This window comes from Saimiri boliviensis, chromosome 6 (genome assembly GCF_048565385.1).
Source record: "Saimiri boliviensis isolate mSaiBol1 chromosome 6, mSaiBol1.pri, whole genome shotgun sequence".
In the NCBI taxonomy this organism is placed as follows: Eukaryota; Metazoa; Chordata; class Mammalia; order Primates; family Cebidae; genus Saimiri; species Saimiri boliviensis.
In genome coordinates this window covers 109,848,083-110,424,798 of record NC_133454.1, presented here as the reverse complement: position 1 = coordinate 110,424,798, position 576,716 = coordinate 109,848,083, and the positions used below count along the sequence as shown (strand labels likewise).

Sequence of the window (576,716 nt, the reverse complement as noted above, 5' to 3'; positions counted from 1 at the left end):
ACAACCTCATGAAGTAGGCAGGCCAGGTAATGTTATCCCCACTTTATAAAGGAAATCAAGACTCTGATAAGAAAACTGATGTCCAAGTTTACACAATTAATAGGGGACCTTTGAACCTAGGCCTTCTGATTCCAGTTGCTCTGTGTTTATTCTAGTACAGCTTGATTTACCTGAAATAAATTAATTTGATTAAAGCTATTGTATTTTACTCTTTCTCTTTTGTCTCTAAACCAATAGTTAGGTCTTACAGGAATAAGCATAAGCAGAGATAGTTCTCCATTGGATAGATGCAACAGATAAGTGTAACACCTGGAGAGAGGAAGGGAAAAATTGTGTAAGTGGGCAGATAATGTATCCAGATTTTGCATATGAGGAGCCATCTTATGGTTTGCACAAATGGGGGGAAATAATTATATATACATTTGTACATCTTAAAACAAAAAACAGTTCATTTGATTTATGTAATCAGGGTAGGCCAAAAACTCACCAGTATAATGGCTGAGTCATTTGTCTTAGCAAGTATCTTGTTATTGGCAATCAATAATGCAGCCGTGATGACTGATGGCCTTGTTTTCTTGTGGTGCCTCAGCTGGGCTAAATTATTTATTTGACATATTGCCTCCTGGCAGATGTAAGGAAACTGATGGCAATAGGTTTGCATTGCTTGGATATATATCTGAGAAGGGGAAATGGGTGTTCTTTTCCTGTTTGTGATCTTTGGCCACTTTATATAGGTAAGGATATGTTTTGCAGAATTGTCATATCGTCAGCTACGTACATGGAGATGAATGAGGCTGTGAGGTTTTAAAAGTTTTACTCCTGGTTGTCCTAAAATGAAATAAACTTTATTACTGTCAGGATCATGATTCATTGGCTGACATATGACTTCTTTCCCAGCCACAATGAATATATGTGGACCTGGGACCCAGGGCTCTTTATATCACTCTGTATTGTGATTTTTCTGTTAGGATGTCTGTCTTTCTCAATAGATGGGGAGGTCCTTGAGGACAGAAACTGTGTCTTATTTATCTTTGTATTCCCTGTGCCTGGCATGGATTCTGAAACACTAGTCACTTAGTATTTGCTGATGAATAAAAGACAAGAATAAATGAATCAGGCAAATAACTCGTACTTTATTTGCCTTAGATCTAGAAGTTATTAAACTTATTTAATAAGATACTGCTTTAGAAAGAGGCATAGACTAGAAGTCACAACTTTTTAAAGAATCTGTTGCAATAGTCAGTGTTTAAACACTTTAAGCTTCAGTTTTCATTATACAAAATGATAAAAACAATGCTTTCTTCATAATGCTATTAGGAATTCAAATGTAATAATGAATTTGAAAGACTTCATTATTACATTTGAATTCCTAATAACATTAGGAAGCTCTAAATGACTAAGTAAGCTCTAAATGACTACATAAATTAGAATTTATGTGGGACGGTGTTTTTACCGATAAACTGGTTTTATCTTCTCTAACCCCAAAAAGACCTTGATTTGTGGCATTTACCAACTTCAATGATGTAAATACTCCTACAGTGGCTGATTTCAAGTTAACAATTGCTTAAAAATAAGTTTACAACATTTCTGAATATTTAACAACTGGCACTACTGGGTGAGAAGTGATTTGGTTTCGTTGAGCAAGATACGTGGTGCCCTTTAGTATCTGGTTGGCACGTGGAGGATATTTTGAGAGTGAAAAGACAATAGAACACTTCTGGTAGGGATAAATGGAGACTTCAATTTGTGCTAAGTGGAAGAATATGGCACTGCTATAATGATTATCTTAGTGATGGAGAGGTTTCCTGAAATTGTTTCATTGAGAATGTTGGAACACCAATATTAAGTGACTTATTCAACAAATAAATAACCATCTTAGGTAGACAGATTGTTATGGGTAGAAAAGCACTAAAAATGGAGAACATATTCATCTGGTAATTTGTGATCTGTGACTCAAGAAATAGATTTACAGGTATGGTTTGAATGATGCTGTCCCCTCCAAAATTCATGTTGAAACTTAATCCCCATTATTGTGGTGTTCAGAGGTGGGCTTTTGTGGGAGGTGACTAAATTATGAGGGTTTTGCCCTCACGAATGCATTAAGGCCTTTCTAAAAAGGAATTGCAGCAGTGGTTCTCTGTTTTATGTTCTTCTGCCATGTGAGGACACAGAATTCATCTCTTAAACATATTTTTTAAATTTTGCGGGTATGTAGTAGGTATATATATTTATGGAGTACATGGCTATTTAGCTATAGGCGTACAATGCATAATAGTCACAACAGGGTAAATGAGGTACCCATCACCTCAAGCATTTGTGTTTTGTGTTATAAACAATCCAAATATACTTTTAGTTATATTGAAATGTATAATTAAATTATTTTTGACTATAGTCACCCTTTCAGGCTTTCAAATATGGATCTTACTCATTCTTTCTATTTTTTGTATCCGTTAACCATCTCCAGTTTCTGCCTACCTTGCCACTACCCTTCCCAGCCTCTGGTAATCAACATTTTATTCTCTATTTCCATGAGTTCAATTGTTTTAATTTTTAGCTTCCACAAATAAGTGAGAACATGCAAAGTTTGTCTTTCTTTGCCTGACTTATTTCACTTAACATAACTTCCAATTGCATCAATGTCTTTGCAAATGACAGGATCTCATTCTTTTTTTTATGGCTGAATAGCACTCCATTGTGTATGTGACCACATTTTCTGCATCTATTCATCTGTTGATGGACATTTAAGTTGCTTCCAAATCTTGGCTATTGTAGATGGTGCTACAATATACATAGGAATGTAGATATCTCTTTGACATACTGATTTCCTTTCTTTTGGGTATATCCCTAGCAGTGGGATTACTGGATCCTATGGTAGCTCTATTTTTAGTTTCTAAAGGAACCTCCAAACCGTACTCCATAGTGGTTGTACTAATTTACATTCTCACCCACAGTGTGAGGGTTCCCTTTTCTCCGCATACTCATCAGCAGTCATTCTTGTCTGTCCTTAGGACATAAGCCATTTTAGCTTGGATGACATGATATTTTATTACAGTTTTTGTTTTCATTTCTCTGATGACCAATGATGTTACTCATCCTACATGTAAACCCCATGATAGACATTTTGTCTGAATGAAAAAGCAATCTTTGTGATTTTAAGCTACTAAATATTTTGTCATTGTTCATTACTGCAGCGTAATCTAACTTATTTTGACTGATACAAAAGGAGAAGAATCACAGTATGAAGAGGAGAGTAGACAAGAAGAGCTGACCAGCACACCCTATTCTGACTCCTTATGAAATATGAGGTGGGAAGATTGATAGGATTAGGTTAGCTTTTGTTCTGAACAGTACTCTGGGTCAGTTTGCTGCCAATTGGTTTGTTTTCCAAATCTCTCTTTTTTATTGTACTTTAGGTTCTGGGGTACATGTGTAGATCGTGCAGGATTGCTGCATAGCTACACACATGGCAATGTGGTTTGCTGCCTCTATCCCCCCATCACCTACATCTGACATTTCTCCCCAAGTTATCCCCCCCAGCCTTCCCACCCCCCACTGTCCCTCCCTTGGGCCCTCCACAACAGACCCCAGTATATGATGCTCCCCTCCCTGTGTCCATGTGTTCTCATTGTTCAACACCCACCTATGAATGAGAACATGCAGTGTTTGATTTTCTGTTCTTGTGTCAGTTTGCTGAGAATGGTAGTTTCCAGATTCATCCATGTACCTACAAAGGACACAAACTCATCATTTTTTATGGCTGTATAGTATTCCATGGTGTATATATGCCACATTTTCCTTGTCTGGTCTATCGTCGATGCGCATTTGGGTTGGTTCTAGGTCTTAGCTATTGTAAACAGTACCGCTATGAACATACATGTGCATATGTCTTTATAACAAAATGATTTAAAATAGGGTTAAGATTCTTACAGTAGTTCAATTCCCCTTTCAAATTCATACTCAAAATTTTGAATGCACATCTATTGCATGGTGTGTGGTATTCTTTCCCTGTGATTTTTTTTTTTTTTTTTTTTTTTTAATTTGATCTAGGCATAGTAATAGTCTGGTAGAGATTTCTGGACAGTTTGAACTAATGGGGAAAGCATTCATTGTTGCCTTGCCCTCTTCCCTTGGGAGTTTAACCTTAGGCTTAGAATTATAGTGATTGAATGTGAATGAGACTTGGGACTTTTTATTTACCTTTCCTGTTCAAATGAAATGAGTATGCATTGTACTGGGAAGGTAGACAGGGCTATTACCAGTGCAGCTGAGAACAATTAGTTCTTATTTACCTAACGCCCTTTCTTAATGTGCAATTGTAAAACTTTTCACAGGATGTTTTAAATGTAATCAATTTTTCATTGCTGTTCCTAATAATTCAAAGAGCCTGACATTTGCAATCAAGGCAACTATGGTCGATACCCATTTTCTCTTAGTTAAATAGGAATTTACCTCAGTGACACAAGTGGTGGCTTGTGGAACTGACTCTGTGTTTATTCTTCTGTGAGGGCTGCACCCAGATTTATGGGTTTGCAGGAGAAACTGTCAAGTATCACAGGGCCAGTTGAACTTATTGTATATATGGAGTCAGTCCCATCAGAATTCATAACCTGGCCCTACTGCCTTCAAGAAGTATGCACTTTGCAACTTGCTTCTCTGCATACTAAAATGAAAAAGAATTTCTTTCATAGAGTTGTGTTAGGATTAAATAAAATAATGCATTATTAATCAGGATGTATCACTCTTTATTGGCTACAAGTGACAAAAATCCAACCAAAACTAATGAAAGCTAAGAGGGAATTTAGGGGCTCATGTAAAAACACATATATAATTTTATTGATTCTAGAGATAGCTGAATTCAGGCACTCAAGTGTTGTTAAGATCCTTTCTCTGCGATTTGTATGGATGTGCGTTGGTCTCATTCTCTCTTTTTCAGATCCAAATTCTAAATTAGGGGAAACAGGTTTAGGGTTTGGGAAAGAAAAGGGCATTTCAAGGTTCATTTTGGGGAGAATAAACACAGAAAAAAAGGCAGCTTTAACTAGTTTTTCTACAGCTCTCCTGGGATTGCCTTTGTATTACTTCTCTAAGCATCTTTTCATTGTCTTCTAAACCAGGGATCTGCAAACTCTGGCCAGCCAGCATTCATATCTGGCCTGCTTCCCATTTTTCTATGTAAAGTTTTACTGGAATATAGTCAGACTTGCTAGTTTATGTAGTGTCTATGCTTTCATGTTATAATGGGATTGTTGATTAAATATGATAAAGACTATATAGCCTGAAAATCTAAAATGCTTATGATTGGCCATTTATAGAAAAAGTTTCTTGCTTTTTACAAAAGAAGATTTGAACTAGTAGTTTTCAAAGAGTCATGCTTAGCAAGTGCTATGCAAGAAAAGCAATTGGGAAAGCAGAAAAATATATTTTGGCTTGTATTATTTCTAATTTTCTTTCTAAAATATTTTGAGAATAAACTTTTATAATATTTCCTGTACATTGTGAGAGTATTTAGTGAACGCTTATAATATATGCATGTGTCTACAAAATATACACACACATACGCACACACACACAGAAGAGAGAGAGAAGCTCAAAGTTTTGTACCCCATTAGTCCATGTTAAAAAATTAAAGACTACCAGACTGAAAATTGTCACACTATATATTACGTTAGAACTTTGTGATGGCATCACTGTAAAACTATATCACTTGACTCCACTATTTTTCCCAACTCATTTCTATGTACGCCTTTGTCTCTCACCTCTGTATGATGAGGATGGTATGCTAAATTCAAATGTTCATGTAGAGATACATGTAAAATAATAAAAATGTAGCAGAAGAAAGAGCAAAGGAGGAAGCCTGGGTCTGTGATTATTGAAGCAAGGCACATTGTGGAAACATCAAAAGAATAAGCAATCAGATCTGCCTTATTTCCGAATTTTAAAAGAGAATGGTATTTCTATTCATCATTTATCTTGCCTGGGATTTGAACAAATACATGATTTCTGGCAGCCATTATTGATTATTCAATATTTATAGAAAATGACACATGTTCTGCCAAATATGATATTTAGGAAGTGAGATGAGTTCTATAAATCCAGAAGACTGGCGATTGTGCTACCAGGACAATTTATAAAATATGTTAAAGCTGATTAATAAGAAATAGAATGTCAATGAGTCTCTAAAATGAAACAATAAATGGACTAGGAGAAACCAGAGAGAGCACCTTTGGCTCAATACTGTTAAGGCTTGCTGGAGGCAGAGGATGGAAGCCTGGATCAACTCTTAAATCTCATAGAGAGAATTGGTTATGGAGTGTCTTATCCATTTTTTGTTGCTTATGATGGAATATCTGAAACCGGGTAATTTATTTTTAAGAGGGAATTTATTTCTTACAGTTTTTGAGGCTGAGAAGTCTCCGGTTTAGGGGCTGCGTTTGGTGAGAGCCTCCTTGCTGGTGTGGACTCTCTGCAGAGTCCCAAAATGGCACTGGGTATCACACGGTGAGAGAGGTTGACGCTGCTAACATGCTAGCTCAGGTCTCCTGCTCTTCCCATCAGGCCACCAGTTCTCCTCTCATGAATATGCATAAATCCATCAATCCAGGATTAATAAATTCCTGAGGGCAAAGTCCTCGTGATCCAATTACCTCTTAAAGGCTCCACCTGTCAATCCTGTCACATTGGGGATTAAGTTGCCATACGAATGTTCTAGGGAACATTCAAACCATTGCTTCAAACAATGTAGAGAACATTCAAATCATAGAATGGGGCAAAGAAGCCTTCCTTGGATGTGCAGTGGGTACATGAGTGGTTGGGGAGGTTTTTACTGGTGTTTTTTCCATCCATCTGGCTTCCTTTTTTTTTGTAGGTTTGCTGTTTGGATCTGTTGGATATTTCCCTCACTTAAAAAAATATGTTTGTGTGTGAGGGAGAAAAACGATTGCTATGTGGTGAAGGTTATTTAAGATACATGAACCCATCTGCATAAGGAGTTAAGAGAAAGAATGGAGATCTTAAATCTTTAAGATGAAACATTACTGGAGCCTCTTGGGGTGAACCAAAATCATACTGACCAAATATCTGGGACAGGAATTGGCCCCAAGTCTTCTATTATAAAATCGTGACACAAGATGAATGCATGAGGACAAGTAGGCAAGTAAAGTGGCTCCCGCACTGAATCTGTTGAAGGAGAAGTGGAAGGAGTAAGTCCATGTCTTTGCCATGGTCTTCCCTATCTTTCTTTGCCATTTTTTTTTTTAATGGAGTCTCACTTACTCCATTGCCCAGGCTGGAGTGCAGTGGTGTGACCTCTGCTTACCGCAACCTCCGCCTCCCATGTTCAAACAATCCTCCCACCTCAGCCTCCCAGGTAGCTGGGATTACAAGTGTGCGCCACCACACCCAGCTTATTTTTTCTGTCTTTTTTAGTAGAGATGAGGTTTCACCATGTAGGGCAGGCTGCTCTCGAACTCCTGACTTCAAGTGATCGGCCCACCTCTGCCTCCCAAAGTGCTGGGATTACAGGCATGAGCACCATTCCTAGCCAAAGGAATAGATCTTAAATGTTCTTACCATGCACAGACTTTTATGATTCTATCTTTCTAGTCTCCAAAATCTAGCATAGCAACAATACTTGAGTCAGGCATTTGAGGTTATTAATGGAAAGCAACTGTGTTTAGCTGTTCAGCTTCTGAGTGATGTGCTAAGCTGCTGCTGCTTTTTTTTTTTTTTTTTTTTTTTTTAAGACAGCTATCTCCTTCTGTCACCCAGGCTGGAGTGCAGCGGTGTGATCTCAGCTCACTGCAACCTCCACCTTTCAGATTCAAGCAATTCCTGCCTCAGCCTCTCAAGCAGCTGGAATTATAGGTGCACAACACCACAACCGTGTTTTTTTTTTTTTTTTTTAGTAGAGGCAGGTTTCACTATGTTGGCCAGGCTGGTCTCTAACTCCTGATCTCAAGTGATCCACCTGCGTTGGTCTCCCAAAGTGCTGGGATTACAGGTGAGCCACTGTGTCAGGCCTCTTTCTTCACCTTTTAATGGCAAATGTACTCTTAAGACATGGATAGAGAAGACTGTTTAGGAGTCAGGATACTAGAAACTGGTCTAATTTTAGTGTGTATCAGACTTGCCCTGAGTATTACAAGGAAGAAAATCTTTTTCCCATACTTTGAAGAACATCTGCATTCTCAGCAGAGGTGGATAAGTTGCAGGATCTGAGGTGGGGGATATGTCCTCCACTTCATTGCTTCAGATGAGACAGGCAGCTCGGAGCAACAAGCCGATGGCTCCCTCCCAAGCAATTTTCTAGAGTTGTGGGATGTGCTTGTCGCAAGGAGGTACCACTGAGCTGTGGCTCTGGAAGGCAGGCAAAATAAAACTTAATTCGTCTTTTTAAGGTGAGGTAATCTGGGACACTAAAAGGAGTGGAATGCTACTTTGGGAGAGATGACCTTTTTTTGCTTTTCTGGGTAGGCAGGGGCATGAGTTGAAGCTACAGTTGGCAGCCATTGTTTCTGAACAATTTGTGAAGTGGGAGCCTCCACCTACACGGTACTAAACCCTTGCTATGTGCCACACAATGCTGTGCTAGCATTCGGGGACATGGAGGTGAATTACTCATGCAATGCGTGGGTGATAGACTCACTCGAAATGCAGGGAGAACTAACGAGCTGAACCTGAGGCCTTGGGGCATGGTTAAGAAAGGCTTCCTGGAATAGAAATGTTGGGACAGATTCTGAGAAGGAGCTGAGAGGACTAGGGTTATGTCTAGGCATAAAGTCCACTTGAGAGAAAGAGTAGTGGTATAAGAAAGTAGCTTGACCTGGGGAACGGCTGGAGAGGCAGGCTCAGTAGCAGAGTAGCAGCAAATTGGATTCCTCGTGAAGTAGAAAAGATACAGACCATCGGATGAAAGACTTTGCCTGCAAAGCTAAGAAGTATGGATTTTTAGACAACATGCAGTGAGGAACCACTAAAAAGTTTTATAAAAGGAAAATATATGACATTTTCATTTCAGAAAACTAAGTTTGTGATGAGTTATGATGTATGGAAGGAGGGTTGATCTAGGTGCAGGATAATCATTTGACAAGTGGAGATCAGGATTTCTCATTTAAAAATCACACCCTTCCTTAACACTTATAAGATGATCTAAGCCTTGGTGAAATAATTTGTTTGCCTCTGCAGAGTAATATATGGGTTAAAAGGAAAAATTATGAACCCAGAGTTTCCAGGGCCACAACTTCCTCATTATTTAACTAACTGGACCAGTTGATTAACTTTCGTGTGTCCCAATTTTTCTATCCACAAAATGGGGCACATTTTAATGCCTATAGCATGGTATCATTGAGAGAACTGGATGATTTAATCCATTTGAGATTTTTGAAACAGTTCTTAGAATATTGTAACTCAACTACAAGCATTTGATATAATTTTTGTTTGGCACTGTGAGACCTGGGAGGGATGCAAAAATGAGTAAAACATCGTCCCAATTCTCAGACTAATAGGAATAAATAAAAATGATTCGGGGTGAAGAATAGCACTATAAAAGTATATTGGAGAGAAGGTAGTATAAGGCTTGTTAAGAGAACAATTTCCAGGATCAAAGAGTTGTGGGTTCAAATCCTGGCTCTGCTACTGGCAGTAGGTTAGAAATGTGACAAATTTAGGGGGTCTTATTTAATTATGTGGAAGGTGGGCTAATGCTGTGGTGAAGGATACAAATGCTAGATGTTATTATTTTTACCTTGATCATCATCATCATCATGATCACAGGTATTACAGAGGAGAGAAGTAGAGCTTTCTGGAGAAGTGACCATCTGGTTTGGCCCACTTGCCTACTTGGGCAGTTTCTCCCAGCAGGATCTGTGCCTCTGCCTGCATCTCTCTTCATATAGAGAAGATGATGAGGTTGGTGGCATGGAGTTTGTGCCTGAAGGGCCTCCCCAGGTTTCTTTCAACACTTTCCTCTGAGACAGGAGTGTGCACGATGCTTCCTGAGCCTGAAACACCACACCACGTTTCTCCAAGTTCTGCATTATTTAAGTACTCACGGCAGAATTCAGTCCAGGAGTTCCCCTGTGAATGACCTAATAGCTCTTTCTCCATGCCCTGCAATCCTCTTGTCACAGAAAGGGAAGAGGTGGGTTATAAGCTCAGGATGGCAACTTTGAGGGAGCTGTTGGTGACTAATTCTCCTGGCCTTCACGTGGATCTCACTGTGGCAGGTCCTTTGCATCGGGATTCACTGTCTCCTGAGGTGACTCTTGCCTATTATTTATTTATTTTGACAACTTTGAGGTTTAAGATTTTGCTAGTAGTCCCATATTTTTCAGAAAAAAATATTCTGGATTATAATTACTTTTTGCATGAGACATATCAGGTTGAATTCCATCATGAATGACTTCCCCTTTTACCTCACATATCCTCAGATGATTGGGATATCCAGATAATCTTCATCTGGCCAACTGGAATTGAGACTAAGCACTTGATGAGACATTTTAGAAAACGGAATACAAATTGAGTACCTCTGATTTACAGAGTGCATTTTTCAGCCCAGTTACACAAGTATCCAGTTATCAAGTTGACTTTTCTTGGATATTGCAAAGCTACTTCACACTTGAAATATCCACAATGAATCTTGATCAACCTTGAAACCTGGTCCTCTACTGCTATGCCTTATTTAGTGAATGGCACCACTGTCTATCCAGTTGTACAATCCAGAAACCTGGGATGAATTTTTATCCCCACTCTCTCCCTTACTTAAGACAGCATCATATGTGGATTTCACCTCCTACATGCCTCTTGGTTTCATCATCTTTGCTTCATTTGAACTTCATGAGTAGCTATCACTCTAGCTACTCATTATTTCATAATCTTCCCACAGTAAAAGGAACGATTATTTCCTTACACTTAGCTATTGCGATAGTTTCCTAAAGTTCCCTCTCCCTTAATGCTGCCCTTCTCCAATTCAGTCATTATTATTTGTCATAGGGGTCTTTAAAATATGCATATATTCTCACTAAAAATGGTAGGTGGCTTTTCATTGCTTTTAGGATGGAAAAAAAAAGTGAACATGGCTTACTCTGACCTTCGTGGTCTGGGCGCACCCTGCCTCACAGCCTTTGACATGCTCTCTCTGCGCTGCCACCGTCTCACTCTAGCCACACGCTTTTCAGTTCTTCCCATTGACATTCTTTCCCTCCTGATTCTCCTTCCAAGTATGTTACTCTTTCTGTTCTCTTCCCCAAGAAATACCGTTTCCTCCTCTATTGTCTAGCTAACAACTTCTTATTCTTCCATTTTCATCACACACTTAGGAAAAATCCCTGAAGTCCCTGAGTGAGTGAAAACTTCCTCGATGGACTAGCAGAGCACAGTGAATTTCTTGCTAGCATTTGTCAAAGTGGAAATTTTACATTTCCTTGCCTAAATATTTAATTCGTTTCAATTTTTTTTCTGCTAAACTTTAAGTTCCATGAGAGTAGGGCCATATTTCATCATAGCTTTTCCCACTCCTTGGCAAAGAGTAGCAGCTTAGTAGATATTTATTGAATGAATGAATTAAAGTCTCTTACTGATAGCTGACTCTGAATAACTGATGTATGAAGTAATATATAATTTACATGTGAGAGGGACAGAAGTCCCTTCATACTTTGAAAGAACACAGTGACATATCACTATAAGAATAATGAGGCAAGAAAGAAAAGCTGAAGTGGCTTAATTGAAAATGTACCACTAAAGGATAGCCTGAAGCAGTCTGGTTTGGTCAGGAAAACAGAGCCACTACAAATGTCTAAAAATAAAATTTAATATTGGCATGAACACATATGCAAATGTGGGAGAAGCTGGGGCATGAAGGCTATAACAAGAAGAATGAAGAAACTGTGATTAACAACTTCAGCCCAAAGTACTGGCATAGGTAGGATCAGGGGAACTTTCAAGGAAGTTTTGAGAAACAAGAGTCTGGCTACTACAAAGAGGGATCCCATGGCAAATCCTGCTGAGCTGCTGTGATTGCAAAGTGGGAGCTTCTGGGGAGGTCTGGACCACTGCCAAGTCTAGGAAATGTAACCAGACTGACTCTTATGATCTCTTAAGATTAATGGCTTCTGCTCATTTCTACTTTCCAAATCTCCTGTCAGTTTCTCTTGCTGGCAAACTTTCACATAAAATCATATGGGAAAGGGATTCTGGGAAATGTCCTGGAATAATGGTGGTGCTGATAAATTGGCACATCATGGAGCACAGTAAGGCTATGTCTTGCTTCCATTCCAGAGCTTTCTCTTGGCACATCATTTTGAACCAGAAATGCTAAAGGAAAATCCAGTCCTGGAGTCTACTTCAGAACTTGACATTTTTTTTTTTTTTTCCTGAGGTGTCATGGTTGTAGATAAAAAAATGTTTTAACAGGTATTGATTAATCTTCAGGTAGAATCAGGCTCGCTAGTCTTTGGGGTTGGTTTCCAAACCACTAAATAATATATATGATCTCATTCTACAAGGGCCCTTGGACAGCATATGAGCCTAACTGGCCTTGTCACTACATGCAAATGTTCAACTTCTTTGGGTTGTAACTTTCCCATCTCTAAAAGAAATGAATCACTTTCTCCATGGTACCATAACAGTAATAATAACCATAGTGTTTGTTTATAGAATGCTTATCATGATTATGTTCACTGATTTATGTACATTAACTCTGATCCGTACAATTACCCAGGAAGAATGAGGTACAGAAGCATATCTGGATTGTTAAGAGATTTAAATGAAGTTTTTGTAACATACCTAGTATGTTGCCTAAGACAAAATTGTCCTTCAAGTGACCTGCTATAAAAGTCATATGACTACTAAATGGCAATGTAGAGATTCAATATTTTGTTAATCATACAGATACAGTCCTCATAAATAAATGTTTATGAATAGATCAGTAAAAAAGAAAATTACCAAGACTTTATTTAGTCTTTGGGTTCTATTCATCTACCATTCACATCTCTGTACAAGGGTCAATCATGAGTAATAATGACAGCATAGAAACCATAGTGTTTGTGATTAATTTTTACTTTGTGTAATGTTTTCACAAATGCAATCTTGGTTGGCTAATAATTATTATCTTCATTTTATAGATGTGGAACATAAAACTCTTTGCTAATTAATGAAGAAAGAAGAACTTATATTTATTGGATGCCACAATGTAAAGGAAATTCTTAGTCCCTATTACATTTATGTGAATTTCCCCTTTTATAGGTACAAAGAGAGTCATAATTTAAATAAATATTAATAGTTACACAAGTTGCAAAGACATTCTAGTCTGGCAATTAAAACTCAAGTCTGTCTAGCCTCAAAGTTATTATTATTTCCATTTTATCCCATGCCTGAAGTCTCATAAGTAATTAAAAATGCAGCTTAAACTCGATGCTTGGACTCTTGACTTTTCCAAGCTGGTAATCTAATTAATAAGATATTTCTTATCAAATAACTCTAGTGATAGTATTATATAATCAATCATTAAAAAGAGTTAGAACTGCATTATGCTGATATTTTATTCAACATAGTTTTATAGAAAGAATGTCATTCAAATGATCAGGCATGTTTCCTTCAAAAAATATTAGATAACATCATTTTAGTTATTTCAGGTTTATTTTTGTTTAATTTTTTTGTTTCTTCTCAACAGGGCCTGTTGTGTTTTTGTGTTGCTGTATGTGCATATTCGCAGACATGTACACCCAATTGGGCTCTAGCTGAACAAAGAATTTTTATTTTGTATGCTGAGAGAGCTCTAGCTACAGTAGATTACAAAGCCTTTAGATGATGATTAACTCTTCTATCATGGAAACTGAGACTATTTTAGAAATCTCAGCCTCTGGAATGGACTCTGCAATTTCTTGTTATCTAAAAGGTTACTCACTCCAACTTTAAACTTGCTGAACAATTTACCTCAATAATATCTCTTGTTTCAGAGTTCCATAAATTAATTTTACATTATGTAAAGATCATTTTCCTTTGATCTAAATGCTGTCATAGTCTTGTATTACAGGACAAGGTTAATCAGATCACACCATTAGTTTTTTGTGGTATCATTTTCATTATTTCATATATCTTTATCTCATCACCTCTTATTAATTCCCCTTTTGAGAGTCTTTTAAATCATATGCCACATGCAGAATGTATTTTAAAATCTCTTTCAAAAGCGAAATTGCTCTGAGTTTAAAAATTGGCACAAACATGATTAATAATAGCTTCTCATGCTATAAAGAAATCTACCTTAAATATGAGCATACATACAATGGAACGAGCTAAAAGTCATAGCAGTTTACTTAGAAATAATCTTGAAGAATGTTTTATTATTTTTTAAAATGGGATTGGGTTCAAATAATGCTTTTGCATTTGGAAATGAGAGTGTTATTGGTGTCCAATGAGAACAATATTTGTTGAGGAATGAAGCTCATGCAGAGTCCCATATACTAAAAAGTGTCAGTGGAAGTGAAAGTAGAAGTGGGTGGTAGACTACAATTTGAACGTATTTGACAGAGAAGATATGGTAGTTTACAGGAGAATTGGATTGGCAAAAGGACCTTAAAGGAAATGAATGCCAGAAATGCTAACTTTTAAACAGGATAGTGGTATTTCCTGAATGAAGGGTTTTAATTATGGCTACATTGTCATTTATTGATTCACCTAAAGAGACTACCAAATACTTAAAAAAAAAAACTTTACATACCCCATGCCTAAATGCCTGCCTGCCTCCTTCTTTCCTTCCTTTCTTTTTTTATTTCTTCCTTCTTTCCTTCCTTGCTTGCTTCCTTCCTTTTCTCCTTTTGTCTTTCCTCCACTCTCTTTTTTCCTTCCTTCTTTTGTTCCTTGCCTACTTCCTTTTTTCTTCCTTCCTTCCTTGCCTCCTTTCTTCTTTCCTTTAATCCTTCCTTCCTTGCCACCTGTCTCACTCCCCTTTTAACTTTATCCCTTCCTTCTTTTCCTGCCTCTTTCCATCTTTCCTTCCTTGCCTCCTTCCTTTTCTCCCTCTCCTCCCCTTAATAATTTTTGTCAAGCACCCCCATGTCTCTGAAGAGTATTAATCTCTGATAGTGCATGGTAAGAAATAATTCATGTCCTTGATGAGTATAAAAACTGTAACAGTACGATGATCTGTCAACCTAAAACCACTTGTCTAAAGAATAAAAGAGGAAAGGGAAGCATGACTTGTTTTTGGTTATTTCAAGTGGCACCGCATTCATTTATAAATGCCCCAGGCAGGATCCTTAAAAACCTGTTCCAAAACATTGCTTGAGATAAGTATCAAGTTTACAGGTTTAAAGCTGTCAAATTTGTACAGGGCATGGAATTGGGGGAAGGAGACGTCCCCACCTATAATTTTCTGGTATCTCTCCAATACTCTGTGAATTTTCAGAGATTTCAGAGAGCGACTGCAAATGTATCTGTTTTTATCAGCATTATGTTGTCTAATTTATTCTTGCACAGAGAATTTTACCACCATTTCATCTATTTTAGCTACTATTTCTCTATTCAGTTTAAAGACAGACCATATCTTTATCAGAAAACAAATAAACAATTAAAAAATCTAAAAAATGGAAATCATAATAAAATTACAATAATTTAGATGCTTTTAAAAAATGCTTTCAAAACTTCATGAAGGTTTCAAGAATAGTTCAAAGAAATTTTTTTCCTAAACCATTTGAAAGGAAGTTGTTCCCATGATGCCTCAATACCCTCAAACACTTTCATGTGTAATCCTTACTAACAAAGACATTATGTTATATAATTCCAATGCAATTATCAACATCAGGAAATTAACCTGGATAATTAGTAGCACCAAATCCACAGACCTCATTAGAGTTTTTTCAATCATTTGAATAATGTTTTTATTCCCCTCCCCCAGGATTATTAAGGTATGATGGACAAGAAATTTGTATATATTTAAGGTGTACAAAGTAATGATTTGAAATATATATACATTGTGAAATGATTACCCCAATCAAGCTAATTAACATACCCATCACCTCACATGGTTACTCTTATTTCCCCTGTGGTGAGAATACTTACAATCTACTCTCAGCAATTTTAAGTGTAAATAAATTTTTATCAACTGTAGTCATGATGCAGTAGATTAGTTATCCAGAACTTACTCATTTTATAACTGAAAGTTTTTATCCTTTGACCAACATCTCACCAATTTCCCCATCTCCAAGGTCCTGATAGACAACGCTGTACTCTCTGCTTTGATTAGTTCAACTTTTTTATATCCCATGTATGGATGAGATCAAACAATAGTTCTCTTTCTCTGTATGTCTTATTTGTTTATCATAGTGTCCTCTAGGTTCATCCATGTTGTTGCAAATGACAGTATCTCCTTTCCTAAGACTAATGTTTCATTGCACGTACATATTCTACATTTACTTTTTGTGCGCTTGATTTTTATTTCACTGATTACCAGTATGTTTGAGCATCATAGTGTGTGTGTGTGTGTGTGTGTGTGTGTGTGTGTGTGTGTATCACCCAGTATGGCTGATATGTATTTATCAGCCATATGAATTTCTTGTTTTATGAATAATTCCTCATGCATTTTGCTTACCTTTTTAATCTTTTTGTTGCAATAACTTTTGGGATACACGTGGTTTTTGGTTACATGGATGAATCGTATAGTGGTAAAGTCTAAGATTTTAGTGCACCCATCACCCCAGTAGTGTACCTTGTACCTAAAGTGTAGTTTTTAAATCCCTTATCTCCCATTCTTCCCTCTTCTGAGTCTCCAGTGCCTATATACCACTCTGTATGTCCTTGCATACCCGTAACTTAGTACCCACTTATAAGTAAGAATATATGGTATTCAGTTTTTCATTCCTGAGTTACTTAAAACAATAGCCTCCAGCTCTATCCAAGTCACTGCAGAAGACATTATTTCATTCTTTTTTATAGCTGGGTAGTATTCCATAGTATATATGTGTCACATTTTCTTTATCCACTCACTGGTTGATGGATTGGTTCTATATATTTGTAATTTGTAATTGTGAACTGTGTTGTGATAAACACATGTGTGCAGGTGTCTTTTTTATGTAATAATTTCTTTTCCTTTGGGTAGACAACCAGTAGTGGAATTGGTGGATTGAATGGTAGATCTACTTCTAGTCATTCGAGACATTGAATGTACTGGTTTCCATAGATGTACTAATTTACCTTCCGACCAGCAGTGTATAAGCATTCCCTTTTTACCACATCCAGGCCAACAGCTATTGTTTTTTCACTTAACAATAGCCATTCTGGCTGAGGTAACATGGTATCTTATTGTGGTTTTAATATGAATTTCAGTGATGCTTATTGATGTTGAGCATTTTGTTTTTATTTCTATTGGCCATTTATATATCTTCTTTTGAGAAATGTCTATTCTTGCCCAGTTTTTGATGGGATTCTTTTTCTTTTCTTGCTTTGTTTTTTTAGTTTCTTATAAATTCTGGTTGTTTGTCCTTTGTCAGATGCAGTTTGCAAGTATTTTCTTTCAATCTATGGGTTGTCTGTTTACTCTGATGATTAATTGTTTAGCTGTGTGGAAAATTTATTAGTTTAATTAGGTCCTCTTTATTTATTTTGTTGATTACATTTGCTTTTGGGACCTTAGCCATAAATTCTTTGTGTAAGCCAATGTCCAGAAGTGATTTTCCCAGTTTTTCTTCTGGAATTTTTATGTTTTTGAGTCTTAGATTTAAGGCTCATCCATTTTGAGTTGATTTTTATAGATGATGAGAAATAGGGATCAAGTTTCATTCTTTTGCATGTGGCTATCCAGTTTTTGCAACACCATTTATTGCATAGGGTGCCCTTTCTCTGATGTATGTTTTCTTTATGTATTTATCTGTAGAGGGGCACTTAGGTTGTTTCTGTATCTTTGCTATTTGAATAATGCAGTGAACATGATCACATAGATATCTCTTTGAGATGCTAATTTTATTTTCTTTGAATATATGTCTAGAAGTAGGATTGCTGGATCATATAGTAGTTCTATTTTTAATTATTTTAGTATCTTCCATGCTGTTCTCCATAATGGCTGTATCAGTTCTTTTATAAGTGCTGTTAAAGACATACCCAAGACTGGGAAGAAAAAAAGGTTTAATGGACTTACAGTTCCACTGGGCTGAGGAGACCTTACAATCATGGCAAAGGGAAAGGAGAAGCAACTCATTTCTTACATGGATGGCATCAGGCAAAAAAAGAGCTTGTGCAGGGAAACTTTTTTTAAAAAAAACCCATCAGATTATTTCCTTACACCTTATACAACTCCAGTTGGAGTAAAGATTTGAATATAACAACTAGCATCATAAAAACCCTGGAAGAAAACATAAGCAACACCATTCAGGACATAGGCACAGGCAAGGACTTTATGACCCAAACACCAAAAGCAACAGCAACAAAAGCCAAAATAGACAAATGGGATCTAATTAAACTTAAGAGCTTCTGCACGGCAATAGAAAATCGTTAGAGTGAACCAGCAACCAACAGAATGGGAAAAAATTTTTGCAATCTACCCATTGGACAAAGGGCTAATACCAGAATCTACAAAGAACTAAAGCAGATTCACAAGAAAAAACAAACAAACCCATTCAAAAGTGGGCAAAGGAGACGAACCCATTCAAAAGTGGGCAAAGGAGATGTCTTCTTTTCAAAAGAAGACATTAATGTGACCAACAAACATGAAAAAATGCTCATTATGACTGTTCATTAGACAAATGCAAATGAAAACCACATTGAGAAACCATCTCGCACCAGTTAGAATGGGTGATCATTAAAAAATCTGGAGACAACAGATGCTGGAGAGGACGTGGAGAAATAGGAATGCTTTGACACTGTTTGTGGGAGTGTAAATTAGTTCAACCATTATGGAAGACAGTGTGGCAATTCCTGAAGGATTTAGAAATAGAAATTCCATTTGACCCAGCAATCCCGTTACTGGGTATATACCCAAAGGATTATAAATTGTTCTATTATAAAGACACATGCGCATGTATGTTCATTGTGGTGCTGTTTATGATAGCAAAGACCTGGAACCAACCCAAATGCCCATTAATGATAGACTGAACAAAGAAAATGTGGCACATACACACCATGGAATACTATGCAGCCATAAAAAATGATGAGTTAGTGTCTTTTATAGAGACATGGATGAATCTAGAAACCATCATTCTCAGCTAACTGACAGAAGAACAGAAAACCAAACACCACATGTTTTCACTCATAAGTGGATATTGAACAATGAGAACACTTGGGCACAGGGAAGGGAACAACACTCACTGGTCTAGGTGCAGGGGATGGAGGGAAGGGGAGGACAGGGACATTGGGGCACAGGGAGGATGCGGAAGGATAACACCGGGAGAAATGCCTGATGTAGGCAATGGGGGGTGGGGGAGGGGAAGACAGCAAACCACGTGGCATCTATGTACTTATGCAACAATCCTGCAGGATGCAGGATGCACACATGTACCCCATAGCCCAAGGTACAGTTAAATAAATAAATAAATAATAGAAAAATAAAACCATCACATCTCACTATTGTGAGAACACCATGAGAAAGACCCACCTCCATGGTTCAATTATCTTCCACTAGGTTCCTTCAATAACACATGGGAATCATGGGAGTTACAATTCAAGATGAGATTTGAGTGGCGACACAGCCAAAGCATATCAATGGCGATTCCAGTTTACACTATCACCCACAAAGTTACCTTGCCTTCACATCCTCACCGATGCTTATCTTTTTGTCTTTTTGATAATAGTCATTCTAACAGGTGTGAGGTAGTATATATTGTGGTTTTAATTTTCATTTCCCTGATGATTAATGATGTTGAGTGCATTCTTATACCCATCAGCCATTTGTATATCTTCTTTAGAGAAATGGCTATTTAGGTTCTAAGACCATTTGCTAGTTTATGTATGTATGTATATGGAGTATGTGCTCCTCATATGTTTTGAATATTAACCCCTACTGGTGTTAATACATTTCATAGGTTGCCTTTTCATTTTGTTAAATTTGTTCATTTGATGTGCAAAAGACTTTCAACTTGATGTAATCCTACTTGTGTATGTTTGCTTTTGTTGTCTATGCTTTTGAGTTTGTACCCAAAAATTCATTGCAAACACCAATGTCAGGGGCTTGTCCTATATGTTTTCTTCTAAATATTTTATAGCTTTAAGCTTTATGTTTAAGACTTTAATCTATTTTAAGTTGATTTATATGTATAATGTGAGATAAGGATTCAATTTTATTATTGTTTCATGTAGATATCACGCTTTCCCAGCATCTTTTATTAAAGAGCCTATCCATTCTCCATTGTGTATTCTTGGTGACTTTATAGAACATTAATGGACCATATATATGTGGATTCATTTATGGACTCTCCATTCTATTCCAGTGGTCTATGTATCTGTTTTTATGTCAGTACCATACTGTTTTGATTACAATAGCTTTTTTATGTAATGTGAAATTTAGAAGTGTGATGCCTCTAGCTTTTTTTTTTTCTTTCTTTTTTTTGATCAAGATTGTGCTGACATTTGGGATCTTCTATGGCTCCAAGTAAATTTTAGAAATATGTTTTATACTTCTGTAAAAAGTGTTTTTGGAATTTTGATAATGATTGAATTGAATCTGTAGCCACTTTGGTAATATGGATATTTCAGCTATATTAATTCTTCCTATCCATTCCATTTCATTTATTTGTGCCTCCTTCCATTTCTTTCACTAATTTTTTTTATTTTTCAGCATATAAATCTTTCACTTTTTTGGTTAAATTTATTCCTAAATATTTTACTCTTTTTGATGCTATTGTAAATGGGATTGTTTTATAATTTCTTTTTTGAATAATTTGTTGTTAGTGTATAGAAATGCCATTGATTTTGTATGTTAATTTTGTTTTCTGCAACTTTATTGAATTATTTTGGTTCTAGCAGGTTTTTTTGGTAGAATCTTTAGGATTTTCAATATATAATGTTGCTATCTGTGGAAACAATTTAGCGTCATCATCTCTGACTTGGATGCCTTTTATTTCTTCCTCTTGTCTAATTGCTCTGGTTGGGCTTCAAGTACTGTCTTGAATAGATATGGCAAGAATGGGCAGTGGGAATCATTGTCTACATTCTGATCTTAGAGGTAATGCTTTCAGCTTTTCACTTTTGAGTGTGATATTGGTTGTGTGCTTGTCGTATATGGCCTTTATTACATTGAGGTACATTCATTCTATACCTAATTTGTTGAGAGTTTTTATCCTGAAAGGATGTTGACTTTTATCAAATACATTTTTTTTCTGCATCTATTGAGATGATCATATGATTTTTACCCTTCATTCTGTATATGTGTAGTGTATTTTATAGACTTTTGTTTGTTGAACCATCCTTACATTCCAGGTGTGAATCCTGCTTGATTGTAGTGTATAATTCTTTTCATGTGCTTTGAATTTAGTTTGATAGTATTTTGCTGAGGAAATTCCATGTTAATCTATGTTCCTAAAGGCTATTGGCCTGTAATTTTATTTTTCTATAGTGTTCTTGTTTAACTTCAGAATCAGGGTAATGCTAGCTTCACAAAATGACTTTGAAAGTGTTTCCTTAACTTCGATTCTTTGAAAAAGTTTGAGAAGGATTAGTATCAAGTATCTTTTCTGACAACAGCAGTACAAAACTAGAAGTCAATAGCAGGATGAAAGCTAAAAAATTCATAAATAGGTAGAAATTAAATAACATTCTCCTGAACAACTGAGTCAAAAATAAAAAATCAAAAGAAAATAAAAAATGTCTTGAGATGAACAAAAGTGGAAATACAACATGCAAAATTTTATGGAATGCAGCAAAGTAGTTCTAAGATGAAAATTACAGAAACAAATGCTTATAGTAAGAAAGGAAAATCTCAAATATATAACATCAATTTATACCTGAAGAAACTAAAAAGGATGAACAAACAGCCTAAAAGTTAACAGAAGAAAGAAAATAACAAAAATCAGGTAAGAAATAAGTGAAATAGATATTATAAAAACAACAAAATCAACAAAACTATGAGTTTCTTTTATGAAAAGGGAAAAATAATGGATAACCTAGCTTGAAAAAAAGAGAGAACATTCAAAATTAGAAGTGAAAGAGGAAACATTACAACTGGTCTAACTATACAAAGAATTATAAGAGACTACTATTAACAATTACATGCATATAAATTCAATAACCTAGAAGAAATGAATAAATTCCTAAAAACATGCAACTTACCAAGACTAAGTCATGAAGAAATAGAACATCTGAACAGACCAATTACAAGTAAGTTTATTGAATCAGCAATCAAAAATATCTCCCAACAAAGCCTAGGACCAGATGACTTCACTGGTCCATTCTACCAAATATGTAGTGAATTATTACCAATAATGTCCTTTATTAAAAAAGGATCTGATCCAAAATCATGTGTTAAATTTATTTGTCATAGTTCTCTAATGTTTTTTAATGTGAAAGAAATTTTAAGTTTTTCATTGGCTTTTATAATCTTGATTTTTTTTTGGATTACAAGCCAGTTATTTTTTATGTTTCTCAGTGTGGAGTTTTCTTATGCTTAGTTGTGATTATGTTGATGTTATGCAGTTCTGGCAGAAGTATCAATGTGGCCTTTCATTCCACGACATCAGGTGGAACACAGTTTTAATTTGTCTAGTTACTAGTGATGTTAACTTTGATTACTTAATTAAGGTGTCATTTTTTCAGTTTCTTCTAAAGTAACATCTTTTCCATTGTATTAGAAAATATTTTTTAAAAGTATGCTATGGCTATGTAAGTATTTCATCTTGTTTCAAATTTCACCCACAGTCATGACATCTATTGATTTTTTTTTGTTTAAATTATTGCTATGATGGTTGCCAAATGATAATTTTCTAATTCTTACTCCTTCAACATTTATTAGCTGGTACCCTATTGTATATAAATGATTTCTCTTCTTTCCATTGGTTAATTTACTTATTTATATCAGGGTGGACCTATGGGTTCCTGTTATATTTAATTGGTTATCATCTAAGATTCTTCTTCGTATTATTATTCATTCTGATATCTAAATAGACTCAGGTTTGACCAGTTTGAGCTCCTTTTTGCAGACTTCTCTGTCCTTTTGACATACACCCATTGTTATTTGGTATTTCCTTACTTTCTGACATGAGATGTTTCAGGCTTATCTTCTTCTTTCCCTTCATTAGTTTGGGCTCAACCATTTTTCCATGGAGTTCTGTTTGCATTTAGTGAAGAAAGGTATTTAAAAACCAGGATGTGTGCACTACTGGTGCTCATGGCTATTGAGTTAATAGTCCTCCCAGCCTTCCTGGTAAACAGTACTAAGGCATATAAACACACACATATTTCAAATAAATATGTAGGTAAATACATATACATATATGTGTATATATATTTGCATATATGAATAGATTTATAATGTATACATATATTATTTATAAATATATACATGTATATATATTTATACATACATAAATATTTTATATGTACACATTTATATCTATATTTCTGTATCTATCTATATTGAAACCGTTAGTTTATATCTGTACCTCCAATTGTAATCTAACATCACATGATTCATTCTAGTTTTCTTCTTTCCTTACCTGCAATTCCCTTCTCTGAAAGTAAGAAGCTTGACTCATATGAACTTCAATATATTTACTTATTGGATCAATCCCCTCTATGTAATCAATCTGTCATCACTGCTTCTGTCCCTTTCTTTAGATACCACCCCATGTCACTTGAGCTCCTATACTCTACACTTGGTGATGGTTTGCTCACTCCTAGGTAGACACCATTTACAGTCTGCTTGGGCTCATCATCTTGCTCAGTCTTTGATACAGTGGGTCAGATTGTTACTGTCTTCTACCCCTGCCCAAGTGGATGGCCTCATCACCCCACCCCTGTCCAAGTGAATGGCTTCTGATAGCCTCTTCTGGGTTCCTGCCTCCTTGCTGCCATCACTACCACTGTTCCCCAACATAGAGACCTATGAAAGAAGGAGGGAAGGAAGAAAGGAAAGGATCCATTTTGATTGTCATTGGTGCCATCATCCTCTCAGTTTCTCAATCAAAAATGTTGGCATTGTTTTTAATTGTTTTCTTTCCCTCACATTCCAGAATTGAATTCATCACTGAAAATCTGTTGACATCCTTCATTTTATGCTTCCATGATAATTTAATCCAGCTTCATCTTTCTTCTAATTTATTTTTGTGACCTTCTTACTGGTCTCCTCACCCCACCTTTTGCCTTTCTACCATCAATTTTTCACAGAAGCAGAACAATGTTTCCAAAATGAAAATTATGTATGTCACTTAGGTTCTTACCTAAAATCTACCTACTTTGCTAGTCTGTTTTGTATTGCTATATATGAATACCTGAGACTGGGTAATTGACAAAGAAAAGAGAGGTTTATTTGACTCATGGTTCTGCAGGCTGTACAAGCATGGCACCTGCATCTGCTTGGCTTCTGGTGAGGCCTTAGTAAGCTTAAAATCATAATGGAAAACAAAGAGGGAGCCAGTATATCACATGGCAGGAGGGAGGAAGAGAGAGTGAGGAGGAGGTGACAGGCTCCTTTAACCAATCAGCTCTTTAATGAACTAACAGAGTGAGAATTCACCCATTGTCATGAGAAAGGCACTAAGCCATCCAAAGTGATCTGTCCTCAGGACCCCAGCACCTCCCACCAGGCCCCACCTCCAACATTAGGGATCACATTTCAATGTGCAATTTGGGGAGGATAAACAGCCAAACTCTATCACCTAGTGACTTCCTATTGCCCCAGAACTAAAATCCAAATTTCTTACCATAGACAATTCTTTAGGAACCAGCCCTGCCTACCTCTGTGACTTCATTTCATCAATTTCTACTTCTTACTCATTATGTTCCAGCTATGGTCTTAAACTCTTTGTGAGCTATGCCATGCCCAAGTCTACTTCCATAAGCTTTAGACTTGCCAATCATACTTTTATTTATTTATTTTTTAATCTTGGGATTTGTTTCTTTTTTCTTTAAGGTAGTAATTTAAACATCATTCTTCAGAAGGGTCTGCCTTGAACAACAATATCAAAATATCTCTCTTACTAGATAGTGACACACTGCAGTTGTGTCTGTAACTGCTAAATCCCCAAGGCCTAACAAAGTGCTTGACACAAAGTGGTGTATAATGAGCATTTGTTGAATTTTAAAAATATTATCTGCTATCATTACACTATCTTCCTCAAGTAGATGATCAGACATTATGTAAATCTAAAATAAATAAACACACATATAAAGTAAGTATGAGAAGTATTAACTGTCTTGTAGCATTCTAAATAAGCTCCGATATTTGAAAGCTTTATAAAAGGTAGCAGGCTGGTCTAATTATCAATGATGTGAAAAAGACTGGCATAAAGCTATACGAATATGAGAAAGACTGAATATGCAGTGAGGAGAAAAGTGAAAGATTCAAGGAAAATTCATGATTTTTTTCTGACTCGTATGAGTGACAGTTACTTCGATTATCACTAGAAATGCCACCAGATCATCAGCATCATTTTTTATTCCTCTCCAAAACTTCCCATTACCAGGAGAGAATAGATTTTGAGGCAGTCTCTGCAAAGCACACAAAGTTGTGAGTGCACACATGCATTAGGACAGAGAGTTCTCTATGTACCCGTAGGAACTGTATGCTGGATGTTCACTTGACACATTCTCTTATCTTTATCAGTGATTTTCTTCTGGAGAGTTTCTGACCCTAGGACCATATATATATATATATATATATATATATATATATATATGTATATATTTTCATTCATATGTATATATATACATGTATATATACATATGAATGAAAATAATTCATATATATATATAAAATTTAAAAACCTGCTTTCTAAAGTCTATGTTAAGTATCTGATTATATCCTATCTTTCATTTGTTTATTGTTCAACTTTGAAATTTTCATGGTGACCCACTATGTACCCAAATTCCTGTGATTTTTTTATTACCAATACTTTTCACAACTCAATCCAGATAGTCTTGCTGCCTCCTGTAATTTCTAAAAGATGGACTGGCCAATAATAAAGGGAATAGTTATTAGGGCTCCCCTTCTAAAAGAATGAGACTTGTAGGTTTCAGAAGAATTGATTTTTTAATTATATTTTATATATTTGCAAACTATGCCCATGGATATCAACTCAGTGATCAGAAACATACATAAATATACTATAAAACCTTTTTTCTGATTTTTTTCCTAGTAAACAAACCTTGAAAATTTGGTGAGAACCCCAGGTGTGTGTCATGTCATTCTAGGTTTGTGTTTCCTCAACTAGAAACACATTAGTGGTTTTTCCTGATGAATATTAGGTTCCACATCTATTTGACAAAGTTATTCTGAATTTGCTCTTGATTTGTAATGTTACTTTTTTTTTTTTTTTGCTTATGCACACAGGTAGATTCATTAATCATTTGCTTATCATTCTATAAGACACTTTACTAACTAAATATCTCCTTTGTTTTTATATAAACTATTCTAGGTTCATGAATGAAGAGATGAGTTGCCTAGTACATGCTGAGCTTAATATAAGTTAATCTCTTAACTAAGTTCAAAGGTGATTTCTTGACCTAGGCACACACTGTTTTTTGATTGGGAATAACAACATTTTGCCAAAGGAAATTTTTGAAAATAACATTGACTCTTGGGTGAAGAATATTTTGCAGAGGGGCCAGTGAGGAAGGAAAGTGGCCAGTTAGAAGGCTACTGCAATCATCCTGGTGAGAGATAATGGTTGTTTGGACTAGAGTGGTAGCAGTGGGAGTGAGAGAAGTAGACAGCGTAAAAAGATGCTTTAAAAGTGTTACTGATAGTGTTTGTTTATGGATTGAATATGGGTACTGAAGGAGAAAGAGAACATGATGAAATAAATTGTTAATTATCATTTGCAAAACAAAACAGACACACTTCTTTTCTCCTTTGTATATTATTCTAAGTTTAACTACTGATTTGCTCAGGCAACACTAGTTAGACATACAAAAAAGCAAGTGTTCTTAATAACCAGGTCTCTTTGGATAATGTAGGGGGTCAAGGAATCCTCTGATGTTGCATACAAAATCTTAAATTTATGCATATGCTTTTACTAAGAAGAAAGTCCACAGCATATATCATATTCTCAAAGAAGTATTTGAACAAAAACAGGTTAAAAGCCTCTATTGGTTCATAATCCCACAAAATTTTGTGTAGCAAATCACTCCAAGTCAGTGGCTTAAACTACTCTCATTTATTCTTACTCATTTGCTGGTATAAAGCGAGTGATTCTGCTGATCTCCACTGGTCTTGGCTGGACTCTGCTCCAAGACATAGATTCAGTTCAGATCTGCTCTTGTGTCATTCATCCTTCTGTGTCTAGTAAGCTACTTGAAGTATATTGTTTTTGTGGTGGTAGCAAAAGTACAAGAGTGAAATCCCAGCCCAGCAAGAACATTTCCAGTTTCTGCCTGTGTACTACTGCTGACATTCCATTGACCAAAGTAAGTCACAGGCAAATCCCAAAGACAAGGAATGAAGAGGTTCAATGCAGCATTAAGAGGGAGGAACTGCAAAGTCTCATGGCAGAGGTAACTGATATCTTTTTTGCTTATTCCTGATATGTTTATTTTCCTTTTCAAACTTGAACAAAACATCAAGTTGGCATTTTGTGGAGAATCAACATACCAATTTCTCCTACCCTCGTAGCACCTCCTGCCTGAACTTTTTACTTCAAGTTTTCCTCAACTATAGTCCCGATCTTTGGATGTGATCTGATGGAGACTTTTGTAGTCAACCCTCAAAGAGACAAAATTTCAATAAAACCAACACACACGCACAATCTGTAAAGAGTTTTTTCTACTCCTTGCAATAAAATTTCAGTTTTCCAGCTGCTAGTTATCCCCTGGAGCTAAAGAGTCTCAAAACTCGGAATATATTCTCTTTCTCTACAACTTCAACTAATTCAAAGCAGGAAATATTTTATCCTGTATTTTTTGAATCAAAACACAGTGAGATGATCTACATACAAATTCAGCTAGCAAATATACGCTTCTTTCTCCCTCTGCCAACAGTATTAAAACTCATCTGTGGAATCAAAAATTCCCTGTAATCACATCCAAGCAGACTTCAATCAAAACTCAGGCATATAAAAGCCTCTTAATTTCAGATGTATTTAAAGAACATCTTTCATTATCTGAATCTTTCTTGAAGAATAAACTTTGTGTCTTCTTGAAATTATCTCTTTTTGCAATTTTTAATCTTTTCCTCTTACCAGGGCAAAGATTGAAGCAATCAGTAATTACTGTCTTGAAAAATATTTAGCTGGATTTAATAAAAAGACCAAAACAGTAAAAGCTCCACATACTAATATGTCTTTTTTAAATTGAAGAAATGCTAGAGAATTCTGCGAAAATTGCTAAAATGCCACGGCAGTTCCATACTGACCCATCGAAGGACATGAAGGTTTGTGTATCATTATTTTAGTGACTGTGCTGATGGTTATAAAGATGATCAATAATTAATCTTGGATGTTTAAGGTATGTTTTTATTTGGTAGCCAGGGGACTTACCTAGATGACCTCTTTGCATCTCTTCCAATTTAGACCAAACAAAGTTGAGTTAATTAAATAGGATTTTATTTCTCCTTCAAGACTATCTGTGTTTAGGGAGAAAGGGAGTAAGCATATCTCTGCATATCGATTTCTTTCCTTGTAGTATGTGTGAAGGAGAAGCATCTTGCAAGATCTTTCCTTGGCCTTGGAATAAGTAGACAATCTAATTTTAAAGACACCAAAACATAGAAGAATTAATGTGCAACTCTGGTAGCCATTTGAATCCTGACTTCATGGCTTACTTACTCTGTGACCTTGGGTTAGTGGGTAAGCTGGTTTAATCTCAATTTCCTTCACACATTTTTATGAGGATCATGGAAAATCATGTATGGATAGTCCTTATCCCAACTCCTGGCACAAAGTAAGCATTGAAAAACATTGTTTAATTAGAAAGTGATGTATCCACCAGCTTCGTGTGTATGTTCACAAATAAGAGGTAATAAGAGCTATAAAATGAGTGAAATATTGATTTAACTTGTTGATCAAAAACACGTTTGAATGAACTATGCACAAAGGCTTATTCTACCTTCTGGTGACATGGAGCACCCCTATGAAATGGTGTTTTAAGGAAATACATCCTGGAAGCAACTTATCAGTATATGCTTGTTACTGGGGTCTAACTAAAGTATGGGAACACATAATCAAAGGGTAATCAGAGTCAGGTGTATTTGTTTTCTGTGATCTCCTAGAGGAGGAAAACTTAAAATCAGACTTTAAATAGGTGGAAAGGAACAAGGAGGCACACCCCTCTTTATTAGTTATCTTTTATTTACCTTTTATTTAGTAGGCTCTGTCCTGGGTGCACTGAAGAAATCAAAGGTGAAGAGACAAAGTCTCTGAGCAAGGAGGACTCTGCCCTAATGCATGTTTGCACTCACAACTTTGTGCTCTGCAGAGACTGCCTCAAAATCTATTCTCTCCTGGTAGTGGGAAGTTTTGGAAGATAATAAAAATGATGCTGATGATCTGTGTGGAAACATTTGGGGAAATATTTCAGAGGATGTTCTGAGGAATTTGTAAAAAAAAGAAAAAAAGTAGCAAATACAAGAGGGAACCCTACCAGATTCTTTGATTGTTTGTTTGTTTTTTGTAATAAGGGATGGAATGATGAAAATGATATTGCAGGATGCTTACTCCAACAAATATAACTGCAATAGACTAGACAAGGGAGAGAATGGGGTAATGTGAATATTTATGTCTATATCGGAAAGAATGTCATGCTAATTACACACCTGCTGTAGGTAGCATAGTTATTTTCTCCATTTGTGGAGTATGAGCAAGTTAATTGTTGCAGTGAATGAGACATAGAAGAATGGCCAGATCACAAGAGACACTATAAAAGGTGTTTTTAAAAATCTTGTTAACATTTTCCCAATATCTGAATTTATCATGGATTGTCTTTCTTCCCTTCAATTCTTACTTTAGTGACAAGACATTTAAAAAGGGAATAATTAGGACCCTAGCTCCAAGAAAATGATATCTAGTCAGTTTACCTATTTCTAGAAGAGTTCCTAGTTATAGCCAATCAGAAAAGCTAATATCTATGTATCTTAGGACCTTAAAATGATGTTTACTTTGTAGACACAGAGACTGGGTAGAAGTAAAAAGTGATTTACTATTATTCAAAGACATACTAGATTTGATATTTTCCAGTGACTTTCTCAGAAAGATATAAAAAGTGTTTTTTTTTTCATTTTGTAGTGGTATTCATAATAGGATATGAAATGCTATTTACAGTACCTCTGTTATAGAGTGTATATGTCTTCCCAACTTTCATATGCTGAAGCCTTAACCCTCAATATGACCATATTTGGAGATAAGACCTTTAAGGGTGTCATTAAGGTTAAAGGAGGTCATAAGGGCAGGATCGTAATCCAATTTCAATATGATTTGTGTCCTTAAAAAAAGAGAGAGAGAGAGACCAGGGATATGCATAGAGAAAAGGCTATTTGAGGATACAGCAAGAAGACAGCCATCTGCAAGCAAGGGAAAGAGACCTCAGGAGAAACAAAACCCTAGTGGCACCTTGATCTTGGACTTCCAGACTCTGAAAGTATGAGAAATAAATTTCTGAAGCTTAGATATCCAGTCTGTGGTATTTTGCTATGGCAACCTTTGGGAACTAATACAACCTCTATGTATAGAACATAAATATATTTAAATATAATAGGATGATGTCCATTTTTTCATTTTTCTTCAGTAAACAACCTCTGTTGAACAGGTACTGGGCAGTGTCTCTACAGTTTTAAGTGTTTTAAGTAGAGTTTTGTTTTGTGATTGTTACTCTTCAAGGACACATAGCTGGGAAGTAGCAAAGTTGGGATCTGGTCCCCAGTTTCACTTTACAAATATGATTATTCTTTTGAAAACTTTATGCTAGGTTCCACTGAATGGAATCTGAAGCACACACATTTTAACTCATCATCCTTATCATGGGACATCTGGAAATAGAATTATGACACTGCTCCTTTAATTCTCTTTCTTGAATTCAGACACTGTATTACTACCTCCTAGCAACACTGATCAACTGAAAACAGAGCATCTGGTTTTGCTGCAGGCAACAAGCACATCACTTTCCATGAACACACATATTATGAACTCATGGTTAGGAAAACCTTGCATCGTGTTTCAATTTAACGGCTATTACTTCTTGTTCAAAGGTCTTGCTGTGTGTTCCATTTTCCCTCCAAATGTCAGAGGGGAATGGGAAATTGAAGCGCCATAAAACACTTGGAAGCTTCATTTATTGCAGATTAATTACACAATCAAAGGGAAATAAGGAGCAGGTCTTCTGTTTTCAAACCCTGGGAAACTAGCATGTAGCAGAATGAACCAAATAGACACTTAGTGGTTGAGATTTTTTTCATGTGCAACAGAATCAAGTTCACAGGAGCAGAACTGAAATGTGTGAAACTTACAGTTTCATGAATAATGTAGATGAGGATAATGTAAAAGATTTGTTCACTAAATCCTGAACCTCTAGAATGAGGGCTTTTATGAAACTCTCCAGATGATGTGTAGCCAGTTTAGGAGCTGAAACATTAGGAAAACAGCTTAATTTAAATGCCTGGGTATGTCTAAAAGACACCCTTGATTTTCAGATGATCAACATTCCAATTGACTTAGTACCTGCACACAAAGCTGTTGCCTTCCCCTTAATACTATTTCAACTCTTCTCCCCTTCTCTCTTTTTCTCTCTCCCCCCACCCGCACAGCATAACCACAACATAACATAAATACTTTTTATATAACAAGTATGAACAGTAAGAGGGAAACTGCTTCTTCACCATTTTCTTTTCTGCTACTGGATCATGACTGAAAAAAACCTGGGGGCTCATTTCTGATAGAAGAGATCACTTATACTACATGTGGAATTGTTTCTGCACCACTGAACTCCTCACATGATTATCAAAACAATGACGACTTCATAATCAACTTGGAACTTCTTAACTTCTTGTTTATTTGGAAGACCCAGCATATGGTGGGTGCATGAGGAATTGGATGGAGGCTCCTAGACAGGCTCCTGTTTCTTTGGCGGCATTAAGGAAGCATTTGGAGAGATGGCAGGGGGGTGTCTCTTATGTTGAGGAATGCGCCAGAAAGGGTGGGTTACAAAATCCTCTAGGTCTATCATCATTTGCCTTTGTGCCATGCTTGCTGTGAGATTCAGTGGACATCCCAGTGACTTGTTTTCAGTCCACACTGTCTTTTTTTGTTTCTATCTCTCATGCTCTTGACTCCATGGGTATGATAGCTGGGTGCTTGGCAAATAGTTGTCCTTGGATTCATAAAAGGAAATTCTACCCAAAGAAGAGCCAAAAATCAGTCTATAAAAGATGGTACATTAGCATCTTGAGATGATTTCTTGGAAAAATAAATAGGATTTTTATTTCTGATAAAATGGATTTGTCACAGCTCCAAGAATTTGTGTGTGTGTGAATCCATACTTGTAAAAGACATCTGACCTGTATATTAGTTTTATAGGAATAGAAGTCTGCAGTTTATTCTGTTTTTAAGTAATGATAATAACTATAAATTGGGTGATTATAGCTTGTGGGTAAGTGATGCCTAGTGACTTCAGATTAGGCAGAAGATCAAGACATAGGCATATTCATAATGGTTCACTTGCTTGAAATGTCACTGGGAAGATGGTGAGAGCTACCAGTTCCTGACAATGTGCCAACCACCATGCTAAGCCCTCAATATTAAATAAATATTGAATATGCTCCCAAACTGTGCAAGGTATCATTATGCCTTGCCTAAGCTATGTTTTTTCTTCTTAGTCTGCTCAGACTGCCGTGACAATATACTATGGACTTGTTGGCTTAGACAACAGGTAGTTATCTTCTCACAGTTCTGGAGTCTGGAAGTCCAAGTTCAAAATGCCAGCATGGTTGGTTTCTGGTGAGGCCTCTCTTTCTCACTTGTAGATGACTGCCTTCTTGCTGTACGCTCACCTGGCTTTTCCACTGTATACATGCAGAGAAAGAGATCTCTCTGGTGCCTCTTATTTTCCTCATAAGGACACTCATCCATCAAATTAGAGCCCCATCCTTATGGCCTCATTTGCCCTTAAATATCTCTTCAAAGTAACCTTCTCCAGGTAGTCACATTGGAGGTTAGGGCTTCCACACACGAATTTTAAGGTAACAGATTTCAGTACATAACAGCTCCTATGTGGTAGAATAAGGATTAAAATGTAAAGTTATGCTTCAAGAATGGCATTGCTTATGGTGAGAAGGAAAACATGTCATTAGTCAACATCATGAGCTGTCATTATCATCCTCATCATCTTTATGCAAAACTAATGAACTGCACTGTATCTGCAGCCATCATTTTTTTCTAATGGCTCCATCTTTTCTTTGAGCTGTGCTTAGATCCCTTTTCTGAAATGATGTCACACAAATGTCAAAAGAAGCTAATGAATTGTGGCAACAGACTGAAAGGGGCTGCCTGTTAGTAGGAGGGCATTATGGGCTCCAGCTGTGCGCATCTCTCCTAATGACAGCAAACCTTTGATCCCGGAACTTACACACAGCCTGTTAGGATCCATAAATTCAATCTCGGGAATGGCTCAGGTTATTTTGGGGGTGTTCTGAAGGCTAAGGGTTATTTCTTCTTATCCTTGCATGGCTTTTGGTCAATTTCATTCTCTGTCTGCTCTTCCCTTACTTTTACATCACAATCCCCTCCCCGTCTCTTTCGGTATCAAGTGCAATTTGTAGTCTTGTCTGAAGCCACCGGCTCACTTCACAGATGGCGAATTGCAGTCGAGAGTAATGGGCCTATTCGGTTCAGCCCAGAGAGTATATTAGTGTCTGATAGCCTATAACTGCTGAACATTAGACATCGTTCACACTGCTTCAAGGCCATCTGTAGGGCCACCTCTCCCTCCCCTTCCTCACACTTCTCCATTCCTCTCTACCACTATCAGATCTGAATTATAGGAAAGTCATGAAGCCATTAGGAGTTAGCCCTGGGAATGTGGAATGATAAGTTTTTGTTACTGGTCTGGGTCAGTTTTATTCCAACTAACTGAGCAGACTGTTTGAGCACTTGAAAGATAAGTCAATGAAACACTAAAGCCAAGTGTAACTGCTAAGAGTACCTGGGTCTTCTCTTAGAGGGATGATCAGTCCCAAGTTCTCTAGGAGGCATCATTGCAAATAGAAAATCAGAAATCATGCAGCTGGTGGGGTGTGTTAACAAAGCATCTGAAGTATTAGTTACCATGTGTACAACATGGTGCTGGCAATACTGACGCTACTTTCTGGCTTTATCCTAATTAAATGAAGCAAGGTACGTGAATATGTCTAGCTTAATGCTTGGCTTGTAATGGTATAAATGATTGTCTTCCTTTTTCCATTCTTCACTCTCTTTTTCCTTTTTTCTATCTCTCCCTCTTTGTTTACTTTTTTCTTCCTTCTTTTTATCCTTCTTTCATTTACTTATTTTCCCTGCCTCCCTCCTACCCACCTTCCTCCCTCCCTCCCTTTCTTCTTCCTTTCTTCCACTTTTTCTTATCCACCTCTCTCACTTTTCTCATTTCTTGAGTAGCTGAATGTACTAGAGGATAACTAGTGGTAGGGAAAGGATTCTTTATAGTCAGTGCTGTATTTGAGGTGTGCTTGGACATTTTCAAATGCATCTTCCTCCTCAGTTTCACAGCTTTGACATGTCTTCTGAAGAAACATTGGGAATCTTTTGGAACATATTTTGAAATTTTACTTATTAAGGCTGCCATAGGGCTAGAAGCAGTGGCCCATGCCTGTAATCCTAGAACTTGGGAGGCCAAGGCAGGTTGATCACCTGAGGTCAGTTGTTCAAGACCAGCCTGACCAACATGGAGAAACCCTGTCTCTACTAAAAATGCAAAAAAAAAATTAGCTGGGCATAGTGGTGCATGTCTGTAGTCATAGCTACTCAGGAGGCTGAGGTAGGACAATCACTTGAACCCAGGAGGCGGAGGTTGCAGTGAGCTAAGATCACACTATTGCACTCTACCCTAGGCAACAAGAGTTAAACTCCATCTCAAAACAACAACGACAACAACAAAAACAAAAAACAGAAAAACAACTGTCATAGTATGACAGCTTTTCAATAATAGGAAAGCCCTGGACCAACCCTAATATGGATGGCTGCATTCCCACTCTCATCTTAGACTGAGAGGTTTCATCAGCATTGAGAGGGAATGAAGAAAGGGTAAGGGAAAGGACAGAAGTATCACCCAAGGCTAGAGGTTTCTCAGCGACAGGTAAGGGTGGCACAACTTGTCCACAAAGATTTTGAGAAGTATTACTCAAGAGAGGAAAGGAGAATACAGTAATTATCAAAATTAGACAGCTAGTCTTGGGACCATAAAATAATAAAGTTGTACAAACATATGGCATTATCTACTTCAGAGACTGGAATAAATTTTACCTCATCTGTTCTCATTTATTTTATTCAGAGGTAAAACTGACAAAGGCAATCTTGAGATTAGAACCCAGGTTTTGGTTTTCTGGCTTGCAATCTAGAGATTGCTTTTAAAAATATCCCACATGGACTCTGTTTAGGTGCCACTTTTTGGCTACAGTTCCAAGCTGGTTAGCATTTTCCCTCACCTCCTCACCTACCTGGGCCAATATCCTACATTTAATGGTAGAGTTTGAGGGGGCTGAATAAATATGAATAAATAGTAATTTTATTTCCCATCTGTATTTTGAGGTAACTGAAATATGAGACAATATAATAGGCAAATAAAGATGACCTCTCAACTTTGTCATTGACAAAGCTGATACTGAAGAGTGAGGTTCAGGTGGGAGGTGACACTGACCTGCCTAATATTGAATCTTTTCTCAGCAAACTAACACAAGAACAGACAACCACACACCACATGTCCTCACAAGTGGGAGTTGAACAATGAGAACATATGGACACAGGGAGGAAAACATTACACACTGGGGCCTATCGGGGGGTGGGAGGTTAAGGGAGAGATAGCATTAGGAGAAATGCCTAATGTGGATGATGGGTAGATGGGTACAGCAAACCACCATGACACGTGTGTACCTATGTACAAACCTGCACTTTCTGCACATGTATCTCAGAACTTAAAGTATAATTAAAAAAATCTCACCATGGATATTTCACTGTAAGGAAGAGAATGGAATGGAAATCAAGAGCATTATTTCAAAAAAAATATTGGGCCGGGTGCAGTGCCTCACGCTTGTTAATTTCAGAACTTTGGGAGGCCAAGGCAGATGGATCACAAGGTCAAGAGATCGAGACCATCCTGGCCAACATGGTGAAACCTTGTCTCTACTAAAAATACTAAAATTATCTTGGTGTAGTGACACACACCTGTGGTCTCAACTACTTGAGAGGCTAAGGCAGGAGAATCACTTGAACCCAGGAGGCAGAGGATGCAGTAAGCTGAGATTGCACCACTGTACTCCAGCCTAGCAACAGAGCAAGACTCTGTCTCAGAAAAAAAATTATTAACACAGAAACTAGAGGATTGAGGAATAAGTATCCTCCTACATACCTTCCTCCTACTGCTTCTGAGGGAAGATAACAATCAAACCCTAAGTCCAAATATATTGTCTGAAAAAGAATATGGTATTTATAACATGTCTAGATTTTAGAAATTCGAAGTAGCTGTTCTGCTTTACTTCTGAAAGTTCTCATTCTTTATCCAAAACTCACAGCAGAATCTGGGCCTTATAAAAAGACAATAAATTAATATGATAAAGTTTGCACTAATGAGCAACTTGGAGAGAGCCAAGAGAGAAACCCATGGTTATCAAAGGCTTACACTCTCTTTGAGTAACCTAGAAAGACAACAGCTTTCTGTAAATAATGTCTCTGCCTTTAGTTCTCTATCTGAAAGAGTGACCATATATAACTGATGACTTCAACTGGAATTGCAAGCTATTTAGACTCAGCAGTGGCCTGTGGATTCAAAGTTTAATATTTCTGCCTTACATTCTTCAAATATCTATATTTATTTGTTAAAAAGTCACTGATGGAATACTCTAGGACCTTTCATCATAGACTACTTTTCCCTGGTTGATTTTAGTTGTCTGCTTTTCTTTGTTCTTTCTTTTTCTTTCTTTTTTTTTTTTGATGCTGCCCATTGGGGAATTTTCTTTGTTTTCTTTTTTCTTTCTTTCTTTCTTTCTTTTTTTTTTTTTTTTTTTGAAATGGAGTTTTGCTCTATTGCTCAGGCTGGAGTGTAGTGGCATAATTTTGGCTCACTACAACCTCTGCCTCCCAGATTCAAGCAATTCTCATGTCTCAGCCTCCCAGGTAGCTGGGATTAAAGGCACCCACCACCATGTTCAACTAATTTTTGTTGTTGTTGTTGTATTTTTAATAGAGACAGGGTCTCACCATGTTGGCTAGGCTAGTCTCGAACCGCTGACCTCAAATTATCCACCTGCTTCAGCCTTCCAAAGGGCTGTGATTACAGGCATTAACCACCATGCCCAGCCTCCCATTGGGGAAGTTTGTGAGCACCAACATGCCTACATGAATGGCACAGGATGCAGTCAACTGCCCACAAAGAAAATCTGGGAGGAAACCTCCCAATACCTACATCTCCAAATTAAGATGGTGATCACAAGGGCACGGTGTGGGAAAAATTCTTTTTATTTTAAAATCATGATTTGTTTAGAATGTTCACTTAGAAGGTGAGTTGAGCAGTATGCCATCACTACCATTTCCTAAGATTCTATTAACCACAATGATGTTTATATTTATTTTGTATTATTAAGTAAAAAAAGTATTAAACATTTATTAAGTTGTGTCAGGACATCAAAGAACCATAAAAAAAGGAATCACAGAAAAGGAATACTTCACACCAATAGCCAAACAATGATAACTTTAGATCTAAACAGAGGAAAGAGTAGTGTTATGAAAAACCATCTGGTGAGATCTCATTTGAGTTTTGTACGTAGAAGAACCACACAAATTTACATCTTAGAGACAACAGCCTTCACAAATGTCAGGTCCTGTTGAGGTTGAAACCCAGTTGCTGTCATTTATTCTTCGACCCTCAGGTTTTGTGGTGAGCTCATCTCCTTGTTCTTAAATTTCCATAGTTCTTGTTATTGAGGTCTCCTCTGTAGGCCATGCCTAAACCCCATGGAATCCCTTTAGGAGAATGCATTTAAGCATTTCTAGCTCCAGACAGAGATCAAGGGCTCAGCTTCTTTGACCCTTTGCTTACTCTCTTCTGCCTTGCTTTTTTGTTTCTATCAATTAGCTTCCTGCATTCCTTGTTCTCCTATATGTGAGTCACTGGGCTTACCTAGGAATCTAGATCATTTATGCCTAAGGCTATTACTTGCCCCTTTATTTCTCTCATGACTGAAATCTTACCTTTCAGAGGTGCTCCTTGCATCTAGTCCTTCCGTATCTGCTGGACCTGAGTCCTCTAACGGGCTTATATTTACTTACCTTCTCCTCCAATGTGATCCTCCACCCATTTGCTTAGGAATTCTTCTGCTGGCCCTGAACTCAGGTTTCTTGTTTCCTGTATAGTTCATGAGTTGCATATGGATACAGACCAGTATTTTCAGAACAAACTCTGATTTGGAGGCTTATCTGTAGGAAGTTTATTAGAGAAGTTCTTGGAGAACGTAAAGGAAGCAAGATTGGACAGAGTTCAATTGTGGTTCATTCTCAAGGAGGTCTAAGCCAATTCCACAGAAGCTTTAGTGCTGGGAGAGCTCTTTGGAGTGATACTGAAAGTGGGCAGCAGGGCTGGGCCTTGATATGTCTGCACCTGCTGGTTGTTGCACTGAGGTTGTCCCTGGAGAGAATGCACAATCTTGGCAAGGAGGAATGCATCCTGAAGGGAGGTCAAGCAGTGCACACATCACTCACCACACAGTGTAACTCCAACATCTGAGATAAGATGAGGAAAGCCTGCTTTGTTACATGGTTCATTCAGCAGCTCACCTAGGTCATAAGTCTTCCCCTTGCTCTCCAAATCTCTCCTCAAAAAATATCATCAGTATGTTCTCTACAGTCTGTTTCTCTACATGCTGCTTAGAAGGCTGCTGCAGATGCCGAAACCATATGAATCTCTAACAATATTCAGTGGCAGAAGAGGAACTGATTTATCCCAAGAGTGTCTTGGTAAAAATGAGGAATACTTGATTTCAAATATTTTCAGTGGGCTTCTTTGCATTTCCTATTTTTTCAGAATTGAGTCACGGGCTTTTGCCAGCTGGTCACTGCAAAGGAGGTGAGGCTCCTATGTGAGGTTTTGTACACATTTGACTCACTCCTGGAACTAAAGGTGGGGCTACCTTTCTTTAAGCACATGAAAGGTGGATTCCCAGACAAAACTGGGGTTTTCCAAGAGGACAGAATAATAGTTACGTAAATAGTATAGCAGAGTAAAAAAAAAAAGTCTGCAATATTAAAAAATCTGTAATAATAATACCAACAATATTATATTCTGCCACAAAACAATTATCATTACCACTAGAACAGCTATTCTCATACTTGTACATGCATATGAATTGCCAAAAGAGTTTGTGAACATGCAGATTCTCATGCAGAAGTGCTGGGGTGGGGTCTGTGATTCTACAACTTGAAAAAGCTCTAATGGTTGCCAAGGCTGCTGGTCTGAGGACCACAATTAGAGCTGCAAGGTACTAACCTATCTATTATTTATTTAGTACTTAACTATGTTCCAGGTGCATTTTAAGCACTTGTATTAGGTTATCTCATTCAATTGTCATAATGATCCTGTAAAATGGGTACCATTATTATCTTTATTTTACTAATGAGAAAACGTAGGGAGGTTATACTATAGGAGGGATTCTAGACGTGTAATTCTTGTGTTTTGAGATGTCTGGCTCAAGGGATTCTGTACACTCCATAAAGCTTTTGGGGACTGCAAAGTAATATGTTTATGGCTCAGGACCTCCAAAAGATTGAAACCATATACTAGGGGATTTCTAAGATCCCATCTAGTTTGGAAATAAAAACTCTGATATCCATTTTCTTTTTGCAGGATTGTAGTCTCCAATATATTTTATAACACACTTTTAATAAAAGTGCTCAGATCAAAGTCCAAATTGAGAGCATAGGGCCTTGGTGTTTGTCATAATTTCTTGCCTTAATCTGAGAGAAAAAGATACGAATTATCATTAAGTGATGCTGCATGATCGGTAGGCAGGAACCAAGGTGAAAGGATCTAGGAGTGTAAGGTTTTGACACCTAGCTGATGAAGCCAAAGACTTCTCATGACATTTTTAGGGGACTGGCTTTTGGTGGGGACATGACGTTTTTAGGGGACTGGCTTTTGGCAAGACTTATAGCTGCCTGCCTCTTCTTATTCTCTCTTTTCGCTCCTCTCTCTCCCTCCTCTCCCTACCCTTCCCCTCCCTCCTCTCCCCTCTCCTCCCTCCTCCCTCCTTCCCTCCCCTTCCTCTTCTCCCCTCCTCTCCCTTCCCTCCTTCCCTCCCTTCTTCCTTCCTTCCTTCCTTCCTCAAGTTGCTCCAGGACTAAGAGACCTCAACTTGCTCCAAGACTAAGCTGCCTAGAATTCCATAGAGACATTTAAACAATAGAAAGGTCTGCAAAGAATTTGCTTCTGACATCATCCATCAGCCGAATAGGGCACATAACTCTTCTTTTGCCAAAGAAGGTAGGGCAGGGTCATTGTCTTGCTAGTTAGTGTTTTTGCCCAATCAGCTTCAATTAAGCTGTAGCTGGAATGAGTTTATTTCATTTGTGTGTTTAACTTTCCTAGCACAGCAGAGAACAGAAATAGGAAGCCAGCAATCATAGAGTTCAGACCTCTGCACAGGGCCAGCTTCACAAGGGTCCTGTGCTTAGTTTAGTACTCTGTTGTTGACATCTTGTAATTCTTAACAATGTTTGAACAAAGGATCTCACATCTTCCATTAACACTAGGCTCTTCAAATTACGTAGCTCTTTCTGCTCTAGTGATCTTCAATCCTTCATTCACATAGGATTCAGAGTGTTTTGCATATAGTTCCAAATCCTGGGGACACTACTCTCTTCTTGGAATGACAATATTGATTTTCAGTTGCTGTGTGAGAGATGGCAAGAAAAAAGATGCTGGGATTTGAATAGAGCCTGTGTTGTGATACTTTTAGTTAATAATCTGCAGGAAAATTTTGGGTAGAGATAAGAGACTGATATTTATGGAGCTTCTTCTTTGTTACCTGGCACTATATAACTGTTATGTTATTTAATCTTCTCAATAACTCTCCAAGGCAAGTATTTTATGGATGAGGCTAAGAAAGGCTAAGTAACATACTCAAGATCACACAACCAATAAATGACCAAGGTGGGAATTGATCTTAGATCAATCTGGCTTTCAATGCAGGAAAATACATTATCTTCTGAACACAGCTGGCCATTTAATAAACTTATTTTCTGTTGTTCTTAAGAGAAGTGAAAGGATAAAATGGAAAAGTACCATAGAGAATTGGGAAAAATACTTTTATAATCTTAAGTCTTAGAGAGAGAGAGAGAGAGAGAGAGAAAGAGAGAGAGAGAGAGATGGATGAAGAGGTCATGCCAGAAACTAAAAAGTGGATGTAATAAGATGTTAAAGTGAAAGCCTTATGGGTGTCTCATTCAAAGGGAGGTGCCAAATGCAGATGCATTTTTTAGAGAGGTAACCAAGAAATTGATTATGAAACACTCGAAGTCCTTATCCACAATAGAGGTTAGAAAACAAGGCAGAAATAGTAAAGATGGAGAGAAGCTTTGTAATGTGGAATTCTGGAATAAGATTTGGTATGCAACAAATCCCACCATGCACTTCGAAGGAGATGGTGGTAGGGAGGCTGGGTCCCTTCCGTGTAACTCAAACTTAATAACTAGTTTCAGTAGTCTGGGTTTAACAACTGTCCTCTTTGACTTGGAGGACATGGTGGCCTGTTTCTAAGAAATACTGGACAAATCTAAAGAGCCAGAGCCTGATCAGCCAGTTGCTTTGGAGTGGAGCAAAGGCGTGTTCCCGCAATATGGAAAAATTTCTCATCTTTCCAAGATATAGGGGAAAAAAGGAGTGAATATTTCCCATGGGCCAGAGGCAGGAGAGAGAACTAGAATTCAATACACATTGAGGCAACACAGACATGTGAACATTCTTCAGCTAATAGAAATTGATAATATCACCAGATTCATAGGAACTAACAAGGGAGAAGTCAACAGCTGAATTGAGATTTATTTGTCAAGATTAGGAAAGCTGCAAACAAGGACATCAGCAAGATGGCAGAATAGTAGGTCCCAGCTCATGACACCTTTTCCCCCCACAAATAACGATTTGGCAGCCATCCACTGATAAATGTGCCTTGGTGCGAGTGTTGGGGACCCAGTTAAGAGATTGCAAAATCCTGTTAGAGCGCATGACTGAAGAGGGGCACATTTAGAAGACAGATCCATAAGGCATGTTCACTGATCATTGTCCTGGCTATGGCCTGGAGAAACCCCATCCACCTGTAGACTCATCTGTAACCCCACTTGGCCATGGTCCTGACCCCAGCCCCATTTGACAAGAGACCCAGGAGAAGCCACTCCCATCTGTACCCCCAGTAACAGGCATGCTTATCTCAGACCTGACTACAGATCCAGAAGTAGCCCTGTGATCTTCTCAAGCCTTGCTCAACCATGGTCTAGGGCAGGCTTGCTCACTCAGAGATTTGGCTGCAGACGCGCTATCTATACGTCAGTGGTAGGCCCACTGACCTTGGACCCAACTGTAGACTCTGAAGCACCCCTGTGACCTGCTTCAAACCTGTTCTGTCATGGTACAGGGAGAATCCTGTCCACTCAAGGACTTGGCCAGAACCATACCCATCAGCATTCCAAGTAACAGACTTACTGACCACAGGCCTGTGGACTCAACCATAGATCCTAAAACAGCCCTGACTTGGCTCTAGCTTCTCTCCACTGTAGTTCTAGAGGCAGTCCTCTCTGACAGAGATCTGGTGGGAGACACACCAATCTGCAACCCTGGTAACAAGCCTGCCACCTGCAATCATGACTATGGACCTGGCCATGGCCTCATGATCTTTTTATTTTTTTAAATGTAACACCAAAAGCACAGGCAACAACAACAGAAAATAGACAAGTAGAGTTACGTTACATCAAATGAAAATTCTTCTGTGCAGTAAAGGGAACAACCAACCGAGTGAAAAGGCAACTAATGGATTGGAAGAAAATATTTGCAAACCATATATCTCATAAGACATTAATATCCCAAATATGTAAGTAACTCAAACAAGTTAGTAGAAAAAAATCAAATAACAAGATTAAAAATTTGCTAAGGACCTAAATATATGTTTCTCAAAAGAAGATAGAAATTCGGCTAAGAGATATATGTAATAATAATGTTCAGTAGCACTAATCATCAGGGAATGCAAATCAAAACCACAAAACATTTGAAATTGAGAGAGGGAATGAAAATATTAATTAGCTTGATTTAATCACATTGTATACGTCTAACAAAATATTGCAAAGTTTCCTATGAATATATGCAATCATGATATATCCATTAAAATAATATTATTGTTATTTATTTTGGTATTTCTATTTATCTTAACATTTATTTTTGGTTCAGGGGTACATCTACAGGCTTGTTACATAGTTAAACTCATGTTACAGGGTTTGTTGTACAGATTGTTTCATCACTCAGGTCGTAAGCTTAGTACCCAATAGTTATTTTTTTTAGTCTCCTTCTGCCCCTACCCTCTACCCTCAAGCAGGCCCCAGTGTCTGTTGTTCTTTTCTTTTTGTTCATGAGTCCTCATCTTTTAGCTCCACTTACAAAGTGAGAATGCGATATCTGGTTTTCTGTTTCTGCATAAGTTTGCTAGGGATGATGGCCTCTAGCTCCATGCATGTTCCCCTAAAACACATGATCCCATTCGTTTTTATGGCTACGTACTATTCCCTGGTGTCTATGTACCACATTTTCTTTATCCAATCTGTCATTGCTGGGTATTTAGTTTGACTCCATGTCTTTGCTATTGTGAATGGTGCTGCAATGGACATTTATGGTAAAATGATTTATATTCCTTAGGGTATATACCAAGTAATGGAATTGCTGGGTCAAATGATAGTTCTGTTTCTAGCTCTTTGAGGAATTGCCACACTGCTTTCCACAATGACTGAACTACTTTACACTCCCACCAACAGTGTATAAGCATTCTCTTCACTCCACAAGCTTGTCAGTATCTGTTATTTTTTGACTTCTTAAAAACAGACATTCTGACTCATGTGAGATAGTATCTCATTGTGGTTTTGATTTGCATTTCTCCAATGATTAGTGATGTTGATCTTTTTTTATATGTTTGTTGGCAGCATGTATATCTTCTTTTGAAAATTGTCTGTTCATGTCCTTTGCTCACTTAATATTATTTTAAAAAGGCCCCAATGAGATATCACCTTACACCTGCCACAGTGATTACCATAACAAAGATTAAAGATAAATATTGGGGAAGATGTGGAGAAAAGAGAACCCTTGTACAGTGTTGGTGGAAGTGTAAATTGGTCCAGCTATTATGGGAAACTCTTTCAAAGGCCCTTTGTAAATTGCAATACAAGTAACATATAATCCAGCAATCCCATTCTGGGAGTATATCCAAAGGAAACAAAGTCAGTATTTCAAAGATACATCTGCACTCCCATGTTCACTGAAGAATTATTCATAATAGCCAAAATATGAAAATGATCTAAATGTCTGTCATCAGACCAACCGATTAAGGAATGGTAGAGTATAATGGTGGTTGCCAGGGTGGGGAAGTAGGGAAAATGGGAAGATTTTGGTCAAAGGATACAAAGTGTTAGTTATGCAAGATGAGTAAATTCTGGAGATGTAATAAACAGTATGATGACTACAGTTAAAAATATCACTTTGTTTACTTGAAATTTGCTAAGAGGACAGACCTTAAGTCTTCTCACCATAAACAAAGAAAGCAAAGGTAATGATGTGAGGTGATGCCTATGTTAAATAGCTTGATTGTGATGAACATTTCACAATGTACACATATGTCAAATATTAAGTTGTATACCTTAAATCTACACAATTTTTGTTTGTCAATTATACACCATTAAACCTGAACAAAAGAAAGTTGCAGATAGGAAAGCGTCAGTGGTGAGTGGCATGTTTTTGCAAAACCAATGAAAGTACCTCTCAGATAAAGAGCCAGTTCTTTTTTTTATTATTATACTTTAAGTTCTGGGGTACATGTGCAGATCTTGCAGGATTGTTGCATAGGTACACACATGCCATGGTGGTTTGCTGCCTCCATCCCCCCATCACCTACTTCAGGCATTTCTTCCAATGTTATCCCTCCCCAACCTCCCAACTCCTGCTGTCCCTTCTCCAGCCCCCCACAACAGACCCTAGTGTGTGATGTTCCCCTCCCTGTGCTCATGTGTTTTCATTGTTCAACACCCACCTATGTGTGAGAATATGCAGTGTTTGGTTTTTCTGTTCTTGTGTCAGTTTGCTGAGAATGATGGTTTCCAGTTTCATCCATGTCCCTACAGAGGACGTGAACTTATCCTTTTTTATGGCTACATAGTATTCCATGGTGTATATGTACCACATTTTCTCTGTCCAGTCTATCATTTATGGGCATTTGGGTTGGTTCCAGGTCTTTTCTATTGCAAACAGTGTCATAATGAACATACGTGTGCATGTGTCTTTAAAATAGAACGATTTGTAATCCTTTGGGTATATACCCTGTAATGGGGTTGCTGGGCCAAATGAAATTTCTATTTCTAGATCCTTGAGGAATTGCCACACTGTCTTCCACAATGGTTGAACTAATTTACACTCCCACCAACAGTGTGATAGTGTTTCTATTTCTCCATATCCTCTCTAGCATCTGTTGTCTCCAGATTTTTAGCAATCACCATTCTAACATGAGATGGTATCTCAATGTGATTTTGATTTGCATTTCTCTAATGACTAGTGATAATGAGTATTTTTCATATGTTTGTTGGCCTCATAAATGTCTTCTTTTGAAAAGTGTCTGTTCATCTCCTTCTCCCACCTTTGAATGGTTTTTTTTTTTTTTTTTTTTTTTTTTTTTTCTTGTAAATCTGCTTCAGTTCTCTGTAGATTCTGGATATTAGCCCTTTGTCAGATGGGTAGATTGCCAATTTTTTTTTCCATCCTGTTGGTTGCCAGTTCACTCTAATGATTATTTCTTTGCTGTGCAGAAGCTCTTAAGTTTAATTAGATCCCATTTGTCTATTTTGGCTTTTGTTGCTGTTGCTGTTGCTTTTGGTGTTTCTGTCATGAAGTCCTTGCTTGTGCCTATGTTCTGAATGGTATTGCCTAGGTTTTCTTCTAGGGTTTTTATGGTTTTAGGTCTTATGTTTAGATCTTTAATCCACCTGGAGTTAATTTTAGTGTAAGGTGTAAGGAAAGATCTAAAATTGACACCCTGTCATCAAAATTGAAAGAGCTAGAGGAACAAGATTAAAAAAAAATTAAAAACTAGCAGAAGACAAGAAATAACTAAGATCATAGCAGAGCTGAAGGAGATATACGCAAAAAACCCTTCAAAAAATAAATAAATCCAGGAGCTGGTGTTTTGAAAAGATCAACAAAATAGACACACCACTAGCCAGACTAATAAAAAAGAAAAAAGAGAAGAATCAAAGAGATGTAATAAAAAACAATAAAGGGTATATCTCCATTGATTCCACAGAAATACAAAGTACCATGAGAGCATACTACAAACAACTGTATGTACATAAACCAGTAAATCTGGAAGAAATGGATAAATTCCTGGATACTTACAACCTCCCAAGACTAAACCGGGAAGAAGTTGAATTCCTGAATAGACCAATAACAAGGTCTGAAGTTGAGGCAGCAATTAACAGCCTGCTGACCAAAACAAGTCCAGGTCCAGATGGATTCACAGCTGAATTCTACCAGACATACAAAGAGGAGCTGATACCATTCCTTCTGAAACTATTCCAAACAATACAAAAAGAGGGAATCCTCCCTAACTCATTTTATGAGACCAATATCATCCTGATACCAAATTGTGGCAGAGACACAACCAAAAAAGAAAACATTAGGCTGATATCCATGATGAACATCGATGCAAAAATCTTCAATAAAACACTGACAAAGTGAATACAAGAGTTGGCTCTTATAAAAGCTTAGCCCTGCGAATACAGAGGAAACCACAAAAGTCCCTGTCAAATAAAAACTTTCTTGCCTTGTCTTCTCACCTCTCCTTGCTTCTCAGCACCAATCTTGAAAGAGACACTCTGCCCCAGAAGAGGAGAGTCTTCAACTTTCAAATAAATTTGTAATTTTGACTATTTGGTTGGATATTTTAATTTCTAGTCTGCCTAAGAAGGGTGAGAAATATCACAGTGTTTACCTGAGTTTACCCTTAGAAACAATATAAAAGCTTTTTTTCTCTCTGAGCACATTTAACTGGAAGAGAGCTACAAAATAAAATTGCTTTTTTGTTTACCTCCCATGACTTATACTTGTGGTTCATTCTGGCCAATAAGATCTGCTCTCTGATTATGGCAGGTGCTGAAGATGGTCAATACTAGGGAAATATCCAACAAGCAGGTAGGGGAGGTGTTTGGGAATTACGGTGAGGGCTATATATGGCAGCTTCACCAGGTAACTGTCAAGGAAGTTAATTTCTTAACTTAAGCGTTGGGTAGAGTAGAATGATGGTTCCCTGAGAACTCATATTTCTGGCTCTAGTCCCTTTTGGTAGCCCATCCAGATACCTCTTACTTGACTGTGCACCCATCCCTCCAGTTGTTGAAAATACTGGCCAAAAAAGGTTCATAACTGTATCCATTTTCTAAGGACTTTTCTTAGTTGACCTGTCTTTTTACTTATGAGTGTCTGGGAGATTAAGCCTACCTCCTAGATATGGTCCACAGCCAATGTTAACAAATATGGGGGTTCAAAACCCGATCATCTGGCCTCTAAATGAGACAACTTTCTGAGGTTATACATGTTCTAGAATGCCACCAAGAGATCAATCTAATTTGAGATCTCAGTAGTCATGTCTTTGCTTAGCTTCTTCCCCTGCTCTGCTCTGCTTTCATTTCTTTCTTACAATACACTTTTGAGAATATTCTCTCAATAAGTCATTTGCACAAAAATCCCACCTCAGCTGCTGCATCTAGGGAATCTGACATAAAACCAGGAATGACCCTAAAAAGGCAACTAAAAATTGGGATTCTGTAAATTAGTTCAACCATTGTGGAAGACAGTGTGGCAATTCCTCAAGAATCTAGAAATAGAAATTCCATTTGACTCAGCAATCCCATTACTGAGTATATACCCCAAGGATCATAAAACATTCCATTATAAAGACACATGCACATGTATGTTTATTGTGGCACTATTTATAATAGCAAATACTTGGAACCAACCCAAATGCTCATCAATGATAGACTGGATAAAGAAAATGTGGCATATATACACTATGGAATACTATGCAGTCATAAAGAAGGATGAGTTCATGTCCTCTGTAGGGACTTGGAAGAAGCTGGAAACCATCATTCTCAGCAAACTGACACAAGAACAAAAAATCAAATACCGCATGTTCTCACTCATAAGTGGGTGTTGAACAATGAGAACACATGGACACAGGGAGGGGAACATCACACACTGGGGTATGTTGGGGTGACTAGGAGAGAGATAGCAGTGGGTAGGGGTATTGGGGAGTAATAACATTAGGAGAAATATCTAATGTAGATGATGGGAGGATGGATGCAGCAAACCACCATGGCACATGTATACCTATGTAACAAACCTGTATGATCTGCACACGTACCCTAGAATTTAAAGTATAATTTTTAAAAAGATTTTAAAAAATGGGATTCTGGAGTTCTATCATTTGCTGGCTGAATGGTAATGAGGATCCCAGCACTGATGGTAGGTGGAGTATTGATGGTCCCTGCCATGATGCTGTAACAGTGAAATGGTTTATTCTTTCACCTGTGATTAACTGGAACTGACTACAGGTGGAAGGGGATACATATGTTTATATAATCTCACTGAAATATTATTGGAATAATAATTATAGGGACTGTGAACTTGGGTGGTGGTGCAAAGCACCGCTGACATGTGGAAGAGAGAAAATTACAAGTTCAGATCTAGTAATCGCCAACTGGAAGCAAAGTGTGAGTTTCAGAGGCCTCCTTTGAAGCTTTTAGAGAGATCTCACCTTTTGAAGCTGGAAGGTAGTATGAGCTGATAACTAGGATGCTTTGCTTTTTGAAAGCAGCATATTCCATGAATACTGCTTTTACCAATTTATTAGGTGACTGAGAAAGCTACTTATTTTGAATGAGGCTCAGAGCAAGAAAAGCTTCTACAGCAGGTCCAGACTGCTGCTTTTCCTCTTGAGCCATATGGTTCAGCTGATCCCATGTTACTAGAGGTATTTGTAGTGAGCAAAAGTGCCATGTGGTGTCTCTGGCAAGCCACAGTAGGAGAGTACAGCACAGATCCCTAAGGTTCTGGAGCAAGGCCATGCCATCTGCAAAAAAGAACCAAACATGATTCAAAAAATAGCTACTGGCGTGATGCTGAGCCATAGTAGAAACTGGTTTTGTGACCACTGGGCGTCAAGTAAGTATGTAGTCAGCATTGCTTATTGTGAACTACATGCTGTTAGAACCACCAAGCAGTAAGGCTTAGTGGACTTCACAGCAGTCTGTTTCAAGATGGTATTAGTACTTCTGGAATTAAGTCTGAGCAAGTTCAGAGAACACAAGTATGCTGGATGAATAGGTGACCATGACTCTCTTATCACTCACCATTGCTGCACTGATAATCTACCCTCAGTTCACACTGATAGCCTCATGGGGAATTTTTTACAATCAGCTAATGTAGGAGGAAACAAGCAAACAAAAAAACCATGCTTGGTTTATGCAGGACTCACCTCAGATATATTGGTGGAAGCCAAAAAATGCAGTGTAGCCACACTACAACCCAACTCATGAGTTTGGCCCTCTAAAATAATGGTAGACAGACATTCTTCCAGTGAGAAGAGTGAGAGTTTTAACTGGTTTTCTTGGTCATCTGTAAAGAAGTGTCCTGAGTTACACAGACTCAGGTGTAGTGATGAATTTCTTTATGAGTTGGTTAGGAGCCTGAAAGGAGCAAGACTGGAATATCTGTGACAAGGTCTTGAGGAGAGTCATGTGGATGGACCTGTGGGAACAGATTCAAAATATGGAAATGTTTGTATTGCATATTAATGCTCACCACAGAACATCAACTGCAAGAGTTTTCTAAAGTATCAAGTATATAGGATAACTTGGCCAGTTGATATTAGCCAGTCTGTCCCCAGCTAACCTTTGAATGCACAATGGACTAATAAAATGAAAAGCCACAGTGGCAGAGATGGAGGCTATGCAGGGTGATAGTCTGGACTTCCTTTTACCAAGGCTGCTCTAACTGGCACCATTGCTGAATGCCAACTTTTAAGTAACAGAGAATAACACTAAACCTTCCATATTGTACCTTCCCTGGAGGACACTCGTCATTCACTTGAAATGCAGTTGATTACACCAGACCCATACCATTCTGGAAAAGGTAACAGTTCATCCACATTTGAAATAAAAAATATATATATATATATATATATATATATATATATATATATATATATATTTGGTTTGGTTGTTTTGCCCAGGAGCACTTTATTTTGCTTAAACTTTTAAAAAAAATTTTAATAATTATTACTTTTAAATTCTAGGGTACATGTACAGGATGAGAAAGTTTGTTACATAGATAAATGTGTGCCGTGGTGGTTTGCTGGACCTATCAACCCCTCACCCAGGTATTAAGCCGACATGCATTAGCTCTTTTCCCTAATGCTCCCCCCTCCCAATCTCCCCCGACAGGCCCCAGTAAATGTTGTTCCCCTCCCTGTGTCCATGTGTTCTCGTTGTCCAGCTCAAACTTATAAGTGAGAACATGTGGTGTTTGGTTTTCTGTTCTTGCATTAGCTTGCTGAGAATAATGGCTTCCAGCTTCATCTCTGTTCCTGCAAAGGGCATGATCTTCCTTTTTAGGACTTCATAGTATTCCATGGTATATAAATACCACACGTTTACTTTAGCCAGCCTATCACTGATGGGCACTTGGGTTGATTCCATGTCTTTACTATCGTGAATAGTGCTTCAATAAACATATGCATGCATGTATCTTTATAATAGAATGATTTATATTCCTTTGGGTATATACCAAGTAATGGGATTGCTGGGTCAAATGGTATTTCTGGTTCTAAATCTTTGAGGAATCATCACACTGTCTTCCATAATGGTTGAACTAATTTACAACCCCACTGACAGTTTAAAAGCATTTGTTCCTATTTCTCTGCAACCTCACCAGAATTTGTTTCTTAACTTTTTAATAATTGCCATTCTGACTGGCATGAGGTGGTATCTCATCGCAGTTTTCTCTAATGATCAGTGATGTTGAGCTATTTTTCATACGTTTGTCAGCTTCATGTATGTCTTTTTTTGAGGAGAATCTGTTCATATCCTTTGCCCATTTTTAATGGAATTGTTAGTATTTTTCTTGTAAACTTTTTTCAGCTTCTTATAGATTCTGTGCAGAAATCACAAGAATTCCTACACAACAACAGCCAAGCAGAAACCCAAATCATGAATGAACTCTCATTCACAATTGCCACAAAAAGAATAAAATACTTAGGAATACAGCTAAAAGGGAATGTGAAGGACCTCTACAAGGAGAACTACAAACCACTGCTCAAAGAAATCAAAGAGGACACAAGCATATGGAAAAACATTTTATGCTCATGGGTAGTATCAATATTGTGAAAATGGCTACCACCCAAAGCAATTTAGAGATTCAATTCTATTCCCATTAAACTACCAATGATATTCATCACAGAATTAGAAAAAAACTACTTAAAAATTCATATGGAAACAAAAATGAGTTTGCATAGCCAACACAAGCCTAAGCAAAAAGAACAAAGCTGGAGGCATCACTAATCAATTTCAAACTATACTACAAGGTCACAGTAACTAAAACAGCATGTTACTGGGGGTACAAAAACAGGCACATAGACCAGTGGAACAGAATAGAGAACTCAGAAATAAACCTCACATCTACAGTGATCTGATCTTCAACAAACCCGACAAAAACAGGCAATGGGAAAAGAATTCCCTATTTAATGATGCTAGGAGAACTGGCTACCCATATGCAGAAAATTGAAACGGGATCTCTTCCTTATACCTTATACAAAAATTAACTCAAGATGGATTAAATACCTAAATGTAAAATTCAAAACTATAAAAACCCTAGAAGAAACTAGGAAATAAAATTCAGGACACAGGACTGGGCAAAGACTTTATGATGAAATTGTCAAAAGCAAAAATTGACAAATGGGATCTAATTAAACTAAAGAGCTTCTGCACAGCAAATGAAACTATCATCAGAGTGAACAGACAACCTACAGAATACGTGAAAAATTGCAATCTATTCATCTGACAAAGGGCTAATGAAATGAAACATTTTTTTTCAGGGATGGTTTGCCTTTTCCAGCAGCAGTGCTCTGTCAACATCACTTCCAACATAGGATTCTGTGTAACTCCTCCTTGAACCAAGGCACTTACTTTATAGCAATGAAGGTATATCAGTGAGCAAATGGCTGTTAATTCAGATCCAGTGGACCTCCTACATGCCAGACCTTCCTGAAGCTATTGCCCTAATAGGGCAGTGGAATAGCTCCTTGAAGGTACAGCTGTGATACCAGCTGGGAAAGGGCACCCTGCAAGGATGAGGCACTATCCTTCAGTGTGCAATGTATACTTCAAACCAATAGCTATTTCATGGGCGTGACCGCTATAGGTAGAATATTTGGTTTGAGAAATGGAAGTAGGAAAGTAAGTGTCTTATTCTCTATGACTATCCAGACCTGTTTGGGGGATTTTTGTTTCCAATGTTTACAGCTTCAAACTCTGCAGGTCAGGAATTACTGATTCTTAGAGGGGAGATGCTTCCAGCAGGAGACCCATTATGAATCTCACTAAACTTAAAATTATGGTTGTGGGTTGGTCACTTTCAGCTTCTCATGCCAATAGATCAGCAAACACAGAACAGAATCACCCAACTAGAGAGGGTAATAGACCCTGAAGGCTTCTGGGGAAGAATGTATTTGACATATTCATGGCGCTATCATGCCAACTTTTAACTTTAAATTGCCATATAAAGCAACCATGGTCTGATATGGGCATAATAAACAAGTGTGCAGATCTTTCAGAGATGAGGGTCTGGGTCTCCTATTCAGTCAAGCTAATGGCAGAGGTGATGGGGGATTTCTGTGTGGTCAATGATGATGAGTATTATTTAGTTCCAACCTTAGGGCCAACTGCAGTAACCGGGGCTGAAATTCATTCCTCTGACCTTCTACTCATACATTTCTCCAGAAATGTGACCAGCCAGAACACTGTAGAATATATGCCTGGATGGATTAGACTTCGTGTAAAATAAAAGTGGTTCTGAGTTTAGGCATGATGGCTCATGCCTGTAATCCCAGCATTTTGAGGGGCCTATATGGCAGATTGTTTGAGCCTAGGAGTTACATACAAGTCTGGGCAACTTGTCTCTATAAAAAATACAAAAATTAGCCAAGCATGATGATTGCACCTATAGTCCTAGCTACTTGGGGGACTGAGGTAGGAGGATCACCTGAGCCCAGGGAAGTGGAGGGTGCAGTGTGATGTGATTTTGCCACTGCACTCCAGCCTGATTAATAGAGTGAGACCCTGAGTCGAAAAAAAAAAAATAGTGGCTCACTCTGAGCAGCACAGATGTAGCAGAGTAGATTATTTGGGTCCCCCAACTAGGTCCCCTTTATTGACATGATATGGCATCTCCTTACTGTTGGGAATATTGGCTTCTAATGACTCACATAGCCATCCTTCTGTGAGAACTGCTCTCAGCCAATAGGATCATTTTGTATGTAAATACCTATGAAGTCTATCCAGTCCTTGGTGACACAGCAAGTCACCTAGGGAACAAAATTTAAGGAGGCACTGATTCTCAGAATTGTGTAAGTATACAGTCAGCTTCTGAGAGTGAACCCCTCCCTAACTTTTTCATCCTGTGTCCCTTTATTGCCTCATTCTAGTCCTTGCCTTGTTTGTAGTTCTGTATAGCAGGTGCTCAGAATCCGTGGACTGTTTGATAGAGCGATGCAATAGCCTGTCTGCCTTCCCTCAGAGTGGGACATCTCTGGGACACAATTCAAGCCTCAGATATCTCTGTAGGAGCAAGCTGAACCCATGTTTTACCTGAAACCATCTCTCTCTGTAGCTTCTTCTCCTGTTCTGCACATGTTTGCCTCATTTACTTACAGGTTCCTCTTGAGATGATTCCCTCAATCAGTCACTTCACGTAAAATATATATTTCAGACTTTGTAGCTTGTGAAGATGACATATAACCCACCAGTTTTGAGAGCAACAACAGGCTTCTAAGGCAAGATTAGAATTCCCTTGGAGTGAAGCATGCCATAGTCAGCTGTTGACCTTGAGTGAGATTCCTACATCTTTGAGTGGCAGTTTTCTGTCTGAAACACAAGATTAGCGATACCTTCCTTCGAAGGACTTAATCACACACACACACACACACACACACACACACACACACACACACACAGAGAGAGAGAGAGAACTGGGTCTGACACATAAGTGTTCAATAAATTATAGATCCTTTTATTAGATAGTATAATTAGTTTGTGCATGGCATTTTTTCTATGCTTCACATTTATTTACTCCCTTGAATAATTTTATTTAATTCGGAGGAACAAAATATCAGTTTTATTGCTGATTAGAATTAATTTGGAGAACACAGCTTAGATATACATCTACAGTCAAGCTTTCTATGAATTTGCCAAGATTTAAACTTAATCGCAAGTAATAGGCAATATTGGGCAACTGTAGGCAACTACGTCTCCAAGAAATAGAATATATACATACTTAGAAGATGACTTTCTATCTTTTGTGTAATTTATTTCTCTCTCCAACTATGTCATAAAATATAATTTTCTGCTTTTATCCTTGGGCTAGCCATGTATTCTAATCCAGATGTTGCAAACTAGAGACAGCTCTTACATCAACTGTGTGTTTAGCCTAGTGCCTGACACAGACAGTATGCCCAATAAAACTTACAGAATAAGTAATATTAAATGTAGAACTATTAAATCAATTCTTGCTGCTAATCACTGCGGCGTAAGCTAGCACATGATTATCTATATGAGAAACAACTCAATCACAAATAACTTCTTACAATTTGGAGCATTTTTTCTTTTATCTTTAAGCTAAATTCTTATTTTCTCTGACCCTGGCTTGCTTGCTCTTGCTCTATCTATCATCTGTCTATCTATCTATCTATCTATCTATCTATCTATCTATCTATCCATTCATCAATCTAATTTATTTATCTTCAGTCTGCAGTTATACTGACATTTTTTCTGTGCTTTTATGTCAGTTGCCATGGAAAATAAGTGACTATCCCATTCAAACTGTTCCCATGTGATTCTATGTATGCCTATTATATATTAGACTATTCTACACAGACTCTCTAAATTTTGTTAAACTCTGTTTAGCCACTTTTCAAAGATGCTATACAGACTCACTCAAGGCCTCACAACTGGTAAGAGGAAGAGTCAAGATTTCAGCTGTGGTCTGGAGAGCTGCAAAAATCTTAATACATTATTCAGAAATGTATTCTACAATAGGCAAATATGTGGTTTACTTTGGTTATTACTAACTCTCTCATCTCATTCTTAGTTTTCTGTGGTGAAATGACTGATAAGGAAAATACTTATTCCTTGATCCTCACATTTCTAAAGAGGGATGTTTGCTTCACCTCTTAATAAGGGACAATATTAAAAGGAATTCTCCAGTATTTTCTATCCCTATCTCAAGTTGTTCCTTTCTGTAGGAGGAGGTTTCTGTTTGTGTTTGTTTTTTTAGCTGATGGGTGATATGTGTAGAGCTTGTCATCCACTGGATAATCTTAAGAGTAGAATGGGTCATCTCTATATTCAAAGGCAAAGGGCTCTCTTTATCTCTCTCTCACTTATTTACCTGTTATTGACTTCATAATTCACATGATTTCTCTTGTAATTGGCTTCCATATGAATCAGTAAGAAGTGTTGGGAAATCTTTATTGATATCTTCGGTATCTTCCCTCATTTATAAAACAGAATAGTAAGACTTCATCAGAGCCTGGTTTTCCAGTTTCTCTGACTAGAACTAGCTGGTTAATTTACTGCATAAAGTTTTGGAGAGAGCAGGAGTCCCTATCAGACCCCCATTTTGAACTTATTAATAATGAGCAACATTTGATTCTCTGTATTCTCAATTAGTTAAACACTAGAGTCCCTCAAAAAACTTCAATAGAATTATTTTGTTGAAGAATTTACCAGTGAAGCTATTTAAACATGAAATTTTATTGTAGGAAGGTTTTACTTAATATTACAAATTAATTTCTTTAATAGATAGGATACCAATCTGATATCTGATATTTCTTGTGTCATTTTTGATAGATGATGTTTTTAAAAACAATTGTTAATATCAAGTAACTTTAAATAATTATTGGCACAGAGTTATCCACCTTACCCTTTTATATCTTTAAACGTCTGTAAGATATATTGTGATATCCTCTTATTCATATGTAAAATACAAATCATTGATTTTCAGCTCTTATTCTTTTCTAATACAGACATATAAAGCTATGAAATTCCCTTAACATGCTGCAGCCTGCAATTTGTACATGTCTTGTTTGTGTCATTGAGTTAATATATTTTCTAATTACTGGTGTGATTCCTTTTATAATTCCATGTATTGTATGAGAAGTATGTAGCTTAGTTTTCAAATATTTGAGTATTTTTTAGTTTTGGGTTTTGTTTATATTTATTCTGCTTGGGTTTCAGAGTGGGGTTAAAATATATGAATTGATGGTTTTCATGGATTTTATAAGATTCTTGACCACTGCCTTTCCAAACACTATTTTTTCCTTTTTATATTTGATTCCTTATCAAACTCCAATTGCATGTATACAAAAGTTTTTTTTTTTTCTATATCCCATATGTTTCTTTCTTTTCCTTCTGTTCTTTAATCTGGACATTTCCTGTGTGCCTTTTTAAAAATTTAATTAATCCACACTTCAGCTGTACCAAGCTATTATAAACTCCTAATTTTAACTATAGTGTTTTTTGTTTTTATAAACTCCATTTGATGTTTTTTCTGACTTTTGCTTCTCTGCCAAAATATTGATTGATTGATTGATTGATTGATTGAGACGGAGTCTTGCTCTGTCACCCAGGCTGGATTGCAGTGGCACAATCTTGGCTTACAGCAACCTCTGCTTCCTGGGTTCAAGCAATTCTCCTGTCTTAGCCTCTCGAGTAGATGGGACTACAAGTGTATGCCACCACACCCGGCTGATTTTTATATTTTTAATAGAGAAGGAGTTTCACCATGTTGGCCAGACTGGTCTCAAACGCCTGACCTCAAGTGATCCATCTGCCTTGACCTCCCAAATTGCTGGGAGTACAGGCATAAGCCACTGCACCTAGCCCTATTATTTTCTTCAATATATTAATTGTAATAATTTCAAAGTTAGTTTCTGATTAGCTCAACTATCTAAGTTGCCTAAATGTTTATTTCCATGTATATTTTTTTCTTAATACTGTTTTTTGTTATGAATGCATGAAAGCCAGAAAACTACATGAGAAAAACCCAAAATAATTATAATGAATGAAAGAAGCTACACTAAAATGAATGCCTACTATTTGATTCTATCTACGTAAGATTTTAGAAAACAAAACTAATCTCTAGTGACAGAAAGCAAACCGTTAGTTGCCTAGAAATGGGAAAGAAATCAATCTTTACACATTTGAAACATCTTAACAACAGAAGCTAATGAATATGATAGGACAAAGCAAGTTAGGATTGTGTCAGGAAAGGATTATTTTGGGAAATTACATTTAATCTGAAACCTAGTGTAAAAGAATATGTTAACCATGAAAAGTTGGGGAGGGAGGCTGGGTGTGGTGGCTCACGCCTGTAATTCTAGCACTTTGGGAGGCTGAGGCTGGCAAATCACTTGAGATCAGGAGTTCAAGACCAATCTGGCCAACATGGTGAAACACCATCTCTACTAAAAATACAAAAATTAACCTGATGTGGTGGTGTGCACCTACAGTCTCAGCTATGTGGGAGGCTGAGGCGGGATAATCACTTGAACCTGGGAAGCAAGCGGAAATTGCAGTGAGCCAAGATTGTGCCACTGTACTCCAGTCTGAAAAGAGGGGGAAGGAAGAAAATATGTTTCAGACAGCGGAAGATGTATATATTGTAACCTGGCATGAAGAGTAGAAAATCTCGATCAAAGGATGTGAGGAGATAATTATAAGAAATGAGGTAGGAGACAGTCAGTGGCTAGATCGCAGAAACTCTAATTGGTAGTAAGGTAATTAGAAGTACACCAGACTTTTAAGTATTTGGGAGTAGATGACATGATTTATTTTGCTTCTCAGAAATCAAGATGGTATGTAGACATAGTTTTAGATGGGAGTAAAATGAGAGACATGGAGGCAGTTAAATCTATGGTACACATTGTTACTGGCTTGGGTCAGGCCAGCAGCATGAATGTCAGGAAGAATTTTGACTAATTTAGATGTGAGGAGTGAAGGAAAGGAAATAGGAGGGATTCAGAATTTTTTTCTTGGATAATTACATTGGGGATGGCACCATTTACTAATATGATACAGTAATAGGAACATGGGTTTGAAGAGAAAATGTTAAAAATCCTTCAGACATGTACTGTTTGAGGTGCTTGTGTTATATCTAAGTGAATGTTTTCCGTGCAGAGTTGTATTTGCCAATTTGGAGCTAAGGACAGAGAAAGCCAGGAGATATGTAGAAGCCAATGAAAATCAAGAGGTAGTATATGGGAAACAGAAGGCTGAGGACTGAACTCTTAGGAACACCAGCAGTTATGCAGAGAAACAGGATATTAACAAGGCGCCATGGAAATTTAAAGCAAGGAGGATGTCAATAAGAAAATGTATCATCAGAGCTAATTATTAACAAGAAGTCAAGAAATTGGGCACTCTACGTACTTGCTTAAGTCTTGTATCCAATTTATATGCTATTCCCTCTGCCTCCTGTGTTCTTCCCTATTTCATTCTTTGTAAACTCCTGTTCCTCCTTCATATCAGTTCAAGGGTCCCCTCTTTTGGAAATTCTCCCTGGGTTTCACAGGCAGACTTTGGGGCATGCTTTCTAAGGCTTCCACTATGTTTTGATTCTGCTCATCAGCTTGCACTTTAATTATCTGTCCACAAGCTTATCTCCTAGCCAGAATGTGACTTTTGTTTTTATATTTCCAGAATCACTACATTTCAACTTTGGCTGAATCTCTAGTGCCTAAAGTAGTAATTTTATGGAAGACATTATAAAATTATTTGTTGAATGAGAAAAAAAAGATTTCAAAAATATAAGGGAATCTGAATTGCTAATGATGAGAAAAGGCAAGTGATGTTTCAGGACATAGCTATCACAGGGATTGTGCCACAAACTGGTTTAGGCAAATTGATGCATTTTTTTGAAATCAGCATCCTCATTAGTAAAATCAAGATGTTGTTTACTGATGATATGCTGTGTTCTATGGAGAGTTCTACTTCAGCAATTATTTCATTTCTGGATTTCAATAAATATTTTGATTTGAAAAAAAAGTATTTTTCCCTTTCTGTTTGTCTTGGGGCTTCCTCTGACTTAAAAAAAAATGGATATTATCTGAGTCTAGAAAGCACTGGATCTCAGTCTCTCTTTTGTGTCTTCATTACTTTTATTATCCATGAGAATTTGTGAGCATTGTGTGGTTAAGACTCACAGCCCTAGTGATGTCCTAAATACGTGTCAGCAGGTGTTGAAAGGCTGTGGATGAGAAAGTGCCATCACTTCCTGGGTAATTGGAACAAGGCAGAGGACACTGTGCTCAGTGATTTGACAAAGGATTAACCTGTCTCCTCTACTGTAAAGCAATAATGGGCTCATTTGTTACTCGTGGCACTGTCTGTCACCACATGACTGGAGTAACACACTTTCTTGCACACCTTCTCAGGATCCCTGACCAAATAGCTGAAAATGGAGATGTAAAGATGGGAAATTGATCTATTCACAGGACATACTTCAAAGTTCCTGGGTGTGTTTTGCTATAGCCATGAATATGAGTGCCAGCTCAGGTGATCAGAGGCTCGTTAAACTCTAGGGGTAGATATAGAAGATTAAATGGGAGCCCCAAAAGTCATGCTTCTCATTTCATATCCTCTTGTTATATGATTTTCATTGTAATTCATGTTTAGAAAATCCTTAAACATATTTACTTATAGGGTATTGGTAAAATAAGGCTACCAATAGAACAAATGCAGTATACATCATTTTTCTTAGTATCTGACTATGAAAACAGTTGATAACAGGTAGTTGATATATTCATGTTAATTGATTAAATATAAGAATATATGTATTTTTTGAGATGGAGTCTCACTCTGTTGCCCAGGGTGGAGTGCAGTATCACAATCTCGGCTCACTACAACCTCTGCCTCCTGGATTCAAGCGATTCTCCTGCCTCAGCCTCTCTAGTAGCTGGGACTACAGGTGCCTGCCGCCATACTCAGCTAATTTTTTAATTTTTAGTAGGTCATGTTAGCCAGGCTGATCTTGAAATCCTGGCCTGGTAAGTTAAATTTAAGCACTTACCTTTTTATTCTAAATAATACTATTTATTTTAAAATTTTAAATATTATATATTGTGTTTCAACTATGAAGGATGATGTCACCATCACCATCCACCCTCAATGTTTTTCTCTTAATATAGCGTGTGGCAAAATAACTATTGACTGTTGTTATTCCTATTACATAAGTATTGTTCACTGCTGACACTTCTTTTTTGTGCATAGCTATTTATGTTAGTTGGAGTTAATAAGTCCCTCATTTATTCATTCTCTTTTCTGTCTCTTTTAAAAACTCTTTATTCTCAAGCGCAATTTTCCCAACAAATTGTATAGTTTCATTAAATATTAATTAAACAAATTAAGAATCTGTGAGTTCCTTTTAACTTTTTTTCCCAAGCCCTCCTTCCTGGAGTCCTTTGACTTTCTGCTCTATCCCAAACTTGCTTTTTTTTTTTTGAGGCGGAGTTTCACTCTTGTTACCCAAGCTGGAGTGCAATGGCACGATCTCAGCTCACCACAACCTCCGCCTCCTGGGTTCAGGCAATTCTCCTGCCTCAACCTCCTGAGTAGCTGGGATTACAGGCATGTGCCAATGCCCAGCTAATTTTTTGTATTTTTAGTAGAGACGGGGTTTCACCATGTTGACCAGGGTGGTTTTGATCCCAAACTTGCTTTTTAAATCAGCTACACAGCACTTTTCCTGGGACTTCCCATCTCTTCCAACCAGAATTGCAAACACTGTTTTCAGAAGTTTCTTTCATGGTTTGCTCCCTTACTTTGGCAGAGAAAATGTCTGAGGATCTTCTTGGGGAAGAGTGAATGAATCATAAATTTTGTGAGCCATGGCTATTATTTAGGTATTTTTTCATCTGTATGTAAAGATGTGTACATTTCTTCTCAACTTTGCATTCAGCGACATTACATTAGCAACTTGAAATTGACCAGAATATATTTGCATCATGGAAGTCAGCAAACAGTATAATTTAGTGCTTTTGTTTGTTCGTTTTTCCAGGAGAGCGAGTTGCTAAACATTTACTAGCATGCCACTGCTGCTTCCTGTTACTCATGAGCTTTTCAGGGAATTGTTGAATTGATTTGTTTCTTGTCAGCATCCTTCTCTGCCTGCACTTGCTAACTGCCTTTCTCTGATCTGTTTATTACTCTTCCAATATCTCCCCATCTCCTAAAAATTGGTTATTTCTTGTTCATATATTTTTATCTCTCAATTATCGGTTGAATCTGGTTTGAAGAGAGGAAAGCAATGTATACACTTTTATATTCCACCATGTATATCCAGATATCCCATAGCCCACATTTAAATTGAAGAAAACTTCAATTTCATTTTTCAGGGCAGATAGCCTAGGTCAAAGATGATGTTGGCTTGAATCAGAAGGATGGCAGTGGGGATGGAGAGAGGTAGATTGACTTGAGAGTTTCTAAGAATAGGAATGAAGGAGGTTTCCAGAATGTCTCCTGAGTGTCTGAATGAATAGGTTAATGGGGTGCCATTTGTCACTTAATGATAAAATAAAATCTGAAGGTGGAACAAAGCAGGCCAGGAAAATCAAGAGTTTGAATGTGGATGTGTCAAATCTGAGATGTGTTTGGATTGTGCAGGTAAGCATAGATAGTTTGCAGTTAGCTACATGGACATGGAGCACAATAGAGAGATGCATTGCATTTCCAGCCTTCCAACCATGACTTATTTTTCTTTCAGGAAATCTGTTGGCTTTGTGTGGGTGGGTGCATATGTATTCTCATGACCATATGGGGGAAAGGATCTGCTGATCCTTGTGTAACTCATTATGGTCTCTTGGGGATGCTTAGTAAGTTCCATGAAGATGTCCTTTAATCCATCTGGCTGTTGGGCATCCTGATGGAGTCCAATGTTGAAGTCTGCTCTTAGTGAAACAGTCTTTTATCATGACATCATTAGGGCGCATACCTCTCCCTCAACCACTAGCTCTGGCTGGCATAGCAGATAGTCTAGATCTGGGCAGAATCTTGTATTCTTTTTGTGGGTAGAGACGTCACACTTTTAAGTTCCACTATGGGAATACTTCATGAATTCAGAAGGCAGTCACGTGAGAGGCCTCTAGACTGTTCACTCCGCTACCTTCTGTTTCCTCCACTGAAAGTGCCTAGGAATTTCTAGATACTATTTATGCTCGTGGATGCTGAGGGAGGCTAGTGGCACTATCTTTAATTATTTCTCTTAGAATTACCCCTTAGCTACTTTTTAGCCTAGCACTTAGATAATATCTTATTGGACATGGTATTTCTTAGAAGGAAACTGAAATTTTCCCAGTCCGTGGCCAGAGAATAAAGAAATGAGCTCATTGTTCTGCTCTTAGTGCAAATCTAATGGTTATTTAAAATAGCATTGTCTACCCATGGCTTTGACCCAGAATGGAGAGCTAGGGCACATGTGTCTCACCACTTCTCTTGCTTCCTTACTGCTGTCCTGTTCCTATCCAGAACCTGCTAGACTGGATTTGTTTTCTATTTTTTTGTCAGGTATTGAGATAAAAAACTTGTTCACATCATATACTCTGTATCTCTAATCCGTGACTTCTGGTAAGGCTCTACGTTCAGACCATAAGCTTTATTTTATGGAAAGGTAGTTCCTGCAGCTTGAAAATTCAAGTTTTTACTAATGCTACCTTTATGGACTAATAGATATGTGAGTGTTTTTTCATAACTAAAAGGTGAAGCAAGGATCTTCAAAATTCCTTCTACCCTATAGTAACATATCCTGTGCCCTTGCAAATTCTGAAATCTTGTCATTAGGAAGTGTGAGTCACCCTATCTCTGGTCTTCCAGACTCAGAGAATTCAGAAAATTGTTTTTTTTTGTAAGACTTCACCAGTGCACCATTCACTATTCAATTCCTTTCTTCTCACCCCTGTGTCCTCTTCAAATTTGCCAATTCCCTCTGAATTTGTAAAAATAAAAGGTCAGGAAAAATTAATCTAGTGATTTTTAATTTATTTGCTATCATGATCTTTGTCTGTTACAAAACAAAACAAACAAACAAACAAACAAAAAAAACAACAAAAAAAAAACAAGTACATGGAACCCAAAACTTAGAAGAGATGAGTGAAAATCTGCTGGGGTTCATGATAAAATAGAGTCCTGAGGCCAAGACAAATGGGCCTTCACCTCATCTATTCAGTTATCTCTATGATACCTAGAGTTTTGCAGTGCATACTCTGTGGATCCCTATGTCAACTTTTTCTGGATTTGTCATAGATATGACTTTCTCCCTTCATTTAAATCATTTTAAAAAATTAAGTAATAGCTTCTTAGGTCTTTAAGACTATCTGTGAACAAACTCCCTGTCTCATGTGTGAGAAAACTGAGACCCAAAGAAGTAATGTGATTTGATTGGATTTAGGTCATTTACATAGTATCAGATTTGGAACTGAAACTCTGATATTCTATTCTCTAAATTGATGCATTTTCCACTTCAATGACCTGCTATGAAACTCAGGGGGTTCTTGAAAAAGATCTGTTCTTTGTGATCACATGGAGGAAGCTATGTTTAGACTCTGGAAGAGGCATATTTGTGCCCTCTTGTCTCTTCACTAGCCTTGACACATTGTTCATTTAATTTGCTCAGTCTACAACTCCATTAGCTTCATCCTATGGTGGGGCTGGCCCATTTATCCCTGTTTAAAATTTAATCAGACGTTTCACTGCTCATCAACACTTTAACAGGACCATTTAGAGCCCCGAATCTACACACATCTCTGCTTAATTACTGTTAGCCGACAGATGCCACTTTCACTGTCCTCTCTTCCCTCTCTCCTTCAGTTGCACAGACTTAAAAGAGAAGCTTATTCTTTAAATAAACCTTCGAGCAGAAACACAGTCAGAGATAAATAGAGAGGCACCAGCCCTGGGTTTCTGCTTGATTGGAATCTAGTCGTTTGCAGAAGTGAAAGGCCGTATTTGGTACCTCATCAGCACTTGAGCCTGCTCTTGATTTTTTTCTTGTACAAAGTGAAAGGAGCATGGGAAGAAAGAGGGATGCGGAATAGGTGATGGGGCTCTTCTATCTGCCCTGCTTGCCATGCCTTTCTTAGGCTACTCTCTGCTCATGCTTGTTCCTTATTCAACTGTGAAATTGGAATCACAAGAGGAGTGTTGCATTTCCATTGCCAGCACTCCTCTCATGGTGGAGTACAGGGAGGAGAGACAGCTTTTGAAGCTGGAAAAAGATGTGACAGTTGACAAGCACTCTTGGCATGTAACAATAGGTTCAGTTTATTTGGTGTTATCAAATCCTAGTTGTCCTCAACCACCCGCTCTCCAACACATATAAATGCTGTTTCCACAGACACTCTAAATATTATTGCAGGTAGCTTCTGAGCATGAAAAATTCCTTTGAAATGACATGTTAATAGCTCATGGCCTTCCCATTGAAAACAGTCATAAAAAGAACAGGGTTGTGTTTAATGCCTTGAAGGTATGGAAGAATTTCAGATAACTAATTAGTATTCTTGGATTGAACAAGACAGGGTTTACACAGGCTGCTTCTAATCTACTGCATCAGTTATCTAGGGCCACAATAATGCTGCATAACAAACAATCATAAAATTTCAGTGGCATATAGCAATAAATGGGCTTGCGAGCTTCAGCTGTTCTGACTTGGCTCAAGTAATCTCAGCTGGGCTTGCCTATGTACCTGAAGTCAGATGCAGCTTCAGTGGGTAGTTTTGCTGTTTTTGGTTGGGCTTGCTCATGTCTGAAGGTCGCTAGATGATCAACTTGGCTAGGATGACTGGGACAACTTGACTCTGTTTCACATTTTCTTGCAGTCTAGCCCAGAGATATTTTCATGAAAATGGCAGAGGACAAGGGAGCAAATAGAAATGAACAAGCACTTTTTCCAACCTTTTCTTAAATTCTATTTAATGAAATATGTAATTCATGTTTGGCCAAGGTACATTATGTGGCCACGTTCAGAGTCAGAATGATAGGACATCTCTAGTTACATTTTTCATCATCAGCCTTATTATCTTTAGAGCTGGGGTCTGTCTCTGTCACCTAAGCTGGAATGCAGTGATGTGAGTATAGCTCACTGGAGTCCCCAGATTCTGGCTCAAGTGAGCCTCAGCCCCTCAAGTAGCTAAGGCTATAGGGATACATGATCATACCTCACTAAGTATATGGTACATGTTAGCCATGGAATATTATGCAGCCATAAAAAACAATGATTTTGTATCCTTCATAGGGACATGGATGAATCTGGAAACCATCATTCTCAGAAAACTGACACAAGAACAGAAAATCAAACACTGCATGTTCTCACTCATAGGTGGGTGTTGAACAAAGAACACGTGGACACAGGGAGGGGAGCATCACACAGTGCAGTCAGTTGGTGGGGACTAGGGGAGGGACATTGGGGGGGTGGGGAGAGTAGGGAGGGATAATGCAGGGAGAAATACCAGCTATGGGTGATGGGGGGAGGAAGGCAGCAAACCACATTGCCATGTATGTAACTGTTACACAACAATCCTGCATGATCCTAAAGTAAAAGAAAAAAAAAAAGAAAAAAAAATTTAGGGACTGGGCCTCATTATGTTGCCCAGGCTGCTCTCAAACTCCTGGCTTCATGTGATCCTCTATCCTCAGCCTCCGGAGTCTCTGGAATTATAGCCATGAGCTACTGTACCTGGCTTGTAAAATTACATAGGAATGCTTGTAGATAGAGGAAAGGGTAAATAATTAAGGTAAAGAAGACAATAAATCTAAAGGTGTAAGACTGAATGCTTCCTATGTAGTATTAAGAACAAGATAGAATATTCATTCGTACTGTTTGTATTGAACACTGTCCTGGGACATCTTGCCAGTGCAATAAGGCAAGAAAAAGATTTTTAAAAAGGTATACATATTAGAAAGGAAGAGGTAAATCTGTCTTTGTTAATAGGTGACATGATCAAATATTTAGAAAATCCTAGGGGATACACTAATGATATTGGAACTGATAAATTGATTTATCAAGGTCACAGAGTAAAAGATAAATATGCAAAAATTCATTGTGTGTATATATGCTACAACTGAAAAACTGAAATGAAATTAAATACAGAAGACTTAGATATAATTTTTTTGCTGTTGTTTTTGAGACAGAATATCACTCTTGTTGCCCAGGCTGGAGTGCAGTGGCATGATATTGGCTCACTGCAGCCTCCACCTTCCAGGTTCAAACAATTCTCCTGCCTCAGTTTCCTGAGTAGTTGGGATTACAGGTGCCCACTACCATGCCTAGCTAATTTTTGTATTTTTAGTAGAGATGGAGTTTCACCACGTTGGCCAGGCCATTCTCAAACTGCTCGCCTTGGCCTCCCAAAGTGCTGGGATTATGGGTGTGAGCCACTGTGCCCAGCCTAGATGTAAATTTTGATGTATAATGTCTTCATACTTTAAACTATAAGATACTGGAGAGATAAATTAAATATCTAAATAGATGGAGAGTTACATAATACTCTTGAGTTGAAAAACTCAGTATTATTAAGATAACAACTTCTTCAAAATTGTTCTCTAAATTTAATACAATCTGCATCAAAATTCCAGTAGAATTTTCTTTATAGTCTGACAAATTGATCCTAAAATGTATATGGAATTGCAAATGATCTAGAATATGCAAAACAGCTTTGAAAAAAACCAAGAAAGTTGGAGGCCTTATACTAGCTGATTTTAAAAGTAATTATAAAGATACAGTAATCAAGACCACATGGTTTTGACAGAATAGATTCACAAATCAGTGAAGCAGAATTGAGAATCCAAAAATAGAGCTGTATTTATATGGTCAACTGATTTCTGACAAAGATGTTTCATAGTCATTGTCTGGAAGTAGATGGGCCCCTTCCCAACTAATAAGTAGGATGTCAAAGATGATGGCACTTGACATACCAAGAGAATGTGAGAGGAAATGCATTAGGCACAAAGCATTCCCAAGGAGAGCAGGCCAGGCACAGGCAGGTCTACACTGGCTTGAATGAAGTTGAGAGAGTGGGATGAGCCTTTACACTGTTTAGGGGATGCCACTGGGGAAAAGTTTCCATGTGTTGGCTGGGGCTTTTTGAGGTTTAAATTTCCTACTGGCACCTGCTAAGATGTGGGATGGGAGGACAGGAAGGTGAATCTTGAAAGCTGTCATCATGTAAATATCAAAACTGGAATCAAACTCTTAATTATGGCTCTAGAAGTAATTCAGTGCAAAAATGATTATATTTTAATACATAATGAGATAACTGGATAGTCACATGAAAAAAGAAGAACCTTGGCCTTTTTATTACAATTTACAGAAAAATTGGTTAAAATGAATCATATAAAATTTCAGTTAAATAAAAATGTTACCTTTAGCAAGAAACCTCTTGTGCAACATGGTTAAGAACAGTGTTATTGTGTTCTTGAAAACTGCTAACAGAGTAGATTTTAAGTATTATCACCACGAAAAAGATAAATATGTGATAGAATGCATGTTAATTAGCTCCAATTAGCCATTTCAAAATGTATGCATATTTCAAAAACGTGTTGTATGTGGTAAATATATACAATTTTTACTTGTCAATTTAAAAAGTTTAAAAAATAGTTTGGATAAAATGTAAAAGATAAAACCATAACAATTCAAGAACAAAACAGCATAAAATCTTTGTTATCTTGAATTTGATAAGGTTTTCTTAGATTGTACACTAAAAGCACACATTATGAAAGAAAAAAGAAGAATGGACTTCACCAAAATTAGAAGTTTTGCTAATAGAAAGCTACTTTTAAGAAAATAAAAAAGCAAGCCACAGATTTGGAGAAAACACTTGCAAAAATATCTGACCAAGAAATTTGATGAAGAGTACAAATAGAAATCCTAAAGTTCAATAATAATTCATGTAACTCAATTGTTAAATGGGCAAAAGAACTTGAACAGATAATTCAGACACACACACACACACACACACACACACACACACACACACACAATGCAAATAGCAAGCAGTATATGAAAAGATGTTCAACAGCACTGGCCAAGAGGGAAATAAAAATTAAAACCACAGTCAACTACCCATTACATATCCACTGGAAAAACTAAAATTAAGGAGACTGAAAATTACAAGTATTGGCAAGGATGCGGAACAGCTGGACCGCTTATATACCACTAGTGGGAATAAAAAACATCATTTTGGAAAGTAGTTTGACAATTCCTACAAAGTTAAATGTGCCCTTACCAAATGACCTAACCACTCCTCTTGTAATGTTTACCTATGAGAAATGAAAACATATGTTTACATGAAGTGTTTGACAAGAGTGTTGATAGCAGCATTATTCAGAAGAATCCCAAATTGGAAAGAGCCCAACCCAAATAGCCCTGAACTGGAAAATACATACAAAGTTTTGGCATATCCATACTGTGGAATTTTTCTTAGTAATAAAATAGATCAAAATATTAATTTCATAATATAAAATTGATTAATCTCAAAAACATTATGCTAAGTGAAAGAAGACTGACATAAATACTGAGTATCATATGTGATTCCACTTATCAGAAATTCTAGAAAAGGTAAAACCAAAGTGACAGAGGATCATTGTTTCTCTGGGGTGTGGAAGGTGGAGATTGTCTGTAAAGAGGCATGAGGCAACTCTTTAGGGTAATGGAAGTGTTCTAAAACTTGATTGTGGTTGCAGTATGGTATACATTTGTCAATACTCATTAAGCTGGATACTTAAAAATTGGCCAGTTTTAAGGCTTCAAATTATACATCAATAAAGCTGACAAATACTTTTAAATTGGTAAAATTATTTTCTACCATAGGACCAGAGGACCCAATGTCCTTCATATGCCTTCTTATAGGTCTCAACATATCAGGAAATTTTACAGCTGTGATACCCTAGTACTTAAACTTGCAGAAGTGTGTCTAATGAGGCTTATGAAGATCCCCATGGTCCTATGTACATACAACCTGCCTCTTCCCTAAAGAGCTCTTGGTCAGACATTCTGCCACTACTTCAGGGCTTACATTTGGGTCACATATGTCTTATTGTAGGAATATCTAGTCACAATGAACCACAATCCTCTAGTGCTCTAGTGCCAAAAAAAAAATAAAAATAAAAAAATAAAAAATAAATCATCTACTGCCTGTGGATGGATCCCTCAGGAAACCAGAAGGATCAGAGATTATGAGGGTCAGAATAGCAGGTAAAATGACACATTCCTTTTCCTTGCTTTTCCCTATATTGCTATTTCTTGCCTTTTTTTTAAGTCAAGGGTAAACATGTTTATTGATAGGATTGCCTCTGTCTGTTGATTTATTTTTATTTTTTTAATTTTAATTTTTTTTTTTTTGCTCATAATCTACCTGATACGTAAATCTGCTTACTTGTGGCTTGAAAATGTTGACAACCTTAGAATCTGTACATTGAGATGCAGGATGGTGACTACATATTAACATTTATACTATAGATGGGGAGAGGGGAGAAATTTATTGATTTATGTCAAAAGCCTGATCATTTTTTCAGTGATTGGAGAATAATTCATTAGTAATTACTCATTTGACTGAATTTAAATGGCTATTTGTGAAGCCGCATGTATTAGTCTGTTTTCATGCTACTGATAAAGGCATACCCAAGACTGGGAAGAAAATAGGTTTAGTTGGACTTAATTCCCCAGTACCACGTGGCTGAGGAAGCCTCAGAATCACAGTGGAGAGCCAAAGGTATTTCTTTTTTTAAAATTTTTTTTTTTGAAATGGAGTTTCGCTCTGTCACCCAGGCTAGAGTGCAATGTCGCAATCTTGGCTCACTGCAACCTCTGCCTCCTGGGTTCAAGCGATTCTCCTGCCTCAGCCTCCTGAGTACCTGGGATTACAGACACCCACCATCATGCCCAGTTAATTTTTGTATTTTTAGTAGAGACGGGATTTTACCATGTTGGCCAGGCTGGTCTCAAGCTCCTGACCTCTGGTATCTGCCCACTAGGCTTCCCAAAGTGCTGGGATTACAGGCATGAACCATGGCGCCAGGCTTTAAGGTATTTTTTTACTTGATGGCAGCACCAAGAGAAAATTAAGAAGAAGCAAAAGCAGAAGACCTTGATAAGCCCATCAGATCTCCTGAGACTTATTCACCATCACGAGAATAGTACAGGAAAGACCAGCCTCCATGATTCAATTACCTCACAATTCAAGTTGTGACTTGGGCAGGAACACAGCCAAACCATATCACCACATTTTGTTACAGTTAAAACTTTAATGTCTCCAAATAGGTGTGGCTCAATCTATGTATCTTGCCTCCCAGACTGCTTGTCAAAGTGCATGTGCAGGCAATACTTAAAATGTGGTGCTTGAGAGTGGATGGGTTGTTGCAGAGGCAGGCTGATACCTACAGGTATGTATTGATTGATAAATACAGCCTCAAATAATATAGAATTTAACAAAGAGATCTTGGAGGTAATTTAGTCTTAACCTTCATTATGCACGTTGAGAAAATGAGGCACAGAGAAGTTAAGTGACTTGTCCAAGGTAATAAAGTATGTGAACTTGTATGTTTGGGACTGAAATTGAGGTTTTCTGAGTCTTCTGTTATTCTTACCACTATACTACTATACTATACTATACTTATTCAGACATTACTGAATGTAATACTGATTGGAGAGGAACTTTCAGTGAATGGGAATAGTGCTAGGGCCCTATATTTTAATGGCATGTGTTGATTCAACTCACTATTTGTGGTGTTCAAAGGAACCCACATCTGCAGGCTCACGGCATTACTCTAGTTGTTAAGAGTCAGAAAGTAACTGAGTGAGGATTAAAATAGTTCCTGGTAGTAAAACAGAATGACAGCCTCATAGAATTTGATTCTGTTTTCAATATTTTATAACAAGTTCCTTTTACTCCAAATGAATGGTGGTTCATGTGGTTCCAGGATGAATTTCTCTTATAAAGGTTCTTACTCTTTAAGAAATATAGACACAGCCATAAAAACAATTCGGTCTTTTGCCTCATTGACTTCTTTTTCAACTGGTAATAAATTGTTGGCTGAGGCTAGATAGGCACATAATAGGTAGTGGGAAAACCTTCCATCAATGGGAAGATTTATCTCTGAGTAGTCAGAGAAACATTCCTTTATGCAATAAATACTAGAGGCGGGAGATATGGGCCAAGAAGAAATGAATTGACTATAAAGAGGCATTTATCAGTATGTTGGTAAATATCAACCTTCAAAAAAGGAGCATTCCATAAACTACGATCAGTACTTACATTTTTGGCGTGCTACTTTTGCAGAATCTGCTTCATGCTTTAAGCATTGTTTCTTAAATTTGTTCTAGACATCCCTAGGGATTTTGCTCCAACATATTGCCTCTCTGTGTCTTGTGTTGAAGCCTTATTGCCATGTAGCATTTAGCTGTATTTTTGGTAATTTTATTTACTTTATGCATTTAGCAGAGTTTGATTTATTCCATTCTGGTACCTGTCTGGTTATTACTAATAGGGACAGAGAATTTTCAAGGTTACACTTAGTTAATCTTTTGGAAAATGCTAAAAGCACAGATGGGGCTCAGTAATTAGCTACTAATTACTTTTTGGAACTGGGTATTCTTCTCCTGCAAGACTCAACTTATTTTTCAAATGATAACTTTTAAGTGTTACCATTTTTTTTGTGAACTCTTCATTATAGATTTACAGGAGTCTTCCTTCTCTTGGGACTACAATTACTTATACATTTCTTTACATCATGGAGAGATTTTCTACAAAGTTGTGGAGAAGACCCCTAGTAGATAAGCATCTTTTGTATCATAACTCTAAAGGTTTGCTCATTATTCTGGAAGGGCAAGGACTGAAACTGGGCCTAACTAGTGGAATATAACTTCTTTTCGCTGACAGCTATATTTTGATTCATCATCCCTGTTAAACATTTTTGAACCAGAAATTTGGATTGTGGCATATCAGCTCATTTGTAGACTGCTTGCTAATCACCGTCTTAACTTTATATGAATAGAAATAATTTGAGGTTAGTGTACATGTGAGAGATTTAGACTGCAAAGTGCAAGCTATGAATTCATGACCCCATGCACCTACTGCAAAGCACTTTTGAATTTCATGATTAAAATTTAGTAAATTCCGATTTAATGTCTGATACTGCGTTGATATGGTGGGTGAAATACTTTGAATTAATTCAACAAGCATTTACTGGGTACCTTTTATATTTTTGAATTAGTAGATTAATGGAATTGAGGCAGAATCACTACATATCCAGAGCTAAAATTTACTGAGCACCTACTATGTACCTGTAAGTCTAGTTGGCACTTTGCATACAGTATTTCATCAAATCTTCAAAAAGGTCTTGAAGCAGCTATTGGTAATACTGAAAACTTAGAGAACTGAGACTCAAATAGGACAGGTAATTTGTCCTAGGTCACTCGCCTTATAGCAAAACTGAGAGTAGAGCCCACACTTGTGTGATTCCAGAGCCCCTGGTGGGAACCTAATTGTTGTGCAGCATCACAACTGAAGGGTTTGATGAGCCTCATTCTCCTCTGTAATTTCGCTCAGCGTTAGCATTAGGAACCCTGGATTTTGTTCTGTATTTATTTCCAGTAATTGACAACCTCCTTGCTAGTGTGTTTGTGCTCAAATGTTTGCTGAATTGATGCATGCCTGGGGAGGGATGCTGCTCCTCATGATTTTTGCACTGACCTTGAGTGGCTTCTCATTTCATTTCTTAAAACACAGATGATAATGCAGAGGCACTAAAAAGGACAAAGATGATCAAATAACCGAGTTAAAATGTGTGCTTCCCAAACACTAATAACACAGCATTTGAATGAAAGTGTTGAACATAACAGATTGTTTTTTTCCTCTTTGGAAGAGTACAATTATTCATGAAGTGAAGGACAAAGGCATTTTGCTGTATTTTTATGAAAGAGAAGCATATATCAGGGGGCATAATGAAATTTAATACAGTTTTGCCTTTCTATGCCAAACCTATCTTGCAACACACATTCTTAATGAAGGAAAAGATCAACAAGCCACAAACATGTTTTTTTTTTTTTTTTTTTTTTTTTTTCTGTGAGAGATAAAGCAATTAAAAAATACAAAAGCAAGAAAAGAAAAAGGCTCCAACAAACTGGAACAATTACAAGCATTATAAAAAATCAATAAAATCAAACCTACTCTTAAGGCAACAAGTCTATTCGAGCATTGTTACAGACTATCTGATTATTACAAAGAAATCTCAGTTTGGAAGATTACAGTGAAATTAAATAAAACCACAGATGTTAGGACTCACACAAAGGATGTGAGTCAGCTTTTATGCTTTGCAAGGATGTGACCTCATGAAATATATCCTTATGCAGAGAGAGATCTGCAGAGGGCACCAAATTAACGGAATCAGGGTAGAATAAACAAGCATTGATATTCACTTTCAATCAAGTTACTGGTTAGTCATTTCAGTCTTGTTCATCAGCCAATCATATTGAGTTACAATGGAAGGCACAGGATTGTGCTAGATAATGCAGAAAGTGCTCTTCAAAATCTCTGTCCTCCCCATTGATTTCAAAAACATACTCATCTCTCAAGAGTCATATCAATTGCTGCTTCTTCTGAGACGTTATTCTTGATTTTTTTTTAGGTGGAATGAATCACTCCCTTTTCCAGCTGGACAGCAGTTTATTTAGTTATAAGCTCCCCACTGCATATCTTATAGCTCTTAGTCATTGTGTTGTCATGGTTTCTCTATAGCTGTCTCTGCAGGTTAAGAACAATGTCTTATTGACAAAGTCAGCATAGAAGCAGGTGGTCAAAGAGCATTTTTTGAGGAATGAATAAAGGAACAAATCTAGATAATAAAAGAATGGTTGTCTTAAGCCAGCACCCACCTATGAAATGGGTTGATATCATTCATTCATTCAATGATTATTTACTAAAAACCCATCATATTCCAGGGACCTTGTTAAGCTTAAGGGATACAGAAATAAGACATGATCCCTATCTTAAATCAAGTAGAACTTGGTTTAGGAAATTTATAAACTTATTTAAAATACTTTACCATATGCCAAATTTAAGGTTGTGCATTTTCTTTACCACAATTTAAAAAAAAAGCTGGTTCCAAGTCTTTGCTATTGTGAACAGTGCCACAATAAATGCATCTTCTGCACATGTACCCCAGAACTTAAAATACAATAAATAAATTTTTAAGAAAGTTAAGTGCAAACATAAAGCACACAAAAAAACTGGCCTATTATCTTCAAAAGTGTCAAAGACAAGAAGAGCCTGAGAAACTGTTTCAGATTGAAAAAGGTGAAAAAGCTATGGGAACAAATGTAAAACCTGATACTGCAGCTGTATCCTTTTGCTATAAAGGAATTAACTGGAGCAATTGGGTTGAAGGATTACATGGTAGTAGCATATTAGAGTTAATATTATGATTTTGATGACTTTACTGGGTATATAGGAGAATATTCTTCTTGTAGAAAGTTTTTTTGGGCAGAATTAAAATATTACCAGACAGAAATCTTGATTTACATAAAGAATATTGGAAATGGTAAATATTAAATAAAAACAACAGCAATCTCTCCCATAGAACCTCACAATGATGTTTCTAATTTCAGTCACTTCAGTGACTTGATGTTGCCGGAAAAGAGAGTTGGTTTTGTTTGTTTGTTTGTTTGTTTCTTGAAGAATGTTACATTCTTTTAACATCCAACAAAATCATTATGTGTGCTGGAACAGACCACTAGTGAGAGATTTTCAAAGATGGATGCTCTCTAAGAGCCAGAGTGTGTCTTTGAATATCATAGTTTCTCCAATTTCTCAAAAGCCAAAACCAGTCACAAAGTTTGTGACTTTGTTCAAAAGACTTGTTCCCAGGAAAAATTATTGCACCATCTGGTAAGTCATGGGTAGGAAGGTGAACATTTTATACTTTTATTTTTAAAGATAGCTTTAAAAATACATGTTTATATAAGTATAAGGAAAAATGGATATTATAATAAGAATGCACAGAGAGAACTGCTTTAATATTTAATGTAGTCCTTCTATCTCTTATCACGCATATGTAACATGAATGAATTTTGCCCTACAACTATATGGGCAAGAAGCATGACATATTTTTGTTTCTCCAGGTGAAATTAAATGAGTCTTTGCAAACTTTTCTTTGCATTCCTTTCACTATCTTATTTTCCTAGGATTCCACAAGGAATCTAGAGATTTCAATGGTATCCCAAAATGAAGGGCCATCTTTAATTTATCATAGCTCCAACTGAAACATCCACTGATTAGGTGATGTGAACCTGTCTTCTCCATTCTGCTGTACTAAAGAGTTTTACCTGTGGCCCCAAAGCCACAGCTCTCAACATCATAGCTCTTCATGTGGAGAGTTTCCAAAATCTACAGTTCACCTGGACAGATGTCCTGTCACTTGGCCATTCTCTCCCATGAATCTCCTCCAAATCCCCAACCCTCTTCATTTGGCTTAGGATACCCCTTTGTGACTGGAGATCTCAGGGTTGTATTCTTCACCCTATACAGAGACGTTAGCTCTTTCCTTTTGTGAGCCTTGGCTTTTAACAACAAAACAGCTTAATTATCTTGTGGAGATCTCTGGATTTCAGGATTCTTCTCCCTGAGGACGAGTGTTATATATCTATTTCTTTCTGATTCTTCTGCAATAGTAAAAGTACCGCATATCTTAGTAAATTATCCTGCCGCAAATCTCATAACTTTGTATTTTATAGTATTTAATTCTTCCAGCTTAATTCAGTACGTATTTGTTGTGGGACAAACAACAAATATTCTATGTGGGACCCAACAATGAAGAAATTTTCTGCAGTTGAGAAATGCATCGTTTGGTGAAGACTGTAGTTCCTCATATGGCTATGCGAATCGTCTGTGGTCCATATGAGTGATGGTCTGTAAGTGACCATACTTCTGAGAAGGAGCCTCTCTTTTTCCTTTGATGTTTCTGTTTCTGTCTGCTGCTCCACACCCCCCAGCAGACACACATAAGCGCAGGTGCAAGTTACTAGCATCTGTGATTCTGCATAGGGAAGCAATTTAGCGATTCTTTAGACTTAGTGATGCCAAGAACCGCAGGTGTTTCTGAAACCTTCCTTTCAGTTGATTTCAACTCTTTTCTCTCTTATAGCAGGAGTGGGAGTCATTGGTGTCTGTAGATACCCGCTGGGTACGGAGACTAATTCCAGATGCTGCTATAATATGTGGCTCACCCAGGCAGAAATACCCCTCATTAAGACTGAATTCTGCCAGCAGCGATGCTTACTTGGCTTTTCCTACTGTGTGATAACTGAATACTGACTATGATTCTTCCAAGGAGCCACCCAATTCTAACATGAGAGCATCCCAGGAACAAATGTTTAATTGGGTCTTTATGAGAACAACAAAATAACGTGTTCAATGTGCTAACATTTGGAATGAGAATTCTATTAAGTACGTATGTATAATATAAATAGATGACATGTATTGAATGCTTATTATATACTAGGTATAGTGTTAAGTGTTCTTATATTAAATTAACCCACTTACTTCTCATCACCATTTGTTCTGTTGAACTTGGGCATAACCACTCGAAGCTTGGGCTTACTTATAAATCAAAGACAATAGTATCAACCTCATGAAGTGATGAGAATTAAGTGGGTTAATTTAATGTAAAAACACTTAACACTGTACCTAGTCATTCGTTATTTATAAGTAAGCCCAAGCTTCTAGTGATTATGCCCAAGGTCGACAGACAAATGGTTGACAGAACTAAATATTCTGGTCTCAGCTCCTATGTGCTTAAGCATGAGATTTTACTGTCTTGGAATATGTGCAAAACTTTAAATGATATTCAATGTGGTTCTGAATTTAAACTATAAGTTGCTTCCCTAGAGAAAGTGCCCATATCATTCTTGTCTTTACATCGTCTGCGTCAGAATTACTGGTACATTTTTTTAGAGTACTTTTTACAGTTTACAGAAAGCTTTTAGTTATTGTACTTCTGTTTGCTCTGAGTTACCTATCAGAACTATCCTTATTCACTGATAGCTATGAAAATTTGTTTCCTCATGTGCTAAATGCCTGCTACTAATTATTCATGATGGGGCCCATTAGCTTTTCTATAGCTGCTACAATAAATTACTGCAAACTTAGTGGCTTAAAACAACACAAATTTGTTAACTTACAGTTTCGGAGTTTAGGAGTCTGACTTTAGCCCAGGTTTTGCTGGGCTAAAATCAAGGTGTCAATAGTGCTGTGTTCCTTCTGGAGGTATTAGAGGAGAGGCCACTTTTCTGGTTCAGCTTCTAGAGGCTACCCATATTCCTTAGATAGTGACCCTCTTCCATCTAAAGTCGGCACCGGCTGGCTAAGTCTTTCTTATGTTATGTCACCCTGACACTGATTTTGCTGCCTCCCTCTTCCATTTTAAAGGACCCGTTTGATTAAATTGGGCGCAACTGGATAATCCAGGACAGTCTCTTTATGTTAGAATGAGCATCAACCTCAATTTTGTCAACAGCCTTAATTCTCCTCCCTTTAATAACAGTTTCACATGTTCTGAGGATTCACACATGAAATGCAGACATCTTTGGGGACCCATTATTCTGTCTGCACATGAAGAGATAGTTTACTTCCTTTTATTGGTGTTTAAGTTGCTCATCTCTGAACTCTGATTTAAAGGCTCTCTCCCTCTCTTCATTTTCTGCTGCCTTCTGATAACCTGAGAGATTATATTGCTTTTACTAAAGAGGAGAGAGACTTTTTTGATTGGGGGTGAACTAAAATTGCCTGTGTTGAGGAACACTGAGGGAACTCATAATGTGCCTCGTGTAACTCTAATACATTCTCCTTCTTGCCGAAGCACCTAGAAGTCACTTCGTTTCCTGTCTTACTGCTGCTCATCCAGTATGACATGAAGTAATTTATTCAAGGTTCTGGGATGGCTTAACTACATAGAGGCTAGGGCCTGGGGCTGTAGGGTTGGATAGGTAATTGACAACTCCAATTTTCAATGAATAGAGGGTCATTTTTGCACAGGCATTATTTGTAATAATTAACATTTTTAGCTTATGGAGCTTTAGGTAATCTGACCTAAACCACTCGTATGAGAGAACCAAATTACAGAAGATGAGATGACTTTTCCAAGGTGCTGTTGAAAACCACAATTACTTTTGCACCAATCTAATACTTTCAACCAATTGCAGAGTTGAAATTGGATTCACATGACTACTTTTCTACCTCACTACATTTCTCTCCCTTAAGCAGTGAGCCCTTTTACACTGGCCCAGGTGCCTTCAGTGACTTGCCAAGTGTCACAAGGCTCTAAGCTGTAAAAGGTTGGCATCTGTGACTCTTGCTTCTTGTCCTCTAGTGATTTTTGTTCTACAGAATGACAGATAGTAGAATGCAATACTCTTGGGGATGTGTTCCAACTCTGGATGAGGTGTTTCATGTATGTTAGTGAATAATGAGATCTCAGTAGCTCAATGGACAAGGGCCGGTGTTGGTGACAGAGGTACTGGGTAATAACAACTGCTATTTTGGAACACATTTTTCATGCCAGGCCAGGTATTTTATAAAATACCACATTACAGGTATTTTATCACTTAATCCTCAAAACAGCCTTATGCATCCATGTGGTAAATGTTACCGTTTGGGCCGGGCGCGGTGGCTCAAGCCTGTAATCCCAGCACTTTGGGAGGCCGAGGCGGGTGGATCACGAGGTCAAGAGATCGAGACCATCCTGGTCAACATGGTGAAACCCCGTCTCTACTAAAAATACAAAAAAATTAGCTGGGCATGGTGGCGCGTGCCTGTAATCCCAGCTACTCAGGAGGCTGAGGCAGGAGAATTGCCTGAACCCAGGAGGCGGAGGTTGCGGTGAGCCGAGATCGCGCCATTGCACTCCAGCCTGGGTAACAAGAGTGAAACTCCGTCTCAAAAAAAAAAAAAAAAAAAAAAAAAATGTTACCGTTTGTCAGCGTCTCATTATCTGGTTTTTCCAGGCACAAAGAAACCTATACTTGCGAGTCTCGTGGTGGAAAAAGGTTGCAGGCTCACAAGCCAATTTTGGCCAATGACACAGTTACAGAAGGGACACATTTCACTTCAAGCATTACATGGTCCTTCAGGCTCTCCCCTCCTCTGTAGCATTACAGAGACCCTGGTCCTTCTGGATGAAAGAATGGAAAGTGATTGGGAATGGTTGCACCCCCCGTCAACTGGGACATGCAGCTTGAGCAAGAAACACGCTTGTAGGGTGCAGCTCCAGAGCTTTTGGGATTGTAACCATACAACCTAGCATGAACCTTGTCCATGCTAATACAAGTAGGCGTTATTCTCGTTCGCCGATAGGAGCAGACAAGTAAATAGCATCCCTCTAGATAAAAACAGGAGTGGAACAAGTCCATGCCTGAGTAATTGCAGGGCCTGTACTATGAACCCACATCACTCCACTGTCTCCTAGCAGAAGAGAGGCTAGCAGAGAGGCTACCCAGCAGAAGGATAAGCTGCTGTTGAGCAAGCATTTGCACATTCGTTCAGCCACGTCTGGTAACTTTGGGGTCTTTTTCATTCTGAGTCTTCAGAGCTTCTTGCTTGTCTAAATTCCTTTGTTCCCTTCTTTATTCTGAGCCTGTGCCCTCGAATACCTTCAAACTCTTTAGAAAAATTAATCACATTTCTAGTTTTTTCCTCCACACTTCAGGGCACTTTTGCACGTGCCCTTGAATGATTTTCAACTTTAAATAAGTCCCCCGTCTCTGTAGTCCCTGAGACGTGTGTCTGCTTCTATCCTTTTTATGGAAGAAAACACTTTGTTCTAAACAAACAACAAACAGAGAGGGGGGAGCTAGTTGGGAAGGCAGCGAACAAAGAGAAACTGCTTAGCAGAGACAGGGAGCCACACAGATGCATCAGTTAAGATGGAGTACACACTGGGGTCCGTTGGGGGGAAATGGGGGAGGGACAGAGGGGTGGGGAGGTGGGAAGAGATGGCATAGGGAGAAATGACAGATACAGGTGAGGGGAAGGAATGCAGCAAATCACACTGCCATGTGTGTACCTATGCAACAATCTTGCATGTTCTTCACATGTACCCCAAAACCTAAAATGCAATAAAAAAAATAAATAAAAAGGATGGAGTACAGAAAAGAGGCATGAGCAACAAGACATCTAGAGACCTGATCATCTTAGACTCACTTTTCCAGGGGTGCCAACTTGAGCTGTGTTGTCACCCTTTACGCTGGGGAGGCCATGGTGGATGGGGCCTGGGGAGGGGGTAAGGAAGCTGTTCTGTGTTTGACTTAGTCCAAGGGAATGACTGTGGTTGAAAAAAAGTAATTGTTGAAAAACAGGTTGGGCTTTGTTTCCGTGCAGCAGGGCTCTTCTGGTTTCAGAACCAGACCCAGCTGCTTGCATAAGGCTTATGGCTGTAAGCCATAAGAAAGTAAGATGCTGCTTCAGTCAGTGATTTTAAATGCCGAGCACAGTACCTCATACGTACTGATATTTTAGCTGATAAAACTTGGAAGCAGGCAAGTTAAGTAAATAACATCCCTGTAGATAAGAACAGGGATGCAATAAATCCATGCCTGACTAATTGCAGAGCCTGTGCTATGGATCCACATCGCCACACTGTCTCCTGGTAGAAGATAGCCTAGCAGGAAGGCTGTCCAGCAGAAAGATAAGCTACTGTTGCAGAAGCATTTGCACATATGTTCAGCCATGTCTGGTGTTTTTGTTCTTGTTTTTTTTTTTTTTTTTTTTTTTTTTTTGAGTGGTAGAGGGGTTTGGGCCATAAGTGACAGGTCACAAAGTGAGAGGAGAGAGAGCTGCACTAGAGGAATTTTTAATCTTCATTTTCTCCCAGCCCCCTCTGGAGAAAACAGTCTTGGAAGGGTTATAAATGCTCAACAAGGTAACATGCTGCATTGGTAGCAGGCTTTTAGTATAGACCAGGAAGGCGGAATTAAATCCTGTGGGGGAGAGTTTCATGGGCAGCTATCAGGGAAGAAAATATAAGACTGTTCCTAACAGACCCATAAAAAAGGAAAGATTTTAAGTGTCACATAAATGGAATGAGTTTAAGCAAAAGCGAGGAGCATTGTAAAAGGGAATCAAACAACTGATAGGCAGAATTTCCTAAACTGTGACCTGTATTCTGTCTCCTTCAGAATCAGCTAGAATTTCATTGAAAATGCATATTTCTGGGCTCCACCTCAGACTTAGCATTTGAGAATGTCTTTGGGTAGAGGCTAAAATCTGAGTTCTCTCGGAAAATCTTTTATACTCTAAGAATCACTCTCAGAGAGTTACGGTAGGATCACTTACTGAAATATTTTTCAATTCTGAGACTTTTCCACTTAGGTTCTAGAACTGCTTTTGCTGTTGACAGGATATGCAACTTTTTGATTTCTTAATCAAAACATTTGATTTATTAGTTTCTTTATCTATCTGGATGATGTCTAATGCATTTAAGGACTTAAAAATTGATGTGTATTCCTGGACCCTACCCCTGAACATTCTGATTCAGTAAGCCTAGGGTCACTTATACAATCAGCCAGGCTTGGAAACTGTTGAACTAAACTATCTGTAAGAGTTTTCTAGCTTTAAAATTTTATGAGCTTGCATTATTTGAAGTTATCGAAAATATGCTATGACCAATCTTATCCATATCTTCTTCACCAGGATGTTTTAGGAGCTGGCTCCCTTTTATGAACCAAATTCAGATATTTTATTTAATTTTCAAAATCACAATTCCTTGTAAAATGGAATCAAACAACTGAGGTGGACATTTTCCAGGAATATATATGTTTTTCTCTAAAATGTAGTACCAAATTACTGTTGCATCAAAAGCAGTTCAAGTCAACATTGTTACAATAACCTACATTGTGATGTCCTCTTACAGGAAAGGGTGTTCTCTAATTGTCAGGGACTGAACTCTGAAACTAGCATGGCTCCTTGATGATCAGAATGATGATAGAAGACTGACTATTCTTTGTACTGTGTCTGTGGACAGCACTATGGGATTTTATGGAGTGGGGAAGTCTTTTGACCATTTTTAAAATTTCTTCTCCCAGAACAGGAATTAAGGGCCACAATACATTTTCATCACAATACTCTGCACCTTACTACCTGGGGCAAAAATTTTCCTAGTCTGAGGCTTTTATAGAAACTCACAAGTCAGGTAAACATGACTTCTATATATAGAGAAAACTTTAAAAGAGGAAATTGGTAAATAACGCATGTTTTTCTACATGTGGCAGATACATAGCCTGTATTTCGGAAGAGGCTCAGAGAATGTAGTGTATATTATCAGAAAAGGAAAAATTATCATGTGGTATTATTGAGGGTCTCTGGCTCCATAAAAAAAAATTCTCAAAGGTTCCCATCATACAGAATTAGAGGGTTTCTAACAATGTAATCTCACCACCATCAAAGTGAGTTATTAAATACAATTTAATATGCTGGTAGCTTTTTTTCTAAAGAAAGTGTGGATTGATGTCCACAAATGACCTCTGTCATTGTATATTATTTGACTTTTCATTTGATTTTTCCCTCTATTCACTAAATATTTACTGAGAATCTGCTACATGTGAAGTACCGTGCCTGGCATTGTCAAGAATTTTAAAGAGCATTGAACATTGACCTTAACTTTCCTTCAGAGCTTAAAATGTAGTAGCAGATTCAAGGCAAGTTCACATACAAAGCTGTGTGACAACACAAGATACAATATAAACAATATCCCGAGGCAGTATATGATTAACAGTCACATAAGTAGAACAGATGTGTGTCTGGATATACCTGTGTATCTTTCACCTGATGTCTCCTATTAAAGTAGAATTTGCTCTTCTCTTCTGTCTGTCCTTTGGCATTAGGTTCAACCCCAACAAAACCATCTTCAGAAAACATTGTTTTAATAGAAGGTGGCCTGAGGATCAAGCTTTCTTTTTCTGGCCCCTCAAGCCTATTTATCTGCCCACTTTGCTTGAAATTTCTGATGCTTGTATGTCAATTCATGCTGGCAAGCTTTTTGGTGTTTAGTCCCACAAATGTACCTTGAACATTAGTCAGGAATATTTTTTCTGCAAGACACAGAAACTTAATTTGAAGTAGATGTGGATAAATTTACAGTTTAAATTATATCAACACTCATCTCACTATCTCTCAGTTCTGCTTTTTCTTCATTGACTTTAAAAATTCATAAACTCTTGTCATGTGGTAGCAAAAAGGGCTCATTGCAGCCCTAAGCTTACATTTCTCTAGTGCCTTCATTTTAAAAGGTAAATGCTTGTTTTCCTCACACTTCCTGCAAATATCCTAGGGAGAGAGGTAACTACTCCTCCTTAACCAGCAACTATGATCTAGCAGATTGGTTTTGTGTTCACTTCTGGACTTGGAGGATGACAAGAACCCAGAGACATGCTGGGCTGGGAAAAATCAGTACATTGTCCTTACAATTTGCCCTTTGGAGTATGACAAACTAGATGCAATTTTAGAAATATGCTGATTGCTTTTCTTGCTGCATATTTTTGCTTACTTGAAAAGACAAATGCATTTTAGTAAATACAGGTCTGGCTGCAAATAACACTGTGCCCAACAGTGCCCTAAAAGGTAGCAAGGAAGAGAAAAGAATGATAACTCATTTTGTTAGATTGACAGAAGAGAACTTTACTCGAACACACTGAACTCCCATGATTGTTTGGGCTTGTCTTCTTTATTTCTTCTACATTAATACAAACCACCTTAACTCTATTATGCAATGTAAAACTGGCATGTGTTATCTTTTTATTATTATTTATAGCTGACAGAGGTTATTCACTCCATGGGAAAGAAAAATTCTGTCAAGGGAATCCTGCAATAATTAGTTTCAAAGGTATATGTGCACACAAATGGGGAAGGAAGTAATTAAAAGAAAATTTGCAGGTTGTCATCCAATACATTTGCTGTAGGATAAATATATTTGTTTTTAAATTCCATTGGAAATACATCAAAGCTATATTTTCTCTTGTAATTGAGTTTACTAACACCTGTCTCTGGGAATAGTCATAGGATCAGTTTATAATAGAGTGAGTTTTGTGTGTTTTATTATTTGAAATTTAGCTCAAGGACCAGAAATGAGTCGGTTGCCTTAGAAAAAAAATGATGAAAACTGTAACAACTTAATTGACTGAAAGAGAACCAGTGATTTTTTTAGGTTAATGATAGTGGAGAATCTTCTCCATCTATTTCCTTGGCTCCTAATGGAATGTCATTCTGGTATCCTCTGCAAATGGCTACCTGGAATATGAAAAAGTACTGTGGTTTTGGATGTAAGCCAGACATGGATTCAAATCTTGCTTCTATCATCAACTGGCCAAGTGGCCATGGCAAAGTCTTAGTTGTCTTACTTCTATAATGGAATTCAAATAGCTATTACATAAGGTTGATAATAACCCTAACTGAGATAATGTTCTTTAAGTCCTTGCTGGAGTGTCTGGGAAAACATAAACACTCAGTAAATGTTAGTCCTCTTTGCTTCACTTTTATGCATTTCCATTTATATGAAATTCTGTAACAGACAGAAAGAAACTAAGATGACAGATGTACCTGCAGAGATTTCCTAGGGAAGCACTGGATTGACTGCAAAGGGGGACAGGGGAACTCTGGGGTTGATAAAAATGCTCTGTATGTTGATTGGCATAATGCTTGCAGAGGTCAAAACACTTATTCAAACTCATCAAAGTGTTAATTTATACAAGTGCATTTTAGTGTTTATAAATTGTACTTTAGAAGGTAGAAAAGGGAATGCAGAAGGATATGTGTAATTATACAGTATGAGTCCAAAGGCACAAATTTCTGTCAACCTGCCTTCTGTATACTTGCCACATAAGTATAGAAAGAAGCATTTCCATCTGGGACCAACAGGGGCCTGTTCCTGGCCTGAGGCTATGGCGCCTTCCATGACATCCTTCTCCCGACCTGTGCTCTCATCCTACTGCTTCTCTCCCCTTTCTCCTTTCTCTTCTAACTTCTTCTGCCCTTCTTCCTCTCTTCCCCCATGAATATTTATTTTAACAGTTTAGGAAAACACATATATGCAAATGAAAAGCAGCAGGAAAAATACTCACTTATACTTCTCCATTTCTGCTTCTAGATATTCCATGATTTATACATTTCCCTCCACCGTAAATTTGAGATGATGCTGATTATACAATTTTGAAGCCTGCTGTTGACTTATCATAAGCATGTGTCTACTAAAATCCTTTCTAAATACTATTTAATTAGCAATACATCTCATTTTGCAGCATATAGTAATTTAGCTACTCATTCTGTAAACATGGATATTTAGATGGTGTTTCTGATTTGATTTTTTTTTTTTTTTTTGAGATGACGTTTCACTCTTGTTGCCCGAGCTGGAGTGCAATGGTGCGATCTTGGCCCACTGCAACCTCTGCCTCCCAGATTAAAGCAATTCTCCTGCCTCAGCCTCCCGAGTAGCTGGGATTACAGGTGCACACCACCACTCCTGGCTATTTTGTGTGTGTATGTATGTGTTTTTAGTAAAAATGAGGCTTCACCATGTTACACAGGCTGGTCTCGAACTCCTGGCCTCAGGTGGTCTCCCTGCCTCCACTTCCGAAAGTGCTGGGATTACAGGTGTAAGCCACTGGGCTTGGCCAATATTTTGATTTTTATAAACAACTGTGATGAGCATCTTTGTATATACATCTATTAAATGTATTTTCCATTTTAAAATCAGAGTTACACATGAACATAGAGTCAGATACTTGTGCAAGTCATATTTTATCAAAAAACAACAATAAAGTACTCTACCACATCACTCTCCCTTATTGTCACAAGTTTTCTCTTGCTGAAGGCAACATATTGCTTGTTTTGTTTTTAACTTTTAGAAACAGAGGGTCCATGTATAGGTTTGTTACATGGGAATATTGCACAATGCTGAGGTTTGGGGTATGGATCCCATTACCCAGATAGGAGGATAATATCCAAGAGGTAGTTTGTCAGTCCATGCCCCTTTCCCTTCCAGAAGTTGGCAGTGTGTATTGCTTCCATGTTTATGTCCACATGTGCCACTTTCTATTATCGTGGCTCTTTTTTTTATATTTGCTTTCCTATTTCTAATTAATGTGCTTATTTTGCCACTCATTAATTTTTAAATTTTGAATACAGTCTTTCAAATCTTCGTGATAAAAAATGAGACTGAATAATCTTTTACAGCGCTCCTCATCATGTACCACACATACACCCATCTATGCTTCATCCCTAAAGAGCTGTGAAGGTCTATGGCTCATCAAATATTACTTTGTCTTGCTTTGATAAGGCAGTTGTGACTAAGAGTAGGATTTGGACATTCATCATTTCTATGTTGAAATATTATCATAATATGATCTTAATGACACCTCAGTCTCATTATGACTTTTGACATGTGTGAATATATTTAAAGCTATTACTTATTGACAGATAAATCCATTTTTTTATGATGTTGAATGACCTCAGACTTTCCAATTAGCTTTCTGGAAAAAAGACAGAGTAGGCTCTCAAGGGGGTATCTTGTTGACTAGGCTTCAGTGTTGATAATAATCCCTATCAGTCAAGCTTCATTCAGAGAAGCTGAAAAAAGAGTGTGTGAGAGTGTTTGTGTGTGTGTGTTGCAGGTATCTGGCCTTATGCAATTGTGAAAACTATATAAAGCAGTGTCTGAAAGGCTATTATTATTGTGTCTGAATCTGGAAGGGAAGACAGAAAGAAAGGAGGGCAAGAACAAGCTGGAATCTTCAAGCATGAGTTGGAGCCCACAAAAACAAATTGAAACCTGTATTGTCCTTGTGCCTCATCTTGTAGGTGTGAATGTCCTGGAGAAGCTGGGGATTTCATTATGATGCTAAACACACACACCTGCCCAGGAAAGAGAGGAGCTGAAGGAAGACCCAGGAGAATTTAGAGCATTTGTGGGCCTAGCTACTACTTTGTGCCAATGAGGTGAGTCAGCAGATCCACCACAGTGTACATGAACTACAAAATGATTGCTAGTTCCCTGTTCTGGGACAAAGAGTTATTTCAGCCCAGAAGCCTGGTGCATTCTCGCCTCTTGGGTCGCATTATTGATGGATGCTTTTAATCACATTGTGGTGATCAGGCTAAATGAGTTTTGAAACCTGGTATTTTGGAGATTGGCCTTGTTACTAGATGTGTGACTTGTAAAGCCCCCCCTGCAACAAAAAGGGCTAAGAGATTCCTTGAGAAGAGAAAACCAAAAGTCAATAACAATATTAAGAATGCTGCTGGGCTCAGTGGCTCACACTTGTAATCCCAGCACTTTGGGAAGCTGAGGCGGGTGACCTCAAACTTGAGGTCAGCAGTTTGAGACCAGCCTAGCCAACATGGTGAAACCTCGTCTCCACTAAAAATACAAAACTTAGCTGGGCATGGTGGTGCACATCTGTAATTCCAGGTGCTTAGGAGGCTGAGGCAGGAGAATCACTTGAACCTAGGAGGTGGAGGTTGCAGTGTGCTACTGCACTCCAGCCTGGATGACATAGGGGGACTCCATTTCAAAAACAACAAAAAAATAATGCTGTGTTTTATAAGGGGAAAAGGAAAACACAATAGAAACATAATACTTAGTGATATGTATGTGCTGAAAAACCCATCCTGTGTTCTGTATACAGAGCAAAATCTGAACAGATGTCTGCTGTTTCCAGTCTACCCTCCAAATCTCCCCCAAGAATGTCCCTCGAAGATCTAAAGATAAAAATATCATTTGACCCAGAAATCCCATTACTGGGTACATACACAAAGAAATGTAAATGATTCTATTATAAAGATGCATGTGTATGTTCATTGCAGCACTATTCACAATAGCAAAGAAATAAAATTTACCTAAATGTCCATCAGTGATAGACTAGATAAAGAAAATATGGTACATATCCACCATCGAATACTATGCAGCCATAAAAAAAGAATGAGATTATGTCCGCAGGGACATGGATGGAGCTGGAGGCCACTATCCTTAGCAAACTAACATAGGAACAGAAAATCAAATACTTCATGTTCTCTCTTATAAGTAGGAGCTAAATGCTGAGAACACCTGGACACATAGAAGAGAATGACACACACTGGGGCCTTTTTTAGGGTAGAGGTTGGGAGGAGGGAGAGGATCAGAACAAAAGAACTAATGAGTAATAGGCTTAATACCTGGGTCCTGTTGAAATAATCTAAACAATAAACCCCCCATGACACAAGTTTACCTACGTAACAAACCTGCCTATGTACCTTGAACTTAAAATAATAGTTAAAAAAAAAAAAAGAATGTCCTTTGCACTTCCCCCATCCAACCAGAAATATAGAGGAAAGAGATTTGTGAAAATGTGTGTGGCTCAGCCTAGCCAAATTGACATTTTACAAAGCCATTGCATCATGTAATCAGGTATTTCTTTCTCTCTGAGAACACTGTTCTTCATAAGACTCTTTGACTCAGTCATTTGCTTCAAGACCACAAGCTGACATTGGTAGCCATACACATGTAGAATTGCTTTCAGATTCTGATAGTGACATGGAGAGGACTTCACTGTCCAGGGCTTCACTATCTTACTGCCAAGCTTTAAACTTGCAAAACCAATATAATCTAAGATAACCCATAATAGCAAGGTTTGTTGCCTCTGAAATGGCAAGGTTAATAAAATACTTTCAAAAATTGTCTTGAAACTCTTTTATTTTTGTTTGTTTGTCTTTTTTTAATAGCATTTTAGGTTTTGGGGTACATGTGAAGAACATGCAAGATTGTTACATAGGTACACACATGGCAGTGTGGCTTGCTGCCTTCCTTCCCCTCACCTGTATCTGTCATTTCTCCCCATGCTATCTCTTCCCACCTCCCCATCGCCCTGTCCCTCACCCATTTCCCCCCAATGGACCCCAGTGTGTAGTGCCCCCCTCCCTGTGTCCATGTGTTCTCATTGTTCAACACCCACCCATGAGTGAGAACATGTGGTGTTTGATTTTCTGCTCTTGTGTCAGTTTGCTGAGAATAACGGTTTCCAGGTTCATCTATGTCCCTACAAAGGACGCGAACTCATCATTTTTGATGGCTGTGTAATATTCCATGGTGTATATGTACCACATTTTCCCTATCCAGTCTATCATCGATGGGCATTTGGGTTGGTTCCAGGTCTTTGCTATTGTAAACAGTGCTACAATGAACATTCGTCTGCATGTGTCCTTATAGTAGAATGATTTATAATCCTTTGGATATATACCCAGTAATGGAATTGTTGGGTCAAATGGGATTTCTATTTTTAAGTCTTTGAGGAATCGCCACACTGTCTTCTACAATGGTTGAATTAATTTACACCACCACCAACAGTGTAAAAGTGTTCCTATTTCTCCACCTCCTCTCCTGCATCTGTTGTCTCCAGATTTTTTAATGATCGCCATTCTAACTGGTGTGAGATGGTATCTCAATGTGGTTTTGATTTGCATTTCTCTAATGACCAGTGATGATGAGCATTTTTTCATATGTTTGTTGGCCTCCTGTATGTCTTTTGTTGTAAAGTGTCTGTTTATATCCTTCACCCATTTTTGAATGGAGTTGTTTGTTTTTTTCTTGTAGATCTGTTTTAGTTCTTTGTAAATTGTGGATATCAGCCCCTTGTCAGATGGGTAGACTGCAAAAATTTTTTTCCATTCTGTTGGTTGCCGATTCACTCTACTGACTGTTTATTTTGCTGTGCAGAAGCTGTGGAGTTTGATTAGGTCCCATTTGTCTATTTTGGCTTTTGTTGCCATTGCTTTTGGCGTTTTGGTCGCGATGACCTTGCCTATGCCCATGTCCTGAATGGTCTTGCCTAGATTTTCTTCTAGGGTTGTTATGTTGTTAGGTCTGATGTTTAAGTCTTTAATCCATCTGGAGTTAATTTTGGTGTAAGGTGTTAGGAAGGGGTCCAGTTTCTGCCTTCTGCACATGACTAGCCTGTTTTCCCAACACCATTTATTAAACAGGGAATCCTTTCCCCATTGCTTGTTTTTGTCAGGTTTGTCGAAGATCGGATGGTTGTAGATGAGTTGTATTTCCTCTGAGGCCTCTGTTCTGTTCCGTTGGTCTATATCTCTGTTTTGGTACCAGTACCATGCTGTTTTGATTACTGTAGCCTTGTAGTATAGCTTGAAGTCCGGTAGTGTGATGCCTCCTGCTTTGTTCTTTTTGCTTAGAATTGACTTGTCTATGTGGAACTCTCCACCCCAAATCCACAGAATACACATTCTTCTCAGCACCACATCACACCTACTCTAAAATTGACCACATAATTGGCAATAAATCACTCCTCAGCAAATGCAAAAGAATGGAAATCATAACAAACAGTCTCTCAGACCACAGTGCAATCGAGTTAGAAATCAGAATGCAGAAACTAACTCAGAACCGCACAGCTTCATGGAAACTGAACAACTTGCTCTTGAATGTTGACTGGATAAACAATGAAATGAAGGCAGAAATAAAGATGTTCTTCGAAACCAATGAGAACAAAGACACAATATGCCAGCATCTCTGGGACACATTTAAAGCAGTCTCTAGAGGAAAATATATAGCAATGAGTGCCCACATGAGAAGAAAGGAGAGACCTAAAATTGACACCCTATCGTCAAAATTGAAAGAGCTAGAGGAACAAGATAAAAAAAACTCAAAACCTGGCAGAAGACAGGAAATAACTAAGATCAGAGCAGAACTGAAGGAAATAGAGACACAAAAAAACTCTTCAAAAAATCAATAAATCCAGGAGCTGTTTTTTCGAAAAGATCAACAAAATAGGCAGATCGCTAGCCAGATTAATAAAAAAGAAAAGAGAAAATAACCAAACTGATGCAATAAAAAATGATAAAGGGGATATCACCACAGATTCTACAGAAATCCAAACCATCATCAGAGATTATTACAAACAACTCTATGCACATAAACTAGTAAACCTGGAAGAAATGGTTAAATTCCTGGACATCTGCGTCCTCCCAAGCCTAAACCCAGAAGAAGCTGAAACCCTGAATAGACCAATTACAAGGTCTGTAGTCGAGGCAGCAATTAAGAGCCTACCACCCAAAAAAAGTCCAGGTCCAGATGGGTTAACAGCCGAATTCTACCAGACATACAACGAGGAGCTGCTACCATTCTTTCTGAAACTATTCCAGACAATCCAAAAAGAGGGAATCCTTCCCAAATCATTTTATGAGACAAACATCATCCTGATACCAAAACCCGGCAGAGACTCAACAAGAAAAGAAAATTTCAGGCCAATATCCATGATGAACATAGAAGCAAAAATCTTCAGTAAAATACTGGCAAACCGATTGCAACAGCATATCAAAAAAGCTCATCCACCATGATCAAGTAGGATTCATCCCAGGGATGCAAGGCTGGTTCAACATACGCAAGTCCATAAACATAATTCACCACATAAACAGAAACTCTTTTAACAAATGATAACATCCCATTAGACTTTGCCAAATAATGTAGTTATTTAGTGACCCTACTTGTAAATTGACCTTTATTGAGGGCTTATTATATGTCTGTTACTGTGTGAAGCTCTTTTATATGTAACATCACTGAGTTTTCATACCATATGAGAGACAGGTGACATCAATCTTATCTAAAAATGGGTTAACTGAGGTATTTCGTGGCTAAGTATCAGTCCCAATGCCTACATCTAATAACTGTTGGAAGGAGGACTGGAACCAAGAGTCTCAGATTTTGTTCCTTGGGATGTGAGCACATATTTTTCCCATGTGAATAAACTGATAAACCTTTGAATGATAAAGAAATTTAATGCACTATGTATTTTTTTTTCAAAACTGCCTTTTAAGATAATTAATTCAGTCAATTCCAGCTGGCAAGAACTTTTAAAAGAGTACATGTAGTAATCTTTTATTTATGAGCCAGAAGAGAAGATACATTTGCATCAATAGTTTCAATGAATCCCAACTTTTCTTCTGATATCTTGGCCAACATTGGGAACTATCAAACTATGATACGATATCAAACTATGATGGTTTATGTACCTTAGACTATCATCGTTTGATAATAAATTACATAGTTTGATAGTTACATAGTTTTTGTACGTTTATCAACTATGATAGGCTGCTATCACAATTTTATAACATTTCATTTTGCTATGCAAATACATAGATCCAGAAACATGACTTTAAATAAAGAATTGCAGTTGTTTTTGCTCTAGTCATTTATGGAGAGGAGCCTTGCCCTTACTACCCAAATATCATTCATCTGGGCCCTTCATTGATGCTTTTTCTTCATGGTAGCCATCATCAGGCCCCCCAATGGAGACTTCATCTCCAGATGGAGCCAAGTACAGTAGAGGCAGAGGCTTCAGGCAGGCAATGTAGGGTAAAGGACAGGATCTAAAGTTCTACAGATAATTAAATTCATTATCTGTGATAATTACACTCCTCTACTGATGAGCTGTGTGAACTCTTTCAGACTGCATAGCCTCTCTAAGTTTTCTGTTCATCCTTTAAAAGGGATTAATAATAGTCTCTACCTCATAAATTTGTTGTTGAAATTCAATGAGATAATGTATTAGAAATTCTTAATTTAATGGCTGATGAATGGTAGACACCCAATAAATGTCAGCCATGCTATTACATCATCATCGTCATCATCGTCATCATCATTGTTGGCACAAACTGGCAGAAAAACTGTCTTGAAGGAAGTGGGAGGTTCCCATCACTCTGATAGAGCTGGAGATTATGAAACAGCCGTTTGGAGAGTCTATGGAGACCCATTCGTAGAAAACACCCAGAGTGAGAAACAGGAGTTGTGAGTCTGCTTTATATCTTAGCCTTCTTATCTGTATGGGGAAAGACATTGAGCTGGTTGATTTAGAAGACATGAAGTACTGTGGTTATTTGCTCCTTAGTCATTAAGTAAATATATTATGCTGTTCAGTATGACGGGGTAAGTGCGGAATTCATTTATTTGTTCATTCAAAATGTATTCATGGATGCCCATTCTGGGTCTGTTACATACTATTTCAGAAACCATGGCACAACTTTCAATTAAAGAGATAAAAACTCCTGACCACATGGAGTTGGCATGAATGGGAAGAGACAGGTAACAGACCATAAAGAATGAAATATATGGTATGCCAAGTAGTGATAAGTATTATGAAGAAAAATAAACAAAAAAGCATAGAAAAGTTATAGGTAATTGTGGGAGGGCAAGATTGCAATTCAAATGGAATGGGCAGAGAAGTTCTCACAGAGGAGGTAATGTTTTAATCCAATAACTGAAGGAGGTGAAGATACAGGAAAAGAACATTTTGGGCAGAAGAGACAGCAAGTGCAAAGATTTGAAATGGGTCCTGATGGTCTTTTTCAATGAAGAGCAAAAATAAGCCACTCTGTTAGTGTGGAGTGAGCCAATGAGAGAATCACAGAAGATGAGGTCAGAGTTCATTCTGGTTGTGCACTGGGGGAAAGAGAGGAGATATACTATTTAAAGATATCTAAGCCACCCTAAAGGCTTTAGCTTTTAGTCTGAGTGAGATAGAAACCATTAGCAGGTTTGGAGCAGATGAGTTATATAAGTGGACTTCCTTTTAAAAGGGATTACTTCAGTTGCCATACTGGGAATAGAATATGGGGAGTAAAGTCAAAGATGAGGAGATCTGTTAGGCTAATCTGGGTAAGCAGGTTGGTGGCTTGAACAAGGGTCGTAGTGATGGAATGGCAAAATGTGATAGGTTTCTAGGTAGATTCTCGAGGACAATTGATCAAAATTTGTTGTTGGGTTGGATTTGGAGTGTGAGGGAAATGAATGAAATGAAGGTGACTTTGGCTTTTGCTCTAAGCCACTGGAAGGGTAGGGTTGGCATTTACTGTGATGGTCATATGAAAAGGAGCAGATGAAGGGTGGAAGATCACACGTTTGTATTAATAAATGGACAGGTAGAGAAATGGATATATAGATATGAATGCATCTATGTCAAATTTCAGAAGCCTATTAGCCATCTAAATGAAGATGTTGAATAGGTGGTAGGATACCTAAGTACAGAATTCATGAACTAGTAGACCAGGACTGGATAAATTCATTTGTGAGTCATCAGTATACAAATGGCATTTAAAACTATGAGATTAAATGAGATCACTAAAGAAGTAAATGTAGATAGAAAAGATTTGAAACTCCATGGATGAGACCTGGAATACTTCAAAATTTAGAGGGCAGATTGATAACGGGAAATTAGCAAAAAGTTTTGAGAGCCAGAGAGATAGGAGGAAAGCCAAGGGAGTGTGGAATCCTGGAAGTCAAGTGAAAAATGTGTTTCAAGGACCAGAAGCTGTCCATTGGATTTGTAAACATGAAGATCTTTGGTGATCTCCCCACTAAACAAACTGGAAGCAGATTTGATTTGAAAATTAAGCTGACCTTGCCCCTATTTTGTAGTAGAACTCTAGGTGAATACAATAAACTAAAGGCTTGGATACAGAAATAATAGGACATGGCATCTGAGGAAGTATCCAGCCATATTGGTTAAAGTAATAAGAAATTAGCCCAGGGGAGCTTGTTGATGAACAAAAGCTAAGAAGACTGCAGTGCTTGTATTGCATTCCATATCATGTCCTGGAGAGGCAATGACAGCTAAAAATAGGCTTGTTTCCCATGTGACTGATATTGAGGGATTTAAAAAAATTAACTATTCATATTCTCTTATTTAAAGGTATGGCCTATATGTGTAATTCTAGATAAGATACGTTTGAGTCTCATTTAAGGAGTTAAGATATCTCCCGTATGTCCTCTCAAAGCAGTTCCTTTTAGTACTCATAGCTTCAAACTGCTGTCTTGGTAATTGTGTTTATTAAATGAATTAGTGAGTGGAGAAAAATGTAGTCATTTATTTTGCCTCTGGGGCAATCTGCACTTTCAGTTTATTCTGCATATTCAACTTCGTGCAGCCTTACAACTTGAGACTTTTTGACAAAGCTAATTTGATCTTCCAAGGCTTCCTGTGATAGTGTCTATATTGCTTGGAGATGCTTATAAAAAAGAAAGGTTATCCTGCTTGCTGTCTGGGTATAACTGAGATACAGCTTCTTTCATTTCCCATCATAGGAAATGTCTGTGGTTTTTAATTACCTAAAGCCATTACAATATCCCCTCCCATCCCACCCCAGGGTTCCTGGCAATTTATGGCTATGATGTATGGGTTTCATTATTAGGAAACTACTGATAGAATTTTACCTTGGGTGTTCCCTGGAATTGAGTTATCTGCTGGGATATTGCTAAGATTAGATACCAAGGTGGAAGGATGTAATCATATTATTAGCAAGAGCATAGGGATTCTAAGATATTAGTGGAGCTGAAAAAGGCCTCTGATTATAGTAATCAGGCTGATCAGAAGCTTTCTAAACAGCTTTGTGTCCAGTTCTCTTTCTTCAATGTATATTTTACACCTACTATGAATGTCATATGTGATGTAAAATACATATTGACTGAAGGAAGATAATTTTACAACTACTATGAGTAAGTGTAAAATAGGTACCTTATTAACTGTAAAGGAATCACCTTGTGATTTATCCTGTGGTGCCTCTACAGCTCATTCACCCTTCAGAAGCAACGAATCAACCAGTTGAGAAAGAATGTATCACAATGTGTTTCACATGCTGGATCTTACAAGTTTGAAGACAAAAGTGTGGGATTTCTCTTTGCCATTACAAGCAATATGATTCTGAGCTAGATGTTTGTTCTTTCAGAGGGTGAGCCTCCTTATAAAATGGAAATGACATTTACCTCTGAGGGCATGAAACAAAAGTGCCTTGCACTCAATAGGCATTTTAATAAATGGCAGTATTTCCTCATAAAATATTTTATTTGTTCTTAATCCTACCTCAAGTACCAGACTCAACTGTAAATCACAACAAATATTTTCTACAAAATAAAATCTTCTTTCAAAGGGTTTGCCTTACAAGCCATCATATAAAAAATATGTGCTGTGAGCACTTGATCTGTGTAATACTCACTAACCTAAGTAAGAGAGGATCTGCTTAGGGAATAAGAGCGTTAATGACAGTCTGTTTTGTAGATTGAAGCTTTCCACTTAGCCCACACTTTGCCCCACAGCTCCTCTCTGAGAATATCTTTGGTCTTGGGTTTGTCTGTGGGGCACTGCAGAAAGGCATTCTCCGGGGCATCAAGCTAGTAGTCAAGTATTGCTCCTGTTCATGGGTGACTAATAGATGAGAAATTGGTGCGGACAGGACATTCTTGTCCACAGAATGTCTGGACACAGGCGCAGGCCTATCTGGCTGTTTAGGACACTGAGTAGTACTGGAGCACCCCAGCATACTTATCAGTGTCTTTGCTCTTGGAACACTTTTCCAGTCCTGGCCCTATGGGACTTTTTTTCTCTGCCTACCTCATTCACACTCCCTTAGATTCTCATGTATACTGCCTTTATCTCTTGAGATCAAAAGCTTCATACTCCCTGAAACTTCTCCCAATCTCTTACACAATTACACTCTCTCTTTCCCTCTCACAATAGCCCTTAATGGCCAACCAAGAAGTTCCTGCGTGTAAATCATTCCTAATCTCAAATTATCAGTCACAGAATAAATAGTCACCCTTTACTCCAGGATCAGTTTTAAAATAAATGTGCTTGGTACTAAATTAGAATTACCTAGAGAGACGTATGGGTAGATAGATAAATACAGGTGATATAGAAATATACATAGATATGTAAAAGAGTCTTATTAGGGGAATTGACTCATGTGATTGTGGAGGCTGAGAAGTCCTGTCACAAGCCATCTGCCAGCTGGAGACCTTGGGGTACTGATAGAGGGGCTCAGTCCACATCTGAAAGCCTCAAAAGCAGGAATGCCAATGGTATGACTGGTATCCCCTGAGAACTTGAGGGGCTGCTGTCATAAATCCCGAAGTCCCAAGGCTGGAAAGCCTGGATTTCTGATGACCAAGGGCAGGAGCAGGAGTGTGTCTGAGATCCAGGAGAGAGAGCAAGGGAATCCTTTTCTCTCCTTTTTTGTTCGCCTGGCCCCTGATGATTGATTGTGGGTGGATGCCCACCCACACCAGGGCAGATCTTCCCCACTCAGCCCACTGACTGTTGTAACAATCTGTTACGGAAACACCTTCGCAGACATATTCCCAGAAATAATGCTTCAGCAGTTCTCTAGGTATTCTTTAATCTGGTGAAGCTGACAACTAAAATTAACCATCCTATCTACCTTCCTACTTTGAGAGGAGGGAGTATTTTCATCCTATTTTGGGGGAGGATGGCCTTCGTCAACAGAATGTATCTAATGATTTCCTGTGATGCATCACAGACAAGCATAACCTTGGAGTTTTCATGTCAGAAAATAAGTTGCGCTTTCCTATCCTGCTGCATTTTCTATGATTTGATGGCCACTACAGAAAAACATTGCTGCAGAATAAACAGCTCTTGTGTATCTTGGCTTCCTTCCCTGTCTTTTACGGCAAGGGAGTTGACTCAGTGTATTCTTTAGCTTCAGTACTACCTAAAGAATAAGACGATCTGGGTTTTTAAAAATATATATTTGGTGAAAAATTTTTGGAAGGAATAGATTTTCCCTTAGGGAGATATCATTCGTATCTTCAGATGTTGGAAACATTGTAAAATAATGTAAGAGAGAGAATGACCTGTTGTTTTTCACTGAAGGTTGACCTGATTTTCTTTTCCCCACAGATGTATTGAGACATAATCCACATACCATAAAATACAATGATTTTTAGTATATTCACAGAATTGTGCAATCATCCCTAAAGTCAATTTTAGAACATTTTCACCACCTCCCCACCCCCAAAAAAATCCCCCTTACTCATTAGCATCACTTCTCATTTCCTCTCTTTCTCTAACTCTAGGCAACTATTAATGTACTTTCTGTTTCTGTAGATTTGCCTGTTTTGGACATTTCATATACATGGGATTTTACAATATGGGATCTTTTGTGATTGTCGTCTTTAACTTTGAATACTGTTGCTAAGGTTTATTCATGTCGCAACATATACCAATACTTCATTCTTTTTAGTGCTAATATATTATTCTATAGGTATACCACACTTCATTTATCCATTCATCAGTTTATGAATAATAAATTATTTCTAATTTTTAGCTATTGTAAATATTGCTGCTGAGAGCATTCGAACACAAGTTTTTGCATGCATATATGTTTTTATTTATGGTTGGATTATACTTAGGAGTAGAATTGGTGAGTCTATGTTCAGTCTTTTGAGACTGTCTCCCACTGTGGCTGCAGCATTTTATAGCCTTATGATGAGTGTATGAAGGCTCAGATCCTTCCAAATCCTCACCAACATAGTGCCATTTTTATTACAGTTATCCTAGTGGGTGTGAACTGATATCTAACTGGGGTTTTTATTTGTACTTTGCTGCCTGCAAATGATGTTGAGATCTTGTCATCTGTTTGTTTATTGGTAATTTGTATATCTTCTCTGAAGAAATATCCATTCAGCTCTTTTTCTAATTTATATATTGTATTTTATTATCAAAATATGAGAGTTCTTCATTCTATGTATAAGTCCCTTATCAGGTATATAATTCACAAATATTTTCTACCATTCTATGGATTATCTTTTCACTTATTTTTGGTATGTGTTTATTGGATATGTCCTCTGAAGGGCAAAGTTTTTTTTTATGTTAATAGAGTCCAACGTACCTCTTTTCTCTTTGATCATTTGTGCTTTGGCTATTATATCTGTAACAGCTTTGACTAACTCAAAGTCATGAAGAATTTCTCATATTTTCTTTTAAGGGTTTTGTAATTTTAGCTTTTTCCTGTAAAGTAAAAGTTAAATGCTTTTTATGTATTTATTATATGTATAACTTAAAAAACTTTAAAGTATGTATACACACACACCCCCCCACATTTTACCATAAGGTTTATTGGAAAGAACCTAACACTATAATAATAGGGGTATCTGATTTTTAAAAATGATGCATCCATATAGTAAAATATAATGCAGCCATTAAAAAAGATATTTTAGTAAATATAAGGCTTTATAAATATATCAATGAAAGTATAGTAGAAAAGAAGCACTTATTAATACTGCCAAATTCTTCCACATGAAATAATTTAGCTTTTAATGCATATATGCAACATCTGAAATAAAACAACTGTGGTTAATCTGAGAAGTGACTTAGGGATCATTTTGTTTTCTTTGTCATAAAACAAGCATGTAGTATTTGAAAAATAATTCTGAAACATATTAAAATGCTTCTTGTCATACAGTAAAAGAAAAACTTTCAAAGATTTCTAGGGTTGCAATAATAACCTTCACAGAAATAGAGTGCACAAATAAAATACATTTAAATTTATGGGTTTTGTTGTTGTTGTTGTTTTGTTTTGAGACAGAGTCTTACTCTTTCACCAGGCTGAACTGCAGTGGGGCAATCTTGGCTCGCTACAGCCTCCGCCTCCAGGACTCAAGCAATTCACCTGCCTCAGCCTCCGGAGTAGCTGGGACTACAGGCACATGCCACCACATCCAGCTATTTTTTTTTCTTTTTTTTTTGGTATTTTAGCAGGGAAGGATTTCACCAAGTTGGCCAGGATGGTCTCCATCTCCCGCCCTGGTGATCTGCCTGCCCAGGCCTCCCAAAGTGCTGGGATCACAGGCATGAGCCACCTCACCTAGATTTTATAATAATACTATTAATGAAAATCTCATTGATCATCTTTGTAAGTTACCACGAACCAAAACATTATTTTTAAAAATGATAAATAGGAAAAGAACCAAGCATTTATCATCATTTTCCATTAGAAATTATACTTGAGAGTAACTGAATAGTTACTGAATATTTATCAAACCATTGTACCTAATAAATAAAGAAGAGATGGCAGAATTAGAATACAACCATTTTGGAATCCCAGATGAAATCATGGATATAGGCAATGATCATCAAAGGTTGCTCAGATTATACAAAGAAAGGCAACCTACATTTTACACCCTCTGATGGAAATGCATGTGGCCTATGAAATATTCTTGACAAATGTCAATGCTGATTCTGAATGAGTCCCTAGAGCCAACTTTCAATATGTAGAAAATAGAGAGGACAGAAGAACATGGTAATTTACACCACCTTGACTTATTCAGATTCAGACATTGGAAAACTCTATAACACCTATCATCTAGCTTCTTTGCAAAAGTTAAAAAAAATAGAGGTTGGAGGGAGGAAGAAAAGTGTAATTTAAAAGTTACTTAAGGAATGTATCAATAATTCAGACCTTATGTAAATCCTGATTTGAATGAGTCACTGTAGAGTTACTCCAAGGGACAGACAGGCATATTTGAATATAGACTGTATATTTGATTTTTAAGGAATAATTCTTAATTTTTTATTAGGCATGATAACAGTATTATAGTTAATTTTTCTAAAAAGAACCCCTTACCATTTATATATACAACCTGAAATTTTAAAAAATAATATGATATCTGGGATTTCTTTCACAAAAATCTAGTGAGGGAGGAAGAAAATCTAGTGAGGAAGGAAGAGTTGAGAAGATAAGATTGCTCAGAAATTGATTTAAACTTATTGTTAAACCCAGATTCTATGTACATTAAGTTTTTGGGCACATAAAGACTTATTAAATGAGTCTTCTGCTTTTGTATACATTTTAATTTTTAAATAATACATATATATACACACATATATATTATATATTATATATATATATACACACATACATATATATATATATATACACACACACGCACATACTTTTTTTTTCTTCTGAATCAGGGTCTTGTTCTGTCATCCAGACTGGAGTACAGTGACATCACCATGGCTCACTGCAGCCTCAAACTTCTGGGCTCAAACAATCCTCCCATTTCAGCCTCCCGAGTAGCTGGGAATACAGGCACCTGCCACCATGCATAGATAATTTAAAATTTTTTTTTGTAGAGACAGGGCTCTCACTATATTGTCCAGGTTGGTTTCAAATTCCTGGCCTCATGAGATCCTCCTGTTTTGGTTAAAGTGCTGGGATTACAAGCATGATCCACTGTTCCCAGCAATAATAATTTTTTAATAATCAGGCTTGATTAGTGGTTCGGTTATATAAACTGGGGTGAAAGGGGGTAAGCACTGATCGTGGGGCTCAAATGAAGTTACCAGCCTTCACAAATATGCAGAGTTAGGTAGATGTTGGTGTTATGTGGTGGGAGAACAATTTCACCTCTTCATTTTCATTGGCTTTGGGAATTAGCCCCTAAGTCCTCCAGAAGGCAGAGGAAACTGACTTTGAACACATCTCTTTGCAAGGAGATTGACATTGATAGAAAATGTATCTTGGCATAGAATGTCATATCCTTGGCTAGGCTAGCCTGGGCTAAAGAGTCTGCTGTTATTCCTAAAACTTCTGGTCTTCCATGGGATCGTAGGTCTGACCCATTTAATTTCCTGACTTCCAGTTCTCCCACTTCTCCTGTCTTGGAGGTAGAAATCCTCGGAATCCCCTTCAGGAAAGTGCTGTTAGTCCTCTCAAGAACAGAGCTCACACTCAGGAAGTCAAGCCACATTAGGAATTAAACTAATTGAAAGCAAGCTCCTGGAGTACTGGTGAATTCACAACACTTCCTTGGCTGGCACAGGTGGCCTCTGTTTGTACAACAGGTGGTCCCTCTGAAATGGTATACTAACTGAGATTATAGAAATCTAATAATGTCTTAATTGTTTGTTGGAAGGAATTTAAAATTAATAGTCTTTTAATACATTTTAATGCAATCAATCAACCTACCCTCATTTTTCTCCTTTGTGAATCTGGACATGGGGTATGGTCCATCAGGAGTGTGTAAAAGGAATTGATATTTTGCCAGTGGCGTCTTAATACTATCAAGTCACAACAACCTTGACTCTTCGAGTTAGTAAAAAGAGCAAACTACAGACATTAACCTGGCTTTCAGGTAAAGTCTGGGGAGACAGGTGATGTAATGATAGGAAATGATTTTGAGCCAGATAGACTTGGGTCTTAATTGCTTTTCTACCTCTTATCAGTTATGTGAGTTTATAGGAAGGCTAATTCCCTTCTAATCTGGAAAAAAAAATGGATTTCACTGTCCTCACCTTTAAAGGAGTCTAATAATACATACCTTGGAAAATTGTTGTGAAAATTAATAATATTCTAAATATTTGGTGCTTGATAAGTGGTAGACTTCAAGGTCTCATAATATTTTGTAAATTTATAACAAAGTAAATTGGTAAGCTAATTGTTAATGTATTCATAACTGTTAAAGTCACTGTTACTGTAATGATACATTATTGTCACTAACTGTTAGACCTGAAAGGGATCTGAGAACTTACGGGGTTCAAGCCTCTGAATTTCCATTGAAGCTGACACCCAGAGTGATAAAGTTACTCAAGCAAAGTCACATAACTAGTTCAGATTTAGATTCAACCAGCATTTATTAACCAGCCACTTTTCTTATACATTGATATAACAAGAGTAATAAAAAACGTCTATGACTAGGAGTGAAGCATAAGGTTTTATGCTTTACTAGTATTACTGCTCACACCAGAACCCTTGGAAATAAGTTCTGTTATTATTTCCATTTTACATAGTGGGAAAGTAAAAGTGTGAAAATTTGGCATCTTTTCCAATGTCATGCACTAAGAGGCCAAAACCTAGGGCTATCTCCCGTCTAATCTTCTTTTCTTTATGGGCTGTTCTGTTTCTGAAGGTCTTTCTTCTGGGATGCTCATCAAATTATTCACCTGGTGGGAATTCTGAAAATATAATATGCACAGTGTAATGAGAGAAGCTCCCAGGTTCAGGACTCCTATTACTTGATTCAAATATCATTCAATTTGCCACTCAGTAGCTGTGTGACTTTTAGTCAGTTAACTAACCTCTCTGTGTCTAGGTTTGGATATAAACGTAAACTTTAAGCATAAATTCTCTTTGGAAACTTGAATGAGCTAACACATGAAAGACATCTTAAAATAGTACCTGACAAGTGGGAAGTGATCCATAATGGGCTACTGCTATAAATATTAACAGATAAAGAAGCTGAAGCTTAGAGAGGTGAGAAGTAGAGGTATTTGAATTCAGGTCATCTAATTCCAAGTCTGGCTTTCTCACCACTGTAGCAAATTGCTTTTCCAACTGCTTATCCCAAACTTAAATACAAATCTGTTTTCTCATCTATCAGGAAGTCTCAGGTCCTTTTGTCTAGGGGTGTCTTAATCCAGTTTGGAAACTCTTCCTATAGGTTCAGCTTTCAATGTCTTTTCCAGATGGGCAGAACTCTGAAATGAGAACCTTTCTCACTAGTTTATCCTGAGGAGGATGTACCCTGTTTTACATGAATTTTTCTCAAACCTGAGTCTTGGACACTTCCTGTAGCAGCAGCACTCTTTTTAAAAAAGCAGCTTAGTTGAAATAAAATTTAGATTCCGTAAAATTCACCCTTCTTCACTTGGTTTAAGTGTACAAGTGGAGGAATTTTAGTATATTTACAGAATTGTACAGCTGTTACTACAATCAAATTTTCTTTGTACGTCTGTAAGAACTTGCTTTATGAATATGGATGCTCCAATATTGGGTGCATATGTATTTAGGATAGTTAGCTCTTCTTGTTGCATTGATCACTTTACTATTATGTAATTCCCTTCTATGTCTTTTTTGATCTTTATTGGTTTAAAGTCTATTTTATCAGAGACTAGGATTGCAACCCCTGATTTTTTTTTCTTTCTATTTGCTTGGTAAATATTGCTTCATCCCTTTATTTTGAGCCTATGTGTATCTTTGCACATGAGATGGGTCTCCTGAATACAGCACATCAATGGATCTTGACTCTTTATTCAGTTGTCCAGTCTGTGTCTTTTAATTGGGGCATTTAATCCATTTACATTTAAGGTTAATATTGTTAGGTGTGAATTGCATCCTGTCATTATAATGCTAGCTGGTTGTTTTCCTGATTAGTTGATGTAGTTTCTTTATAGTGTTGATCGTCTTTACAATTTGGCATATTTTCACAGTGCCTGGTACTGGTTGTTCCTTTCCAAGTTTAGTGCTTCCTTTAGGAGCTCTTGTAAGGCAGACCTCTGGCAACAAAATCTCTCAGCATTTGCTTGTCTGAAAAGGATTTTATCTTTCCTTTGCTTATGAAGCTTAGTTTGGCTAGATATGAAATTCTGGGTGGAACATTCTTTTAAGAATGTTGAATGGCTGTCCTTAGCATTTTTTCTTTCATTTAAACCTTGGTGAATCTGATAATTATGTGTCTTGGTGTGGTTCTTCTCAAGGAGTGTCTTTGTGGTGTTCTCTGTGTTTCCTGAATTTGAATATTGGCCTGTCTTTCTAGGTTGGGGAAGTTCTCCTGAAGAGCGTTTTCTAACTTGGTTCCATTCTCCCTGTCACTTTCAGGTACATCAATCAATCATAGGTTTGGTCTTTTCACATAGTCCCATATTTCTTGGATGTTTCGTTCATTTCTTTTCATTCTTTTTTCTCTAATCTTGTCTTCATGCTTTATTTCATTAAGTTGATGTTCAATCACTGATATCCTTTCTTCTGCTTGATTGATTTGGCTATTGACACTTGTGTATGCTTCATGAAGTTCTCCTACTGTGTTTTTCACCTCCTTCAGGTCTATTTTCTTCTCTAAACTAATTATTCTAGTTAGCAATTCCTCTAACCTTTTTTCAAGGTTCTAAGCTTCTTTGCAGTGGGTTAGAACACACTCCTTTAGCTTGGAGGAGTTTGTTATTACCCACCTTCTGAAACCTGCTTCTGTCAATTCATCAAACTCATTTTCCATCTAGTTTTGTTCCCTTGCTGGGGAGGAGTTGTGTTCCTTCGGAGGAGAAGAGGTGTTGTGGGTTTAGAACATGTCTGTCACACTTAATGAGAAGACTTTTGTCCATTTACATTCACCTCCCATTTCCATCCCCAGCTCTATGCAACCACAATTTCTGTCTCTGTAGATTTACCTTTTCCGGATTTTTCATATACATGTATCATACAATATATATTCTTTTATCTTTCTTTCTTCAACAAGTATAATCTGTTTGAGGTCTACCCTGTTTTAGAGTATATTAGGACTTCTATTCTTTTTTCTGGCTTAATAGTATTGCAAGCCCCTGAGGTCTTGGCAAATTAACAATTTGAATGTGTTCCCCAAAGTTCATAGGTCAAAAGCTTAATCCTCAATGCAACGGTATTGAGAGATGGATCTTCTAAGAGGTGATTAGGTCATGTGGTCATGTGGACTCTTTCCTCATGAATAGATTAATGCCATTATTAGGGGAGTGGGTTAATTATTGTGGGAGTGGGTTTCTGGTGAAAGAGTGAGCTTGGCTCTCTCCATCCTCCTCTCACTCTTTTTCTTTCCTGCAATTCACAATCTCTTGCCCTTCCACCTTCTGCCAAGAATGACACAAGAAGACCCTTGCCAAATGTAAGCTCCTTGATCTTGAACTTCCCAGTAAGAACAGTAAGAAATAAATTTTGTTTATTAAATTAAAAATTTATAAAATACTGTATTTATATATAAACTGTATTTATATATAAATACTGTATTTATATATAAACAGTATTTATAAAATACTGTTTCTTGAACAGTAAGAAATAAATTTCTTTATACATTACCCAGTCTCAGGTATTCTGTTACAGTCACATAAAACAAATTAAGACATGTGACTATATTGCATTTTGATGGATATGTGGATTAAATCCACTTTTTGACTATTATGAATAATGCTGCCATGAACATTTATGTACAGATCTTTGTATGGACATCTCTTTTCCATTCGTGAAAGATGCCCATAAGTCAAATTGCTGTGCCATATGGTAACTCTGCACTTCACTTTTTAGAGAAACTGCTGAACAGTTTTCCAAAGCAGCAGCACCACGTTATATTACCACTAGCAGTGTATGATAGTTTTAATTTTTCTATGTTATTGATAACACTGGTATTGTTTGGTTCACAGACGGTTTCATGGGTGAGAAATGGTGGCAGAGTGGGCATTTTTACAAGGATTTTGATCTAAACTAGAATATAAATGGGTCTTAGCATCTTTATTTCTTCATCGTATTTTTAAAAAACTGCTTCAGACACTCAGGAGGGTTCAAGACCCACTTAGTCCAGTCAATCTCACTCCTAAGCAGGAATCCAATTACGTATTTGTACATGTGCCCCAGCTTGTGTGTGTCCATGGTAGGTGGTAGGTGCTCTATCAATTGGGGATCAGACAGCGTTTTTTCATGTTTTTTTTCTGTAAAATATTTACAGTATTCAGTAGATTTAAGTAAAGCATTAATATTAACTTATACAACTTATTTTTATGGTTCTTAATAACTAGATGCTTATTAGTAAAAACCCTTGAAATTAATGGCAGAATGAAACTCTATGAGACTATGCAACACTTACCTGTAAGAATTGAGGGGAAGAATGGGACTTTGGATAGGTTGATATCCCTTCTAGCAGGGAATAAGTCACATTTTGAGAGTCATTTTATCTTTCTCTAACATAGATAATATCATTATTAAATGATATTAAGGATTTTTTTTTCCAGGAAGTTAGGAATTACAAATTGAATGACCTAGATTTCTTCTTTATATTGTGTGCATGTATACCATACAAACCTGGCCTCCTTACCTCTGGAGAATCTCATAACTTTACCATCAATTCATCAAAGCTGCTTGATGCTATGTACCATGGGGCACAGAAGAAAAGTAAAAGATACAGCCCTACTCTTAGGCACTAACATTTTATGTGGAAAGACACAATCTAGGGCAGTAAATTGCAATTCTTTAAAATAAAGTGCCAAACTGAATACATTCTAGGAACACAAGGGTAGGCTCTGAGAGATGATGGTTAGAATTCCAAGGGACAGATTTATGGCCTAAGTAGGAAGTAACATAGACTTTTAAGATTTCTAGAATTCCTACTAATGTGGGACTGGAAAGAGCCCAAGATGTCCTAATATCTGGCTGAGCAGAGATCTCATATTCTGTTATAGGTCTGAAAATCGTAAACTTCTTGGCAATGGAGGGAAAGTATTTTGGTTAGAGGCAGTAGGTGGGTATGATGATCTATCTCTGTTATCTCTATTTTATTATCTCTATTCCTGTTTTGGGTAAAAGAAAGAGAAAGGAGAAGGTGTCTCATTTCAGGACACTTTGAGTTATAGATCACTTCTTTCTAGGGCTGAGCACCATTCCTTGGTGGAAGTTCAGCATACTTTCCCAATTATCTCTATCCCAGTTTCTTCATTATTTAAACCAAAAGAATGTTTTATTTTGGCACTATGACAGAAAATTTTGGATAATTACATTGATTGATTACAAAACTAGCCCAACCATAAACAAACACAAAAACTGACCTCTCACTTCTACATCTTCAATTTCTTCTATGGTCAAAAATGTACAAAACTATTCCTATTTGTTTTTTCAGAAAGTTTTCATTATTGGTTGGTTCCAATTCAATTGTGCCTAAAAGTAGGTTTTAGAAGAGGAAGATGAGTTCTGAAGTAGTTAAATTTACCCTGTTCTGTGCTGTCATTCTGCTGTCAATATAAACTTCCCTAAAATGTACTTATTTTTCTCATTGGTTGCCTAGGTCAAAGCATGAACTTTAAAATTTCAGCTGTGCAGTTGTCATAAACTCACCATAAAATCCGAAGCAGCTGTTTATTAATTTTATAAACTAGTCAAGAGTTTGTATTCTTTTAGACATAACTGAATTATACATCGTGTAATTATACCAAATTTGAAAATGAGAAAGGTGAATCTTAGCGAGAGGCAAATTCTTCCAATATCACACAGTTAGGGAGAGAGCCTAGATTCACATTGATGTCTTTTTGCTTGTAAATCCATTTTATCATAACATTTTGACTCATTTATTTCAATATTAAAATAATCTTGTAATAAAAAAATTGAATGTGCACTCCTGTATGTATGCATAGAAGAGCACTAGAAAATTAACAAAAATCATTTTCCAAATATTTGTAATATGTCCCTGAAGAAAGCCCACTATTGTGTTATTGGTAGTTGATTTGTACTTTTCATAAGCTTTGGCTTTATCTAAATTTCTATTGTCCAAAATGAATTGTAGAAAGGAAATTTATCAAAATATTAAGCTTAGTTATATATGGCCAGTAGGTTTATGGGGGTTTTAAAACTGATAGTTTTTTCTCTATTTTGCAATTTTGTTGTTTTTATTGTTCTGTATTTTAGTTGCTATTTATAAGCTATTATGCTGTGTATCTTATGGCTATTTCAGGAGTGCCTGGCACAGAGCTGGTGCTCAGGAGACACATGCGAACAAAATACTTGGATAACAACACAGAGTGAACTACGCTTTCTTCTGTACATTTGTCTTTGTTTAATCTGCTTTTAACATGAAGAAACTTTATTGTTATCATTATTTCACAGGGAGAGATGGCAGTTCAGAGTGGTGAGGTAGCCTGCCTGAAATCAAAGGGTAGTAAGAGCTGACATTTAAAATTATTTTGACACTAAAGCCTGTTTCTTTATCTTGATAATAGAGGTATTTATTTTTACATCAGAAACTTGGCATTTCTGAAAGTTTCCTATGGACTTTTCGGGAAGGTGGGAAATACTTATTGATACCAACTTGCACTGGTATTTGGTAAACTCTGCTGGGGGTAGTTTGGTCTTTACTTCAGTGGGTGCCTGGAAGCAGGTTTCTTTCCTGACCTACCATGAGAACAAGATACCAGATGTTGCTGTGGAAGGAGGGTGTTCAGAAAACTTCTGTGGAACTGGCACATGTCTATGTGGGTGAGTCTTACCTTCTCTGCCACTTTCTTAATTGCCAAACTGTGTCCAATTGTTTGTGAAAACTAAATAAGGAAGAGTTAAAAATTGCTGATAAGTTTTTCCATTCTTCAAACCAGCATTTGTCTGTAGCAGTGGAAGGCTGACAGAGCCAGCAGGCCTCCAGCTACTGCCTTCCTAATTGGTTGTGTTGTGTTCTGGGCTCTCACTGGCTTTTTCACCAAGGCATAAGAACAAGCCCCAGATGGTCGCTCCAAAACTAACCTTTGTGCTCCAGGCCTCAGCCCGTCCATCTGGCCTTTTATGCATATTAATAGATTCTTCACCTGAGCCCTAGAAATCAGAAATGGAAATGTACTTGTTTCCTTTGTCCCTGTGTTGCCAAGAGATAAATCATTGAAGACCAAGCAGTGTCTTTTTCCAAAGATAGCAATTCCTGGCTGCTTAGGATTGTGGTAACCCTCTTGTCTCACAGTGCTTAGCAGGACTCTGAAACAGATTCATTAGACCGTGCTTTACATTCCCTCATTCTCATTCTTTATTCAAACTGCTCTTAGTTTCTTCCTTGCTTGAGTGTCTTTTCACTATGATAATACTAAATCTTTTGAATTATTTGCTCGTTAGTGGGCACGTGCTACAGAAAAAATATTCGTGATAATAGTTTGCATCTACTGAGTACTACCAATCCTGTAAAAATACTTGTAAGGTATCCCCATTTTATAATTATGTGAGAGTAAATGACTTTCCCACTTACTACAAAGCATTCTCTCTCTCCTCTCTCTCCATATGTACATATATATATATATATATATATATATATATATATATATCCAAATACATATATATCTGACAGATCCAGTACATAAACTCTGTTTCATTATCAAACCATGCTTATTTTTTCTAACTATGCCACATTCACTCTTGATTTTTTTAAAAAAATCTTTTAAACCTAACTGTGGCTTGCAGCAAAGAGAATCACCTGGTCTACTGGAGAGAGCAGGGTAAGGTGGCACTGTGGACATATGCATCTTAATTCTTCTAACTATGCAATAAAATGCCAGTAAAACAAAAACTGTAAGAAAAGACTTGAGTTGACATGCAATCTACAGAAGAATTACATTGTGATCACACATTTATGATAAACAGTTTGAAGCATTTATCCAAATATATGAAAATAGACAAATTTTGGACTGAGAGCTCAGCTACATTAACCTGCTGGTGATGGAAGAACCATATATTAAGTATTAGTAAAATGTACTTGCTTTCCTGTTATTTTATATACAAATAAATATAATAGTAGTTACAATATTTTCTTTCCACATCCTGTTGATTTATCTTGTATATGCTTATATTGCTTGTATATTATTATTACCTCTAGGCTTAGGTAATCTGATTTTCCTCCACTAATAATCATATCCCTGCCTGATTGTCACCTAATTGCTGCAAAATCCTTGCCAGATCCAAGCAACTGAATAGCCATCCTCTGAAGACCCTGATGGATGCAGAGAGTGTGAGGTAGGGAAATGGTCTGGAGTAACATTAACTTCTTTCTAATACCTAGGGTGTCCCCATTTATTTCCAAGGACCATTTATTAAAAAGCACTTTCATTCTCTCTGAGCTTTCTTCAGGCTAAATGAAGACCACTGATTTGAAAACTAATCACATGCTCTCCTAGTTTGTCTCAAGAATATGCTGTATATGATGCAATGAATAAACACCCAAAGGAAAAGCATGATTTTTTTTGTAGGTTCATACAGCAGACCATAAAAAAACATATACTTGGCTAGCAGTAAAATCTATCAAAGTTTTTCAACAGCCCCATATTTTTTACATTCCTTCACTGCCACCAACAGCTGCCTCTACATATGTTCCTTGATTTTATGGGTGCATTACAACAGCATCAAAGCTGTTGTAACATTGCAGGCACGTTTTTATGGGGAGTGATTTCAGCATCATGCCATCCGGCTGGCCCACCCCAGCCTTCTGTTGCTGGAATGGAATGGCAAAGACATTTAATGAAGTAGATAAAGAGTAAGATAGAGAGTGAGCGGCCAAGGATGAATGCTGCCTTTCTTCCTTGCTAGGGAAAGGGGCTCCAAAATTACCTCCTTTAGCAGCTCATCAAGACAACCAGTGTCCCCAGAGATGTCCAGGAGGGCAAAGTGTTGCAGCATCCTCATTTTTGTGAGGAGATAGCACAGGAAGAAGCAATTTATAACCTTCATAATGACAGCATGTTGTGTGTATGTGGTTACTAATAGATGAGAGTGCTTATGTTCCAGTAGGCTGATCATAATGATTATATCATTATTATCATTGCATGTAATAATTATATAATTATGTCATTAATACTGAACATTTAGGCTTTATCTACAGGAATGAAGTATTTACAAGAGTTTTGCATTTAGGGGACCCAAGTTTTATTTTTCCTTAGATTTAGATAGCAGATGATCAGATGGTATGGGGGTGGCTTGTATTCATGTCCAGAAGGTCCTCAAATACCACCTCTTTCCCAAGACTTGTCTTTGCTGTCTGCACAGGGCATAGACTTGAACATGCCTAGTCTCTGCTTCATGATAAAGAAGTGCAAGGGTGGGCAGTAGAAGGAAGGGAGAATGCAAGTATGTGAGTGAGAAACAATATGATGATTTCCCTTTGGCATAGAATATAGGAACTCATGTTATCACATTGAAGACTCTGAACAAAGCCTCTTTTAAAAGAAGTGAAGGAGGCTCCATTATCATTATTGAGGAAGTTATATTTTATGTAAGGATTTCCAGAGCTGGGTTTCAGTCTGTACTTCCAATGAAGTGAAAGCCAATGTATTCAAAGTGATACTGTGTTTCAGTTGACCAGATGTTAACTAACCACCTTGAGCATGTTGAAGCAGTGCATTTCCATGCATCTCGGTTTTTTTTTTTTTTTTTTTTTTTTTTTTTTTAATGCAACTTCAGTTCTATGGTAAAAGTCACCTAGCAATTTGCTGACTTCTTGATACAAATAAATCCTGAATACCTTTGACAAAAGAAACACAGCATTTCTTTTTGCTTAAAACAAAACAAAACAAAACAAAACCTAACAAACAAAAAATCAAGTCAGAACTTAGCCAATGCCCCTTTATTCCATCTTACAAGTGGTAGAGCTGAGGTGTAGTGAGATGGAGAAGGGGATTAGTCATGGTACAAAGCAGAGTGGAGAACAGACCAGTAGTGAAATCTTCTGATGTCTTTTCCAGTGCTTGTTTTCAGAACTGCTTTTAACTTTAAGCTTAGAAGTCTGTGTCCTTAGCCTGAAAGCTGTCAATTCTTTATTTGGCTCTCATGCATTAAGAGAGTATTTTTTGAAAAGATGTGTTGGGGGGAGCATATTTTTCCAGGGTGAGTGATGGACTGACACTGAGCCCATGGTACTCCTCCTGCCATTACAGCTCATGAGCAGGGCCATACCTCTTGAAAGCTGTGCCCAAGCTAGATGCTCTGTGGTGTTCCATCTGTCTTTCCTTTGCACCATCCAGAACATTTGACATTCTTCCCAATGGTCTGAGCACTTTTTATCTGGCTTAATCCCTGTGAATTTCTCTGATGATGTTTTAACTGGAGAAATAACAGAATCACTGATCTCCTGTTTTGTCACAGTTACAACACTCTTTATTTCTTTATGAACATAAGAATACAAAGAAATCAGCCTGCACAGCAGCTCACACTTGTAATCCTAACACTTTGGTAGGCTGAGGCTGGAGGACCACTTGAGCCCAGGAGTTTGAGACTAACCTGGGCAACACAGGGAGACCTCGTCTCTACCAAAAAAAAAAAAATTTTTTTTTTAGCCAGATATTCAGGAGAGTGAGGTGGGAGGATGGCTTGGGCCTGAAAGATAGAGGCTGCAGTGAGCAGTGGTTGTGTCACTAGACTCTAGCCTCGGCAAGAGCGAGACTTGGTCTCAGTAATGCTAATAATAATAATAGTATTAAGAAATTAGAATCTATATTGTCATAACATTGTTTTTTAAAAATATAAAATCTTTAGTTTCCAGAGGAATCTTTTGAACTTTTCTTTTTATTTCATAAATTCATGTTCAACATCTTTTTCTAAATATATATATATATATATAATTTTTTTAAATTGCATTTTTGGTTTTGGGGTACATGTGAAGAACATGCAGGATTGTTGCATAGGTACATACATGACAATGTGGTTTGCTGCCTTCCTCCCCATCACCTATATCTGGCATTTCTCACCATATTATCCCTCCCCAACTCCCCACCCCCCGCTGTCCCTCCCCTAGTTCCCCCCTACAGACCTCAGTGTGTGATGCTCCCCTCCCAGTGTCCCTGTGTTCTCATTTTTCAACACATGCCTATGATTGAGAACATGTGGTGTTTGATTTTCTGCTCTTGTGTCAGTTTGCTGAGAATGATGTTTTCCAGGTTCCTCCATGTCTCTACAAAGGACACAAACTCATCGTTTTTTTATGGCTACATAGTATTCCATGGTGTATATGTGCCACATTTTCCCTGTCCAGTCTATCATCAATGGGCATTTGGGTTGGTTCCAAGTCTTTGCTATTGTAAACAGTGCTGCAATGAACATTCGTGTGACTGTGTCCTTATATATCCATGTTCAACATCTTTTTGTCATATGTTTATTCCTCTCACTTCCATCTCAGTAGACCTTACAATTAGGAGATTACCCTAGTTTGCATTTTCTAATAAGATTCCATGGAATGGAAAAATAAACTTTTGTAAGTTTCTAAAAATAAAGATAACTCAAAAAACAAGGTCTGTGCTAGACATTTGGCAAATAATATTTCGAATCTATACCATGCAATTTTCAAATTCAGTGTTATTTCCCATGTGACAAATGAGGAAAAGGATCCTTAGAATACCTGGATTTCTCCTACACATTTTCATAGATAAACAACAGCACAGCCAGGATTCCAACCCTTTCACCTACTTGAAACTCATTTTATTTTTACTGTATTGTGTGGCCAGGTTACATACTGAGCACATTCCCATTATTTCTCTCATTGAATATTCACATTAACTCTTTGAGACAGGTGTTTTCAGTCAATTTGACAGATAAGGAAACAGGCCCAGAGAGGTGAAGTCATCTGTTTTAGGTCACTCAGCTAATAACTGGCAGAACTGAGGTTCAAATTTATATTGTCCTGACTCCAAAATCCATGTTCTTCTTATCTGAACATCTGACTTGTAAGTGAAATGCAGTTATGGACCTATTTAATCAGATTGTCAACTCACAATGATTTATTTAAAAATGAAACCATGCTATTAGTATTTGTTTTAATTTCAAAGAATGTTAGTTATTCAGATTTTTTCAAGTTATGTGTCTGATCTCCCTGAGTGGTGGAAAATAAGTGAAGAACTAAGGAAAGATATGGGGTTTCAGAAGAAGTGGCAACCAAGAGCAGATGTGACTGAGATTTCCAATTTTTTTCCAGGGTCGCCATATGGCAAAAGGATTAGTTTTTGTTCTAAATGATGTACTAGATTAGAATTATGGCAGATGATGAATGTAAGCCACAGGGAAAATATTTTGGATGAGTATAAAGAAACGATTTCTAAAAGTCAGAGCTGTCAAAATATGGAATAGTCTGTCTTGGAATGTGACAATATTCAGGAGAGGCAGAGTTACCAATTGGCAGGGTTACTGTAGTAAAGATCTGATGACATTTAAGGCCCTTGAGATTGGATAATTTCCTGACGTGGCTTTGTATTCCTGTGTATTCAACACTGGATGCCTGCACGCTAATTCTGCAGTATCTGGAAAGTGTTCCCTACCAGTTGGCACAGGTGGCTTAGAAAAATAGAGAGCCTGAAAGGATGGATCTCTGTCTCAGTCTTCATCAACTATGGGAATGTCAATCTACAATGCAAAAGGATGAAGAAATTTCGTGCCAAATATCATCAACGAGCCTCTGTTGAAGTCCTAGACAAAGGAAGAAAGAATATACAATTTTCAGTGTTCCTCTTTCATTTGTGTTTTCTTTTGTCTTGGTGCCTCAATAATCAGAAGAGAGAGAGAAAGAAAACCACTGTTGTATCAGGCTGTTTGGAAAGGGCACAGATTAACTAAAAATCTCAAGTCTTGAGTACAGTTACCACTCACAGTATTGATCATTTTCTTGTTTGTTTGAAAGGCAGTAACAATGTTTATGATATGATAATAATTAGTGGGAAGTTATTATATTTTAGGTATTATTATTTGTGAAATCCTATGGGTAATCAAAATAAAGTGTGGAAAGCTTATACAATAAAATCACACAGCTGCTAAATGGCAGAGCTCGGGCTCAAATCACGTTCCATTTCATACCAAAGCACGTGTTCTTATTCTCTTTTTGTTGTTGATAATCTCCTTCATCTGTGATGAGTCTTAACTTTTATATCACATAGTTAATATTTTTCTCTATTGGTTGGTTGTATCTTTTTTGATGAGATGCCAAGAAGGAGGCACAGTAAGTCTGTTCTTTGTATGTTTTTCAACCATGTGGACTGTCCTTCTATAAATACGGCAGTGGAAAGAACACTAAACACTGACCTTGGTCTAGTTACATTATTCTCTTTCCACCTTAATTTCATTGAGTTTAAACTAAGAGAGTATGTTAGTTTGTGTTTCCTGAAAGCAGAGTCTGAAACAGGTATCAAGTGGTGGAAAGATTGCTGTTAGGAAGTAAATCTAGGAAGCAGATGTGAAGAAGTAAGGAAGAAAAGCCAATAAAAGATAACAATATTGAAGTCACTCTGGTAGGCAACAGGGTTCAATTCCTCTAGGACCCCTCAGGAGCATCCCAAATGTTTTTTTAGGATGGAAGATGGGACAATGGTACACTTGTCCATCTAGTCCTGCCTCCTTTTACTGAGTGTTGCCCTTGGGACCTCCACTCATGCTCAGAGAGTTGATCGTGGAGCAGAATATGGAAAAGCAAGGTACACACTTGATAGGCAATAGACAATGCAAAGGAAGCATAAAGTTTCACAGAACTGGCTACCATAGGTGCAACTGAAATCAACAGTGGCCTTAGCGAATATCATGTAGCACCAGTGAAATCTACCACACAGAATTAAAATGGATGTACCGTAAAATGTCTTTCAAAATAAAATGTATCAATCCATGCAATTTTGATCCAGAGTTATATGCAACCACTTAATTTAACTCCCTGTTTTTCAGTGGTGAAAATTAAGGTTCCAAAGAGAAATGATTTACCCAAACCACCCTGTGAGTTAATGGATGAGTGGAGCCTCACGCCTGAGTCCTCTAGGTCTGGCCCCTGTACCTCATGGTTCATTTCCTAGCTGATACTACTAATGCCTAATTCATGACCACTTTCTTTCTGTAGCCTGGAAATCCTAAAGATGGTTATCTCCAGTGGCTTAGTTAAGCCTTTGCAAATGTTATCCCAACAACATTGCCTTAACTATGTTCGTTAATTCTTCCTGAGACTCCAGAGTGAGGGGGATCGGGATTATAGTGAAGGCGGGGCAGGCAACTCCTTCTCCAGAACTGTGCGTGGCTCACATAGTTCAACTCTATTCCTTGTAATCCTTTCACATTGCCATTACCAGTTGCATTTGCATACATCTATTGTGCACAGCAAAGGCTCTGAGGGATTGCCAAGATCATGAAATTCAATAAGGATACTGAGTTCTGTCTTCTGAACTAAGGAGCTTGGTAATTAAAGCCGTATTTACAATGCAATAAAGGCAGAGCTAATTACTGGCAAATGAGATAGAGATGATGCTCTTTCCCAGTGAAACTTGACTGGAACCAGCCTTTGCTATAAATCCTCCAACTGTCTCTTTTGTTAATTATAATCTTCATAATCCCCTTCTTGGCAATACTTGCCTAATTTTTTGTTACTTAATAGCAAAGAATTAATGGAAACTGAGGTAGGAGTGATAGAGCTCCAGATGACTATTTGGGTCCCTGAATCAGTGACACATTAGTAAAGACCAGGGACTATTGATAATGACTTTAAGCCAAAATTAGGGCATTCTTTGGAATACACAGCAAGACCTGATGCTTCGCTAAGGTGCATGGGGATTTATGTTTGAAATCTGCTTCCAGACCACGTACAGGATTGACAAGTTAGAAGCTGCCTTTTCTATATCTTTGTCGTTAAAAATATGTCCTCAGTTTGGATCCTCTTTGCATGGTGCTGGGACTGATCAATGTTTTTTCAAGAGAGGCCTTATCACTATCCCTGGTCTCAAAATGCTTGAAGTAAGAGTTATTACTGCAGACAGGGGTCAGGACATTTTTCCTGCAAAGAGCCATGTAGTAAATATCTTAGGCTCTGTGAGGCCACATGTGATCCCCGTCAAATATTCTCCTTTTCCTCCTTTTGCTTTTTCCTCCTCTTCTTCACATTTTACTCCTCCTCCTCCTTCTCTTTTTTCATTTTCTCCTTTTCTTCCTTTGTCTTAATAACCCTTTAAAAATGCAGAAACCACTCTTAGCTTCTAGTTCATATGTAAACAGGCTATGGTTGAATTGGCCTGAACACCATAGTGTGGTGACACTTGCAATACATTGTATATTTGCACACTGTAAAATAAAAGACCCCGTTTGGTGCAGAACCAGATAATTAAGCAGTCATATCCTAACATCTATTTCTGTCAATGATTAAATTTGGAGTCAAAGATGTAGAGTGAGGGGAACATGCAAGAAATACAACTATGGGAAAATGATAAACAATTTCTTTATTAGTCTAGGCTGATTCCTAGTTTTTCTAATGTTGTATTTAAAAATCAAGAAATGTGTTTATCTACAACTTTAAGAACTATTGTATTATTTTCCCCCATTGACTCTCTTTCCCGCCATTATTTATCTTTGTGGCTAAATTCTTAGAGAATATCTAAGTAGTATTAATTTCAATATCTGAGACAACACTGGTTTTATTAACACATTTTGTGTGAGAGGAGTGCAATGGTTTGAGGAATTGAAGGACAGGAAAGGTGATTTGCCATCAGAGTTTAACCATAGGCTTGGGATCAAATGATAGTACTATGGCCCTGCTTCCCAATAGATGAATGGGAAGGATTTGACATTGACACTTGACATTGACATTGACACTTGACATTTTGTGGAGCAGGCTCACATATGTCTGGTTTCCCTTAATTAAAAGACAGACCAGCTCTCCAATCCACATCATGATAATGGCATTTCTCATACCCCCACACACATTACTAAATTCCACTACCAAAAACACTACCCAGGGGTGGGGTCGAGTCTATTTCTCCTGGTTGAGAATCACTGCATTATCTAGTTCTTAGGTGCTGGGGTTGCAATATAAAGGCGTACCTCATAGGTTATTGAGAATATGGCTGTAGGAAGGAGGCTCGGAAAGTTGCAGAGCTCTGTGCTAATGTCATAGCCCTCCTTTTTAGTTCTATCCTGTGTTACAGCTAGAAGATAATATTCTTGCTGCAATATTTCCCCAGGAGAAGAGTAGGGGTAATTTTTCTATGTCTGTGCACCCTATCATCCATGCTGTCTTGTAATAGGTGAGCAAGGTTTGAAAAATCACATCACTTGACAAAACCACTGGTGGCCTGTTCGCAGCTCAGTGCATTATGGCCTCAGTGCTGTACAGGTGGGAGAGCTGGCTGAACTCAAGCAGCTTACAGATGGATTTCTCAACGTGTGTGAAGAGTGAGTGGATTGCAGTATAATTATTTAAATAATTCTGGCTTCTTATTTCTGAAGTGAGATTGCATTCTCAGAGCAGAGCGAGTCACAGGTGGTCATTCTGGGGCATTCCAAAGTCCACATGTGCTTCTCTGTTTCCTGTTTATTAGGAGAGGGGAAATGTGGTGGTGCCATGAGCCTTCCATTCTCCTTCAATGATGGCTCAAGTTTGAGTGTTGTGAAAAGGAGATGGCTCTTAGGATTCAGTGCCAACAACAGGTTCTTATTTGAAAGTGGCACGGCATGATGTTTGGAAAGAGCATGTGTGTTAGCTCATGCTTCAGCATATGTTTAGATAAGTGTGTATTTAAATCTCTTGTCTTCCACTTGCTGGCAGAGGAATCACGGGCAAGTTACTCAAGTTCTCTGAAACTCAGGGATTATAATGTCTTCCTGGCAGGGTGAATGAGAAGAAGATTCATGATCGGTGCTCAGCACAAGGCCCAGGCTCTTGTAGCTGCCCCACATTCCACTGCTACTGTTATCAATAATAAATAAGATGAGCCTCTGCATAAAACCATCGTCAATTCACAATTCATTCTTGATTACTGTTAATCAGAGATGAGATGGGTATTCTATACATTCCTAGAAGTACAGAGTAAGGGTCCTTCTTTCTGTCAAGGCCAGCATCCTTTTGCATGTGACTTTAAGCACAGAGTTGTGTGAGGCAGTGCTGCATGATACAGGAGACAAACCTAATCCCACGTCTGCCTTGTCCAATGTTTATGTCTTTAGGGAAAGTTTTTCTTTTTTTTTATTTATTTTTATTTATTTTTTATTTTTATTTTTATTTTTTTTGCATTTTAGGTTTGCGGGTACATGTGAAGAACATGCAAGATTGTTGCATAGGTACACACATGGCAGTGTGGTTTGCTGCCTTCCTTCCCCTCACCTGTATCTGTCATTTCTCCCCATGCTAACTCTTCCCACCTCCCAATCCCTCCTACCTCCCCCATTTCCCCCCAATGAACCACAGTGTGTAGTGCTCCCCTCCCTGTGTCCAAGTGTTCTCATTGTTCAGCACCCGCCTATGAGTGAGAACATGTAGTGTTTGATTTTCTGCTCTTGTGTCAGTTTGCAGAGAATGATGGTTTCCAGGTTCATCCATGTCCCTACAAAGCACGCGAACTCATCGTTTTTGATACCTGTGTAATATTCCATGGTGTATATGTACCACATTTTCCCTATACAGTCTATCATCGTTGGGCATTTGGGTTGGTTCCACGTCTTTGCTATTGTAAACAGTGCTGCAATGAACATTCGTGTGCATGTGTCCTTATAGTAGAATGATTTATAATCCTTTGGATATATACCCAGTAATGGGATTGTTGGGTCAAATGTGATTTCTATTTTTAGGTCATTGAGGAATCGCCACACTGTCTTCCACAATGGTTGAATTAATTTACACTCCCACCAACAGTGTAAAAGTGTTCCTATTTCTCCACATCCTCTCCAGCATCTGTTGTCTCCAGATTTTTTAATGATCGCCATTCTAACTGGTGTGAGATGGTATCTCAATGTGGTTTTGATTTGCATTTCTCTAATGACCAGTGATGATGAGCATTTTTTCATATGTTTGTTGGCCTCCTCTGTGTCTTCTTTTGTAAAGTATCTGTTCATATCCTTTGCCCATTTTTGAATGGGCTTGTTTGTTTTTTTCTTATAGATCTGTTTTAGTTCTTTGTAAATCCTGGATATCAGCCCCTTGTCAGATGGGTAGACTGCAAAAATTTTTTCCCATTCTGTTGGTTGTTGATTTACTCTACTGACTGTTTCTTTTGCCATGCAGAAGCCGTGGAGTTTGATTAGGTCCCATTTGTCTATTTTGGCTTTTGTTGCCATTGCTTTTGGCATTTTGGTCATGAAGTCCTTGCCTATGCCTATGTCCTGAATGGTTTTGCCTAGATTTTCTTCTAGGGTTGTTATGTTGTTAGGTCTGATGTTTAAGCCTTTAATCCATCTGGAGTTAATTTTGGCGTAAGGTGTCAGGAAGGGGTCCTGTTTCTGCTTTCTGCACATGGCTAGCCAGTTTTCCCAACACCATTTATTAAACAGGGTATCCTTTCCCCATTGCTTGTTTTTGTCAGGTTTGTCGAAGATCAGATGGTTGTAAATATGTTGTATTTCCTCTGAGGCCTCTGTTCTGTTCCATTGGTCTGTATCTCTGTTTTGGTACCAGTACCATGCTGTTTTGATTACTGTAGCCTTGTCGTATAGTTTGAAATTTGGTAGTGTGATGCCTCCTGCTTTGTTCTTTTTGCTTAGATTTGACTTGGCTATGTGGGCTCTCTTTTGGTTCCATATGAAGTTTAAGGTGTTTTTTTCCAGTTCTGTGAAGAAGGTCATTGGTAGCTTGATGGGAATAGCATTGAATTTGTAGATTACTTTGGGCAGTATGGCCATTTTCACGATGTTGATTCTTCCTAACCATGAACATGGAATTTTTCTCCATCTGTTTGTGTCCTCTCTTATTTCGTTGAGCAGTGGCTTGTAGTTCTCCTTGAAGAGGTCCTTTACGTTCCTTGTTAGTTGTATTCCTAGGTATTTTATTCTCTTTGTGGCAGTTGCAAATGGCAGTTTGTTCTTGATTTGTCTCTCTTTAAGTCTGTTACTGGTGTATAGGAATGCTTGTGATTATTGCACGTTGATTTTGTATCCTGAGACTTTGCTGAAGTTGTTTATCAGTTTCAGGAGATTTTGGGCTGAGACAATGGGATCTTCTAGATATACAATCATTTCATCTGCAAATAGAGACAATTTGATTTCCTCCTTTCCAATTTGAATACCCTTTATTTCTTTTTCTTGCCTGATTGCTCTGGCTAGAACTTCCAGTACTATATTGAATAGGAGTGGTGAGAGAGTGCATCATTGTCTAGTGCCAGATTTCAAAGGGAGTGCTTCCAGTTTTTGCCCATTCAGTATGATATTGACTGTTGGTTTGTTGTAAATAGGTTTTATTATTTTGAGATACGTTCCATCAATACCTAGTTTATTGAGGGTTTTTAGCGTAAAGGGCTGTTGAATTTTGTCAAAGGCCTTCTCTGCATCAGTTGAGATAATCATGTGGTTTTTGTCTTTGGTTCTGTTTATGTGGTGAATTACGTTTATGGACTTGCGTATGTTGAAACAGCCTTGCGTCCCCGGGATGAATCCTACTTGATCATGTTGGATGAGCTTTTTGATATGCTGTTGCAATCGGTTTGCCAGTATTTTACTGAAGATTTTTACATCTATGTTCATCATGGGTATTGGCCAGAAGTTTTCTTTTCTTGTTGAGTCTCTGCCGGGTTTTGGTATCAGGATTATGTTTGTCTCATAAAATGATTTGGGAAGGATTCCCTCTTTTTGGATTGTCTGGAATAGTTTCAGAAGGAATGGTAGCAGCTCCTCTTTGTATGTCTGGTAGAATTCAGCTGTGGACCCATCTAGACCTGGGATTTTTTTGGGTGGTAGGCTCTTAATTGCTGCCTCGACTCCAGACCTTGTTATTGGTCTATTCAGGGTTTTGGCTTCTTCTGGGTTTAGGCTCGGGAGGATGCAGATGTCCAGGAATTTATCCATTTCTTCCAGGTTTACTAGTTTATGTGCATAGAGTTGTTTGTAATAATCTCTGATGATGGTTTGGATTTCTGTGGAATCTGTGGTAATATCCCCGTAATCGTTTTTTATTGCATCAATTTGGTTATCTTCTCTTTTCTTTTTTATTAATCTGGCTAGTGGTCTCTTTTGTTGATCTTTTCGAAAAACCAGCTCCTGGATTTATTGATTTTTTGAAGAGTTTTTTGTGTCTCTATTTCCTTCAGTTCTGCTCTGATCTTAGTTATTTCCTGTCTTCTACCAGGTTTTGAGTTTTTTTTGATCTTGCTCCTCTAGCTCTTTCAATTTTGATGATAGGGTGTCAATTTTAGATCTCTCCTTTCTTCTCATGTGGGCACTCATTGCTATATATTTTCCTCTAGAGACTGCTTTAAATGTGTCCCAAAGATTCTGGTATGTTGTGTCTTCGTTCTTGTTGGTTTTGAAGAACATCTTTATTTCTGCCTTCATTTCATTGTTTATCCAGTCAACATTCAAGAGCAAGTTGTTCAGTTTCCATGAAGCTGTGCGGTTCTGAGTTAGTTTCTGCATTCTGAGTTCTAACTCAATTGCACTGTGGTCTGAGAGACTGTTTGTTATGATTTCCATTCTTTTGCATTTGCTGAGGAGTGATTTATTGCCAATTACGTGGTCAATTTTAGAGTAGGTGTGATGTGGTGCTGAGAAGAATGTATGTTCTGTGGATTTGGGGTGGAGAGTTCTGTAAATGTCTATTAGGTTTGCTTGTTCCAGGTCTGAGTTCAGGTCCTGGATATCCTTGTTGATTTTCTGTCTGGTTGGTCTGTCTAATATTGACAATGGGGTGTTAAAGTCTCCCACTATTACTGTGTGGGAGTCTAAGTCTCTTTGTAAGTCATTAAGAACTTGCCTTATGTATCTGGATGCTCCTGTATTGGGTGCATATATATTTAGGATCATTAGCTCTTCTTGTTGCAGTGATCCTTTTACCATTATGTAATGTCCTTCTTTGTCTCTTTTGATCTTTGTTGCTTTAAAGTCTATTTTATCAGAGATGAGAATTGCAACTCCTGCTTTTTTTTTTGCTCTCCATTTGCTTTGTTGATATTCCTCCATCCCTTTATTTTGAACGTTTGTGTATCCTTGCATGTAAGATGGGTTTCCTGGATACAGCACACTGATGGGGTTTGGCTTTTTATCCAACTTGCCAGTCTGTGTCTTTTGATTGGGGCATTTAGTCCATTGACATTTAGGGATAGTATTGTTATGTGTGAATTTGATACCATCATTTTGATGCTACCTGGCTGTTTTGTTGGTTAGTTGATGCAGATTCTTGATTGTGTTGATGCTCTTTTACCATTTGGTGTGTTTTTGGAGTGGCTGGTTCTGGTTGTTTCTTTATATGTGTAGAGCCTCTTTCAAGAGTTCATGTAGAGCAGGTTTGGTGGTGATGAAATCTCTGAGTACTTGCTTGTTCGCAAAGGATTTTATTTTTCCTTCACTTATGAAGCTTAGTTTGGCTGGATAGGAGATTCTGGGTTGAAAGTTCTTTTCTTTAAGGATGTTGAATATTGGCCCCCAATCTCTTCTGGCTTGTAGGGTTTCTGCTGAGAGATCTGCTGTGAGTCTAATGGGCTTCCCTTTGTGGGTAACCCGACCTTTCTCTCTGGCTGCCCTTAGCATTTTCTCTTTCATTTCAACCCTGGTGAATCTGACAATTATGTGCCTTGGGGTTGCTCTTCTTGAGGAATATCTTTGTGGTGTTCTCTTTATTTCCTGGATTTGAATATTGGCCTGCCTTGCTAGGTTGGGGAAGTTTTCCTGGATAATATCCTGAAGAGTATTTTCTAGCTTGGATTCATTCTCTTCATCACATTCAGGTATACCTATCAGACGTAGATTAGGTCTTTTCACATAGTCCCACATTTCTTGAAGATTGTGTTCATTCCTTTTTGCGCTTTTTTCTCTGTTCTTGCCTTCTCTTTGTATTTCATTGACTTGATCTTCGACCTCTGATATCCTTTCTTCTGCTTGGTCAATTCGGCTGTTGAAGCTTGTGCATGCTTCACGAAGTTCTCATCTTGTGTTTTTCAGCTCCATCAATTCACTTATATTCCTCTCTATGTTGTCCATTCTCATTAGCATTTCGTCCAATCTTTTTTCAAGGTTCCTAGTTTCTTTGCATTGGGTTAGAACATGTTCTTTTAGCTCACTGTAGTTTCTTACTACCCACCTTCTGAAGTCTGATTCTGTCATTTCATCACCCTCCTTCTCCATCCGGTCTTGTTCCCTTGCTGGTGAGGAGTTGTGATCCCTTTTAGGAGGAGAGGTGTTCTGGTTTGAGGAGTTTTCATCCTTTTTTGCGCTGGTTTCTTCCCATTTTTGTGGGTTTATCCACCTGTTGTCTTTGTAGTTACTATCTTTCAGATTGGGTCTCTGAGTGAGCTTCCAGTTCGTGGATGCTGAAGTTACTTTTTTTTTTTTTTAAGCATTCCTTCTAACAGTCTGGCCCCTCTGCTGTAGGACTGCTGAGGTCCTCTCCAGGCCCTGCTTGCCTGGGGATCACCTGCAGCAGCTGCAGAACAGTAAGGGTTGCTGCCAGTTTCCTCTTCTGCTATCTTTGTCCCAGAAGGATGCTCACCAACTGTCAGTCCGTTCTCTCCTTTATGAGGTGAGTCTTTGGATCTATGGGGGTCAGGGAGCTACGTGAGGAGACAGTCTATCTTTTATTGGGGCTTAAGTCCTGAGCTGTGAGCTCCGTTGTTCATTCAGAGCTGCTGGGCAGGTATGTTTAGGTCTGCTGCAGCTGAACTCATAAACCACTTTTTGTTCCCAGGTGCTCTGTCCCGGGCAGTTAGGGCTTTATGAGTTTCCGTTGTGCTGCTGCCCTTGTTTTTTCTTTCAGGTCTGCCCCGCCCAGCTAGCGGCCCACCTGGCCACTGTCTGCCTGCAGAGGTTTTGCTGAGCTGCTGTGGGCTCCACCCAGCTGCCCTGTGCTCTTCCCTGCAGTCCTGTTTATATGGCCATAGTTAGAACTGCCTCGGCAACGTTGGCCTCCCCTCTGTTATGGCGGACTCTCTCTGTTGTGGCAGGTTGCCTCGGCAACGGCGGGTTGCCTTGGCAACGGCGACCTGCCTCCATAGTGGTGGAGAGTCTCAGTAATGGTGGACGCCCCTCCCCCACAGAGCCGGACCGTCCCGGGTTCAGCTGTGCTTGCTGTGAAACACTCAACCCAGAGAGTTTTCAATTACTGTTTTTGTTTTCCTTGTTGTTGGGGGTGGGGGGTGGGACCAACCGAGCCTGATCACCTGGCTCCCTGACTCAGAGTCTGTTTTTTATTTTTTAAGTTGAACGACTCAGTGTTCAGTCGCTTGTTGAAAAGGTGCCAGGATCTCCCGTTTGCTACTCACTGAGTCGGCTCAAACAGAGGAGCCGGTTCCTGGTGGATTTTTTGCCTAGGAATCTCCTGGCCTGGCTCGCTATTTCAGATGAATGGGCAACTCTGCCATCTCAGGGCTCCAATTGCCAGCTAAGAGGGCTCCCAGACCAGTGGCTTTTGTATGGAGAACCGCAGTAACAGGGTGTGGTCACAGCAGCGGAGTGGGCCGAATCAGCCCTGTGGGGATCAAAACAGTGGCACCGGCCGGAACAGCGGCGCTGGCAATCCCTCTGCCTGGGTATCTCCTGGGCTATGGGCAATAAAAATTCATCTGGAAATGCAGCGTCCACTCACCCTCTGCACTTTCACTGGGAGCTGAAGTCCTGAGCTGTTCTTAGGCGGCCATCTTACCCCACATTCTAGGGGACATTTTTCAATCCTAATAGGCCTTTCTCATTCTCTGTAAAATAAAGGTAACTAAACATATCTCCTGGGTTATTGTGAGGATTCAATGAGACAACAAATCACTGCCTGAAGCATCTAATACCTACTAGGGGCTCAGAACAAGCAGAATGTCTTTATTTTTGTGTTCAGAGTTTGTCCTTGGCAAGATTTGTAATAGACAAAGTCTTTGACTTGGTTTCCTTGCTTCTTTGTACTTTTTCCTTTAGTGTATTGAGCATTATGGTTTTGGAGGCACCGAAAAATAGTCCTTTCACATTCAGTGAAGGTAGTTTCTTAGTCTGCTTTCTCTTTCTATTTGGTGAACCTTGCGTCTCTTACCATTAAAGAGGTACTATATAATCCCTAAAACAGTGACTACACATCAGGGTCAGGTGTGCAAAGTGTCTGTGGACATTTGAAACTAAGACAGGGCCCCTGGCAGGCTCAGTCACAAGCAGGGGCTGGACTAGCTTGGAGCACATACATGGGGTGGTGATTATCCGGGCCTCAATAAGGCCACACAACAACCCACACTGAGATTGGCATAAGACAAACCCTGAACAGTAAGTCAAAACAGGTAAAGAAGCAAAGGCTGAAAGGACCTGTGAATTTCATCAAGCTAATTTGTAATGTTTCACAGGTCTACAATCCTTTATCTAAAACTCTTGGGGCAAACATGTTTTGTAGTTCAAAATTTTTCAGATCTTAGAAAGGTGCTAAAGACATACATGTAACACATATTATATAACACCCCAGCGAGGTCTGGGGCAGCACCACATTGCCAAACACCATTACTTTCTCAGTAAATATTCCCACTAATTAGAGTAAATTTAGATTAAAAATAGCCTTATGTCACTCCAGGTCAGATTTTTCCACTAAATGAGATCAAGTCAGGTTATATTTTGACACCAAATGAGTTAGGAAAATACTTTTGGTTTTCAGAAGTCTTTGTATTTTGGCATTGCTAATAATGAACTGTGAACCTGAATCAGAAAGCAGACAAATGCAAAATTATGGTCAAACAATTCTCACATTCTGTTATCCTTGTACCTAGAGTCAAGATAAAAACAATTCTCACATTCTGTTATCCTTGTACCTAGAGTTCATTTTTCTACCCAATAAAAGTTTATTGAGTGACATCAGCAGGTCAGGCAGGGGCTACAACAGTCGAACAACGCAGGAAAAAACCTCTCCCTTATAAATCTTCTGACACAGGGCCAGGCACATGGACACTTATCCTTCCACTTTCACTTCGCTTTCTATTTTAGATAAAGGAACTATTCATCTTTACCAACTTTCACCTTTTCTGTGAGCTTTCCTGGGCTGATCCAGGAAGAGAAAGTAGTTCTCTCCTCTATATGGTAGCATGTAGTACAATGTGATCTATTCTGTTTCCACCTTACTCCTCATTTAAACCGAGAACACCTGAGGAAAGGCAGTTTTAGAAGATTCCTAGCCTAGGGCTCTGTGCATAGCAGATGTTCAGCGAATGTTTGGTGAACAAACACCTTGTCCTCTGGATAATTTAAACACCTTCGAATTTCAATTTTATTGAATTCTATGGGAAAAAAACACCCCAGAATTTAGTCACTCCTGTTTTCTGACTGTCTGAGTTGTTACCTTTATTTCTGAATTATTAAGTTCAAACCAAGTCATCAAGTATATTGTTAGTGTCATACACCAGCAGTGAATCACCAGTAGTGATGGTAATTTTACCTTTTTCTCCTGTCTTAGCTTTACAACATTATTACCCTCTTGAACTATTAGATATTAAAATCATATTAATAATCAAGAACTGTATTAATCTGTCTAAAAGTTAAATAATGTAATAACACATTTGAAGGTTAGTGCCACCTATTGGTTGTAATTCACCAAGCACAAACTTAGCTCCTTGCCTCTCTAGATATAACAACAAACTGTATTGTTTTCTAGAAGATTAATTATCATTATGATATCTTGGAATATGCAATAAAATCAATGTAATTTGTATGACTAAGGCTTTTACATTATCAATTAAAGTTAAGAAGGTAGATATACGGGTTGTTTACTTTGGAATAAATGTCTTCATGCTTTCCGTACTTCCCTAATGTTTTATTTGGTTTGATTAGAAATAAGGGTCTGAGAAAGAGCTCAGATATGACATTTTGTGGTCTTACTTATTTGGCTGGGTATCTGATATGGTTTGGATTTGTGTCCCTGCCCAAATATTGCTGATTTGTAATCCCTGATGTTGGAGAATGGGCCTGGTGGGAGGTGATTGGATCATGGGAAGATTTCCCTCTTGCTTTTCTTGTGATAGTGAATGAGTTTACATGAGGTCTGGTTGTTTAAAAGTGTGTAGCACCTCTTCCTTCTTCCTCTCTTCCTCCTGCTCAGGACATGCAAGACATGCCTCCTTTCTCTTTGCCTTCTACCATGATTGTAAGTTTCCTGAGGCTTCCCCAGCCATGCTTCCTGTACCTCTTGTGAAAGCATGAGCCAATTAGACTTTGTTTCTTTATACATTATCCAGTCTCAGGTAGTTCTTTATAGCAGTGCAAGAATAGACAAATACAGCATCTTCAGGCACTTGGCCTCCAGGTACTTGGTTTCTCTATTCATAGTGAAAGATAAATGTCTTCTCCATTTTTCCCCAGATAGTACTGCCACATTGAATGTGATATTTCCTGTGAATTTCTTTTCAACTCTTGAAAAGACAGTTATGTCCATTCATGTGTAGATTGGAAAGAATTTGAGATCTTCTCTTATACTTATTGGCTCTCCTAACTTAGGGAAGAGCCTTCACTTTTCTATTTCCCAGTTTTCTTATCATTAACATTCTTCCCTTGCCTACCATGAAGCAGTGTTGAAATCACCTCTGCAAAAATTATAACTTAGAAAATTATGACATTGGTAGAGACTTAACCTAAGAAATTCCATCTTGCTTCTAACCTCCAGGGTTTTCTTGTTCATTCATGCGTGTAACACAAACTAACTTTGGGAGGAACTTAGTTTAGAGTATAACTTTGAAACAAAGATGCTAATAACCTTTCCTGAAACAAACTCCCTCCTTGCTTGGGGACCAAACTGCTTTTGTAAAACTAACAAATCAGCCACAAGATTAGAAATTATGGTGTAATAGATTTCACCATAATTTGAAGCTAGAGGCTACAAGATTCTAAACCTCCCCACTTGCTCTTGGGGATAACATTATGATTACAAATCCTAAAATGGATGCTTGAGATATTTTTCAGACCCTGCACTTGATGGATCAGCTGGTGCCACCCAGCTGTGTAAACTGGATTATCTGGTCTTGTGGGCCCCACCTAGGAACTGACTCAGCACAAGGAGACAGCTTTAATTCCCTGTGAGTTCATCTCTCACCTAACCAATCAGCATTCTCCACTCCCTGGTCCCCTACTGACCAAATTATCCGTAAAAACTCCCAATCTCTGAATTTTGAGGGAGACTGATTTGAGAAATAGTAAAACTCTAGTCTTCCACTCAGCTAGCTCTGCAGAAATTAAACATTTTCTCTACTGCAATTCCTCTGTCTTGATAAATCAGCTCTATCTGGGCAGCTGTCAAAAATAACTCTTTGGGTGGTTACACTGTTATGAAACACAAATGTTTGCAAAAGCACTTTGTGAAATATCAGTTGCTGTGTTATATAACACACACACACACACACACATTTAATGATAAGGTGAAATTATTCACATCAAAGGAGTTCATATTCATGTAACTGAGACTAGTGTCTATGTTAATTGGCACCAGTTCCCTCTTATGTATGAAGTGCTTCTGAGAGACCATGAAATCTGAAGACTGTGGAGCTTCTACAGGAATTCAAATAGATTTTAATAGTCCAGTGTGTACATATACATTAGGTTTTCAAGTCAAGCACCTAATTGAACAAAGACCAGATTAACACACTCTCTGGAACTGCTTTCTGCAGCATGAACTATAATAGGAGCCATTAGGAATTGATAATTGAATCTTGCTCTTTGTGAGTTCAGATAAGAATTTCTCACCCACTAAGAGGTAAAGGCAGGATTTGTCCTCTGAGTCTCTAAAAGCAACTAATCTAAAATTCTGAAAGTTTGATGTCAGACTAACAGATTGATCCAATGAAAAAAGAAATAACCAAATCTTTTTGAGTATCAAGTAAAGCAAAAAGAAAGAAATCCAATAGGGGGATAAGAGTTTGGAGGGGTATTTCCAGAGATTTAATGCTGTGAATGCTTAGAATCATCTTGAATTTCTCTCCTAAACTCCTGACTTTTAGAATTTGATAAATTATAGCACAGCATCTTAGATGGAAGCCTTTTTGTCTGTCAAGATTACGGTAAATTGGCTTAGTCTCCTGTGGCTGTAGAAGCTCTTCAAGATATTAATGAATCTGGGGGAGAAGTTTTATTCTCAGGATTTTGTCTGCTTCCTGTCTCTTCCATGAATACTACTCTGTACTTTCCTATCTTGACCCAGATATGAAATCACCCTTTCTCTTGAGTCACATAAAAGTTTCATTCAAGGAAATTTTGGGGGGTTCTTTTGCACATCTTATAGGCTCTACCGCAGACACAGTCAGGAAATGTAGAGAGCCACCAAAATCTGTGTTGTGTCAGTTTAGTGATGACTGGGGATGTCTAATTTTAGCCATGATCAACCAAACAAGAGAGAGAGAGAGAAACAAAAAAACCCCTTTCTGTTATCGAGTAAAGCAAACAAATAAAGTAATAGCTTGCCAAAAGAAGAAATTGCATGTGTTTTAAAAGGTGGAGTTAAAGCCAAGAAGGTTGTTTAGTCGGAGAGTGCTATGGTTTAAATATTTTCTCTCAAACTCATGTTGGAATTTTATAGCCATTGTAAGAGTATTAAGAGATGAAACCTTGAAGAGTGATTATGTCATAAAGGGTCTGCCCTCATGGAAAGTTAAATTATGGTGGAAATGAGTGAGTTATTATGAGGGTGGGTTCCTGATAAAAAGGGTTAGTTCAACCTGACTTTCTCTCTTTGTCTCAGATGCTATTTCATTTTGTGGTGCCTTTCCACCATGGGATAACTCTTTCCAGAGGCTACAGCCATGCTCTTGGACTTTCCAGCCCCCATGGGCCAAATAGATCTCTTTTTTAAAATAGATAAATTACCAAGTCTTTGGTGTTTTTTATAGTAGCAGAAAATGGACTAAGATAGATGGTGACAGATATACAAAGAGGTGCCATGAGCATCCCAGCTTGTCTTCATTTTCCTCTGCATTCACTTGCTTGCTCAATTGTTGATTCTGTTCACAACTCGGACTCCAAGCCCACCACCAGACCACTGTCTGTGGGCCCACTGAGGACGTTGATATTTGAAGTCAAGGGCTTCCTCCAGAAGTAGCAGGGTCTACAGACCTCTACATAGTTTGATCTTTGTGTTTCATTTCAAGAACTACACGTACTTGAACTCCACTCATCCATCCACATCAGTACTTCAGACAGACTTACTAAGGTTTCCCTAATCTTTTCAGTCGCCTTTCCAGACCTTCACTTCCTCAGCTATGCCACAATTGTCCAAATTCTAATTCCTACGTTAAATTCTGTTCCCATATCACTTATAGCATCTTGGCTGATGCACAGATACTGTAATCCTGGTTTTTCCTCCCCTGAGACCACTATGCTGTTATTTCTCCTCTCTTATTTTCCATTTTTATCTAAAGCACCACACAAATTGTTTCCTTTTTCTCTAATGATGAAATAAATTTGTTTCTGCATCAGAGCTTTAGCTTTTTACCCCAATGTGATGTCAAGGTATTGTCAATAGTTTAATTAATTTACTTCTTTAGAGGAATGTGAGCACTTACCTGTGCTTTTGTGTATTTGGAAGCAATCCGGGTACTACAATATTTGTGAGGAAAGAAGGGGTATTCTCTGTAGGTATGATTAAATGAAGGATCTTGAAATGGGAAGATCATCCTGGTTAAGTTAGGTGGGTCCTAAATGTCACCACATGCATCTTTCTAAGAGGGAAGTAGAGCAAGATTAGACCACCACACAGAAGAGAAGGAGGAAGCATAAGGATGGAAGTAGAGACTGGAAGCATGAAGACACAAGTCAGGGAATGTGGATGGCCACCAAAATCTGAGGGAGGCATGGAACCAGGTTTTCCTCTGGGTTCTCTGGAAGGAGTGTGGCTCTGCTGACATTATGCCCTGATTTCAGTTAATCAAAACTGATTCCCAGATTCTGGCCTCCAGAACTGTGAGAGAATAAAGTTATGCTGTTTTAAGCCACCAGATTTATACTAATTTATTACAATGGCCATCAAAATCTTACACACCACCCTAGTATTGTCCTCTGTGAGTCTACTGCTTGCTAATCATAGAGCCCATGTTGCTTGCCTTTGCCTCTGTGCCCTCACATATGAGGTTCTCCCTGGAGGGCTACCTCCTCCAAAGGTATCCATGTATGCAACTTCAATTTCCCCTTAAAAATTCAACTCAGACATTACTTCTTGGTGAATTCCTTACTGAATCTTGATCTGGCTTAGCATCTCCTCCTTTGCCTTCCAAGACCACCTTTATTTCTCTGCTAGAACACTTGTCATACTATACTTCGATTATGCTGAAGTTAACATCTCCATTGCCCCGACTAGAAAGCCTCTTAAAAGTAGGAATTATGTTCTCTATACTTCTAATTTCTAGCATTAGGAGGGCATATATTAAAAACACAGTAAATGTTTGGTGAATTAAAGAATATAAGAATAAATGAGATTGAATGAAGGAAGTGAAGGAAATAACTCACATTAATATTTTTGATACTTACAATTGGCTTCAGAAAAATGATTTTTTAGAGAGGTGTCTACTGTGAAGCTGAGAGATTTTCTGGAAATTGTAATTATTTCTGCTAACCAAGTCTTTTATTCACATGGACTGAGAGAGATGACTCAAGAATGAATTTGCTCCAAAGATTGACTCATTCTTTAATGTATTATTTCATTTGCCAAATACAAGTGCACATCTAATTTATCAAAGCCACTATTGGCAAAAGAGAAATGAGTAAAAAAAAGTCTTACCATCCAGGAGTTTATACAGTAAGGGAATATAGTCTATTCCTAGGTAATTATAATCAAATGCTACATGCTACAAGTGATGTAGTGGGTCATCAAAAAGAAAAGGAATTCCCTGTTGTAACAGATCAGGGAAGATCTTTGTAAAGGAGGTAGTTTTATAGCTGGGGTTTGAAAAAATGGACAAACAGAAAGTTGGAAACCAACTAGTGGGCAGAATAGCCTGAAAATTTATTTCATAAGTAAGGCATTTTCTGGAAATGGCAATTCCCTGAGTTATGAAGTTCATAGTAGGAGCATGGTCGAGGACAATATTAGAAAGCTAGGCTGTGTGTGAATGGCGGAAGATAGTGAGTGGTAAGTCAAGGGATTGGGATCTTACTCTGTAGGGTTATGGGACTCCTAAAAAGGCATTGATGAAATGAATATTCCCAAATCATGTTTCCAGGATTCTAATCTACTGGAAGGGGAAAATATACGTTAGAGTTGCAGAGATGGAAGCAAGGAACTCTCTAAAGAGTTCTTTAGATAAGGATAGAAATCTAGTGAAAGAACAAGTGAACAGAGAGAACAGGGGACAAATGAAAGGGATGGAGAGAAGTGATAAGGCTTTGTGCTTTGACACTGTGCATGAGGAAGATTTAGGAGCAAAGCTTACCCTGGCATTTTGATGGAATGAAATTAGTGATTATTAAAATCATAAAGAGAAATAAGGAAACAAAAGATAAGCATTAGGATAAAAAATATGATTGTATACATGATTGATAAAGTATCTATTAAACCTAGTAAAAATTCAAGGCAGTTCATTGAGAGAGATGACCATTAGAGCTGCTGTTTGGAATTATATGTATTAATCAGTCTTCTTATACTGCCTTCCAGAGGACTCATAATTGAACTCTATATTGGAAGCAGAACAACTGTGTCATAGTACTCACCCACCTTGACCAGGAAGCCCCCAAACCTATGTCAGGTTCTAGGCTATCTTGTGAAAACTAGGACACATATGGTTTTTTTGTTTTTTGTTTTAAAATGAAGTCTCGCTCTGTCACCCAGGTTGGAATGCAGTGGTGTGATCTCGACTCACTGCAACCTCTGCCTCCCAGGTTCAAGCAATTCTCCTGCCTCAGCCTCCCAGGTAGCTGGTACTACAGGTGCCCACTGCCATGCTGGGCTAATTCTTTGTGTTTTGGTAGAGTTGGGGTTTCACTGTGTTGCCCAGTCTGCTCTTGAACTCCTAAACTCAGGCAACCGACCTGCCTCAGCCTCCCAAAGTGCTAGGATTACAGGCATGAACCACGGTGCCGGGCTGGGTAAGGTTTAGGAAACATCGACCATCCCATTCTACCAAAGACCATAGTGGCTTTTCTACTGATAGAACAGAACAGAACTTTAAAATTCAGGATGGATCCTTAATACACTCAGAACATCCTCACCATGCAAACACTTTGGGTTTGCCCTCAAAACCCTCTGTTGATGCACTCTTGTCCTTTTTGGTTCATGAAATTTTGGCTCTTCCCTTTTGTCATGAAGTGGAACAATTCCCCAACTCTTCTCCCTGCCTCTCACCTTCTTTAACTTCCCTATGTATTATTTCACTTATGACACATTATCATTTGGCTCCTCTTGTCCTGCTGTACCAGCATTGAGTCTTAACAATCCCATTGTGTTTTTTTCTTGCTTTCATCTCTAACTAAATCCTTTCAAAAAAAAAAAAAAAACTTTTCAATCCCAGCACTTTAGGAGGCCAAGGCAAGAGGATCACCTGAGGTCAGGAGTTCGAGACCAGCCTGGCCAACATAGCAAAACTCCATCCATCTCTACTAATAATACAAAAATTAGCCAGGAGTGGTGGTGGGTGCTTGTAAACCCAGCTACTCAAGTGGCTGAGACAGGAGAATCACTTGAACTGTGGAGGTGGAGGTTGCAGTGACCCAAGATCATGCCACTGCACTCCAGCCTGGACAATAAGAGCGAAACTCCATCTCAAAAAAAAAAAAAAATACTATTTAAATATATTCAATATCCAGCTTCCAACTATACTATAATAATCATCAGAGAAACAAAGGCTAAGCATACAAGGTGACTAAATTGGTTAGGAAAGGAGTGTCAATATGTTTTATTTTACATGCTATCTCTGGAAAATGGAAATGGCATTTGGAGCACTGGGTTAAGAAGTATTTCTGTACTTGGTGGAAAGTGATAATTGATTAACAGTGCGTTCCTTGTGTACATGAAGACAGAGAGGTCACTCATGCAGGTATATGCCAGTCTTGTCTGAGATGGCTAAAGGTAGATGTCTGAAAATAAACCTTGGAGGGTTCTTTTTTTAAGAGATGTGATGATTAAACTTTACGTCAACTTAATGGATGGTGCCAGTTGTTTCACTAGTCTAGATGTTGTTGTTAAGGTATTTTGCAGAAGTAATTAACATCTACAATCAGTTAACTTTAAGTATAGGAGATTAACTTCGATAATTTGATTAGGACTTCTCCAATCAGTTGAAGGTCCTAAGAGCAAACAAGGAGGTATTCTGGAGAAGAAATTCCGTACCAAGAGAACATACAAATCCTGCCTGAGTTTCCAGCCTGCCAGCCTGCTACTGATTTAGACTTCCCAGTTCCCACAATTGCATGAAAAAAAAAAAATTCCTTAATGGATATACAACATGTGTTTGTGTGTGTGTCACACTTTTCCATCTTTATTTTTAAAATGTCATTATTATTATTATTACTTTGAAACTGGATCTCACACTGTCACCCAGGCTGGAGTAGAATAATGTAATCTTGGCTTATTACAACTTTGGCTTCCTAGGCTCAAGCAATCCTCCTGCCTCAGCCTCCCAAGTAGCTGGGACTGCAGGCACGCACCACTGTGCCTGGTTTGGTTTTTGTAGTTTTTGTAGAGAGAATAGGTAATTTTCCTTGGATAGCCTTGGCAATAAATACATTCTATGGAAAGAGCAATTAATCTGAGAAATAAGTAGAAATTATGGAAGTATAATGAAGATTTTTCTAGTTTGGATATCATTTTTAATCCAAGGAAACTGTGATAGTAAGAACTTGAAAACTGAGACTATCTCCTATTATTAACTTCATGCATTTCATCTTTGCTACTGTTTATACACAGAAATCATGCAGTAATTGCCCACAGAATGAATGCCTTACTGTTTAGGATGATTGTATTAGGCAGGCTAGTTGCAGTTTCCACTGCACTGTATTAAATTGAAATACCAGTAATACAAATATGCCTATAAACACAACCTCCTTTCAGCAACTCAAAAATACATGCACCAAATGTATAAACAAAGAAAGAAAGAAGTGAACATCTATTAGCGTACTAAGATTAGGTCACCATGTCCCTTAGAATGCAGCACAAATGTCTAGTGTTTAAAATGTAGCCTGTTGAAATGAACACGATTAGTTTATTTTGCATAGAAATGTAATATTGTTATGATTAATTATTTGTTTAATAACTATAAAAGTGTTTTGTATTGCAAGCAACATATAGTTTAACCAGTAAAGTAATTTATAAAAGGTTACTTGTAACTTATGGCTCTCCAGGAGGGTATGAAAAGCAGAGTTCGTGTCCTTTGTAGGGACATGGATGAACCTGGAAACCAACATTCTCAGCAAACTGACACAAGAGCAGAAAATCAAACACTGCATGTTCTCACTTATAGGTGGGTGTTGAACAATGAGAATACATGGACATGGGGAGGGGAGCACTACACACTGGGATCTGTTGAGGGGAAATAGGGGAGGAACAGCAGGGGTTGGGGAGTTGGGGAGAGATAGCATGGGGAGAGACGCCAGGTATAGGTGATGGGGAGGAAGGCAGCAAATCACACTGCCACATGTGTACCTATGCAACAATCTTACATGTTCTTCACATGTACCCCGAAACCTAAAATGCAATTAAAAAAATTAAAAAAAAAGAAAAGCAGACTCTTGAGCCACTAATTCAGGGACAATTCTTAGTTAACCCAAAGGGCCTTTGTGGGAGAGATGGTACCCCATTACCTCTTGGCCTTCCATGATACTCAGTTCTGGATATCAGGAGCTCTGCCACTGCTACCTGCATGAAACATGGTACCACCCCCATCACAGCTGCCAGACTGTCAGTTATCACCTGCTCAGAAGTGTGTGTGTGTAACCTTCAGAACCCATGTATGCTCCGTTACATGTGAGCGGTAGAGGCAGAGTCTAGATCATATATCTGTATCCTAGTAGCAGAGGTATCTGGTGATACAAGTTCTCTGGCCCTACCTTGGAATGGCAGGCTCCCTTAAAGTAGAAAATGATCACCGTATAAGAAAGTTTCAAAGCATATGGGTGCATGTTTACTACACAGAGGCAGTCCAGGTGGATGGTTATACACAGTATTAGAAGCTGTGAGTGCTTCAAATACTTGAAACATTTTCAAATCAAAGGACAAATTCACTCATCTATATGTTACAACTTTGTTATAACTTTATGAATTCAAGTTATTCATAATCCTCCCAGACTAGCATAAATTTGCATTTGTATTGTAATGAATGTGGAACAAAATGACCTAATTGATAAGAAATTTTTAGTATTGTATGATGCAGAAGACATACAAAGTGACATATAAAGTGACACTTTCTTTGTGAAGAAATTTATAAACTGTAATAGAGACTAGTACTGGATAGATTATGTTGGTTTGTAAGGAATTAATTTATAAGGAGTTTGAAAAAAAAAATGCATGCCTTAACAAGATACCCAAGGGGAAGGCCAAAATGACAGTTATTAGTATTGAATATATTTTATAGAGGAAAAGTTTAACTTTTTATAGTGAGGTCTATTGAAGAAAATAAAGATTTATCTCTAAGGATGTTTTAGGGTATACCAGAAAGTCAAGGAAAACTATGCAGTAGAAAAGAATACCTTTGTCACTAGTTTCTTTATTTTAAGGAGATTTAAAGTTCAGTTTTATAGGATGGCTTGAAGGCAAAGAGATCAGCAAAATCAGACTGTTTTATTCTAATTTATGCTAATTTTTTCTACCTAACCACAACTTTATGCTAATTTTCTTCTACATAACCTCTTAGACATTTTTCTTATTTCCTGGGAAAGTTTTGAAATATTAAATAAATGTTTCTTCATCCATCCTGATAATTCTATCCTCCTGAACTTTCTTATTCAAACATCTAGGACATCCTGGGCCACTGCCTCAGGGGAGGAAAGTGGCAAGCTGGAAAGAAAAAAAAAAAAAAATAGCTTGCCAACCTGTTCGTGGCTTTCATTTAAAGCCTAAATAGCTTAAGGTAATTGGGTGAGCTCTAAGCACAGACAAAGATGTTTAGAGTAATATGAAAGAGGAAAAGTGCGTTACCTCCCCTGCTGGCCCAGCATGTTTTGCAACCCCACCCCTTTATTACCATGACCTTCTTTTCTAGAATAGATTCACCTAAGCTGAACTTTAGGAAGCAGCAGTGTTTCCAGAAAATGCTGCCTGCCTAGTCCAACCCAATGAGATTCTTCCGAAGCCTCAGAGAATGCCCCAGAATGTCCCAGAATCTGAGATATTTCTCTAACACCAAACATTGCACCAAAGCAGCAAAGGCTCTGCAGGGTTCAAATAAATGGGAATGAAGCATGTATCTGTAGCTACCTATGTGTACTTAATGACCAAAGTTGAAACAGAATGAAGGACTTAGCACTAGATACCTATATGGAGGAGTGACTTGACAGAACAGAATTCTTGCCTTGACTGGTATAGCCTGCACAAACTTTATTACAACTTGGAAATTTCCTCAGCGAGAACGCAGGGAAAACATCAAATTGGCTGAGATTTCATGACGTTATCCAGATCCTGAAAGATAAAATAATGCTTCTGTAGAAAAAAATAAAATGTTTCTTTGTGTGTCTGAATTGTAGACTATGAAGCTATCTGCACTGAGAAATTAGAGAAAATGCTTTTATGTTCTTTGTTTTCTATTAGAATAAATTTAAATATGGTTATTTTGCTGAACACAAATGTATTTATTTTCCATTTATAGAATTAAAAATTCTATTTAATAATGATAACAATAAATAAATTTTCTTTATTCTTTATGCTTTACTGGTGTAGTATGTAATTTAGGAAATATTTATTCACATGAATGGGAACAAATTCAAAGGGAAGTGTTCTTCATGACAGTAGTAACTCCTTGTCACCTAATGTTTTAGGATCTCTTTTTGTCTCTTGCCGTTATTGGCCTCTTGTTTTCTGCTGTATTTTAATAATTTCATTTGACCAGGATCTAATAATTTCTTTTTGAATGTGAACAAGGGGAAATAAATAAATATAACCACATTTTCAAGTAGAAGAGTGTAGACTTTGAAGATATCAATGCATTAAACTATTTATATATTTGAGAGCTAGGTTTAAATGAAACCCATGAATAAGGTACAACTTGGTATTCTTATCTCATTAATTTTTGACTGTTCTTAATCCAGGTTTTTTTTTTTTTTTTTAATACAAGCTTAAGGGAAATATTTCTTTTGCCAGCTGGCATCTTTCATCTCAGCTCGGAAGACTTTCCAGGACTCACACATAATTCTATCTCTTGTTCTTTGGTAACTTAGAGTTCTACATAAACTCTCTCTCTCTCTCTCTCTCTCTCTCAATCCTTCTTTCAGTTGTTTTCTTCTCTATGTTTATTCTACCACAAAAACAAACACACAAACAGAAGGAAAACCCTCTGATTTTCTTCTTATAACTTGCTAGAGTAAAAGCTACATTTAATTTGAAAATCCTTCACTCTTATCATCCTACCTTTCTCTCATATCTTAATTGAGCAAGAAGAATAACAGGAAAATAAGAAAATTCCATATCACTGACTGCATGAAATACTGAGACCTAAAAAAAAAAAAAAAAAAGGAGCAAGTTTTCCTCTCCATAGAACTTGCTTGCTATAATATCTCTTCTATTATTGATCTTATAATAGCTTTTATAGATATTCAATTAATGAATGAGTTTGTATATACAGATGAATAATTGGGTTTACATTCAGTGAAGAATACATTTCTTCACTGAAGTTTGAGCTATAACACAATTATTTATCAACTTTTACAACTTTCTTTTAACCCAATCTCCTTTAAGTAAAGAAGCTTTCTGTTTCTGTCCAGGTTTGCCCTGCTTTTAAAAAACATACATAAATGTTTATTTACAGAAGTTCCATATCTACAAACCACTGTGCTATGCCATGTCTGAACGATAAACAAAATCTCTTCCTTCAAGGAGCCTACATTCTTGTAGAAAAGATAAGACTTATAGACATATAACAATGATAAAAGTAGCAAGTAATAAATACCACAAGAAAGGCGCAGATGAATTGCTATAGGTGTGAAAGGTTGGGGAGATTACAGAACACAAGCTTTTAACATAGATACAGAGTGTTCCCTTCAAAATGTAAATACTGTAAAATGGTGTATGTATTTGTTTTGGGTGTCTCTTGAATATATCTGACTACATTATTCTTCTCTTTGCTCTAGTTTCCTAAGGCAATTTACTGGTGACCTTATGTGATACAGAGTTTGTCTTTTCATTTGGGAAGGGCTTTGCCATACTGGCCCATGGCAATAGGGCCCAGAGATTATTGTTGTGCTGTGCCTGGAAGGTACCATTTTATTGGACCTGGGAAGTCTGAGGCTTGCCAGGACATAGAATGTTGTAACAAAAGGGATGGTTTTATGTGTAAGATATTCATTAAGCTTGATGAGAACAGGTGGGGAAATAACTTTTTGGTATATTGAACCACACAAATCTCTCTTCCAAATGCAACTACCTTAGGAGGGCATTCTTATAATCTAGTTGTAAAATTTTCTTTTCTGATTGATGTTCATCAACATTTTATAGTTTCTATTTGCTTGTTGAGTTTGGGGAACTAGAACAACGGTTGGCATTTAAAGACCTTGAATGCAGAGAGTATTTGAAACATACAGAAAGAAAGCCTTTCCCACAGGAAACAGATGGGATCATTTGTTCTAATGGGCCACGTGTTCTTGGCTGGCCTAAGTCCGAGTATGCTGACTCCCTGTGCCCATTTGATTTACACCAGAAAGGAATTTCTTTTCAAGCAGAAGCACTTTGGCACTGAAACTCAAGTTTGGCTTCTATGATTTGTACTTGTTATTTTAAAATTATTTCTATTGTACATAAGCAAAACTTTGCTTAAACCAGATAAATTAATAACAGGAATTTATTGCTTATGTAATTAAAGAGGTCAGAGTCAAACTTACTCAGATACAGATGCGGGACTCAAAAATTACCATCTATTAGTGGAATTTTCATCATCTCTCCATAAACCTTGCCCCTGTACTGGTTTCACTTGCAGGCGCCATATGGTGATTTCAGGTCTGACACAAAAGAGGGAGCTCCTGCTGTGTCCTGAGATGCACTTATTGGACCAAAGTGGGTCATATGTGCAAAATTCATGAACAGATCACAGTGGCAAGGAAATTCCTCTTGCTGATTGGCTCAGACTGTGATACCTTCCTTATCTGGGAACAGGAGTAGTGTCCCACCCCAAAGTTCAAAAGTGAAAATGAGAAAAGACTAGGGCGTGATCAGAGAAAAATAAATCCCATTTGCAGTATTCTGGAGGTCTTGCTACTTTTTAGCCTAGAATAGACGCTTGCCAATGGCAAGGAGGCCCAAGTAGCTATTAGAGTTATTAAGAACTACAAAAACCTCAAACCAAACTTGAGTTACAGGAGCAACTCTAAAAATGGAAAACGTGTATATGTATGTGTGCATGTATGTCTACACAGAGTGGGAGGAGATGAATATGCATACATATTTGATAGGAAAATCCTGAAAGGAGGTATGTACATATTTAAAGGGATATGTATGTATGCATGTATATATGTATGTGTTTATATATCTATCTGTAAATCATAGCAAGTTAGTTCTATGGAGAGGAAAACTTTCTTCTGTTTTTTAGATCTTAGTATTTTATGCAGTCCGTAATATCATGGAATTCTGTGATTTTTCTGTTACTTGCTCAATTAGGATATGAGAGAAAAGTAGTAAGATAAGAGTAAAGGATTTTCAAATTAAATGTAGCTTTTACCCTAGCAAGTTATAAAAAGAAAATCAGAGAGTTTGCCATTCGTTTGTGTGTTTGTTTTTGTGGTAGAATAAATAAATAAATAAATTTAAAGGGGTATAAATAAAATATAATAAAAGTCAGCCAATGGCAATAAGAATAATAACACTGCAGCTTAGTTCTGTACCTGAAACATCACCGTGTTTCAGGTACAGAACTAAATGATTTGCAGGCATTATCTAATTTGATCTATACAACAACTCTAACATTCATCAATTTACTTAAGAGATATTTGTCGAGCAAATGCTGTCTTCTAAGAAGTGGCATGAAAGGTGGATATTTTATTACAGGGAGAATTGTCCAAAAAGAGAAGTCACGAAGGGTAAAGGAACATAGAGTGGCCCATTCCAAGAATGAGATGGATTCCTTGAAAACAAACACCTGACTCCAGGTAGCTCCCTCCTGGTGGGTAGCAGGAATTGTGATAGAGGAGCAAGGTGTGCATACTTGTGGACCAAAAACTTAGTACCATGCTAGAGTTTTGCCCACAGAGGAAATAAAGGGAAATTGGGATTTGCATTTAAGATTAATGCCATGCTTTCTGCTAGTAAATGTGTTCCCCAAAATTCATGTATTGGAAACTTAATCCCCCATGCAGCAATGCTGGGAGGTGGGGCTTTTGGGGAGGTGTTTGTGGTCATGAAGTCTCTGTTCTCATGAATGGATTAATGCTACTATAAAAAAAGGGCTGGTCAAAGTGGGTTCACTATCTCCTGCCCTTCTGCCATGTGGGAATGTAACAAGAAGATCCTCATCAGATGCAAGAAACTTTATCTCAGGTTTCCCAGACATCAGTACTGTGAAAATAAATTTCTGTTCTTTACAAATTACCCAGTCTTGGATACTTTGTGATAGCAACACAAAGTGGACTGAGAGACGTTCTTTTAGCTAAAGCCTTGATCTGAGTTCTGTGTTCACTTCTGACATTAAGTTAAAGAAGAATGATCAGGATTTTTTTTTTCTTATCACTTTGGTTACTCTCCCTGTATCTTGCATAGTATGGTACTTGCTATTAATATTTAAGAGTGAGGGCACTGGTGTTTGAGAGATCTAAGTTCAAAACTCAGATCTGCCACTCAGTAGCCAAGTGATGTTGGTGAAATAACCCAACCTTTTCAAGGCTCAGTTTCCTTATCTGTAAATTGGCTTAGTGTTGTTCTTCATAGCATTTGTAAAATGCCTACAGTAGAGTATTATGCAGAAGCAATGTTGTTTAGCGGTGAATTGCACAGAACGAAGTCACCTTGGTGGGTTCAAAACCTGGATCTATCTCTTACTAGCTGAGTGAACTTGGATGATCTACTTAATTTTTCACTTCCTCAGTTTCCTTATCTGTAAAATGAGGATTAGAATTGGGACAGTTTCTATATTATCTTATTATTGTGAGGGTTACATGCATTAGTTTTTGTAAAGTGCTTAAAACAGAGCGGGACTCATAGTAAGCCCTATATCCATGTTTATTTTTAATATAGTCATAATTTCTTTTAGGCTGGTTGAGAGAACAAAAATAGTGTCTGTTTATTAAAAAGGACTTAGCATAATACTTCTATATACTAAGTGTTCTGTTAACTTATATTAAGGTTAAGGAACCGTAATATTAAACAGATTGACAGAAACATTGCAAGCTAGCAAGCACACTCCAGGATTCACCCTCGTTTTTGTTTAAAAATTAGAGATTTAACAGTTATCCTAGGGCAAAATCATTTCAGTAATAAGATATCCATGTAAAGACTTCCCTTTGTAGCTTCCCTAATTGTATCAGTTATTTCAGGGAATACTTTATACTCCTAAGAATAAATTGCTTCAGCCCTCTTGCCACTCTTTTTTAGTATCGATTGCTGGTTCTTCATCTTCTGTATTTTTTTCTCTCTGTCCCAGGCTTCCACTCCAAATGTTGAGGAGCCCTACTGTTCTATCCTGTGTCCCTTTACCTTCTCTTTCAGTTGAGTCTTCATAGATGAATTAATCCAGACCTATAACTTAAATATCATCTACTAAGTAAGCTAATATTCTCAAACCCTATCTCTAATTCTGACTTCCCAGAACTTCAAATGCTTACATGATATGAATATCTAATGGACAGGTCAAATTTAACATGTCATGCTCAAAACTGAATTCTTAGTTATGAGCTCGCTTTCTTCAACTTCATTTTTTAAGCATTATTTTAAGTTTAGGGTACGTGTGCAGGTTTGTTACATAGATAAACGTGTGCCATGGTGGTTTGCTCTACCTATTGACCCATCACCTAAGTATTAAGTCCAGTATGCATTAGCTGTTTTTCCTTATACTCTTTTTCCCCCACCCCCAACAGACCCCAGTATGTGTTGTTTCCCTCCCTATGTCCATGTGATCTCATTGTTCACAGTGAGACATGTGGTGTTTTCTGTTCTTTCATTAGTTTGCTAAGGATAAGGGATTCTAGCTCCATCCATTTTTCTCCAAAGGACATTATCTCATTCCTTTATATGGCTGTATAGTATTCCATGATATGTCTGTACCACATTTTCTTTAATCAGTCTATCATTGATGGGCATTTGAGTTTATTCCACGTCTTTGCTATTGGGAACAATGCTGTAATAAACATACACGTGCATGTATATTTATAATAGAATGATTTGTATTCCTTTGAGTATATACCCAGTAATACTCAAAGGTTTGAGTATTGCAGGGTCAAATGATATTTCTGGTTCTAAGTTTTTGAGGAATCACCACACTGTCTTCCACAATGGTTGAAGCAATCTACATTCCCACCAACAGTGGAAAAGCATTCCAGTTTCTCCACAGCCTCTCCATCATCTGTTGTTTCTTGACTTTTTAATAATAACCATTTTGACTGGCATGAGATGGTATCTCATTGTGGTTTTGATTTGCATTTCTCTAATGATCAGTGATGTTGAGCTTTTTCCATGTTTTTTGGCTGCATACATGTCTTCTTTTGAGAAGTGTCTGTTTATATGCTTTGCCCACTTTTTAATGGGGATGTTGGTTTTTTACTGTAAATTTGTTTAAGTTCCTTGTAGATTCTGGATATTAGACCTTTGTCAAATTGATAGTTTGCAAAATTTTTCTCCCATTCTGTAAGTTGTCTGTTCACTCTGATAATAGTTTCTTTTGCTGTGCAGAATTTCTATAGTTTAACTAGATCCCAATTGTCAATTTTTACTTTGGTTACAATTGCTTTTGACATTTTTATCATGAAATATTTACCCATGCCTTTGTCCTGAATGATATTGCCTAGATTTTCTTATTAGGTTTTTGTAGTTTTGGGTTTTAAATTTAAGATTTAATCTATCGTGAGTTAATTTTTGTATGAGGTGTAACGAAGGGGTCCAGTTTCAATTTTCTAAATGTGGCCAGTCAGTTTTCCCAGCACCATTTATTAAATAGGGAATCATTTCCCCATGGCTTGTTTTTTTCAGGTTTGTTGAAGATCAGATGGTTGTACATGGATTGTCTTATTTCTGAGTTCTCTAGAAAACCTTAACATCTCAGACCCCAAATTTCTTAAGTTGGTAAGCAACTTTGGCAAAGTCTCAGGTTACAAAATCAATGTGCAAAAGTCACAAACATTCCTGTACACCAACTCACCAGACAAGCAGAGAGTCAAAGCATGAATGAACTCCCATTCACAATTGCTACAAGGAGAATAAAATACATAGGAATACAGCTAATAAGGGAATGAAGGACTACTTCAAGGAGAAATACAAACCACTGTTCAAGGAAATCAGAGAGGATTCAACCAAATGGAAAAACATTTCATGGTCATGGATAGGAAGAATCAATATCATGAAAATGACCATACTCCACAAAGTAATTTAGAAATTCAGTGCTATTCCCATGAAACTATCACTGACATTCTTCACAGAATTAGAAAAAAAACTATGTTAAAATTCATATGCATCCAAAAAAGAACCTGTATAGCCAAAACAATTCTAAGCAAAAGGGAACAAAGCTGGAGGCCTCATGCTACCCAACTGCAAACCATGCTACAAGTAACCAAAACAGCATGGCACTTGTACAAAAACAGACACATAGATCAGCTTCATTTTAATCTTCTGAACTAATCATCCATTCAGGTATCCTAGATCAAATAAAAACCAGAAGCAAACCAAAAAAGGGAGTATAATTTATGTGATCTCTCTCTCCTTTATTATACATAATCCATCAGCAAGTTCTGTCAAATTTTTTTTTCACTAATTCACTCAAATAATTCATTTCTCTCCATCCCTCCTAGTACCATTTTTGTCTAAACCACCGTTATTTCCTTTGAAATATTGCAAGTGTCCAACTATCTAGTTTTCTTGCTTTTACGCCTATCTTCCTGCAATTCACCCTGCATATAATAGACCACATTGTGTTGCTTCTCTGTGTGAATCCCTCCTGTGGCTGCATATTGCATAATATTAGATCAGAATTCCTTATCCTGGTTTGCCTAAACTGTCTTCTCTTATTTTCTATAACTTCACTTTAAACTGCTCTCCCTTCGTTCATTCCATTTCATTCACATTAGCCTTTTTCTGACCCTAGAATACGTTAAGCTCATAGCTTGCTCATAGCTTTCTCACAGCCTTTGCCCTATATTCAACATATACCTGGAATGCTATTTTCCATAATCTTTGTTATTAACATTCAGATCTCAGTTTAGATGTGAGCTCTTCAAAGAGGACATCCTGATCACCCAACCTAAAGTAGCTACACAATTGCTTCCTAATATATTATTATTTTGTAATACTTTGCAGAATACTTTCTCATTTCCTAATTTATTTCTTTATTTTTTATCTGATTCACAGTGCTTCTTGGGGTGAGGGTGGCAGTGGTAGTGGTTTTGCCCCTGTAGGTAACATTTAACAACGTCTGGAAACATTTTGGTTATCAGAATGGGAGGAGGGCTAAACACCCGACAATGGTTACAGCAACTCCCTATGACAAGGGATTATATGCCCCCAAATGCCCATAGTGGTAGAGTTTGGGAAATTGCATCAGAATAAAACAACAGAAGAGCAGGTACTTCTCCTGTCTTATTCATGTTTTATACCCAGTGCCCAGAACAGTAGCAAGCATATACGGAACATTCAATAAACATACTGAAAAAAATAAATGCGTAAACATGAGATTTTTAAGACCTCAGTAGGGTCAAGAATTTTCTTCTAGACCGGATGCAGTGGCTCACGCTTGTAATCCCAGCACTTTGGGAGGCCGAGGTGGGCAGATCACGAAGTCAGGAGTTCAAGACCAGCCTGGCCAACATGGCAAAACCCTGTCTCTACTAAAAATACAAAAATTAGCTGGGCAGGGTGGTGTGTGCCTGTAATTGCAGCTATTTGGGAGGCTGAGGCAAAAGAATTGCTTGAACCAGGGAGTCCGAGGTAGCAATGAGCCTAGAGCATGATACTGCACTCCAGCGTGGTGACAGAGCAGGGCTCTGTCTCAAAAAATAATTTTTTCTTCTAATATATATTTCAGCAATTTTTTATCTCAAAAGCTTGATAAATATCATGACCTCAAAAAATCAAAATTGATGGGATTTGGCATTGGTGGGGTAAAAAATATAGGACTTGGGAAATAATGGTCATCAGAAACCCCTCCCCTACTGCAATTTAGAAATAAGGAATCTCTGCAAACAATATAAACCTAGGTTAAATTGTTCTCCTTTGAAAGACCTTTTCTCTCCTATGAAAGCAGCTTGCATGGAGATTATGAGTAAGGACTTCAAACCACACCTCCTCAGTTCAATTTCCTCTCTACCATTCCATAGCTATATGACCCTATAAAACTTCTTGAATTTCTTCATGCCTCAGTTTATAATTTTTAAAATGTATATAATAAATAAAAAACCTTCTCGGTGGAATTGTTTTTAACATTATATATGAGGTTGTACATGTAAAGTACTTAGAACAGAACTTAGCACTTAAATACTATATGAATCAAGTCTCTTCACATGTTAAAAGGAACTGGCTCTATTCTTGATATCTAGGAAATACTCTGGGAATCTTGACTACTCAGGGGAGACTTACCCAATGATGAAAATCAATGTTAGCTATAATAATCATTCATTGTAAAAACTGGTAAGCCAGGATTATAGTGATATTAGTATACATGCCATAAAATGATGATGATAAAGATGGGACCCTCAATCTAATAATCTCCATTCAAATTCCCTTGGACACAGGATTCAGATAAGCAAATGAAATTCCAGCTCTCACATACTCAGTCACAAGTTGAAAGCCCTGCATATAGGCTGGCTGTGGTAGCTCACGCCTGTAATCCCAGCACTTTGGGAAGCCAAGGCAGGTGAATCACTTGAGGTCAGGAGTTTGTGACCAAACTGGCCAACGTGGTGAAACCCCATCTCTAAAAATACAAAAATTAGCTGGGTGCGGTGGCGCATGCCTGTAGTCTCAGCTACTCTGGAGGCTGAGGCAGGAGAACCGCTTGAACTCCGAGGCAGAGGTTGCAGTGAGCAGAGATCGCACCACTGTACTCCAGCCTGAGCGACAGAGTGAGACTCTGCCTCAAAAAAAAAAAAAAAAAAAAAAAAAAAAGGAAAGAAAGAAAGGCTTGCATAGCTATCTGCCATCACAGCCACAAAGCTGTGCAGGGTTTCCCACTCCTGCTCTCTCTACTGTCACCTTCTTTGGTTGTAACTTGTTTTCCTCCTCTGCCTCTTGACAGAAAGTGAAAATCAACAGGAAATAATAGGTGGGAAATGGTTGTGTTCCTTGGAGGAATTTCTGAGATAAGCAGGAGGCCTTGTAGTTATTATATGACTAATGAATGCTGTTTTCCCTCACTGCACTCGAATGTGGGCAGTATTATTGAACCTGGCCTTGGTCAACTGTGGTACTGATTTCCTTTTGTGATTTCAGGTTCTCTTCTCAAGTAACCTTAACTAAAGATTTGAAATAAGAAAACCAATTCAAATTAGACAAAGTGTGCATTGAATTTCAGGCCCAGATTTTAAATGATGATTTTTGATAAAATCTTAGATTGGTTTTTATTTATTTATTATTTTTCTATATTCTGTATGCCTTTTGATTACTACTTACTACATTAAATAGAACATAAGTTATTTTCTATTTATTTACTGTACAGTGTCTTTTATTGCTGCTTCCTTAGTATGTGGCAAATGGTCTTTTTATAACAATTTCCTTTGCTATATAATGCACATACCATAAAATTCATCCATTCAAAGTGTATACTTAGATGCTTTTGGTATATTTAAAGAGTCAGGTAACCATCAGTCAATATAATTTTAGAAAATTTTAATCACCCTAAAAAGAAATATGCGTTATCAGTTATTCCTTCTCCTCCCTCCAAGCCTTAGGCAAGCACCATGCTACATTCTGTCTCCATAGCTTTTCTTATTCTGGACAGATAATATAAATCGGATAATGTAATAGGTGATCCTTGTGTCTGGCTTCTTTCACATAGCACGTTGTGAATCTGTTTTATCAAGATCTCAACTTTTAGATTGATCATGGAAAAACTCTGAAATCATTGCTAAGTTTTTTTTTTATTGCATTTTAGGTTTGGGGATACATGTGAAGAACATGCAAGATCGTTGCATAGGTACACACATGGCAGTGTGGTTTGCTGCCTTCCTTCCCCTCACCTGTATCTGTCATTTCTCCCCACGCATTGCTAAGTTTTTATTCTGTTTGGCTGAAAGGATGTCAGATGACGTTTTGAAGTCAACATTCTGAGGGCTCATTCTGGTGAATGTCAGGAAGGCCCTTACATAGGCACTACTACAGTATTTCCCCTGATTTCACCTCAGGTACTAGTGAAGATTTGTATGTTTATGGGCTCTTTTGAAGGTATTAAATTTGAGTCACAAGACACTAGTGACTTGGTAATAGGTTCAGTAGGGATTACAAACATTGCTTTTATCTTTTCTTCTCCCATATTCCTGTCCTCCTGTACAGAACTTTGTGGGTGCTGATGAGTCTCCCTATGACTCTGTGCAGTGAAGGCCATCTGCTTTGAGAACACTGGTGTCTGTCCAGGGATCCAGGGAGCTGTTCTCCTACAGGGCGCGCAAGCCAACTTCGGTCTGGTAGGGAGGCACAGGTCCCTATAATCTGCTTCACTTCTAAGCCATTGGCTTCTGACATTAATCTTCTGTATAGCACTTAATGTAGACAATATATCTGATGACCTTCTGTCAACAATCATTCCAGAAAGTCAGAGATTGATGTAAGAGTCACTCAGTAAATGCTTGAGAACAGAATACAACTCATGACATTCAAGCATCTATTGAGTAACCACTGGGTGTTTGGCCCAAATATGGGGTAGGTAAGCATGATAATGATAACTGTTACAACATTATATAAAATAAGATCTAAAAATAATAAATATTTTCTTTCTGCTAGGCACCATGCCAAGAACTTTAGATACCTTCCTTCTTTATTTATATGCAAAACTTCAATGATGATAGCAATATGGTACATTAACAGATACTGTACCCCACCTGGCAGTGTTCTAAAGATATTTCATGTATTACCTCATATAATATGTATATAATAAATCTAGGAAGTAGGCATTATTATTAATATCCCCATTTCACTGGTGAGGAAATTATGATGATTAAGCACACACACACTATAGGTATCTCAGCACTGTCTTCTAAAATGTCCAGTTTTAGGCCAGGCGTAGTGGCTCAAGCCTGTAATCCAGCACTTTGGGAGGCAGAGGCGGGTGGATTACCTGAGGTCAGGAGTTCAAGACTAGTCTGGCCAACATGATGAAAGCCCATCTATACTAAAACAAACAACAATTAGCCAGGCATGGTGGTATGTACCTGTAATCCCAGCTACTTTGGAAGCTGAGGCAGGAACATTGCTTGAGCCTTGGAGGAGGAGGTTGCATAAGCCAAGATTGCGCCACTGCACTCCAGCCTGGGCAAGAGTGAGACCCCATCTCAAAACAAAAGTAATACCAAAACGGACCAGTTTTCTTTTCTTTTGCATGTAGTAGGATTACATGCCTTGGCTCACTGGCGGTTGGATGAGCAACACATGGCCAATGACTAGCCAGAGCATTTAATTGCTGCTGCAATGGTCGGTAGTGTTCCCATCTTTTTCATTGTGACCTGAAATGTTCTAGAGTAGCAGCTATACCAGGCTGGCTTCTGGATGAAGGATAATGTAGAAGCAGAGCTCTTAGCCAATTTGGGTTGAACAGGTAGCATGAGTGGGAGAGAAATCTTCATTTATTTTAAGTCAATGAGGTTTTCTTTTTTGTTACTGCATCATAAGCTTCTCCATCCTGACTTCTATGCTCAGCTAGTAAGCGGTAGAGTAGTAACAAAACATGGGCAATCTGATCCTAGAGACTGAATTTCTATTATTCCTATTTTCTTCCTATGATATATGTACTTTATTTCTCCCAGATTTAAAGATAAGACAAGTACGGTTCTGAGAGCTTTTAATGCCAGCTCAATTTCTCAGAGTTAGTAAGTGACAAATCTGGGTCTATACTGGTTTATACTGCTAAACACTGTTTCATAATGTTTACCTAAATATAAGACATAGTTTCTGTTGTGGACTTTGCTGGGCAGTTTATGCTGTAACACAGTCAAATGCATTGCAATGTAAAAAAAAAAAAAGTAAAAAGGAATTACTTCTTGGCTGTGGGTATAAAATCTTTTACAGAAAAGGTTACAGATACAACATATATTGATAGATGTGATAGGCAGAGTTTTAACATAGACATAAAGATTGCTACTTCTTAGTGTATATAAACTAAGCCATCTCCTTCCCTTGAGTGTGAGTGAGACCTGAGAATATGATGGATGTCACTCCCCTGATTAAGTTTTATTATATGACAGATAATGAGGATGGCAGATTTTGTAGATATAATAATTCTATAACTTTGAGTTGATGAAAAGGGAGGCTATCTTAGACAGACTTGACTTAACCAGTGGAGAAATAGAGCTGACCAGGAAGAAAGTCTGGACTTCATGTCTAGATTCTGATGTTTAAGCACAAGTAGAAAGTAGAAAGCAACTAAGTACACCACTTTGTGGCACCCTTTCAGAGGTTCTATGACATATAGTCTTGATTCCACTGCAAAATAACTGCTGATTTTGCTTTCTCCCAAAAAGGGAATTATAGATTGTAGAGATGAATGACCATGCCCATATGACTTCTTTCCTCACCAAAGAGGCAGACCATGAGACAGAGTAGAAGGGAACTGTCAGACCTAAGACCGGATCATCACACCTCCACTTACCAGCTAATTGATCCTTTGCAAGTTTCTTTACTTAGCCTAATATTCCATGTGGGTAAAAGAGGCAATAATACAGGTCTTGGGGCTGTTGTAAACATTAAGTTAGGCAATATATGTAAAAAACTGTACATTGAGTAGGGACTCAATAATCAATTACTGTTTGTATTAATCTGTCCTCACACTGCCATGAAGACTTACCTGAGGCTGGGTAATTTATAAAGAAAAGAGGTTTAACTGACTCACAGTTTCTCATGGCTGGGGAGGCCTTAGGAAACTTACAATAATGGCAGAAGGTACCTCTTCACAGGACAGCAATAGAAAGAATGAGTGCCAGCAGGGGAAATGCCAGATGCTTATAAAACAATCAGGTCTCTTCAGAACTCACTCACTATCATGAGAACAGTATGGGGGAAGCTACCCCCATGATTTAATTACCTCTACCTAGTCCCACCCTTGATCTGTGGGGCTTATGGGGATTACAATTCCAGGTGAGATTCGGGTGGGGTCACAAAGCCAAACCATAACACTGTTGTCAAAGGCAGCGTAAAGTAGAGAAAGAGCTAAGGCTGAGGAGTGAGAAGACCACCAGACGTTGAACCTTAGCTTTCAGTCTATTAGCTACGTGACCATGAGCAAGTTTTACCTCTTTATCACTCTCTATTTACTCATCTATAAAAGGGGAATAATATTTTTCTTGAAGAGTTGATGTAAGAATTAAAAATAATATTTACATATCCCCCATTCCACTGTCTACTGTTATAGAAAGTAGTCAATAATTGATAACGTCGGCAATTTATTTATTGTTATCAAGGTGATCATGACCAGTGAGGCTTTCTCTAAGCTAGTGGCACAAAATGCCCACAAAATATGTCTTGCAGCTCAGAGTGATATTAATAATCCTACTCAAATACCTTAAGCCCTTAAGGTTGGGGTGCCATTCACTCCTCCACTCTGACACTCTGACTGATAGACCATACACAGAGAAATGTCAATATTGAGTTAACAAAGTAATAAAAAGCAAATCTCTCTCCAGTGTGGGACTTTTTGGTAAAAGCTGGCTGAAACAAGGTAAGACTAATACCCAAATTGGATGTTCATCTCACATGTTAGATTTACACAATGAATCTGCAAATTCAGGCATGCCCACAAAGAGTGTGAGCAAGAACAAGAGAAAGACAGAGATGAAACTGAGATAGAGAGGTATGGCTGAACATTGGCAAAAAGTGCAGCCCAAGTCCCCTCACCCAGCCTATTGCATTGGAGGAGTGAATGTTTCCTCATCTATGCAGCCGTAAGTAGAAATGATGTGTCAGGGAGGTCCAGCGCTTTAGGCATCCTGGATAGGAGCAAGACATAAAGAAAAATTGGCCATACTAGAATCCAGAAAGTAAAGAGGAAGGGTCTGGAGGGAGCCAGGATCTTTGCCCATGAACGCGTATGTTGACTGACCAATGTGGGTGATAAGGGCATGGCCCACTGGCTCCAATATGGAGCAACTCTGAAGGACATCCCAGTTCCAAAGCTCCCACGGGGTCTGCTGAAGTCTTTTGTTGTTACTGCATCTTTGTTCAACATCTCCCTCTCGCCAGTCCTGCTTTCTTCACTCCCCTACAGGTCTTGATGCTAAAAGCATTTTTAATAAGACTCCTGTGTAAACCTCCATCTGAGTCTGCTTCTCGGTTCAGGGGGTAATGGAGGAAACCTTCAGTAAGTCCTCCCTCACCCATTTTCAGTGAAAATTGAGGTTCATTTTCCTGAAATCCTCTAGCTCTTTTAGATGCTTCCTTCAAAGATGTGGTATATAGTTGCCTTGAAATTTCAATTTTTTTCCTTCCTCATTGCACTAGCAACTTTCCGAAAACACAGTCTTTGTCTTATCTGTTGCCATATATTCTACACTTCCGAGGTTTTTGCCTTGCATAGATAACAGACATCTGCTGAAATAATTAATTACATCCAGGCAATATGAATTATCAGCCCAGTGTCATCTCAAGAACTATACTTTAAAGCATCATTATGGAGCACATCTAGAAAAACATTTTATTTAAGGAAGTTAGTATGTTTACGCAGATTAAAACTAAGACTTTAAGCTTTATTTCCAGAGGTAAGGAGAAGAAGCTACAGTAGACGTGAATAGTGAAGCAAATGTTGAATAATAGGTGACTGCTGAATGTACAGCCTGGACTACTAAAGAGAAGACAGCAACTCAGATGTAGCCAAGTACTGCCTCTAGGATGTATTGCCACATCCTCCAATTTCTTCAACATAAGCTGGAAATTCAGACTTTACACACAAATTTCAAATCTCTCAAATATGTGCAGGCCAAGCAAATGTTTATAAATTGCCTTCAACCTGGGAGTCACAAGTCTGAAACTCCTGGGAAGATTAGTTTTTAAACACTTTTGGTTTTCTGAATTGTATGTATCTTTCCAAAAGAGTTGTATTTTATGAGAAAATGATGAACTGTATTCATTTGGAGGGTCATTTCTATCTACTGTTATGTAGTTACATTTCTCACTGAGAGGACTAGATGAAGATGGTTAGGTGCTACGCACAGCATTTGGACCATAATGTTCAGAATGTTTTAAGAGTTTCTGAAGAAAGGTACAATACAGCTGTGAGATAATTGTTGTTATTGTTTGCAATGCCTCTTTTTTCACCTTCAAGATAAGCTTGTGAAATGGCTGGCTAACAGTCTTGCTGTTCATTGAAAAAGGCAGCCAGATCATTTTGTGCCAGCATTATTGCATTTATATTTCAAGGATTCAAAAATAGAAAATCTGGACTCAAATCTAAATCTTTTCTTTTAGCATACAAAGAAATGTATCTCTTCTTTCTTCCATCTGATAACTCCTGACATCTGTGCAATAAATATAGATAAAAGCACAAGCACTAAATTTCTTTTGTTGCTTCCAACTCATAAAATAAGATTATTAGTTATGGGTAAGAAAAGAGTGTTGGCTGTGCACACAGGGCTACTTGAAGTTGGTATTGTAAATAAAGGAGGCACACATGTGTGTGTCTGTGTGTCATGTGTGTCTGTGTGTGTTTGTGAATCATCTAAGCTCAAAATATAAAGCGGTAGGGGTGGGTAGTAGGTGCAGAACTCCTTTGTGCAAATGCTGGCAAATTCAATGACCATTTGAGGAAAATGCTATGATTTCCTAGTATTTTAATGGTGGTGGAAAATTCAGCTCAAAGAGTTACATATTGTTTGCTAAGCAGTGAATCATTACATTAGTATCTGATTTATTTAACTTGGGACATTAGTGGGGCTAAGTAACTAAGAAACAAATAACTATCAATATTATAATTTACTGTGCTGAAATTGCCTGTGAAAAATGCTGAGAAAAGTCCCAATTTAAAGTATGCTTTTATGTGGAACAAAGTGAAAGAAACCGCATGAACTGACTAGCTTATGGGTTGTTAGCATTTATACAGAGTTAGATTATGGCGTGAACATCAGTCATAGATGCAGAATAGAGATGAGAGGTAAAGCGTAGTTTATCTTTTTAAAACAATTCTAATTATTTGTCTATTTGGACTAAGATATCTTTCTATAGTAAATAAAATCAGAGTCGGTTAAAAAACAAATTTAAAATATTATTATATAAAGGTGTTCTTAAACTTTATATCTTACTTTAAACATGGGGATTTAGTCTTAGTCAGTATTCTTTAAAAAAAATTCTTTATAAATAGCTTACAGGCATTAATTTAACTAACGGAGTTTTAACTTGTATAACGAAAGTATCAACTTGACTCTAACTAGTGGCCATGCTAAATGTTCTTTCTTGTTTCATATACAGTTTCACTGATATTGAAGAAAAGATTTATAAATGCCTGTAAAACGGACCTACAAATGTTATTTTAAAATAGTTTTTGCACCAAGCATTTTCTTTTTATGGGGTTTTCTTGGGTCACATCCTCCAATTTAGTAAGTGGAGAAACAGGCACAAGAAAAGAATATTTCAGAGTTGATGAGAAAAAAAAGTATTTCAGAGTTAATAAGAAATAGAACCCCTCCAATTTCAATGGCTCTTCATTCATACTAGACAACATCCTTTTTTCTCCATGGAACTTCTAAGCAACATTGATGGTTAAATGGTATTCTCATGACAGCACAAGCCTATCTCTCCCGTGAATACTTCACCAGGAAGTGAAGAGTGGGCAGATTTTATGTTATACCATCAGACTAGAGTCCTTGTCCAGTCTTCAGAGTTTTGTAGCAGCTCCACAGGAGAAATTGGGCCATTTAGTTTCAATTTTCCATGTTCCTGGCATTTTATGCTGGGCTTCTGTATGGACTTCAGTATGCGTCTCTGCCAGAAACTGACAATAAAGTACATGGCTTAGAGACCAACAGAAGACTTTCAGCTTCTGAAGGGCTTATGCACTTATGTCTGGGCTTTCTGTATCAAATGTCAATGAAAACATTCCGGTAGCAATTACCTCCGTGGACTTCTGCTAGAGGTTCCTGAATTCAAGGATCTTTGACTCTTGACTAGTGAATCTCATTCTTTTGGCACCCTTAAGCAACCTGGACTCTTGTTCAGACTTTCCCAGATCTCTCTTAGTGCTCATCTACTAAGAACTCATTTGACTCACTCCTAGTAATCAGCCAGGCACTATCGTGTTCACAGTGCTCAAACACCTCTCCCCAGGATCAGTGTCTCTAGAATAATATTATTCAAATTTTCTCTCACCAAAGTACCCTTAAATAAAGAGGAGAGTGAATATATATTTCTGTACAGTGTGGGGAAAGAAAATGGAGAAAATTTGTAGGCCAAGTTAAAAGATGATGCTAATAGCATGTAAGATATACCCCAAAGCTGAATTTTAAAAATTATTACAATGTACCTTATAAATTCACATCACAACTTAACATTTAAGCCTATAATGTATAATGCCAAATTATATAATACAGCACATAATTTTAATTTGACACTACTTAATAATATATTAATATAGAACACATAAATATGTACAATAATGCAATTCTTACCAGTTCCATATAAAATATTTGCCCTAAATATTTGAGTAAAAATTATTGTCCAGAATGTTGTAATAATTTTATCCATTTTTTTTACTGTTATTGCACACTCCTCCCAACTCATATCCACCACTACCCAGAGATATAAGGAATGTATGATGAAAAATATTGTCTTAACAGGACACTAGCTAGTTATCTGAATTGCCAGAAACACTTTCTCAGAGGCCTAAGATTTAAGATTTTTAGGCAGTTTTTAGTTTTAATATAGTAAATCTATTTCATGCCTTCCCTCTTTAAAAATATCTTTGAAGAATAGTAGAGAAAATGCACAATTAGGAGCATTGTCAAGTGTAATTTCTTTGGAAGTGAGCCACTTTACCTTTTAATAAACTGTATGGAGGTGAGAAATGCATGCAAAAAAAGAAAATAACTCTAAAAAATAATGGAATATAGTTAAATCAATATTGATTATTTAGAGTGAAAATGTTTTATGGGAGGCAGTAAAATCTTTTAGGATTCTAGGGGGAAAATGTGGGTGTAAAAGTGGAATAAATTACTATAGTTTAATCACTTGGTAAATAACTAAAATACTGTTGCTGGATTTATGGTGTCAGAGAGCAACCTCCTATGAAATATAGAACGTGTTAGTGATTCAGGTGTGATGGATTTTTAAAGGAACCGTGTAAGAACCATTGCTGTCTATACAGTTTGCGTTTAGCATTTCTCTTCATGAGTCTTCCCTACATGTGAGCCCATTTCTAAATGTCTTGTGTTTGTAAAACAATAAATTTGTATTTAAAGGAAGTCCAGTGGATTCTGAAGTATCTGTTTAAGACCCTTATTTACCTGTGCTACCCATACTGCTGATCGTTTTTATTGAAACCTTTTATGATTCTACTTTACTTTTCTCCTTTGCATCCAGACCCAGCATCTTGGCTGCAATCCCATGGCTGTATCAGACTCCAGTGTGTTTTGTGGTGATGGTTATAAATATAATTTTGTACAAGTTGACAAAAATCATTGATCTCCAGATATTTAACATATTCTAGCTCCCACTTGCTTTATAATGATAAAGCATTGATCTGGAGAAGTAGAAAAAGTGGGCTAGTAATAGAGCCTTTCATCAAAACTATGCACACTGGGAAAGCTAGACATTGACTCCAACAAAAAGTAAGACAACAAAAGCCAGGGCAACATCGTGAGACTCTGTCTCTTAAAAATAAAAATAGTAGGAGGGCATGATGACACACTTGTGATCCCAGCTCCTTTAGAGGCTGAGGGTGAAGGAACACTTGAGCCTAGGAGACTGAGGCTGCAGTGAGCCATCGTCGCACTACTGCACTCCCCTGTGGGTGGCACAGAGAGATCCTGTTTCAAAAAGATAAAAGCCAACATACAACAGATTTCCATTATCCCTCTCATCAAAATACTCTTCTACTCTTATAAGTTCTTTCATTACTGAACAATTCTGAAATTTTAAAAACATTTTCTTAACATTTTCATGATAATTTTTGCCTCCTCTGTCCCATTTTTCATAACTGACTAGAAAATAGTAAAATATTTTAAGCCTCACTAAATTGTAAGTAATCAATAAAATAATGTTTAAATTATGGATCATATTCATTATACATATTCAGATATTTATATTAAAATAACAAATAGAGAAAAGCACAAAATGTTAAGAGTATAATATACAGAAAAGTTAATATTGAATTACAACACAGCTGCTTTCTCATACTAAATTTAAAATCATTTTCTTGTTTTTAGTAAACTTTACATTTTTTTCTCATTTATGATCTTTCCTTTGCCAAATGACCTTCCATTGGATTGAACCACATGAGACTGCCAATATCTAAGTGCATCAGTCAGAGTTCAACCCAGAGAAAAAGAACCAACAGGAGATATAAATTTAAAGATATGTTGCAAGGAATTGGCGTATGTGATTGTGGGGGCTGGCTAGCAAGTCTGAAATCATAGGGCAGGCAGCCAGAAAGGGCAGGCTGGAACTTCCAGCACAGGCTGAAGCTGCTGTTCATAGGTGGAATTTCTTCTTCAGGGACTATTTAGCTCTGTTCATAAGGCCTTTCAACTGATTGAATGAGGACTATCCAAAATAGTATCCCTCATTTAAAGTCAATTGATTTTGGACTTCAGTCACACCTACCACACATCTTTGTAGGGCACCTACATTAGTGTTAGATGGAATAACTGGGGGTTGTAACCCTGTGAAGTTCACACATCCAAGGACCCTGATGTGAACCTTTCTGGACTACTAGAAAAAGCAACTAGACGTGGATTAACTGAATTGTTAAAGATGGCTTCCAAGATTCTTCCTATATCTTTATAACTTACTTATTTTAGGACTTAAAAAAAACTCTTTGAAATTACCTTGGACCCATTAATGGGAAGACATTTGATAGCTTCTTAGATTTGTCCCTGGTCCCTGAATCATATTAGAATGTTTATTATTATTCCACATGAAAACCCTTCAGTTATTTGAAAGCCTGTCTTTAGTTAGTCTTTTCTTCTAGACATGACCAGCTTCATTAATTGGGCCTCAAGGGAAACCTGTATGGGGGTGGCTAAGAACATGGCTTTTAAAGACAAATGAGAATTCAAAACCACTGTCTGTTCTCTGTCACATAAGTTACCTTGGACAAGCCACTTAACCTTCTCTAATTTTGATTTCTCACCTATACAGTAGAAATGTGAATACACACCTTATAAAGTTGTCATGAAGAGGAGGTGGTATCTTGGTCCGGATTTACACTAGAAACAGAGACTGAGACAAGGGTGTATGTGCAAATAGATTACTTTCAGAAGTGATCACAAGAAATTAGACTGTGAAGAATAAAACAAGGAAAGAGGAAATACTAGTTCAAGGTAAATTATTGTTCTCACACTTACTAAGGACAACTGGGAATTGATCCAAAAATTAGAGATCCTGCTAAGCAGCCCCTAGGATTTTCTGCTTCAAGGAAGAGGGTAGTGTTTATTCTCTCCCTCCTCTTACTGGACATAGGCTATTAACTCCTTCCCATTTCTTAGTTGCCTCAGGCATCTCACAGAGAAGTATTAGAGGAGATTTGTGTTGCTCGATAAGCCTGAGATGAGGTGCTATCAAGAGGTTGTACCTGCATGCAGGTGTTTGTTATGGTAAGGGCGAGAGTAAAAATATGAGAATAAGATAAAAGGGGGGGCCAAACTCGTGCTTGAATCAGATGAAGTAACATGTGCAAAGTGTTCAAAACGGTAGCTAGTATATAATAAGCACTAAATAAATGCCAGGATTTGAAAATACAGTAATAAAGAGGTTGATGGCAACAATAATAATGCTACTGATAAGTATAATAAGTGCCATGGTTTTTAGATCACCCTGTTTTTTGTTTCTGAAGATATGCTTGAGGTTATAAATCTCCTTAAAATGCATTGCTGAAAACCGAATTAAATACTACAGATTAGTATGATCAGTTCAAGGTTAAATAAGATTACCACTTTATTTCTTGTGACCATATGAATTCAAATTATTTTATTTATGTTTACTCTTTTGGCAATAACGTTACACTATATTTGTTACTTATTTTGAAGTTCAAGTAATCCTTAATCTTTTTTCTAATACAAATATATTTTAAATATATTCTGTAATTGTCTTCATTTTTGAACCTCTATTCAGGATTTTATGTTTATTTTAATATATATGGAAAATATTGTATAGTAAAACAATTATTGGCTTTGGATTTTGCCTTTGTCACACACTAGCTACCCAGTACTGGTCAAATAACTGAGCTTTTATAAGCCTTTGTTTCTTGATCTGTAAAATGAGAATAATACTGCCTGATTTCTTGGATTATTGATATACTAAATCATATCATCTGTATAAGGTATATAAATAAATATATACTAATTTTTATTTTCCTTTATTTGCTCTTTATAGTTCTGGCATACTATTTTAGCTTCACCAAGTCATTTTAAATTTTGATTTGTCATATAACTTATAAGTTATTAATTCCAAATTATTATTCACAATTTTGGTAAGCAAAATCTTTATGTTTTAATTGATTTTCAGGACATTTCTAAATCCAATATCTCCTTGTATCAGGGATGATATTCACTCAATTTGATATACATGAACTTTTTTGGGATGCCTCTATTCAGCCAGCTTTGGTTTCATGTTACTCTAAATTATCACATTTTTTCTATTTAATTCACAATAAAATCAGAATGGTGTCTATTAAATACATTACAGAAAGTCCAGTGCATTTTGCCTATAGAGTTTGTATGCCCTTTAGCTTTGGAACATAACAATAAAGCAAGCCATAATTTTGATTATTTCCTAATCTTGAACCAACCAAATCTCAATCTATATTTACATACACAAAACGACCCACTTTTTTTTTTCCTTTTTGAATAAACAGTATGCTGACTTGGCAGCACTCAAAAAAATAAATTTTTGACCCAATTTCTGAGAATTAGACTTCCCACAACAGGTAATTTTTTGAGGGAGGGTGGAGGATATGGTTTTATACATTGCTCTTTACACAGTCCTCAGAAACTTGAAGATCTAGCTATGCTTCTTGGATTAACAATCTAAGGTGCCAGCTTTGTTAAGGAAAACTTGGTGAAAATGTCAGTATGGGCAATGAAAAATAGCAGTTTAAAACTTCGCAATCTTAAAACAGATGTTAGAAAATGTCAACCCTGTAAACAATTGATTGCCAGCATCGAGTGTTGCCTGATGTACTTGACTCAGTACTTTTCCAGAATCATTAAGATTATGAAATTTGCAGAGAGTAAATCTATATTATTTACGGCAAAGGACACACCTGTATTATTCTTGCTTTTTTTCCCCCTGCCAAGTGCTGAGATAAATCAAGCCCCTTATACTCTGAGTCAATAGAAGCTTTATTGGCTTTCAATCATCAATTCTCACTGCAGCAGCTGGAAAAAAAAACAAAAAAAACAAAAACAGATCGTATCTGTTGTTAGAAAAACAAAGAACAGTCTCTCTTTTTTTTTTTTTTTTTTTTTTTTTTTTTTTTTTTGCTTTTTCTCCTGTGCAGCTTGAGGGCATTTAAAATCACCATGTCATAATGGAACCAGTGTGGGCCTAGCTAGAGATTGCTGAACAATGGCACTGAGGTAGAAGTTAAGGCAGTGAGGTCAACCGAGGAGGTTTATTGGATCCTCAGCATTTGCAGTTGTCAATAGCTACATCAGGACCAGGATTCCAACAGCTGTATGATGGAGCATCTTCAGGAGTTACCTGAAAGGGCAACAAACAAGTATAATGACTTGGCCATCCTTAGACCCACGATGATATAGTACTATTTGCCATTCTACTGTCTCTGTGATTGGTCCGTGGTGAGCCTTACTTTCCCTAAAATATGGATAGATTATCTCCAGACGTAAATAGAGAGAGGGCCAATAGAAATTATCTTTCTTTAAGGGATAGATTAAAAAAAAAAGGATCAATGAGTCCCAATAATAGTAATAATGCTTAATAATATTCAACATTGAATTTACTGACTTTTTAACTTATTATGAGTCTGTACCATATGAGAAGGGTGCAACTCTTATCTGCTTTCTACACATAGAGAAGCTAAGGCTTACGGAGGTAAGTAATTTGCCCCAGATGATAAGCTATTAGGTGGTGCATCGAGGACTTAGAATCAGATCTAACTGTAGTCCTTTTGTCTATACTGTGTTGCATAAAGCTAAGTGAAAGTGACTTTTCCAAACCACATGATCAACCATGAGAATTATTTTAGTCTCCTCAATGCATTTCGTTCTGTCTTGTATGTTCTGCCTTCTTTGCTTGCCTCCTGCCTTGTCAAAACATCCAAATCCCATTGGCTCTCAATGGCTCTCTGTTAGACCTACTTCTTCTAAGAAGCCTTCCCTTTGTCAGCAGTTTAGGTCATGCTACTTTTCTATGGGCACCTACAGAATCCCAGGCTTACCTCCAGTATAACCCTGATTACTTGGTGTTCTTCAAGCTAAATCTCCAGGGCTTAGCAGAACTCCTGGAACACACAGTGGATACTTTGAAAATGGTAGTCAAATGACATGACTTAGCAACATTATGACCAAATACTTCCTTTAATATGGGTTTCCTTCTCTATTTTGAGAATGCTATATATATACATATATATGTATGTATATATGCATATATACATGCATATTTGTTTTCATATATTATATGTGTGTATTTGAGATATGTATGTATATATGCATATATATGTATATATACATACATATTTGTTTTCGTATGTTATACATGTGTATTTGACCTTTATTTTCTATCTATTTTGTTCTTTTAGTGACTTTTGCTAATTTCATAAAAGGGAGTCAGATGCAAATGCAACTGAAATCTGGACCAAATTAGTTGTTTAATGATAGTAGACCACAACAAGAAAATTACCAAAGAAACCTCCTCTCCTTCTGTTTCAACTCTTAGCAAAAGCCTATCACCTTGTTGCTATTCTTTTCTTACCCCTTATCTTTCTCCTTTCTTGTGGCTGCCATTGCTAACTGAGCATGAAGATACATCCCTGATTAATTGATGTGTCAAATCAGACATCATCACACTGTATAATCTTGGTTACCATATTTTAATCAATTAATTACTTCAGTCAAAGATGCCAATGTTGGCACCCTTGCTACCACACCTGGTGAGCCAGGGCTGCATGAAATTTTGGGACATTGGCTAAGATCATTATCTAGAAACCCTGAGTAGATTGATGGTGTGCCAGGAAACATCAGTTGGAAATAGCTGTTATATCTTGTCACTCCTTAGTATACTGCTTTGATTATATTTCTATTGACATTAAACTGATTGGGAACTTTTTTTGGAGTAGAAGCTGAAATTTGTGAAATTTCATGATTGATGTGAGAAAAAATATTATATATATTTTATAAATATGCATGATTAAACCAATATATACCATAGGTGAAAAAAAGCTAACTTAAAACTTGCATTGATTTAATGATATTTACGAACTGCATAAGATATTTTTTCCCTATTGACAAAAACGCTTTCATGTATTCTGCTGTTTTTTTTACAGCACTCAAGAGTGTTCAGCTTTTAGATGTGTAATTATCATACCTAAAAGTAAGATACAACATCTGGAATGAGGAAAGGAGCAACAACAAACAGAAGTAGAAACTCATTTATTTCCAAGAAAAGGAAAGTACAATATTCACACCTGGGTGTGCAAATCAATATCTATTACATACCATTCAGAATGCTGGCAGCCCCTATTATAAGGATTGTATCAATGCATAAGATAACTCTGCCACAGCCTTTTGGTGTTATCGTTGACAGCTGTATGATGGAGTATCTTGCATCAAGGGCAAGGAAAACTTGGGTGCAAAAAGGCACTTTTAACAGAATTTTACTATAGATGTTTCAAGTCAAGTAATGAAATACAATCTCCTATCATCCAATCACTGTATCTGCTGCTGACAGAATAACTTCTGCCTTGGGAAACATGCTGCAAGAAACCACTTCTCTCCTTGTGTTTAGGGACCAATGATTGAATTAGGCTTGTAATGCAGGTAAGTTACAGGTAGCCAGATAAGAGTGTAAGTAATGATATTCATTCAGCGTATACATTGCTAAAGATTGGGGGCTTCTACCAGGAAAAGCAACTGCCAAGCTGCTTGTCTGGTTTTATTAAAAAATAGTTGTCAAACCCTGAAGGACATCTTTCCTTCCTTTTGTCAAAATAAGGCTGGATTCTTTCATAATCATATTCTACTTGTGTCTCTAGAAATAGCTGTTGTTTAATTATGTATTGCCTAAATATTATCTTGACAGCATAAATAATATATAGGCAATTGGTCTGGGGTATTTGTACAGTCTGAAAAGGTAATATTGATCAGAGCTTCCTAGACATAACTGCATCTGCGTGGCCCAGAGCTGGAGAACACAGTACAAGTTTTGTTACTTAATGAATTCCAAGGAAAGGACTAACTCCTTTCTCCTGCTTTCTTGCCATAGTCCAGACTAAATGTATGTCTATACACACACACGCACACACACACCATATGCACACACACATATGCGTACACACTCATATTTCTTGATTGTAAACAAAGTGTATGTTTATTGAGGAAACCTGGAAAATATAGAAAGCCACTTAAAAAATTAGAATCACCCATAATCTCATTACCCACATATAAACATTTTATGACTATAATTCAACATTCATTCATTTATCAAATATTTACTGAGCATCTACTGTACACAGTCAGTTTTCCATGTGCAGGAAATATATTAGTAGCCCAAATAGCAAAAATGTCTATCCTCTTGAAGATTACATTTCAATGGGAGTTAGTCAATAAACAAATAATTAAGTAAACTTTGCAGTGGTTAGAAACTATCCACTTGGATATTTCCACACTACTCTGTGTCCTAGCAATAGGGACTCTAAGGATGATCTCCTTTGGCCTCTGACTTCTGTTTGGGTTTGGAAAGTGGCAGGCACTGGCAGGAGATGAGAAGGTGGAAGGAGAGACACCAGGGTATTTATTGCTGTTGGGCTGTGGATTCATATGGCTTTGTTCCTTTTTACAGGCCACAGTTCCTACCTCTACAGTAACAGCTTTCTTGTTCTAATAACTGCTTTTTTCTCTTGCCCCTTCATTCCCAGAAAACATATTGGCTCTTCCATTATTGCTCATCCTGGAATGTTTTACAGTCTCTTGCTGGTTTTTCGTTTTGTCTGCTCACACCCTTGTACAGGATCCTTTCATAAAATTCATCTCAATTACTATACTCTCTGTGCCATCGTTTCTGTCCAGGACTTTATCCGATGCATTTAGTATGCTACAAAGTTGCAAATGCTAACTTAACATCTTGAATTGTAGCTTCCATAATTGCCATGTGTCCAGGAAGGGACCCGGTGAGAGGTCATTCAATCATGAGGGTGGGTCTTTCTTGCGCTGTCCTCATGATAGCGAATAAGTCTCAGGAGATTGGTTGGTTTTACAATGGGGAGCTCCCCTACACAAGCTCTCTTGCTGGTCATCATGTAAAGCATGTCTTTGCTCCTCCTTCACCTCCTGCCATGATTGTGAGGCTTTCCCAGCATTGCGGAACTGTGAGTCCATTAAACCTCTTTCCATTATAAATTGCCCAGTTACAGGTAGGTTTTTATTAGCAGTGTTAGAACAGCCAAACACAGCTAAGGAGAAAAAGAAACAAGGGAATGGGGTTTGAAGGTTTTGAAGACCTTGGGATTTTAGGTGAAGAGTTCAGAGTCTTCATAGAGAAAGTGAGTTTTGAGTGGGATCTGAAGGAAACAAGTAAATACAGTCTATGCACATTCACACAAACTGACACGGAAAACAACAGAGACAGAGAGTAAGGGAGGGGGAGAGAGAGGGAGATTGTTCATTCTAGGAATGATACATTGATATGTTACAAGAATAGAATCTGATTTTGGCACATCATGTTCTGTAAGTTGCCAATGTGGGAGCCTTTCCCCATGCCATCAAATACGCTTTTATTTTTCAATTGTAATGGCTGTAGGGAGCTTAGTTTTAAGATGATAACATACTTTATTTAATTGATCCCCTGCTTTTAGACAATTAGATTGACTTTACAACTCCATTATTATAAATAAACCCTGTTGATAGTTATTACTTTCTGAAAGCATTTTATCAATCTTCAGGGCCTACTGGGTCATCTTTCAGGAATTACTGTTTTGCTCTTTGAGAAAATGGTAGAATGGGCTTGGTTCTGGGGGCTGTTAGTGTCAGTCTTTGGGATAAATTCATCATTGGCGTGCAAGAGGGTAATTCTGCAGATGAGAGTGGGCTATATAATTACCATATTCAATAACAAGAAGCAACATCTGGAATAAGGGAAACTGTAACAAAGGGAGTAATACCTTTTTTGTTTCCTGAGCTGTATGCTTGTGTAGCAAAATGGAAGTAGAACATTCGTAACTGCAGCCTCCTTTCACCTGATGAGTCTTTGCCTCACCCACGAGGTTCCTGTTTTTCAAGCTGATCAGGAAATGAAGAATCCCTAGAAGTGCTAACTATGTTGTTTTTCTGCCTAAGCTCCTCCCTTTGGAGTGAGATACATGAAGCTTGTGTTTCCGTGCATGCAGACTCAAGTGATTGAGCTTGAGGATAGAAAGGTCTTCCTGCTGGCTGTATTTAGAGTCTGAGTGAAAGATGAGAGTGGCCTATTGATTTGCTTTACCTTGTTAGCCCTCCATGGGGTATCCTGTTCTCAGCCAATCTCAGATGACATGTGTCACCCACAGAATCAGATTCTCATAGAAACATACTTTTGTCAGGACCCTGAATCTCCTGCTTCTAATTTTTTCCTGAGATAGATTTTATTCTGTACTGATTTATTTCTATAAAATAACAAACTAAATGATATTTATAAAAAGTAATGCTTGACATATATTTAATAAATATTTGTTACAATTACATCTTTAGATATAATTATATAATTATAGCTATTATTGATGTCATTCTTCTTCCTTTTTCTTTCTCTCTCTTTCTCTATTTTAGTCAAGATCCCTCTCCTTAATGATATTATGCAGAAAGAGGCCTCAAAAAGTCATTTAAAAGTCAACCCAAAGTGAAGAGATAAACTCCTGTGTTTGCTCTAGCTTTTAAAAAGTTCTGTTTTCTTTTGTCTTTTTTTATATCTCAGACACACCTCCTGAGACTCCAAATGCCAGCATAAATATAAGCAGAAGTCACTAAGTTTCTCAGGCACTGACACAAAATGAATCAACAATGGCAGCCCTGTACTGCTCAGACTTGAAGGGGCCTTCATTGCTAAGCCAAGTTTGGCTCAGAGGTGTTTCTCTCTGAGGATATTTGCTATCTTTTTCCAACTGTGGAGTGAGTTATAATAACAGCTCTGGGGTACAAAACACAGGAAGAGTTCATGTAATCAAAGAAATCCCCTATTCTCATAAGTCATGTCTTATAAATATGATTATTGCCTATTCGCACATGAAGAATCTGGGGCTCACAGAAACTCAAAACCATACAGCTCTTGTGTTAGAACTAAACAGTTAATCTAAACATACAGCACATTCACCATGACCTCCATGTACGTGCATGGCCCATGTTACCTTGGGATGACCCTACAGGATATTGCAGGGCCGAACCCATCTTAAAAGCTATACAGCAAATCCAATAAGGTATGTGTTGGGATGCCCTAGTAGAATGATTTCAGAAAGTTTCTAATTCAGAATTTCTAGGTCTGCCTTTGACACAACAGAAAACTGAAAAAATAGAAGACGACCTATTGGAACATAATGTTCAGTGACTCTAGTTATAATACCATATGTTCTATTTTTCTCATGTTATTTTAGAGTGGTTCTTCAAAGACTAAAATAATGGACACATTCTGTCATGACACTAAATTATTGAAATATTCAGTTCCTTGAATATTTCAAGTATGTCTTTGCTGCTGGATCTTTCCACATAATTTCTATCCTTCTAGGCCATTCTTCATGTCCCCATTGCCTTTCCATGCAACCCCTTCCATATTTATGCTCACACATTTTGTTGGTTTCTTATCTGCATATCCTTCCCTTCTCATTCAGGTCACCACACTTGAGTGGAATGGATATTTCTCCTCAGTGTTCCCACCACTTTGCAAGTTTTACCCATTGTAGCTCTTAACCCTTAGTGCTGTAATTGTTTGTTTACTTGTCTATGTTTCCCACTGAACTGGAAATGATATAAAGGTAGAGATATTGTCCGTCACGTGGATACTGTATCCCTAGCATCTAACACAGGACTGCTACATGACAGGTGCTTCATAAATCCTTCCAAAATGAATGGATGGCTGAAAGCATGAAAGAATGAACAGAATAAATGAATCAATTCCTCTTGCAATTAAAGAATTCTTGTTAAACCTTTTGCACTCAGATCTACTACTCAGCTCACATCACTCACTGCTTGAGATATTTGACTGATGCATTTTAAGAATGATCATTTAAAAAGCTTAATATCCCTGCTCATACTACCAGTAGCCATGCTTTAGTGGACTGATATTAGGGGGTCTCTTATGTCCCTTCCTCATGATATCCCCAGTTGCTATCACCACACAGACTGGAATGGCCCAACATCAAAAATTTGGTTCAGATGTTGAGACTGATGACAAGACACATACCAAGAAATCATACAAAGCTTAATGACTCACAAATTGAGACTCTCTGAGGAGAGTGGAATGGTTCCCTGAGAAGGTCTAAAGTGGCTTGAGAATAAGAAAAAGAGGTTATCTTGAAGTTTTTGTGCTGTTTAGAGAGTGCAGCTGGGATGAGGATTCCTGTGCATGACCAGGGGCATGTATAGTTTGAAACTTCTGCTGATGTCAAATGGGAGGGTTCCCAGGCTTTCTTAACATCTTGACCCTATGTGGGGCACAAAGGGAAGTAGAGGAAGGCTTAAAAACTGTCATAAGTCAGGCATTTTAATACACATATCCTTGTGTAATTCCACCTTCTTGAGTACAAGTAGGATTTGTGACTTAATGCTAACTAAGAGATTATGACCAGGATAATGGATGGTCTCCAGTCAAACCACTGATATGATTATTTTACATTGAATAAGGCTCAGTATTTTCACCTTGAAGCTAGAGGTTGGATGAAATAAGTGGCCAGGTTGGAGAAGCCCACATTGGAAAGAACTATTTTTTGGCCTCTAGAAACTTTAAGTAGTCTCCAAAACCCATGGCAATCTCCAGCCAACAGACAAAAAGAATCCATGTCCCTGAATCCCCTGGCTACAAGGAAATTAATTTTTCCAACAACCTGAATGACCTTAAATGTGCATTCTTCTCCAGTCAAGGCTGCAGATGAGAACACAGCCCAACCACATCTTGATTGGCCTTGGCATACTGGGCATAAGACTCAGTGAAGCCATGCCCAGATTTATGAATCACAAAAATGGTGAGATAATAAATATGTGTGTTTTTTAAGCTTCTACGTTTGTGGTAACTTGTTATGTAGCAATACAAAACTAACATACATTCTGACTGGATAATCTGTCTGTCACACAGTTCCTTCATAATTGCCTTTCTGACTGATGTCACACTGTCACTATAAGTCCTTTCTAGATAGTTGCTTTTCAGAATCACTCAACGTCTTCACTACTGTGCCAGTCTGCTATGTGTGGTGAATTTTCAGACTTTTCCAGGCCTTCAAGACTGATAGATAACCCTGAATCATCCAACAAAGAAAATGGCACCTTAATAATGGCTTCTAATTTTTGAGAAATTTTATGGCTATCTTCTCAGAATAACTTTCATAAATTATACTGTTCAATCCTCACATTAAACTATAAAATGAGTAACATCATTTCCCCCATTGCACAGATAAGGAAATGGAGACTCGGAGACTTTGAGGAGCTTATGGAAAATAACCCACCTAATCAAGTTCATAGCTGGAGTTCATAACTAGATCCATGCTTATTATAAACACTATTTTTCTCCTGCGGGAGGGTTTTGGCAATTTATATCTCCTGCCGATGACAGTGCAACTTTACAACACTTTTACAATATGCTTTTTGTTCTTACCCCTTTTTCACCCCAGAACCAGTTATTCTATAGTAAATCTAGGTTTTTCATATTCAAGAGAGCTTAATGTCATGGCTAAAGCAGCAAAATTCAAGGACATGGATTTTGGTTTCCTTAAACCAGGGTCAGATCTGTTTTCATCATGATATACTGGAACTTCTGAATTATCACCTTATTAAAAAAAAAAAGGTGCTTTATTTCTGCCTTACAGTTTTCTTTGAGAATAGATCCTGTTCTCATGACTTTAGGTTATAGTATGTCCTGCTCAAAGAAAAATGTAAAGCAAAAGTGAACATAATTTTTATAAGAATTATTTAAAAAGACCAGCCAGCTGGGTGTGGTGGCTCACACTTGTAATCCCAGCACTTTGGGTGGCTGAGGCTCAAGGTCAGGAGTTTGAGACAAGCCTGGCCAACATAGTGAAACCCAGTCTCTACTAAAAATACAAAAATTAGCCAGGTGTGGTAGCGTGTGCCTGTAGTCCTAGCTACTAGGGCAGCTTAGTGGGGAGAATCGCTTGAACCTGGGAGGCAGAGGTTGCAGTGAGCTGCGGCAACACCATTGCACTCCAGCCTGGTGACAGAGTGAGACTCAATCTTAAAAAACAAAAGAGACCAACTAATACCAGAAAATCTGAGACCAGATTAATTTTTTCCAAGTGATACCTAATGTTAGCTTATGCCTGGGCTGGAGGTCTATAAGCCAGGCACAGAAAGACAAATCTCACATGTTTTCACTTATTTGCAGGATCTAAAAATCAAAACAATTGAACTCATGGATATTTATTAAGCAGTATTAATGCAGGAAGGGAATCTAGACCTCCTTTTGAGTCTCAGTGAAGCAGTACATTGCTTTTTTTTTTTTTTACCTGTTATGTAATTAATTAAGGTTTTAATTGTATTAGGTAAGGGGTGGATACTTTTTTTGTTAAAAGGTTTAAATGATTTGGGAAACATGAATTTATTCTTGTGATTAAACAGCTGTCTTTTTCAGTTGCCATTTGCTGCATGTTTCAGTGCTTTTCATCTCTAATAAATCACAGAGGCTGGGATCTGGTCCCTTGGCTGAGAACCGTGTCTGAAATGGATGTTGTAGGTGGCCTAATAAAGCTTTCAGCTTAGGAGTTCCATTTTTGACCATTGATCTGTGCCGTATATCTTCCTCTGAGTTAATATCCTTTTTCTGGCCTTGGCCTGAAGTTTACCTTGAACTCAAGGAGAATATATGGTTGTTCTCCAATATTCCTGGAAATGAGGCTCATGAAAGAAAGATGCTATTCCCATCCTAATAAAAGATAATAATAAGAAAATAATTCCATTGCAACAGACACTGCCTATCCCACCTAGATCCACTACATCTTCTATTTGCTCATCTACGTCCCCTTCCCGCGCCCCTCCTGCTTCCCACCTGTTTTCTGTTACTCTGCCCTTATGTTACTCCCGCTGTTTTGCCTGCAGGTGGATAGGACTAGAATAGAAAGTCCTATGATTTTTGCAGCTCCTTTTTTTCTACCACATCTGCTACGTTTTTTTAATTAAATGACTGAATAATACATAAGTATGAAAACTTATTTGCCTTCTCAACTTAAGGGTGAGTTGGGAGGTTTGGATGGATGGCAAACTGAGGTGCAATTTATACTTTAGTCTTCTCCCTAAGGATCAGGCTGAACCTGAAACTCTCCTTGTAAGTGCATCTTTGCTTGGCTCCTTCTCCTTCCCTGTCCTACTTCCCCACTCCCTTCTGGCTGTCTCCTGGGAGCACACACCTTTTTGCTTCTGAAAACCTCCACCTAAGACAGCTGCTCGTCTTTCACTGAGCCTACACTGCTGGTCAGTCACACTAAGTTACTTAATTCTCATGAAAATTCTTTGTAGTAAATGTGACAAATTAACGTAGGGAAGAACTAATTAATCAACTTTTCCAAATTGCTAGTAAATGTTGCAGCCTAGATTTAAACACTGATTCATGCAACCCTAGAACTTGTTCTCCGAACCATTGGCATATGCCTCTTAACAGTAAAAGACTGACATTTAGCGTCCAGAGTTTCATCAGAACATGGTAACCAAGGAACTGATTTGTGAATTGCAATAGTTGAATTCACACCACCCTTTTACTTAGCATGTGGATTTAGACAGTTTGCTTAATTTTTCTAAGTGTGGGTTTCTTCCTTCAAAAAAAAAAATGAGAAACTATTATCTGCCCTCCTTGTTCTCACTATTTAAAAATTATGATAGAATCAATGTGATGAAGGTTGGGATTGCTTTGTAATTGAAAAGTATTAGAGGAAAGAACTAAAATTTTGGATGTGGATTTAATGCTGGATTTAACAACTAACTAATAGAGTGGTCTTGGGCAAAATAGTTCACTGCTGTGTGCGATCTGCTTCTGTAAAACAGAAATAATCATGCTGTTTTCATGTAGATGCCAAGATTAGATGGAATAGGCTGCAGTAGTAAATTCTGTCATTGAAGTAGGTTGTGTCCTGTGTCTGGCACAAGGTAGTTACTTGATAAATGTTAGATGTGCCCATCTTCTTTGCTTGCCTTCTTCAAGTAGATGTTTGGACTCAGAAATAACCTGTAATTCTTTTTTTTTTTTTTTTTTTTCTGCAGCCACTTGCTCAGAGAGAGAGAAAGAGAGAGAGCGAGAGTACTCAAAAGTATATATTTTGATTAAGCTTTTCTTTGCTTTTATCAGTTAGTATACTTTCATTTTTACTATCTTTTTATGTATATTTGATGACCGATCAATGTCAGAAACCTTATGCAAATATCTTGTTTCTATTTTCTCCCTTGATCTCTACCCAGCTCTGCACGTTAATGAAGCTTATTTTTCTCTAAGTTCTTTTAATTTTAATTTTTTAAATCATACACTCAGAAAAGTGTGTGTGTGTGTGTGTGTGTGTGTGTGTGTGTGTGTGTTCTGCTCCCAGTGGCAAGTATTCTGGGCCAGGCTCACTTTTAGGTACTGAATATTTGGATATTCGTCCTCAGTGACTAAGGCTTGCTGTCTGGGAAGCATTGTAGACATTCAGATCAAGTGACTGGAAAGACCATTCAAGTTTCTCATTTACAAGTAGAAAAGTTGGGACAAGGCAAATAGCTTGTGCAAGACTAGTGTCCGGGACTTTTCACTTCAGATCCGATGCTTTTTCACCAGGCTTTCACTGAGACATGTGAGAGATATATAAGTCCTATAAAAATATTTAAAAATATTTTCAGTTGTTACTCAGAGTATATTTGTATAATTTGTGTTGTCTCTCCTCTTGGCAAGTGTTCAATCATAATACTCCTTTGATTCAGTTAAAATTCAGTCTTTTCGTAGCTCCGGACATCACCACCTTTGTAGAGATTAAACAAACTGAGAGAAGAAACTCAAATGGGCTTAAGATTTTACCTAGGTCTATAACTGGTTGCATAAACTTGAATGGTTGTTTCATCTCTCAGTTTCTTCGTCAGTTAATTCAGAATGATAACATCTATCTTGAAGAGTTATTAAGAGAATGAGATTTTATAATAACAACAAATGACTTAATCTAGAGATACATTTTTTTTTTTTTTTTTTTTTTTTTTTTTTTTTTTTTTTACTGACGTGGTTTTAGAACACTAAGAATACCAAACCTTCCTTTAAGTTGCAGAATAAATTTGGTTCTTTGTGGAGTAAGGATGCTTTTGATACATACCAGAAGAAGATGGGTTGTTTGGGGGAAGTTTTAAAGAGTACCCTAGACAAGTGTAAGATTGCTATGTATGTCTTTCTTAAGTAAATAATAATAAAAACACAGAATGGGCTGATTTACCTTGTAATGGTGGTATCAGAATGATGGAGGTCTCCCTTTCTGATCTCCCCACTTTCCGCAGGAGTACAGCTGATAGTAGAATTGATGTTTCCTTGGTTCTTTTAGTCCGAGAGCTGAGTGACTATCCTTTATTTTAAATGCCCATGGGGAAGGCTGTCCCTTGAAGAGTGTTGCTCCTGTTGATGTTTTCTTGGCTTTGTCACTGAGCCTTGGCACTCCACCACCCAAATGTACCCCAGTACAAAATAACTAGAGGAACCCACTACTTATTGAGAATCTGTACTGCATTGAGAATTGCCCTATATGCTTTATACACATGATTTTATTTAATATTACCACAGTTTTGGATTAGACATAATTATCTGCATTTAGCAGATGAGAAAATGAAAGACTCACAATATTTTCGGTAAAATACTGGACAATAAATATTGATGACTTTGCAGACCACACGAGGCCTCTGTCTCCACTGCTCAGCTCTGTGGATGTAGTACACAAGCAGCTGTAGACAATATGGAGACGAGTGAATGTGTCTGGGTTCCAATAAACTTCTATTTTCAAAAATAGTTGGTGGGCTGGAATTGAATTTCATAGGTTTAAGCCGACCCCTGCTTAAATAGTGACTACGAGGTAAACCAGTATGTGAAACCAGTTTTGTCTGCTTGTATTGCTTAATCTGTACTGTCTCCTTAACAAGTTTCAAGACGAGAAAGAAACCCAAATATATCCTGCAAGATGGTGGTTTCTCAGTTTCCAAGCTTTAAAGAGAAAATGGCTTATGGACTGGCATGACAGCTTCTTCAGAGGCAGTTCCTGGAATTAGAGGCTTTGTGTCTGGGAAGAAGTGGCTATGTGTCTCAGGCAGGCTTTGCAGGTTTGGCCCCATTAAGTGATAGCAAACACGATGCCAATAGGCCAGATGCACTTCGATTGTGCCTTGACATGTTCTGGCCTGGGCCATAGACATGCCGATGTTTTGGGTTTACACTGAAGATCCCGGAAGGACGTCTCTCAGAATTACTGTGAATCCATCTCTCAACAGGCAAGGAGCCTGACATTATTCAAGGGTGAAGAAGGCGCCTAAGCCAGGATTCAGATCAAGTAAAGAAGAATCTGGATGTGACCAATACTTCTTGGTAAAACCACACTCCATTGGCTTTGAAAAATAGCCCAATTATCTTCAATTTCAGCATGCAGAAAAACGATGCAGCTTTGTGACCTCATACCATAAATCCCACACACATAAACACTCCCTATTCAATTAGTTGTTGCTCTAAATTGCTCTCATCTAAGAGAAACGAATAGCCAGTTCTATCTGTCACCCAGGGGAAGCATAAAACAGTCAGAATAAGGCCTCTCTGCTGTCTCAGCCATTGGAAAAGAGAAAGGTTGGGTTTGTCGATTAGTGAATGTACCAGCTATCAGAGCATTTGTAATACAGCACAGCAAATTGATGGAAATAAGCCAGCCATTCATAGTTCATCAGCATGATCTCTCCGGTCACAAAGGGTGGGAGAACAGATCCTGAAATTCAAAATCAGGACCACTAGCTTCTGTTTTAAAGTATGACCTTGGGCAATTGTAGAGGGGAGAACTGGGGATCCAATGTCAGATTATTTGTTTTTAAGGTCTCGCGTTCAAAGTTATCAGCTGGGTGGCCTGGAGAAAGTTTCTTAATGTGACACAGATTGTTCTGTGTTCATGTAAACCCATCCTCTGCTCTTCCTAAGGAAACAGACTGCGTCATCCCGTGTCCTTTGCGGTTAGTTTGGCTGGGTGGCTGAGTACTGATTAATAGAATATAGGTGGAAAAAATGAAGCCATTCTGAGGCCTGGTCTGTAAAATCTTTCCTTTATTCTCTCTTCTACTTTCCTCAGCTGTAAGTCAAGTAGAGATGATTTTTCCAGGGACCCCAGAAGCCTAGAGACTGACAGAGGAGCCTTGATCCCTCCATAGAACAATGTCCATTTTTCCCTCCCTACTCCTCTCATCATCTTCAGCTTGCCAACTGGACTTTCTATAAATGGGTTAAGCCACGGAGATTCCTAGATTGACCTATGGTAGTAGTTAGTGTTTAGCATCACAGATAACAACAATGAGGCAAAGCAGCTTATTTTTCTGAGGCCTTATATTAATTAAAATAGGAATTAGACCATCACGAATGATCTCTTCTGACTTTCAAAATAGTAACTTTGTTAGATAAGTTCTATTACTTTTCCTAATTCAAGGTTGAAGCTGAGACCTACAGAGGTAAGGTAGCTTGTAATGGAGCTGTGACTCGCTAAAACATAAAGACGATAGTATCTGTCTCATCTATGCAAAATGCTATCATATGTGTCACGTAAGTTAAAATATGTAAAGGCTCCTGGAAGACTAAAAGCATGGTATAAGTACTCGATATTATTAATCTCTCTGAGCGTCAGTTTTTACAGCTATAATATTTGCTCTACTTAATCACTATCTTTAACATGGTAACATGAAATATGTATGTGTTCCATGGAGGCCAATGGTGGTGATAAAGATGCCTTGCTATGTAAATAGCATTTAGTGGGTAATAAGTGCATGATAGAGCAGGGAGCATGTGAGCATAAGTAGCATATGTAGAAGTAAGTAAGCATAAGCAGAAAGGTGAAGCCAGAAGAAGACACTTACAAGGATTCTTCTCTTGTCTCATTCTCTTCTCTACTCCCTTCAGCTACATATTTCCTTTGATCTGCAATTAGACATAATGGCACTAACTGCTGGGTGATGACACTAAATGACTCCATCATTTCTTGAGTGACTGATGTAATACTCAGTTCAGGTCTCAGGACCTCAGGGAATGGAAAAATCAACTTTTATGGCTTTTCCTTTTAAGAAAATATAGAAAATTGTTATACCACATACTGCTTGATACTAATGTTCCATTCTGATGTAATTCTCAGTCTAGGACAGATCTAAGGACATAAATAAATGGGAAAAGATACGTTTTATGGCTTTTCCTTTAGAAAAAAGAAAGACTAAAAATTATTATACCATATACTAATTGATTATGAAGTTTAATTCAAACTATATGGCAGATTAGTGAAGTACATTTTTAACATGTCTGCCATCCAAGTTCTAATACAAAAATCACAAGGTACAGGATTCTGGCATATCTTGGACTTGCAGAAATGCTTGGTTTAATTCGCAGTGTTATCCCATACGGTGTTAAGTTGCTAAATTGGTATTAGAAAATTTTTTACACACGTATACTCACTCATGTATGTGTGTACACACACACCATAATCTGGATCTGCCAGGCCATAATAAGATCTAGGAACTTTAAGGTCATATTTCTACAAGAGAGTTTTTTGGAACTGAAGGATGCTGCATATCAAGACAGTCCTACATGCTCCACATTATAAATCTAACCCCAGTGAAAGTAGCTGAAACAAAGATGCAGAGGACATATCTAGAAAAGGACATGGAAACCCAGTGAGGACCTTAAGAAGCAATACAGAGGATAACTCTGGAAATGTAGGTGGGAACAAGTTATAGCGTGTTAATATGAAGTTTAGAGGTTTTTTTGCTTGACAATGAGAATTCGCTTAATGTTTTTAAGCAGATAATACCATGATCAAAATACATTTTAAGTGATAAAATAATAGATGGGGTACTTCTTGCTGCTTGTGGATGGAGTAGAGTGCTATTTGGTGGATGAAAAGAGACTAAATGGTTGGCTTAGGCTATATTGGTGATCATTTATTTTTAAATTTCTATTAACATCTTATAGTTCTTGAGGGACTTAGATTTCAGCTCTTTGCATTAGCATTCTTCCAGTTTAACTGCAAGCATTTTGAAAATAAGGAATGTTCATTTTTTGTATCCTCCAAAGTATAGTAGAGAGTCTGGTTTAAAGTAGATTCTAAATAAATACAGAATGGATACAAAAATAGGTGAGTGAATGAATGGTATAATGAATGACTCCAATAGAGTAATCTAAACACCCAATACCTGAGAATTCTCAACATTGTTCAAATCTTGAGCATCACAGGGAGACAGCACGTTGTGTTGCAAATCTCAACTCTGTTACTTCATAAATATGTAGATTTGTAAAAGTTTCTCAAATTCGTGAGCCTCTAATTTTTATTTTTCCTGCTGAAATGGGGATAATAATTCTTACTTTGTCACAATGGTAGTGTGAAGATGAAAAGGATCACTGTATAAAGCACTTAGCTTGTTACTAGCACAAAGTGCAAACTCATTAAATGGTATAGCTTAGTATGTTTACAATAGCTTACTAATGATAGACAAGGCTGGAAATGGTCTCTTGCCTTTGTTCATTTATTTATTTATGCATTTAGTATCACTCAAAAATATTAATGTATGCCCATTATTAGCTACTGAAGCCACAAAAGTGGAAATAACTCGCATTCAAACAACTCTCCACATAATGGAGAATACTAATAAGTTAACAGGTATTTATGATACAATGAGATGAGCAAGTGCTGCTATAAGGAAATGTGTTTTGAGGATGCCATTTTTAAGCAAGCCTGGAGGATGAGGGAGATCATGGCTAGTTCAACACCTGTGAATAATTGATTTGACTATAGCTCCAAGTATAAGTAGGTGCTTTCATGAGGCTGGAGAAGTGAGCCAAATCATCATGGTAGACTTGCCAGTTCTTCACAACTTTGAGAAGGAAGTCCTAATTTTCCCACAGTTCATCATCTTTAAATTCAAATCTCTTTCAACTCAGGCTGGGTTCTTTAGGTCTTTTTCTGACTCTGCAGAGAAACCCGAGTCTTAGAAAATGCACTGGCTTCCCAGAGAGCCATGGCTGCCCTGGCTGGTAGATCACTTTTTGCTGGAAGCCAGGATGCCTCTTTGGGCTTGCCTTTTCAGCAGGAGAAAGGACCCAGCTGGGACTGACTTGAGTCAACTTGCGAAACTCATTTCACACATGTGCTTTCTGGGAACAGATTAAGAAGTCCCTCGCTGGTAGCGTTAAAAATCAGTATTTGTCAGTCTGTTTGAGTATGGAAGGTCTGATGCTGGCTGTGCAAAAAGAATCTGAATAGAGCAAAGGAATCAAAAGCATCAATTGGTTTCACTGAGCACCGAGTCTTTAAAAATTAAAGTTGTGTTTCTCCCCTCATCCAGTTTTTCTTTTCTTTTCTTCTTTCCTTTTTTATTTATCTGAACAAAACTATTGTGCTCTGTTATTAAAGAAATGGTTGCATTGCTTTGTTTCACTGTCTACCATTTAATCACTCATTTACAAATATTAGTTTTTCACCCATCAGTTTTTTGTGTTAGATTACACCCATAGATGTCAGCTATGGAGGTCATTACATCTCCATGATGAAACCATATGATCAATTTGGCATTATAAGGACTGTTTCCTTCTTTATACTTTCTTCATTTGAAGTGTGATCTAGCTGAGAAAACTGACATTTTTATTTGTTTGTTTGTTTTTACCGGAGTGAGTGAGGTAAGCAAAATGTGACTGGGCTAAAAGAAATGACTTCACCAGACTCACCTCACCCTCCTGAAAAGAGATGACAGATCAACACCAAATTAGGATACATCCAGTCTGATACTTGCTCTGAGAAATGGACATCACCCTTTGCTTGGCCACACCGGTACCTCTCTGACCACATTAGTGGTCTTTGCAAAGTCACATTGATTTTCAGAATGAATGCTGTCATTTATGTATGGTCACCCAGCTTCAGCATTGCAGAATATCCCTGAAATAAGGTCAGGGAAGCAAACACTTAGGCTTTTCATTTTGAATTATTTAGAAAGAAGAGGATGACTTCTGTCAAAAGCCCCTGATTTGGCTGAGACAAGCCAAAAGCAAATTGTATTTTTGAAGGTGATAATCAACCGATCTGATAAGAGCTACAGATGTATTTATCTGGTACTTGATCTGTGCTGGAGGCCTTACTTACTTTAGTTTATGTAATCTTCACCACCATCCAATGGAAAATGTCGTATTATCTTTCTTTTAGCAGATAATAAAAATGGTTCAGAGGGGGGGTCAGTGAATGGTCAATGATCACAAGTCAGTACATGGGGAGTTGGATTTAAATCTGGATTTATTAGATTCTTAAAATTGTGTTTGTTTTTCTGCATTCTTAGGCCAAAAGAGAATGGATTTGGCTTGCATTCGTCTATTCTGAGATTGGTGCTTCTCTCGTGTGTCTGAGGGAGTGCAAGTTTCAAGATCTTGAAGAGAAATGGCAAAAGGCTAGCAGGCTGCTGAAGAGAATATTGGGGTGTTTATTTACCTTTCCTCTAGTCTTCACAAACATTTTTGGAAAGAGTCCAGATCAAATAAATAAGCCAGGAATTTCTTCTCAGTGGTCAAATACGTAGTGTGAGGATCCTGGAATCTAACAGCAACTTGAGAGAATTAATACTTGGGTTTTGATCACAAGGATAGGCTTTGTGGCCCACACTTAAGATCCATTGCTGAATAAGCATTTTACTTGCTGAGTGTTTCTCTGGGGAGATTACTGGATGTTTCTTAGGTTCAGATTCTTGGTCTGTAAAATAGTCATACAACCTACTTTCCTTTTAGGTTTTTTTTTATGATTTAATGTGATAAGTAATGTAGGTGATTGGTTGTTTGTAAATGGCAACTATTATTATTAGCTTGGGGTCAGAACATTTGGGTTTCTGGTTCTTCTATTATCTTCCTCTTAAACCTTTGTCTGGTTACTTAATATTTATGGGTGCAATCTAATGCAAAACCAATGTGACAAACAAACAGACCTAAAGATAAAACAACCCCATAGAAAAGTGGGTGAAGGATATGAATAGACACTTCTCAAAAGAAGACATTTATGCAGCCAACAAACATTCAAAAAAATCTCATTATTACTGGTCATTAGAGAAATGCAAATCAAAACCACATTGAGATACCATCTTATGCCAGTAAGAATGGCAATCATTAAAAAATCTGGAGACAACAGGCTGGAGAGGATGTGGAGAAATGGGAACTCTTTTACACTGTGATGGGAGTGTAACTTAGTTAAATCATTGTGGAAGACAGTGTGGCAATTCCTCAAGGATCTACAAATAGAAATGCCATTTGACTCAGCAGTCCCATTACTGGGTATATACTCAAAAGATTGTAAATCATCCTATTATAAAGACACATGCACACGTATGTTTATTGTGGCACTCTTCACAGTAGCAAAGACTTGAAACCAACCCAAACACCCATCAATGATAGACTGGACACAGCAAATGTGACACATATACACCATGGAATACTATGCAGCCATTAAAAAGGTTGAGCTCATGTCCTTTGCAGGGACATGGATAAAGCTGGAAGCCATCCTTCTCAGCAAACTGACATAAGAACAGAAAAGCAAACACAGCATGTTCTCACTCATAAGTGGATATTGAACAATGAAAACCCTTGGACACAGAGAGGGGAACATCACAAACCAGGGCCTGTCCAGGGATGGGGGGCTAGGGGAGGGATAGTAGGGGGTGGGGGATAGGGGAGGGATAACATTAGGAGAAATATCTAATGTAGATGATGGGATGATGGATACAGGAAACCACCATGGAACATGCATATCTATGTAACAAACCTGCATGTTCTGCACATGTACTCCGGAACTTAAAGTATAATAAATAAATTTTTAAAAATTTAAAAAACCCATAAAATAAGGGGTTTCAATTAATTCTCAATATTTTTCCTACCAAGTATTTCTTCTTTTAGCCTCCCTCAATGACTTGAACTGCATTTATTAATACCTAATTTGTTTTCTTATTTTTGTTTTACTTGTCTGCAATACAGACAATAAGTATTAGGCCTACAATGGAAATACTAAATAGAAACAAAGCAGTAGGATATCTGGTTAATGAGTCCATCTTTTCATTAACAAAAGAGCCCTTGTTTTATGTAAATATTCAATTTCCAATCGCTATTTTTTGAATATATAAAATAATTCAAGGGTCCTCACTGATGCTTTCTTGTATCCCTGGAAATGTGAGAACTCCAGATTTGTCCACCACAGCGCTGGACCTTGTCTGAAGGGCCCTTCAGCTGTATTAGGTCTTCAAAACCCTTTGCCTGTCCTTAAATTTTAAGACTGTTTTCCCCTAGTTTTCTACATTTTCTTTCCTAATTTATGCAAAACCAATTCACCATTGCCAGAATTCATGTATTCTGATTTTTTACCCCCTTTTTGGTAATAGGTACGTTTAGGGCCAGGGCATCACACTGGATCCTTGCTAGTCAATGTGAGGTCTGTGCACCAACAGTGTTCATATTACTTGTCTCTGTGTTAGAAATGCTGAATTCCAGCCTCCACTTCAGGCCTTCTGAACCCAAATCTATAATTTAACAAAATCCCCAAGAGGTTTGTGTAGTCATTAAATTTGAGAAGCACTGGAGTAGGATGCAGATTAGGACTCAGTATGGAGCAATTCCCTAGTCAATTCAGTTCCTGATCTGTTACCTGGAACAAGCCATTCAGCTTTTGTGAGCTTCCATAACAGAAAAACAAAAGAATTTGCTTGTCTTACCTAGAGGTTTTGTTGTTAGTTGCAAGAAAATAATCAGCAATAAAATATCTCATAATGTTGTCAGCTGATCTATGACCCAAAAGTGCATATCATTTCATCGTTCTTAGATTTTTTTTTTTTTTAAGAAACAGAATGAACCATAAAATTAAATAAGTCCTCTTGTAAGTCAGAAAACTCTTAGAAGTCAAGTCAGTGCTCCTCTGCACTTCGCCTGGGAGCTGTGAATCCCTCCTCCTCTGCCCTGTCCATAATCAGTTGGAGTTATCTGTTTGCCATCTGCATCCCCATGAGATTTATGAGTTCCTTGAAACCATTGTCAAGTAGACCATGTTAGACCCACCTCTGCTTTCTCTCTTACTCTCCTGTGCTTCACCATCTTCTCCCAGTGCCTAGAACAGAGTGGACCCTCCATACATGCTTGTTGAGTGAACAAATAGATACAATAATACTTGACAACATCCCTCTGAAAAAAAAAATGCAGCCAGTGCAGTGAGTACCTGTACCACCTGCTTAATAGGGTTGTTAAGAGAATCAAATGAGCTTGGACACACAGTATCCCTATGTGAGCTGTAAAACACTGGATAAAATGAGAGAGCATTATTAGGCATATGTGGTCTGGCAGGGTCTTACAGATGGCAGTCACCTGTCATTATGAAAACTGTCTTTAAGCCAAAGCCAAAACAGTAGTGATTTCAGAGGCTCTTGGGGCAGTGAATTGTAAGCTTTTATCTCTGCTCTCTCCTAAAACCGAGTTTTCATTTATCATGTGTATTTGCTCTGGGGTGGCATATCTGCTGCTGTTCTTTTGTTGTCTGGAGTAGAGAGGCCACCTTGTTGAGCTGGCATGCATACCCTGCTTCCGGGAGCTGTGGGCATCCTTCCGGGGTATGGCATTTGGTTGGCAAGGGCTCTCATCCTGTCCTGTGCCATGTGCTTGCGGCATTTTCATGCTGTGTTGCTTCATTAGGGAGACTCACTCAGACTGTTTCACTACAAAACAATAAGGTCTGCAGTGGGATAGAACAGAGTTGAATAGACATTTATCTTTTCACATGGCAAATCAATGAGTAATTTTCTGGTTTGAATGCTATATTTAACACTCCGTCTGGGGGAAATTCTATCAACCATGTCTTATTCCAAGGTGGCTTTATTAAAAGACTGTAAAAAAAATCTTACTTAATATTCCTGGAATATACCTTTTTTCTTTGCTTAAACGTTTCCAGGGAGTAGTTATTCCTCATATCCTGGTCCCGATGCAGCATAACCTTCTTAGAAGTGGGTTCTGTATTGACAATGTGCCTTCATGTGGGGTAGTATTCTTTGAATGCCAGTGAGGTAGAAAGGCAGACAGGCTTTTTACTATAGCAAAATCAAAACCCAAGCTCTCTCGTCTACTGTGTGTCAAAGGCAAGGGTGTAAAAACGCTTCCATCTGGCAATTATTGGACTCCTGCCCACAGCAAAGCAGATAAATGAGTCAGGTGAGGGGCTGAGGCCATTAATGACCAGTGTTGTCCTGTCATCCGGAATAGAATAGTCCAGTTGCCTTGAATTTCATTCAACAACTGAGCCACTTACAATTTGTGACCTGAGAGACCAAGGTTCAATGTATGTCTTTATTTTCAACTTATATTCAAGCACCCCAAACCTGTATTCTTTCATCCAACCTCATCAATGTACAGATAAGGAAAAAAAAAAAGATGGGGGGGAGGAAGTCTCAGAGAGATCAAGGGACCTGTTCAAAGTCACACAGCTTGCATTAGCAGAGCTGAGATGATATCTTCTGCTGGTGAAATGAACCCGTTTTCCTCAGAGAGGGTTCATGGAGACTGGGAGGGCAGTGATGTTCATTGGCAGAACAAAAGGTTGAGGATAATTTGTAGCTGTGACCTTGAGAGGTCTACTTAGATATTCTTTAAGGCTTCCCCTCTGAATTATTCTCATTTACGCAATGGTAATAGCAGCACATACACAGGTTTTAGTGTGTATTAAATGAGATCATATTTGTAAACTCCTAGGGCACTGCAGAAACAGAAGTATAGAGACTCCTAACAGACCCTTCCATTTCTAACATATTAGAGTTTTGAGCTGTACAAATACTGTGTTCTCACGCACCATGTATCAGAAAGCATCTTGAAAAATGTACGACTGGAAAAATATAACCATATGACATTAAAAAGTTCTCCTTATATTGAGGTTAGAAATATTTTTAACACTGATTTTAGAAAAAAACAGCTCGTAGAAACCCTTAAACACTGTTTTCAAAGAAAGGTCTAATGCAATGCAGCAGATCTCTCTGACTGGGTAGACTTCTAAGCTTGGGTAAGCTGTTGTTTTGTTTTCTCTAGGGGCAAATGGGTCGTTCATGAAATCTCATGGGAATCCGTTATTCGTGATATTCTCACGTTGGCACTAGCTTAACATCATGCAGGATAACAAGCTGTAGCATAACCCATAACAAACACCGAGGAAGGCAGCTCTGTGCCACAAAAACCAATGTCCTACTTTTCTGGCTGGTGCAAAAACCATTGGTGTAACGTTGATCTCATTTCAGGGCAGTTTCCCCATCTCAGCAACTCCCTCAATGCAGTTCTCACAGTTAGCTGTAGGTGGCGATGTTGCACCGAGAACCTTGTCCACAGAGGCTGTGGCAGGCAGAAGAGCATCCAGCTGTGGCCTGCTGAGGCTCAACTCTGAAAATCCTATTTTAAGTTCCTCTGGTTGGTCATAACCCAGCAGTTCCCCTTCTGGGTCCCCTGCTTACCAATCATTCTCCCCAGCTACAATCCGACAAGGAGTGTTGTCTCCCCTACCTCTTCTCTACTTTCCTTTACAGTGGCCTGTGATTCATGGCAGCACTAGTGAACGATTGAGAGGGAGAAGGTACTTGCCTAATGCAACAGCAGAGAGATTAAATGCAACCGGGTGCTGAACCTCTTTAGCAAGAGCATTCTTGCAAATTTGTTTTCCCTTCCTCCTACAGGGGCCCCGCTCCTCAGCGTGGAGACAGGCACAGTGACTTCATTAATCAAGCGCTTTGCAGGGGCCGATGAATTTTAACAGCAAATTGTCACTTACAATCCTTTGCTGTCTCATGTATCCCTGAGCACTGCTTATTTCATCGTCACCAATTAATCAAGGCAGCCACAAAGCCACCCTGGAGTTTATTAGCAGAAAACATATTGTCTCTTCCTCAGAAACCACCTTTTTCTATTACATCAAAAGTGAAAAGTACCTTTGCTTTAGTTTTCTGGTTGAGAGATACCCAAGTCATAGTCACACTTCTATAGTTTTCAAGATGATTATTAACAAGATTTTCCCAAATCTTACTATATGTCCTTTCTGTAAAGACTCTGGAAGATTGACAGAAAGAGACTTGAGACAAGATACTTTTTAAACTACAGTGGTTCTCAAACCTGACTGCATATTAGAATTATTTAGAGAGCTTTTTAAAAACACACTTCTAGACTGCATTAAATGCAAGTGATTACAGAATTTCTGGGGCTCTTGCCTGGGTGTGGATAAAGTGTTCTCATGCAATTTGCATCCTGGATTGGTAGCTGGTGCAAAACAATCTTGCTCACCTGAAGATGGTATGCTCATGTTGCAAATGAGGGACTTTTATCTGTATGGAGTTTTGGGGATGCTTCAATGATTTTGCCTGTATCTCTCCTTACTGACTTTCTGCAAGACAAAACAGCTTTGGTAGCCAGATATTTGCATAATGCATTTCTTCCATTCTTGCATTCATTCATTCATCACTCATTCATTCATTTCAATAAACATTTATTTGCTATTTTCCTCTGAGCCAGATTAAATCTCTGCCATCATGATTCTTAATATTGAGCAAATACTTAAACAAATTACATTGCATTAAAGTTATGATGAAGGCTATAAAGGAGAAACACAGGGTTCCATGAGACCATTTGATACAGACTGAATCTTGCCTGTGAGTCAGAAAAGGCTCCCCTAGGAAATGACATTTACAGGGAAACCTGAGAGTTCATAGGGATCAGCCTGGTAAGAGGGATGATGGAAAGAGGGAGTAAGAGAAAGAATAATCTGTGCAAAAGCCTGGTAGGAAAATGGCTAATTGTAGGTATCAGAAGAAGGTCTAGGGGGAGAATCATAGAGTTTGAGGATGTAGGGGTGAAGACGGTGTAGTACCTGTGTTCTTCATCCTATGGGTCATGGCTGGTATTCCTATAATAAAAGTCAAGTTAACAAGAGAAAAGTAGAACATATTTAATTAATCAAGAGTGTATAGCCATGCAGAAATGTGATTGGACATAAAGGGAATGATAGAATAGCAAGAGACTGAGTGGGGAAACCTAGTAAGGCCTATCTGTTTGAATTCTTCTTGGTCTTTTTTTGACATTTCTTCCTCCCAGTTATAGGGCTGAACCCCTTCTGGAATGAGGGTCTTATCACCTACTTTCAGACAACGTAAGCCAAAATATTTCTTTATGACCAGGGGAAGATTAGAGCAATGTTTCTAGGTTTCATGGCTAGCTTTGGAGGAGAAGGATTTTGGTTTCTAAGACCCACTTGGGGAAGAGGGATTCTAGTTTCTATGGCTTGCCTTAGGAATGGAAGGAAAGCAGGAGTAAGGGCAGGAGGTGAGAAAGAGACATTGCTCCTGATGACCTCCTAATGTTTTTCAGTTCAAAGTACTCAGTGTGCAAGGAACCATACTTTGGGGTATTATTTCCTGAGCCTCAGCAAGGCTAAGGGGTAGGTAAGAAAGGATTTCATGGGACTTCATAGGTCATTTTTGGGACCTTATTTAGAAGTTAAAGAGAAGCTTTTGCATAATTTTTTATAAAAAGATAAATGCTTAGAATAGCGCTTTGAAAGATACTTAGGAGAAAAAAATTCCAGAATGGCAAAGTAAAGACTTTCAAAAATCTACTCCTTTATAAAAACAACAGTGGCAAGAATTATTGAAGGCAAACTTTTGCAGAAATCTGTAAATGAACTAAAAGCCTGCAAATATTTGAGGACTGTTTAAGAAAAATGGCTGGAGAGTACTGACAATAGTGAGGATGTGGGGTTTTGACTTATCCTGTTCCAATCTCCTAATCCCCAGGTACCCAGCAGTGCAGAAAACTAGCAGGCTTATAACGATGGCAGCCAAAATGTTCAGATGCCAAACAGTTACTAGAGGGGTCAGAAAAGGTTGGATGTTTCTCAGAAAGCCCTATCCCCAGGGAATTGTCACTTTTTCACCCATCTGACAACTCCCTAGAAAAGCTTTTTACAAGGCTTGCATTTGTTCAATTTCAGAGATCATTCAGGGAGAAAAGTCCTTTTCCCAGGGCATTTGATGAGGATCATTAGCCAATTGTTTAACTTTACAAATGCCTAAGGTGGGGATGCCAGTTGAGGCAAATAAGAGACTGACCAAAAACTTTAAAGGAAAACCTGGGAAATGGGTTGCTTCCAGGGGGCATTGGAAAGCTCTGACGTATTCCTAGAAATTTCAAAGGCATACGCATATATAGGACTTTGTACATAACTTCTGGTTGCTGTGAGGCCTCTGAATTAAAACAATAGCAACAGCAACAAAAACCTGAGAAGACGTTAATCTTTCACCTCTTGCTGAACTTGAGGATCTCTGTAAGCAGGAAGTAAACATCAGAGTATTGACCTTGTGCTCCACCACACACACAGTCCCATAGCAAAGGATGGGAGACTTACGGGTTAAAGACTTTAAAGAACATCTCTGTCTGATCATTAGCTAACCACTGAGCTAACCAAGCAGAGAAGCCAGACTAAAGCATAACAAAGAATATAGAGTTTACAGAATTGGATAAAATAATTCCTTAAACAAGCACTAGGAGCAGCAACAACAATATCAATAGCAATAGCGAACAGCAGTAATAAAAAACTGGTTTGTGGGAGCAGGTCTGATTTTCCGGAGTTGCCACAGATATTATTCAAAATACCCAGCTTAAAGAAAACAAATTTAATAGATATGTGAAGAAACAGGAAAGTGTGGCCTATACACAAGGAAATAAAAAGCAGACAATAGAAATTGTCCCTGAAGAAATTCAGATGTTTTATGTGCTACAATGAATTTAAGTCATCTATTATAAATGTGTTCGAAGAATAAAACAATCTGAACACATAAAGTGTAAGAAATGCTTCTCTAACTAGAGAATATCCATAAATAGATAGGGACAATAAAAAGAGCCAGACAGAATTTCTGGAGTGAAAAATATAATCACTGAGAGAAAAAAAAAAAAAAAACAAAGTTACTAGGGGGTTAAACAGCACATTTGAGCTCATCAAAGAAAGAATCAGTGAACTTGAAGATATAACAGTTGAGATTATGCATTCTGAAGATCTGAGAGAAAACAGAATGGAGAAAAACAAAGTTCCCCAGAGCTGTGTGAGACACCATCACTCATACTGACATATATATATATATACACACACACACACACACATATATATGGATATTTTTTTATATATATATATGTGTGTCAGATATATTTATATAACTGATATTTATATATATAACTGATATATTTATATTATATATATATATATATATATATATATATATATATATGAATACAGTAGTTTGTCCTTATCCACAGAGATACATTCTGAGACTCCAAGTAGAGGCTTGAAATCACAGATAGTACCAAAATCCCATTTACAGTGTGCTATTTTTTTTGTATAGTAGAAAATGTATACCTTTTCACTGAAATGGAGCACGTTATGGCTTCTCTTTGGCATATCTGAATGGTCAGCATTACTATTCTTGCATTTTGGGGCCAGTATTAAGTAAAATAATGGTTACTTGTGCACAGGTACTGTGATATTATGACGGTCTATCTGGTAACTTAGATGACTTCTGAGTGACTAATGCGTGGGCAGCATATAAAGTGTGGATACGCTGGACAAAAGAATGATTTACATCCTAGGGAGGGCAGAGTGGGATGGCACAAAATCTCACCATGCTACACAGAATAGCACACAGTGTAACATGTACAAATTCTTTATTGCTGGAATTCTTCATGTAATATTTTTAGACTATAGTGGACCATGGTAACTGAAATTGCCAAAAGCAAAACCCAGATAATGGGGGATTGTGTCAATTGTAAAAGGAGAAAAGAAAGACACAGGACATTTAGAATAAAATATTTGAAGAAATAATGGCAAAAAACGTTGTACATTTTATTAAAAATTAATTTACACATTCAAGGAGTTCAGTGATTTCTAAGTAAGATACACTCAGAACCACACTTAGGCTCATCACACTAAAATTGTTGGAAGCCAGAAACAAGGAGGGAATCTTAGGTAGCAGGAGAAATTAACTTATGGCATGCAAGGGATCCCCAGTAAGATTAACGACTAGCTTTTCATCAGAAACCATAAAGGCCAAAAAGCAGTAAAATGATATGTTCAAAGTGCTGAACAAAAAAGAATGCCAACCATAAATTCTATATACATGAAAACTGTCCTTCAAAAATGAAAGTGAAGACATTCCCAGATGACAGAATTTGATGCTAGTAGACCTGTCCTATAGGAAATACTAGAAGCAGTCCTTCTGACTAAAATAAAAAGATATTAGACACTAACAAATCTGCATGAAGAAATAACATACACTGGTAATGGTGACTACAAAAGGTAAATATAAATGACAGTATGAATGTGTTTTTCTTTTAAAGTATTCTCTGTATATAATTAATTTAAAAATTAATAGAATAAAGCGGTAACTGATATATTTACAACATCCATTAAACACAAAAGAAGGAAGTCATGGAAGAATTGGAGAACAGAAAAGATATAAGATATAGAGAAAATAAATTGTAAAATACTAGAGATAAATTTTAAATTATCAATGATTATATTAAATGTAAATAGATCAAAATTCCAATCAAAATAAAGAAATTCGAAAAAATGAAGAAAAAGCAAAGAAAAAGGAAAAGAAAATGCTGTGATTTAACTGTACTTTTTACAAAAGACACATTTTACATTCAAACACACAAGTAGTTGAACATAATGTGATAGAAAAAGATGTTTTATCACAGCAACCAAAAGAGAGCTATGTGGCTATAATAATATAAAATGGACAACATTACAAAATTATTACTAATGACAAAGAAGTATATTGTATAATGGCAAAAGGTGAACCCATCAGAAAAACATAAGTATTTACAAATATGTATGTTTCCAATACAAACAGCCTCAAAATACAAGAAGCAACAACTGACAGAATTGAAGGGAGAGACAAAAATTGCTTTTCTGAAAAGGTCAAGAAAGTTGAAAAAACTTCAGCTATACACACTGAAAAACTGAAGTAGTTGGAGACATAAATACCACACTTTTTATAATGGATGTAACAACAACTAGGCAAAAGATCAACAAGGAAATAGAAGATTTCTAAGAACTATAACTGGAGGAAGAGCCAAGATGGCCAACTAGACCCAGCTAGGAAGAGGAACTCCCACTGAGACACCAGACATTCAAAGGCATTGAAAGTGGATGGAGAGAGGATACAGACCCTGGACTGAAGGGGGAGGATGCTGGGAACCCTGCATGGGGCTTTCAAGCATCAAAACTCATTCCTGGCTTCTAGCAGCTCCTAGGGATGGAGTGAGTTAAATAGGTGAGAAGTGATCCACTCTCACCATGAATCTCCAGAATCCTAGATGTAGGAGACCCCATTACACTCACAGATAATTGAGCTGGCAGGGAGAACTGCTTGGAGAGGTGGCAGGGACAGGACTCCAGCCTGTGTGGAACTCAGAGGGTCTGGTGTGGGAATGGCTACAGCAGAGTATGAACAGGGACACCCATCCCCCAAGGTTTGCCACACTCCTGTAAGAGGCTTTTGTCTTTGTTGACTGTCAGACCTGGACAGAATAGGGCTGTTTTTCCTGTGAGATGGAGTCAGTCTCATCTGCATGAATGCCAGACTCTCCTGGGGTCCTGCCTGGCTGTGTCCCCTTGTAACACATCATGGGATGCCCAACTGAGGTGCTTGCTGGTAGCCACCACCATAGCTCTTTGGCCAACAGATCCAGCCTAACCATCAGAGAGCTGTAGCAGATGGGCCCTTGCCAATGTGTGCCCATCGGCAACTCTCCCCTCACTGCTTTGCCAGTATATGTGGCTGTATGGACTTTACCACTCCATTGCCACTGGCACATTTGAATGTACCTAGCCACACTGCTGTATAGACATCACATACATTCATGAACCCCACTGCCTTGCCCCCACTGGTATACATGCACAATACTATGCTACCACTGCTGGCATACACATGCAGACATCACTGCCCTGACCCTGCTTATGTGCATGCAAGACACCATGCCACTGCTGCTGCTGGCATGGTCTGTACATTCATGGACGTTGCCATATTGTCCCTATCAGTGTGACTGCATGTGTGTGGACAATGATGCTCCACCTTCACTGGCATTTGCACATGAGAATGGACCCTGCTGGAACTGCCCCACTGAAGTGCTTTCACTGGAATCCCCCCATCAGAGTGCTGTTGCCAGTGGACTGGGAACACATTAGCCCCCTCCAGTAAAGTAGGTACTTTACCTCAAGAAGCCAAAGAACAAAGTCTTGAGCCTAGTACCAGCCTCTTAGGGTTACTGCACACAGCCCAGGTGTCCTGAGTTGAGGGTTGTTCCCTTGAAATCATCTAGAAATGAAGCCAATTGGCTGACCCAACTTATACCACAGTCCACCCTCAAGAGCATCAAAGAATATAAAAGCAAAACACCCTATCCAAAGGGCAGCAACTTTAAAGATTAAAGGAACATCAACCTCCACAAATGAGAAAGAAATAAGGCAAGAACAATGGCAACCCAAAAAAGAGAATGTCTTAACTATAAATGACTGTACTAGCTCTTTCGCAGTGGTTCTTAATCAGGCTAAAATGGCTGAAATCAAAGACATAAAATTCAGAATTGGGATAGCAAAGAAGATCATTAAGATTTAGTAGAAAGTCAAAGATCAACCCAAGGAACCTAAGGAATTCAATAAAATGATACAGGAACTAAGAGATGAAATATCCATTATAAGAAAAAAACCAAACTAATTTTATAGGATCAATATTTTAAAAATGGACATACTTCCCAAAGCAATCTATATATTCAGCGCAATTCCAATGAAACCGTCGATGGCATTCTTCACAGAATTAGGGGAAAAAAAGTATTCTAAATTTCATATGGAACCAAAAAAGCCCAAATAGCTAAAGGAATTTCAATCAAAAGGAACAAAGCTGGAGGCATCAAATTTCCTGACTTTATACGACAAAACTACAGTAACCAAAACAGCATGGTGCTCGTACAAAGACAGACAGACAGACCAATGGAACATTTTAGAAAACCTAGCAATAAAGTGAGATAGATAGATTAAGAATAAAAAGGTCTGTTCCATTGGTGTATGTCAGTGAATTAGGTAACTTAAAGGGATAAATTACCATGAAGTTCCACACTGTCAAATCTGACTCAAGCAGATATATAAAATCTGAGTAGATTATAAAAAGTAAATAGACTAATTTAGTTAAAAAAAAATCTACAACAAAAAGCCCAGACTAAGGTGGCTTCATTGGTAAATTCTACTCAATATTTGAAGAATTAAAACCAGTTGTTCGCACACTATTTGAAAAATGGAAGAAAACACTTTGAAACTCACTCTGTGAGATCAATATTACCTTAATACCAAAACATGACAAAGACATCACAAAAGGGAAACAATAGATCAATATCTCTTATAAATAGAAATGCAAAAATCTTCAAAAAATTCTGGAAAACCAAATCAAGCAATATACAGAAATGATTTTATACCACAACCAAGTGGGGTTTAAACCAATAATAAAAGATAGGTTGAACATCTGAAAATTAACAGATTTAATACACCATATTAGAAAAGTGAAAAAAAAAACTATGTGATCATATAAATATATACAGCAAAGATATTTAACAATGTCTAATAGCCTTTTATTGAAAAAAATAAACAACTAGGTTGAGAAGGGAATTTTTTCAACCTAAAAGCAACTACTAAATATCCACAGCTAACATTATACATAACAGTAAAAGACTGGATGTTCTAGTCAGAGCAGTTAACAAGAAAATAAGGCAAAAGACACCCAAACTAAAAAGAAAGAAATACAATTATTTTATTCACAGATGACATGATGTTGTATACAGAAAATCCTAAGAAGTCCACTAAAATTTTATTAAGAATAATAAATGAGTCCAAAAGTTGGAATATTCAGTATCAACGTATAAAAATCAATTGCAAGTCTGTATATTAGTTATTAAAAATCTAAATATGAAATTAAGAAAATATTTCTCTTTACCATGGCTTCAAAAAGAATAAAATACTTAACAGTATTTTATTTTGAAAGAATTCAAAAAAATGTTCTCTGAAACTTACAAAAATATGTTGAAATTAAATATGAATGAAATGAATAGGTATCCCATGATCATGGATTAGAAGAATTAATGCTAATAAGATGACAATAGTCTCCAATTGATCTATATTTTGAATATAGTCTCTATTACAATTTTAACTAGCATTAAGGAAAAAAATTAAGCTGACCCTAAAATTCACAAGAAAATGTCACTCCTGTGCTCAAAGTTTAAAGTATAAGCCAAACTGTTTATCTTAGTTTTCTATACATCTGCTAACTTTCTGACTTCATTACTTGTCATTCTTCCTTGTGGTCATTAACTTCTCTATAAAAACTTCAGGTATAACTCTATTCCAGGACACATACTTTCCAGAACTGTTTTGCCTTAGAGATCTGCTTAGCCCATTTATTCATTATCTTTTGTTAAATGCCACTTTCTCAAAGAGGTCTATTCAAACTACCTTATTTAAGAATGGACTTTCCTTGCCCTCCGCACACCAGACTCTCTTTATTTTCCTTATTTTGCTTAACTTCTCATTTTTTTCCCAAAATGCTTATAATAATTAAACATGCTGTCAGTTTTTCTCATTTATTATGTTTATTGCTTGCTTTTAATGTCTGTCTGCCAGATGATAAACTCCCTTGGGGGAAAAATAAAAACAAAAAAACTTCTGCTTGATTTGGTTTGCTTCTCATTCTATCCCAAGTAATGACTAAAATAATATCTGCCACAGAATAGGTGCTTAATCAGTGTTTGTTGAATGGATATATAAATAAGCCTATGTCCCAACATTAGTATTTATCAAAAAAGATAATAAAATATTCTTGATCTCTTTGGGAATATATAACTAAATATTGATCCAAACAAACTTAAAGAGTTGGACTGTTTTTTTAACATACAAAAAAATAGCATCTGTAAAAGTATCCAAACACTTCCTCGGATAAAGACAAAACCAAACCAACTATAATTAATTCTGCAAAATCTTTCCCTCTTTACAAGTTTTTACAGTGTTATATTAAACTAGTTTTGCACAATTATTTTCTTTAATATTTTTCTTTTTGTTTTTGTATAGAGTGTCAGGTTTCTTTGTTATAATTTTATCCTGTGCAGCTTAGATTCTCTTCATCTTAAAATTACGGTTTCTCATCTTCCTGTTCTTTCATTTTCATATAGAATTTTCTCTGCACACTGCCTGAGCTTTCTTCTCTGATGATACTAGTTCTAGACTCTGCCCTATCCCCTGTCCATATCAGGTTATTCCAGGCTAGTATGGTTTAGATAACATATGTAACCAAACTCTAGCTTAGATTCTTGGGGGTATTCCAAAGAAAATGAAACATAAAATTTATAACTGTTAATATTTTCTTAACTACAAGTGATAGTAACTTGTGCTGGCCATTATACTGAGAAGAGTAAATAATCAGTTGATTTTATTGGGTAGTGCTTGGCATTAGAAACATCTTTACTAGGGACTCAAATACTTCCATCAGGATCCTCTTTCTCTTATTTTTACCTTTCTTGAGAGGTTTGCTTTATTCACTTTCCCTGCAGTTGTGCTTTATTCACATGGTAGGAAACCTAGTTATCCACAACTCACAAATTTTATATTTTATGGTTTTATCACTGAAGGTGGACTATTCTTATAGTCTTTTTGGCCCCAATACTATATATATCTAGAATCAGGGTTTCATCATCTTAGCTGGGGTCTTCTGCTCACCTCTGTGAAAAATGTGGTGGGATCATATTTTCCAAAAATTGCTACTTCCATGAAAACCAACTAGATGGAAACTTGTGTTTCCCATCAAAGCAGGTGCTGTTTATGTAGATCGATATAGTGTCTACAGGAAACCTATAATCACAGAGTTTGTGTTCACAGAGAAAGATCAAATGATTATTGAGAGAAATGTGTCTTTATAGGAGTGTTTATAATCAATAGAACTGCATAGAAGGCTTACAAAAAAAAGAATGGAGTAGCTATGGGCTTATGACATCAATCTGAAGAATTTTGAGAAGTTAATATTAAACCAGTAATCATATAAAGCTGAGTTTTATAAAGAGAAAGGGACAGAGAATCATCTATTCCAGTGATTTCCATAACAGTATCTGGGATTTTTGGAATCCTGTAAATAGGGGGAGAGTTTTCCCTGGACTATTTCCTTTTTTTCTTTTTGATCATATTTTCATTATATTACATGCCTCTTCCACTGTAAAAAAATAAAAAAAAGCAACAACATTACCAACAAAACTCTATTTGCTACAACTACTGATATAGAATAAAGCTCTGTGTAAACAAAATGCATAATCTTCCACTCCCTATTTTCATTTTCTCCCCTGATCATAGAAAGATAGATATATGTATAGAGACACATGAGGGTTGTTTCTTTTCACAAACAGCATCATATCTTACAGGCTACTTTGAAACTCGAATTTCATTCTCAGTACTATGCCATGGCTATCCCTTCAAGTCAGTAACTATAACTCTGCAACATTATTTCAAGCAGCAATATAGTTTTTCACAGTAGAACTGTACCAAAATTTATTTAATTATTCATTTATTGATGTTATTCAGATTCTTTTCAGTTTTTCAACTTGGCAAACAAGAATCCTATAAATTCCCTTTATACTATGGCTTGGAAACATACTTTTATTTCAGTAAGATAGAGTCCTAAAACTGTTATTTCTGTATCAAAGGTTATATCTGTTTTACATTTTAATGAATATCACCAGATACCTTTAAAAAGAGCTTGTGTAAATTCACTTTAGCAATATATGAGAGTGCTTCATTTCTCCACGTTCTCAGAGATGTAATATTGTGTTTCTTTTTAAGTGTGGAAATGCAATTTCATTATTACCTTCCTTTACTCTGATGATTGTTGCAGTTGATTATATTCTTACATGTCTATTGCCAATAGATATTTTTTGTGATTTCGAATTTATATTCTTTTTCATCAATTAATTTGTCATTTATTCTGACCAATTTGGATATTATATTATGATAATTATTTCTCTATATGTTGCAAATTTTCTCTAGCCTACTGATATGGTTTGGCTGAGTCCCCACCCAAATCTCACCTTGAATTGTAATCCCCATAATATGTGTTTAGGGAGAGAGCTGGTGTGAGGTGATTGGGTTTTGGGGTGGTTTCCCCAATGCTGTTCTTTTGATAGTGAGTTCTCATGAGACCTGATTTTTTGTTTGTTTGTTTTGTTTTGTTGAGATGAAGTCTTGCTCTGCTGCCCAGGCCATAGTGCAGTGGCATGATTTCGGCTCATGGCATCCTCCACTGCCCAGGTTCAAGCAATTCCCCTGTCTCTGTCTACTGAGTAGCTGGGACTACAGGCAGACGCCACCACACTGGCTAATTTTTTTTGTATTTTAATAGAGACTGGGTTTCACCATGCAGGCCATGATGGTCTTGATCTCCTTACCTCATGATCTGCCTACCTCAGCCTCTCAAAGTGCTGGGATTACAGGCGTGAGCCACTGCACCTGGCCAACCTTATAGTTTTATAAAGGATTCTTCTCCCTTCCTACTCATTCTTCTCTCTCCTTACACCATGTAAGAAGGTCCAAGATTGCTTCCACTTTGCCTCCATGACTGTAAGTTTCCTGAGGACTCGCCAGCCATTTAGAACTGTGAGTCAATTAAACCTCCTTTCTTTATAAATTACCCATTCTTGGGCAGCTCTTTATAGCAGTGTGAAAACTGACCAGCACAATAAATTGGTACCATAGAGTGGGGTACTGCTATAAAGATATCCAAAAATGTGGAAATGACTTTAGAACTTGGTAACAGGCAGAAATTGGGACAGTTTGGAGGGTGCAGAAGACAGGAAGATGTGGAAACGTTTGCAGCTTCTTAGAGACTTGTTGAATGGTTTTGACCAAAACGCTGATATTGATGTGAACAATGAAGTCTAGGCCAAGGTGGTCCCAGATGGAGATGAGGAAATTATTAGGAACTGGAGCAAAGGTCATTCTTGCAATGCTTTAGCAAAGAGACAGGTGGCATTTCACCCCTGTCCTAGAGATCTATGAACCTTGAACTTGAGAAAAATGATCTGAAATTGGAACTTATGTTTAAAAGGAATGCAGAACATGAAAGTTTGAAAAATTCGCAGCCCGACAATGTGATAGTAAAACACATTTCCTGGGGAAAATTTGAGCTCCCTGCAGAAATTTGCCTAAGTAATAAGGAGCTTAATGTTAACTACCAAGACAATGAGAAAAGTGTCTCCAGGGCACATGAAAGACCATGGCAACCCCTTCCACATAGACCCAGAAGCCCTGAAGGGCAAAATGGTTTTGTGAGCTGGCCACAGGGTCCTGCTGCTGCTCTATGCAGCCTTGGGAGTTGGCACCCTGTGTTCTGGCCTTGGATAAAGGGGCCATTGTACAGCTTAGATTATTGCTTCAGAGGGTCCAAGCCCCAAAGCCTTCATGGCTTTCATGTGGTGTTGTGCCTGTGGGTTCACAGAAGTCAAAAATTGTGGTTTGGGAACCTCCACCTAGATTTCAAAGAATGTATGGAAAGGCCTGAATGTCCAGAGAGGTTTGCTGCAGGAATGGAACCCTCATGGAGAATTTCTGCTAAAGCAGTGTAAAAGGTAAATGTGGGGTTGAAACTCCCACACAGAGTCCCCACTGGGGCACTACCTAGTGGAGCTGTGAGAAGAAGGTTGCTGTACTCCAGACCCCAGAATGTGAGATCCACCAACAGCTTGCACTGGGTAACTGGAAAAGCTGCAGGAATGAGCCGGGAGGGAGACTGTACCCTGCAAAGCCACCTGGGGCAGAGCTGCCCAAAACTGTGGGAACCCACTTCTTGCATCAGTGTGACCTAGATTTGAGATGTGGAGGTGAGGAAGATTATTTAGGAGCCTTAAGATTTAATGACTACCTCTGTGGATTTCAGACTTGCAAGGGGTCTGTAGCTCCTTTCGTTTGGCCAATTTCTCCCATTTGGAATGGGAGCATTTACTGAATTCCTGTACCCCCACTGAATCTTGGAAGGAACTAAATGGCTTTGATTTTATAGGCTCATAAGGTGATCAGAATAAATGACAAATTAATAGACAGAATTTACTTGTCTCAGATGAGATTTTGGACTAGGACTTTTGAGTTAATGCTGGAATGAGTTAAGATTGAGTGATTGTTGGGAAGGCATGATTGGTTTTGAAAACTTGACATGTCTCAGATGAGACTTTGGACTTGTCTTTGGGTTAATACTGGAATGAATTAAGATTTTGGAGGACTGTTGGGAAGGCATGATAGACTTTGAAATGTGAGGACATTAGTTTTGCAAGGGGCCAGGAGCAGAATGATATGGTTTGGCTCTGTCCCCACCCAAATCTCATCTTGAGTTATAATCCCTGTAATCCCCACATGTCTGTGAAGAGACCCGATAGGATGTGATTGGAAGAGTTTTTCCATGCTGTTCTCCTCATAGTGAGTGAGTTCTCATGAGATCTGATGGTTTTATAATGGGATCTTCCCCCTTCATTACTCACTCTTCTGTCTGGTGACATCATGTGAGAATGTCTAAGCTTGCTTCCCCTTTACCTTCTGTCATGAATGTAAGTTTCCTGAGGCCTCCCTAGCCACTTGGAACTACGAGTCAATTAAACCTCTTTTCTTTATAAATTACCCAGTCCTGGGAGGTTTTTATAGCAGTGTGAAAACGGACTAATACACCTACTATATGTACATATGATTTTTTGTTACTGTTGTTAAACACACACATGCATACACAGAAACACACACACACACACAGTTATTTTGTATGTATATATGTGTTCTTTTCCGTTGTAACATTTAAGTTTTTGTAGTTTAAAAAAAGTAAGAAAGGGCTGGACACAGTGGCTCACACCTGTAATCCCAGCACTTTGGGAGGCTAAGGCAGGTGGATCATGAAGTCAAGAGATAGAGACCATCCTGGCCAACATAAGAAAACCCCTTCTCTACTAAAAAAAAATACAAAAAATAGCTGGGTGTGGTGGCGCATACCTATAGTCCCAGCTACTGGGGAAGGCTGAGGCAGGAGAATTGCTTGAACCTGGGAGGAGGAGGTTGCAGTGAGCTGAGATTGCACTACTGGACTCCAGCCTGGTACCTGGTGACAGAGCAAGACTCTGTCTCAAAAAAAAAGTGGGAAAAAGAAAACCCAATTTAGCTTATCAGAAGCTCTCATTTCAAGAGTACATGTACAATTTAGATTAATAAAACATATAAAATGAAATTATTTAATAAAGTTTTCTTAGCAGTTTCCATTTTTCAAAATACAGAGATTCAACAGCAGCTGTCCCTGGCCTAAAAGTGTTTGGAAATTGCTACTCCAATACAAGTAACTCATTTTATGGTAGACACCAAAAGTCAGAATAGTGAAATTGTTTGTATCTGTTTCTCCTGTTGAAAATAAGAAGATTTGATGCATCTGTAAAGTAAGTTAAAATATTTCCTGGAAAATACATTTAATAAGAAGAGAATGAAATTGACTACCTGTACTTGCCACTGACTTCTGCCTGGTTATGTGCTCCTTTCCTCTGACTGCTGCATTATTTTCCAGAAAAGGGCTAGTCCAACAAAGTAGCAGTGGGGAGTTTCTCCTTTATCGGTCCTTAGGCATATACTTAGGGGTATAAATTTACCATAACCAGATAGGAACCACCTTAAGAGCAAATAAGTCTTCTAGTAATATACACTCATTCTCCACTGTTATCATCAAGGTGATGGAGCCCCATGATTCAACAATGACATTACAGTAAAGAGAAAGACTACATAAGGAGAACCAATAAGCTCACTTGAAAGCACATGTAGGATTTTTGGCAACAGGGACATGACTGTTATAAGGATGGTCCAGAAGAAGGGAGGACCCCTCATGAACAGTAGTCGTGAAGTGGGAGGGATAAGCTGTAAATCCCAGTCCTCAAGGCACTTGATGCTTAGCTACAGTTATTCAGTAACAGCACAACTGTACTAATAAACAGAGTATTTCAGAAACTTCTTTGCTCCTGTCCCTTTTGGCAAGCATATCTCTGTCAAAAAGTCAACAGAGCCCTGTTCCCTTGTCAGCACTTTGAATATGTGAGTTAAGATTCCAAGAATTGCTCATCTTCCATTGCAGGTGTAGGCACAATGTTGCATATCTCAGTGGAACAGCCTAAGATTGGAAGTCAGTAGGAAGCTGGGCTTGACATAGGATCTAAACATCTCAAATATCAGCCCAACCTCCAATCTCATAAGTAGCTGGAGTTTGCTCAAGATATCACTTGTATTGTGCGCTAGTTTCCTTTAATGTGTCTTTTCCTAGAGATGACCTGCTTGATGTACTCACGCAAACTTGAGGATTTATTTCCAAAAGTGGTCCATGGAGTCCAGCATTTTTCATGCTGAGGGATCGTTTCACTTTAAACCACTTTAAGTAGTTGGTGAATAATGTTGAACTTGTGGTTGCTTGTCAGAATCCAAGTTAGTTAAGATGTCAAGAAAATGTAATCTGATAATTCAATTTTTTTACTATCAAGAGTTATATGTCTCTCAAGTTTGTCTCTATCTCTTCATGGTTTCAAGAATCTCTATTTTGGGGCTTCTGCTTATCTCTTACCTGAGTCATTGCAATGGCTTCCTCATGTCCTCCTGATTTTCTACCTTACCTCCCTATTATTTTCTCCAAAGTGCAGGCAGATCAATCCTTCTAAAAGGTAAACTTTATCATGCTTCAAGAATCTCCAACTTACAAGTTTAATACAACTTGGACGCTTTGGAATTGCATTCTGTACTAAAGATTCCAACTTCACTTTTGGATGTTTGACTGCTTAACCGGGTTTAGGGTTCATCTCGCTATTTTCCCCTCCTCCTTATATCTGGACAAGTTTTTTAAAAAAATTTTTGGTGTTTGTGCCTTTGGCAATGAGAGATTCAAACTATGTAAGCCCCTGTCCATGTGCCAAAATACTCACTGTGGTTCTGCATGTTTCCATAATAAAATTCTCAAGCCAGTATCTTTTACATTACCTTTCAAGCCATTTTCAGACTATGTTGGGAAGCCCTTCCTGTCATCCCCCAAAAGTCTCATTATGAAATTAATATCATAATAATTAACATTTTAATATCCTTTTGGTGAAGATGTGATATCATCAGTCCTAACATCCAAATATTGGTTGTGGTCCCATCCTATTTATTACTATAGCCATGAAATACACCAGGCTTTTCTATCTAGTGCTTACTTACATATCCATTCTCACTAATCCTGCATATGTTTATTGATGACCTACTATATGCTATATACTTTCTAGGCATTTGATAAATGGTGGTGACAACATGATGGTCCCTGTTCTTAGAGCTCATATGCTAGCACAGTGAAACAAATAATTAGTAAGCAAAGTAATATATAAATTTATATGGTGAAAATTGTTTAAAGAAAGAAAACAGTGTGATGTGGCATAATCTGGGCAAACAGAATTCGATTGAATTGTTATAGAAGGATCCATTGAGAAGGTGACCTGAGACTTGAGCACTGTCAGCAAGAAGTTCCCACCTATGCAAATGTTTAGGATAAAGTCATTCCAGGCAAGGAGCATAATAAGTATAAAGTCCCTGTGTGGGACAGAAGGGACTCGTGTCTTAGGAATAGAATCAAGACCAGTAATGCTGAGCATGGAGAATAATTGAGAGAAAAACACTAGGTAAGGACTGGAGAGGGTAGGTAGGTACTAGATCGTAGGACCTGGTAGGTCATGCCAAGAAATTATAAATTTTAATCTAAGTAGTTCAGCAGATAGCCAATGAAAGCTTTAAACATTATCTGATTTGCTATTTAATACTCCTAAATGCTGGGGGAAAATAAATTGCAATTAGTAAGAGTGAATGCATAAAGAACAATTATTGGATTTAGGAAAATCGTTTCAGATAAGGGATAATGGCAGCATGGATGACAGTAATAGCATTGGGGAAGAGAAGTGGATGGACTTTGAGTATATATTTTGGAAATAAGAAGATTTACTCTTTTATTGAATGAGGGTGACATGCACCCTTTCTTCGGACACATGAAACATTTTATAGATCCTGAACACTCTATGATCTACACTTGCTGTTTCACATAAATGTAACTCTCCTCTGCTAGGAATCCTTCCTGCCCGACCCTATTGTGTTGGGCTCACACAGAATCCTGTAAATACTTTTTATCACAACACTTATCAGGACATATTGTAATTGTTGTTGCTCTGCCTAAGTAGGAAGTTAACGCAGTGATGAACACAGTGCTTGACACAGTGTTGGCATGTAATAAATCTCTGTTGAATAAATAACCAAAAGCATGCCTTATGTGACTCTGCAATGGAAGGGTATAAATAAGGGTTTTGTGCCTTGCAGCAGTCCTAGCATTTAAAGAATACTGCCAAAGGTCAGGGACCCATCAGGAGGACTCCTTTTAATTACATCAGGAACTCTCAAGAAGAATGATCAGAATATTTTAAATGGTAATGATCTGGAAAATGGAAAGGGACTCACAAATTAGAAAATGAAAATAGTAACCTCAGATGCAACAAAATTAGCTTAAAAGGCAAGCTAACTGGAGGGAGGAAAACAAGCCAGCCCTAGAGAAAATATTAAATTCACCTGACTACAGGTCAGGTTCTGTTACTTAATACATTCATCTTGCAGATTTTTTTCATTTTTGAAAAATAATTTTTAAGCCCTGACTGGTGCTCTGTTTTTTAAGGTGTATTTCATACTGTAGAGCCTTATAGGAAAAAAATTAAATAGTATGGCAGTGGAAAGTTACATAAAACTGAGATTTCTGATTCAGGTCTTGTCTTTCCCTTGCTCTGTTGAGTAAGTGAGTCTCTAATTCTCAATTTCCTCTACATTAAAAATAATGATCTAAAAGTAGTACTTTACACTCTTTCCAACTCTAATATTCTAAAAGTTCTGTGACATTCATTGTTACAGGATTTCTCTTACTGGTTTAGTGATAACATGTTAAGGAGAAGGGAGCCATAATTTCCACTTAAAGATAAACAAATTAAGTGTAAATATAGTGAGTATAGAGATGTAATCATTGGAATACCGGTGTGCTTTGCATAAAGAAGTTTCCTTGAATTTATGGTTAACACTTTTACAGTTTACAAAGTACATCCACATTATTTATTAACAAACCCACTGGCTACTCTACAATATTGGTGCAATCAGTTCCACTTTAGAAAGAGGTACACTAAGGCTAACAAATATCATATCATGAAGTTACAAAACTTGCATAGAGCATAGCCAAGGTCTGAATCCAGATCTTCTGGCTCCTACTCTGGAGTTCTTTCCTTACTGCAGGAATACCTCTATAAATAAGATTTTATATGCAATACATTATAAAGTCTCTGATCATTCTATAATGTAGGTCATAATAGTTCCCATTGTTCAATGAGAAAACCAAAAACTCTGAGGATTTAAATAACTTGACCAAGGTCTCAGATGTATAAAGTGACTGAGTTGAGATTCCATCCAAGATTTAATTTCAAAGACCATGCTAAAGGACCATATTCCCAAGTGCTGTGGGATATGTGTGCCAAATGCTTGTGAAAAATTACATAAAACATTAAATAGAATTGGCCTGGTAGAAACAATAGAGTAAAAATCATAAGGTAAATGGTAAACTAACAATTTTTCTTGGGATGATTTGGATGAAGCCATTTTGGGCACATGTTTGACATGGAATCACGCTTATTTATCTCTACATGTCTACAGGCAGATATATATAAATCTAAATTAGTGATACATAAAAGTATTGGCTATGACATGATAATATATAATGTTTTATATTTAGAGAATGCATCATTCCTCTTAGGAAAAATCTGTAGATATATATGATTATGAAATATGATGATGATCCTCAGTCTAATGTTTTTCATATCCTAATGCTTCATTGCTAATGGTCTATCACATTCCTATAAATAGTCCATGAACTATGTCCCTGAACTCTGTAGGTGTTATTGTTATACCTCATTTTTCTTTTCTGCTATGTATCAAAAAGTACGTTATTAAAATTGATTGCTAGTGATTTGTTAATTCTGTTAATTAAGCACTGTATGATTTAGGAGCATCTTCTCTAGGCCAAGTGACTTCTATACGATTTAATCATGTTATATGTCAGTTTTTTTTTTTTTTTTAAATCAGTGCTAGCATTTTGTTTGAAGGCTTATTACTCCAAAATATTTGTACCATTATTCCTATTTTTGATGGCAACGTGCTTTTAAAGAAAAAGGGCAGTTTCAGGAGGCTGAGGCAGGAGAATTGCCTGAACCCAGGAGGCGGAGGTTGCAGTGAGCCCGGATCGTGCCATTGCACTCCAGCCTGGGTAACAAGAGTGAAACTCCATCTCAAAAAAAGAAAAGAAAAGAAAAGAAAAGAAAAAGGGCAGTTTAGAAACAGATTTCATCTGTTAGTGATCCTTCCTTTTTTGATTGTATCAAGGAACTCATTTATCTTTTTATGTTTTGGTTCCTTCTTCGGCTTTTCCAATCACGTTGTTGCATTTTGCTGCTTTCGGAGGCCTTTTGTCTTGTCTTTAGGCCCTAATGGATTCAGGTTATGAAGCCACTTTTTCTGTATACTTACTTCATCTCTCTCATCAAATCTTGAGATATCCCTAAACAACAACAAAGAAAGACTGTGTAGATGAAAGAAATAATTTTCTATTTTTGCGTTTGAATTAGATTCTCAAAAGTCTGTCACCCATATAAAGTTTAAAGTTCTTGTACTTCCTTTTTCCCACTAATAAAATACACGAGATTTCAAGCAAATGATAGTTGACATAATGAAGGAGAAAAATAGAAAATAGTATTCCCTATATTTTCTTTTGAATTAGATTTATACATATGTTTTATAACTGAAAATATTATTTAAAGAAGAAATTCTATTTAAAATAAATTTTACTTAATAAATAATGACATATTATTAAATGTAATTTAATGTTAAATAATATTATTAAAATGTCATTTATTCTTTAGATTATTTCTTCATTAATCTAATCCAAAAGCAACAATAGGGAATATTATTACTATATTATTATCATATAATAAATAATATTATAAGTAATAGATAATATAGAATAAGTATATATAGTATAAATATATATTATATTAATACATTATGTTATATTATAAATAATATTAATGAATATTAACAAATACATAATATATAATCTTAAAATTATTTTGAAACATTCTTAATCAATGCCATTTATTTTTAAAAAGATATTATCTAAATGTAACAAATATTTAAAGAATAAATGTTGTTGATTATTTAGGAATAAATAATAATTAAATAATAAATTATATTTAAAGAATAAATGCCATTGATGAAGCAATTAGTGTTTACCCTGAACTTTAGATAAGGAGTAGAATACTGCTTCCAAACAATGAAGAATTTAATAGGAAATATAGGTCATGTATGTAGAACTTGAGAAACATATTCTGTGGAATTTTGGGGAAATTGTAGGCTTTGCTATAATTTTCCTATAATATCCAGTCAAGTTATATTTAATCAGAGATATCTGGATTAAAATAATGGATTAATCAAATGGCATCCCCCTAATCTTGAAAAAATGTCCTATTTAACTCAGTCCCTTTCCAATGATGTTAATGACAAAAGGTTGCTGTGAGGATAAAATGAATTACTCATATGAAAATGTCAACTAGCACAGACCTGATGAAAGACTTCCGACATTTTCTTCTTAAATGTTGGTTATCAAATTCTTTTTTTTTTTTTTTATTGCATTTTAGGTTTTGGGGTACATGTGATGAACATGCAAGATTGTTGCATAGGTACACACATGGCAGTGTGGTTTGCTGCCTTCCGTCCCCTCACCTGTATCTGTCATTTCTCCCCATGCTATCTCTTCCCACCTCCCCACCCCCCGCCCCTCCCCCATTTCCCCCCAACAGACCCCAGTGTGTAGTGCTCCCCTCCCTGTGTCCATGTGTTCTCATTGTTCAACACCCGCCTATGAGCGAGAATATACGGTGTTTGATTTTCTGCTCTTGTGTCAGTTTGCTGAGAATGATGGTTTCCAGGTTCATCCATGTCCCTATAAAGGACGTGAACTCATCGTTTTTGATGGCTGCATAATATTCCATGGTGTATATGTACCACATTTTCCCTATCCAGTCTATCATCGTTGGGCATTTGGGTTGGTTCCAGGTCTTTGCTATTGTAAACAGTGCTGCAATGAACATTCGTGTGCACGTGTCCTTGTAGTAGAATGATTTATAATCCTTTGGATATATACCCAGTAATGGGATTGCTGGGTCAAATGGGATTTCTATTTTTAGGTCCTTGAGGAATCGCCACACTGTCTTCCACAATGGTTGAATTAATTTACATTCCCACCAACAGTGTAAAAGTGTTCCTATTTCTCCACATCCTCTCCAGCATCTGTTGTTTCCCGATTTTTTAATGATCGCCATTCTAACTGGTGTGAGATGGTATCTCAATGTGGTTTTGATTTGCATTTCTCTGATGACCAGTGATGATGAGCATTTTTTCATATGTTTGTTGGCCTCCTGTATGTCTTCTTTGGTAAAGTATCTGTTCATATCCTTTGCCCATTTTTGAATGGGCTTGTTTGTTTTTTTCTTGTAGATCTGCTTTAGTTCTTTGTAAATTCTGGATATCAGCCCCTTGTCAGATGGGTAGACTGCAAAAATTTTTTCCCATTCTGTTGGTTGCCGATTCACTCTACTGACTGTTTCTTTTGCCGTGCAGAAGCTGTGGAGTTTGATTAGGTCCCATTTGTCTATTTTGGCTTTTGTTGCCATTGCTTTTGGCGTTTTGGTCATGAAGTCCTTGCCTACACCTATGTCCTGAATGGTTTTGCCTAGATTTTCTTCTAAGGTTTTTATGGTATTAGGTCTGATGTTTAAGTCTTTAATCCATCTGGAGTTAATTTTGGTGTAAGGTGTCAGGAAGGGGTCCTGTTTCTGCTTTCTGCACATGGCTAGCCAGTTTTCCCAACACCATTTATTAAACAGGGAGTCCTTTCCCCATTGCTTGTTTTTGTCAGGTTTGTCGAAGATCAGATGGTTGTGGGTATGTTGTATTTCCTGTGAGGCCTCTGTTCTGTTCCATTGGTCTATATCTCTGTTTTGGTACCAGTACCATGCTGTTTTGATTACTGTAGCCTTGTAGTATAGTTTGAAGTCCGGTAGTGTGATGCCTCCCGCTTTGTTCTTTTTGCTTAGAATTGACTTGGCTATGCGGGCTCTCTTTTGGTTCCATATGAAGTTTAAGGTGTTTTTTTCCAGTTCTGTGAAGAAGGTCATTGGTAGCTTGATGGGAATAGCGTTGAATCTGTAAATTACTTTGGGCAGTATGGCCATTTTCACGATGTTGATTCTTCCTAACCATGAACATGGAATGTTTCTCCATCTGTTTGTATCCTCTCTTATTTCGTTGAGCAATGGCTTGTAGTTCTCCTTGAAGAGGTCCTTTACATTCCTTGTTAGTTGTATTCCTAGGTACTTTATTCTTTTTGTAGCAATTGTGAATGGCAGTTCGTTCTTGATTTGGCTCTCTTGAAGTCTATTACTGGTGTATAGGAATGCTTGTGATTTTTACATGTTGATTTTGTATCCTGAGACTTTGCTGAAGTTGTTTATCAGTTTCAGGAGATTTTGGGCTGAGATGATGGGGTCTTCCAGATATACAATCATGTCATCTGCAAATAGAGACAATTTGATTTCCTCCTTTCCAATTTGGATACCCTTTATTTCTTTTTCTTGCCTGATTGCTCTGGCTAGAACTTCCAGTACTATATTGAATAGGAGTGGTGAGAGAGGGCATCCTTGTCTAGTGCCAGATTTCAAAGGGAATGCTTCCAGTTTTTGCCCATTCAGTATGATATTGGCTGTTGGTTTGTCGTAAATAGCTTTTATTGTTTTGAGATACGTTCCGTCAATACCTAGTTTATTGAGGGTTTTTAGCCTAAAGGGTTGTTGAATTTTGTCAAAAGCCTTCTCTGCATCAATCGAGATAATCATGTGGTTTTTGTCTTTGGTTCTGTTTATGTGGTGAATTACGTTTATGGACTTGCGTATGTTGAACCAGCCTTGCATCCCCGGGATGAATCCTACTTGATCATGGTGGATGAGCTTTTTGATATGCTGTTGCAATCGGTTTGCCAGTATTTTATTGAAGATTTTTGCATCTATGTTCATCATGGATATTGGCCTGAAATTTTCTTTTCTTGTTGAGTCTCTGCCGGGTTTTGGTATCAGGATGATGTTTGTCTCGTAAAATGATTTGGGAAGGATTCCCTCTTTTTGGATTGTCTGGAATAGTTTCAGAAGGAATGGTATCAGCTCCTCCTTGTATGTCTGGTAGAATTCAGCTGTGAACCCATCTGGACCTGGGCTTTTTTTGGGTGGTAGGCTCTTTATTGCTGCCTCGACTTCAGACCATGTTATTGGTCTATTCAGGGTTTCGGCTTCTTCCAGGTTTAGGCTTGGGAGGTTGCAGGTGTCCAGGAATTTATCCATTTCTTCCAGGTTTACTAGTTTATGTGCATAGAGTTGTTTGTAATAATCTCTGATGATGGTTTGGATTTCTGTGGAATCTGTGGTGATATCCCCTTTATCGTTTTTTATTGCATCAATTTGGTTATTCTCTCTTTTCTTTTTTATTAATCTGGCTAGTGGTCTGTCTATTTTGTTGATCTTTTCAAAAAACCAGCTCCTGGATTTATTGATTTTTTGAAGAGTTTTTTTGCATCTCTATTTCCTTCAGTTCTGCTCTGATCTTAGTTATTTCCTGTCTTCTGCTAGGTTTTGAGTTTTTTTGATCTTGCTCCTCTAGCTCTTTCAATTTTGATGATAGGGTGTCAATTTTCGATCTCTCCTTTCTTCTCATGTGGGCACTCATTGCTATATATTTTCCTCTAGAGACTGCTTTAAATGTGTCCCAGAGATTCTGGTATGTTGTGTCTTCGTTCTCATTGGTTTCAAAGAACATCTTTATTTCTGCCTTCATTTCATTGTTTATCCAGTCAACATTCAAGAGCAAGTTGTTCAGTTTTCATGAAGCTGTGTGGTTCTGAGTTAGTTTCTGCATTCTGAGTTCTAACTCGATTGCACTGTGGTCTGAGAGACTGTTTGTTATGATTTCTGTTCTTTTGCATTTGCTGAGGAGTGGTTTATTGCCAATTATGTGGTCAATTTTAGAGTAGGTGTGATGTGGTGCTGAGAAGAATGTATATTCTGTGGATTTGGGGTGGAGAGTTCTGTAAATGTCTATTAGGTTTGCTCGTTCCAGGTCTGTGTTCAGGTCCTGGATATCCTTGTTGATTTTCTGTCTGGTTGATCTGTCTAATATTGACAATGGGGTGTTAAAGTCTCCCACTATTATTGTGTGGGAGTCTAAGTCTCTTTGTAAGTCATTAAGAACTTGCCTTATGTATCTGGGTGCTCCTGTATTGGGTGCATATATATTTAGGATCGTTAGCTCTTCTTGTTGCAGTGATCCTTTTACCATTATGTAATGTCCTTCTTTGTCTCTTTTGATCTTTGTTGCTTTAAAGTCTATTTTATCAGAGATGAGAATTGCATCTCCTGCCTTTTTTTGCTCTCCATTTGCTTGGTAGATCTTCCTCCATCCCTTTATTTTGAGCCTTTGTGTATCCTTGCATGTAAGATGGGTTTCCTGGATACAGCACACTGATGGGTTTTGGCTTTTTATCCAATTTGCCAGTCTGTGTCTTTTGATTGGGGCATTTAGTCCATTGACATTTAGGGATAGTATTGTTATGTGTGAATTTGATGCTGTCATTTTGATGCTACCTGGCTGTTTTGTTGGTTAGTTGATGCAGATTCTTGATTGTGTTGCTGCTTTTTTACCATTTGGTGTGTTTTTGGAGTGGCTGGTACTGGTTGTTCCTTTATATGTGTAGAGCCTCTTTCAGGAGTTCTTGTAGAGCAGGTTTGGTGGTGATGAATCTCTGAGTGCTTGCTTGTTCACAAAGGATTTTATTTTTCCTTCACTTATGAAGCTGAGTTTGGCTGGATAGGAGATTCTGGGTTGAAAGTTCTTTTCTTTAAGGATGTTGAATATTGGCCCCCAGTCTCTTCTGGCTTGTAGGGTTTCTGCTGAGAGATCTGCTGTGAGTCTAATGGGCTTCCCTTTGTGGGTAACCCGACCTTTCTCTCTGGCTGCCCTTAGCATTTTCTCTTTCATTTCAACCCTGGTGAATCTGACGATTATGTGCCTTGGGGGTGCTCTTCTTGAGGAATATCTTTGTGGTGTTCTCTGTATTTCCTGGATTTGAATATTGGCCTGCCTTGCTAGGTTGGGGAAGTTTTCCTGGATAATATCCTGAAGAGTATTTTCCAGCTTGGATTCATTCTCTTCATCACATTCAGGTACACCTATCAGACGTAGATTAGGTCTTTTCACATAGTCCCACATTTCTTGAAGATTTTGTTCATTCCTTTTTGCGCTTTTTTCTCTGTTCTTGCCTTCTCTTTTTATTTCATTGAGTTGGTCTTCGACCTCTGATATCCTTTCTTCTGCTTGGTCAATTCGGCTGTTGAAGCTTGTGCATGCTTCACGAAGTTCTCGTGTTGCGTTTTTCAGCTCCATCAATTCACTTATTCTCCTCTCTATGCTGTCCATTCTCGTCAGCAGTTCGTCCAATCTTTTTTCAAGGTTCCTATTTTCTTTGCGATGGGTTAGAACATGTTCTTTTAGCTCATTGTAGTTTCTTACTACCCATCTTCTGAAGTCTGATTCTGTCATTTCATCACCCTCCTTCTCCATCCGGTCTGGTTCCCTTGCTGGTGAGGAGTTGTGATCACTTTTAGGAGGAGAGGTGTTCTGGTTTCGGGAGTTTTCATCCTTTTTACACTGGTTTCTACCCATTTTTGTGGGTTTATCCACCTGTTGTCTGTCTCTGTCCCAGGGAGTTGGAGCTTTATGAGTTTCCGTTGCACTACTGCCTTTTTTGATTTTTTTTTTTTTCAGGTCGGACCCGCCCAGCTAGCAGCACGCCTAGCCTCTGCCTGCCCGCAGGGGCTTTGCTGAGCTGCTGTGGGCTCCGCCCAGCTGCCCTGAGCTCTTCCCTGTAGTCCTTTTTGTATGGGCGTAGTTAGAACTGTCTGGGCAATGGTGGCCCCGCGTCTGTTATGGCGGACTCTCTCTGTTGTGGCAGGTTGCCTCGGCAACTGCGGGTTGCCTCGGCAACGGCAGCCTGCCTCCGTAGCGGTGGAGAGTCTCAGTAATGGTGGAAGCCCCTCCCCCACGGAGCCGGACCGTCCCGGTTCAGCTGTGCTTGGTTTGAAGGGCTCAAACCAGAGGGTTTCCAATTACTGTTTTTGTTTTCGTTGTTGTTGGGGGTGGAGGGGTGGGACCAACCGAGCCTGATCACCTGGCACCCTGACTCATAGTCTTTTCTTTTAAGTTGAACGACCCCGCGTTCCGGTCGCTTGTTGAAAAGGCGCCGGGATCTCCCGTGCTGCGACTCATGGAGTTGGCTCGAACCGCGGCGCCGGCTCCTGGCGGATTTTTTGCCTAGGAATCTCCTGGCCTGACTCGCTATTTCAGATGAATGGGCTATTCTGCCGTCTCAAGGCTCTGCTCGCCAGCTAAGAGGGCTCCCAGACCAGTGGCTTTTTTACGGAGAACGGCAGCAACAGGGAGTGGGCACAGCAGCCGCGCGGGCGGAATCAGCCCCGCGGGGGCCAAAACAGCCGCACCGGCTGGGACTGCGACGCTGGCGACCCCTCTGCCTGGGTATCTCCTGGTCTGTGGGCAATAAGAGTTCGTCTGGAAATGCGGCGTCCACTCACCCTCTGCACTTTCACTGGGAGCTGAAGTCCTGAGCTGTTCTTAGGCGGCCATCTTGAAAGTCGGATCTGGTTATCAAATTCTTAACCTACTAGCTAAGTGGTTTTCCCTCCAGAAGACTTTCTCTTAATGTGCTGTCTGGATGGGGATTCCTCCTCATGACTCTCTCTATGGAAATTGAGGGAAGCTTGGTGTTTCCTCTAAATATTCATGGAATGAGTGAGGGACCTAAGCTTGACCAAACAGCCTAGTGAACTCAATGGAGGAAAAGTTTAGAGTTTAGACTGATTACAGAGACAGTACTGCTATATGAAACTCTTTTTATGGCATAATGACAGAATGTCTTGTCCTGAAAAAAATCAATACTATGAAAATTCCCAAAGGTTCAGTATCTTCCTATAGCTTGGATTAATAAGCCCAATTTATGATTTGTACAAAGGACCTCTATAGTATGGAGGGGCTCTGATGCCTTGGTAAATCACTTAACATCTATTTTTTCTTCAAGAGGGAATAATAGTACATTTTATATTGATGTTGTTATGAAGTTCAAATGAAAAAACAAGGATGAATGTATTCTGTATAGGCCTATATAGAATGTGTCTCAATGCTCATTTTGGTGGTATGGAAATGAGGGTTTAAGCACTGAAAGGATTAATAGTGTACATCCTATATACTTGTAGTAGGCTTATTGAACATGACAAACCTAAAAATAAGGTGATTATCTGAAAATATGAAAAACAATGGTTGATTTTTGTCTTGGAGTATAAAAATATATGTAGAAAGAATAAAAGTAGAATGATGTATTTCCCAAGACAAGCATGAATAACAGATAAAGCTAAAAGAAAAGGTGGCTTTGTGATTTTTATGATACCAAATACTATCATACGGTTAGTATGTTTCATTTAAATATTTATTCTTTCTCCCTGAATGAAAAAAACCACTTAATACCCTTTCCAATGGCTTGGCCCATTTCCTGAAGCTTACCACAGTGTTTTGTTCGTAGTAGGTATTCTTTACTAGATGTACTTTTCCCAGGCTGAGTTTTCCCTTATAGGTAAATCTGTCCATCGGTGGAACACCACATTTCACACCAAACTAGAGAGAAACAACAACAAGAAAATGCTTACTGCCTGATTTTCTTCCCAATAATTAGGAAAGATGCTAATAAAATCTTTTAATTTTAAAGGGTAACAAGTACTGACCACAAATGTGCTCTGTGTCTCTACCTGTCCTGAGAGGAATGACACCTAGTTTTGTGTAGATGGTGGTGTCCGAAATCTCAACTGTTCAAAATTTGGGGGAAAATTAGAAGGTGCTCAGCAGATTTGATTCTGCAGGACCCAAATGTAGGCTTAATGGAAGCTGGTGAATGAAATCTCGAGGTGTCAAAGTTATGCCATAGACAATGGTGAGATTAGTAATTTACCCCTCTTTAAAGCCACTTTCATTTCACCATTGGATGTATTCACAACAATAGCTTTACATTCCAGTGGTAATCAGTAATGGCATTTATAAGTACTCCTGTGGATGTTCCTGAGCAGTTAGCTTCATGTGTCTGCATTGTGTGTTTGTCTGTATACACACAAATTATTTATGAAAATATGTACTTTATTCTGATGAACAGATTCATAGCTCCCATTCGATTCTCAAAGGTCTGTCACTCATATAAAGTTAAAACCTGTTGAACTTCCTTGTTTTTTTCCCACTAATAAAATACATGGATTTCAAGTAAATGATATTGGACATAATGAAGAAGAAAGCCTTGAATAAATTCGAAATATTTTAAACAGCGGATATTTTAACTATTCCTCATAAATGTCCTCAAAACTGATTGCTAGTTAACATTGCGTTGCTAACCAGGTTGAAAGTTTTTGCTCTAGTAAGCTACACAGACTCAGAAAACCATGGGCTGTCAACTCACAACAGAAAGTAGGCTCTCAGAATTCATTTAGAACAGTGATTTTCTAGTTTCTTTTCTGTAAAAAACACAATGCAACCCTTTCCTCAAATAAAATATCATGCACACAAAAAAAATCCCAGTCTATAACATGCACACCTACAAAACTGCTTTGATTAAAGTTGGATGTGAATTTACATTATTCCTGTTCACCCTCCTCTTCATTTCTGTCACAGAGCAGAGAGCTGCCAAAAGGTTTATTTCCTCATTTTTTGCATGATCTGTTATAGTTATTTCAGTATTTTGTTAGTGGCTTATCAAAACATGAATTTTGCCATGTAGTGTCTTATGAGGAAGTTAGAAACTAGAGGTCTTAGGTGACTTTTTCCTCTTTTCCTCGTGTTAATCTGAATATTCTCACTATTAGCCGTGGAGTCAGATAGATCTGGGATGGAATCAAGGCTCCGTCATTTATTCACTGTGTGATCATACGCAAGTCCCAGAACTACTTTACGCTTCACTTTCCTGTGTGAGAATTGAGGTTAAAATTAAAGTAATTAGGGTGATGATAACAACACTGATGATGGAGATGATAGTGATAATGATGGTAATGTATACCCACACTGTGATATTTAAATGAAATAATTCTCCTGAAAGGATATTTTCTTAATTTCCTTAATTCATTTTTGATAATCATGCCTCTAACTAAAAGAAATGTTAAATAAAAATATAATTCTACTAATTTTAAGGGGATATTATGATGATTTTGATCCTATTCAAATGAATACAATTTTTAAAGATAGGAAAAATATATGTTACATAATGAGAACAGTTCACATAAATAATAAACATCTATTTGAAAGTATTATATTAAGATAGCTTATTTCTTTATTCACTGAAGGTGTATGGGAAAGATGGATAGGGTGAATGAGGGTGCGAAGAGTTTTCTTTAGAAATGCAGTCTATTTAAATCATTTCCTTCAATAAGTTTTCAGTGTTTTGGGGATTATGATTATCTTGCCTTCAAGCTAAACTGAATAAATTGATAGCATAGAAAAACTCTTTTATGCCAAAATAAATGCCACAACATTAATATTGTGAAGCACAGGGACATGGCATACATGCAAGGCAAACTGAAGAGTCTTAGACCATGTTATTTTGTTACCTCCCTTGGCATCTATGTGTAAAGCAAAATGATCGAAGTCCATTCAAAATGTAACTCAGTTCAGTTTATTTATTTATTTATTTATTTTTGAGACGGAGTTTCGCTTGTTACCCAGGCTGGAGTGCAATGGCGCGATCTCAGCTCGCCGCAACCTCTGCCTCCTGGGTTCAGGCAATTCTCCTGCCTCAGCCTCCTGAGTAGCTGGGACTACAGGCACGCGCCACCATGCCCAGCTAATTTTTTGTATTTTTAGTAGAGACGGGGTTTCACCATGTTGACCAGGATGGTCTCGATCTCTTGACCTCGTGATCCACCCGCCTCAGCCTCCCAAAGTGCTGGGATTACAGGCTTGAGCCACCGCGCCCGGCTTTAGTTTATTTTTTATGATGTTATGTAACTGAAAAATTTAATGAATATGTCTTTGCCTGCAACTATCATGTTGAAATATGACCACCTTTTTTTGGCAGCAGGGAGAGCCTCACTCTGTCACCAGGCTGCAGTACAGTGGTACCATCTCATCTCACTGCAATCTCTGCCTCCTGGGTTCAAGCATTTCTCCTGCCTCAGCCTCCCTAGTAGTGGATTACAGGTGCATACTGCCATGCCTGGCTAATTTTTGTATTTTTAGTAGAGATGGGGTTTCACCATGTTGGCCAGGCTAGTCTTGAACTCTTGACCTTAAGTGACCTGCCCATCTCGGGCTCTCAAAGTACTGAGATTGCAGGTGTGAGCCTGTGAGCCACCATGCCTGGCCTGATCCTGTATACTATATTTATTTAATTTGTTTTGGGAAGAAAAAAAAAATCATCATATTGAAAGCAAGAAAAGTCAATATCCAAACAACAGCATGGTTTTCAAAATGGAGCTTATTCTGTAACCAACTATTTGTTAAATATAATGCAATCTGTATTTAACATAGTTTCAGATACCAGAGTAGATACTTAATTATAATCGATCTCTCTTCTTCAATACCTCTTCCCTTTTTCATTTTCTTCTGTATTCCTTCCCTCTCTGGAGACTATATTTAAAACTCCAACTACATAGAACACCTCAGGAAAGAGCTGAGGTGATTTTTACCACCTGCAAAACAATGTCTCAAAGCCATGCAAAACAATTTCTCTCCTTCATCTTTGTAAAAATTCAGATCTGAATCTAAGGTATGGCATTTTCCTGAGAAAATGTAAATATGGCATAGTCATGTCATGCTGTTTTCCAGCGTCCCTGTGGGTTATTGTGATAAACATACTATTTTTAAAATGAAGAAGCCCAGTGAGACAAAATGAGCTATCCAGGTTTACAAAAAGCTGGATCCCAACCATGTTGCTGCCTGTCCTATGTTACCTTGCTTCCTCAGGCATGCTTTTCTCAGAGGGAGTGCATTGGAAGTTCACACAAACATCTCTTTCTCTATTCTCAGCCTCAAAAAATAAGTCAAGCCTACTAGAAGCATCTGTCCGATAGTTTTCCTTTAGAAACTCACAGTTTGTTGCTTGGCTGACATTTTAGTTGAGAGAATGTATTCTCTTCCTGGGTCCACAACAGGGCATAGTTTCAGAGGCAAGAACTTTCGAGCGCATACCTCCACCCATGTCTCCATCTGGGAGACTAGAGGTCTTTGAAACTTTCACATGTGGGAAAAAAATCAAAGATCAATCACTCTAGCGGTAGTTTAAATGAACTCCTTTCATAGGACAGAAAATTTGAATGGGGCGGGAATATCTCCCAGGTTAAAAGTCCCCTTCTCCCACATCTGGGCAGACTCCATTTCTGGATCCCCTTCCATGACATCATGGGAGCTGCTCTTTCTCTCTATTTCTTTCTCCTTTTTCTCTCTCTGCCTAAATAAATCACTTTCTGCAAAACTCTTTGGGGTCCAGTATTTACTCATGAGCCCACCACACCTGGTGGGATCCTCTCCCCTATTCTTGGGTGAGTGATGGACCAAGAACCTGGAAGAACACATTCTGTCGGGAAGCTGAGCCTCCCCTACATCCCGGAACCCGGTCTCATAGTGATAGTGTGTTCACAGACTCATGTAAGAAAGTATCCACAGCTAAGAGACTCCCACTTTTTGCTAGCCCAGTATATTTGAGGGCACATCTACTTCTAATAATGGCATATTGTTGATATTATATTGGTGATGGTAGACAAGGGATTCCTGAAGGACCAAGGAATTGTAGTTTGAAACATGTTGCAACAGCCATGGGTATGTGTTTTACAATTTCCACCTTGAGTGAGCATAATTGATTAAAGGACCCAAGCTGTGCAATCTGAAATCCATCAATGTGTTTGAGTCAAGAATATGCTTCCCATGGGTTGAGAAATTGGAGTAATGTTTTAAAATTAATAATGTTTAACATTCTACCTCTGATTGCATTAACAGATAAGACTAGAAAATAGCCACGTAACTATTTTCTTTGTTTCAGGAATGTTACTGAAAATATAGGCCATGATTCATATACGTGTGAGACTCCAAGAGAGAAATCTGATTCAAGAAAAACAAGGAAAGCTAATTAGAAGGAACAAGTAAGTGAGGCAAGTTTCCTTATCTGAAAATAAATATTTCTTTTTAATTTATGAATTTTGTAATTAGCCATGTTTCATTCTTTTTTAGTTTTCTGCTATGAAATTTGAAACCAAATATATAGCCCTCTTCTTACAAAGGTGTTTGTTTTCTTCAGTTTATTGTTTTCAGGATCTACTTCAGGAGACTTTTACTCACCTTTAACAAGTGCTGTGGTGGGCTTTAAACATGAGAATTTCTTTGAACACAGAGCTATCAGTACCATGAATATACTATAAAGTTATCTTACTGGTTTTGAATTTGCTGCATTCTAAGTCAGGGGAGATTTCATTAGTGAAAAGTTTCTCAAGCTTATGTTAATAGTAATATGAATTGCACAGATTAATTCCCATACCTATGAGAATATTTTAGTTCAGTAAATGAGGAATCACCCATTCTATAGGCTAGAAATTTAATATTATGATTAGTTTAGCTTAAGACGGTGGGACATTTAATAGTTTTTTTTTTTTTTTTTTTTCTGACATTAAACATTTATTAGCACTTTTTCACAACAAGCACATGATTAATTTAAAAGTATCTTTATGGGCCAGGTGCTATGTGGCTCATCTCTGTAATCCCAACACTTTGGGAGGCTGAGGTGGGAGGACTGCTTGAGGTTAGAAGTTTGAGAGTAGCCTGGACCAAATAAACCCCATCTCTCTAAAAAAATTTTTTTTAAGCCGGGCGCGGTGGCTCAAGCCTGTAATCCCAGCACTTTGGGAGGCCGAGGCGGGTGGATCAGAAGGTCGAGAGATCGAGACCAACCTGGTCAACATGGTGAAACCCCGTCTCTACTAAAAATACAAAAAATTAGCTGGGCATGGTGGCGCGTGTTAATACATTTGTCAAATGAAATGTTTCTCTTTTTGTGTTAGGTAAGAAACTCCAAGTATTTGGATTAAGACTTAACTTCTAGCAGAAAGATAAAATGGGGCACAATATTATTATAGAATTGGTAAACATTAGACTAAGAGACAAAGATATTAAATCTAGAAGAGGTAGCTATCCCACAAAAAATCAAATAAGGAAATCAGTGATCATAACTTACTAGTAAATGTAGTCAAACTATTTAGCAGTTAATATCAGTCCTGGAATGATATAAATAATAATTGTATTGAGGTTCTCAACACTTTTGCCCTCCTCAAGATACGGCCTAGGACACTTAAGAAATAAATGAAATGATAAAAGCCAACAAAATTATATAAATAAACATATATACAATACATATATAAAACTCTTAACCAAGATTCTCTTTGAAATTATGAAAAAAATCAGTTAATGATGATATATTTCTCATTGTTCCTACTATTCAAATCCACCTGTGATATAATTGTAAATGTTAAATAATATCCAACAACATGCTGACATGCTGAAATCTACCTACTTGAAACTCACAAGTGAATTAGAATTTAAGATAGAATGATTCTTCCTTCTTTTCTTGATTTCCTCTGACAACCTGGAGCTTCCTATAAGTACCAAGTAGCAGCAGACATTAACAAAGCTCACTCTTAGAAACTTGAGTACAAGAGTAGGTCAAAGTATCTCCTCAATAGATCTATGTTTCAGATTGGTTACCTCCAAGGTCCTCACCCATTGTTGGAGATTCCATTTAAATAAAAGTGGTTAGAAGTAGGACTTGGTCTTAGATCATCACTTCTCCAATAGTTGACTCATTTTCGGAATGCTTACAAGCCACTTAACACCTTCATGCATCTTCACATGAAACCAAAGAGACTGGAGAAGCTGATAGCGATTCCTAGATGGGGTTGGGAAATTGGCCTCCTGAATTTGTTGCCTTGGATATGCTTACCTGCTATAGAAATACAAAAGAAAAGCTATTATGAGTTCAGGAAGTAAACATATATCTGCATCTCAACCAAAACTTTAGAGAATGGAGTGGGTGATATCTGTTTTCTCTTTTTTTCGTACTTTCAGATCTGGGGTTAATGTACAGAACATACAGGTTTGTTATATAGGCATACATGTGCCATGGTGGTTTGCTGCACCCATCAACCCATCATTTACCTTAGGTATTTCTCCTAATGCTATCCTTCACCCAGCCCTCTGCCCCTGACAGGCCCCAGTGTGTGATGTTCGCCTCCCTGTGTTCATGTGTTCTCATTGTTCAACTCCCACTTGTGAGTGAGAACATGAGGTGTTTGGTTTTCTGTTCTTGTGTTAGTTTGCTGAGAATAATGGTTTCCAGCTTCATCCATGTCTCTGAAAAGAACATGAATGCATTCTTTTTTATGGCTGCTTAGTATTCCATGGTGTATAGTTGCCACATTTTCTTTATCTAGTCTATCATTGATGAGCATTTGGTTTGATTCCAAGTCTTTGCTATTGTGGGCAGTGCCACAATAAACATTTGTGTGCATGTGTCTTTATAACAGAATGATTTATAATCCTTTGGGCATATACCCAGTAATGGGATTGCTGGGTCAAATGGTATTTCTAGTTCTAGATCCTTGAGGAATCGTGACACTGTCTTCCACAGTGGTTGAACTAATTTACACTCCCACCAATAGTGTAAAAGCATTCCTATTTCTCTACATCCTCTCCAGCATCTGCTGTTTCCTGTCTTCTTATTTTTGGATGGTATCTTGTAAATTTGTGAACATCTTTTATGCATTGGGTATTTCACTTTTATGCATTTTTTTTACAGTAGTACCCCTTTGACTTTACTTTTTGTGGTTTCAGTTATCTGTTGTCAACCACAGTTCAAAAACAGGTGAGTAGAGTATAATAAGATATTTTGATACAGAGAGATCAAGAGAGACAACATTCACAAAACTTTTATTACAGTATATTACAATTGTTCTATTTTATTATTAGCTATTGTTGTTAATTTATTTCTGTGCCTAATTCATAAATTAAACTTTATCATAAGCATCTATGTATAGGAAAAAACATAGTATATATAGTGTTCATTACTACCCATGGTCTTAGGCATCTTATGAGGGTCTTGGAGCACATTTACCATGGATAAGTGGGGACTACTGTACTTATCTCCTTAGGATCATCTTTTCATCCTTTTTACTGTATTTAAAATGCATTAAAAATGTAGCTGATGGTTGATTGCCAGGTGATCTTTGAAATCTTGTCATTTAAAGGACCACTGACTGCCTGAATAACACATTCAAACTTGAGTTACATTTCAAGGAGAACCTTATCTGGTATATTGGTCTGTTTTCACCCTGCTGATAAAGACATACATGAAACTGGAAATGAAAAGATATTTAATTGGATTTATAGCTCCACCTGGCTAGGGAGGCCTCAGAAGCATGGCTGGAGGTGAAAGACACTTCTTACATGGTGGTGGCAAGAGAAAATTGAGGAAGAAGCAGAAGCAGAGACTCTTGATAAACCCATCAGATCTCATGAGACTTGTTCACTATCATGAGAAGAGCATGGGAAAGACCAGCCCCCATAATTCAATTATGTTCCCTTGGGTCCCTCCCTAAACACATGGGGATTATGGGAGACACAAATCAAGTTGAGATTTGGGTGGGGACACAGCCAAGCCATATCATCTGGAATGGGACTACTACCATTATCCAAGCATCACTGCCTTTCTCTTTTTAACACTCCTGTATAGGGATCTCACTTTGAGTTATTCTCCTTTGAAATTTTGAACTGTCAGAAGAATGAATACATATCTATGGACCTCCATACGATGATAGACAGTTGTCATCCAAGTATCTTATATTCACTGTAGTCTTAATCTCAAAAAAAAGAGTAATGGGTAATTTTCACTCCCAGGAATTCTTCCATTATTACTGTCATCTTCCCTGAAAGATAAATTTATCTCAAGAATTACCATACAACCTAGAGTGATTTTATTGTTTTAGCTTTGTCTGCTGATATTTTTACCCATCTTGGGAGTACCTCTATGACTACTCTACATTAACCATTTAAATTCCACTGGAATAGGTAAGATTTTACTCTGAGGGTAACCTGATTTAGATTTCTCTCCTGGGAAATCCTTTCTTATTATGGGAGTGACCATCAGTGCCATAACTCCCAAAGATCATTACATTTCAATTTATTAAGGAGGAGTTATTAAAAGATGTAGTCAGAGTTTTTCTACCTGACTTCCTAAATCTGTAAAGTAGCAAAGAGGTTTGGAAAATAGAATGATTACAGCTGAACACTGAGTTAGTTCAGGGAAAGGAAGAGAGGTTCAAATTTCTGAAAGGTCAAATAGAGGTGTAGGGGGTGGGGCAGGGAGTAAAAACACAAACTCAATGCAAAACTAAACCACAGCTTTTCTTTTATGTAATATCAATGTGATTTTAATCTTAGACACATTATTCTCCTACATTATAATTTTGAGCAGGTACATTCCTTTACCCTCCCTTCCACACCTTCTATAAGTTTCGAGAACTTGAGTTCAAGGAGAGGTGGGGTTGATGTCTCTATTCCTTCATTTCCACATATTACCTGGACTTCATATGCAAATTTGATTGTGCCTTCCTCTGCAGTCTTCCAATATTGCATCTTCCACATTTCTTCTCTCACGTCTGCCAAAATAAAGTTTCTGTAGTTTCTACCTTACTATGGATTTATATTGTCATCTTTTGCAAAAGAATGTCAGAACTATATGGGCCACTTTAAATATATTTTTTGTTGTACCTGAAGAAGAAACTTGAAGAGAAAACCAACTGTATTTAAGGCTTTTCAACTTTTTCACTTTTATCAGTTCATGTTATGTAAAAAAAGAATAAATGGCACTTCAATTATGCTCTCAAATGATACTAAATTGGGAATGTTGCAACCTACAGGAATGAGGGAGAAATGACACAACAGGGACTAAAGAGGTTTAGCTATGTGGGTGGATGAAACCAAGAGCACACAAATCACCCCAGAAAAAGTTCCAAGTAATTTTAAACTGCCCTGTGCTTATAGGCATATGTATACATGTGGGATTATGTGTGCAGATGTTCTGTTACACTCCTTCCGTTTGAACACATAATTTCATTAGAGAAAAGCAAGCTGAGATTGACTATCATAATCTAGGGTATCTACTGTTTCCTCTTTGTAGTGTTTTGGCCTTGGGAAATGCTTGTATACATAAGTTCTTTTTAAAATTTATTAGAAATGAGGAGATTGTGACCAGGAGTGATGGCTCATGTCTTTAACCCCCACTTTGAGAAGCTGAGGAGGGCAGATCACCTGAGGTTAGGAGTTTGCAACTAGTTTGGCTAACATGGTAAAACTCTGTCTCTACTAAAAATACAAAAATTAGCCAGGCAGGTTGGCAGGCACTGTTAGTCCCAGCTGCTTGGGATGCTGAGGTAGGAGAATCACTTCAACTCGGGAGGCGGAGGTTGCAGTGAACAGGGATCGTGCCACTGCACTTCAACCTGGATGACAGAGCAAGACTCCATCTCAGAAAAAAAAAAGGGAGGGGATTTATAGGAGCCCTCCAGCCATTAAAATTACATTAATAAGTATTTGAGTCATTGATTTTATGGCAACTGAAGCATAAAAACCATAGCCATTTGAAAATAAGTAGAAAATTAACTGAATTATCTCTGGTGATATTCTTATTATTCAAAGATTGCTCTTTATGACTTGCGTACATCATCTCAGTTTTTTAAAAAAATCAGAAATTGGCTTTGCACACTGAAGCCACACTGATGATTTAACTACCAGGTGCACATATATTTTGGAATCATGACACTAATGGATTGGAGGACTTTCTTGGGGATTACTTGGAAGACATAGGTACTAACACCAATAGCCACAAGTTGACTCAAGGTTTATCTATTCATTTGTAGGAAATATAGCTGTGCCTTGGGAAAACTGGATCATTATTACGGTAAAAAGTAGGAAGTACCAAGAGGCCCACTACTTGAAACTAACACTAGTTAAGTGATTAGAAACAGAATTTTTAGGACAGTACATTCACTAAAGGCTGACTCACCTGTTCCAGGAAGATGCCACCCACAACATCCTCAATATTTTCATCTGCCTCTGAGTCACAGTCTGGGAGGTTAGGACAGATTAACTAGGAATCAGGAGACTATAGTTCTAGTCCCAAACCTGTAGTCACAAATAATAACATCGTGGACAGTCATTCCTTCCCATCACTTCCTTTCCCCCAAGTTTCAGCCTTCACATTTGGAGAAAGAAAGGAATTAGTCTAGAGTAGCAGTAAGCTCCAGCCTCTTGGGGTCCATGGTTACAGGAAGAAACATTTGTAGACATATGTGATGTAAGATGCTTGAGGTTTTGCCATTGGGGGAGTAGAAAAACAGGAGTTTTTCTACTGGATATAGAACAGTCAGCAAGAAGAATGAATTTCAGGATGAGAGTAGCCCATTTGATAGAGAAAAGAATGACTAATGTGACAAAGTCCTTTGGTTTTTATGTTTATTCAGTCATTTACTGCCATTTATTAGCATTATGATTTGCTTGAACGATTATCTTCCCAACTGCTGCATGAATATTTTACTATTTTTGTTATAATGATTAGTTTGAAAAAGAAACATCAGAAATACAGCTGCTCTATTCCAGGCAGTTGGAAAATAGGTTAGCAGAATTCAATAGCACAGAGGTAAAGGAAGAAGATGAATAAGTACCCATTAGAGTGGGTGCTTAGGAGATCAATGGCAGCTGTCAAATACAGTTTTTTTTAAATACCTCAGAATTTCAGTTGACTCTTAATTTATCTTCACAAACACATAGTATATAAAATAATGTTCTAGGAATATCATGTATAATGCAATCATTTACTAGATTTTTTAAAGTAATTTTTTTCTTTAGCTTTTTTAGATTTATATAAAAACTGATCAGAAAGCACAGGTAGTTCTAATATAGCCCCTCCCCAATACTGCCTACTATTAATATCTTGTGTTATACAGTTTTAATCAGGTAATACAATTTGAATTTTAAGAAAGTAAGTAGTGAATGGATATGATGATACTTAAGAGACAAGAATAAACGGCAATCAGATCAAAGAGGAAATGGGAACCAGATAGAAAAACAGGTAAAACAGTTTTTCTTTTGATGGTGGTATTTGTATTGGCTTTTTTCTTCCTTTTTTATTCTGGTTTTGGGTAATAGGATTTGTACATCTGTTTAAAACTAAAGAGAAATAGCCAGGGCATAAGGCTAAGACAAAGATGAAACAGAAAACAAAACAAAAATGAGAATAAACATTAAAGAGATGAGAGTAGTTGATGCAGATGTTATGGGAGAAGGATTTTCTTAGGAAATGAACAGAAATACTTGGAAACCTCCCTCTGAGATTCTAGAGGTGGGTAGGAGATATGGAGTGAAAATGAAATTATTTAGTTGGAGAAAGAAGGTGAATTGAAGGTCTACTGCTGTAAAGAAATTCCTGAGACTGAGTAATTTCTGAAGAAAAAGAGGTTTAATGGACTCACAGTTCCACATGGCTGGGGAGCCCTCAAAATCATGGCAGAAGGTGAAGGCGAAGCAAAGCCACATCTTATATGGTGGCAGGCAAGAAAGCACCTGCAGGGGAACTGCCTTTTATAAAACCATCAAATCTCATGACACTTACTCAGTATCACAAGAACAGCATGGAAAAAACCTACCCCTGTCATTCAATTATCTCCCACTGGATTATGGGAGCTACAACTCAAGATGAGATTTTGTTGGGGACACAGCAAAATCATATCATTCTACCCCAGCCCCTCCTAAATCTTATGTCCTCACATTCAAAACCAATAATATATTCCCAACAGTTCCCCAAAGTCTTAACTTATTTCTATGTTAACTCAAAGGTCCACAGTCCAAAGTCTCATCTGAGGCAAGTAAAATCCCTTCTGCCTAGGAACCTGTAAAATCAAAAGCAAGTTAGTTGCTTCCAAGATACAATGGGAGTAAAGGCATTGGGTAAATATACCCATTCCAAATGGAAGAAGTTAGCCAAAACAAAGAGGCTACAGGCCCCCTGCAAGTCTAAACTTGCCTCAACAGGGCAATCAAATCTTAAAGCTCCAAAATAATCTCCTTTGTCTTCATGTCTCACATACAGGTCAGGCTGATGTATGCAGTGTTCCCACAATCTTGGGAAGCTCCACCTTTGTGGCTTTATAGGGTACAGCCTCTCTCCTGGCTGCTTTCACAGGCTGGTATTGAGTGTCTGTGCCTTTTCCAGGTGCAATGTGCAAAGTGTCAGTGCATCAATGATTCTGGGGTCTGGAGAACAGTGGTCCTCTTCTTGCAGCTCCACTAGGCAGTGCCCCAGTGGGCACACTGTGTGGGGGCTCCAATCCTACATGTCCCTTCCACACTGCCCTACCAGAGATTTTTCATGAGAGCTCTGTTTCTGCAACTCACCTCTGCCTGGACATCCAGGCATTTCCATACGTCCTCTGAAATCTAGGCAGAGATTCCCACACCTCAATTCTTGTCTTCTGTGCACCCGCAGGCCTAACACCATGTGGAAGCTGCCGAGGACTGGAGCTTTCATGCTTTGAAGCAATGGCCTGAGCTGTTCATTGGCCCCTTTTGGCCAAGTCTGGGATGCAGGGCATCAAGTCTAGAGACTGCACAAAGCAGCAGGCTCTGGAGCCTGGCCCACAAAACCATTTTCTCCTTCTAGGCCTTCTGGCTTGTGATGGGAGGGGCTGCTGTGAAAACCTCTGACATACCCTGGAGACACTTTCCTCATTGTCTTTATGATTAACATTTGTCTCCTTGTTACTTATGCAAATTTTTGCAGCCTGCTTGAATTTCTTCTCAGAAAATGGGTTTTACTTTTGTATTGCATCATCAAGCAGCAAGTTCTCCAGACTTCTATGCTCTGCATCCCTTTTAAATGTCAGTTCCAGTTGCAAACCATATCTTTGTGAATGCTTATAACTGAAGGCTTTTAACAGAACCCAAGTCATATCCTGAACACTTTGCTGCTTAAACATTTCTTCCACCAGATATCCTAAGTCACCTCCCATAAGTTCAAATCTCTAGCGCAGGTGCAAAATGCTGCCAGTCTCTTTGTAACAGAAGAGTGACCTTTACTCCAGTTCCCAAAAAATTCCTCATCTTCTAAGACTACCTCAGCCTGGACCTCATTGTCCATCACTATCAGCATTTTGGTCAAAGCCATTCAACAACTCTCTAGGAAATTCTAAACGTTCCCACATCTTCCTGTCTTCTGAGCCCTCTAAGTCTCTAGGAAGTTCCAGACTTTCCCACATTCTCCTGTCTTCTTTTGAGCCCTCCAAACTGTCTAACCTTTGCATGTTACCCAGTTCCAAAATCACATCCACATTTTTGGGTACCCTTATAGCAGTACCCTACTTTACTGGCACCAATTTACTATGTTAGTCCATTTTCATACTGCTATGAAGAAATGCCCAAGACTAAGTAATTCATAAAGAAAAGGAGGTTTAATGGACTCAGTTCCACATGGCTGTGGAGACCTCACAATTATGGCAGAAAGCAAAGAAGGAGCAAAGGCACATCTTACATGGCAGCAGGCAAGAGAATGTGTGCAGGGGAACTGCCCTTTATAAAACCATCAGATCTTGTGAAATACATTCACTAGCAAGAGAACAGCATGAGAGAAAAAAACAAACAAACAAACAAAAAAAAACACCCCCATGATTCAATTACCTCCCACTTGGTACATCCCATGACATGTGGAGATTATGGGAGCTGATTCAAGATAAGATTAGAGTGAACACACAGCCAAACCATATCAAAGGTGTTTAACTCTGTGGGTCTTATTTTTTGGGCATGGTGTGACTAAGGATGTGAGGCTGAGGAAGGGTGGATGTGGTTGGAAAGAAAATGTTTACCTGAGGACAAGGGCCAGTTGAAGGAAATATGCTGGGTGGGCTGCTGTATTCAAAGGGAGGCGGTGAGAGGTTCTGGTACACCAGAAAATGGGAGCCTCCCTTCTGAGCTATGTGTGCAAATAGGACTGTGTATGCTGTTAAGTCCATGGGTCTTCTGATAAGAAATAGTTTGGGTTTGTTCTTTCTCTTCCTAAATATATGGTCTGGTGGAAACCCTACTTAGAAGGGGCTACCAATTTCCTCTAGGGAAAGGGATGACAAATGGCGATTGCTGTTTCTTACCGGCTGAGGAATCTCAACTTCTGTCATTTAGGGTTAGCAGGGATCTTCAGGATTGAGGTCTTTGCAGGTCTCCAAGCCTGATGGTTTCAGTAGGTGTAGTTTGTATCACTCACAGGCTGAGAGCATGGGAAAGTGAACCAGGCTTTCTTTGTATGTTGTTAACCCTTCACACAGAAGTAGGTTCTTATTGTTATTCATTCCCTGAGGGTTCAGTTCCTTATCTCAGGCATTATGAGTTGTTTTGTTTTTAGTCCCTTTACATTTTTTCACCTGGGCAGTCTGTCTTGAAGTTGTTCCAGACTCCAGAGGCTTTCGGACATACTGAGTTCCTCTCATCCATTGTTCTTCCTTCCTTCCTTCCTTCCTTCCTTCCTTCCCTCCCTCCCTCCTTCCTTCCTTACTTCCTTCTGTCCTTCCTTCCTTTCCTTTTTTCCTTCTTTCTTTCTTTAGGGTAGAGTGGCATGATCTCAGCTAACTGTAAACTCTGTCTCCTGGGTTCAAGTAATTCTCCTGTCAGCCTCCCGAGTAGCTGGGATTAGACTCCCACCACAATGCTTGACATTTTGTATTTTATTAGAGATGGGGTTTCACCATGTTGACCAGGCTGGTCTCAAACTCCTGACCTCAAGTGATCTGCCCACCTCAGCCTCTCAAAGTGCTGGGATTATAAGTTTGAGCCGCCACTTCTGTCCTCTCTTACCCATTTTCATAGCATGTCCCTGACTTCTGGTTCTCTGTGTCTATGACAATTCCCTTTTGTTTCTTTCTCTCCATTTTCCTTTCCCTCCTCCTTAGAACATTGCTCTGGAACCTCTCATTTGGTGAATAAAGAGTGGTGAAGAAATGCATCTTTATTGACTTACTAGTCTGTCACATTTTTCAAAGCTGGTGTAAGGTAGGAGAATGTGTTGATGATGGTGATGGGTATTTGTATTGGCTACATATTACATTTGAGGTATATCTTTTAATTTCTATAATAGCAACACATCTTGATTCTATAAAGTAATAATATTTTTGTTTCTATTTCACATATGAGGAAACCTTGATTCAAAGAAATAGAATAAATTTTTCAAGGTCACACTTTTTTGTTTGCAAGTATTGGTACCCATCTCCAATCAGCCTAAGAAATTGGGAGCATATTTGCTCACATTACTGAAATGCCCATTAGTGGTCCTGTCTGCAGCACAAGGTGGATGCCGATGCTTAAATATTGTAACACAAATTTAGTTTTCATCCATATCTTGGTCTGTTTCTTTCTGTGTTGGCTTTATTTTAAAGAGGACTCCCCCATTATATTGTCTGCCATAACTACTTTAGCTCTAGGATTGTATTACATGTGCAGCATTCAATTAGTAGTAAAGAAAAAGTACTTCAACCTCTTTAGTTTCAGACAAGATGTTGGGATGGGCTCTCACTGGCCAGGCTTTGGTTATGTGCCCATCCATGAGCCAATCTCTGTGGCATAAGTACTGCAGTGCTGAGGCTGCCATGTTAGGCCTTAGATATACACCTGCCTCTGAAGTCCAGCCCTGGGGAAAAGTCACCTTCACATAAAATATAAAGAATATGTCTCCCTTGCTACCCGCTCCAGGACCATTTACAGAAAGAAGAATTGAAAGTGAGATTATGTATGGACAATGAAAAAATAATACATTTCAACATTCTCTACTCCCAGCCAGTTGGTGGGAAATTCAAGATTTGGACACAGATTATCTGTCCCTTGATTCGGCACTATTCTGAGAAAGACCTGTGCTAGTTGATTCACAGAATTTATACTCATTTAATATTCATCATTACACCTGGGAGTGAATATTATTTACCCCATATTGTAGGTAAGGAAATCAAGCATGCAAGACAAGCGAGCTTGTCTATTTACAGTGTTTCTAAGTGACCAACCTAGGAAATAAACTTAATGACTTTTTGGTTTTATTTTTGGATTCCTTTCACCCAGTCATGGACATCAAAATGAGTATCATCTGAATGGTTTTGAATGTCAGCAGGAGACAGGGGATGTGGTCTATATTAATCAATTTTGCTCTTTTAAAACAACCATAGTATCTAAGTAGCTTACCAAACAAATATTTAATTTCATTGCATGTGGTTTATTGGTCAGCTGCAGCAGTTCTGCTTTTGGTTGGGGGTGGAATTCAGGTCTGTTCTACCTGTTGCATTTTCGAGCCCAGGCTAGAGTAGCAGAAGCTATCCAGGGGAAGCTCTTTTCAGTCTGTTTTTTTCTTTTCTTTTCTTTCTTTCTTTTCTTTTTGAGATGGAGTCTCACTCTGTTGTCAGACTGAAGTGCAGTGTCATGATCTCGGCTCACTGCAACCTCCACTTCCTGGGTTCTAGCAATTCTCCTGCCTCAGCCTCCAGAATAGCTGGGACTACAGACGTACACCACCACGCCCAGCTAATTTTTGTGTTTTTAGTAGAGACAAGGTTTTGTCATGTTGGCCAGGATAGTCTTGATCTCTTGACCTCGTGATCCACCCACCTCGGCCTCCCAAAGTGCTGGGATTCCAGGCATGAGCCACCGCGTCCAGCCTCTTTTAACAGTCTTGACATTCCTTTCCGGAATGTCAGAAGAAAAGACCAATTAAGAGAGCACATTTCAAGTTTCTGCTCACATCCTATCCACTAACCTTTCACTGGTTGAAGCAAGACATGTGGCTGAGTTCTGCAGCAAAGGACTAGAGAAGTACACTTTATCCACAGTGGGATGAGGGAGGTGAATAGTTTCTAAGTCAAGATGTCATGAGGTATTCTGAAGAAACTTCAGGCGTCCCCAAACTACAGCCCATGGCCCGCATGCGGCCCCCTGAGGCCATTTATCCGCCCCCGCTGCACTTCAGGAAGGGGCACCTCTTTCATTGGTGGTCAGTGAGAGGAGCACAGTATGTGGCGGCCCTCCAACGGTCTGAGGGACAGTGAACTGGCCCCCTGTGTAAAAAGTTTGGGGACGCCTGAAGATCAAAGGTCCTCAATTCACATTTGTATCATTTACTATTTTTTAAAAACAAAACTTGGCCAGGCGCAGTGGCTCACTCCTATAATCCTAGCACTTTGGGAGGCTGAGGTGGGTGGATCACTTGAGGCCAGGAGTTTGATACCATCCTGACCAACACGGTGAAACCCTGTCTCTACTAAAAAATACAAAATATTAGCTGGGATGGTGGCACACCTGTAGTCCTAGCTACTTGGGAGGCTGAGGCAGGGGAATCATTTGAATCCAGGAGGCAGAAGTTGCAGTGAGCCAAGATCATGCCACTGCACTCAAACCTTCTGACAGACTGAGGCTCCATCTCAAAAACAACAACAAACTTATAGGAAGAAGCATCATCAATCAATAGACCTAGAAACATAGAGATTATAAATTGAACTTAATTAAGGAGGTGTTGGTAGTGGGATTGACACCATATTAATGGTAAACCTAGGAAATAGTACTGTTTCTAACCATCATTGAAAGTTGGCTGAAATACCTTTACATATTATTGTCTGGCATGAATATAATCATCACAGTTCCTTCTAGTGTATTTTGGGAGGGCAATCCATTAAGCTTTGGAGCAATATTGTAAGCTAAAATTGAAAGAGATGGGCAACTCTAGAGTGAAAAATGGCTGTGACCATTTGACAGCTAGAAAGTTAAATGCAACTGTTTGTTGAGGTGGAAAATAATATCTACAGGAGTCTTTTTACGCCAGCATCAGTTCAGGACATTGGAGCTTCATACATAAATTGTGTTTTACTGATTTTATTCATGGCCGATAGTTTGAATTCATTCTGTTCTAAATTCTCTCTACTCACAAAGAACTACAACCTGATTTTTATACCAGCAATTCTTCTCCATCAGACCTCAACTCCAAGGCAAGTGAGTAAGGGGTAATTCTGCTGTTATTTGTGTTTAAGAAAGAGTAATATTGTTTCTGTAATTGAAACTGCAGACTCTATTATTAGGAGAAAAAAGAGTCATAATTTCAGGTAGAATTGAAATTGGTGAGTTGGTTTGATTTTTGCAAGTGAGAGATGTTGAATACATTCAATTTTTTGTTCAGTAAGAAGAAACATTTTCGTATACCCAGTATGGTGATATGTACCGGAGAGGAGAAAAGGTAGACAAAATAGAAGGTATGATTTCTACCCAGTGTGGAGAGAAAGTATAACCAAAGGAAAGAAATCTGAAGTATGAATCAACGTTCCTAGATTTTACTATTAACTAGCATTTGGCCTTTGAAGGAACAATTAATCCTTTTTAGGATATAGCTATCTTATCTTGAAAATAAGACAGTTTACATTTACTCCAGTGGCAGTTCTGATTGGAAAGGTAAAAAACATGCGAACACTTCATGCATTTAACAGTTAGATGTGGAGTACCTAGTACTAGTGACAGGTTTTGTTCTCAGTTGTAGAGGAGGAAAACCTCCTGACCCTAGAGAGCTTACCTTCTGGTGGAAAGATAGCCAATAGACAAATAAACAAATAATTACATAGTTTAATTTCAAATATTAATCAATGTAGAAAAAATAAAGCAGAGTATGGAAAAAGAGAGTGACTGGGTAGAATAATTATTTTTAGATATAATAATCCAAAAAGTTGTATATGAGGTGATAACATTGGGAATCTGAATTAAGTTACTGGGTTAATTTTACAATGATTTGGGTAAAATTATCCCTCTAGGAAATATAATGCAACTGAGGTGGGAGGGTGTTTTTTATGTTTAAAGAAGAGCCAAAACAATAGATTATTTCATTTTTAAGAGCCTGGCTGTATCTTTAAAGCAGTTAATTATGTTGCCCCATTTGTCCCTCACCTCTCTTTTGCTTTCCATATCAAACTTCATGTTTACACAAAAATCACGTGACAGTGAAAAACACATATCTAAATTGTTTTGCAAAATTTGTATATTATGAAATGGAATAGCATAAACTGTATTCTGTGGCATGACAGAAAAATGTGTTGAATTAATCAGAGAAGAAGGTAAACTGGATAATTTCTAGGATCAGGTTTTTGTTTCATTTTTCTTCTCTCATTAGTCACAAATTCCAGATATTTTACCTTCTGAATTTCTTATATTTATTCTTTATTTCCATTCCAATGCTGACTCTTGGAGTCAAGTGGACAGTATCAGAGACCATTGATATGGCACTATCCTTTAATGAAAAGTTAATCTGATTATATAATTCCACTTATAAATATATATATACACACATACATATATAATTTAAATATATGTTCAATATTATATATTAAATAATATCTTGTATATTAAATAATTACATAAATAATTAATATTATATGTTATATAATTAATTAATTATATATGAAGATATTAATATCTTAATTATATTAAGAAAATATTTAATATATAGATATACATAATATATATGTTTATATATAACATATTACGTATTTTTTATATATATATATATATGTACACACACACACTAAACCTATATGTATATGTTTAGATGCTTCCCTATAGGCCTCAGAAGAAAAGAGAATTCAAACTATCGTAGTATAGAAGGACTGTTGTGATTTACCTCTACTCACTTCGTCAGCCTGTTCTACCTCCAGACTTTACCCCTTTTCCTAATTCTGCAGCCACACCAAACTACTGGCTATTTTCCAGAATGTCGTGCTCCCCCATATCTTCATCTATGCCCTCTATCCTTCTGTCTCACTTCCTCCATGTGTGAGTTAGGGTGTGTCTCTGCCAGAGTTTATTCCTTAATCTCACATTCTGTTTCTATAGCACATAACATGTTGCCTTTGATTGCCTTTGATGCTCCACTAGACTGTGAGTTCCCTGAGAATTAGGACTATGTTATTACTCTCTGTAATTCTGGCATTCTACTGTATGCCTGGTGCATGTTCAATACTTGTTTTGAGGAATACTGATTACAGTACTTAATAATTGGATTATTTAATTTTTAAGAGTCTGGCTGTATCTTTAAAGCAGTTAATTATGTTGCCCCATGTGTTTCTCAACTCTCTCTTTTGCTTTCCATATCAAACTTCATGTTTACACAAAATTTACATGACAGTGAAAAACACATATCTCATGCTAAAAGAAGAAGACACGCATACCATGTGAAAGCATACTAGTCTTTGCCAGGAACATACTGAAAAAATTAATATTTTTAAGATTTAAACTCTACACAGTAATATCTCTTTAGTGGTCATTCTAATTTCATTAGCAATTCCCAACCCATTTTCCTCCAAGAATTAATAAAATCTTTGCTTTTGTATTTTTTATTTCTGGTTGATTTTCATAAAATGTGTCAGGATTATTTTCTTACTAAAATAAACAGGCTTAGATTAAGTTAGATTAAGAAAAATCTGGCTGGGTCTGTGGTTTATCCCTGAAATCCTAGTGTTTTGGGAAGCTGAGGCAGTTCAATCGCTGGAGCTCAAGAGTTCCAGGTTGCAATGAGCTGTTATCACATCATTTTGCTCCAGCCTGGGTGACAGAGTAAGACCTTGTCTCAGATAGATAGATAGGCAGATAGAACGATGATAGATAGATAGATAGATAGATAGATAGATAGATAGATAGATAGACAGATAGACAGATAGATGGATAGATCTGGTTATTTACTGTATTCACTCTTGGCCTTTTTTAGATTTATTTCCCACTTCTTTGATCATTGAGTATTTTTTTTTTCCAAAACATGAAAAAGAAGGAAATTAAGAGACAGTTTTGTAAGTCCTTTCTACTGCTCTTCACAACCAGTCAGGTCAGTATTATCTCCATTTTATATTTGAGAAAAATGAAGTTCAAAGAAATTAAGTGATTTGTATGAGCAGATGTTGAAGAAAGAAGTAGGACTGAATCCCAGTCTGATAGACAGTAAAATAATATTCTTTTTTCTCTACCGTATCCCCTTAAAAAGGTATGATCTAAGTAAAAGATCTATAGGTACTGATGAACAGTACCACATAAAAGTGAACAGATACACACACACAAAATTAACTTCTTCTAAATAGCAGAAATAGCTTATTTAGAAAGTCTTTAAAATGATTAAGCAGGCTTTGTGGTATTAGAGTATGGGCAAAGGTACTAAGAACTTCCCCTTGAGCACCCCTAATTCCACTGACTTATATGAACTAATATTTACAACAAAAGTCACATCCAGAAGCATGGTGTAATACAGGAAGAGTAAAATTAATAACTGATTTTAAAATGGTCTTTTCCAATTCATTGTTTGATATTCTTATAAGAAGAGCATATGGCTATCCTTGTTCCTTCCTGGCTCATTCACAGTGGTCAGTGTCCATCATCATTGCCAGTAATTCAGTTTTGGATATGAATATTGTTAATGAATATCCTAATAACTAACATTCATTGAGCTCTTACAGTGTTCCTGGAAGTGTCTTATGTTCTTGATTTATATATATGATCATATTTAAAATTCAGTGTATTCCTTTAAGATAGATGCTTTTATTATAGCCATCTTCTAAAAAAAATAATTAAGGGAAAAATTAACTAACTTCTCCCAGGTTGTGCCTGCTGAAATGTCACAATGCAAGATTTTAATCCAGGCCCTTTGACTATGAAGCCTGTTCTCTCACTTGTTTATTTTTTGTTCTTGCAAATGCTTTTAGCCCGGAGTCAGAAAACCTAGCTTTAGTCTTAGATTTGGTACTGCCAAGATGTGTGAGTTCAGGCAAATCACTTTCCCTTCCTGAACCTGTTTATCATTTGTTAAGGAAAGTGAATGATGAGAAGAATGAATTCTAAAGTATCTTGCAACTGAGAAATTAAATGATTAAAATATCAGAAGCAGAAGCTCATTAACTCACAGTAGGACATAATAATTTTCCAAGTTCATCCTGGCATAGACGTCAGCATTTGCTGCACCATAATAGTTTTCAAATTAATTTTTATTTTTACTTAATATTTAACCTATGCTCTGTACTATCATTTCCCATTGAATTTCTCAGTTTCTGATATTTTATTAACTCCAAATTAAGATGCACAGCATAAAGTGTGAAGATGCATATATAGCAACCACAGGACAGGAAGTTTGAAATGAGATCTGTTCTTGTAAAGTAAGCCTTCTATTCCACATTTTACCAATGAAGAAACCGCATCGTAGAAGCACAGAGGATGGATAATTTGATCACTTATATTGATTGCTCAAGGCCTGGACTTGACAAGTTCTAGGAATAAGTGTGCTTATTTTTTGGAGCTCTAAATTCAACAGCACCTTCCCTTGTGCCTTGGGCTAAAGGTGATTATTATCTTATAATGTATTGTAAATCCAAGATGATCATAATGGCTTGAAAGGTGCTCGGGTGAAATATGTTTTTTTTTTTTTTTTTTTTTTCTGAAATATCAGAATCTTTAGATATAGCTCCAGTTTCTTGAGCACTGTTTTTTCTCAACTCTGCTGAGGTACTGTATTTGTCAGCTATCTAACTTTTCTGCTCCCAGCTTGGACCAAAATTAGTGAAAATGAAAAAGGCATGTCTGAGTCTGTGGATGCAGATACTAATTTCTCCAGTAACACAGACTACACCTGATCCTGTGTTTAGATGAACTAAAATATTATTGGCTTCTTTGTCTTATTTCTCTTCCCGTTCTTTTCCACCATCTTAACACTAGGATCAACAAGGATTGCTTGTATGGACCCTATTCTTTCACTAGTTTTCGTGGCATTCCTCTATCGATATTCATTAATTTTTCACCATAAAACTGAAAGATAAGTTGTATATTTCTCATGTTGTAGATTAGGAAACTGATTCTGAGATAGATTAAGAAATTTATCTAAGAACATACAGCTAGCTAGCCAGGGAAAAATATACCAATTTCCTTATGGTTGATAAGCATATGGTGTTGTTATGATGCTACATTACCTAGAAACTGAAAAATCCTCTTATCAGCATAACAATATTAATCTTTTAGGTGTATCTTTCTTCACAGGCAATGCCTCTACTTCTGTGTCTGTAATATATTTTATACATCTTTACTGAGTGATTATCACCTATAATAATGGGCATATATATTACCTCTAATAAAGCTCAAGAAACAACATTTTATAAAGTGAACACATATATTTAGCTAACATTTATTACATCAATATATTGAAAATGACCAGTATCCTTTACAGCCATGACCCTTCCCTGAAGTAATGTCAATTCTCACTTCTGTCACCAAAATTCAGCACTACCAATTTTCAAACTTGAAATACATGGAAACATACAATGTGCACTCTTTTGTGCCAGTCTTCTTCATTTCTTTGCTTAGACTTGAATTCCCTTCTGATATCATATCTCATCTGCTTGAGGAACTCTCTTTAATTTTTTTTTTTTTTGGTAGCACAGGTGTGTCAGGGTTCCCTAAGATCATCCTTGGTTCAATGATTTGCTAGATGGGCTCACAGAACTCAGAAAAGCTATCATACTCATGGTTATTTATTACAGGCAAATGATATAGATTAAATCAGCGAAGGTAAAAGACACATAACACAGACTCTAGGAGAGACGAGGTGAAAACTTCCAGTTGTTCTCTCCCAGTGCAGTCTCTTCTAATGCACAGGGCTTAATTTTCCCAGCAATGATGCCACCCCTTCAGAGAGTACTTCCCTGACTGCTGTTTGAAAATGGATAGCTTTTTCTTTCCCTGCTTAATAACACATCCCTACTTTCACTTGTCTTTTCTTCATAGCAAATGTTGCCATCTGATATGATAAATTTATTTCTCTAAAGCATCTTGAATGCAATATGCAATCCTGGGTTTTGTCTCTTTCACAAGCATCTGAAGTGACTGACAATGCTCTGCACATTAAAAAAAATTCATTGAATGAGTTAATAAATTATTCCTTATTTCTTATGCATCAGATAGTTATGAAAATACCTGCCTTAGAAATCTCATGTTTACTTTTCTGAGTGCTAAATGAAATATTATCTGTGTTGTGTGTATTTGTCATTTTAAAAAATGCTCTTACTATATTTGGGAAAATGTTTGATTTATGAGTCTTAGTGGTATAAAAAGAGCTACTTACTGCTCTTGAAAGTGAAAGACTCAAATATTCATTTTTCCAACCCCCTTAGTAAACACTGTTCTTATTTGGTTGAGACCAAGGGGTTCCCTGAATTGTGGGACTTTTATTGCTAAAATAGGGACATCCCCACTAAACTGAGACAGTGAATCATTATAATAGAAGTTAGGCATAAGCATGTGACCTATGTGTGGCCAATCATATGTGACATCCTCAGAATTTGACTGTCTGGTTAGCTCTGTGAAGAAGTCAGTGACTTGATTTCAGCCACATCAGGAATACTGAGGTCTACAGGCTGTGCTGGTCCTAGCAGTTGTGTCTAGTGTCCAGCAAAAGTGGTGTTCTGACCAAATGTAACTGATTGCTCATTCTACTTGAAGTAAGTAAGCCATGCAGCTCCCTAATATGCTTCCAATAACCTTCTATTTTTTGTTAAATTAGTCATGGGGTGTTTCTGTTTCTTATAGGCAAGAACATTCTGATACACTCTTGATGGACTCTTCAAACAGTTTTGAAGAAAGTTGTAAAAAATGTAAAAGCATTGATTATCATTTTTTATGAGTGCAAAGCAGAGCTCGGCTGAACATCTAGATAGTCAGTGGAAAACACCTGCAAATAAGAAGGGGTTTTGCTGAAGCAGATATTGTATGTGATTTAGAGTCCGATTACAGCAAGTTGCAGACTGTGCTGGAAAATTACTTTATATTCAGGTTGTTATACCTGTTGTGTTCAATTCAAATATGTTTCCATGGCATAATAGTAGAGATTAGTTTAGTTTCCTTACAACATGAAGAAAGTAGTAGCTGATCATATATGAACCAGTTTAGAAGAAAATCAAATATATTTTAAATGGTAAGGGAGCCAGAAGCATAACCATTAGGATTGGCTAATATTAGGCATCTCTGTCTGTAGTGAGAACAGGTTTCCTATAGAATTTTCTTCAGATGGGAGTTCTTCCTGCTATGCAATTTTACTTTTTCTGCTTTGTTATAAAGAAAGACTTGAGGAACATTTTAGGGGGGAATTTAAAAGGGTGTGTTTATCACTTAGTTTTTGATATGTAATGAGAAACCACCTAAGCTCATGATGTACAGCAAAAAAGTGTTTATTGTACTTGTGTATGTGTTCATTGCAGATTAAAAGGTGGTCGTGTTCTGCTGATCTTGGATGATCCCTGCTTGGATTACTCAAGTAACCCAGTTTTGTTCTACATGTCTCTCATCCTCCAACAGGCGTGCCAAGGATATTCTTACAGTGATGGTAGAAATGTAGAAGAACAAATAAACATAACTATGCTTTCTTGAAGCCCCAACTTGAAACTGACACCTAGTCAATTTCACCTTATTATCAAATCACATCCCTAAGCTCCAAATCAAGAGGCAACCCAGGTCATCCTGTGCACAGTGAGGAGGCACTGAACAGCTACATGACAAAGGGTATAGACCCAGGGAGGAATGAAGAGTTTGGGTCATCAATGCCATCCACCATAATGTGTGTTATATCATCTTGGGCATATAAAACTGAATTATGCTAAAAAGTGAGTTAAACAGGTGAAGGTAAATGTTATATCATTGCCTAACAGTTCCAAGGCTGTATTAACCTGCCTCTCTTACATACGTTCTCTTGAATTCTTTCTGTTTAGGTTACTGAAGCCATAACCAACCAGACTGTCAGGTCCTGGACCACACTCTATCATCCTTATTTGTTTATTTCTCTTTCTTTCCTTCCTTCCTTTTATCTGACCATAAAATAAAATATTGATTTAATGCTCTGTGTAAATCATCTTGTTAGCGACTGGGGACACAGTGGTGCAAAAAGATCAACATGATCTCTCCCTCACAAGCCTTAAATTCCAGTGATAAAGAAAGGCATTAATAAGTAATATACATAATTCCATTTTCATTGGAATTCCTTCCATGTTTTTTCTTACTTCACTCTAGTTTCCAATCATTGTATTACTGCTTCAACACAGTAAATATAGTCTGTGATGGGCTTTTACACTTACAGTTTCTGTTTGGAATGCTCTTCCTCCAGGTTTCTGTATGTATCACCCCTAAATAATGCCTCAAGCCTCTGCTGTAATGTCATAGAGAGTTAAGAAGGCATGGAGGTATTCTCTGAACACCCATCTAAGATAATACACTTCCAGTCTCTTAGCTCCCCTAATCCCTGCTTTAGCAGTCTCTTTATAGAGATTGCATGTGTGTGCATTCATGCTTCTGTTTGTTTGCTTATCATCTTTCCCTACCACCCTGCCCAGAAGATAAACTCTATAAGAGCAGGGACTTAAGTTGCTTCGTGCCCTGATGTTTTGTGTACTTATGATGGTGAGTAGCATGTAGTGGTTGTCAGTACTTTTTAATGTCTTATGCTCATGTAACATTATTACTAAACAATTCATTCCTTTTTTTATCCATATTCAGTGTCCATGGACACTGAATCTGCGTGGTGCCTACCATGATGATTCATTTTCCTTAAGGTTTCATGGATTTTTAAGAACTAGATGAGAAGTGATTTCCCAGATTGGGTGCAGGGTCTTGGCTCCCACATTCAACTTTAATAGCTATAGATGTCAGAACATGATGACAGATCTGTATTAAATCATTGATTTAGCGAGGGTAAAACTTTATCCTTCTGGTTCAGTTTGAACCAAACCTCCTGCTAACATGGAGTAGGGAAAGAGCATTGTGTAGATTCTTCAGGTTTCTAAACACTTACAGTGAGCCAGACACTCTGCTAAGTACTAACTGAGGCAATTTAATTTTCACAACAGCAGTGTAAATTATGTACTACCAGGAGTCTACTTACAGATGAAGAAATGAAAGTGCAGAGGGTTAACCAGTTTGTTTAGAGTCAAAGAGCTCTTAGATAGTGCAGTTTTTGTTCAAGTACAGACACGAAGCCCTGCCAGAGCCAGAATTCTAACCAAGATGTTAGCTGACCTCTTTATGTCCATAAAAAAGAAATCCAATCTACTTTAACATGGTTAAAGCTTATTGAATTTGTGGAATAAAAACAAAACAATCAAACAAAAAACAGTTCATTGACAAATGGGCTATTGTCCTTCCAAGTCAGCATTTCTGTATGTGTTCTCTTGGTTAGTACTCACAACAATCCTGTGATGTTGATGCAATTATTACCTGAAAGAATATGAAATTCAGATGCAAAATAATCAAGTCACCTAGACAAATTCAGTCAGAAAAAAATAAGGGCACAGGGATTCACATGCAGGGAGCTGGGCTCCCTGTCTTATTCTTACACACTCCTGCTTCCATTGTCCTGTCCATCAGGGAGGGAGGAAGCAAATAGTATCAGAGTCATTCAAACTGGGTCCAAGGGAAAAAATATCAAAGTAGAGGGACAGGGGATGCTCTGAACAAGCATATTATTTAGAATCAGGCAGACCTAGGTTTTTACTGTGATTCTGTTATGAATTTTGTCAACTTAATAATTTAATTTTGGGGGGCTTCAACCACACAAGCTATAAAATAGGGATAATAATTTCTACCTGGCAGTATTTTTGAGATTATATAAAACATTGAAAAAGATCACGAGTTAAAATAGTTTGTAAAATATATTTTTTAAGATGCATCTTTTGTTTCTGCTATTATTACTATTGTGAGGTTTAATATATTGCCAAGTCCACAAATTATATGTGGGTATCTACACTCATTTACCCTGCATAGTTTTTTGGGCAAACCATACTTTGTTTTGCTTTTCAGTATTAATCTGTCCATAATACTCACTAAATATGCTGCTACTAATCTCAGTTTGGTTTCAATAATGCCTCAGCCTCCAGGTTTTACACTATTTTATACTCTTTGTAGAACTTCCATCTTCTAGTTCGTGTTAATGTATGCTATTCTCTAATTATCATCTGGAGGCAAGAGATGGGCCATTGTAGGTGTCTAGAGATAAAAAATTAAGAGCATTTTAAAATTGGGGTAGTCTGATTCAGTCACATGAGAGAAAAGGCCTGGGTCCAAAGATGGCCTTGAAAATGGTGCTAGGCTGTTAGAATAGAAACTCATGAAATGTGGGAACTACAGAACCAGGAGAATGAGCAGTCAGATGCAAGATGGTCCTAAAGAGGTACCAGGGTTCTAGGCAATGAAGGATGAAAACAACATCTAGGGGAGACATAGTCTCCTGTTTGGTTGTGTTTGGTTTTAGGATAGAAGGATTATATTTAGGGCAGCTTTACATGAACTTTGTGGTGCTTGACTGGTTCCTGCTAGCAGCTTTAAATGGAAAATTTGAATTTTAAGAGAAAGCAAGCCTCAAGGTAAAGCCATGACTTGCGAGGGTTTCATTTCAGCAAGAGGAAGCACATGTCACTAGAGGTCAGCCTTCCCAACAGTCCTGAAATCCCACCCATGAGTGGTCGGCTGTTTGGCCTGTAGGTGCCAACTCTTAGAATTGTAGACGCTTTCTAAATTTCCAAGTAAACATTGAGTGTGCCTGGATGCTCAAGCAGAAAATTGAAATACCTTTGGGTCCAGTTAGAGCCTTTGCTAGTGTTCAGCTGCCTTATTTTTGCTGAAACAAACTCAAAATCTTAGAGAATTGGCCCATCTGCTCAGCTATATTCAGGCTAAAGACCTTTGCATCTGATTCCTAATGAGATGAACTCATCCTACCAAATCAACTGGAATGTGAGAGGTGAGAGCTTCCTGAAATGTGAATGGCTTCCTCACTTTTATGATGTTCATTAGGAGCTTCTGTAAGTCACTGGGGCATCCAAATTCGTTTTTAATGATGAACTCCAATAACAAAACCTCTAAGAGTGGGTGGTAAGGGAATGGAATGAAACCGTAGGATTCCTGCCTGACATCTCCACATAGTCCATCATTTGCAAGGTATTTAAATAGGAAGGATCTGTGTGAAAACAAAATGGAAAATGTGAGGCTGGTGGGTATAGTGTCCATTTGAGACTAGATATGCAGAAGAGAGAAAGATTGGTTCTATGTGCATAATTTATGTGACCCTGGGCAAATACTTAACTTTCTTGGATTTCATTTCTTTAGGTATAAAATGGGAATTATGACATCATAACATGTTTGAAATGATTGATTGCTCTAAATGTATGTGGAGTGGTTGGCACATTTTACGGTACTGAATATGTGCTTAATGTATGTTGCTGATTATTGCTATTCCTGACTTTTGAGGTTTTTTTTAACTTTTTTATTTTACAAGTTTACCTTAATTCATTGACTTGATTCTCTCTCTTCTCCCCTTCCATTTCCCTCGCATATATCATATCAAAAAAGAGACTGAATCTTTCTCCATCATGAAATACATTTCAGTACTGTGGTACAAATCAGCATATTTTAGCATATGTATAAATGTTAACTAATTCCTCAATCTGATGAAAACTTGTGTTTTGGGACTACATCTTAGGACAGGAATTCTGACCTACATCTGAGAAACGTGAATCATGGTTTTCAGCAGTGGAAGGAATTTTTGTATGAATCACGCCAGTGAACAGATTCTTCATCACCCAAACTGCACGAATGCATGATGATACACCTTCTTTTGCCTAGACATGTTTTTCTCTGGGAAATTTAGGAAAAGAGAATCAGATTTTACATATTTTTCTTCTTCCTTTTCAATAACAAATACGTTTTCTGGTTACCATTACTTTAGCTCTGTCCTTTGGTTAACATGAAATTAAACTGTCAGGAAGATGAAGGTCACTTTAACATTTTCCTAGATGGCACAAAAGACCTAAAAAAATATCTGCCTGTCCTTTCTTCTCTTTGATGAGTCACTGTAAGACTCTTACGGGAGAGTGCTGGTCTTTGAAGTCATGAAGAACTGGGTTCTAGTCTTACCACTTAGAAGTCATGTGGCTTTGAGCAAATTGTGTAACCTTTTATGTCTAGGGCTGTCATCTGTAAAGACAAAATAATAATACTTATGTCTGAGTGTTGAGCTGAGGAGGGCCTGACACAGAGTAATTAAATAATTCTCAGCTTCCCATGAGCCCAAATATTTGCATATTCTAAAAGATCTACAGGTAGTTCTCTTATTCACCCAAGATTAAGAACCTGTAGATTGGATGTAACTCTTAATAACATTAATTCCTTTTTGCTTTACTTCCATTTAGGCTAAAAAGAATCCAGTTTATATTTCACACTAAAGTATCATTTATTCATATAAAATCTTTATTTCAAAATTAGGACATGACTTAAAGGTCACTAGTTCAACATCTACATGTGTGATTTACTTTGAAAACTTTCCTGACAAGTAATTATTCAGCTTTTTCTTTAAACAGTTTCAGTGGTTGAAAATCTACTGCACTATTAGAATCATTCTTATTTTTCTCTATTTTATAATTTAGGCAGAAGTCCTTTCTTAGAAACTCAGGAAAAGTTTAATCTCACTTTGGCAGGTTAACTTTCATATATTCGAAGATGGCTGTAAGGCCCCTTTGAGTCATTTCTTGTTCATGGTTAGTAACCCAAAAACAATTTCCAAACTGGCTGACCATCGGACCTCCGAAAAACTTATAAAACATAGAGCTTTCTGTTTCTGTTGACTCAGCCTCATCACAGTAGATCCCTGGAGTCAGTACTTTCAAACAAGTTCTTTAGATGATTCTGTGAATATAGGAATCTTTGCTTACTAGGGGTCCTCAACAGGAGGAAGTTTTCACTGCAAGATGCATTTGGCAATGTTTGAAGACATTTTTGGTTGAGACAACTGGGAAAGAGGAGCTACTGACATATAGTGAGTAGAAGCCAGGAATGCTGCTAAATATTTAAGAATGCATGACTATCATAACAAAAAACTATCTAAACCAGAGTGTCAGTGGTGCTGAGGCTGAGAAACTCTTATTATATACTCTATCCTACATAACTCTGAGTCTCTGTACCATCATGGTTGACTTCTTAGCCACTGTGTAGATGGTTCTTAAATTTAACTCAGAGAAAGGACTGAACACAATAAATACCTGACATCTTTAAAAGAGGAAGTGAAGAAGCAATGTGTCTTATTACAGGATAATTCATTAATAGAAGAATTTCAGGTGTTCTTGGGGACAACATTGAGAAACGAGATTCTTCCAGATGCCATTAAATATTATATGATTTCATTTCAGCACACATGTTCATGATCTAGGATGCCCATGGGTACTAGAGAGCTTATTGAAACTCTTGGTACAAAGCTTTTTCTCTTCTTTGTTTGCTTATTTGTTTTTGGCTCTCCCTTGAGAAACAAGCAAAGGGATTTTTCATACTTGAGTATGAGGATTTTCTTTTTTTTTGCTATTTGATATGTTTTTTTTTAATTGCATTTTAGGTTTGGGGGTACATGTGAAGAATATGCAAGATTGTTGCATAGGTACACACATGTCAGTGTGGTTTGCTGCCTTCCGTCCCCTCACCTGTATCTGTTATTTCTCCCCATGCTATCTCTTCCCACCTCCCCACCCCCACCCCTCCCCCATTTCCCCCCAACAGACCCCAGTGTGTAGTGCTCCCCTCCCTGTGTCCATGTGTTCTCATTGTTCAACACCCGCCTATGAGTGAGAATATATGGTGTTTGATTTTCTGCTCTTGTATCAGTTTGCTGAGAATGATGGTTTCCAGGTTCATCCATGTCCCTACAAAGGACGTGAACTCATTGTTTTTGATGGCTGCGTAATATTCCATGGTGTATATGTACCACATTTTCCCTATCCAGTCTATCATCGTTGGGCATTTGGGTTGGTTCCAGGTCTTTGCTATTGTAAACAGTGCTGCAATGAACATTCGTGTGCACGTGTCCTTGTAGTAGAATGATTTATAATCCTTTGGATATATACCCAGTAATGGGATTGCTGGGTCAAATGGGATTTCTATTTTTAGGTCCTTGAGGAATCGCCATACTGTCTTCCACAATGGTTGAATTAATTTACATTCCCACCAACAGTGTAAAAGTGTTCCTATTTCTCCACATCCTCTCCAGCATCTGTTGTTTCCAGATTTTTTAATGAACGCCATTCTAACTGGTGTGAGATGGTATTTCAATGTGGTTTTAATTTGTATTTCTCTGATGACCAGTGATGATGAGCATTTTTTCATATGTTTGTTGGCCTCCTGTATGTCTTCTTTTGTAAAGTATCTGTTCATATCCTTCGCCCATTTTTGAATGGGCTTGTTTGTTTTTTTCTTGTAGATCTGCTTTAGTTCTTTGTAAATTCTGGATATCAGCCCGTTGTCAGATGGGTAGACTGCAAAATTTTTTTCCCATTCTGTTGGTTGCCGATTCACTCTACTGACTGTTTCTTTTGCCGTGCAGAAGCTGTAGAGTTTGATTAGGTCCCATTTGTCTATTTTGGCTTTTGTTGCCATTGCTTTTGGTGTTTTGGTCATGAAGTCCTTGCCTACACCTATGTCCTGAATGGTTTTCCTTGATTTTCTTCTAGGGTTTTTATGGTGTTAGGTCTGATGTTTAAGTCTTTAATCCATCTGGAGTTAATTTTGGTGTAAGGTGTCAGGAAGTGGTTCTGTTTCTGCTTTCTGCACATGGCTATGCAGTTTTCCCAACACCGTTTATTAAACAGGGAATCCTTTCCCCATTGCTTGTTTTTGTCTGGTTTGTCGAAGATCAGATGGTTGTGGGTATGTTGTATTTCCTCTGAGGCCTCTGTTCTGTTCCATTGGTCTATATTTCTGTTTTGGTACCAGTACCATGCTGTTTTGATTACTGTAGCCTTGTAGTATAGTTTGAAGTCCGGTAGTGTGATGCCTCCTGCTTTGTTCTTTTTGCTTAGAATTGACTTGGCTATGCGGGCTCTCTTTTGGTTCCATATGAAGTTTAAGGTGTTTTTTTCCAGTTCTGTGAAGAAGGTCATTGGTAGCTTGATGGGAATAGCATTGAATCTGTAAATTACTTTGGGCAGTATGGCCATTTTCACGATGTTGATTCTTCCTAACCATGAACATGTAATGTTTCTCCATCTGTTTGTATCCCCTCTTATTTCGTTGAGCAATGGCTTGTAGTTCTCCTTGAAGAGGTCCTTTACGTTCCTTGTTAGTTGTATTCCTAGGTATTTTATTCTCTTTGTAGCAATTGTGAATGGCAGTTCGTTCTTGATTTGGCTCTCTTTAAGTCTATTACTGGTGTATAGGAATGCTTGTGATTTTTGCACGTTGATTTTGTATCCTGAGACTTTGCTGAAATTGTTTATCAGTTTCAGGAGATTTGGGGCTGAGATGATGCTCTACAAGAACTCCTGAAAGAGGCTTTACACATATAAAGGAACAACCAGTACCAGCCACTCCAAAAACACACCAAATGGTAAAAGAGCATCAACACAATCAAGAAGCTGCATCAACTAACCAACAAAACAACAAAGTAGCATCAAAATGACAGTATCAAATTCACACATAACAATACTATCCCTAAATGTAAATGGACTAAATGCCCCAATCAAAAGACACAGACTGGAAAATTGGATAAAAAGCCAAAACCCATCAGTGTGCTGTATCCAGGAAACCCATCTTACATGCAAGGATACACAAAGGCTCAAAATAAAGGGATGGAGGAAGATCTACCAAGCAAATGGAGAGCAAAAAAAAGCAGCAGTTGCAATTCTCATCTCTGATAAAATAGACTTTAACACAACAAGGATCAAAAGAGACAAAGAAGGACATTACATAATGGTAAAAGGATCACTGCAACAAGAAGAGCTAACGATCCTAAATATATACGCACCCAATACAGGAGCACCCAGATACATAAGGCAAGTTCTTAATGACTTACAAAGAGACTTAGACTCCCACACAATAATAGTGGGAGACTTTAACACCCCATTGTCAATATTAGACAGATCAACCAGACAGAAAATCAACAAGGATATCCAGGACCTGAACTCAGACCTGGATTTTCTTGATCTAAGTAACTTGCAATCACCCCCTAATGTAAATGAATCTTTGAGAATTTAGAGACCATTTTTTCTCCCTTTATAAAAGTTGACACTCTGGAAATTATTGCTTCTCAATGAACTTCCAAAACAATAATTTAAAAACAAAAGTTAAACAATTCTTTGTTGTTCCAGCCTATATCTATCTTCCTCTTGAACATCGAAACTTATCGTGAGATTTGGTGGGGGAGGTTCAGATAATCACTTACTTAAGAGAAAGATAAACTGTAGGATTGAGAGATTGAATACACACACACACACACACACACACACATACATATGTGTGTGTGTATATATATATATATATGTATAAAACAATGGTCAGACTATGTATGAAATAGAGCCATGACCTACAATCTGTCACAATTAGCCCAGAAAATTAACCTGTCATCTAGAGTAACCAGCCCAGAAAGCTATTCAGACTTGTAGAAAGTCAGAGAACTATCTGTAGCAGCACATGCAGGAAACCAGATAGTACCCTTGTAACAATTGGCCTAAAATGATCCAGACTTGATTAATAACTAAGGTTCCCTAACTTTGTTCTTACTTCTGACTTTGGACCAACCAGAAAAAAAAATATGTAGCTAGATACATTTCCAACTAGTCATGTGGAATGTCATGCTTCCAGTTAGTCTGCCTACAGTTTCCCCATACTAATAGCCTCCAATTCCCTTTTTCTGCAACACTTTCCTATTCCTCTGACTGTCTTTGAGTATCTTCAGAACACAAGTAATGATGATTAACTCCCTTGACATAGAAAGATCTGGATGAAAAGCTTTTGGTTGTTCTCAGTTTGTTGGTCTTCATTTATATTTATATTTAATATTGAATGCAAATACAATATTAAATATATTTAATATATATAATATATTCTTCTGAATGAGCACTCATTAATTTATTTAATGCTCATACAAGGTTAGAGCATGCTAACATTCGACCCAGCTAAAGGATGAAGAAATGAAGCCTTACCATAGTTAAGAAAATTACCTGGCTTCTAACTTCTGGTTTTGCATCATGTTTGTGGCTTCATAATTACTCCTCCAATTTCAGACTTGAGATTATTTTCTCTAATGATCTTAGATTCTTCTCCTCAATGCTGTTCCTGCTAGCTATGGCCCTGACACAGCCCAAGCTTGCTCTGGCAAACTTGAGTAACAACATTCCACCACAGCTAGTTCCTGAGGACAGTGGGAGGGGTGTGTGTGCTTTATAGGTTTGCTTTCTTCTCAAGGGAAAGATGAAACCTCCTAAATCTAAAAATCCACACCCTGGGGCATCATATTCATTATTTGCTTCCTTGAAGCCACCTGGAAGCCACCTGGAAAAAGGTGACTTGTTTAGTGAGCCTATTACCGTCCTGCCTGAAGTTACGGCGTAAGCTCTGCAGAGCACACATTTCACGGCTTCACTTCTGTCACTCTCTACCCGCAATCATTTTGTTGAACTTTTTTTTTTTTGGCCTGTCACAGTAAAACTCCTAAATTAAGTGTGCAATTGAGAAGCTTGATATGGAACAGAGAGAAAATGAGTAGAAGTGAGTGTCAGAGAGGAAGGGTAAAGATCTTGGCAGCCAGCAAGCAGTGAGAGTGAATCAAAGTAGAAATCAAAATTAAGAAGTGTCCTGGAATGTCAGCCAAACAGGTAATGGGGCCAAAATAAATGGAAAAAGACTTTAAAAGAGTGACTCCAAGCTGTGGCTCTTGAGAGGAAATTTCCTTTTTATACTTTATAATGATATGGAAATGGATCTATTTAGTGAGACTCAAGCTGAGGAAGAGAAGCAAAATGAGGAACTTTCTTAAAGATCACAAGTCCTTCAGCTTATAGTCAGCACCAAGGTGCTCTTCAAACTCATTACCATGCAGCAATCTTGCCCTTTAATATTTTTTTTTCCAGCGCTGATGGCTAAACTTGACCTTTCATGTAAGCATCTGTGAAACTGCCAGGACTCTGCTGTTGTTGACTAAAGGAATGACAAAGATGAGATTCAAAAAAAAAACAGATGTACCTTTAATCATTTTGCATTTTACAAGCTCACACAATAAAATCGGTGATCAGTCTTCAGAGAAAGTACATCTTGGAAAGAGGGACTGTGTTAAGAAGTAAATATCACTGGTTTTATGGGACTCCAACTCCTGCTACAACCTGGTTCTAGAATCAGCCTCAAAGACAAGACTTTGCAAAGTACCTACTAGTAGGCTCTGCAAAAGAAAGTCACATAGTCTAATAAAATTCAGATGCTAGGCCGGGCATGCTGGCTCATGCCTGTAATCCCAGCATTTTGGGAGGCAGAGGCTGGTGGTTCACGAGGTCAGGAGATAGAGACCATTCTGGCTAACACAGTGAAACCCTGTCTCTACTAAATATACAAAAAATTAGCCAGGCATGGTGGTGTGTGCCTGTAGTCCCAGCTACTTGGGAGGCTGAGGCAGGAGAATTGCTTGAACCCATGAGGCGGAAGTTGCAGTGAGCCAAGATCATGCCATTGCACTCCAGCCTGGGTGACAGAGCGAGACTCCAACTTAAAAAAAAAAAAAGTCAGGTGCTGAGGTGCTGTCTTGGGGAATTTTGTCCTTCATTCCAGTTCAATGGATTTGAGAAAGCCAGCTGTATAGCATTTAAATGAGAAGTCCAAAGACATAGTGACTGCCCTGCTGTTGAAAGTTTGCCCTCTGTGTTTTGACCCTAGCTCCAACTCTCTTACCATTTAATGATTGAGAATGTCAAGTCTTCCTTCCATATAGAAAGGTCATGAAGTTGACATATCATCCTGAAGAACATTTTGAGACCAGTGAATGATTTGAATAATACAAATTACTCTCCTAGAAAATGAGATAAAGAAAAAAAATCAACTTAGAAATAATTTCAGTCTAGAAATAATAGCAAGTAACACATTCTGTTTAGTATTAATAATAACTCCTATGTATTTAACATTCACTGTAGGCCAGATACAAGGGCAAACACCATATATTCATTATTTAAATGGATATTTCTGTGTGTTTATCTAGTTAATCATTTAGAATCTTTTGTTCAGTGGTTTGAAATCTCATGAGCAGGGACTAGAAAGCTTACTGGTATGAGCAAGAAAATTATGTAACCAGGAGTAGAGTGAAAGGTGTCTTAAGTCTGTTTTGTGCTGCTATAATAGAATACCACAGCCTAGGCAATTTATAAAGAACATAAATTTATACTCTCAACAATTCTTGAGGCTTGGAAGTCAAAAATCAAGGCACTAGAATATAATGAGGACCTTCTCACTGCATTCTCACATCACAGAAGACACACACACAAGAGAGAGTGAACTCAGTCCTGTGATCCCTTTTTATAGCTTACTAATACCATCATGAAGATGGCTCTCTCATGACCTAAACATCTTGCATGAAGTCACAACTTTCAACATTTTTGTACTGGAGATTGTTTCCAGTATGTGACCTGGCACGGTGGCTCATGCCTGTAATCCCAGTACTTTGGGAGGTCGAGGTAGGTGGGTCACCTGAGGTCAGGAGTTTGAGACCAGCCTGGACAACATGAAGAAACCTCATCTCTACTAAAAATAGAAAAATGAGCCAGGCATGGTGGTGCATGCCTGTAATTCCAGCTACTCAGGAGGCTTAGGAAGGAGAATCACTTACACGTGGGAGACGGAAGTTGCAGGGAGCTGAGATCGTGCCACTGCATTCCAGCCTGGGTGACAAAGCTAGACTCTGTCTCAAAAAATGAAAAAAAAAGTCTTTAACATGTGAATTTTGGGGGATAAATTTTGACGATAGCAAAAAGAACAGATTTGAAACCTGAAGATTTGAGCTCTAAGCAGTTGCAACTATTTTACTAATTACATTCTACTAGTTTACTTCCGAGAAGCAAGGAGAAAAGTCATATGAATAAGCACCTGTAAAAATGCTTTTGAAACTTGAAAGGCTAAAGATACATAAGAGTAAATATTAAGAAATTAGCTGTTAATTTAATTGGCTTCTTACTGGCTTACTCTTTTCCCTTTGTATATTGAGAATTGAGAGTAAAAATTATGACTGTTGATCTGTTATTTTCTTCTTGAATTTTTATCAGCTTTTGCTGGATGTATTTTTAAGTTATGTCATTAATACTTAATCATTCCTTCTTGTTGTATTCTGGTATTTACTGATATATTCTATTTCTGGGCAGCTCCACTCATTATACAATTTTTTTTTACCTCTGTTATCTCTCTATATTTTTGTTTTTATTTTGATGAAAATGAAATCAAGTGCTATTTTAAGTAACAGCAAATATCTGGAAGACTAAAAGGAAGCTCGCAGAATCAAAGAAGCTCTAAATGACTATATTTAGGAAAGTTTAGAATAAAAATATCTAAGATTTAAGTGTCAGAAATTGCAGGGTACCAATCATTAGGAAATATTAATACCAAATCATTTTCATCTTTGTGTCACTCTTCACATGATTTAAATTCTAGAGGGAAAGGATTTTATTTCCCTAGATAAGTAAAATGTCCACTTGTTAACAAAAGAAAGCAAAGGAGTCCTTGGTTAACAGTTCCAGAATACTGCATGCAAATAGAAAATGGTACATTCTTATAAGAAAGGTGGTTTGCTATTAACAGAAGAAACAGAAATGGATATTGAAGAGGCCAAAATTAACAAAAATCTGGAACTACTAAACATAACTTACCCATCTCAAATGAAATTTCATTATGTAAATCATGTCAAATTTTAAACATCCTAGCTTTTGTCATCAAAAATTCATCATTGTATGAAGGAAGGATGTTTTAAATATTTTTCATGAATATCTATTTTCATTTTAAAATATTTTTAGCTTGCATATAAGTTGTAGACATTGTGGTAGATTAAAGATCAATACTAATTCTTATCTATTTCTCCCACTGAGAGAGAGAATTATTTCCCTCTCATTGAATCTGAGCTGGCCTTAAAAACTTGTTTGACCAATAGAAGATGTAAAAAAGGGCATTCTGGAACATCTGAGGCTTGATCATGAGAAATCTTGGAGCCCCCACCAGTCTTTTGGAATATCTTCTATTGGGGCTTCTAAGAAATTTTGTCTATACTGAGTCCTCTGTGCTTCAAGAAGCTCACACTACACTATGAGCTCTGAAGGATAAGTCACTGTGTGGATTTGGAAGTACAAGTTGAATAGCACTGAGTTAGCCAGACATGTTCATGAAGAGCCTTCATGGAAGTAAATCCTCCATTTCCAGTTGCCTTCATTGGTGCCACATGGCCTAAAGACAAACTACTCAGTTAAGCTCTTCCAAAATCTCCTACCCATCAATGAAAATAATGTTTTGTTTGTATAAGCCTCTTAACTTTGGGGTAGTTCATCATGCAACAAAAAATACACAAAACAGGCACCAAAGATTTAAGAAAAATATCTGTTTGAGAAAATTTTAAATTGTTAATATTTTATTTCTAAACTTTTTTAAGAAAAATATGATTAAATCTGGATGAGCTCTTAGAACAGGCATCACCAAACTACGGCCCACGGACCGCATACGGCCCCCTGAGGCCATTTATCCGGCCCCCCGCCACACTTCAGGAAGGGGCACCTCTTTCATTGGTGGTCAGTGAGAGGAGTATAGTATGTGGTGGCCCTCCAACGGTCTGAGGGACAGTGAACTGGCCCCCTGTGTAAAAAGTTTGCGGACGCCTGTCTTAGAACAATACTGTAACTTTTTAAATCTCATTTGTAATTTTTAGAATCTTCATGATTTCTAAAGTTCCTTATGTTTATGATTGAACAGAAAATTCAAGGAAATTCCCTAATATCCAATGACACAGAGAAATCATCAGCCTATGGTTGATTAGATAATTGCCTTAATGAAGAGATTTTACATCCTCATGAGTAGAAGAAAAATGGAAAGAAGCTGGAGAAAAAGTAAAAACAAACAAACAAAAACAAAACAAAAACAAAACAAAATCAAGAACAATCCAATACTCTCAATACTGAAAGGCAGTTTCTTCTCTTTTCTAATGATGAATTTCTTTAGAGAGGTGAAACATTTATGTTGCCTCTGTGATCTTGTTAATGAAAACTCTGCTTGGCATTTGAATAAAGATTCTCCTATGGAACTATAGCTATGTTTATATTTGGCATGACAATATAGTTAAAAGTTAAAATTTCATTTTATTAAAAAGTAAGTAGGAATTACCACTATCCTGCAAATAGAATAACACCAAATGCATTTGACTTAAACTGCAGAAAACACAGGGTCTATAAATGTTCTCTTTATTAGGCCTTTCAAATGGAATATCCTGAAGAAAATAAACAGCAATTGTAAGATTGTAAAGAGAAATTACCATTTTGCTTGAAAGAAATGGCAATTAGCAATGATGACAATGTGATTTATACTAATTGAGATTAAGTCAGACAAAATGGCAACATTAGTAATCATTTGAAGTGCTGTATTACTCATTATACTGTGCTTTGTAAACATCTCTCTTGAAATTAAAAAGTAATTAGTAGCATTTTAGTCATTTAATTCAGTCTAATTAGGATTTTCAAAAAATCTACAGACCTGCTGTTGAAAGCCTTTCCCGTTTTGAATTGAGAAAACACATTTCTTTTTTAAAAAATCAACTTCCAGTGCTCTTTGTTTCTTGATCTTAAGTCTCCATAAAAAGAGGAAAATGGTATAATTAGATACAATAGGTAGGAATTTACTTGAATTAGGGTAAATTTGAAAATTCATCCATCATAATTCAAGGAGGATGCATTTTAATCTATTTTCTTTTTATTTTGGTGCGAAAATGGAAAGCCTGTTTTGTTAGTTGCTAAAAAGAATGAAATAAAGATATTTTTACTGATCTAGCGTACCCACATCTTCAGAATATGTCTCTAACAAAAACCAAAAAGCTTTAGCTAGCGTTGTTATTTGGATGGCATTTTGGAATACAGAAAATTAAGTTTATCTCCAGAACTTTATGACTGGTGATAACATGTGCTTTAATGTACTTGATGAAAGATGAGTCTCAAAACAAGAGAGACTGCCCTTTACTCTACCAAATGCTGTAGCAGAATTACGCCCTTGCAGGCTGAATTTTCTTTTGCATTTTGCATGGCAGTGTAATGAAGAAGGTTTTAGAAATATACAAATTACTACCAACTTGGTGGCTTAAAACAACACAAATCTGTTACAGGTATTGATCGACTTACGACCTATGCAACTTACAACCCTTTGACTTTACCACCACAATCACTAGCCACAACTGCTCTGCGTCTGGCAGCGCAAACATTGCCCAGCTGGGCGTACCACAGTGTGGACCAGCTTCTGGCAGCACTACCATCTCCACGTGCACCATTTCAACTGTTATCTCAGACTCGGTACAGCAAACTCAACTTACGACCAAATCGTGTTACGATCACTTTGTCGGAACCAATCGTGGTCGTACGTCAAGCACTAGCTGTATCTGAAAATTCTAGTGGTCAGAAGTTCTATGTGGGTATCACTGAGCTAAAATCAAAGTGTAGACGTGACTGTTTTTTTTTTTTTTACAAAGACTGCAATGAAGAATCTGTTTTCTTGTCTTTTGTGGCCTGCAGAGGTTACGTGCAGTCCTTGGCTCCTGGCTTCTTTTTTTTTTCTTCAAAGGTACCAATTTTATCATCCTGAGCTGTACTTTCATTGTCATATGCACTCTTCTGACTCTCACTCCCCCATTTCCTCTTTCATTTATTTGAAGTCTTACAACACTGAGCTTGCCAGGATACTCCAGGATAATCGCTCCCATTTCAAGTTGATTAGTCATCTTCATTCCATCAGCAACCTTAATTTCCCCTTGCCATATATCATAACATATTTACAGGCTTCAGGTATTCAGCTGTGGATATCTTTGGGGGCAATTATGCTGCCTACCACAGTAGGACATGAGAATTATTACATAGTAATGACACTGGGAAATGCAGGGACTTCTAGTTCCTGTGCATACTAAATCCATGCCTGCATATCTTAGAGTTTTCCAAGAATGCTCTTTATATCCTTTAAAACAATGGCAAATAAGAAACAATAAACAATTTTAACAGATGTACTTGGACCTTCAAACCAGTATTGCAATAAAGTGGGCTGAGTTATGGGGAAATATCCCCTTTTCCTTCATTAACTAGTCCTAAGTAGCTTCAGATGGAAGCATTCTTCTGTGTCATCAATTACCTATCACCTAACCTAACTTGCAGTTAATATTTTTTGCACTTATCTTATTCATTCATTTATTCCACAAATACTCATTGAGCACCTATTATGTGTCAGGCACTGCTCTACATTCTGGAGACATGACAGTGAATAAAACAGACAAAATAAATCTTGTTCTCAGAAGCTTATAATCTAGTGTGTGCATGGGGATTGCAGAAGACACACAATAAAACAGAGATCATTTAAGTATAAAATTAGATGGTGGCAAATGCTATGGAGATAAAAGAAGCAGGAAGCAGGGATGAAAACCTCACAGAGAGATTCTGATCGTTTTTAATGATGTACTCAGGAAAGTCATCACTGAGAAGCTGACTTGTGAGCAAAGACCATAAGGAGGTGCTGATTTTGTGGGTATATAGGGAAAGAGTCTGGCAGAGAGAAGAGCAAATACAAGGGTTCTGATGATAGCTCTTGCATCATATGTTTCACATAGAAGCCAGTATTGATCGAGTAGAATGAGCTAGAGGAAGACTTATGGAAGACGAAGGAAAAAAAAAAAAGGTGTTTAGAACATGTCAGGTACTGTAAGGACTTTAGCTTTTAGTCCAAGTGAAACGCGAATCAGAAGGTAGAGGAGTGAAGACATTATCAGTCTGTCCGAAAGATCATTTTGGCTGGTATGGCTGTGGAACCTAAAAACAAAAGTGGGGAAATGAGCTGGAGAGATAGTGCTGGCTTTGGCCAGTTTAAAACAAGGGTGGGGCAGCCATGTGAGCCTAAGTTGGAGCTTTATATCGTTCTTCATCCACCTGTAAAAGGAGCCAGCCAAATCAATGCCCTGGAATCTGCTCAATTTCAATCAGTATTTTTACTCTCTGAGGCTTGATTAAAAGAGAAGAGGGACAGGTAGGGAAGGAAGACTAACACAAAGCAATTTCCCATGACAAGTTTCTAGAATTTATTTGCATGTTTTCCCAGTGCAACCTGCCTAACCTCGGTTGCATTCCTGAGGACCAGATCTTCAGATGTACCTGCACGTGAATGTGCAAGGTTAATTGACATTCTTTACAAATGAGGGAAAGGTCTAGGAGGTCAGAGAAGAACAGGACTTTAAAAATCCAAAGCTTTGCATTCTTATTCTGGTGTATTCACTTTTTCTTTTGTAAAATTTTTGGCAAACCCTATCTCTCGCCACATGGAATCTTGTATTTTTCAAACATAGTTTCAACACCACCTGTAATTTCCTTTGCTTTTCTAAAACCTTGACTCCTCCATCAAGAGGTGAGGTCTGATTTCCCTCTTCTTATAAGTGAGTGGTCTTGTGACTTTATGCAACCCACAGAATGCGGTTGAAGTTGAAATCAGCCCAGTTATCCCACAGAACTAATGTTGATAGTTTCTTTGAATAAACATAGAAATTGACCTTCTCAGTCTTGACACTTGAGAAAGTCACACGTTTTATCTTCTTCCTTTCTCAGGAAACTAACCATCAGGCTTCCCAGATAGTATCAAGGAAGTAAAACTTACAAAATCTTGGCATCTGGGCAATGGGATGCCAGAGCCCTCATCCATCATGACTGTTCAAATAAGCACCAGCTTTTTGTTGGTGAACTTCTCTTTCTTATCTCTCCCTAATTCCTGTTTTCCCACACATTTACATTTCTTCCCTAGTGTAGAAACCCCTAATTTTAGTCACTTAGGGAAGTGAAATGTGAGTCTGATCTCCCATATCCTCAACTGCAGCACCTGGTTAAAGCCTTCTTCCCTGGCAATACTCATTGTCTCAGTGATTTGCTTTCTGTGCAGTGAACAGCAGGGCTTAGACCAAACCTCTGGCATTTTAGTAACAAAATGATGCTGTGCAACTTTCAAGGATAAATCATTAAAAATGCTGCAACTTCTACCCAGATATCTGAAACTCTGGACTGCATGTGAGAAGCCCCACACTCCTGAGGCTGCCCGGCTCTGGAGGAAATCAGGTCACACAGAGGGGACACAGAGGCAATAGAGCCCATGGACCAGCTCTGGGCCTAGCTGACAGCCAGCATCACCCTTGAGCCATGCTGATGAACACGTCCCCAGATGACTCTTCCCTCTGAGTCATCCCTTGCCTTTGAGTCTTCCCAATTGAAGACAATGTGGAGAACAGACAAGATTTTCTTTCTATACCTTTTCCAAAATTCCAGTACTAACAATGGGTGAACTTAATCAAGTGGTTGTTTTACATCACTACTTTTTAGGGTGTTTAATGCAAAAATAGTAGCTGGCATATTCAGTGTTCTCATATGTAAAATAAGGATAATTTTACTTACCTGTTGTCCATTGAAGTCTCTATAAGTAGACTAAATTGCTTTACACAATAAAGTTTTTTCTTAAAAAGGCAAATGTAAGGATTGTTAAGTGCTCATGAGGAATATCTTAGAAACACTTTAACGCATTTTACATTTATAGTTGTCCCTCAGTATGTATGAAGAATTGGTTCTAGGTCTCCACTGAGCTTACTAAAGTTTACAGATGCTGAAGTCTCTTATATAAAATAGTACTACACCTGGTCCTCTGTGTCTCTGGGTTCTACATCTGTGCATAGAAAAGGCTGACACTATTAACTGTTTTAATCTTCACCACAATCCTGTGAGGTAACTACTATTATTAAGCCTTCTTTACAAATGAATAAATTAGGATATACATTAATAAATAAGTAATATTCTCGAGATCTTATACCTGGAAAGTAGATGTGCTTAGATTCGAACCCAGGCAATGTGGCCCCAGAGTCTGGTCTTACAACATCTAGGAGGTATAAGAGGGTAAAAATGATTTGTCAGAATATTACACTGGGTTAAAGTTTTACCTATGTCCTTAGCATGTTGCTTGCTGTCACTACAATTCTCAGGGCCTAGTTTCTACATTCTCTTAATTGTCACTATGACCATTTGAACCTCTGATCTTACTGGATTTTGGTTAAGAATCAAATGAAGTAAGGCAGTGACACTTCCCTGAAGTTTGTATAATTAATGTGGGTGTTCCTTTCATCACCATTTGGGGAAACTTGGCATTAGTTATAACTGGAAACAAAATTTGGATCTTTGAAATTCAGCTTTCAATCTGGAACGTTATGTCTCCTGCTCTTCTGAAGAACAAACCAAGTCTTGTTGAAGATCTAGGCTATGACAATTTCTGTTAGTTTCTTTGCACTAGCAATGGCTTTAGCAACATGACTTCCTGTGTGTGGAGTGAAGAGGTGGACCTCTTCTGATTCTGTTCTGCAGGTAGAGTGGGCCTCTGACTTTATGCTTTTAACACAAGCCAAGATATCCATTCGATGTTTGGACTGTGAGACAGAGGCCTGGACTACACTGTCCTGTGAACAACACAAGTTCTGATTCTTCTTACTTACTTCTTAAAGTTTGTCCTACAAGTGCTACTTGGTTCTTGTGTTTCTTTCCTTCTTATTCTACAATGCTACAGTTTTAGAGATGTTTTTATATTGTTTATTAATACTGAAAACATATACAGTGTTCTTGGTTTAATCCTAAATACTCTCAGTATATTATACGAGTGCCACCAGTTTTAAACATTCGGTGGAGGGCTAGGTATGTTTCCTGTCCCTTAAAACCTACCAGAAAACTAGGCAGGATATCAAGACATAGTCAGGATTCTCATGTGAGAACACCGAACAACAGCCTTAATAACTTGTAGTTCCTATAGGAGGGTGCACAGGATGGGTAATGCAATTTTCACTGCATTCTTTATTGTTTGGGTTTTAATAAGACTATGGTTGTTAGTTTTAATTAGATATCAATTTTATTAACTCCACTGTTGTAACAGGATAGCTAAAATGAATATATTCTGTAAACATTAACTTCTATGAGTGTGCTATTCCCAAAATAAATTAAGGCTAATCTATTGACTTCAGTTAGTGAGTATTAGAAATGAGAGAAAGGACGGAGATAGAGAGAATTAGAGAGAATTGTAGGTACCGGGGAGTGGAGGAGCATAAAGGCAATTTAACCCAGTTAATTGGATTTTAAAGACCATAAGGAGAGAGACTGGAGCCTTGGGGAGAGAAGGGATATAATCATTGCAACAGTAAAGAACGCAGACACTTTAGATGTAGCTCATATTGCCAGGAAGGAAAAGGGCTTGGAGGTGCTTCAGCAAAGGAGTAATGTGATTTGAATGGTACACATGGGGCATGCAAATGGAGTTTTGAGGTGGTTGAAGAAAACTAGGAGACTTCAGGGTGGTTGAGAAGGAAGGGAAGGAAGCACACTGGTCTCCACAGAGTCTTTAAGGGACACAATGGTCAATTGTTTCTTTCTTTTTTTTTTCCTGGGACCATTATCTAATAATCAACTGCAGTAAAAGTCTATGAACCCACTTGCACTGCCAATTATATTGGCAGCATAAAATAGAGGAAAAACCACGGGATTTACTGTCAGAAGGACATGGGTTAAAATTCTGCCCCATCCTTTAGTACATGCATGACATGGGTGAGGTATAAACTTCTTTGAATGCAGATTTTTTTAATTGTGAAAAGTACTCTATACAATGTGGCATGGTTGGGTGTGTTAAATAATGCATCACGTTGCAAGCACCACAAGACCCACAATGTGAACCATGTGTAATCTTACAGCTATCAGATATTTGCTTATGTCAACTTTTTATCATATATTGTGTCTGTACATCTGCATGTGCTACCAGAATATGCTCTTTAAGTTCCTCTCCACTGTCTTTTTTTTTTTTTTTGAGACAGTCTCTCTCTGTTGGCCAGGCTGGAGTGTAGTGGCACGACTTCAGCTCATTGCAACCCCTATTATCCCAGGCTCAAGCAATTCTCCTGCCTCAGCTTCCCGGCTAATTTTTGTATTTTTAGTAGAGATGGGGTTTCACCATTTTGGCCAACCTGGTCTCGAACCCCTGACCTCAGGTAATCTGCCCATCTTGGCCCCCCAAAGGGCTGGGATTACAGGCATGAGCCACAGCGCCCAGCCTCATCTGGACTATCATGCCATGAGATACTTGATTTCAGACACTGGAGAATAAAGCAGGTGTTTCAACCTTGGCACTTTTGATGTTTGGGGCTAAATCGTTCTTTAATGTTGGGGGCCTGCCGGTGCATTGTGGGATGTTTAGCAGCATTCCTGGCCTGTCTCAGCCCCCAGAGAAACTGGAACTACAGGTTCATGCCACCGTGCTCAGCTAATTTTTCTTAATTTTTAGAAGAGAAGGGATCTTTCTATGTTGTGCAGGTTGGTCTCCAACTCCTTGCCTGAAGAAATCCTCTCACCTTGGCCTCCAAAATGCACTGGGGTTGCAGGTGTGAGCCACTGTGCCCAGCCAAAATGTACAATTTTAAAAATTAATGCTAGTCGTCCCACTGAATTGCAAGCTTCCAAAGGACAAGAGCCTCTCATTTTACCCTCTGCTGTTTCTCAAAATCCTATATAGTAGCTCTCAGTAAAAATGTGCTGAAGGAAGAAGAGTCTACCTAACAAAGTGAATTCATCAATAAGAAATGTATACACAGTTTTAAATATATACATATATACAGAGCCTTTAACCTGACTTGGGGGGAGGATGGGGAAAACCAGAGAAGCATCCCAAAGATGAAAGTAACTCACCTAAGTCTTGGCAACTGAATAAAACTCAATGATGCATTAAAATCAGTCACAATTATTTGTATGAGTCATCATTAAATCCTGAAGAACTGGGAACTTCAAATGGACTGGGAAGATTGTACAGCTCTACTACACCTTTAGTTCAGTTGCGGGTTCTTTAATATTTTTATATTATGTTCTTTAGGAATAAGCCAAGGCACTGTTTCCAATTCTCCCTTAAGTCTCACTAATGCGGTAAGAAGCGAACATCACTGTGGTCTTAACAAGGAGACTTGGGGTCTAGCAAGGTTAGGAGCTGCTCTTGGTTCACCCACAACTCTTCAGTTCATCACCGCCAACACGATGCTGAAACTGGTCTCTTGGACAATATCAATAGTACCATTGTATTGTATTTCCTGATGTTAAGATCCTATTAAAAAATTAAAGAATGAAACTGTAAAAAACCTATAACAATATGATAAAACCTCACCATAATCTCACCTTCATAGTAAACTACTGTTAATGGATTTCAATCAAGATTTTCAAAGTATTTAATTATTTTTAGATATCTAATATATTATTTCAAATAATATCATGTCAAAATATCATGTTATGTTCTATCACCCACATTTATTTTTCTTTGATTTTGTGTTTTTTATTGATTTTTAAAAGAATGTGCATGCTTCTAATAAAAATTTGGAACTAAAAAAGTTTAAAAGGCAGAAAGTGACTAAGTTCTGCTCCCCCATACCCCAAAAGTAACAATTGACCAAGATTTTGGTTTGTAACTTTTAAAATAATTTTACAAACACATATATCCAGTTTTACTCTATTATAAATATTGCTTCAATAAGAATATTTTACTCAATACTTATATATTTATATAAGCCTATATTTGAAATAGATCACTGAAATTGAAGTTGCTACTGCAAATAACATACCCATGTACATTTTGATATTGGTAAATTATCTTGAAAACTATCATATCAATTTGTGTGCTTACCATCTCTTTATATGAGTGCCTTTTCCCCTTTCTAAATGGTTCCTCATTGTTATTTTAACTTATATAATATTTATTTTTCAGTGAAGGTAAGGATCTTATATTTCTGTTGTATTCCATCTTCTACAAATCTATGGTTTTATAGATTTGATTTTTACAATTTTTCTTATCTTGTAGAAATGATTTAATGCAATGCCTCTAATGATGCTAAACTTTTTCATAAAAATTGGAAAAAGCTTCTCACATCTTTTCATTTTGCTTTCATATTTTAATGGCCTATGGTTTTATTATTTTACATAAAAACATTTAAATATTTTTCTATATAGACTAAATAGTTTTCTGTACAGTCTCTAGGCTTAATGTCACACTAAGATTGACCATATCTACCTTGAGATCCTCTAGTATTTTATTCTAGTATTTTTAATGCTTTATTTTTTAAAAATCTCATATCTCAATGGACTTATTTGTGGTGTGGTAAATAATACAAATAACTGGATAATTTTAGTCAAATATTATGTTATGTCTAAATGTAATCCACACTAACCCCATTTGTTGCTTTTTCATTTCATTATATTTCCAAACTTTAAAATTACTCTACTTTAAAAGATTATTTTAAAAACTGTTATAGAAGCACTAGTTTACTACGCTTCTCCTACAACATTTTCAGGATACTTCCAAAAATTCTTTGTAGTACAGGTATAAGGAGGCAGGTTTAATGAGGCAGGTAGAATCGGGACATAAAGTTGAAAGTTTATTGCTTTTCTTAAAATGATTCTTTTGATTGAATAGGAGAGGATACATTTGGCTGCAAACATTTGGTTTACTCCCATGTGATATTAATGGATTCCTTCAAGTCATATGATGTAAGACATTCCTGTATGGTGTTTAATAGTAGAAAACTTACCTGCAGGTCACAGGGGAAAAGGGACAGCACAAACCAGCAGTTTGGCACCCGGTCTGAAGTTTGGCTTACAGTAATTGAAAATGGGCTTTGTAAGAGTTGCATGATGGAGAACCACATTTCAGAATTATGTTGTCAGGCTGGAGTGGGATGGGAAAATCGGCCAAGGTTTGTTTAGTAGGACAGCGTAGGTAGCTTTCTTTGTATTGGACAAGGCAGAATTAGTGGACCCAATAAGAGGTCAAGCCAGAGCAAAGTAGGCAGTCCAGATGGGTAAACTTGGATTCAAAGTTGGATTCAAAATACTTTAGATTGATTGATGAAATAATGCTGTGCTTTGGCAGGATTTACTTGGAAGTACTAGGGAAATATTTGCAAGCATTTTTCCTAAAAACAAAACAAAACAAAACAAAACAAAACAAAACAAAACAAAACAAAACAACAACAACAAAACTGTGTGAACTCCCTTAAAGGCACAGCTTGTTTTACAGAGAGTAGGCTTTTAATACATGATTGCAAGAATATGGACCAGGGAACCACAAGGGAATTCCACCTGAAGCCATGCCCTATCCTTGTCCAATTTGAAAACTGATGTGCTGGTTTTCCTCCGCTTATGTCTTACACATAATTTTGAGTATCTGAACCAATGTCAGCCCCTTGCTCTACTCAATGGACTGACCCCTGAGTATTTTATATCTCTAATCTCCCATTGACCCGATTTCAAGTGCATTTTATGCCCCTGATGGAACCAATGGACTTAGATTGCTAGAGGCTCTGGAGAATCAATGGTTATATGAGCAGTGACTGCTTCATCTCAGCTATTGTTGAATGATTCTTGTTTGTGCTTCAAGTTTTGCAAACCTCTTTGGGATCCCTCTGGGCTGAGGAGAGCTAGAGTAACATAAGATATCGCTGACAATAGCAATAACCTTTTATTTATCAAACACCTCGCTTCCAGGGAGCTCAAAGTCGTTTATGGATGTTAGTTCATGAATCCTTCTGATATCCCTGGGAGGCCAGGAGCAAATACACTGCCATCCTAGAGTGTCAGGCAGAGAAAGTGAAAAAGAGAAAAGGTGGAGCACACAGCAGTCTTCATTGAGGGATGAGTGTGACTCCTAGTAGAGATATAATATGTTTTGATGGGCAATGCAAAAGCTCTCTTCAGCAATATAATTTCATCAATAATAATTATGATAGCTAATACTGACTGGATGTTTATCAAGTACCAAGTACTTTTTAACACACCTTGCTTGTATTCACAAATTGAATCCTCTGAATATTCTGATGGGATTACTATCATTTTATTTCCATTTTATGGATGTGAAAAATTATGTGAAGAGGAGTTAAGTGACTTGTTCACTGTTACAAAATTAGGAAGTTGCAAACAAATAATAAAACCAAAGTAGTTTACCTCTAAATCCCAGACACTTAACTGCTCCATTATAGTGTGGAAATTGTGCTATATTAAGCTCTGAGATAAATCTAATTGGCGATATGCTCCTTTGTGTTACATATACCATTACCTATAAGTCTTTCAGAATACACGTATACCTAAGATAGTGAAATTTTCAGTAAATACTGATAATGCTTACTGCAAAAAGCATTCCTCCTGAAATACTTAAGTGGAAGAGGCAGTGGCTATGATCTTGAGCACCTTCTACATCAAGTGATGGTATTTGCAGATATTCAAAGGCAGGTATGGGGAGAAGAGGTAACTAAAATGATTGCATACTTGTTATGTTCTAAGCACGAAGCCAGACACTACATGTAGATTTTCTCATTTAATATTTCCAACAAGTCTTTGAGGTAGGTAGTAGTACCCTGATTTTGCTAATGAAAAAATGGTGACTTAGGCCACACAGGATAAATAGCAGAGGTCAGAGTAAGACCTGGGACTCCCTGACACTGAAACATTTTCTCTTACCAATGGTATAAGTCTCAGAAGTGAAAAGTGTAGAAAGGAGAGAGCTCAGGTTGGAACCCTAGGTGAAGTCAGCATTTAGTTCTTGAGAAGGTAAAAGAAGAAGAGTGGGAAGGAGAGTGGTTGGGGAGGCAGAAAGAGAAGTAACATACAGCAGAGCTTTGGAGAGAAAGGAAATAATTTCGGCATAGGTGTGGTTAATGATGCTCAATGATAAGTTTAGGAACCTAAGAAGGAAGGAATGTCCTTTTGCCAGGTAATTGGTCACTGCTTGCTTCAACAAATTGGTAGAATGGTTGGAGTAAGTCAGGTTGCAATGGATTTTATGCAGAACCAGGATGGAGGAAACAGATTAAGCAATTCTAGAAAAAAAGATGTTCTTTACACACATTGTTTCTGATTTTTGCAATGGTCCTTTGCGGCTCTGTTATAATCACCATATTTCATTTTTTCAACATCTGGATTCAGTGGGTACATGTATGTACTGGGGTATATTGTATGATGCTGAAGTTTGGAGCATGAAAGATCCTATTACTCAGGTACTGAGCATAAAACTCAACAGTTTTTTTTTAACCCTTGCCCTTCTCCCTCCCTCCCACCTCTAGTAACCCCTAGTGTCTACTGATGCCATCTTTATGTGTACCCAGTACTTAGCTCCCTCTTATAAGTGATAACATGCAATATTAGGTTTTCTGTGTTAATCCACTTAGGATAATGGCCTCCAGCTACAACCATGTTGCTGCAAAGGACATCATTTTCCTTTTTAAAGTGGCTGCATAGGATTTCATGATGTACATATACCACATTTTCTTTAATGTATCCACCATATATGGCACCTAGGTTGATTCCATGTCTTAGCTGTTGTGAATAATGCTGTGATGAACATTTGAGTGTGTGTATCTTTTTGGTAGAAGAATTTATTTTCTTTTGGATATATATTCTGTAATGGGATTGCTGGGTCGAATGGTAGTTCTGTTTTGAGTTCTTTGAGAAATCTCCGAAGTAATTTCCATATTGGCTAAACTAATTTACGTTCTCATCCACAGTATATAAATGTTCCCTTGTCTCTACAGCCTCACCAACATTTGTTGCTCTTTGGCTTTTTGCTATTAAACACTCTGTCTACTGTATCAGCGTATTTCTGATGAGGAAACAGAGGGCCAAAAGTGGAAGTCGTTAGTCTGAGATAATGTAGTTACTCTGGAGTAAAGTCAGGATCCAAATTTAGGTTTTAAAGATTCCAAAGCCCACATCTTTTTTTTAGCTGCTTCTTCCAGAAAGTGTAGACTATTCTTTGGTGCAGCCAGCCTTTGCTATGCTACTTTATTGTTCACTGATATTTACTACCCATTTTTATAAGAAGATTATACTTCCCTCTCCCATTGATATCAGATGTGTCCATATAATTTGCTTTGGCCAATTAATGTGAATGAGAGTGACATGATACTGCTGAGTAACACCTTTAAGATTCAAGTCATGGGTGTCTCTGCTCTTTTTAGCCTCTGCCACAAGAGCAGCAATGTTCCAGATAAAAACTGCTTAGTCAATGTGGCTTCCAGGGTAAAAACAATGGGAAGTAGGGTACAGCCAATCTGTGATGGACTCATAGATGAGACATAAACTATTGAGTTAAAATTGGAAATACTTATATCTTGGGGTTATTTGCTACTACAGAGAAATACTTATATTTTGGTGTTATTTCTTACTACAACTTTGTCTATCTTGACATTTATTCTCCATGACTGGAAAGAAGGAAAAGAGTGGAAGCCAGAGGTGAAGACAATTATAATGCAATTGATGTACATCTGTCACCCAGTCATTGTCAGATCGACAAGGCAGAATATCAAGAGTTCAAACTTAACATCTCAAGAAAAAAAAATGTCCCTAGTTTGATAAAATACCCAACAACAGAAGAATAGAGTTGAGAATACCTCCAGGATAATTCCAGGCTTTTAAAAAATATTACTCTGATGAATAAGAGAGATACTCTCATCTCATATTAAATATGCTGTTGAAAGTGATTTATTTTGAAAAGAAATAGTCCCTAAGCAATCTCAGAAACTCAACCGCAAATGCATATTTAATGTGCCCATTTTTAAAACAATACACTTGACAGAAGAAGGCACCTGCAGCCTAGACTTTTGAAGGTTGAAGATAGGAAAGAAGCACTTCATCTTGATTATAAAACAAAACAAATGAAACGACAGCAAAAATAAAACACAAATCTCTCTCTCTCTCTGTGTGTGTGTGTGTGTGTGTGTGTGTGTGTGTGTGTGTGTGTATGTGTGTGTGTGTGAAGAGGGTAGGCTTGTGAGATGTTAACTTAAGCATTATAATATCTCTGCCAGGATTTAAAAAAAAATTAATGGCTATTTTTAACTAGAAAGATCACGAATTGCCTTGGCAAAATTCAATGCTCTAGAGACCTCTACAAGACAATAATTTCTCTACATAGAGACCAAGCCACTTCTTCAGAAGACTGTGTCAATCCTACCTTGTTATGTATTTGCTGTCTTCTTGGGATTATTGGTGAAGAGATCATTGTGACCCTAATAACTTCCAATTAGCACTCCTCATGTGCCAGCTACCTCCTTGAAGTACTTTCACATGCATTTTCTTAGCTGACTCTCATGATATCCTTAGCAGGCAGCCCACAGATTCTGCGTAATAGTTTCCCTAACTATTTTGCAAAACTCATTCCATGCCACACTGTCATATGCAGTGCACTGCAGTCTTCTTTTAGCTCCTTGAAAACTTTTTCCACACTTAAGGAATTTGCCAATTAATTTCCTCTACCTAAAATTCCTTCTCCCATAAAATCCTTCTCAACTTTTGGGTCCCAGCTTAAAGATTCACTTGCCAGAGATGTTACTCTTCACCATTCTAAGGTAGATACCTTCCTTTCTTAGACTAGCTTGGGCCCTTATGTGTATACTTCATAGCTAGCATACTCATCACAATTTGTAGTTATTACATTTGTCTATTTACTTGAATCTTGTCTGTTTCCCCAGTGAGAGCATAAACTCAAGGAGGGAATGAATTATTCTGACTCCCTTCCTCCTAAAACAGTACTGGGGATATAGACATATTAAATTATTACTTGCTGTATAAATGGGGTAGTTATTGTTGTCTTTTCTTTATGTGTGAAAATACTGAGGCTCAGAGAAGAAAATCAAGTTGTCCAAGGTGACTCAGCTAATTAGAGGTAAAGGATCTGAACTCAGGCCTCTCCAACTCTGAATCCATGCCCTTGGTGATGGGCATACTTGCAGTTCATTTATTTGTTTATTTATCAAGTACATAAACATTGCTGCTGGGTGCTAAGAATATAATGATAAGCAGAAGTCAACAAGTAAACAAAAATAATAGGGTCCTACCCTCAGAAGGCTTATATTCTAGCTAAAATAGACTGGCATTAATAAATGAATCAGGAAAGTGAATCTTAAAAATGGAACTATAATAAATACTATGGAAGAGAAGAATATGGTAGTACAATTTAGGAATTTGATCTTATTTGCAGAGGGGGACTCTGGAAAACATCCCCTAAGTATCACAAGCAAGTGAAAGTTTGAAGTAGGTGTTTAGTATAAGACGACAAGGAAGAACACTGACGGCAGAAGGAAAAGAGCTTCCCAAAGTCCTATAAGAAGAAGCAGCCTACATGAAGGAATCATCAGCCTGGCTGCCCATAGATAGAACCATGGGATAGCAAGAGCATCACGGAGAATGTGACCCTTAGGCTTCAAACAGAGACTGTCCGAATCTTTCTAGGTTCAGCATCTAAAACAGTGGTTCTCAAGCTGTCGTTCAGGAATTCCTTGGAGTCTATGCATTTATTTTTTACGGTAGATCAGAAGATCAAAAATATTTTCTTGATAATCCTGAGGCATTATTTGCCTTTTCACCGTCTTTCTTTCATAAAGGTACAGAGGTGATTTTCCAGAAGTAACATAATATGTGTTATTGCAACATCTTTTGTAAGAAGGCAGATGTGAGAATCATATTGAAGTCTATTAATTTAGACACTGTAGGAGTTTGCAAAACTAAAACAAGTCACTTTTCTTACTACTTTGTTTTGAAAAATATACTAATTTCATAACTATATTATTTATATAAATATGTAATCGGTTTATTATTGTTATTTTAAATGAATTTACACATAAATACACATTTTTCAGCTTTAATTTATAATACAGTAAATGTAGACAGATAAAATGCACACTAGCAAAAGATTTTGGGGGATCCTCAATAAATTTTAGGACTACAAAGGAGTCCTGAAGGTACAGAGTTTGAAAACTAGACGTAAAATTCACTGTATTGACATGAGACCATGTATAATATTTATCTTGATGAAGGAATTTTAACCACTAAGAGTAGTGAATAATTAAGCATCTATCACTGAGAGTTAGTCAGGAACGTTTGAGTAATACAGGGCATGTCCTTACCCAAAGTGGATTCTTGGTGAAACAAATAATATATGACAGGCGCTCAGTGAATACATTTATTTGTACTTGATCTTATTACTTAATGGGTGAGTTGAAGATGTTGAAAGCATTTTTGGTGCATGAAATTGTATGATGGCTGTGCCTAAATTCATGCCTTGTACATAAACTATTCTGAAGACATAATTCCTGAATAAATAATAAAGCTTCATGAATACTATAAATTACATGGTTTAAAAAGTTACAGGATTGAGTTAATCTGAGAGAGTATACAAAACTTGATAATGGGAGGTTTTTATGCCTTTACCAAAGAGGTATCAGATCCTTCTATTTACATAATACAAACAGGAGTGGATTCAGTCCTCAGTCTTTAGCAACAAAACGTGAATTATAATCTGTCTAATATTTACAATCACACGAGGAGTTATATTCACTTTAATTTCTTGGTAGCTTATTACCAAAGGAAAATAATATATTTATGCAAATATATATACAGACATACCCTCTTCAGGGATATTTAATTTTCTTTTCCAGACTTCTGGAATTAGCAGGATACTGTTAGATTTTAATGAGTAGTTCTGAAGTTAGATAAGACTTCTTGGTAGTAGTTTTAATACTTTTTAAGCTAGGGATAAAGAAATAGAAATCAAAATGCCTGACAGAGAGATGGAGGAAAATGATGTTTAAGGACCGAAGGAAAGATCTCTGAAGTTTAGGGACAGCATCACAGAATTAAGCAAAGGAGGTAAACTATGTCCTTGAAAATACTTGCCTGTAAGTATCTGGATCTCCATGCTTCCCGTCACACTCTTCCCTCTCACCATGAGAACCCATGACTCACATGCACATTGCATTTTTCAGTACTGATATTTCAAAGCCTGGCTCAAATATGCCAACTATGCTAGAATGCCATCTTCATTTTTAATTCTTCAACTTCTACCAGGTAACATTGGCCATTTGTCCTTTAGTATTTCTCCTGCAAATTACCTGTTTAGTACTCTCAGTATTCTTTCATTCTGTTACACACGTGATGTGTTCCAACAAACCGTGTTAAGCAATTCTCAACATGTTGATCGTACCCTTTCTTCTTGTACTCCTGAAATGATACCAGAATGTAAACTGGTACAAGTAATATAATTTTGGATAAAACATGTATTTCCAGCACCTAAGCAGTAGCAAAAACTTAACAAGTCAATCAAAGTTTATTGAGTGAATGAATGTATGAGTGTCTGTGGAAATATACAACTGAAGCCTGGCTCTGTTACTTAGTTGTTATATAGCTTGAGTAAGTGAAGTATATTCCTCTATATTTTGGTTTCCATCTCCATAAAATTGATACAACAATGTCTTTTTCCCTGTCTACTTCTCCAAGCTGTTTCAAGATTTAATGTTCTCAAAGGTCCTTTTTCAATTCTAAAGTACTATGTGATCATAAAACTTGTTAAAAGAAGTCCTTTCTTCTTATTGTCATATAAACAGTGCATAACCAGGTACTTCCTGGTTAGGAACTGATTACTGCTTTGACACTTTTTCACTGTTGGGACTTGGTTGAGAAGACGGGTTACTTGGGCCGTCTGCTGGGACAGGGAAGTAGCTGAGTTATTCAGAAACTTTCATAGTAAGGGGTGTTTGCCTGTGACACGGTGTTACTCACCTTTCACCAAAGAAGCAAGTGCCATTGATTAAATGTCCTCTGCTGCAGAATCGGTGACCAAGAAAGACTTTGCTGACTCACCGCTGGCCATGTACCAAAGCAACAGGACGTAATTGAAGAGAAGTGATTTCCATAAATCGCCTTAGAGGATTTTAGGACACTTACTGATAAGACATGATGTGCTGGGATACTTGCTTCTTTCCTTATGTAATAATGATTAAAACAGCAGGAAAGGACCCTGGGCATAGTCCCTGCAGACAGTGAACACCCAAGTCCAATAATCACTTGAAATGTACACAGTGCCATCCAATAAAAGAAACGCTGAGGGCAGCTGAGAAAAAATGTGTCCAGTGTTGTTTCATGAAGAGCAGGTTCCTCTCTCCTTCATCCTTTTTTTCTTTTTTTTTCTCCTGTTGGAATTGTCAGGCTTTGTAGGATCCTGACTAACTAGCGCACCACAAACTTTCATTGTTTCCCAGGAATACATATACAATGCAAATGGAGCTCACTTGCTCCTCATTGATTGAGTTAATCATCCTGTGTTACAGTGTTGTCAGATACCGTTTCTCCTGTATCTTTCTTGTGCATGTTGTGTTTGTTTCTGCTGTTTTTCTGAGGCACGTCTCACATATATGGGCTCTCATACATTCCTGTGTAACCCTTTCAGAGGGTTCGCTGAGACTGCTGTGCTCTCTCAAGATGTACCTCGAGCCTCGTAACTTTAGGGAAGTTTGATCACTTCTTGATCAAAGACATTAATGCATGCAGGATAAATGGTGTGGTTACCAATATCCTAAAGTTGTGATATGTTTTGTTATAAGAGATAGAAACACAGTTGAAACTGCATTGACCATTACAGGATATTCATTGGCTCACCTATCTAAAAAGTGAATTGGCACATAAGCTTCATCTAGGCAGGACTGCATCTGCATAATATTAGCAGCACACCCTCTCTCCATATAGCATAAAAGCTCTCTCACAAATATTGGGCAGGATGGCTCCAGATGCCTCAGACTCACATTTTATCAGGTTAGTTACCCAGTGAGAAATGTCTTTCTCAGCAAATACCGCAGACACCTCAGCTCCTGTGGAAGACTTACATGGGTTGGATCATATGTTTATTCGGGAACCAATTATCGTTATACAATACTCTGATTGGTCAAGCCTGGTTTTGTTCTCACTCCTGTGGGGTTCATCTCCAGTTTAACATTAAAGAAAAAACTTCCCAGTGGATGCAGAGAACCGATTACCAGAAAATAAGATGCATTCTGAATAGATTAAACATAACAGGTGTCCTTAACATATGGTCAAAGCAAAATATGCCATAAACATATGCAGCAAAATTATACCCAGCATTTAAAAACATATTTATAAGTCTGTAGTCAGACTATCTTCTGAAAGTGTCATAATGTCAAAATAATAAGTTAGAAAGACAAAACACACAGTAAATTTATTTCAAAGGCAGACAAGAGAGTATGTCTTTAAAATGGTCTTTTCCTGAGTTAGATGATATTTTTGTTCCACATTTTAAAATGAGATCTGAAAAGGGAAGGAATTCAGTCATTGTTGCACTAGCGTCCTCTCTCCTGCGTCTCATTTCCCAGTCTTTTTATCCTTGTCGCCCTTACTCCCTGGGATTATCATTATTAATATTTCTAGCTATATCATTTTTCTTACTTTCATTTATCTGCAAAGACCATTAGCAGAGGAAACGACTGGTCTAGCGCAGCTACCACTGGGTTAACCCCATATGTTTGTCATCTTCTAGTAAGCTAGCTTAGGCAGAGGTGCAAGAAATTGGAACTGTGGGCTAGGTGCGGTGGCCCACACCTGTAATCCCAGCACTTTGGGAGGCCGAGGTGGGTGGATCACAAGGTCAAGACATCGAGACCATCCTGGTCAACATGGTGAAACCTCGTCTCTACTAAAAATACAAAAATTAGCTGGGCATCATGGCGTGAACCTGGAATTCCAGCTACTCGGGAGGCTGAGGCAGGAGAATGACTTAAACCAGGGAGTAGGAGGTTGCAGTGAGCCGAGATCATGCCACTGCACTCCAACCTGGGCAACAAGAGTAAAACTCTGTCTCCAAAAAAAAAAAAAAGGGGAAAAGAAAGAAAATGGAACTGTGCCATGCAAGGCCTCTTGAGGCCTAGTCTCAGAACTGGCAGCCTGGCACTGTTTCAATTTTGTCACATGGTACTAGCCAAAGCAAAGCCTCAAACCTAATCCAGACTTAAGAGACAAAGAAATATTATAGTTTGCATGGATTAACTTCAAAGTCATATTTAAAGGATGAAAAAAACACAGAGGGATAAAAATTATCACAGGTTCCCCCAAAACACCTGCCTTGTCCATGCAGTCTCTTCATGTCTAAGTTTTGTTTAGATATTTTATTTAGACACTACACTAAGTTTTATTTTTTATTAAAAGTGCTTTATTACATTTATGATTTTACAAAGTTATAATAAAAATGAGGGATGGGGAAAAGTCTTGATATTCAAGAATGAACTCTGTTTTATTTTTTCCCTAACATAACTGATTTAAGGGAAGGAATCAATTATTCAATATCCAATCAGTTTATTCATAATCAAGTGTGATTTTCAATGGCTTGTTTTTATTGAATCCCTTCAGTTATTTATAAAATTACAGCTGCTAAAGTTCAATCTTTCTTCAATCTCATTTCTTTGTGAAAACATATTTGTAATCTATTTCAAGTCAATGTCTTTGCCTAATATTCTTCCACTGCTCTGTCATCTTAGAAACAATAACTGGTACAATTCTGTTGTCTCTCCTCACAGTGTGTATCCACCTCTGACTGAGCAAACCCTGCTGGAAAACAAAACAACAAAATCATGCTGGTGAGTACCAGTGGGATGTTTTGGCCTTCGATCTCTTCTGCACTTTGATGTTGCTGTGTGATCCTTGTAAGTTCCCCTAGTTACTCACTTAGTAATTGTCTCCTGAGGGCTTGCTGTCTGAGCAACACTCTGCTAGAATGCTATTGGGAACACAGAAATTAACAAAAAGCAGTTTTTCCTTTTGAAGACATTGTTGTCTAGTCTAGTGAGTAAGAAGAATGTAAGCAAATACATGGACATATGTAAAGCAATGATAGCAGCAGATTAAAAAGGAATGGTAGAAGTTAACTTAAGAACTTCTTAAAGAGGATTTGTCACAAACATAAAAATCAGGGAAGATTGCCCAGGAGAAGCACCATCACCACTGTGTCCATTTTCCATTATGGCTACCTCAGACATCTTCCTGTGCTCTTAGTAGAGAGTCTCACCTTACACCTTTTAAGGAAAACAAAACACAAGAAGAAAACTAGTACTATAAAACCCACAAACTTACCTGAATTTGCATTCGGTATATTCTCTTTTCATGCTATTGATATTGGAAAAAAAAAAAAGGTCCTTTTTCTTTTTTATATCCAATCTTGTTCAGTTCTCCCACTCATGTCACATTTGTCTTGTGATCTTTATTTTCTTCTTTATTTTTAAGTTTAATTGATATTCAATATACTGTACCTTTAAATAGCAAAATGAGATGTTTCGACCTGTGAAATCTTCACCGTAATCAAAATAGAGAACATATCTATCACCCTTAATAGTTTCCTTGAACCTCTGTGTGACTTCTCTTTTCTTCCTCTCCCTGCATTTCACTTCTTCCATGCTAATGTTTCAAGGCAATCATAGATGTACTTTCTATCACTTTATATTAGTTTACATTTTCTGGAATTTTATATAAATGAAACATATGATATGAATTCTTCTTTGTTTTGGTTTTGTTTTGTTTTGTTGGAGACAGGGTCTTGCTCTGTCGTTCAGGCTGAAGTACAGTGGCACAATAATAGTTTACTATAGTCTCCAACTCCTGAGCTCAAGAGATCCTTCCATCTCAGACTCCCAGGTAACCGGGGCTATAGGCACACACCACCATGTCCGGCTAATTTTTATTTTTTGTAATGATGGGATCTCACTATGTTGCCTAGGCTGGTCTGGAACTTCTGGACTCAAATGATCCTCTCATCTCGGCCTCCCAAAGTGCTGGGGTTACAGGCATGAGCCACTGTGTCCAGCCTGAAATCTTCTTTAGTTGACTCCTATCACTTAGTAGGTAATTTATCAGTGTTGCGTTGAATATTTACACCTAAGTTTTTGCATAGATATAAGCTTTCTTTTCATTTGGAAAATACCTAGGGAAGTCATGGCCAGATTAGACAGTAGGTGTTTGTGTAATTTTTAAAGAAACTGCCAAACTGTTTGTCAAAGTAGTTGTACCATTTTGTATTTCCATTGGTAATACATGAAAGTTTAAATTTCTCTACACCCTTGCCAATAGTTGGTATGCTCCTGTTTTCAATTTCATATCTTTCTGATAGATTTATAATTGTATTTCACGGTGGTTTTAATTTTTACTTTCCTAATGATTAATAATGTTGAATGTCTTTTCTTGAGCTTATTTGCCATCCATCCATCTTCCATAATGAAGTAAGTGTCTGTTCAATATTTTACCTAGTTTTGAAAATGTGAGTATTTGATTTCTTAAGTTTTGAATGTTCTTTATATATTATAGATATATTTAAAAAATCACATTTTTGCCTTACGAAGATTTTCTCCTAGTCTATAGCTTATATTTCTATTCTCTTATCAGCATATTTTGTATAGTAAGTATTTTCAATTTTGATGAAGACCAATTTACCTTTTTTTGTTTTCTAACTGTGCTTCTGATACTTTATCCCAGAAATCTTTGCTTAACCCAAAGTCACAAAGATATTTGCTTATGTTCTCTTTTAGAAACTTTACAGTTTTGTATATTACATTTATGTTCATAATCCATTTGAATTAACTTTTGGATAAGGTAAGAAGTATAGATCAAATTTCCTTTTTAGTCTGTTTTCCTTTCTTCCTTCCTTCTCTTGTTTTCTTTTATATATTGTTACCCAATTGTTAAGACACAATTTATTGAAAATACAAGCCTGTTTTTACTAAACAGGTTTTGCATTAAACTTTTGGACATGCCCAAATGACTATATGATGACCAAAGGCTTATAACCAGCCAGTAGTTGAGCTTAGCGTTTTGAGAGAAGAGAGAATACATGTTTCGGAAATTGTATTATACAGATGGTAATTGAATATATGAGAACATAAGATATAATTAAAGAGAAATATATGCAATGAGAAAAGGAGAGGGGATAAAAGAGTGAGAAGAGCAAACAGAAAGGAAAAAAGGAATTAAGAAACCATTTTTTGTCAACTTGCAAATTTTTATTTTTCTGCAATAGAAAAACTAATGGATATTTTTTCTATTTTTGAGTTAACTTTTGTATTTTCCTAAAGTTGTAAATTCTCATGCTTTGTAAGAAATAATATTAAGAGATTCCATGTACATTTAATCCAGATTTTGTCAGTCAAAACATACTGCAGACCTATAGTACAACATCACACACAGAACACTGATAATGATACAGTCAAAATACAGAACACGTCTATCACCACGAGGATCCCTCACGTCGTCCTTTTACAGCCACACCTACACCACCCACTTTCTCCCACTTTCCCCATCTCCACCCACTCCTTAACCCCTGGCACATATTAATCTGTTTGTATTTCTGGAAAAAAGAAAATTCTGTATTTTCTGGAAAAAAAGAAAATCATAGAAATACACACAGATATATAACAGAAATACAAACTGTTATATAAATAGAATTATACTGCGTGTAAGTTTTGGGATTGGCATTTTTCACTCAGTATAACTCTCAAGAGATTCACCTAGGTTGTTCATATCAATAGTTTCTTCATTTTTTACTGTAGAATAATATTCGATGATATGGATGTATCACAGTTGGTTTAGCCTTTCAGCCATTGATGGATGCCTGGGTTGTTTCCAAATTTGGGGTGTTACGAATAAAACATTTTAACACTTTTACCTACAGGTTTTGTGTAACGTAAATTTCAATTTTTCCGGGATACATGCTCGGGTACGCATTGCTAGATTGTATTATAGTTGCAGGTTTAGATTTTTTAAGAATTAAGAAGCCTTGCTTATTTTAAAGAAAGGAAGGGAGGAAAAGAGGTCTTAAGAGTTAGATGATATTTACTGCAATAATATTGATGGAACAATACTTTCTCAAATGTTTGTACTGTTTTATAGATGGGAGGCAATTTCAGTTTAATTTTTGCTAACATTTCTACCACTTTTTGAAGTCTAGATAATCAGCAAAACAATAATCAAGCTCTGACTTGCAGTACTTGTCAATCTCCATAGTGTGAATACTCCTGTCGCGTCCTATTTCAGGCTACCAACATGATACCAATGAGCATGAAGTTAGGAGGAGATTCTCATAGCACACTCTTGTCTAGTATTTCACCATATTAATGCAATAGAATTAACTTTAAGAACATAGATAATAGTAAAATACAGTAAGATAATTAGAAAGTGATTATATTATTTGGTGCCTTCATTTATTTAACTGTAAATTTACATATAACTTAATTTTTAATTAAGTTATATTCTCTTTTTGACAACAATTTTGACTTAAAAGATTCCACAAACTTGAGCAAGCAGGCCTCAGGAACCAGTATAAATTGGCTTCAGAAAACCACTTAATGTTTCTCAACTCTTGTGCCCCACTAATTATTTTCCATCTTTTCTATGTGTTCTGGTACAATTACCTCAGTATGCTATACTTCATTTATGTACCAGCTTAGCTCTTAAAAATGGACTGCTCTTTCCCTAGGCAATCATATATATATATATATTTTAATTGTACTTTAGGTTCTGGGGTACATGTGCAGATCATGCAGGATTGTTGCATAGGTACATACATGACAAGGTAGTTTGCTGCCTTCATCCCCCATCAACTATATCTGGCATTTCTCCCTTCGTTATCCCTCCTCACCTTCCCCAGTCCCACTGTTCCTCCCCTCCACCCCCACTACTGACTGCAGTGTGAGATGCTCCCCTCCCTGTGTCCATGTGTTCTAATTGTTTAACACCCACCTATGAGTGATAACATATAGTGTTTGGTTTTCTGTTCTTGTGTCAGTTTGATGAGAATGATGGTTTCCAGATTCATCCATGTCGCTATGAAGGACACAAACTCATCGTTTTTTATGGCTGCATAGTATTCCATGGCATATATGTGCCACATTTTCTTTATCCAGTCTTTCAATGATGGACATTTGTGTTGGTCCAGGTCTTTGCTATTATAAACAGTGCCACAGTTAGAATATCGATTGTTAAAAAATCTGGAGACAACAGATGCTGGAGAGGATATGGAGAAATAGGAACACTTTTACACTGTTGGTGGGAGTGTAAATTAGTTCAACCATTGTGGAAGACAGTGTGGTGATTACTCAAGGACCTAGAAAGGTAACTAGTATATTTTAATATTCTATTTTTAATGGTTATATAACGAAAACTTATCTGCTATAAAAATCTGGATATATGAGAAGGAATATAAAAATCACCAATATCTATCACCTCTATAATCATAAAATTTCAAAAGCACATTGGAGTTTTATTTTATACCTAGTCTTTGCTTCAGAGAACCAAATTATAAGTTTATCTTTGATCATTTACTTCTTATCCTAAAACTGTATATGTATAAATATATATGCATATATGCACATATATAATATATATACTTATTTATACATGTATATATGTAAATGTGTATATAAATATGTGTGTGTGTATATATATTTGTATGTATTTGGCTGAGGCAGATACTGTTATCTATTTCCACATATTTCTTTCCAATAGTACTAAGATTAAATTTGCAGCAGCAATATGCCATCTCTAGGTGCTGGAATATTTAATCTACACCAGCTATGACAATTCTGTTCTCCATTTTGCCAGTTTCTCTTGTGACTAGGGTGGCTGAGTGACTCATAATGGTTCAATGAGTCAAACGGGTAGGAAGGGAGATGTTTTTCAAGGAAAGCTTTTACTTTCTGGATAAAAGTTGATAGGTGTATAAAATAAATGCAATTTCTCCATTTTCCTGCCTTAAACATGGATGTCTGGAGTGGCCCCAGGCACTTAGTGAAGATGAAGTGACAAGCATAGAGGGGAAGGCAAATAGAATTTCAGAGATGCCATTGCTGACATCTTTACCCTACTGAATTGAAGCCAAAGCTTTCTATCTCCAGACTTCTTTTTAAGAGAGAAGAAAATATCTTATATATTTAATCCGCTGTGAATAAAATATTTTGGCCTGAGATACCTGCCTTCCTGTTGCCTGCCTTCCCTTTCGTAACCCAGATTCCAGACCTACTGAGCAAGGCTGTTTAACATTGACTTCCCTACGTCTGCATTTCTGCTTACATCAGCCTGCCTGGCAAGGATGTGCTTTCTCCTTGATCACCTAGCTTTCAGGACAAGATAAAGTATAATTTTTCTATGTAACTATTTTGACTCTATTCAATCCTCTGTCCTATAGGATCGAAAATGCTTTCGCCTTTTGTCTTTATTGTTCCTTGTAGATTTCTCTATTGCAGGGTCCATGGCTCCCGTAGGCTTTGTTTATATGTACATATGTATGTATTTGTTTATATGTGCATCTCTCTGAACTTTCACTAGCATAATACTGCCTCACCCCACCCCCTGCTTTTGCATTATTGCTCTCCTAAAAACCCTTTTTCCATTTCACCTAGTTGCCCCCTTCTTTCCCACTAAGTTTTTTTTTTTTTTTTTTTTAGATGGAGTTTCGCTCTTGTTACCCAGGCTGGAGTGCAATGGTGTGATCTCGGCTCACTGCAACCTCCACCTCTTGAGTTCAGGCAATTCTCCTGCCTCAGCCTCCTGAGTAGATGGGATTACAGGCACGCACCACCATGTCCAGCTAATTTTTTGTATTTTTAGTAGAGACGGGGTTTCACCATGTTGACCAGGATGGTCTCGATCTCTTGACCTTGTGATCCACCTGCCTTGGCCTCCCACTAAATTTTAATACCATCAATATACTTCATAACTATTTATACATTGTGTGCCTAGCTGTACTTAAACATAACAAAGTAAGATGTCTCTATTTCCAGAAGAACTCATTTTTGCCCACTTCTGGCCATATTACTTCTGTTTATACAATGCCTTACTCATAGTAAGCATTTTGTAGACAATTGTTGAATTTAAAAGGTATTTTTGACTTTCCAAAACTTAGCACAAAAGGTATGTCTGCATAAGGTAAACAGAAGAAAGTACAAGGAAAGTTCTTAATTCATTTTTACAGCCTATTTCTAAGTTGTCATTGTTTTTTTCTTCTATTCATATAGGGGGCTGTTTTCCTGGTTAGTATTCTTTCTGTTGAGAATTGTAAATAGCCGATCTTCAAATGGTTAAAGCAAAAGGAATATTGTTGACTTATGGGATGGGAAAGATTGGGTATGATTTCTATCTGAGATCCACCTTGATCCAGAGCCTCAAAAAGTATCACCAGGCCGGGCGCGGTGGCTCAAGCCTGTAATCCCAGCACTTTGGGAGGCCGAGGCGGGTGGATCACAAGGTCGAGAGATCGAGACCAACCTGGTCAACATGGTGAAACCCCGTCTCTACTAAAAATACAAAAAATTAGCTGGGCATGGTGGCGCGTGCCTATAATCCCAGCTACTCAGGAGGCTGAGGCAGGAGAATTGCTTGAACCCAGGAGGCAGAGGTTGTGGTGAGCCGAGATCGCGCCATTGCACTCCAGCCTGGGTAACAAGAGCGAAACTCCGTCTCAAAAAAAAAAAAAAAAAAAAAAGTATCACCAATATTTTATATTCTGTCTTCTGAGTCTGCTCTCTTCTCCTACTTTATTCTCTGACTTGCCCTTCCTGGCTATAAAATGGCCTCCACTGGCTACTGGGTTCCATTCTTGTAGATTTCTCTTCCAGAGACAGAATTTTAAGTCTTCGCCCTACAGGCACAACTTGTTTTCCATTTCATTTCATTGTTGGGGGCACGTGCTAATTCCCAGGACTAACCTCCATAAACTGGAAGTGCAAACACTGCACCAAGTTTCATCACTACATGGTAAAGCAGGGATGGGGATTGAGGACTGCGGGGAAAGAGAGTTGAATGAAAAGAATAGGCTGTCAAGTATGAGTTGCAACCTGTAGAGGCAATGAAACAGAAAAATAAAAAACTGGGTTATTTCAATGGGCAGTGTTATGGCCTGAATCATATTTCTCAAAATTCCTGCTGAAGTGCTAACCCCCAGTACCTCAAAATGTGACTATATGTGGAGATAGGTTTAAAGAGGGGAATGAGATTATTTTACTTCATTATGAGTAGTGTGTCCTTATAAAAAGAGGAGATTAGGACATGTGCACACCCAGACTGAAGGATGATCCTGTGAAGAGACAGCAAGAAGACGACTACCTACAAGGCAAGGAGAGAGTCCTCATAAGAAATCAACCCAGGCAACATTTTAATCTTGGACTTCTAGCCTGCAGAATTGAGAGAAACAACCTTTCTGTTTAAGCTACCCAGTCAGTGGTACTTTGTTATGAAAGCTCTAGAAAACTCGTCCAGGCTGAGTACTTTCAGAAAGGGGAGCCAGCCAGCATACCCACTGACTGCAAAATTAATTTTGCTCTTTAGCATCTGTGAAATGAGAAGACATTACTGGTGGTTCAGAGGTGCTCTTGGCTAAGGGAGGTTATTGCACTGGGATGTCTTCTCTCAATTTTTGCTTCAAGGTACTCTCACTGCAAAGTTAAATTGGCATTTAAGGCCTTTTCTGAGGTGAGTTGTTACGTGAATTTTGACACCTCAATCCACTTAAATTGGGTCCCTTAATGCAGTTAGAAAAGTAGAGATTATTCTGGGTCAGCTTTTCTTTTATGATCCCCCAAAGGTTGAATTGAGTGCTTTAAAGAGTAGGTACAACTTCCAGGTTTAAGGGCAAGGCCAGGAGTCTAACAGCTGAGAAGGGATTCAGGGATTCTCTCTTCCTTAACACTCAAAGCAGAAGTGGAACACAGAGACTCTCTCAAAGGACTAGAAATTATCTTTTATGTTGGTTTTCTTTATCGTGCATGTTTAATTGAAATCTGCATTTGTAAGCCTCCCTTTTGAATGTTTTCTTTAGAAAGTGTGGCTGGTGGTTAAAGGCACTGCATGTAAGAGGCCTTGCTTTATGACCTCACTGGACGTTAGCCCGTTGCGCAACTGGTAAAGTCAGTTGCTTTAACTCTGTATTCCTCTTTATTCATCTGTAAAATTGAGACTCTAACATGACTCACCTCACAGAACTTCTGTGAGGATTAAGTTCAACAATGCTCGGAAAGTATCCAGCGTAATTCTGGGTTTCTATAAAGAGATCTATGATGCTTTTGTACTGGGCTAGTATTAAATGGTAATTAATAAAAGTAGCATAGAACACCAAAGACCATTGTGATCATAGTGGGGAAGAGAACATGACTTTATTATTATTATTATTTGACAAGTACTATTCAAGAAGAAACTGGGAGAAGGATACTCATCAAACAGATTTACAGCTAGGACTATGTCTAATTATCATAAGTGTAAAACAGGCACCTGCTATTATTTCAAGTACTGAGCAAAATGATGCTAAAATAGGCCTGTGCTTGATGTATCTTTCACTTGTTTTAAATTGTTTGCTGGTTATGTATTTTTGGAAGGCCAATTTCTTAATTAGTTTCTCTGAAATTTGAAAAGGATTTTCTCTGGTCTCTCTAATCTGCTCTAACCTTGCTTCAATCTATTCTGTGTTGCAGTATTATGTTAAAATTTCAGTCATCTTTCCTGCCGGTTTTCAGGTCTGGAACAACTTCTGACTATACTTGCTCGCTTTTTTATTTGGCTTTTCAGTGCTCACAGGGAAAACTTTGTTTAATGTCATTGTGTTTTGGTCTTAAATAATATATAAAAGCAGAATAAAAAATTGAATTTAGTAACTGTAGTCTAAGTAAAACTTTAGGGGATATATGAAATATTATTTACTTGGACAAAATTGCCTGAGATTTTGCATTAATATATGTATTTTATGTCAGCTATTTCAATTAAGGTTTTCTTTTACATTTTAAATTTGTATAGTAATTTTATTTATTTGTAGTTTTTTGAGATGGAGTCTAACTCTGTCACCCAGTCTGGAGTGCAATAGTGTGAGCTCAGCTCACTGCAACCTCCACCTTTCTGGTTCAAGCGGTTTTCCTACCTCAGCCTCTCGAGTAACTGGGATTACAGGAGTCTGCCACCTTGTCTGGCTAATTTCTTTGTATTTTTAGTAGAGACAGGGTTTCACCACATTGGCCAGGCTGGTTTTGATCTCCTGATCTCAAGTGATCCACCTGCCTCGGCCTCTCAAAGTGTTGAGATTACAGGCGTGAGCCACTGTGCCTGGACAGCAATTTTAAACAAAGGGATCACATCACATACTATGAACACAGAAAGAGATATATATGTTGTTTCCTAAGTAATTGTACATCTCTCTATTTGTATATATGTATGCATCTACAATTACATATGTATAGAAAAGATGTATGTATTTATGTACATATACAGTGTGCTAAGTACACAATGTACACACATATACAGTGTGCTAAGTACACAATGGGAACTCAGTGTATCTTTAGTAAACATGATACACATCTTGAGGTATATATCTCTGCTGTGTGTGACAGGTAGCTAGTTGATATTGAATGCAAATTATACTGAAATTGAACAGAATCCTTCTGGAATGAGTAAATATAATCAAGAATACTCTTGGTACAAAAGAGTAGAAAGACAGCCATGGTATCATGGAAACAACGAGTTACCAGTTATTATTTATGGATTGTAGTGGTCATGAGTTATGAAAAATAACAATAAAAATTTTTCATGTGTGGTTTACAGACTTCTAAACTTTGAAAATATAAGGTGGAGGATTGTCCAGATATCATCTAATACATGCTGTTGATGATGAACAATTTACTACATGTAAAAGTGAATATCTGGGAGAGAAACTGAAGTGTAAAGTGGCAGACATTAGCTTCCTACCAGTTATTGTATAAAAATGTTTTTGAAGAGTCTTGCTTTTCCAGACCTCAGTCAGATCATCTATCTAAAACAATGCCAGGGAAAAGAGGGTTCTCTGGGTGATATGTAAGAACCTTTCTCCACTGATGTCTTTGCATTGCCATGGACATGTGACACAGGTCATGTGGTTGGGAGATGGTGAAAGAGTGAGGAGAGGAAGGAGGCATTAGGATGAGGTGGATACATTAGTGTGGTCATATGGAGAGCAGACAGATTGCAGAGTCTAGCATAGCTAGGTGTGAATCCTAGCTTTGCGTATTAGGAGTGATCACTTGATTTCTTCAGTTACACTCTCCTTATCTATAACTGGGCTGTTGGCAGGATTCTCACCTCATTCCAACTGCAGCAGCCATGGCATCCCTTAGTGGAGGTGAACAGTTCACGTGGTGAAGATGTGTATTCTCTAAGACCACTAGGAGGAAAATAAAGAACAATAGGAACCACAACTGACCTCACAGATAATTTCATATTATTTTGGCAATTTCATTATATTTCTGGCCACCAACTAATTTTTCCTGAGAAAGATAAGAGGGTATGGACTTGCTCCTTCCACCACCCCTTCTTTTGATGCTGGAATACATTGATTAATTTCATCAAATTTTGCACTGTGAACATGTAAAAATCTCGTTATATAATTTATCTACTCCATTCATAGCTTGCAGAAGATCAAATGCATGTCTTATCCATCTCATATTAAACTTCTCTAGCATGTTGCCATGTATATAAAGATGCTCAATAAATTTTGTATTGAATAATCTGTTGGATGAAGGTGAAAAAAGGGCACATGAAACCTTACAAAAGTATTTATTTTAAAGACAGATTAAGTACAGATTATCCTCCATTTTTTTATTTCCTCAGTCAGATATTCTGTAGTGTATGTTGTAAGTGCTTTTTTAATGTATTCATGCAACAAACATAGATTCCCTGCTTCTGTTTTCTACATTGAAATTTTCAAAGCATTCTAATAATAAATCCTGTGAAAGGTTTTGACCATAATGGCTTTTCAAAGCTTCCACACAAAGAATTTCAGTTAAGACCAGGGCATAAATAAGACCTCAGTGCTGAAGCAGAGGAAGGCCCTGTATATCTAAACCCATTAAATGAATCATTTATTTTGCTACTCATCTGTCATGTTTTGAAGGTCACATAACAATGCTTATTTCTTATGGCCCATCGACAAGCTGTAGAATCAGAGGCTGAACCAAGTCCTTGAGTCAAATACTTGAGATGGGTAATTGTATTTCCAGGACTAATACCTGCAGTTATGTTTACTGGGTAAAATCGAATCTCACGCCCTGGCAGGGCACAGCGTGCCTGCAAGGGCATGAAAAAGATTTCTCCACATCCCATCCAGCTTCGAAATAGTTATGTTATATTGAAATTTCTGGAACATGGTCAGCTTAATTTTGTCTGCGCTAATACATGGTCAGGAGATTTGTTTACAAGTGGAGGTGACATACATAATAGTCTGGACAGCGTGTGTCTAAAGCAGGTGGATCTGGGTTTGAAATTCGGTTTGACAGATTATCTGCTGTCTGTCATTAGACAAGTTGCTTAACCTCTCTGGACCTCATTTTTCTTAACTATAAATGGAGACTGATACCTATCTTATAAGGTTACTATAAAGATTTAATGATTTAGCACATATAAAGTGATTTCTACCATGTCTGACATGTAGCAAATACTCACTGTTATGTTAATATTCATCATTCTCCTGTTCTTTCTTATGGCTGAAGTCACTTATGGTTAGAATCCTCCCCTGGGCTATGCAGAAGAGCCCCTGGCAATTCTGGTAAAACCAGCTCTTCACACTGCTGTATGTTCTATTTATTCTTTTCACATTTCTGTTAAACTTTATTAAGTTATAACTTACATATATAGTAAAGCACACAAATCTTATGTATATAGCTCAGTGAATTTTAACATGTAATACATGTGTGGAACCACCACCCTGATTAATATATAGGATATTTCCAACCCCCAGGAAGTTCCATTGTGCCTGTGTTCTAGTTGATTATAACCAGGACTAGCTGCATAAATTCACCTCCCAGTCCAAAATGAAAATGTGGGGCTCTTTGTTCAAAAAGTGTTAGGAATTTGAACGCATTGAGAGCAGAGCTTTAAACTAAGCACAACGCCTTTCTTTCTGATTGTGGGGCAACTATGAATCCTACCCCAATTACATTTCCCTTCCACCAGGTTAATTTTTGTTTCAGTTTCTTTTGTGATCAGTTACATTCATGAACATCACGTAGATGGAACCATACAGTACTTACTCATTCATGTTTGTGTTTTCTATCTTTCAACATGGAATCTGTGAGATTCATCCAGGCTATTGCATGTTTTATGTTGTGTAGATCCTGTTGTGAAAATACATAATCCAAATTATCTAATCTCCTGTTGATGGATATTTGAAATGTTTCCAGTTATACATAAAGCTGCTTATATATGTCTTTGGGTGGATATTTGCAGTTATTTCTTTTGGACATATACTTTGGAATAAAATTGATGAGTATGGGCAAAACACTTTATGTGAAATCAGGAAAACGCAATGAAAACCACAATGAGATTCAATTAAACACCAACCAAAATGACTAAAATTCAAGAGACTGGAAATTCCATATGCTGGTGAAAATGTGGAAGAACAAAAACTCTCATACTTGGAGGGAATAAAAATTGGCTCAGTTGCTTTAGTTTAATGCATACCTGCTTTATGGCCCAGCCTCTCCACTCCTAGATATCTGTTTATGTTTACCTTCTGAAGCCATTTAAAGGAAACATTAAGAATCAGGTTGAGCTGGGTGTGGTGGCTCACGCCTGTAATCCCAGCACTTTGGGAGGCCGAGGTGGGTGGATCACGAGGTCAAGAGATCAAGACCATCCTGGTCAACATGGTGAAACCCCGTCTCTACTAAAAATACAAAACATTAGCTGGGCATGGTGGCACGTGCCTGTAATCCCAGCTACTCAGGAGGCTGAGGCAGGAGAATTGCTTGAACCCAGGAGGCGGAGGTTGCGGTGAGCCGAGATCGTGCCATTGCACTCCAGCCTGGGTAACAAGAGCGAAACTCCGTCTAAAAAAAAAAAAAAAAAAAAAAAAAAAAAAAAAAAAAAAAAAAAAGAAAAAAAAATTGTATAGATTTCAACCTGATTCTTAATTTATTAATATGCTGCAGTGGCCATTTCAAATAAGACTTAAGCAACCATACCTAAGTTCTTGGTCATGAAAGCTAGGTCCCAACATTATATTTTAATATATGCTGCAACTTTGCATCTGTTTTCCTGCTTGTAGGTAAGAGATCAGTCAAGACAAAGGAGGCCTGATGAGATAGCAAAAGATTATCATTAAGAACTGCCTTTCCTTTCCTACTTTTGTAGCTTCTTGGTGAAGAAAAGCAGAAGTAAGACACACAGGCACTTGGTGTTCTGTGAAGTGAAGATTTACAGGCCTCAGGTTCCCTGTAAGATGGGAGTACTAGCTGATTTATAGGCAGTGTTCAGAAAGAGCCTCATCACAAATGTGACATTCTTATAGCAGCAGGCTCAGCCTTACCCTTTTCCCTAGCTCATTGGTTTCCAAACATTGGCCCCCTCATCATGTAATCTAAAGTCTTGGGGAAATTTTAGAAAATTCATATTCTTTGGCATTATCCCTTTAAGACTCTGATTCTGCAGATCTGGGTTAGGACCTGAAACCGGTGTTTTTCAAGAAACTCTTCGAATGACTCAGTAATAGAGCATGTCATAGCAACAACTGTTAGAACTACAGAATTTCATTGAGCCTCAGCCTATTCAGCTGGAGTATAGATACCTGATTGAGCTTTTGCTGACTCCCTCCCTAGAGGGTTATACCGTTTCTTAAATCTCTGCAAACAAAAACAAAAAATAAATTCAGAATAGACTGAAGTCACCATTTACCTAACAAAAGTATAACCTGGGACTTTGGCCATCCACTTTGGCAGGACCTGCTGTGACTCTGGCTATCTACTTTGGCAGAACCTGATAATTGCATGGATCCATCTAGAATAATAAATGTCTAAACTCTTAAGCTAATCACAATGCTCTTTGGTCCTCTCAGTTGCCTTTGACAGAGTCAGTCTCAGTAGCTGAGCCAGGTAGCAATCAAGACAACTTGTTGAATATTTACTATGGGCTAGCCACTCTGCACATACCTTACCTTATTTAATCCTTAAAACAAGTTTTAAGGATTTTGTGAGTTTAATAATATGATTATGCTTATTTAAATAACTTGCCTATCTAAAGTCCTAGTAAATAGTGAGGGCACTGTAATTCTATAAAACTTTTTAAGTCTAGAGTATATTTGAGGTTACTAGGGGAAAACCAGGATTTGAGCACAAATCTTTCTGATTTTGTAGATGACAGTTCACATCTACACCCAGACTCCTTTGCTTCTTTGCCCAAACACATTGTTGAGGTAACAACATGTATTGTATTAGAATGTGGCTTTTATTTGTCATATTATAAATGTTGGACTTGAGAGTTTTAGGATTCCAAAGAATTTTCACTCCCTGCTATAGAAACTAACTTGTTTTATTCTGAGGGATGGAGAAGTGCAAGGAGGTCAGGGGATAATGAAGCCCCTTTTCAGGATGTACATAAATCAGATTGCTCTTCTTAGTTATGTTTTCCTGATGCCCACAGCAGGTTGACCTAAATAAACAGATAATTTACTCAGGCTGTTACAGACATTCCTACCCATTTGCTGATCCTTTTATTAAATGAAACAGGCCTTTTTATTCCTTTTCTGATACTGCTTGTTAATAGAATAATCTTAAAGCTATTAGCATTTAAAGAGGAATTAGACAAAGATGTCCTAAATTGTCCCTTCTCCTGTCTCTTGGTAATCAGGGGACCCTTGCTTTGGCTAATTTGCCTGCAATGAATGTTAAATGCATTGATTTCTATCAAGCACATCATGGAAGGGAAGCATTTGTGAAAGTCATTTCAGTTGCAGACTTAGGGTTACCTGCACCTTAGTATTCAACCCCAAAAAACAGTGACTGGGAACATTCCAGGAATTAAACACATGTGTGTGCGTGTGCATGCACACACACAGACGCAATAACATGAGAAGGTCTTCTACATTTCTTGAAATGCCCCTGCTTCAGCCACAAACCCACACAGTTTAGCTTATTTCCATGGAAACCAAGCAGAGGAGAAAAGTGTAACATCTCTTCCCTGTTTCTTTCACCATACCCCCATCCCCCACCCCTGGAAAGTTTACAATAACTGTGCCTCATGACATAGCATAAGGAGTAAGTGGTTTGATCTAAAAACACACACTTGGGTTTAAATCCTGACTCAGACCTATTTGAGAAGTGGGATCTTAGGAAAATTATCCCCGAACTTTAAATTTGCATATATTTAATATGAACAAATGTCATTAACATATTCTTTGTATCATAGGGTTTTGAAATGCTTTGCATACTACCTAGGACAGGGTAAAATCAACAAACATTGAATGTTAATAATAACGAAGACTGAAATAAGAGTTCTGGAATGTGACATCAAAAAATAGCAAGATTCTTGTCAGTTAAATGTAAAATTTCTCAGAGATGAGAAGAGAGTGTTTTTCTATTTTGTTTAGAGGGACAGTATGATATAGCATTTTAGCTGGAAAAAGTTGAGCTCTGGAGACAGTAAAGACCTAAGCTTGAATGCATGCTCTATCTCTGATTCAGGCACATTTCTTAAGCTCTTGGAAGTTCAATAATCTATAAGACAGGGGTGGTTGCACTCCAAGTGATATAGGCGTAGATTCTGTAAGAAAATGTTTATCAGTGACTGAGCACATTCATCATGTTCAGCATTATATAATTTCAATCTGCTTTTCCTTTTCTGGGACCAGGTATCAATTCTTCTTGTACTGACAGAGTTGAAGAGAGAATGGATAATGGAGGGTGAGGGGCAAATAGTCAGTGGAGCTGTGTGGGAAGGAGGGTGGCAGGAAAGCAATCAATGTAGGAAACGAATGTGAGGCTACATTTCACTTTAAAATTCAAGTTTCTCTTACTCCTGCAAACAACCCTGAAATCCTACTGAGATTATGATTTCCCAGTACTTAAGAAACACTAAATGGATTTTCAAGAAAAAACAGCCAACACACACACTCAAAAACATAGACACTCTTTTGGAGTGATTTCCCTGTTTCTTGCCAGTTCATGTTGATTCATAGAGAAAGATGTATGAATTCTGTACTGTCTTCTAATTTGCTCCCATGTTTTTCCTGCCCATGGGAGAGTTGCAAGAGCGCTAAGAGAGAGATTAGAATGACATATACATGTGTTTTTTCTGAAGTTAAGAAAGCATCTTTTCTGATCAAATCAGTGACAAATCTGGGCCCTCCACCTACAGACTGTGTTTAAGCCTCTAGCCAGGCGAAGCCAGCCACTGGGGGGTTCTTTCTCCATGTCCGACTCAGATTCCTGCACTTCCCCAGCCTTCTCAACTCTCTAACCACTGCTTAGGACACCGTGGGATTCAGAGCCCTCCTGCTGCAGCTTCAGGGCTGGCTGCAGATCTTCCCTAACTCCGCTCATCATTTGAGTCGCCTGTGTGTCTCCCTCACAATACAGCACCTGCACAAGCAGTGCCCTTGTCACCATGACAACCAGCACAGGCCGAGGATTAGGCAGGCTGCGCAGAAGAAGGTCATGTTCCCATTCTCCTGCTGGTGGTGCTGCCGACATAGGATCCTTCCCACAGCCACCTTGATGCTGGCTGCCTAGGGGGCCTTTCTCTTCCACTTCTGTAATGGGGGTGGAGGGGAGTGCCTAGGGCTGGAGCTGAAAGCTAAGCGAAATTCCAGAAGGAACTCAGGTGTTGGAGGGAGAGGTTCCAAGTCTCCGGGGAAGCAGAGGGTGGCCTTTCTTTTCCTGTTAGCACTGTCTGAGCTTCAGTCTTTTAACAGATGAAGTGCTCTCTTTGTGAGCAGGAAGAAAAGAGGAAAAAAGAAATTCAATCAATAATTTATTGAGGCTTCCTGATGCTTAACAAGCCACTTGTCTCACAGGCCTCCACCTCCCAACCACCAGCATAAAATGAACAGGTTTCAGCAATAAAGCAGAGTAAAAAAGGCAGAAACTGGGGAAGAACAAAAACGGGTTGGAATTCCAGCTTTACTACTTGAAAGCTTTGTCAACTCCTGACTTCCTTGAGGTTCTCAATTCAGACACTAATCACTGATCAGAAAATCAGTCCCTCATTCATCATGAGTGTAAAAAGAAGTCAACAAGCATAGTATGCCAGGGATATCTATGACCTGGATGGACAAGAAATTGTAACTTCCATTATGTTACTATGAACATAGAAGTACCATTAGGATAAGATTAGGATTTTGAATCTCTTTCATCTGGAAGTAGTGGTAATTGACAGAAAACCTTTAACCAGGATGTGGAAGCAGTTGGTAGTTTGAATACTCTCCACACCGTATTTCTTTAAGTATGCTTCCTGAAACTGTAGCATCAGCATCACCTGGGAGCTTATTAGAGAGCAAATTCTTTGATACCACTGCAGATCTAGTGAATCAGATCTCTGGGGGTAGGGCCCAGCAATGTGTGTTTTTAACAGTGTCCTGCTTAAGTTTGGAAACTGAGTGCTCTAATGGAAGCAGAAGACCGTTAGACAAGATGTAGAGCTTCTGGAGAACAGAGAACATGTTATGTGTATTTTTATGTCTCTGGTGCTGAGAAGAATGGAAAACTGAGAAACACTCTACAAATGGCACCATGAGAAAATAGAGTAGTAGTGTTTGAGGGAGGTTCTTTGTGGACGGATTTAAGGTTTCTTGTCTCATTTGGGGATAGAGAAGTACTTGGAACACAGAGAGGTCAGGACAAGACGACGAAGAGTGTAGAGACCTGAGGTCTGAAGCAGTGGCAGAGATGATCACTATTGCCATCATCATTATTTTAACATTATCATCACCATCATCATCTTCGTCATCATCATCGTCATCACCTAGTGTCAGCATCATGTCCACAAGACCAGGCAGAACTTGTCACACTTCATTAGATTTCAGCACAAGATGTATATTAACTGACTATATTCCAGGCTGACCAGATGAACAAAGACACATATCCAAAACTACAAACTCCATAAGTCACCTTTAATGAAGACCATTTAGTAACAGATATCACCTTTCCTAAATCAAGACAATGTGAAAACTTCTTGATAGCATGATTCTTTTTCTCTGGTTCTATCCTAGATCTGTTTTAATGGGAGACGAAAAGAGAGCAAAAAGAGAAAGGGACGCTGCACATCAGAATATTTGTCCAAAGTGGCTAGGCAGTTATAAAATAACAATACTTGAAGTTGATAAAAATGAAAATAAAGAAGCAATCAGTAAATACTCATGTTGAAACAAGGTAGAATAATTTTCTTTCTCTAAGCAGATGGTTGAGTTTGGTCAGAGTTCTGGTTAGAGACAATTAAGAGGTCCTTTTTTAATATATGAATCATAGAACGTAAGTGTCACATTTTCCTTTCCTTTATTGCCTGAGCACAGCATGTTTAACTCAACTTTTCTTTAGAGGTGTGGAAGGTGGGACCCTGTGTCACATCAAAAGACATCGTTTCACATCTATTTGAGAAATAAAGGGATATTTCTCAAATAGAAAGATATTCTGAATTCTGGAGAGTCCAAATACGACAATGGCTTATCCATTTCTCTATTTCCTACTTCTATGAGAGTGTTGGTATCAATAAATTTGGTTGAATGAATATAGGAATGTGTTAGAAGTATGCTGATTGGGCATCTCCTTTGAGATGGCCGTAATGGGTAAGACTTCCTAGAAGATAAAGTATGTGATGCTATTCCTATCACCACAACCAGAGTGATCCTTTTAACATATAAGTCAGATGGCATTCTTCCTCTGCCCCAAACTCTTCATTGGCTCTTCACTTTCTAAGGGTAAAATAATCAAGATCCTAATAGTAGCATTGTGGCTCCACTGACCTGGTGTCTTGCCATCATCTGCATTCACTTGGCTTCAGACTCACTAGCTTTCTTGCTGTTCTTGAAACAGATCGGGCATGCTTTTGTCTTAAGGCCTTTGCTGAACCAATTATCATCTCTGCTTGAGTATTCACCTCCTAGATACATGCATAGCTACTTCTCCCACCTATTTTAAACTTTTATAAAGGCCAGATTTTCAGAGGGGCATACTCTTCCCACCTTATTTAACACTAGACAACCCCCCTATTTCACCCCAGTGGAGATACCACACTTGATTTCTCTTATCTGCTCTATTTTCCCCTATAGCACTTACCAACTTCTAACACACTGTATAATCTATAGATTATAATGTTTACTGTTTCTATTGTCTCTATCTTTGGAAATGAATGCAACACAAAGGCAGAGATTATATTTGCCTGTTTTGTTTAAAATATTTCAATTCACTCTAATAGTATCTGGCACAGAGTAGATACTCAAGCAGATGCTGAATGAGTTGAGTGACTGAGTGAAAGGTGGATAGGGTGACTATGTAATGAATCTTTTAAAGGCATCTTTTGAAATGGAGTTAGTAATTAGTTCGTACAAGACTGTGAATATTTTTTAAAAAATGAATTATTCACTGAAGATATGCAACTGAAACATTAGGTATCTTGACCCTCATTCCTAAAGAAAATATTTTTCTTTGTAGAAAAAATAGAAGTCAACTTAGTTACTTCCACCGGTAATTGGCTAGCAGGAATTCTGATTGTGAGTTCACATTCACTTCTCAAATGCGTTGCAAGCTGTCATTGGGATTCCGGAAAAGGTTTACCTATAAAAGCCAGTTAATAAAGAAATTTCCCAGTGAAATCCTCACTGGAGACCACAAAGTCTCTAAGAGCTCATTAAATCTTTATGCATGCAATGTTTCTTAACTGCCTGGGTCACTTTGCTGCCAAGATACATCATGAAGGGAAAGTGATAAATCTCATAGATTTTTTTTTTTTTTTCTGTCTCACCCCAAGTCTCAAGTTAGAAAGATTGTCACCATGCAGTGTTGATCTACATGGGCTTGGCTGAGAGGCAACAATGGAATGTTCAAAAGAAACTACAGTGGCTCTTCTCACTTGGAGTCTTTCTGAGATGTGAACACTGAGAACCTTGGGTCCTTGGGATACTTTTATTGCTAAAGAAACGGAATTCCTTTTAAGTGGGGTTACATTGAAAAGAGGAACAGGGTTGGGGAGCCATTGTTATGCCCTCCTAGACCAAATGCGCACAGCTTTCAAGTTAAAACTTTACATCAGAAAATCTAAAAGATATCTCTATAGACCTTTGTGTTAGAAACTCTCTATGATACGTGAATCAGTGGGATCCTTTGGAACCTATGTTCCTTGTGCCCACATGAAACAGGCCAGGCTCCCCTGGGGAAAAAAGAAGAGTAAACTCCTTATGCATTTGGTGGAGTTGTGGACGCGGTGGAGAGAGGGAGCATTAACTCAGAAGACTAAGTCAAATTCAGGCATAGAATGTAAGGTATGACTCAAGAGAGAGAGAAGAGCTGTTTCTAATTAATATGTTAGTTATTCAGATATTTGATTTCTTACAGAAAAATCTACTTGTAATTTTTCAGTATCACTTTTTAACTATATATATAGACTGAGGTTTAATTTTATTAAAGCATTTTTTGCAATAAACTTGTGTATTCCAAAATTCAAAATACCCAAAAGAGAAAGGGAAAACATTGCAATCACAAACATAGGTTATCTTGGTAAGGCCCCAAACGGAATAGCTTTATCAGATAAGTGCTTAACGGTCTTTTTGTTTGTTTTCTTACATTTTGTTTAGACATTCTGACGTTAAGAAGACTTACCGGATAATAATTTTGTGACCTACAATTGCTTGCTGCCAAAGTGTGAATAAAGGATATTCCTTCTTGGACACTTATTATATGTCAGAATGTTTGCTACGTGATAATGACTTTATTTCACCAAATCTCCATGGCTATGAAAAAAAAATCTTAATTTGATATAAGGGAAAACTGACACTTGCAGAATATGAATTATTTGTTCAAGATCTCACAGTTTCCAATGGAAGCAAAAGTCAACTGTTTTTTGACTACTAAATGCATGCTCATTAACTTCTACATGAATACACTCTCCAATGAGAAAATAATCTTATTTCCTGTCAGTAGAATCTGATTCAGTCTACTTTATTCTACTTTAACTGGGAAAATAGCATAAACAGTTAAAAAGGAAAAGCATTTCTAATGCTAACAATTTAAAATAATAAAGTCACATTTACATTATATTTAGACAAATATATTTTTGCATGGCTATAATAATCAGCATAAATATAGTTTTAAACCATTTTTCAAATTCCATGTTATACATATTTACATGCTATTGCAAAATTGTAAGATAGTGTTGGTGCATTTTTAATTTTTTAAATTTTTATTTAGGTTCAGGGATACATGTGCAGGTTTGTTATACATAAATAGCATGTCATGAGGGTTTGATGTGCAGATTATTTCATCACCCATGTAATAGGCTTAGGTAGTTTTATGATCCTCACCCTCCTCCCACCTTCCACCCTCAAGTTGGCCCCAGTGTTTACTGTTCCCTTGTGTCCATATATCCTCAAAATTTAGCTCCCCCTTCTAAGTGAGAACATCCAGTATTTGGTTTTCTGTTCCTGTGTTAGTTCACTTAGGATAATGGTCTCCAGCTTCATTTATGTTGCTGCAAAGAACATGATCTTTTTCTCTTTTATGGCTATGTAGTGTTCCATGGTATATAGATACCACATTTTCTTTATCCATTCTACTACTGATTGGGTATTTAGGTGGATTCTATGTCTTTGCTACTGTCAATAGTGCTGCAATGAACAAATGCATGCATGTTTTCATAGTAGAATGATTTATATACCTTTCGATATATACACAGTAACAGGATTCCTGAGCTGAGTAATGTTTTAAGTTCTAGAAATTACTTACCTGGTTGCCACAATGACTGAAATAATTTATATTGCCACCAGCAGTGTATACCTGTTCCCTTTTCTCCCCAGTTTCGCCAGCATGTTATTTTTTGACTTTTTAATAATAGCTAATCTGACTTTTGTGAAATGTTCTCTTTGTGGTTTTGATTTGTATTTGTCTAATGATTAGTGATGTTGGATATTTTTCTATATGCTTGTTAGCCATGTGTACAACTTGTTTTGAAAAGTGTCTGTTCATGTCCTTTGCCTAATATTTAGTGGGGTTGTTTGGTTTTTGCTTGCAAGTTTGTTGAAATTCCTTATAGAGTCTGGATATTAGACCTTTGTTGGATCCATAGTTTGCAAACAGTTTCTCCCATTCTGTGGATTGTTTTTATCCTGCTGATAGTTTCTTTCACTGTGCAGAAGATTTTCAGTTTAATTAGGTCCATTTCTCCATTTCTGTTTCTGTTGAAATTGCTTTTAGAGTCTCTGCCATAAAATCTTTGCCAGTTCCTATGTACAAAATGATATTTACTGTGATATCTTCTAAAGTTCTTATAGTTTTAAGTTTTACGTTTAAGTTTTTAATTCATTGTGAGGTGTTTTTTTTTTTTTTTTTTTTGTATATGGTGTAAGGAAGAGGTCCAGTTTCAATCTTCTGCATATGGCTAGCTGGTTATCACAGCACCATTTGTTGAACAGGGAGTCCTTTCTTCCTTGCTTGCTTTTGTCAGCATTATAGAAAATCAGGTAGTTGTAGGTGTGTGGCATTATTTTGGGGCTCTCTACTGGTTCCATTGGTCTATGTGTTTGTTTGACCTGTACCATGCTGTTTCTTTTTTTACTGTGGCCTTGTAGTATAGTTTGACGTCAGATAATTTGATGCTTTGAGCTTTGTTCTTTTGCTTAGGATTGTCTTGGCTCTTCAGGCTCTGTATTAGGGTTCTCTAAAGAGAGGGAATTAATGGGATAGAGATATATATGAAGGGGAGTTTATTAAGGAGTAGTGACTCACACAATCATAAGGTGAAGTCCCAGAATAGGCCATCTGCAAGTAAGCAGCAAGGAAGCCTAACAACCTCAGTGCTCTGTTTCAGATCCTGTGCTTACCTCATCTCTCCTGCAACCCATGGTCCATGAGAGCCCTGCCAGATGGTGGGGTGCTGTGGGTAGTTGATGCAAATCTGAACAGTGGCTACCACCAGGAGTGGCAAGTTGTCACAGGGACCTGGGCAGGAGTTGGGACTAGCCAGAGGAATGGGCCGTCCCACAGAGGGAGGCAGAGTTGAAAGCAGGGAAACAGATCATAAGGCCTGGCAGGCCCCACCTCCACAGAACTCAGACTGAAGCCCTTGCTAGAGAGCTTGGCAGCAAATGCACAAGCTTGACCCCAACCATGAACATCCAGCTAGGGAAGAAGAGATGCCATTGGGAAGATGGGGCCAATCTCACCTGCAAACAAACTCCAGGGAAGGACCACCCACCCAACAACCTGACTGAACCCGAGAGAGCCCAGCAACGCCCTCTACAGGCCAAAAAAGATACAGCTCCAACCTCAGAAAAAAAGTCCACTAAGAGACTCCTCTTGAAATTACCAACTTCAAAGATTAAAGGGAGATAAATCCACAAAGCTGGGGAAAAAACAGTGCAAAAAGGCCGAAACCATCAAAGAACAGAACATCTCTGCTCCTCCCAGGGATCACAACTCCTTATCATGAAGGGAACAAAAAAAGACAGAGAATGAATCTAACAAATTGACAGAAACAGGCCTCAGAAGGTAGGTAATAACAACCTTCTCTGAGTTAAAAGACCATGTTCTAACCCAGTGCAAAGAAAGTAAGAACTTTGATAAAAGGTTAGATGAAATGCTAACTAGAATAACCAGCTTAGAAAAGAACATAAACGACTTGATGGAGCTGAAAAACACAGCATGAGAACTTCGCGAGGCATACACAAGTTTCAACAGCTGAATTGATCAAGCCAAAGAAAGGATATCAGAGATAGAAGACCAAATCAATGAAATAAAATGAGAAGGCAAGATTAGAGAAAAAAGAGTGAACAAAAATGAACAAAGCCTTCAAGAACTATGGGATTATGTGAAAAAACCTAATCTATGCTTGATTGGCATACCTGAATGTGATGGGGAGAATGAATCCAAATTGGAAAACACTCTTCAAGACATTATCCAAGAGAACTTTCCCAACCTAACAAGGCAGTTGAATATTCATATCCAGGAAATACAGAGAACACCACAAAGATATTCCTCAAGAAGAGCAACCCCAAGGCACATAGTTGTCAGATTCACCAGGGTTCAAATGAAGGAAAAAATCCTAAGGGCAGCCAGAGAAAAAGGTTGAGTCACAAAGGAAAGGCCATCAGACTCATAGTGGATCTCTCAGCAGAAACCCTGCAAGCTAGAAGGGAGTGAGGGCTAATATTCGACATCCTTAAAGAAAAGAACTTTCAACTCAGAATTTCATATCTGATCAAATTAAGCTTCATAAGTGAAAGAGAAATAAAATCCTTTAAGGACAAGCAATTGCTGAGAGATTTCATCACTAGAAAACCTGCCTTACAGGAGCTACTGAAGGAAGCACTAAACATGGAAAGGAACAACCAGTACCAGCCACTGCAAAAATGAACCAAATGGTAAAGAGTAATGATGCAATGAAGGAGCCACATAAATTAACAGGCAAAACAACCAGCCAGTAACAAAATGGCAGGATCAAATTCAAACATAACACTATTAATGTTGAATGTAAATGGCTTAAATGCCCCAATCAAGACACAGACTGGCAAACTGGATAAAAAGTCAATACCCATCGGAGTGCTGTATTCATTAGACCCATCTCACATGTAAAGACTCACATAGACTCAAAGGGACAGAAGAAGATTTACCAAGCAAATGGAGAGCAAAAAAAAAAGCAGGGGTAGCAATCTTAGTCTCTGATAAAATGAACTTTAAACCAACAAAGATCAAAAGAGACAAAGAAGAGCATTATATAATGGTAAAAGGATCAATGCAACAAGAAGAGCTAACTATCCTAAATATATATATACCCAATACAGGAACAGCCAGATACATAGAGCAAATTCTTTTTTTTTTTTTTTTTTTTTTTTTTTGAGACAGAGTTTTGCTCTTGTTACCCAGGCTGGAGTGCAATGGCGCGATCTCGGCTCACCGCAACCTCCGCCTCCTGGGTTCAAGCAATTCTCCTGCCTCAGCCTCCTGAGTAGCTGGGATTACAGGCAAGTGCCACCATGCCCAGCTAATTTTTTGTATTTTTAGTAGAGACGGGGTTTCACCATGTTGACCAGGATGGTCTTGATCTCTCGACCTCGTGATCCACCCGCCTCGGCCTCCCAAAGTGCTGGGATTACAGGCTTGAGCCACCGCGCCCGGCTTATAGAGCAAATTCTTAAAGACTTACAAAGAGACTTAGACTCCCACACAATAATAGTGGGAGACTTTAACACTCCACTGACAATATTGGACAGATTAAGGAGAAAGTCAACAAGGATATCCAGAACTTGAATGCAGATTTGGACAAAGTGGGCCTAATAGACATTTACAGGACACTCCACCCCAAATCCACAGAATACACATTCTTCTCAGCATCACATTGCACTTACTCCAAAATTGACTGCATAATTGGAAGTAAATCACTCCTCAGCAAATGCAAAAGAACGAAAATTATAACAAACAGTCTCTCAGACCACAGCACAATCAAATTAGAACTCAGGATTAAGAAAAGCACTCAAAACCACACAATCACATGGAAACTAAACAACTTGATCCTGAATGACAAATGGATAAACAATGAAATGAAGGCAGAAATAAAAATGTTCTTTGAAACCAACAAGAATGAAGATACTATATACCAGATCCTATGAGACACATGTAAAGCAATATCTAGAGGGAAATTTATAGCAGTAAATGCCCACACGAGAAAGAAAGAAAGAACTAAAATTGACACCCTATTGTCACAATTGAAAGAGCTAGAGAGGCAAGATCAAAAACACTCAAAAGCAAGCAGAAAACAAGAATAACTAAGGTCAGAGCAGAACTGAAGGAGATAGAGACAGAAAAAAACCCTTCAAAAATCAATAAATCCAGGAGCTGATTTTTTTTTTAAAGATCAACGAAATAGACCACTACCTAGACTAATAAAAAAGAAGAGAGAGAAAAATTGAATAGAAGCAATAAAAAACATAAAGGGGAGATCGCCACCAATTTCTCAGAAATACAAACTACCATCAGCTATTACTACAAACAACTCTATGCACACAAACCAGTAAATCTGGAAGAAATGGATAAATTCCTGGACACTTGCCCACTCCCAAGACTAAGCCAAGAAGAAGTTGAAACCTCGAATAGACCAATAACAAAGTCTGAAGTCAAGGCAGCAATTAATAGCCTACTGACCAAAAAAAGTCCAGGTCCAGACCAGTTCAGAGCTGAATTCTACCACATCTACAAAGAGGAGCTGGTACCATTCCTGTTGAAACTATTCCAAACAATACAAAAAGAGGGAATCCTCCCTACTCTATCTATGAGACCAACATCATCATGATGCCAAAATCTGGCAGAGACAAAACTAAAAAAGAAAACTACAGGCCGGTATCCATGATGAACATTGATGCAAAAATCTTCAATAAAATACTGGCAAACCAATTGCAACAGCACATTGAAAAACTTATCCACCACGATCTAGTAGGCTTCATCCCAATGACGCAAGGCTGGTTCAACACACACAAGTCTATGAATATAATCGCCACATAAAGAGAATCAAAGGCAAAAAACACATGATTATCTCAATAGATGCAGAGAAGGCCTTCAACAAAATTCAACAGCCCTTTATGCTAAAAACTCTCAATAAACTAGATATCGATGGAACGTATCTCAAAACAATAAAAGCTATTTATGACAAACCCACAGCCAGTATCGTACTGAATGGGCAAAAATTAGAAGCATTCCCTTTAAAAACTGGCACTAGAAAAGGATATCCTCTGTCACCACTCCTATTCAGTATAGTATTGGAATTTCTAGCCAGAGCAATTGTTCCTATTTGCAGATGACCTGATTGTATATTTAGAAGAACCCATCGTCTCAACCCAAAACTTCCTTAAGCTGATAAGCAACTTGGGCAAAGTCTCAGGATACAAAGTTACTGTGCAGAAATCACAAGCATTTCTATACACCAATAACAGACAAACAGAGAGCCAAATCATGAGCAAACTTCCATTTACAATTGCTACAAAGAGAATAAAATACCTAGAAATACATCTAGCAAAGGAGGTAAAAGATCTCTTCAAGGAGAACTACAAACCACTGTTCAAGGAAATAAGAGAGGACACAAATAGATGGAAAAATATTCTATGCTCATGGTTAGGAAGAGTCAACATTGTGAAAATGACCATACTGCCCAAAGTAATTTATAGATTCAATGCTATCCCCATCAAGCTACCATTGGCCTTCTTCACAGAACTGGAAAAAAAACACTTTAAACCTCATATGGAACCAAAAAAGAGCCCACACAGTCAAGGCAATCCTAAACAAAACAAAACAAAAACAAACAAACAAACAAAAAAGCTGGAGGCATCACACTACCTGACTTTAAACTATGCTATAAGGCTACAGTGATCAAAACAGCATAGTACTGGTACCAAAACAGAAATATAGACCAATGAAACAGAACAGAGGCCTCAGAAGCAATGCTACACATCTATAACCATCTGATCTTTGACAAACCTCACAAAAACAAGCAATGGGGAAAGGATTCCCTGTTTAATAAATGGTGTTGGGAAAAGTGGCTAGCCATATGCAGGAAGCTGAAACTGTACCCCTTCCTTACACCTTATACAAAAATTTACTTCAGATGGATTAAAGATTTAAACGTAAGAACTAACACAGTAAAAATCCTAGAAGAAAACCTAGGCAAAACCATTCAGGACATAGGCATAGGCAAGGACTTCATGACTAAAACTCCAAAAACAATGGCAACAAAAGCCAAAATAGACAATTGGGACCTAATTAAACTTAAGAGCTTCAGCACAGCAAAAGAAGCAATCATTAGAGTAAACTGGCAACCAACAGAATGGTAGGTTTTTTTTTGCAATCTACCCATCTGACAAAGGGCTAATATCCAGAATCTACAAAGAACTAAAACAGATTTACAAGAAAAAAAACAAACCCATTCAAAAGTAGGCAAAGGATATGAACAGACACTTTTCAAAAGAAGACATTTATGAGACCAACAAACATAGGAAAAAATGCTTATCATCATTGGTCATTAGAGAAATGCAAATCAAAAACACACTGAGATATCATCTCACACCAGTTAGAATGGAGATGATTAAAAAATTTGGAGGCAACAGATGCTGAAGAGGATGTGGAGGAAAAGGAACACTTTTACATTGTTGGTGGGAGTGCAAATTAGTTCAACCATTGTGGAAGACAATGTGGCAATTCCTCAAGGATCTAGAAATAGAAATTCCATTTGACCCAGCAATCCCATTACTGGGTATATACCCAAAGGATTATAAATTGTTCCATCATAAAGACACATGCACACATATGTTCATTGCAGCCCTGTTTACAATAGCAAAGACCTGGAACCAACTCAAATGCCCATCGATGATAGACTGGATTAAAAAAATGTGGCATATATACACTATGGAATACTTTGCAGCCATAAAAAACAATGAGTTCATGTCCTTTGTAGAGACATGGATGAAACTAGAAACCATCATTCTTGTAAACTGACACAAGAACTGAAAACCAAACACTGCATGTTCTCACTCATAGGTGGGTGATGAACAATGAGAACACTTGGACACAGGGAGGGGCACAACACTCACAGGGCTAGGTATAGGGGTGGAGGGGTGGGTGGGGGAACAGCAGAGTGGGGAGGATGGGGAGGGATAACACAGGGAGAAATGCCTGATGTAGGCGACGGTGGGGGTGGGGATGAAGACAGCAAACCACCATGGCATGTGAGTACCTATGCAACAATCTTGCAGGATGTAGGTTGTGCCCATGTACCTCAGAGCCCAAATACAATAAAAAAATAAAAAATAAATAAAAAATAAATAAAATAAAATGAAAAAGAACAGCATGGGGGAAACAGCCCCCATGATCCAATTACCTACTCTTTGTCCTTTCCTTGACACATGGGGATTATGGGGAGTACAATTCAAGATGAGATTTTGGGTGGGATACAGCCAAACCATATCGTCAGATAATGGAGGTTTGGGGCCAAGACTATGAGGTTTTCTAGAGATAGAATAATTTTATCTGCAAACAGGAATAGTTTGACTTCCTGTCCTCCTATTCGTATGCCTTTTATTTCTTTCTCCTGCTTGATTGCTCTGGCAGGGACTCAGCACTGTGTTGAACAGGAAGGGTGACAGAGACCACAGGTATCTTGTTATAGTTTTCAAAGGTAATGCTTCCAGCATTTTTCTACTTAGTATAATGCTGGCTGTGGTTTTGTCATAGATGGTTGTTATCATGTCGAAGTATGTTCCTTCATTGTCTAGTTTATTGAAAGTTTTAAAGATGAAGTTGAGGACTAAGCCCTGATTACTTTATCTTGCCTAAATTCCTGTCTAAGGGGTCTGGGGATTCATACCCTGCAAATCATAAATTCTCATCAGATGAGTTTTACTTAATCCTATGTATCATGACTTACTTTTCAACCTGACTCTGGCATAACATTACGAGATGAGGAAGAAACTCAAAATATTTTACACCAAAACATGTTTTTTTTTTTTTTACCATATCTTGAAATGGCCCTGAAAGCAGTCCTTTGTTGGGGAAAATTTGCATCTGTAAAGAATCTCTATTAACATAGCTAGATATTCTTCTTCCCAATTTTAAAGAGATTAACCAGATATCTAGCACCTTTTAAAGATCTGAATTGGAAATTTTTGTCATCTATTGTCTTTAAGAGCAGCCACTATAAGACTTAAAAGAATCTTGGTCTCCACAATCTTTTATCTTAACCTGAATATTTTCTTTCTACCAATCCCAGGTCTTTAGACAAACTAAGGCAAATGCCAACCAGAATAATTTTTAAATGTACCTATATCTTGGAAGCTACCCCACTTTGAGTTATCCTGCCTTTCTGGACCCAACCAACGTATCTCTCCAATGTATTTGATTGGTGTCTTTTGATATATTTGATTGACGCTTTCCTAAAATGTATAAAACCAAGCTGCACCTCGACTGCCTTAAGCACATATTCTCAGGACCTCCTGAGGGCTGTGTCATGGGCCATGGTCACTCATATTTGCCTCAGAATAAACCTTTTCAAATATTTTACAGAGTTTGACTCTTTTTGTTAACAAAGGGATATTGTATTTTATCAAAAATTTCTGCATCTTTTTGTTTTGAGAAAGTTTCTCTCTGTCATCCATGTTGGAGTGTAGTGGTGTTGCTGGTGGCTCACTGCAGCCTTGACCTCCTAGCAAGTGATCCTCCCACCTAGTTCTCCCGAGTAGCATGTAGCTGGGAGTATAGGTGCATGCCACCATGCCTGGCTAATTTTTTGTATTTTTTGTAGAGATGAGGTTTTGCCATATTGCCCAGGATGGTCTTGAATTCCTGGCTCAAGCAGTCTGCTCACCTTGGCCTCCCAAGGTGCTGGGATTACAGGCATGAGCCATGCACTCAGACTCTTTTCTGCATCTATTGAGATAGTCATGTTGTTTTTGTTTTAGCTCTGTTTTTGTGATGAATTACATTTGTTGATTTGCATGTGTTAAACTAGCCTTGCATCCCAGAGATAAAGACTAATTGGCCGAGGTGGATAAACTTTTTGATGTCCTGCTGGATTTAATTTGCCAGTATTTTGTTGAGGAATTTTGCATTGATATTTAAGGATATTGACCTGAAGTCTTTTTTGTTGTTATGTCTCTGCCAGGTGTTGGTATCAGGATGATGCTGGCCTTATAGAATGAGCTGGGGAGGAGTCCCTCCCCACTCAATGTTTAGAAATAGTTTACATAGGAATGGTATCAAGTCTTCTTTATGTATTTGCTAGAATTTGACTGTGAATGTGTCTGGTCATGGGCCTTTTCTGGTTTGTAGACTTTTTCTTATTGGTTCAATTTCAGAACTCATTGTTGGTCAATTCAGGGATTTAATTTCTTCTTGGATCAGTCTTGAGAGGTTGTATGTGTCCAGGAATTCATCCATTTCTTCTAGGTTCTCAAGTTTATGAGCATAGACGTGTTCATAGTAGTCTCTGAGTGATTTTTATATTTCTGTGGGGTCAGGGGTAACATACCCTTTGTTATTTCTGATTGTATATTTGCATTTTCTCCTGTTTTTTTCTTTATTAGTCTAGCAGTGATCTATCTTACTAATTTTTTTCAAACACCCAGATAACTGCTGGATATATTATATTTCAAATTTTTGGTTTTACATCTCAACTATTTTCAGTTCTGCTCTGATTTTGGTTATTTCTTGTCTTATGCTAGCTTTGGGGTTGGTTTGCTATTATTTCTCTGGTTATTCTAGACGTGTCATTTGGTTGTTAATTTAAGATCTTTCTAATTTTTAAAAATGAACATTTAATGCTGCAAACTTCCCTCTTAACACCATTTTAACTGTGTCCCAGATATTTGACATGTTGTATTCTTGTTCCCATTAGTTTCAAATAATTTATTTCTGCCTTAGTTTAATTATTTATCCAAAAGTTAGTCTGGACCAAATTGTTTAATATCCATGCAATTATATGGTTTTGAGCAATTTTGTTAGCGCCAATCTTTATTTTTATTGCATTACAGATAAAAAATGTGGTTGTTATGATTTCATTTTTTTAATTTTGAATTTTCTAAGGATTGTTTATATCTGATTGTTTAGTCTATTTTAGAGTAGGTGCAATGTGAAGATGAGAAGAATGTATATTCTGTTGCCTTTGGGTGAAGTGTTCTGCAGAAGTCTATTTAAGTCCATTTGATCAAGGGTTGATTTCAGGTCTTGAATATCTGTTAGTTTTCTGCTTTGATGATGTCTCTAATATTGTCAGTATGTTGAAGTCTCTCACTATTATTGTGTACAAATCTAAGTTTCTTTCTAGGTCTCTAAGACCTTGCATTATGAATCTGTATGTTCCTGTAATGAGTACATATAAGTTTAGGATAGTTTGGTCTTGTCTAACTGAGCCTTTTACCATTGTGTAATGCCCTTCTTTGCCTTTTATTGATCTTTGTTGGTTAAAAGTCTCTTTTGTCTGAAATTAGAATAGCAACTGTAAGGGTTATTGCCGAGTTTAGAATGAGGAAACAGACCAGCGTAAGAAAATTAAATGCCAATTTATTCAACTCCCAGGCGAGATTCCATGGTCCCAGGGGAAGGGGCCAGGGAAGTCACTCCAACTTCCTTGGGCATGGTGTTTTTATGGCTAGGAGGAAGGAGCAACAGCTGGGAGCTCTGATTGACTCCAGGGGAGCAGGATTGAGACGGGATGGGCCGCTATTGGTTGGCAGGTTGTTGGGTGGGTTTTCCCATGGGAGAGCTGGCCACGAGCCTTGCATCAGCTGGAGCCTTCCAGGGGAGCCATGAGGCAGAGCTAAGTACCGAGTGCAAAGCCTGCTACTGGGTGCAGAGGTGGGTGTGTCCAACCTCCCAGGGAGGCAACCAGCCTTACAGCAACCACTGCTTTTCCTGTTTTCTTGCTAGAATTTTTCTCCAATCTATACTGTGAGTCTATCTGTATCATTGCATGTGAGGTGTGTCTCTTGAAGACCGTACATTTGGGTTTTGCTTTCTTATTCAACTTGTCACTCTGTGCCCTTTAATTTGAGCATTTAGCTTTACATTTACATTCAACATTAGTATTAATATGAGTGGATTTATTCTTGTCATCATTTGGTGAGCTGGTTATTATGCAGGCCTCTTTGTGTGGTCCTTTCCAATGTCACTGGTCTATGTACTTGTGTTTTGGTAGTGGCTGGTCATGTTCTTTCCTTTCCATGCTTAGCACTCCCTTCAAGACTTCTCATAAGGCAAGTCTGGTGATGATGACTGCTTAAGCATTTACTTGTCTAAAACAGGTCCTATTTCTCTTTTTCTTATGAAACTAAGTTTGGCTGGATATGAAATTCTAGTTTGAAAATTCTTTTCTTTAGGAATGCTGAATATAGACCCTATTCTCTTCTGGCTTATGAAAGATCCACTGTTTGCCTGATGGAGTCCCCTTACTACTTTTCTCTAGCTGTTTAACATATTTTCTTTCTTTCAACCTTGGAGAATCCTCAATGTGTCTTGAGGATTGTCTTCTACAGTATTTTGCATGGGTTCTCTGCATTTCTTGAATTTGAATATTGGCCTCTCTAGAGAGATTAGGGAAATTTTTATGGACAATATACTGAAATGTGTTTTCAAGTTTCTTGCTTTCTCTTCCTGTTTTTCAGGCATACCAATGCATCTAGATTTGTCTCTTTACATACTCTCATTTTTCTGGAGGTTTTGTTCATTCTTATTTATTGTTTTGTCTTTATTTTTGTCTGACTAAGTAATTTCAGTAAGCTGGTCTTCTATAATAGCTCTGAGATTCTATCCTCAGCTTGTTCAACTTGACTGTTAATACCTGTAACTGTACTCTGAAATTCTTGAAGTGAGCTTTTCAGCTCTACTAGTTAGGTTTGGTTATTTCTTAATATGACCATTTCATCTTTTATCTCCTGTACTGTTATATCAAATTACTTAGAATCCTTGGATTGGGTTTCAACTTTCTCCTGAATATTGATGATCTTTGTTCCTGTCAATATAATCAAAAGAAGACACATGAGCTTTCTGAGTTGCCAATGATCTTGTGCTGGCTCTTTCTCATCCGTGTGGGCAATTGATCTTCCTTCAATTTTTGAAGTTGCTGTCCTTTGGATATTTATTTTATGTGTTTGACTTTATCTTATTTTATGTCCTTAGGGGTTTGATTGTGGTATAAGGTGGGCTCAGTTGACTGACTTCATTTCTGGTAAATTTCTGGGGGAGTCACGGCTCAGCTCAGGACTTCTAGGATTCATGCTTTAACTCTGGAAGTTGGTATTGGGCTCCTGGCTTTGTTCACTGGCCCCACAAGGTTGAGAACACGCCACATTGGAGGGGCTGAAGTATCTAGACCACTGGTCACAAGGCTCCAAAGTGTGGTACCAACCAAAGTGATTTGTCCAGTGTTGTATTCAAGTTCTGTGCTCATTCACATGTGTAGCAGCAGCACTTAGGGGTATACACTCACTGGCTTGGATGGGGGTACTGGTGGGCTGGACCTGCTGGTATCCGTGTGGGCACTGGCAGTGCTGGTGGTGGCAGTACAGGCCCCTAGGAGGCACCCCAGTTGGGCATCCAAGGCTGCACTGCAAGCAGGCACAGCAAGGCTGGGGTCCTGGGAGAGACCAGCAGACAGAAAGATGACTGGCCCTATCTCACAGAGAAGTTCATTCTACTCTGTTCATGTCCATAAATTCCTCTGTGGTTTGTCTCCTGGGGGGCATGGCAAGCCTTAGGGGTGGTATGCCTGGCCATTCCCCAGAGATGTCTGGCACCAAACCTTCTGGGTTGTGCATAGGCTGAAGTTCTGCTCTCCCTGTCAGCTCACGTGTCCATGGGGGTTGTGGGGTCTCCTGCTGTGAGGATTCCAGAGGTCCGTGGTGAGAGCTGGTTGCTCCTTGTCTGCTTGTCACCCTTTTCCCAGGATTTGCTGGGGGCTAGAAAGTTCTGATGCACAGTTGCCCCATGTAGGGTTTCTAGCTTCTTCCCACTTCCACCCAGCATCTGTGTCCTCCCTCCATCCACTCTCAATGTCCTCCTTCCAAAGAGCTGCTCAGAGCGTGCCAGTCTTCCCAGTGTCCTGGTCACCCAGTGGCAGATATTCCTCCTACCTGTGTCTGGTTGACCATCTTGCCTCCATTCAGGATTCTTAAGATAGTTTAAATATCTGTATAACATTCCAATTAGTGCCTATACCATAGTGTTGGACATTTTAATTATTTCTCATATTGGTATAACTGATAACAGAGTCAACATTTTAACTGAAAGGGAAAAAACAGTCTAAATAACTAGGACAATTTCTGAGAATGGCATTACTGATTTATCTTTATTTCTTTTGACATGCATTGATATATTGCTTTTCAAAATGATAGATCCATATGGCAATTGCACCAAAAATTGCTTTGCCACCACCTCACTGTCACTAGCACTTGTGATCTATTTTAAAAGTTTATCTGTGCAATAGCAATGAAATGTAACATCATTGTTTTAATTTGTATATATTTTTCTGCAAGTCTGAACACTCTTCCATGTTTATTTAGAATTTTTGTTTTCTCTTTTTATGATGCAAATCAGGGACATCACTTAAATATCTAATTTTATCACTTCTAGTATTCACAAAACATATATATGTATCTCAATCCACCTAACTTACCATATGTATTTACGTACTTTTATAAATATCTCTGTGTGTATTTCACCTTCAGGTTAAAGAAAATAATTGAAGAACACATAAAATTCGAATGATTCTTTTTTCTGAGGGATACCAACATTTCTAGTGACTTCAGCATTTCCTACTGAGAAATTAAAATTTATTTATTTTAAAAAAATACTTCATTTTAATTTTTATGGATACATTTACTTTCCTTCAACTCCTGCTTCCAATACCTCAATAAAACACTCTCCTCAGTCAAATTAAGAAACTGTGAAAGCAATTATGGTTAATGATCTCAGACTGGTGACACCTCTGGAAAGAAGATGATAGATGCAATGCCTTGTGCACTAATGGTGCCTACACTTGTGCCATGCTTTGGCCCCTGAGACAGAGTGCTAAGATTAAGTCCAAGATCTTAGTGCTGGCTTATGGGCTGACTAGTATACAACATAAAGAATAAATTCTGAACGATGCTCACAGCAGCTTCCATCCAGAGACCCACTTTTTTAGTTTAGGCATTTTTTGATCTCATAAATTTACATGAAATGGTGACCAGAGAAAGAATTTATAAAACTTATTCTCAAAGGAAAAATGGTAGGACACATCTACTTGGTTGAAGGGTTTCTGCAACAGAAGCAAGTATGAATGATTCTAGAGGGGTTAAAAGGCTTGCAAGGGGTTAAAGGACTTGTACCAAGACAGACTAAATTCAGATTTTCATATTGCTTGGTAAGAACGACTCTATGCTTGGCGGTACATCAGAAGTTCTGACCAGCAAATGGGCAGCAAAAGGTCATGATATTTGGCAGAAGTGATGAGAATGAGAACACGTGGTACTCGTCTTTTCTTTTTCCTTCATGGTTAAAACCCTTTTTGATTTAAATTAGAAATTGAATACCTACACTACGATAGGCATTCCAGAATCATAAGATGGGCTGAGAACTTACCTAATTCCCTTTAAAAATCAGTTCCTTAACTTGGCATTCATTCATTAATCAGAGAAGTGGGACAAAACAGGACACGAAAGAAAATTTAAACTTACATTGTAAGTCTTAAGCTCTTTGCATCTCATTTAGTCCGTGTCTTTGGACTAGATATACATCTGAGACTAGGTGTTTTATTTATGAAATAAAGCATGGGATCAAATCACTAGGTTTTCTTCCACTAGTCATATTCTGTGATTCTTTGGTAACAGATACATCAAACACCGACTTCTGGCTCAACACCCTTCTGGTTCATGAGGAAAACAGTTTTAAAGTGTAAGACATATTCTTCACTCTGCTGAAACCTTCCACCTTGTGACCTGCCCACCCACCCCAAATAACACGAGCAAGTAAGAGTGCAGGCCCCCAAAGGAAAGGAATGATTCATACAGTGGCAGTGTCCTGAGGGTGTTCTGATAGGTGGGCAGTATACAGTGTGTAGAAGCTGCAGAGAGAATATGATGGGCTTGAAGCCACACATACCTGTGTTCTAGACCCTGCCTCCGCACCTGCTCTCTGTGCTGTTTCCTTTATGTGACTGGACTTCCAGGGTTTAGTTTGCTTATCTGTCAGATGGGAAAAGCAGTAATTAACTTAGATAATTAATTGTTCTAATAGTGAGAGATGGTGTGTGCAGCGGGTCACTAGTTCCTGATGGTTAGTAGAAACTAAAACAAAAAAAAGAGGTAAACAACATGCAGAAAAGGAAAAAGATGGAGAAGAGGAGACACGTGGGTAGTATAAGCAAGGAGTTAGTGTTGGAAATTAGATACCTTTTTTGCATGTATAGTAAAGAAGTTAGTAAGATGTAATGTAATTTTATATCATCTACATCATAAAGATTAACATTCTAGTGGGACAAAAAAGAGGAGTGGAAATACATAATTTTTGGTAACAGATACATCAAACACCTTCTTCTGGTTCAACACCCATCTGGCTGAATACATCTCAATTCTATTGTATGTTGAGAATTTATAGGAAGAAGACCTGAATTATTCTGATGTCTTAGAAAGTGATGCCATAAGGAAGTGATCTCTGTGCTGAAATCTTGAAAGGTACTATATAGGAACTGATTAATTGAAAGGAACAACACGCACCAAGGCCTTGAGGTGGGAAGGGGAGTGGCGTATCTGAGCAAGTGAAGGGTTGATATAACTGGAGAAAGGAAAGACGTAACAATGGCAGGCACCAGAGGATCCAGAGAAGTGGGCGGGGCCTTGGAGGCCACAGTAAGCATTTGGCCTTTATCCTAAGATTGATGGGAAGCCGCTTTTGACTTTAGGCATAGCAGAGACATGATTTTATAGTTTCATATGTAATTATTATGTGTTTAAAATTAATAGATTCAATTCAATGTAGAATAACCAAATAATTTCTTTCTGGACATATAGGTGACTTGTGTGTGTCAAGCCATACTATCTTTTTTTTTTTTAATTTTATTTTACTTTATGTTCTGGGTTACATGTGCTGACCGTGCAGGTTTGTTACATAGGTATATATGTGCCATTGTAGTTTGCTGCACCTGTCAACCTGTCATGAAGATTTTAAGCCCAAACACCAAATGTATCCAGGGCAAAATATCTTTTACAATGATTTTTTTTTTTAACTGTTCACGTACTGTGCTGAGTTCAAAAACACCTAAAACAATAAAGGAGTTTCCTTAAGATGTAAATATTTTTGGCTTGTGCTAAAACTTAAAGGTTAATGAAGTCATCCCCTTTAAAAGGCTAGGCTTGAAAGGACTGTTTGCTTGTCAAATGAGTTTTTTCCTTTGACAGGTACTTGGTTATCCTTTCAACAAACACAAGTAAAAAGCCAGCATTATGCACTACGGAGCTAGAGATAGAGCCATGAACAAAAGGGGTATCTCTTCTACTCTAATGAAGCTTTTTCTTTTCTTTTTCAAATCACTATCAAAAGCCTTTCACTCTGATATTAAATCCTGCACCTATCCTGGCAGGCTTTCAAACTTATATTTTATACTGACCTTCATACTTTTATTCTTGTATTCATCTGTCATCTTCTTATCAATTCTCCATGAAAGTAGAGGCAATAGAAAGTAAAGACTAAGAACACGGATTAGTAGTGAAGCAGATGGGAGTTCAAATTCTAGCTCAGCTATGTTTAGCACTTTTGTGCTAAGTACTTTACCAACGTCGTTTTGAATCAAAAATACCTCTATGTGATGAGTGTTATTTTCATTTGCAGAGGAAAAAAAGAAAGCTCAGAGAAAGAAGTAAAGATATTTTCCAAACGTCACACACCTAACTCTAAAGTATAAGACAGTGCTACTTAAGATTAGCAACTTATTTTTTCATAATGAATAAAATATATTTCTTATTTTCCTGACTCAGATATTTTGCAAACCTCTCGAGGCAGGCCATCACTAGGCCTCTAACTACTTTGCCTTATTAAAAACCAACAGGCTGCTGTTGAAAGAGTTGCCTGGCCAGAGAAAACGTTTTCTCTTGTTTCTTAATGAAAAATCAAGTCTGCTGATTAAAACAAAGTAATAGTTTCAAAAGCTTCCCCTTGACAGAACATTTGCTTTCTCATTTCCTAATGAATTACTCTCCAAAGAAAGTCATTACATTTCAAGGTACAAGGCTCCCTAGAGACCTTCCCCACTCCCACCATTCACTTGCTAACATGTTCATCATTTAGAGACCCATAAACCTTGCCAAATTCCCTGAGTTGGTCTCACTGAATCTACTGCTTACCCTCTTTGTTTCATATTATCATCAAAATAGGTCTTTCCCAGATCAACAAAAAAGGAAACTCTCTCTCTTACATACACATATGAAACATTTTGCTTATGAGGTAGAGTGATATAATAATAATATTATTATTATTACTATTACTATTATTATAATTACAGTTTAGTCAGAGGTCTTGACTGATTGGGGTATAAACACAGAAGTTTTATTTGTTCTGATAAGAACTCTCAACCATGCTCAATTTATTTTGCTTTCCCACAGAGGAGCTGGTGCCTTTCATGTTATGTCTAGATTCCTAGGATTTTTGTCTCTTTAGGTTATTAAACCCGTTTTATTTTAGTTCTTAGGTTCAACTTTTTCATAATAAAATGTCAAACTTCTTTCTGATAGAAAGGTCTTTTTCACCTTCCCTACATTGCAGCAGCTCCCCTCCTTCTTCCATTTTACCTACAGAACATGGCTAAGCCAGGAGGGATGAGGCATGAGGATCTGCTCTCCCTCATACATCACTCTTTCACTACGGTAACCTCTTGGCTGTTGGCATGACAGGAAAAGACCAAGGAAAATAAGGAAATTGGGCTTTTCCCGGGCTTCCTGAGACTGCTTTCCTACCTTGCTGATTATTGGCTGGGTGTGGACTGGTGGTGGTTTTAAAAATGCTCATACTGATGGAGGCTCATATCCATGTAGTCTCACCAGACATTAGATCCCTTGTGAGGCTCAGCCCCTAAGTCTCAATAGTGATGTCATGTCATCTTCTTCTGCTGTGTACGTCTCTGAGCCCCCCACCCCATGGTCCCCCAAAAGTCTGGACTCCCCATCTCTCCTTTCCCTGTGACCTCACTTCTGGTAGCTTTGGCACTAGTAGGGTCTGTCTTCTATACTTGTTTATTCCTCATGTCATTCCTCCTTGAGGCTCTTTTCCCTGCCCTAGGAGCATCGGGCAGGTAGTCAGACTGCCAGAGTCCTAGATATCTTCCTGGAATATAAATGCCACTCCTGTTCTGTGTTGTTAGAATCCTAGGGTAGCCAAAACAAAGTACCTCAACTGGGTAGCTTAAAACAGCTGAAATTTATGTCGCAGTTCTCGAGGCTTGACTTGAACAGTCCAATCAAGCCCAAAACCAAGGTGTTGGCAGAGCCACACTCTATCTGAGACTCTGAGTAGAATCCTTCCACGCCTCTTCCTGGCTTCCGGTCATGGCTGTCACTCCTTGTCACTCCTTGGCCTGCAGCTGCATCACTCCAATCTCTGCTTCTGTGTTCACATGGTGTATTAGGGTTCTTTTAGAGGGACAGAACTAATAGGAGATAGATACATAAAGGGAAGTTTATTAAGTATTTATATATTATTTATATATATTTATGAAGTATTAAATATATATTTAATAATATATCAAATATATTATTTATATTATAAATATTATAAGTATTATTAAGTATTTATATATTATTTTATTAAGCATTTATATATAAGTTAAGTATTTATATATTAAGTATTTATATGTTTATTAAGTATTTATATATTATTTATATATTTATTGTTTATATATATATGAGATATATATATAAAGGGAAGTTTATCAAGTATTTACATATTATTTATATATATTTATGAAGTATTAAATATATATTTAATAATATATATATCAAATATTATATTATTTATAATATAAATATTATTATATTTATAAGTATTAAGTATTTATATAAATTATTTATATAATATAATTTTATTAAGTATTTATACATTATTTTAAGTATTTATATATTAATTATTTATATATTTATATAAGTTTATTAAGTATATATTATTTATATATATTTATTGTTTATACATGTATGATATATATATCATATTTATGTATATATATCTCATATATATATATATATATATACACATATAACTTCCTTTTAGATATATAGAAAGGGAAGTTTATTAAGTATTGACTTACCTCATCAGAAGGTCCCACAGTAGGCTGTCTGCAGGTGGAGGAGCAAGGAGAGCCAGTCTGAGTTTTAAAACTGAAGAACTTGGAGTCTGATGTTTGAGGGCAGGAAGCATCCAGCATGACAGAAAGATGTAGACTGGGAGGGTAGGCCTGTCTCTCCCTTTCATGTTTTTCTGACCACTTTGTATTCTCTGGAAGCTGATTAGGTTGTGGCCACCAGATTAAGGGTGGATCTGCCTTCCCCAGCCCACTGACTCAAAGGTTAATCTCCACTCCCACAGACACACCCAGGATCAATACTTTGTATCGTTTAATCCAGTTAAGTTGACACTCAGTATTAACCATCACACATGGCTTTTTCCCTGTGTCTCACCGTGGTTTCCTTTTAAGGACATATTGAATTTAGGGCTCACTCTACTTTAATACAATCTCATCTAACTTACCTAATTACATCTGCAATGACTTATTTGCAAATAAGATCACATTCTGAGACACTCGAGGTTAGGATGTCAACATGTCTCTTGTGGGCAACACAATTTAACCCATAATATCCTTCCTTCTAAGCACTCTCACATTCGACAAGTGATTTCTTTGGCTTTAAGAAGGAGAACTAGATACATGATCCCATCCTCCTTCAGCTGGAATGTGAGGAGAAGAGATAAAATGTCTCATGAGTGTTGCATTATTCAAAATTAGTAACTCCCTCCTCCCACACAAGAGCTCTCTTTATATAATTTAATTTGTTTTAAAATTTCATTTTTACTTTATTTGTTTTTTATTTTTGAGACAGAGTCTCTCTCTGTCACCCAGGCTGGAGTGCAGGGGCGTGATCTTGGCTCACTGCAACCTCCGCCTCCCAGGTTCAAGTGATTATCCTGCCTCGGCCTCCCAAATAGCTGGGACTACAGGTATGTGCCACCACACCCAGCTAATTTTTGTATTTTTAGTAGAGCCGGGATTTCACTGTGTTAGCCCGGATGGGCTCCATCTCCTGACCTCGTGATCTACCCACCTCGGCCTCCCAAAGTGCTGGAATTACAGTTGTGAGCCACCACACCAAGCCTCATTTCATTTTTTTTAACAGTACTGGAGGGAGGGGAGTTAGAAGACAGCTAGGTTTACTGGAGTACTGCTTTTCTGAAAGACATGAGGTGAAGTAGTCAGCCCAAGAGCTAGCAGGTTTGAATTTATAATATTCTCTCTTGATCACTTTTGTTCTCAGCTGTGGGCTTTAGTTACCAATTCGGGTAAACAGAAAAATACGATCTAATACCTCATAGTATCTTGTTTCATTAGTAATACTGATGCTAATAATAATGCCAATAATAAATAATGGTAATTTTGCTCACTAGCTTTTTTACAGGCAATTAGGTCTGGCCTAACATTAATCCTTTGTATATACTGTCATGTTTAATGTTTTAAATGAAAGTATTTATTTTCTTTATTTTTAAGCATTTTAATTTTGAACTTCTTTTAGCTTTGTAGAAAAGTTAAAAAAATATGGAATTTCCATCTGTCTCTCATCCCATTTCCCTTAATGTTAATATCTTACATAAGTTTATCATACTTACCAGGACCAGGAAATTAACCTTGTATAAAAACTTTTAAATAAATTATAAAGTTTATTCATCTTTCACTAGTTTTTGCACTGATGTCCTGTTTCCCTCCCAGATTCCTATCCACCTATCCAGAATCCCACATTGCATTTAGTAGTTGTTTCTTTTTACTTTCCTTGAGTCTCTAACAGTTCCGTAGTCTTTCCTCAATTTCATTTTTTCGTATGTCCTTGACACTTTTGAGGAATATCAATGACATTTTTTGTGTGTGTCAAAGGTCCCTGAGTTTAGGTTTATCTGATGTATGCTGATGACTTGACAGATGAATGATATGTCAAAAATACTTCAGAAATGATGCTGTATTTCTTCTCAGTGCATCCTATCCTTGGGTTCACGATGTTAATATGTGTTATTAAAAGTAATGTTGACCTCAGTCACTTGATAAAGGTGGTTTTGCTAGGTTTCACCATTGTGAAGTTATCATTTCCTTTATAATTCATAAATGATGTGGTGAGATACTTTGAGACCATTTTCACCCTGTTTCTCCTCAAACTTTGCTTACTAATTTTAGCAAGTATCACGGATCTTCTCTGCCACAGTCGTTACTGTGGTGTTTACCTAATGGTTACTTTTTATTTTCTTCTTCTCTTCTACATTTATTAATTGGAATTGAAGTGCAAGGAAGTGTTGTTCTTTCTACCCCATTTATTGATTTACTTATTTATTAAATCAACCTGGACTTGAAATTTTTTTATAATTTATGTTGTGATTCAATGCAATCAGTATATTGTTGCTCAGATTGTTCCAGCTTTGACATATAGATGGACATATATGTATGATTTAATAAATATACATGTATTTTCCAGCTATTTTCTGTGACAGGGCCTAGAATCAATGGTACCCCAGTACCAAGCAGTGCATCTAGTCCCTGGTTCTTGGTTTATAAATGCGATTTTTCAGTAAAAGAAACCAGAGCTCCTTGGAAAAAATAGTAGAAAAGAGTAGATAGCAAGCCTGGGACAGAAAATGCAAGATAAATCTGATTAAGATGTGTTTAAAATGAGGTGGAGGCTTGTTGAAAGAACACATTAGCTAACCTGGAAAAGCTCTAACTGGTCATGTTTAACTTTGTAACCAAACTGTCATCCCTGTTACATAGGTGAGGAAAATGTAGTACAGAACTGTTAAGTAACTTTCTTGAGGTCACACATTTGATAAGTATCAGAACAAGCACAAAAATTAAGGAGTATTTGTTTTTGTTGGTGTTGATTTTACTCCAAAGCTCATCCTTTTAACCAAGCTGCAATACTTTCTCCCAAGCAGAGATACTTAAGTAAATTCACGTCAGCTCCAATTTTACCTAATAAAGTATGTCTATAATTCTCTCCTCATATAATAGGACACGTTTTCTGCCTCCATATACAATCATGGATTCTGAATTACTGCATTTTTCTTGCAGTCTAATTGTAGAAAGTTCCAGTAAGTTCAGTGTCTTCTTGGGATGAGAAAATGTATTGAGTAACCAGATTTATAATAAATTTTAGACAAACTTCTGAGCAACAACCTTAGATATGAAAGCAGATTTCCCTTTAGCTTTGATTTCATCTTCTAAATTTTTGTCTATAGTCTTGGTATTTGAAGGACATATTAGCTTAATATCCTTGCTTTGCACTTTTTTAAATTGCAAATTGCCTTGCTTAATATGATTCTTTTTAAAAAACTTTGTTTTCTATACAATTCTGTTTTCTTGTTATTTTATTTATTTTTTCTTGGTGCCATGAGGACTTTCTTCTCTACCTTTAAAATCCAACAGTTTTACTAGATTATATCTCAGAATTAATCATGCTTGGTCAGTTTTATCCAGTATGTTGTAAACGCCTTTTAATGGGTAAATTCAGGTCTTCTTGTATTTTCAAAAACATTTCCTTGGATATTTCTTTCATTGTTACGATTTTTTCCCAACATAAGAAATTGCATGTAAGTTGGATTTTCTTTGCTTACTTTTTATTCTAACCACTTTCTACTTGACATTTTTTACAACTTCACCTAATTTTCATTCACCTGGTTATTTGTGTGTTTCGCTTCAATTATTTTCTGTAAATATTTTCCATTATTTTAATTTGACTTTCTTTTGAAAAAATAGTTTTAGATTACAGGAAAATGAAAAAGATTTTACAGAGATCCCATATTGTACACATCCAATTTTTAAAATTATTTACATATTACATTCGTTTGGTAAATTTGCTGGAATTAATAAGCCAATATTGACACACATATTATTATTAACTTATGCCTTATGTAGATTTTCTTAGTTTTTCCTAAAATCGTTTTTCTGTTTATAGCACACTCTCCAGGATACCACATTATATATAGTTGTCATTTGTCCTAGGCTATGAGAGTTTCTCAGATTTTTCTTATTTTTGATGATGACAGCTTTAAAAAGTATTATTTACGTACTTTGTAGAACGACCTTCTATTGGAATTTGCCTAGTGTTTTCTTCATGGTCAGATGAGAATTGTGGGTTTTTGCAAGGAAGACCACGGAGCTAAAGTACTAGTTTTATGATGGCATAATGAAAGTACATATTATCAGAATGTTTTGTCACAGCTGATGATTACCTTGAAAACAGACAGTGTTTGCCAGATGTCTCCATCGTGAGGTCACTCTTTTTCTCCTTTCTCCATTGTGAGACTACTCTTTATACCATAGTCTTTGGATGAAATTCACTACGTATTTCTCATCCTTAAAGAGTTCAGGATTTGAGGGCTGGGTGCAGTGGCTCACGCCTGTAATCCCAGCACTTTGGGAGGCCGAGATGGGCAGATTGCTTGAGTCCAGGAATTCAAGACCAGCCTGGGCAACATGGTGAAACTCTGTCTTTACAAAAAATACAAAAATTAGCAAGATATGGTGGCACATGCCTGTAGTCCCACCTATTTGAGAGGCTTAGGCAGGAGATACTAGGTTGAACTCAGGATGCTAGGTTGCAGTGAGCCAAGATCATACCATTGCACTTCAGCTTAGGTGGCAGACTGAGACTCTGTCTCAGAAAAAAAAAAAAAAAAAAAAGACTTCAGGATTTGATCTTACTCCTTGAGGGTAGACTAAGTGTAGAGATTATTTGGTATTTTTCTGCACAGGAAATTTGTCTCTTTTTTAAAAAAAAATATGCAATCATTTGCTTATGTTACTATGGGATATTTATTTTATATTATGAGTTATAATCCATGGCTGTTTTGTTGGTCAAACTTTTCTAGCCATGACCATTGGTAGCTCTTTAAGTTGGCACTTGTGTCCCTTGAAAATACCTCCACCAAAATAGGCTTGAGATCAGTTCAGATATTAGTATCATGAAGAGAGCAGAGTAGGAGATACTCGCCTTCATCCTCTCACAAACAAAACACAAATATAGACAGCTATCCACAAACAAAAATAGCCCAAAGAGGGCTCAAAAGCTCATTAAAGAATCTTTAGCAATACAGTGTAAGAAAAAATAAAACATGGAGAATATCAACATAGAAAGGATCACAGACAAGAGAGATGCCAAAAGATGAGTAGGAATGAAGAAGAAAGTGGGAGGCTATTATCATCAGCCACATAGAAGGAACCACTGTGGTCCCCAGTGGCCTGCTCCACAGAAGATACTGGCATCTTCTATCACTGATGTGTCCAACAGCCATTTCTACTGAGGAACTCCAGAAAGGATGATGTGGTTGCATATCTTTGCTACACCCAAAAAGTGGCTGAAGTTGAGCCCCTATGGGAAAGGAGCCACTATCCCTTCTAACCTATGCATGCCATGATACTGGATTCACAGTCACCCTGCTAATGCTACAATCCAAACCTATTTTATTTTATTTTATTAAATTTTCCTTTTTTTCATTCTTCGCAGGGAACCTCTTTTGTTTGTAATAAAAGAGTGCATGGCTGCACTGGGATGACTCACATCCCAGATACCACAGCCATCATGATTGCAAGCTTGTTTGCATTCTAAATCCTGAGGTCAAGCTTTCAGTGGATATGTCTGCGATCTAGACGCTGGCTAAGCTAAACAATGAGTTTGATCCTGGAAACACTGTAACTCTGCACACACCCTTGCTCCCATTCTTGGCTCCCTGGGTGCTTCACTAACATTGATGTATCACATATATTTCCAATGCAGCAGTAGGGTCCTGCTCCTATGACACCAGTGTTATTACCCCAGACCCCAGAGCTGTAGACTACCCAGACATGCCTGTGCTTCAGACCTCAGCTGTGTTGCATTTTTATGGGCATCATTCTTCATCAATCAGGTACTGCCACTACAAATAAGCCTACAAGCCCAATCCAGTGCCAAGAGCAATCCCCTTAGCCACAGGTTTCCCCGTGGAATAAAAAGAAATTGCTAGAAGTTTAGCACCATTGTCACTGAAGACCTCAACAATACTCACCATCACTGTAAACATCCACAGCATTGGTGGCTGAGGATCCCTGAAATCTTTGTGGACACTAACATTAGCTGACAGAACTACAGAAACAGTGTATCCTTGGTGGTGCTAGAACTACTACATCCAACCCAACAAATGCCCTCTTACTTGCCCACCACCCAGAGGGTGAAGTTATTCCTTCCACAATCAAAATAGTCTGTAAAGTCTGGAAGAAACAACTGCTCCAGAAAATGCACATACACCAATGAAGACAGTGAGAGATATGAACACCAAAGAGACGTAACACCATCAAAAGAACAAAATATTTTTCCAGTAGCTGAGCCCAAAGAAATAGAGATACACAAACTGCCTGGAAAAAATTCAAAATAATTGCTTAAGAAAGCTCAGGAGACTTGAAGAAAATATAGAGGAACAATTCAACAAAATTAGAAAAACAATAAATAAATTAAAAATTTAATGAGATTAAAATTGTATTAAAAAATCAAATTCTGGAGCTAAGAGTTACAAATGAAATATGTAATAGAGAGTGTCAACAGCAAAATTTATTGAGCAGGAGAAATAATCTGTGAACTCAAAGACATTTTATTTGAAAATAGACAGTCAGAGGATAAAAAATTAAAAGGAGTAAATAAAGCTTACAAGATTTATGGGACAGACAACATCAAAAGTGCTAACTTCTAAATTATAAAAGTTCAAGAGGAGAGGAGAGAGATAAAGAGGTAGAAAGCTTAGTTTAATAAATAATAGCAGAAAGCTTTCCAAATCTGGGCAATGATATAAATATTTGTATTACTCAATTTTCACACTGTATAAAAAACTTCCCAAGAGTGGGTAATTTATACAGAAAAGAAGTTTAACTGACTCACAGTTCAGCATGGCTGGGGAGGCCTCAGGAAACTTACAATTGTGGTGGAAGGTGAAAGGGAAGCAAGGCACCTTCTTTACAAGGGGGCAGGGAGAGGAATGGAAGCAGGAGGGACTACCAGACTTTTAGAACCATCAGATACTGTGAGAACTCACTCACTATCATAAGAATAGCAATGTGAAAACTGCCCCCATGATCCAATTGCCTCCACCTGATCTCTCCCTTGACATGTGGACATTATGGGGATTTTAATTTATGATAAGATTTGGGTGGGGACACAAAGCCTAATCATTCAATATCCAAGCACAAGACAGTCAAATATCACCAATAAAATTCAATTTAACCAAAGCTACAATAAGACATACTAAAATCAAACTGTCAAAAGACAAATAGTGTCCTGAAAGCAACAAGAGAGAAAAACAAAAAACATATAAAGGAATTTCAATAAGGCTAACAGTGAATTTCTAAGCCAAAATCTTACAGACCGGGAGAGAGTGAGATGATATATTCACAGCACTGAAGACAAAAGCTGTACTCAGAATACTGTACCCAGTGCAGCTGTTCTTCAGAAATAGAAACATCAAGATTTTACCAGAAAAAAAGCTGAGAGAGTTTATCATTACCAGACCTATCTTTGAAGAAATACTAAAAAAACTTTACAAGCTGAAAGCAAAAGATGCTAATTAGTAACATAACATAAAAGCATAACATTCAATGGTAAAAGTAGTAAACAGTCACATTTTGAAAAGTAAGTACTACTGTCATGGTGGCATGTAAATTACTCATATCCTTAGTATGAAGAATGAAAGACAAAATTACTGAAAATCTTAATAGCTAAAATAGTTTGTTAAAAATTACACAGTGTAAAATATGTAAATTGCATCATCTAAAACATAAAATGTGCATGGTAGAGAAAAGGGGTTTTTAAAAATGTGATCAAATTAAGATATTATCAGCTTAAAATAGTCTATTATAAACTAGATGATTTATATAAGATGTTTTATGTTTTATATGACTGCAAGGCAAAATCCTCTAATATGCACATGAAAGATAAAAAGTAAGGAATTAAAGCATCTCAGAAGAGAAAATCATCTACTAACAAAGGAAGACAGCGAGAAAGGAAAAAATGAGCAATAGATCTGCAAAACAATTTAAAACTTAATAAAATGGCAGTAGTAAATCCTTACCTACCAATACTTCTTTTGAATGTAAATGGATTGTGTTTTTCAATCAGAAGACATAGAGTGGCTGAATACAACTTTTAAAGTTATCAACTATATGCTGCCTAAAAGAGACTTACTTCACATTTAAGGACATCTAGTGATTAATAATGTAAGGACAAAAAAATATATACCCAGGCTGAAAATGAAAACCAAAGAGACCAGGAGTAGTAATAGTTATATCAAATAATATGAACTTTAAATTAAAAAAAAAACCTGTATAATAAGACAATGAAGGTCTTTATATGATGATAAATAAATTGATTCACTAAGGAGATATAACAATTGTAAGTATATACACAACCAACTCTGATAACCTAAATATATAAAAAATACAAATAGATTTGTAGAGAGAGATTGACTGCAATACGATAAGAGTAGTAACTTAAATATCTGAATTCAACAAAGGACACACAACCTAGTAAGAAAATCAATAAGAAAGCATAGTATTGGAACTATACTTTAAACCAGAAGAACCTAAATGATATATCCCACCCAAGAGAACAGAATACACATTGTTCTGAAACACACTCTTGAATAGATCATATCTTAGTCCCCAAAACACATGTGAACAAATTTAAGACTGAAATAATATAAAGTGTCCTGTCTGATCACAAGGTATAAAACTAGAAATCAATGATAAAAGCAATTTGGAAAAATTCCCAAGTGTGTGGAAATTAAACAAGATCTCTTAAACAAATGAATGAAAGATAAATTAAAAGGGAAATTAGAACATTTTGGGGCAAATGAAAATAGAAATGTAGCATTCTAAAATTTTGTGTTGCAGCAAAAGCAGTTCCAACAGGGAAGTTTATACCAACAAATGCCTATATTATTAAAAGAAGAGGAAAATCCAAAACAAAAAGTTCAAAGTTAGTAGAATAAAGAAAATAATGAAAATCAGGGCATGAATAAATGAAATGGAACCTATAAAAATAGAAAAGATCTAAGAGTGGCTTTTTGAAAAGATAAGAAATCAAAGCTTTAGATAGACTAAGAACAAAAGAAGAAAAGACATAACTAAAATCAGAAGTGAAAGAGAATACATTACAGTTGATACCATGAAAATACAAAGGACTGTAAGAAACTACTATGAACAATTTTATGCCAACAAATCAAATAACCTAGAAGAAACAGATAAATTCCCAGACACATGCAACTTACCAAGACTAAATCATGAAAAAATAGAAAATCTTGAGCAGACCAAAAATGGGTAAGATTGAATTAGTGATAAAAAACATTCTCTCATTAAAGAAAAGCTTAGAACTTGATGGCTTCACAGCTGAGTTCTACCAAGTATTTAAATAAGAAATAACGCCAATTCTTATTAAATTCTTCCAACACATTAAAGAGAAGGGAATACTTTCAAACTCATTTTACAAGGCCAGCATTACCCTGATACCAAAGCCAGGCAAGACATTCTGAGAAAAGAATATTATATGTCAATATCCCTGATGAATATAAGTGCAAACATCCTCAACAAAATACTAGTTCAGCAAACTGGACTCAACAGAATATTAAAGGGTTCATTCACCATGATCAGTTGGATTCAGGGATGATTTAACATAAATCAATAAAAATGATACATCATATCAACAGAATGATCCTTTCAATAGATGCAGAAAAGGCATTCAATATCCTTTCATTATAAAAATTCTTGATAAATTATGTATAGATGAAATACACTGCAATGTAATAAAGGTCATGTATGACAAGGTCAGAGCTGACATTATACTTGGGTGAAAAGTTAAATGCTTTTTCTCTAAGATCAAGAAGAAAACAAGGATTTCAACTTTTGCTGCTTCTATTCAATGTAGTATTGGAAGTCCTTGGAAGGACAAATAGGTAAGATAAAGATGTAAAAGGCATTAATGTTGGAAAGGAAGAGGCTAAATTGTCTGTTTGCTGATAGCATAAAGATATATAGAATACCTAAAGACTCAACCTAATAAATTTAGAATAATAAACAAATTCAGGAAAACTGCAGAGTACAAAAATCAACATTTAAAAATCAGGAACATTTCCACACAGTAACAATGAACTCTCTGAAAAAATCTTAAGAAAGTCATTCCATTTATCATGGCTACAAAGTACAAAATAGTTATAAATTTAACCAAGGAGATTCATTTATAAAATATTCATACTACACAAAGAGATTTACAGATTCAATAGGATTAAAAATACAATTAAAAATTAAATTGAAAACAGTAGACAAAACAATTGTTAATAGAAGAATAATTCTACAATTTGTATGGAGCTGCAAAACACATTATGTATTAGTCCATTAGACCGTTTTTTTCTCTCCAAGAAAGACATACCCCAGACTGGGAAATTTGCAAAAGAAAGAGGTTTATTGAACCTATAGTTTCACATGACTGGGAAGTTTCACAATTGTAGCAGAAGTTGAAAGGCAAGGAGGGGCAAGTCACGTCTTACATGGATGGCAGCAGGCAAAGAGAGAGCTTGTGCAAAACAACTTTAATTTTTAAAATAATCAGATGTCATGAGACTCATTCACTATTAGGAGAACAGCCCAGGAAAAACCCACTCCCATAATTCAATCAGCTCCCACCAAGCTCTTCCCACGACACATGGCAATTTTGGCAGTTACAATTCAAAATGAGATTTGGGTAGGGACACAGCCAAACCATATCATTCTACTCCTGGCCCCTCCCAAATCTCATGTCCTCACATTTCAAAACAAATCATCTTTCCAACAGTCCCCCAAAGTCTTAACTTATTTTAGCATTATGTCTACAGTCCACAGTCCACTGTCTCATTTGAGACAAGGCAAGTCCCTTCCTGTAAATCCAAAAACAAGTTAGTTACTTCCTAGATACAATGGAGTACAGTCATTGGGTATATACAGCTATTCCAAATAGGAGAAATTGGCCAAAACAAGGGGGCTACAGGCCCATGCAAGTCCTAAATCCAGTGGGGAAATCAAATGTTAAAGCTCTGAACATCTCCTTCAACTTCATGTCTCTTGAGGCTTCCATCCTCTGGAGTCATGGCTCAGCCTGTACCTTTGTCCCTTTTAGTCACAGCTGGAGCAGCTGAGACACAAGGCATTTAGTCTCAGCTGGAGCAGCTGAGACACAGTTGCTAGGCTGCACACAGCACAGGGACCCTGAGCCCCACCTAAGAAACCATATTTTCCTCCAGTTTACACTGATGCAAGAGTTGGGTTCCCATGGTCTTGGGAAGCTCCAACCATGTGGCTTTGCAAGGTACAGCCTTCCTCCCAGTTGATAGCACAGGCTGGTGTTGAATGTCTGCAGCTTTTCCAGGCACACAGTGCAAGCTGTTAGTGGAGCTATCATTCTGGGGTCTGGAGGATGGTGACCCTCTTCTCAGAGCTCCACTAGGAAGTGGCCCAGTAGGTGCTCTGTGTGGGGTCTCCAACCTCACATTTTCTTTCTGTACTGCCCTCGCAGAGGTTTTCCATGAGAGCCCTGCTCCTGTAGTAAACATCTGCCAGGACATCCTGGCATTTCCAGACATCTTGTGAAATCTAGGCAGAAGTTCTCAAACTTTGATTCTTGACTTCTGTGCACCTGAAAGCTTGACACCACATAGAGGTTGCCAAGGGTTGGGGCTTGCACCTTCTGGAACCATGGCCCAAGCTATACCTTGGTCCCTTTTAGTCACAACTGGAGTGGCTGGGACACTGGGCACTAAGTCCCTAGGCTGCACACAGTACGTGGGTCCTGGGTCCAACCCAAGAAACCATATTTTCCTCCTAGCCCTCCTGGCTTGTGATGGGAAGGGCTGCCTGAGAACCTCTGACATGCCCTGCAGATATTTTCCCCATTGTCTTGGAATTAACATTTGGTTCCTCATTACTTATGTAAATTTCTGCAGCAAGCTTGAATTTCTTGTCAGAAAATGAGATTTTCTTTTCTATCACATTGTCATGCTGCAAATTTTCCAAACTTTTATGCTCAGCTTCCCTTATAAAGCTAATGCTTATAACAGCACACAAGCCACCTCTTGAATGCTTTGCTGCTTAGGAATTTCTTTGGCCAGATACCCTAAATCACCTCTCTCAAGTTCAAAGTTCCACAAATCTCTAGGGCAGTGGCAAAATGCTGCCAGTCTCTTTACTACAACATAACAAGAGTCACCTTTGCTCCAGTTCCCAACAAGTTTCTCATCTCCATCTGAGACCACCTCAGCCTGGACCTTATTATTTATATCACTATCAGCATTATTTGTTCTGAGATGGAGTTTTGCTCTCATTGCCTAGGCTTGAGTACAATGGCGCAATCTTGGCTCATTGCAACCTCCACCTTCTATGTTCAAGCAATTCTCCTGCCTCAGCTTTCCAAGTAGCTGGGATTACAGACACCCACCACCATGCCTGGCTAATTTTTTTGTATTTTTAGTAGAGACAGAGTTTCGCCCTATTGGCCAGGCTGGTCTTGAGCTCCTAACCTCAGGTGATCCACCTGCCTTGACCTCCCAAAGTACTGAGATTACAAGTGTAAGCCACTGTGCCCAGCCAGTATCAGCATTTTTGTTAAAGCCATTCAAGTGTCAAAAAAGTTCCAAACTTTCTCACATTTCCCTGTCTTCTTCTGAGTCCTCCAAACTGTTTCAACCTCTGCCTATTATCTGGTTACAAAGTTGCTTTCACATTTTTGGTTATTTTCTTAGCAACATTCCTGTGTGCTGGTACCAATTTACTCTATTAGTCTGTTTTCATGCTGCTGATAAAGGCATAACCAAGACTGGGCAATTTACAAAATAGTTTATTGGACTTACAGTTCCATGTGGCTGGGTAGGCCTCACAATTATAGCAGAAGGTGAAAGGCAAGGAAAAGCAAGTTATGTCTTACATGGATGGCAGCAGTCAAAGAGAGAGCTTGTGCAGAAATGTGCCCTTTTTAAAAGTCATCAGATCTCAGGAGACTCACATACTATCAGGAGAACAGCCCAGGAAAGACCTGCTCCATAATTCAATCATTTTCCACCAGGTTCCTCCCATGACATATGGGAATTGTGGGTGTTACAATTCAAGATGAGATTGGGGTGGAGACACAGCCAAACCGTATCACCTTGTACAGCAAAAGCAAACTTGAGCAAAACGAACAAAGCTGGAGACATCATGCTGCCTGATATGCAAATCTACAGCAAAGCAAAATTAATGAAAATAGTATCATGGTAGTATAAAAAGCACATGGATCTATCAAAGAGAATAGAAAGCCCCAAAATAAATCTATGCATTTACAACCAATTGATTTTTGACAAAGATTCCAATGACACACTTTTAGGAAAGGAAAATATTCAATAAATGGTCCTGGGAAAACTTGATATTCACATATAGAAAAATGAAATTAGAACTTCATCTCACACCATATACAAAAATCAACTCAAAATGTATCAGATACAAAATGTATCAGCAGTCCTAGAACTGTAAAAAAATATTAGGGGAAAACATAGAGACATATGTTCATTGGTCTGAGCAATTATTTCTTGGGTATGACCCCAAAAACACAGGCAATAAAATTAAAATTAGACAAATGGGATTATATCAAAGAAAAACGCTTCTGCAAAATAAAATAAACAATCAACAGAGTAAAGAACCTTATGGAGGGGAAGAAAATATTTGCAAACCATGTATTTGATGAAATGTTTATACCTGTCTTATATGTGGAACTCAAACAACTTAGCGGTAAGAAAACACAGCTTGATTAAAAGATGGACAAAGGACCTGGACAGACATTTCTCAAAAGACATACAAATGGCCAACAGATATATCAAGGAAGGTTCAACATCATTAATCACCAGGGAAATGCAAATTAAAACCATGTTGTGATATTGCCTCACATTTCTTAGAATGCCTGTCTTCAAAAAGACAAAGGATAGGAAGTATTGGTGAAGATTTAGAGAAAAGGGAAAATTGGTACACTGTTGGTGAGAATATAAATTAGCACAGCCATATGGGGAACATTATGCAGGTTTTCCAAAAAGTTAGAAACAGAACTATTATATGATCCAGCAATCCCACTATATATACCCAGGTATATATCCAAATGATATAAAATCAATATGTCAAAGAGATATCTGCCTTCCTATGTTCATTGCAACATTATTCACAATAATGAAGATATGGAATCAACTTAAGTGTCCATTGTCTGATGAACGAGTAAAGAAAATGTGTTATATATACACAAAGAAATATTACTCAGCCTCAAAAAAATAAAGAGGTCTCATCATTTGCAATAATGTGGATAAACCTGGAGAACTTTATGTTAAGTGAAATAAGTGAAGCACAGAAAGACAAAAACTGCATTGATCTCATATATATGTGGAATCTAAAAAAGTCAAATCAAAGAAACAGAGCAAAACAAAGGTTATCAGAATGGTGGTGGGTGCGTGAAATTATGTGGGAGATTTGGTCAAATAACACAAAGTTTCCATCAGGAATAATTTCAAGAGATCTATTGTACATCACGGTTACTACAGTTTATAACACTATATTGTATACTTGAAAATTGATCAGATATTAGTATTCTCACCACACACAGACACACACACACACACACACACACGCACACACACACACAAATGTATGTTAGCAACTTATATGCTAATTAGCTTGATTTAGTATTCTGCATTATAGATATATATCAATACATCTTGTCATATACCATAAATATTTATGTAATTTTTATCAATTAAAAATTAATTAAATATATGAGGTTTTTGTTTTTATTTTTAACATTTTTAATACCTATTAAAACTACAAGATACTCCAGGATTTTCCTATGTATTTTGTGTCCTGTATCTTGAATAAATGAGTTTCCCAGGGAGCTCTGGTTTCTTTATTTAGAGAATGGTATCAGAAAACATGATCTAATTGCTAGGCAGGTTGTTGTGATTGGGTATCACTGAATCAAGGCCACCTGAGTTGACAGTGAAAGGAACTATGTTTGAATATACATATATCTAAAAACATTTTTATATGCAATCTTCTTTATTTACCGTATTAAGCTCAACATGAGTTCCTGTTGAAGCTTATTGCTCTGATCCTTTGCCACATGAATCATTCTAGCTTGCTCTCCTTGCGTAGAAACTTTCATTCAACAATAAGAAACCCAGATTTTATAATTCACCATATATTTGTTTAGTGGTTCAATTTTAGTGTAGAAGCACAGCAGCATTGATACTGCTAACACATATTCTCACGGCAAACAACCTTCCACTTGGAAACAGTGCTTACGTGCAGTTTTTTTGATCTTTAGTATTAAAGGCTTCACTTGTTTCCAAAGTTAGTTTGGTTGGCACTTTTTCCATCTGCCCCCTCAATGAGTTTGTTTCACATATTTGTAATATCATTACAAATGATATCATTTGTAATATCAAGTATTTGTAATATTATTAGATTCTTTTGCCACATGCTGCATTTCGTCTTGTGATCTCTGGTTCTCCTAAATGATTTTCACTTAATTTACATACATTAAAGTTGAATCTTTGTGCCATAAAATTCTATGGGTTTTGACAAATGTATAATGTCATGTGTTTAGCATTACAGTATCATATAGAATTGTTTATTTGTCAATAAATATCCCCTGTTTGATTTATTAAATATTCCTTTCTTCCTTTCCTCAGACCCTAGAAAACCACTAATCTTACTTTCTTCACAGTTTTGTCTTATTCGGAATGTCATAAATTATATTGGAATTATAAGATATATAGCACTTTCACGCTATCTTTTTTCATTAAGAAATGTGAATGTTTGTCAGTCCTTTGTAATTTGATAGTTCATTTTCAAAATCAATGAATTATATTCTATTGTATGGATGTACCACAGCTTGTTAATTAATTCTCCTTTAGAAGGACATCTTGGTTCCTTCCTGTTTTGGCAATTTTGAATAAAGTTGCTATAAACATCCACATGCAGGTTTCTGTGAGGACATAAGTTTTTAAATCAGTTGGGTAAATACCTACAAGTGAGATTGAAGGGCATATTGATTACTTCCCATTTTTGGCAATTATAAATAAAACTTCTATAAACATTCTTGTTCAGGTTTTTGTGTGGACATAAGTTTTCAATTTATTTAGGTAAATACTGGCGTGCAGCTGCTGACTCGTATGGTAAGACTATGTTTAGCTTTGGAGGAAACTGCCAAACTGTCTTTCAAAGTGGCCGTACTATTTTGCATTCCAACTAGCAATGAGCAAGACTTTGTTGCTCCGCATTCTTGCCAGCATTTGGTGTTGTCAGTGTATTTCTGACTCAGTTTGTCCTCACATTTCCAAATGCTTGTTTGAGGATTTTTAATTTACTTTTGAGCATAGTGCTATAGTACTTTCAGCTTCAAGATTGTTTTGGGGGAGCAGAGGAAGGAAGATATTTCACCAGTTAATACACTCTTATTCGTATGTTCCGTTTTTATTTCTGTGGTTTTTGTTCATATGGTCAGATTTTTTTGTTATTCCTATTTATTTTCTGAACAAGTGTCTAGGTCTAGTTCAAGAATCCCCTCTATTCACTTGTACCTTCTTTTGTGTGGTTTCTTTCCTGGATGAGGTTGGTGGTACAGGTGCAGGGCAGAACAGAGGGTAGGTTCTCTCTTTCTCTGTCACACACATACACACACACACGAGAGAGAGAGAGAGAGAGAGAGAGAGAGAGAGAGAGAGAGAAAGGGTTTAAGATTATTCATTCCATTTGCCACCTCCCTTATACACAAACACAGAGTCAGACATAGCCATATAATCACATAGTCAGTCACAAATCACACAAGGCCTTATTTCTTCCTTGTTTCTGTAAGATCCTTAATTCCTTCTACTGTTAAAAAAAATCCCGTTACAACCTCATATTAGACTTTTGCTTTATTACTTGATTTTTGTCTGTGTTTTTTCTGTGTCTTCCGCATGCCACCTTTCTTCATAAATTTGCTTATTCTCTACCCCATTCTCCAGATTTGAAACAGTGGGCAGAAGCTCTATTAAGATTTTTTCATCTACTTAACATTTAACTTAAAGGTGGTGCTGTTTTTGAAAAAAAATATTTTGGTAATGGTAAAGACATATTCTTTTCATTCATGTTGTGAATTTTGGAGGGAGGATATGGGGGGAATCTGAAATCAGGCAGTTACAATTATCTTTAAACCCTTAGTTTGACTTACAAGCAGAGCTTTCAAAACCTCTGAAGTTATAGGACCTGAATGCTGTTAAGAAGATAATACTGTAAGCTTTTGAAGCCTGAGGCTGCAAGTCCTATGTTCCAGTATTATACTCAGAAAAGTGAAACATTTGAAAAGATAGATGATTAGATGAATGGATGAATAGGCCAAAGTATATGGATAGATGCATTGTTATAATATTTATCGGAGGCAGTGGGATGATGGAAAACTTTTCCAGCATTATGGAGGATTAGCTGGCCCTATCCATTGTCTAAACAGAAGGGCATTAGAACGCAAGAAATTTTCTGTGGAAAAGATCCCGATTCAAGGTGTTTCTCTGTCTATTCAATGCAGTCAAATTAGATTGTCAATTATTGCCAACAGTCTTAGTTTGGGCTGCTATAACAGATGATCATAGACTGGGGGTAGGGAGGTTAAACAATAAAAATTTCTCACCTTTCCAGAGGTTGTTCCCTATTTCTTTTAGAGAAGGTAGAATTTTTGAAATATCCGTCTCTTTGTATGGGTGTTGTGCAGTGAGTCCAAGGTGCCAGCGAACCTGCTAGCTAGTGAGGAGATTCTTCCTGGTTTGCATGGGCATCCTCTCCTTGGATCCTCACATCCCAGAGAGCAGAGATTAAGAGAGAGAGAACAAGGTCTCATGTATCTTCTTCTAAGGGCACTAAGCCCATTTAAGAGGGCTCCACTCTCATGAACTAATTACATCCCAGAGGTGCCACCTCCTAATACCATCATATTAGGCGTTAGAATTTTAACATGAATTTGGGGGAAACACAAACATTCAGTTCATAATACCACCAGAAACAACAACGACAACAAAATAGCAGCAAGTCAAAGAATGAAGCTTATGATATTCCTAGGGAAAGCAGCATTTTTGAAGCCTCCATCTCTTTGTCAGTAAAACAATAAAGGTGTTGAATCTCACCTGCGTCCCAGCTGTGGAGGAGATTCATACCTTGTCTAAAAGTTTCTGGGACCAGTAAATTGGCAGACAGTCTTTGTATCACCAGTAAGTAGAGAAGAGAGCCTGAGAGAGAAGGGGAAAAGTGTGTGGGGTGTGTGTGTGTGGGTGTGTGTGTGTGTGTGTGTGTCTGTGTGTGTGTGTGTGACAGAGAGAGATTCAGACAGAGAGAGAGGAGAGAGAGACCCCTTGGCAAGGACACAGATGTTTTCCCTGGGTAGAAAGTACACTGTAGAAGGCAGAGTGCTAAAAGTACATTGAGAGTTCCCTAAATGAGCAGCTATTCCCAAACAATGGAAGTTAGGCAGAAAATGGGGTGGACTATTCCCTGACGAACGAAGTTTACCTATGAAACAAACCAGTACCCCTGAACTTAAAATAAAAGCTAAAAAAAATGAATAGCTCTCTACAGCAGTTTAAAAAGCAAAACAAAACAAAACAAAACAAAAAAATAAGCTGTTTGATCTCTTTCCATTTCAATCAATTCAGCAAGAAGTAACTCCTCTATTACCTGACTACCCATAGCTGTGACCTTGCCGAAGTCAGCTCTCCTGCCTGTATTGGGTGTCTCGGAGGAGTCCTTTTTTTATGTACACATGCATGTTTTTTGTGTGCTTAATATGTGCTAGGCATTATTTAAGAAACTATGCATGTGTTTTTATTTTAAAATACCCATGATGATGCTATCAGGTAAGCACAATAGTTTTTCTGACATTAGGGAAGAGAAACTGAGGCATGAAAAGATTAAATAACTTGCTTGTCATATAGCTGCAAGTGGTAAGAAGTAAGAGTCAAATGTAGAAAGTTTGAGTCCAGAACATATTCTTTATTAATAACTTAAACTCGTAATTTTTGTGGTCTGTTCTACTGTTTCCAAGCAGAATCATTAGTAAACATCTAATTGTGGTGATAATCTGATTGCTTCTAAAATGAAAATTGTTTCTGCTTGTGCCTATTTCTTTAAATTCTCTCCCTCTCTCTCTCTCTCACATACACACACATACCACCGCCACCACCACCACCACCACTGCTGCCACGACCACTGCCAGCACCAAATTCTTTGAACTTTGGAAAAGAAGACTAAGTCTTTTAGTGCTTAATCCTTCTGTGCTCAGTGAACTGTCTTTCACACTGGATTTATTTTTTCTTTAAAAATGGCACAGCTTAAAGATCCTGATTGCCATTCATTTAAGAGTACTCACCGGAATAAGAATTATCCCATCCAAGGCCACTATGTATTAGCACTGTGCATCCTTGGGTGAATTTTTTAAGCTTTCCAAGTTTCAATTTCCTTTTCCTTAAGAAGTAATGCTACCCACCTGAAAGGTTATGAAGATTATATAAGGTGCTGCACATAAACTCTAAAGACTTTTGTAAATGGATGGTGCGACCGATAGCTAATTTGTCTTCTGTTCTCGGTATCATGTCTTCATCTCTCCCTGAAAAATGAGATTTCCCTTGGCATTTCATCCTCTGCCAATACTCTGGATTTTAAGCAGCTAACCCAAGTTTCTCATATAGTAACTGCATCAAAGAAATGAGAAATACGTATTTGAAATTGGAGAAAAATTAGGCCAAGAGTTACTCGGGGAAACTGGAAGAAGGAAAAGTTCTAATTCATAGTCTAAACTTGCTTTCTTTAGATTTTAATGGTCACTTTTTTCTCTCAGTGCTTTTCTTTTATCTTATTATTATAATGTTTTCACCTCGAGTCAGGACTAAAGAGGGGAAAAATGAAAACAAAAATTTACCTCTCAGTTTAGCAAAATCTTCTTTCGTCAGTTTTCAGGTTCCTAGTTGTATGTTTATATAGAGAGTATAAAATGGTAAGAATTGAAAATTCTACAGGTCTTTACTGTTTTAGAATACTTATGTTCACTATTCAATATAAGTCTTCTCAATAATTTGTTTTAAGATAAATCAAGTAGATGGAACCATTCCTATTTTACAGATAAGGAAAAAAGAGACTCAATCTTGAGAAGATAAATCACTGGCCAAGAGTTCTCAGCTGGCTAAAGAAAGCAATAGACTAAAAGGAAAAAGATCCTCAAGGATAAATTAATATTCAACTGTCTTTTACCTGTGTTGCTATTTACTGCTTGATGAGAACGATTCAATTAAGAGTTTCTGGCCAGGAGTGGTGGCTCACATCTGTAATTTCAGCACTTTGAGAGGCTGAGGTAGGCAGATCACTTAAGGCCAGAAGTTCAAGTCCAACCTGGCCAACCTAGCAAAACCCTGTCTGTACTAAAAATATAAAAATTAGCCATGTGTGGTGGTGCAGGTCTGTAATCCCAGCTATTTGGGAGACTGAGGCACAAGAATCCCTTGAACCCAGGAGGCAGCGGCTTCAGTGAACCAAGATTGCACCACTGCATCCCAGCCTGGGCAACAGAGCGAGATTTCATCTCAAGAAAAAAAAAAGAAAGAAAGAAAAGAGGTTTCAAACTTTGATGAGAGAAAAGATAGCACATGAAATCCACCATTTGTTTGTTGCCCTAGAAAACACAGCATTCAAAAGACTTGTCATTTTTTACCCTGGCTGGCTAAAACTTTAAAGGCCCATGTGAGATAGTATTTTACTTGGTAAATGATAGGTGTGGGCCCCAAAAAGCTGATCAAAGTACCCTGGGGTGAAGAGAATCCTATAGAAAGGAAGCAATTTTTATTATGTGATGGATAATCGTTATCATAGACTTCATTATGTAACAGAGACGATTTCAGGATTTCAGAATAATCTCTGATTTGTGAAATTCTGATAGGGCACATTCTATTTTGCTAATATCTGGAGAGATTATAAATCATAGTGACTATAATGAATGGTGATAGAAGATAATTAGATTTGACAGTTAATTAGTATATTGTGTTGGTTCTACACAGCCCTAAAAATCATTATACATGGCCCCCTACCACCATCATGAATGCTTTTGCTGATGTATATCGACAGTGCTCTAGCCTAAAACACTGACACTCCACAAAAAAAGGTGGTGTGCCCTAACTGTTAGGGTCATTCACCAAAAACTCCATGAGGATGATGCATTTTGTATGACTCTGACAGAAGGAAAATGTAAAGATTGAGATGTTGGGGTATTTCCAGGGAAAGCTGCCTGGTTGAACTTCAAGAAATTTGATAGTCTAATATTACTTTAGAAGTAGAAGTCTTATCAAGGTCCCTCACCTTTGTAAATTCAGGAATTTGAACTTGTCAGCCTGGCTGATTTCAGTGGATTTAGGGAGATTGATTCATGCTGAAAAGCTCACAAGAGACTAAAGACCAAAATGAAAACAATGTGTTAATTTTTTGATAAATAATACTTGGTTTCATCTCTTTGTTGGAAAATAATCATAGGTTAGTTAACAAGTATAAATTTATAATAAAAATTAATTTTAAGATGATAACATTTAATATTATAATTGTTTTCTGTGATATACATTTTTGAGGAAGAAGATATCAGTTAATTAATTTAAAACCTTTCCTTTTGATCAGAGTTTGAGTGGGTATTTTAAAAACGTAGTTATTTCCCAACCAATTGGCCCAACACTGTCCGTCCCTCGGGTATCAGAAATTCTAGTGCAGGGCACTTTTAAATGTGGATTGTTTAAAGAAGCTCTCCAGGTCCGACCAAGAGGGTGGATCACACCCTAGTGAAAAGAAAAATTAAATTTCCATCAGGTTTTAAAAACATGTAGAGGAGTGTTTTAATTAGACTTAAAGAATGGTTCATTTCTTGACGCTAACATTTTCCAACCTTCTTCCCCATGTTTGGGTAATTGATTAAAATACCTCCATTTACCAAAAAACAAAACAAAACAAAACAAAACAAAAAACCGTGGCTATTTCCCCTCCCCCTCAAACCTAACAGTATATGCTCAATCCCCTTTAGTTTGATTTAGCATAAAATCTGGACTTGGTCTGAGAATTTTTCTTTTTATTTAGGGTCATTGTATATCATTGTGATAATGTATCTTAGACTGATTTAATAGTTTATCTCTGAGAGGTTATACTTCTTTTCTCTTAAAAAATATTTCAAGAGCATTTCATTACATTTTCATGCAAAGCCCAGAAAACTTAGGGACAGTTGGAATCAACAAAAGTGGTTGGAAAAGCTGAAAGCATCCCCAGTGGTTCCTAGTAAGTCTAATATGAAACCTAATGGCATGAGTGAGGACTTGCAGGTCCGCACTCACTATTGAATGATGTAAGTGAAGTTTACCTGAACAAGTAAAAGTATAGTAAAGAGTTATGCAAATCAATTAGTTGGATTCCAGGGAAAGATGGATTGGAGGTAAGCAGTTGCAGAGATTCTAGAATAAAATACCAGGGTAAAATTCATCCTTGAAAGCAGAACCACTGTCAATCCTTACATAGGGAGGAATGAAATACTCTTAATTCAGTTCTGGAATATGCACTGAGTGTCACTCTGTCTTTAGCCCCCTTCTGGGTCCTGGGGACACAAATATGTATGTTAAAAGGTAGCTTCCTGCCCTACTATCTAGAGGGGAAGACAGACATCAAATAATTCTAAAGAATTCATTAAATAATCCTAAATGGCAAAGTGCTGTAAAATAGTTTGGGGTTTCATGGGAGGGTGTCATCACAGAATTAAACAGAATCTGTGAGGGGTTGAGTTCAGAAGCAACTTTCTAATTTAAAAAAAGGATGCATTTGCTTATAATAATGTATCCACAGTTATCAGCAGGGGATTAGAATGCCTAAAAAGTGAAGTCAGATATGAGTTGCTTATTGTGAGCACAGCAGATCTGAAGTTCCTTTTTAACATAAGATTTTTAACTGCAGTAGCATAAGCCAGTGTCCTTGGGAAAGCTTTTCTGAGACTCAGTGAATGTTCAGAGGTGTCTGAATGATAACTGGTCTCCCTGGGATTCCAAACTCTTTCTAACTTGAGTGCATTTAATCAATGACCCTGCATGTCATAAATTCCAAAGCCCTATTTTGAGACTTTTCTGCTTTTATAAGTGTAGGTATGTGCAGGAATGTGGGAGGCTGAGCATTAATGAACTGTACCTGGAAACTGAATAAAACTGAGTGCGGCACACACAGCAGGTGAGACCGATATCCTTTTTGCAGAATCATTCATTCTGCAAATTGCCATCCATGTCAAAATGGACAGCCAAGATTGGGGTAGCATTCTAGAGAGAATGATGTTAACAAGCTATTTCCTCTCCTTTCTGCTGAGATTTGAAATGTCACCAGAGCCCTGAGATGCAATAGAGGATTTTAATGTACATTCAGGTGTATGATTCTTTCTATTATCATTCTGGTTATTATTTTCATTATTCACATCCTATTAGCTTTTCACCTTGAGCTAATGTGACATTTCAGTGGTATGGAAAATCAATGAAGCAAAAATTTCTCATGCTACCACAAACAATTACTGTTGATTTAAGTACAAAGAATAAATACCACATGGATGATGTGGATAAAGAGATTAAAATGCACACACATACATACCATCCATTATTGAGAATCTTTTAAGTGGTTTTCAAAATTAGTGTTTTCTGCTGGGAAGAAAAGATTCCCTTATTGAATGACCATAACCTGAACTGAAACTTGCTTTCAGCATAATTAGCTATGTCCTCACTTCTGATAATGATACCAAACTTTGAATTTAATTAGACTCTAATTGCTGTTTTAAATTGTCTCTTACCTCAGACTTTGCTTTCTTTGCCATCTCATTCTATTTTTTTCTGTTTTTATATTCATGCCAGTATAGAGATTACAATACATAATAAGTTACTCACAAAACTTTTAACAAACAGGATGGCCTGAAAAAGGAAGCACAGTGTTTTTCAAGAAGCTTCTTTTAACATGGATTGGTTGTGAGAGAAAATGGCTATTTTTCAAGTACATTTTCAGCTTCTCCTGGGAAACAGCTAGCCCGTAGTTACTTTCAGTTGTGTGTGGCCATGTGGCTGAGTCTTGGCTAATGAAATGTGGATAGAAATGATTTTGTCCCACAAAACTTTTCATGGGATCCTCTGTTCTCCTTCTTCCCCTGTCTGCTGGCTGGATGTTGATGTCCAGGTGACTTTGAAGGTCAGGTGCAGTTGCCAAGCCTCATTTGAGTTTCTTCATCGCCATCCTACCTACAGGATTTTCATTATGTGAATGAGAAACAGTCTTCTAAAGGGTTAAGCTGTAGAGTTTCATGGTACTTCTGTTACAGCAGCTAACATTACTCTGTCTAAAACATTTGGCAATGTCTCCCATGGCTATTGGCTAACGTTGTTGTATACTGATAGATCAGTCAGGGTTCTTAAGAAAAATAGACCTAAGGGTGTGTGTGTGTGTGTTTATGCATATGCATGTGTGTGTGTGTGTGTGTGTGTGTGTGTGTGTGTGTGTGTGTATTTTTCATGAATTGGCTTATGTAATTGTAGAGACTGTCAAGACCAAAATTCATAGGGTAGTCCCACAGGCTGGAAACTCTCATGCAGGAGGAGTTGATGCTTGCAGTCAGTCTTGAGACAGAATTTCTTTTTCCTCAGTGAATCCTTGGTTTTGCTCTTAAGGCCTTTTGACTAATTGGATGAGAACCTCTTGTATAATTGATGTAGGCTCCTTTACTTAAAGTCAACTGATTGCAAATGTTAACTGTATCTGCAAATACTTTCATAGAAACTCTTAGATTAGTGTTTGAATAACTTGGGCTATAGTCTGACCATGATGACATGTTAAACTCATCATCATGACCTGATTAAGAAAGCCTTCTTCACTTAAGTTTAGATATTTATATTCTTGATAGTTATATTAGAGCTTTTTACTGGTGTAATAGAAATGCCTAAATGAAAGCTTTTCAGGAAACACATCATTTTTCTGTTAGAGAAATCCTGAACCTATAAATTCCAAGAATCACTAAAGAAAGTCCAACCAGACACAATAAATGAGAGAATAAAGCAGAGCTGAAGAATAACAATGGTGGAGTCTATGTAAAACTGGAATAGGTAGTCAAATTCAGAAGTTCCACAAAATTATGCAGGGAAAAAACAAAACTATCTGTGGGTTAGGTATGGCTACTTTGTAACCTCTAAATTTGTATGTATCTTTCCCCACCCACAAATATTAACACCATTGGAATCTGGTAAGTGCATTGCGGTTGGTGATTCAAGTGACCTGCGGCAGCCTCTGACCCAGAGACATGGAAAATATGGAAAAAGAAGAGGTAAGGAGAGTCTACCCTCCACATGGAAGTTGTAATTTGAGTGAGGGTAAAATGCAGTGTGAGATGGTGGGAGCACATATATGATTTCTATGGCCTCTGTCTTATGAATCACAAAAGGCAATAATGTCAAATCGAGTATACAAAACAACAAACCTTGTTTGACTAGACAGGTACGGAATTAGAGTGACACAGGACTGCTTTCAAGTGCCTGCTGAGTTCCCAGTTTGCTTTGTAACCTTGAACAAATATCGAATCATTTTGGACTTTAGTTTTCTTGTCTGTCAATTAAGGGGATTAAATTCCAAAATCCCTGAAGTACCCTGTAGCTCTTACATTTGTTGATTCTGTGATATGTCTCCTCTGAGTCGGGGTGCATGTTTCTACTCATTTTCTTGTTGTAGCAAAGTATTTAAAAGTCCTTTAGAATGCAGCCACCCTTTAAAAATACATATCAGGATTAGTAACAGCATCTGCTAATATTAAATATTTACCGAGTGCACTTAAGTGACTAGCTTTTCATGTACCACATCATGTGATCATCAACATATTTCAGTAGGTGCCAAAGACTGGAACTGAGAGGCACAGGTTACATTAATCGTTGAGTTCACAGCTAAGACATGGCAGTGCCAGTGTTCACAGTCAGGCATTGCGACTCTGGGATACTTGTGCTGTCCCAGGTAGCTTTGTCATCTGTGACCCGGGACGTGCATGCAGTTTTTATCTATACATCACAGCTCCCTCCTCAACAATCAGTGTTCACACCGCCTCCCCTGGTCTCCTTATTTCCGTCTCCATACCCCTGCAAAGATCCCACCTGCCTTGGCCCTTGGTTAGTAATGATGGCCAGCGTGCTTCCCACTTGCAAATAGCTTTTCACTTTGGCTATTTCCCAGTGGGTCAATATGAAATGCGCAGTTTGTCAGGGCAGCAAAGGAGCAGCACATGGGTAGAAGTTGGGGAACAGGCCAGCGTTCACTCTCCCCTTTCCCGAGACTTGTTTGCAGTTGGTTAGGCAATTTAGAGAATAAGAGAAGATTTGAAATGAAACACAGTAAAATAGAAAAGCAGAGAGATTGCTTCTGAAAGGTGGTTAAATTGCCTGGGTCAGTGTCCCCTATGGAAAAGCTAATGGCATCTTCCCTGAGAAAGGCTGTTCTCCTTCTTGCAATAAAATAAGATCTTTTAGGACCATAAACAGGCCTCTTCTGCCCTACAAAGATTACCCGCTCCCCTCTTCTCTCTTCATTTATTGTCAGATAATTGCCCTACTAGGGCTCCTCTAGCTGTGGTGCTACACTGATGGAGTGATGACTTCATTTATTCCCTTTTATCCAATGTTTTTCACAAATGGACTCTTTAGGCTTGTTCCTTATTATTGCTAAGCTCTCTATCCCAGAACTCTAGGGCTTTCCCTATAGCAAATCATTATCAGAGAGGCTCTCTGTTATTCCAGGTATAAAAGGTTGAAAATAAAACCCAAATATCCAGATTTTACAAATTTCCATGGTAATCCTTTTATTCTTCCAATTCACAGTAGTCTAAATCTGCACTCCACTTGATTGCAAGACATTAGATGCCTTTACCAAGTTTCTTTCTTCAAATACTTCGGAGAATTCTGGGGAGTGCCTACATGTGGCAAAGACTCTGTCCTGAGTAGCACTGCCCACCTCAGTCACACTAGGATTTGTGAGTTACCGTTTCCACAGTTTGAAATGTAGGCCCTTCTCATCTTTGCATGTGCATAAGTTTTCTGCTGCTGCTGTAACGAATTACCATGGACTTCACGGCTTCAAACAGCATGCATTTATTATCTTACAATTCCGTAGATGAGAAGTCAAGTACAGATCGTACTAAACTAAAATCAGATGCCAGCAGGGCTGCATTCCTTTCTGGGGACTCTACGTCCATTTCCTGTCCATTAGGTTTGTTGCCAGAATTTAGTTCTTTGCTGCTGTAAGGTAGATGTCCCATGTTCTTGCTGTGAGCCCAGAGCCATTCCAAGCTTCTGGAGGCCACCATTCTTCTTGGCTCCTAACTTCTTTCCTCCATTTTTAAAAGCAAATAATGGTGGGTCTAGAACTTGTCACATCACATCTGTCTGATCTACTTTTCCTCTACCACTTCTGAAGACTCAGTGATTAGACTGGGTCCATGTGGATCATTGAAGACAATCACCCCCATCTCAAGGTCTTCAACTTTAATAACATTAGCAAATTCCCTTTTGCCATGTAAGGTAACGTATGAATGGGTTCTGGCGATGAGAATGTGGATATCATTGTTGAAGCCATTATTCTATTTTCCATAGTGTGAGGAGCCTTTATATTATCCAGACATCAGCACAAATGGCCCCCTCTCAGAGGGACCTTCCTTGATCATAGAACATGTTGTTTTCACTTATTATTGATTTAATTTCACTTATTGTTGATTTAATAAGTGTAAGTAATGATTATTACTTACACTTATTCCAACTAAAGTGGAAAGTCCCTGAGGTGGGAACTTGCTCACTGCTATATTCCAAAAATCTGAGTAGTGAATGATGCAAAATAGCTACTCAATAAATGTTTGTTGAATGAATAAAAGCCAGAATGAATAGAAATGCTCTTGAGCCTATACTGATTTAGTGCATTACAGTTTAAACCTTCACATTCTCCTTAAATATTTGCCCTTTCCATGGTGGTTGATAAAATTTCAACTATCTTCATCAAAACAACTCACTCTACCTGAAGAACGATGTCTCTAAGTTATCAGATCTGGGAAAATGACAAAGAAGACATCAGCAGAATGTATAGACTGGGTTTCATTCTTACCTATCAGGCTCCCTGCAGACATGGGATGAGAATGTGCCTCTGAGCATCTCCTGCCATCAGTAAATCTCCATGCCCAGTCTTCTGTGAGTAACAACAGCTAGCTCATTCGTATCTCCCAAGAATTTGCATGTTTGTTGAAGAACTTAATAGTTTAACACATTTTTAGAAAAGAAACACATTTTTCCTAAAAAAATAAAATTATGCTGTATATCTAACTATCCATTATCTCAGATTTCTTCTTTACTTTTTGCTTTGCTTTACTATTGCATAAGCAAACAAATAAAATCTCTCCTATTCCTATAACAAAATGGAAGTGTTGCCCCAAAGTAAAATCAAGACATTGTCATTTAAAAAGCAGAAAAAAAAATACATCTAGCTACACATCAGTATCTACTTCCAAATACACACATACACAGAGACACACACACAGACACACATACATCCACACACATGCACCTGTGTGCGTGCACACGCACACACAGACACACACACACACACACACACACACACACACACACACAGACTTCTAGTCAGAATTTTAAAATCTCAGGCCGAAACTCAGCCAGTGCATATGTTTACAGGAACATTGATGGAGTAGCAAAAAAATAGAAAGCCTGTCCTGTGCTGGGTACTTTCTATAATATGTCATTTAATCTTTTCTTGAGCTTAGTAGTTAGATATTATTAATTCTGTGTTATATATGATTATATTGTCTGGGAGACATAAATCAACATGTCAGAAGACAACTTGATGTGCCAAAATTTGGAAACCTAATGCCAAAATCAGTGCTCTTTTTAGGATTTTCCAGTGCTCTAAATCTGTCATCTATTCTGGTTTCTTTTAGGTCACTCTGTGATCTATTTCTACTCATAACATTTCTGATGCAAAGCATGCAGGGTTATTTCTCCCTGATGCCAATGAATTTTCTGACTTTCCAGACACCAAGTGAGTGTCTTACAATTCAATTCAATTCTGACACTAACTCAATTTAACACAGACCCCACAGTTTAAAGACTGTTCCTACTTCTGATGCCATTTGAAGTATTGAGTGCCCAGGGTAGCCACGCTTCTGTCCAGCTAGGCTGCAAAATTGGAGAATCCCATGATGCCCTTCTTTGGTTTAATAATTTGGTACAATGGTTGATAGAACTCAGGAAAACACTTCATTTACTGTTGCTGATTTATTGTAAAGGATGTTTGTATCAGTCTATCCTCACATTGCTAATAAAGACATACCAGAGACTGGGTACTTTATAAAGAAATGAGGTTTACTTGACTGACAATTCCACATGGCTGAGAAGGCCTCAAAATCATAGCAGAAAGTGAAGAGAAGCAAAGTCACATCTCACATGGAGGCAGGCAAGAGAGTGCATTCAGGGGAACTGCCCTTTATACAAGCATCAGATCTCATGAGACTCATTCACTATCACAAGAAACGGGAAAACCTACCCCTGTGATTCAACCAGTTCCCACTGGGTCCCTCCCATGGCACATGGGAATCATGGGAGCCACAATTCAAGATGAGATTTGGCTTGGAACACAGCCAAACCACATCAGTATTGTAAAGGATACTAATGAATAGCCAGAAGAAGAGTTACATATGGTGTGGTCTAGAGAAGTCCTAAGCAGAGTAGCTTCTTGCCGAAGCACAGGAATTGAATGTGCCACCTCCCAGTGTGGGTTTATCAACCCAAAAACTTTCTGAACTCCATCCTTTACAAGTTTTTTGGAAGCTCCCTAATGGAAACATGATTGATTAAATCATTGGCCATTGATGATTGGACACAGTCCTCAGCCCCTTTCCCCTCCTGCAGATCAGGGGCAGGCTGAATGTTTCAACCTTCTAACCACGTTGTTATTTCCTCTTACAATTAGCCCAATCTAAAAACTATATAGGGGCCCACCAAGACTCAAGTTGTCAGTGTAAAATCACGTATGTTAGAAAGGACCTTATTATTAATAATATAAGATGCTCCTATTACCCCTATCACTCAGAAAACTACAAGATTTTAGAAGCTTCATGCAAAGAATTGAGGATGAAGACAAAATATGTATATTTCTTATTGTATCACAATATGAAAGAAACCTATTATCTTATTTTTTCCTGCACACGTATTACCCATAAAAGCATGTTTTCTTAGGCCTATCATTCTAGAAGAATACAGATAGTCTCTGACTTAAGCTGGTTTGACTTACTATTTTTTGACTTTATGATGATATGGAAACAATACCTATTCAGTAGAAACTGTCCTTCAGGTACCCATCTAATCATTCTATTTTTCACTTTCTGTACAATATTCGATAAGTTACCTCAGCTATTCAGTTTGTTATAAAATGGACTTTGTGTTATGTGATTTTTCTCTATTGTAGGCTAAGGCAAATGTTCTGAGTATGTTTAAAGTAGGCTAAGCTAAGCTATAATGTTCAGTAGTTTAGATATATTCAATGCCTTTTTAGTTTATATTTTCATTTTACCATGGGTTTATTGAAATGTAACCTCACTGTAAATTGAGAAACATCCATACTCTAATGCTCAAAAATATTTATTTGTCCTATCCCAAAGCATTGGTTCCTTTAAAAGTTTGATCTCACCAAATAATCTCTGAGACAAAGTCCAACTACAAAGCACTGTGGCACAAGGGGGACATTGTAGAACTTGAATTCAAACCCCGACTCTGCAAATTTTTGGTAGTAAGATTGTGGACTAGATATGGTGCAGGAAAGCCTTTGGGAAAAGGAGTTTCCTCCTGAAACTAACTTTATCTAATCTCTACTATGAGCTCCGGACTGCATCTAACATACTATTTTAGTCATTATGTCATTCAATTTCATTAAAATTCTCTGAGCATCTGTTTCTTTATCCTTAGAATAGGATTGAAAATTATAGTGCCTTCCTGGCTAGTGATTGGCAGCAGAGGTGGCATCAATGTGATGTCATTAATATTAAAACAATTTTTCAGCTCAAATTCCTGTGCAAGCATTAGCAAAATCCAAAGTTAAATGATAAAAATATTAACCTGGTTTAAGTACAAAGACATTTAAATCTTGCATAACTAGAAATCCAACAGGGCAAGCTCCAGGTGTGGAAGACAGACTTTAGAATGTCATCAAGGAGCTGGATTCTTACTGTCTTTGCAATCTATTATGCTGGGTATTGGTTTGATCGAAGGCTGGTTTTCTTTATGATGTTAAAATAATTTGCTGAAGAATCTGTGATCAAGAAATTGTTTTTTCATGTCTAGCCAGGGAGAAAGAGACATACTTCTCTGCTGGTAACTGTATGTACATAGTTTCCCTAAGTTTGATTAGGCCAATTTATGTCTCTAAAGTATTGCTGGATGAGAAAGCATTACTATAAAAATACCATTTGCTGATTACCTCAGAGTTACTAGAGTTTGAGCCACTTCACTCTAGTCTCATGGAAAAAAGGGGTCATCTGCAGAAAACAGCAATTTTATTTGGAAGAACACAAACAAATTTTGGGTAGGCAGCAAACAGGTCCATTCACATGGTGAATCTCTGCCTCCTCTTCCACATTTCTGTGCTTCTTCCTCCCAAAGGGCAAACTAGTCCTTAATATGGTTGACTGGAATCCAGGATATTCACTGAGTTGCTTTACTTTTTCATAGCTAGGAAGACTGACCTTGATAACAGATCAGAGTCTCAACTTTTGTTTTAATTTCAACCTCAACTCTGTTAGATTATTTATAAAGGAAGTTTCTTCCTGTCTTTGCGTACATGTTCCTTGCAATGTGTTTTGCTGCGCCTTTGATTAAGTGGTAGAATTTATTTCTCCATACTGTGAATCTGGGCTTTCCTCGGAGGTTGCTTAAACCAATAAACTGCGCCAGGGCCAGTGCTGTGAAGCTTCTAGTCTAACTCTAAAAAGTCATTGCAGCTTTTGTTCTTGCTTACCACCCCAAGTCTGCCACATAAAAAAGCCTGGGCTAATCTCTGTGAGGCTGAGACACCACATGGAATGAGAACTCAAGCCAACAACTGGCATGAACACATGTATCATGGCTATTTCAAGCCACTATGTTTGGGATGGTTTATTATATGAACATAGACCATTGTTATGTAATCTATGGGTCTGGGTATGTAAGAAAAAGGGGCTATTACTATACATACTTATATTAAGGCATAAAGTATATTATATATAAAATGTTTGCTTATATTTTAAGAAGATAAGCAATTATATATTTTATGTGTTTATTTACAGGATTAGAAAAGGAGTAGAGCAGAGGGGATGGAGATAGACTAAACTTTTTTTATTTGTTGATTTGAATATAGAGTCGTGTAGATATTATATATAGTTACACAACAAAATAAAAACTTACATTCTAAAAATAAAAACTAAAAACAAATTTACTTTCATTTCTATTCAAAGTAGCTTAAAATAAAATGAGATGACTGAACATCACTGCAGAAAAAATTAACTGTGAAAAACAAACTATAAGTAAACACTTAGACTCTGTATGATAGGAAAAAATGATTATTCCCATCTACCGTTTTGATGCACTGTATTCTTTTCAATCCAATTCAATCCAAATGTCTAGCACAGAATTTTTTCTTATACTGCATCTGCCTTCAAATCAGAATGACTTTGTGAGAAGCATCTCAGAACGCTAATATTGAATGTTCTGTTTGAAATCTTAGTATTTTTAAATCATTCCATAATTTACAGAAGTAAGAAAAACAGAGAAGTAGAAAATAACATGATTAGAAATTTTACCAAGAATTTAAATATAGCAAATCACTTTACATTAACTGTATTTTGGCACACAAACATCATGAACAACATAAGAATGATGTCCCATAGCCTTTTAGCAAAAAGGGATGGTCTTCTAGATCCTTGTAACCAAATATGAAGTACTATTGAATGTCTATTACCCATTTTTGTTTTAGAAATGTAGTATTTACTCATAAATTCTTGAGTCTGAGAAATTTAGCATATCATCATCTGAAGACTCATAGTCTGAAATTTCACTTATGCAATCAATTTCACTATCAGTTTCTATGCATTCATCTGATTCATCTAATAATTGTAAAACACATTTCTTCATCAATTTTCTTTTTCTGTTATGGGAAAAAAGAGAATTCAGTATTCAATTTAGTATTCAACTGCATTTATTGGAAGCTAAAAGCAGACTAAATGAGTTCTCTAGTCATCTTGTAAAATGTCTTGAAAGATGATGTAATACCTTGGGCAATCATTAGGAAAACTGAAGGCTGATGTAATATCAATGATTTAGTCATTATTGCATCATCTTTCTAGTCAAGGCCATCATTTTTAAAAGTTTTTAATTGTATAATTGAGGATAATTATCAATATGAGTAGTGATAAAATGATTACTAGACTGATGAAATATAAAAATGTTGTAAGATATAGGAAAAATAAGATTACTGGTATAGAGCAGTAGGATCTAACATTAAAAATAACATCTATAGTATCTAACAATGTATCCTAGATTTATAGAAGAGTCTAACGGATGTGTATAATAATTGCAAAATAAAATGAGTTGTATTCTATTTTTTAAAGCAGATTTCCTTTCTCTTTACTTTTTAGTGGATTATTTCCAAGAACTTGTTGATTGAATGAATTCTTGGATGAACAATGTACATCTCAGTCTTCATTCCTCTACTTAATATTTATTTCCTCCTTTGTTTATAATTAAATATATTTTACAAGGAAGAAGTTTGACAAAGGGAAATTGGATGAGAGTTTTATTGGATACAAATATCTAGCAAAGGATTTTTTTCTTAGACTACATCTGCCTTCAGATCAGAATGACTGTGAGAAACATCTCAGAACCCTAATATTAAATGTTCTCTTTGAAATACTCCCATTATTTACCTTTGAAAAACTGAAACCAGCATTAGTTTATAAGAAGGTAGATTAAAAACTCAGAGTTTTATTTCCTTTTATCCAAGCACTAAAGTAGAATAGCCATGCACTTAGCAGAGGCAGACTCAGCTATGTGGGACTAATTAAGAAAAGCAATTATTTATTTTTCTTCATTAAAAAACACACATATATATGTGAATATCCTCCTTGAAGACGGCAGAGTTTCTAGGAATTTTTTTACTTGAATGAGAAGTGGTAGAGTTTAATTTCTTAGAGCAGCTATTCTAGATTGGTTTCATGTTTAATGGAATGAGCTGATTGAGTGCAAGTGGAGAACTGAATATCTCTAGCCCAAGAGTCATTATGGACATATTGGATAGAGACCTTGGTAAATTAGATGTGAAGCTAAAAGCAAACTTAAAATGAATTCTAATCTCATTCAACATAGAAAGGACATTCATGTTGAGCCAAACTCTGATACAAAGAAAACATTGAAACAAAAATCTCTTTCCTTAAGAGATGACTTCTCAATGATGATAAAAAGACATTCATAAAAATGAAAGTGACGGGATGTGACAATGGTTGATGTACACACCAAATTCTATGGTATTCCATATATTGAATGAATCACCTTGGACTAAGTAAACAGGGTATAGCTTCAGAGAAAAGTTCTTATTTTTTCGGGAATTCAAGGACACCAAGGAGTTTGCAAGGTACCGCAAAATATTTCTATGCAGAAGGGATAGAAAAATGAAAAACACAAAGGCTTAGGGTGTACCAGACATTTGGAGAAAGGTGGGATCTCTAAAATGAGATATGTGAAACAAATGTGATCATTTAGTAGGAACAAGGGGTGTCTAAATTAGTGCTCTTGGATCTGTGCCTTGTGTCTCTATTCTCAACAACTGTTTCTGAACAAATTCATTTGGGAGGCAGCCAGAGGGCAGTACTGATATCCGAGTGAGCTGGTAGTTGGAAAGGAATAAACAACATACGTGGTAGAGGTCGTTAATAGCATCCAACACAACCACACAGTACCTCAATTCATTATTTGGAATGGAATCCAGTTACTTCCTGTTTGACTTGCTCTTTCACATGCAAAATGGTGATCAGGGGCCATTCTTAAAACTCTCTGATTATTAACAAGATATTTATTGGAATAATAGTACAAAGACTCCTTGGATGAGCTTGCTACATGGTGCTCTATTGTTGATAATCCCCAGTTGTCCATGTAAACCTTTGGAACTGTAATGTGAGTGAAAGGGTACAAAACCCAACACAAATGTTCTGGATATGAACATGGGGTTGAGACATTTTATTTAGAATCAGCAAGTAGCAGTAGTGTTCACAGCAAGAAAGGAGGGAGATATAATTATTGCCATAATCGAATGAATATCTTGCTAGTGTGAAATGTAGACCTTAGAATTTTGGCTGCAAGGAGATGTTTCTGACCAGTAATTTCTGACCACAATTGGAGATACACCAGGCTGTTGGTAATGAACATTTTTATTGTGATTAGCTACTATACTTCGATATATACCAAGCTCCCAATGCATTTTTCTCAATACATCTTTAAGTAAATGAAAACATTTATGTACCTTATACAGGTACTTTTCATAACAGATTTTATATTCTGTGAAGTCAAGAAACTTGTGCAGTAATTGCAAAACATGGCTGCAAATTTCTCCCAGCCCAGGATGCACACCGCTTTGCAATATGATTTTGCTGCCCTCTCAAAGAGTAGATGGAGGCTGTTTCTTCAGCTGCTTGATTCTAGGCTTGCCTTCTAACTTCCTTTGATTAATAGAATGCCATTGATGTAACAGTTTAAGAGTTCTGAATTTAGGTCTTAAAAGGCTTTGTAGCATCTGCTCTCACTCTCCTAGAACTTAAACCAGAAGCTTATGCTAACTTCCTTAAGGATGATCGATCAGATGTAGACAGAGCCAGTATGTAAGTGAGGTCATTTTAGTATATCCAGCCCCCATCCAGGTGCCAGCTGGTTGCTACCACATGAGTAGTTCTGTGAGGGCTCCACTGAGAAATGACCCACCTGTATTAAGCCCAAATTGCTGACTCACATATTCATGAGTAAATGAAATCATTGCCTTAAGCTGTGAAATGTGAGGGGTGGTTTGTTACTCAGCAATATACAACTAATATAACTTGTTTCTGTTATTTACTGCTGTATTTGTAAAGCCTAGTTCATTGCTTGGCACACAATTAGTCCTTGTCAATTTTTTTGTTTATAGACTGAAAAGTTTACTTCTTATGAGAGTCATATGAGGTAAATATTTTTATTTCCATTTTGTAAATAAGGAAGAAGGTTAGAGTAGAATAACTGGTCTACATTAGAATGCCAACAGGAAACAGATTGCATGCACAAGTTAGACTTAAGTTAACTTGAGAAGAATTCAAGTCAACACTCAAGTTAACTTGGTAAGAATTTAGTATTACGACTATTTACAAAGGTGTGAATTGGGAGTTAAATTATCTGAGGATTATAACATGAAATATCATTGTTACTACCCCCAGGCCTGAAGAACAGAGAGAAAACAGCAGTTACCAGAGAGGGGGTGGTGGGGGGAGAGAACTTGCTAGAGAGGTTGCCTGATAGGAATTAATAACATCGATGGAAGTATTCCCATAGGAAGACACAGAAATAAATGCCACCTCTCACTCTCCTCCTGTCCTCTGATTTCTTGTTGATGCATCTTCTTGGACAAATATAAACAGAAGTAGAGATCTGAAGAGGTCACGTGGGCAGTCTCCTAGGCACAGAATGGAGTTAAGTATGGAAAGTGGATCCAGAGAGGAATATGGCAGATATGCGTCACTGTGCTCCTAAATTGTTGTCTAACAGGAATCTTGGTAGGTGGTAACCACAAAGATTCTATGCAGCATGCATTTTACTACTTGAGTTTAGATATCAGATTCTTAGACTATGAGAACTGATCTCTTAACACTTCTCTAAAAGTTTCGCAAGAATAATTGTCTGTAACTGTCTAAAACCTGTGGGACTTGCAACAGGGGTATGGCTCGCTTACTGGGCCTCTGCACTCAAACCACGTGTGGGAGGGGAAGCACAGAGGCGAGTGGGTGCCAGGGCCCAGGTGAGTGCTTTTGGCTCCAGCCCTGCAGTGGTGTCTAGGGGTGTGTTACAGCTAATGCTCTTTTAGCGGTTGCTGTCCATGGATGGCAAAGTTTTAACTCACTCAGTGGAGGGTAAGGGTGACAGCATATTACGCTCTGCCCTCTTGGTACCTGGGTCCTTATCTGGGATGCAGGAAGAATCAGGTCACACAGACTTGAAGGTTGTTGAAGGCAGAGGTTTTATTGATTGATGACAATGGCTCTCAGTGGAATAGGAAGCTGGAAAGGGAATGGAGTGGGAAGATAATCTTGCCCTAGGGTTTGGCTGAGCTGGTTGAAATCTTTCCAACCATCCAGGTGCCTCTTCAACATTCAGATGCTCCTCTTTTCTCCTTCTCTGCCATGCCACTCTGCTCCTCTGTCAGTGGAGTTTGAGGTTTTATGGGCAGGAGGGTAGACGTGACAGGCCCATAATGTTGGAAATGTTAGAATGTTGGAGAAGCAACATTCGGGCAGGAATACAGGGATGTGGAGGTCTCATTTATGGCTGGGCCCAGGCTCATGGATGGGGCCTTTGCTGGTAGAACTGCACTCTTCTACCCAGTATTTCCCTGCCTCCTGCCCATATCAATTCCTTGCTCATTAGCAACTTGATTATTCCCTAAGTGGGGCAGAAAGGTGGAAGGTGCTCAACGGAGTGAGAAAGCCATCCTACTCAAAACACGTTTTTGTAGTTGTTGTGTGCCTGGTGTCCTGAAGAAGACTGTTGCTTGTGATTGAATAATATTTTCCTTGATAATTTGATTCTATTTTGAATAGGCCAAATGCCATTTGTTTCTTTCTTGTGAATGATGATAGAAGGGTAGTTGCTTCCAGGTTGCAGAGGGAAGCAAGGGGAAAGAGACAATTGTGATGCTCTTTGCTTCCTTTGTGGTTGTCAGTTTTATTTCATAAAATGAAAATAGATGCAGAATGGGTTTTGATCAAGAAAATAACTTGGCCAGGCCAGGCAAGGTGGCTCACACCTGTAATCCCAGCACTTTGGGAGGCTGAGGTGGGCAGATCACTTGAGATCAAGAGTTCAAGACCAGCCTGGCCAATATGGTGAAACCCTGTGCCTACTAAAAATAAAATAAAATGAATTAGCTAGGTGTGGTGGCTGGTGCCTTTAATCCCAGCTACTTAAGAGCATGAGGCAGGAGAGAATCTCTTGAGCCTGGGAGGTGGAGATTGCAGTGATCTGAGATTGTGCCACTGCCTTCCAGCCTGGGTGAGAGTGAGACTCCATCAGAAAAGAAAAGAAGAAAGGAAAAAGGGAAAGGGAAGGAACTTGGACATACAAGCATACAGAAAATTTTCCAATTTCCGGTCAGTAAATGTGGGCAATATGGTGCAGTGAAGAGAGGGCTTGGCTTGGGAATCTAGTCATAAGCTACTTGCTTAGAAGTATGTCATGAAGATACAATTATTTAATCTTTCAATGGTTCTAGTTTCTCATCTACTGAAATATCAAAATTATGACAAACCCATTTACCCTCTTAACTCAGAGGGTAGGGTGTTGTAACAAACACATAATAGCATTTTTATTTATGGTATGCTAAAAGGTATAAGCCCTGTTTCTTGTATTTTTCTTCTCAACAAATGCAAATATTTTCTACTCCCTGGAATAATCAAAGCAAACAAAGGCATGGCTTTGTTTCATTGAACAAATCTAGTTACCCCGGTAGCCTGCCTCCTGAACTCTGTCTCTGAAAGCTGTGCTGTGTGAGGAAAAGTGACAAGTTGGCTACAAAGAACCTTCCTCTTGGGCGGCATTCCTTTGTGCTGGCTGTCCTAGAAAGCAAAGGGCTGCACCAGGGGTAGCCCTCAGGGACCCAACCCAGAACAGTAATGTTTGATTCATAGAGTTCCTCTGCTTGAATAATCAGATGGGGGAGAGGAGCCTGGCCTGGGTCACAAGATTTATGAAATGCAAAATTCACCAGTGGCCTCTGTCTCTTTGTTCCTTTCTGGTGATAGGTTAAGAGATCAGGTTAAAAGAAATAGAAAAAAAGAAGAGAGTAGTAGGCAAGTTAGGCAGTAATTTATCATGCTTCTGGCCTAAATCCAGATGGATATTTGTACACAGCTCGGTGTCTGCAGTGAGAAGAGAAGCCATATGGGAGTAGGGAGAAGCGTTAAGGTAGGACCAGTCAGCGTGGCAGAGACACCACATGGGCATGGCTTCAAGAGGCATTATGTAAGGAAGAAAGTGACTTGTTGTATTTCTGTCCATTTTGTCTTAGTCTTTCTAATGTAATTAAGATAAATGGATGGAGGTAGAACCGCCTTTAATTCTATTACAGAGGGCCAAAATAGAAAAAAAAAATATTATAGGAGTTGTGTCAAATATATCAAGGGAATCTTTTAGTTTGCTTTTATTCTGGTTAAATACAATGCCTAAACTTATTACACGTGCCTCAGAGAACCCAGTGAAATAAGCTGTTGCACTTACTGATGTTTCAGGCATACTCTCAGGTCAGTACATTCTACTGTTTGCTGTTTACCTATTTCTTCATTCTGCATCTTGTCTCATCCTAATTCTATATATGTGTGTGTGCACTCGCATGTGTGTGTGTGTTTACGTGTGTTGGTGGTGGCATGTGGTTTCCTGATATTTGAAAGCTGGCTTTCCCATAGAAACATGGAATCATCTCACCTCCTATCTTTCACATTCTCTGTAGCCTCGGGATAGATTTCCCACTTTTTCTCTAGTTCTGTGAATTCCAATCCCTGATCATGGCTGATTTAATGGTATGGTGGCATGACACAATTCTGATTCCATTTATGCAAGATGTAAGACACATTTAACTTCTGAAACGATTATGACTTATTTTTGTATGGATGGTTTCAGATTTATTTACCTTATTTTAAAAAACAGTTCAGAGCATGTCTTAATCAGACTAGGCTTCTGTATCAGAATACCATATACTTGGTGGCTTTAACAACAGAAATTTATTTCTCACAAGTTCTGGAGTCTGGAAGTTTAAGATCATGGTGCCAACAGATGTGGTGTCTGGTGAGTGCCTGATTCTTGGCTTGCAGATGGCCATTTTCTCACTGTATCCCCACATGGAGGAGAGCAGAGAGATAAGAAGCAAGCTCTTGTGTACATTTTAATAGGGGTACTAATCCCATTCATGATGGCTCCACTCTCATGACCTAATTACCTCCCAAAGTTTCCACCTGCTAATAGCATCACATTGGGGTTTAGGATTTCAGCACATGAATTTTTAAGGGACTCAAATTTTCAGTTTATGGTTATACTTTTTCCTTTGCATGAGGAAAAAATGTAGGTGTGATATACTTGTTTGGGATAATGTGGTTATAAGAAATTGGCCTTCTGTATATTTCACTTAAGACTTCATAGACCTCAGCTTGGGGAAGATTCTTACTGTTTCTTCAGTAAAATGATTATAGAAGGATAATAAAAGAGCAACAACAGCTACTTGTTTAATAAGCATTTACTAGGTAGGTCAGGCACTTAGTTTGTCTGTGTACGTACAGGTGTTAATGTATGTCTGCGTTTGTATGTATGTGTGTAATTTGTGTAATTCTCCAAAAGAATAACTCAGAAATTTATTTAGAAAATAGCAAAAAAATAATACTAACAAAAGAGAGCTTGATCATATATAGATTGTCTCAATAATGAAAAGCAAAGGCAGGACTGATGAATATTTTAGTTGTGAAATGCTTGTGATGTGCCTGAGGCTGTGTGATAGTGACAAGTAGATTTCTTCATAGCAGTGAGAGAACGGATTAATACAATCAATTAGTACTGCAGAGAGTGGGGTACTGCTATGAAGATACCTGAAAATGTGAAAGCAGCTTTGGAACTAGGTAAGAGGCAGAGGTTGAAACAGTTTGAAGAGCTGAGAAAAATATAGGAAGATGTGGAAAAATTTGGAACTTCTTAGAGACTTGTTGAATGGCTTTGACCAAAGTGCGTATAGTGATATGGACAATGAAGTGTCCAAGCTAAGATAGTCTCAGATGGAGATGAAGAACTTTTTGGGAACCAGAGCAAAGGTGACTCTTGCTATGTTTCAGCAGAGAGACTGGTGGCATGTTGCCCATTCCCTAGAGACCTGTGGAATTTGAATTTGAGGGAGATAATTTAGGATATAAAGAAATTTGTAAGCAGCAAAATATTCAAGATGTGAATGGGGTGCTCTTAAAAACATTCAATTTTATGCATTCACAAAGAGATGGTTTGAATTTGGAACTGTTGTTTGGGAGGCAGAGCATACAAGTTTGGAAAATTTGGAGGCTGATGATGAGATCGAAAAGAAAAACCTGTTTTCTGAGGAGAACTTCAAGCCACCTGCAGAAATTTGCATATGTAATGAGGAACCAAATGTTTTTTACCAAGACAATTGATAAAATGTCTCCAGGGCATGTCAGAGACCTCCACAGCAACTCCTCCCATCACAGGCCCAGAATACTAAGAGAAAAATATGGTTTCATGGGCCAGGCCCAGGGCCTTGCTGCTTTGTGCCATCTTGGGGCTTGGTGCTCTGCATCCCAGCCATGTCTAAAAGTGGCCAACATATGGCTCAGGTTATTTCTTCAGAGGGTGCAAACCCCAAACCTTGGTAGCTTACACATGGTATTGGACCCATGGCTGCACAGAAGTCAAGAATTGAGGTTTGGGAACCTCCATCTAGATTTCAGAGGACGTATGTAAATGCCTGGATGTCCAGGCAGAAGTTTGCTGCAGGAGCAGAGACATCATGAAGAACCTCTGCTAGAGCAGTGTGAAAGGGAAATGTGGAGTCACAGATACCTTAGAGAGTTCCCACTGGGGAACTACCTAGTGGAGCTGTGAGAAGAGGGTCACCATCCTGCAGACCCAAGAATGGTAGAGCCATGGAAAGAGTGCATCTTGTGCCTGGAAAAGCCACAGACACTCAATGCCAGTCCATGAAAGCAGCCAGGAGTGAGACTGTATCCTGCAAAACCACAGAGGCAGAGCTGACCAAAGCCATGGGAGCTCACCTCTTGCATCAACATGATCTGATCTGGAATTGAGATGTGGAGTCAGTGGAGATCCCTTTGAAGCTTTAAAATTTGCCCTGCTGGATTTCAGACTTGCATGGGACTCATAGCCCTTTTATTATGGCCAATTTCTCCCATTTGGCATGGGTGTATTTACCCAATTTTAAATAGGAAGAAACTAACTTGCTTTCAATTTCACAGACTCATAGGTGAAAAGCACTTGCCTGTTCTCAGATGAGACTTTGGACTTGAACTTTTGAGTTAATGCTGGAATGAATTAAGACTTTGAGGTACTGATGTGAAGCAATGATTGGTTTTGAAATATAAAAATGACATGAAATTTGGGAAGAGCCAGGGGAAGAAAGATATTGTTAGGCTTCATGTCCCCACCCAAACCTCATCTTGAATTGTAATCCCCATAATCCCCACATGTCAAGGCACGACCAGGTGGAGGCTATTAAATCATAGGGGTGGTTTCCCCCGTGCTGTTCTCATGATAGTGAATTCTCACAAGATCTGATGATTTTATAACCCTGCTTTTACTCACTCAATGCTGCTGCTCCATGAAGAACGTGCCTGCTTCTCCTTTGCCTTCCAGTATGATTGTAAGTTTCCTAAGGCTTCCCTAGGAAGGCAGAACTGTGAGTCAGTTAAACCTCTTTCTTTTATAAATTACCCAGGCTTGGGTATTTCTTCATAGCAGTGTGTGAGCAGACTAATACAGATAGAGTAGATAGATAGATAGATAGATAGATAGATAGATAGATAGATAGATGATAGATATCTGGTTATGGTCATCAATAACCCATTCCTGAAAGTCAGATATTCTGCAGGAAAACAACAACTGGGAACTATTTTTTCCTTATTTTAAATGGGAAAAATATGTTACACATCAAGTCAAAATCTATAGCTATTTTCTTAAAATTTAACTAAAAAAAGCCCTACTATATATATGCCTCAAACTCTACTGTTAGGGTATAAGATACTGAAAACATCACTTTTTGGTCACCAATGAATTAATAATACTAAAATTGGCTTTTTTTGTGTGCAGTAGCATCTTCTATTGTAATTTTCTCCTTCACTTGATTCTTTCTCCACAATTTTCTCTAAAAAAATTAACTTTTGTGGGGAAGTCATTGAATAACATTTGAAAAAAAATGTGTTAAGCATAAAAGGCACTATGGAAATTCATTCAGGGCAAGATCACCATGGAAGAAAATGGTCCATACTGTGTATGACACAGTGATGTCTTTCTTAGCATCAGCAACATTGAGAAACACATCTCATTTGTTGGTGGTTAGAGTGCTTTTCAAAAAGTCTGCTTATGTTTCTGACATTCAGTCAGTTGTATCTGGAACGTAACTTATAACCTTTACAGCACATTCTCTTTGTATTGTATACTATTTTTTCACATGTATTTAGAATTGAGAAAGTAGATAAAATTTTTCCCAGGTATTCTATGGAGAAAATGGTGCATCTAGAGATCAGTGAATTCTAAAAGTTAGGCATTAAAAAATAGCAAGTATTCTATAAGAAAAAAAAATCAATGGAGAGAGTTTTGCACACTATGCCTTTATAATGGGATACAGTTTTCAGAACTGTAGTAAAGATTATTGTAATGGAATATTTCATGGTGGACACGGAGAATATAGATGAATGTTGTGCTTATTTATTTTTATTTTTGAGATGGAGTCTCACACTGTTTCACATGCTGTTTGTGCTTATTTAGGCAACTCAGCTCAAGTAAAACAGAAGAAGGGAAAGGAGTACTTAATATCAGACTAAAAAAGAAAAATCCATTTAGAATCACCTTGTATCATTAGAGTATGTACACGCCATTGGCATTTAGATGTGTTAGACTCATCTCGTTATACATATTCTAATGGTTGCCCTCTAGTATAGGAACTGCTGGTGGTTTTCTATTTACTAGCAACTTTTTAATTTTAAATACATATTTGTTTAAATTAAGTAAAATAATCTAACTGAGATGAGAATAAGACAAAGACTCAGATATTATATAAAGAACTAAAGTTTAGTAGCCATTGGAGTCATCTCTCACTAACTACTATGTGAACTTGATTGGGCTATTTAACCTTTTTTAGTCTTATTTTCCTATCTATAAAATGAGGATAATTATACTCACCCTAAGTTGATTTTTAAACATGTCTATTAATTGAGTTTTCTCTAAATGCAGACAATGAGACAAGGTTTTGAGTGTGATCACTGGAAATGCAAGTGGGAGTGTTAAAATATGCTGGGGAACTAAACAAAACTATGTATGTGGGTTCAGGGCAAATGGGGCATAATTGTTCTGGAAACCCCTCAAGAAACCACATGAGCATATTACAGAAACATCTCAACAAAGGATGGGAGGTTGGCACACTTTTGCAGATTATTCTATTCCCCAGGAATTTTAATTCTTTCCCCACTTTGAGTTTGCACCCTCATACATCTGAGCAATCTGCACATGGTCCCATTAAAAAATCTCTAGTGAGAGATGCCTAGAGATGCATACACTCGAGGAAGGGTACTGTCATTATTCCAGAAACTGCTTATTACAGATTCAAACAAACTCATAGTTGGGATGAGAGGATCGGGCAGTAACATCAACAGTGTCTAATTTAGGCACTTGCAGAATTCCTATCTTCTTGTACCCCCTATTGATTCCACACTCTCAGTGAAGCATAAATATGGTGGCCAAACACAAAATATTCTTTAAAAGTCTTTAAATATGGATAGTTGTGGTAAATACTAAACTTCCCCCTACTGCACCTAGTCCTGAGGCCATAATTTATATTCATCAAGTTTTTCCATTATCATCAAGTCTATATTCCCCTCACCTATGGCCAGTATTTTCACTAACCTGATTTGCTCTCCTGGTGGCATGGCCTAAACCTCCACTTTTGAACATTTGCTCCCCTGATTACAATGTTTTCATCAGGCTTTGATTGCCATTGCCACATTTTCATTTATAGCTACCACTGGTCATAGAAACATCAAGAACCTCCCCAGAGAATACTATAAATTATAGTCATATTTCTCCATATTCCCATTATGTATCAGTTAATTATGCTATTCATGCAAGTAAAGTTTGATTATCTTTTGGAGGTATAGTACCTTTACTGCTCTGTTGACATGAGGAGTCTAACCAGAAATCAGTATTAGTTTTTGATTCAGTAAACTCTTAATCTACCTCCTGATTAAGATATCACCAACCTGGGCAAGTGACCATTAATCCAGCAAAAACTACCTTTGTGGTTCTGTTAGTTTCCTAGGGATGCTGTAATAAAGCACCACAAAATGGTTGGTTAACAGCCAAAAGAATTTATTCTATCATAGTGATGGAAGCTAGAAAATAAAATTAAGGTTTTGTAAGGGCTACGCTGTCTTGAAGTCTTTAGGAGACAGTCTGTTCCATGCCTTTCTCTTAGCTTCTGGTGTTGCTAGCAGTCCTAGGCATGTTCTGGCTTGTAGCTGTATAATGCCAATCACTGTGTCTCTTGTCACATCATGTTCTAATGACTTCCTCTTAACTTAATTACGGCTGTAACAACAACAAAAAAGACATCCTTTCAAAATAAAGCTATATTCCCAGATACTGGGGCTTATGACTTCAGCAGATCTTTTCTGGAGACATAATTTCAGGTGGTATAACTTTTCCAAGTTAGTCACTGAGAATGACAATGAAATAGGCCAATACTACTTCTACTTCTTTTTTTTTTTTTTCCTTTGAGACGGAGTTTCACTCTTGCTGCCCAGGATGTACTGCAATAGCATAATCTCGGCTCATCACAACCTCTGCCTTCCATGTTCAAGTGATTCTCTTGCCTCAGCCTCTTGAGTAGCTGGGATTACAGGCATGCACCACCACACCCAGCTAATTTTGTATTTTTAGTAGAGATGGGTTTTCTCCATGTTGGTCAGGCTGGTCTTGAACTCCTGAACTCAGGTGATACACCCACCTTGGTCTCCCAAAGTGTTGGTATTACAGGCATGAGCCACCATGCTCTGACACCACTTCTACTTCTTAATGGTTATGGGTCAAAGCATATGCTGCATTCTAGTTGTATCAGGCCATTCTTGCATTTCTATAAATACCTGAGACTAGATAATTTATAATGAAAAGAAGTTTAATTGGCTCACCATTGTGCAGGCTATACAGGAAGCATCACGCTAACAACTGCTTGGCTTCTTGGGAGGCCTTAGGAAACTTACAATCGTGGTGGAAGCCAAGGAAGGAACAGGGATGTCATACTGTCAGAACAGGAACAGGAGAGAGAGGGCAAGGATGGAGGTGTTGCACACTTTTAAACAACAAGATCTGGTGAGATTTCACTCACTAACACAAGAACAGCAACAAGAGGATGGTGCTACATCATTCATGAGAAATCCACTACCATAATCTAATCACCTCCAACCAGGCCCCATCTCCAATATTGGGATTACAATTTGACATGAGATTTGGGCAGGGACACAGATCCAAACCACATCACTGGTGCTTCAGCCCTTCAGGGCATTACTTCGAGATGATTCCTTAGCTGAGTCTTTAAGAAGGCATTCAGAAGAGGTCCTTTACATACGTTGTTAGATGTATTCATAGGTATTTTATTCTCTTTGCAGCAATTGTGAATGGCAGTTCGTTCCTGATTTGGCTTTCTTTAAGTCTTTTATTGGGGTATGGGAATGCTTGTGATTTTTGCACATTGATTTTGTATCCTGAGACTTTGCTGAAGTTGCTTATCAGTTTAAGGAGATTTTGGACTGAGACAATAGGGTCTTCTAAATATACAATAATGTCGTCTGGAAATAGAGACAATTTGACTTCTCCCTTTCCTAATTGAATACCCTTTATTTCCTCTCCTTGCCTGATTGCTCTGGCTAAAACTTCCAATACTATATTGAATAGAAGTGTTGAGAGAGGGCATCCTTGTCTAGTGCCAGATTTCAAAGGGAATGCTTCCAGTTTTTGCCCATTCAGTATGATATTGGCTGTGTGTTTGTTGTAAATAGTTTTTATTATTTTGAGATATATTCCATCAATACCTAGTTTATTGAGAGTTTTTAGCGTAAAGGGCTGTTGAATTTTGTCAAAGGCCTTCTCTGCATCTATTGAGATAATCATGTGGTTTTTGTCTTTGGTTCTGTTTATGTGGTGAATTACATTTATAGACTTGCATATGTTGAACCAGACTTGCACCCCTGGGATGAAGCCTACTTGATCATGATGGATAAGCTTTTTGATGTGCTGTTGCAATCGGTTTGCAAGTATTTTATTGAAGATATTTGAGTCTATGTTCATCATGGATATTGGCCTGAAGTTTTCTTTTCTTGTTGAGGCTCTACCAGGTTTTGGTATCAGGATGATGTTGGTCTCATAAAAAGATTTGGGGAGGATTCCCTCTTTTTGGATTGTTTGGAATAGTTTCAGAAGGAGTGTTACCAGCTCCTCTTTGTATGTGTGGTAGAATTCAGCTGTGAACCCATCTGGACCTGGGCTTCTCTTGGTTGGTAAGCTATTAATTGCTACCTCACCTTCAGCCCTTGTTATTGATCTATTCAGGGTTTTGATTTCTTCCTGGTTTAGGTTTAGGAGGGTGTAAGTGTCCAGGAATTTATCCATTTCTTCCAGGGAGAACTACAAACCACTTCTCAACAAAATAAGTGAGGACACAAACAAGTGGAGAAACATTCCATGCTCATGGTTAGGAAGAATCAATATCATGAAAATGGCCATACTGCCCAAAGTAATTTGTAGATTCAACACTATCCCCATCAAGCTACCAATGACTGTCTTCACAGAACTGAAAAAAACTTTAAACTTCATATGGAACCAAAAGAGAGCCCACATAGCCAAGTCAATTTTAAACCAAAAGAAGAAACCTGGAGGCATCATGCTACCCGACTTCAAACTATACTACAAGGCCACAGTAATCAAAACAGCATGGTACTGGTACCAAAACAGAGATATAGATCAATGGAACAGAACAGAGGCCTTGGAGGCAACGCCACACATCTGCAACCATCTGATCTTTGACAAACCTGACAAAAACAAGAAATGGGGAAAGGATTCCCTGTTTAATAAATGGTGTTGGGAAAACTGGCTAGCCATGTGCAGAAAGCAGAAACTGGACCCCTTCCTGACACCTTACACTAAAATTAACTCCAGATGGATTAAAGACTTAAACATAAGACCTAACACCATAAAAACCCTAGAAGAAAACATAGGCAAAATCATTCAGGACATAGACATAGGCAAGGACTTCATGACTAAAACACCAAAAGCATTGGCAACAAAAGTCAAAATAGACAAATGGGACCTAATTAAACTCCAGAGGTTCTGCACAGCAAAAGAAACAATCGTTAGAGTGAATCAGCAACCAACAGAATGGGAAAAAAGTTTCTGCAATCTAGCCATCTGACAAAAGACTTATATCCAAAATCTACAAAGAACTAAAACAGATTTACAAGAAAAAAAAAAAAAAAAGCAAACAAACCCATTCAAAAGTGGGCAAAGGATATGAACAGACACTTTTAAAAAGAAGACATATATGAGGCCCACAAACATATAAAAATTGCTTATCATCACTGGTCATTAGAGAAATGCAAATCAAAACCATGTTGAGATACCATCTCATGCCAGTTAGAATGGTGATCATTAAAAAATCTGGAAACAGCAGATGCTAGAGAGGATGTGGAGAAATAGAAACACTTTTATACTGTTGGTGGGAGTGTAAATTAGTTCAACCATTGTGGAAGACAGTGTGGGGATTCCTCAATGACCTAGAAATAGAAATTCCATTTGACCCAGCAATCCCATTACTTGGTATATATCCAAATGATTATAAATTGTTCTATTGTAAGAACACATACACAGGGATGTTCATTGCAGCACTGTTTACAATAGCAAAGACTTGGAACCAACCTAAATGCCCTTTGATGATAGACTGGACAGGGAAGATGTGGCACATATGCACCATGGAATACTATGCAGCCATAAAAATGATGAGTTTGTGTCCTTTGTAGGGACATGGATGAACCTGGAAACCATCATTCTCAGCAAACTGACACAGGAACAGAGAATCAAGCACTGCATGTTCTCGCTCATAGGCGGGTGTTGAAAAGTGAGTACACATGGACACAGGGAGTGGAGCATCACACACTGAGGCCTGTGGAGGGGGCGACTAGGGAAGGGACAGTGGTGGGTAGGGAGTTGGGGACGGATAACATGGGGAGAAATGCCAGATATAGGTGATGGGGATGGAGGCAGCAAACCACATTGCCATGTATGTACCTATGCAACAATCCTGCATGTTCTTTACATATACACCAGAACCTAAAGTGCAATAAAATATATTAAAGGAAAAAAAAAAAGAAGTCATTCAGAGATACAACCAATAAAACAGTGTTCAAGTAATGCTGTGTATCTCAGGATCTATACCTCTGTGGCCATGTGCCTTTATGATGCCTTTTTAATCATAAAATTGTCACATTAGTCTGAAACAATGTTAGGTGATACCAGTAATTTAAGTACTCTGAGTTTTTGGATGATGCTGCTGTCCCAGGAAATGTGGACAAAGAAGGAAAGCTCAGGTATGAAATAAATAGTAATTCCTCTAGAACTGCAGCTCCAGGATTCGTGGAACCCAAGTAAACAAATTTGATAAGAGTCTGGTTGCTCTCCCGGGATAAAAGACCGTTCCGTGTTTTTGCGACTGACAGGCCAACAGCAAGTTCTGTATCAACCTCATTGGGAGGAAGATCATGCTAATGGATCAAAAAAGAGTCTCCATTCTTCTTGTCACGGTCACTTTATTTGTCCTTATGCAAAGATTAGGGTGTTCCTGGAAAGAGGCTGGCTAACTAACTCTGGATAAGCCATCTTTTCTTCAGTGCCTCATCTGAGGTTGATGCTTTCTGATGGGCTTTGAAACAAGATATGTTCTGCACAACCTATACTTACTTCCAAAAGCGTATCCACATTAACTTTTCCCAAATTTTATTGCATCCCATCTTCTTGTTTTGCTCACTCCAGAGTCCTCTCTATCATATGAGCCATTGTTTCATACCCAATTGTTCATGTATACCTAACTTAGACCACATCTTCTATATCAGGGGTCAGTTTAGGTAATATTGCAGACTTTTCAGGCCAAATCGCTTTTTGTTGCAACTATTCAACTCTGTTACTGTAGTGTGAAAGCAGCTTTAGACAATATGGAAACAAATGGGTGTGATTATATTCCAATAAAACAATTTAAAAGATTGGCAGTTGACTAATTTGGCCCTTGGGCCATTGTTTGCTGATCTATCTGAAGAAGTTGACCAAATTTAGCACTTAATGGTCTACAAATTGGGATGATTTTCTCTCAGTAGAGCTCCTGAACGAGGCTGTAAAATAACTAGTTTATTTTTGCTCACAGTGGTATTTCAAGCTTGTATTAGCTGGTCTCAGTAGATTTCCACAGATTCATAGCGTAATGTCAGGGAAAGGTGCTGATACAGCATAGGTAGGTGATAATGGCATGTAGATTCATTTTGTCTCTAACAGTATTAATGCCAAATTTACTATTTCTATCATATGATAGATTGCTTTTGTGTTCCTGCATTAATCTGACTTCATAAATTGGTAATTCTGAAAATGCTCACCATATGGCAGGTAGCTACATTTTCTTAGCTATTTTATTTTCCAGGCTTTATCTCTCGTGTGTGTGTGTGTGTGTGTGTGTGTGTGTGTATTTTTCCCCTTTGGGAACCACTCTGCCTCTGAAATCCAAAACGGTTCAACTAGCACTATGCATCTTCCTTGTAGATAGTGGCAGAAGAAACAAAACACAGTAACTTTTGCATTACTTTGGAAGCAATGTTCTAGCATATTTTCAGCAATATTACCTGTTGTAGTATGGTTTCTGCTGCTATATCAGAATATTACAGACTGTATAATTTATAAAGAGTGGAAATGTATTTGGTTCATGATTCTGGAGTATGGGAAGTCCAAGAGCATGGTACCAGCATCTGAGAAGACAGAAGCAGATGTACAAAACAGAGAGAAAATAGGGCCCAAACTTGTCCTTCCATCAGGAGCCCACATTTACAATAACCAACCCACTCTTATGATAATGACATTAATTCATTCTTGAGTGCAGAACACTTATGATCTAATTACTTCTTAAAGGTCCCACCTCTCAACACTGTTGCACTGAGGATTAAGTTTACAACACATGAACTTTTGAGTGATACAGTAAGGCCATAGGAATTCTCTTTCTTTTTTTTTTTTTTTTGAGACTGAGTCTGACTGTATTGCCAGGCTGGAGTGCAGTGGTGTGATCCCAGCTCACTGCAACTTCCATTTTCCGGTTTCAAGCAAATCTCTTGCCTCAGTCTCCTGAGTAGCTGGGACTACAGGCACACACCACCATGCCAGGCTAATTTTTTGTACTTACAGTAGAGACAGGGCTTCACCATGTTGGCCAGAATGGTCTTGATCTCTTGACCTCGTGATCTGCCCACCTCGGCCTCCCAAAGTGCTGGCATTACAGGCTTGAGCCACCGCACCTGGTCAGGCAATAGGAATCCTAAAAGTTTAACAGTCCCTTGGATCTGTGTAAGATTTGTATTCTACATGCTTACATGCATGTGTCATTAACAGGGCACTCTTAGCCATTTTTTGTATTTGCCATTTTTTTCTTTACTGGGTTCAAATACTATGATATTTCAGATTAAGTTCTCAAGAAAGGGGATTCTGAGATTGAAATTAGTGTGCAGGAGGTTTATTAGGAAATGCTCTTTGGAACAATGGCATAGATAGGAAATGAAGAAGGCTGATTGGTCAGAAGATGATGAGCCGTGACGTAGTTTAAGATGTCATGAGACTCTACAGCTGAAATGAAACTTAGTCTTTAGAACTCTCCCCAGATGAGATGAGTTGGTTAGGCCTTCACACTCCAACACTGGTCTGTCATTGGAAATAGGCCACCTCAGGAACAGACATAAATCAGGCCCTTGTGCTTTCCTTAGCAGGGGCAATCTGCAAGGGTACTGAGAACTGAGGGTAATTTGTTGGCAGCACTTTAGACACTGAAAAAAAAACAACCTCATTCCTGCAATGAGATTTGGTCCATTTTTACAGAAACCTTATTAATACAGAGTACCCAGTATGATGTTCTTCAGACTATCAAAGAAACCCAAGTGCCTTTGGACATTAAGAGAGAGCTGAACAGTTAACATAGTCATTGTGCAAGGGAGTAAATGTGAAATGCTGATTTTCCAAGTGAATGAAAGCTGCCTTTGATCCTCGTTCCTGTTGGGGATTGAAAATAACACATTTGTCAGATCTATGAACCCATACCTAGTGCCAGAGCTTATGTTGTTCTATTAAAGATATTATATCCAACAGAGTAGATGTGACTGGGGGTACCATTCAGGTTTTTTAGAATGATGGTGGCCTTAATATGCTACGATTCATATATTTTTTGCAGAAGCCATTCCAATGAATCAAATGAGGACATATTAGAAACCCCCAATGCCTAATCAAATATTTTCAGGTAGAACTAATCTCTGCAAGTTCACCTATGCTGCATATTGCTTCTGATTTACTCACTTACCAGTAAAGCAGTTTCAGAGGCTTTCACTGGGCTCTTCCCCCCAGTTTCAGTACACAAGTACTAAATTAAAAAATCGTGAAGTTCTATGGGCTCATTGGACTTACTGTGAGATAGACCTGAGGCAGCGTTTTATGTGTCATCTGGGATCTATAGATCTTTACTCTAACAGGGAGTTATGCTAGCATTGCAGATCTCCTGGTTGTCACTTATCAAATCAGCCCATTTTAGACAACCCTAAAATGATTTTTTAAAATTCCCTCTACCTCAGTGTACATTTACACTGCAGAATGGCCACAGGACCCCTTGGGCGATCTTTGGGAGAATATTTTATATGTATGCCTGTGGTGTCATTGCAAAGTCCTCCTTCAAGAAAACCCAGATTTTCTTCAGTAGATGAATTCTGGGTTTCAGAATGGCACAGATCTGGAAACTTGGTGAGAGATCACAATTTTCACTCTTGTGACTGACATAAACTTCTGTTTGCCAGCCCTTGAAATAAATCCAGAAATTCGTTGTTGACTGTTCCTCTATTCATCTCTAGGAATCCCATAGCTCATTAGTTACTGCAACAATTCCCTGAGTTCCAAGGTCTACTTGTTTCCAGTTTTACTGCTTAATATAGTAATTATATTCTCCTTGTCTCAGAAGGCCAAGTGCCATTATCCTACCTCTGTTCTCCCAGAGTCCTGCCATCCCCGGTGATACCAGTGAACTCAGATACATAACAGCACCTTCTGTAATTAATCCTGTATGCACAGGACAGTCAACACTTCTGCGCCTGTCAGTGAAGCTATTACTCTTCTCTCTACTAGTGTATCCTTATTGTTTTAATAAAAGAAGTTATCTCTGAACCCTCCAAAGGAACGTTATCAGTTGATCTTTTATTTCACACAATCAACCAATTTTAATATGTACCTCCCTGATTTCTTCCTAAATTCCATATCAATGTTTTTGGCATGTAAACCCCATTGACTTCATGTCACTCTCCTATTTAAACAATGGGAGCCATCCTTTTTAATGTTCGAACCAGCTCCAATTGTCCTTGCCAGAATATTGAACCACAGTCATGGGAGACTACTCCCATATTAATAAGCTCCTCCATCCAGCCTCATAGTCTACACCTTCAAGACCCACTCCCACAAGTGTCTCACTAGTCCTACCGGTACATGCTTTCTGAAACCTGCAGTTCTTTGGATACATAAAAAAATGTGCTACCAAAGCAAGACTTTAATTATCTGTGTTATTCTGAGGGCTGATTCTAGTTATCAGTATAGAAGCAATGAAAGAAAGCACGAATTGATAAGGAGAAAGTCATGCATCGTTTTATAAGACATACACCTTATCCTAAGCTATTGGATGGTCCTAATTGGACTTTCATGTTAGCACAGGAGAGCTGCCAGTGTACTGTCTTATTTTTAGCTCTGCTATACTTACGATTAAATTCTTGGCCAGACATGCCAGTTATAGAGAATGGAGAACTCTTTAAATTCTGACACAGATACCTCCTGGTTTTCATAGAGTACCTGAAGTGAATAGTTGATTGACCTATTCTTACCATTGTTTTTCTTCAATGTTCTAGGAAAGTTAAAGTTGGTTTAGTTATAAATAAATAAGTAAATAAATAAATAAATAAATAAATAAACGTGTGTATTTACCGTTTCCCCAATATCATTCAAAAATTAGAGGTATTGCACAAACCAATATATCGCTTTCTACCTGTACATAATCCTTAATTAACCAAAAATGGGAGTTTTAGTAGTCATGATATCACAGCTTTCCAGAAACCACCACCCCACTTTCTACCAGAAATGGGGTCCGTTGGCTAAATAGTGACTCAGTCCCAGGATATCTTCCTAAGAATCTGCTTTTAAGAACCTCCTTAATACCATGAATCAAAGTCTGAGTTCCTCTAAAAGCAGACTCTGAAGTAAGGACATGGGCATATACAGTTTATGTCTGAGATGATGCTAAGAAGCGTACATGCGAGAGTGGAGTAAGTGAGAGAAGCAAAGAAGTCAATCCAATAAAACGTGTTTATGTGTAGATGTGTTTGTTATCTTATTTGTTATCTACTGTCGTGTAACAGATTACCCCAATACTTAGTACTTTAAAACAGCGATCAATGTTTGTCCTATTCACATACGGTTCTCATTTGAGCTTGGATTGGGTGGTTCTGGATGGTTTTGACTCTGAGGTTCTCATGAATTTGAATCAAGATGTGTGCCAGAGATAGTCATCTGAAGGATTGACTAGGGATGGTGGATATTATTCCAGGGTAGCTTAGCCACATGATTGGTATGCTGATGCTGGCTTTTGGGAAGGAGTTCTTCATCATATGTACCTCTCCACAGGGCTGATTAGATAATTTCATTACATGGCAATTGGCTTTCCCCAGAACAAGTGATACAAGAGAGGCTAATGATGAAGCCTGGATGTCTTTTACGACATATGCTCGGAAGTCACACAGTGTCACTTTATTAGTATCCTGTTGACTACACAGATCAGCCCTAATTAATATGAGAGGAGAATATAGAACATATTTACCAAGAACCAAGGGTCATTAGGAGCCATCAAGGCTAGCTGACACAGTGAGTTATCCCTACAGGAAACGATGATGCCTACATTTTACAGGGGAATTTTGAGAAACCATGTCTCATATGTCAGTCCCAAGATTGCTGGAGTGCTGGGATGCTGGGGTGTTTACTTACAATCTCCCGTGTTTGTTGATTAGCTGCCCCTGCGGGTTTAACTTGCCCACATTTCTGGGCTGCTGTCAGATGCAGCAGAGAGACTTCACAGGCAAGGAGGCACATGATTCTGAGGTGGGAAGATATCAGCATATTAAAAATTATCTACCAAAGGCTTCAGGAAAATATAGCCATAGGCTTAAGGGATTTGACATGAGGCATCAACAGCAGCAGGGAAAATAAATGTGACATACCTGGAACCCAAAAACAAAAAGAGAGGCTCACTGCACTCTGCCTTCTGGGTTCAAGTTATTTTGCTGTTATCATTGTTACAATTGATTTTTATTTATTGCAGCTTCATTCTATAAAGTTACCATGAACATTCGTGAACATTGACTTAGCAAATACTGAACCATTGCTCCTAGGGTATATACAGAGTTAGGGTCCTGCAAGCTTTAGCTCACGTTTCTATCAACTGGTCAATGCATAACAATGCCTTATATGTTTCTCTATTGAAAGACACTCTGTTTAAATTTACTGTTGACTCACTATCCTCGGACTAATGGCCTACAGCTCTATAGCTCATGCCTTTTTAATGAATGAAGCTTTTTAGCACACACATACATTCTCCGTAAAGTGTTACACAGCCTTCTTTCACTTAGGTACACTAGTCAGTAATTAAGCACTATGCTTAATTAACCAAAAGCGAGAGTTTTTAGTAATCATGATATCATAGCAAGGGGGCCATCTTAAACAATATAATCACCCCCAACAAGGACAAAGATGTAAAACACAAAGGACTAAGTCGGCAATGGAAAGGACACAGTGTCCGTGTGAAAGTTGAAACCACAGGACAGAGCAGCACCTTGCTGGAGCTCAGCTGGAAACACGTCTTGGGCTTTTCTGTGCTTTTTTGCCACTCTGTACATGTTCCTGAATGCTCATGAAATCACTGTGAGTAGTGACTTGGGAGTTACAAATACAATTCAGAGAGCAGGAGAATTTGCCAATATGGACTCAGTGAATAATGAGGACCAACTGTAATATTAGGTACTTTAGCATGTTAGACATATTTAGAAGGCCCTAGCCATAAAGACATTTTATAAAAAGGCTGTGGCTATATAGATATTTTATAAAAGTATTTATTAATTGCTTACTATAAGTGAGTCACTCTTCTAAATGCCTTATCTGTATTCTATTCTTGAAACTTTGTAAAGTAAATTGTATTTTACATTCATTTCCAGATGTGGCAACTGAGGCAGAATGAAGTTAAGTAATTGGAATAAGTCACACATCATGAACGAAAAGCCAGATTTTAAATATGGACAATAAAGCATCACACTGGTGTAGCAGGTGCTGCAGTGGCCACTTTGTGCTGCCAACTGATTGTCAACAACTGAGAAGTCCCTTTCCAGGAAGTACTATACAGAAAAAAAAAAAAGACACCTTGCCTAAGGTTATGCAGCCTTCCCAGAGGCTGTTTGTATTCAATGACCGGTCACGGTAAAGATACAAAGGCTCAATCCTCTTACCTCAATAGAGAAAATCGCTGAAGTTTCCGGAGCCCCTGCTCCTTATGTGATCAGCTGAGGCCTCAGCTGCAAACACTTCTGAGTTCAACTTCTCTCTGCCCCATTCATCTTCTTTCCTCGCTTCCTTGTAGGTATTGTTTTTGAGACGACTCCCTAAGAAATGACCGTCAGTGTCCATTTCCTGGGGAGCCAATCAATGACGGTACAAACGGAGAACACATCGTATTCCACTTACTACCTTCTTGGGTAGATGGTTTGCTTATTTTATAAAAACAAAATTTAAAACTATCCTCAAAATTAGGATGTCCTTTTCTGTTCAGACACATTCAAATGTTTTTCAACATTTAAAATAGATTTTCATATCTGCAGATCTTACAGAATGTGCTGGGATGCTTCATAAATTCTAGTGACTTTTATGATTCTGTGTCGCAGGTCTCTCAAATCCAGCATAGCATCAATACTTAGGTCAGGCATTTGAGGTTGACTAATGGAAGACAATTGTGTTTAGCTGTCCAGCTTCTGAATGATCTGTGCAAAGCTGCCATTTTTTTTGGGGGGGGGCGGGGGGGACACTGTCTTGGTCTGTTGCCCAGGCTGGAGTGCGGTGGCATAATTTTTTCCCACTGCAACCTCTGCCTCCTGGGTTCAAGTTATTTTCCTGCCTGAGCTCCTGAACAGCTGGAACTACGGGCATGTACCACCATGCCTGTCTAATTATTGTGTTTTCAGTAGAGACAGGGTTTTACCATGTTGGCCAGGCTGACCTTGAACTCCTGTCCTCAAGTAATCCAACTGCCTCAGCCTCCCAAAGTGCTGGGATTACAGGCCTGAACCAGCAATCCCAGCCAAAGCTGCCTCTTCCCTCACAAGAGGTAGTCAACTTCTGCAATGTAACCTCTTTCTGTTTATTCAGTAAATTTACGTCCTTTGTCAGGCAATCTCTACTATTTCTCTTAGGAGGGATTTTTTTCAGTGTATTTATCCACTATGACTTTAGCAGTGAAAAGCCAAATTCAATACCCCAAGCAAAAGCCCTGTGCATAGAAGAGCTTCCCCTGACCAGGTACAGTGGCTTAGGCCTGTAATCTCAGCACTTTGAGAGGTGGAGACAGGTGGATCCCTTGAGGTCAGGAGTCCAAGACTAGTCTGGTGAACATGATGAAATCCTGTGTCTACTAAAAATACAAAAAATTAGCCAAGCATGGTGGCAGGTACCTGTAATCCTAGCTACTCAGGAGGCTGAGGCAGGAGAATTGCTTGAACCCAGGAGGTGGAGGTTGCAATGAGCTGAGATTGCCCCATTGCACTCCAACCTGAGCAGTGGAGTGAGACTTTGTCTCAAAAAAAAAAAAAAAAAAAAAGTGCTTGCCCTGCCACTGATAACTAACTGTCCCTCACTGAGAGAATTTGATCAAGATCTGGGTAATGACCTTTATGATGTACACTTAAAGTTTTATTTGAAGTGTTAGCTAAGAGAAGTCCAAGTCTACTATAGTCATCACTTGTGTGGCTCCCACCAGGGTGATATCCCAGAAACTATTTTACTCTCCTTTCAGATGCCTGATGTGTGGACATGTTCTCATCATCTCCTCAGTAGCTGTTCCCAGGGGGTTAGAGTCACCTACCAGAATATGATAGATGAAAGACTTCTTTATTTACCACCACTAGAATATGAGGATTATTCTTGCCTTGAGATAATTTGAAACATAAGAATGGATTACTATTATAGAAAGATTTCTAGACTCTGCTTTCTTCCATTTTTGGTCATTAAAGAGCAGTTTCTCTCTTTAGTAACACTTCCCATTTTCACACACATTTTTATTAGTTTAAGCAAGTGATGCTTTATTATCCCAAGTTTTATGACACATCAATAAGTATTTCTGTTTAATGCTCTAGCCCTATTATCAGCTACTGCTTTAAGGAAGCTCTCTGTTCTATCTAAGCAGCTATTTTTAGAGATAAACTCTTCCTAAGCTATATGAACAATTTCTGTCATTCATCAATATTTTATTTTACTGCCACTGTTAACATTTAGTGTTTTATTGTTCTGGGATAATATCCAGAAAAGGGTCAAAGGACATGTTGATTTTTCATGCCACCCACATGCATGCCAAACATTGTAAGAATAATTGCAAACCCAATGGGAAAATTGTTAGCATATTCATAGTAAGATTTTACAAGAGCATAAAACTTTGATAAAGTATTTCTGTTTAAGGTATTAAGCAATAGGAGAGCTAAGTGGGATAGGAACAATGAGCCACCGAAGGGTTTGATGTTTTATTTATTTGTTTTCTCTTTGCATGTATTTGTGTGTGTGTGTGTGTGTGTGTGTGTGTGTGTGTGTGTGTGCATTTTCTCACTGTTTTAGATTTAATAATAGACCATGGGGTCCTTGATTAATAAGGTTTCCAGATGAATTCTGAATATCCCATCATGATTATTATTGAAACATACAAATGATGCCAAATAAAGATCCTTAGTAGCTTAGATCTGAAACAGATTTATGAATTCACCTTTGCATTTTAAAAGGGCACAAAACTAAATTTCAGAGAGTCTTTAGGCAATCTACAGAATATCACACTGTGGCAAAGCCAGGACAAAAAACATGTTTCTAATTCAAGGATTTCTAAGTCAACGGTTTGTCCTGCTATGTCACCATTTTGTGTAAAGAGAAAGATAGAAATTCTCAGCCCTTCTAGTGTATGACCTCTCTGAAACACTCTAGGGAAAAAGAATGCTAGGACAAAATTCCCTAGCATAATCATGAAACCTCTAGACATGGAGTTTCTGAAATGTAGTATTAGTTTTATCTTGGGCTTTCTCAGGTGATTTATCTGATAGTATAAATTGTTTTTGCATGATTATATCTGTACTTATCTTCCTGGTATGCATTATATATTAACTAATCCTAAACCTGAGAGGATCTGGTATCTGGTAACACAAGATACTTACTCTCTAGTTATTTCTCAGGGAAGATAACCTTGAATTATCTGTCATCTATTACTTATCAAAAATTAAGTTAAGAAAAATTTTGTAGAGAGTTGAATAATCCTATCTCTCTCTGTTTATGTGTGTGTGTTTGTGTGTGTACATATTCTTTGTTTATTATTCTGTAGTACATCCATGAAAAGGGTAACTACCTTCTGTGACATAATGTGTTTATCTTTATTTTAACCATTCTGAAATAATATATTTTCTTCAACAAATATTTACCAAACACCCTCAATATCCCTGTACTGTGTTAAGTGGTGAAAATATCTATTGGAAAATTAAGCAAAATCCTTTTAGGAAGAGGGTAAGACATATTACCCCCACAAAAATAATAATAATAACAGCACAAATAAATAATGTAAAAATATTAAATTGTATATTTTTGAAGATAATGAAGTGAGCAATGTTTTTATGAAAAAGGTCTCTGACTACTGTATGTGGTATGTGCATTTCTACGGATAGAAGGAAGATAACTTATCATGTTAGTCCAGATGTTACAGGACAAGGATAAGCCATATCTAAAGATGGCAGAGATGGCTAGGAACCATTCATTGATCCCAGGATTAAAGAGAGGCAGTGGCCAAATGGAAACTTTGGATTGTTCTCTATGCGGAGAGGTTGAGAGTTTCACATATTTGGAAGAAAGATTGAATCAGGTATTTGTGGACTAGAAGGCTGAATGGTGGCAGATAATGGCTAGATTCCATCAATCCTATTTCTTTTTCAAAGGAATGCTAGAAGACTAGATTTCCCCAACTCCTTTGAAGTTAGATAGGGGTCATTTGATTAGTTATGGCAAAATAAATCTGGGCAGATATGATACAGGCTATTTCTAGACCTGAATTCTCAAACAACTGAAAACATCTTGGTCCATTCTGTATCTTTTCAGTTTTGTGGATGGAAAAAGGAAATCCAAAGTGACGAAAACAGATGATTAAAAAGCAAACAAAACAAGTAAACAGGATCTATGAGTCACCACTTAATAGGAAAGCTACGAGAAAACATTTTCACCTTTTACAGCTGAGTATGGCATAAGTGAGAAATAAACTTTATATTGTGTTGAGTCACTGAGAATTTCAATAGTTATTCAGGAGCTGTCAGGTTTGACCTTGAGCAGAAGTAAATTGGTATGATAAAAACATTTCTGCAAATATATGGTACCAGCTTAATAGTAGAAAAACAAGAAGGAAGATGTAATAGTGGAAACTTGGAAAAAGGCAACTCATGTAAGAGCAAAATATTTAGGAACTGTCACCTCTGCTAACATTTTTGGGGTAGTTTACTTGTCTAAAGTAGCAAGCCTAGTGGAAAAGATTTGAAAATAATTACATAATTAACATGTAGTTAAAAATTCTTGAGTGCCATAATCTAATTCAGCTTTCTATTTTACCAAAGTGTTTTATGGTGAAGATGCAGTAGAGTTTTAGGGTTAGCATCCCTTTTTATGTCAAGAGCACATCAAGTTAACAGTCATTAAACAGCAAGGAAATCACAGCTTAAAACTTACAGGGTTATTGGGTCATGAACTGATTAGAAAAATGCAAAGCTCACGTTACTAAGTTTTAAGGAAAAACATGTATCGTTGACCATTAAAATACATTTAAACTGAGTGTGTCCCCTTGTATACGGATTTTATTCTGCCTCCACTACTCCTAACACAGTGAAACCAACCCCTTCTTTCCCCTCCTCCTCCTCAGCCTACACAACTTGAAGTCACTGGGGAAAAAGACTTTTATGATGATCCATTCCCACTTAATAAATAATGAATATACTTTCTCTTCTTTATGATTTTCTTAACATATTCTTTTCCTTAGTTTCTTTTATCATAACAATATAGTATATAACATATAAACCATACAAAATATGTATTAATTGACTATGTTACTCATGAAGCTTCTGGTTAATAATAGACTATTAGTTAAGTTTTTGGTGAGATAAAAGTTGTGTGTGACTGCATATGGGTTGATGCCCCTAACCCCTGCATTGCTCAATGATGAATTGTGTTGCCAGAGGAACCTCAAAACCTGAAGTGATCCTTCTGACAACACTAAACATCTCTTATGCCATTCTAGCTATTAAACAACTTCAGTGCTAATCTTTGTACAGTCAAGAGGCAGCCTTCAAGGAATTCACACTAACCAATGCTCATTTCCAATATGGCCTTGTAGGATAACGGGAAAGAGAGCTCTTCCAAAAGGAAGACCTTGAGGTCATGGGAAGCTATGGACTAATATCTTCCAAAGAACAAAGCTAGTTCATGGAATCTCCTTTACTTCCCAGACGAGATAATTCTCAGTGCCTGGCCCACTGGATTTTAAATGGCCTGTGACTGTGATGTGTCTCCCATTCTCCTCCTACAGTTTTCTTTCAAAATGGGAGTATCTGATGTGGATATCCTTTTCTCTGACACTGTATATTGAAATGAAACATACATTTTATTGATACGACAAAAAGCCACAAGTGGACTTGATGTAGAGGACTGGGAATCACCTGGAGAGCTTGACTTTGAGCTAGAAACACTGACCAGATAGTAATTTGGGCTTTCGTTCTTAAAAATAGAGAATGTGTTCTATGTGGCTGAGAAAGATTGAGATGGATAATTTGTCTACCAGAGGTTGAGTTGTGGCAAATACTTACCAGTTTCATTTCCTGTTTCTGGAACCCCCAAAAGTCTATATTTCCAAGGGACACTATTTCAGTGAGGTTGGTGTCATATGATTGAGCTATGGCTGATGAGATGGATATAAGGAGAAATGATTTTTGGCTGAAGTGAGTAAGTATATGGTATGTCTTCCTCTCAATTCTTTTTTCTCTATTTGCTGACTGAATGGTGCCAATATGATCGCTCTCTCTCTCTGTTTTTTATTTTTTTGGATGGAGTTTCACTCTTGTTGCCCATGCTGGAGTGCAATGATGTAATCTCAGCTTACTGCAACCTCTGCCTCCCAGCTCCAAGTGATTCTCCTGCCTCAGCCTACCTAGTAGCTGGCATTACAGACATGTACCACCATGCCTGGCTAATTTTGTATTTTTAGTAGAGACAAGATTTCTCCATGTTGGTCAGGCTGGTCTCGAACTCCCAACTTCAGGTGATCTGCCTGCCTCGGCTTCCCAAAGTACTGGGATTACAGGCCTGAGCCACTAAGTCTGGCTGGTGCCCAGATTATCTTAAGGCCAAAAGATGGTAGAAAAATTACAAATAAGTAACTAGTTGGAGGAAAACCATGTCACTTCTCGTTAGACTGCTTAATGAGTGAGAAACAAACTTTTGTGTCACACCCTAAAGCTTCAGAATTTTTTTGTTAACCATGGTTTACTTCCCTCTTTCCTTACTAAGATGGGGGATTAATGCTCCATGAATGTCAAGGCCTAAAGAGAAAACAAAAACAAAAACAAAAACAGCTCCTATCTCAAACCTAAAATCTATGGACTTAAAGAAAAGATATAACTATCACGGAAACTATATCTTCAGTTATAATGTTTTCATGAAGGCAAGAACATGAAAAGAAAACAAAGAGGTTAAAGATAAAAATGAGCTTGTTCATCATATTACGGAGTAATGTTTCAAGATAGAAGAGTGAAAAGTTTAGAAAGGTAGGCATTTGCTGGTTAGAATCAAGGAAATATAGAGCATCTTTATGATAGCAGTCCCATGGACCAGAAGGCCACGGGGGTTTGGGAGGACTTGGAAAACAGGAATCAAAGGACTTCTTGTAAGCTCAGTCGAGAGTAGTTGATCTAATTAAACAGTATGAGTACTGGGCCTCATTGCTGGTAGAATTGTGTTGCTCCCTCTGGGGTGGAGCTGTTTATTTTTCAATTTCCCTGAAACCCAAAGTGGTGGCAGTCTTTGCAGCTGTGTTGTTTGGGTGGCAGCAGTTGATAACAGTGACAATTATTTTGATCCTTCTATTTTCTTTTCCTCAATTATGGAATTGGCTGCTCCTAATCCTCCTCCAGAGGCTTTCCAAAAGGTTTCATTGAAACGGTCATCAGTTTCTTGAAGTATCTTCAGGCCAATTATATACTGTGTTAGAATGTCATTAGAGATTCTTGATTCTGACAGCTATTTCCTGGAGATGTTGTTTGTAGTATTCTGAAACTGGAGGATTTTTGAAAGGAGACTATATTCTTATCAAGTTTGTTTTGCTCTGAAGACTTTAATCTTGATTTCCTTTTGGCTCTATAAACTCCTGTTTCTCTGTGAAGTTTGAGAATGGCATTGTTTACAGCATTGCACAGTGCTCTTGTTATGAAGGACTGACGTAGACAGTGTCTCTGATCTTTATATCAGTAAAAAGTATTTTTCCTGGAAAATGGAATTGTCATAATGCTTTCATGGATAAGATAAATTGGTGTATCGTGTTTACCTCATGGGTTTGGTGGTAAACATGATACACGTATTATGATATCATATAAAACAAAAGCTTTTGTGCAAAACTATGGTTCATCTCTTACATGATAAATATTTTTGGTACTAGCTCAATCTCAGGTTCATATATCTTTTTTAACTTTTATTTTTCATTGTCTTGCTTTCGTCAGCTTTATTTTTTTTAAATGCTCTTTGAATACCTCAGTACAAATTTTAAAGCTCTTATTGAGATTATGGCATTAGAAAGAATGCAAGAGACAAATAGCAAGCAAGAAAGAAATAGAATAAGAAACAAAAAGAAGGATACTTAGTTTCAGTCTTCTGTCCATGTTCTCTCAGACTCTGTAGTTTTAGTGGGACCTGGCTAACTTCCAGCAGCTAGTGTCTACATCTGGGCTGAGGTTGTTTCCTGAAGGTTCAGATGGCCATGATGCACATGCACATGGGAGGAAGTGCCAGGAAATTCACTCCCCCTGTGAATAATCAGAAGTCTCTACCAGGGACTGTCAGGTTGGTATTTAAATATTCCAGCTCCCTCACTACTCAGTTGGGATAATTATGAGTTGTTTTGCATCATTTCCTGTTTTGCATCATTTCCCAGTTTATCCACTGGACTGACCTCTGATCACTCACTTGTTATTAAGCGACCTTTCTTCCAGGTATCACTTCTCCATTCTTGTATCTCTGTTCCCTTCACTGCCCTAAGAAACCCTCATGTCATGTCTACCCCTAGGCAGATCTAACAAAGAGAAAGAAGCAGGAAGAAGAGAGAGAGACAGACAGATTAGAAGGAAAGGGAGGAGAGAGAGGGATAAAGAGAACATGCTTATTTTATGAATAATATATATTTATATTTGGTACTTGAAGGATCCTCACTTGTACATTTTAAACTAACTACAAGAGTATAATTTGAATGCTTGTTACTCAAAGAAAGGATGAATGTTTGAGATGATAGATATCTCATTTATCCCGATATGACTATTGCACATTGTATGCCTGTATCAAAATATCTAATGTACCCTACAAATATATATATATATATATATATATATATGTACTTCGCACCCACAAAAATTAAAAATTAAAAATATCACATAGATGTATTCATTTATTTTTCAAGTAACAAAACACTGAATTAGATGCTGTAAGAAACACAAAAGTATGCCAGACACTTTAAAACCATTAGAAATGGGTGACATATGTGCATCTAAAAACCTACTCAAGAAAACAGCACTGTTTGTAATATCACAGAAGTGGAAACAAGCCCTACAGAAGAATGGGTAGACATGAAGTACATTCATACAATAAACGTACTACAGTAATGAGACTATAGAAACTAAAAGTACATGAAGCAATCTAGAATTTCTTCAAATTCTCATAAATGTTAATTAGAGCCAAATAAACATAAAATGGTACATTCATTTGATCCCATTTATATAAAGCTTAAAAACAGGCAATAATATGACAAACGACTGTAGTTTTTCTTGACAGGGTAGGGACTAAAAAGAAACATGAGGTGGCTTTTTGTGTTCTGCTAATTTATTATTTCATGATGGAGGTGCTAGCTACATGGGCCAGTTAGCATTGTGAATATGTATTTACAATCCCAAGCTGTATACTTGGAATTTATGTACTTTCTATAGATATGATGTATTAAGATGTATCTATGTATATAGATATAAATCAGACTTATGTGTGTGCTAAGCTGTATACTTGGGATTTATGTACTTTCTATAGATATAATATTAAGATGTGTCTATGTATATAGATATAAATCAGACTTTTGTGCGTGCTAAAAGAACTAAGGCATATGAACAGATACCTTTAATTTCATGTTGAGAATATTAAGACCTATAATACAGATAAAGAATTCTGAAATAATGATGAGAGAGAACTGCTCTTACACATGGAAAGAATCAGAGATGCTTAATGCCAGTAATGATACATGCTACAATCTGCCTGAAAGGGTAAGTGAGGACTTGCATTAATGTGAAGATTGGCACAGCCTAGGTAACAGTGAGGAGAAATGTGCTGCCATGTTCTACAAAGTTCCCGTGTGGTCTGGGTTCTAGGAATTCTGGAAGATAAGCTAGGAGAGAAGTTGTTTATGGATGCTGGGAGCCTTCCAACATTAGGATGAAGAGTTTGGATCCTTTTATTGGGCGCCAGTGATTTTCAGCACAGTTGACATGATCAGAATCATACGTAGAATGTCAAGGCAGTAAGATATAGAACAGGTTGGTGTGAGGGAATACTGGATGAAGGCTGCCAGAAAGGACATATGGAAAGTGTGTAATCCACTATACTTGACAGGTGGTTTACATGACAACAGGTAACAAAATCTGAACCTGTATTTTTATGGTTGAATGATGGGGTCTGGAGACAAGAAAGTTATGTGACCCTATTTGGGGAAGTTTGAGTTTGAGTGATCAGCAGTTCTTTACACACACACACACACACACACACACACACATATAATTGCGTTTTAGGTTTTAGGGTACATGTGAAGAACATGCAAGATTGTTGCATAGGTACATACATGGCAATGTGGTTTGCTGCCTTCCTCTCCATCACCTATATCTGGCATTTCTCCCCATGTTATCCCTCCTCAACTCCCCACCCCCCACTATCCCTCCCCTGGTTCCCCGCCGCAGACCCCAGTGGGAGATGCTCCCCTCCCTGTGTCCATGTGTTCTCGTTGTTCGACACCCGCCTGTGAGTGAGAACATGCGGTGTGTGATTTTCTGTTCTTGGGTCAGTTTGCTGAGAATGATAGTTTCCAGGTTCATCCATGTCCCGCAAGTTCTTAATATATTCAGCAAGTACTTTGTAAACACAGGAGAGGAGCTCACGAGAAAGGCTGGGACTATAGATTTGGATTTGGGAGTCACTTCCAAAAATGTGAGTGGAGTAATCAGAGATCAAAGCAAAGAAAAAACAAGCATGGTGCTGCCTCTTTGTAAATTCACGTTTTATAAAGAATCAAAGACAAATTACTGGAAATATAACTAAGAGTACAATGATAGCAACAGCAGTAATACTGTGTACATTTATTTTTCTGTTGGGGGTAGATTTTGTCCTGTTAATCAGTATATCTCCAATCCCTTCACAGTTTCTGAAACAGGCTGTTATTGATAAATAGGTTTTTAAAACTAATTCATCATATTTGCACAGTGCTTTACCGTTTTTAAGTTTCATTGTCAATATTCTTAGCATCTCAACAATTTTGTCATTTATGCCATAAGAATATTATTTAACATCTTAGATTTTTATACTTACAAAGATTTTTCTTTTGTATATAGCAAGAGGAAATCATATTTTCTTCACATACTTTCCTGTAGTTAATGAACAACCTCCTTCCATTTATCCTGTGTCTAGTATAAATCTGATCTTTTCAAAGTGGTCATCACAGGGGAAACGTTGAGAGAGAAGGAGAAGGAGAAGCATAGCTGGCCTTACTTCAAAGAACGTGTGTTTGGCCACAAGGCAGAAAGACATCTGTTACAAATCAGTGCCAGAATGCTGTTTGCACTTCCACGGTTGTGTTAAAGAGGCCCCTGCACAGTGTTACAGTGCAGATGTCTCAGAATAAAATAGCTGCAATTATATGAACTTCAGAGGGAAATTGTGAGGGGTCAATAGGGTGATACCTATAAATACAAAGTGCAAACTGCCAGCACCCAGGAGCGGTGATGCAAATGCTAGTTTTCTCATCACCATTAGCAAGTTCATCAGTCACCTAGGTGACAGAAGTTAACCCTTTCTAAAAATATTCCAGGTAATTCCCTTAATGGAGAAACATAATGTTACCTTCAGCCTGCAGACATCGGGCCCTAATTGGACCATAGTTTTAATGTTAATAGTTCTCCACCTTCCTTGCATTGGTAATAGGCACGGTGCAGACCTTTACACCTGTGTTTGTTAGGATCTCAAAGACAGACATGCTTCCTGAGCAGAAGTCTGTTCTCTTAAATGCCAAACCCACGAGAAAAGTGTCGATAGTATGCATCTGATAATTTGATGACAAACATACCACAATAAACACTGGTTATATTCCAAAGTCTTATTAGAAATATTATAGTGATCTTGCTCTATTCTACTTTTTAAGCCATTGAAATGAGTTTTACATACTTAGCCTTACAATCTTCTTGCATTACAACACATAAATTGAGTAAATATCATGAGACTCTTCTAATTTTCACATTCATACAAACTAAAATGATTTTTATGAAGAAGGCACAACTTTGATGTTATGAATTATGCTCATCTCTCTAGTTTACCCTTTTGCATTCTCTTAGCCATCACTGAAGATGGTTTGCTTTTCACTGAAGAAGATTGCTCTCCCTCTAGACTGCCACTTATTCTGCATGGCTGCCCTCTATCCTAACTGACAAAGATACAGATAGATGAATAGATGGATACATAGATGCATGTGATAGGTAATATACAGAAGTATATTATTTTCCTAGTTTTTAATTTGCTAAACAAAAACATAAAATCAATTCTTAGATCTATTAAATTTATGTAGGATATTATTTGCAAAACAATCTCTGAAGTTTATAGGACACATATTATTCATATTTGACAAGTAAAATGCTGAGGTTTATCGACTTTGTTTTTGTTGCAAGCAAAATAAATTTACCTAAATGAAAAAATTGAATTTATTAGACAGTCGTAGAGAGGCATTATAAAAGAAATGATAGAAAAGTTGAAAATGCAAGCTCATAAAATAACTTAGAATGTCTCAGTCTAATACTCATCTCAAGAGCAGTCCTGAAGTGAATGATTTCTTACTGTTTTAAGTCTGCTTTGTTTATCCATCAAGATTCAAATTCTATGGAGACTGATCTTTTGGTCATGTTTGGGTGATGTATCTGCTAATTCCACAGATGTGTTCTTGACATATTGATTATGGTCCCACCAGACTGTGTCAAGTAAGAGAAAGAGAATCCTTCCAAGAGGATTGGAAGGATTGGAAGTAGATGCTAGGGAGTCACAAAGCCAGAATTGGTCCTCTGGGCCTATTTCCTAGATTTGCTCTTTTCAATTCAAATACCTTTGCTGTGATAGGAATAGATTTTTGCTCCCTGCAATCAGCATCTATAATAGTTACAGACATACTGACAGCCAGTTGAAACATCCTGAGATGTGAGCTACAGAGTTAGAACTGTTTTAGAATTATGTCGGGATGCATGCACCCTACTTTCTCAGTCAGCTTCACTGCCAATTCCTGAATACTTTTTCATGTTTGTCAAGATCAATCTAATTGCTCTGGGTGGTTCCATTCTAGATGTAATAAAATATAAGATAATTGGTAAAAGTAATAATACCACTGTCATGGGTAAGGATAATTTATACATAAATAATAAGCAGTATTCTAACAAGGTAATACTTTCTCCACTTTTAATTAGTGTGGAATGTGAATTATAACCTCTGTGAAGGAGTGAATCAATTAAATTCTTTGCAGAAGGAGAAAAAGCAGTCTGAAAAATTTCAACACAAATAGGTAATAAGTTTTCCATATTAAAGTTAAGTCTTATTATCTAAACATCAATCATGGTTACTACTCTTGATTTCTGCAGCAAGAGGACAAGGCAAATGTAAAGAAAAAAAAAGCATAAAAAATGAAAAATAAGGAAATATGGAAGATTTAATAAATTGTAAGTTTCTGGCAGGGATCTTTATAGCACATTATCTATTTCATCATAACTGCCAATAAAGTTTTGTAAGCCAAAACAGATAAATTGTCAATACACACATTACTCTGAAGCTACCTAAATTACTCAGTAATTTGTTAAATAGGTTTGTTTGTTCTAAGGATTGATGGTCAGAGTACATATACTAAATTTATTTATTGAGTACTTATCCAGTTGCTTAGAACCATAGATGTTGTAATAGAATGGTAAAACAACATGGCTTTGAAGTAACATATTTGGGTTCATATTTGGTCCCTGGCACATATAAGCTTGGAGAATTTTGTTAAGCTCTGGACCCTAATGAAATCCTCAGTAAAGTAATGATGATAATACCTTTCTCATAGTCTTACTGAAAAAGAAAACAATGATGTGAAATTTCTCATGCGTATTAGGCAATTGCAAACATTTGTGCAAATGTGCTCATGGTATCATAAGGAAAACAAACATTTTTAAGGGCATAGCAATAATTTAAGTTCTAACTGGAAAGTAAAATAACACAAAGAATTGGTCAAGCCAGCTTCAAAAAAATTCAAAACCCTGTTTAATGTAAAGCTTCACTAACAATTTTAAGACTAGAAGTCATCATAAAGTGCAGGGAAAATTGGAAACCTACGGCATCAACCTGGTTTCCCAGGTTCTTGTTTGCTCCTTCAGAGGCACTGTAACCCAGAGGAACATGAGATTCTTAAGTACTAGGTGTGGTTTGATAACTTACATAGAGGATATTTATCTCAGACATGAAATATTTCCATGTGATACCCAGGTAAATAGCTTACATGACACTGTCCAAGAAAACATCTCATGATCTGTAGATTCTAGATTTTTTTTTTTACAATAAGTAATCTGAGACCAGGTGTATCCTTTTGAAAGCATCCATAGGTAAGAACTCTCCTGCTAGCATATGCCATTGGTGTGTTCATCAAAAGGACTCTTGCTAGAGGCTAGACATGTCAACGATGACTACCTTCTTTCTTTTGGAGATGGGGGATGGCAGACCTGCTTCTTAACACTTTATTTTCTCAAAAGCATTAGACAATAAAATATGACAATTAAAAGGAGTGTAAATATACGCATGTTAGGTATAATCTAACTCTGCACCTTGTAGCTTATTTCTTGCAACTTTATCCTCAATCCCATATTGATAATGGCAAACACAGACTGCTCTCAGAACACATTATGTACTCATCACTGTATTCTGGTTCCCAAAACAGGGTCTGACACCTATAGGATGCCGAAGTAATGATTTTTTTTTTTTTTTTTTTTGAGACAGGGTCTTGCTCTGTCACCCAGAATGGAATGCAGTGGCATGATCTTGGTTCACTGCAGCCTCAACGTCCTGGACTAAAGTGATCTTCCCACTTCAGCCTCTCAAGAAGCTGGGACTACAGGAACACATGACCATGCCTGGCTAAATTTTCAGTTACTTGTAGAGAGAGGGTCTCACTGTTTTGCTCAGGCTGGTCTCAAATTCCTGGGCTCAAGTGATCTTCCTGCCTCAGGTTCTCAAAATACTAATATTACAGGTCTGAGCCACCACACTCAGCCTTATTTATTTATTTATATTAATTTTCATTTTTATTATAAAGGATACTTATGCAGGTTTGTCATATGTGTAAACTGTGTGATGCTGAGGCTTGCAATCCCAATGATCCCATCACTCCAGAAGTAAGCATAGTACCCAACAGGTATTTCTTCATCCATGTACCCTTCCCTCCCTCCCTGTCTAATGGTCTGCAGTATCTATTGTTTCCATCTTTACATTCATGTGTACTCAGTGTTTAGCTCCCACTTTTAAGTGAGAACATGTGGTATTTGGTTTTCTCTTTTGGCATTAGGCTCTTTAAGATAATGGCCTCCAGCTCTATCCATGTTTCTGCAAAGAACAAGACTTCATTCTGTTCTATGGCTGCATAATATTCCATGGTGTATATGTACCACAGTTTCTTTATACAATCCATTGTTGATGAGCACCTAGGTTGATTACATTTCCTTGTTGTCATGAATAATGTTGCAATGAACATATAGATGCAAGTGTCTTTTTGATAGAATCAATTATTTTTCTTTGTGTATATATCCAGTAGTGGAACTGATGGGACAAATGGTAGTTCTATTTGAAGTTATTTGAGAAATCTTCAAACTGCTTTTCACTGTCCCTGAACTAGTTTGCATTCCTACCAATAGGTTATTATAGGCATTCCCCTTTCTCCATAGCCTTGCCAACATTTGTTGTTTTTAAATTTTTAATAATCACCATTCTGACTGATGCAAGATGATATCTCATTGTGTTTTATGTTTGCATTTCTCTGCTGATTTGTAATGCAGACTATTTTTCATGTTTGTTGACTGCTTACATATCTTCTTTTGAGAAGTGCCTGTTCCTATCCTTTACCCATTTTAATTGGATTTTGTTTGTTTGATTTTTGCTCATTGATTTAGTTTTAAGTTCCTTGTAGGTTCGGAATATTAGACTTTTGTCAAATGAATAGTATGAAAATACATTTTCCCATTGTGCAAGGTGTCTGTTTACTCTGTTGGTAATTTGTTTTTCTATGTGCCAGCTATTTAGAGTAATTAAATCCCACTTGCACATTTTTGTTTTAGTTGCAATTGCTATTAAAGATTTAGCCATAAATTATTTGCCAAAGTGTATGTCAAGAAGGGTATTTCTAGCTTTTCTTCTAGGATTTATATAGTTTGAGGCCTTACATTTAAATCTTCAATCCATCTCAAGTTAATTTTCATATATCATGAGAGATAGGCATCTAGTTTCATCTTCCGCATATGGTTAGTCAGTTATCCCGGCACCATTTATTGAGTAGGGAGTCCTTTTTCCTTTGCTTACGTTTGTTGGTTTTCTCAAAAATCAGATTGTTGTAGGTGTGGGTTTATTTCTGAGCTCTCTATTCTGTTCCACTAGTCTGTGTGTCTGTTTTTGTGCCAGGACCATGCTGTTTTAATTACTGTAGGCTTTTAGTATAGTTTGAAGGTTGGGTAATGTGACACCTGCAGCTTTTTTCTTTTTGCTTAGGGTTGCTTTGGCTATTTGAGGCCTTTTTTGGTTCCAAATGTATTCAATATACATACATGTACCCCAGAACTTAAAGTATAATAAATTTAAAAGAAGAAAAATCATGCAAATATATCAATTGTTGTAGAAAAAACACTTGACAAAATCCAATACTCATTCATAAAAATTCTCAGAAAGCTAAGAATACAGAGGAATTTATCCAACTTGATAAAGAACATCTGGAAAAACTCTACAGCTGATATCATACTTAATTGTAAGTAACAGAAATGCTTTCTATGATCAGCAACCAGCAAAGATGTGCCGTCTAACAACTTTTATTCAACATTATAATGGAAGCGTTAACTAATGCAACAAGAAGAAGAAATTGAAAGGATATAGATTAAGAAAAATATATAATTTTGTAGATTACATTATTTTTTACATAGAAATTCTGACAGAACTGTAAAAAAATGTTAGAAAGATTAAGCAGTAATAATGTCACAGAATGTAAAATTAATGTACCACATTCAATTGATTTTTGTATGCCAGCAATACAAAAAAATAGAAATCATAAAAAATCATTTATAATAGTGCCAAAATAATAAAATACTTAGGTATAAAACTATACCAATATGTACAGGATCCCAATGGGAAAAAACACTATCTCTGTTGAAAGATATAAAAAATGATATCAGTAAATGTTGAGGATTTTATATACATGGATTGAAATATAGCCAATGTTAAGATTTCAAAGTTTGGCCAGGTGCAGTGGCTCATCTCTATAATCCCAGCACCTTGAGAAGCCAAAATAAGTGGATCACTTGAGGCCAGGAGTTTGATACCAGCCTGAGCAATATTGAGAAACCCCATCTCCATTAAAAATACAAAAATTATCTGGGAGTGGTGGTGCATGCCTATAATCCCAGGTACTTGGGAAGCTGACATATGAGAATCACTTTTTTTTTCTTTCTTTCTTTTTTTTTTAAGGCCAGCAAGCATACTGCTTCTTAATTCAATAAAAACCTGACTTTTAGATTACTCCATTTGAACAAGATATCAATAAATATCAATAATAGAGAAATGGTGTTATAAAACAATTACTATTAAATGCTGCAGTATTTAGTGACTTCTAGATAGTTATTATAAATATTTAAACACAAAAATAACATGTTTCACCTAAGAACTAAGGATATAAAACGTGTCTGGTTATAGAAAAACTGAGAAAGTAAAAAAGATGATAAGTCCCTCCCATCCCTCCCTGATATTAGAATGATTAATGTATACTAATTAGGATGGTAGAGAATATAATTTTAATAATTGTTGGAAAATACTTTTAAAAGAATTATAGTCTTTCAAATTACAATAGGAAAAGGAAAATAAAATGTAGTCACTTCCATACCAAAATTAAGGAAAAGGAACAAAAAGAAATAGAATTTATATCTGACAATAAATGTAAACATTCTTAAACTCTGAAATACCTGGTTTTTCACACTCACACAAACACAAATATGCACATACCCTGTATGCACTATATGAGATACACACACACTCGCACTGTATGCACTATATAAGAGATATACACACACTCACACGGTATGCACTATATAAGAGATACATACACATACACACACTCACTCACACTGTATGCACTATATAAGAGATAAACCTAAAGTAAAATATTGAAAGTTTTTAAAATTTCTTATATAAAAATATCAACCAGTCATCAAAAGACTATAAGAAAGTGGATAAGAACATATAAGAAAGTGGATAAGAACAGATTATTAACAGATAAGAGCATATAAGAAAGTGGATAAGAACAGACTATTCTTAGAAAAGAAGATGCAAATTGTTAATTAACACAAAATAATGTTCATCTTCAAGTAGTTACAAAAATGCAAATTTAAGCTATAACGAGGCATAATTTTCCCTTCTCAAGATTCATAAAAATGATAAAGACTGATGACATCTGATGCGGATAAAAATGTAACAGAATGGGCTTCTTTATTTGATGGTAGAAGCACAAATTATTTTTAAAATACTTATTCCATTTTATTCAGTAAGTTTCACTTTCAGGAACTAAGTCTACAGAAATGCAAGCATTAATATGAAATAATAAACACATACACACAAATATTCATACAAAGATGTCTGTTATAGAATTGTTGGTAGGAGCAAATATTTGATGAGTCATCAATAAGAGAAGCATTGAATAATTTGTGGAATACACTTAATGTGGAATGTTATGCAGTTATAAAAAATCATTCTATTATATGTGACCTAGAATGATGGTCATGATATAAAGCAAAGTGAGAATGATACAAAAGTTTAAGTGTAATGTGTACATTATGGTCCTGTTTTTTAATAAAATGAAAAAGGAAAATACCTTCATAAAACCCTATGTATGCATGTTGTATTTGTGTGCTTTCTATGCTTGCAGACCTAACATGCATAGGCATAGGATACTGAGCTGAAAAAGAGGTCCCATGTATTCTCTGTTCCCACAGACAAATTCCCCCACTATCAACAGCTGCTCCCATAGTGGTACATTTGTTATAATCATTGATTATACATATCATTGTCACCCAAAGTCCATAGGTTAGACTAAGATGCACTCTTGGTGTTGTACACTCTTGGGTTTTGACAGATGTTTTCCATCCAAATTATATTACACAATAGTTTCACTGCTCTAAAAACTTTACTATTCATTCTTTGTTCCTCTCTTATTCATCCCCTTGCTCCTTCTTAAATCCTGACAACCACTAATCTTTTTACTGTCTCCAGTTTTACTTTTTCCAGGATGTTACGTAATTGGACTTAAGCCTGAGAGGCAGAGGTTACAGTAAAGCAAAATTGTGCCACTGCACTCCAGCCTGGGTGACAGTGTGAGACTTTGTCTCAAAAAGATTTTAAATCTTGCACCTTGACCTGTAGATTGAGTGCAATTCCTGTTAATATTTTACCAAGCTATTTTGTGGATAACAACCAAATGATTCTAAAATTTATTTTAAAAGCCAAGCCTCAGAATGGCCAATGAATACTAAAGAAGAAGAAATAGAAGGACTTATGGTAGCCAAATTCTAGATTAACTAGAATTTAAGATACAATTATTAAGCCAACATAGTATTAGTAAAAGAACAATCATATATTTAAAAAAAAAACGAATAGAGAGGCTAGAAATTAACCCATATAAAATTAGTCAATTGATCTTTGATAAAGAAGCAAAAACAATTCTTGAAGAAAGGATCCTCTTTTCAGCAAATGGTGTGGTAGCAATTGGATGTCCTTATGCAAAAGGATGAATGTAGAAATAGAACTTATACCTTTCATAAATATTAACTGAAAATGGGCATCATAGACTTTAAAATACAAAACTAAAAATTTTTATAAGAAAACAAAGGAGAAAATCTAGATGACCTTCGATTTGGTACAACCTCAAAAGTACAATCTATGAATGAAAAATTTATAACTTGAAATGTGTTAATATTAAAACTTTTGCTCTGTAAGAAAACACTGTTAAGATAATGAAAAGCAAGCCACAAAGTTGGAGAAATTATTTGAAAAACATATCTGATATAGCATTTGTGTTAAAAATATACAAAGAAGTCTTAAACTTCAAGAATAAGAAAGTAAACTGCAATTAAAAATGAGCAACAGATCTGAACAGAAGCCTCTCAAAAGAAGATATCCAGTGGTAAATAAGCATATTAAAATATGTTTGATATCATAATTCATTTGAGAATTTCAAATTAAAATACAAAGGAGATACCACTACACATTTATTAGAATGGCTAAAATCCTAAGCAGGGGAAGCACCAAATATGCACCAGGATGTGGAGAAACAGAAACTCTAATTTTTGCTGATGGGAATGCAAGAGGATACAACTATAGTAAGACAACTATGCACAATGGTTAGGCAGTTTCTTGCAATGCTAAAGATTGTCTTAAGTCCTAGCAATTTTGCTCCTAGGTATTCACCTCTTTAAGTAAAAAACGTATCTACACACAAGCACAAAACTCTGCATGTGAATGTTTGCTGCAGCTTTTATGTAATTGCCTAAAACTAAAAGCAGCCAGAAGTTTTTCAGTGGGGAAGTGTCTGTTCACATCCTTTACCCACTTTTTAATGGGGTGTTTTTTTGTTTGTTTGTTTGTTTGTTTGTTTGTTTGTTTTTTGCTTAAGTTCCTTGTAGACTCTGGGTATTAGATATTTGGCAAAAACATAGATTGTAAAAATTTTCCCCCATTCTTTAGGTTGTTGGTTCACTCTGATAATAGTTTCTTTTGCTGTGCAGAAGCTCTTTAGTTTAGCTATATACCATTTATCAATTTTTGCTTTTGTTGCAATTGCTTTTGGCATTTTCATCATAAAATCTTTGCCTGTACCTATGTCCTGAATGATATTGCCTAGATTTTCTTTTAGGGATTTTATCGTTTTGGGCTTTACATTTAAGGCTTTAATTCATCTTGAGTTACTTTCTGTATAAGGTGTAAGGAAACGATCCAGTTTCGATTTTCTGCATATGGCTAGCCAGTTTTCCCAGCACCATTTATTAAGGAATCCTTTCCCCATTGCTTGTTTTCATCAGCTTTGTGGTTTTACTTCTGAGTTCTTTATTCTGTTCCATTGGTCTATGTTTTTGTACCAGTATCATGCTGTTTTGGTTAGCCTTGTAGTATAGTTTGAAGTTGGATAGTGTGATGCCTCCAGCTTTGTTCTTTTTCCTTAGAATTGTCTTGGCTATTTGGGCTCTTTTTTGGTTCCACATAAATTTTTTTTTTAAAAAATTTAATTCTGTAAAGAATGTCAATGGTAGTTTTATGAGAATAGCATTGACTTTATCAATTACTTTGGGAAGTATGGCCATTTTAACAATATTGATTCTTTCTATCCATAATCATAAAATGTTTTTCCATTTGTTTGTATCCTTTCTGATTTCTTGGAGCAGTGGTTTATACCTCTCCCGGAAGAGGTCCTTCACTTGTTAGCAGTATTCCTAGGTATTTTATTCTTTTTGTAGCAATTATGAATAGGAGTTCACTCATGATTTAGGTATCTGCTTGCCTGTTGTTGGCAAGCAGAGAAATGCTATAGAAATGTGTATAGAAATGCTAGCGATTTTTGCGTGTTGATTTTGTGTCCTGAGACTGCTGAAGTTGCTTATCAGCTTAAGAAGCTTTTGGACTGAGATGATGGAGTGTTCTAGATACATGCTCATGTCATCTGCAAACAAAGATAAATTTAACTTCCTCTCTTGCTATTTAAACATACATTCTTTCTTTCTCTTGCCTGATTGCCCTGGCCAGAACTTCTAATACTATGTTGAGTAGGTGTGGTGAGAGGGGGCATCCTTGTCTTGCAATGTTTTTCAAGGGGATTGCTTCTAGCTTTTGCTCATTCAGTATTATACTGGCTGTGAATTTGTCATATATGCCTCTTATTATCTTAAGATATATTTCTTTAATACTTACTTTATTGAGAGTTTTTAATGTGAAGTAATACTGAATTTTATTGAAGACTTTTTTGAATCTATTGAGGAAATCATGTGGTTTTTGTCATTGATTCTGTTAATGTGATAAATCACATTTATTGATATGTGTGTGTTGAATCACCCTTGCTTTCTGGGAATGAAGACAACTTGATTGTGGTGAGTAAACTTTTTGATGTGCTACTGGATTTAGTTTTCCAGTATTCTGTTGAGGATTTTTGTACTGAAATTTATTATAAGATATTGGCTCACATGATTATGGACGTTGAGAATTCCCACAATCTGCTGTATATAAGCTCAAGACCCAGGAAAGCCAGTGGTGTAAATTCCAGTTAGGCTCTGAAAGCTTTAGAATCAGGAGTGTCAATGGTGTAAGTCCCAGTCTAAGGACAGGGGAAAACCAACATCTTACCTCAGTGAGTCTGGCAAAAAAGGAAAATTAAATTTTTTTCCCCATTTTCTTTTTGAGCTCTCAAGAGGTTGGGTGATGCCCAACCACACTGGAGGTGGCAATCTGCTTGACACTGTACTGCAATTCAAATGCTAATGTCTTCCGGAAGCACCCTTTCAGACACACACAGAAACAGCTGGGGACTGTGGCCCTGCCAAACTGACATAGAAAATTAAACAGTATGACCTGTGATAACAAAGGCTAAAGGAATTGTACATGGTTACTGTACTGTGGCTGATAAAGATATTTTCCTTGGGTATAGAGGTTAAGAATTCTGATATTTCTCTATATGTATACTGGAATTGAACAATTAAGTAAATAGATGGTGAATGGTGAGAGCCAGGATTCTCACTGTTGGAGTGGGAATTTGCACACAAGAAGAGGAAGCTAGAATAACACATATGTTAATAGGTCAGATCTAGAGACATTGCTAAAAACTCATGTTCACCTTCATATAAATATGTATAGTTAGATATAGAAATATTTATAAATATGTATGTATACATGTGGTAGTATAACATGCATTTATTTTCACGGTCTGCTGAGGTGGGTCCTAAAAGAAATCACACCTCAGTAGCAATGATCATTTCTTGAACACAGGTCTTGTTTCTAACGCTAGGCACCAGTAAAAGGACCAGGGCTTGTTAGAGAAATATCTGTTTACAGTCTGAACCTCGAGCATCTTGTAGTGCAAGAAAATGCAGAAGTGCTTAAAGAAACAAACAAACAAACAAAAAACACATTGAAATGTGTCAACAAATCTGTGCAGAATAATTCTAAATAAATTACGTAGGTTCTCAGCACTCGGGAAGAGGGAACTAAATCCCAACTCTAAATATAGACCGTGTACAGTGACTTTTTTCCAAAGATTACAGTATGGGAAAGGGGAAAACTAATGTAACTTTATGGTGCACACAAACGACAACACTACTTCCAGATGATCAAAGTCAACATTAACAGTCATAAAACATGCTGATAGTATGTACCCTTGCAATGGTAAAAATGAGTAAATGAAAATACATACAATATCGAAGTCCCTGATAGCATTAGCGAGCCAATAAATTTGTCTTTATCTGTGTATCTCAGAATTTTTCATTTTTCTAATGGGTGTGTGTGTGTGTGTGTGTATATATATATATATATATATATACACACACAATTGGATGTGTATATATATATATATATACATATATATATATATATATATAATTGTGTATATATATATATACACACAATTGGATATATATGCACAATTGGATGTTTTGCCACGTGTTATTTTTAGTTAGCACATTATAATTACACATGTTTAAGGGATACAATTGGATGTTTTGACACATGTATGTTACAGAATGATCAAATAAGCATATTTATCACCTCATGTATTTATCATTTTTTTTTGTGATGAGAACATTCAAAAGCTTCTCTTCTGGCTATTTTGTAATGTAGCATAACTTACTGTTAACCATCATTGCCATACTGTAGAACAGAACACCAGAACTTCTTCTTCTTATCTAATCGTAACTTCATTTAAATTCACTAAACTCTTCCCACCCTCCTTTCTCCTTCCTCTAAGTCTCTAGTAACCACTATTTTACTCTCCGCTCTTATGATTAACTATTTTTAGAATTTTTGTTAGGTTCAGCATATGAATGAGATCCTGTGGTGTTTGTCTTTTTGTGTCTGGCTTATTTCACTTAACATGATGTCATCCAGGTCCATCAATATTGTCTCAATTGACAAGATTCCATTTTATATGACTGAATAGAATTTAATTGTGTATACCATATTTTCTTCATCCATTCATCTGTTGCTGAACGTTTGTGTTGATTCCATATCTTGGCTATTATAAATAGTGCAAATAATGCAAATAGTGCTGTAATTTGACATACTATTTTCATTTTCTTTTCTTATATTCCCAGTAATGTGATTGTTGGATTATGTAGTAGTTCTATTTTTAATTTTTTGAGCAACTTGAATACTTTTTTCCCTATACTGCCTATACTAATGTACAATTCCACCAATATACTATATTAAAAAAGAGAGAGAGGTGAAAACTATATGATTCTTTAATAAACACAGAAAAATTATTTGACAAAATTTTACATTCCTTTTTAAGGTTTATATCTCAAAACCACAAAGGCCATATATCACAAACTCAACCGCTAACATTATACTGAATGGGGAAAAGCAGAAGGTTTTTCCTGGAAGATCAGGAGTATTTATGTGTGTATATATTTACATGAGAAAAAAAAGTTCTACTAGACTGGATTAAGTCACTATTTATTTCATTGAATTTTCTTTTACTTGTGTCTTAAGATAATACTTTAAAAGTCCAATTTTTTTTGCTTTTTATGAGCATCATATTGAAAAATGTAAGCTGCAAATGATCATTTTTGAAAATTTTTAAAGCACAATTTTAATACCTGTCTTCCTCTGCCATAAAATTTTTATTACTCTTCTTTTTTTTTCTTTTTACTAGAAATATTATCTGCAGAAAAGAGGCTCATTTTCTCCTTCATCACTAAGAAATAGGTTCTGTGAGTGCATCCATTTCTCTGATTTTTGTTGTTGTTCAGTAGCTATCAAAGAGTAAATGTGCAATAAATACTTGATAAAGAGTGCCTCACTATATTGTCTTCATTTGTCTTTTAAATTCTTCACTTTACTTGCAGAGATACTAATTGAAATCATGAAAGGGGTTGGATTATGTTAAAACAGATTTTTGGTGTATGTCTACACACTAGGTTAAATGAAAAACAAAGTGGGTAAAATGGGAAGAGATAGTATCAAAGTTGTGAGCAAACTCAGATGATGTCGTGACATGACATTCAAAAGAGGTCCAAATTTCAAAGATAAAGTTCTCAGTAATTAATATTTCAGAGAGCAGTGAGGAGCAAGCTGCTGGATTTGTTGATGTGGAATACAGTGATACAATTTTGAAAGCAAGAGTGTTTGGTAGGAAATTGAAGCAGTTGGTAAAGATTTTTCTTATGACTTTATGGTTGTGTATATATGTAGAAGGTCAGATAGGCTGTGCTTAATGTATCTCCTGCCACATGATAAAGGTTGTTGCTGTTGCATGTATAACAATTATATTTCAGAATCTTTTATTTATAGTTTAAGTTTAAAAGGGAGAAAGTGCAAATTACTGTTTAAGTAGCTTTTGTGATCCTCCACAGCCTTAAGCATATTGCTGAATACACATCAAAATATTAATAAATGCCATTTATTTAACTTTTTTTATTGCATTTTAGGTTTTGGGGTACATGTGATGAACATGCAAGATTGTTGCATAGGTACACACATGGCAGTGTGGTTTGCTGCCTTCCGTCCCCTCACCTGTATCTGTCATTTCTCCCCATGCTATCTCTTCCCACCTCCCCACCCCCCCATCCCTCCCCCATTTCCCCCCAATGGACCCCAGTGTGTAGTGCTCCCCTCCCTGTGTCCATGTGTTCTCATTGTTCAACACTTGCCTATGAGCGAGAATATACGGTGTTTGATTTTCTGCTCGTGTCAGTTTGCTGAGAATGATGGTTTCCAGGTTCATCCATATCCCTACAAAGGACGTGAATTCATCGTTTTTGATGGCTGCGTAATATTCCATGGTGTATATGTACCACATTTTCCCTATCCAGTCTATCATCGTTGGGCATTTGGGTTGGTTCCAGGTCTTTGCTATTGTAAACAGTGCTGCAATGAACATTCGTGTGCACGTGTCCTTGTAGTAGAATGATTTATAATCCTTTGGATATATATCCAGTAATGGGATTGCTGGGTCAAATGGGATTTCTATTTTTAGGTCCTTGAGGAATCGCCGCACTGTCTTCCACAATGGTTGAATTAATTTACATTCCCACCAACAGTGTAAAAGTGTTCCTATTTCTCCACATCCTCTCCAGCATCTGTTGTTTCCAGATTTTTTAATGATCGTCATTCTAACTGGTGTGAGATGGTATCTCGATGTGGTTTTGATTTGCATTTCTCTGATGACCAGTGATGATGAGCATTTTTTCATATGTTTGTTGGCCTCCTGTATGTCTTCTTTTGTAAAGTATCTGTTCATATCCTTCGCCCATTTTTGAATGGGCTTGTTTGTTTTTTTCTTGTAGATCTGCTTTAGTTCTTTGTAAATTCTGGATATCAGCCCGTTGTCAGATGGGTAGGCTGCAAAAATTTTTTCCCATTCTGTTGGTTGCCGATTCACTCTACTGACTGTTTCTTTTGCCTTGCAGAAGCTGTGGAGTTTGATTAGGTCCCATTTGTCTAGTTTGGCTTTTGTTGCCATTGCTTTTGGCATTTTGGTCATGAAGTCCTTGCCTACGCCTATGTCCTGAATGGTTTTGCCTAGATTTTCTTCTAAGGTTTTTATGGTATTAGGTCTGATGTTTAAGTCTTTAATCCATCTGGAGTTAATTTTGGTGTAAGGTGTCAGGAAGGGGTCCTGTTTCTGCTTTCTGCACATGGCTAGCCAGTTTTCCCAACACCATTTATTAAACAGGGTATCCTTTCCCCATTGCTTGTTTTTGTCAGGTTTGTCGAAGATCAGATGGTTGTGGGTATGGTGTATTTCCCCTGAGGCCTCTGTTCTGTTCCATTGGTCTATATCTCTGTTTTGGTACCAGTACCATGCTGTTTTGATTACTGTAGCCTTGTAGTATAGTTTGAAGTCCGGTAGTGTGATGCCTCCTGCTTTGTTCTTTTTGCTTAGAATTGACTTGGCTATGTGGGCTCTCTTTTGGTTCCATATGAAGTTTAAGGTGTTTTTTTCCAGTTCTGTGAAGAAGGTCATTGGTAGCTTGATGGGAATAGCGTTGAATCTGTAAATTACTTTGGGCAGTATGGCCATTTTCACGATGTTGATTCTTCCTAACCATGAACATGGAATGTTTCTCCATCTGTTTGTATCCTCTCTTATTTCATTGAGCAATGGCTTGTAGTTCTCCTTGAAGAGGTCCTTTACGTTCCTTGTTAGTTGTATTCCTTGGTACTTTATTCTCTTTGTAGCAATTGTCTGAATTTTATTAGACTATGTGACTTTCTTTTGCAGAGCCTACTAGTAGGTACTTTGCAAAGTCTTGTCTTTGAGGCTGATTCTAGAACCAGGTTGTAGCAGGAGTTGGAGTCCCATAAAACCAGTGATATTTACTTCTTAACACAGTCCCTCTTTCCAAGATGTACTTTCTCTGAAGACTGATCACCGATTTTATTGTGTGAGCTTGTAAAATGCAAAATGATTAAAGGTACATCTGTTTTTTTTTTTGAATCTCATCTTTGTCATTCCTTTAGTCAACAACAGCAGAGTCCTGGCAGTTTCACAGATGCTTACATGAAAGGTCAAGTTTAGCCATCAGCGCTGGAAAAAAAAATATTAAAGGGCAAGATTGCTGCATGGTAATGAGTTTGAAGAGCACCTTGGTGCTGACTATAAGCTGAAGGACTTGTGATCTTTAAGAAAGTTCCTCATTTTGCTTCTCTTCCTCAGCTTGAGTCTCACTAAATAGATCCATTTCCATATCATTATAAAGTATAAAAAGGAAATTTCCTCTCAAGAGCCACAGCTTGGAGTCACTCTTTTAAAGTCTTTTTCCATTTATTTTGGCCCCATTACCTGTTTGGCTGACATTCCAGGACACTTCTTAATTTTGATTTCTACTTTGATTCACTCTCACTGCTTGCTGGCTGCCAAGATCTTTACCCTTCCTCTCTGACACTCACTTCTACTCATTTTCTCTCTGTTCCATATCAAGCTTCTCAATTGCACACTTAATTTAGGAGTTTTACTGTGACAGGCCAAAAAAAAAGTTCAACAAAATGATTGCGGGTAGAGAGTGACAGAAGTGAAGCCGTGAAATGTGTGCTCTGCAGAGCTTACGCCGTAACTTCAGGCAGGACGGTAATAGGCTCACTAAACAAGTCACCTTTTTCCAGGTGGCTTCCAGGTGGCTTCAAGGAAGCAAATAATGAATATGATGCCCCAGGGTGTGGATTTTTAGATTTAGGAGGTTTCATCTTTCCCTTGAGAAGAAAGCAAACCTATAAAGCACACACACCCCTCCCACTGTCCTCAGGAACTAGCTGTGGTGGAATGTTGTTACTCAAGTTTGCCAGAGCAAGCTTGGGCTGTGTCAGGGCCATAGCTAGCAGGAACAGCATTGAAGAGAAGAATCTAAGATCATTAGAGAAAATAATCTCAAGTCTGAAATTGGAGGAGTAATTATGAAGCCACAAACATGATGCAAAACCAGAAGTTAGAAGCCAGGTAATTTTCTTAACTATGGTAAGGCTTCATTTCTTCATCCTTTAGCTGGGTCGAATGTTAGCATGCTCTAACCTTGTATGAGCATTAAATAAATTAATGAGTGCTCATTCAGAAGAATATATTATATATATTAAATATATTTAATATTGTATTTGCATTCAATATTAAATATAAATATAAATGAAGACCAACAAACTGAGAACAACCAAAAGCTTTTCATCCAGATCTTTCTATGTCAAGGGAGTTAATCATCATTACTTGTGTTCTGAAGATACTCAAAGACAGTCAGAGGAATAGGAAAGTGTTGCAGAAAAAGGGAATTGGAGGCTATTAGTATGGGGAAACTGTAGGCAGACTAACTGGAAGCATGACATTCCACATGACTAGTTGGAAATGTATCTAGCTACATATTTTTTTTTCTGGTTGGTCCAAAGTCAGAAGTAAGAACAAAGTTAGGGAACCTTAGTTATTAATCAAGTCTGGATCATTTTAGGCCAATTGTTACAAGGGTACTATCTGGTTTCCTGCATGTGCTGCTACAGATAGTTCTCTGACTTTCTACAAGTCTGAATAGCTTTCTGGGCTGGTTACTCTAGATGACAGGTTAATTTTCTGGGCTAATTGTGACAGATTGTAGGTCATGGCTCTATTTCATACATAGTCTGACCATTGTTTTATACATATATACATATATATATATATATATATATATATATATATATACACACACATATGTGTGTGTGTGTGTGTGTGTGTGTGTGTGTGTGTGTATTCAATCTCTCAATCCTACAGTTTATCTTTCTCTTAAGTAAGTGATTATCTGAACCTCCCCCACCAAATCTCACGATAAGTTTCGATGTTCAAGAGGAAGATAGATATAGGCTGGAACAACAAAGAATTGTTTAACTTTTGTTTTTAAATTATTGTTTTGGAAGTTCATTGAGAAGCAATAATTTCCAGAGTGTCAACTTTTATAAAGGGAGAAAAAATGGTCTCTAAATTCTCAAAGATTCATTTACATTAGGGGGTGATTGCAAGTTACTTAGATCAAGAAAATCCAGGTCTGAGTTCAGGTCCTGGATATCCTTGTTGATTTTCTGTCTGGTTGATCTGTCTAATATTGACAATGGGGTGTTAAAGTCTCCCACTATTATTGTGTGGGACTCTAAGTCTCTTTGTAAGTCATTAAGAACTTGCCTTATGTATCTGGGTGCTCCTGTATTGGGAGCGTATATATTTAGGATCGTTAGCTCTTCTTGTTGCAGTGACCCTTTTACCATTATGTAATGTCCTTCTTTGTCTCTTTTGATCTTTGTTGCTTTAAAGTCTATTTTATCAGAGATGAGAATTGCAACTCCTGCCTTTTTTTGCTCTCCATTTGCTTGTTAGATCTTCCTCCATCCCTTTATTTTGAGCCTTTGTGTATCCTTGCATGTAAGATGGGTTTCCTGGATACAGCACACTGATGGGTTTTGGCTTTTTATCCAATTTTCCAGTCTGTGTCTTTTGATTGGGGCATTTAGTCCATTGACATTTAGGGATAGTATTGTTATGTGTGAATTTGATGCTGTCATTTTGATGCTACCTGGCTGTTTTGTTGGTTAGTTGATGCAGATTCTTGATTGTGTTGATGTTCTTTTACCATTTGGTGTGTTTTTGGAGTGGCTGGTACTGGTTGTTCCTTCATATGTGTAGAGCCTCTTTCAGGAGTTCTTGTAGAGCAGCTTTGGTGGTGATGAAATCTCTGAGTGCTTGCTTGTTCACAAAGGATTTTATTTTTCCTTCACTTATGAAGCTGAGTTTGGCTGGATAGGAGATTCTGGGTTGAAAGTTCTTTTCTTTAAGGATGTTGAATATTGGCCCCCAGTCTCTTCTGGCTTGTAGGGTTTCTGCTGAGAGATCTGCTGTGAGTCTAATGGGCTTCCCTTTGTGGGTAACCCGACCTTTCTCTCTGGCTGCCCTTAGCATTTTCTCTTTCATTTCAACCCTGGTGAATCTGACGATTATGTGCCTTGGCGTTGCTCTTCTTGAGGAATATCTTTGTGGTGTTCTCTGTATTTCCTGTATTTGAATATTGGTCTGCCTTGCTAGGTTGGGGAAGTTTTCCTGGATAATATCCTGAAGAGTATTTTCCAGCTTGGATTCATTCTCTTCATCACATTCAGGTACACCTATCAGATGTAGATTAGGTCTTTTCACATAGTCCCACATTTCTTGAAGATTTTGTTCATTCCTTTTTGTGCTTTTTTCTCTGTTCTTGCCTTCTCTTTTTATTTCATTGAGTTGATCTTCAACCTCTGATATCCTTTCTTCTGCTTGGTCAATTCGGCTGTTGAAGCTTGTGCATGCTTCACGAAGTTCTCATGATGCGTTTTTCAGCTCCATCAATTCACTTATACTCCTCTCTATGCTGTCCATTCTCGTCAGCAGTTCGTCCAATCTTTTTTCAAGGTTCCTATTTTCTTTGCATTCGGTTAGAACATGTTCTTTTAGCTCACCGTAGTTTCTTACTACCCACCTTCTGAAGTCTGATTCTGTCATTTCATCACCCTCCTTCTCCATCCGGTCTGGTTCCCTTGCTGGTGAGGAGTTGTGATCCCTTTTAGGAGGAGAGGTGTTCTGGTTTCCGGAGTTTTCATCCTTTTTGCGCTGGTTTGTTCCCATTTTTGTGGGTTTATCCACTTGTTGTCTGTCTCTGTCCCAGGGAGTTGGAGCTTTATGAGTTTCCGTTGCACTACTGCCTTTTTTGATTTTTCTTTCAGGTCTGACCCACCCAGCTTGCAGCACGCCTAGCCACTGCCTGCCGCAGGGGCTTTGCTGAGCTGCTGTGGGCTCTGCCCAGCTGCCCTGAGCTCTTCCCTGTAGTCCTTTTTATATGGGCGTAGTTAGAACTCTCTCGGCAATGGTGGCCCCGCCTCTGTTATGGCGGACTCTCTCTGTTGTGGCAGGTTCCCTCAGCAACAGTGGGTTGCCTCGGCAATGGCAGCCTGCATCCGTAGCGGTGGAGAGTCTCAGTAATGGTGGAAGCCCCTCCCCCACGGAGCTGGACCATCCCGGTTCAGCTGTGCTTGGTTTGAAGGGCTCAACCCACAGGGTTTCCAATTACTGATTTTGTTTTCGTTGTTGTTGGGGGTGGAGGGGTGGGACCAACTGAGCCTGATCACCTGGTTCCCTGACTCAGAGTCTTTTCTTTTAAGTTGAACGACCCCGCGTTCCAGTCGCTTGTTGAAAAGGCGCCGGGATCTCCCGTGCTGTGACTCAGGGAGTCAGCTCGAACTGTGGCGCCGGCTCCTGGCGGATTTTTTGCCTAGGAATCTCCTGGCCTGACTCGCTATTTCAGATGAATGGGCTATTCTGCCGTCTCAGGGCTCTGCTCGCCAGCTAAGAGGGCTCCCAGACCAGTGGCTTTTGTATGGAGAACCGCAGCAACAGGGAGTGGTCACAGCAGCCGCGCGGGCGGAATCAGCCCCGCGGGGGCCAAAACAGCTGCACTGGCTGGGACTGCGACGCTGGCGACCCCTCTGCCTGGGTATCTCCTGGTCTGTGGGCAATAAGAGTTCATCTGGAAATGCGGCGTCCACTCACCCTCTGCACTTTCACTGGGAGCTGAAGTCCTGAGCTGTTCTTAGGCGGCCATCTTCCCAGCATTCCTCTCCATTTATTTAACTTATATTAATGGTTCTATGTTCCAATTCCCTTTTTCTTAACATTCATGATAGCCTTGCAAAACAATAGAAAGTTATAATGATTAACTTATACTTAAAATGTATTGTAAGTTTGATGCTTGTAGTCAGTAAATGGTTAGAAAAATACCTGCAATATTTTGGAAATAACAAACAGTAACACAAAACTCATTTGTGAATATCTGTATAATTTTCAGAGTACCTTAACTTCCATTCCTTTAACAAACTTCACAGCAACCTCACAAGAAATCATGATAGGATATCATTATTTTCAGAAATGCTTATAAAATGTACGATTAGGCTTAGGTTTAAATAACTCTCTTTGCCATTGACTGTTTGTGTGACCATAGTCAATTCACTTAATCATTTCTGGCTTCAGTTTCTTAAATGTAAAATAAAGTTGTGTCTACTTCATATACTTATTGAGACTAATTAGATAATCAAGTTCTCAAAAATATTTTCTTTCCATCTTCCTTTCCATTACTTTGCTATGCACAAGCAGACACAGCCATAAACCAGTTCTGCATTAGTTACAAAAAAGAAAAAGAAACAATTAGAATATGTGTCTGACAAGTATTATGGCTGAGATTAAACTCAGTCCTTTGGATGCACAAAAGCTTTTTCTTGTAGCTTGAGACATACTAATATTTGGAAGTGCTAAACTTTGGTGTGTTCTTTATTGGTTACATAGTGCACTTGATTTTGAAGTTTCTAAATTTATTCAAGAATATTTTAATTATAATTGTGCTGAAATTTAAATGTGAAGTTTAAGTCTCTCTAAAGGTAAATTTCCATTCCCTTAATAATAGCATTGAGAAATTACTTAGAAGTTCCTTTTATTCCAAAATCTCAGAAATTGAGTTCACTAATGAGAATGTATTCTCAGCCTTAATGTAGTAATTCCCAGTGGAGAGCTTCACATTTTTAATTATTTAATGATGTCATTTAAATATTATCTGTCCCCTATGAATATTTCATGTTCATCAAAAATTCCCTGAGAAAGTAAAAATAACCTGCAAATTTGTTAAAGAAGACAGTATCAATAATAGTATCCAAATGGTATTTCTTTGCCTTTGACATGCGGGATAGTTTTTAATCCACTGGTTTCAATCAATCATCTAAATTTTTTTAAGAGTACATAGACTAAGGGCATATGAACCAAAACAGTCTTGGAAACAGGGTATTAATAATAAACCAGAACTAGAAATAAGCTCTGTCTCAGATGTTATTCAGGAATGTGGAAGAATCTCTAAAAGTGAAAGTTGAACCATCTTTATTGATATAGCAGTTTGACCAACATGGGTTATGGACTGAATTCTGTGCCCCCCAAATTCATATGTTGAAGCCCTAACCCCCAGTTTGACTCTATTTGGACCAGGGACTTTAAATAACTAATTATGGTGAAATGAAGTCATAAGAGTGGGAACTTAATTCATTATGATGAGTGTTCTTACAAGAAGAGGAAGGGAACCAAGGATGTGCACACAGAAAAATGGCCATGTGAGGACCCTACAAGAGGCAGCACAAGTAGGACAAGGAGAGAGACCTCAGAAAAAACAAACCCTGCCAACACCTTGATTCTGGATTCCAGGCTGTAGAACTCTAAGAAAATAACTTTCTGTTGTTTAAACCACAAGCCACATTATCTGATGTCTTGCTATGGCAGCCCTAGCCAACTAATACATTAGGAGGCATCATGATCTATGGAATACTAAGAACAAAAGTTCAAAGTTAGACAATCATGGGAATTAGAGTTAAATACTATGAATTGCCATATATAGAACAACTAGATGTCAAGTGATTGAGACAGGTATCTTTCCAAATCAAACCTCTAATGTTGGCATAATTAGCTTCAGTATCAGATAAAAAATGAAAATTTGGAGGAATTAAGTAAGTTCCTCAATTTAAAGTAATAAAAATAATTAATTGAGAAATAGAACCTAGGTTTTTTTTTTTTAAACTTAAAGTGATGACCTTGCAATTTGTCATAATGTGCTTTTTAAAAGTGACATAGTTTCTGCTTTCAAAGGCTAATTTAATGTTAAGTCTAAACATCCAATCTGAAGAGAATAAATGGAAAGGGAAATAAATTCAGTTTAATGATTCTAAGTTTGATTATTCACATGGCCCCATGTAGCCTTATTGGTGCCATTTCCTAGTGCTCTAGTGGCCAATGTGAGAGTGGGGATGGGGATCAAGGCCTCTCTTCCTTCTGATAAGTTTCTGAACTGATATCCTGAAGTTGAAGTGACACACACTACTCATGTAACCCGTCGGCCAGGAGCATGTATTCTCCTCTACACTCCATCATTCAGCTTCCAAGTGATAACCTTGCAAAACAGGAAGCCTGAAATTTTCAATCAGTTCTGCTTATGGCAGGTGACTACACCAGTCAAGTCAGAGAAAAGCATTAGAGGGCCTATATTTTTTTCCGAGATCCATTCCACATAAAAAAATCTTGCTTTGCTAGGTTGGCAAAATTGTGTGTGGATCAATTAAATCAGAGCCCTTTTGAGAGGAAAAACATCAGCAAAGAACAAGTTACTGGGAAAACAGAACAATGAGGCTTTTCCTGGCATATAAGGACCTTTAATTGTTACTCATACAGAGAGCATGCATTTAAAGGTAATGAAAATTGAGGAAAGGCACCCGTTTATTTATTTATTTATTTATTTTTGAGATGGAGTTTCGCTCTTGTTACCCAGGCTGGAGTGCAATGGCGCGATCTTGGCTCACCGCAACCTCCGCCTCCTGGGTTCAGGCAATTCTCCTGCCTCAGCCTCCTGAGTAGCTGGGATTACAGGCATGCACCACCATGCCCAGCTAATTTTTGTATTTTTAGTAGAGACGGAGTTTCACCATGTTGACCAGGATGGTCTTGGTCTCTTGACCTTAGGATCCACCCCCCTCGGCCTCCCAAAGTGCTGGGATATTTTTTATCTTAATTGAGGTATAATTGACAAATACAAAATTGCACATATTTCAGGTGTACAGCATAATGTTTTGTTATACATGTATGTTGTGAAATAATTACATCAGTCGAGTAAATAGCATATCCATGCCCTCACATGTTTACCACTTTTTTGGTGTGTGTTGAGAACATTTAAAATCTACTCAGAAAATTTCAAGAGTACAATGCAGTATTAACTACAGATACCAGGGTGTGCATTATTTTACATATATATATATATATTTATTGTGTGTGACTGAAACTTTGCACCTTTGAGCAACATCTTCCCATTTTCCCCAGCACCCACTCCCTGACAAGCATCATTCTACTCTGTGCTTCTATGAGTTCAACATACACACATAAGTGAGATCACCCAGTATTTGTCTATCTGCGCCTGACTATTCACTTAACGTAATGTTCTTCAAAGTGCACCTATGTTTTTAAAAATGACAAAGTGTTCTTATTTTTTAAGGCTGAAATAAATTCCATTATATATATTAATATAATGAATGGATAAAGAAAATGCTATATATATATATGTGATAGATATATTCCATTTTATATATATATATCTATATATATGCATATATAGATATATTTTTTTGGTGTGTGTTTTGATATGTGATATAGTCCATTATATCTATCACATATATATGATATATATATATATATATTCCATTATATGTATCACATTTTCTATATATTACATATATAACATTTTATATATATATATTCCTTTATGTATATATCTCTCTCTCACATTTTCTTTATTCATTCATCAATGGACACTCAGCTTGATTCTATATTACATCTTGAATAATGCTGCAATGTCTTAAGAAAACAGATATCTCTCTGAGATTCTGATTTCATTTCCCTTGGATACATACCCAGAAGTGGAATTTCTGGGTCATGTGATAGAGTCTATTTTTAGTTTTTCATTTTTGTTTATTTTTTGAGACAAAGTTTTGCTCTGTCACCTAGACAGGAGTACAGTGACATGATCATAGCTCACTGAAACTCAACCTTCCAGGCTCGAGCAATCTTCCCACCTCAGCCTCCCTAGTAGCTGCGACTATAGGCATGCACCATCATGCCCAGCTTTTTTATTTTTTTCTTTTGTATATTTTTTTAGAGATAAGATTTCGCCATGTTACCCAGGCTGGTCTTGAACTCTCAAGCTCAAGCAATCCACCTGCCCCTATCCCCAAATTGCTGGGATTACAGGTGTGAACCATTCTATTTTTAACTTTTTGAAAAAATTCCATACCTTTCTCATAATAGCTATATCAGGTTACGTTTTTCCCAACAGTGTGTCAGGGTTTCCCTTTCACCACATACTCCCCACATTTGTTTCTCTCTTTTTAAATTAAAGCTATCAACAGTTGTGAGATGATGTCTTATTGTGGTTTTGATTTGCACTTCCCTGATAATTAGTGATGCTGAGCATTTTTTTTTGTATACATGTTGGGCATTTGCATAACTTCTTTGGAGAAATGTTCTATTATGTTTATCAGATTTACTGTTTTCTTATAAATTTGTCTCTTTATGATCTAGTCGTTGTTGAAAGTGTCCTTGATTACTGATGTATTGATGGCTATTATTTTCTATTTCTTTCTTTCTTTCTTTCTTTCTTTTTTTTTTTAAGAGACGTAGTCTTGCTCTGTTGCCCAGGTTGGAGTACAGTAGCGGGATCTTGGCTCACTGCAACCTCCACCTCCTGGGTTCAGGCAATTCTCCTGCCTCAGACTACCAAGTAGCTGGGACTATGCCTGGCTAATTAGTTTGTATTTTAGTAGAGACAGGGTTTCACTGTGTTTCCCAAGCTGGTCTTGAACTCCTGAACTCAGGCAATCCACCCTCCTCGGCCTCTCAAAGTGTTAGGACTATAGACATGAGCCACTGTGCCCAGCCTCTATTTCTTTTAAAATTTACTTTATATATTTAGGCGCTCCAATATTGAGGGCATGTATTTATTTACAGTTGTTATATTCACTTGATGAATTGCTCCCTCTGCGATTATATAATGACCCTCTGTCTTTTATGACACTTTTTGACTAACAATTTGTTTTGTCTGATACAAATATAGTCTCCTTTGTTCACTATATGCAGAGTAAACTATATGCATTGTTCACTATATGCATATCCCTTTTGTTTACTATATGCATAGAAAAAGTATTTTCTATCTCTTTGCTTTTACCCTGTGTGTATGCTAAAAACTGAAGTGAATCTCTTAAAGGAAGCATATGAATCTTATTCTTTTAAATCCATTCAGCAATGCTGATATAGTTTGGATATTTATCTCTGTCATAATCTCATATCGAAATGTAATCCCCAATGTTGGATGTGAGCCCTGGTGGGAGGTGACTGTGTTATGGGGGAGGATCCCTCATGAATGGCTTGGAACATCCCCTTGGTGATAAGTAAGCTCTCACTCTTAGTTCCCACAAGACTTGGTCATTTACAAGTGTGGTACCTCCCCCAGTACACTCTCTCTTTTGCTCTCATTTTACCATGTGATCTGCTTCCTCCTCCATTGCCTTCCTGAAGCCTCCCCAGAAGCAGATGCAGTGCTTCCTATATAGCCTGCAGAACCATAAGCCAACTAAATTTCAATTTTCTTATAAATTTATAATAAACACCCAGTCTCAGATATTTTCTTACAGAGTACAACAACAGCCTAATACAAATTTTGTGTCTTTTGTTAGAGGAATTTAATCCATTTAAAGTAATTATTGATAAATAAGGCTCTATTCTTGCGAATCTGGTAAACATTCAATGTTTTCTAGGTTCTTTTTTTTTCCTTTTTGTTCCCTTGTTGTTTTCATTTGTGATTGATGATTTTCTGTAGTCATAGGCTATGATTCCAAATTCCTTTTTCTTGCATGTTATCAACTACGGGTTTTTTTCTTATGGGTTTTCATGGGACTTACATAAAGCATTTGATAACAGTCAATTTTAAGCTGATAATAGCTTCATTTTAATCACATACAAAACTCTACACTCTGACTTTTCTTCTCCCTACATTTTGTTATTTATATCATCATTTATATTTTTATATATTCATTAACAAATTATTTTAGCTATAATTATTTTTAATAATTTTGTCTTCTGACTCTTACAGTAGAGTTAAAATGGACTTAAACACCACCGTTATAGTATTAGAGTGTTCTGACTTTGACTATACTTTTTATCTTTACAGTTAGTTTTATACTCTCGTGTTTTCATATTGTTAATTTTTGTCCTTTTATTTCAACTTGAAGAACTCTCATTAGTATTTCATGTAAGATAGGTCTAGTGATAATAAACTTCTACGGCTTGGGTGTGTCTGGAAAAATGCATCCTCTGCTTTATTTCTGAAGGGCAGGTTTGATGCATATTACTATATGCATCTTGATTGGCAGTATTTTTTTTTCTTTTAGTACTTTGAATATATTATACCTTTCTCTCCAAAACTGAAAAGTTTTTGCTGAGAAATATTTGTATGCTTTCACGGAGGTTCCTTTGTATAACAAATCACTTTTTTTCTTTTTGCCTTCAAAATTATTTCTTTTCCTTAGACTTTAGAAAATTTGATTATAGTATGTCTTGAGTATCTTTTTATTTTTAGTCCATTTAGGGTTCTTTGCATATATTTTATCTGGATGTTTTTTTCTCTCTCCCGATTTTAGAATTTTTCAAGTATTATTGTTTTTATAAAGAAGCTATCTGCCCTTTTCACGTTTTCTGCTTCTTTAGGAATTCACCTCACATAAGTTGGTTTGCTTGATGGTGTTCTATCATTCCCACAGGATTTTTTCACTCTATTATTTTTTCTTTTGTTCTGTTGATTGGATAATTTCAAATAAACTGACTTTAAGATTCTTCTGCTTGAGCAAGTCTGCTCTTTAAGCTCTAAATTGAATTTTTTAGTTCAGTTATCCTTTTCCTCCACTTTAGAATTTCTGTTTAGTTCTTTATTATTGTTTATGTCTCATTGTTAAACTTCTCATTTTGTTCACCTATTGTTTTCCTCACTTTGTTTGGTGTTCTAGCTGTATTTTCTTGTAGCATACTGGGTTTCTTCAAGATAATTATCTTGAATTCTTTGTCAGGTGGTTTGTAGATTTCTCACTATTTAGGGTTGGTTAGTGTGCTTCATTTTGCGTTTTTTGATGATGTCCTGTTTTTGGTTCTTGTAGCCATGTTTTGGTGTGTGTACATTTGAAGAAGTAACCACTTTTTGTTGCTTTTATAACCCTTCTCAGTGGGAAAATCCATTCAATTGTCAAATATCAAGGGATTCTGGGTAGGCCAGTTTGCAGAGTTAATGGAAGAGCATGCCACTGGAATTCTTGAGTGGGATGGCCTGGAACTTGAATGCTTGGAGGTGGGCCTGGAACTTGAATTTATGGCTTTGATTCTGAGTCCACAGGGGCTGGCTTAAAGCCTGAGTCCATTGGAGTTGACCTTGTGACTGGGTAAGTGGGGGCATGCTGAGAATTGGAGTGGACACAGAGTCTGGGTCTGTAATGGTGGGTTCAGAGCATGGTGGTATGGGAGCCAGCCTGCTTGTGGGGCAGCCCTGGTGCTTGGGTTCATGGAGACTGCCCTAGTGCTAAGTGACACCAGGAAACTAGGTGTGCATAATCCAAACTGGACCCTGGGATCATGCAGATTGGCCTAGGTCTGGGGTTCACTTGTGTGGGAGTTCTGGGACCTACCATAATGCTGACTTCACTCTCCATCCCCATGTGTAAATTAATCTCTTCATACCATGCTGTATAGACGTGGGGGAGGGGAAACACGGGAAACACAGGTAACACAGGTAAAGCTGTCCTTTCAACTCCGATCAATACGTCTTTTCTGATTTTTGTGCTTTTTTCAGGTGCTGTAATCTTATCTACATTCCCTAGTCCTTGTGAAGATATTTTTGTGGATGGATGTCCAAAGTGATGTTTCTATGAGGGGATGAGTGCTTGAAATGCTTATTTTGTGTTTTTGCTAATGTTTTCACCTTGCTATTAAGTGATGGTGCTGATGTTTGAACATGGGAAGTCTACTTTTAAAACTGTAATATTGCTTTGTGTGTTTCAAAAATATGTATTTTAATAGCAACAAAGTATGCTTGTCCTTTTGCCATTATGCTTTCATTTTCAAGTTTGCATTATGTTTTAGAGAATTACCTAGTTTGATACTTCAATTCTAATTTTATCCTTTTATGCTAACTCAGTATTCCATTGTATAACAATCACGATTTAAAAAATTTATCTTCTATGATATAATATACAGTTTATAAATTGTTTTCATTTAATGAATATCATAGATACTACATTATCATAGATACTACATATTATTACTTATATTTTTTGAGATGTGTGAGTTTCCCTAGAAGAGAAATTATCACTTACTCATGCATGCTTAAGGGTGTAAAATTAGCAGAAATAATATTATCTTATTCATAGGGTTGTCATGTGCAATCTTTCATCTATCTACCTATCTATCTATCTATCTATCTATCTATCTATCAATCGTTTCTCAGAGAAGGCTTGGAATATAGTGAGGACTTAATAAATGCTATGCTAAAATTATTATTATAAGTAATTTATTTTCCACTTATATTTTAGTCTCAGCTTATATTTTATAGAAAAACTTTGATTTTCATTAAAATTATTAAAATTATGGATAATTTAGGAGAATCACCATCTTCCTGATATACTCATCTACCTTGCTTATATTTTCTGATGTGTCTTTCAATGAAGTTTAGTGTATTCTAAATAAATTTTTTTGCACATAATCATTTTAGATTTATTTCTAAAGTGATGATATTTTCTTTTGCTATTTTAAATGAACTTTTGTCATTTATTAGAAAAATATTTAAACCAAAGTTGAAAAATTTTTTACACATGAACACCTGCATACTGCCACCCAAAAATACCATCGATATTTTCCTACACTGGCTTTATCACAGATCCAACTATTAATCCCTGTACCTATGCCTATATTGATCAACTTATCTTGTTTTATTGCTAAATAATACACTTATTTAGCATTTATATTATTAACTAGTTCAACATCTGTTTACAAATTTGTAGCTGTAAAATTTACATATAATAAAATGCACAAATTTTAGATGTATATTCACTAAATGTTGACAACTTAATATGTGTGTGTGAACTAGATATTTATCAAGATATCTTAGAACATTACCATCAACCCAGAAAACCCCTTCATGCCCATGCATTACCGTGACCCCCACAGCACAGCTGCCACTCTTGACTTCTTTCCACTATAGTTTTTGCTGTTGAAAATCCCTCTGTGCAACCAAACTGTCTGCAATGACGGAAATGTTTTATAAGTGTGCTCTCTAATACAGTAGCTACTAGCCGCATGTGAATATTCAGCACTTGAAAGGTGGCCGATAATTCTGAGTAGTTGAATTATAAATTACATTTAGTAAAAATTTAAATTTAGTTAGTCACATGTTGCTACTGTCAAAAACTGTGGAAAGTCTGAAATTTTTACCAATACTGTCAAGCTAACAATTTAACCTGCCACAGTTTCAGGTATGCTACTTTGAGACACATGATTCCTGAGTTAGAGTAAAAGATTTTTATTATTCAATGCACAAGTATCATTAACATCTTATTTGTATTATTTGGTTCCCTTTGTTCCCAAATGTGCAGAAATGCAGGAGACTATAGACAATAGGCTCCCAAGAGCCAATGTATTCTGTATAAATATCAAAGACAGTATGTAGTCCTTAGTGTAAGGTTTTTTCCATTCAGTATAATAATATGAGATAGATTTTTGGTATTTGGTGTGTATTAGTATTGTCTGAAGTCTTCTCTTTCTTTTGTAAAGCTTCATATTATTCCATTGTATAAGTATACGAAACTTTTTAAAAATGCATTTTCCCATATATGGACACTTGAGCTATTTCTACTTTTGGCTTATTAGGAATAAATCTGTTTTAAACATTCTTGTCCAGTTTTTTTTTAAGGACATATTTTTATATATTTTGGGTAGAGGCATATGTGCAGAATTTCTGGGTCACAGAATTAATATGTACATAGCTTTATAAGAACTTGCAGGACAACTTCTTCCAAAGTAGTTTCCTCATTTTATATCTGCACCAACTGTTTATAAGACTTCATGTTACTCCATATCATTTCCAGCTTTTGGTTTTGTCAGTCTTTTAAATTTAGAAATTCTGATAGGTATATAGTAGTATCACATTATGGCTTTAATTGCATTTCCCAGGAGTCTAAGGATGTTGAGATCTTTTTCATTTATTTGTATTTTTCTTGTGAAATACTTACTTAAGTATGTTGTCTATTTCTGAGTAGTTTGTCTTTTAATTTTGAGTCATAGGAGATATTTCCAGATATCAGATTTAGTGAAACATATATTTTGCAAATATATTCTCCCAGTATGTGGCTTGCCTATTCATTTTCTTAATGATGCCTTAGATGGAAAATGTTTATTTTTTGATGAAATCTAATTTATCAATTTGTTATTTTATGGTTATTGCTTTAAGTGTCCTATTTTTGCCTAGTCCCAAGTTGTGAAGACATTTTCTTCTGTTTTATTTTAAAAGCTTCATGTTATTGATTTTACATGTGGATCTTTTATCCATCTCTAATTCATTTTTGTATACATTTATTCATCCCTATTTATGGTTTTGCTTTCTATGGTTTTGGTTAGACAGGGTAAATTGTGGTCTGCAAATATTACACACAATAAGGTATTTTGAGGAGAGGGGCTCTTTAACATAACTACTCTGAGCCAGTGTTTCTGTATATAATTGTACTTAAATAATAGGTTTGTTAAAAGGATTAAATTGATTAATATTTGGAAAGCATGTAGGATAATTAACAGCAAATAATAAGTCTAAATCATTATTTGTTAAACAGAGTAGAAGCAAAATTGTGCCCTATTCATTCTTTTTTTTCCCCCAAAGCCTAGCATACAATAGGTGCTCATTAACTAATTTTAAAAATTTCTTATGTGAAAAGCTTTGTTTAGGAAGTAAACAAATTATCTGTCCATCCATTCATCCTTTTATTCACTCATTCATATGGCATGTATTAAGCACATGCCTGTATCAGATAACATATGTGAAGGCAGGATGCACACAGCCTACAACACACCAAAGCAAAGTAAGTGTAAAGGACACAAAACAAAATAGACACATCACATGCTCAAATTAATGAGGAAAATATTATTTAGGGAAATCAAAAATTTGAAGGTCACAACAAATGGTACACATTGTGAATGAGACAGATGTTCTGATGGAACCAGAATAGGACTGGTTTGTGGATAGAACTGTTGATGTTAATATAGATGAGAATAGAAAACTCACATAATATCTTTTCTGTTAAAAATGTTGATAACTTCCATGATAGAATAAGAAAGTAGAATTCTCAGCTGAGCCTGTATTTGTGCCTGTCTCTGTTTCTGTCTGCCTCTGTTCTCTGGCTTTGGGTCTATCTTTTGGATCTATCTTCTTACCCTCTCTTTCTCTCTGCCTCATTCTCTCTTTCTGCCATTCTCTTATTTTCTTTCATTCTTTCTCTCATCTCCTCTGTTGTAATTCATGTTCATACATTACCTATGCTGAGGAAATAGAGTGTCTTACACCAAATATCTTTTTCTTGTTTGCAATTTAGAAGAAAACAGGAAGTAGAGAACGGGATCAGGAAGGACTTTGTTAATTCCTTTTTGATTACGTGCTGAAGACAGTTCAACCTGTAACCTGTTTGGCATCAGTTCAACTTGTAACCTGTTTGGCCTGCTTCTAACCATTTTGTTTTCAATTAGTATTCTACCTAACCAACAAAGTCAGAAACTTTAAATGCATTAGTTATCACTAATCTAATTAAAATGCAGCTTATAATTACATCAGGAAATCAACTGCTTCTCCTCTCTCTGAGGTACTTAGAAACAAGTGGAAAACTACTGAAAAGTGAATTATTGGGAAAGCTAAAGATTATCAGGAAAGACAAAGGGTTGGGGGTTCTGCTTTGTAAATAGAAAATAAAACAATTAATAATGTATATGTTGGCCTTCTTTCTTCCTTTCTCCTCTATTCTCTTCTCCACTCTATTCCTTCTTCATCTACCATACTCAACTCTTTCACCTCATCTCTCAAAATGTTATTATATGTTTGAAAACCTATTTAGTTTGTTTCTAAAGAGGCTCTGAAAGAGTATAAACTCTATCAATTAAAAATATGCCATCTTGGCATTTTTTTCCAAAATTTTATGTTGTCTGAAATAGATAAATTTTGATGTGAATGGTTCATGGTACTTCCACTCATTGATACAGTTATAAGTTAAGACATATATTATCTCTTTTAATATTTGCAATAGGGCCGGGCGCGGTGGCTCAAGCCTGTAATCCCAGCACTTTGGGAGGCCGAGGCGGGTGGATCATGAGGTCAAGAGATCGAGACCATCCTGGTCAACATGGTGAAATCCCGTCTCTACTAAAAATACAAAAAATTAGCTGGGCATGGTGGCATGTGCCTGTAATCCCAGCTACTCAGGAGGCTGAGGCAGGAGAATTGCCTGAACTCAGGAGGCGGAGGTTGCGGTGAGCCAAGATTGCACCATTGCACTCCAGCCTGGGTAACAAGAGTGAAACTCCATCTCAAAAAAAAAAAAAAAAAAAAATTGGCAATAACCCAAAATGATGATTGCATGGTTTATTCTCATCTTTCAGTTATACAAATTGTGTCATGGAGAAGTTAAATTACTTGTCAGAGACTATACAGCCTATAAAGGTGGAACTTGGTAGTTTAAATCTATTGCCTATAGTTGTTATCACTTCTTTATGTTAAACATCATCTGAATATTATGCAATTTATAAGGTCCATTTTAGAAAATGATGAAGTAACAAGCCCCCTCTCAAATTTGCAATAAGAAAGACACTTTTCATATATTAAACTCTGTCTGAAATATAATTTATCAGTTTGCTTCTTAAGACTGGTAATCCTAACCTCTTAGATATGGGTGAATGAATTCCTTACTAAGCCCAGATATGTGAGAGGTCATATGAGTATTAGACTATGAGGTCTAAAATAACGTGAGTAATTTATTCCTCTTGTTAGTATTTGACCCACATTTTACAATAAAGTGTCTGTGTGCATGTGTGTTTTCTTTTGAGAGGTGGATTGAGAAAAATTATGACTAATGGTTCAAAGTGTGACCTTTGGAATAAACCTGTGTTAACTAAGACAGTATTAAACATTACATCTTGATCAAGTTACTTACCCATTTAGGTCTCAGATTCTTAATTTGAAAATGGGAGAAATAATAGTCCTATTATATTGCATTCTTATGAAATTAAATATACATAAACATATTGAGGTCCTTGTCACATTACAATCAATCTTAAGAAGTGACTGCTTTTCTTCCTGTATCACTTTATTGCCGGATTTATTTATTTCATGAGAAGAAAGGATAACAAGATATCTTCTCACAGCAATAAAAGATCATCATGCTGAAGGTATATGTATCTTTTAGTTACACTGAAATCAATAATGTTAGTAACGTCTTCAGATTGTCAGAAATTGGTTGCCAGAAATTAGCAGTTCTTCACAAAGTGTGTTTCAAAACTTGGATGCCAAGATTTGGAAGATAATCAGAGGTCTGGTCATGTTTATTTTTGAGTAAGAAAGAAAAGTAAAGTACTGCAGGGGAGAAAAGACTTCTCACCAATTGTGAGGTTCAGGACTGAAACATTTATAACAAAGACAGATTAACCAGAGAAAAGCACACCCATTTATTTAATGTAAGTTTTATGTGACATGGGAATATTTTAAAAAATGAAGACTCAATGAACAGAAAAGTCTCTATTTTTATGGTCAGTCATACAGAAGTATGAGCAAGGCCTGTTTATTCTAATTCTTGGTGTTCTTGTTCCACATTCCTTTTCTCCAGGTGTTGAGAAGTCCTCTCTGGAATGATAATCTCATGACTTACTTTAGAGGAAGGTCAGAGAATTCTTCCATGGCTTTCTTCAAGGGAGAAGGCTAGAGGTCAGAGAGAATTTTCTGCCTCTGCTATTTCATAAAATGCATCGTATTTTGGGGTAGTATGTTCTGAGTTCCACCACTTTAGACTAACACACACAGCATTTCAAGGTGGTTCCCACTAATGCAGCATAATATTCTACTTGAGGAGCCATAATACAGTCTTCCCAAGTCTTTCCTCCAGATGTCTCCTGAACTTCCACCCCTGTCTATACCCACCTATGCACAGATTATGTAAACATGTTAATATGAAGGATATATTTCCTCTATTTGGCTAAATAACACTTAATTTCTGACTATAAAACTGTATTAAATTGTATCTAGTGAGTTTACTCATTCACTAGCATGTTTGTGATATACAGAATAAAATTTTCAAAAAAATTATTCATAAACCCACCATCCAGAATTTTTTCCATTGTGGAAGCAAACAAAGACCACCCAAATGAGAACAAAAAAATACTACTTATTCAAAACTTGCTATGGCAATGGAGGTGGTCACTATCACTTGAGTTTAGAGACCAAAAAGCAGGCATAGGAGTGGGACAACTTCACAGTCAAAAGAAAAGAAGCCTTTAGATATGCTCTGATTGTAAGCTGTAAGTCTGGAAAAGCTTTATTAGTCTTATGTTGGAAGTAGGAGCAAACGTTAGAGAAGCTGTCAGTCATTAATCAAGTTGCAGTCACTGGGGCCCTCTCATTACAGGGGCTATCATTTGGCTTTCTGGATTTCTTGTTAAGAGACAGTAGTTTGACTTCTTACAAGTATTTCTTGTAGGTAGTAGGCTAGCTTCTCAGGCTGGTTATTGTAGATAATGGGTTGATTTCCTGGGCAGATTAATACCAACTGTGGGTCAGAGTTTTATTTTTTATATAGGTTGGTGCAAAAGTCATTACTTTTAATGGCAAAAACTGCAGTGAATTTTGCACCATCCTATATAACCTGATCATTGTCTATTCATAGATCAGTCTCTCACCATGTTTAGCAGTGTGTTTTCTTTCCAAGTTCCTCAGTCCCACCACTAAGACATGTTTATTGGTTGAAAAAACTGATACAAATTTTTACAGGCAGGAAAGTGTGTATTAACCAGTAAGTGCCCAGTTCTCCCAAGAATAATATCCATGGTTCCATTTACTGCATATGGAGAGAACATGTTATGTGGTAGGTACTGATGAGTGCAATAAGTTGATGATGACACGGTTTTCTATTCCAGAGAAACTAAACTTTTGTACAAGTAGTCACAAGGTGGGTCTAGATGTCCTGTTTACTTAACCATTTCCCATGAATGGTGTCAAGTACTTAGAGCTGAAGTAATTATATGTTAATTCATATTCTTTGACCCATGTAACCATAGAGAGTCATTATGCAAACGGAAAAATACCGGTCTAAAATGTGTAAAGCTCTAAGCTAAACAAGTGTCTAATAAATGAAAGTAATTCTGTATTTCTGACTGAAGTAATTAGCTGTCTGAAAAGTCTGTAATTAGTATATCATTTAAATTTAGAATTAATATTGCAGACATTAAATTAGTGCTTATTTCAGATGAATTTTAGTGGCTAAATCAAATGCAATTGAATGCAGTTGGATATTCTCAATGCACTATATTGTTTTTATTAATGAAAATTAATTTAAACTTGGATTGCATAATTTGCCTGTGTATACAAGGCTAAATTAATAATTGCTATTAAATACTAACTCAAGAAGCATCGCAAATGCAAAATTTTTAGTGAATTTCATTTATACAGTCACCAAATGAAGCATTCATGTATTTTAAATATGTATAAATATTTCCAGCATTTATGACCTGTTATATGTGGAGATTATTCATATTTACTTTTAGTTACTGATGACATTAATTTCCTGGAAGTTGATTTTTCTAACATAAAAGTGTTTGGAATTCTGCCCTAGTCTAAGAAGTCAGTGAATCCTGAATTGACTTATTTGCTTTGTGGATTTTATAATGTTAAGGTAATTTTTCCCCACAGTTTACTAAACTGGAACTAAATTGTGAGTGTGTATGTGTGTGTGCACACTCACGCAAGTCACTGCATATATTTGGTTTATACTTCATGATGACAAATTATTTTACAACCCATAAAAGGTCACGTATAATTTAGTTATATTAATAAAAGCCTTTGATTAACTTTGGAATCAGGCCGTACTGGAAACCAAGACATTGACTTCACCTTTTGTTAAAATTTCTATCTTTAACAAACTGAAGAGATTTTTTAAGGATCTTGACTCTGTAGAGAGATTAAAAATATACATACAATTTTGTTGAGAGAAATCTAAATCTATCAAGGAAAACTCAATTCCTTAAAGAGTTTCATTAAACATGTACGATTACTTTCCTCAGCAAACTAACAATATTCATATAGAACCATTATAGATTTTATGTTGTTATCAAAACCTTCTCATTAAGGTGATATGGTGGAAATCTGCGTCTGGAATGGCTCATGATTGTAAATTTGTCTTAGTCCTGATCTCTCATTTATATCTGAACCGTGTCTTGGTTCTAAATCGTCCTTTGATACCTTTTTCACCACTCTTTCCCAGTCCCAAATGAGACAACCTTTACTAATACCAATGCTAGTATGTTAATTTCATGTTATTCATTGTCTCCCTCTGTAATATTTCAAAGCTGAGATATTTTGGTATAGGAATAATGAACTACATTTTCTTTAGTTACTTTGCTGTTTATGTTATTTGCTACTACAATGATTTATATAAATGTTACCTCTTTTTTCCAGTTGTTAACATTTCTTTTTATAGCTTCGGCAACTGCTTAGGGAGTCCTTGTCTCTGAGCTCTGCAATGGATGGCCATCATAGTATAGCTGCTCACTTTATGGAAACAAACAATTTATTTTCTAAATGCTAGTAATTTTTTAATCACTTAAAAGTGCTACATAGATTACTTTTTTTGTGTTATCAGATTGTAGTCACCCCTAGGGTTAATACCTAGAGTTTACCTATCTTCTAATTAACTTGAGCTTTGTGGCACAATAATCTTATATATATATTTATGCATATTGACAAACTAACTCGTTAAATGGCCATTTTCTACTGAAGTAGAGTAACTTATGGGAATATCATTTTTCAAAGATTAAGTTAGAAGAAATTAAAGAGCTCTAAAATTTGTTGAGTCCTTATGGTTTTACAGACACTGTGTTAACTTATACAATTTTACATATTTTTAGAACAAACCTATAGGGTTAACTGTCATTGAATTCATTCTGCAAGTGAAAACAACAGCAGCTTAGAGAAGTAAAAATTGATCACGGTTTCCCAGATTTTACATTATAGAACATTATAGAGTAAAGATGAATATCCCAAACTGACTAATCCCAAAGCTTATGATCTCTCCAAAACATTACATTATGGATAAGGGCAGGATTATTGAGTCTCATTGTTGTAAATACCTTGAAGGAAAGGGACGTGGGAGTTTAGAAAGACAGTTTCCAGTGTTATCAAATCACAGGCTTAGAAGGGGATTTTGGAGGTCATTCCTTTCACTTCTAGTAGGCCCTCAGTAAATGACCTGAAATGGCAGAACATGAATCCTATTTATACATATCTCTTGAAAGGGGATTTGATGGCATCTTCTTGGCAATATATCCCATTGTGAGAAATCCTCTGTTTTATCAAATCTGCAATTAATCTGTCAACAGAATTCTGTTAAGTGCTGACTGTACGCCAGACTCTATAATACGCAGTACCTCTAATATCTATCTTCAAAAATAATTTAGCACAATTAGGCTTACAAGGCAAACAAATACAGTGAGAACTAGCGATTCAGTATAAATTCTAAGTCTCAAATAAACAATAAATGATTTCAGAGGATGAAGAGGTACCTGTGGAGTAGATGAATCCTAGGGGAATTTTGGAAATGAGGATTTAAAATGAGATTTAAGAGAGACACATGAATTTCTTTCTGCAAATTCAAAGGTAATTCCTTTGAACATAAGACACAGTCTGCCACGCATAACAATAGTTGGTAGGATAGTAATCATTGGCCACTGGAATGTCTTTTCCTAGACTGTGGGTCTCTGATACCTGCCTGAGTTTAACTTCTGGAACTACTGTTACTATGCTGGAAACTAGTTACTTAAGCACTCTGTGTTTCAGTTTCCTTTTCTGTAAAACTGGGCCTGTATAACACCTTTCTGGTATTGATGTTGTAAAGATTAAATGAGTTATTACATGCGAAGTGTTTACAAAAGTACTTACTGAGTGTTTATGGCACATGGCAAGAGCTCAGTTAATGTTGATGATGATCATCATTACTAGGAGAGAGGAGGAGGAAGAAGAGAACAAGAAAAGGACGAGGAAGAAGAGGAGGAAAAGGAGAGTGAGGAAGGAGATTCTAGCATCTATTAGAATGCTGTACAGTTAAGCACTGCCATCTCTTCCTTATGACCAGTGGGGTCTATACCTGTTTCAAACATCTCTACCCTAGCATCACTTGTCTGGGTGAAAGCAGAGCAGAGTTCACTATATAAATCCTTAATTGATGTAGTGGAGAATTGCACTGCAGTCTCTTTAACTTTCTTATGTGCCGTATTAGTCAACATCCATGGGTCTCCGCTGCCTGATTTTTATTCGATCATCTGAAAGATGTTTCTGAATCTGAATCCATCATCTTATCTATGCCAGCTTCTTTCCTAGGGACTCTCACATGGATTGCTGTCAAATAAACATTTTGATTCCTATTCATTACCAAGATGTGCTGCTTAAAACCCCAGTGTGGCACTCTATAGATTTAGCTTCCACTAAACCAGACTATCCTGTTCAGTTCTCCAGACTGGGATGTTATTTTATACCATGCCCTAGAGATTGCAATCTTTAACTTAGATTTTATTATACGTTTGAACCGGATGGATGGGGTCAACTCTGTGGTCAAAGCTGGTCTTTCTCTGCCCTTTCCAATGACCCTTACTTAATCCTTTTAGCATAGGATCAGCATTATTGGCAAAGTGTCTGGCTTGTAGTAAAATTGATACTTATTCCTTACCCTCTTAAGATTTGTCTATATTTTGAGTGGTGATTATTAGGCCACAAAAGTCCTCGTGTCAAACAAAATTATGTAGAGGTGACACATCTATCATTGTATGACAAGTAGAATAAGTATGTTGAGTTATGATAAGATATTACTTCAGAGTTAAAGTATCTTGTTAGGTAGGTTTACAAAGGAGAATATTCCCATAGAGTGAAGGTCAACAATTGTGAGTCTTGCTCAAGCAGTAAGTACTAACCTTTCGCTTTTACCTAGTTTCGCATTCACATTTTCTTGTCATAGAAAAGGGAATGTGTCGACATTTTGCATTGCTTTCAGATGGGTTACAGACCTCTTATATGATTTGGACAAAAAAATATAATTTTCTCTTTACTTATATACAACATGGTATTTATGTAACTCAGATCCAAAATTATTGGAAATACTCTTATATATTTGGAATTCAGCAGTACCAATTGGTGTTGCTGTCAAGAAACTGTTAGAAGGTTCACAAGGAGAAAATGAGGATATAAATCATACGACCATGAACAAACATCTTCGTCCTAGGAGGACATGTTTCACTTGTAATCTGCCTCCTCCCACCTAGCCCTTGATATCCTCTTTGGGTATTACAGAATGTGAGTTTTTGTGGTAATGGAAATTGATGGATGTAAAAGGACTGTTAAATTAGGAGAAAACTGTGATATGCTTTGAGTTTGTGTGTGTGTGTGTGTGTGTGTGTGTGTGTGTATAATATGGCACATTTGAATATGTGAGCTCTCTTGCAGCCTGCACCTAAGATGACTGCTAATATATAAAGTCGTCATTACTTCTCACTGATGCTAAAGTCACTGTTCTCTATTTTCTTTTTGCCTGATGGAGCTCTGTTTTTTGCACATTGTTGTAGTATTCTAGGGAAATTTGAATATAATTGGGAAGTTAAATAATAGCTTAGGAAGTTGAAATAGTGCTCTCTTTTATGATCATTTGTTAATCGGATCTTATTTTTCTCAAAAAAAGTTGCTAATACCCTTTTGCTTCACATTACTTTTCCAGAAGCAGACTCCATAGTTAGGATTTGTGACCACTGATTTATTTAACAAAAAAATCATACACTCAGGACAAAGCTTTAAGATACTAGAGTAAGCTGGGTAAGGAAGAAAATCTTAAGTTCTGGTCTCAAATGGATCCTGAAGGGGAGTTCTGGAATGTAAATCACTCTGTTTCCTAACTCCAGAATTTTTCCTAACTCAAGAAGAGCTGAGCTCCATAAGTTTACATCCATCAGTCATTGTCTGTGGGGTGCCTCAGGGGGACTTCACCTCCTAGCCCTTTTTGGCAAATGGTACCAGTAGCACAAGAGTAGATTCTTACAGAGCACTACAGCAACACCCCAGTGGATGTGAAGCACACACAGAATCCTGCCAAGGGAAGAAAAGGCACAGAAAAGAAACTGAAAGAATTGCTAGAGGCTTATAGGTGTTTCTCTGCTGTTGATACATAAAACCAGGGAGCCTGCCACAGTATCTGAGGGAGACAATGTATAATAAAAGTTTAAAAGAGGAAGGATTCTGGTCTCTGGGGTCCTTCATTACTAGCTGGCATTTCCATGTATTGGTTTAGAAGACTGCCATTGCTAAAAATAATGTTAGGAAAAAAGAAGATTCCTTTGTCTCAGTAGTTGGTGGAAAGGTAGTTGAGGTTCAACAGTCTTCCTGCAAAAACACCTCTCAAGTCAGCTCCAGATTCTGATTCACCTCCTTTATTCAATTTTCACAGGCCTCATTTTCTGTAATCATGAATAGTTTAGTTTGCTTGTTTATGTGAATAATGACTGTCCTCAGGGGAAATTGGGTAAAGAAAGGAAAAGTTCACTTAAGAGAATGGCTTTTTCTACTCTCCAACTATAGTTTTCATTCTCCTTTTATTGAACAAATATTCATTGCTTGTTATTAGTTCCAGGACCAATGCTTAGGGCAAAATATACAAAGATGAATAAGACTTGATCTTTGGCCTAACGAAGCTTATTGGCAAAAACAGACAGTTTAAGAAATTGTTACAGCAGGGTTTCCTCATCTGTAATGTGGAAATATTAATTACCCACTTTATTACTCTATTAGTTATCTATTTTTGCATAATAAATTGCCCTAAAACTCTCCCACAGTTTCTGTGGATCAGGAATTTATACAGGGCACAGCAGGGATGCTCCATGGTTTCTGTGGTCTCAGTTGCAGAACTCCAAGGCAGAGAGGCTCATTGGTACACACACGCCTGGAAACTGGCATTGTTTGCTTGCTGGGGGCTCAGCGGGAGCTGTTGGCTGAAATATTCACATGTGGCCTCTTCATGCGGCCTGGGCTTCCTCACAGCCTGGTGGCTGGGTTCCAAGAGTTAGCATCCCAAATGAGAGATAACTATCTTACAGTGCTGACTGTGGAGATTAAATGACTTAACAAAAATGCTACCATCATTATCAGGCACATAGCTATTATTATTTAATAGAAATATTAATAGTAAATGTATGTACAGATTATGTTAGTAATAATATTTTATAGAGACCCAGGGTAAAGTAATTCGAATGCATCCTTACAAGGAAATATTTATCACCCCTTTTGGACACTATCCAAGCAAATCAGTTGTTTATTTGGAAGCTGCATTCCTATTCTTTGCTATTAGTCCATAGGCTTCAGTGAGAGATTGAAGCTGACATTTTAAAATTTGAACAGTATAATCCAAAGGGTCATGATAATTTTTGACTTGCAGTGATAGAAGTCTGCCAGAAAGGACAATCAAGAGCTCTGTCATAATCAGAGAAACAAGATAATTTGGGGAGACTTGGAGTTATGTCTCCAAGTGCTAATGTGATTGGATCATAAGCATGCACTAATGCTTTCACTTGATAGCAGTTTTTAGTTTTATTTATGATGATCATTTTATTCTTTTTTGAAATGAAGATATTCCATTATGGAAGGATATATGCATAATTCTTTAATAGGAGGTTTGTATATGTAGTAGTGGTAAAGAGAAGTATAGTCAGAAAAGGGAAGAGGGAAGTTAGAAGAGATACCATTTGATATCATCTATTAAACTTTAGGTGCATATTATGAATGAATTTAAATGACCAATCCCTTTCCAAAGAACTCTTAGAGTGACTGACTATATCTCCTTTACTGTTTTCTAAAAGGCAGTACAGTTTATAGTGATTCTATGAGAAAACCACTTTTCTCCTGAAAACAATCTGAAGTCATCACGATGTCTTTTTATCTGTTTAATATGTTATGCTAATATTCATCTTAGTGATTGTCTTCTTTCAGAGTACAGATTAGATCCCAAATTCCCTTAAAATGTCATTCACTTCATCTTCCACTATGTCTTATTACCCCTCCTGGTGCCCAATACTCAAGCTGTGTTCAACTTCTTACAGGTCCTACATAAACCAAGTAATTTGACACTTATGTACCTGTATATATATACATGTTGTTCCTTTTTGTTGGAAAGACTCCTCTCTATTTTCCACATTTCAAAATGATTTTCTCCTTTTTTTTTGAAAATCTCTTCCTTTTCTTGTCTCTACCCAGAATTTCTCACTTCCTCCTTTGAGCTCCCATCACATTGAGCCTGTACTACCATTCTTGTAGGGCACATGCTCTTTTACTATGGCCTGCTTTTGGTAAGGTCTCTTCTCCTCCTTGGGTACTGCCTTCCTCTGGAGCAGGGACTGTTTTGTACTCATGTTTATTTCTTTAGTGTCTGTGACTTGGCCTTGTGCATGGTAGATAAAATGCCTAGTGAATGAATAACTTGAATTTATAAACAACTGTACTCAAGCCTGGTGTGAAATCTACTTCGTTCTCCATCATGCAATCTTACTTCCACACTATGCTTTTGGAGTTTTGGGAGTTTTTTCTGTTTTTCATTTATCTACTACTGTGTGACAGAATGCCCCAAAACTCAGTGGCTTAAAGCAGAAACAGTAATTTCTTTATTTATCTCTGACGGTTTTGGGGATTTAATGAGCTCAGCCAGGTGGTTGTTAATTAGCATCATGCAGTTAGCAGATGATGGCTTGGTCAGAAATCATCATGAAAACTTCTTTACTCACCTGCTTAGCAATTGTAACTGGCTGTTATCTGAGATCTCAGCTGGGGCTGTTGGAACACCTACATAACATTGTTTTCAAACATAATGTAGAGAGTTAGTCAAAGCAGTTAAAAGTCATCTACTTATTCTTAAATCATGCCTACACAGGCCTGTGAGGGTTTGATTGTGTGGTTCCTTCTACGCGAAAGTAATTCTCATTTCTCTCATTTCTCCTCTATCTAGTTATAAATACACTCATCCTTTAATTTTAGTTTTCCTGGTCAATCATTCATGACTCTTTTAATCTTCTTTTCTTTTTTTTTTTTTTTTTTTTTTACTCAGAATCTTATGTATGAGAAAGGATATAGGACAAAATCCAACAGATTTTTATGACAAAATGCTCAACAAACTAGGAGTAGAGAGAATTTTCTCAACCTGATAAAAGTCATTTATGAAAAATCAACAGCCACCATCATACTCAATGGTTAAAGACTGAAAGCTCTCCCCCTAACATCAGGAGCAAGAAAAGTTAGAATGCTAACTTTGATCCTTCTGTTTAACACTGTACTGGAAGTTGTACATGGAGGAATTGGCAAAAACAAATAAATGATGTCCAAATTAAAAAGGAAGAGGTAAACTATCTCTATTTACAAATGACATAATCCCATGCATAGAAAATTCACAGTGGATAGCACTTCACACCTAGGAGAATTTTAAAAATGAAAAAAAAAGTGTTGGCAAGGATAGGGTGGAATTACAACAGTTGTACATCGCTGGTGGTAGTGTAACATGATATCCTCTGTAAAACATGGTTCAGCAATCGTCTCAAAAATTAAACATAATTATCATGTGATACAGCAATTTCAGTCCAGGTAGTTATATATACCCTCCCCAAACTGAAAGCAAGTAATTTCACATCAATGTTCATAACACTGCTATTTGTAATAACCAAAGGTAGAAAAACCCAAATGTTTCTCAATGGATAAATACACAAAATATGTTTTTTATATTTTTATACCTATATAGAAATATAAATTATATATGCATTTTATATGTATGTACATGCTTTATATATATATATATATATATAAATGTGTCTATGTGTATATCTATATCTATAAAATGGAATATTATTATTCACTTTTTAAAAGATAAAAGTAATACAAGTAAAGAAGAAGCCAGACTCAAAATATCATATATTGTAGTTACATAAAATATTGATAACAGGTAACTTTATATAGACAGAAAAGAGAGGTTAGGTGCTGTATCAGTTCATTTTCATGCTGCTGTTAAAGACATACCTGAGACTGGGCAATTTACAAAAGAATTGGGTTTAATTGGACTTACAGTTCCATGTGGCTGATGATGCCTCACAAACGTGGTGGAAGACAAGAAAGAACAGGTCACTTCTTACATGGATGGCAGCAGGCAAAGAGACAGGTTTTTGGCATGTTGTTCAGGCTGGTCTCGAACTCTGGCCTCAAGTGATCTGCCTGTCTTGGCCTCCCCATGTTCTGTGATTACAGGCTTTAGCTACCACACCTGACCAAAACATGGTTCTTCAAGATAGCAATAACATACAAAAAAAAATTAAAAAATGACTGCTTTTTCCTGGAGTCTTTGCCCTCTGGCTCTCTGCCGATAACCCTGTAAACCTTACCCTGTGAGAAACTTGAGCCGCTATGTACTACTACATATGCCATGTCTCACATTGTCTCTTTCTGAATAGCATGGCCATGTAATGTGTTATCTCTGCTGAGATAATTTTAAGAATAAAGGGACTTTCTTATTAATTACACTTGGACAATAGACATAAATCTGGACTATTCTGGGCAAACTGGAATATGAGGTCTTCTGGTTTTGAAGACATGAACAAGGATTGTATCAAGGTTTTTATTAATCCAATTACACAAAAGCCAGTAGAGTTCTGTATTTATGACTCTCATAGGGAGGCAGTCGAGTCCAAGTTTAATACCTGAATCATAGGCTTTGATACAAAAGGCTTGTGATTCCTGCTGCATTGTCAGGAATTCCAAAAGTTTGCCGTTGGTCAAAACCAGGCTCAGTATCCAGGTTACTGGCAGCAAGAATGTCCTATTGAGTGTAATGTTGCACACTGAATGTAGATTTTTTTTTTCACAGATGATCTCATCCACTTTACTTCACTTTTATGTCCAGAGCTGCTTAGACTGATTTCTCTAAAGTGCACAGGCATTTTCATGCTGAGGATAAAGGGTGAGATATAGGTATTTAGAAAGGAAAAAAGTATGTACTGAATTGGGGATGAGGGGGACTAAAAAGTCACTCATAGAGGCTTATGTTATATAATGTATAAGGTGATATGCCTCAAAATGACATGCACAGTCTTAAGCAAAATAGCTCCCCGTCTACTAGTCTCACTTCCTTATCTCTAAAAATAGGAAACTCTAGCTACGAGTCTTTGCTAAGCACCAAAGGAGATCATGTACAGAGGTAGAATTGGGTGTAGTGCTGATTATTTTACAATCAGATCAATCAGATTGGGCTGGATAAAAGATTCTCTCTGCCATTCATAAAGTATGTTACTTTATATACATTATCTCACTAATATTAGATTAAAGTCTTCCTTCTTCCTTCTTTACATAGTGATGGCTGCTAAAAAGGGTTGGGTAACAATTTCTTAAAGTTTATATAGCAGAACAAATGTCTGAGAATAGGTAAGAGAAAGAGTTGGGGGAAAAATAATAGACGAGTGAGAGGTATTTGTTATCTAGATATTAATACATTATCAAACCTTCTGATAGTCAATGTTAGTGGAGGAATAGATCAACATATCACTGGAATCTGAAATATAAATCATATGTGTGTGTATATAAGACAGTAGTATGTGTAAAATTAAGAGTTGACAGTAGTATATGTAAAATTAAGAGTCAAATAAGTTAAAAGATGCAGCATTTAGTAAATGGTGATGACGTACTGGATAAAAACAAAATGCAACATCGATTGCAATGTATACAAAATAAATTCCAAAAGAATAAAAAATTAAAAGAAGGAAAATAAGAGCAACAAAAAACTTGCAAGATCTGGTAGAAATTAACCAAATATGCATACTCTAGAGTAATAAGATTAAAGATAAAGATGAAAAATAGAATAATTTAATGAGGAAAATTTTTCATGTATAAAGACAGTAGTCAAAGATTTGGAACAAATGTATTTCTGATAACAAAAATATTTTACCTATCATATACAAATAGTTCCTATTAACTGACAAAAAGCCCAATAGAAAAATAGATAAAATATATTGGTAGGAAAATCCTAAAAATATCTAATGCTGTATAAATGTAGAAGAGGTATTTAAAAATCAGTTAAGATAAGCTTACATAAAAAATCATATCTATTTCAGTTATGATTAAAAAAAGAATATTTTCATACTTTGCTAAAATAAGTTAGAATATTTTTTATCCTTCAGAAAATCAAACTGGCAAAGTCTATCAAATTTTATGTTTCATACGTGTCTTAGTCAATTTGTGCTGTTAGAACACCATACACTGGGTCACTTATAAAGACCATAAATTTATTTTCTCACATTTCTGGTGGCTGGGAAGTCCCACATCAGTGTATGAATACCAGCAGGTCTGGTTGTCTGGTAAGGGCTCATTTTCTGCTTCCAAGTTGCTGCTTTGATCCTCTGGAAGGTAGGAACACTGTCTTTGCATGGCAAAATGCAGAAGTGCAAACAATAGCCTAATGCCATATGAGCTTATAACGGTCTTAATCCCATGAATGAAGATGAACCACCATGACCACCATGCTTTTAATATTACCACATTGGCAAAATTAGGCACCAGCTTTTAATATTACCACATCGTTAATACCTGATTTTGGAAGACACACATTCAAACCATAGCAGAACACATCTTGACCCAACAATACTATTTCTGCAAATCTATCACAAACAAATCTGCAGTATGCAAAGACACATTTATAAACATATTTATGATACCATTGTTTATAGTGGAAACAAGGCAATAATATTAATGTCTATCAATAGAGGAATGCAGTAAGGAATTTACTGGGAAACATTATTTAGCCAATAAAATAATAGCCGGGCGCGGTGGCTCAAGCCTGTAATCCCAGCACTTCGGGAGGCCGAGGCGGGTGGATCACGAGGTCGAGAGATCGAGACCATCCTGGTCAACATGGTGAAACCCCGTCTCTACTAAAAATACAAAAAACTAGCTGGGCGTGGTGGCGTGTGCCTGTAATCCCAGCTACTCAGGAGGCTGAGTCAGGAGAATTGCCTGAGCCCAGGAGGCGGAGGTTGCGGTGAGTCGAGATCGCGCCATTGCACTCCAGCCTGTGTAACAAGAGCGAAACTCCGTCTCAAAAAAAAAAAAAAAAAAAAAAAAATAATAATAATAATAATAATAATATCACTTAGATTTAGAGAAACTTCCACAAGATACCACTGAGTGAGAAAAACAATGTAATATTAAATGATACAAACTATGATTCTATTTTCATAAAATAGATAAAAAATTTGTATGTTTGCATGTGTTTATGTACTATATTTTATTGAACCTAAGGTATCACTGATTGCAAAACCCACTATAATTTCATATAAGAAAACATGCTGAGATTAAACTATAACAGAAGGCCTTTTTGAGGGGTTGAAGGGGGACAGAGTCCTGCTTTGTTACCCAGGTTGGAGTGCAGTGGTGCAATCATGGCTCACTGCAGACTTGATTTCCCAGGCTCAGGTAATCCTCCCATTTCAGCTTCTCGAGTAGCTTGGACCACAGGCATGCACCAGCATGCCCATCTAATTTTTGTATTTTTTGTAGAGAAGGGATTTCGCCATATTGCTCAGGCTGGTCTTGAGCTAGAAGGCTTTTTTATAACTTAGAAAATTAATTGCCATTTAAAGTGCTCCGAAATAAACAAATCTACAGCGTGGAAAGATATATTTTATAAGAATATTTATTATACAATTGTTTATAGTGGAAACAAAGCACAAATAAAGTGAATGGCTATCAATAGGGGATTCCACTAAGCATCAATGCTTATCTTATGTAACGTTATACCTAAAAAGGAACATGTAAACAGAATAAATTGGTCAAATTTCATTAAAACATTCATATCCACCACAGGACTTCTGTCATAGATATTTTAAGTTTCTATAGATTGTATTCTTCTGAAATCAAAGATCGCTGATATTTCTCTTTTTTTTTTGAGACTGAGTCTCGCCCTGTTATCCAGGCTGGAGTGCAGTGGCGCATTCTCGGCTCACTGCAACCTCTGCATCCCGGTTTCAAGCGATTCTCCTGCCTCAGCCTCCCAAGTTCTGGGATTACAGCCGTGAGCCACTGTGCCCAGCCCACTCATGTTTCTTAAATGAGAACTCCAGCTTTGTCTGTAGGGTTTAAAGATGTACAGGCATATGATTCTAACATATGATCATTAAAAAAAAAAAAACTATGGTAGAATATACATTATGCTGTTAACATGCAGTATCTATTATGGAGATAGTATATCCAAAAGAAAAAAACATATTGCACTTAAAACACACAGTCACAATATGTATAATATGATTACATTTTTGCATGACTCTGATTCTGTATTTGTGTATTCATAGATACAGACTTTTAAAACATATTCTTATGCAAGGAAGGAAAGAGAGTCGGTGAATGACTTCATATTTCTATTGTGAAGGTTGCTGGAGTTCAGAAAACATTTAAAAGAGTTAAATAAGAATGCATAGGCTGGGCACGATGGCTCAAGCCTGTAATCCCAGCACTTTGGGAGGCCGAGGCAGGTGGATCACAAGGTCAAGAGATCGAGACCATCCAGGTCAACATGGTGAAACCCCGTCTCTACTAAAAATACAAAAAATTAGCTGGGCATGGTGGCACGTGTCTGTAGTCCCAGCTACTCAAGAGGCTGAGGCAGAAGAATTGCCTGAACCCAGGAGGTGGAGGTTGCGGTGAGCCGAGATCACACCATCGCACTCCAGCCTGGGTAACAAGAGCGAAACTCCGCCTCAAAAAAAAAAAAAAAAAAAAAAAAAGAATGCATATGAGATAGTTATGATAATCATTAATGTTATTATAGTGTATGACAAGTAAGATAAAGGTTATCGTATTGCATATTGTTTTCCTTTCCTTCTTAGATACTATTCCAATCCTACACCATTTCTCATAGGATTGCAAGAGAACATTGCTGGTATTCAAAATTTGTTGACTGAATGATGAATAACAGAAGTTAACTGAAATTAACCTTTCCTATGGTAAACTTTGTAAAACATCAGTCTTTCAGGATATTCAGTGGAAAAATGGTTCCATGAGTTTAGCTTGAGAACAACTCTAATATTACAAATTTTTCTGAAGATTCAGATTGATTTATGGAATCTGCAGTAAAAGATTGTGTCCTACCAGTTGTTTTCTAAAACACTTGAAAGAAAGTGTGTTACGTGTGTAAAACGTATCATCCTCTAGAATTTGTGCTCTATAGAGCAAAGAGAAAGTGGTTTTGAGACATAGGTTTTGATTACTAACAGGAGCTGGAAAGGTGTATGCACATGACCATACATCTCTAGTGTAGCCAGCTATAATTTCTTTTGATATTTTAGCACAATGATTAGGACGGAATTAGTGTACATTCCTAAAAAGCAGCTTTTTCTTCTTTGTTTCATCTGGACATAGGGAACATGGTAATTGAAAGAAATGGAGACAACGATGTCAGTAATAAGGTATGCATGTATTTATACCCCTGCTACAAAGCCCCAACATGGATTTCTGCTTTCAGTTTTACTACTTGTACCAAGACTCAGAGATCCATTTGGTAATACTGGGAAGAGTGAATTGTATTGCAGACCCTGTACGAATGATCCTCTCAGGACACATCTTCAGTGGTTTTGAAGTCTTGACCTTTTAAAATCCAATTAAGCTCTATTGAAAAGAAAGAATAGTCTAATCATCCTTTGTAATAAAGAATGAAAAGTTTCTAGAGAGAAGGTAGAGGAAGCACTGGGAACTTTTCACGAATGGGCATGTCTTAATTCAGGGGTTTCCCTCCATTGGAAGCCATCAAGCTCTCCTGACTGAGATAAGGAGTAGAAGGCACCACTTTGCTTTTGAATTGAGGAGAAGATAATGGAGGCCACATTGGACATAACTATCAGGGAGCCTTAGGTGGATAGCTCTGGTGAGGATGAAAACTGTAGTGGGAGTACTGAGCAGATTTTCATGCACTCAGCATCAAATGATTGACATCATTTTTCTTCAGTGTTCAGGAGGTCTGATCTAAAATCTAAAAAGACTGACTTTTGACTTTTTTTTTTTTTTTTTTTTTTTTTTTTTTTTTTTTTTTTTTTTTTTTTTTGTGACAGAGTGCAGTGGTGCGATCTTGGCTCACTGCAACCTCTGCTTCCCGGGTTCAAGCAATTCTCCTGCCTCAGCCTCCTGAGTAGCTGGGATTACAGGTGCATGCCACCACACTCGGCTTTTTACTTTTACAGTAGTAGAAATGGGGTTTCCCATGTTGGCCAGGCTGGTCTCCAACTTCTGACTTCAGGTAATCTGCTGACCTCGGCCTCTAAAAGTGCTGGGATTACAGGTGTGAGCCCCCATTCCTGGCCAAAGATTGATTTCTAATGGAAATGATGTGGCAGGGAGAGAAACAAAAACAATAACAAAACAGAAAAACAATTACAGTCTAGGACTTTTCCTGTTTTGTCCTAGGAGTAGAATCCATTGTTTGCATAAATCTGTGGGTTTTTTGTTTGTTTTTGTGGTTTGTTTCCTCAACAGCAGTGGTGAGAATTCCAGTCCCCTCTAAAAGAACAATACTGAACCTGCTACTGTTCCAGTTGAGGTTTTGACCTTTTAATAATCAGCTTTAGTAATAAAGGGGATGAGATATTCTTCTATTCCATCTACAGTGTAGTACTTCATACAGAAGTGGTTCTCATAGTGGTTATAGACTGAAATGACCAGGCAAATGGATTAAAATCCAGACTCCTCAGGCTTTTTTTCTCTCCTACAAATGCTGACTCAATAAACGGTAGAATCTCTATTTTTTTTACTTTATTTTTATTTAATTAATTTTATTTTGAGAAAGAGTCTCACTCTGTCACCAAGGCTGGAGAGTAGTGCCTTAATCTCACTGCAACTTCTGCCTCCTGGTCTTAAGGGACCCTTGTGCCTTAGCTTTCTGAATATCTGGGATTACAGGCACGCACCACCACATCCTGCTTATTTTTGTGTTTCTAATAGAGATGGGGTTTCACCATGTTGCCCAGGCTGGTCTTGAACTCCTGAACTCAGGCAATTCACCCACCTCAGCATCCCAAAGTGCTGGGATTACAGGCAAGAACCACAGCGACTGGCCAGAATCTTCATTTTTTTTTTTGTAATTATGTATATATAAATAAATATAAATATAAATAAATAAATATATATATGTGTGTATATATATTTCATTGCACTTTAGGTTCTGGAGTACATGTGCAGAACATGCAGGATTGTTGCATAAGTACATACAGATACATGGCAATGTGGTTTGCGGCCACCATCACCCTGTCACCTATATCTGGCATTTCTCCCCATGTTATCCCTCCTCAAATTCCCTACCCCACACTGTCCCTCCTCTATTGTACCCCAACAGACCTCAGTGTGTGATGCTTCCCTCCCTGTGTCATTGTTCAACACCCACTTTTAAGTGAGAACTTGCGGTGTTTGAATTTCTGTTCTTGTGCCAGTTTGCTGAGAATGATGGTTTCCAGATTTATCCATGTCCCTACAAAGGACATAAACTCATCGTTTTTTATGGCTGCATAGTATACCATGGTGTGTATGTGCCACATTTTCCCTGTCCAGTCTGTCACGAATGGGCATTTGGGTTGGTGCCAGGTCTTTGCTATTGTAAGCAGTGTGGCAATGAACATACGTGTGTACGTGTCCTTATAATAGAACAATTTATAATCCTTTGGATATATAGCCAGTAATAGAGTTGCTGGGTCAAATGGAATTTCTATTTCTAGGTCCTTGAGGAATTGCCACACTGGATTCCATAATGGTTGAACTAATTTACACTCCCACCAACAGTGTAAAAGTGTTCTGTTTCTCCACATCCTCTCCAGCATCTATTGTCTCCAGATTTTTAAATTATCGCCATTCTAACTGGCATGAAATGGTATCTCAGTGTGGTTTTGATTTGCATTTCTCCAGTGACCAGTGATGATAGCATTTTTTCATATGTTTGTTGGCTTCATATATGCCTCCTTTTGAAAATTGTCTGTTAATATCCTTTGCCCACTTTTGAATGGGTTTGTTAGTTTTTTTTTCTTGAAAATCTGTTTTAGGTCTTTGTAGATTCTGGATATTAGCTCTTTGTCAGATGGGTAGATTGCAAAAATTTTTTTCCCATTCTGTTGGTTGCCTGTTCACCCTAATAATTGTTTCTTTTGTTGTGCAGAAGCTCTGGAGTTTAATTAGATCTCATTTGTCTATTTTGACTTTTGTTGCCAATGCCTTTGGTATATTAGTCATGAAGTCCTTGCCCATGCCTATGTCCTGAATGGTTTTGCCTAGGTTTTATTCTAGGGTATTTATGGTGTTAGGGCTTGTGTTTAAGTCTTTAATCCATCTGGAGTTCATTTTAGTGTAAGGTGTCAGGAAGGGATTAAGTTTCTGCTTTCTGCACATGGCTAGCCAATTTTCCCAACACCATTTATTAAACAGGGAATCTTTTCCCCATTGCTTGTTTATGTCAGGTTTATCAAAGATCAGATGGATGCAGATGTGTGGTGTTGCCTCTGAGGCCTCTGTTCTGTTCCATTGTTCTATATCTCTGTTTTGGTACCAGTACCAAGCTGTTTTTATTACTGTAGCCTTGTAGTATAGTTTGAAGTCAGGTAGTGTGATGCCTCCAGCATTGTTCTTTTTGCTTAGGATTGTCTTGACCATGCAGGCTCTCTTCTGTTCCATATGAAGTTTAAGGTGTTTATTTCTAGTTCTGTGAAGAGGTCCATAGGTAGCTTGATGGGGATAGTGTTGAATCTATAAATTACTTTGGGTAGTATGGCCATTTTCACAATATTGATTCTTCCTAACCATGAGCATGGGATGTTTTTCCATCTGTTTGTGTCCTCCCTTATTTCCTTGAGAAGTGATTTGTACTTCTCCTTGAGGGGTCCTTTATATATTTTATTAGTTGTATTCCTAGGTATTTTATTCTCTTTGTAGCAATTGTAAATGGTAGTTCATTCTTTATTTGGCTCTCTTTAAGTCTGTTATTGGCATAATAAACTAGGTATCAGTGGAATGTATCTCAAAATAATCAAAGTTATTTACAACAAACCCACAGTGAATATCATACTGAATGGGGAAAAACTGGAAGCATTCCCTTTAAAATCTGGCACTAGGCAAGGATGCCCTCTCTCACCACTCCTATTCAATATAGTATTGGAAGTTCTAACCAGAGCAGTCAGGCAGGAAAAAGAAATAAAGGATGTTCAATTAGGAAATGAGGAAGTCAAATTGTGTCTATGTTAAGGTAACATGATTGTATATTTAGAAGACCCCATCATCTCAGCCCCAAATCTCCTGAAACTGATAAGCAACTTCAGCAATGCCTCAGGATACAAAATCAATGTGCAGAAATCAGAATCTTCATTCTTAACAAGATTCCACAACGAGGATGAAGTAGTCAATCACGGGGCTGAATTTGGAAAAAACAGTTGCTTCGGTTTGGATTTGTGTCCCCACCCAAATCTCATGTTGAACTGTAATTCCCAATGTTGGAGGAGAGGTCTAATGGAAGGCGATCAGATCATGAGGGCAGATTTCCCCTTTGCTGTTTTTGTGATAAGAAGGGAGTTCATATGAGTTCTGGTTGTTTAAAAATGTGTAGCACCTTCCTTTCTCTCTTTTTCTTCTTCTCCGGCCATGTGAGACTTGCCTGCTTTCCCTTGACCTTCCACCATGATTGTAAGTTTCCTGAGGCCTCCCCAACCATGCTTTCTATACAGCCTGTGGAACTATGAGTCAATTAAACCTCTTCTCCTTTATAAATTACTCAGTCTCAGGCAGTTCTTTATAGCAATGTGAGAACAGACTAACACAACAGCTCTAGGCCATTAATTGTCTGAAATGGGGATACAAATGCAACATGATGATTTGTCATAATTACTTTTGTAAGCCTTATGGTGTTAAATCTCAGAGTTGTAAACAAGTTATGGAATCCTATGTTTCCTGAAATGAGTAATTACCATTATCATATGTAATATTAGACTATATTCAACCTTAAAATTATCATGTTTTCTAGAGAGTATAAAATTATCTATGAAACCAGTCTAAGTTGAAATTATTAAGAAGCAATTAATAAGTAATTAGTTGTTTATCTTCAATATGCCTGGACTGGGAGGCATCCAATTTAGTGAAATAATTAGACTTTGAAATCAAAAAGGCTTGAGTTCATGTTATGACTCCAACACTTCCTACATATGCGATCATAGCCAAATTACTTCACCTCCTTAAATTTGGTTTGCAGACTTGTAAAATGGAGAAGACAAAATCTACCTACAGAGGACGCTATGAGGGTTGTATAAAACTAAATGATGCCACCAATGCCAAGAAATGGAATCTTTGTTGTTTACTACTGAGCCCCTACCCCAAGCACCATGCTGAACATGTAATAGGGGCTAAAGACGACCACCTTCTAATTAACGTAATTTAGAGGTAGAAGACTGCACTCTGAGCCATCAAAACAGCATCAATTTCACTCAGTAATTAAATGTTTTATCCTTCTCTGACTTTAATATACCATAAACAAAATTTTTTTAAAAATCTCTGTATGTGCTCTGTTAAATGCTCACACATTTATCCATGGAGCATAAACATAGTCAAGTAAACGTTAAACTGTAAACTTCTGTAACACGAAAGAGAATCATGTCACTCATGTTTTCAGCTTAATGTGTGTGTTTTTCTGCTTAAGAGTGAAATGGGAATTGAAATGAAAATTACCAAAAGAAGATCAATGCTTCTTCCTCTTTATCCCCAGTCTCTATAAATCACTGTTCAATATATACATTTCAATTGAACAGTGGTGTGTATATATATACATATATAATATATATGAATATATATTATACATTATATAAATGAATATATATTATATATTATATATACATTATATAATATATAATTACATATAATGTAATTATGTGTACATTATATAATGTATAATTATATAATATATATTACATATACATATTTAATATATATGTAATATGTACATTAATATACATTATGTAATATATATAATATATATGCAATACATATATATAATGTATACTACACACACACACACACACACACACACACACACACACACACAAATAAATACTTCAGGGTAATACCATGCTTTAGTAGTTTGGATCAGAAGGCTAACAGAAAATAATTAAAAGAATTGTGGGGGATGGAGGCAGCAAACCACCTTGCCATGTATGTACCTATGCAATAATCCTGCATGATCTACACATGTACCCCAGAACGTAAAGTACAAGAAAAAAAAATCAAAAATCAAAATAATCAACAAACAAACAAAAAAGAATTGCTTCCCTTGCTTTTTTCTGCTGTGGAAATGGATATATCAATATGACTAAAATATTAGGGAAATCCCAGAGAAGAGAAAACATTGACAGGTTCAATTAAAAACTGATGAGTTAAAGCAAACTGAGTTAACATTAGAATAACACAGATAGCATTATTTTATGTAAACATAAGTAGATAAGGAAACTAAGTCCCAATGAGATAAGGTGATAACGTGATTTACTCAAATGACATAACTAAAACAAAACTAAACAAAAAAATCTAGGTGTCAGAGTGTAGTTATCTATACCAGGAATTTATTGGAATCTCAAACTGAACCTTCTAGATCTACATGGTGGCTACCTGAGAGGTAGCTCTCTCTCAAAATTGGAGCCCTGGCTTATGGAGGAAAGAGTTTGGATTTTTGAGTCAGACCTGGGTCCCAGGACTCACTGCCACATTCACCAACTATAGGATATTGGCTAAGTATTCCAGCCAGTTTGAATACCAGCTTCTTCAACTAGAAAATGGGGCTAACAATATTTCATAGATGTGTTGGGCAGATTAAATAAGCTAACATATGTATTTTACTATTTTTCTGAGACACAGTAGTAGGTATACAGAAAAGAAATAGCATTTTTAAATTAAAAGTTCTTTAGGCTTAACAAAACCATGCCATTTAGCAACAAATCCTTCCAATTAGGCTTACTGAGAAGCCTACAGTTAGAATGCTAGAGACCATTTACCCTGAAATTTAAAAACATCATCTATTTCCAAAAGGATGAGCAATTCCTCATTCCCAAACTTCCATTCAGCTGCCCATTATCTGTTGCTTTGTAGGGCCACAGCCCCACAGGGTGGTGGGGTATCCCCTATTGCTGTGCTGAGTCACAGAATCTGAGAAATAAAGAGATGACACAAAAGGACTGGAAAAGAGCAGCTGGGCTCGGGAGCCACGCCACCTATGAGTGGAGACAGGTGAGGCCCCGAACATCCAGAGCATCTATTTATTAGGTACAAGGCAAGGGGAAGGATGGTGAGTGAGGTCATCTGTAGGCTTAATGATAGGGCATACATAATTACATGAGTAGCAAGCAAGGGGGCTATCCTATTAGGTCCCCTAGTCAGAGAGGTGGGCCATACACAGTAGGGGACTGTGCCATGCACAGTGGTAGAGGGTGGTGTACCAAAAGTGGGTCCATCCCCATTAGGTCACGGGCAAGGAGTTGAGCTGTGTCTGACAAGTGCTGTGCGCAACGCTTCTTATCTGGGGGCTGGAGACTTCAAAGGATTCCTATAGAGGGATGCTGTAAACCAATGAAGTGGGAGCTGACAGAGTGTACTCTTCTCTAAGATATTTTATAGGAGGATGATTTGAGCCAGCCCAGTAGCAAGAAAAAGCTGACAGGGTGTACAGCCACCATGGCATGATTACACCAGAGGGGTTTTTCTCCCTCTGTGGTTCGCTGGATCTCAGGCCTGAGAATTACTTCCAAAAGAGCTGGATGCAAGGTACTGCCACTCCTTTTCAGGAGGAATAACTCTTGCTCAAAGCTGGCCATGCAGCGGATACTGACTGCTGCCGTCTAGGCCCTGACATGCCATATAGTGTGTGCCCTTTCAGCCAGGGGCCCTACTGCCTGGGTCACTGGTTCTTGCCCTGGCCTGGCCTTTTTTCCCATGTACCTGTTTCTGTTCTGTGACTGTTCTAGGCATTCCCCCTACTACAAACTACTATGTGATTATATGGAAAGATTATATAAATCAGCACTAAATGTGTGGGTACAGCTCCAACTACAATCCATTATATGAATATATAGAAAGACTATATAAAACAAAGTATGGTTATATATGTAAGCTAGATATAAGATTATATGGAATTAAGTATGATTATATATGTAAGCTAGATATAAGTAAGCAGTAAGTTATACTTCAAGTACTAATTGTGCCTGGGGTCTGCATAGCTCTTCTTCCTAGGTACCCATGTGGGGGTTACCCATACTGATTAACATATTCCCTGAGTGCCAGAGCCCATCTAATCTCCCTCATTTTACTGCTGCTTACACCCATGATTCCCAAAGTATGTGCTGAGGCACACTGACGTGCTACACCAAATTGACAGGGGCACATCAGGACATTGTAACTTGTTAGGAAAACCAAGTGATAGTACATTTCCATCAGGCACAGGGTGAATTGTTAGTTTCCTTTACATTCATTTCAATGCCGTCATATCTTTGGGAAGCTGGGTTTTCAGCAGTTGCTGGGATAAAGATGAAAGCCCATGTTTCAGTGTGAAACAGGAAATGAGGAGGGCAGTGTCTGACGTGATTGCAAGCTTTGAAAAGGTGAGCAGTGCCCCATACATGAATACTTCCCATTAGCAAGCACTGCTTGTGGTCATTTAAGAAAGAAGAACATTAATTTTTCTTGGAAATTATATGCCTTTTTTTTTGGAGAGCTATAAGTTGTTAGGAAACAAATATTTATTAAGTTGTTTGGATAAAACTACCTAATACATGAAATATTTATGTATTTAACATGATTCTTCAAGTATAATTTGTGACCTACCTGTTATATGTAAATTTTCAGTACCACAAAAGAAGTACCACTCATATATAAATTTTCTTGGCAAGGCAATTTACTTCCATAGAAGGATGCATCTCACAGATGGAGCAATGGCAAGTGAACACCAGAACAAGGGAGGAGAAGGGGTTCTTATCCCTGATACAGGTAGCCCTTACTGCTGTGCCATTCCCCTATTGGCTAGGGTTGGACCGTACAGTCTAAGCTAATTCCACTTGGCTATTTTAAACAGAGCAAGTCTATGAGCCAGAATGGTAGTGTGAGCAGTTTGGCAGGAACAGGATACTAAAGGATACTAATGGAACAGGATACTAAAGGTGACTCAGGTTAAAGCAGGTTATCAGGGGAACAGATGTGAACTACTGATTCGAAGTGGTGGGAAAGTTGTTTACTAAAACTAGGGGTAAGGGAGTGAACCAGGAAGTTAAACTTTACAATGGAGAATAAAGAACAGAGGAGCTGAACATGCTGATACATTGGTTCTTTGGAGACGATCTCAGAACTCGTTGTACTTAACAATTTACAGGCTAAAACCTTTGAAGAGGAATTTAATATATCCTTTATATCCACACCAAAATCACCTGGAAAACTTATAAATACTTCTAAAACTTAATTTCTGAAATCTACTTTATAAATGAATTATCTAGCTTTGAGCAGTGGCAGTATCGTAGCCAATGAGGTTTATCTGATATGTGATTATTGCTAATTGAAAACTTTTCCCAATACCTCACCATGGCGACTTGAAATATAGTCAGCATTGGCAATTTTTGGTAGTCTCTAGGGAGACGGAATAAAAAAATTATAAACAAATAAATAAATAATCTAGTTAATTCTTCTGTAAGTTAAAATTAAAAAACCACTCACCTAAATTTACATTTTTGTTCAGCATTCTAGGTTACAGCTTATTTACTTTTCAGCCAAAACTCTTTTCCTTGAAATATCTGTTTGCATTTTTAGACCTCAATACCACCTACAGCTGAAGAAATGCCATCGGGCCCCTTCTCACTTTTTGTCTTTAAAGCAATAGGAGCCACAGAAAAATAGCCATGAGGCTAAGGGCTGGAAGTCTAGTCCTCCCTGTTATCGTTGTTTATGGGAACAGCCAGGTAGTATTGATTTGTCACCTGGTGATGTTAATTACCAGTGAAGCATTCAAATGGTTACTCTTTTTCTCAGCTCTCAGCTTGATTCCTGAAGTTTCAGCAGGAGCCGGGAAGCATTTAATGGAAAGTTAATCAGCCAAATTCCCCCAGTTCAGAAGGTACTCTCTGGCCCTGGCCCATGCTTGGAACACCGGGGGTGTCCATGTAAGGTGGGGAAGCAATTATTTACTGAATGCTTCCCAGAGGGCCCAAAAGAGGTAATGACCCTCAACAGGGGCCTTCTGGAGTCCCTTGGAGCCACTTATTTACCACAGAGAGAATGTCCTGACTCATTATGCTTTTAAAGATTTGTTTATTTTTGTCAAGGAGAGAAGCAAATAAGCAAAGAGATGCTTGCTTCTGAGATGCCAACAAGGAGGAATTTTGTTTGTTTTTTAAGTAGGAGCATCCTATCTGTATTAGAGGATAGTGTGAGAGAGACTCCGGGAATCTAGATTTGATTTGCATGTTAACTTTTCTGCTTTCAATCAATAACTGCTTAATAAAGTCTCTGGCTAAGCATTCTGAAATTGATTTTCTAAGATAATTTGCATTTAATAATTTGAAGTGCTTTGCACAACAGCCAGTATTTAGGGGGAAGAAACAGAAGGTGGTGTGATTGCCATACGGAGAAGACTTAAGCTTAGCTTGTGTTGTGAATAATGGAGGTCTCTGTTGGAGATGACAGTCTTCACAGGTCTGGATCATCAGGCCACTAGGAGACGGTTTCACATGGTGAGAAAGGTAAAGCTCTGAGTACTACCTGGTTTTGGAATTCCCTTCTGTTCTAGGACACATCATTTTCCCTCCATTAACCTTAGGATCTTGTATCTATAAATTAGATATAATAATATCCACCACACAAGCTGTTGATTCTTTTCTGAATATTCCAAAATACATCCCTATCTCCTGTCACAGATGATTTACCTTCTTTATTGTGAACCACCATTATTTCTTACTGAGGAATGCTTTCTGTCTGGTCCTCACTTACTTCTTACAATTGTACCCCTCCTCAATCCATTTTCAATGCTATAATTGAATATAATTCTGTGAAAATTATATATATATATATATATATATATATATATATATATATATATTTGTACTTCCCTGGCTCAAAAGCTTGTAATAGTTCTTCTGGACATTAGGATGATGGGACAGTTGTGGGTCCAGTCCCTGCCAGCCTAATCTTGCATAGCTCCTCACATAAGCTTGACCTTCCAGACCCATTAACATTCTGTGTCTTTCTCAGGTGTGCCAAACAAACATCTAAGACAAGCGTCCACCTTAGCTGTTTTCTCTTTCTGGAAATCTGATCTACTGCTTGTCATCTGAGTATTTGCTTCTCATTATTTTTGTTTCAGAATAAAATTACTTCTTTCAAAAATTTTATCTTGTTCATGGAGATTTTAAGTGTTCTTTCATGGACTCCTGTATTCTTTTACAGAGAGTTTCTCAATATAATTTCTACATTAGACCTCCCCAGGCAGCACTGTAATTGTCTTTCTTACACTCTGTCAGGTCTGGGACCAGCTCTGTATTGTGTTTAATAAAAGACAGATTTGGTTAGAACTTTTATCTGTAAATAGGGGCTACATTTCAGTAAGATTGTTGTATGAAATAAATAAGTTACTAAATGAAACATATCTGGAACAGACACTCAATAAATTTGTTTCCCATATATACTTGCAATATGGGTTATCAGCTTATCTTTGAGCAATTCATTCATTCATTCAACAAATGTCTGAAGTGCCAGCATTTATTATGTACTGTTTCAGGCCGTGGAGACACAGAAACAAGAAAACAGACCCTTCTTTGAAGAGAAGTATGTAATAGTAGAATGTGTATGCGCCAGGAGTTTGATTCTTTATGGCTGATTTTGTCGAGTTGTATGAACTACCTTTTGGCACTGAGGAAGCTGCAGTTCACAGTTAAATATGGTCCTGAAATGAAAATATCTACATTATCAGATATGTTGGATCTTCCTGAAAACCCTTTGGACCATGTCTTACCAAATCAATGAGTACAATCAAAATTGGGCTGAGAAAATGTGTGAGTTCTGTCAGGAGAACTGGCCTATCTATCAAGGGCCCAGGCATCCTGATGGACTCTCTTGTGTTGGGTATGTTATGCACTGCATATTTGTGTCCTCCCAAAATTCATATATTGAAATCCTAACCCCCAGTGTGCTGGTATTAGGAGGTGGTGACTCTGGGAGTTAATTCATCAATGAAGGTGGAGCACTAATGAATTAGAGTAGGCCCTTATAAGAAGAGACAGGAGAAGTTGCTGTTTGTCTCTGCTCTCTGCCACGTGAGGCCACATTGAGAAGACGGGCATTTGCAAACCAGGAAGACGGCCTGCAACTGACGCCAGATCTGCCAGCACCTTTATCTTGGACTTCCAGCCTCCACAACTATGGGAAATACATTTCTGTTGTTTAAACTACCCAGTCTGTGACAATTTGTTAAAGCAGCTCAAAGGATACCTTGAGAAATACAAGAAGGAAAAGGAAAACAGAGAAGCTATTCTGTTCTTTGGAGGACCACGATTGCTTGTCTGGACCCAGAAAACATTTCCCATCCCACCCTTCCAGGCGGGTAATGCTCACTGATTTTCTTCCTTCAATTCACATTCAGAGAATGGAATTATCACTTAATCCACAAGGATTAATAACCCCTGAGTACTAATTACTGTGAAGGGGGCCAGAGATAACTGGCGAATAAGACCACATAGTCTTTTTTTTTTCCTTCATAAAGCTTTCAGTTCAACACAAGACTCTAACATTTAAAAAAATAATTTATATAATGTATATTTAACTACAACTGTCATAAATGTGGTGGCGGAAAACTGCAAGGTGCTAAGAAAAAAAACAAAACACGTAATCACAGTCTCGTGTTCTGTGTAAAAGAAAGGCTAATGTGCTTATTTGGGGAACCTCATTTAAGAGGTGAAAGTAAATGTTGAAAAACATTACTCTGGCAACAGAAGTGTTAGAGACCAGAAGACTGTGCAGTAGAGATATTACAGGCAATGGTTCATAAACTAGAAAAAGCCGGAAGCATTTGGGAAACAAAAAGAAATAAGGCCAGGGTGTCATAAGGATAGAGACAAATTAGGAAATTGGTTCAGATGAGGCCAGCAGGAAAGGCAGGAGTCAGCTCAGGCTGAACTAGGTCACGTTCATTTATTTAGGCAGTGTGCTAAATGTTTTACAGACACTACCCAATTTAATTATTATAGCACCTTGTACATATTAATATCATTCTCTGACAGTTGAAAGAATCAAAATTGGGACAGCTAATGTGACTTGTCTGAGGTCTTTCCGCTAGGAACTGAAAGACTGGAATTCAAATCAGGGCTTACCTGACTGTGAAATCTATAATAATAATAATTATTAAACTGTATTACACTGCCTCCATGCATATCAGACATTAATGATTTTCACTTGCTCTCAATTTAGCTCCCAGAAGCCAAGGAAAGAACATTCCTTCTCCATTCTTCTATCTCACAGACCTCTGCTTTCTCTTCCTTTACTTTATGTGTGTTAGAAGGGACTGCTCTAGAAATGTACAGGAGGGGTGTGTTTCCTCTGCCATGGAATTGAATGTCTAGTGCTCCTGAGCCCTAGTGTTCAAGGACAGCGTGAGCATTTCACAAGGACAGCAGTCCCTGCCACCCCTAGTGACGTTGCCATCATTTTGGGATTGCAAATTCACGTTATGTCTCCCAGAAATGGAGTGACTTTGTGTTTTAACACCTCACTGAGGACATTCCATCCGCATTTCTTTTATATATTCAAATAGTTTTCTTTTTCAGAGTTCAAGACTTCAGCAGAAAAAAATCACCTCATTAAAGGAAAATTGTGCCTTATCCCCACTACTCTAAGACGCAACCAACTCCCTGGTCACAGCCATGTTTCCTTTTTTTCTGTAAGTACAGGATCCAAAATTTATGCAAATTAAAAAAGCTGCATCTAGAATAATAATTTCTGTAGGCTCAGCAAGACTATTCTTCAGTGCATTTGTGTTTGAAATTGCAGTCAAACTGAGTGAATGAAAGCCCCCCTTCCCTCTGACACAGCCGCTGCAGATTGTGAATTATGGCTGAATACCAAAGTGTTATTTAATGTAGCTTGGAAGAAAAGGTGTGAATGATCACCCATTACCACTCTATACCCAGAGATCAGTCTCCAAGTTCAAGCCTTTTCTCTTAGCCATGCCAGAAAAAAATTACACAGGCCGCTACTAGCTTTTATAACTCCCTTAGGCAATGCTGGAGCGATAAACATGATGAGAAAGAAGTCTTGCCATGTGTATCTAACAGCGCCACGGAGAGTGGCTAGCTCAGTGCTGCCTCAGCACTCGGCTCATGTTAAAGGTTTAACACATTACCTGGTTGTCTCTTTGGGTATCTCATTCTAGGCAGGAGCAGACTGTGTGTGCGTGGTTATTAGTCTCCAGATACATCCTGTTATGCAACTGAGCTCTCCTGCTGTCACTCTGAGGGGAAAAGAAAGCTTTGCACTGGGGAAAAGAAAGCTTTGCACTAAGTTCAAATGCCAGTGATGTGGGCTCATTTCCATGGTCTCTGAGCAAGGTGTTCTCCATAGGCTAAGATTGACATATCCTCCAGCCTCAGATTCACTGTCTATGAGGTTCCCATCTCCAAGTTGTTAAGATCTTCAATTGAATCATCTGCAATCGTCTGTGATGCCTACCAGTACCACGTGGCCTCACCACCATAGCTGATTGGTCCATAAACGGACCTTTGCCCCAAATAAAGTCAGTCTGCAGGTTCATGGAGGTGAGCTGTATTGAAAGCTCTGCCCAACTGGTCCAGTGGACACTGATGGATCAATCCTCTTCCTGAAGGAATTATATCTTGAAATATATGAAGATAGTTTCGAGATTGGTAGAAGGGCCAGAAGTAGATATGCGAAGATACATAATGAACAGCTTACTTAGGATAATACAGAGCACCAAAGTGTGCATTAGGAAACTCTTTCTATGCAGGTAAAGAAGAGCCAGTGAAGTCTATATATATTTATATAGACTATCTTATATATATATATATATATAAAATATATATATTACATATAATATATATTATAATATAATATAATATGTAATATAATTTATAAATAATATAAATAATTTAAAACATAATATATATTATATATATATATATTTATATATAAAATACAGACTGACCTTTCAGTTGCTAAGCTAGGCTTGTATCTCTTTAACTTTTTACTATACAGCTTTTCCTGTTTATTATTTTTATAATTCGGATTATGTGTCTTTTCTTGTGATTTTCTTGTGCTTTTATGGGCTTATAGCTGTGTGACCATCTTCATTTTTATGATGCCTGGAAGCACAGCTAAGGTCCTATCTTAATTATTTCTGCAAGATGCCTGCAGTAATTTTGCTGTAAAGTATTTGTTACCATTCAGTAAATATCCATTGCTTGGGTAACCCGAGTAACTCTTAAATTTTTGCAACCAAAACAATCTAATTAACTCCAGAAAAAGTAAGTGAGAAGATGTAGCCAAACGTAACATACCTAGCACAATGCTTTCGCCAAATGGTCTTTGGTATGGAATTTCAGTGTGATTTTTTTTCACATAGGACCCATGTTTTCTTCCTTGTAATAGCACTCTATTGTATGTGTGTGTGGTGGGGCGGGGGCGAAGAAAATAATCTCTCCCCACTACAAGAAGGTAAGTGACTCTACTGGCAAATAGGATTTCTCTACTCTTATATATTTCTTTTCTTTTTTTTTTTCTTTTGAGATGGAGTCTCGCTCTGTCACCAGGCTGGAGTACAATTATGCAATCTTGGCTCACTGCACCTCCAACTCCCTGGTTCAAGTGATTCCCCTCACCTCAGCCTCCCAAGTAGATTGTAGTCACGTGCCACAACTCCCGGCTAATTTTTGCCTTTTTTTTGGTAGAGACAGAGTTTCACCATGCTGGCCAGGATGGTCTCAATCTCCTGACCTCATGATCCGCCCATCTCAGCCTCCCAAAGTGCAGGGATTATAGGCATGAGCCACCGTGCCCAGCCACACTTACAATTTCTAATGAATCAAGGGATTGAACAAAGCTTGGCACTGAGAAAGACAAACACACAGCTGCAAGAAAATCATTATGTGAAACAAAACGTTATAGCAGAATGATCCCTTACTTAGGAGTAGGACATGTATGGTGGGGGGATTAGTAGTTCTAGATCCAGCTTGGATTCCTTCTTGTCTCTGCGACTCATCTCACATGGACAGGTCTCTGGTATAAAGGAAAATCTCTCTAATTATGGGACCTAGAAGCTCTTCTGTGAGAATGCCCTGTAAGAAAAGAGGAAGTGTGAAACAAAATTATCTTCATACTGATGGGGAGGGAGAAGAGCCCTAGAGGCTTAGAAGAGATAGGTAGTAGCCAAAAAAAAGTAGGGGACCTGGAGAATTTTGCAATATATGATCATAAACTGACACCTTTAGACAGTAGAGGAGTAGAGTAATGTGGGAGGGAGGGTGTCATAGACAGAAAAATATCACCCAAAGTTATCAGAACCTAATGGCTAGAAACTGTAAATTCTGCTTTATATGTAAAAAGGGTATTTTTTTGAGGTTCTTCAAAAAGTTAAATGTAGAACTATTACGATTATTCAACAACCTCACTTCTAGGTATATAGCCAAAGGAGATACCATTAGTATGTCCAAGAGATATCTGCACTATCATGCTTATTGCAATGCTATTTATAGTAGCCAAAATATATAATCAACCTAAGTATCTAACAGATCAATGGACAAATAAAATGTTGTATATATACTCAGTGGAATACTATTAAGCCATAAAAAATATCCTGTATTTGCAGCAACGTGGATGAACTGGAGGGTATTATTTTAAGTGAAATAACCTAGGTACATAAAGACAAATATAGCATGATCTTGTTCGTATGTGAAATCTGAAGAAGCTGCTCTCATTGAAGTAGAGTAGAACAGTGGTTATCAGAGACTGGGGAGGACAGGGGAAAAGAGGGAATAAAAAGAGATTGGTCAAAAAATACAAGGTTCCAGCGAGAAAGGAGGAATAAGTTTTGGTGTTTCATTGGACAGTAGTGTGACCATAGTTTGTGATTATAGTGTATTGTGTATTTAAAAATATCTAGAAGAGAAGACTTTGAATGTTTTCCCAGTAAAGAAATGATTAATGTATGAGGCAATGGATATCTTAAACACTCTGGTTTTTATACAATGTATTCATGTATTAAAACATCACACTATACCTTATACGTATATACAGTTATTGCATGTCAATTAAAACCAATTTTTCAAAAAGGCACATGAAAAGGTCTTTGATTACTTGGTATGCATATCTGGGTTGATAGGAAAAATGAGACCTAGTGTTAGAGAGATCAGTTGGATGGCAATAGTTTGTTTACAGTAATGTATTGTACATTTCAAAATAGCTAGAAGAGAATAATTTGAATGTTTCTAGCATAAAGACAAACATTTAATGTAATGGATATCTCCAGTGTACTGATTTGATCTTTACCGATGATATGAATGTATTAAATATCACATGTATCCCAAAACTATATGTATCTGTTATGCGTTAACTATCGTTCTGATTTTCACTTTTATTTTAACCTCATGGGTATACTTGCAGGTTACATAGGTAAACTTGTGTCATATGGGTTTGTTGTACAGATAATTTCGTCACCCAGGTATTATGTCTCGTACCCATTACTTGGTTTTCCTGATCCTCTTCCTCCTCCCATCCTCCAGCCTCTGATAGGTTCAGTGTGTGTTGGAGCTGGATGGCTTCCAGCTCCATCCTATCCTGGCAAAGGACATGATCTCATTCTTTGTTATGGCTGCATAGTATTCCATGTGTACATGTGTCACATTTTCTTTATCCAGTCTATCATTGATGGGTATTTAGGTTGATTCCATGTCTTTACTATTGTAAATAGTGTTGCAATGAACATATGCATGTGTTTTTATAACAGAAAAATTTTTAAAGAAGGAATCTTTGAAGATACCATTAGGTTAAGCACCTTGAGTTAGGGTGATTATCTTGGATCATCCAGGATGACATTAAATGCAATCTTAAGTGTAGAGGAAAATGCAACGTGATGACAGAGTCAGAGATTGCAGTGAAGCAGCCACTGACAAATCCACGGACAGCCACTAGAAGCTGAAAGAGGCAGAAACAGTTCTCCCCTAGCACCTCTGAGCAAGTGCAGTCCTCGTTGCTCTGTGTAAAGACATGAAATCAACCTAATACATTGACACGACACAGTGAAACTGATTTTGGATTTCTGATGTCCAGAACGATGAAAAAATAAATTTATGTTGTTGTAAGCCACTAATTTTATTAGAATTTGTTACATAATTATGTAACAGGTAATTACGTAAACCAAATACGCAGATTACATACATCTGTTCTGCAGAAACATAGCACAGCAACTCTAGGAAACTACTAAATCAGAGAGGAACAACCAGAAAGACAGAGAGAATGGGCAGTAGACACTAACGCTAAAGGTTCAAGTTTCGATTCATCCAGGGGACTTTATGCAGCAAAGAGACCTTGGCTTAGATAAACAGAATGGTACAAACTTTTTAATTCTTAGTCTTAGCTGAGATTTCTATTAGTCAAGCAAATATAGCTTTGAGCATAAATATGTGGGGACTTTCTATAAATAAGGTAACAGATAAAGTACTTTGAGCAATGATGGAACAGTGGTTACTATTCTTATGTCACCTTCCTCAATTTGGGAGCTGTTTTTTTTTTTTTTTCTTGTTTTTGTTTTAATGATGAGTTCATTGGTATACAAAATATTTGTTGATTAGGAAGCAGCTAAAAAAAAAAAGTAACTTTATGGAGGCTTTTCTAGTGGTTCCTGGCATTTCCTGTGTTAAATGAATAGGATTTCTGAAGGTGAAGCCTGTTTAAATGTGCCTAGCTTTTTCCCTCCATGCTGCTCTCCAAGGCTGCTACACTTTGCTCTGAAGTCTGTGGTTGGCTACTCCTTCGCACTCTTTCTGACTCAGCTTAAAACATGCCTCTTCAGATTGGTGACTCAATCTAAATTAGGACTTTCTTATTCAACTGTGTAACTGAACTATGTTCTGCTCCTTCAGCATTAGAACAATAGGACCGTGTGCATTTATAGATGAGGCTATTTGCTTGCTGTCTGTCCTCCCTCTGCTAGGTGCATTGTATGACTCATTCCTCTCTAGTGCATCAATAGAAGTGTCATTGGTGATGGGACTTTTCTGGTGCTTTGGAATCCCAGAGATTTATAAAGGAAAGCCAAGGTTTTCATACACTCAGACGTAAGCCTTCACATTTTTATTAATTATCTTGCAACATTACTCATTTGTAGTCTCGTTTATTATGGAAACAGAATACGATATTTTGGAAGTTAGGGACTATAATTTCGTCCATCCTCTACAGCTACTCTCTTCAACCCTCAGCTTGCTGGGTTTATGACAGGGGTTCCCTATGACTTATCCTTTCAATTCTTACCCCAAGGCAGTCACCCCAAAATCTGTTTTGGACCCGACTTTTAATGAGAAAAGCTCTGTAAAGTCATATTACTGGCAGAAATGTCCCTTTCCCACAGTAAAGACTGCTTTCTACATTGCTAAGCAAGAGAGTCCTTAGCATTTTTGGTGCCTAAAAAAAAAGTGGCTGGCACAGATAAAGAGATCTGTAAATGACTACAAAAAAAGAAAATCACATCTCACGTTTATATACAACTTCCCAGTTTGCAAACGACTTCTAAAATCCATTTCTCACTTAAACCTTAGAAGAGGCAGGTTCGTAAGGCATTTATTCTCTTGCCCTCCTGGCATTTAAATGTGCTGCTGATTGCCCTGCTTCTCTTTTCCTGTAGATAGCCTTGCACTCTAGCTTGTGGGATATGTGTCAGATTCATAGTCTTTTACAGTTAGAAGGAGCCTAAATTAATGCAATTCCCTCTTTTTACACAAAAGGAGGGTAGGTGACTTGGAGAAGAAGAGTTAGTTCATGGCAAAAACAAAACTGGAGACATGCTTTTATCTTATGCTGCCTCTCTAACATCTTGTTATCCTCATAACAATATCCTGTAGACATTTATCAGTAAATATCGTTGAAGACAACATGTCTTTCTTCCAGCTGGGTCCAAAACTTAAAAAAACATGTGATTTCCAAATTCAGGCCCTTTTAACCTCATCATTCCATCTCTCCAAACTATGATCTTCGGTGTTTATTTCTGCCTTCTTATAAACTCTTCTCTTCCCAAGTAACTTATAAAATTTTTGAAACTGTACTCATAATTAATGATTGTTTGTCATTATTATATCAAGAGATTGAGTTCAAAGGGATATATTAGGGGTGGTGAAGGTGGAAAGAGGACACAGCCCAGCTAGTATAATCAATATAAATCGTGACAGCTACTGATATAGCCAATGTCTCAATAATATCACGCACATTCTGTTCCTGCTGTGGATGAAGATACCTAAATAAAATATATGATCTGTCTTGAAAAATACCTTCTAATTTACAAAATGAATTATTTTCCCTTACTTTTTAAAAAGTATGACCTATTATAATATATCTGACTGAACCACAGCTTCCCCAGCTGGAAATCCTCAGAAAATTTAGCAAAGATTTTTCTAAGCCTAGAGAGTAATAAAAGGATGGTTATTGGGTTTGAGGAAGCCTACCTAAGTGTGGTTAAAGAAAACCCTATTACTACCTCCTAAGGCAAAATTCTGGGCTAAAAATTAAAATTAAATTTAAATGCTGACTTTTTAGCTCCCTTTGAACCTATCAATTTATTGGATCTATAGCTATCTCTCCTTTTCTTTACCCACAAAATGGACTGAATAATAACTATCTTGGAAAGCTGCTGAGAGTATTAAATAAGATGAATAAAGAGATTGTAGCATGATGTACAGAATATAATGAATGATTAAGAAAAGTGACTCACCCTCCCTTCTCCTAGTATATTTCCTATGCTTCCTCTTTCTCCCTTTTGTGATTTTTTTTTTAATCAGATCTGATATCTGACTTATATGGGCAATGAAGAGAGAAATTTCATATTATTAAGCTAAGATTTTTTTTCTTTTTTTTTTTTTTTTTTTTTTTTTGAGACGGAGTTTCACTCTTGTTACCCAGGCTGGAGTGCAATGGCGCGATCTCGGCTCACCGCAACCTCCGCCTTCTGGGTTCAGGCAATTCTCCTGCCTCAGCCTCCTGAGTAGCTGGGATTACAGGCACATGCCACCATGCCCAGCTAATTTTTTGTATTTTTAGTAGAGATGGAGTTTCACCATGTTGACCAGGATGGTCTCAATCTCTTGACCTCATGATCCACCCGCCTCGGCCTCCAAAAGTGCTGGGATTACAGGCTTGAGCCACCGAGCCTGGCTGTGATTTTTTAAAAATGGTTTGGAGGCCAGACGCAATGGCTCAAGCCTGCAATCCCAGCACTTTGGGAGGCCGAGGCAGGTTAATCACGAGGTCAAGAGATCGAGACCATCCTGGCCAACATGGTGAGACCCATCTCTACTAAAAATACAAAAAATTAGCCTGGTGTGGTGCATGCCTGTGGTCCCAGCTACTTGGGAGACTGAGGCAGAAGAATTGCTTGAAACCAGAAAACAGAAGTTGCAGTGAGCTGGGATCGTGCCACTGCACTCCAGCCCAGCAATAGAGCGAGACTCCATCTCAAAAAAAAAAAAAAAAAAAAAAAATTGGAAAATAGTAATGTATCTGCCTGGGGCGGGGGGGGGACTCCCAGCATGACTGCTGAGATGCAGAAAGAATCAGAATCATTAAAGCACCACACACACAGCCTAGGGAGGCAGAAGGCAAAGGCTTTTTTGCAGGCTTTTGGCTTCTGTTTAAAGTTGTAGAGACAGCTATTCCCCAGTGAACCCTCAAGCCAGGAAATTAGGGGATGCTCTGTGAAGTGATCTTCTCTCATTCCTGCTCTAATGTACTGATGCCTTCTCAATACCTAGAAGACGTATTCTCAGCAGGTGAACAGGAATTTTCATGCATTTCAACCACAGGAATAAACGGATATCCAAAAGTCACTAAACGTGTGAGGAAGAGCAACACCAAAGAAAAAACATGCAATGACCAGAAGTAAAGTTCAAGGTAACCATAAATAAACAATGGAAAACTCTACCTTTAATTAAATTATTTATCTTTAGAAGAGCTCAAGGCATATGAAACAATAACGGACTTCTATGAATAAGAAGTAGCCAAAATATTGTAAATTAAAAATAAGGATGTCAAAGTTTAAAAGAGAAACAATAGGCTGACAGTAGAATGGGTACAACTGCAGAGCACTAGAAAATGATAAATTGGTTCTGAGAGCATTTGAGGAATGCTTAGAACACAGAAAGCAGAAGGGATCTGGCTAATGGCACAACAAAGATGTGTAGACAACCCATATCTTGTATCATGTTTGGGACGAGATGACTTGGAGATAAAAGCAGCTTTGCCTGGATTCCCCTTTGATAACCACCATGGATACACTTAAGCAGAAATTCACTCTGAGAAACTAGCTTCCTATGCAGAATGTGAAGCTCTCCAATGGATCACACCTAGAGTTGATATTGAAACTAGAGAGACCAAGTACCCAGCCTAAGGAAACGCCTGGACACTCAAAACAAAACTAGCAAAGGAAGGAAAATGGGAATTAGTCAGCTGACCATGGACTACCTTGGTTAAGAGTCTCTAAAGTGAGAGCATCCTTAACAACCTCAGAGTAGATTTATGTGACAATTTCAATAATACAAGAAAATTGGCGTACTAATGTATTTTAAACACCCTTTTATTTTTCTTAAAATAATTGGGCATAAACAGGGCCAAATGTAGAAACAAATACAAACAAATTACAAAATATAGTAATTACCTAAGCCACATACTCTCACTGGAAGTTCATGAAAGAGAACAGGCAAAGAATTCTGCCAATTTGACAAGTTGCTGGTCATTGCTGGTGGTGGTACAAATTAGTGGGGGCCTTATTTTGAGGGTCAACCAAGAAGGCACAGAATGCATAAAATCAAAGACACATACAAAGAATGTGCCTTGCAGTCATATTGCAAACAGCTTACTGACTATCATTAGGGAATTATTAAAGTGACAGTAAACAAGTAAACATACACAGCAGGGGTGGTGTTTCTAATTAGTTAAGTCCAGGTCTATATGGACTATGGAACAATATTCTCTATTTGCACCCTCTTTTCCTACTCCAAGGAGTGCAAGTCTGCCATCCTTCCATTTAGAGGGGCTTACAGTTGTCTAGGGTGTTGAAGACTTTTTCACTGGTGAGGAGTTATGAGCAATTCACAATTCATTTTCTTTCTAATCATCTGAATCCTTCTGCCTGGCTCTTGGGTCTGTGACCTCTTGCGTCTTTTTCTCAGTGATGTAAGGGGAGAAGACAAGGGGCCCTGAGGATTCCACTGAAAGATCAGAAGGAATAAAATCACACAGAAAATGTATGAATCAATAGTTCAAAGTATAGCTTAGCCATGATATTAAATGCAGATATAATGTGAGAAAGTAGTAATAGTCCATTTTATTTTTTATTTGTATTTATTTATTTATTTATTTATTTATTTATTTATTTATTTATTTTTTGAGACGGAGTTTCGCTCCTGTTACCCAGGCTGGAGTGCAATGGCGCGATCTTGGCTCACCGCAGCCTCCGCTTCCTGGGTTCAGACAATTCTCCTGCCTCAGCCTCCTGAGTAGCTGGGATTACGGGCACGTGCCACCATGCCCAGCTAATTTTTTGTATTTTTAGTAGAGACGGGGTTTCACCATGTTGACCAGGATGGTCTCGATCTCTTGACCTTGTGATCCACCTGCCTCAGCCTCCCAAAGTGCTGGGATTACAGGCTTGAGCCACCGCGCCCGGCCTATCCATTTTATTTTTTAAGAAATTATTGCCTATATCTAAGTGCTGCTGAGACTCATGCATGTATTTTCTCTCCAGCAACTTTAATGAATTACTATTAATAGGAAATATATTGGATCTCAGTGTACAAACACTACTGTCTGCAAATACAGCTTTATCAATTTCATTCTTTGCAAGGTCTGTTAAACTGTGCCTATTCCTCTTTAGTATATAATACAAATCCTGCCGTTTCACAACTCAGTATAATTTTGGAGTTTCACTCATAACTTCTTTTTTTTTTTTTTTTTTTTTTTTTCTGAGACGGAATTTTCGCTCTTGTTACCCAGGCTGGAGTGCAATGGCGCGATCTCGGCTCACTGCAACCTCCGCCTCCTGGGTTCAGGCAATTCTCCTGCCTCAGCCTCCTGAGTAGCTGGGATTACAGGCACGTGCCACCATGCCCAGGTAATTTTTGTATTTTTAGTAGAAACAGGGTTTCACCATGGTGACCAGGTTGGTCTCGATCTCTTGACCTCGTGATTCACCCACCTTGTCCTCCCAAAGTGCTGGGATTACAGGCTTGAGCCACCGCGCCCGGTCATAACCTCTTTTCTTTCCCGAAACCTCTCACAAACCCCTTACCTACTTGTTCTTAGCTGATGACCTTCCTTCCTATTTCTTTGAGAAAGTAGAGGCCATCTGACTGGAGTTCCCTTGTTTTACCTTCATCACACCTACAAATGCACCTACATCTGTATCCATATTTTCTCATTAAAATGACAGACCTCTGCATCTCTCAAAGGTCAATAAATCCATTAGTATACTGGATCTCAGTGTGTTTTCTTTGAGCAAGTAATTTGCCTCTGCAGAAAATTTATTTATTCATATTCTCTTTCACTGTTTTATTTCTCCTTGCCCTCCTCTCTCTCCATGAATTACTACCACCAACAGAACAACATTTCTAGTACCATTCCTCTTGAAAACAAAGCAAAACCTTATCTGAGGACCTATCTTGCCTTTATTTTTGCCTTTTATCTGCCCTTTACAGTGAAATTCATTGGAATAATTGTTTACTCTGAGTTTTCTCCACTTCCCTTCTTATTCACTTTTTTTTTTTTTTTTTTTTTTTTTTTTTTTTGAGACGGAGTTTCTCTCTTGTTACCCAGGCTGGAGTGCAATGGCGCGATCTCAGCTCACCGCAACCTCGGCCTCCTGGGTTCAGGCAATTCTCCTGCCTCAGCCTCCTGAGTAGCTGGGATTACAGGCACGCATCACCATGCCCAGCTAATTTTTTGTATTTTTAGTAGAGATTCGGTTTCACCATGTTGACCACGATGGTCTCGATCTCTTGACCTCGTGATCCACCCGCCTCGGCCTCCCAAAGTGCTGGGATTACCAGCTTGAGCCACCACGCCCGGCCCCTTATTCACTCTTTAACCCATTTCATTCTGGCCCCCTCTCCCACTATTCTACCAAACTCATGTCACAGCCACCAATGACCTGGATGTTATCAAGGCTAAGTAACAATCCTCAGTCTTAGACTTAATTTACACATCAGTGTATTCAGCATGCTTTATCTTTTTGAAACAATTTTCATTTCGGTTTTACTAACACTTTTGTTGAAACTCTTACTTTTGTTTACTCCATCTTCCCTACTCAATCTAAGTGTTTAGAGCACCAGGGCCAAGTTTGGGAACCTCCTCTTTCTCTTTCTCTGTCATATCTATTTGGATGTTTGAATTGTTTCCTGTGGTTTTAAATACTACTTATTTTTGGCTGGGTGCACTGGCTCATGCCTGTAATCCCAACACTTGGTGAGGCTAAGGTGGGTGGATCACTTGAGGTCAGAAGTTTGAGAACAACCTGGCCAACATGGCAAAATCCTGTCTACTAAAAATGTAAATAAAATTAGCTGGGCACGGTGGCATACACCTGGAATCCTAGCTACTGAGGATGCACTGCATTCATGCCATTGCACTCCAGCCTGAGAGACAGAGGAACATTCCATCTCAAAAACAAAAACAAAAACAAAAACAAAAAACAAAAAACAAAACAAAAAACCCACTAATTTTTTAGTGACCCCCAAATGCCTCACCTCATGTTACAACTTCTCCCCTGAGTTTGTTTATTCATGTTCATGTATTCAACTGTCTTCCTGCTTTTATTGAAACTTTGATCTGTAGCCCCTGTTTCTCCAAAAAAACATAAAAACATACTCTGTCTTATATATTATCAAACAATATAATTATTTCTCCAGTTGCTTAAGCCAAAAATGTAATAGTCTTGATTCTTTCCTTCCAAAAAATTTGCAAGCTCTATCAGTTCTGTCTTCAAAACATCTCAAATCTATCCACTTTCTCCCAACTCCATCTCCACTCCCCACACCAAGGCACAATCACGTTAAGCATAAACTGCTATAGTACTGATTTTTAAATACCGATTTTTCTGCTTCTACTCTTGACTCTGCTCAATTCCATTTGTTACATAGCAGAGGACTCTTTAAAAAAATGGAAATCGTATTCTGCCATCTTCCTGCTTAAACCTTACCACTACTTTCCACTGCACTTAGAATAAAATCCAATCTATCATCAATACTTGGTTTCTGTTTGTCCCTCTGGTCTCACTGTGCTCTGCCATTCCTTTGCTCACCCATTCAACATCCTGTTTCCTTTGCGGTGGTTCTACGCTCTTTTCAGCTTTAATATATCCGCTTTCATCAATTTCCTAATGCTTATCTCCAGGCTCTCCTTGCAGCTGGATGTCCTCTATTCTTCAGGTTTTAGCTGAAATGTCACTTTATCAAGGCTCATTCCTTGACCACTCTATCTAAGAGCTTTCTTTCCCTTCATGTTTTTATTTACTTTGTGTATTTATTTATTTTCCCTACTCCACACGTATATCTAGAATGTAAGCTCCCCAAAAGTAAGCCCTTCTATGTTTACAAAAACTCATTATATTTTGACCACACATTTAGTAAATAAAATGGTATAGACATTAACATACTTATTGAATTAATGAACATATTGAAATAGGTTATTCTGACATGTTTTTTAAATATCTTACTATTTATTCTCCTTATAATATGTGTATCTTTTTATTTAAAATAATTTTGAACTTTAAAAAATACCTTTCTGGAAGGAATCGAGATGTTATTAATTTCTTGAATTCTTGGCATCTCCTAACCACAGTATGTCTTAAGTAAACAGATTTCTTAATATCTAAGCATCCTTCATTTTCAACTTCTACATTATTTGTTTAGATTGTGTCAATATTTTAATTCTGTGTACTGTTCTTTTTGGTGATATTCTATTTAAGGTTTGCATATAGAAACAATGAGATTATTTATAGCCAATACTTTGTAGTTTCTTATAATCGTCTTTCTAGAGCAGCAGTTCTCCACTGGGTGGAATTTTGTCTTCCAGGTGACATTGGATAATGTTTAGAAAAATGTGTATGTTGTCCTAAACTAGTGGAGAAAGGTATTACTAGCAACCAATAGGTAGAGGATGCACCTAAACATCTCCAATGCACAGGACAAATGCCCATAATAAAACATTATCTGACCCTAAATGTTATGAGAAATAGTCCTCTAGAAGTTGGAACATCTGCAGACTTTGCCCTCTACATCTGTGTGGGGTGTAAAAGTCTCCAGCCCTGGTAGATACCCAGGTGTGGCCCAAAAATATTTCTTGACAGAAACATCAACTGGGAAGTATAGCAAAAAGTTAAAGCCTCAAGACAGGAATTAATGTGACTTCAGATCTCCAGATCTGCATCTGAGCCAACTGAATACAGTTTGCAGGTCTATATCGAGGATATACAGTTTATTTTTAGCATGTTCCATATCTGTTAAAATAACCTAAGAGAGATACTGCTGAAGACTATAGCCTCTGATTAGTTTCTCCTCTTTTCTTCCCCAAACTTTTCTACTTGAAAACTCTTAATTTTATCTAGGCAATGCAGCAAATAAAATACCAGTATAGTTCTAGCATATTAAATATATTATATTCATTTGCTTTGGTTAGCTACTTATTTTATAATTAAGCTCTGTTGTAATATCTTTAAAATATTGATTAATTGATATCAATATCACTCTGAAGAGCTACTACCATAATATCAATTTAATCTGGGAGGAACCTGAGGCAAAAGGGCTAAGGTGACCTGCCCAAAGTCTTACAACTTGGTAGAACACCAGTGCAATGTGGCTCAAGATTTTATACTTATCATCACTCTGCTATACCATTCTAAGAAAAAATCTAATTGAGCTAATAGAACAAAAACTAAACTCATTATCGTGGGGGTGTAGGAGGAGAAATTGTTTGGTTATTATTGCTTTTGCTCTTCTTTTTTTTTACTGCATTTTAGATTTGGGGGTACATGTGAAGAATATGCAAGATTGTTGCATAGGTACACACATGGCAGTGTGGTATGCTGCCTTCCTTCCCCTCACCTGTATTTGTCATTTCTCTCTATGGTACCTCTTCCTACCTCCCTGTCCCTCCCCCATTTTCCCCCAACGGACCCCAGCGTGTAGTGCTCCCCTCCCTGTGTCCATGTGTTCTCATTGTTCAACACCTGCCTATAAGTGAGAACATGCAGTGTTTGATTTTCTGCTCTTGTGTCAGTTTGCTGAGAATGATGGTTTCCAGGTTCATCCATGTCCCTACAAAGGACGCAAACTCATCATTTTCAATGGCTGCGTAATATTCCATGGTGTATATGTACCACATTTTCCCTATCCAGTCTATCGTCGATGGGCATTTGGGTTGGTTCCAGGTCTTTGCTATGGTAAACAGTGCTGCAATGAACATCCGTGTGCATGTGTCCTTATAGTAGAATGATTTATAATCTTTGGATATATACCCAGTAATGGGATTGCTGGGTCAAACAGCATTGCTATTTTTAGGTCATTGAGAAATCGCCACACTGTCTTCCACAATGGTTGAATTAATTTACACTCCCACCAACAGTGTAAAAGTGTTCCTATTTCTCCACATCCTCTCCAGCATCTGTTGTCTCCAGATTTTTTAATGATCGCCATTCTAACTAGTGTGAGATGGTATCTCAATGTGGTTTTGATTTGCATTTCTCTAATGACCAGTGATGATGAGCATTTTTTCATATGTTTGTTGGCCTCCTGTATGTCTTCTTTTGTAAAGTGTCTGTTCATATCCTTCACCCATTTCTGAATGGGCTTGTTTGTTTTTTTCTTATAGATCTGTTTTAGTTCTTTGTAAATTCTGGATATCAGCCCCTTGTCAGATGGGTAGACTGCAAAAATTTTTTCCCATTCTGTTGGTTGCCGATTCACTCTACTGACTGTTTCTTTTGCCATACAGAAGCTGTGGAGTTTGATTAGGTCCCATTTGTCTATTTTGGCTTTTGTTGCTATTGCTTTTGGCATTTTGGTCATGAAGTCCTTGCCTACGCCTATGTCCTGAATGGTTTTGCCTAGATTTTCTTCTAGGGTTTTTATGGTGTTAGGTCTGATGTTTAAGTCTTTAATCCATCTGGAGTTAATTTTGGTGTAAGGTGTCAGGAAGGGGTCCTGTTTCTGCTTTCTGCACATGGCTAGCCAGTTTTCCCAACACCATTTATTAAACAGGGAACCCTTTCCCCATTGCTTGTTTTTGTCAGGTTTGTTGAAGATCGGATGGTTGTAGATATGTTGTATTTCCTGTGAGGCCTCTGTTCTGTTCCATTGGTCTATATCTCTGTTTTGGTACCAGTACCATGCTGTTTTGATTACTGTAGCCTTGTAGTATAGTTTGAAGTCTGGTAGTGTGATGCCTCCTGCTTTGTTCTTTTTGCTTAGAATTGACTTGGCTATGCGGGCTCTCTTTTGGTTCCATATGAGGTTTAAGGTGGTTTTTTCCAGTTCTGTGAAGAAGGTCATTGGTAGCTTGATGGGAATAGCATTGAATTTGTAGATTACTTTGGGCAGTATGGCCATTTTCACGATGTTGATCCTTCCTAACCATGAACATGGAATGTTTCTCCGTTTGTGTCCTCTCTTATTTCGTTGAGCAGTGGCTTGTAGTTCTCCTTGAAGAGGTCCTTTACATTCCTTGTTAGTTGTATTGCTAGGTATTTTATTCTCTTTGTGGCAATTGCGAATGGCAGTTTGTTCTTGATTTGGCTCTCTTTAAGTCTGTTACTGGTGTATAGGAATGCTTGTGATTTTTGCACGTTGATTTTGTATCCTGAGACTTTGCTGAAGTTGTTTATCAGTTTCAGGAGATTTTGGGCTGAGATGATGGGGTCTTCTAGATATACAATCATGTCATCTGCAAATAGAGACAATTTGATTTCCTCCTTTCTGATTTGAATACCCATTATTTCCTTTTCTTGCCTGATTACTCTGGCTAGAACTTCCAGTACTATATTGAATAGGAGTGGTGAGAAAGGGCATCCTTGTCTAGTGCCAGATTTCAAAGAGAATGCTTCCAGTTTTTGCCCGTTCATTATGATATTGGCTGTTGGTTTGTCGTAAATAGCCTTTATTATTTTGAGATACATTCCGTCAATACCTAGTTTATTGAGGGTTTCTAGCATAAAATGCTGTTGAATTTTGTCAAAGGCCTTTTCTACATCAATTGAGATAATCATGTGGTTTTTGTCTTTGGTTCTGTTTATGTGGTAAATTACGTTTATGGACTTGCGTATGTTGAACCAGCCTTGCATCCCTGGGATGAATCCTACTTGATCATGGTGGATGAGCTTTTTGATATGCTGTTGCAATCGGCTTGCCAGTATTTTATTGAAGATGTTTGCATCTATGTTCATCATGGATATTGGCCTGAAGTTTTCTTTTCTTGTTGAGTCTCTGCCGGGTTTTGGTATCAGGATGATGTTTGTCTCATAAAATGATTTGGGAAGGATTCCCTCTTTTTGGATTGTCTGGAATAGTTTCAGAAGAATTGGTTGCAGCTCCTCTTTGTATGTCTGGTAGAATTCGGCTGTGAACCCATCTGGACCTGGGCTTTTTTTAGGTGGTAGGCTCTTAATTGCTGCATCAACTTCTAACATTATTATTGGTCTATTCAGGGTTTCGGCTTCTTCTGGGTTTAGGCTTGGGAGGATGCAAGTGTCCAGGAATTTATCCATTTCTTCCAGGTTTACTAGTTTATGTGCATAGAGTTGTTTGTAATAATCTCTGATGATGGTTTGGATTTCTGTGGAATCTCTGGTGATATCCCCTTTATCATTTTTTATTGCATCAATTTGGTTATTCTCACTTTTCTTTTTTATTAATCTGGCTAGTGGTCTATTTTGTTGATCTTTTCAAAAAACCAGCTCCTGGATTTGTTGATTTTTTGAAGAGTTTTTTTGTGTCTCTATTTCCTTCAGTTGTGCTCTGATCTTGGTTATTTCCTGTATTCTGCTAGGTTTTGAGTTTTTTTTTAATCTTGCTCCTCTAGCTCTTTCAATTTTGATGATAGGGTGTCAATTTTAGATCTCTCCTTTCTTCTCATGTGGGCACTCATTGCTATATATTTTCCTCTAGAGACTGCTTTAAATGTGTCCCAGAGATTCTGGTATGTTGTGTCTTCATTCTCATTGGTTTCGAAGAACATCTTTATTTCTGCCTTCATTTCATTGTTTATCCAGTCAACATTCAAGAGCAAGTTGTTCAGTTTCCATGAAGCTGTGCAGTTCTGAGTTAGTTTCTGCATTCTGAGTTCTAACTCAATTGCACTGTGGTCTGAGAGACTGTTATGATTTCTGTTCTTTTGCATTTGCTGAGGTGTGATTTATTGCAAATTATGCGGTCGATTTTAGAGTAGGTGTGATGTGGTGCTGAGAAGAATGTATATTCTGTGGATTTGGGGTGGAGAATTCTGTAAATGTCTATTAGGTTTGCTTGTTCCAGGTCTGAGTTCAGGTCCTGGATATTCTTGTTGATTTTCTGTCTGGTTGATCTGTCTAATATTAACAATGGGGTGTTAAAGCCTCCCACTATTATTTTGTGGGAGTCTAAGTCTCTTTGTAAGTCATTAAGAACTTGCCTTATGTATCTGTGTGCTCCTGTATTGGGTGCATATATATTTAGGATCGTTAGCTCTTCTTATTGCAGTGATCCTTTTCCCATTATGTAATGTCCTTCTTTGTCTCTTTTGATCTTTGTTGCTTTAAAGTCTATTTTATCAGAGATGAGAATTGCAACTCCTGCTTTTTTTTTGCTCTCCATTTGCTTGGTAGATCTTCCTCCATCCCTTTATTTTGAACCTTTGTGTATCCTTGCATGTAAGATGGGTTTCCTGGATACAGCACACTGATGGGTTTTGGCTTTTTATCCAATTTGCCAGTCTGTGTCTTTTGATTGGGGCATTTAGTCCATTGACATTTAGGGATAGTATTGTTATGTGTGAATTTGATACTGTCATTTTGATGCTACCTGGCTGTTTTGTTGGTTAGTTGATGCAGATTCTTGATTGTGTTGATGCTCTTTGACCATTTGGTATGTTTTTGGAGTGGCTGGTACTGGTCGTTCCATTAAATGTGTAGAGTCTCTTTCAGGAGTTCTTGTAGAGCACGTTTGGTGGTGATGAAATCTCTGAGTACTTCCTTGTTTGCAAAGGATTTTATTTTTCCTTCACTTATGAAGCTTAGTTTGGCTGGATAGGAGATTCTGGGTTGAAAGTTCTTTTCTTTAAGGATGTTGAATATTGGCCCCCAATCTCTTCTGGCTTGTAGGGTTTCTGCTGAGAGATCTGCTGTGAGTCTAATGGGCTTCCCTTTGTGGGTAACCCAACCTTTCTCTCTTGCTGCCCTTAGCATTTTCTCTTTCATTTCAACCCTGGTGAATCTGATGATTATGTGCCTTGGGGTTGCTCTTCTTGAGGAATATCTTTGTGGTGTTCTCTGTATTTCCTGGATTTGAATATTGGCCTGTGTTGCTAGGTTCGGGAAGTTTTCCTGGATAATATCCTGAGGAGTATTTTCCAGCTTGGATTCATTCTCTGCATCACATTCAGGTACACCTATCAAATGTAGATTAGGTCTTTTCACATAGTCCCACATTTCTTGAAGATTTTGTTCATTCCTTTTTTGTGCTTTTTTCTCTGTTCTTGCCTTCTCTTTTTATTTCATTGAGTCCTCTGATATCCTTTCTTCTGCTTGGTCAATTCGGCTGTTGAAGCTTGTGCATGCTCCACGAAGTTCTCGTGTTGTGTTTTTCAGCTCCATCAATTCACTTATATTCCTCTCTATGCTGTTCATTCTCGTTAGCATTTTGTCCATCTTTTTTCAAGGTTCCTGGTTTCTTTGCATTGGGTTAGAACATGTTCTTTTAGTTCACTGTAGTTTCTTACTACTCACCTTCTGAAGTCTGATTCTGTCATTTCATCACCCTCCTTCTCTATCCGGTGTGGTTCCCTTGCTGGTGAGGAGTTGTGATCCCTTTTAGGAGGAGAGGTGTTCTGGTTTCGGGAGTTTTCATCCTTTCTGCACTGGTTTCTTCCCATTTTTGTGGGTTTATCCACCTGTTGTCTTTGTAGTTACTGTCTTTCAGATTGGGTCTCTGAGTGAGCTTCTAGTTAGTGGATGCTGAAGTTACTTCTTCTTCTTTTTTTTTTTTAAGCTTTCCTTCTAACAGTCTGGCCCCTTTGCTGTAGGACTGCTGAGGTCCTCTCCAGGCCCTGCTTGCCTGGGGATCACCTGCAGCAGCTGCAGAACAGTAAAGGTCGCTACCAATTTCCTCTTCCTCTATCTTTGTCCCAGAAGGATGCTCGCCAACTGTCAGTCCGTTCTCTCCTTTATGAGGTGAGTCTTTGGATCTATGGGGGTCAGGCAGCTACTTGAGGAAACAGTCTATCTTTTATTGGGGCTTAAGTACTGAGCTGTGAGCTCCGTTGTTCATTCATAGCTGCTGGGCAGGTACGTTTAGGTCTGCTCCAGCTGAACTCATAAACCACTTTTTATTCCCAGGTGCTCTGTCCCAGGGAGTTACAGCTTCATGAGTTTCCATTGTGCTGCTGCACTTGTTTTCAATTTCAGGTCTGCCCCACCCAGCTATCAGCCCACCTGGCCACTGTCTGCCTGCAGAGGCTTTGCTGAGCTGCTGTGGGCTCCTCCCAGCTGCCCTGTGCTCTTCCCTGCAGTCCTGTTTATATGTTAGTAGTTAGAACTGCCTCGGCTATGGTGGCTCCGCCTCTGTTATGGCGGACTCTCTCTGTTGTGGCAGGTTGCCTCGGTGACGGCGGGTTGCCTTGTTGATGGCGGCCTGCCTCCATAGCGGTGGAGAGTCTCAGTAATGGTGGACACCCCTCCACCACAGAGCCGGACCGTCCCGGATTCAGCTGTACTTGCTGTGAAACACTCAACCCAGGGCGTTTTCAATCACTGTTTTTGTTTTACTTGTTGCGGGGTGGGGTGGTGGGACCAACCGAGCCTGATCACCTGGCTCCCTGACTCAGATTCTCTTTTTATATTTTTTAAGTTGAACGACCCAGCGTTCCAGTTGCTTGTTAAAAAGGCGCCGAGATCTCCCATGCTGCGACTCACTGAGTCGGCTCAAACTGCGGCGCCAGCTCCTGGCAGATTTTTTGCCTAGGAATCTCCTGGCCTGGCTCGCTATTTCAGATGAATGGGCAACTCTGCCATCTCAGGGCTCCAATCACCAGCTAAGAGGGCTCCCAGACTAGTGGCTTTTGTACGGAGAACCTCCACAACGGGGCGTGGTCACAGCAGCCCCGCAGGGGCCAAAACAGCTGCACTGGCTGGGACTGCGGCGCTGGCAACCCCTCTGCCTGGGTATCTCCTGGTCTGTGAGCAATAAAAATTCGTCTGGAAATGCGGCGTCCACTCACCCTCTGCACTTTCACTGGGAGCTGAAGTCCTGAGCTGTTCTTAGGCGGCCATCTTCCCAGCAGTCCCCTGATTGCTTTGCTGTTCTATGTATTTTCCCCATATTCAAATGCTGATTTGAAGAAAAATTTACTAAGTACTCAATGTTTTAGGAAGATAAAATAATTAGGGGAAAAAATTTAAAAATTGAAAAAATCTACCTATTCTCTCAATATTTAAATGTGAAATATGAATATTGTTTTCTTCTTTAAGCCACAAAGCAGTTCAGCTGCAGAGCCATTGCTATCAGTACTCAGAAAGACAATAAGAGCTACTATTTGCCACTTGAAAATTCTGGTATCTGTCCTCTCTTATGCCTGCCAACTACACTATATGCATTCATTTAAATTGCACATGTGGTCCTAAATATTTGGGAAGTCATTTTTATGTCCAGTTTAGAGACAAGGAATCTGAGACTGTAAGAGGTAAATTGACTTGCCTACAGTCCTGCAGTGGTAAAGCAGGACTTAGTCCTGGTGTTCCCATCCCTTGCAAAGCCCCTGATGCTTTTCCTAACAGCAGCCTTTATACAAATTTTGTATTCAAAACATGGTTTGTGACACCAACACTTAACTCTGCTAAGGAAAGCATTAGTTTCCCCCCAGGAACAGTGAACACTGAACAAACAGGAAAGATACTTCGAGTAAGGGCGAGTCTAATGAGTGATATTCACAAACAACAATGTAAGCGAGCTTGAGTTAGGAATGAGTTTTATTAGAGGAAGACCGTATTCTAAAAGCATCCTCTCCTCCTGTAATTGCAAGACCTTTCTGTATTTCATTATCCATTTCCTGGGATTGAATGGAGCCAGTATACAATCTTAATTTTATGTAATTGCTGTCAGTATTGATTTAGCATCCTACTAAAGCGGAACGAAATTCATTGCTGAGTGACCCCACATTTTTTTAAAAAAGGCAAACAAGGGGTAGTATTGATTGCTAATGAGCTTGGTATCAGTTTTGCAAGTCTAGTTTTGATTTCAGGTGTCTTGATATCTGCTAGCAGTCATTGTTTCTTTTCTTAAGGTAATGATTCAAAGACTTTTAATTTTATGTATGTATGTATGTGTGTATTTATTTATTTTGAGATGGTGTCTCACTCTGTCACCCAGTCTGGAGTCCGGTGGTGTGATCTTGGTTCACTGCAACCTCTGCCTCCTGGGTTCAAGCAATTCTCCTGCCTCAGATTATCAATTTATGTAGAGTAGCTGGGACTACAGGAACATGCCACCATGCCTGGCTAATTTTTTGTATTTTTAGTAGAGATGGTGTTTCACCATGTTAGCCAGGATGGTCTTGATCTCCTGACCTCATGATCTGACTGCCTTGGCCTCCAAAAGTGCTGGGATTACAGGCCTGAGCCACTGTGTTTGGCCTGTTCAAATATTTAAATGTTCAATTTCTGGGACTTTGGGACTTACTGTAAAATTAGGTAAGATTGACAACAACAACAAAAGCAACCCTTTCTATTGAAATTTGTACAGTTTTTCTCGTTCATTTCTGCTTTTCATCTGCCAAAGGGTCAATAAAGTCCTAGAAAAGATACTGGGAATCAGATTGATGCTCAAAGTGAGTCCCTGGCAGTTGGAGATTGATTAGGCTAGAAGACCAAAATTCAAAGCCAAATTAATCTAAGACAGATTACGAGACAGATAGAGAAATGAAAGAGAAGATGAGAAAGAAAGGTAGCCTAGAAATAAGAGAAACTAGGATTCAGGCAAGAACAGAAATGAGATATGCAAAAGCTTTCTTTGAAAGTTGCAGGGCAGGTGAATGGCTTTACTGCATTGCTATAAAGGTACAAATGGAGACAGGCACTCTTTAGAGAGGTTTAGTTTGAGAATAAGATCTTCAAACTCCACTCCCGATGAAATACAACTAGCCTTAAATTCCACCCCACCCACCACCACCCCTACAGAAAGAGAAAAAAGAAAAAGAAAATATCTATATAAAAAGCATTAGCCATGGAAAGGACTTAATCTTGAAAATGAAAGCAACAAACTTGTTAAATGTAGACAGACACTAAGCTGCTTACAACAATATTTGCTCACATTATATGTATCTAATATAAGATGTTATTTGTTCATTGTTTATTATGTCCTCCATGCTCTCACAAGAAGCTTAGCATTGATTTTTTTTCTTAATTTTGGTGGCTTAAATTTGAAAATTTAACTTTGCATTAAAGGGTTTTTTTTATTTAATTAAAGAATGTATTCTGGAGCTTGATTACAAATTAAAATCCAACATTTGCTTAACGTGCATGGGTTTACAATTACAGGAAAAATTTTTTTACACTTCATGATTTAGTGGCTGTTTAACTTTGTACTTAATATAGTAATTAATATATGTTGCTGCATTTAATTTTCTGTTTTTTTTTCTTCTTTTTTAATAAAAAGGTAAAGAATGTTTTACTGTTTTTTTAAGGAAATTTACCTGCTTAACTTCATTACTCTGCCTGATGGTCTAATGGCCGCATCTGAGTTATCCACCAAACTGATGTTTACACATTCAATGTCATCTGTTCTCTTTCTAGGCTAATTATGTCACACCATTGGTGTTGGTTTATATCATACTTATTTGATAGGCCTAAATTTTTAAATAACCTTGATGACACTGGGCTACGTTATGCTTATATAGAAATGTAATATACAAAACTATTGTCCTCAAGTAGCTTATCTTTAGTAGGAGAGGCAGATAAGTAAAATAAGTCTTCAGAAAACCATGTAATGTGTTACAAGAAAGGCATGTGTTGTACCACAATTAGATGCCATCAGTTTGCATCCTACCCCTTCATGAGATTTATCAGCCTCTTTTTTTTAGATTTGTAACACAAATTTTCAGCTATTTATTACTTGGGTTCCCATACCAGTCAATTGTATTACAAAAGCAAAATTGGTTAACAATTCATGTATCTGTAATTTTATCTAATAACAGAATAAAATACAAAGGCATATGGCCTATAACTAATCCAACATATTTAAACTCAGCCTGTGGGTTCAAATGTTAAACCAATGTTTGGATAAAGAGCAAATAGTCGCAGCAGCAGATGCTGCTGGGGAAACCTCTATGTGACAGAATCAGTTCATAAAGAGGGGAAGTCTCTACAATGGAGAGTGTTTTATTATAATACAGCATAAAAATCTAGGCGTAAGAATAAGTTTCTAAAACATTTTGTTGTTGGGGAGAGTGTCCAAAATTTATTCATTACTTTGCAAATTAGCGTATTGATATGTGTATAAACTGTATCAACTAGAATAATACCTGCCTTGTACCTGTTTCTCACCTAGTCAAGTAATTTTCTCCCTGGAAGTCAGCCAGGCTTATGGGAAAAGCTATTTGTCTAAATTTCAACCTCAGAGCAGGATACAGACCATGTAAATAGCCTCTGAACATTTTAATCTGATATAATGGGCAATATGTTAATAATGTGTAAGTGGTTGAACATTTTTCTCAAACAAAACAACAACAAAAAGAAATAAATTTAAATGCTCTTTGTAACACATTCTAAGCCTACAAACATTTTTAATAGAAAGAAAATTTTGAAAAACTTACCAAAAGGTGTTTTTCCAGGTGGGTTATAAAGATATGTAATTGAGAGGAGGAATAAGTTCATAATATTATTATGCCATGGATGAAATATTATATTTTTGGTTCTGAAGAAAGATAATCCTAGTTATGCTAGTTACAATAAAAATAATAAAAAGCAGCCTCAAGATCTAAAGAGATAATACTAGTGAGATAAATTAACCAATCATTTAATGGTATACTATACAGCAATTTTTATTGATATTTTATAAGTTTGTAGCCACGTGTTAATTTTTAAATGATAAATAAAAATGAATTAATCAATAGTGTATACATGGTATATTTGCAACCATATAAAAATACAAAAGGAAAAGAAATATGTGAAAATGTAGTATAAAACAAAATACACAAAATATTAACTTGTACACTTACAATTCATTCATCATTTTAGTCATTTATACACACACTCATTTAGATGATGTTTATAAAAGTCCTTTATGCTATGGAAGATAGATATTAAAATTACAGCAAAAAGAAGAAGACAAAGCTTGCAGTTATGAAGCACACTATTGGCTAATCCTAATTATGAATTATAGGTAGATTGTTTTTAATTTTTAATTTTTGTTTGTATATAACATGTCTATATATTTATTGGGTATGTCAATATTTTGATACAGGCATACAATGTGTAATAATCACATCATGGTAAATGGGCAATCCATCACCTCAAGCGTTTATCCTTTGTGTTACAAATACTCCAATTATACTCTTTTGTTAAATTGTATGTTTAAATTATTATTTACTATAATCGCCCTGATGTGCTATTAAGTACTCAATCTTATTCATTCTTTTCAACTATCATTTGTACCCATTAGCAACCTCCATTTCCCCCCATCTCACCACTACCCCTTCCAGCCTCTGGGAAGCATCATTCTACTTTCTGTCTCAATGATTTCAGCTGTTTTAATTTTTAGCTTCCACAAATAAGCAAGAACATGCAAAGTTGGTCTTTCTCACCCTGATTTATTTCACTTAAGGTAATGGTCTCCAGTTCTAGTTCCATTTATGGTTTTTTCTAATGAAAGGATCTTGATCCTTCTTTGTGTCTGAATAGTACTCCATTGTGTATATACTACATTTTTTAAAAAAATTATTATACTTTAAGTTCTGGAATACATGTGCAGAACATGCAGGTTTGTTACCTAAGTACACATGTGCCATGGTGGTTTGCTGCACCCATCAACCCATTATCTACATTAGGTATCTCTCCTAATGCTATCTCTCCCCTAGCCCCCAACCCTCTGACAGGCCCTGGTGTATTATGCTCCCCTCCCTGTGTCTATGTGTTCCCATTGTTCAACTACCACTTTTGAGTGAGAACATGCAGTGTTTGGTTTTCTGTTCCTGTGTTAGTTTGCTGAGAATGATGGTTTCTAGCTTTATCCATGTCCCTGCAAAGGACATGAACTCATCCCTTTTGATGGCTGCATAGTATTCCATGGTGTATATGTGCCATATTTTCTTTATCCAGTCTATCACTGATGGGCATTTGGGTTGGTTCCAAGTCTTTGCTATTGTGAATAGAGCTGCAGTAAACATACATGTGCATGTGTCTTTATAGTAGAATGATTTATAATCCTTTGGGGATATATCCAGTAATGGATTTGCTGGGTCAAATGATTTTTCTAGTCTAGATCCTTGAAGAATCACCACACTGTTTTTCATAATGGTTGAACTAATTTACACTCCCACCAACAGTGTAAAAGCATTCCTATTTCTCCACATCCTCTCCAGCATCTCTTGTCTCCTGATTTTTTAGTAATCATCATTGTAACTGGCATAAGATAGTATATGCCACATTTTCTTTATTCATTCGACTGTTGAAAGACACTTAGTTTACTTCCAAATCTTTGCTATTGTGAATGATGCTGCAATAAACATAAGAGGGCATATATTACTTTGCTATACTGGTTTCCTTTCTTTTGTGTATATACCTAGCAGTGGGATTAATGGATCATTCCTCAACCCAATTTTTAGTTTTTTTGAGAAAACTCCAAACAGTTCTCCACAGTGATTGTGCTGATTTACATTCCCAGCTCAGTGTTTGAGGGTTCTCTTCTTCATATCCTCACCAGCATTTGTTATTGCCTGTCTTTTTGATAAAAGCCATTTTAACTAGGGTGAGATAATATGTCATTTGAGTTTTGATCTACATTTCTCTGATGATCAAGGATATGGAGCACTTTTTCATATACCTGTTTGCCACTTGTATGTGTTCTTTTGAAAAATGTCTATTCAGATCTTTTTGCCCATTTTAAAAATCAGAGCATTAGATTTTTTCCTACAGAGTTATCTGAACTATTTCCATATTCTGGTTATTAATATTTTGTCAGATATATAGTTTGTAAATATTTTCTCCTCTTCTATGAGTTGTCTCTTCACTCTGTTGATTGTTTCCTTTGCTGTGCAGGCTTTTAACTGGATGTGATATCATTTGTCCATTTTTGGTTTGGTTACCTTGCCTGTGGGGTATTACCCAAGAAATCTTTTTTCCACTCTTAGATATTTTACCTGATGTTTTCTTGCATTAGTTTCCTATTAGTTGGTGTAGAAGCAATCACAGTTTTTGCAATTACTTTTAGTTGCCCCCCCCCCAAAAAAAGGCTATTACTTTTGCACCAACCTAATAGTTTGCAGTCTTAGATTTAAGTCTGTAATCCATTTTTATTTGATTTTTGTATATGGCAAGAGATAGGGTTCTAGTTTTATTCTTCTGCTTATGGGTATCCAGTTTTCCCAGTATCATTAATTGAAGGAGACTGTTCCTTCCTCAATATATGTTATTGGCACCTTTGTTGAAAATGAGTTCACTGTAGATCTATGGATTTGTTTCTGGGTTCTCTATTCTGTTCCATGGCTCTATGTACCCGTTTTTATACCAGTTTTTATGCTGTTTTGGTTTCTATAGCTCTGTATTATAATTTAAAGTCAGGTAATGTGATTCTTCCAGTTTTGTTGTTTTTGCTTAGGATAGTTTTGGCTATTCTGGGTCTTTTGTGATTCTATATAACTTTTAGAATTTTTTGTTTTCTGTGAGGAATGTCATTTGTATTTTGATATGGATTGAACTGAACTTGTAGATTATTTTGGGTAATATGGACTTTTTTTGTAGCTATTCCTGCTAAAAATTTTTTTTATTGCATTTTACATTTTGGGGTACATGTGAAGAACGTGCAAGATTTTTGCATAGGTACACACATGGCAATGTGATTTGCTGCCTTCCTCCCCATCACCTATATCTGGCATTTCTCCCCATGCTATCTCTCCCCAGCTCCCCACCCCTACTATCCCTCCCCTATTCCCCACCCCCCCCAGCAGACCCCAGTGTGTGATGCTTCCCTCCCTGGGTTCATGAGTTGTTGAATATGGACATTTTAACAATATTGATTATTCCAATCCATGAACATGCAGTATCTTTTCACTTTTTTGTGCCCTCTTCAAATACTTGCATGTTTTATAGTTTTAATTGTAGAGAATTTTTCATTACTTTGTTTAATTTAATTCTTAGATATTTAATTTTATTTGTAGCTATTGTGAATTACATTATATTCTTGATTTATTTTTCAGATTATTGACTGTTGGCATATAGAACTACTACTGCTTTTTGTATGTCAATTTTATATCCTGCAACTTTACAGAATCTGTTCTAATAGTTCAGTTCTAGTAGTTTTTGGTGTAGTTTTTAGTTTTTTTCAAAATATAAGATTATGTCATCTGCAAACAAGGATGATTTGACCTCTTCCTTTACAGTTTGAATGTCGTTTAGTTTTTCTCTTGTCTGATTGCTGTAGCAAGGACTTCCAGTATTATGTTGAATAAGAGTGGTGGAAGTGGGCAAACTCATTGTGTTCCAGATCTTAGAAGAAAGGCTTTTAGCTTTACCGATTCAGTATGATACTAGCTATGGATCTGTCGTATGTGGCTTTTATTGTGTTGAACTATGTTCCTTCTATACCCAGTTTTTGGGAAATTTTTTTATAATGAAAGGATATTATTTTTTTTTCAAATATTTTTTCAGCAATTGAAATGATCATATGGTTTTTGTCCTTCATTAAGTTGTTATGATGTATCACCTTGATTGATTAACATATGTCAGCTCATCCTTGAATCCCTGGGAAAAATCCCACTTGGTCATGATGAATGATCTTGTTAATGTGTTGTTGCATTTGTTTTGCTAGTATTTTATATATATATATATATATATATATATATATATATATATATACTTTAAACTCTGGGGTATATGTGCAGATTTTTACATAGATATGAACAAGCCATGGTAGTTTGCTGCATCCACCCCCCTCTGTCATCTACATTAGGTATTTCTCCTAATGTTATCTCTCAGCAATCTCCCCACCCCTAGCTCCCCACCCCACAACAGGCCCCGGTATGTGATGTTCCCCCGCTGTGTCCATGTGTTCTCATTGTTTAACACTCACCCATAAGTGAGAACATGCAGTGTTTGGATTTCTTTTCCTGTGTCAGTTTGCTGAGAATGATGGTTTCCAGCTTCATCCATGTCCCGGCAAAAGACATAAATTCATCTTTTTATGGCTTCCTAATATTCCATGGTGTATATATGCCACATTTTCTTCATCCAGTCAGTCACTGATGGGCATTTGAGTTGATTCCAAGTCTTTACTATTGTAAACAGTGCTGCAATGAACATATGTGTGCATATGTCTTTATAATAGAAAGATTTATAATCCTTTGGGTATATACCCAGTAATGAGATTACTGGGTCAAATGGTATTTCTATTTCTAGATTCTTGAGGAATCACCACGCTATCTTCCACAGTGGCTGTACTAATTTACATTCCCACTATTGTCTCCAGATTTTTTAATGATTGCCATTCTAACTGGCATGAGATGATATCTCAGTGTGGTTTTGATATGCATTTTTCTAATGACCAGGGATGATGAGACTTTTTTCATATGTTTTTTGGCTGCATAAATGTCTTCTTTTGATTTTTGCTAGTATTTTACTGAGGATTTTTGCATCAATAATCAACAGATATTGACCTGTAAGTTTTTTTTTTTTAATTCTTTTTTTGATGTGTCTTGTCTGGTTTTGGTATCATGGTGCTAGTATCCTGATATAATGAATTTGGAAGTATTCTTTCTGCCTCTGTGTTTCAGAATAGTTTGAGTAGAATTTGTATTAATTCTTCATGGAATATTTGGAAACATTCATCAGTGAAGCCTTCAGTTCCTGGTCTTTTCTTTGAGAGGAGATTTTTTTGTTATGGCTTCTACCTCATTACTTGTTATTGATCTTTTCAGGTTTTGGATTTCTTCATGTTTCAATATTGGTAGGTTGTATGGGTCTAGGAATTTATCCACTTTTTCTAGATTTTCAATTTATTGGCATGTCGTTGCTCATAGTATTTTCTAATGGTTCTTTGAATACATGCAGTATCAGTTGTAATGTCTCTTTTCATCTCTGATTTTATTTATTTGGGTCTTCTGCCTTTTTTTCTTTGATAATCTGGCTTTGTTTATCTTTTCAAAAGACCAACTTTTGTTTTCGTTATCATTTGTATTGTTTCCTTCATTTTAGTTTCACTTATTTCTGTTCTGTTCTTTATCATTTGTTTTCTACTAACTTTAGGTTTGTTATACTGTCACTTTTTCTGTTATTTAAGAGGCATCGTTAGGTTATTTATTTAAAGTTTTTCTTCTTGTTTTAAGCAGGCACTTATAGCTATCAACTTCTTCCTTAGTACCCTTTTCATTGTATTCCATAGATTTTGGTATGTCATGTTTCCATTAACATTGGTTTCAGGAAATTTCAAAATTTTCTGCCAGGCGCGGTGGCTCAAGCCTGTAATCCCAGCACTTTGGGAGGCGGAGGCGGGTGGATCACGAGGTCAAGAGATCGAGACCATCCTGATCAACATGGTGAAACCCCGTCTCTACTAAAAATACAAAAAACTAGCTGGGTGTGGTGGCACGTGCCTGTAATCCCAGCTACTTAGGAGGCTGAGGCAGGAGAATTGCCTGAGCCCAGGAGGCGGAGGTTGCGGTGAGCCAAGATCGCACCATTGCACTCCAGCCTGGGTAACAAGAGCAAAACTCTGTCTCAAAAAAAAAAAAAAAAAAAAAAATTTCTTCCTAATTTCTTCATTGATCCACTGGTCATTCAAGAGCATACTGCTTAGTTTTTGTGCATTTGTATAGTTTCCAAAATTCCTTATTGATTTCTAGTTTTATTACATTGTCATCAGAGAAGACACTTGATGATTATTCAATTTTTTAAATGTTTTAAGGTTTGTTTTGTGACCTAACACATAATCTAACATTGAGAATAATCCATGTGCTGAGAAGAATGTGTATTATGCATCTGTTGGATGGAATGTTCTGCAAATATCTATCAGATCCATTTGTTCTATATTCTATAGTATGATGCTTCTTTGTTGATTTTTTTGTCTGAGTGATTTGTTCAGAGCTGAAAGTGAGTGTTGGAGTCTCCAGGTATTATTGTATTCAGGTTTATCTTCCTCTTCAATTCAAATATTATTTGATTTAATATTTGGGTGCCCCCTCTTCAATTCTATTATTTGCTTTAATATTTGGGTGTTGGTTGGACATATATTTACAATTGTTATCTCCTCTTGCTGAACTGGCCAATTTATCATTCTATAATAACCTTTTTTGTCTCTTTTTATAGTTTTCATCTTGAAATCTATTTTGTCTGATATCAGTATAGCTACTCCTGCTCCTGCTCATTGGCTTAAAATGTTTTGTTTTTTTTTTCATACCTTTAGTTTCAGTGTATGTGTGTCTTTATGGGTGAAATGTGTTTCTTTTAGGCAAAAGATCATTGGGTCTTCTTTTTAATCCATTTGAACACTCTATAACTTTTGATAGGAGACTTTAGTCCATTTAAATTCAATATTATTATTGTTAAGTAAAGAATTACTCCTGCCATTTTATTATTTGTTTTCTGGTTGTTTTGTGATTCTCTTTACTTTTTCTCTTTTCCTTCCTGTCTTCTTTTTAGTGAAGGTGATTTTCTCTAATGATGTGTTATGATTTTCTTCTTTTTATGTTTTGTGTATTTGTTGTGTGTGTGTTTTTTTTTATTTGAGGTTACTGTGAGGCTTGTAGATACTATGTTATAGCTAATTATTTTTTAAAAATGATAACACTTCACAAACAAGGAAAAGAAAACTAATAAAAACTTGACCCTTTAATTTTATCCCCCTGCTTTTTAACTTTTGTTGTTTCTATTTGTGTCTTATTGTGCTATGTCCTGAGAAGTTGTTGTAGTTACTAGTTTTGATTAGTTCATAATTTCCTCTTTATACTGAAAATATGAGTAATGTTCATATCCTTCGCCCATTTTTGAATGGGCTTGTTTGTTTTTTTCTTGTAGATCTGCTTTAGTTCTTTATAAATTCTGGATATCAGCCCCTTGTCAGATGGGTAGACTGCAAAAATTTTTTCCCATTCTGTTGGTTGCCGATTCACTCTACTGACTGTTTCTTTTGCTGTGAAGAAGCTGTGGAGTTTGATTAGGTCCCATTTGTCTATTTTGGCTTTTGTTGCCCTTGCTTTTGGCGTTTTGGTCATGAAGTCCTTGCCTACACCTATATCCTGAATGGTTTTGCCTAGATTTTCTTCTAGGGTTTTTATGGTGTTAGGTCTGATGTTTAAGTCTTTAATCCATCTGGAGTTAATTTTGGTGTAAGGTGTCAGGAAGGGGTCCTGTTTCTGCTTTCTGCACATGGCTAGCCAGTTTTCCCAACACCATTTATTAAACAGGGAGTCCTTTCCCCATTGCTTGTTTTTGTCAGGTTTGTCGAAGATCAGATGGTTGTGGGTATGTTGTATTTCCTGTGAGGCCTCTGTTCTGTTCCATTGGTCTATATCTCTGTTTTGGTACCAGTACCATGCTGTTTTGATTACTGTAAAAACTTTACAAAAGAAGACATACAGGAGGCCAACAAACATATGAAAAAATGCTCATCATCACTGGTCATCAGAGAAATGCAAATCAAAACCACATTGAGATACCATCTCACACCAGTTAGAATGGCGATCATTAAAAAATCGGGAAACAATAGATGCTAGAGAGGATGTGGAGAAATAAGAACACTTTTACACTGTTGGTGGGAATATAAATTAATTCAACCATTGTGGAAGACAGTGTGGCGATTCCTCAAGGACCTAAAAATAGAAATCCCATTTGACCCAGCAATCCCATTACTAGGTATATATCCAAAGGATTGTAAATCATTTTACTATAAGGACATGTGCACACGAATGTTCATTGCAGCACTGTTTACAATAGCGAAGACCTGGAACCAACCCAAATGCCCAACAATGATAGACTGGATAGGGAAAATGTGGTACATATACACCATGGAATGTTACGCAGCCATCAAAAACGATGAGTTCACGTCCTTTGTAGGGACATGGATGAACCTGGAAACCATCATTCTCAGCAAACTGACACAAGAGCAGAAAATCAGACACCGTATATTCTCACTCATAGGTGGGTGTTGAACAATGAGAACACATGGACACAGGGAGGGGAACACTACACACTGGGGTCCGTTGGGGGGAAATGGGGGAGGGACGGGGTGGTGGGGAGGTGGGAAGAGATAGCATGGGGAGAAATGACAGATACAGGTGAGGGGACGGAAGACAGCAAACCATGCTGCCATGTGTGTACCTATGCAACAATCTTGCATGTTCTTCACATGTACCCCAAAACCTAAAATGCAATAAAAAAAAGAAAATATGAGTAATGTAAACATCACACTTAACAGTGTTATAATATTCCATATTTTTCTGTGTGCCCACTATTACCAGTGAGTTTTATACCTTCAGATGATTTCTTCTTGCTCATTAACATTTCTTCTTTCAGATGGAAGAACTCATTTTAGCATTTTTTTAATAAGGCAGGTGTGGTATTGACAAAAATCCTTCAACTTTTGTTTATCTGGGCAAGTCTTTATTTCTCCTTCATGTTTTAGGATGTTTTTACTGGATGTGCTATTCTAGGGTAAAAGTTTCATTTTTCTTTCAGCACTTTAAATACGTCATGCCACTCTCTTACTGACTGTAAGGTTTCCGCTGAAAAGCTGGTTTCCAAACATATTAGATCTCCATTGGATGCTATTTGTTTCTTTTCTCTTGCTGCTTTTATTTATCTCTTTATTCTTGGTATTTGAGAGTCTGAGTATTAAATGGCTTGAGGTAGTCTTCTCTGTGCTAAATCTGCTTGGTGTTTTATAATCTTCTTGTACTTGAATATTGACATCTTTCTCTAGGTTTGGGAAGTTCTCTCTTACTGTTTATTTATTTTATTTATTTATTTATTACCTATGTGTAGACTTTCTACCCCTATCTCTCCACATACATCCACTTTAAGGCCAACAACTCTTCAAATTGCTCTTTTGAGATTATTTTTAATATCTCATAGATGTACTTTATTTCTCTGTATATTTTTCTATTGTCTCCTCTATGTATTTTCAAAGAGCCTGTCTTCAAGGTCACTAAGCCTGAAGTGATTGATTGATTCTGTTATTAAGAGACTGCTACATTCTTCAATATGTCAATTGCATTTTCAACTCCAGAATTTCTGCTTGATTCATTTAAATTATTTCAATCTCTTTCTTACATTTATCTGATAGGATTCTGACTTTCTTCTCTGTGTTATCTTGAATTTCTTTGAGTTTCCTCACAACAGGTATTTGAATACTCTGTGTGAAAGGTAACATAGCTCTGCCTCTCCATGATTACTACTAAGTTTCTTATTTAGTTCATTTGATGAGGTCATGATTTCCTGGGCGGTCTTGATGCTTGTGGGTGTTCATAAGTGTCTGAGCATTGAAGAATTAGGTATTTAGTTTAGTCTTTGCCATATGGGCTTGTTTGTACCCATCCTTCTTGTGAAGGCTTTCCAGGTGTTCAAAGGGATGTGGGTGTTGTGATCTAAATTTTTTGTCACTGCAAACATGTCTACATTACAGGGTATCCCAAGTGCATTAATATTGTGGTTCTTGCAGACTCTTACAGTACTGTGATATGGTATGAATTTGCGTTCCCACCAAAATCTCATGTTTGGTTGTAATCACCAATGTTGGATGTGGGGCCTAGTGGGAAGTGATTAGATCATGGGGGTGGCTTTTATGAATGGTTTAGCACCATACCCTCTGTGCTGTTCTCATTATCTTGAGTGAGTGAGTTTTTATGAGATATGATTGTTTAAAAGTGTATAGCACCTCCCTCTCTCTCTTTCTCCTGTGATGTTCATGTGAGATGCCTTACTCTTCTTCTGCCAGGATTGGAAGCTTCTTAAGGCCTCTCCAGAAGCAGGGGGCTGCAATGCTTCCTGTACAGCCTGCAGAAACATGAGCCAAATAAGCCTATTTTCATTATAAATGATTCAGTCTCAGATATTTCTTCATAGAAATGTGAGAATAGACTAACGCATACTGCCTTGCTAGTCTTAGATAAGATCCAGAAGAATTTTCTTTTCCCTCTGCTGTTGCCAGACAGAAGCTCTTGTTCTCCTGCTTTCTCACAGATAAGCAATCTCTCTCTGTGCTGAGCTACCTGGAGCTGGGGGAAGGGTGACACAAGCCTCCCTGTGGCCAGCATTACTAGGACTGCACTGAGTCAGACTTGTAGCCAGCACAGTGCTGGGTCTTGCCCAACACCCTCTGTAACCACTACCTGGATGCCACCTAAATTCATTCAAGGTCCCAAGGTTTTACAATTAGTATATGGTAAGGCCAGCCAGGCTGTGTCCTTTCTTATGGGTGGCAAGATTTCCTGGGGCTCAAGTGGGTCCAGAGATGCTGTCCAGGAGCAGGGCCTAGAGTCAGAAACCTTAGAAATCTACCCGTTGCTCTATTCTACTGTGGCAGAGGTGGCATGAAACTACATGACAAAGTTCTTCCCACTCTTCTTGACCCATTTGCCAGGCAGCGGAGTCTCTCCCCATGTCCGCTGCCACCACTGGCCCACAGGGAGTACTGCCAGGGTACTGCCAATGGTCTCTTAAGGCCCAAGGCCTCTTCATTGAGCTTAGAGTAAATTGCTGCCAGGCCTGAGACTCTTCATGACAATGGTCTCTCTTCTGGCCCAGGGGAGTCAGAAATTCTATTCAAGGGCCAACACCTGAAACTGGGATCCCTAAGAATGCACTTGATGCTCTTTCCCACTGTGGCCAAACTGGCACCCGAGCTGTAAGACAAAGTCCCCTTTACTCTTCCTTCTGCTTTCCTCAAGCAGAGGAGTCCTCCTCATAGCCACCACAGCTGGGAATGCGTTAGGTCATACTTGAAGCCAGCACATCTCAGAGTCTCACCCAAGGCCCATGGCATATGCAACCTAGATACCACTGCTGATTATTCAGGGCCCAAGGGCTCTGTAGTCAGCAGGAGAAGAATCTTAACAAGATTAGGGCCTTCCTTTCAAGGCAGAAGATTCCTTTGTGACCGAGGGGGTGTCTAGAAATGTTGTCTGAGAATGAGAGCCTGGAAATGGGGGCCCAGACACAACTCTGCTTAGTGCCCTATCTTACTGTGGCTGAGCCTGGTATCCAGCTTGCAAGAAAATGGCCTCTTTACAATTCTCTCTCCTCTCTTTATCTCTTTAAGTGGAAGGAAGGATCTCTTTTAAAGCTGCAAGCTGTACTGCCTGGGGTGGGTGAAGGGTAATGCAGATACTCCTTTAGATACCCCAGCTACAGTTGCACTAGTTTATATGCCCTTAAGTCCACTGACTCTGAGCCCAGCCCAGCACTAGTGCTTGCATGAGAGTTGCATTCCTTGTGGTCTAGACTGCCTTTCAAGTTTATGTAGGAACCAGAGCACATCACAGTGGTCAGGTGTGCTGAAACTCAGTTCTTACTACTGGGATGGGTGATTCCCCTCTGGCTATGGCTGGTGTAAGTGCTCCCTCTGTGGGTCCCAGCTAGTTCTGCCTCATGTTGGCAGTATCGCATTCCAATGCAGCGTCCCCCATCACTACACTCTTCCTTCCGGGAAGCACACACGTTGTCCTGCCATGCCATGTGGCTACTGGCAGGGAAGCAGCGTCAGCAATTCAAGATTGTCTGTTCTATAATTTTCTGTGTCTCTTTCAGCGACATGGAGTTAAAACCAGGCTCCATGATGACTCACCTGATTTTTGGTTGGTATCAAGTTGCTTTTTTGTGTAGATAGTTGCTACATTTGGTGTTCCTGTGGGGAGGACGATTGGTGAAAGGTTCTACTATGGCTGCCTTGCTTTGACTCTTCTCTATATGTGAGGTTTTAATACTCTTGCGTCTGAAATTGTTATCTTTCCTATAAAGCATGCAAATTTATAATTAAAATGACTGTAATTAATTCTATGATAGAATATGACAGAGAAAAACAATAACAAAAGTATTAGCATTGTTTCATGGAGCCTCCTAAATCTAGGGTCTGAACACCATTAGATGAAATTATATAGATATAAGTGGGTTCCATTCACATGGGACGTGACAATTAATTTTGTTGTCAATGTTATTTATTTTATTTTGAGACAGGGTCTCACTGTGTCACCCAGGCTGGAATGTAGTACCATGATTATGGCTCACTGCAGCCTCAACCTCATGGGCTCAAGGAATCCTTCAGCTTCAGCCTTCTGAGTAGTTGGGACTACAGGCATATACCAGCATGCCAAGCTAACCTTTTTATTTTTAGTAGAGAAGGTCTCACTATGTTGCCCAGACTGATTTCAAACTACTGGGCTTAAGCAATCTGTTGTCAATTTTAACCTCAAAGGAAACTCTCTGGCAATATCTAATAACATAACATGAGATAGATCCAAGGGGATTGCAGATCTTTAGATTATGTCTTATGGGATATATATTAGAAATTAAAAATCTAAAATGATAGTAGATATTTTTCCATTCTAATAGATACATATTTTGCTTAAATGATACCAAACACATTGTAAAAGCCACTGACCATCCATCAATGTTAAAACACAGTTTCATAAATTTATTCATCTGGCGAATCCACCTATTTTTCTGTCATATGTTGAACAGTATTTTTTTTTTACCATTTCATAATCCTATGTCTTAGTGCACTTCTATCCCCCATTCTAGCCATGTATAAAGAATTCTCAGGCACCTGCTAACCACTTTGACACCTGATTATGCACCTTTAGTGTAAATACCTCTAGCTTAAAAACACTGGACCCCTTCTGTGAGAACACCCACAGCCTTTACCTCATGTGCCAGGGGAGTTTGAAAATAATTTTTATTTACTTTCCAGGAAAAAATGACAAACGTTTTAAAGTAGCATCAGGGTTCCCGATTACCTTCCTGCCACCTTTCTCTCCTTGTGTCCAGAAACCTGACATTTCTTTCCTCTTACCCTCATGTTTCCCAGCTCAAAGACAAAAAATTTTTAAGAATAGGATTCTTTCCCTTTCCACTGTACTAGCTCTATGTTCTACAATGTGGCTAGTCCAATCCTACATTCTGTCTAGTTTGTCCCCTTCTACATTCAGAGAAGGACATCTGAGAGCCTTTGATAGCCTGAGAGGGGCAAAAGTGAAGTAATTTCTGTGGCAACAAGGAGATTTAGCTAAATAATAAATTTTTGTTTTGCTATGCTATTTGAGGCTAGTAAAAATAAACTACTGAGAGAAGGGACAGCTTCAGTGCCTTAAGTGTCTTGGCTCATTCATTTATTTCCTTAGATTCCCAAAAACCTAGGAGAAGTGTGCGCTGATTTCATAGTGGTTAGTCCTCCAATTTTCTGGACAGACAATGGTTTCATGGGACCTATTTTTCTCTTCAATTTCTTTCTATCCCATCCTGCAGTCCTGTTGTTTCTGGGTCCCTGAAAACTGGGATAAGATTATGTGGCTAGATTCCTATGAAGCAGAGGGCCTTGAACTCCATATCTCACCGAGCTTCCTTTTCCAGTGGAATCAGCCCTTCTTCTCCTGTCTGAGGTTTTTTTGAACGAAAAAAGTGCTGTAATATCTGTTAACTCTTTCCTCAGGTAACACTTTATCTCCAAAGGCCAAGAGACCTATAGTGAAGAGAAATGTTTCCAAAGTGGATCTTGTTTGAATTGCAGTTTTGATCTCAACTTAGACATGGTTTCATAATTAAGAATAAACTATAACACAATACACTAGTTCCTTCAGCATGATTTAGTGTTTCTTGCTTACCGCTGCATTTCCACACCCATCAGCACTGATTTTCCCTTTCCTCCTTTTTATTTTTATTTTTTTGAGATGAAGTCTCACTCTGTCATGCAGGTTGGAGTGCAGTGGCATGATCTCAGCTCACTGCAACCTCCATCTCCCAGGTTCAAGCAAATAACTTGCCTCAGCCTCCCCAATAGCTGGGACTATAGGCATGCACCACCATGCCTGGCTATATTTTTGTATTTTTTAGTAGAGATGGGGTTTTGCCATGTTGGCCAGGCTGGTTTCAAACTCCTAACCTCAAGTGATCTGCCCACCTCAGCCTCCTAAAGTGCTGGGAGTACACGCATGAGCCACTGTGCCTGGCCTTTCCTCTCTTCTTGAGTGAAATTTCTGATGCTGTTCCAGCATCCCTTAGAAGACTGTTTAGAACAGATATGTTAGCCATAACTTGTTTAGACATCTCTCTCTCTCTCTCTCTCTCTCTCTCTGTACATCTGTCTCCACTCTCCTAGAGCCCTCTGGATTTTCTTTCTCCTTTTTTTCATTATGCTTTGGTGGGGTGAGTGGTTGGTATTCACATCTGTATGTGTAATACATTATTTTATGTGTCTCCTTATTTCTTCTTCATCTAGGTTATATCTCTTGAGTTTATTTTGCTTTTCAATTTTTTAAAGCAAATATTTATTGAGAATTTACTGTACAAAAGATCTATGCTAAGCATTCTAATGACATTATCAAATTTAATTTATATGGCAATTCTGAGAGGTAAGTAATATTACTCTTCCCATTAGAAAGATAATGAGTCAGTTCAAAGTTAAGTGATATGGCCAAAAGTCACAGAGCTAAGTAAATACTGAGCTGAATTTTGAAATAAGGCAGTCTAATTCAAGTCTGAGCACTTAATATACCACACTGTTCACACACCAGTTTCTGAATTTCACAGTAAGAAATCAATAAAATAATCTTAATTTCTCATTAAAAAATACTGGAGAATTAATGAAAGTTTATGGAGAATGTAAGTCACGAACCTCATTCCATTCTATCATTCCACATCCCTGACTTCTGACTTCTGTCTTGATAAACCTTTCCAAGCAATAGGTAGATGTCTTACTATAAAAATATTTGAGTAATAGAATCTTTGGACTGTGAGAGTTCATTTGCTGAAGATACCCTTTTCTTAAAAATGACTTTAGCTGGGTGCGGTGGCTCACGCCTGTAATCCCAGCACTTTGGGAGGCTGAGGAGGGTGGATCATGAGGTCAAGAGATCGAGACCATCCTGGTCAACATGGTGAAATACCGTCTGTACTAAAAATACAAAAAATTAGCTGGGCATGGTGGCGTGTGCCTGTAATCCCAGCTACTCGGGAGGCTGAGGCAGGAGAATTGCCTGAACCCAGGAGCCGGAGGTTGCCGTGAGCCGAGATCATGCCATTGCACTCCAGCCTGGGTAACAAGAGCGAAATTCCGTCTCAAAAAAAAAAAAAAAAAAAAAAATTACTTTAAACCTTTGTCGATTATCAGTTAACTATGAATATATGGATTTATTTCTGGACTCACATCTCTTTCATTGAACAATATGTATGTTCTTAGTCCAGTACCATACTGTCTTGATGTCTGTAGTCTTGTAGTAAGTTTTGAAATCTGAAAGTGAAAGTTCTCCAATTTTGTTCTTTTTCAAAATTGTTTTCGCTAATCTTGGTGCCTTTCATTTTCATATAAATTTCAATGTCTGCTTATCATTTCTGAAAAAGCCTAGTGGAATTTTGATAGGGATTGTTCAAAATTTATATAAATTTAGGGAGAATTTTCATCTTAGCAATACTGAGTATTCCAGTACATGAATATCGTATGTCTCTTACTTCACTTAGATCTTTAATTTTCCTTAGTCATGTTTTGTGATTTTCAGTATACAAATCTTGTACTCTGTATTGAATCATTCTTGCATCCCTTGAGTGGGTCTTCTGGTTCTCCAGTGAAATGCATGGGGCTTTATAAACGAACTTGATGAAGTAGATTTACATAGAGTGCAAAGGATTGGTTGGACAAGGTGTACCATTTACACAGCACAGGAAGAAGCTGGCCATCGCATCCTAATCTTTTATTATGCAGGTGGGCTCTCTACCTAGCCAGAGTCAGGTTGCAGGCTTCTTTTTTCTTTCTTTCTTTCTTTTTTTTTTGTTTTTGTTTTTTTTTTTTTTTTTTTTTTTTGAGACAGAGTTTCACTCTCATTGCCCAGGCTGGAGTGCAATAGCACCATCTCGGCTGACCTCAACCTCCGCCTCCCAGGTTCTAGCGATTCTCCTGCCTCAGCTTCCCAAGTAGCTGTGATTACAGGCATGTATCACTACGCCCAGCTAATTTTGCATTTTTAGTAGAGACAGGTGTGCTTCTTTACTGCACGAGTGGTTGACAAAGAAACGGAAAGATGGAGCCTCTATGTTGAACATGACTGGCCCTGAGGTAGCCTTTTTCTATTGGCACAGCTGCCAGCATTTACCTATGCACGCATCTGGCTTGCTTAACTATGTCTACAGCTTGATTTTTCAGCCTGATCTTTGTTATAAAATGATTTGGGGGCTGCTTTTTATTACAAAAAAAATCTTATCAAGGACTCTTTTAACCTCACTGACTGCCTAAATAATTTCTATCTCCTGTATCAACATGGAACAAAAACACAGTTGACTCTTGAACAATGCAGTGGGTACAGGTGCTGCCCCACACATAGTTGAAAATCTATGGATAACTTTCGATTACCTGCTGTATTTGTTTCCCTCCAAAATTCAAATGTTGACATCTAATCCCAGTATGATAGCACTAAGAGGTGGGGTCTTTTACAGGTAATTAGGTAATGAGGGTGACCTCATCGTAAATGAGATCAGTGGCCCTTTGCAGAGGTCCCAGAGAGCCTTCTTTCTGCTATGTGAAGATAGAAGAGGATGTCAACAATCTGCAGTTTGGAAGATAATTCTCACCAGAACCCAGCCATGCTGGCACCCTGATGTTGAACTTTCAGCATCCAGAACTATGAGACATAAATTTATTTTATCTAAGCCTCCTAGGCTATAGCATTTTGTTATAGCAGCCTGTACCAGCTAAGACACATAGTTATTGGATATTTGGCTCCATTCAAATATGATCTCCTGGAGGCTAATTAGGGTTGATATGAGATTCAGCTTCATTATAGCTTGAGAACTTAGCATCCAGTGGCATTTCAGTAGTTATTACTAAATAACTGCCTATGTGTGGTACACAGCTCATGTTTTACAATGTCAGAGACAGCCTAATCACCTTCACAGAATCTTAGGTCTTCTTACTCCAAGTATTTTGAGACCTTCTCTTCCTGAACCATACATGGCAAGGCTAGTAGTAAAGGCTCTTTCCCTGTTAGGTCATGTCAATTCCACTTTACACAACACTCCAGAGCTAACCCATCTTTCTTGGACTTTAATTAAATAACCTTCAAAAATGAAGTACCACAGGGGGCAAGGTCACAGGGATAGTTGCAATTATTTCCTGCAGCTATTGATTTTATACTAATGATCTTAAATGATGCATAGCTCTGGGTCTAGCTGTCTCACTCAGAATGGCAGGTGGGGACAGAGCTTCAGTTCCCACAAGGGACCAGAGCAATTTGTACTGATTTAAACTTGTTGATGCTATTTTCTAAGTGTGAGGGAGGATGAAAGTTTGAAACCTGGAGGGTATATGAGTGTATAATAAAAAGATGAGAGGCTTTGGAGCTGGAAAGAATTGAGTTCAAATCATATTTTTTTCATAATTGGTTCTGGATCTTAAGCAAGTAGTTCAACCCCTCTGAACCTTGATTTCTTCATCTGTAAAAGGAATGTGTATACTGGGGTTTTTGACAAAGTAGAGGAGATGATAATTTTAAATCACTAGGCAGTAGTTGCTGCTTCTTTTCTGCTTTTACATCATTAGACACATATTCCCTTCTTACGAATATGCATCTTTTATTTCTTAGGGCACCAAGACCTGTAAGTACCAAATAAATGTGTCTCTAACACTGGTATTAGACACACTATGGGAAAGACTCTCACTTCAGCTATGGTAATATAAGGGGGATGCATGGTTGAATTCAAACAACTGAGTTTGGGAGCAGGTTCTACCTAACTGTGTGACCTTAAGCAAATCTGTGACCTCTCTGAGTCTCCTGTAATTTATGTGAAAAATATGGACTCTGATAAATCTCACCCTGGGCTATTTCAATGATAAAAGGGATTCAAAAATGTGAACGCATTTGATTTAAAGATTAGTGCTATGAAATGCCATTTTAAGTATCCAGTAAATAAGCCTTAACATTTGAATACCCGAAGAACCTAGAATGAAGGCATTTTAACAGCTTTGCTGAGAATATTGATTTTAAATTGCTGTTTACAGGTTGTGCAATAGTGTACACATGCATGAAGGTTTTTAAAAATATTTCTCCTTTTCTTTGAAGTCTAAAGACAAAAGAGAACAACAACCCCAAGGGGTAGTTAGCAATCAAACCTCAAAATTAGAAGATAACACTAAGAAGTGCTGTTAGGAAAACAACCATGAGTCATAGGGAGCTCTGCCCAACCCTGCAGGCTTCTGCTGATACAGCTGCACTCCTTGGCACTTTATGAGAGCATTTCATGATGAAAAAACCTTCTATGTCAAATTGTTATTTTCCCTTTTCATAATTTGTTTTAATATTGTTTTTCATAGTTTTACAAAGTTTGTATTTGGTTTTATAATTATGTAAATATTTAGTTCAAGTTGAATGTATCAGAAAAAGATGTATTCAGAGAAATTTAGCTTCTATTTCTTTCTCAACCCCATTTTTTTCTTTTACTGATAATATTACAATTTTTTAATATAAGCAACTATACATTATATATATATTTTTTCTTTTCTAACTTGGTTTTAAGCTCATGGGTACAAGTGCAGATTTGTTATATAGAGAAACTTGTGTTATGGTGGTTTGCTATACAGATTATTTCATCACCTGAGTATTAAGCCTAATATCCATTAGTTATTTTTCCTGATCCTCCTGCTTCTCCAAAACTCCTGCCTCTGACAGGCCACAAGTGATCTGGCTCAGTGGGTCCTGCCCCCTCAAAGACCAACAAACTGTAACCTTCTGGCTTGAGATTTTCATAGCCAGCACAGCAGTTTGAGCTCGACCCAGAATGGTCAGGCTTGCTGGAGGGAAGGGTGACATTACAGAGACAGCCCACCATTACTGAGGCAGTTCTAACCTTACCTGTGTAAGCAAAATCACAAGGAAGTTTACACACCAGCTGGGTGGAGCCCACGGCAGCTCAGCAATGCATGAGGAGGACTGTGATAAGACTCCCTCCTTGCTGGGCAGAGCATCTCTGAAAAAAGGCAGCAGCCAGTCAGGGACTTATAAATAAAGCCCCACTTTCCCAGGACAGAGTGTCTGGGAAAAGGGGCAGTTGAGAGTTCCATTGCAGCAGACTTAGACATCCCTGTCCAGCAGCTCTGAACAGGGCAACTGAGCTCCCAGCACAGCACTTGAACTCTGATAAGGGACTGACTGCCTCCTCAAGCAGCTTCCTGACCCCTATATATCCAAAGAGACACCTCATATAGTAGAGCTCTGGCTAAATCTGGCTGGTACCCTTCTGGAACGAAGCTACCAGAGGAAGGAACAGGCAGCAATCTTTGCTGTTCTGCAGCCCCTATGAGTGATTCACAGGCAAGCAAGATCTGCAGTGGACCTCCAGTACTCCTGCAGTAGAGGGGCCTGGCTGTTAGAAGGAAAATTAAAAAAGCAAGAAAGAAATAGCTTCAACATCAACAGAAAAGATGTCCACTCAGAGACCCCATCTGAAAGTCACCAACTTCAGAGACCAAAAGTAGATAAATCCACAAAGATGGGGGAAAAAAAAGCACAAAAAAGAATGAAATCACCAAAAACCAGAACGGCTCTCCTCCTCCAAGGGATCACAATGCCTCATCAGCAAGGGAAGAAAACTGGACAGAGAATGAGTTTGAGGAATTGAGAGAAGCAGGCTTCAGAAGGTGGGTAATAACAAACTTCTCTGAGCTAAAGGAACATATTCTAACACAATTCAAAGAAACTAAGGTCCTTGAAAGAAGGTTAGCTGAAATGCTAACTAGAATAACGGTTTTAGAGAAGAACATAAATGACTTGATGGAGCTGAAAAACACGACACAAGAACGTTGCAAAGCATACACAAGTTTCGATAGCGAATTGATTTAGCAGAAGAAAGGATATCAGAGATTGAAGATCAACTCAATGAAATAAAACAAGAAGGCAAGATCAGAGAAAAAAGAGTTAAGAGAAATGAACAAAACCTCCAAAAAATATAGGATTATTTGGAAAGACCTAATCTACAGTTAATCAGTGTACATGAATGTGACAAGGAGAATGAATCCAAGCTGGAGAACACTCTTCAGGATATTATCCAGGAGAACTTACCCAACCTAGCAAAGCAGGCCCACATTCAAATCCAGAAAATACAGAGAACACCACAAAGATATTTCTCAAGAAGACCAGTCCTAAGGCACATAACCATCAGATTCACTAGAGTTGAAATGAAGGAAAAAATGCTAAGGGCAGCCAGAGAGAAAGGTTAGGTTACCCACAGAGGGAAGCCCATCAGACTCACAGCAAATCTCTTGGTAGAAACCCTACAAGCCAGAAGAGAGTGGGGGCCAATATTCAGCATCCTTAAAGAAAAGAAGATTCAACCCAGAATTTCATATCCAGCAAAACTAAACTTCATAAGTGAAGGAGAAAGAAGATCCTTTATGGACAAGCAATTGCTGAGAGATTTTGTCATCACCAGGACTATCTTAAAAGAGCTCCTGAAGGAAGCACTAAACATGGAAAGGAACAACCAGTACCAGCCACAGTAAAAACATAGCAAGTGGTAAAGACCATCTACACAATGAAGAAACAGCATCAACTAATGGGCAAAACAACCAGCTAGTATCAAAATGGCAGGATCAAATCCACACATAACAATATTAACCTTAAATGTGAACAGGCTAAATGCCCCAATCAAAAGATAAAGACTGGTAAATTGGATAAAAAATCAAGACCCATCAATGTGCTGTATTCAGTAGACCTATTTCACATACAAAGACACAGGTAGACTCAAAATAAAGAGCTGGAGGAATATTTACCAAGGAAATTGAGAGCAAATATAAACCAGGGTTGCAATCCTAGTCTCTGATAAAATGGATTTTAAAGCAACAAAGATCAAAAGAGACAAAGAAGGGCATTAGGTTATGGTAAAGGGATCAATGCAATAAGAAGAGCTAACTATCCTAAATATATATGCACCCAATACAGGAGCACCCAGATACATAAAGCAAGTTCTCCATGACCTACAAAAAGACTTAGACTCCCACACAATAATAGTGGGAGACTTTAACACTCCACTATCAATATGAGACAGATTAATGGGACAGAAAATTAACAAGAATATCGAGGACTTGAACTCGGATCTGGACCAAGCAGACCTAATAGACATCTACAGAACTGTCCACCCCAAATGCACAGATTACACATTATTCTCAGCACCACATCCCACTTACTCTAAAAATGACCACATAATTGGAAGTAAGTCACTTCTCAGCAAATGGAAAAGAACAAAAATCATAACAACCAGTGTCTCAGACCACAGTGCAATCAAATTAGAACTCAGCATTAAGAAACTCACTCAAAACTGCACAAATACATGGAAACTGAACAACCTGCTTCTGAATGACCACTGGATAAACAATGGGATGAAGGCAGAAATAAAGATGTTTTTCAAAACCAATGAGAATGAAGACACAGCTTACCAGAATCTCTGGGACACATTTAAAGCAGTGTCTAGAGGGAAATTTATAGCACTAAATGTCCACATGAGAAGTGAGGAAAGATCTGAAATTGACACCCTATTGTCACAATTAAAAGAACTAGAGGAGCAAGACCAAACAAATTCAAAAGCTAGCAGAAGACAAGAAATAACTAAGATGAGAGCAGAACCGAAGGAGATAGAGATACAAAAAAACCTTCAAAAAATCAATAAATCCAGGAGCTGGTATTTTGAAAAGATCAACAAAATATATAGACTGCTAGGAGTAATAAAAAAGAAAAGAGAGAAGAATCAAATAGATGCAATAAAAAATGATAAAGGGGATATCACCACTGATTTCACAAAAGTACAAACTACCAATAGAGATTACTACAAACAACTCTATGCACATAAACTAGTAAATCTAGAAGAAATTGATAAATTTCTGGACACTTACACTGTCCCAAAACTAACTCAGTAAGAAGTTTAATCCCTGAATAGACTAATAACAAGGTCTGAAGTTGAGGCAGCATTAATAGCTTACCAATCAAAAAAAGTCCTGGTCCAGACGGGTTCACAGCCTAATTCTACCAGACATAAAAAGAGGAGATGATACCATTCCTTCTAAAGTTGTTCCACATAATACAAAGACAGGGAATCTTCCCTAACTCATTTTATGAGACCAACATTATTCTGATACCCAAACCTGGCAGAGACACAACTAAAAAAGAAAATTTCAGGCCAATATCTGTGATGAACATTGATTCAAAAATCTTCAATAAAATACTGACATCCCAAATGCAGTAGCACATCAAAAAGCTTATCCATCTTGATCAAGTAGGCTACATCCTGGGGATCCAAGGATGGTTCAACATATGCAAAGCTATAAATATAATCCATCACATAAACAGAACCAAAGACAAAAACCACATGATCATCTCAATAGATGCAGACAAGGCCTTTGACAAAATTCAACAGTGCTTTATGCTAAAAATTCTCAATAAACTAGGTATTGATAGAACGTATCTCAAAATAATAAAAGCTATTTATGACAAGCTCACAGCCAATATCATACTGAATGGGCAAAAACTGGAAGCATTCCCTTTGAAAACTGGCACTAGACAAGGGTGCCCTCTCTTACCATTCCTATTCAATATAGTATTGAAAGTTCTGGCCAGGACAATCAGGAAGCAAAAGAAATAGAGGTTATCAATTAGGAAAAGAGGAAATCAAATTGTCTCCATTTGCAGACAATATGATTGTATATTTAGAACCCCATCACCTTAGCCCAAAATCTCATTAAGATGTTAAGCAACTTCAGCAAAATCTCAGGATACAAAATCAATATGCAAAAATCACAAGCATTCCTATACACTGATAACAGGCAGAGAGCCAAATCATGAGTGAACTCCCATTAACAATTGCTACAAAGAGAATAAAACACCTAGGAATACCAGTAACAAGGACGTGAACAACCTCTTCAAGGAGAACTACAAACCACTGCTCAAGAAAATAAGAGAGGACACAGATAGATGGGAAAACATTCCATGCTCCTGGTTAGGAAGAATCAATATTGTGAAAATGGCCATACTGCCCAAAGTAATTTATACATTCAATGCTATCCCTTTCAAGCTACCATTAACCTTATTCATAGAACTGGGAAAAAAAAAAAAACACCTTAAACTTCATATGGAACCAAAAAGGAGGCTGCATAGCCAAGAAAATCCTAAGCAAAAAGAACAAAGCTGGAGACATCACTCTTCCTGACTTCAAACTGTACTACAAGGCTACAGTAATCAAAACAGCATGGTACTGGTACAAAACAGAAATATAGACCAACAGAACAGAACAGAACAGAGGACTCAAAAGTAATTCACACATCTACAACCATCTGATCTTTGATAAACCTGACAAAAACAAGCAATGGGGAAAGGATTCCTGCTTAATAAATGATGTTGGGAAAACTGGCTAGCCATATGCAGAAAGCTGAAACTGGACCCCTTCCTAACACCTTATACAAAAATTAACTCCTGGACTAAAGATTTAAACATAAGACTTAGCACATAAAAGCCCTAACAGAAAACCTGTGCAATGCCATTCAAGACGTAGGCATAGGTATAAGTACTTCATTACTAAAACACCAAAAGCAACGGCAACAAAAGCTAAAATAGACAAATAGAATCTAATTAAACTAAAGAGCTTCTGCATAGCAAAAGAAACAATCATTAGAGTGAACCAGCAACCAACAGAGTGGGAAAAAGTTTTTGCAAGCTACCCATCTTGCAAAGGACTAATATCTAGAGTCTACAAAGAACTAAAACAAATTTACAAGAAAAAAACAAACAACCCCATCAAAAAGTGGGCAAACCATATGAACAGACACTTTTCAAAAGAAGACATTTATGTGGCCAACGAACACATGAAAAAATGCTCATTATCACTCATCATTAGAGAAATGCAAATCAAAACCACATAGAGATACCATCTCATGCCAGTTAGAATGGTGATCATCAAAAAATCTAGAGACAACATATGCTGGAGAGAATGTAAAGAAATAGGAACAGTTTTACACTGTTGGAGGGAGTGTAAATTAGTTCAACCATTGTGGAAGACAATGTGATGATTCCTTAAGAATCTAGAAATAGAAATACCATTTGACCCAGCAATATCATTACTGAGTATATACCCAAAGGATTATAAATCATTTTATTATAAAGACACATGCACACGTATGTTCATTTCAGCACTATTTACAATAGCAAAGACTTGGAATCAACCTAAATGCCCATCAATTATAGACTGGATAAAGAAAATGTGGCACATATACACCATGGAATACTATGCAGCCATTAAAAAGGAAGAGTTTATGTCCTTTGCAGGAACATTGATGAAGCTGGAAACCATCATTCTCAGCAAACTGACACAGAACAGAAAACCAAACACTGCATATTTTCACTCATAAGTGGGTGTTGAACAATGAGAACACATGGACACAGGGAGGGGAGCATCAAATACTGAGGTCTGTTGGTGGGTGGGGGCTAGGGGAGAGATAGCAGGGGGTGGGGAGATTGAGGAAGGATCACAAAAGGAGAAATACCTAATGTGGGTGATGGGGGATGGAGGCAGCAAACCACCATGGCATGTGTATACGTATGTAGCAATTCTGCAAGATCTGCACATGTATCAGAGAACTTAAAGTATAATAATAAAACATAAGATGACTCATTAAATACCTTCAAGTTGCTTCCATTTATAAGGGGAGTCAGATGCATGAAGAAAGAATGATTAATGTCCAGTAGTGAGCACAGTCAGAAACTTGACCCACACCAGTATGTTCTGGAAAGATTCAGGTAAAAAGTGAACCCTGGGTTGAGATCACAGAAGTAGTAGGTCAGGATGGTACTGCTGGAGGTTGTTAAAAAATATGACTTCAGGTTATGTTTGAGGATCTGTAAATAATTTTACATAGGTGAAACAATGTTGAGACAGGGAGAAGAGGGGGAAGATAAATAGCGAACAGAATGTAATTAATCATGAGCTTCCTTGGGGTGGACACTGTGATGCGTGACCCAGGCCTCCCTCAATGACGTACTGAGAGTGCAATTGGCCAACAGCCTTCACTGTCAGTTCCTTCAGGGATTGAATCACTTAAAGAGCCATCTTGCTCAAAGTCCTGGCGAGGCCAGTGGTTGGTCAGTACAAGAGTATAAGAACCTGGCCGTGGCCTCCTAACTTGAGACTACTATAAAAGGCCATTCTAACTCTAGAGCTTCCGGTGGAATTGACTGAGACTTGTCTTCATTCTACATTAGGCTCAGTTACTCCCTCTGTCCACTTTTGCTCCTTTCCCCTCACTTCCGAAGGTTTGATCCCAAGAGCATTCAACATGTTAAAAACTGTTCAATTCATGGGATTTAGCTTGTGTGGTCCAGCAACTCCCATTTTCCAGATAGAAAATTGAGGCTAAGAAAAATCATCTAATTGTTGAAATAACTTTGAAAAATTTTTGAAATTCAGCCATTTTAGAATCTAGGTATCAGCCAGGTGCAATGGCTCATGCCTGTAATCCCAGCACTTTGGGAGGCTGAGGTGAGTGGATCACCTGAGGTCAGGAATTCAAGACCAGCCTGACCAACATGAAAAAACACCATTTCTACTTAAAAAAAAATACAAAAATTAGCTGGGCGTCGTGGCATGTGCCTGTAATCCCAGCTACTCTGGAGGCTGAGGCAGGAGAATCACTTGAACCCTGGAGGCAGAGGTTGCAGTGAGTTGAGATTGCACCATTGCATTCCAGCCTGGGTGGCAAGAGTGAAACTCTATCTCAAAAATAAATAAATAGATAAATAAATAAATAAATAAAAAGTAAAATAGAATCTAGGTATCTTGGTTCCCAGTTCAGTCTTTTGCTTATAATGCAAATATGGCCATTTGTTTGTAACTTCTATGATTTAAAATGAGAAAACTTTACAAGTTGATGACATCTTACCTCACCATGTCATCGCTTATCACTCTTCCCCTTACCTTCTGTGTTTTAGCCACAATAAATTGTTTTCAGTTATATAAGTGTGGGTTATGAGTTATTTCAGTTATAATTGTATATATACAATTTTTAGCTCAAAGACTCGTTATTTTGCCCATTTGTTCTCTGGGTATATATCTGAAGTAAGATTTTATCCATGGAAGTTTTTGTCTTTTCTGGGCATGATTACATAAAGTTGCTAGCTTTATTATATCCTCATAATGTACATAACTCTTCTGGAATATAGTCTACCTATTTTCTTGCATATTTTCTTTTTAGGTTTAAAGCTCTAGAAAACCTTGGAAATTTTTCCTCATCTCTATTAAACCACTTAGAACAATAAATAGGAGGAAAAGCCTGATGAAAGATACAATACATTTGCAAAGCCTTCTAGGCATGTAAACTCCTCAAAATAATTAATGATTGTGTTGATAGCAGTAGTAGCAATTACAGTAATAATGAATATCTAGAAAAGCATAACAATGTTAAAAGAATTTTGACAAATATTTTGTACTTTTAAGAAATATGATCTAAAAGGTAGAAAAGATGTACTAAAGGATGACTATGTCTTTTCAAAAGTTTACTGGAGTATTGTCTAACAGGTCTGCTTAAGGATTATTTAGTTCTCTAGCTCAATGAACTTTTGGTTGACATACTATTTTCTATTGATTAGAATCATGGCTCTGTAAAATTATATGTTTTCAGATGCATTTCTCTGGTAGGCATGCAAATTACTTCTGTTCAATAGAAATGATAACTGTAAAAGTTATGGATTTGTTTGCCCTGCAGTAATTTCTTTTCCTAACTTTTATTTTAGGTTCAGTAGGTACATGTGCAGGCTTGTCACATGGGTAAATCCATGTTGTTGGGGTCTGGTGTAAAACTAATTTTGTCACCTAGGTGGTGAGCATAGTACCTGGTAGGTAGTTTTTTTTTACCCCTACCCTTCTACCCTCCCGCTCAAGTAAGTTCTGGTGTTTATTGTTTACATATTTGTGTCTGTGTGTACTGCTTCTGCTTATTATAAGTGAGAATGTACAGTTTTTGTTTTTTTGTTTCTGCATTAACTCACTTAGGATAATGGCCTCCAGCTGTATGTTGCTGCAAAGAATATAATTTTATTTTTAATGGCTGCATAGTATTCCACAGTGTATATGGGTCACATTTTATTTATCCACTTCACTGTTGGTGGGCATCTAGGTTGATTCCATGTGTTTCTACTGAGAATAGTGCTGTGATGAATATGTGAATGCATATGTCTCTTTGGTAGAACGATTTATATTCCTTTGGGTACATACCCAGTAATGGGAGTGCTGGGTTGAATGATAGTTCTGTTTTAAGTTCTTTAAGAAATCTCCAAACTGCTTTCCACAGGGGCTGAACTAATTTACATTCCTACCACCTCTGTAAAAGCATTCTTTTTTTCCACAAGCTCACTGATATCTGTTACTTTTTGACTTTTTTCAACTTTTGTTTTAAGGTCTCGCATGCATGTGTATGTTCATTGCTGCAGTATTTACAGTAGCAAAGACATGGGCTCAATACAAATGCCCATCAATGACAGACTGGATAAAGAAAATGTGGTACTTATACACCATAGAATACTATGCAGCCATAAAAAAGAATGAGATCATGTTCTCTGCATGGACATGGATGGAGCCAGAAGCCATTATCCTTAGCAAACTAACACAGGAACAGAGAACCAAACACCACATGTTCTCACTTACAAGGGCAAGCTGAACAAGGAGAACACACGGACACATGGTGGGATGGGGAGACAAAACACACTAGGGCCTGTTGGGATGGAGTCAGGGAGAGCATCAGGAAAAACAGCTAATGGATCCTGGGTTTAATACCTAGGAGATGGGTTGATCTGTGCAGCAAACAACCATGGCACACGTTTCCTTATATAACAAACTTGCCCATCATGCACATGTAATCCCTGTAGTAATATTACTTCAGCAGTTTTTTTCAGTGCCTATTTTTCCTCATTTACTCTAGTTCTCCTTTGGGCAAGCTTTACAATTCTGCTATTTACCCTCTTTATGAGTTAAATAAACCTTTGACATGTAATCACTGCATATTTGTATGAGAGAGATGTTTTTCATTACTTGAAAAGTATGTTTTGATATGACTTGGGTAAAACTGAAGTAGCTAACCTAATTTTACCTAATGAGAAACTAAGATTTAAGAATTCACACACAAAACAAAACTGTTCAAAAAATCAATAAATCCTGGAGATGGTGTTTTGAAAAGATCAACAAAATAGATAGACCGCTAGGACTAATAAAAAAGAAAAGAGAGAAGAATCAGATAGATGTAATAAAAAACAATAAAGGGGATATCACCACTGATTCCACAGAAATACAAACTACCATCAGAGATTACTACAAACAACTCTATGTGCATAAACCAGTTAGCCTGAAAGAAATGGGTAGATTCATGGACACTTGCACCCTCCCAAGCCTAAACCAGGAAGAAGTTGAAACTCTGAATAGACCAATAACAAGGGCTGAAGTTGAGGCAGCAATTAATAGCCTACCAACCAAAAATAGTCCAGGACCAGATGGGTTCACAGCCGAATTCTACCAGACATACAAAGAGGAGCTGGTACGGCTCCTTCTGAAACTATTCCAAACAATCCAAAAAGAGGGAATCCTTCCCAAATCATTGTATGAGACTAATATCATCCTGACACCAAAATCTGGCAGACTCAACAAAAAACAAAAACTTCAGGCCTATATCCATGATGAACATAGATGCAAAAATCTTCAATAAAATACTGGCAAGCCGATTGCAACAGCACATCAAAAAGCTTATCCATCATAATCTAGTAGGCTTCATTCTGGGGATGCAAGGCTGGTTCAACATATGCAAGTCTATAAACACAATCCACCACATAAATGGAACCAAAAACGAAAACCACACGATCATCTCAATAGATGCAGAGAAGACCTGGGCAGGGACTTCATGACTAAAACACCAAAAGCATTGGCAACAAAAGCCAAAATAGACAAATGGGATCTAATTAAACTCCAGAGCTTCCGCACAGCAAAAGAAACAATCATTAGTGTGAACCTGCAACCAATAGAATGGGAACAAATTTTTGCAATCTACCCATCTGACAAAGGGCTACTATCCAGAATCTACAAAATACCAAAACAGACTTAAAAGAAAAAACAAACAAACTCATTCAAAAGTGGGCAAAGAACATGAGCAGACACTTTTCAAAAGAAGATATATATGAGGCCAAAAAAACATATGAAAAAATGCTCATCATCACTGGTCATTGGAGAAATGCAAATCAAAACCACATTGAGATACCATCTCACATCACTTAGAATGGCAATTGTTAAAAAATCTGGGGACAACAGATGCTGGATAGGATGTGGAGAAACGGGAACACTTTTACAGTGTTGGTGGGAGTGTAAATTAGTTCAAAAATTGTGGAAGACAGTGTGGCAATTCCTCAAGGACATAGAAATAGAAATTCCATTTGACCTAGCAATCCCATTACTGGGTATATATCCAAAGGATTATAAATTATTCTATTATAAGGACACATGCACATGAATATTCATTGCAGCACTGTTTACAATAGTAAAGACCTGGACCAACCCAAATGTCCATCGATGACAGACTGGACAGGGAAAATGTGGTACATATACACCATGGAATACTATGCAGCCATAAAAAACGATGAGTCCATGTCATTTGTAGGGACATGGATGAATCTGGAAACCATCATTCTCAGCAAACTGACACAAGAACAGAAAATCAAACGTCACATAGGCAGATGTTGAACAATGAGAACACAGGGACACAGGGAGTGGAGCATCACAAACTGGGGTCTATTGGGGGTGACTAAGGGAGGGACAGTAGTGGGTAGGGAATTTAGGGAGGGATAATATGGGGAGAAATGTCAGATATAGGTGACAGGAGTTGGAGGCAATAAACCACATTGCCATGTATGTACCTATGTAACAATTCTGCATGACCTGCACATGTACAACAGAATCAAAAGTACAATTTTATATATATATATATATACAAAGAATTGACTTACCCAGTGCTAGTCCTTACTACTCTGTGGTGATGGCAAGGTTCAAGTCCAAGTTTCTTGACTTCAGGACTTGTGCTGTGAACAAGAGACTCTTAGCTATGCCTGGGAATATGTCAAATGATGAGAAGGAAGTTCTTGGAAGGTGTGAGAGTGTTGAAAATACATGTTGCTGAGTGTGTCGTTTTGCCAGTCATTGGTCCTAATGAATATCCTAAGAAATGTCTCAGAGTTACTTTCTCTCCATTGTGTGTGAATTTTACTTCAGCCACTACCTTGGTGCTGAAACTTACCCATTTTTCTATACTCATTCTAACAAGAAATCTTGGCATATATGAGTGTTAAACAGGAAGGCAAGAGAAGAGAGGGAGGAAAAGAAAGAGAAAGGAAGGCCTATGGTCTGACTCCCCTAATAATGTTGTATATCTATTGCTCTTACTGTTTTCCGCTATGGGATATTTCTGTGAATGACATGGAAAACAGGTTAGTGTTCTGTAAGAGAGATTTGTAAATGATGGACTGGCTAACACTGACAGAGAGATCCTAAATCAATTCAGTCTCTCTCTCTCTCTCTCTCTCTCTCTTTTTTTTTTTTTTTTGAGAAATGATGCCTTTATGATATTAGCTCTGTTACTTGAGAAAAACAGATCTTTGTGATTTATTTTATTAGACATTTGATCTGACTGCAGAGATTTACGTTTGTTAAACTTATTTCCTGCAGATGAAAGTTAGACTACAAAAGAAGTCTAAAACGTTTATGTAACTAGTATTAGATAAGTGTTATGTTCCCTTAGAAATATGTAAATAACTTTTCTTTCTAAGTACTCCAACATAATTTCACACCATTTCACATGCATTAATTAGTATCCACTATGTAGAAAGTGCTGCAGAGAGCATCACCTTCATGCCTTGGGGCTCATGAGTTTTATGAGGCATTTCATTTAATCTGGAGAGCAATATCATGGAATGGAGGGGAGCAATTCCATTTGAGCAATGATGGAACTGAGACTCAGTGTGTTAAAATACCTTATGCAGGATTATAAAACTGGGAAATTATTACATTGACATACATGTATCTGCTACCAAGCCTGGGAAGGCTCATATCTCCCTCTTGTGAGAACTAGGAGTTTGGAGGGAAGTGCACGGAGAGGAAGAATAAGGGGAAGATATCAGCCTGACATGTCATATTAGCTGAAATTAACTAATGAGAAAACATTGTGTAAGGTTTTATTCTTACATCCTGATCTGTCTTCAAACAAAACTAGGTTCCTTTCTATGTATTAATAGATACTTACATAATGGTCATCTATTTTCTCTCTCATTATGCATGGCTGCAATGCCCAATATGTGTCAGCCAATGTGAAATAATGGAAGTTACGTAGAAGTTCAGAGAAAGACTAAGGAAGTAAACACACTGAAAACAATATAACCCAAATGTGTTGGAAATAAAGGGTAGAGAGAAATATGCCAACAAAATTATAACCAAAAAAAATATGCTATAGGAATATTAATAATAGAGACAATAAAACTAAAGGGAAATGTATTTGCACAAGTAACAATATTTTATACTGATAAAAGGAATGCCTAGTTCATCATCAAAATAATCTGAAACTTAATATAGGATCAAATAAATATAAAGAGACAAATACCTGACATGTGAGGCTAAATTAGCAGATTCAGTGTGGGGTTAAACACACACTCCCTGGAAGGCTGATCAAGCAGAAAACAATTTCACTAAACATATACATAATTTCAATTTTGTAACTAGTATTTTGATATAAAACATGCAGAAACTACTCCCTAACACCCCCAAATGCTGACATATGTGAATTAAATCAGTGTAGTGCTGATACAAAAACAGATTCCATTTGGAGCAAAATAGAGAGCCCATGCATATATGAAAACTTGATGCTATATAATAGCAGCAATCCCAGAGATTAAAGGGGAACAGGTACCTTTAAATATTGGTGCTAGAAAATTTGGCTTCCTATTTTGGAAAAATAATTAAATTGGTACTCACTTTACATGAGAAAAATATGGATATTTTAGATGGATTAAAAATCAGAGCATGGAAAATGAAACAAACAGAAAAGCCAGAACCTTAAAACTTTTAGAAAGCTTTGGAACAGAACTTACGTTTGACTTCAGATATAAAAGCATTTATTGAATAACAAGCAGAAAGCATGGAGCATGAAGGAAAGGATTTACAAATTCGATTACTCTATTTTGGATAACACATTTGCAAATCTCTAACAGGCAAAACATTAGTACTTAGAATATGCAGTGCAAATAAATAAAAACCAACAGCTCAATAGAAAACTGCAAATTATTAAACAAGAAATGCACAGGAGGCCTAAAACATAGTTCAATAAATTATGAAAAATGTTCAAACTTACTAGAAATAAGATTAAAAATATGAGAGGCTATTTTCATCTCTTAGTTTATTAAAAATATAAATTTCTGATTATTTGGGTATTGAGGATGATGTTGAGAAACAACAACTCACAGTATAGGTAAAGGTGCAAACCAGGGAGACAGCAAATGTCATACAGTATATGTGGTATATAGTAGGCTGAAGAACTATCCGCCAACCAATATTCACATTCTATTCTCAAGAACCTAGGAAACTTACTTTACCTGGCATAAGGGACTTATAGATGTGATTAATTTAAGGATTTTGATGTGAAAACATTCTACTGGATCATGTAGGTAAGCCCGATGTAATCACAGGAGTTCCTTGTGGAGGCTCTTGGGAAAAATCTCTTTCCTTGCCTTTATCAACTTCTCTAGGCCACCTGCTCTTGACCCCTGCTTCACACCATTCCAGCCTCCTGCCTCCATTGTTACTTTTCCTACTTTCTTCTTTGACTTCTTGCCTCCTTCTCTTTCCAAGCAGATCAAAGAGATTATTGCAGTGTGTTACCCCTGCTACAACAAAATACCTTAGATTAGGCAATTTATAAACAATAGCAACTGAATGTTCAACTAAGAGCACTTCTAAAGGCTGAGAACTCCCAGATCAAGGATCCAGAGATTGGGGTTCTGGTGAGGGCCCATTCTTTGTAGATAGATGGTGCCTTCTTGTGTCTTCACATAGTTTGGGGTGGTGGCCAAGTTCCCTCAGGCCTCTTTTATAAGGGCACTAATCCCATTTGCCAGGGCTTCACCCTCATGACCTAGTCACCTTTTGAAAGTGCCGCCTCTGAATATCAACACATTGGGAATTAGATTTTAACACATGAATTTTAGAAGGGTACAGCATTCAGACCATAGCAGGGATGATGTAGGCACATGTGATTATCCATGACTGGATCATGGTAGAAAATTAATGAATCTTGCCATTAGTGTTGCTGTATTATCTCTACATTTCCAATATGACCAAGAAGGGAGGAAAAATACTTCATTTATAAAACAAACAAAAAAAAAGATAGAAATGAAGGGTATAGAGCAGAAAAGTACTACAGCTAGAGTGAGTAAACTATATACATAGCGGAATGGTATGTATATGTGTGTGTCTGTGTGTATATATGTACGTATATATATGTATATATATAACTATACAACACAGATTGTATATACATATATATATACACAACACACAATCTGTATATATATATACACAGGCACATACATATACATACCATTCCACTATGTATATAGTTTACTCACTCTAGCTGTAGTACTTTTCTGCTCTATATCCTTCATTCCTATCATTTTTTGTTGTATGTATATATATGTATATATATATACACAACACACTGTGTATATATATATGTATATATATGTATATGTATATACGCACAACACACTATCTGTGCTGTATAGTTATATATATACATATATATACATACATATATACACACAGACACACACATATACATACCATTCCACTATGCATATATGTATATACACAACACACTATCTGTGTTGTATAGTTATATATATACATATATATACACAACACATTATCTCTTTCTATATATACAGTTGTACATATGGACTAGGCAAACTTTTAAAGAAATTTAAAATTTTAGGTGTACATTAGAATACAACAAGGGGATAGAGATATTTCTTTTATCTCCTTTGCAGCTGTTCCTAATAAAAAGAAAATATAATCTAGGCAAATCTTGGACACATTTATTGGCCAGAAGGGTGATTGTCTATGTTAAAATTAAAATCTTCTGGCTCTTTTTCCTCTTACATGCGTATGTTCTGCCTAATAAGATTATCTATAAGTTTGGTCATTATATAGTTTATCATCTAAACCAAGACACCTTTAAAAGTAAAAAAAGTACTATTAAAAATTATAGTGAGCAACAATTGAAACTGGGATTATCTCAGGCATACCAGATGTATAGCTACCTTATATTTGTGAAGACATTTGTATTTTTTTTTTGCATGTGTCCAAATTATACCAGTTTTCTTGTTTCTTCTGATGTCTATTTATTCCCCTAGATTTTTGTAATATATTGATATTTGTGTATACACCCAGAGGAAAGGATAGAACCCCTAGACCCGGACTCTATCCAAGCTTACCAAAATCTTCTTCGTCAGACAACCTAGCTAATGATAGAGTGCTTCTATTGCCATCGACCCTATATATTCTTTTCTGAGAACACCATAGGGACACAGATAATTTATTCTATACTGCATAGAATAAATGCAAATATCTCTTGCTCCCCTGACCACCAATGTCATCTGAATACCATGGAAACCATTTATTTCCACTTACCAGAATAAGCACAAAAGTTTCCCACTAAATATTAAAATATCCAACTTAAGTCTAAATATTGCTCCATGTCTCTCCTTTATGTGTGTGTATACTATACATAAAATTATATTTACAAATACTTACATATAATATGTATATGCATGTATGTATGTGTGGGTATAGATAATCTTCCTATTTATTGCAATATTTTTTGTTTTCCTTTTCCTACTAGAATTGTTCTCAATGGTTCATTTATCCATCTATCTACCCATCCATCCATTTATGGTATGAACAAATTTTATCTTCTTTTCTTTCACTATGGTAAAGATGACATTTTTACCATCATTTCTGCCTCTCTATAGATATTTTCATTTATGGAACTATTGCTAGTGATTACTTTAGGAAGACAGTGTGACAGAAACAACAAAGTCTGAGGTAGTTACTACCTAAGATATGTGACTGAGTTCTTGGGGTACTAGAGTCTGGTTCACGGTGTCTGATTCCCTTTCTAAGATGGTAAGAAGAATTTTATTGTTTTCTTGTTTTTGGTTGTCTATTTTTGAAAAGGAAAGAGTATCTAACATCACCCTGCTCTTGTCAATAACATAATAAAATCACATTTCTGAAAACTTCAAAGTTTGCATGAAATACTGTTTCCCAGCAGATTCCTATCAGTTTTTAATTCTTTAAGAACACTTAATGCTTTATATAGACCAACAGGGTCTTCAGCACTATAGTAAAAATAGGAACTGAATACATCCCACCTGTGCCCTCAAGGAGCCAGGAGTTCAGTGGAGATGAGAGGAAAATCAATGGAAAATAGTAACTTAGACATGGGCTAGAGAAGAAATACCTAACCAAAAATGCATTGTGGAATGCAGAGGTCTGAGAAAGATTTCTCGAGAATTTGCTGCCTTTGGTTTTGAAGGAAAGGCATCAGCCTTGGTGAACAGAAAACAAGCAAACAAACGACCTTCCACTGTCATAGTACGTGATAGTCTGTACTCACAAAGAGTGAGAAAATCAGCTCAGATAGCACGTTTCCTTTCACTAAATATTTTTTGTCTTAGATTCAAATTAATATTTTAAATTTGCAGTTGGATTATAGGTCCCTGCATCATTCTCTTCACCAAAGGATACCCCAGGGACACTCTAGAGACACAGCTGTAGTAGCTCTGCAGATCTCCCTAGTCCATTGATTTCCCTTTCAGCACCAGCACACGCTAGAAGGGATGAGAAGTTACATTATCCTATAGTAACTGGTCAGTTTTCCTTAGGGTAGGTGGGGATGGGAGGGTCTTTGATTTCTACTTTCAGATGTATTCAGATCTGTAAACTTGAAGGGATAATGTGCAACTGAATTTTCCTACCCAGATTTGGCCTGGAGCTTGGCCTCATCCAAGACTATTTTAGAATAAAGTCTCCTACTTTTGTGGAGAGCCACATGTCCCTGACAGGATTAAAACTTATTAGTATGGGCTGGGTGCAGTGGCTTGCACCTGTAATCTCTGCACTTTGGGAAGTCGAGGCAGGTGGATCACCTGAGGTAAGGAGTTTGAGACCAGCCTGGTCAACATGGAGAAACTCCATACCTCTTAAAAATACAAAATATAGCCAGGGGTGGTGGCGGGCGTTTTTAAGCCCAGCTACTCGGGTGGTTGAGGCAGGAGAATCGCTTGAACTTGGGAGGTGGAGGTTGCAGTGAGTGAGTTCACACCATTGCAATCCAGTCTGGGTGACATAGCGAGACTCCATCTCAAAAACAAAACACACACACATACAAACACACACACACACACACACACACACACACATACACATACACATACAACCACCACCTTACTAGTATGAGCTTTAGATTATAAACACAATAGGAAAATTATTTTTTCAAGCAGTGAAGGGGCTCAAAATCCCCATTGGTCGTCTGCACAGATTTATTTGTTTTTTATTAAATATATTACTGTATAATATACGATAATAAACAATATTTTTCACTCCAATGTGCAATATATTCACAAAGCTTCCATCTCAGTGATTTTACTTGACATTTCACAGCAACCCGGGAATAAATATTTCCTACCCTATATTCCAACTGAGGAGACTGGATCTCATAGAAAACAACCAACCAGCTCAATTCCCATAGCAATTTTGTGGTTAACGTCTTGAATCTTGAGCCCAAGTTCCTTTGAGTTTGCATCCCTCTTTAGTCAGGTATTTCTTTGGAGTAATCCACAATAAACTAACTAATAATGATAATTTTATTACATTATTTTAGTTTATCCTTGAAAGATATTCAAACAAATTTCAGAAAATTTGTAACTCTTTTCTGCTCATGATCTTCATTGTGTAAACGTGGACGCTGATAGCATATCTTTTTCAATATTTTCAAAGCTCTGTGGAAGACATAATCTGCTCTTCTTTATTATTTTAGCATATCTTGTCCCAGCACCAAAGCTCCTGTGCGGTTTGTATATATACATATAGACAGTGATGTTATTGTCGGTGTGGCAATAGGGTTCTCAATGAGAGAGGAAATTAAAAAGCAACAGGTGATGAACACAGAATGATTCCATCTTCTCTGACCATAAACACTAGCAACACCTGATAATCTTGAAAGACATTTCGTTCTGTCCAATAAATATTTGTGTCTGTCTAATCGAACCATTTTTCATTATTGCTGACGTAGACGTGACCAGATTTTACATGTAAGTAAATTTAATGCTTGCTAAGAAAACGAATCAGAAAGCTCTGGAAAGGTTATAGAAAGCTATTCTAATTGGCTTTGTTTGGGCTCCTCTTAAAGCCGTAGGACACCCTTTTGCAGCTTCCTTCTGAAAAATGTGGCCTCTGGAACTCTCAAAAGCTGCTTCATTTTAGCCCAAAGGAAACACCAGCCACTCAGCTTGGCAAGTTTATTCGAAAACAGGAAAAATCATTTCTATGGAACACTAACAGTAACTAGTACCTGGGCTCTCTAGTTCTCAAAAGCAAACGAACATTCAGGTTCCTTATGAAGCATGCTCCTATGAAGCAACCTCCCTGAACTGGCAGGGAGTCTAGTCTCAGCACCAAACGTTGGCATAACATTTGCAGTTTATTGCTTTGCCTTCTTATGTCATACCTCTCCAATGGTTGTAATGAATTAGTATCTCACTCTTTCTATGGTTTGTCAGCAGGGGATAGAAGTTCGCGAAGCAGAAGGACAGCAGGTGGTATTTGTCTTTTAAGCAGGCACTCAATGGTTAGGGCTAATCATTTTGGCTCTTCACTGGCAGCAGAAAAAGAAGTAATGTGTTGCATACTCTTTCCGTATCCTACTTTATTTTACTAGTCACAGAAAAGTTTAGTAGTGGTCTTTAGTATTCTTTTTTTTTAGAGATGAAGACACTGAGGTTCAGAGAGTGTCACTGAGGTTTAGGTTATGTGACCCGCCAGAAATCAAGGCGGGACGTTGAACTCTAGTCTTTGTCATTCTCAGATCTATGTCTCTTCCTAGCGCAGAAAATAACTGTAATAAACCTAATTCTTATATCAGGCCCTGTTCAGTAACTCATTCTGGCACTTATATACATTATTGCAGTTAAGATAGGTAGCATATGTGTCCTTGTATTAGTTATTTGTGTTTAGGAGGACATTAAATATAATGTTCAACTGTCTAAATTGAATGGAATTGATTAGTTCACTCGAGTAGCCAGGAAAATCAAGACTTTTTCAGCAATGGGCGCAGTGGCTCATGCCTGTAATCCCTGCCTGTACTTTGGGAGACCAAGGCAGGTGGATCACCTGAGGTCAGGGTTTCACCATGTTGGTCAGACTGAGTTACTGGAGCAGAGTGAAAGATAAAGGCTGAGATAAGAAAACAGGTATAAAGGGAGTGAGAGACCAGCACATGCTAAGGATTTTTTTTTTTTTTTTCACTTTCAATACTTTTGAATTGATCAACATGGTGAAACCCCGTCTCTACAAAAAATACAAAAATTAGCAGGACGTGGTGGCACACATCTGTAATCCCAGCTATTCAGGAGGCTGAGGCAGGAGAATCGCTTGAACCCAGGAGGCAGAAGTTGCAGTGAGCCGAGATTGCGCCACTGCACTCCAGCCTGGGCAACAAAGCAAGACTCTGTCTCAAGAAAGAAAGAAAGGGAGAAAGAGACATGAAAGAAAGAAAGAAAGAAGGAAAGGAAGGAAGGAAGGAAGGAAGGAAAGAAAGAAAAAGAGAAAGAAAAGAAAGAAAGAGAAAGAAAGAAAGAGAAAAAGAAAGAAAGAAGGTAATCATCTGTATACGTGTAGATACAGTTTCAGTGTGCTTCATTTGTGTTTATTTTGAAAAGCTGTTCTGGACTTTCCATTATACTTAGAAAATAAAATCCGAACTTCATACTGATGCCCGTAGGGCCCCCTGAGGCCTGACTTCTTTATTCAATTCCATTGTCATCCCCTGATACTACTGATTTTTTCTCAAAATATCAGGCTTTGTGGTCTTTTGAGCATGTCTAGACCATACCAGGAGTCCTTTCAACGTCCTTCCTTTTTTCTTCCTTTTCCTTCTTTTCTTCTCCTCCTTCCTTTCCTACACTTCCCTTATTCATATTTTTTCAACACATTTTTATTGAGAACTTTTACATTCCAGACAGAGATGCTGAAGATGGAGGAATGGACACGATAGCATTTGCTCTCCCTTCGTATGTCTTGAGATCTAGTACAAAGGTCCCGGGACAAGAATATCTGTACTGTGTTCAGGGAACAGCAATAGAAGTCGCAGTTACTGGAGTGGAGTGAAAGATAAAGGCAGAGGTATAAAGGGAGTGAGACATCAGCCCGTAGTAAGGATTTTTATTCACTTTCACTACGTACCATTCATTCTTTCTGTTTAGCAGCAACTTCATACCCTTGCCCAATATCCTCCCATTCCCTCCAACCCCAAGTCTCTGGTTAAAATTCTGAATTTCATTCTAAGTGATGGAGGGAAGTGACGGATGTTTTACGCAGAGAATGGCTGCTGTACGGAAAACAAAATATCAGAATGACAGAGTCGAATCAGAAATACAATATATGGAATTTGCTATTATCCACGTGGAAAATAATAGTAGTGTAATTGGGTAGAGATGAAGGTGTTGAAAAGGAGTTGAATCACAGAAAACTTTTGAAGCTAGAACCCATAGAATTTTTCATTCTACCTTAAAAATAATGATTAAATTTTTGGGCAATAAGAAGCAGGTTAATTGTGGTCTTATTTGCCATTGTGGAAGGCGGGTAATAACTTTGGGAAAAACATTTATTTCAGTTGAAATTTATATTAGCTATCCAGGCAGTAATGTCAATATGCCATCTGGAATTCAGGGGGGAATTGAGAGTTGCAGTTGTACATGGGAGTTATCGGGATATATCTGATCTTCCACCTTGATGACTTTTACACTTCCTTGTATGTTCTATTTATTTATTTATTTATTTATTTATTTATTTTTATTGCATTTTAGGTTTGGGGGTACATGTGAAGAACATGCAAGATTGTTGCATAGGTACACACGTGGCAGCGTGATTTGCTGCCTTCCTCCTCATCACCTATGTCTGGCATTTCTCCCCATGCTATCTCTCTCCAACTCCCCACCCCCCACTGTATGTTCTTACTCTGCTTCTTATCTACTTGCCTCTTTTTTATTATTCAGGTATTTGCCTAAGTGACACCTTTGTAGAAAGGTCTTCCTTGGCTGCAACTATGAAAAGTGGCCTTCTTTATCCACTTTTTCATATAATCCTGCTTGAGTTTATCTAGCTAGCTATCTCCCTGCTATTTATTATCCATCATTTTATGTTTATCGTTATTTTTTTTTAATTGTTGTGAATTTCTCTTCAAAGAACTACTTCAAATTTACGACAAATTTTGTTTTGATTATTTGCTTTCTGTTCAATTATTTAAACTCCCACAAAAATATGAGTTCCATGAAGCCATAGACCATGGCTATCTTATTTAGTGTTGCAATCTCAGTGCTTAGCACAGGTCCTAAAATAGTAAATGCACATTAATTTCCCGTTTACTAAATGATCATTGTTGTGCTCTCTTGATGGTTTTCGCTTCAAGTCCTTGACTCCACTCACTATGCCAATTCAGAAAGGCCGGCACTGCATAAGTGGCTTGAAGTTTACCCACTACAAAAGTATGGAATAGTCCATTTACTTTGAGGCTGGTGTCTTTTGAGGCTTTCCAAAGTCAAGGGGACCTCTGGGAAAATCCTCCCACCTCTCTTTCAGGATAAAAACAACCACCTCATTTGCCTAAGCTTGCTTTACAGTATCTGTCCTCTGTCTGTAAGATAGTGATATAAACAGACAGTAACAACAGAATGTGATAATGGCTAACACTTTCCCTCAGTACTTTTGGAAAGTGAAGAAGAGAACATTTCTACCTCTCACTGGGGGTTTCTACCATGACTCACAGGACACATAATGCTTTAGCTAAGCCTAGAATGTTGAGAAGTTTAGCAGCTGAAATTAATCTAATGTAGTTCAAAACGTGAATTTTGTGCCAAAAATATATAAATTCAAATCTCAGATCTTCTATTTATAATGTGTAGTCTAGTTCAAGTCACTTGAATTCTTTAGGTATCTTTGGTCATCCATAATAGGGGAATAAAAATACCTATTTTTTAATGTTTGAGTAAATATTTAAGATGTTAGACATATAGGGTCTGACACTTTGGCTGGTGAATAAACTCTAAATATAGTAGCAATGTGGTTTTCATCAAGGAAAAAATGCCAAGAAAATATATTTAAGCTACTTCTGGATAAGCCTTAATTATCTAATACAATAGTACATTCTTCAAGGCAGAGAGATGCTTCCTTCTTCCGCTTAGCTCATGGAAGATTTATCTAATATACTTTGCTTTGAATTCTCAGCCTGCTCTCTTAAATTTATTTGACAGTGGGAATAGGAAATATTTTGAAGTCATAATAAACTATATGTGAGCAAAATATATCCATCACTTCTTATCTGGGGGATTTTGAACAAGACGCTAAACTTTCTAAACTTCAGATTTTTTATTTGTGAACTGGAAATGATAATATTCATGGCTTTGTTTTGTGAAATTACATATTCTATCAAATTTGCTAATCTACTGCTTAGCACATCATATTTGCTTTCTATATGGTATATGAGTAGTATAGCAGCCTTAGCAATAATAGTAGTAGTTGTTGTATTTCACTAGAACATTTAACATCAGTTAGTCATTCTACAACCTTATCTATCCGGCAAGAAGTATGTACAGATTCATTGTGCTTACCCCAATCTTATGCCTTTTCAGCCTGCACTTCTGAAGCAGTATTATACTTTCTCACACCCTTGCAATTAATCAGGGAAAAGTACTCGTTTCTGTAAGTAAATCATGCACAGAATCTGTTTCATGTATAGGCAAGAGGACAAAAGAGCCAGTAGGTGGCCCTCCAATTCTCTCTTCCCCTGCTGTAGTCTTTTTGCAGATGGAGTAACTGCAATTATATGGAAGCATATCAACTTCGATCCTGAGTGAACAGAACTCTAGCCAATCTGTGAGGTTCGTTTGAGAAAGAAACATATTTTCGATGTGTGAAATTTAGGAGTGTTTGTCACTGCAGCTTTTCCATTCAATCTATTATATGCTGACTAATACACCTAAGTAATAGTAAATATGGATTCTTATAAGAAGAACAATTTTAATTATTTCTTCTCCTGGGAGACCTTTATGGACAATAATTTCCTGATGACTAATAGAAAAGTATGCTACTTACTTTAATAGCAAGCAAAATAAAATATTTCTTGCTATGTGAACCTGAGAAGCATGAGTGAGAATGCAATTTTAAGAACTGATAAAGAATTTAGATATTTCGAAAAGATTATTGTGGAGTAAATTGAGTTCAGATAATTTCTGATCATATTTAAAAAGACTAGGCATTTTGAATTTAAAGTAATTATTTTTTATTTGGTGCTTGATTATTAAGGCAGATGCTTAATTGGACTTTCTGAATGGTGATCTAATATCAAAACAAACAAACAAACAAACAAACAAAGGAAAAACACAAAACCTAATAACTCTAAAAGGAGGTTGAAATTGAAATTGCTTTCTCTGTAAGAGGTCCTTAAATACAAACTAGAGGGTGTGTGCTGTGGTGATGCCCTATTGCTCTGCACCTGATATACTTTCATCTAGCTCTTCATTTCTCACTACTTTTAATGAATGCCCTTAGACAAATCCTCTCCCATTAAAAGGCAGTATGGCTTACCGGCTAAATACTTGGCTCTTAAAGCCAGACTGTCCAAATCAGATTTCCATCTCTGCGGCTTATTAGCCACATGACTTGGAAAAATTGACTTGAAAACTCTGTTACTCAATTTATTTACTGGTACAAGGAAAATGCTATCAGTAAATGTGCTGAAACTTACTGTGAGTTAAAATATTTGAAGTACTTCACAAAGTCCGAGGCATGTGCACAGTAACTTTCAAAACTATTAACTATGTCTCTCTTGGCTTTTGTTTTATTATCTACAAAATAAAATGGTTGGACTAGATGATCTCTTACAGTCTTGTTATCTGCTTTTCTCTTCTTCTAAGAATAAAAGTTCTATAAGTTTGGGATTCATAACTATATTATTTGTCCTATTAGATTACCATAACCTAATGAATTCCAAGACAAAAGACATTAAATAAATATTTTTTGAATATATGTATCAATGCCTTTATAATAATAGCTACCACATATCAAGAAGTTAAGCATACCACAAACTGTTCAAGTGCTATTATCTTAAATTCTCTTAATGAACCAATAAATGCAATTATTACCTCATATCACAGATGAAGAAATGATGCAAAAGATGTTAGATAAGTATTTCAAGTTTGTGCAATTTAATGAACGGAGAGCAGGGAAAGAAAAAGACTTGGATTTAGATGTTTCACTTCTAAGCATTTAAATCATTTTTAAAGTATTTGTATGATGACAATTTATGATAAAACTGTGAACTTGATGCAGAGAGCTGAAATCAACTCTTAAGATACTGCTTTCATTATCTATAGCTCCACAAAATGGCAGTTATCTTTGTATTTGTTCATGCCAGTCATTAAGGAATGCCTTTCTTTTTTTCAGAATTAGGACTATATTTATCTTAACACAATGCCAGTCACATAACAAGTGCTCAGTATATGTTGATGGATGAAGAAATGAGTAGCAATTAGAAATCTGGTGGTTGATTTCTAATTGAAGGAGGCTTCAATGGGTTATGTTTCAGAGATTGTTTTCTATCAAATTACCAATATTATAATTGGCTTTGAGTCTGTATCTGGTGTCTTTCATGTTCTTATCCTCAATCATCAAAAAATATGTAATGTGGAAACAATTGACTTAATTGTACCAATGAAAGTATGTTGAGAAAATAACTTACCCATGATTTGAGTAATAATGGTAAATTATTCAAATTCTAACACCCACTATTATTTTTACTGTATCAAATTTGCTTGCAAAGTTAAATGAGTGAATGAGAGACAGAGAGAAGAGGAAGTGAGAGAAGAAACAGTGTAGTTGTGGGTTTCCCCATTATTACCGCATCTCTCAGAGAGGTGAAGCACCGTATGGAGTTGCAATACAGTGACAATGACCAACATATAAGCTTTATGTTATTTTTATTGTGCAAGTTTCAGTTCACCTATTTTTGAGAAAAAAAAATTATTCATCTCTGACTTGAAATGGACATTCAGATCAGTCTCAACTTACCAGCCTCTTTGAGCCTTAATATCTTCTGGGAGGCAAAGCGTTTTCGTGCCTTTCATAGAGTTGTTGGCCCTGAGTATCTGTGGTGCTATGCTGTGTAACTGTGTGAAGCCTATGTGCTGAGTGTCTTTCAAAAGACATACAGGGTTATCCATCTGGCAGATGAAATGGCCTTTGTGTGCCTAGTATCTGTGGTGCCTTCCACATGTATGCCTCAGCATTTCAGCTCAGTATGGGAACAGCTGGTAGGAGTTCAATATCTCACCGTTGCTCTTATAAACATGCTTCTCTAAAACGAATGAAGAGGTGCTTTGAGTAAAGGCTTAAGATGCAAGCCATTTGGGGTGGCCAAAATGTTTGGTTCTATTGACATTCTCCTGTAAACCACTCAACCATTTGGTCAACAGACAAGACTTCTGGGTTACAGAATAATTATGGTTGGCCAATTGGTAAAGGACTTTCTCAACCATCTATCTCCCAGGGAGCTCAATGAACTATTTTAAAGAAGCACAATTGGAAAGCTTCACACCAGAGCTTCACAAACATTCTTGGAGTGTCTAACAATTTGGCTTAACATCTAACAGAAACGGCACATTAATGTGGAACCACTTTCCTGGAACTGAATGCATTTTGCTAGCAAAGACTGGCAAATGCATTTTGAGAAAAGATTCACAGACCTAAGGATGAATGATGAGAGTGGTCCTCCTCCTCCTCCTCCTCCTCCTCCTCCTCCTCCTCCTCCTCCTTCTTCCTCTTCCTCTTCTTCTTCCTTCTTCTTCTTCTTCTTCTTCTTCTTCTTCTTCTTCTTCTTCTTCTTCTTCTTCTTCTTCTTCTTCTTCTTCTCAAATAATGCAGAGTAACTAAAAGAGAATATAAATTTTGAATTGCATTTTCAAGTAGGTTCTCTGTACTGCTCCTTTTCTTACAACCTATTGAAATGAAATGACATGTTTATGCCTAAAGATGACATATATCTAAACAAATCACAAAGCGAGTAGTACTTGGTGTATGTATAAAATTGACAAATGCCAGAGCCAGCTCCCATTGACTAGAAATCAGTGCAATGTATGTTTCTTCAGGAATGTTTAGTTTCTTTAATCTTGCCCTCTTTTTTGTTTGTGTATAAGCAGAAAACCTGTTCTGAAAACATGTTACTAGTTTTTTAATATAGTTTAAGAATGTCTCTGACACAGTCATAAAAGGCCCTTATTCTCTTCCTTTCTGCCATTCAAGAACAGAAAGACATTGTTCAGACTCTGGAAATATGTATTTTCTTATATAAATTTTCTTTCAAAAAGGTTTTGAGGCAGAAAAGAAAGGTATGGAATAAATAGGAACAAAATAAGAATAGCAGAACTAGTAAAGAGAAATGCAAAAAGGGTAAGCTTTCAAAAGATGATTAGAACTTTCAGTTCTATTTTTGCTGAATTTTTTTCTGTGAGCTGCTTACAACAAAGCAAATTTAGAAGATCCTCAACATGTGTAAGACAAAATCAACAAGTTTAGCTGAAGCGAGGAATTATAAAATTACCAACTTACCATTTGCTGACAGCTAACATAATGACTGATTTAGACAAGCATTATCAAAGGATATTAAAAAGTATTTCCCCTGTCTCTGAAATACTTCTAGAGAACAGGATATTCACTTGGTCTCAAAGTATCTCTCCACGGTTTACATAATAATTCCAAATAAGAATTTATCTTCATATGAAATGATTCACTAGGAGTATTTACCAAGTTCTTGGTCTTTGCATTATTAACAGTGGGAAAACCCTAGCATATATGCTTCCTGGTGGGATGCAGGAAGAAGTAAACATCTTCACGTAGTATTACTAACACAATTGTCTAACCTGAATCTAATGATGAGGAAACTGACAAATTTAGAATGTGACAAGATCTGATTTTCTAGTCATAAGTAGTATCAAGGAAAAGTTTTTGTGTTATGTTTTTATCCCACCACAAGCAATGTTTGTCATTCACTGATCTTAAATCAAGCCTCAAGGGTACCTATTACTTTGACACTAGCTTTACTCTTAGAAGATTGAATTTTTTTTCCTTTCTTAGGCTATACAGGCTACCTATCTGTTTGTCTAGTCAATTGATGAGACACACAGGCTTCCATATAGGTGGCAACTTAAGTTTATTTAGTTTTTCCTTAAATAATTATTTAAATTGGTTCCAACAAGACTTTTGGAACTGACATGGTAACCATTAGCATATAGGTAGTGTTCCTCAAGAAAGGTTTTTATCTTCTACTGCTTAAAGGAGTGTGTTCATGGGGTATATCCGAATAAGTCCTCTATATTAGAAAATAATAAGTCTTGTGAGAATGAGTGATGTCAATTCTGAATATTTCTAGATCTAAATAGTGTCCCCTGGTGTTTATTCTTACGACCTGACCTTATTGTCCTCAAATGGGCAATTACTTGATGGTAAAATTTTAATTGCTTCAAACGAGCAATTAAAATTTTAGACAAAAATTTTCCAATGTTTTTGTGTTTCCATCGCATTAGAAAGAGCAGCTAAATAGTCTTATTGAATTAATGGGTCAAAGGGTAATGGGGCAATGAATGTGACTAGGGATATGGCCTGTGATTTTCCTCTCACTATCTGTTGAAAAGTTTCAATGGCCTTAATCAGAATTCTTCTTTTGATAGCAATCATTTACAAGAGACATCAAAAAAATGCTCATTAGATTTCCCCTGGGGAGACAATTTTGGATGTTGTAATTTTCCACTCTAAGTATGAACAGCTTCACCATGAAAAGAAGTCTTCACATGGATAATGACAATAATGCAGTTTAATGTTTAAAGCACCCAGCCTGAAGGCCTCTTAAATGGGAAACAGATGTGCTATGTATCTTCACTTTTTAATCAGCAGCAGCACAGACAATTTATAAATAGCCAGGGCCTTAGATGGGGCTGGAGGAAGACTCTTATCTAATGACCTAACCCACAATATTCAGCAGGGAAAAAACCATGGCAATGATATGGACTAAACACTTAGGATGCACCAAGCTCCTCTATAGGCAGTTTACATGCATTGTTTTACTCAAATCTGACAGCAACACTACTGCCAATCTGGTGCTATTGTTATTTTTGTTCTAAAGTTGAGAAAACTAAAACTTAGGGAGTTTAAGAATATTGCCTGATGTTACAAGTGATTATCAAATATCGTTTGATAATCTTATCTAGAAACCATGTTCTTAAGTAAAGAAAACAACCAAATTGTATTTGGGTTTATTGAGTTGTTCACCATTTTTTCTCTAGCCCTTTCTCTGGGTCTAAAAGAGAAAGTTGTACTAGGAGGGTAGATTCAACCATGCAGACGTGAGAAAATCACCTTAGTGAATAGTGGATAACAAGTTAGAAGGAAACTGTGTTCCTGGACAAGTTCCTGGAGCAAAACTGCCCACTTGCATTGGAATAGCCACTTACTTCTGAACTGAGAGAAAAATAAACATGCATCTCGCTTGAGTTACTCTATTTTGTGCCTTCATTACATGAGCATAGCATATCAGTATTATATTATACCAGCATTTGCTGAAATTAAAAATAAAATCAAGATCCATGGTCTAAATCAGGAAAGTTTTATGGATTATAAATTATTTTCTATAATAAACTCTATTTTCCAGTAGATTCATGGTGACATATTATATGGCCTTGTGGGCTTGTCTACCCCCAAAATTCCTATGTTGGCACCTTCTTCTCAGTATATAACTGTATTTGGAGATAAGATCTTTAAAGAGGTAATTAAGATTGATGGAAGCATTAGAGTGAGCCCTAATCCTATATGACTTGTATCCTTTTAGAAAGATGAGATTAGGGAACAAATACAGTCATTTCTTGGTATCCATGGGGCTGTGGTTTCAGGACACTCTGAGAAATCCACAGATGCTCAAGTTTCTTTCAGAAAATGGCATAGTATTAGCATATAACCTATCCACAGCTTCCTGGACATTTCTAGATTACATAGAATACCTAATACAATGTAAATGTTGTAGTTGTTACACTGTAGTTTATTTGTATCATATTGTTGTATAGTTTTGTTGTTGCATTGCTATTTGTTTGTAATATTTATTGTTGTATTATTCTATTGTTATTTGTTATCTTTTTTCAAGCATTTTGATCTACAGTTGATTGAATGTGTGGATATAGATCTCACAGATGTGGAAGGTAGCCATCTACAAACCAAAAAGAGAGAGAGAGAGGCCTTGAGATAAACGAATTCTGCTGAAACCTTCTTGCATCTTTAGCCTCAAGAAATGTGAAAAAATAAAGCTCACTTCTTTAAGGCACCCTGTCTGTGGTACCTTGTTATGGTAGCTTAAGAAAATATATAGGAAAAGAAGTTTGGAGTTTCCTAAAGACTTCCATATATGTTCAGTAAAGTATACTCATAAGAGTTATAATAGATAAATCATCCTAAAATACACGAGAGATGAGAAATCAATTATGTAAGAACATTAAAAGTGCTTACTGTGTATCAGGACATATTTTGTGAGTTGGGAATAAAGCAATGTCCAAGACAGATTGAATGCATGAATCTTATTTCCTGATGCTTGAATTCTCACTTTAAAAAAAAAGAATAAAAAGTGATACGTTGGAAGTGAATAGTCTGCTTCATTCATATTGGGCATTTAAAGGAAGCCTCTCTGAGCAGCAATTTTTGTGCTGAGAATTAAATGACAAAAATACATCAACTATGCAAATTGGGGGTGGAGTGGGCTAACAGTTTCAGACAGAAGAGACAGCCTGTGTAAAGGTACAGAAATAAAATTGAGCTTGGCTTGTCCAAGGGACAGACAGAACATATTATTTCTGGAATGTCTTTAATGAGGAGTGAATTTTATGTGATGTGATATCAGAGGTAGGCAAGTGTCAAGAGAGTGTGGACCATGGTGAGGAGACTGGATTTTATTCTAAGTGGGTTGAAAAGCAGGTGGGTGAGATGATCCGTTTTTCATTATAAAAATCATTTGGGCAGCTGTGTGGGTAATTGATGGAAGTGTGTAGAAATGGAGGCAGGAAAAAAGTGAAGATATGATCGTGGAGATGTTTCCCATTAGTCTTCCCTCATCTTTCAAATCTCAGCTCAATGTCACCTCCTCTGGATGTTCCCCTGTACTCATGAATAATACTCAATTGCTGACTCCTCTTGGATTTCTTAGCATGTGTTTAAACCTTTAAGATGGCAGCTTCTATATTAAAATTGTATTTTTCTGCTCTGGATTCTGCCTCCTCCAAAGAACAACAAATAGTAGTAAATTTGTAACTATGTCTTATGTTTCTTTGTACCTCTGTGTCTATCATAGGCTTTGGCATATATTAGGTTCTCAGTAAACCTATTTATTCAGCTGACTGAAAAAATAGTTGTACTATTTGTTCTTGTTTTATAAGTTATATATGTGTTCGAAGATACATTCACAGTAAGAGGCAGAAGGGACAGAATCAGAACGGATTCAGATTTTACCACAAGTGAAGATACTCTAGTGAAATTATGCAGACGGTCAGAAAATTAAAAGATTTCTTTGCCCATTTTCAATTGCCTTTTGCAAAGGGAAAGCTTGTGCCAAGATACTTTCTGAAACAGGAGCTTTATCCCTGCTTCTTTTATAATATTAACTAGGCTTTCCTTATCTGTAATGTTCCCTGTATGTCCTTCCAGCCTTTCATAGCTGCAAGGGCTGTGAGCATGCTACTAAATGTTGGTCTGCAATGATCCCAGCACATCTAAACCAGTCCTCTGAGAATCTGCAGAGAAGAAGCTGAAGTCAAATCTTAATTGTGTGACTCTGAAGCACAAATATTTATGATAAAATAGCATTCAGCTTGTTAACCACTAAGATTCAGCAAGTATTTAATCAGCAACTGATATGTGCCAGACCTTGTGCTAAGCACTGTGGGTTTGATGATGAATGAATACACTCTGCTTTCACGTTACCCGTGATACATACAGGAGCGATCAGTTGTTAAAAATAATCACTATTTTGGCAGAACCATGAGGGCAGGGACTGTATTTGATATGTTCATCATGTGAGTCTTTGGGAGAGTTCCTGGGACAGTAAGATTCTGCAAATATTTCATGGGTAGATTAAAAACAATATTTGATGGTACAAATGAAAAACAGGATGATATTCAAGGAGCCATACTCTGATGAACTCTGCATTGGAAGAGAGACAGAAAGCCTGGGGAAGACCTCCCAGAGGCAAGAAGAGCCAATATTCTAAAGGGTGGTGCGATGCCATATGGGAGGGTGTGGAATGGAAGATGAGAACTGAGATTGGGTGAATGGAACTTTCCCAGCATTGGGAACAGTATGTGCAAATATGTGTAACTTTGAAACAGAATGATAGGTACTGAAAAGGAACAACTTACATGAAAAATACAGGGGGCAAAGGAGAATTACTTGTACTGCAAAGAACTAGTAAGAATGGAAATTCCTTCAGTTTAAAAATATTAGTTCTGGCTCATATAAAATATGACTTTATGGCAAATGCTTCCCTAAAATATATGCTACCACTGTTCGAATTAGGAATTCAGAGATCTGGCCTAGCCACACAACAGCAGGGGATGTATTTTACCACTCTTGAGTCCTGGAGCATTTGTATTCAGAGATGGGAAATGGACCAAAGTCTACTACTTAGAAGTTGTTTTGCTGTTGGATTTTGCAGAATTTCTTTCTCTGCTGAATAAATTTAGACTTATCAAGTTTCAAACTCAAAAAATGATTCTGAGTTATATTAGCACTACTTATAAGTATAGTCCTTTGATTTTATTTTCTAATGAAGCCATAGAAAGATTATAGATCCATTTTTCTTTGTTATGCTAGAGACTTTAAATAACCAAAAATCAGAAGTGACATGGTATGGAAGAAAGAAGAAAGCTATTGACCCAAAAAGACCTAAGCTCAAGATCCTATTTTTCTAGCTTCTACCTAAAAGAGTCTTTAGCTTCTGAGTCTCAATCTCCTCCTAATGATAAAAGGAGTTACAATATTTGTCACAAATAAAAAGCCCCATCTAAAAATTAATCTTAATATGTAATAATAGTAATATTAATGGCCATTTACTGAGTGTTTGCTACATATCCACCCTGCTAAGTTTCTTTTGTAGTTATTATTTCACTTAATCATCTTAATTACCCTGAGATTTATGTTTTTTTAACTTTCCTAATTTACAAATAAAGAAACTGAATTTCAAAAAGATAAACTCTTAATAAGATATACAAATGCAAATAATGGTAATATTTGTACTTATTACAAAATCTTCATTTTTTGATATTTCTTTTAGGTAGATAATAATATACTTAGGAATAAATCCTAAAGTGAGAGAAATTTTGTCTTTGAAAATACTGATAACTCCCTTGCATTCTCAGAGTAATTAATGCATTCAATAGTGATTGTTGTGTTAAAACAGCCAACATTTATTGAGAGCTTACTCCCTGTATGACACAGTGTGCTAAATTTTTTACATGGGCTATATAACATTGGTCCCTTACAATAATACATATATAATATTTTAGGCATTCTTACTACTATTTTTATGATGAGAAAAGTGAGAGGCTCAGTAGAGCAAAGAGATTTTTTTTCAATGTAAAACTGAAAGTGGAGGAGACAGAATTTCATCCAGGCTAATATTAACCTAATCAAGCAAGTGCTGCTATACTTATCCAAGACTTTCAATTGTGCATTACTACATATTATTTAGGTAGAATCACAGCATTTACAAAAACACCATATTTATTTCAGCCCTCTGTTCTCATGTATACCTCCATTTTGTAATAATTATCAATGTCTGTTAGATCTTCACCGTTTCTCAGTGTTGCATGTGGGGAAGGAGTGGTTGGCACTAAGAAATGAAAATCTGAAGACAGGTGGTCTGCAATAGACATCTTGCAGCCCATTTCTGAATCAATTTCCAATTCACTAGACAGTGTATGTCTATTAAGAACAGCAGTAGTTGCCAATGCTGGCAGCTGACAATTATGTTTCTACCCTATCAATATGGTCTCTACTCCCACTATCCAATTCCTTTACAAATTGGGAAAGAAATAAAAATACTTGCCAAACCTATTTTATGCACCATTAAATATATTTTTATCACTTATATTTCTAAAATTTTATTTTCTTATATATTTCAATAATATATCTATTAAAAAGTAGTTTTTTGGGGGGCATCAAGGGACCTTCCCCCAGCCTCCTTTCCTCTGGTATCTGAAATTATGCCATTCTTTTTGAGTAAAAGTGGACTATTTCTTTGGACTGCTTTATTACCATGGTTTTTCATTCAATTAATATTTACTAAGTGCCTCCCATGTGCCAGACAGGAGGAGTAGGCAATCTGGCAAGAAGAGAGAAAAGTAAAAAAATTAATAAGGTAATTTTCAACAAAGATAAATTTTATGACAGTGCCATAAAATAGAGAAATTGATTAAGAAAAAAGTGAGAGGGCATAAGACAGTCTCAATTAAAAGGTAACATTTGAGCTGGGACCCAAATGATCAGAAGGAATCAGTCTGTGGACATGTGGGAAGGACACTTCCAAGTGGAGGTGGTAGCAAATGCATAATCCCTGAGGAAGAAGCAGGCTTAGTGAGTCACAGAAATTAAAGTATGTCAATGAAGCTTTAGCAGAGAGAATGATGAGGACATCTTGGTGCAAAATGAGATCATAGAGTAGGAAGGGAATTGGATTCAGTATAGTCTTCTGCATCATGATAAGATCCTTGGACTTTATTCTGAAAGTATGTTAATTTTAATAAACATTAAATTTAGAAAAATGTTAAGTGAAAATTGACAGAGTTTTCTTAACATCATATGAAAAAGGATTATGAAAATCTTTCATCAGTGGAAGCAGTGACCCAATTATGGCATCCTAATTATATAAGGATCCTAGAGACAGAAATTAAACTAATGGTAGGTCTGGGACCTAAGGAAGAAGAAGTAGGATGAGCTCAAATAAAGCACAACAGACATTGTCTTTTTTTTTCAGCCTCAGTCTTTGTGGTCCCTACTACATGAATTAATAATTTTTGACCACCTAGTATTCCTTTCCTTTTTTTTTTTTTTTGTTGGCAAATGGCACACAGAGAGTACTCTTGGGATCCAACTCTCCTCTCCTGCTGTCAGTCCAGGGATTTCAACTGCTGTTGACTCCATCCCATGTTTCTGGAGGTATGGAAAGAATTTTTGTTTGACTAGTTGCATTTCATTGCCCTGGCTACAATGTTTAGTTGAGACATGGCCATATGCCCCAACTTGGCCTAATGATTAGTTCTTCAATATTCCTGTTGAAATTTTTGGGAAAAAAATGTTCTTTTTCTAGATATCAACATGGAAAGGTGTATGTCTTGAGCTACTAGTAACCATCTTGCCTCCACCTGAACCAGGATGAAGGAGCATAAACCTGAGCAGGTCTTTGTAAGATAGTTTGAACTCCAGACCTTAGCTTATATAAGCCAAGGCCTACAGGAAGCAGAATTTACACCAGTTTATGTCAGCTAAGGCCTGCAGGAAGCAGAATTTACTCCAGACAGTTTATACAACAAAATATTTTAATAGCACAATTATTTATGAAGGGGTGAGCAAAATTCCCTGCCTGTAATCCCAGCTACTCAGGAGGCTGAAGCAGAATTGCTTGGACCCAGGAGGTGGAGGTGGCAGTGAACTGAGATCACACCATTGCACTCCAGCCTGGGCAACAAGAGCGAAACTCTGTCTCAAAAAAAGAAAAAGCAAAATTAAAGGAATAAATAAGAGAGGATGAGACACTCAAAGTCGAGAGAAAATGAAAAGTTGTTACCATCTCTGGGAACTGAAGGGACGGGAAGAAATAGTGCTATTCTAGCTCAGTAAAAGCTGCAGTAGTCAGGATGTGTCCTGTGGGGGTGTCAGTGCTAGAGAGGTGGACACAGCCCTGAAGAATGGAGAGGGTTGAAAGGAAATTATCTGGTATTTTTCTCAGCTCTTTAGTCTCTGGCTGGTACCTCCCTTTGTCATCACTCAATTGCAAAAAAGTCAGTGAGGCAAATAACAGAAATCATCCCCCTTGTCATGGAGAAGGCTGAAGAAAGGTGGAAAATGCATAGGGAGTAGGATGAAAAGAGGATAAGTTACACCAAATTAAATGAAATCTCATGTAATGTTTCATATATAAGAGCTAAAATATTCTTGCACTCCCTACTCTCTTTTCTGAGGCAACTAGAAATTGGTAGTCTGTCTCTTGCAATCTAAAATATTCTAATTTATAATTCCTTGGATCTTGAAAAATTAGAGTAGCCTCTCCACATAGAAATATTTTATTATAGTGTATCTCGCTCTGCAGAGGGTCCAAGTAATCTTCAAATATCCAGTTATGCAATTAATAAGTGAAATGTATGTACACATTTTTCCAGTTCTTTCTGCAGAGACCAGCTGGGAAAGAGATCACAAGTCAGTGATTCTTCCATATCCATCAGGCTGAAATATTAATAGGATGAGTGGAGTGGTTGGAATATTTTCATGTCTAGTTTAATGTGGATGGATAAATATTCATATGATGGCAATTTCTTTTCACACAGAGCTCAGTGGGAACACTCCTTCAAATTAAATGAGTACAGTGGGGCATTTAAAGTTGGAAAAAGAGAGACGTGTTTCTGTAAGACATAAATGAATGATTATGTATGCCTTAGGTCTTTAGACCCAGGAAAGTGTCTCCTCTTATTATTCAAAATGGAATTCTACATTATAAATGTAGAGATGATGAAAATACAGCAAGTTAATATTAAACCTTGTCATCTGGAAGAGAGTTCACACAATTTACCACCTTTTTACAGGTGAGGAAAATGTAAGCCAAACAGATGAAGTGACTTGCTGAATGTTACCTAGCTAGTTGGTGGCAGGACTAGCTTAGTGCTAGCTAGTGTCAGGACGTTGAATTTACTAAACCTTAGTTTCATGCATTTCTTCCTACTCTATAATCTATTGTTTGGAATGCAAAATTAAGAGATGGGTTTGAATTCTAGCTCCATATCTTTGTCACAGAAATTGCAAGCAAGGTGCTTATCTTCTTCCTGGTAAAATATATCTGTCATAGGGTCTGGCCTTTAATCATTCGCCTTCTCTAAAGTTCAAGTAGTGATTCTGATGACCAATATACATTTTCCTTTTCATATGTTATGTATGATCTTGCCCAACCAAGTCAGTCCTCTATAATCGTAGCACGATGTTCATAAGGGCACTATGGATACATCAATGTGTTGGGATTCAGAAGTCCCTCTGTTACTCATATTACCATCATGGCTAATATAGTGCCTCTCTCTGCTGCCTGAAAATGTCAGCATGTAAAGAGTTAAGCATGAGTGACTCCTTTTGCTTATCACTGGACTTTTGACTATGGTAACTAGACTCTGAGTTTTATGACAAACATTTAAAACTTCTTGGTTCAGAGTTAATAAGCAGACATTGATTTTTGCATTTGATAATTAACTCCAGACTATCTTGGGTAATCTGATCGAAAAACTGGCAGTACGTAGGGCCTCTCACTTTTAAGAAATTGCAGAATGGCTTGGTTTAGCCTTTTTATTTCTCTCTTTCTATTTTACCCTAAAGAAGCAATAAGGGTTTCGCTGTCTTTGCCATTTTTAGTGGTTTGGTCTTTCTCCTGATGTGACACAACATTGGGCCAGCAGGTCAGGTTTGATTTACTCTGTAATGAGGCTTTGGGGACAGTTTTCTCTGCTAATCCCTTACTTATAAATGTTGCCATTCTGTAACTCCCTGAAAGACTTGCTGATCGTGTGAAATGTCAATGTCACTGTTATTTCTTTGAACTTGAGTTATTTTAGTGTTGTACCTCAAGCCTTAAATGAAGTTCCCAAACCATAAATAAACGCAATAATTGGCCCAAACCACAGTCACACTGGCAAGTCTTTGATATGTTGCTAAACAGTCATATGCTTCTCTTAGAATCAAAGCATTTTGGAGTTGGATGAAGCCTTAGAGGTCATTTGCTTCTACTCTTTATTCTACCTTCTAGTTATATTGCAGCTAAAGTATCAAAGGTCACCCAGTCCTTTGATATTTAAAGAAAATTGGTTTGAACTTTCCTCCCCCGATCCTGTGAAAGTACAGTGATCTTCCATACATTTTTGCAAATTTTCCACGTTTATATTGGTTTCTCCCTTCTCTTCTCAGTGACCTGCCTATCTTAATTTCATTTTTTTTCTCTCTTCTCTCGGTCATGCACCAATGAGACATGATATTCTCATTTCCCTTGATTTTCTCCAAATACTACCTGAACAGGACATTTGTGAGTATATGAAACTTTACTGAACACCCCATGCAAATTGCATATCAACATAGCAAGCAAGGGGAGATGATGAAGAGAAGCTTGTTATGGCTACAAAAATACAATTTGAAGGAATTAGTTCTGCTATTTGATAGTATAGTAGGGAAACCATAGTTAATAATACTTTATTGTGTATTTCAAAATACCTAGAAGAAAATACTTGTCATGTTCCCAACACAAAGAAAAGATAAATCTTTGAGGTGATGGATACTCCAATTATGCTGATTTGATCATTACACGTTGTATACATTTATCAAAATATTATATGTTCACCCCAAAATATGTACAACTGTTATATGTCATTTTTAAAAAGAAGATATACAAATAAATAAATTAATGAAATAGTAAGTAAAATTGCTCCAGCTTCAAAATTTCTTCTTAGCTTCTCATACTTCTTTATAATGCCTCAGTTTTGCTATATATTTCACTCTAGTCCATCAAAAAATTATTTAAAATATTTTAACTTCATTGATTTCTGATCACATCCTATAAACACTATTCACAAAGGGCCTTACCTGAATTAATACATATAACTGGTAAAGTGGATTCCTAAATACAAACTATTCTTTTTACCTAAGAGGAACTCTGCTACTTAACAATTTTTTCTCACCCTCTTTCTCTCCCTTTATTTATTTCTCCTTTTTCTTCTCTGTTTCTTGCCTTCTTTCACTCATCCACTTGCTTGTTTTCTTTGTGTCCTCTTGTGTTAAGACTACAAGTTTTACAACTAAGAGATAAAACACAAAGACTGGATATGCTCCTCCTTAAAGTGCGATGAGATGAAATTAAACTTGTTAGGTTTAAAGGTATTGCCCAAGGAAATATACATGAAAATTTTATTGTCAAAAATGATACAAATCTTAATAAAGATTTGTATCATTTTTGAAAATAAAGGTCTTTGCAGTCCCATTTTGGGAGTTTCAGTCTTGGGCCATTGTGTCAAGGAATGATTTTCTATTTTAGCATGTTAATAAGGGTATATGTAGTAAATATAGATTCTCAGACACCTATGTTAAATGTAATACCTATTTATATTTTATTAGGGGTTATAAATTTTGAAAAAATAAGAATTTATACCTTTCCTTGAAATTTTAGCAAAAACATGATTTTCACATTTTTTTCACGTTTCCAGTTTAACTTCCTGCCACATTTCACCTCCCAATTTATGTTTTATTCTATATGTAATTAACTTTTCTGTATGCTGTAAAGTAGAAGCCAAATAGTTTATTTTTAAATATAATATTCAGTGGAGCAAGAAGTGCCAATTAAAGGACTGTCCTTTTCATGCCAAATTTCAGTAGCATCTAGGTTGAAAATAAAGTGTTGTTATGTTTCTATCTGTGTCTGGGCTACTTACTCTCTTCCATTCGATTCTTGCATAGATATCACATTGTCTTAGACATTTTAGCTTTAAATAATTCTTGATATTTAATACTGTAAGTCTTTTAGTTTTGCTATCCTTTTCTAAGATCATCTTGGTTATCCCAGGTCATTTTCATGGCTAATCCTTATAATTAGTGGCAAATTTTTGCTTAAAGTCCTGGCGGGATTTAATTAAGATTGCATTACATTTATTTATGAATAAAATTGGGAGAGAATTGACTCTTTATAATATTGTGTCTTCCAGCTTAACAGGGTATATGATATATTCTTCAACTTGTTTAAATATTCTGTAATTTTCTAAGTAATATTTATAGGTTTTGATGCTTATATGTCTTATATTTCTTTCACTAGATTTATCCTGAGGTTTTCCTATCTTTGGTACTATTGAAAATAATGCCTGTAAACTTTATAAACAATTGGGTGACACTAATCTCTAGAAATACAATTGATTTTTTCATATTAAAATTTTATTCAGAAATTATTATTATTTCTAACAGTTTATTTTCAGAATCATTTTATTTTTGTGTGTGCATAAATATGTCATCTTTAAATAATGGTAATTTTTATTTCTTTCTCATATTTTATTATTTTTTTTGAGACTGTCTCGTTCTGTCACCCAGGCTGGAGTACAGTGGTGGGATCTTGGCTTACTGCAGTCTCTGCTTCTTGGGTTTAAGTGATTCTGGTGTCTCAGCCTCCCTATTATATGGAATCACAGGTGTGCAACACAATGGCTGGCTAATTTTTTAATTTTTATTTTTAGTGGAGATGAGGTTTCACCATGTAGGCCAGGCTAGTCTTGAACTCCTGACCTCCGGTGATCCACACCCCCTCAGCCTACCAAAGTGCCAGGATTACAGGTGTGAGCCACTATGCCCAGCCTTTCTCATATGTTTTATTTTATTGCCTTTTTGCATTTTCTCTGTTGCACTGACCATTTACTACATTACCTCTAATAATATATTTAATAGAATTTGAGGTGATGAGCATTTTTACCTTGTTTTCAGCCTGCAAAAGAAAACATTCAATGTTTTATTGTATTTTCTCCTGGAGTTCTTATTGTTTGTTTGTCTATTACTTTCTTTTTTTTTTTGCATATTCTTCTTACTAGACTGAAAATATTTTATTCCTGGTTTTCTGAGAGCGTTCTTTGTTGTTATTTAATAAATAGATATTGGAGTTTATCAAATGATTTTTCTACACTTATTGAGATACTGATATATTTTTTCTCTTTATTCTGTTAACATGGCATATGGTATTCATGAGTTTTATTCCAGTTTTATGTTCCTGGAATGAACATTTGTTTATTTACATAATTTTTACTTAATGCTAATAGGATATAATATTTATTTAAAAATAGATTATAATAATTTATATTACATTGAGGTTTTTTGGTGTATTTATTCCCGGGAGATACTGACCTGTAAATTTCCTTTTTTGCAATATTCCTTAGGGATTTTGATACCTAGTTTGCCAGCTCATAAAATGCGTACTGAGGTATTCTAACTTTTTTTATCCTCTGGAATAGTTTGTGTAAGATTGTATTATTTCTTAAATGTTTGAAAAATTTTACCAGTGAAACCCTCTGCTCCTGGAGCTGTCTCAATGGGAAGGTTTGAATTTATTTAATAAATTAGTAAGTAGAGAGCTACTCGAATTTTGGCTTTTTTAATATCAATTTTGATAAGTTGTGTTTTTCAAATTGTCAGGTTTATTGGCATAGAGTTCATAATGAGCCTTTTTAACCTTTTAACATGTGGAATATGAAATAATGGCAACATTTGCATTTTTTATAATTTCAATCCATTCTTTACTTTTTCCCCTTAATCAGTTTAGTTGGGTGTTTATCATTTTATGTTTAAAAAACTAAGCTTCTAATTTTGTGGAATTATTTTCTTAATGTTTTCGATTTCTTGGTTACATTACTTTCTTTGGATTTTTCTTTTGCTAGCTTTTTGGAGAGAAGTTTAGCTCGTTGCTTATCTAACTATCTTATTTTTTTAGTATATACATTTTCCCCTGAACACTGTAGTAGCTGAACTGCACACATTTTGTCATGGGACAACAATTGTAATTCACTGAAAAATATTTTCAAATTTTTATTTTGATCATTTTCTTTGACCCATTAAGTATCTGCCCATCTCTATTTTATTTTTTATTTAGAAATGTCTAATTTGGATTCCAAATAGTTGAAGCTGTAAGAGATGTATTTCTGTACTGAATTTTTAATTATATTTTATTTTGGTCAAAAAGCATACTGAGGATGCATTTACTCTTAAAATCCAATGTTGTATGTTCTATGGCCAAGGATGGCAAATGTTTTGTGGTACCTGAAAAGAATGTTTTGCTACTGCTGTATGAAGTGCCCTGTAAATGTCCATTACGTAAAGTTGGTTAATTGTGTTTTTTTAGTTTTGTGTATTCTAGAAAATTTCCGTCTACTTCTGTTTGTCATAAGGAAAATTGTTTTGCCATCACTGACTGTTTTGAATGTTTCTAGTCGAGCATTTTATTCACATTTTTTGTCAGCGTTTGAATCTCTGTTATTAAATCCAAAAATATTTAGAATTGTTTGTCCTCTTTTTTTTTTTTTTTAATTGTACTTTAGGTTCTGGGATACATGTGCAGATCATGCAGCATTGTTGCATAGGTACACACATGGCAATGTGGTTTGTTGCCTCCATCCCCCGTCACCTACATCTGGCATTTCTCCACGTGTTAATCCTCCCCGACCTCCCCACCCTCCTGCCACTGTCCCTCCCTTGGCCCTCCCCAATAGACCCCAGTTTGTCATGCTTGCTTCCCTTTATTCATGTGTTCTTATTGTTCAACACCCACCAATGTGTGAGAACATGCGGTATTTGATTTTCTGTTCTTGTGTCACTTTGCTGAGAATGATGGTTTCCAGATTCATCCATCTCCCTACAAAGAACATGAACTCATTGTTTTTTAAGGCTGCGTAGTATTCCATGGTATATATGTGCCTCATTTTTTTTGTCCAGTCTATTGTCGATGGTCATTTGGGTTGTTTCCAGGTCTTTGCTATTGCAAACAGTGTGGCAATGAACATATGTGTGCATGTGTCTTTATAATAGAATGATGTATAATCCTTTGGGTATATACCCAGTAATGGGATTGCTAGGTCAAATGGAACTTCTATTTTTAGGTTCTTGAGTAATGGCCACACTGTCTTCTACAATGGTTGAACTAATTTACACTCCCACCAACAGTGTAAAAGTGTTTCTATTTCTCCACATCCTCTCCAGCATCTGTTGTCTCCAGATTTTTTAATGATCACCATTCTAACTGGCATGAAATACTATCTCAATGTAGTTTTGATTTGCATCTCTCTAATGACCAGTGATGATGAGATTTTTTTTTTTTCATGTGTTTGTTGGCTGCATAAATATCTTCTTTTAAAAAGTGTCTGTTTATATCCTTATCCCACTTTTTGATGGTTTTTTTTCTTTCTTGTAAGTTTAAGTTCTTTGTAAATTCTGAATATTAGGCCTTTGTCAGTTGGGGAGATTGCAAAAATTTTTTCCTATTCTGTTGGTTGCCAGTTCACTCTAACAATTATTTCTTTTGTTGTACAGAAGCTCTGGAGTTTAATTAGGTCCCATTCATAGCAGATCTCTCAGCAGAAACCCTACAAGCCCGAAGAGAGTGGGGGCCAATATTCAACATCCTTAAAGAAAAGAACTTTCAACCTAGAATTTCATATCCAGCCAAACTAATCTTCATAAGCAAAGAAGAAAGAAAATCCTTTATGGACAAGCAATTGCTGAGACATTTTGTCACCACCAGGCCTATTTGTCCTTTTAAGTAACAGACCTGTTTCTTGTTATATAATGAGTGTTCTTTTCTCTGATAATATTCTTTACTCCAAATATACATTAATATATAGTCCCTATTCATTTTTATTTATGACAGTGTGATATACCTTGTACTACCTTTTTACTTGACATTTTCTTTCTATATTTCAACTGATTTCTTTTAGGTTGCATACAGTTGGTCATACATTTTTATTTAATCTGAAAATAGTTGACTTTTAATTGGATTGTGTAAACCATTTACATTTAATATAATTGTTGATATAAGTGGGCTTAAATCTACCATATTATTATTTGTATGCCACTTTCCTGTCAATTTTACCTTTTCTTTCACTTTCTTTTTAGATAATTAAAGTTTGTTTATTCCCTTTTAATCTCCTTTGTTGACTTAATAGGAGAAACTTTGTATTTAAATTTTAACAGCTTCTTCATGATGTATAGATTATATTTTTCACAGTATAATCTTTCTGGCATTTTTTGGGGGGGGGACAAAGTTTTGCTCTTGTTGCCCAGGCTGGAGTGCAATAGCATGATCTTGGCTCATCACAACCTCTGCCTCCCATGTTCAAGCGATTCTCCTTCCTCAGCCTCCAGAGTAGCTGGGATTACAGGTATATGCCACCATGCCCTGCTAATTTTGTATTTTTAGTAAAGATGGAGTTTCTCCATGTTAGGCTGGTCTCTAACTCCTGACCTTAGGTGATCTACCTGCCTCAGTCTCCCAAAGCACTGGGACCTTCTGTTACTATTTTACCATGTTTTGTAAAAATAATTATTTTCAACAAAATATTTTAATTTTTCCCTTAGTCTTTGAGCAATTTTTGTCACACATTTTACCTTTATGTGTATTAAAAATCTAATAATTCTGTTATTATTTTTGTTGTATGCAATTTTCTTTGTAAGAAAATTAAAATAAGAAAACAGAAATAAAGCCACAAAATATGCCTAATCAATTTCTCAAAAAGGCATAAAGCCAATTCAATCGAGATAGAGTAGTCTTTTTGATACCTGATACTGTAGCAATTTGGCATCTATAGGCAGCAGCAACCACAAAACAGAGAACCCATAAAAAATCATTAATACCAATTAATGATAGACTGGATAAAGGAAATGTGGCACATATACATCATGGAATACTATGCAGCTATAAAAAACGATGAGTTCATGTACTTCTCAGGAACATGGATGAAACTGGAAACCATCATTCTCAGCAAACTGACACAAGAACAAAAAACCAAACACTGCATATTTTCACTCATAAGTGGGTGTTGAACAATGAGAACACATGGACACTGAGAGGGAAACATCATACACTGGGGCCTGGGGGGTGGGGGGCTAGGGGAGGCATTGCAGGGGGTGGGGGTATTGGGGAGGGATAGAATTAGGAGAAATACCATGACAGGGCAATGGATGCAGCAAACCACTGCCATGGCATGTGTATACCTATGTAACAAGCCTGCAGGATCTACACATTTACCCCAGAAGTATTACAAAAAAAAAATATTTAAGTATTAAAAAAACCAAAATCTTTAAGAAAGAAGAAAGAAAAAGAAAGACAAAGAAGAAAGAAAGAAAGAAGGAAGAAAGGAAAGAAAGAAAGAAAAAGAAAGAAAGAAAAAGAAAGAAAGAGAAAGAAAGAAAAAAGAAAGAAAGAAAAACAGAACAAATAATAATCTTTTACCTGAGCTTCACTCTTTTACAAAAATTAACTCATGTTGGACTATGGATTTAAATATAAAGCATAAATCTAAACCTTTATGAAAACATAGGAAAAAATTCTGTAGGACCTAGAATTGGATAAAGAGTTCTTCAGATGACAAGAAAATACAATCCATGAAAGAAAAAAATACGTATCTTGGACTTGATTAAAATTAACAACTTCTGCTGTATGAACATCTCTAAGAGGATTAAAAACCAAGTACTGACTGGAATAAAGCATTTGCAAATATATATCTGACAAAGGTCTTCTATCTAGAACATAAAAAAAATCTTTAATTAAAAGTTAAATAAACTGAATAGATAGTGGAAAAAAGACATAGATACTTTACTGAAAAGAATATACAGATTGACTTATGAGCATTTGAGTTGTTTCCACTTTTTGGCCATAATAAATAATGCTTCTGTAAACATTCATGTGCAAGCTTCTTCATGTACCTTCATTTCTCTAGTAATTATACCTAAGAATGGAATTTTTAGATTATATGAAAACCTTATATTTTACTAACTTAACATTTGTTAAATTGTCTTCTAAAGCAGATGTACAATTATATATTCCCACCCAGCAGTGTATGAGGGCTCTAATTTTGGCACTTCCTTACCAACATGTTATTATCTGATTATTTATTTCTGATTATACTAGTGGGTACGTAGTAGTATCTCCATTGTATGATTTTGTTTTCACTAAACCTATTCATATTTTCTTTTCTCCTGAGTCTGATTAGTTGTTATTGCTTCCTAGAAAATTGTTTGTAATGTCTAAGTTTTCCCACTAAGTAGCACAAACTTAAATTTTATTATTCTCTTACTTTTTTAGGTTTTCTGTATTTATTTATAGCTGTGTCAACATTTTATTTCTCTAAGGTTTTGCCTTCTACAATCTTGCTTTATTAGTTTTACCCAAAGTTCGCTTATTTTGTTATAATTTTTAATAAACCATTTTTAGTTTTGTTAATCTACTCCAAAAGTAGTAAAGAGATTAAAATAATTACATGAAAAGTTGTTCTACTTCATTAGCTATTGAGGAAATGAAAATTAAAACCACAGTAATATATCACCACACACTATCAGAATGGTTAAAATGTGAAATAGTAATAACATCAAATGCTTGCAATAATCTGGAGAAACTGAATCACTCACATTTTTGGTATGAATGCAAAATAGCATATCTGTTCTATGAAACATGTTAACAATTATTTTAAAACTACAAATGGCTTTAGAATATGACTTAGAAATTGTACTAGTTGACATTTACCGCAGAAAAATAAAAACATATTCCCACAGAAACCTACATGCAAATGTTCACAGCAGGTCTATTGATAATAACCCAACACTGAAAACTTACTCAAATGTCCACCACTGTATTAGTTGCTAAAGAAATGTTACTGTATCTTGTATTATTTGGGGTTCTTCATATAAATAGAATTAGTAGTATATATTTTATACATAGGCACATACACACACACAAATACACACACAGAGAGACATTTAGAGAGAAATTGAATTTGATCACATGATTATGATAATTATGGGCATCATCATTCTAATAATCTTCCATCTACAAGAGGGAGATTTGGAAAAGCTGGTGGTGTAATCAAGTCAATATCTGAAATCTGAGAACCCGAGACAAAAAAGAGTGAATTATTTTGTTCTTAATCTTTTGTTCTATGTAGGCTCTCAATGAATGGATGATGCCTGCTCAAATTGGGAGGACCATCTATTTTATTAAATTCAACAATTCATATTCTAATCTCATCTGGAAATATTAACATAGATACACTGAAAAGCATTTAATGTGGGAACCCCATGGCCAATTGACACATACATTTAATAATCACAATTCCATAATATGGAATACTGCTCAGCAATGAAAAGGAACAAACTGTTCATGCATATGACAATTAACATAAACCTCAATTAAGTTGTATTGTTTGAAAACAAACTTAAAGGGTAGAAAAATATTTTCGGAAGGCTGTATATTATGTGATTTCACTTATGTTACATTTTTAAAGCAAGAAGACTAGGAGATTACAATTATGGAGATGAGGGATAGTCAGTGTGACACATAATATGTTACATTTTTAAAGCAAGAAGACTAGGAGATTACAATTATGGAGATGAGGTATAGTAAGTGTGACACATAATAATTTCCTGTACATGTTTCACAACTTCCTGTAAATTCAGTTATTTCAAAATAAAAAAATAATAAACATGTATCTTTTATAGCTATCCATTAAAATAAAATAGTGTTCTTTATCATTTATATAGATGACACTTCCCATTTAGTTTCATATTTCTTATGTTGAAAACCTTGGTTTATAATTTTTTGGTGAATGTTTATTGGTGACAAATTATTTCAAATTTTCAATGCCTTACAAATCCTTTTATCATTTCAGTTTGAAAGCTATTTTCAGTGTTTATAGATTTCTAGGCCGTTTTGTTTTTTCTTTCTGATTCTAAAGATGTTGCTCAACTCTCTTCCGGATTCCATCATTTCCAAATGGAAGTCTTCTGTCATTGTCATCTTTGCTCTTCTGTAAATAACATGTCTTTTTATTCTGGCAGCTTCTAAGAGAATCTTCTTATCACTGATTTTTAAGCAATTTGATGATTATGCGATTTGATATAGTTTTCTTTATTATTATTTGCTTTCTGTTCATTGAGTTTTTTGGCTCAGTATGTAAACTATATTTATAGTTTTTATCAAATTTGCAACAGTTTGACATTTATCCCAATGCATTTTCTGCCCAGTCTCTCTTCTCTTTTACAGAGGCTGGAGTTTTATGTTGATTAAGCTTCTTGAATTTTTCCTACAGATGATACTCTGTAAATTATTCTTCAGTCTTGATTCTCTCCATGGCAAATAATAGAACACACTTGAGGGGTTTTTTAACTTTTTTTTTTTTTTTTTTTTTTAAGGAGAAAGGGACTTGCTATCGGGAAATATGTGCTTATAAGATGCCTTGGAAGAGTGCTCTCTCAACTGGACTTTCAGGAATGACTACTGCAATCAGAGGACAAGATTGATTCCAGAAATATATAACTTTAATTATTGTTCAGAGATCTGGAAATGGTCACTACAACTACTGACTCCAGGGTCACACCATTCTTGCCAAATCGTTTTAGCAAAGTATGAATTCCCTCAAATGTTACTGATTACCTTCCATTATGCTAGGGATCAACTCAAAGTTTTACTACTTTTTCTACAGAAACAGTCAAACAACTAGGGAAAATACAAAAATTAAAAAAGTGAAAACAAAATACAATGCCTCCAGAACTGTATTTGCCAAAATCAACAGGAGAGGAAAAGATCAAGCTTGAACGTCATTTCTACCTTTTACAGCATGTGTATGTGCTCTTGATTAATCTCAAGTCACATCTGAAACACTTGCTACTAGGGAATCCGGGATATGTATTTTTTATTTAGCTTTTTCCACTTCGTGTCACAAGGAGACACACAAGAAGTAAGGTTGAATAAATGTCATGAGCTTTTCATATCTATCACATTTTCATTCTTGACAGGTAGTTCTAATGAGTATGGAATTTGAGGTTGACAGTTTTGTTTTTCAGTTATTTAAAGATATTATTCCACTATGTTTTTTGCTTCTAAATTGATATATGAAGTCAGTCTTCAGCCTGGAATCATATAAATACTGTATGTTTCCTTTCTAATTGCTTTAATAATTTTTCAAGATTTTATACATTTTTATCTTCATGTGTCTAGGGGTACATTTCTTTTTCGGGATTTGTTATAGCTCTCCATATGATAATTAGTATCTTTCATCAATTCTGGAAATTATTAGGTAATATTTCTTCAAATATTTTCACTCCACATTTTCTCAGAGAACTCCAATTGGATGTATGTTAGACTGACGTATTCTACCTTTCATATCTCTAAACCACTACTTTCGATTTCTACTCTTGTCTCTCAGTAATAAATGGACATAACATTGTTACATACTTTCTACAGTTTGCTAATATTTTATGTGATTGATATGCTTTGAATTATTCTAACTGTATTGTTTCTGACAACATTCATGTAAAGTGTGGTAAAATAATAGTAATCATTGTTATTACTATTTTCCACATCACAAATACATACACTTACACAGGGTCTAACACATGTACAAAGTTTCTGAGCCTGTATATTTTAACTCTTTACAATGAATTATATTATTAGTTTAAACCCTATAGAAAATAAGTTGAATCACCATGAGTTTATTAAACTATTCTTTTCCCTTTAAAAACAGGACATAATTTGATGAGACGAGGTTCACCAGTTATCTCTGATTAGTAGTTTTAGGGTTTGGTAGGAAAAGGTTGGGTAGTGCCAATCAATCAGTATAGTATATTATGATTCAAAAATAATTGCAAATGCATACATAAAAATAGAGAGAGTTGATATTCACAGTTGTTATACTGATGTCAGTGTTTCCATTTAGCATGATTCATGGTTTTTGTTTTGTGATTTTGTGTACTGTGGATTCCTATTTAAAGACTCACACATCTACACTATGGACTTTTCAACATATCCATGTAGGAGGAACCAGCTATTCATCATGGGATTGATTCCAGAGCATACTTACAGGACATCTATCTTTAGGAAAGATTATGGACAGTTGTTAATCAGTGGTTCCAATAACATAGATGCTATTCCAGAATAGAAGAGGAGCCAAGACTGTGGCTTGACCAGAGATAAAAATTCACCACTCAGTGTCTGAGTAAACCAACATGTTTTTCAAACCGAAGAGGAGTATTTTAGAAAAAATGATAGATCAGTCTACTAGTCATGTCTACTGGATAATGTGTCAGTTGTTTCTGTGTTTTGGGAATACATTGAATATCTCTTGGGGATGAGATGTTGTAAAAAGATATGCTAAATTCATAGCCAATAGCTGAGGGAACAGAGAAATCTACTTTTAAGTTGGTAGCACAATTGGAATTTGAGGACAACGCTGAGAATTGGGAAAATAGAAGTTAGTCTGCTGTGAAGATTGTCATGCTCAAGTACATTTCTGTTCTGTAGGATCTGCGGTTTGATAATCACTGATGATGTACCTCTTTCTCTTGCAAATCTCTCATGAAAGCTAAACTGCTAAGAGAATATGAGTGTCTTCAAAACTTTTGACAAAATATTTATTTACAATTTTCCATTACCAAAAAAATAAAAAAGAGAAATAGTCAAATGGTCTATTGTTTTTTTTTTTTATTTTTTCCACTAGGTAATTAGGTATTATTTCTGAATTTTATTTTTTGAAGATAGCATACATACAAAAAAGTACACAGGTCACATCTTGATGGGTTTTTGACACTAACTTGAAGACACTTAGATAGCCAGCATCACATCAAGAAGCAGAATATCACTGGCTTTCCAGCCACCCCACAGTGGTTTCTTCTATTAACCATCCTTCCCAAGAGATGGTTATATCCTAACATCTGATATCATGCAGTTTCCTGTTTATAAACTTTACATAAATGGAGTCATAAAGTAGTATTTTGTTTTAGTTGAATCTTCTCATTTAATGTCATTGTTATGTTTTAATTCATATGCACTTACTGTTTTATAATCTTTCTTGTAGGAATTTCTAATGAAGTATTTGTTAAAGAATGGACTTTTAGTCATTTATTTACTACTCATTCAATACATAGTTTTTGCAAGATAAATGTCTTAGTAAGTGGAAAAAATATAGCAAAGAAAGAAATTCTGGTTGTTTCTTCAGGAGGATTTTAGGCTACAAACAGTATAAGTAGTAATCTATTTATCCAGCATCTATAAGAAAATTAAACAAATTTAAAAGAAAAAAAAAACACATTAGAAAGTGGGCAAATGTGAAGAACATGCAAGATTCTTCACATGTACCCCAAAACCTAAAATGCAATAAAAAATAAAAAATAAAAACTTAAAAAAAAAGAAAGTGTGCAAATGGCATAAACAGACACTTTTCAAAAGAAGACATATATGTGGCCAATAATCATATGAAATAAAAGCTCAATATCACTGATCATCAGACAAATGCAAATAAAACCTGAAATGAGATACCATCTCATACCAGTCAGATGGCCATTATTAAAAAGACAAAAAAAAAAAAAAAAAAAAAACAAAAAACGATGCTGGTCAGGTTTCAGAGAAAAGGGAACCCTTATACGGTATTGGTGGAAGTGTAAATTAATTTGATCATTGTGGAAGACAGTATGGTCATTCCTCAAAGACCTAAAGACAGAAATAGTATTTGATCCAGCAATCCCGTTACTGGGTATATGCCCAAAGAAATATAAATCATTCCATTATAAAGACACATGCACAAATATGTTCATTTAAGCACTATTCACAATAGCAGTGACATGGAATCAACTTAAATGCCCATCAGTGATAGTCTAGATAGATAAAAATGTGGTACATATACATAATGGAATACTATGCAGCCATAAAAAAGAACAAGATTATGTCCTTTGCAGTAACATGGATGGAGATGTAGGCCATTATCCTTAGCAAGCTAATGCAGGAATGAAAAACCAAATACTGCCTGTTCTCACTTAGAAGTGGAAGCCAAATGATGAGAGCACATGGACACATAAAGGAGAACAACACACACTGGGTCATATGAGAAGGTGAAGGGTGGAAGGAGGGAAAGGATCAGGAAATATAACTAATGGGTATTACACGTAATACCTGTGTGAAAAAAATAATCACTGTAACAACCCACCATGACACAAGTTTACCTAAATACAAACACGCACATATACCACTGAACTTTAAAGTTAAAGAAATCCTCCCCCAAATTTCAAAATATAGAAATGCTATAAAAGAGCAAACAGAATAAAACATTTGTAAAAAGTAAATTTTTACTTGATTTCTGTATTAATATATTGAAAACATTTATCTCAGGTAATACTTGGCTAAATTGTTTAAGCCTTTTAAGGGATGGGAGCCAAATATTTTTTTTCCATGTTACCCAATTATGCCCCATGTGTCCTTGCACTGAGATGTGTTTAATGTTGGTCATTGGGTCAAATCAGGGACTTAACAACCTGATTTACAAAATATGTGATGGAATACTACAAGATAAACTCTTCATGTGAATGAATTTATATTATGTAACAAATAAATTTAGAATTTTAAGAACTGAGATTTAAATAAACTTTTGTTGTCCCTATATACATTTTACTTTTCTTTTTAAAATTTTGTCTATACTTCTCTTTTATTTGCTATGCAAATCATCCTTTGACTACAGCATTTAAGTGGAGTAGTGATTCTATCAATTATGCTGGTAAGCTCACATAGCATGCTTATCTGTATATTAACACTTTGGGATTTTATTTTACTACTTGGTCCTTATTTTGCCTCAAATCTCATTGTTATTTTTAGTTTTGAAATTTGAAAATAGTTTAATTGTTAAGGCTATCTGCCATTTTTTTCCAAAACACAACATGAATACATGTATATAAACACTTATCTTAAATTTCCATAGCATTTTTACATTCCAAGAGTTATTACCACCAAATTAGCACTTATTAATCAACCCTTGTTTTTCTCATCACAGTCACTCTTTAAGGTAGATGATGACTAATATGATTTGGCTCTGTGTCTTACACAAATCTCATGCTGAATTGTAATTCCCAATGATGGGGAGGGTCCTAGTGGGAGGTGATTGATCATGTAAGCGGATTTCCGCCTTGCTGTTCTCATGATGGAAAATTCTCATGAGATCTGGTTGTTTGAAAATGTGTAGCAATTCCCCCTTTGATCTCTCTCCTGCTCAGCCATGTGAGGATAGTGTTTGCTTCCCCTTCACCTTCCACTACTATTGTAAGTATACTGAAACCTTCCCAGCCATGCCTCCTGTACAGCCTTTGGGATGGTGAGTCAACTAAACCTCTTTTCTTATAGATTATCCAGTTTTAGGTATCTCTTTATAGTAATATGACAACAGACTAATACAGACAATTAGTATTGAGAGTGGGGCATTGCTATAAAGATATCTGAAAATGTGGAAGCCACTTTGGAACTGGGTAACAGTCAAAGGTTAGAACAGTTTGGAGGACTCAGAAGAATTCGAGATGAGGGAAAGTTCAGAACTTCTTAAAGACTTTTTGAAAGGTTGTGACCAAAATGCTGTTAGTGATACAGACAGTGAAGTCCAGGCTGTGATGGTCTCAGATGGAAATGAGGAACTTTTTGGGAACTGGAATAATGGTGATTCTTGCTGTGTTTCAGCAGAGAGTAGAGGCATTGTGCCCCTGCTCTAGAGATTTATGAAACTTTGAACTGTAGAGAGATGATTTAGGGTATCTGGCAAAAGAAATATCTAAGAAGCAAAGCGTTCAAGATGTGGCCTGGCTGCTTCTAAAAGCCTGTGCTCATTTGCATAAACAAAGAAATGATGTGAAGACAGAACTTATATTTAAAAGGGAAGCAGAGCATAAAAGTTGAGAAAATTTTCAGCCTGACAATGTGTGGTAAAGAAAATCTCATATTCTGAGGAGAAATTCAAGCTGGCTGCAAAAATTTGTGTAAGTAAAGAAAAACCAGGGCAGGCACTGTGGCTCACATCTGTAATCCCAGCACTTTGGGAGCCCAAAGTGGATGGATCACCTGAGGTCAGGAGTTCAAGACCAGCCAGGCCAACATGGTGAAACCCCATATGTACTAAAAATACAAAAGTTAACAGGATGTGGTGGTGCATGCTTGTAATTCCAGCTACTTGGAAGGCTGAGGCAGGAGAATCACTTACAATCAGGAGGCAGAGGTGACACTGAGCTGAGATTGCACCACTGCACTCCAGCCTGGAAGAAAGGTGAGAGTCCATCTCAAAAAAAAAAAAAAAAAAAAAAAAAGAAAAAGAAAGAAAAGCCAAATGTTAATAGCAAGAAAATGGGGGAAAATGCATCCAGGGCATTTCAAAGACCTTCGTGGCAGCCACTCCCATAATAGGTCCAGAGACCTTGGAGGGAAAAATGGGTTCATAAGCCAGGCCCAGGCTCTGCTACTCTGTGTGGCCTTGGGACATGATACCCTGTGTCCCAACTGCTCCAGATTCAGTTGTGGCTAAAAGGGTCTAAGGTAAACCTCAGGCCATTGCTTCAGAGGTCGCAACTCCCAAGCCTTGGTGGCTTCTATATGGTGTTGGGCCTGCAGTGAGCAGAAGGCAAGGTTTAAAGTTTGGGAGCCTCTGCCTAGATTTCAAAGGATGTATGGAAATACCTGGATGTCCAGGCAGAAGTCTGCTGCAATGGCAGAGGCCTCATGGTGAATCTGTACTAATGTAGTGTGGAAAAGAAATGTGAGGTTGGGTCTCTCACACAGAGTCCCCACTGGGTACTGCCTAGTAGAGCTATGAGAAGAGGGTTATCATCCTTCAGACCCCAGAATGGTAGATCTATCGATGGCTTGCATTGTGTACCTGGAAAAGCCACAGGAGATCTGCCCTGCAGAGCAGCAGGGGTGGAGCTGCCGAAGACCTTGAGATCCCACCTGTTGCATCAGCATGCCCAAGATGTGAGGTGTGGAGTCAAAGGCAATTATTTTGGAGCCTTGAGACTGAATTACTGTCCTGCAGGGTTTTGGACTTGCATGTGGCCTTTATTCCCTTGTTTTGGCCAATTTCTCCTTTTTGGAATGGGAATGCTTATGCAATGCCTTTACCCTCATTGTATCTTGAAAGTAACTAACTTGGTTTTTATTTTGCAGGCCAATAGATGGAAGGGACTTGCTGTGTACCAATGAAACTTTGGACTTTTGAGTTAATGTTGGAATGAGTTAAGCCTTTGGGGGACTGTTGGGAAGGCATGGTTATGTTTTGAAATATGAGAAGGACATGAGAGTTTAGAAGGGCCAGGGGCAGACTGATATGATTTGATTCTGTGTTCTCACCCAAATCTCATGTTGAATTGCAATTCCCAGTGCTGAGGGAGGGTCATGGTGAGAGGTGATTGGATCACAGGGGTGAATTTCCACTTTGTTATTCTTAAAATGGTGAGTGAGTTCTCATGAGATCTGGTAGTTTAAAAGTGTGTAGCACTTCACTCTCTTACTCTCCTGCTCCACCATGTGATGATAGCACTTGCTTCCCTTTCAGCTTCCACTATTATTGTAAGTATCATAAGACCTCCCCAGCCATGCCTCCTGTATAGCCTGTGGAACAGTGAGTCAGTTACACTTCTTATAAGTTGTGCAGTCTCTGGTAGTTCTTTATAGTAGTGTGAGAACAGATGAATACAGTAACATTGTTTCTTTTTTAATAGTGTAGAAATTTGAAGGTTAAAATGCCAAATATTATGCGGCTAGTTAAGAGTAGATGAGCTATTTAAATCCAGATTGTTTAAGTCAAATTGGTGCCCATTCCAATATTCAGGAAACAAATATGTGTAGGTGTATTATCCTTATCTTTCTTGTGTTGAGGTTAGGCATAATGACAGCATAGCACATCCAGAGAAGTAGTAGGAATAAAAATAATGTTGAGGGAAAAGGAAAGAAAGAGGATGTGAGTGATTCTTAATTTTAAGTTTACCTAGGTGCTGCTTCATTAAAAATCTGTATGACCCCAAAGGAACAGTTTCCAACCTATATTCCAGTTTTGGTTTTTTTTGGAACATTACTGGAAAATAAAAACAGCACTAATAAAAATCCAGACACATAGACAGCCAAACAATAATGTGGCCAACACTAATATAAGCAAAATTAAACAGGTTCCTTCACTTAAAATACGTCTTCGCCTTTACTACAGCAGTATAAAGGGAAAGTAACTTAATTGACCATGAAATCCTTTTGACTTTTTTACCACGAGCTGTATCACACTTTGTTTCACAAAACATGCCTAAAAAACAATGCATCCAGAAATTATCCATCTGTATGAGGGAAATCCACACTAGAATTTACACAGGAAAAATTAAGGAATAAATTCATATACAGTTTTCTCTAAATAGAATTATACAATACATAAAGAGTCGTTTGTTGCTTAGTGTTGTAATTATAAAGACTATATGCCTATATTTCCAGATAGAAAATTCATTATATACCCTATTCTTCATCAAAACTGGGCCACAGACTGTAAGAGGACCATGTGATAAGTTGTCTCTGGAACTCTAAGTCTTTGTGTGATTGATGTTCACAAGAAATTGCTCAACAAGAAATTGTTATTAAACTCATGTGTACATATTTAGAAAGTTAAAATAAAATCCATTAAGAAAAAAATTTCAAAGATTTATTTTTGAATAGCCATCCAAGGTGGCTTCCTCATTTAGGAGGAATAGTTCTAAAAATTGGCTAAGGGGGGTCATGATCCATGAAAAAAGGTGACACTTTGGTTGAACTCAAGTCAGCACAAATGGGCCTATAGTCAGATCCTTTTTGACCCCAGATGATTAAGTAGACAGTATTGCTCAATAGAGCAAGGGAACTGTGCCCTGACCTCTCTTCTGGTTCGTACACTGTTGTTTCAAGACACTACACTATTTGGATTTCTGCATGGGGTAGAATAATAATGCTTCTGTGTGTTGGGTTTTTTCTTTTGGTTTGTTTTTTAAATATCTTCAGTAAGTTTCCCCTACAGGACGATAGAAACAACCTGTGTTGGATAATTAATTTTTAGTATTCTAGATCTTTTAATAGCCTTTCCACAGTGAGAGTTTTTTTTCTGCTTATGGAGAGTTTAATAGCCATATGTAATTTAAGGACAATTAGAAACTTTAGCAGGATTCTATTTATTTCCCACCCAGTTCCCTGTATTTCCATCACCAGCTCTGCTGTGGCACCAGTCCCTAAGCTGCTGTGAGTTCATTGATGATACCTGCATTATTTCCCTGAAGACTGTTCTTGAGAGGTTAAAGCTGCCTTCCCCAACAAGCTTGGGGGTTAGGTGTCATCCTCCTCCCCTTGCTTCCAAGAAGAACAGATGCAGTTTAGATTCCAAAAATCATGTGAAGAGAATGTTGAATTTGAATTCATCTGAAATCACACAACTCCTTGCCCCTTCAGCATTCCTTTCATGTTCCTTTCATCCTACTAGTTTCTCTTGAGAACTCTCAAGAAATCAAATACATACAATGTTAACATCAGATCCTACATTGAGAGAAACTAATATAAAATGAATGCCAAACAGAAAATACTAAGGAATGAAGAAGTAAGGACATGCAACCCCAACATTTATCTAAGAATCCAGGAACCAAGAATGACCTATTGCACTATAGTTTCTTGGCATATTGACTATGACAAATAAAACACAATTAGGATTAGTCAGATGTTTGTAAGTCATTAATAATGAAACAGACTGGAGAAACTAGATAAAACTATTAGCTAACAGCAAATGGGGCACTCAAGAAAACAACATAGGAGTGAGTAAAATTAATTTTATGTCAAGTTATGATGTAAATGGATTTTAACACTTGTATTAGGCTATTCTTGCACTGATATAAAGGAATACCTGAGGTTGGGTAGTTTATAAAGACAAGAGGTTTAATTGGCTCACAGTTCTGTGGACTGCATAGGAAGCATGGCCCTGGCATCTGCTTGGCTTTTGGAGGGTCTCAGGAAGATTATACTCATGGCAGAAGGTGAAGTGGGAGTAAGGTGGGGGAACCAGGAGCAAGAGGTGGAGGGGAGGTGCCATACACTTTTACAAAACCAGATCTTGTAAGAATTCACTGTTGTGAAAACAGAACCATGTGGATGATGTTAAACCATTCATGAGAAATCCACCCCCATAGTCCAATCACTTCCCACCAGGCCCCATCTCCAACATTAGGGATTACAGTTTAACATGCTATTTGGCAGGGACATATATTCAAACTACTTCAACACTGACAAAAATCTGTTTAATAGACATACTTATATGCAAGGTTCTCAAAGAATGGTGGATTTAAGAAAGCCCAGGAGAACTCATTTCAGAAAAAAGGAGCCCTTCATAAATGAGAAGAAAGTTCTGGATTTTTCCTGGGGGAAATGCCAGATCTAGATGTGGGCAAGAGAAGAATGCCTTCCAGAGAATAGACCAGGTTAAGAGAGATCAACAACAAAGTTGAGCTATAAGCATTGGTGAAGAAGGTGGAGAGGTATGGAGCTGAGAGTCTAATGTAAGTAAAAGTAAAAATAATCATCTTTAATCTATTTATAACTCTATTTTACGTCAGTAAATGACCAGAAATGCAAGGCTGAAAAGAATAGAAAGTCTCTGCAGGCTTGAACATTCTTACTATGCTTATTAGAGCAAAATGACCACTATTGCTGATTCTGAAGATGAAAACATGAGCCAGCGGCATCTTAGACCAAACTTTAAAGATAAAAAAGATTGGCCACTCACAAGAAGGGTCCACAGTAGCACACTAGTTGGTGGTTGGGCTAACCAAAAATTCAGTCTTATTAAAAGTAAAGCTCAGTTGCAGATTAATTTCGCACTTCACCTTAGTTACCAGACATATCAAAATAACTCACCATTTCTGAGAAAAACAGAAAAACGAAACAGTAGTACACTTCGAATTCCACTCTTCTTTTATATACAATTTCTTGCTTACGATTAAAAATATGAAATAGGCAACAAATTAGGCAATATTTAAAAAATAATTATGTATGTTCAAGAACTTACAGGCAAAGAGAAAGTGAATAAATGAGCAGAAATATATGCTCAGCTAAGAAAGGGAATCTGTACAAAATAATCAAGTCAAAATTTTAGAAGTTAAAAAAAATCACATATAAGGTAGAAAAAGGAACACAAACCAAGGAAGAGAACAATGAACATTAGATAGTTTTGATACTAGAGAAAACCTGCAGAAGAAAGGATCAATGAACTTGAAAAACTGAAAAGGTCAATAAGCATTAATGATGCAGAAGCATATAGAAAAAAATTTAAAAACCAAATAGAATGTAAATAACTAGTGGAACCACCTTAAACAGTCTAAAATATGTGTAAGTGGAGTCCAAGAAGACTAAAAATACATGAAATAGTTTTGCTGATACCTTCATATAAAGGAATCTCTAAGACTTTAAGTGGAATCTGTTGGTTTTTGTTGTTGTTGTTGTTTTTTTTTTTTTTTTTTTTTTTTTTGAGACGGAGCTCTGCTCTTGTTACCCAGGCTGGAGTGCAATGGCGCAATCTCGGCTCACCGCAACCTCTGCCTCCTGGGTTCATGCAATTCTCCTGCCTCAGCCTCCCGAGTAACTGGGACTACAAGCTTGTGGCACCATGCCCAGCTAATTTTTGTATTTTTAGTAGAGACAGAGTTTCACCATGTTGACCAGGATGGTCTCGATCTCTTGACCTCGTGATCCACCCGCCTCGGCCTCCCAAAGTGCTGGGATTATAGGCATGAGCCTCTGCTCCCGGCCGTAAGTGGAATCTGTTTTAAGAGATCACCCATGACACAGGGAACCCTAGATAGTGGACACCTCAGTGTCCAGTTGAAGAAAGAGGTTTTGAGTTTTTCCTTTCTATATTCAGGCATCAAAATGTATTTTGCGGTCTCATCTGAGTAATCTAGAAACTATTTACTCTTGTAATAAAGAGAAGAATTTAAACATTCAAGATGGATATAAGGGATGTATGCAAAAATAAGATTAAGGCAACTGCTTTTTTTTTTTTCAATCAGGAAAAATGTAAATTTAGTACAATGCAGTGGCTACTCACTGAAGAGTGAGTTGGGATATCTAGTTTCTAGACCAGAATTACTCCCTAATTAGTATTGTGAGTTTGGGCAGAGTAATTTTCTTTCCCTTAGTCCCAGTTTCCATTTCCATAAGATGAAGTATTAGAGATTGATCTTGTGGTCTTATTTAACTCTAAGAGTCTATGAAATTAATGGCTTAATTTAGGGATAATTAAACTATGGCAGAGAGCCAAATCTAGTTCACTGTCTCCTTTTGTAGATAAAGTTTTATTAGAACACAGACATGGTCATTTGTTAACATACTGTCTATGACTGCTTTGAAGCTACAATGACAGAGTTGAGTAAGTACAACAAAGACCACATGGCCTGCAAAGCATAAAATTTTACTATCTGCCCCTTTACAACAAAAAATCACCAACCTTTGGCTTACCTGAATGGAAAGTACACCTGTTAAAACATCCTCAGTGTCCTAATTCAGTATTCAGAGTCATACCCCTGTCTGACTAATTTTTCTGCTGCCAAGAAGCACCGACTGCCTTTTAAAGCAATTGAGCATCATATTCCCCTGAGAGAAGATAATGACACTAAATTGTAGTGAGAAGCAGCAGAAAGGCTTTTCAAGGAGAAAGGAAGGCATAATCAAAAAAAATGAATTACAAAATGGAGAACATATATGCATGTTGTCATCTGCAGAAGATATTTTATATAAAGATGTTTTATTATTGTCATTAGTACTGTTGACACATAATCCGGGCCTACTGTTTCTAGACATATAGTAGGATTTCATGTCACCTGGTAAAATACCTTTTTGTCATGTGACATGATCACAAGTACAATATATCATCATTTTACATACCCAGTGATTAAGTTTGAAAATCTAGGGGGAAATTACGGGGATGGACTTAAAATTCTAACTACCACATTTGCTGAACAAGATATGAACCAAACTGACATGTTTTACTTCCATGAAGTTAGTTTTATGAGCCATGAAAGTTTTGCTGTATCTTCTTTTTTTTAAACTTACCTCCAGCAATTAGCAACATTCCAATGACATATATTTTATCAGCTGGGGTTAAAGGGTAAGATAATACAGATTTGAGACTACAGCTAATCTGTATTGTATGTAATGAAAAATATATTTTTAATTTTTTAAATTAAAATCTACATGCAATAAAATACACTCATGTTAGGAGTAAAATCAAATGAATTTTGACAAAAATATTTGTTAAATATTTATAAAATATAAAATAGCTAGCCAGGCATGGTGGCTCATACCTGTAATCCTAGCACTTTGGGAGGCCAAGTTGGGTGGATCTCTTGAGCTCAAGTACAGCCTGGGAAACATGGCGAGACTCCATCTCTACAAAAAATATAACAATTAGATAGGTGTGGTCGTGCATACCTGTAGTTCCAGTTACTCAGGAGGCTGAGATGGGAGGATTGCTTGAACCTGGGAGTCGGAGGTTGCTAATGAGCCAAAATTGCATGACTGCACTCTAGTCTGGGTGACAGAGCAAGACCCTGTCTCAAAAAAAAATAGTATATATACATATATATTTTCCGTATAATACACCAGTAAAGACACAGAACAATTCCACAATGCAAAAATATTTCTTTTATGTTTCTTCTCTGCTCAACCACTCTTCTGATATCCATAATGATTGATTATATTCATCAATTCTTGATGGACATATAAATGAAATCATTAGGTATGTGTTGTTATGCATGTTCCTTCTTTTGCTCAACATAGTATTTTTTAAATTTACTTCAAGTCAGTAAATTTCTCAGTAATTTATTATTTTTATTGTTAAGTGATATTTTATATTAATATATTATATATTTATATACTTATATATTTGTATGCATAAACATACTATGTATTTATATATATGTGTGTGTGTGTGTATATATATATATATATATATGTATATATATATGTATATATATATATATATATATATATGTATATATATATGTATATATATATATATATAATTTGGCAACAGAATCTTTCTTTGTTAACCAGGCTGGAGTGCAGTGGCATGATCTCTGCCCACTGTAACCTCAAATGATTCTCCTGTCTCAGGTTCCTGAGTAGATGGGACTACCGACATGCAGCACCATGCCTGGCTAATTTTTGTATTTTTAATAGAGATGGGGTTTCTCCATGTTGGCCAGGCTGGTCTCGAACTCCTGATCTCAGGTGTCCTGCCCACCTTGGCCTCCTAATGTGCATGAAGCACTGTGCCTAGCCTATATACTATATGTTTATAAAAAATATTCTATAATTTTGTATCCATTATTCTGCTGTCATTTGTACAGTATGACTAAAATTTTTATAAAAATTCTTAAAATATATTTCTCATTTCTTTTTGGTAAATACTCAGGAGTAGAACTCTTGCATAATGTTGGGTTCATGTGCTTTAAATTTATAGGTAACTTCTACTTTTCAAAAGTGCTTTTATTGCTTACACTGCCACTAACAACACTTTGGAGTTCTAGTTTTTCCACATTTTCCAAATTTGATAATATCAATTTATAAAAATACAACTTTTTGTATATATATCTCTTCCACTGTATTCCTGTCTCAAGTTATTTGTGTAGTTTTTTTTGTTTGTTTGTTTTGTTTTTGTAGAAACAGGGTTTCATTATGTTGCCCAGGCTCTCTCAAGCAATCCTTCTGCCTTAGCCTCCCCAAGTGCTAAGATTGTAGGCATGAACCATTGCACCAGGCCAAGACAGTTCCACTTATACTTTCTGGTCTTTATGACACTTATTTCTTTTCCTTGTCACAATTGAGAACCTTAAATAAAATGCTGAATAGAAGGAATATAAGTAGATATACTTTCTTTTTTTTTTTTTTTTTTTTTTTTTTGAGACGGAGTTTCCCTCTTGTTACCCAGGCTGGAGTGCAATGGCGTGATCTCGGCTCACCACAACCTCCGCCTCCTGGGTTCAGGCAATTCTCCTGCCTCAACCTCCTGAGTAGCTGGGATTACAGGCACATGCCACCATAACCAGTTAATTTTTTTTTTTTTTGTATTTTTAGTAGAGATGGGGTTTCACCATGTTGACCAGGATGGTCTTGATCTCTTGACCTCATGATCCACCCGCCTCAGCCTCCCAAAGTGCTCGGATTACAGGCTTGAGCCACCATGCCTGGCCTAGATATACTTTCTATGTTCTTTATTTCAGGGTGAAAATATTTAGTCTTTGACCATTAAGTGTAACAGTACACTAATTTTACATGACTATTACCAGACTGAGAAGGTTCCTTTCAATTTGTAATTTGCTGGGAGGTTTTATCATAAAATAGAGTAGAATTTTGTTAAAAATATTTTTGGCTCGTTTCTTTTTACAGCTGCATAGTATTCCATGGTGTATATGTACCACGTTTTCTTTATCCAGTCTATCATTGATGGGCATTTGGGTTGATTCCATGTCTTTGCTATTATGAATAGGGTTGCAATGAACATGTGTGTGCATTTATCTTTGTAATAGAATAATTTATATTCCTATATGGGATTGCTGAGCCAAATGGTATTTCTGGTTCTAGGTCTTTGAGGAATCACCACATTGTCTTCCACAATGGTTAAACTAATTTACACTCCCATCAACAGTGTAAAAGCATTCTTATTTCTCTGCAACTTCACCAGCATCTGTTGTTTCTTGACTTTTTAATAATCACCATTCTGACTGGCAGGAGATGGTATCTCATTGTGGTTTTGATTTGCATTTCTCTAATGATCAGGGATGTTGAGCTTTTTTAAAAATATATATTTTTTGACCACATGAATGTCTTCTTTCGAGAAGTGTCTGCTCATATGCTTTGTCCACTTTTTAAATGGGTTGTTTTTGTTTCTTGTAAATTTGTTTAAGTTTCTTGTAGATTCTTGATATTAGACCTTTGTCAGATGGATAGATTGCAAAAATTTTCTTCCACTCAGTACATTGCCTGTTCACTCTGTTGATAGTTTCTTTTGCTGTTCAGAAGCTCTTTAGTTTAATTAGATCCCAGGCATGGGTGGAGCTGGAAACCATCATCCTCAACAAACTAATGCAGGAACAGAAAACAAAACATCAAATGTTCTCACTTATAAGTGGGAGCTGAACAGTGAGAACACACGGACACAGGAAGGGCAACAACACACATTGAATCCTATCTGTGGGGTGTGGGGTCAGAGCCTCCTCTGACATTAGAAAAAATAGCCAATGCATTCTGGGCTTAATACCTAGGTGATGGGTTGATAGGTGCAGCAAACCACCATGGTATACGTTTACCTATGTAACAAACCTGCACATCTTGCACATGTACCCAGAAATTTAAAATAAAAATAAAAATTCAAAAAAAAATCTTTTGCAACTATAGAAATGATCTTATGGGTATTCTCTTTTATATTGTTAACTAATTACACTGATTTTTAATGTTTAAAAATTTTACTTAGTGATATTATATTATTTTAGTTATATATTACTGGATTTCATTTATTTATTATTCTTTTTGTGATATATGTGTTATATTTTTTATAATATTTTAATCATATTTTGGTTTTAAGATAACATTGACTTCATAAAACAAATCAACAAGGGATTTATTCGCCAGTATTTGATAAAAAATTAAAGTTTAGGATTACATTTTTTTAAATGTGTAATGGAATTAGCCTGAAGAACCATCTGGGCTTGAAACATTTTTTGTGGAAAGACGTTGGTTTAAAATTTTCATATCTTCATGATGTATAAAGATAGTCAGATTTTTTCCTTTTGTCATTTTTGAAAAGTTTTATTTTTTGGTGATTTAGTTCATTTCTTCTAAATTGTTACATTTATTGTCATACATTTGTTTGTGTATTACATGTTGTACTTTTAATATGTATAAAATGTTTAGCAGTACCTCCTCTTTGTTTTTTCAATTTTGCATATCTGATAAAGCAATATTTAGCAGTATTTTTTTCTTCTGTTTGTTTTCTAATTTATTGTTCTCTACTCTGACCATTATTATTTGCTTCCTTATATTTAATATGAATGTAAGTTACATTTATTTTCCCAGATGTAGATATTTAGTTACAAGCCTTTCTTCTTTACTAACATGAGGATATAAAGCTACACGTTTCTCTGTAAGCACTGTTTTAGCTATATTCCATAAATTTTGATATAGTATAACTTTATTGTCTTTTAGTTGAAACTGTGGTTTCTATTTAGCTTTTTTTGACATATAAGTTATATGCAATTGTGTTATCTTTTAAATATTTGTAGCTTTTCTGGATATTTCTAATGGTTTCTACTTTAATTCCATTGTGATCAGAAATACTTAATACAATTTTAGTCATATGATATTGAATGACATTTTATTTCCAATCATAAGGTATATCCCTGTTATCACTCCATGTACACCTAAACTACGTATTCTTCAGTAATTGGATTTCATGCTCTACAAATTTTAATTACAAGTCAATTTACAGTATTTTTCAGAATACTATAAGATTATAGTATTCTGAAATACTATAGTATTTTTCAAAACTCTATAGCATCGTATTCTATTGCTTACTAAATTTTCTTGTGTAGCTATTTTACTAACTACTTAGTGAGGGATGTTAAAATTCTCAATTAAAACTGAATATGTCTCTTTTTACCTTTATTTTTCTCTAAGTTTTTCTTTACATGTTTTAAAGTGGTATTATCATTTGCATATATCTTCAGGGTTGTAATATCTTTCTTGTGGAATTTTCTTATTATGAAATATATTCCTTCTCTATGATTTATTTAAATCAAATTCTACTTGGAATGAAGTTACTTACACTAGATCCTTTATGCTTACTATTTGCCTATTATGTCTCTTTTAGACAATACAGAGTAGTATCTTTTGTTAAAATGCAGTTTGACAGTCTCTTTCATTTATTCATAGTTTTCGAATTTTTTTTTTTTTATACTTACAGTTATTTAACTTCATGAGAAAAGAAACATTACAAAGAATATGTTTACCTTCTTATGGATTATTGTTTTTAAAAAATAATTATTTAATTGCTTTTTAAAAAAACTTTAATTTTTCTGAGCACATAGTAGGTGTATATATTTGTGGGATACATAAGATGTTTTGATGCAGGCATGCAATGTGAAATAAGTGCATCCTGTAGAATAGGGCAACTATTCTCTCAAACATTTGTCCTTTGCATATTATGACTATAGTCACCTGCTGTACTATATAGTAAGTTTTATTCATTCTATTTTTTGTACCCATTAACCATCCCCATCTTCCCCTCAGTCCCCACTACTCTTCCGAGCTTTTGATAAACACCCTTCTACTCTCTATGTCCGTGAATTCAATGGTTTTGATTTTTAGGTCCCATATATAAGTGAGAACATGCTATGTTTATCTTTCTATGTCTTTTTTATTTCATTTAACATAATAATCTCCAGTTCCCTCCTTGTCATCGCAAATGATTGGATCACATTCTTTTTTATGGCTGAATAGTACTTCATTGTGTATTTGTACCACACTTTCTTTATCCATTCATTGGGTGATTGACACTTAGGTCGCTTCCAATCTTAGCTATTATAAACAGTGCTACAATAAACAGAGGAATGCAGATGACATCTTTGATATACTGATTTCTTTTCTTTTTGGTATATACCCAGCATGGGATTGCTGGATCATATGATTGCTCAATTTTTAGTATTTTGAGAAACCTCCAAACTGTTCTTCATAATGGTTATACTAATTTACATTCCCGGTGACAATGTCCCAATGTTCCCTTTTCTCCACATCCTCATCAGCATTTGTATTGCCTGTCTTTTGGGTACAAGCCATTTTAAATGGGATAAGGTGATCCCTCATTGTAATTTTTTTGATTTACATTTCTCTAATGATCAATGATGTTGAGCAATCTTTCATATATATGCCTATTTGCTATTTGTATACATTCCTTTGAAGAAATGTCTATCCAAATCTTTTGTCACTTTCTTGATCAGATTATTAGATTTTTTTCTATGAAGCTATTCATGTTCCATATGTTATTAATGTATTTAATAACTTAACAGTTAATGTATTTTTTGAAATGACTGGTTTTAAGTCTCAAATTTTACTACTTTTTTCTAATTGTGCCATTCTGTTCTTTTTTTCTTAGATTCTTTTGAAATAATCAAGAACTTTTAAATAATCCCTCCATTTCTCTTATTGGTTTTCAGTAATGATGCTTAGATGTCTTTAAGATTTACAGTATTATTTTTAGATCATAATGGTCATTTTACATTTTGTATTCTTCTTCTTAATTTAACCCTCTGTTTCATAATATGTCATCATATGTTGCCAATCTTATATGTTGTCATAATATTATTTCCATATTTATATTAAATACATAAATAAAATGTTATTTTTGTTTTAAACATTCAGTTATCATCTGAGAAACTTAATAAATAATAAAAAGATGATCATTTTTATTTCCCTATATACTTACCATTTTCAGTGCTCTTTGATATATATAGATCTGAGGATTTGTTTAATGTACCATACTTTTTGATCTGAAATTTTCACTCCCTAATTTTTGTAGTGATAAGTTATTGGCAACAAACACCTTCAACATAAATTTACCTGAAAATGTCTCTAGATCTATGTAATTGTTGAAGAATATTTTTCAGTGGTCATAGTTTTCAGGGTTTACATATTTCTTTTGCACAACACATTAAAGATGGTGTTTCATGGTCTTCTAACCAGAATTGTTTGTGATAAGATAGTAACAGTTATTTTATTATTCTCCTGCATGTGATATGTCCTTTCTTTCTGAATCAGGATTTTAAAAAAATTGATATTTTGAGTTTTCATTATCATGTACTTCAATGTAGTTAATCTAAAAAAATATGTTTTTTCTGCTGTGATTTGTTGATCTTCTTGGATTTGTAATTAGATTTTTTTACCCATTTGGTAAATCTGGTTATATGTTTTTTTAAAAATATTTAACCCAATTATTTTTCCTCTCTCCATGTCAAACATCACTTATAAATATGTTACATCTTTTGATATTGTCTTACTGAGATTCTTTTCAATATTTAAAATTTTGTTTTTTGATCTGCTAATTTTATTGATCTCTCTTCAATTTCACAATCCTTTGAGACCACTAGTTTATATATCTAATGTTGCTTCAATACTCTAGAATCCAAAAGTAAAAACAAATAGGTAAAATTCTCCTATTTTTTTTTTATAATATATAAAACCTTCTATGATTCAAAGGAATGATGGAACCTACATTTCTCCTTCCTGTTTTTCTTTTCTTTTCTTTTCTTTCTTTTTTTTTTTTTTAATATTTCAAAGAAAATGGACCTCATCAAGCAGCTCCCTGAGACCAAAGCCAGGTAAATCCACAAAGATGGGGAAAAAAACAGTGCAAAAAAGATGAAACCATCAAAGACCAGAATACCTCTTCTCCTTCAAGGGATCACAACTCTTCAACAACATAGGAACACATGACCAAGAAGGAGTGCAACAAATTGACAGAAACAGGCTTCAGAAGGTGAATAATAACAAACTTTTCTGAGCTAAAGGAACACGTTCTAACTCAATGCAAAGAAACTGAAAACCTTGAAAAAAGGTTACATGAAATGCTAACTAGAATAACCAGCTTAGAGAACATAAATGACTTGACAGAGTTGAAAAACACAGCACGAGATCTACCTGAAGCAAACACAAGTTTTAATAGCCAAATTGATCAAGCACAAGAAAAGACATCAGAGATTGAAGATGAACTCAATGAAATAAAAAGAGAAGGCAAGACAAGAGAAAAAGAGTGAAAAGAAATGAACAAAGCCTCCAAGAAATAGAGGATTATGCAAAAAGACCTAATCTATGCTTGATAGGTGTACCTGAATATGATGGGGAGAATGAATCCAAGCTGGAAAACATGCTCCAGGATATTATCCAGGAGAACTACCCTAGTCTAGCAAGGCAATCCAACATCCAAATTCAAGAAATACAGAGAACTCCACGAAATATTCCTCAAGAAGAGTAACCCCAAGGCATATAATCATCAAATTCACCAGGGTGGAAATGAAGGGAAAAATGCTAAGAGCAGCCAGAGAGAAAGGTCAGGTCACTCACAGAGGGAAGCCAATCAGACTCACAGCAGAAACCCTACAAGTCCGAAGAGAGTGGGGGCCAATATTCAACATCCTTAAAGAAAATAACTTTCAACCCAGAATTTCATATCCAGCCAAACTAAGCTTCATAAGTGAAGGAGAAATAAAATCTTTTACGGACAAGCAATTACTGAGAGATTTTATTACCACCAGACTTGCCCTACAAGAGCTCCTGAAAGAAACACTAAGCCTGGAAAGGAACAAGTACCAGTCACTACAAAAGGAAACCAATTGGCAAAGACCAAAAATTCAATGAAGAAAATGAGTCAACTAACAGGAAAGAAAACCAGCTAGTAACAAAATGGCAGGATCAAATTCACATATAACAATATTAACATCGAATGTAAATGGCCTAAATGTCCCAATCAAAAGACACAGACTGGCAAACTGGATAAAAAGTCAAGACCCATTGGTGTGCTGTATTTAGGAAACCCATCTCACATACAAAGACACACATAGACTCAAAATAAAGGAGTGGAAGAAGATTTACCAATCAAATGAAGAACAAAAAAAGCAGGGATTGCAATTCTAATCTCTGATAAAATGGACTTCAAACCAACAAAGATCAGAAGAGACCAAGAAGGACACTACATAATGGTAAAAGGATAAATCCAACAAGAAGAGCTAACTATCCTAAATATGTACACACCCAATACGGGAGCACCCAGATACATAAAGCAAGTTCTTGATGACCTAAAATGAGATTTAGACTCCCACACAATAATAGTGGGAGACTTCTACACTCCACCGTCAATATTAGACAGATCAATGAGACAGAAAATTAACAAGGACATCCAGGACTTGAATGCAGACCTAATAGACATATAGGACCAAGCAGACGAAAGAGACATATACAGAATGCTCCAACCCAAATCCACAGAATATACATTTTTCTCAGCACCACATTGCACTTACTCTAAAATAATTGACCACATCATGGGAAGCAAATACTCCACAAATGCAAAAGAACAGAAATCATAACAGTCTCTCAGACCACAGCACAATCAGACTAGAACTCAGCACTGAGAAACTCACTCCAAACTGCACAAATACTTGGAAACTGAACTACCTGCTCTTGAATGACCACTGGATAAATAATGAGAAGAAGGCAGAAATAAAGATGTTCTTTGAAACCAATTAGAATGAAGACACAGCTTACCAGAATCTCTGGGACACATTTAAAGCAGTGTCTAGAGGGAAATTTATAGCAATAAACACCCACATGAGAAGGGAGGAAAGATCTGAAATTGACACCCTATTGTCACAATTAAAAGAACTAGAGGAGTGAGACCAAACAAATTCAAAAGCTAGCAGAAGACAAGAAATAACTAAGATCAAAGCAGAACTGAAGGAGATAGAGACAAAAAAATCCCTTTGAAAAATCAATAAATCAGGAGCTGGTTTTTTTGAAAGATCAATAAAATAGACTGCTAGCCAGATTAATAAAAAAGAAAAGGGGGAAGAATCATATAGATGCAATCAAAAACAATAAAGGGGATATCACCACTGATCCCACAGAAATACAAACAACTATCCGAGTTTACTACAAACAGCTCTATGCACATAAACCAGTAAACCAGGAAGAAATGGATAGATTCCTAGACACTTGTACTCTACCAAGACTAAGCCAGGAGGAAGTTGAAACCCTGAGTAGACCAATAACAAGGGCTGAAGTAGAGGCAGCAATCAATAGCTTACCAACCAAAAAAAATCCAGGTCCAGATGGGTTCACAGCCAAATTCTACCAGATGTACAAAGAGGAGCTGGTTCCATTCCTTCTGAAACTGTATCAAACAATACAAAAGGAGGGAATCCTCCCTAACTCATTTTATGAGACCAACATCATTCTGATTCCAAAACCAGGCAGAGACTCATCTAAAAAAGAAAACTTCAGGCCAATATCCATGATGAACGTTGACACAAAAATCTTCAATAAAATACTTGCAAACAGATTGCAACAGCACATCAAGAAGCTTATCCATCACGATCAAGTAGGTTTCATCCCAGGGATGCAAGGCTGGGTCAACATATGCAAATCTGTAACCATAATCCAACACATAAATAGAACCAAAGACCAAAACTACATGATCACCTAAATAGATGCAGAGAAGGCCTTTGACAAAATTCGACAGCCCTTCATGCTAAAAACCCTCAATAAACTAGTTATCGATGGAACATATCATAAAATGATAAAAGCTATATGTAACAAACCTACAGCCAATATCATACTGAATGGGCAACAGCTGGAAGAATTCCCTTTGAAATTAGGCACTAGACCAGGATGCCCTCTCTCACCACTCTTATTCAATATAGTATTGGAATTTCTTGCCAGAGCAATCACGCAAGAACAAGAAATAAAGGGTGTTCAATTAGGAAAGGAAGAAGTCAAACTGGTCTATTTGCAGATGACATGATTATATACCTAGAAGACCCCGTTGCCTCAGCCCAAAATCTTCTCAAACAGATAAGCAACTTCAGCAAAGTCTCAGGATACAAAATCAGTGTGCAGAAATCACAAACTTTCCTATATATGAATAACAGACAAACAGAGAGCTAAATCAAGAGCAAACTCCCATTCACAGTTGCTACAAAGAGGATAAAATACCTAGAAATACAGCTAACAAAGGATGTAAAGGACTTCTTCAAGGAAACTACAAACCACCACTCAACGACATAAGAGAGGACACAAACAGATGGAGTAACATTCCATGCTCATGGTTATGAAGAATTAATATCATGAAAGTTGCCATACTGTCCAAAGTAATATATAGATCCAACACTATCCCCATCAAGCTACCAATGACCTTCACAGAACTGGAAAAAAACACCTTAAACTTCATATAGAACCAAAAGAGAGCTCACATAGTCAAGTCAATTCTAAGTAAAAAGAATAAAGCTGGAGGCAGCATGCTACATGTCTTCAAACTATACTACAAAGCTACAGTAATCAAAACAGCATGGTACTGGTACCAAAACAGAGACATAGACCAATGGAACAGAACAGAGGCCCCAGAAGCAACACTACACATCTACAACCATCTGATCTTTGACAAACCTAACAAAAACAAGTGATGAGGAAAGGACTCCATGTTTAATAAATGGTGTTGGGAAAACTGGCTAGCAGTGTTCAGAAAGCAGAAACTGGACCCCTTCCTGACACCTTACACTAAAATTAACTCAAGATGGATTAAAAATTTAAACATAAAACCTAACTCCATAAAAATACTAGAAGAAAATGTAGGCAAAACCATTGAGGACATAGGCATAGGCAAGGACTTCAGGACTAAAACACCAAAAGCAAAGGCAATAAAATCCAAGATAGACAAATGGGATCTAATTAAACTTCAGAGTTCTGTATAGCAAAAGAAACCATCATTAGAGCAAACCAGCAACCAACAGAATGGGAAAAAATTTTGCAATCTACCCATCTGACAAAGGGCTAATATTCAGAATGTACAAAGAACTAAAGCAGATATAGAAGGTAAAAACAAACCCATTTAAAAGTGGGCAAAGGATATGAACAGACACTTTTCAAAAGAAGATATATATGAGGCCAACAAACACATGAAAAAAATGCTCATTATCACTGGTGATCAGAGAAATGCAAATCAAAACCACATTGAGATACCATCTCACACCAGTTAGAATGGTGATCATTAAAAAACCAGGAGACAACAGATGCTGGAGAGGATGTGGAGAAATAGGGACACTCTCACACAGTTGTTGGGAGTGTAAATTAGTTCAACTATTGTGGAAGACAGTGTGGCGATTTCTCCAGGATCTGGAAATAGAAATTCCATTTGACCCAGCAATCCTATTACTGGGTATATACCCAAAGAACTATAAATCGTTCTACTATAAAGACACATGCACATGTATGTTCATTGCAGCCCTGTGTACAACAGCAAAGACCTGGAACCAACCCAAATGCCCATCAATGATAGACTGGATAAAGAAAATGTGGTACATATACACCATGGAATACTACATAGCCATAAAAACGATGAGTTCATGTCCCTTGTAGGGACTTGGATGAATTTGGAAACCATCATTCTCAGCAAACTGACACAAGAACAGAAAGCCAAACACCACATGTTCTCACTCATAGGTGAGTGTTGAACAATGAGGACATGTGGACTCAGGAAGAGGAGCATCACACACTGGGGGCAGTTGTGGGGGGGTAGGAGAGGGACAGCTCAGGGTGGGGAGGGTGGGAAGCATGGGGAGGGTGGGGAGGGATAACAGGGGAGAAATGCCAGGTATAGCATGCACCTAAAGTAAAATTTAAAAATATATTTATATTTAAAAGAAAATAAAATGAAGACCTAGAGAACATTTGTCCAGCTCATTAGAGTCAGTATTAAAAGTGAAATACATTGACTTTCATTCCTTTGTGTTTCATTGCAGTTATACCACTTTCTATTCCTCTCATCTTCTTTGTGTTATCCCAGGTCTGCAAAAAATATACATAGAATTATGTGCCACGCAATGCTCCTATTATAGTCTCTCTAGGACTGGTTTTCCTTTCTGTCTCCAACTAAAATAAAGGGACCAATTAACACCGCTCTTGGTCCTTCATCCTTCTCCCCTACGGTCTGAAACATATAGAAAAATAAAAGATAAAGCATTGCATCATGAAGTCCTTGAAGAATCTGAACTTTAAATATGGAAAGTGCAGTTATTGACTGAAAAATAAATAAAAACAATAAATGCTAATAATGAACGTAGTGCTTTTGGATCCTGCAAAAGACAGTGAACAGCCACCTGCACATAAAGCTTACAATCAAAGACAGGTGCCACAGATCTTGTTCCTTCTCTAATTTTGTTGCTATCTAGTTATATATCATGACAAGTAACTTTTATAGGCCTCCGATATTTTATAAATAAATAAAGTTAGGGGTTGCATTGAATCAGCATTTCCCAGTATTAAGTGCCTCTTTTTCTTGTTTCCATAATCTCATGCTCTACATTATTTCTGTGTAATATCTATCTTTAAAAAAATTGAAAGTTTTCGATTGCCATCTAATAAGCTACTACAAACTTAAAGTTTACAAATAATATACAATTTATTAATCTCACAACTCTTACACAGTTGGTGGGAGTGTAAATTAGTTCCTGACTGAGTCCTTTGCAAAGCTGTAATTCAGGTGCTGTCCAGGATTTGGTTCTAACATTGTCTAGATTCAACAAAGAAACCACTTCTAAACTTTTTCATGTTGTAAACATAATTTAGTTCCTTGAGACTGTAAAACTAACAGCCCTGGGTTTATTTATTTATTTATTTTTGAAAAGTAACAAAAGATTGCTCTCAGTTCCTAAAAGCCACCGGCATCCTCCAAAGGACATCATGGTTCCTTGCCTCATGGGCCCCTCTCCAAAGACCTTCTCACAACATGGAAACTTGCTTCCTTATAGATAAGGGTGAAAGAGAGTGTGTCTGCTGCTGCATCTGATCTCTGATCTAGGCAGGAGGAGAAAGAATCACTCAGACAATGATTCTCAGTATCCACAAGTCCTGAAGTAAAGTTAACCAATAATGTCCTAAATGTAGAACAATTTCAAAGCTTCTTTACAACAGTCAGAATGGCTATCACTGAAACGTTAAAAAAAAAAAAAAAAAAAAAACTGAACACATATTGGCAAGAATGTGGAGAAAAACAAACAGTGATACACTGTTCGTGGGTATGTGAATTAGTTCAATCTCTATAGAAAATATTATGGAGATTTGTCAAAGAACTAAAAATATAACTGCCATTCAATCCAACAATCTTACATTCTCACTGTGTATCTAGCCAGAGGAAAAATAAATCATTATATTTAAATCACATCTATACTCATGTTCTTGTAGCACTACTCACAATAGCAAAGTCATGAAATCAATCAAGTGTCCATTAATGGATGACTGGATAAATAAAATACTCTCTCCCTCTCTCTCCCTCTCTCTCTCTCTCTCTCTCTCTCTCTCTCTCTCTATATATATATATATATATATATATATATATATATACACACACACACACACACATACACATATATATAGTATCGCATATGTGTGTGTGTGTATGTATATATTAGCCAGAAAAAAAGAATGAAACTATATTCTTTGGAGCAACATGGATAGAACTAGAAGCTATTATCTTAAGTGAAATAAATCAGAATTACATGTTCTCACTTGTCAGTGGGAGCTAAACAATGGGTACATATGTTTAGCTCCCATGACAAGTGAGAACATACAGAATGGTATAATGAACATGGGAGACTCCAAAATCTGGGAGGGTAAGAAGGGTGAAGGTTGAAAAATTGCCTATTGGGACAATGTTCACTATTTGGGTCATGTATACGCTAAAAGCCCAGATTTCATTACTGCACAATATATGCCTATGACAAAACTGCACTTTTAACCCCTAAATCTGTAAAAATAAAATAAAGGCAAAAAAAAAAAAATCCTTCATTTTCCAGAGCCCACTGCACTTCCTGTTAAACTTAAAATAATTGTGGTAACTCTGGATAACAATGTAGTTTTCCAGTTTTTTTTATTTAACAATCTCTTACTTGAAAATTCAATGTCTTCTGATTATTAGAAGCATGACTAAACATCACAGTGACATTAGTTTTATAATAAAGCTTCAAAATGTCCTGAATAGTTTGAAAACAAACATTGCACATAGGGTCAATAAAGTCTTGAGTTAGCAGCTGCTGGGTTAAGAGTATAAATAAACATTTATGACCTAACACAATTAGCACATGTTTTAACAATTTTAAGATAGCTTATTTTTATCAATGGAAATGGAAAATACTGAACTTTGGGTTCTGCAAATGTCTTTCATTTTTGCTTACAATCTACCTACAACAGAATGCCTATAGGAGCCAAGTGAATTCAATGATACATTCTTCTTAAGACAATCACATAACAGAAAAGATGCTTTTTTTCCCAGTACTTATTTGATTTCAAAAAAACAAATGCAACCTCAAAAATTGGAAAGCTGGTTAGCTTCCAGCCCTTTTGTTAAAACTTTACATTTTTGTCTTGTTGCAGAGAAGAAAAAGCAAGTGTTATTACATCATCATGAAGTGGAGAAAAACATAAAGTTGGAATAACAAACAGGTTCTGATTAGACAGGTGTTTCTCAAATGCCTTGAGATCTAGGTCTTGTAGTTTGAAAGATATGAACTTTATAAATTCCTTCCATTCAATTTTGCTCATATAATAAACACATTCTTCCAGCTGTTGTTTTTAAATAGGAAATACCAAAGTTTGCCACTTTCTTAGATATCTATTTTGGATCATTTCATTGGTAGCAAACAAATATTAAAGCTTATATTACACATAATATTTACTTCTAGTTATTTACCAGCTTTTGCTACCTGCATAGAGATATTTTTAGTCTTTCTTCTATATGAGCTCATGATGATGAACTTTATGACGACTTCCTTTGATACTTGAAGTAATTTGTATTTACACATGTGAAACTATTAGTTTGTGAATACAATGTAGTTTAGAATTGTATAATGTCAATATTATTCTTTCAATCGTGATGAGACTCAGACTCCTCAAGGCTAACAGTCAACCTAAATTCATTGCACATATGTTTCTAGTTTCTAATAAAAAGGTAAGCATTTAGGAAAAAAAACCTGTTCTCTTTATTATTCCTAGGAATGTGACAGAACTGGTATTCATTCAAAATTTATAAAGATGTTACATATAAAATACTAAAATCAACCAAAATATCATAATAGAGGATTGTTCAAGCCAATCCTAGTGTGGACATATAATAAAATATAACATTGAACAATTTGAAATAGCCATTTTGTAGGTGAAAAGAAATTGAATATTGGCAATTTTCTATGGGTCAGTCTAATATTATCCAGCATTTTAAAAGAAAGAGGATCTTTATGTCTTTATAAAGAAGTTCTCAAAATATGTTTAATTAAATAAAAAAGCAAATTATAGAAGAGTATGCACTCTACAATCTCATCATTTTTATATAGAAATAAATATACTTGAAAATATATGGAAAATTATAAAGTAACACAAATAATATGCAAACTCTTGAAAGACACTTGGAAATAGGGAAAATAGGAACCCTGGTTTTTCTATTTACATGGTCATCTATTATTTGATTTCTCTGTTTAAGCATTAATTCATAGCAACATACACACACAGACATATACACACACATACACACACACGCTTTATTAGAGCAGGTTTAGGATCACACCAAAATTGAGGCAAAGTTACAGAAATTTCCCTACATATGCATTACATTGCCCCTACATATGCATTGCCCCCCTCCTCAGTTATCAATATCTTCTAGCAGAATATCATATTTGTTAAAATGGGTGGGCTTATATTGACATACCATAATCATTCAAAGTCCATAGTGTACATTAGAGTTCATTCTTGGTATTGCACATTCTGTGGGTTTAGACAAACGAGTAATGACATGGATCTACCATAGTAGTATCATACACAGTGGTAATCACTGATTTTTTTTTTATTGTTGTAGTTTTGTCTTACGCAGAATGTCATATAGTTAGAATCACACCATAGGTAACCTTTTCAGATTAGCTTCTTTTACTTAGTAATATATTTTTAATTTTTTCTTCATGTTTTCTTTTTATGGCTTCATAGTTTATTTCTTTTTCATACTCTGGATACCTGATATACTAGAGTTTATTTATCTATTGACCTGTGGAAGGATATTTTGGTTGCTTCCAAAATGAGGCAATTATGAATAAAGCTGCTATAAACAGCTATGCACTTCTCAGCAAACAGACACAAGAACAGAAAAGCAAATACTATGTGTTCTCACCCAGAAGTGGATGTTAAACAATGAGAACACATGGACACAGGGAGGAGAACATCACACACCAGGACCTGTCGAGTGTGGGAGGGCTAGGAGATGGTTAGCTTGGGGTGGGAGGATTAGGGAGAGATAATGGTAGGAGAAGTATCTAATGCAGATGACGGGGAAATGGATGCAACAAACCACCATGACATGTATATACCTATGTAAAAATCCTAAACGATCTGCACATGTGCCCCAGAACTTAAAGCATAATAAAAAATAAATAAATAAATAAAATGTTTAAACTACTTGTAATTACAGCAAATAGAAGTGTGTATTCAGGGAAACTTGAATATATTCTTTTCGGAAGCCATCCTCAAGCTTTGAGCTCAAGTAAACTCTATGCTTAATCAAAAAAATAATCTATGTACGCTTTTGTGTGGACACGATGTTTCAGCCCCTTTAGTAAATACCAAGGAGCACAGTTGCTGGACCATATGGTAAGAATACATTTAACTTTTTGTAAAAAACTGACAAATTGATTTTCAAAGTGGCTATACCATTTTTCTTTCCCACCAACAATGAATGAGCGTTTCCGTGGCTCATTCATTTGGTGTTGTAACTGTTCTGGCCATTCTAATAGGTATGCAATGGCACTTTCTTCTTGTTTAACATAGACTTTTTAAAGATTAAAAGAAATCATGTTCTTTCTCATCAGTACTACACAAAGTGCAATCCATGGATGACACCAATTTACAAACATAATACATACAGATTGAGAGAATCATTCTAAAACTATTATAACAATTTGATGAGGAATTGTCTGTATATTTACTGGGTCTCACATGGAAATACTAGAACTTGTATTTAGCACGTCCCATCTAATTTTATTAGTTTAGTAATTGATTTTCATTGTAGTTTTCAAAAGAATCCACCTATGAAAGATTAAAAATTTAAAAAAAGAAGCAAGATCAATTTTAGATCTTTTTTGTTTCTCTTGTGGGCATTTAGTGCTATAAATTTCCCTCTACACACTGCTTTAAATGTGTCTCAGAGATTCTGGTACACTGTGTCTTCATTCTCATTGGTTTGGAAGAAACATCTTTATTTCTGCCTTCATTTTATTACTTATCCAGTAGTCACTGAGAAGCAGGTTGTTGAGTTTCCATGTAGTTGTGCCGTTTTGAGTGAGTTTCTTAATCCTGATTTCTAATTTGATTGCATTGTGGTCTGAGAGACTGTTTGCTATGATTTTTGTTCTTTTTCATTTACTGAGAAGTGTTTTACTTCCAATTATGTGGTCAATTTTAGAATAACTGTAATGAGGTGCTAAGAAGAATGTATATTCTGTGGATTTGGGGAGGAGAGTTCTGTAGATGTCTATTAGGTTCACTTGGTCCAGATCTGAGTTCAAGTCCTGAATTTCCTTTTTAATTTTCTGTCTCATTGATCTGTCTAATATTGAAAGTGGGGTACTAAAGTCTCCCACTACTATTGTGTGGGAGTCTAAGTCTCTTTGTACGTCATGAAGAACTTGCTTTATGTATCTGGGTGCTCCTGTGTGTATATATTTAGGATAGTTCTTCTTTTTGCATTGATCCCTTTACCATTATGTAATGCCCTTGTTTGTCTCTTTTGATCTTTGTTGGTTTAAAGTCTGTTTTATCAGAGACTAGGATTGTGACCCCTGCTTTTTTTGCTTTCCATTTATTTAGTAAATCTTCTTCCATCCCTTCATTTTGAATCTATGTGTGTCTTTGCATGTGAGATGGGTCTCCTGAGTACAGCACGCCGATGGGTCTGGACTCTTTATCCAATTTGCCAGTCTGTGTCTTTTGATTGGGGCATTTAGCCCATTTACATTTAAGGTTAATATTGCTATGTATGAATTTGATCCTGCCATTTTTATGTTAGCTGGTTGCTTTGCCTGTTAGCTGATGCAGCTTCTTCATAGTGTCGATGGTCTTTACAATTTGGTATGTTTTTGCAGTGGCTCGTACTGGTTGTTCCTTTCCATGTCTAGTACTTCCTTCAGGAGCTCTTATAAGACAGGCTTGGTGATTACAAAATCTGCTAAGATCAGAGCAGAACTTAAGGAGCTAGAGACACAAAAACACTTCCAAAAAATTAATGAATCCAGGAACTGGATTTTTCAAGAGATCAGCAAAATAGATAGACTGCTAGCCAGACTAATAAAGAAGAAAAGAGAGAAGAATCAAATAGATGCAATGAAAAATGATAAAGGGATATCACGACCAATCCATACAAACTACCATCAGAGAATACTATAAACACCTGTATGTGTATACATCAGTAAATCTACAAAAAATGAATAAATTCCTGGACACTTACACCCTCCCAAGAACAAACCAGGAAGAAGCCAGATCCCTGAATAGACCAATAACAAGACCTGAAATTGAGGCAATTAATAGGATACCAACCCCAAAAGTTCCAGGACCAGACGGGTTCACAGCTGAATTCTAACAGAGAAACAAAGAGGAGCTGGTACCATACCTTCCAAAACTATTCCAAAAAACAGAAAAAGAAGGAGTCTTCCCTAACTCATTTTATAACATGAACATCATCCTGATATCAAAAGCTGGCAGAGACACAACTAAAAGAGAACATTTCAGGCCAGTATCCATGATGAACGTTGATGTGAAAATCCTCAATAAAATTCTGCCAAGCTGACTCCAAGAGCACATCAAAAAGCTTATCTATCATGATAATATCAGCTTCATAGATGCAGAGAAGGCCTTTGACAAAATTTAACAGCCCTTTATGCTAAAAACTCTCAATAAAATAGGTATTGATGGAACGTATCTCAAAATAACAGGAGCTATTTATGACAAACCCACAGCCAATATCATACTTAATGGGGAAAAACTGAAAAAATTTCCTTTGAAAACTGGCACAAGACAAGGATGCCCTCTCTCACCATTCCTATTCAATGAAGTATTGGAAGTTCTGGCCAGAAGAAATAAAATATAGTCAATTAGGAAAAGAGGAAGTCAAATTGTCTCTATTTGCAGATTATATGATCATATATTTAGAAGACCCCATCATCTCAGCCCCAAATCTCCTTAAGCTGATAAGCAACTTCAGCAAAGTCTCCAGATACAAAATAAATTCACAAAAATCACAAGCATTCCTATACACCAATAACAGACAGAGAGCCAAATCATGAATGAACTCCCATTCACAATTGCTACAAAGAGAATAAAATACCTAGGAATACAACTAACAAAGGATGTAAAAGACCCCTTCAAGGAGAACTACAAACCACTGCTGAAGGAAATAAGAGAGGACACAAACAGATCAAAAAACATTCCATGCTCATGGTTAGGAATAATCAATATTGTGAAAATGGCCATACTACCCAAAGTAATTTATAGTTTCAATGCTATCCCTTCAAGCTACCACTGACCTTCTTCACAAAACAGGAAAAAAAAAAAACTTTAAATTTCATATGGAAAAAAAAAAAAAGTTGCATAGTCAAGACATTCCTAAGCAAAACAAACCTAAGCAAAATAAAGAAACAAAACAACAACAACAACAACAACAACAACAAAAAAAAAAAAAAAAAAAAAAAAAGCTGGAGGCATCACATTACCTGACTTCAAAGTATACTACAAGGCTACAGTAATCAAAACAGCATGGTACTGGTACCAAAACAGAGATATAGACAAATGAAACAAAACAAATCCCTTGGAAGTAACGCCACACATCTACAGCCAACTGATCTTTGACAAACCTGACAAAAACAAGCAATGGGGAAAGGATTCCCTGTTTTGGAAATGGGGTTGGGAAAACTGCTAGCCATATGCAGAAAGCTGAAACTGGACCCCTTCCTTACACCTTATACAAAAATTAACTCCAGATGGATTAAAGATTTAAACATAAGATCTAACACCATAAAAACCCGAGAAGAAAATGCAGTCAATACTATTCAGGACATAGGCATAGGCAAGGGCTTCATGACTAAAACACCGAAAACAATGACAACGAAAGCCAAAATAGACAAATGGAATCTAATTAAACTTAAGAGCTTCTGTATAACAAAAGAAATTCTCATTAGAGTGAGCCAGCAACCAACAGAATGGGAAAAAAATTTTTTGCAATCTACCTATCTGACAAAGGCCTAATATTCAGAATATACAAAGAACTTAAACAAACAATAAAAAAAAACCCATCAAAAAGTGGGCTAAGGATATGAACAGACACTTTTTAAAAGAAGATATTTATGCAGCCAACAAACACATGAAAAAAATGCTCATCATCACTGGTCATTCGAGAAATGCAAATCAAAACTACATTGAGATACCATTTCATGCCAATTAGAATGGTAATCATTAAAAAATCAGGAGACAACAGATGCTTGAGAGGATGTAGAGAAATAGGAACACTTTCACATTGTTGGTGGGAGTGTAAATTGGTTCAACAATTGTGGAAGACAGTGTGGCAATTCCTCAAGGATCTAGAAATAGAAATCCCATTTGATCCAGCAATCCCATTACTGGATATATACCCAAAGGATTATACATCATTCTATTATAAAAACACATGCACATGTATGTCCATTGCAGCACTGTTTACAGTAGCAAAGACTTGGAACCAACCTATATGCCCATCAATAATAGACTGGAAAAAGAAAATGTGGCACATATAAGCCATGGACTACTATGCAGCCATAAAAAACAATGAGCTCATGCCCTTTGCAGGAACACTGATGAAGCTGGAAACCATCATTCTCAGCAAACTGACACAAGAACAGAAAACAAAACACTGCATGTTGTCACTCATAAGGGGATGTTGAACAATGAGAACATACGAACACAGGGAGGGGAACATCACACACCAGGGCCTGTTGGTGGGTGGGGGATTGGGGTAGGGATGGGGGGAGATAGGTGAGGGATAACATTAGGAGAAATACCTAATGTAGATGATAGGGGGATGGATGCAGCAAACCACCACGGCATGTGTCTACCTATGTAACAATCCTACACGATCTACACATGTACCCTAGAACCTAAAGTATAACAAAAACGTAGCATGATAACTATAGCCAATTAGAATGTAATGTAGATTTCAAAATAGCTAGAAAAGAGGATCTTGAAAGTTATCACCACAATGAAATGATAAAGCTTCAAGGTGATGACATGCTAACTACTCCGCCTTGAACATTGTATGTATACATGTACCAAAACACCATATTTTACCTCATAAACATATATAATTATTATGTATCAGTTATGTGTAAAAGAAAAATAAATACAGAAAAATGAAATTTAAAAAAAGAACTTCATTTCACAAGGTTGATTTATTTCTTGCCACTGGCAATCTTAGAAGTAGCATCAACCAACTTTTGGCCTCCAAATGATAATATGACAATAGAAGAAAGAATCTACACTGCAACAGGTTGATTGCAGTGAACTACCATTCATCAGGTGGGAAATAGTAATTTATCCTAACTTGAAAAATATCTGGGGTGGCATTTGCTGCTTCTAGCCCATCACTCATTTGCCTAAAATCTTACCTGAAAACTCCCTGAACAACTTACATTTTGTTATCTTGTTCAACATATACTTACTTTTCAAGGAAATAATGATGAAGCAATTACATTTATTGAAATAATTGGTCTTATTGTGTATTTCACTACTGAAGAACATAGACTTGCAGAATGGTAAAATGGCAAGAAAAACTCATATAGGCTTTAGCTTAGAGGGAATGTTTTATCATGATGAGGTGCTATGGTACAGGATGTGTAGCACTCATTCCCGGATAGACACAGGTTTAGAAACCAAGGATCAGAAATAGAGGTTGCTTCA

The 576,716-nt window shown here is 37.2% G+C and overlaps 1 long non-coding RNA gene and 1 other non-coding gene across 2 annotated transcripts; both read left to right on the top strand.

Moving 5' to 3' along the window:
• Positions 1 to 109,251: 109,251 nt before the first annotated feature.
• On the top strand, positions 109,252 to 543,922 carry LOC141584882 (uncharacterized). The gene is made up of 4 exons (XR_012518155.1): positions 109,252 to 109,708; positions 219,716 to 219,815; positions 276,275 to 276,334; positions 541,301 to 543,922. It is a non-coding gene; the product is annotated as an uncharacterized LOC141584882 (long non-coding RNA).
• On the top strand, positions 445,276 to 445,416 carry LOC120364712 (U4 spliceosomal RNA). Its single transcript, XR_005579867.1, has one exon. It is a non-coding gene; the product is annotated as a U4 spliceosomal RNA (small nuclear RNA).
• Positions 543,923 to 576,716: the final 32,794 nt, after the last annotated feature.